The following is a 576716-nucleotide window of genomic DNA, read 5'->3' on the forward strand; positions in this document are numbered from 1 at the left end:
ATTCATGTCTGTGTTCTGGCCAATATTTACCCCGCATCACAAAAGGATGTTATCATCACTGCACACTGGAAAGTGGTTACTCCTTCATTACAGCAGTAACCACAGTTTCAAATAGGCAATCTAAATTAAAAGGCAAATATTGCTGTGAATGACCTATGTGGAAAGAGAAAGAGTTAACTTTTCCTGTCCATTAATCTGCAGTGCAGGCCTGAAATATATAGCAGAATATGTTTTTTTTCTTGCACCAAAGTCAACAATAAAAGAAACTCATCTGTGGTGAGATGCATGGCCATGAATTTCTGTGGTTGTGTTGACTTCTGGCAAACAGATTACTTTTCCAAAGTTCCACGCGGTTCACTTGGATAGTCCGTGAACCACTGTACAAGTTCAGCAATGCAGTAAAAAGCAGAGCTTAATTTCAACACATGACATTAGTTGGCGTAGGAAGGAACTGCGGATGCTGGTCTGCACCGAAGGTAGATACAAAATGCCGGAGTAAAGGGCCAGCCCCACTTTCATGACCTAATTCACGACCTCTGCCGAGTTTGCCCTTGACTCATACTCGCAGCATGGTCGTCACGAGGTCGTAGGAGGCCATAGGAGGTCGTAGGTAGGTTATAGCAGGTCGTGACGCTAGTCATAGGTACTCGTGGCATCAAGTAGGTCGGGGCGTTTTTTCTAGCCCGATTTAAAATGTCCACGAGTAAAAAAGGTCGTGAATTAGGTCGTGAAATGGGACAGGCCCTTAACTCAGCGGGACAGGAAGCATCTCTGGAGAGAAATAATGGGTAACATTTCGGGCCGATACCCTTCTTCACATTAGTTCATGTATTTGTATGGTTATTATATTCAGAGCACAAGGCAAGGGTGTGAGGGATTGGAGGATATCAGGACCAAAAGAACCAGTCTGAAGTAGGGGCCCTTCCTGGAATGTTGTCTGTCCATTTCCTTCCACCAATGCTGCCTGACCCACTGAATTCCACCAGCAGCTTGTTTCTTAACCATAAACCTTTCAATTTGTTATCAATCATCTGATTAAAGTTTTCTAGGGAGGGGGAAATAAAACATTTAGAAAAATATGTTTAAATGGTAATCATCATGCAAGTGTCCTTGAATGCCAGCCGTTGTTATATTCAATCTCAAACAGTGATTTCAAGAAAAGAACTGAAATGGGTCATGATATCCTCCAATCCCTCACACCCTTGCCTCATGCTATGAATATAATAACCATACAAATACATGAACTAATGTGAAATAGCCCTGTCCCATGGTACGAGTTCATTCCAAGATCTCCCCCAAGTTTAAAAAAAATAAATCAAACTCGTGGTAAGCACGGAGAATGAACGTGGCGGGAACGTCGGAGCTCGGGGATGTCTCTTAGTGGCTCGTAACACTAACGGCAGTTACTCGGGAAGACTCGCTAATGGCAGGTCGGCACGGGAAGACTCATGAAGATTTTTCAACATGATGAAAAATGTCCACGAGAGCCCCGAGTACCGACGAGTGGCCATTACCGTAAATATCCAAGTTCGAATCAGGGCAAACTCGGGAGAGCTCTTGGAATGTACTCGTACCGTGGGACAGGGCTTTAAAGATGTTAACAGATCAATGTCTACATTCAGGGGGGTGGTGAATCTGTGGAATTCTTTACCACAGAAGGCTGTGGAGGGCCAGTCATTACTTACTTACTGCCTATTATGCCTCCTGGCATGTAGGGCAGCAACAAAGGTCCTCCACTCCTGTCTGTTCTGGGCTAGCTTCTGGACACTACCCCAGGTCAGGTAGCCCTGGAAGTCCATCAGGCCCAGTAGTGTTGATTCCTTCAGTTGCTGTTTCCGTAACATATTTGATTGATTGATTACTTTATTAATTGGTTTACGAGATAGGGTTGTTAGCCCTGTGCTCAACCTCCAACCTGGAGGATCAGTGGATCGTTCTTCGTCTCCCCTCTACCCTTCGACCTGTCCAGCATGGGAGACCCTAACAGGAGATGAATCTCCCGCTGGAATAGCTCTAGGGGTCACTGAGACACACAAGCTCCCCGACCACGACAAGGTTGCAATCCAACGGCAAGCCAATCATTAGATGATTTTTTTTTAAAACAGAGATAGATAGAATCTTCATTAGTATGGGTGTCAGGGGTTATGAGGAGAAGGCAGGAGAATGGGGTTAGGAGGGAGATGGATCAGCCGTGACTGAATGGCGGAGTAGACTTGATGGGCCGAATGGCCATTGTGACAAAGAATTCCACAGATTCACCACCCTCCGACTAAAAACATTCCTCCTCATCTCCTTCCTAAACGAACGTCCTTTAAATCTGAGGCTATGACCTCTCGTCCTAGACTCCCACACTAGTGGAAACATCTTCTCCACATCCACTCTATCCAAGCCTTTTTCTATCGAGTACGTTTCAATGAGGTCGCCCCTCATTCTTCTAAACTCCAGCAAATACAGGTCCAGTGCCGTCAAACACTCATCATATGTTAATCCACTCACCCCTGGGATCATTCTTGTAAATGATCTGGACTCCTTCCAGAGCCAGCACATCCTTCCTCAGATATGATGCCCAAAATTGCTCACAGATGCGGCCTGGCCAATGCTTTATGGAGCCTCAGCATTACATTCCCTGTTTTGGTATTCTAGCCCTCTTGAAATAGGTGCTACCATTGAGTTTGTCTTCTTTAATACCGATGGCCGATGTGGGCAAGTTGGGCCGAAGGGCTCGTTTCCATGCTGTATCACTCTATGACTCTCTATTGCTCTAAAATGCAACAGGGAAAAAAGCTTAAGTTGCTAAGCTAGTAGATGTTGTGTTCTTTGGCTCAAATTCAGTTCAAGACATGATATCAAAAACAATGGCTGCTGTTTGTATTCTGATCCCCCAATGATTGGAAATGTAAAACCATCGACCGATATCATCGCTTCCACAAAATCTTTTTGACCTGCTTAACTAGGTGATGGAGGACTCAAAGCATCAATGTGAACATAAACTGTACACTTAATTTTGCAACGGCCAACAAAAATATTTTTATTTTACACCGCTCAGACAAAAAAACGACCACCAGGCTTTAACCGAAAGACTCACCATTTCTGTAATGGTTAATCACACACACGACAGAACTGTCAGTGTGAAGACTCACTGACAGATAATAAACCTGTGCTGATTAAATCTAAAGCAATAAGCTCCCATTATTAATCACAACCTCCCACAAGCACCAGATAGGAGAAAAAGAATTACTGTAAAAGAGAGGTTAAATAACCACAAAAATCTTGAGTTTTCATTAGTATGGACTTACAGTCATGCTAATAGCAGTCAATAAAACTCTTATGCTTACCAGTGTAGGAAGGAATTGCAGATGCTGGTTTAAACTGAAGATAGACACAAAATGCTGGAGTAACTCAGCAGGACAGACAGCATCTCTGGAGAGAAGGAATGTGTGACGTTTCGGGTCAGGACCCTTCTTCAGACCCCTCATGAATCTTTTTGCACTCCTTCCAGTTTAATTACATATTTTCTATAGCAGAGTGACCAGAACTGAATGCAATACTCCAAGTGCAGCCACAATGATGTCTCATATAGCTACATCCCAACTTCTGTACTCATACCCTTGTTGATGAAGGTCAGTATGCCAAAAGGCCTTTTCATTACCTGATGTCCACTTTTAGGAATGAAAGTGTATGCTACTTGGCCCCTCATTTCCACAACATGCCCCAGAGTCCTACTGTTCACTGTGAAGGTCTTATGATTTATACTTCCTAAAATACAACCCCTCACACATATCCGATTTAAACTCCATTTGCCATTCCTTGGCTCACTTATCTAGCATCGAGATCACACTAATTATTGATAACCTTCTTCACAGTCTTCAATATCACCTATTTAAGTGTCATCTGCAAAGTTACTCACCATGCCTTGTACATGCTCATCAAAATCATGACTTTAGATGACAAACAATGGCCTTAGCCCTGAACTGTGAGGAACATCTCAGGTCATGTCTGAAAAACAACCTCCCACCATCACCCTGTTTCCTACCATCAAGCCAAGTATGTATCCAATTAGCCAAATTGTCCTGGTTTCCACATGATCTAACCTACCATTTGGAACCCAAATAAAGTCCTTTCTAAAATCCATATAGACTATGCCCACCATCCTGCACTTATAGGCTTTCTTGATTGCATTTAAAAATAAGCAAACTCATGAGACGTGATCTCTCATGCACAAAGCTGTGGTGAATATCCCTGACCTACTGTGCAGGAAGGAACTGCAGATGTTGGTTTAAACCAAAGATAGACACAAAAAGCTGGGGTAACTCAGCAGGTCAGAGAATATCTGTGGAGAAAATGTCTTTTCTCCAGACTTGCTGTCTGACCCGCTGAGTTACCCCAGCTTTTTGTGTCTATCCAAACCCTCCTTTTGTCTTATGAAATTCAATATATCCCATCACTTAGAATATCCCAATCACTTATCAATCACAGATGTCAGGGTTACTGACCTATAGTTCATATGATTTTCTTTGTGGTCCTTCTTAAATAAAAGTTCTTCGTGAACATTGGACACCCTCCAGTATTCCAGCCCCTCACCCTTGGCTAATGATAATGTAGAAATCTCAGCCAGAACTCCAGCGCTTTCCTCTTTATCTTCCTACAACGTTCCTGGATGTATCTGATCAGTCCCGGAGATTTATCTACCTTCATATGTTTTAAGATGTCCCACATCTCCTCCTATGTATTGATGAAAATATTTGTTCAGACCTCGGCGGGCCCCATAGCAGATGTGTCCACGTCGCGGGGCTGGAAACTGGAAGTATCCTGAGCTAATTCTGCTACCACCATCACCTACTGCGACCAGTGACGGCTCCCACTGATTGTCGCCGGAAGCTTGCGTCCTTTTCAGGATGGACGATGACAGTGAGGCCAACATTTGTAACAAGATGGACACGAAAAGAAGAAGCCCTCTGTCGAGTGGGGACAAGAAGGTACACAAAATTGCTGGGGAAACTCAGCGGGTGCAGCAGCATCTATGGAGCGAAGGAAATAGGCGAAGTTTCGGGCCGAAACCCTTCTTCAGACTGATGGGGGGTAGGGGGGGGGAAAGAAAGAAGGAAAAGGGGAGGAGGAGGAGGAGCCCGAGGGCGGGCGGGCGGATGGGAGGGTGGGAGGAGACAGCTAGAGGGTGAAGGAAGGGGAGGAGACAGCACGGGCTAGCCAAATTGGGAGAATTCAATGTTAATGCCATAAGGACGCAAGGTCCCCAGACGGAATATGAGGTGCTGTTCCTCCAATTTCCGCTGTTGCTCACTCTGGCAATGGAGGAGACCCAGGACAGAGAGGTCGGATTGGGAATGGGAGGGGGAGTTGAAGTGCTGAGCCACCGGGAGGTCAGGTAGGTTATTGCGGATGGGGACAAGATCTTGAATATGATTTCCCCTCTACAACGTCCTGCAACGCACGTCCCAGATGGGTCATTTTCAATAAAAATATCCAGTGCCCTTCCAGTAGCACCCAAGATCTTGGACCTCAGCCATGAGCTAAATCCTTGTTGGCAAACCCACAATCAAACAGTGGCTGGTGAACCACTCCCATGACCATCGGCTCCAACATTTGAGAACACTTGAATTTCCAGGCCAGTGAATTAGATTTTTTTTCCTTTAAGATTTGTCTATACTTTAAAGTGATACAGTGTGGAAACAGGCCCTTCGGCCCAACATGCCCACACCAGCCAGCATGTCCCAGCATTTGGTCCATATCCCTCCAAACCTGTCCTATCCATGTACCTGTCTAACTGTTTCTTAACTGTTGGGATAGTCCCAGCCTCAACTACCTCCTCTGGCAGCTTGTTCCATACACCCACCACCTTTTGTGTTGGTGAGTTCCAAAAGCCTTATGCCCCTGTCCCACTTAGGAAACCTGAACGGAAACCTCTGGAGACTTTGCGCCCCACCCAAGGTTTCTGTGCGGTTCCCAGAGGTTTTTGTCAGTCTCCCTACCTGCAAACTCCGGCAACCACCTGCAACCTCCGGGAACCGCACGGAAACCTTGGGTGGGGCGCAGTCTCCAGAGGTTTCCTAAGTGGGACAGGGGCATTAGTCTCTTCTCATTGTGTTTGGTCTGGCTGACCCAACGCGACTTGATTCGGCAAAAGAATACCAGTCTAAGATGGAATTGCAGACCATGGGCTGGCTGCATGCTGATGAGTTCATCAGTTTAATATTCTCCCCAGCCGTCCTATTAGCCATCTGTCTTGTCTCTGAGCAAATTGCATGATAAACCACACAACACGCCATCTCAGACACTGATAAAGTGAACGTATGACTGAAATTAGGTTCCATTTCCCAAGGCACCTTCTGAAAACAATGTATGAAGTTAAGAGGTCTGGGTTTATATTTACTTTCTTGTCTATTCTTGGCTCCCAAAAATATCTCCATCTTAATCATTCAGCTGAATTAAAATAAAAGTTTACGAGGTTTTTGTCACATTCAGGGTATTCTGACCATATATTCACAGAAAAGGTTGTCATAAGGTCATAAGTGATAGGAGTAGAATTAGGCCATTCGGCCCATCAAGTCCATTCCTCCATTCCATCATGGCCGAACTATCTCTCCCTCTTAACCCCATTCTCCTGCCTTCTCCCCATAAACTCTGACAAAAAAATGTTGTTTAATGGCAATGTTAATATCCCAAGATTTATAAATCGCCCATTGATGAGCAGTTCCCTCAGAAACAATTACAACAATTAGCTCATCAAGTATAAGGTAGTAAAAGTTGGGACAGAGGAAACAACTCATGCTGCAACTTTGCAAAAATCCTACGAATTCCTGAATTTGCATCACAATTCTTTTTCCTTAAAACATAGAAAACAGGTGCAGGAGTATGCCAGCACCGCCATTCATCATGATCATGGCTGATCATCCAGAATCAGTACCCCTTTCCTGCTTTCTCCCCATATCCTTTGTTTCCGTTAGCCCTAAGAGCTATATCTATCTCTCTCTTTCTCTCTTTAAAACATCCCACTGCCTTCTGTGGCAAATAATTCCACAGATTCACAATTCACTGGGTGAAAAGAGTGAGAAATATGTGAGAAACAACTGGCTGCCTCTGCTTGGGCAGCATGATCGTTTCACTGAACACCTTAGCTCAGTCCGCCTAAACCAACCTGATCTCCCAGTTGTTAAACACTTCAACTCCCCCTCCCATTCCCACACTGACCTTTCTGTCCTGGGCCTCCTCCATTGTCAGAGTGAGGCCCAACACAAATTGGAGGAACAGCACCTCATATTTTGTTTGGGCAGCTTACACCCCAGCGGTATGAATATTGATTTCTCTAACTTCAAGTAGCCCTTGCTTTCCCTCTCTCTCCATCCCTCTCCCATCCCAGTTCTCCAACTAGTTCCACTGTCTCCCGATTAAATTTTACTGATTGGTATGCCTCGTTGTCACCTTCCCCTCCGCCACCAATGAACTATTCTACATTTCCTTTCCATTGTTTGCTTTGATCTGCGTTTTCACACCTTACCCTTCAATATCTCTATGTCTCACTCTTCCCTGACTCTCTCGCTGAAGAAGGGCCTTGACCCGAAACATCACCCATTCCTTCTCTCCAGAGATGCTGCCTGTCCCGTTGAGTCACACCAGCATTTTGTGTCTATCTTTAGCATGATCAAGTTCAGGTGACTACACGCTCTCGTCCAAACAGTCAAGAGCTTTATTCTGCTGAGCGTAAGTAAGGTGACAAACGTATTGGAGTGGTTTAGTGTATTAATTATGGTTAAATCATTCTGCAGAAATAGATTGAAATAGAAGAAACTGATCAATTCTGTTGCCGGACGGACATTCGCACCAAACTGCAAAACCATTTATGAATTTTGGGTGCGTTAACTTCTGCCTTTAAACTGTGGAAGATGCTTAATGTTTCACTACCTTGCCTGATCGAGTATTTGGTTAGGCACTGGAGAAATTGAAAGGATGCATATGCGAAAGGCAAATATCTTAACTTCGACCACAAGGAGTTGCTACTGTTGCATGCTTGGTTATTGTATGTGTGGCCATTCACAGAGTGCAAGTCACATCTTAGAATAAATGATAGAGTTAAGGGCCTGTCCCACTTAGGCGATTTTTTCCACGACTACAGGCGACGAGGCTGTCGCCACATGGTCGCGGGGTGACGCCTGTATGGTCGTGCGTTGTCTCCTCAAGTGGCCTAAAGAGTCGTAACTTTTCTCTTGTCGCCGCTGGATTTTGAAATGTTCAAAATCATTCAGTTGTCGCCTGTGCAATTGTAGGTTGTCGTAGGTGTGGTCATAGATGGATGTCTTAATGGGTCACCGGTTGTCGGTAGCTTGACGTCGACTAGGTGGTAGGTTATCGTAGATATTGTCGTGGGGGGGGGTCCAGTCACTGGTTTTTCGGCCACATGCTACGACTGTGACTGTCGTCGGCAATCGCCAAAAAAAAAAATCACCCGAGTGGGACAGGCCCTTTAAGGGAACAAACATGTCTTCGAGAATAGAATGACAGAATTACAATACAATATGATAGAACTTTATTTATCCCAGGAGGAAAATTGATTTGCCAATGGTCACAAAACACAAGCTACATGAAACATAAAATTAAAGTGATGAGTGGAAAGGATTGGGGATGTGCAAAGATTGTGGGGGGGATTTGATAGCCACAGGGAAGAAGGATCTCCTGTGGCGTTCTGCGCTGCATCTTGGTGGAACCAGTCCATTGCTGAAGGGGCTCCTCAGGTTGATCAGTGTGTCATGGAGGGGGTGAGCTGTATTGTCCTAGATGCTCCACAGTTTGAGGAACATCCTCCCCTCCTGGACCCCCTCCCATGAATCCAACTCCGCCCCCAGGACGGAGCCCACCTTCCTGATGAGTTTGTTAATCCTGTTGGCATCCACGGCCTTCACCCTGCTGCCCCGGCACACGGCAGCGAGGAAGGTGGCACTGGCTACCAATGATTGGTAGAACATCTGCAGCATCTTAATGCAGTTATTTATCAATTTGTAACAGTGCATTAAGCAAAATTCACTGAAGAGCAACAGATTTTACAGACCATGCTGGTGAAAATATCTCAAATTTAGTTCTCATGCTTTGAAAGGGATTGAATTGCAATTTGTAGCTGCATGATAGAATGATTTTGAACTTGTACTAGCTTGCAATGCATGCCTCCTGTAGGTGCTGTGGGAAATAATCAGTTGCAAAGTCATAACTTTTGCCTCACATCATGTCTACATTTCTTCCGAAACCAGCAGTCGTACATTACACACACACACCATTCAAACCACAAATCCCCAGAGATTGCCGACTTCAAAGAGCAAATCTCATCCATGCTCAAACTAAGTCCAAGTTTCCAAAGAAAGGTACTAATGAAAAACCAGATCCTGGCTGTACACAAACCAGGCCACACACAAAGCCCTGACCTTTCTCAGCCAAACCAGACACGCAGTTTTACTGCTTATTAATTTAAAACAATAATTTATACATTGTTACTTTCCACCAACCGGCCACTTGTAACTATTCGGTTCTCTCAGAGCTGGCAATACTGTGTCAATGATGTAAAAGCTATCAGTGGGCTACACCCGAGATAGTTTTATTCTTTATTAAATTTTGAAAACCCAGTTTCCTTTAATGCATAAGTTTGGGAAGTATTACGACTAATTCCAGACTCCTATTCAGTAAAGTCCCAGATGCATCATAAAGAAACTTTCACGTTTGGGCGCCCTGCTCTGCGGCCAAATGCTCCTTCTGGCTGTGGATGTCAAATTGACATTACTCAAGAATCAAGAGCCGTGTTTATTCACAACTACCGGCTCCTCCGTGACCTCTAAAAACCACAAAGACAAGCTCCCAACGGCAACAAACTTTCACGCACAAACCCCTTGCCTCAGGAACATCTAGGACCATCTCCACTGAGATATGTCATACTGCATTATTAAAGTTAAATAAATGCACCTCATGCAAACTGACTCTTCATGAATGCAACTTCTGCATTCATTCCAAAAAGGAGCACGGACCCAACATTGTACATGACGGGTCATGTCTCGCTAACCTGATGGAGCTTTTTGAGGAAGTGATTGATGAAGGTAGGGCAGTGGATGTTGTGGACATGGATTTTAGTTAATGGCAAGACCCTTAACAGCATTGATGTGCAGAGGGTTCTTGGAGTCCAAGTTCATAGCTCACTAATGGTGGCATAGATAGTAGATAGAGTATGGTATGCTTGCCTTCATTGCGAGAGACATTGAATACAAGAGTCCTGATGGAACTCAGTAGGACTTTGGTTGGGCTGCATTGAGAGTATTGCATGCAGTTCAGGTCACCCCATTACAGAAAAGATGTGGAAGCAGAGGCGGTTTACCAGAACACTGCCGCCTGGATTAGAGGGTTTCAGCTACAGGGAGAGGTTGGATTGACTTGGATTGTTTTTTCTCCGGAATATAGGAGAAGTCTATATAAAATTATGGATGTATATAACATTATGAGAGGTAGACAGTCAGAACTTTTTCTCCCAGGGTAGAAATGTCAAAGACCACAGGACATAGCTATAAGGCAAGAGGGGGGAATGTTTCATGGAGATGTGCTTGGCAAGTTTCTTTTTTACACAGAGGGTAGTGAGGGCTTGGAACACACTGCCAGGGGTGGTGGTGGAGGCAGATACACTAGCGGTGTTTAAAATGGTTTTAAATAGGAACATGTAAGGGCAGGGAATGTTGCAGGCAAATATATTACAGGCTAATTAGAGAGTCTCCGACTAGAGGTCATAGCCTCGGAACTAAAGGACGTTCTTTTAGGAAGAAGCAGAAATTTATTTAATCAGAAGATGGTGAATCTGTGGAATTCTTTGCCACAGTAAGCTGTGGAGGCCAAGTCAGTGGATATTTTTTAAGGCAGAGGTAGATATATTTTTGATTAGTACGGGTGTCAGAGGTTATGGGGAGAAGGCAGGAGAACGGGGTTAGGAAGGAGAGATAGATCACCCATGATTAAATGGCACAGTAGACGATAGGCCGAATGGCCTAATTCGGCTCCTATCATTTAAGATTGTAGGAAGATCCAATTACACCTCAGTGCCTCCAAATTGAAACCAAAGAAAAAATATATAAATCATAAGACACACACAGAACACATCTGCAGGTATGAATAAATGGGACACATGACTTCAGGAAAGCAGAACATTCCTGCACCATGAAATGTCTATGGACACCGGCATCCTGTGATGTTTAATTGACTACAGTATTCTAACCAGAATCTCAATCTCAGACATTGCCATTGCCCGGAGGGTGAATAATGCAATTAGCACGCATTTCTCCAGGTCTAGCTACCGTTTCTTTTCCACTGTAGTCCACCGTGGGCTCATTAAACGAGACTCTGAAACAGCAGGCACCTTCTTGGTTCTCTTTGTACAACACTCTCATTCCGCCACAGGTCTGCCTGCAGCTATTAACAAATTGATCCAACATAGTTCCATTGCAGCTGGTAGTAGCGAAGTTCACCCCATCACGTTTACTTCCAGGTTACAGCAGATTGGAGGCCCAGCAGGAGAATTTCCAGCTGGCTCAGGCCCTGACGTGTTGTAAAATGACCTGCACCATGAACCTAATGGCCACGTTGACATCTCGGCTCTACATCATGCAAACTCCAAATTTAACAGGTTTTGATTTCTCATTTATTTTCCACACGGGTGGCTTTAACGCAAATAAGTAATCGCAACCAACCTCCCTTCCATCGACTCCATTTATACCTCACGCTGCCTCGGCAAGACCAGCAGCATAATCAAGGACAAGTCGCACCCTGGCCACTCCCTCTTCTCCCCTCTCCCATCAGGCAAAAGGTTTGGAAGTGTGAAAACGCACACCACCAGATTCAGGGACCGTTTCTTCCCAGCTGCTATCAGGCAACTGAATCATCCTATTTATTGATGAATCATCCATCATCTACCTCTTCGATGATCCTTGGACTATCCTTGATTGGACTTTGCTGGCTTTTCCTTGCATTAAACGTTATTCCCATATCATGTATCTATTAACTGTAAATGGATCGATTGCAATCGCGTATTGTCTTTCTGCTGGCTGGTTAGCACGCAACAAAGGCTTTACACTGTACCTTGATACACATGACAATAAACTAAACTGAATAAACTAAACTGAGCCTGTTACCTTAACACTGTTTACAACAAAGAGGGATAGAAAATTTAATAGGTTTACAAAGTTCAAGAGTGTCAAGAGGGTTTAATGATCGCATGTACTGACAACAGAACAATGAAATTATTCCTTGCTGCAGCTTAACAGGCCTGTAAATGCAATAACACACAAATACATCATCAAAATGTTACCATTATGGCAACCATAATATTACAAAAATCTAAATCCCCAGTGCAACCAACGACATAATTAAGTATTGTGTTGTGTTCAAGAGAGAGTAGAGAGAGTAGAGCAGAGGACTGAAGCACACAGCCTTGAGATGATCCAGTATTATCGGTCATCAAGAAGGATGTGCGATGGCCAATTCTAAATGATGGTGGTCTGCGATGGGGATGTCGAGGATAAGCAGAGACCCAGTTTCGGGTCGAGAAAGATTTGAAGAAGGGTGTCGACCCATTCCTTCTCTCCTGAGTTGCTGCCTGTCCCGCTGAGTTTCTCCAGCATTTTGTGTTTCATCTTTGTTTTCAATTACTTGTGGCAGTCTCTCTCTCCCACTTCTATCCTCTGGCCCCTGCTCAAACTATATCTACAGAACCTCCTCTTGGCACACCTCAAAGCCATTCTCGAGCCAAATCAAGGACAATGATTAATGAGCAATTTTATCAGTGCAGATATAATCCCTTTAGTTCAGCGCACGGAACACACATTTAATACTAGTGACAGGAGGGGTGGAGGCATCTTGGATCTGTTTGCCTCCTGGGATAAGGCAGCCTTTCACTTTGTGCCAACTTCATTCTGGAATGGTCATAGAGCAGGTTACACCTTGTGCTGTAGCCTGTAACCACATCCTTTCACAGCTATAAACACTTCGGAATACAAAAGGTCTAAGTAAACATTTACAACTTGCCTAACAAAGGGGAAAAAAACCCAGAGGAAAAAAATGCTTTCCATGCCTACTGCTACGGTGACAATACTGAATGAGAAATGGTTTGCATAAACATAGGATAATAGTTCTGATAAAATGAAAGGATTTTAAGAATGTGCTTGTCAGAAGTGACAGCGTCCTTTGTTCCAGCACCTTGGAGCTCCATGGTAGCATTGTGTGGATCCATGGCTTGCTGCAGGTTTCTTCCTCATGGGCACCCCAGAGAGATCTGCGGCACATGTGGGTACCTTATATAAAGTGAAAGGCTTGGATGGAGTGGATGTAGAGAGAATGTTTCCACTAGTGGGAGAGTCCAGGACCAGAGGTCATAGCCTCAGAATCAACGGACGCTCCTTTAAGAATTCTCCTTTAACGAGGAGGAATTTCTTTAGTCAGAGGGTGGTGAATCTGTGGAATTGTGGAATTCATTGCCACTGAAGGCTTGGAGGCCAAGTCAACAGATATTTGTTGAAGCAGAGATAGATAGATTCTTGATTAGTACGGGTGGCAGGGGCTACGGGGAGAAGGCAAGATAATGGGGCAGCCATGTTTGAATGGCGGAGTAGACTTCATGGGCCGAATGACCTAATTCTGCTCCGGGCACTTATGAACTTATCAAACAGCATCTGTACATTGTTATCCACCCAACCATGCCCACATTAACACAGGTAACAGGACCCATGAGATTCGGAATAGCCTTCCCTTGAGCTGAAGGGCCAATCCTCTAATCCTTCCAATACCTCAGCCTCCATCAGCTGATTGTGCTCGCTCACGTTGTGCATTTCTCCCAGCCTGCAGCTGCAGGATGAAGATTTACAGACTGACTTGTGGAACTATTACAGTGGGAGGCAGTTCAAACCTCAAAGCAGGGGCAAGATACGGTGCACATCAACAGAAGAAGAGAAAAGAGAAAGGGGGCCCGGAATTATTGCTGAGAATATATACATTATTTTTGGATCTTAATAATCCGTGGTGCAATGCAAACCAAAATAGTATCAGTACCAAGAGACAAAGAATGACCTGATGAATTTGGAGGCCAATTTTTCTATGGCTCCCATCCTCTTCCCCACCCACCAACCTATTTCCAATTTCCTATATTGCCTCAATTGCTGTAACCTCAAGTGTCCTTCCCTCAAAACAACGACAATCCTTTGACAGTCTCCCCTTCCTGCATTGGGGTTTCCATGGCCTGACGGGTACGGAGGTGGCGCAGCCGCGCGGCAGGTGCCAGTGTCAAACGGAGCCATGGTCAACAGAGCCCGCAGCCAGAATTGTGTCGAACAGAGCAGGAGGTTGTGCCACCGGGAACAAAGGAGGACCTGGAGCAGGGGGAAACCCCTGTGGGGGGGGGGGGGGGCGGAAGAGAACAAAGGCGAACCTGGTGCGGGATATTTTGTAACGTAGTCGGTGCCCTTTATGTGCTTGGGTTATGCAAGCAAAGAATTCCACTGCGACTTGCCACATGTGACAATAAGGAATCTAATTCAATTCAGTTCTGTCAAAAATCAAATTCAACATATCGATTCATGCACATGGATGAAAGAGTTCAGTATAGTGACACCATGTAAAGATGTGTAGAGGGACATCATGTTAAGACGTGTATGAAAGATCATTTGCTGATGTAAACTAGGTGAAAGTGATCCCTGTTGGGCATTGATGGCCAGCTATAGAAGACTAAAGTACACAGATGGAGATTGGGCCTAAGTGAGCCTGGTTGTAGAGGCAGATAAAATAGTAAGATTAAATGAGAACTTACCAGTTTGAAGTTTGTTCTTTATTTTATGAGGAGTTACGTCGAGGGATTACGTGAAGACCCCGCCAGCACGCATGCGCGAAATTCTTCAAAGCAGCGGTGTGGAATCACAGTAATAGTAATTGAAATAAACATAGTAAGATAAGAAGAACTAGGATACCAGTTGACCTTTATAATAGAGGGTGGGCGTGGAGGGCACGTAATCCCTCGACGTAACTCCTCATAAATTAAAGATCAAACTTCAAACTGGTAAGTTCTCGTTTAATCTTACTATTTTACTTTGGAGTCACGCGAGTGACTATGTGAAGATTTTAAAGATCTGTGATTTCAAGCCGTGGAACAAATCCATGCTTCACTCACTGCCGAAGTCATCCAAGGGAGGAAGTATGTTATCGTAATTAAACATGAATCAATTTTTTTAAAACAATAACGATTTATTTTTTAAACAAAGAAAATAATGTTCTCTCGGGCTAAATTATATTTGCAGAACTTAAAATTCTTTCTGCAAACACTGCAGGTTTGGCGATCGGCTTATTGTAAAATATTTGGAACGTCTTTTCTGTAGACCATCCTGCTGTTGCCAGAATATGGTCCATTGGTACCTCCATATTTATGGCCGCCGATGTTGCTGCTGCCCTGGTGGAGTGAGATTTAAAAATGTCAGTATCCACCCCAGCAGCCCCCAGAACCTGTCTGAGCCATCTTGAGATGGTCTGTACTGACACCCGACCATGAGGCTGTTTGAAGCTAACCCATAATGCCATTTCGCTTCCTCTCAAGGCTTTTGTTGTCCTAAGATAAAGCAGTAGGTGTGTCATGACACACAAACGGGGGTCAGGTGGGTATGCCCGGAATTCCAAACTCAGTCCCGAAGTTCCCGGTCTACTCTGTTTGACCAGTTCCAAGATCCGGAAGGTTATCTTGACAGTTGATGTTTTCATATTATCCAATCTTAATTTGTATAGGGACTGGACCCTTTGGGCTGAGACCAAAGCCATTAGCATGACTGTTTTTAGTGTGAGCTGTTCCAGGGACAGGGACATTGCTGGTGACCAACCCCTAAGCAATGTCAGTACAACACTGACATCTCAGATCTGGGTGTACCTTGGTCTGGGGGGATTGGTGTTGTAGATACCCCTCATTAGTTTGGCAACTAGAGGGTGGGATCCCATGGACTGCTGTCCCGGTGCCTGCCATAAATATGCTGACAGAGCACTCCTAGCACTGTTAATAGTGCTGTAACTCAGTCCTTCATCAAAGTGAAGGCTGGATAGGAACTCCAAGATGTTGGTATTTGTAGTTAATTTGTATGCTACCCCAGTCCTTAAGCAGTACGCTTCCCACTTCCGAATGCTGGAGAGGTACTGCTTCTTAGTCGATTCTCTGTAGGCCACCGTGATCATGTCCATGGTCCTGTCCGATAATCCCAGATCCAACAAAGGTATTTTCAAATTCTGCAAGCCAACAGATTTATCCTGTCATGGCACGGATGACTTTCGCCCGTAACAGGATGGACCAAAAGATCTGGTCTTTTGGAAATGGTCATGAGTGGTTCAGAGACCATGTCGAGGACCACAGGGAACCATGGCTGTGTAGATCAATCGGGTACTACCAAAATACCTGAAGCTGAGTCCATTTGTATTTTGCGTAGGACCCGACTGATGAGGCAGAAGCGGGGAAAGGCAGAGAAAAACAATTTTCCCCAATTCAGTGAAAAGGCGTCCATCGCTGCTGCCTCAGGGTCTGGTTCCCAAGCGAGATATGTTGGTAACTGGTGATTCAGTCTGGATGCAAAGAGATCGATATCAGGTATACCATACCGCATTGTAATATCAGCAAATACTTTGTGGTTCAACATCCATTCGGTGTTGTCATTAAATTTTCGTGACCTGATGTCTGCCACTGTATTGAGCTTACCTGGTAGGTAAGTTGCTGATAGCCAAATATGTCTGTCGACACACCATTGCCAGATTGTGTTGACCAAATCGTCACACGATATCGATTTTATTCCACCCATATGATTAATATAAGCCACCACCGTGGTATTATCAATTTGTAGGCGGACATGCAAATGGTGCATAACTGAACGGTAAGCTTTTAGCCCATAAAACGCACCCAACATTTCTAAGTAATTTATACCCAGTGTCTGTAGTAGTGATGATTCTTGTATGTTCCATCTACCACCAGTACTATAGTGTTAGTTGCTCCCCAGCCCCGAGCACTGGCATCCGTTTGTAATGTGAATGATGGGTTACTGATAACAATGGGGCTGGAACTATGCCAAATATTTTCCTTCCACCATTGTAACTCCGAAATTGCTTTGGCTGGTAATTGCACAGGTCGATCAAAACGATCTGTATGTTGTTTTAGCACTTGCACCTTTGCCCTTTGTAAATTTTGGTAATGCAAAGGTCCAAACTGAGTAGCTGGAAATGCTGCTACTAATTTCCCAATTACTTTTGCCACCTGTCGAATAGATGGTTGATTAGTTAGAATCAATTTGTTGCAGGCTTTCACCAAATCTGCTGCTTTGTCCTTTGGCAATGTTACAGACATGTGGACTGAGTTAATTGTGAATCCCAGACAGTGCATAGTTGTGGATGGTGTCAACTTAGATTTATCTGGATGTATGATAAACCCCAGTGTTTCAAACAGATGTTTAGTAGCTAAAACCGCTGATTTAGCTAATTCCAGGGTTTTCCCCACAATCAAAATATCATCAAGATATGCCATAACAATATGTTTTGTTTCCTTAGTATTGCCATGGCTGGTTTCAATATCTTGGTAAATAGTCTTGAGGCAATGCTTTATATTGCCATAATTGCCCCATTCAGTTAAATTTTAGGTATCTATGATGATCCTTATGAATGGGTACTGAATAGTATGCATCTTTTAAATCAATGCATGCCATGAAGTATCCTTCGGAAACTAATTGTTTGGCAGTAACAAATGTTTCCATTTTGAAATGTATATACTTAACAAAAGTATTCAGTCTAGTTAAGTCAATGATGATGTGACATCCACCATCCTTCTTGGTTTTTGTAAAAATGTTCGATACAAATTCCAGAGAGTCATGCTCCGTTCTCTCTATAACTCCTTTAGCATGTAACCTTAACAGTTCTGCATGTCCTTCGAGTACTCCAGTTGTGAGAGTACAAACTCCCTGTCAGGTACATGTTGAACTGGTGGCACACTTTTTTGGATGAAATCAATTTTGTATCCCTGAATACTTTGTAGTATATATTTATCAAATGTAATAGTCCTCCATGCTTCCAAACACAAGTGTAACCTTCCCCCTACTAGTACAGGCCCTACACCTTTTATGTTCTGGAAGGAACCAGACCCACCGCCCTCCATGGTTACCGGAAGTGTGTTCATTTCCTCGGCCTCTGTTTCTTGACTGGTCGAGGCACCGGAGTGTGGGGTTGGCGCATCTTCCATGAGGGCCGCTCTGGGCCTTGGCCTAAAAAAGACCGCCGTGGTTGATGTGCGGCCCTCATGCTTTCACCAGCACCCTGGTGTTGATGCCTGCTGGTGGTTGCATATGGGTGCGCCCGACTGGGGTGTGTGGTTTTGCTCGTTCCTGCAGCTGCCCTCATAAGCCCAATGGCTTTAGACTCTTCGTCCAGTTCTTTTACTTGCTTGGACAAGTATTTTCCAAACAGCAGTATCTGTGGCTGTGCAGTTGCAGTTTTGCACAACCCTGCGAATTTGGGGTTGAGGGTAGGTTTGATGGCGTTCTTCCGTAGGCAGTTTATTTCATGCTGTGTATTACACAGTAGGGCCAGTGTGTCCTGCTGGTTATCTGTCATTTCGACCCCATCAACAGAACGAGCGTAGGACGTTATTGCTAAAGTCAGAAGTTTTTTTGGATGAAATCAATTTTAATACTTTCTGGAGCTGCACCTCCTGGGCCCTTATGCCCAGCCCAATGTACCCCCAGATTTGGCTGTTGATGGCGGGTACATTTAGCGAGATGCAGTTCTCCGGAGGTATATACTTGTCCATTGTTTCATTGACTACCTGTTCCCGCAGAGGGTGGGAGGACAGGTAGTCTATACTGGCCGCCAGTTTCGACTGCAACGGCTGTCCCGCTCGTGGTGTTACCGTGAACCTGTTGACCATTCCCAGCAGCTCTTCCTGGTCCTGCACCCCCAGCACACTGCTGGTATCTTCAGCCACGAGCCCCTCTTCCAGGCCAGCCCAGCCCTGGCCCCCAACACTCCCCTCTGTCGAGGGAGATGCGATGGACAGCGCCGAATACGGTGCTGTTGTGGGTGTGCGAGCACTCCCATGGCGAGCTTGTTCCATCTCCCGGAGCAAGTCTCGCTGGAGCATCTGCTCCATCAACCGCTCCATGCGGGATAGACGGTCACCTTTGCTGCTCTCGGGCAGCGCATCCTCCTGACCAGACTCGTCCGAGTCTATCGGCCGGACCGACTTCTGCTTCGCCTTGCCTCCAACCCGCTGCGTTGGTTCGAGCTGAGCAGCTTGCGGAGTTGGGCTCGGCTGAGCAGTGTTTGAGTCGGTGACTGTGGACCGCAGGGAATGTGGTCCAGATGCCGCCGGTCACCCCCCACTTCCGGAACCTTCCTTGTCCACCACAGTCGTGCGGGACGCGACCTTCTTTACTTTCCCTCCCTTGTCCATGTTTGCTGAAACACAGAACACAGCAAGGGTTCGAAATAAACAACCTCAGAATAAGATTAACTTACTTGTAGGTCCCGTTTTAAACTTTGCCGCGGGAGAGCTCTGCCCCCGCCCGTCGCTGGTGCACTGCATGAGACGCTATGTCGCGCATGCGTGCTGGCGGGGTCTTCACGTAGTGACTCACGTGACTCCGAATTAAAATAGCACTGTTTAATAGACTTTTAGATAGGCACAGGGATATGCTGGGAATGGAGGGTTCTGCATCATATGCAGGTAGATGAGATTAATTGAGCCTGGCATCATGCTCAGCACTGACATTGTGGGCTGAAGGGCCTTCTCCTGTGCTGTATAGTTCTATGCTCTAAAGTGATTATGCAAAGCTAATTTGACAGCAGGAGGAGATTCCATTTCACACCTGGAAATTGGACAATTTTTCCAACGTGGTAACTTACGCCTTACTTATCCGGTGGTTTATAACAACTTCCAGGTTTTGTTTCATCCTACAGGATTACTGTCATTTTCTCTGTCCACATCCCTGCTCTGGGTAACTTCCTCATTCCATTTATAGGGCACATGTTTTTTTGGCTAAAGGATTCTGCCATGTGCAAAAAATACTGTGGAGCAAGCAACCCGTCTTTGTTTACATGGGCAGAGTTCAAATGAGTGAATCCTAGAGAATGGGACGGAAGGGACAGCAGATGCTGGTTGACATCGAAGATAGACACAAAGTGCTGGAGTAACTCAGCAGGACAGGCAGCATGAGGCCATATAGTGATAGAGTGTAGAAACAGGCCCTCCAGTCCAATTTAGCCCACACTGGCCAACATGTCCCAGCTACACTAGCCCTACCTGCCGGCATTTGGTCCATATCCCTCCAAACCTGTCTTATCCATGTACCTGTCTAACTGTTTCTTAAATATTGGGATAGTCCCAGCCTCAACTATCTCCTCTGGCAGCTTGTTCAATACATACACTATCCGTTGTGTGAAAAAGTTACCCCTGAGATCCCTATTAAATCTTTTCCCCTTCATCTTAAACACGCGTCCTCTGGTCCTTGATTCACCTACTCAGGGCAAGAAGAAGATGAGGAATTTCTTTAGTCAGACGGTGGTGAATCTGTGGAATTCTTTGCCACAGAAGGCTGTGGAGGCCAAGTCAATGGATATTTTTAAGGCATTCTTGATTAGTACAGGTGTCAGGGGTTATGGGGCGAAGGCAGGAGAATGGGGTTGGGAGGGAGAGATAGATCAGCCATGATTGAATGACGGAGTAGACTTGGGCCAAATTGCCTAATTCTGCTCCTATCACTTATGACCTTATGAACAGATTATTTTTAAAAATCACAGGAGTTGTAACAGTTTTATATTTCATTTGCACGTCTCTGAACAGAGTCTTTAAATGCCAGGTTAAAAGGAAAGAAGCAATGTTGCAGATTGCTGCAGTTGTTAGAAGGATGAACAACGACATTGAAAGATTTAATTTAGCTGTTTCCTGACCAACCAAATTGAAGGTTTCTTTTAAAGTAGATTTGCATTGCTCCCCGAACGCAGATATGAAAGATCATAATTAATAGGCATGAAAAATTCAATTCGGTGAAAGCAACAGCCTCGAAAATGCTTCATTCGTCTTTTGAAAAATTGCATTTGATGTAGGAACATGCTAAAAAATTAACGTACATGGTTTCGGGCATAACACAAATAAGGACAGACAGAGGTAGAGTACCTCAACGGATCAGGCAGCAGGAAAAGGGTCGGTGACATTCTACGAGACTTCTTCTAAGTAGGCATGCCTTGAGGAAATTTCACAGTGGAGCAGCCAAAATCAAGACACAACTGACTGAAGATGCTGGTTTATACCAAAGACAGACACAAAGTGTTGAAGTAATTCAGCGGGTCAGCCAGTATCTCTGGAGAAACAGGGATGGGTCATGTTTCAGTTCAGGACCCATCTACAGTCCCGACCCGAAACGACACCCATCTTTTTTCTCCAGAGATGCTGCCTGATGCGCTAAGTTACCCCAGCACTTTGTGTCTATCTTTGGTATAAACCAGTATCTGCCGTTCTTTGTTTAAACCACAAATAAAAATGTCTAATTATGTACTTCTCTGAAACAACAGAGACTTTCCAGAAACATTGTCCTCCCTTCGCTATTTCCAATTATCTCCCTAGTGATGACTGTGAGAAAAGGCCTGAACCGCACCCTCCAGGCAAAGAGCCCAACGGCAGATTCCTTTAACATTATTTGAACTTAAACCATTACAACTGTGCCCTGTTATTAAATACAATTGCCGATGTTTTTCCAAGAATCTCTATCCAATCAGATTTTATGGAAAAAAAAGTTTGCAAAAATAAACCAGGAGATTGAATCCACGATTCACTATCTACAGCAGTCTGGAGATATTGGGCCTCGCCGCCAACGTCAGCCGAGCAACCACTGTAATATTTGCTCTACAGATATCTTCATGCAGCTAAATTTCAAAAATAAGGCCCCTTTCTCCTGACACAGTCAGAAGAAGGGTTGCGACCCGATACATCATCTATTTCTTCTCTCCAGAGATGCTGCCTGGCCCGCTGAGTTACTCCAGCATTTTGTGTCTATCTTCGGCATCTGCAGTTCCTTCCGACAGAAGTTGAGGCTCTATTGTACGATCTCACAAAAACTACTTGATATTTGACATTAATATCTAATAACATCCATATTTTGAAGTATTACTTTTATCACTTTTAGTTTAGTTTTAGAGATACAGCACGGAAACAGGCCCTTCAGCCCACCGAGTCCACACCGACCATGACCCCCTCACATTAACACCGTCATGCACTAACTAGGGGAAAATTTACATTTATACCAAAGCCAATTAACCTATAAACTGGTACGTCTTTGGAGTGTGGGAAGAAACTGAAGATCTCGGAGAAAACCCACACAGGTCACGGGGAGAATGTACAAACTCCATACAGACAACACTCATAGTCAGGATCGAACCTGGGTCTCTGGCACTGTAAGGCAGCAACTCTACCGCTGTGCCACCGTGCCGCCCCCCCCCCCCCCTTTTATTTATAATGAAACACTTTTACCCTGTCTTTCAGACCACTCGACATGACACATCAGGGTAAGAAATATCCAAATATGTACTGGCCATTCAGGGGTCAAGATATGGGAATAGTTCAAGTCAACCAAAACATATGCTCAGCATGCCTTCCAATTGGATATGAACTTGACTTCACCGGTACTTCAACGGAACTCTACTTCCGGAAGACGCAGGATCATTTCATTCCAAAAAGGATGAAAGATTCTAAGGGGAGTAGGGGGCAACCGTGGCTGACAAGAGAAGTTAGCGATAGAATAAAACTAAAAGAAAAGATGTACAACACAGCAGAGAGTAGCCGGAAGCCAGAGGATTGGGAAACTTTCATAGGACAACAGAAGGAAACAAAATGGGCAATACGAGCTGAAAAGATGAAGTACGAGGGGAAGCTGGCCAGTAATATAAGGGCAGTAAAAGCTTCTTTTGATATGTTACGGAAAAAAGTGTAGCAAAGTCAAATGTGGGTCCCTTGAAGGCAGACACTAAGGAAGACACAAGTAATCTCCCAGATGTACTGGAGGACAGAGGATCTAAGGGGGTAGAGGAACTGAAAGAAATTTTCATTGGGCAAGAAATAGTATTGGGTAGGCCAATGGGACTGAAGGATGATAAATCCTCTGGGCCGGATGGTCTGCATCCCAGGAGGTGGCTCTAGAAATAGTGGATGCATTGGTGATCATTTTCCAATGTTCAATAGATTCAGGATCAGTTCTTATGGATTGGAGGATAGCTAATGTTATCCCACTTTTCAAGAAAGGAGCGAGAGAGAAAATGGGGAATTACAGACCAGTTAGCCCGACTTCAGTGGTGGGAAAGATGCTGAAGTCAATTATTAAAGAGGTAATAATGGGGCATTTGGATAGCAATAAAAGGATTAGTCCAAGTCAACATGGATTTATGATAGTGAAATCATGCTTGACTAATCTTCAGGCAGTTTTTGAGGATGTGACAAGTAAAATGGATGAAGGGGTGCCAGTGGATGTAGTGTATCTAGACTTTCAGAAAGCCTTTGACAAGGTCCCGCACGGGAGACTGGTGACTAAAATTAGAGCACATGTTATTGGCGGTAGGGTGTTGACATGGATAGAAAATTGGTTGGCAGACTGGAAGCAAAGAGTAGGGGTGAATGGGTTATTTTCAGAATGGGAGGCAGTGGCTAGTGGAATGCCACAAGGCTCGGTGTTGGGGCCGCAACTGTTTACCATATATATTAATGATTTGGAAGAGGGAATTAGGAGCAACACTAGCAAGTTTGTGGATGACACAAAGCTGGGTGGCAGTGTGAACTGTGAAGAGGATGTTAGGAGGTTGCAGGGTGACCTGGACAGGTTGAGTGAGTGGGCAGATGCGTGGCAGATGCAGTATAATATAGATAAATGTGAGGTTATCCACTTTGGCGGCAAAACCAAGGGGGCAGATTATTATCTCAATGGGGTTAGGTTAGGTAAGGGGGAGGTACAGCGAGACCTGGGTGTCCTTGTACATCAGTCACTGAAAGTTGGCATGCAGTGAAGAAAGCTAATGGAATGTTGGCCTTCATAACAAGAGGATTTCAGTACAGGTTCTTCTGCAGTTGTATAGGGCTCTGGTAAGACCACAACTGGAGTATTGTGTACAGTTTTGGCCTCCTAATTTGAGGAAGGACATCCTTGTGATTGAGGCAGTGCAGCGTAGGTTCACGAGATTGACCCCTGGGATGGCAGGACTGTCATACGAGGAATGATTGAAAAGATTAGGCTTGTATTCACTGGAGTTTAGAAGGATGAGGGGGTATCTTATAGAAACATATAAAATTATAAAAGGACTGGTCAAGCTAGATGCAGGAAAAATGTTCCCAATGTTGGGTGAGTCCAGAACCAGGGGCCACAGTCTTAGAATAAAAGGGGAGGCCATTTATATAGAGAGTTATATAGAGCTCTAGGGGCTAGTGGAATCAAGGGATATGGGGAGAAGGCAAGCACGGGGTATTGATTGGGGACGATCAGTCATGATCACAATGAATGGCGGTGCTGGCTCGAAGGGCCAAATAGCCTCCTCCTGCACCTATTTTCTATGTTTCTCACTGGGCACTTCACTTGCCCCAATCACATCAATGAAGTTACAGATTGGACAACCACAAACAAAGCTCCCACAATCTGCCTACAACAATGCCGAACTGATCAAACATGTTGGAATTCAGGTAAGAAGATTACTGTGCAGGAAACAAATTATCCCGTCACACTGCCTGCATTTTCCCCCAAAACAATCCATAAAAAGCTGTCTCACTCCTGTGGGAGGAAATCTAAGATCTCGGAAAAAACCCAAGCAGGCCACGGGGAGAACGTACAAACTCCGTACAGATAGCACCTGTAGTCGGAATCGAACCTGGGTCTCTGGCATTGCATTTGCTGTAAGGCAGCAATTCTACCGCTGTGCCATCGTGCCAAAGATGGACACAAAATGCTGGAGTAACTCAGCGGGACAGGCAGCATCTCTGGGTAGAAGGAATGGGTGTCGTTTTGGTTCGGGACCCTTCTTCAGACACAAATTCCAATAGTTAAAGACACTCACCAAGTGAAATGAAAGGTTTTGTTTCCTCTTGGATTGACTCAGTTATGTTTTTTTTTAATTAGCATTCTGTAAATAGTTTGCACATCTCAGATTGGGATGTCAACCATTTTATTGTGGTCAATTTGTCCAGTACCAAAGGCACCTGTTTCAAGCCATTTTAAACCACTGTTTTTTTTTAAGATTATATTTCAGGAAACCAGTGTCTGTGAGCTAACTCCCCACTGTTCATGCCATTAAATCCAGTTCATTTATCCTGGCATCAGCATCACAGACTTGATTTAAAAAAAATATATACATGCACACAGGTCTACGGCTTTGCTATCAGGATAGGCAGCTGGTTTGATTGCTGGAATTTCAGGAGGTTTCAGTAATCACACTTTTGTTGTCTCAAACCCAACTCAAACAGATACCAGAGCAAAAATGCATTTTGATGTTATAAGTTGCGATAGTTTGTCAAGGGTACACAGACAGTAGAGGACAAATCACTTTCCCGGATCCAACTGTTTAGGCTCTTCAGCTTTCTCTTGTCCACATCTTTGTTCACATGCTACGGACATGTAGGGAGAGCACATGTTCATCTTTCAATGTGTAACTCCAGAAATCCAAATAGCAAGTCCATGTTCTGCTTAAATGGCCAAAAGTTTATACTTGTTCTAAACTTCCCTGTACAAAGTTCAAACTAACTGCATGATCAACCATTCCAACAACAGTAAAGTGCAAATCCCCTGTCTCCAATATTCAAGAGTCTTTCAAATGATTGAAAAACAAGATATAATATTTTGTTTTTCAATCACATATATATATATGGACTTGGAACGAGAACAGCGCACGTGCAAACACACACACAGAGTTTGTCAAAAAAATATTTGGATTGCTACTTTTTTTATATACATATATATTTTTTTTTAGTGCGTGTGTGTGTGTGTGCACGCGTGTGTGTGTGTGTGTGTGTGCGTGCGCACGCACACACGACTTGGACAATGTCAATAAATGACCAATCCAAAACATCACCTATCCATGTCCTCCAGAGATGCTGCCTGACCTGCTGACTTACTCGAGCACTTTGTATTTTACCATACATAAATGTGGATGGGTTGGTTGGCAAGTTTGCAGAAAACACCAAGATTGCAGCCGTTATGGGCAGTAAGGAAGGGTGTCTATAAATACAGAGGGAAATAGATGAGATGTTACAGAAATGGGTGGAGAAATGGAAGATGGAGCCAAATCCAAGCAAGCGCAATGTGTTGAGAGTCCAAATATAAGGGGAGGTATGCAATTAATGGTAAGACTCTTCTTCGAATTGATATTCAGAGTAGGGTTGCCAACGTTCTCACGCCCAAATAAGGGATAAAAAGTCAAAATAAGGGACAGATTCCTGACGGCAATTCGATGACCGACTCGGCCGTGGCTGGGTGCATGTTGAGTTGGGCCGGGTGCTGGACTGCACACAAAGCCAGTCGGCGGGCCAGCTGAGGGGTTTTGGCCCGGGCGACGACAGACAGACAGACAGACAGACAGACAGACAGACAGACACAGACAGACAGACAGACACACACAATGGAATGAAGGGCCTGTCCCACTTACGAGACTTTTCAGCAAACTGTCTGTGACCTTCAAGCTTGGGGGCACTCGCCTGAAAAACCGCGAGCTGGATCGACCTTCAGCGCGACGCACACACGTACAGGATGGATGGGGGGGGGGGCTCAGTACAGTATGGATCAGAGGGTCTGTGCAGGATGAATGGGGGATCACTACAGGATGAATGAGGGGAAGGTGCAGGGTAAATGGAGGGTGGGTCAGTACGGGATGAATGCGTGGATTAATACAGGATGGATGGGGGATCAATACAGGATGGATGGGGGATCAGTACAGGATGGATGGAGGAGAAGTGCAGGATGGATGGGAAAGGGGTAAATACAGGGTGAATTGGGGAACCAGTGCAGGATGGATGGGGGGGGGGGGGTGGCAGGAGAATCAATGCGAGGTGGATAGGGTGATCAGCGCAAGGGGGGGGGGGGGGGGGGGGTAGATGGGGAGGGGAGCACAGGGGATGTCAGTGAGGACTGAATAGAGGCGGGAATGGGGATCAGTGCTGGATGTAGAGGAGGGGTCCAAGGATAAGGGCGGGGGAGAAAAAAGAGAGGGAGGGAGGGAGGGAGGGAGGGAGGGAGGGAGGGAGAGAGGGAGGGAGGGAGGGAGGGAGGGAGGGAGGGAGGGAGGGAGGGAGAGAGGGGCGAGGTGGGGAGTAAGGAAGGTCAGCGCTCCTCGGACAACATCGCCCCGCTGCCTTGGCCGTTGGGATTTCCTCGCCACCGCCTCCCTCCTCCGGCAGCCGACAGCAAGGTGCGGGGCCGAGCGGTGCAGCTCAAAGATCCCATTGCTATAGGATCTTTGGTGCAGCTGCTTCAGAAGTGTTGGAGCGAATGACGGGTCCCGCACAGCGACCGCGACAGCGGCTCCATGCTAACGGCGATAACGGCTTTCAAAACAAACCCTCCCGCACGCCGAGGCCTCCCCCTCCCTCCCTCCTCCCGGCCTCGGCGTGCGGGAGGGTTTGTTTAGAAAGTGCGCCGTTAGTGGGTTTGCAAGCAGATTATCAGGATGGGCGGGGGGCAGGAGGAGGAGGAGATGGAGCCGCGGTCACGGCCCGTCATTCGCTGCGACCCTTCCTCACCCCGCATCTAATATCTTTCCAACGCAATACAGCCGTCACTGCCGACACAAAACGATCGTTCCTTTTCTCCAGAGATGCTGCCTGACCCGCGGAGTTACTCCAGTTTTTTGGGTCTATCTTCGGTACAAACCAGTATCTGGTTGCCAAGCCGGGCAAAATGACTCTGTGTTTAGGTTGCCCGGCGGCGCTTTGAGGGGTCAATGGCACCCGGGCAACCATTAATTTCGAGCCCTGGTTATACGTGTACCGTTTTCCCCACACACTACTGACATGCTGATATACAACTGAAGAACATTGCTGGAGATGATGAAGGCCAATATTAACTTTCAATTACTCCGGTTCAAAAGCAGTAAAGCCAACTGCATGGGTAATATAAATAGTCTCGTAGCCTCAAGAATAATTATTTGATTTTCTGTTGTCTCCCATTGTTCTTTGCTGCAAAGCCGAATGGCTGGACAAATTTGATCTTGGTTATGATAAACTGAACTGACATGTTGGTGCACTGAGAAACAACTGCACACTTAGAGGCATCACATTTCAGACAAGGATATTCTTTCACGACACATACAACTTAGAAGATATAGGAAAGATTTGAGGGAACCAATAAATGAATTCATGCATGTATAAAGGAATGAATCAATATTTTATAGTCAAATGTGATAAATCGCAGTGAAATGATTTGCCTGCATATCTAAGATGGGGAAACCAATGAAAATCCAAACAACCTTGGCAGAATTTCTAAAAATAATGGCACATATTAAGAGATATTAGAATAAATGATAGATTGCTACCGAAATAAATCAATCTAAATTAAATCCCCCAAACAGTTAAAATCTCTTCCATCCAGTTCTGTAGTTTACGATTTATTATCACCCATTGAAGGCCGTTTCACATCCCTATGAATACCATCCATTGGGCAAAGGCAAGGATTCCTTACAAATGGCACTGAAAGACAAGTGGAAAAAGACAGAAATGGAACATCACTTGATATTTTGGTTGTCATTCATTGAGCTATTAAACATACTGATGTCTAGACGTCTTGAGATTACATTTAATAATGTAACAATGCGATCGTTGGAAGGCAGTCAATTAAAGTATACGCTCGGGGTTACAGAAATCTGCACTTGGGCAGAGATTGGTTGTAGCCATTTTAAAAAGTCAGGCTCTTTTTGCAAGTTGTGTTTTGCTCAAGATTACAGCGTCTCGAAAGGTGTGAAAGTGTTGGGTGAAGTGGAGATTCAGCAGGTCTTTGCATGGGATGGAGCACATCAGTTACAAGGGGAGGATGGAGGGGCTGACATTGTTTTCCTTGGACTGGAGGATGCTAACAGGGATCATGACTGGGGTATATACAATTATGAGGGTATGTATCGGATAGACAACATGAAACTATTCCTCATGTCAGGAGTAGATACATTTAGAAGACATTGATTTTGGGTAAGGGATAAGAGATTTAGATGAAATTGATGGGGATCTTTCTAACCCAGAGGGAGAGGTGTGCCTGGAATACACTGCCAGACAGAATGGTTGAGGCAAAGGTGCTGACAACATTGAACAAGTGTCCAGATGAGGACTTGGATTGCCTAGGCATAGAATACTATGGGTCATAGAGTCATACAGCATGGACACAGGCCCTTCAGCCCAGCTTGCCCATGCTGACCAATCTACACCTATCTACATTAGATCCTCCTGCCTGCATTTGGCCCATATCCTTCTAAAGCTTTCCTATCCATATACCTGTCCAAACGTCATAGTTTCTGCCTCAACTACCTCCTCTGGCAGCTCATTCCAGATACCCACCACCATCTGTGTGAAAAAGTTGGCCCTCAGATTCCTATTCAATTTATCTCCTCTCATTTTAAACCTATATCCTCCAGTTCTTAATTCCCCTACTCTGGGTAAAAGATGCTGCACCTCTACTCTATCTATTCCCTTCATAAACTCATACACCTCTATAAGATCATCTCTCAACCTCCTGCGCTCCAAGGAATGCAGACCTAGCCTGCCCGACCTCACTCTATAGCTCAGGCCCTCAAGTCCTGACAACATCCTCATAAATCTCCAGTCATGTACTGGAAAGATGGGATGATTAATACAGTTGGGTGCCCAATGGTCGGTATATACGTGGTGCACCCATGGCCTGTTTCCATATCATATGACTCTTTGGCAACATAGTAAACAGATTACATTTTTGTCTTGAGTCATAGAATGGTTGATAGAAAGCTCATTTCATCAGGGATGAAAACTTTATTGAGGACCTGCAGACCAGTTCCTACACTGCATGATACCCAAGATATGCACAAAATGCTGGTGTAACTCAGCAGGACAGGCAACATCTCGGAATGGGTGATGTTTTGGGTCGAGACCCTTCCACAGACTTGTCAGGGAAAAGGGAAACAAGAGAAATAGACAGTGATGTAGAGAGATACAACAAAATACATGAATGAAAGATATGCAAAAAAGAGACAATGATAAAGGAAACAGGCCATTGTTAGCTGTTTGCATGTGAGAACGGGAACCTGGTGTGACATGAGGGGGGGGGGGGGGGGGGGGGGGTGGGGGTGGGTGGGGGGGAGGGATGGAGAGGGAGATGGAGTGCAGGGGTACTTGAAGTTAGAGAAATCGAGTACCACACCACTGGGTTGCCCAAACAAAATATGAGATGCTGTTCCTCCAATCAGCCTCACTGTGACAGTGGAGGAGGCCTAGGACAGAAAGGTCAGTGTGGGAATGGGAAGGGGAATGATGGTATTCGGCAACCAGGAGGTCACATTGGTCCAGGCGGAATGAGCGAAGGTATTCAGCAAAACGATCGCCCAGTCTACGTATGATCTCGCCGGTGTGTAAGAGTATACCTACTAGCATTCTTTCCAGCAGACAACAATGACCTGGCAAAATGTGTGCTGTTAATATCACGACATCTCCGTTTACTTAGCATCCACTATGTAGCAAAAATATATAAAGACATTTCAGAGGAAACCGATAATGAGCCAATAAAGTTTTTACGGGTAAATGACCAAAGGTTTGGTGAAATGAAAGATATTATAAGGGAACTGCTTAAGAGGAAAAAAGGTTCAGAGAGGAAATTTGGAAGCTCATAGCCTTGACAACTAATAAGTAATTAAAAGTGTGTGTGGGGGGGGAGGGGGTGGCAGGGGGATGAGGAGGGAGACAGGGGGGTGGGGGGGGGGGGGGGGGGGGGGGGGGAGATGAGGAGGGAGAGGAAGGGGGAATATTGGAGATAATAGAGAAGTAGTCAGAAGAAGTTTGAGAACAAGGTTAAGGTTAAGAAGGGCCCCCATCAGAAACATCTCCAGAGCTGCTGCCTGACCCACCGAATTACCAGCACTTTTATGTTCTACATAAGTTTCCAGCATCTGCAGTTCCTGGCACTCTCTTGAGAATTAGAAACTTGGCTCTAAGCAAGCACTGTTTCAAATCAGAGCTGTGTAGGAAGGAACTGAGAGCTGTCCAGTGCATCGTGAAGTAAAAAAAAAGAACAGCAGAAGCTAGTTTATACCAAAGATAGATACAAAATACTGGAGTAACTCAGTGGTCAGACAGCATCTCTGGAGAAAATGCATGGGTGACGTTTCGGATCAAGACCCAGTCTGAAGTGGGGTGCCCAACATGAAAAGTCACACATCCTTTTTTCTCCAGAGATGCTACCTGACCCGCTGAGTTACTCCAGCACTTTGTGTCTGTCTTTAGTGTATTATTGTTGTGTTTATAATACAATGGTATTGGTGCAACTCCATAGCCAACAAGATTATGGGAGACCCCTTCCACCCCAGCAACGGACTGTTCCAGCTGCTACAGTCAGGCAAACGCCTCCGTTGCCATGCTGTGAAAACCATATAACAACTACAGCACGGAAACAGGCCTTCTCGGCCCTTCTAGTCCGTGCCGAACACTTACTCTCACCTAGTCCCATCTACCTGCTCTCAGGCCATAACCCTCCATTTCTTTCCCGTCCATATACCTATCCAATTTATTTTTAAATGATAAAATCGAACCCGCCTCCACCACTTCCACTGGAAGCTCATTCCACACAGTAACACTCCCCCTCATGTTACCCCTAAACTTGTGCCCCTTAATTCTCAAATCATGTCCTCTTGTTTGAATCTTCCCTACTCTCAATGGGAAAAGCTTAGCCACGTCAACTATGTCTATCCCTCTCATAATTTTAAAGACCTCTATCAAGTCCCCCCCTTAACCTTCTGCGCTCCAAAGAATAAAGACCTATCTTGTTCAACCTTTCTCTGTAACTTAGGTGCTGAAACCCAGGCAACATTCTAGTAAATCTCCTCTGTACTCTCTCTATTTTGTTGACATCTTTCCTATAATTTGGCGACCAAAATTGTACACCATACTCCAGAATTGGCCTCACCAATGACTTGTACAATTTTAATATTACATCCCAACTTCTATACTCAATGCTCTGATTTATAAAGGCCAGCAAACCAAAAGCTTTCTTTACCACCCTAACTACATGAGATTCCACCTTCAGGGAACTATGCACAGTTATTCCTAGATCCCTCTGTTCAACTGCATTCCTCAATTCGCTACCATTTACCATGTATGTCCTATTTTGATTTGTCCTGCCAAGATGTAGCACCTCACACTTATCAGCATTAAACTCCATCTGCCATCTTTCAGCCCACTCTTCCAAATGGCCCAAATCTCTCTGTAGACTTTGAAAATCTACTTAATTATCCACAACACCACCTATCTTAGTATCATCAACATACTTACTAATCCAATTTACCACACCATCACCCAGATCATTGATGTATATGACAAACAACAGTGGACCCAACACAGATCCCTGAGGAACCCCACTAGTCACCAGTCTCCAACCTGACAAACAGTTATCCACCATTACTCTCTGATATCTCCCATTCAGCCACTGTTGAATTCATCTTGCTACTCCACTATTAATACCCAACAATTGAACCTTCTAAACCAACCTTCCATGTGCAACCTTGTCAAAGGCCTTACTGAAGTTCATATAGACAACATCCGCTGCTTTACCCTCATCAATTTCCCTAGTAACTTCTTCAAAAAATTCAAGACGATTAGTCAAACATGACCTTCCAGACACAAATCCATGTTGACTGTTCCTAGTCAGACCCTGTTTATCCAGATGATTATATATATTATCTCTAAGTATCGTTTCCATTAATTTGCCCACCACTGATGTCATACTAACAGGTCTATAATTGCTAGGTTTACTCTTAGAAACGGAGAGGATGAGAAGGATTTTCTTCCCCGAGGCCATCAGGACTGTAAACTCCTATCTCACTAGGGACTAACTTTATTGTACCATTTTAATGTTGTGTGGTGTCTTTGTAAAATTGCTGTTTCTTTCTTTTTTTCCTCCACAAATATGTAATATGTGAATATGTGTTTCTGTTCTATTCTGTTTTGTAGTTTTTTTTGCATAATCCGCAAGCATTGCCACTTTTCATTTCACTGCACATCTCGTATGTGTATGTGACGAATAAACTGGACTTGACTTGTGTATGTTTATTTTTGTCACATGCCAGTGTGGGCAAGTTGGGCCGAAGGGCCTGTTTCCACACAGTATGACTTTATGTACAGAGATACAGTGAAATAATTGCTATCCAAAACATACTATACATGCGGTGATATTATGCATTATCTTTCTACACTACAATTACAATAGCATTCAAGTTCTTAAGGCCAATATAGCATCTGGTCTTTCCAAGCCTGGAATTGCTTCCTGCTGACTGTGTTTGACTGTCAAGCAAATCAAAGTATTCTTAAAAGCAGCAGAATTTGCTGATAGTGTAAAATCCATCATTGACTAACTGGAGATATGGCATGCAGGAATCAAGTCCTTTTTGCAAGGAAGAAAAATGAATTTGAACCTACGCTTCCTAAAGACTGTCACCACAGGCACAGTTTGTTTTCTCCTGATAAAAGCTGTCCAGGGTCTGACCTCCCCTGAGGAGCATGGGTGAAGCTCAACAGACTTGGTACTGGAGTTGGGCGCTTCAATGCCAGCATGTGGAGATGGGGGCTCCGCCAGAGCCCAGCCTGTGAATGCGGAGCAGAACAACAGACAGCCAACCATGTCATCTCTGAGTGCCCGCTCTACCACCCACCAAATGAGGCTCAGGGCCTGGCAGACATTGACGCAGAGACAACAACCTGGCTGCTCAACACCCGGCTTGAGATCTAACTATTCCTTTGGTTTATGTTTCATTCGCAAGAAGAAGAAGACCACAGGGATTTGTTTTCCTTTTGTTTCTGCCTCTGTTGTGAACCAAACTGTTGAGATAAATTACCAATATGAAAACTATCAACGCATCATTAACTAGAAGAACAATTAAAGAGCCCATTGTCATCCAGCAATTAAATAGACACAAAAAGCTGGAGTAACTCAGCGGGTCAGACAGCGTCTCTGCAGAAAAGGATTAGGTGACCTTTCCAGTTGGGACCCTCCTTCAGACATCTAGCTATTCCTGTTCTAACAACTATAGAGATGGTTAACAGTGTGCTTGGTGAGCTTCCAACTGCAGGTAGGGGCACTGCAAACAGCCCACCAAAACAATTGGAATTTGCCTGGGGATTTCCGTCACCAGCAGCCTTTCTGTTGCAAGGGGAGGTTGAGGTGAGCTGCCCGTCAGCCTTTGAACTCAGCAGGATTAGGATTATGAGCGTAACCATTTGAAGCTCTGCACAGCATTAATGATAGCATTGGTGCTGGAGTTGAAACTCCCTGCTTCCATATCTGCTGTGGATCTGCTGCCCTAGTAAATTGTTAATTCACTCCTAATTATTTTGTTCCTTACACCTTCCTCTGAACATACCCTCAGTTTCTCATAAGGCAAGTCCCCAACACCAGTAAAATGTATCAGTGACTCGAGGGAACGATGGCACTAATCCAAACCAGAGCTCTCTTCTCCCCCCTGCTGTAAGGGAAATCCGTTGACGTGGTATTTACGACAAACATAATGTTTCATTTTGAACTCATTTTTACCAGTTGCCATCCTAGTGTTCTTTGTTTTGCTGGTGATAATGCATTCAACGTTCAATTATTGTTGCACTTGTATAGGAGAGCAGTTCTGGGGCTGACCTCCAGCTGGTTTGTGATGTTTGCATCAGGCCACATTAGCTCATTTTGTACTTTCTCCATTACATCAACTTGGAACAACCCAATTTATGCTTCCCTTCTGGTGATCAGCATGGGGGCAGAATACATGTTGGCTGACATCAAGTGCCCAAGGCATCTCCTCATCTCTCTTTTCACTTCTTGGACAATGGATTTGCGTGTTTAGTTTGATGCATGTCCCAGTTTAAGATTCTCCAATTATTGAATTAAATTTTCCACAAGCATTTGTTTGAAAAAGGTTCTAACTTGCAGTCCCTAATTCATTTTACAACATAACCATTGTAAATTTCTGCATCTGTATCAGTCCCATTTATATTAATGCTCAAATTAAGCAGTATTCTGAAATTATTATGCAGTGCTCGTTCAGAAACCAAGCTGAAAGGCGAAATGTGTATGAAGGAACTGCAGATGCTGGTTTAAACCAAAGATAGACACAAAATGCTGGAGTAACTCCATAATGGTATTTATCATTCACCCAATTGTGAAATGGTACAGTATTGAATATCACAAAGTTAGTCCGAGGAGTACACTTGTCTTAGATTGTAATATTTAAATACACAAAGAGATTCACTGCTGAAAATAATGAAGCACTATCTCGTAGAGTAAGAAACACATATCTCAATCGACAAAGAATGCAAAAAAGGCTGCTTATCTTTCCTGTGTCCTTATCTATCAAAGACATGAGATCAATCACGCTTTGCAAGGGTGAAACTGTCCACATCACACAACCATCACCTCTTTTGCAAGCCATCCAAATAGCCGGTTGCTCTCAAGAGATATTCTTTGCTCCCATTCTAGCGAGTCTTTCATCAAACCAAGGATAACACTGAATCATTTCCGGCAATGAAGTAATTCAAAATGTACCAAAGGTCCATTGAGATAAGCATCCCCCCCCCCCTCCTCTCCCCTCCTTTTAAAAGCGATTGCATTTATTGGCCCGCTCTCACTCACTGGCAAGACATTAACTGCGTGAATCCGGACATGTGTGATTGATTACGGCAGATCTAAATGACAATCGATACTTTCTTTGACCAGCAGAAATGGAGTGACAGAAATCTGTGCAGACATCTTTACACCTCCCGTCTGGCCAGGTGATTTCCCCTGTCCCCTGGGTGATTACAGACGTGTGAGTGTGTGTGTCCGGCATACACAATAAGCACCCTCTAGATCGTATCTGAACATCATTACCCCTCCTAACAATAAATCATGTACAATCCGCCCTTTGACGCTTTGTTTGGCTGCTCGCTGTTCTCCTTGCATCCAGAGATCATCAGTGCACAATTAATGCATTCATTCTCCAATAACTGACATAAATGAACAATAGGTATCTGACATGCCGGAATGGAAAATGACCAATTCATACTGTAAGGGGCCACATCGTTAACAATTATGCTGCAGAATTATTTGATTTTTGTTTTCCTTAATGCTTCTGATTTGCAACGTGCACCAGGCGATATGTGGAGCTTTTCCTTTTTTTTTAATTCCAGGGATCGTTCGTTTGATAGTCACTGCCGTTGGAAACGACCAACACAACGAAAAATCAGGCGCCAATTGAAAGTATCACAAATGTCAAAAAGCAGTTATTCATCTTTTCAAAAATCATCCCCAGAATCTAGGGGGAGTGAAATGCCGTTTTCACTCGATTACAAACGTGCATGCAAGATTTCCCGAGTTAAGGAAGCGCCTTTACTGCTCTCTCCCCTCTCCCCTGAAATCGCAAGTAAAATGTGGCCGGCTCTTTCGCGACTTGTCTTTACATGAACTCCATACCATCCTGGCTGCTTGTTCTGGAGTGTCAGGGAAGAACACGTTTGAATATGTCAGCTAAAAACAAAAAGGCATTGAATCCGAGCGGCTGGTTCTCTGGCAGAGATGCCAGCGCTTCCAAACAGTGTGGGGGCGGGCGGCTCACACCCAAGCCTACCTTTGAAGCATGTTTCCATTTCCAGTTTTGTTCGCTGCTCCATGGCTGGGAGAGTTGCGCGGCTACGCGTTGCAGTGGGGTCGGTGTCCGCTGTGTTCTCTGCTCCTTGTCTCGCCTTTCCAACCAACCCTCCCTCGCCAGCTGTCAAGATTCAGCAATGACTGACAAACAACGCTGCCCAATTGTGAATGTCCAGTGTGATTCAGCGCCGCCAATGTGATCCAGCGCCGAGACGTGGACGCAGATGTGGAAATGCCCCCAGGGCGGGGATTTACACACGCCTTAACAAATCAAGGGGCCGCTCTCCACCCAACCAATCCGAGCTGAAACCAAGTGTGCGAGCTTTCGTGTAAACTGATTGATGCTGCCAAGATCTAATCCTAACTGGGGAAAGAAAACTACTTGTCCAATCACGAAATGAACGATGAAGGATGTTGCAACGCTCAGTTGCATGTCACAAGCAAATTTCGCTCGGGCAGCTTACAGCCCAGCGGTAACAATACTGCTGCCTGCCCCGCTGAGTTGCTCCAGCATCATGTGTCTATCTTCGATATGAATGTTGATTTATCTAATTTCGAGTAACCCTTGCTTTCCCCTCTCTCTCCGTCCCACTCCCTCCCCACCCTAGTTCTCCAGTTAGTTTCACTGTCCTGGTTAATTTTATTGTTTGTACGCCTCGTTGTCACCTTCCCCTCAGCCAACAATCAACTATTCTAAAGATAGACACAAAGTGCTGGAGTAACTCAGCCGGGACAGGCAGCATCTCTGGAGAGAAGAGATGGGTGACGATTCGGGTTCAGACCCTTCTTGAGCCCCGACCCGAAACGTCACCCATTCCTTCTCTCCAGAAATGCTGCCTGTCCCGCTGAGTTACTCCAGCAGTTTGTGTCTATCTTCGGCGTAAACCAGCATCTGCAGTTTCTTCTTACGCAATGAACTTTTCTACCTTTCTTAGATCAACGTTTGCTTTCACATCCCCAGTTTCCCTTTCACCTTTACTCTCAGTCTGACGAATCCTTAAACAAACTTACTAATCATATTTTTACATTCACATCCATGTTATTAATATATATTACAAAGAGTATTGGTCACAGCCCAGTCATAGCAGTACACCACTGACTAAGAGAGGTTCTTCTGCAGTTGTACAGGGCTCTGGTGAGACCACATCTGGAGTATTGCGTACAGTTTTGGTCTCCTAATTTGAGGAAGGACATCCTTGTGATTGATGCAGTGCAGCGTAGGTTCACGAGATTGATCCCTGGGATGGCGGGACTGTCATATGAGGAAAGATTGAAAAGACTAGGCTTGTATTCACTGGAGTTTTGAAGGATGAGGGGAGATCTTATAGAAACATATAAAATCATAAAAGGATTGGACAAACTAGATGCAGGAAAAATGTTCCCAATGTTGGTGAGTCCAGAACCAGGGGCCACAGTCTTAGAATAGAAGGGAGGCCAGCAGCATAATCAAGGACGAGTCGCACCCTGGCCACTCCCTCTTCCCCCCTCTCCCATCAGGCAAAAGGTATAGAAGTGTGAAAACACACACCTCCAGATTCAGGGATAGTTTCTTTCCAGCTGTTATCAGGCAACTGAATCATCCAACCACAACCAGGTAGCAGTGTTGAACTACTATCTACCTCATTAGTGACCCACGGATCATCTTTAATTGGGCTTTACTGGCTTTACCTCACAATAAATGTTATTCCAATATCATGTATCTACACACTAAACAGCTCGATTGTAATCATGTATTGTTTTCCTGCTGACAGGATAGCACACCACAAAAGCTTTTCACTGTAACCATATATAACCATATAACAATTACAGCACAGAAAATAGGCCATCAAGGCCCTCCAAGTCCGTGCCGAAAACTTATTTTCCCCTAGTCCCATCTACCTGCACTCAGACCATAACCCTCCATTCCTTTCCCGTCCATATACCTATCCAATTTATTTTTAAATGATAACATCGAACCTGCCTCCACCACTTCCACTGGAAGCTCATTCCACACAGCTACCACTCTCTGAGTAAAGAAGTTCCCCCTCATGTTACCCCTAAACTTCTGTCCCTTAAGTCTCAAGTCATGTCCTCTTGTTTGAATCTTCCCTACTCTCAATGGGAAAAGCTTATCCACGTCAACTCTGTCTATCCCTCTCATCATTTTAAAGACCTCTATCAAGTCCCCCCTTAACCTTCTGCGCTCCAAAGAATAAAGACCTAACTTGTTCAACCTTTCTCTGTAACTTAGTTGCTGAAATCCAGGCAACATTCTAGTAAATCTCCTTTGTACTCTCTCTATTTTGTTGACATCCTTCCTATAATTAGGCCACCAAAATTGTACACCATACTCCAGAATTGGCCTCACCAATGCCTTGTACAATTTTAACATTACATCCCAACTTCTATACTCAGGTGCATGTGACAATAAACTAAATGGAACCTTCAACTCTACCCTCTGATACCTAGCATCATACCAATTGTGCATCCGAAAAACCAGCTTGCTTTGGATCAACTTGCTTCTGCACCAGCCACCATGTTGGACTTATCTGAAATTCTGAGAGGCAAAGATTGGGGAGATAATGAGAAGGTAGACACAAAATGCTGGAGGTACTCAGTAGGTGAGGCAGCATCTATGGAGAGAAGGAATTGGCGATGTTTCGGGTCGAGACCCTTCTTCAGACTGATGTTAGGTGAGGGGGCGGGACAAAAATAGAATGTAGGCGGAGACAGTAAGACTGGTGGGAGAACTGGGAAGGGGGTGGAGAGAGAAAGCAAGAGCTTTCTGAAGTTAGAGAAGTTCATACCGCTGGGGTGTAAGCTACCCATGCGATATATGAGGAGATAATGAAAATCTGTTTTCTATGATAGGGAATATCTGAAACAAAAGGCAGAGGTTCAAAGTGAAATAATAATAATGGATGGGATTTATATAGCGCCTTTCTAATACTCAAGGCGCTTTACATCGCATTATTCATTCACTCCTCAGTCACACTCGGTGGTGGTAAGCTACTTCTGTAGCCACAGCTGCCCTGGGGCAGACTGACGGAAGCGTGGCTGCCAATCTGCGCCTACGGCCCCTCCGACCACCACCAATCACTCACACACATTCACACACATTCACACACAGGCAAAGGTGGGTGAAGTGTCTTGCCCAAGGACACAACGACAGTATGCACTCCAAGCGGGATTCGAACCGGCTACCTTCCGGTTGCCAGCCGAACACTTAGCCCATTGTGCCATCTGTCGTCCCAAAGGAAGGAAGGAGTTTTAAAAATGATTTGAATGGAAGCATTTACACAGAAGGTGATTGATATCTGGAACATGCTGCCAGAGGAGGTGATGGAGTCAGATACAATCACAATGTTTAAGAACAATTTAGACAGTCACACTAATAGATAAGGCATAGAAATGGAATTTAAGCAGCTGGGCATAAAGGTTTAGTTCAGTTTAGTTTAGAGATACAGTGCATTTTAGTTACCCACTGAGGACAATCTTTACATTTATACCAAGCCAATTAACGTACAAACCTGTACGTCTTTGGAGTGTGGGAGGAAACCGAAGATTAGACACACCCTCAGGAATACTGCCACAAACATCACCGGGCAAGTCCTGGAATAGAACCCCCAAGGAAAAAGGAAAAGAGGTTGCCCCAGGAATAGCTGGAGAAAAGGTGTCCAGACACAAATGTCTGAGAGTGGGCTCAACTGGGGAGATCTCGAAGGAACTGCCAACAACCGAGTGAGGTGGATGACATTTGTCAATGACCTATGCTCCCTAGAGGAGCAAAGGGCTTAAGAAGAAGAAGTAGTAGGAAACCGAAGATCTCGGAGAAAACCCACGCAGATCACGAGGAGAACAAACAAACTCCGTACAGACAGCACCCGTAGTCAGGATCGAACCCGGGTCTCTGGCGCTGCATTCGTTGTAAGGCAGCAACTCTACCGCTACGTCACCATGCCGTCCAACTGTCAGCATGGGCGTGGTGGGCTGACGGGCCCATTTCCCCAGACTCTCAGTCTGAGGAAGGGTCTCGACCCGAATTGTCACCCATTCCTTCTCTCCAGAGATGCTGCCTTGTCCCGCTGAATTACTCCAGCGTTTTGTGTCCATCTTCGGTTTAAACCACCATCTGCAGTTCCTTCCTACACAGGCCCATTTCTATGTTGTACAACTATATTAATTTTCGTAGTAGTTGAACAATTTCAAAGGTTCAAAGGTTTGTTTATTAGTCACATACACCTAGGTGTAGTGAAATTCTTGTTGCCAGTGCAGAACATAAAAAAAGAATACAAACATGACAATAATAAAGAACTTTAACATAATAAACATCCCCCCACAATGGATTCCATTATGAGGGAAGGCACTAAGTCCAGTCCCATCCCCATGTCCACCCATAGTCGGGGCTATTGAGCCCTCTGCAGTCGCCGCTACGGAGGCCTGATGTTCCAGGCTGTTCTCGCCGGGTGATGGTGCTCCGGCGTCGGGAGAATCCTCTCAGCGGCATGGGACACCTGGACTGGCCGCCTCCTTACTCGAGACCGCGGCTTCCGAAGCCAACAAGGCCGCGCCGGATGGAGCTCCACTACTGGCGATCTCGTCGCAAGATCCCAGACTCCCGATGTAAAGTTCAGTGCTGCCGCCCGCGGCTGGCCGCTCCACAGACCCGCAGCTCCGCAATGTTTTACTCGGCGGTCTTCAGCTCACCGGAGCTCCAGCGTGGCGACCCGGGCAAGGCATCGCCCGCTCCACTCCGCGATAGCGCTCCAGCGCTGTGCCACCGCCGAAGCCGAGGCTCTGGGCGGTCCCCTCAGGAAACGCCGCTCCAGGCCCACTGGTAGGCCGCGAGGACGGGTCGATGGTGCAGCCTGGAGAAAAGCTGCCTCTCCGACCAGGTAGGGACCCTGCAAGGTAGTTTCCCACTGACTAAAGAAATTCCTCCTCATCTCCTTCCCAAAAGAACGTCCTTTAATTCTGAGGTTATGACCTCTAGCCCAGACTCTCCCACTAGTGGAAACATCCTCTCCTCATCCACTCTATCCAAGCCTTTCACCATTCTGTACGTTTCAATGAGGTCCTCCCTCATTCTTCTGAAACTCCAGCGAGTACAGGCCCAGTGCCGACAAACGCTCATCATAGGTTAACCTACTCATTCCTGGGATCATTCTTGTAAAATTTATACAGCGAGGAAACAGGCCTTTTGACAAACTTGGCCATGTGGACCAAGATGTCATAAGGTCTTAAGTGACAGGACCAGAAATAGGCCATTCAGCCCATCTAGCCCACTCCGCCATTCAATCATGGCTGATCTATCTCTCCCTCCGAACCCCATTCTCCTGCCTTCTCTCCATAACCCCTGATACCCATACTAATCAAGAATCTATCTATCTCTGCCTTAAAAAATATCAATTGACATGGCCTCCACAGCCTTATGTGGCAAAGAACTCCACAGATTCACCACCCTCTGACTAAAGAAATTGCTCCTCCTTCAAAAAGGAATGTTCTTTAATTCTAGTCCTAGAGGCTATGACCTCTAGTCCCAGACTCTCTGACTGAAACATTCTCTCCACATCCACTCTATCCAAGCCTTTCACTATTCGATACGTTTCAATAAGGTTCCCCCTCATTCTTTTAAACTTCAGTGAGTACAGGCCCAGTGCCGTCAAACGCTCATCATATGTTAACCAATGTCTACCCGAATTAGTCCAATTTTTCTACATTGCTTTAAGGATTTTCAATTTATGTTCCTGCACAAATGCCTTTGAAATATTATAATTGAACCCAATTCTACTGCTTCCTTTAGCAAGCTTGTTCCATAATGCGAGAGACAAAGTCAAGAGATTAATCATGGACAGAAATCAAAACGCAGGATAAAAAGATGGTCGTGGGCTATAAAAACCACAGGGAGCAATGTTGACATGACATGTGCCCTCGTGCCACCCTTTAATGCTGACATATGTGGATGAGACCAACAATGGCCTCTCGTCTTTAGTCAGAGGGTGGTGAATCTGAGGAATTATTTGCCACAGAAGGCTGCGGAGGCCAAGTCAATGGATAATTTTAAGGCAGAGAGAGATAGATTCTTAATTAGTATGGGTGTCAGGGCTATGGGGATAAGGCAGGAGAATGAGGTTGTGAGGAGAGATAGATCAGCCATGATGGAATGGCAGAGACTTGATGGGCCGAATGGCTTAATCCTGTTCCTATCACTTATGACCTTATTTGTAATTTGTAATTTGTAATTTATTTATTTATTTAGGGGACAGTGCATATTAATAAACATTTACATGTAATACGCAAGATTGTAGCCAGTAGCTAATTTCCATCTTTAGTCCCTCTGGTAAACAAGGTAAACACATCACAACACAATCATTCAATAAGAAAAAAAAGACAAAACAAAAGACAAAAACAAAACAAACAATAAAGTAAAAAAGTAACAATAAAAGAGTACCATAGGATAATTTTAAGGTAGATTATGATTGCAGTTTTGATTTTGCAGTAACCATGTTTTTAGATGTTTGGTAAATGAGGTAAGGGTTGTCAGATCCCGTATGACGCATGGTATCGCGTTCCAGGTCTGCGACGCTCGATATGAAAATACTGACTGCCCAAAGACACTTTTCCTAAACGGGACTATACAATCACCCCTGGAGGCTGCTCTTGTCGACCTATTTGTGCTTTTCTTTATGAAGTCCTTTAACGGAGGTGGGGCTAGTCCACGGAAGATTTTGTAAACCAAAATCGAGTCCGAATATTTTATTACGTTTTCCCAGCTCAGCAGATCAAATTTCTTCAGGATGCTACAGTGATGGGACATTCTGGGCTTTTTGTCAAGAGTTTTTAGGGCTTGTTTATAAGCAATTTCAACAGGCTTTAGTGTGGACTTACATGCCAGTGACCAAGTTGTTATACAGTAGGTCATGTATGGCACAATCATTGCATTAAAATATAGTTTGGCTGAATCAATAGTTAAATTATTTCTAATATATCTAAAGTTGGACAAATTAAATTTTATTAAATTTACTGTTCTTTTCACCTGTGGATCGATCACGATTCCTAAATATTTAAACTCATGTACAATTTTAAGTTTTGTTCCATGTACAAACACATCAGGATCTCCATCAGTACTTGCCTTTTTGGAGAAAAACATACAGACAGTCTTTGACACATTAAGATGTAGATCAGAAAACTGCAACCAGTTTGACACATTAATCATAGCAGCTGATAGGTCTTGTGCAGCTTGATGTTAGTTTTTGGCATGTACATACACAACTGCATCGTCAGCATACATCTGGCAAGTTACATTTGATGTACAGCTACTTGGTAGATCATTAATGTACAGACTGAATAATGGCGGTCCCAAGATTGAACCTTGAGGTACACCAAGAGGGTTTTTAGAAGTTGCAGATTTACTGTTGTGCACTCTAACACATTGTTTTCTCTGTACCATATATGGCTCAATCCATTTCATCGTGCTCAAAGAGAGGTTAAAATAGGAAATAATGCAAGGAAGTTATAAGTTTGCAGGATGGGCAGGTAAGTGGCCAATGGAATATAAAATGTTCAAACTAATGGCTTTTTTAATGGATCCGAAACATAATTTGTCCATTTCCCTCCACAGATGCTGCCTGACCTACTAAGTTTCTCCAGCACTTTTTTTGTTGCCCACGATTCCAGCATCTGCAGTTCCTTCCGTGTTTAATTTACTGCTCTATTGCTAAATCTCTTTGATATATGCCTGCCTGAAACCTCAACTGTCCGTTTCCCACCAGAGATGCTGCCTGATCCGCTGAGTTCCGCCAACTCTTTGTTTATTTTGGTCAAGGTTCCAGCATCTGCAAAACCTTGAGTCTCCATGACAGGTATTTAGGGTGCGTAATCAGCACGGTGGCGCAGCGGTAGAGTTGCTGCCTTACAACCCGGGTTCGATCCTGACTACGGATGCTTGTCTGTACGGAGTTTGTACGTTCTCCCCGTGACCACAGTGGTTTTCTCCGAGATCTTCGGTTTCCTCCCACACTCCAAAGACGTACAGGTTTGTAGATTAATTGGCTTGGTATAAGTGTAAATTGTCCTTTCCGTGTGTCGGATAGTGTTAATGTGTGGGGATTGCTAGTCGGTGTGGACTCGTTGGGCCAAAGGGCCTGTTTCCTTGCTGTGTCTCTAAACTAAACCAAACTAATCGACAAATGTATGTTTACGCAAAAGCAGACATTAATTAATGCAGTGTTTAGTTGTGGAAATCTATTACCAGTGGAAAAAGTGCCCAAATTCACTTGAATGTTACTGAGGGTGATGTTTAAGCCCAAGGTGTTCATAAGAAGTTTTTGCAGGAGTGTAAAATATGATGCTGACTCCACCTTCACAGTTATGAAGGTTTGTTTCCATATTTCTGGAACCAAAAACATAAATTTAAGATGAATAATGTGTACTGATGTCAAATATTCTTGAAAAGGCAGTTGAAATGTGGAATTTCTATTCATACATTATACTGTATGTAGAAGTATTATTTTAAAGAAAAAAGGAAAGAAAAGATAAGATCATTACTTAAAGAAATATCAGAAGGAGCGGGGATCAAGAGAGGAGGAATCAAAGCTCATGTGGATGGAAGCCCAGGCACAAACATCTAGGACGTACTTGAAACTACAGATTGTGGAATCCTGGTCAAAATGCGCACATTTTAGGCGACTGCCGGCATCTGTCATAGCCGTAGCAGGTCACCGAAAAACCGGGGACTAGACCCCCCCTACGACAATGTATATGGCAATGTCTACAACCTAATCGACGTCAAGCTATGGCAAGCTACCGACAACCGGTGACACATTAGGATGTCCACCTACGACCACACCTACGACAACCTACGACCACACATGCGACAACATATGACAATCGAAGTCAACCTATGCCCACCCGCGACAAGCTACGACAAGCAACGACCCTGTCAGCGACAACTGAAGACAATTCAGTCGCCGGTACCTGTCGCCGGTTGACGTAGGTAGTCACCAATGGAATTCACCAAAGTCAGCACCGGCGACAACCTGTGTCAGGAGAAGTCAAGCTACGCTCATTGGCGTCACACCCACTGTCGCCGAAATGTTTTGAACATGTTGAAAATCCAGCGGCGACCAGAAATACGCTACGACTCTTTGGGCGACTGAGGAGACTACTCACGACCATACAGGCAACACCCGGCGACCATGTGGAGACAGCCCAGTCGCCTGTAGCGCCTAAAAAATTGCCTAAGTGGGACAGGCCCTTAACAACACAATCCAGAAAACGTCAATTCAGAGCCCACCAGAATTTGAATTCAGTTAATAATAATGTATATTTTTATAAAACTAACTAGATCTACTACCTATGATCGCAAAACTCCTAGATGGTTTCTATAAACAAACATGATTCACTGAAGATGATGAATGGCAGTGTGAGTTTGTTTAGCATCTACAGTGGTGACTTCAATACAACAACTCTAACTGCCTGTTCAGGTGCCAGTCTGAATGCCTCTTAAATATCACAATTGTGTCTGCTTCCACCACTTTCTCTCGCAATATGTTCCAGGCACCCTCTGTACAAAATAATTGTCTTGCACATTGCCTTTAAACTTTCCCTCTCCTCTCACCTTAAAGCTCTGCCCCCTAGTACTGGACATTGCCATCGAGGAAAACGGCTCTGACCATCTACCCTGTATAAGCTTCTCAAATTGTTATAAACTTCTAGAAATATAGAAAAATAGAAAATAGATGCAGGTGTAGGTCATTTGGCCCTTCGAGCCAGCACCGCCATTCAAAATGATCATGGCTGATCATCTAAAATCAGTACCCCATTCCTGCTTTCTCCCATAATCCCTTGATTCTATAAGAGCCCTAAGAGCTAAATCAAACTCTCTCTTGTAAACATGCAGTGAATTGGCTTTCCACTGCCTTCTGTGGCAGAAAATTCCACAGGTTCGCAACTCTCTGAGTTAAAAAGTTTTTCCTCATCTCAGTCCTAAATGGCCACTCCTTATTCATAAACTATATCCCTTGGTTTTGGGCTCCCCCAACATTGAAGGAATTAATGAATAAGTTTATGAATGAGTATATCGGCCATATTCACATACAATGAATTTGCCTTGGTGCTCCACCCACAAGTGACAATGACTTACAGTGACAGTTAGGAATGACACATAAAACATTAAACATTAATAATAAAACATTATCGAACATTTTTCCTGCTTTCTATCAGGTTTCCTCTTATAGAAGCCCATGTAGATAACATCCACTGCTCTTTCCTCATTCATCATCTTTCCCAAGTCCTCAAAAAACTCAATCAGTAAGACTTGATGTGTCCTGTGTAAAGCAATGCTGACTGTCCCCCAATAAGTTTTTGTTCTTCCAAATATAAGTAAAATCACCTCCCTGAGAATCCTCACCAATTGCTGTCGAGAACAAAGGGGGAACCGGAAACAGACAGTAGATAGGACTGTTCAGTAACTTTGTCAGCGCCAGACACATAGCGGCACATGTACCGCCTTGGTTGTATGTAAAACAATGCAAAGACTGACATCATTAATGAAAATCAGCAATGCCATCAGAGAATCAGGATATTCTTGAGCCATCTGAGGGAAAAGGTTCACATTGCAAGAAGCTTGGCACAGCAAGATGGCGGCGCTGCCTTAGCAGCTGCGGCTCGCTTGCAGTCCGTCTTTTTATTTTATTTTTTGTGTTCTTTTGTCCTGTTTGAGTTCATTTTTGGTTTATTGTGTATGTGTGTGGGTGGGGGGGAGTAAACATGGTTTTGGTCTCTTATTTCGGGGGGATGCGACTTCTCTTGTCGTATCCCCCGTCTCCGTCTCCGCCTGCGCCGAGACCTAATAGTGGAGCTGGCGGCCTCGGAGCTGCGGCTGTGGCGACCCGACCCTGGAGCGGGCAGCGGCTGTGGCGACCCGACCCCAGTGCGGGCAGCGGCAGTGGCGACCCGACCCCAGTGCGGGCAGCGGCAGTGGCGACCCGACCCCAGTGCGGGCAGCGGCAGTGGCGACCCGACCCCAGTGCGGGCAGCGGCAGTGGCGACCCGACCCCAGTGCGGGCAGCGGCAGTGGCGACCCGAACTCGGCGCAGGCAGCGGCTGTGGCGACCCGGCGCGGGCAGCGGCAGTGGCGACCCGACCCCGGTGCGGGCAGCGGCAGTGGCGACCCGACCCCAGTGCGGGCAGCGGCAGTGGCGACCCGACCCCGGTGCGGGCAGCGGCAGTGGCGACCCGAACTTGGCGCAGGCAGCGGCTGCGGCGACCTGACCCCGGCGCGGGCAGCGGCAGTGGCGACCCGACCCCGGTGCGGGCAGCGACTGCGGCAGCAGCCACCAGACCTCGGAGCGGGCAGCGGCAGCGGCAGCAGCGATCCGACCTCGGAGGACCGGCCGCGGGCCCGGTGGACGACATCGTCGGGAGCTCGCAGGTTGGTGACCTGTTCTGCGGAGCTCCCGCGACAACAGCTGTGTCCTCTGGACTGGAGGGCCGCAGCTTCGCCGGCTTCGACCACCCCGGGCCGCGGAGCTGAACCGGCCCGTTCGCGGAGCTTGGATTCAGCCGCGGGACTGACATTACTTACCATCGCCCGGCGGGGTCACAACATCGGAAGCCTGGATCGCCTCGGCGCAGAGGGAGAATAAGAAGGAAAGAGACAAAAACTTAAGACTTTTGCCTTCCATCACAGTGAGGAGTATTCAACTCACTGTGGTGGATGTTAATTTGTGTGTGTTTTTGCCATTTTTTACTATATGTAGGACTGCAAGGCAACAAAATTTCGTTCAGACCGCAAGGTCTGAATGACAATAAAGGCTACTTTACTTTACTTTACTTTACTAGCCCCACGGTGCAACAGTGATTCCTTGTCTGGGGTACTGATTGTGGATGATCAGCCATGATCACATTGAATGGTGGTGCTGGCTCGAAGGTCTGAATGGCCTACTCCTGCACCTATTGTTTATTGTCTATTGTTCTATGGGCTTCAAACGTAGACTTTCTGCAGGAGTCATCTCAAAGCACTGAAGCTATACTACCAACACTGTCTCTACATAATACCCCAGAATATCACAGTTCCAATCTCATCTTCATACCTTGCAGACAATGCTAGCCCTGACAGGCATTTCTTTCACAATCACTGGATAAATGCAATGCAACGAGCAGGACAGACTCACCAGAGGGGAACATAGTGGTGTACAGATGCGAGAAAGTTGTGCTCCGAGTCTTTGAAATTTTACTCTAGACCCCCTGAGTCTTAAGCATCAGGTCAAACTTGGACAAGGAAATCTCATGATTATCAACTGTCATCTTCCCTCGGCTGATGAATCAGAGGTATTCCACAATTAAAATTCAGAAGGGTCACAGAAAGCATGAAGTATTCAAGGAGGGGATGTTAATGATTGTCATTAATGGCTTGAATGCACCAGTACAGAATAAGTGGGTTGAGTCATGAAGGATATTGATTCCAGATTGTGACCGGCAGATAGTGAGTATGTGAACACGGGGGATAAACCTGCTTGACCTTGTCCTCGCTGATCTACACATGACAGATGCAATTAGTCATGACAGCGCTGATAGAAGCAACCAACAAAAATCGACATGAAGTCAAAGTCCCATCTTCACACTCAGGTTAAATCTCCATTATATTGTGTTGTTTTAGCATGTTTAGCATGTGCCAAATTGGAAAGGCTCAGAACAGATCCAGGAGTTTAAAACTGGGAATTCAAGAGACACTCGATATCTTCAGAAGTACCTCCGACCACAATCTGCAGCTTCACTGTTCAGCATATCCCTCACTCCACCATTACTATTAGGCTTGGTATCAGTCATGTTTCAGCAAGGGGTGCAGTAGGATATGTCAGGAGCAGTGACAATCATACGTTTTCTTCCTTTACAAGGAGCTTTTATAACATTTTCACTATTTGCAAAGTACTGCATTAATCAAAACTACTATTCATGCAGTTTGCAAACATTGATCACCAGAGTACAGCTTTGCCAGCCATGCACTCCTGCCCCTGTGGTGACCAGCATTCATGGAAAGCTTTCAAAGTCTCCGTGGTCACCGCCTGTTCCCTCTCCAGGGATACACAGGATGTGGACATAAGCCTCGAAGAGGGGCAGGCAGTCGACTCGGGTAGAGCCCTCAACCGTCTGCTGTCTGCGCTGGTGAATGGCCATCATGGTCAACCCAGGAGCAAACTGACAGGGAGATCACTCCAGCGACACAAACTCAGGTGAATATAGATCAGGTGCGTGCGGTTGAAATGCAGTCAAAACCTGATGAGCAACCCCTTTAGATAAACAACCATACTGAGAAATGAGGTGACAACCTGGTGAAGCTTCACACTGTAAACGGGAAACACAATGTGAGGTTAATGAGATATATCAGCCATGATTGAATGGCGGAGTAGACTTGATGGGCCGAATGGCCTACTTCTTTTCCCGTCACTCATGACATGATGCTGCTACATACAGATATAAGCAATCCCAGAACCAAAGAATCAAATTAAATACATAGTCATTTAGTGTTAATGATGATGACAATTAAACAGCTGACAGGAGGACCTTTCAAGAACATGACCGTACTAAAGGTAAGGTTGAAGTATTCTTCACCATATTCAATCAGAAGGGCTGAGTGAATGATCCTTCTTGACTACTGCCTGAGATCTCAACTGTCCGAAAAGCTCTTCTTCAACCAATTTATTGAATAATAATAATAATAATAATAATAATAATAATAATAATAATAATAATAATAATAATAATAATAATAATAATAATAATAATAATAATAATAATAATAATAAGAAATAGCTGATGTTATGTTATGTGACCAGACAGCATTCCAGTTATATTATTGAAAAGGAACACTCTGGAACTAGCTGCACTTCTGCACAATGAAATGTGAGGTTCTCCACTTTGGTAGCAAAAACAGGAAGGCAGATTATTATCTAAATGGTGTCAAATTGGGAAAAGGGGAAGTACAATGGGATCTGGGCGTCTTTGTTCATCAGTCAATGAAAGTAAGCATGCAGGTACAGCAGGTAGTGAAGAAAGTAGGCCTTTATAACAAGAGGAGTTGAGTATAGGAGCAAAGTGGTCCTTCTGCAGTTGTACAGGGCCCTAGTTAGACCACACCTGGAGTATTGTGTGCAGTTTTGGTCCCCTAATTTGAGGAAGGACATTCTTGCTATTGAGGGAGTGCAGCGTAGGTTTACAAGGTTAATTCCCGGGTTGGCGAGATTGTCAAATGCTGAAAGAATGGAGCGGCTGGGCTTGTATACTCTGGAGTTTAGAAGGATGAGAGGGAACCTTATTGAAACATATAAGATTATTAAGGGTTTGGACACTTAGAGGCAGGAAACATGTTCCTGTTGTTGGGGGAGTCCAGAACCAGGGGCATCTGTTTGAGAATAAGTGGTAGGCCGTTTAGAACGGAGAAGAGGAAACACTTTTTCTCACAGAGAGTTGTGAGTCTATGGAATTTTCTGCTTCAGTGAGCGGTGGAGGCCAGTTCTCTGGATACTTTCAAGAGAGAGCTAGATAGGGCTCTTAAAGATAGCGCAGTCAGGGGATATGGGGATAAGGCAGAAACGGGGTACTGATTGGGGATGATCAGCCATGATCACATTGAATGGCGGTGCTGGTTCGAAGGGCCGAATGGCCTACTCCTACACCTATTGTCCATTGTCTATGCTGTCCTGTTACAGGACTGGCATCTACACAATGATGTGGAATATTACCTCGGTCAGGGATCGGCAACCTACGTCCCCCAGGCCGAATGCAGCCCGTAACCCAAAATCATCCCGCCCAGCAGGCAGATTTTTTTTCCTGTAATCATCCAGCCCGCCGAGCGGGGCCGAGCGCTGAGCTCTGGCTGTACCGCATCCTGCGCAAAGCCGCCGGCACGGCCACGCACCTTCTGTAAACACGTTAAAGAAAGAACTGCAGATGCTGTAAAAATCGAAGGTAGACAGAAATGCTGGGGAAACTCAGCGGGTGAGACATGCATGGATTGCATGAGGCTGCCTCACCCACTGAGTTTCTCCAGCATTTTTGTCTACCTTCTGTGAACACGTGATTTGATGTCTGCCATCCGGGGTGGGATGGGGGCGGGATCTATGTGTACACATGATAGTTGTGGCCCGCCATCCGCTCACAGACATGCGTCCTGGCCCCTATGCAGAACAAGGTTGCCGACCACAGACCAAGGTATATCATGTCCATTGGAAGTAGTTCAAATCTCATTTGGCTAAGTACTATCCAATTAGTGTACTCCCAGTCATCAGTCAAGGAACGGAAGGCATTTTCCACTGTACTATCAAATAATATCCATTCACAAAAAAAACCTTTTGGTCGTGCCTTGGTATTTAGGATGAGTTGCTTCCACTCCGGTTGATGAAGCCAAAATGGGACTCATAGACTCTGGCATGGATGGATAAATCAGAATGGTGGAGCTGACGCTGTGGGTTACCAGCGTATGTTCCAATAGAGTCCCCAATTATATTTTTAAGATTTCAGAAGGTACAAGCTTAACCCGCCCAACATTTCCTCATAAGATAACCATGCATACCTGGCATTAGTTCTCATAATCCTTCTCTGAGCTTTTTCCAATACATTGATATCCTTCCTTAAATAAAGAAACAAGCATTATACACAAAGCCCAAGATGTGGGCATCAATGCCCAACATACCTGAGGGATTACCACTCCCACATATTTCATTTTCATAGCAATGGAGAACTTTTAATCAGCTTTCTTAATTACTGGGACATCCGTGAAACTGTGCTCTGTCCACCTAGTAATCTCTTGCCATGACAGACCAAGGAGCAGCAAGTTAGACATGCGAGTGATGTGGACCTCCCACTGTGTGTAACTAGATGCTGGGGATGTTCATCTTTATGGGGTTTCTAACGTTTCTTCACTTCTCCTGACCATGGAGGTAGAGGGTTTTATGAAGGTCGTGACCATGGAGGTAGAAGGGTTTTATGGGGGGGGGGGGGGGAGGTCGGGGTGCCAGTGCCGATGCCGGTGCCGATGCTGGTGCAGCGCGGTCAGTGACTCTGAGTGGGTGGAGGGACCAGACTGACCCCAACTCTGCTGCAGCTGATGGGGACGTTGCCGGGCTATCGTCCCCGTGTGTCCGCTGCCCGGAGCTGTGGCCCCGCTCCACCCAGCCCCATGTATGTGGGCGCTGCCGACTCACAGCCCATGACCGTGCAGTCGCACAGGGTGAGACGGGGCGGAGGGCGGCAATGGCCGGGCAGCGCTGACCCCGGGGAGGAGAGTGGGGGCTGTCCCGAGGGATGCGCTCCTTCGTCCGCTTACACCTTGGTGCTTGGGTTCAGAACAAAGATACTAGAGCATTTGGTTCAGAGCGCTCAGTCACCCTCCACAATGATTTATAGCGCAGAAATTGACAATTTCGGCGTTTTTTAACAGGTAAGAAAGTACGCATTTTATGTGTTAACAGTATATGCCGGAGGCTGCCATGTCCTCCAGAAGGATTGCGCTGCTCCGTGCGTCACACCCTTTGGCCCGATGACCTTACGTGCAACCCCCCTATATATGGCGGTACAATGACTTGGAGCACAATCTTCGTTCGTGCCCAGAACTGAGTATTAATTCATACTTTAGTTCAATGATTAAATTTGGGTTCTGGGCAAAAAAAACATGAAACATGAAACATATAAAATTCTTAAGGGATTGGACAGGCTAGATGCAGGAAGAATGTTCCCCATGTTGGAGGACTCCAGAACCAGTGGTCACAGTTTAAGAATAAGGGGCAGGCCATTTAGGACTGAGATGAGAAAAACATTTTCAGCTAGAGAGTTGCGAATCTGTGAATTCTCTGCCACAGAAGGCAGTGGAGGCCGATTCACTCAATGTTTTCATGAGAGAGTTAGATATAGCTCTTAGGGCTAACGGAATCAAGAGATATGGGGAAAAAGCTGGAACGGGGTACTGATTCTGGATGATCGGCCATGATCATATTGAATGGCAGTGCTGGCTCGAAGAGCCGAATGGCCTACTCCTGCACCTATTTTCTATGTTTCTATGGTTCAGCAGTTACCCTTTGTCATACCAACTCGACTCGAGTGGGTAGTCAGCTGTAGAAATCAACAGAAGAAGGGTGAGCAAAATATGAGAATGATTATGCAGTCTTCGTTCATCCTAGACTGCATTGAGATTGGCCTTGATATGGACCTGGTAGATTATGATTGCAGCACTTAAGCTATCATGTGGCAACTATTAAGATAAGTTTTTGCAGCCAGATTTGAGAAAATGCTCCAGAGTCCATCTCAGTTGATAGTTTTATAGAGACAGTAAAGTACATTGACTGTGGCATGCTGCCCCCTTTATTTCTCTTGGAGTTGTTGCACAATGAAGATCATGTCTGCTGTGCATAGACACAAAATGCTGGAGTAACTCAGCGGGACAGGCAACATCTCTGGAGAGAAGGAATGGGTGATGTTTTGGGTCGAGACCCCTCTTCAGATTGAGCATCAGGGGAAAGGGAAACAAGAGATATAGACAGTGATGTAGAGAGATATATAAAACAAATGAATGGTAGATATGCAAAAAAGCAACAATGATAAATGAAACAGGCCATTGTTAGCTGTTACATTTTATTTCTGGACTGTCCACTCCTCTGACATCAGCCTGACGAATGGTGTCGGCGGTAAATGAAGGTTTGAATGTTGGACAACTGGCTGGGCTGCTGACCGACGGGGCCACGGGCGAGGCGCTGCTGCTGCTGCACTCCATGGGCTGCACTACGTCGGGAGGGCGAGGCGGGGCTGGACGTGGCGCTCCGACCCGACAGATCCCTCGACCCGAGTAGTAGCAGTCAAATATGGGACAAGGGCGGTCTCGTATGGGACAAACCAATTTAGCCCAATATACGGGATGTCCCGGCTAATACGGGACAGTTGGCAACCCTAGCTACCAACACCATGAAGCATCTCATGCTCCACCTCTGTTCGAGAATGTAATTCTCACATTGATCCCATCAGCCAACTCAGAAGTCATCTTCTCCTGAGTGGCTCTGCCGATCCGTAAAGGCATTATTATCATTCAAATAATGCACCACTTCCAGAATAAACATAATCTGAAAAACATGTGGATCACCTATGAATAACTTAAATATTTAATAATAGAAATGGGCTTCCACGACAAGTGTGAGAGTGAAGAAGATTTTAGAATTTAACAAATGATTAATGAAAAATGACAAAGAAACAGAAACTAAAATATGAAAGTAAATTAGCAATTGGTGAAAGCAAATGTGGATCCTTCAGAGCCAAAGCCAAGAGAGATTATAATGGGCCACAGACACAAAATGCTGGAGTAGCTCAGTGGGACAGGCAGCATCTTTGGAGAGAAGGAATGCGTGACGTTTCGGATCGAGACCCTTCTTCAGACTGATTATAATGGGCCAGTTGTCCTGGACTCAACCCATTGACTCAACCATGTCGCCCTTGATACCTAGCCATGCACAGTTACATTTGTAAACAGAAAAGCTGAATAAGTTGACCCACTACTACGCACTCACTACTACGTGTCCTAAGCGGCAAGGTGGGCTCCAGATGGCAAATAGTCCTCAAGCTCCAGCTTTTAATATGGGGAGAGGTTGGATAGAAACATCGAAAATAGGTGTAGGAGTAGGCCATTCGGCCCTTCGAGCCAGCTCTGCCATTCAATATGATCATGGCTGATCATCCAGAATCATTATACCGTTCCTGCCTTTTCCCCATATCCCTTGATTCCCTTAGCCCTAAGAGCCTCCACTGCCTTCTGTGGCAGAGAATTCCACAGATTCACAATTCGCTGGGTGAAAAAGTTTGTCCTCATCTCAGTCCTAAAGAGCCTCCCCCTAGATAGGCTAGGACTTTATTCCTTGTGACACAGGATTCTGAGAACTAATGTAGAGGTGTATACAATCATAAGGGTCATAGATAGCGAGAATGCACAGAGCCTTTTTACCCCCAAGATTGGTGAACCAAGAACAAGAAGCAACAGGCTTGATGTGATAGGGGAAAGATTTAATAGGAAGCCGAGAGGAAACATTTTCAAATAGACTTTGGTGCATAAATGGAACATATTGCCTAAGGAATTGGTTGAGACAGGCACTATAACAACATTTAAATTACAATTGGATAGGTATATAGGCAGGCGAGGTTCCGAGGGATATGGGTAAAATGTGTGCAAATGGGATGAGCATTTATAGGCACCTAGTTTGGTCTGGACTATTGAGCCGAAAGGATATATTTCTGTGCTATATGTCTCAAATAACGTAACGGCTTATCACATAACCTTGTTGTATAACGGAGAAAGTAGGGTTTTCATTTTGGATGATTCTTCTAAATATTCTTAAACATTTCGAATTATTTGATGCCTAAACCGATCACGACCCAAACATGTTTCCATTAAAACCATTAGTTTCCATAATGTTGCAATTAAAAGTTGCCATTTTCAGCGCAGGTTTGGGGGTTTCAGCAATGGATACCTCTTTCGTGATATACTCTTGTGATTACAGTGATTTTCTTTCTAGATTTTGCAAAGGTTCTGTTCAACGGTGGCCCACAGACGTTAATGGTGGGAGCTTCGTAATACACAGATAGGTGATTATCCTGCTGGAGATTACCATTTTCAGACACAAACCTGGATCGCCGCTTAGCAACCCATGCATGTGTCCGGCTGTAGGCAGATGCAGACTGTTTCATTTGTGAATGAGGTGTGCATGAAATGACTGCTTGGAGATGCAGCACGGAAACAGGCTCTTGGACCCACCCAATCTACGCCAACCAGTTCACACTTGTTCCATGTTATCACGTTTTCTCATCCACTAATTACACACGTACAGAGGCCAATTAACCTACAAACCGGCATGTCTTTGGGATGTGGGAGGAAACCGGAGCACTTAGAGGAAATTCACGCGGTCGCAGGGAGAACGTGCAAACTCCACACAGACAACACCAGAGGTCAGGATCGAACCCCCGGTCTCTGATGCTGTGAGGCTGTGCCACTGTGCCGCCCCTTATTATGATTGCAAGCATCAGTGTACATCACAAATTCTCTCTTATGTTAGCAAGAATATTATTGATGAAGGGGTCACAGTGGCGCAACGGTAGAGTTGCTGCCTTACAAGGCCAGTGACCCAGGTGCGATCCTGACCACGGGCACTGTCTGCACGGAGTTTGTATGCTCTCCTTGTGACCATGTGGGTTTTCTCCGGGTGCTCTGGTTTACTCCCACACTCTTGTAGATTTGTAAGATAATTGCCTTCTGTAAATTGTGAATTGGCCCTAGTGTGTAGGAAGGCGCTAGTGTACGGGGCAATCGCTGGTTGGAGTGGACTCTGTGGACTGAAGGGCTGTTTCTACGCTGTATCTCTAAAGTCTAAAGCCTGCTGGAGATGGTTTGGGGTTGGACCCAACTGTGATAAATTCCTGCAACAACATCCTGGAGCTGAGATTACCAAATTTCAAAAATACAATAATTTTCCTTCATTACTTTCCTTATGACCCTGTCCCACTTAGGAAACCTGAACGGAAACCTCTGGAGACTTTGTGCCCCTCCCAAGGTTTCCTTGTGGTTCCTGGAGGTTTTTGTCAGTCTCCCTATCAGCTTCCACTACCTGCAACCTCCGACAACCACCTGCAACCGGTAACCGCACGGAAACCTTGGGTGGGGCGCAAAGTCTCCAGAGGTTTCCGTTCAGGTTTCCTAAGTGGGACAGGGGCATTAATAATGTCAACCTATAAAGTCTTGTCCTCGTTGCACCTTTTATTACCAAAAATGTTGTTAAGTTCAACGCGATCCTATGACCCATCATATCTTCCCCCCCCCCCCACCCCCCCACCCCTTTCCGCAACGACAACTCCTTCTTCACTCATCCCTTCCCATACAAACCACCCTCTCCCCAGGTAATTTCACCTGCAACCACAGGAGATGCACCACCTGTCCCTATACCTCCTCCCTCACAATCCAGAGATCCCAGCAGTGTTTCTAGGTGAGACATAGATTCACGTGCACCTTGTCTAATCTCATCTGCTGCATTTGGTGCTATCAATGTGGCCTCCTTTACATCAGCAAAAACAAGAGGAGATTAAGCAATCATTTCGCCAAACACGTGTTCAGTCTGCCAAGGCTTGCTGGATCTCCCAGTTGCTAACCATTTGTTGGTCGGCACAGACCCAATGGGTCGAAGGGCCTGTTTCCGCTCTCTATCTCTAAACTAATTAAAACTAATCTAAAACCGTATAAAACAGCTGGTGCAGGTACCAGGACTGGATAAGGGAAAAGAGTTTAAAAACAGTTTGCTTTCAGGTTAGAGATAATATGAAACTTAATCTTAGCTCAAGGAGAAAACTATAATTACAATGGCTTTTACCTTCATAATGAGATCTCTCAGCAATGAAAACTCTGCAGTCATGTTAACCCGATGTTGGGGGAGTCCGGAACCAGGGGCCACAGTTAAAGAATAAGGGCTAAGCCATTTAGAACGGAGATGAGGAAACACTTTTTCTCACAGAGGAAAGACATTCTCTGAGGAAAGACATTCTTGCCATAGAGGGAGTACAGAGAAGGTTCACCAGACTGATTCCTGGGATGTCAGGACTTTCATATGAAGAAAGACTGGATAGACTCGGCTTGTACTCGCTAGAATTTAGAAGATTGAGGGGGGATCTTATAGAAACTTACAAAATTCTTAAGGGGCTGGACAGGCTAGATGCAGGAAGATTGTTCCCGACGTTGGGGAAGTCTAGAACAAGGGGTCACAGTTTAAGGATAAGGGGGAAGTCTTTTAGGACCGAGATGAGAAAAACATTTTTCACACAGAGAGTGGTGAATCTGTGGAATTCTCTGCCACAGAAGGTAGTTGAGGCTAGTTCATTGGCTATATTTAAGAGGGAGTTAGATATGGCCCTTGTGGCTAAAGGGATCAGGGGGTATGGAGAGAAGGCAGGTACAGGATACTGAGTTGGATGATCAGCCGTGATCATATTGAATGGTGGTGCAGGCTCGAAGGGCCGAATGGCCTAGTCCTGCACCTATTTTCTATGTTGTGAGCCTGTGGACTTCTCTGCCTCAGAGGGCGGTGGAGGCCAGTTCTCTGGATACTTTCAATATAGAGCTAAATAGGGCTCTTAAAGATAGTGGAGTCATGGGATATGGGGAGAAGGCAGGAACGGGGTACTAATTAGGGATGATCACATTGAATGGCGGTGCTGGCTCGAAGGGCCGAATGGCCTACTCCTGCACCTATAGTCTATTGGCATAACCTTTTCAATGAAGTCGGTTCTCAGTAGATCTTCAATAGCCCCTCAGGACAAAGCATCTAGCCTGTACCACAGAGCAATACATAACATGAGAAGGATACCTTTATATTAGTTGTTATAGTAAGATCTCTGTAATGTATCAAACTCAACCTAACATATTTTACCTCAGAATAAGGAATTTTGCTTCCTTGTCTTTCAAATAAAAATCCATCATTGGGCCATTTGCACAGTTGGTGGTACTTTAATTGACTTTCCATGGTAAACATAGGTTGGTAGGAGGAGACACCTGCCTTTTTTACAGTGTGGATGTATAAAGGGCCTGTCCCACTTGGCGATTTTTTTCAGCATCTGCCGGCGTCATATCAGTGTCGCCAAAAGATTTTTAAAATTTTCAAAATCCAGCGGCGACAAAATAAATGTTGCGACACTTGAGAAAACGCCGCGCGTCAATACGTCATCACGCCGCATCACGCCGAGTCATGCCATGATTTGTTCTGTGACCTGATACGTCAGTCAATAATGCCGGCAGTCGCCGAAAAAATCGCCAAGGCCCTTAAGGATGCTTAAGCAAGGCCTCACAAATGTTTACCATAACTTCACTTTGAGTTCTGTATCTCTTGAAGTAAATGTTAGGATTTTGTTAGCATTTTTAATTGCTTCACTTACCTGACATCATATTCATCTGTTTTCTTGGATCTCTTTGCTCTTCTACCGCATTTAATTTCAGATTTTCTAGGTTTTATTTCTGGCATTTCAGATTTTCCTTCAACTTTTATCTGTAGGGGGCATGTCAGCCATGTCAGCAGCGTGTCAGTTTTTTCAACTTTTTTTTATTTTTTAGTATGTTTTAAAGTATGTGCTTAATGTTCCTTTGTGTGTTTTGTGTGGGGGGTGGTGTGGGGGGGTGAGGGGGAAACCGCTTCGGTCGCCTCCTCCATGGAGAGGCGACTTTTTCCAGGTCGCCTCCCCCGTGGCCTAACATCAAGGATCGGCGCGGCCTTTCCCGGAGACGCGCCCGGGGCTTCAGCGGCGGGCGCAGCGTGGTCTCTCGATGTGGAGCGGGTGAGCCCTCGCTGGGGCTCGCTGGAGGGGAGCGCTCCGTTTCGCTGGCCCGGGGCAGCCGGCAGCCTGAAGCCACGGTCTGCAGAGCTCCAGCTGGTGCGGCGTCTACAGCCCGGGATCCCTCGTGGGGGAACCGGGGGAAGAAGAAGCCACCACTGCCGGCCCGCGGCCAACTTCTACCGCGGGGCCGGCATGGACTTACCATCACCCCTGGAGGGGAGCTTTGACCGCCAGCCCTGCAGTCTACGGTGCTTCTGGCTGCGGCGGGGACTTTAAATCTCGACCGCCGGCCTGCGGCCTACAACAACTTAAAGCCGCGGTCTCCGGTGAGGAAGAGCCGATCCTGGACTGACTCTGGACTCTGGTCCTGTCCACGGGGGGGAAATGGAGGAGGACTGGCCAAATTTTGTGCCTTCCACCACAGTGATGAATGCTGTGGTGGATGTTTGTGTTACATTTTTATTGTGGTTGTGTGTTCTTTATTATTGTATCGCTGCTGACAACCCAAATTCCACCGACCCTGGTTGTGTGGCAAATAAATTCTATCTTATCTTATCAAGTTTCTCCAGAGTGAATTTCTGGCTATCTATATCCTTTGTATATTACTGCCTCTAGCAATTCATCCATTTTGTTTCGAATACTGTACACATTGCAGACATTTAAATTGCTTTTATTGTTGTTCACTTTAATGGGAAGTCATTGGTTGCTTGTGCTCATTATGAAAATATCAGCTGCTGGTTGAAATTGATGAAAGTGAGTGTGCAGAGTTTCTGGGACATTCTTTTACTTATAATTACAATAAAATATCCTTTTCTTCTCTTATGTGTTTAGCAGTTATTTTACCTCACTCAAAACTTCAGCTAGTCTCTGGCTATTTGTATACTTATTATCTTAAGTTAGGTTTTTTTTAATTTTCCGAATTCTGTTTTATCGAGATACATGCCCCAGTTTTTTTTAGGTTCAGATCCTGCTGCCAGAATGTGGTCACATTATCAACTGGTTTGGCCGTGCCAAAAGGTGGGATTTCTGAAGGATTGCACCCTAACCATTGCAAGCTAACATTTAGTATCAGTGCATTGGAGGATTTTATTTTAGACATGGAAACAGGCCCTTCGGCCCACCAAGCCCACGCCAACCAGCGATCCCCGCATATTAACACACAGTATCCTACACACACTAGGGACAATTTACACTTATACCAAGATAATTAGTATTCAAACTTGTATGTCTTTGGAGTGTGGGAGGAAATCGAAGATCTCGGAGAAAACCACGCAGGTCACGGGGAGAACGTACAAACTCCATACAGACAGCACCGATTGCCAGGATCGAACCTGGGTCTCTGGCTCTGAAAGCGTTGAAAGGCAGTAACTCTACCACTGTGCCACCTTGCCATGAACCTGGTGAGAAAATCTTTGAATGATAGCAGAGCTACAGTATATCCCAGGTTATTGTCTGTCAAGCTGATAAGTTTCTACAATGCCTAAATGACCCTGACCTAAAATAAACCAATTTAAACTGCACAAAACCATTAGAAAAATATAGAGATATAAAATCACCCAACATATCTTTAGCACTGCAACAAACACAAATGGGTAAAAGTTATAATTCACCTTATTCTTATTCCTGCTCCAAAATTTCCATTGAAAGGAATAAGTTTGTGGACTTTTACCAGAGCTAACGTGGAACAGGATCAAACATTGATGATTTAGTGCAAGTTCCAGGGAAATTACTCAGCAAGCTAATACTGCCTCAGCTGGACTCCATAGAGTGTGGCAGAAATTTGGAGCAAGTTCAGGATTTCTGTATTCATAAGGTCATAAGGAATGAGAGTTGAATTAGGCCAATCTGCCCATCAAGTCTACTGCCATTCAATCATGGCTGGTCTACCTCTCCCTCCTAACCCCATTCTCCTGCCTTCTCCCCATAACCTCTGACACAAGTACTAATCACAAATCTATCTGTCTCTGCCTTAAAAATATCCACTGACTTGGCATCCACAGCCGTCTGTGGCAAAGAATTCCACAGATTCACCACCCTCTGACTAAAGAAATTTCTCCTCATCTCCTTCCTAAAAGAAAGTCCTTTAATTCTGAGGCTATGACCTCGAGTTCGAGACTCTCCCACTAGTGGAAACACCTTCTCCACATCCACTCTATCCAAGCCTTTCACTATTCTGTACGTTTCAATGAGGTCCCCCCTCATTCTTCTAAATTCCAGCGAGTACAGGCCCAGTGCCGACAAACGCTCTTCATAGGTTAACCCACTCATTCCTGGGATCATTCTCGTAAACCTCTTCTGGACTCTTTCCAGAGCCAGCACATCCTTCCTCAGATATGGTGCCCAAAATGCAGGTGTACAGTTAGTGAAGTCCTGAAATAGCTGGCATTTATCAGTGTAAATTTAGCTAATTATGAACAGTCAGCATTTCCTTACCTTCATCAACAACTAACCACAGAAAGAAGCAAATCAATATTCTCGAGGAGATAATGGTTTATTAAATAGCGAACAAGGTACTGTATGTTCAGCTTTAAAGAAACAAAACTCAAAAAATTAAAATGAAACACAATTAAATATATGTATAGGAGTACACAAACATATTAATTACAGACAAGGTGATTCAGTGAATTGTACGATGCAACATCAAGAGGCTGAAAATCCCAAGAAAATATGACATATGGATCAGCGATTTCCTGAGGTACACTCCCTTTTTGGAAAGCTACATCACAAAATCACATCTTATTCAGAAATAACAGAGTTAGTAATCAAAAACACAATACATAACTGGATTAAAGTAATGACCAGTTAAATAGCATGACATTGTACTGGATATATAGTCGAAACTTTATATTTCATTACATCTGAAGCAAGGATTGATAATGTCAACACGAGAACAGTTACTTTAAAGCAGTGCCTTTCTCTCACAAAACACCCTGGTTAGTGCCATGGCAGTTTTTATATTGATTACACAACAGTGAAATAATCTGGTAGCAAGTACAGTCTATCAGGCGTGGTTATTGTAAAAAGGACAACTAGAGGAACAAAGGATGTGCAAATATTACCATTTTATCATTGAGTCTTTGTTTGAAGCTGGGCATTTCATTTAACCATGCTGGCTGTTTAGAATGACAGCAATGCAATAGATTTCCCCCTTTGATGAGTGGCACTATGATTGTGATAAAGTCTGCATACAAATTCAACATTTATAATAACATTAATCAGCACACACTATGATCAATGATTTCAAACATATTCTATAGATAGAATATTGATAACATCCATGTCAAAAATAATAACCAACACAGTACAGGATGTCTGACAGTGAAACGGTACTTTCATCTCATTAGTGCCCACTGTCTGCTGCACCCACTGTCTACTGGGCTACAAATGGAGTATGTTTCATTTGGTGACATTGTATTCCTCCTTGGGAAATAAAAGGGATTTCGGATAAGTCCCACATGCAAAAACGGTCAAGGCGAACTAAACAGTTCTGCATGCCTTCTACTCATTTAATGGTTTCCTAGAATGTGTCTGAATCTTTTCCAGAATTGCCATGAAAAGTCAGATTTGGCAAGAAAACAAATTGAATTGTTTGTTTATTTTGTTTGTGATAACATACAGCATAAAAGTATGTGCAATTGCCCAAGGAAAAGCTTGTTGTCCTGCAATGCTATTTATCTATATCCTTATACAACTTGAAATGTTCTTTATCCTTTTAAACTTTCACCCCATTTTGCATTTACTTCCACGACAATAGTATGAAAGTTATATATTACTTTTAAACAGCATTAATCTAAAATATTATATTTGAGGTAAAATTTGCCAGTTATCAAAACAAATTCATTAAGGTTACCAGATATTAAATATGTAAAGTGTGAAGAGGTTTATTTTTGAGTAAGTTATATTTAGGGAGTAAATCTTTTATCTTTTGATATGCAGGAAGGAACTGCAGATAGACATACTGTAAAATGCTGGAGTAACTCAGCGGGACAGGCAGCGTCTCTGGAGAGAAGGAATTGGTGATGTTTCGGATCGAGATCCTTCTCCAGTCTGAAGAAGGGTCTCGACCCGAAACATCACCCAATCCGTCTCCCCAGAGATGCTGCCTGTCCCACTGAGTTACTCCAGCTCATTGTCTTTTGATAAACTGATTGAAGTCTACTGCATATGGAAATTGGAACAATCTTCATAATTAAGAATAACATATGTTTTGGAAAAATTAATGCAATTATCTCAACATAGTGTAATTCATGAAATTAAAAGGATCCATAGAATTCAACATAGAGTGAGCCATTTAAATGCAGTATCGTGAATAAAGGTACTATTTCCATTTTAGCCTATAAGTTTAGAACAAATACATTATCGGAAGTATTTTGAGTGATAGCAATGCAAAATAAGAAGGACAATTGCTTGGATTGATTTTGATCAATTTATGTTAAGTGCAATTCGGTCCAGGTTCAAAGAAAACGTGCAGAAGAAAATCTGGAAATGGTGCAAATGCCAGCATGTGTGCCAGCCCCAACACTGTCATCCTCATTCAATCTCAACCGCCAGATATTCCATGGTTTAAGCATAAGTCTGTGACTATGACTTCTTTGACTTTCTGGGTGAATAGTAGCTGTAGTCAGTGAATTGCATGATGTTCTTAACCCACCCAGCCCCTCACAATCACAGTTCTGGCAAAAGAAGAGACTGATTTAACCAGTAAAAGGTATAACAAAGATAATCAATAACATTGTTACAAGACCATTCAGCTCAACGTATAACACAAATGTTTTCTTGGACCAAATTAACAATTCCGCACCCTATAGACTTGCACATTTCTTCTTTTTAAGTACATGTCCACCAACCTCTTTCAAAACTGGAATTAGTCAGTGGGTCAGGCAGCATAATTGGAGGACATGCCTGTCCATGTCCTCCAGAAATGCTGCCTGACCTGCTGAGTTGTTATAACCTTTTGAGCTTTGCTCAAGATTTCAGCATCTGCAGTTCCTCGTTTCTCGCCTTTGAAACTTGTTATTGAGTCAATTTCTGCTGTGGAAAGGAATTACAGATCAAAGCGTCCACTAATAATAATGCCTTCCTATTTGCCCCTGAAATTCTTCTTTGTTGTATGATACAGGAGGTTCAGTGGTATTATAATATTTGTTTTCCTAAGTAACCTCACATTATAGAAAATCGCACCACTCTGCTGATTGAATAGCACTGGACAGAAGCTTTTCACTGTACCTCGGTTCACGTGACAATTAACTAAATTAAACTGTAATTCCCACGCTTGTAAGCCATTCCACATAATCCCGTTTTTCTCTCATCCTGGGTATAATTTTACTAAATCTCCTTACACTTTCTCCAGGGTCAGAACATTTATCTTAAATGAATGCATATGAAATTGGACAAACTATTCTGAGGCTAAACCGGTGAGCGATATAAAAATTTACCATAACTTGTAAATTCTGTTTTTAAAACCAAAGCTCTTCAATTGTTTTTCAAGTTGACCTGCAATCTTCAAAGACTTCTCAACGTTTAAAAAATACATCCCAAAAGGGCCTGTCCCACTTACGCGACCTTTACAGGCGTCTGCCGTGACCCGTGATAGGTTGTGAGAGGTCTCCAAAGAGTCGTAGCGTCTTTCTGGTCACCGCTGAATTTTCAACTTGTTGAAAATTCCAGCGAACTATCACGGGTCGGGGCAGTCGCCTGTAAAGGTCACGTAAGTGGGACAGGCCCTTAACTTTCAGGCTTCAGCTCCAACCTTGGCACCCTGTGGCTCGCACAGTCAATGCTTTTAGTCAATCTCACCTGGTAAGACCTGCACTAATCCTACCAAAGCTGTGCCTTGAATGAGACCAGTGGTTGAACAATTCCTGAATTAGGAGGTTCCTAATTTATTTGTGCTGATGCCCTGATGAGATTGGAATCTTCAATTCGACTTGCTCTGATCAATTTTGCCAATGAGTGAACTGAAGCAATCGTGCACCCCAATCCCACTGCACTTCAACACCATTAAGACTACCAATACACCTTGAATATTATAACTTAGAAAGAAGTGACCAGGAGTAAATTATTCTGTGGAACCTGATTTAGAAGGGTCCTCATTGAAACTTACAGAATAATGAAAGGCATAGAGTGGATGTGGAAATAATATTTCCACTGGTGGGAGAGTCAAGGACCAGAGATGATAGCCTCAGAATTAAAGATATCTCTTTTAGAAAGGAGGTGAGGAGGAACTCCTTTAGTCAGAAGGCAGTTAATCTCATTGCCACAGAGAGCTGTGGAGGGCAAGTCATTGGATATTTTTAAGGCAGAGTTAGACAAATTCTTGATTAGAACGGGTATCAAGGGTTATGGGGCGAAGGCATGAAAATGGGATTAGGAGGCAGATTGAATGGCGGAGTAGACTCGATGGGCCGTATGGCCTAATTCTACTCCAATAAGTTGTGAACGTGACTCGAGGGATTTGGATCATGGTCAGGCAGATGAGATCAGCTTAACTTGGCATCATATTCACTGCAAAGTTTGCAGGCCTAAGGGCCAGTTCCGTTGCTGTTCTGTGTCATGTTCTTATTTCATGCCTGGGGTGTTTGGGTACAAATCAGGTCTGTGAATTTTCAGGTACAAATGAAAAGAGGTATTTTCCTGCCTCCACACAATAACCAGGCTGGTCATCAAACTACACTCAACCATACTCACCACCTGCCACCTTCTCTTCTATCAGCTTCTTCCTTTAACTGGTTTTCCTATTTTACTCAACACTCATTTTGCACCAGTTCATGGCCTGTTTGAACTTGAACTTTATTTCGCCTTCCATCACAATGAGGAATGTGTAGGTCACTGTGGTGGATGTTAATGTTAAAATGTGTATTTGAGTCTGTTGCTTTTTAATTGTATGACTGACCTGGCCAGTCAAATTAATCGTATGTTGCAAAACATACTTGGCGAATAAAATCTGATCCCGACTCTGATTTCAAGAAATGCGAGAATTCATCCTCTATATGCACCCAGTATAAAATGTCAATGTAAACTGCAGTGCAATCACATGAACAAAATATTCAGTCACTTCTGAGGTATAGTTACATACTGGTTAAGTTACTGGTTACTGGACTAGGTATCCATAAACTTCAACTAAGAATCTAATGTTTTGAGTTCCAATCTCATCTGGAAAACTGTCTGTTGAATAAATGTAAGTATAAATGGTTATGAAACAACCAGCAGTTATGCAACCCCTTCTCATGCTTCAAATGACATAGAAGGAGGCCACTCAACCCATCAATTCTCTGCCAGCTCTCTGAGCCCCGTCAGTCTAATTTCTCTACTTATTTCCCTGTCACTCTCTCAAGTTTCTATCAACTCTACCTTGTTTTTCTTGGCCACCTGCCTATACCGGAAGCAATTTACAAAGACTACTAGCATACCAACAAGCATGTTTTGGGAATAAGGAAATAAATGAGTGTACCTGGGGTAACCCACTTGGTAACAGGGAGAATATGTTAACACTGTATCTACAGCAGCGGGAGTCAGATCTAACCAGGGTTGCTGATAATGCACTGCAGTTGTACTAACTATTATGCCATGGTGTTTCACTCATGTCCTCCAGAGAAGAAATGAAACAGTTTGGCTTTGTACAACCCCACAAGTCATCTCTGAACAGGCCAGGCCACTTAGTTTAACAAAAGTAGCATTTTGCAATTTATCTTGAATAAATATGATTCTATCTTATCCTTTAAATTGTCGTTGGTGGGAAACGCATTCCAAATCTTCAGTTAAACAAAAAAATTTTAATGTACTTTTTGGGTTAAAAACATACAAGGCACTGCTTTGTTATCAAGAGTATTTTTCTGATCTTCAGTTCCTAAATTTCAATGCACTATCTGTGTTGACATTACTGACTCCCACAGTAGCAAGTCATTACAACATCGTATACAGAATTATTAAGATGATTGCTCCAGCTCGATTCATTTAATATTAATCAAATCTGGCAGGGTTCCATTGGTTTTTAGGAGCAATTTACAATTGCATTATTCGACAACCTTCTGTTCAATGCTTCTAAAAACAAACACTTTTGCTCAAAACAAGATTAGGCTTGCATCTGAAGTGCAGAAACTCTTAAATAACTGAGAGATAAACAGTGCCAGATATCAGATGAAGATGCAGACAATGCAGCATATGAGAGGCGCAAGACATTGCTGTAGTTTGCTAAGACAAGTTGATGCCTGTGCTTGTACTGTACTGAGTTCTCATGTCTCTGCAGTATCAGATACACCAAAGAAATGTCGCAAACCTACCATGTTACTCAAGATGTGTAGGAAGGAACTGTAGATGCTGCTGGGTTACACCGATAGACACAAAATGCTGGAGTAACTCAGCGGGACGAGCAGCATCTCTGGATAGAAGGAATGGTCTCGACCCGAAACGTCACCCGTTTCTTCTATCCAGAGATGCTGCCTGTACCGCTGAGTCACTCCAGCATTTTGTGTCTATGTTATCTCAAGATGCTTTGTCACATTACACATTTCAATCTTTTTTAATGAAAATGCATGCAGACTTTAATTAATTAGGTTAAAGTTTCCAAACACTGGGTTGATGGAAATGTGTGATAGATATTTGTGGTGAGCAGCAGTACAACATTTAACAACAGTACATAGAAACATAGAAATATAGAAAATAGGTGCAGGAGGCCATTCGGCCCCTCGAGCCAGCATCGCCATTCATTGTGATCATGGCTGATCGTCCCCAATCAATAACCCATGCCTGCCTTCTCCCCATATCCCTTGATTCCACTAGCCCCATGAGCTCTATCTAACTCTCTCTTAAATCCATCCAGTGATTTGGCCTCCACTACCCTCTGTGGCAGGGAATTCCCACAAATTCACAACTCTCTGGGTGAAAAAGTTTTTTCTCACCTCAGTCTTAAATGGCCTCCCCTTTATTCTAAGACTGTGGACTAAGCTCAGTTGAATGGGTTCGGATTGCAAAGGTATCTTGCTTTGACAAACTACAATTACATTCAGGGCAATGACAGTCACTGAGCAACAGTGCTCCACAACTTGTGAGAGGCACCAGAGAAGGCAGCAGTGTGCAGCGATACATCACTGATTCACCTAACTACATTCATGACCATTCATTAATCTTACAAACCGTGCCTATGGCGCAGTGAAATTTAAAAAAAAAATCTCCGGTCTATAGCTGACCATAGAAAAACCTCTGCTGCTTATTTATTTATAGTTTTAAAATCAAGCAACTTATCAGCAAAATATAGCAGAAGCGTCTGGAAACAAACAAAATAAATGCACTCCACTGTTTTAATGTGCACTGCAATATGTCTTGCATGACATAATATACATCAAGGGAAATGCACCTTTCAGTACATTCACTAAAATTATTTATATTAAAATATAACTTTGCATATATGATGAATTTTGGATCGTTGCGAAGAGGTCTGTTAATTACTTACTGCATATGAGAGAAGGGGCTTGAAGGACAAATACAGGTCACGTAAACTCTGTGGGCAATGGACAATGGAGGACGTGGCGTGGGAGGGGGGGCGTCATGAAGGGGGAGAACAATGGAGGAGCGGGGGTACTTTGTAACTTTGTCAGCGTCATTTATGTGGCGAATATTTCCATACCTTGGGTTATGCAAGCAAAGAATTTTACTGTGACTTGTCACATGTGACACTAAAGTATTCAATTCAATTCAATTCTCTATGTCAACTCCATTACTGAACACCAAACCTTATAAATTAATTCCTGTTTATGGTCACATGAGGCTTGGGGCTTTGAGTGGACCACAGACACACGCACTGATGGCCGGTGAGGTGACGGTGACTGATCTCTAATGTCTGCTCTTTAATTTCCAGTGCCAGATCTGTACCTATCGCAACGCTGAGAATTGAAATACACTGGAGGCTCAATGCCAGAGCAACTGAGCTCCTGTCCTGCCGCTGCACGCACGAGTTCTGCATTCGTGCTGCGCTGCAGAGCAAGATGCAATTCACATGCAGTACCCCAGGGACACTCGGTGTGAAGACTGCCTCACTGATTAGAATGGGGTCGTCGACCTTCATTCCAAAACGGTACGTTCTGATTACCTTTTTTTCGTTCACTTTAATTTATTTTTTCATATGAAGGTTTATAGTTATTTACAATGGCTTCTAAATAAATCTATTTTTCTGTCAGTTTCAAAATATTTTAAAGTATTGAAATCCATTTAAGCTCATTTTAAGTATCCCCGAGTTCAGAACAATTTTAAAAAAGTGCACGGTGCCCTGTAGGTGGCGGGATATGCCTTTGATCACCCAAGGCGAGGAAGGGCAGCAGAATAATGTACCCGGCCCACCCCCTAGTGCCGGATTCGCTAATTTGGAGCTGGAGCCCAAAGTGTGGAGGACAACTCAGACCGGCCATTTTGATGTCCTCTTAAATCAAAGGTCATCAAAGTTGCCTATTTGTAAATGGTTCGCGACGTGCCAAGAGTATTTCTGGATACAAGAGACTGCGGACGCTGGTTTACACACAAAAAAGACACAAATCAAACCCTCCTCACCTGCATTTATCTTTCAAAAAATTAAACTTGCACCAAACTCTCAGTTGTGTCGGAAGGAACAGCAGATGCTGGTTTTAACCGAAGGAATTACACAAAATGCTGGTGTAACTCAACGGGACAGGCAGCATCTCTGGAGGACATGAATAGGCCAGGTTTAGGGTAGGGAACCTTCTTCAGACTGACTGTCGTGGAGGGGAGAAAGCTGAAAGAGGGGGACAAAGCCAGGCAACAGAAAACAAGGGTCTCAACCCCCAAAACGTCACTCATTCCTTCTCTCCAGAGATGCTGCCTGTCCCGCTGAGTTACTCCAGCATTTTGTGTCTATCTTCGGTTAAAACCAGCACCTGCAGTTCCTTCCTACACAACTGATAGGTAGATGCAAGTATAATTTTTTGGGAAAAAACTGAAAGGTAGATACAGGTGAGAAAGGTTCGATTGGCAGAAGATTGGAGGTTTCTGCTTAAATCAATGGCAGATGTTAAAATTTTGATGCAAAACATATATTCTTTGTAATTAAATAAAAAAATTAAAGTATTTGAATCTTGTATTTCCTCAAAAACAAAATACTGATAGATTATACTAATAAGAGTTGTCTGCATAGAGTCATAGAGTGATACAGTTTGGAAACAGGCCCATCAGCACAACTCGCCCACACCGGCCAACAATGTCCCAGCTACAATAGTCCCACCTGCCTGCGCTTGGTCCACATCCCTCCAAACCCGTCCTATCCATGTATCAGTCTAACTGTTTCTAAAACGATGGGATAGTCCCAGCCTCAACTACCTCCTCTGACAGCATGTTCCATACATCCACCACCCTTTGTGTGAAAAGGTAATCCCTCGGGTTCCTATTGAATCTTTTCCCCTTCATCTTGAACCTATGTCCTCTGGTCCTCGATTCACCTACTCTGGGAAAATACTCTGTGCATCTACCCGATCTATTCCTCTCATGATTTTATACACCTCTATAAGATCTCCCCTCATCCTCCTGCACTCCAAGGAACAGAGTCCCAGCCTATTTTACTTCTCCCTGTCGCTCACACCCTCTAAAACTGGCAACATCCTCGTAAATCTTCTCTGAACTCTTTCAATCTTGACAATATATTTTCTAGAACGGTGCCCAGAGCTGAACACAATACTCTAAATGCAGTCTCACCAACGTCTTATACAACTGCAACATGATCTCCCAACTTCTATACTCAATACTCTGACTGATGAAGGCCATTGTGCCAAAAGCCTTTTTGACAACCTTATCTACGGGCGACTCGACCTTCAAGGAACGATGCACCTGTACTCCTAGACCCCTCTGCTCTACAACACTACCCGGAGGCCTACCATTTACCGTGTAGGTCCTGCTCTTGTTCGACGTCCCAAAATGCAACATCTCACACTTCTCTGTATTAAATTCCGTCAACCATTCCTCCCCCCCCCCCCCACCCCCGGCCAATCGATCCAGATTCTGCTGCAACCTTACACATTTGCAGACTTCCGCTTGAAGGCTCACCAGCAAAGTGTTAATCTAAGAATTTTCAAATTCCTGGATTAATCTATTCAATACATTATTATTCAACTAATACAGGTTTATGAAAATAACTTCAAAAACATCAATTTGAAAGTGGTTTGTCTATAACTAATGGCTTTGTAATCCTGGCTGGTAATAAAATGTTTGATTTTTGTTGTTGTCCGTGTTTGTTTCTTGCATCTGTTTTTATAATTGATTGCAGATTGAAACAACAAACTGTAGCTCATGCACATGTACTGCATTAGATTATTTTTATGTGCACTGTTAATACAGTATATAAATATTTCAAAGCAGATATTAAAGGGTAATTTTACAACGTGTTGCTAGCTTAGAGCCTCCTAATGATGAGAACATAATGGGCAACAAGCCCATGACCAATATGTGTTGCCAAAGAGCCACGTTCCTCATTACCACTGCAAATTCATATGAATCATAAGGTCATAAATGATAGGTGCAGAATTAGGGCTTTTGGCCCATCAAGTCTACTCCACCATTCAATCATGGCTGATCTATCTCTCCCTCCTCGCCTCATTCTTCACATAACCCCTGACACACGTACTAATCAAGAATCTATCTATCTCTGCCTTAAAAACATCCATTGACTTGGCCTCCACAGTCTTCTGTGGCATAATTCCACAGATTCACCACCCTCTGATTAAAGAAATTACTCCTCATCTCCTTCCCAAAGGAACGTCCTTTAATTCTGAGTCTATGACATTGAGTTCTAGACTCTCTCACTAGTGGAAACATCCTCTCCACATCCACTCGCCTTTCACAATTTGGTATGTTTCAATGAGGTCCCCCCCCCCCCCCCCCCCCCCCCCCCTCCCCCTCATTCTTCTAAACTCCAGAGAGTGTAGGCCCAGTGCCGTAAAACGCTCACAACCACCATCCTATAACACTGTCCATTACTGACTACTCATCTTGATCTTTTAAATGATTAACTTATTACAAATCCAATCTTCCCTGCACCAAATTGAAGGTGGTGAAATGCAACAGTCACAATCATGTAACTTGTTTCCAGTTCTCCAAATGAATTGATTTTATGCACATATTTGAAATATAAGTGATATATAGACTAATTTTATTGCAGTTTGGATAAAGTCGTGAGCATTTCAATAGAATTCATAATGTTTAGTTTATTTTAGAGATGCAGCGCGGAAACAGGCCCTTCGGCCCACCAAGTCCGCACCGACCAGTGATCCCCGCACATTAACATGAGTCTACATACACTAGGGTCAATTTAAGAAAAACATTTATACCAAGCCAATTAACCTACAACCTGTACGTCTTTGGAGTGAGGGAGGAAACCAAAGAGAAAACCCACGCGGTCACGGGGAGCCTGAGAGGTTGCGCCGGCTAGGACTTTATTCTTTAGAGCACAGGAGGATGAGGGGTGATCCTAATTTTTTAGATTAGGGATACAGCGCGGAAACAGGTCCTTCGGCCCAACGAGCCTGCACCGACCCTGCACCGACCAGTGATCCTCGCACACTAACACTATCCTACACACACGAGGGACAATTTACACATACACCGCAAAATAACATACAAGTCTGTGGAGTGTGGGAGGAAACCGAAGATCTCGGAGAAAACACATGCAGGTCACGGGGAGAACATACAAACTCCGTACAGACAGCACCCGTAGTCAGGATCGAACCCGGGTCTCTGGCGCTGTAAGGCAGCAACTCTACCGTTGTGCCACTGTGCTGCCCATCTATTTGCGGCCATCTATTCCCCATCACTAAGTTTGCAGACATCTGTTCCCCATAACTAATTTATTTTAAAAAATCTCTCAATCTGTTTTTGTAAGCGGTACTACAACTAGTACATGGAGCTATTTCCTAGATCAGACACGCGCTGCCAGAATCAAGCCCTTCCAGATCAGACATGTAACAGTTAGATACAAGATCGTACAATTAGATGCAAAAGTCTCTCAATCAACTTTAACCCAATTTACAGAATTAAGGTAGCCAAATTTGAACTGATTCCAACAGTAGTCTGGAGAACCGTATAATGATGTGCCAGAAGAAATGGTGCTGGGCCCATTGCTGTTTGGGTTTAAATCAGCGGCTTTCAGTGCCCTCCATAATGTTTCGGACAAAGACCCATCCTTTATTTATTTGCCTCTGTACTCCACAATTTGAGATTTGTAATTGGAAAAAAATCACATGTGGTTAAAATGCATATTGTCAAATTTTATTAAAGGGTATTTTTATACATTTTGGTTTCACCATGTAGAAAGGACCAGCTGTGTTTATACATAGTCCCCCCATTTCAGGGAATCATAATATTTGGGACGCATGGCTTCACAGCCGTTTGTAATTGCTCAGGTGTGTTTAATTGCCTCCTTAATGCAGGTATAAGAGAGCTCTCAGCACCTAGTCTTTCCTCCAGTCTTTCCATCACCTTTGGAAACTTTTATTGCTGTTTATCAAAATGAGGACCAAAGTTGTGCCAATAAAAGTCAAAGAAGCCATGATGAGACTGAGAAACAAGAATAAAACTGTTAGACATCAGCCAAACCTTAGGCTTACCAAAATCAACTGTTTGGAACATCATTAAGAATAAAGAGAGCACTGGTGAGCTTACTAATCGCAAAGGGACAAAGCTAAAAAATGATCAATTCTTGAGTTGCTAAGTCAATCACCCGATCTGAACCCAATTTATATGCTGAAGAGAAAACTGAAGCGGACTAGCCCCCAAAACAAGCATAAGCTAAAATGGCTGCAATTCAGGCCTGGCACAGCATCACCAGAGAAGACACCCAGCAACTGGTGTTCAAGAAGGAACTGCAGATGCTGGAAAATCGAAGGTACACAAAAATGCTGGAGAAACTCAGCGGGTGCAGCAGCATCTATGGAGCGAAGGAAATAGGTGTCTGAAGAAGGGTTTCGGCCCGAAACGTCACCTATTTCCTTCGCTCCATAGATGCTGCTGCACCCGCTGAGTTTCTCCAGCATTTTTGTGTCCCAGCAACTGGTGATGTCCATGAATCGCAAACTTCAACCAGTCATTGCATGCAAAGGATATGCAACAAAATACTAAACATGATTACTTTCATTTACATGACGTTGCAGTGTCCCAAACATTATGGTGCCCTGAAATGGGGGGCTATGTATAAACACTGCTGTAATTTCTACATGGTGTAACCAAAATGTATAAACATGGATTTATAAAAAAATCTGACTGGCTAATTGAGTTTAATGCTGATAAGTACGAGGTGTTGCATTTTGAGAAGTCAAACCAGGCAAGACCTTCACAATGAATGGTAGGGCTTCAGGAAGTCTTGTAGAGCAGAGGGATCTAGGAATACATGAGCACAGTTTACTGAAAATTGTGTCACAGATAAATAGGGTGGTAAAGAAGGCTTTTGGTACATTGGCCTCCATCAGTCAAGGGCCTCTCCTACTTGAGCGTCATTTGCGCATCATGCAGATGGCGAGTGAAGATTTTGTACAGCCCAAAATCCTGGGGAGCCGCGCGCAACCGTCACTGCCTACGTCACCATGCACCATGCGCGCATTACATGCGCGGCCCGACGCATGCGTCGTGACGCATAATTGATGTCGCGTAAATTACGTGCAAATGACGCCCAAGTGGGACAGGCCCTTCAGGGTATTAAGTATAGAAGCTGGAACGTAATGTCACAGTTTTACAAAAGGTAGCCAAGGATGCATTTGGAGTATTGTGTTCAGTTTTGGTCACCTTGTTATAGGAAGGAGGTAATTGAGCTAGAAGGAGTGCAGAGAAGATTTATTAAGATGTTGCCAGGACTGAAGGGCCAGTAATATAGAGAGAGATTGCATAGGCTAGGGGTGATCTTGGGGGGTGTGTGAAATCATGCGGGGTCTAGGTAGGGTGTACGCACAGAGTCTTTTAGCCAAGGGAGGAGAATAAAGACCCAGAGGACATAGGTTAACGTGATAGTAGAAAGATTTGAAAGGAAGCTGAGGGGAAACTTTCTCGTTCAGAGGGTGATGGGTACATGGAATGAGCTACCAGAGGAGGTAGTTGGGGAAGGTACAATAACAACATTTAAAAAAACACTTGAACAGGCACATGCATTGGAAAATGTGAGAGGGATATAGGTCAAATGCAAGCGAATGAGTCTCACTTAGATGATGCATCTTGGTTTGCATGGATGAGTTGAGCCTGCTGCCCGTTTTCCATGCTGTATGACTATGAATCTATGACCACATTTTGTTGGCTTAGCAATCAGTCCTTGTTTTGCAAAGAGCACCAGTATCCATTGACTAGTTCTACTTCCAATGCAGAAAGCAGATACAACATTGCATTTATGTAGTAACTTTAACAAAGCAAACTGTCCGAAATACTTCACAGAAGAGTTGTTTAAATAGAATTTTAACAGTCACATAAAGTGATTTTAGAAAGGATGACAAAAAAACATTATAAGAGAATTTGTCAGAAGAGGGGGATGGGAAGTTCATAGGAAGTGAAGCAATTCTGTTAATGTATAATCATGAAATAATAGCAGTCCTTAAACTCAGTATTATTGGTGAGGGCAAGATGTAGAGCTGAGGGTGAGGGAAGGGGTCGAGAGTGGGTGAAAGATCTGAGGGTGAGTCGTATCAGCAGACAGCATTTCACAGGATTGAATATGGAGATAGGGATCACTACAAAGAAAATTAGCAGTCAGGAATAGGATGATCAATATTGTGGTTCTTGAACCTGGTGAAAGAATGATGCCACGTATATAGCAATGTTGCTAGTTTTCTGAGTACAGGAACTACTATTGCTGGCTTTCTCATGACACTGTGAGAATATGCAACAGATATTGGGTTAGGCAGCTCGGCAGATGCTCCTGCCATGAGTATCTGACATCCTTTGTTTCTCCTTACCCAATATCATAACTAGAATACCTCCAATTGAATATAGAGAGAGAGATAATAGCTCTTAGGGCTAACGGAATCAAGGGATATGGGGAGAAAACAGGAATGGGGTACTGATTTTGGATGATCAGCCACGGTGCTGGCCCGAAGGGCCGAATGGCCTACTCTTGCACCTATTTTCTATGTTTATATGAATAAGCATGTGCTTCCATTTTGAAACCCATTTTCATCTAGCTTAGATTGATGCTTCTCAACTCAATTTCGAGCCCTAAATATTACTTTGGGGAGTTTTTTTTGTTGGTGGAATTAATCCTGAATATTTTTCTTCTTAATATTTAATTGAAACCTATAGTTATTCTATGACAACTTCAAATTAGACTCAGAAAATTCCACCAGTATTATGTAAAATAAATGAAACCAGAAATGTTACCATTTTGTCACTGATGTAAATATTATCTAGGCCCAAGTTTTATAAAAGGGCCTTCTAACCAAAGACCGGCTAACATGTAACTACTGCAGACATAATGTTTTGTTGCATTTCACTGCAGCAGGTTTAAATTTAGTTCTTGTGAGTGTTATAGATATTGCACATTTACAAAAATGTTAGTGTACTAATGGACACCAATCCAGATAATTGCACAAGGTGTTAGAATCTTGAGTATATGTTTGTATATATGAATAAAGTGCAGTACTAACTTAGTTTTATCTCCTGCTTTCCACCACATAATTTTTCCACAGGTATTAGCAAGAAGCAGTAATTATACCTATATTAATTTCTATAATTGATCTCAAGTATGCTCCCGACCAACTAGCCTATTTGCAATAACATATTATTGTACCAGTCATTGTTAAAAAAACCTGGAGCAATTAATGAGATGTTAACAAATTATTGCCAGGTCGGAGATTTTCACTTTTCTTTTCACCAGAATAAAATGCACTTTTATATATTAACATCCTGAATTTCCCATTTCCCCCCTCCTTTCACAAGCAGTTCTATTACACTTTAATTTAAATAGATGGCAATTTTATACATGTCTTCAGCAAACAACAGTCTAAGCTTAGAGCTTAATGGCTGCAATACCTAGTTTTTCATGCAAGATTAGCGTTAACATAACTTCAAGGCCCACACATTCTCAAAATCCAACGGTTGATGATATAACACATTGGATGTTCCATTTCTGAGCGGAGGCATTTATTTTTTTTAGTAGGATTGCCAAGGAGGAATTTTCCTGTTGAAATGTATGTATTAATTTCCAGTTAAAACAGCCGTGCTTTTTTCTTCATGTCATTACGCTTCCATAATGCAAGTCGATTAAATTCTTCTATTGGCAATCCAAATACCCGATAGAATTCCTCTGGAGACAAATGTCGCTGGAAAAGAGAAACAGATACTGTATTGTACTAAAATAACATTTTGTTTTGTTTTACACAAAAGTAGAATATATTTCAATGAAATTAGAACTTTATTCAAAATTATTTTGACCTCGTGTCATTTAAAAAAAAACATCTAACTACCAGCCTGAAGTGCACCTGCTGCACATTTCCAGCAATTTCTATATTTTGAAAATCAAACAAGAACTGCAGATGTTTAAAATTTAAAACTGCAGATGGCGCGTGAAGATTTTGTACATCCCAAAATCCTGGGGTGCCGCGCGCGTCACTGCTTACGTCACCGCTCACCATGAGTACATCACGGCACGTGCGTCGTGACGCGTAAATTATGTCACGTAAATGATGCGCAAATGGCGCCCAAGTGGGACAGGCCCTTTACTGTCAAAGTATGGCTTTGTCACAGCAGGTCACACCTTATTAATAAAAATAGCAGAGTCAGGGGATATGGGGAGAAGGCAGGAATGGGGTACTGATTGGGGATGATCAGCCATGATCACAATGAATGGCGGTGCTGGATCGAAGGGCCGAATGGCCTACTCCTGCACCTATTGCCTATTGTCTTATGAACTTGACTGAGTTTTTTCAGGAGGTGACAAGTACAAATGATGAGGGTAGGGCAGTCGACATTGTCTCCGTGGATTTTAGTGGAGCATTTGATAAATTTCCTCATGGAAGGCTGATCCAAATAATTTAGGTGCATGGAATCCACAGTGCATTGGTCATTTGGATTCTGAATTTATAGAAAACAGAGGATTGTGCTGGGTTGGTGTTATCCTGACTGGAAGTCTGTAACTAGTGTAGTTCTGCAGGGATCTGTGCTGGGACATCTGTTGTTTGTGATATATAACTTGGACATAAACATAGATGGGTTAGATTAGTAGGTTTGCTGATGTCACCAACATTGGCGGAGTTGTGGAGGGTGAGAACGGATGTCAACGTATGCAATGGGATAAGGTTCAGCGACAGAGATGGGGAGAGAAATGGCAGATGGAGTTCAACCTGAGAAGTTGTGTTTTGAGAGGTCGAATGTAAGGGTAAAGTATACAATGAATGGCAAAATCCTTAACATCATTGATGTACAGCAAGGGTTCCCAACCTGGGGTAAATGTACCCCCGGGGGGTAAAATTCGCCTACCCAGGAGGTAAATTTGTTGATTCTGGATTTGTACATATTTTTTCTCATCGACTCACTGTGTTTGGTTCTGGTATACTGTATTCCGGTATCTGTTCATCATTAGTTGTTCATAAATAAGTGAAATAACATTGTTATGTGCTATTAAAGTTGCCAGGGGTAAACGGGACGAAAAAAGTTGGGAACCCCTGATGTACAGGGAGATATTGGGGTCCAAATCCAAAGCTCCCTGAAAGTGGTGACTCAAGTAGATAGACTGGTAAAGAAGGAATGTAGTATGCTTGCCTTCATCAGTTGGGACATTGAGTATTTGAATCAGGAAGTTTCATAGGACTTTGGTTAAGCCACATTTGAAGTATTCTGTTAGATTTTGAGGGTATGGAGGCTTTGGAGAGGGAACAGAAGAGGTTTATCAGAACGCTGCCTGGATTAGAGTGAGAACTATAAAGAAAGGTTGGCAAACTTGGTTTATTTTCTCTGGAGCATCAGAGGCGGAGGGAGGACATGATAGAAGCATATTACATTTTTAGAGGCATGCATAGGGTAGATGGAATCTTTTTCCCAGGGTGGAAATGTCAAAGATGAGGTGAGAGGGACAAGGTTTAAAGCAAATGTGAGCGGCAAGTTCTTTTTTAACACGGAAAGCTATGGTGCCTGGAGCGCGCTGCCAGGAGGTAGATATGATAGCGGCATTTAAGAGGCATTTAAAGAGGCACATGGACATTCAGGGAATGCATCGCCTGTAGGCAGAGAAAATGATTTTAACAATCATCATACTGTCATGGACATTGTGCTGTACTCGTCTATGTTCGAATACATTTTAAAGAACATGTCAAGCTCCAAAGCAGTTTAGCATAGCCTGAGACTACAAAAAGCACAATATAAAGACTTATTTAAAAATAAAATGCATGACAGAGTCTGTTTGTCAAGGAGGACTCTCTCTAACTTCTAGAGGTGCACAGTAGAGAGCATGCTGACCGGTTGCATCGTGGCTTGGTACGGCAACCTGAGCGCCCTGGAGAGTAAAAGACTACAAAAAGTAGTAAACACTGCCCAGTCCATCATCGGCTCTGACCTTCCTTCCATCTGGGGGGATTTATCGCAGTCGCTGCCTCAAAAAGGCTGACAGACCCACACCATCCTGGCCACACACTCATCTCCCTGCTACCTTCAGGTAGAAGGTACAGGAGCCTGAAGACTGCAACAACAAGGTTCAGGAATAGCTACTTCCCCACAGCCATCAGGCTATTAAACCTGGCTCGGACAAAACTTTGATTATTTGCATTTTATCATTTCATTTTATTTATTCATGTGTTTATATATTTATATTATAGTATATGGACACATTAATCTGTTTTGTAGTAAATGCCTACTATGTTCTGTGTGCTGAAGCAAAGCAAGAATTTCATTGTCCTATCAGGGACACATGCCAATAAACTCACTTGAAATTTGAGTAGTCTCTGAAGTTCAATAAGAAGTAAGGCTTGGCTTTGAAAGGTTGGTTTTACACATGAATGTTTCTGGTGCCCAACTTCAATCATTTGGCATTCAGCCATAACTCATTCATCCCCTCAACACGTTAATGTGCAATGTATACATTTAATTCTCAGTAGATTATCTTGGGTGAACAATATTCCCTGCTGCAATGATCATAATTTCACACTATTCTCTTCCAACAGTCTTTCTAGATGTCACACAAATTGACAGGCAAAAACGTTAGTGGTTCCAGTACGGGTACGGTAGAGCAATTCATTCTTCCCCCGCACAATTAAAGCATGGAATAGTCTTCATCCTACCATAGTTCCCTACCAGACGCAACTACATTTAAGGTAGCTCTTCTTCCCCAAGAACCCTTTTTTGCTTAAGTCCACCCTCCGCCACCTCCAGTTTAAATTCCAGTTGGAATATTTTTGGTGGACCAAGAACTAAGAACTAAGAACCTGGTATCAGACTGAGATTAGTACTCGTGATTTCCCCACCCTCCGCAATTAATTTCTAATCTTTGAGTGTCATACGATTTGGGGGTAGGGGTAGGGAAATTTTTTAACGACGGTTTTCCCTTCTGTTTCACATAGCGTTAAATTTAAATCAATCTCTTAAATATCGCTGAGCTGCTATTTTCACTATTTGTGGTTATCAGCATAGTGTATTATTATGTCAGTTAGTTGGTTTAGTTTATAGTCACGTGTACTCGAAGTACAGTGAAAGGCTTTTCTTGCACGCAAACCAGTCAGCAGAAAGACAATACATGATTACAATTGATCTATTTACAGGTGTATGGATACATAAGGGAATAATCACACTCTGGTCAGGTGCAGTAGGTTAGAGATATGATTATATTCACTTCTCTTGTTATCAAAATTAAAATTACATTGACTGGTTTAGTTTAGTGATACAGTGCAGAAACAGGCCCTTCGGCCCATCGAGTCCGAACCGGCCTGTGATTCACGCACATTAACACCATCCTACACACACTAGCCAATTAACCTACAAACCTGTATGTCTTTGTGGGAGAAAATCGAATATCTCAGAGAAAACACACATGGTGGGTCACGGGGAGAACGTACAAACTCCGTACAGACAATTTTGGTTTAGTTTCAGTTGTTAATTGTTTTAGTTTATTTCATTTTTATACTATTTTAAGAAATGTATTTATGATGTTCACTTCAATTTCTAGAAGTTTTAGATATATTGTAAATACTATTAAGTTCAATAGCTGCTTTTGACAGAAGATGCAGCTCGACCCCAACTTTAGCTTCTGCTAAAGCTTTTCAGGGCATTCCAGTGGCAGAGCCTCTTCATACAGTGGCACCACTTGAGTCCCAGTCACCTCTGTGAAAAATGTGAAGGACCACATAGGGCATCACGGTGGCGCAGCGGTAAAGTTGCAGTCTCTCAGTGCCACAGACCCGGCTTCGATCCTGACTACGGGTGATGTCTGTGCGGAGTTTACGTTCTACGCTCTTCCCGTGACCCCGTGGGTTATACCCGGGTGCTCCGGTTTCCTTCCACACTCCAAAAACATATAGGTTTGTTGGCTAATTGGTGAAGATTGTAAATTGTCCCCTGGTGTGTAGGATAGTGTTCATGTACGTGATCGCTGGTCGGCTCGGACTCAATGGGCTGAAGGGCCTGTTTCTGCACTGTATCTCTAAACCAGGGGTCGGAAACCTGCGGCCCGTAACCCGAAATCATCCGGCCTGCAGATTTCCATCATCTCCGGTACCTCCCGGGCCCAAGGCCGCAGCGCCCAGGCGCGGTGACGCAAGGAGGCCTGCGCTGACGGCCGCAATGGCGGTGCTGCTGAGACCCGTGCGTGGCCGAGCCCCGAGCGTCGCTGAGCACGGCCGAGCGCTGGCTGTACCGCATCCTGTGCAAAGCCGCCTGCATGGCCGCGCACCTTCTGTGAACATGTGATTTGATGCCTGCAATCTGGAGCGGGATCCATGTGTACACGTGATAGATGTGGCCCCGCATCCGCTCACAGACGTGTGTCCTGGCCCCTATGCAGAACAAGGTTGCCGAGCCCGGGCCTAAACTAAATTTACAGCATCTGCTCCACTGAGAGGTGGGTTGTGCAGGACGATGAGTGGTGATTCTCATCCAGTGGTGACCTTGTCCAGTACAATCTAACCTATGATTTCTAGAGTTTTTAAATTATTTGGAATTAATGTTGCCCTTGGAACTCAGTAACTAAAGGACCCATAAGTAATTTTGTACTTCATCATAATTAAAGTTTAGATGCCCTTTAGATCCAAAATAATGAAAACCTTTATAATGAGATGTTTCTAAGTTCAATTACATTCATTCAAACTTCTCGAGCACTGATACCATGACGGCAACTCAAATTATTCCACTGCCTGAATTAACCGTTAATCTAAAATATTACAAATTCAGATGGTGCAGGCTCAGAATTTGAAACGCAAAGACCTGTGACTGATTAAAAAAAAGATTATTACTTATGAAAAAAATTACTATGCTTATTAACAAATATAAAAATATGGCTGTTGTCACATGATGTCATGAATTTAGATTCAACAAAATGCTACATCTGTAAAACGTTATATCAAAATACCGCAAACTTTGCAATTCCTTTCCTCTTAGAAATGTACCTTTAAACAAATGATGATTAGCAAGTGTTGATGATTGAACCACTAAATTTCCTGTATTATATCATCCATAAATATTAACAATTTAGTATCATTATTATTCTGTTTATGTGGGCAGTGGGCAGGTGCTATAGACCTGCAAGGAAGGTAGACGCTCCCGCCCCCACAAGTCTCGGGCAGATGGGGCTTGTCAGCCTGGGTAGGCAGTCCATCTAGGAGAGGGAAACCTCTGATTTAAAACCTCCAATGCCTTGTGGCCATATCCAGTCATGGAAAAGGCTCCAGGAGTAAACCTCAAGAAAATCCGGAGTTGGAGCCCCTATGGCAGTTTGTCGTTGTCTACAACCTCGCTCTGGCAGCTCCCGCGACGGCGCTGGTGCCAAACTGTAACGGCCCTTTGGATCGATCAGCGACATAGAGGGGACGGACGTGCTGAATAGGCAGTGACGGAAATCGCTATCAAAATATGGAGGGGACCGGGGGAGCACATTCACACACACACGCGAGGCCTTGTGGACGGTAATTACAGCTCAAACCAGCGCTAAATGTAGCGCAACTCTGCCTGTCTCGCCGGGTTAACCTACCTGGACTGACGGAATACCAGTCCGGAGTCGTGGAGCTAGCGTTGCTTCTCAGCACTGGCTGTAAGCCTGGGCCATATTTCCCACAAGTCCAAGCAGGGCTGTAGGTTAACCTGGCGGAAGAGGCAGAGTTGAGCTGGGTTTAGCGCTGCTTCTCTGCGCTGGCTGTGGGCCTGGGGGCACCGTGCCCGTCTGACCCGACGTCTCTGGCCACCTCCCGGCGTGGGGGGGGGTGCACTCGGGTGGAGACGGAGATGGTCCATTGGAGGTTCGGCAGCGACTGCAGCGCCGGTGAGCCGGCCGGGATCGATCCTGGCTGCGGATGAGGCACAGGTCTGTGTCCAGGGCTGCCGTTGTGACCCTAAGACCTGGGCATGTCTTCCTCCTCCAATCACCGCACTCTATCCTCAATCACACCCCCTTACTTCTGTCTCTGACTGACACTTCCCTCCTCCAATCATCGCGCTGAATCATCATGTCCTGCCCCCATTGCCTGTTGATCGACGTCTCTCTTGTCCAATCGGCGCCCTCGATCAGCAGTCCCACCGGAATACCAGTCCCACCAGCGGCGATTTCACCGGGTTTTAAAATCCAGATTACAAAAAATGAGGGGGGATCGCCCCCACCTTTCAAAACAGAGGGGGGACGTGTCCCCCCCTGGGATTTCCGCCTCTGTGCATGGGAACAGCCTGTCCTCCATATGACATCGCCCAGGCTTGCATCTGACCACACATCACCTGCAAACTACAATGCATCACCCATGGTCAGTCATGATCAGGCACTGTTCCTTTGGGAAGTAACAGATCAAGCTACCATCTGGTTAAGTACAACACAGATTGACTTTGATAATCAGGACACAGCAAGTTCAGCCGGGGCTGTGTTTCAATCATTGTTGGCAGCTTCCAGTTTATTTCCATATTTTTGTCAGCTGGGCTCCAGATCAAATCAGGCTATTAAACACAACAACAAATAAGCTCTGAACTGCAGAAGACTATATTATTATTGCACTATATTTGTTATTTATTGAACTTTTTTTTCTTCTTCCCCCGTTATTTACTATGTTTACATGTTCACATATTCTGTTGTGCTGCAGCAAGTAAGAATTTTGTTGACCATCCTGGACATATGACAATAAAACACTCTTGACTCTTGAAATGAGAAGTAAACCTTACATTAGTTCAAGAAGTTTGAATATATTTAATCTGAAAATTTCAGTGCAATTTTCATATTATTGCAGGCTTTATATGATTATATGTAGAATGCTCTCATTTATCTATGTAAAGTAGCATTGAACAGTAGATCTGTTTGCATTACCAGTTATTTGCATTGCAGATGATGCTATGAATAACACACACTTTACTGAAGTCAATGTGATTACTTTGTTGTTTAAGAAGGAACTGCAGATGCTGGAAAATCGAAGGTACACAAAAATGCTGGAGAAACTCAGCGGGTGCAGCAGCATCTATGGAGCGAAGGAAATAGGCAACGTTTCAGGCCGAAACCCTTCTTCAGACTGATGGATTACTTTGTTAATTAGCAAGCCTTAATTGTAAGACATTAGTGGTGAGTGCTGGGACAGAGTCCAGGATCAAGTCTATGACCTATTAATGTTAAATATCGCATGTTAATTACTCGGTTAGCATTTACCACGGTGTTAAGAAATTTAAAAAGAATGATTTAAAGTCATTTTGAAGAATTAAAAGGCATTTTATAAAAAGTAAAATGGAGGAGAGAGGGAGAGAGAGCATTAATTCCCGTACAGTTTCAAATTTAAGAATCAAGTTGGAACAATATGTTAGCTGTATTCACATACAGTTATTACATCATATACATACACTGTTCCTGGACATTTTTGTTCATTGTTGAATAAAATTTCTATCTGTTTATGACATTCACTTGCACTAATATACATTCTAACATCTAGATGAGAATTCCAATATCTTGTTAGAATAATGTATTATTTTAACTACTTGATGAGAATAATGTGACAATTGTTAGAGTACCTCTGCCACTTCACAGCGATGACCATTGTATTCAATAGTTATTCAAGGATAATGTGATCAATTGTATTCTGATCACTGATACAATGAACAGATTGAGGCTCAGTCATAGAGTCATAGAGTGAAACAGTGTGGAAACAGGCCCTTCATCCCAACTTGCCCACACCGGCCAACATGTCCCAGCTACACTAGTCCCACCTCGTGCGTTTGGTCCATATCTCTCCAAGCCTGTCCTATCCATGTACTTGTCTAACTGTTTCGTTAACGTGGGAATAGTCCCAGCCTCAACTACCTCCTCCGGTAGATTGTTCCATACACCCACCACCTTTTGTGTGAAAATGTTAACCCTATTCCTAATATACCTTCAAATATTTGTGAATGTGCCATAAGAAACTCCAAGCCTCAAAATCCAGGACAGTACAATGTACAATAGCTACACAGGGTAGGCGTGTAGGTTTCATGATTATGTAATCAACCATAATGTTATCAATTTGAGACTGCAATCAATAAATCAAAGGTGGCAGAAAATTAAAATCTACAGGCTTCTCTGCATTCATTATCTAAGGAGAAAACATATAGGTGCTTAAATTGCAAGCTGTGTAGCCATCCAAAATGTACAAATGTTTCTCCTCAAGGAAAGGGGAGGTGCAACAAGACCTGGGAGTCCTTGTACATCAGTCACTGAAAGAAAGCCTGCAGGTACAGCAGGCAGCGAAGAAAGCTAGTGGCATGTTGGCCTTCAAAACGAGAGGATTTGAGTATAGGAGCAAAGAGGTCCTTCTGCAGTTGTACAGGGCCCTGGTGAGACCACCACTGGAGTATTGTGTGCAGTTTTGGTCTGTTCAAGGACATTCTTGCTATTGAAGGAGTGCAGAGTAGGTTCACCAGGTTAATTCCTGGGATGGCAGGACTGTCATATGATGAAAGAATGGAACGTGTGCGCTTGTATTCACTGGAGTTTAGGGGATCTTATAGAAACATACAACATTATTCAGGGATTGGACAAGCTAGATGCAGGAAACATGTTCCCGATGCTGGGGGAGTCCAGAACCAGCAACCACAGTTTAAGAATAAGGGCTAGGCCATTTAGAACTGAGATGAGGAAAAAGTTTTCATCCAGAAAAGTTGTGAGTTTGTGGAATTGGCTGCCACAGAAGGGAGTGGAGGCTCAAGAACGTACAAACTCCGTACAGACAGCACCCATAGTCGGGATCAAACCTGGATCTCGGGTGCTGCGCCACCATGTTGCCCAGTGTATTTGAATTGAGGAATAATGATAAATAATAAACAAATTCAGATCAAATGTTCCATCCTAGTTATGCCCTGGTGAATCTCCTCTGCACACTCTACTTTCTGGAACATAACTACTTTCCATACTACTCAAGGCACAGCCTTATTCTGAACTCAAAAGGGCCATTATGGCTGCACCAACATAGATTCACAACTTCCCCACACCCTTTTATGTTTAACTATGAAACAGCAACTATGATCATAGACTCTTGTCAGATTGCTGAATTAATATTGATCAAAAGGCATTTTTGAAACACTATTGGTGTGTCATGATTGTTCAAAACATTTCACAGAATCATTATAGTCAACATCCCTATGTTTTTGTCACCTGTATGGAAGGAACCTTTGAGGTCAGATTGGTCTAATCAGCCATCTTGTACACATCGCAAAATTCTAGACGATGTAATGGCCTTACTCGAGAAAAAGTGGCGAAAAACAACAACAGTCACCAATAAAAATAATTTGTGGGTCTTTTACAAGTACAACGTGAGCCAGGGAAGCATTGATGTCACAACCCATAAATGAGTGCTTCCTGACTGGTGACTCTGGTATCCAATGGAAGGATCCAAAATGATAAACGATGCTAGCAAAAAATGTTGATGTACGCAGACCTACACTGATGTAAAAGTGTATGGGATAGAGTCTATTCAAGTGGCACTGTAGCTGGGAATATGTACATTGTGTATACTGGCCTAGAAATATGTATGCATTTCATTCTATTTTCTTGCATGGGAACATTTAAATAACATTTGGACAGGTACAACGATAGGAAAGGTGTGGATGGATATGGGCCAAAGGCACAAAAAGCTGGAGTAACTCAGTGGGACAGGCAGCGTCTCTGGATAGAAGGACTGGGTGACGTTTTGGGTCGAGATCCTTCTTCAGACTGATGAAGAACTTTTCAGACTGCCAGAGGCAAGCAGGTTGGACTAGCTGATGGGGCATCATGATCGGCATAGCCAAGTTGGGCAGAAGGGTCTGTTTCCATCCTGGTTATGACTATGATACATATGATAATCAATTATTTCCACAGTGAAACGTGACTGAAACTAATTCCGGATTGAACTGGACCAATCGATTAGAGATGACCTGGGCATGTCTGATTGTGAATGAGGGCATTTTAAACAATAGGAGGTAGACACAAAATCGTGGAGTAACTCAGCGTGACAGCCACCATCTCTGGAGAGAAGGAATGGGTGACGTTTCGAGTCAAGACCCTTCTTCATACGTCACCCTTCTGAAGAAGGGTCTCGACCCGAAACTTCACCCATTCCTTCTCTCCAGAGAGGCTGGACGTCCCGCTGAGTTACTCCAGCATTTTGTGTCTATCTTCGATGTAAACCAGCATCTGCAGTTCATTCATACACATTTAAACAATGGGGTTCCTTGAGCACATCCCAGTCTGGAGCAGGGGATCACATTCAGATAGTTTACCCTACTCTCCTTTGGATCTCTCGCCCACCACACACCAATCCCCACTTCACCCCGATCCATTGCCCTCAACCTGGTGGCTGTCTGATTTACCTCCATCTCCCAATCTAACCCACGGCTGCTGGCCTGATATCCCACATCCTCACCATCTAGCACCTGCCATCAATTGGCAAATGAGACTCTGATCTGTGACTTCACTGAGGCTGCAGTCCAATCCCTGAACATAAACCTTTTCTTCCTCCAAAACCCACTGTACATTTGTTCATGACCGTACTTGATACTTGTTTTTGGAAGCCTTGGGCGCCAATTAATTTTGTAGCAGTAGGCCCAAGGCCAAAACTGTTAGAACAGTGTCACGCAACAACCCTACAGCACATCATCCTAACACCAAGGAATGTCTAAACTACAAAGTGTTCTGCATACAATGAAACTCTGGAATTTGGTGGTGCTGGACTGGGAGATTGCACTCCAACTCACTTCTACTTGAAAGAAAATGCTACACAGTAGTATAATAAATGTAACTGGGTAAATTTAAAGGACGCGTGGGAACCAAAATCTGGTAGCTTCAAAGGGAATGCAAGAAACAGAGCCTAGGTGAGTTTATAAAGAGCTTGGGAACTGGGCTGTAGAGAGCTTTAAAAGATCATTTGGAATGGGGCCCTTGCGAGTTTAAAGTGAGCGTGGGAATCGGCGAGCCAAATGCTGAACAATTGGGATTTCTGAACGATTGATAGCAGATTGTTGGAAATTTACTGCAATGGAAAGCATAATTCAGTGAAGGGTTGTATCCTTTGCCTTACCTCATTTAATTTTACCTTGTTCATGTGAATCCTTTTTTCCCCCCATTATCGACATTTGAACTCCAATCTCAGAGGGAAATGTATCATTCCACTGTGTCACCAAATTCCCTCATTACCATTTCTAACATTTATTTACACCTTATTTAAAAGAAACTTTTCCTTATGGTAACAATTATTTAGGAGAGAATGAGTTGGTACTTATTACATAAGTAAAATAATCAAGGTATAAATGATTAACATATTATATTTATCAATTACTGAGGTACTCCAGGGATATGAATGACACGACTCACAGAAATCCAACTTAATGCAAATTCTCCCATTATTTTTAAAAGATTTTTTTTAGCATAATAATGATAAAAAGTTTAATGGGCTTAATTAAAGACTAGACACAGTACATATCCTATTAGTTTGATTGTGGGTAGTGTTAGGGTGGTAATCGGATGAAGTTAAAGAATTATGGCAAATGCCTCACCAACAGTCTGTCTGTCCTTTCTTCTTTTTGTTATTTTTAGTATGTGTTAAAAAGTATGTTTTAATGTTCCTTGGTTTGTTTTATTTGGGGGGTACGGGGTTGGGGGAAACTTTTTTCAATTTCTTATCTCGACGGAGATGTGATTTTTTTCCATATCATATCTCCGTCCGCACAGCAGCCTAACATCATGGAGGTGGTGGCCTTTGCCGGAGACCGACCCGGCGCTCCAAGCCGCGGGAGTCTGCGGGACTTTAACATCGCGGAGCTTGCGATCCCTTTGCTGGGAATTGAAGTTCCAACCGCGGGGCCTGTAGACTTTAACATTGAGAAGCCCGCGGTCTCTGGTAAGAAGAGGCCGACTTAGGAACTCCATGCCGCGGTGAGAGTTTCAACCACCCCGACGCGGGAATTTCGATCACCCCGACAGGGGCTTCGATCATTGGCTGCGGGGGCTTTGATGGCCCCGACTGCAGATGGTTTGACTGCTCCGACCGCAGGAGAACAAGAGGAAGAAGCTTGAAATTTATTGCCTTCCATCACAGTGAGGAATGTGGAATCCACTGTGATGGATGTTTATGTGAGCTTTTATATGGTTGTGTGTCTTATTGCTTTTCACTTAGAATGGCTGTATGGTAACTCAAATTTGACTGTACCTTAACTGGTCATGAAACTGACCTTGACCTTAAAATCTTGATCCCTATACCCACGTTCCTTTCATATCCACGTACCTGTCTAAAACCCTGTTAAATGCCACTGTCATATCTGCATACACCATCACCCCCTGGCAGCATGTTCCAATTACCCATCACTCTCTGTGTAAAACAACTTGCACACGCATCTCCTTTAAACATTCCTCTTCTGAGTTTAAAGCCCTCTTTGATATTTCCACCCTAGAAAAAATGGTTTTGACTACCCTATCAATGTTTCTCATAATTTGATATCCTTCGATTAGCTATCCACTGTGAATTGTCTGAGCTATAGGGAGAGGTTGAGTAGGCTGGGACTCTATTCCTTGGAGCACAGGAGGATGAGGGGTAATCTTTTCAAGATATATAAAATCATGAGAGGAATAAATCGAGCAGATGCACAGTCTCTTGCCCAGCGTAGGTGAATCGAGGACCAGAGGACATAGGTTTAAGGTGAAAGGGAAAAGATTTCATAGAAATCTGAGGGGTAACTTTTTCACACAAAGGGTGGTGGGTGTATGGAACAAACTGCCAGAGGAGGTAGTTGAGGCTGGGACTATCCCAACATTTAAGAAATAGACAGATAGGATGGGTTTGGAGGGATAAGGACCAAATGCAGCCAGGTGGGACTAGTGTAGCTGGGACATGTTGGCTGGTGTAGGCAAGTTGAGCCAAAAGACCTGTTTCCATCTACGACTCAATGATTCCATCTATCACTCTATGACTCAATGCCTGTATATCTTATTTCTCAGAAGACTCTTGAGTAACTTTCCAACTAATGATGTTAAGCTCACTGGCCTTTGGTTCCCAGTATTTTCCCTGCAGCCCTACTTGAATAGCGGCACAACATTTACCACCCTCCAGTCTTCCAGCACCTCTCCTGTATTTAAAGATGACTCATAAATTTCAACCAGGGCTCCTACTATTCCCTCTCGGTATCCCACAATGTCTTCGGATATATCGGATCAGGCCGTGGAGATATCTCTACCTTCATACACAATAGTACCCTTCAGCAACTTCGACCGTAACACTGACCGCTCTCAAGCCACTTCCGTTGACTGGCCCTAGTTCCCCCATCCTCCTGTCTTTTTCCTCGGTAAACAGAGGAGAAATACTCATTGAGGACCTTACCCATCTCCACACAGAATTGACCTCTTTGATTCCTGAGGGGGGGTCCCACTCTATAGTTACCTTTTTCCCCCTCATGTGTTTATAAAATCTCTTGGGATTTGTCCAGAATGCAATCTGCCAGGGCTATCTCCCGGCCCCTTTTTGCCCTTCAGATTTTAGTTGCCCTTTTTTAGTTTGCTCCTTAGTTCCTGAAACTCCTCCAGGGATACACGATACCAACTGCCTATACCTGTCCCATGCATCCTTCTTATTCTTGACCAATGCCTCAATTTCCCTTGATAGACACAAGAAGCTGGAGTAACTCAGTGGGACAGGCAGTGTCTATGGAGAAAAGGAATGGGTGAGATTTCAGATCGAGACCCTTCTTCAGACCCAGCCAAGCCTCTTTACGTTTGACCTTCACTCTAAAAGGGACGTGCATATCCTGAGCTCTTGTCAGCACACTTTTAAAAACATCCTACTAGGCTGTGTCTTGCCTTAAAATTATTCTCAGCTATTTTTTAATGCAGTCTGATTTGCCATCTGATTTGCAATAATATTTTAGCACATCAAATGTAATTGCAATCCAATTTCCAGGCTTTTGGCCAAGCAGCACATTAATAAAGATGGTCGTCGTGGTTATCCCTCGAGGTCGAGGATGATGGTCTACGTTCTTGTTTTCATGGGCTCCTAGATGGCTTATGAATCCAATCCTGGCTTTGAAAGTTCTTCGACATTCAGGACAAGTAATTCCAGATGGCAGATTGAGCTTTGGTTGTTGCTGCCTCTCTTTCCGTTTTCTTCTCTTTTCTTCTAATTCTGCGCACCTCTTGGCTTCAAAGGTCGCTGTTCCTTCTTGGATGATGGATTGCCAGAGTTTCCTGTCCTTGGCATTGGTTTCCCAATTGATTTCACATTTCCTCATGCTGGCTTTAAAGGCGTCTTTGAAGCTCTTCTTTTGTCCGCCTCTTTTACATTTGCCTTCTTCAAGCTCGGAGTAGAAGGTTTGCTTTGGTAGACGCTCATCTTCCATCCGAATAACATGACCGACCCATCTTAGTTGGTTCTTGATGGTTAAGATGGTAAAGGTGCTTTCAAAGGATGACTATTTATTTTCTGCCTGTGAAATGGTTGTAATACTTTATAAATAAGGAGCTTGTGGCGGCTCCCAAGGGTCGTGCCACCTTAGTGTCGAACCCCTCGGCACAGGAGTGGTTCAGTCCGGAGGCGGCCCTTAGCCGGAGGCTTTAAAGGCTGGGGTTTGGGTGCCATCTTTCTCTCGTTTGGTCTTCCCTACAACCGGGAGGATCAGAATAAAAAGTGTCTCTCTCTAAACACGACTCCGTGCTTTATTCCAAGACACACGCTACATTGGTGACCCCGACGCTCCATTGGCGTCATGATGGAGAACAGAGAAAGCCCTACCTCCTCACAGGCCGGCCTGGCCCTGTCTCTGGACGCGGTCTCCGTTAAACTGCCCAAGTTCTGGACCACCCGGCCGCTCATCTGGTTCCAGCAGGCGGAGGCCCAGTTCAACCTGCGGGGCATCACGGTCGATGCCACCCGTTTCTACTACCTGGTGGGAGCCCTCGACCAGGATGCGGCTGAAGAGGTCACGGACTTCCTCGCAGACCCCCCGGACAATGATAAATACCTCGGCCTGAAAGAGCTCCTGCTCCAGATTTACGGACTGAGTAGGATGGAGCGGGCAGGTAAGCTCCTGCATATGGGTGGCCTAGGTGACCGGCGGCCATCATCTCTCCTAAAGGAGATGGTGGCTCTACTAGACGGGCACACGCCGTGCCTGATGTTTGAGTATACATACCTGCATCTGCTGCCGGCCTACATTCGTCTGCAGCTCACCGACGTCTCGTTTGCCGACCTTCGGGCCCTCGGAAGGCGCGCCGACGCCCTGTGGATGGCGCGCCCTGATGACGTCAGCGCGCCGGGCGTCAGCAGAGACGGGGTCGCGCTGAGGTCGACGCGCCCTGATGACGTCAACGCGCTCGCCGTCAGCAGGTACGCCGATGATGTCACCCCAGCAGCTCCCGAATTCCCCCGGTGGGGCGGGGGAGATGTGGAAGGAGTGACAGCTCCAGCCCGACGGCCCGTACGATCGCCCCCAGCGGCAGTGAGGGGTACTGCACCTGCAGTCCAGCGCCAGCAAGCTGCAGGCACCACCAGCAGGAGCAGGCAAGCTCCAAGTGACTCCAACAGGAGACGTTGGTGCTACTACCATCAACGCTGGGGTGCTGCAGCACAACAATGCCGCCAGCCATGCACATTCCCGGGAAACGCCTGGGCCGGCTGCCAATAGTCCCCGCGGCGGCCGGCCAAATTCATCGCCTTTTTGCCTGGGATCGGCGCTCCGGGACCCGCTTCCTCGTGGATACAGGAGCGGAGCTCAGCGTCCTGCCCCCTTCGCTGGCCGACATTCGTTCCGGTAAGCGGGGGCCCGTCCTCACCGCGGCGAACGGCAGCCCCATCCGCACATATGGACTGCGGATGGTTCCCATCGTGCTCGGCTCCTGCCATTTCTCATGGAGCTTCACCATTGCCGACGTCTCCCAACCATTGCTCGGGGCCGATTTCCTCCGGGCGCATTCCCTCATGGTGGACGTCGGACGTCAGCGTTTGATCAACGCCACTACGATGGAGCCGATCACGTTGCGTGTGGATCAACCGGTGGGACGGCCACTGGCGTCCGTGGACTCCCGATTTGCACGTATCTTGGCTGCGTTCCCGGACATTCTCACTCCGCAGTTTCAATCAGCAACCCCCAGCCACGGAGTGTTGCATTATATCCCGACTACCGGCCCACCACTCCATGCACGAGCACGGCGACTGCCACCAGATAAACTGCGTCTGGCACGGCGGGAATTCCGCACGATGGAGGCCTTGGGGATCGTCCGCCCTTCAAGCAGCCCTTGGGCGTCCCCACTCCACATGGTCCCCAAGTCAAGCGGGGGCTGGCGGCCATGTGGGGATTACCGACGGTTGAACGCGACAACAACAGCGGATCGATACCCCGTACCCCACATCCAGGACTTCACGGCCCATTTGGCTGGGGCCACAATTTTTTCCAAAGTGGATTTGGTACGGGGTTATAATCAGATCCCAGTTCACCCGGATGACGTGCCGAAGACGGCGATCATCACGCCATTCGGGCTTTTCGAGTTTACTCGGATGCCGTTCGGCCTCAAAAACGCAGCACAGGCCTTTCAGCGCCTCATGGACGGGGTTTGTCGCGGCCTCGATTTCGTGTTCGTGTACCTGGACGACATCCTGGTGGCCAGCCGCTCGCAACAGGAACACTGTGCTCACCTTCGACAGCTCTGTCAGCGGCTCAGCGAGCATGGTTTGGCCATCAACCTGGACAAGTGCCGTTTTGGGGTGAATGAAATTGACTTCCTCGGCCACCGCGTGACTGCGCAAGGCGCGGTTCCCCTGCCTGACAGGGTCGACGCCATCTGCCGGTTTCCCCGCCCACGCACGGTGCGTGGCCTGCAGGAATTTGTCGGCATGGTGGCGTTTTATCATCGTTTCGTGCCATCCGCGGCCCACATTATGCGGCCCCTGTATCAACTTCTGGCGGGTGGGCAGCACAAAAGCGTTGAGTGGACCCACGAGGCGGAGGCAGCTTTCGACGGCGCGAAGGAGGCCCTTGCTCGGGCCGTACTGCTGGTACACCCGCGGGGAGATGCCCAGACTGCTCTCACGGTGGACGCCTCGGAGTCGGCGGTTGGTGCTGTGCTGGAGCAGCTGACGGGCGGAGGTTGGCGGCCCCTGGCCTTCTTCAGTCGGCACCTCAACCGTGCGCAGACCAAGTACAGCGCGTTCGATCGTGAGCTCCTGGCTCTGTACCTGGCTGTGCGCCATTTTCGTTACTTCCTGGAGGGCCGCCCGTTCACCGCCTACACCGACCATAAGCCGCTCACTTTCGCCCTGCAGAAAGTTTCCGATCCCTGGTCCGCACGTCAGCAGCGGCAATTGGCCTATATATCGGAGTACACTACATCTATCTGCTACATCAAGGGGAAAGACAACCGGGTGGCCGACGCATTGTCCCGGCCCGCTATCAACGCCGTGTTCGAGGTGGCGCCCGGAATGGACTATTCTGCTCTGGCGGCGGCACAGCTCACGGACGATGAGGTGCCCGCCTACCGGACTACCATCTCCGGCCTCCGCCTTGAGGATGTCCCTCTCGGTCCTGGGGGAGAAACAATCCTGTGCGATGTGTCGTCCGGTCAGCCGCGCCCCATCGTCCCTGCCACCTGGCGCCGGAGGGTGTTCGAGGTGATCCACGGACTGGCTCACCCATCAATCCGGGCGACAACGGCACTAGTGGCTGCTCGTTTCATGTGGCACGGTCTGCGCAAGCAGGTTGGCCATTGGGCTCGCACCTGCATTCCGTGCCAGTTTGGTCTACCTCACCGGCGGTTCGACCATCTCCACATAGACATTGTAGGGCCTCTCCCGCCGTCCCGGGGCATCACCCACCTGCTTACAATGGTGGACCGCTTCACGCGGTGGCCGGAGGCCATTCCGTTGACCGATACCTCAACGGCTACGTGTGCTCGTGCGTTGTCCGCGCACTGGATTGCTCGCTTCGGGGTGCCGGCGCACATCTCCTCAGACCGGGGGCCACAGTTCACCTCCGAGCTGTGGTCAGCCATGGCTCACTTGCTGGGGGTGCGGCTACACCACACCACGGCTTACCACCCGCAAGCTAACGGTCTGGTGGAGAGATTCCATCGGCAGCTGAAGGCAGCACTGAAGGCACGACTCTCCGGCCCGGACTGGATGGACGAGTTGCCGTGGGTCATGCTGGGCATCCGGACTGCTCCCAAAGAGGACTTGGGCTCATCATCGGCGGAGCTCGTTTACGGGTCGCCACTCACGGTGCCCGGGGAGTTCGTGCCGTCGGCGCCGGGGCAGCAGGGAACGCCCTCATCCACCCTACAGCGCCTTCGCGAGCAAGTTGGCAGGCTCGCACCCGTCCCGACGTCCCGCCATGGGACATTTCACCCACACGTGCCATCAGCCCTCAGGGACTGCCCGTACGTCTTCCTGCGCCGTGATGCCCACCGGACTCCACTCCAGAGGCCGTACGAGGGTCCGTTCCGAGTGCTGGAACACGGGCAGTCGACTTTTGTCCTGGACATGGGGGGCCGGCCGGAGGCAGTGTCGATCGACCGGTTGAAGCCGGCACACCTGGACATTGACCAGCCGGTGCTGGTTGCCCAACCTCGGCCCCGAGGGCGCCCCCCTTCACGGCTCCCTCCGCCTGTCACTCCACCTGTCCTCCCGCCGGTCCCTCGTCCTGTTCCTCCACCTATGCCTCCGCAAGCCCCACGAGCGGCTAACTTCCGCACACGGGCCGGCCGGGTCGTTCGCCCGCCGGTGCGTTTCGTGCCTCTGGTTCTGGGGGGGGGTCCTGTGGCGGCTCCCAAGGGTCGTGCCACCTTAGTGTCGAACCCCTCGGCACAGGAGTGGTTCAGTCCGGAGGCGGCCCTTAGCCGGAGGCTTTAAAGGCTGGGGTTTGGGTGCCATCTTTCTCTCGTTTGGTCTTCCCTACAACCGGGAGGATCAGAATAAAAAGTGTCTCTCTCTAAACACGACTCCGTGCTTTATTCCAAGACACACGCTACAAGCTGGAGTAACAAATGGCTATTACAAATGGTTATTACAAATGGCTCATCTAATTAATTGCTGGAAGTTCAGTGGATAAAATATTGTAGAGATTGATTTTTATTCCATCATTTTTGTGAGCCAGAGTTATTCACATTTCGTTTCTGTTGATTTGCGACAAATTTGAGTTTATACAAATTAATTTTTAATTGTTGTGAACTGACAATATTTCATTACTTCATAAATGGATCAGATTGATAATGACCTGGATACATTGCAATTAACCTGATAAATATAGTGATTTACTTTGTATTCCTTAGTTATATTAAGTTTGGCAAGATTTCAAATAAGCTAAAAGTTTTAGTTTTGGAGATACTGTGCGGAAACAACCCCTTCGGCCCGCCGAGTCCACACCGACCTGCGATCCCCGCACATTAACACCATCCTACACACACTAGGGACAATTTACACTCATTGAGTATACAAACCCAAGCCAATTAACCTACAAACCTGTACGTCTTTGGAGGAAACTGAAGATCTTGGAGAAAACCCACGCAGGTAACGGGGAGAACCTACAAACTCCATACAGACAGCTCCCGTAGTCGGGATCGAACCTGGGTCTCTGGTGCTGCAAGCGCTGTAAGGCAGATGCGCAACCGTGCTACCCTAAATTGCGTTTATGAGATTGAGCTGAAAAGGACAGTTCTGCCCCTATCCATTGTTTAGAGGCACAATTCCAGCCAACATACTCCAATAGGCTTATAATTAGCTCAACATGCTCTCAATGTATTTCCCCCAGTGAAGAGCTCCTGCTTTCAATCATGGCAGTGACAGGACTTGTCAAGGGGTGTCCAGGCATATCCAGGAAGGTACGATTTATAAAAAAAAGAGTATTCATTGCAGCAAAGTAATTGTAATTCTGCTTCCCGATGCCACTTTCATTTTGCTGGAGGAAAAATAAGAGAAACATCCTGAAATTTCAACTTGATCAGTATTCCATTGACTGAAAGTGGAGGCCAAGAAACTTTTGGAGCAACTCTAGCTCAAGGGAAAATCGCTCTGCATTGGCAATGCAATTGCAGGATGAGCAATGGCAGAAGTCAAGGTTGATTTTTACCTTCGTTATATGGGTGGAAATCGGGCAGAGTAAATCCCCTGGCCATCAATGAGAGATTTTTTTCATGCCATTCACTTAAAATTGCGGAAAGTGTTTACAATTTGCTTTGTCAGATTGTTGTCCTGCTGGAGAAGACAAAAGCCTACAACAACAATCCAAGTCTAATACCATATTAGCAATGAACAGTTAATCGGCTTTAGGTTTATGTGCATTGTAAGATCCCACTGGGGTGTTTGTTGTGGCACACCGATAAACTTGAGAGGATAAAAAGGGTCTGTCCCACTTGGCCGTCATTTGCGCCTCATTTACGCGTCATCAACAGGTCAACGCGTCGTGATGCGCGACGTCGCTCACAAATCACGCGTCAGCATAACCGTCTGGTGCGCGCGACGTCATTAGAATACACTGCGGCACGTGGTGACGCATGGTTACGGACGTTGACGCACGGTTACGGACGTTGACTTGGTGACGCATGCGATACACGTGAGACGTCAGGATGCCAGCGTGCGACGCCAATGCGTCAGCGTGCGTACGTGATACATCACGCAGGTGGCGCGCAAGGATTTTGTTACACTACGAAATCCTGCGATACCGCACGCCACCACATGCGATTCCACGCCTCACCATGCGCAATGCGTGCGTCACCCACGCGCACTCCACGCGTTAACCTATTTTACATATGACGCGTAAATGAGGCGCAAATGACGGCCAAGTGGGACAGGCCCTTAATACTCACTTTTTTTCTGTAATTCAGAAAATCTTACTGAACTTTAATTTTCCTGAACAACATAGTGCATTGTGAAACCATTAGCATATGGCTGATATATGTATTCTGCAAACTCTTTAATTCAGTCTGTCATGTTAATGAATGGTCGTTCCATGCATAGTTGAGCATAGATGTATCCCAAGTGGACAAAAGGTTGAGCTTATTTCTTCTCACAGCCCAAGTCCCCAGAAAAGATGAAACTCATTTTTAATTGATACGAGTATGAAATTCTTTGTTATTAAAAGAAATGCATGTCATGGTCATAAATTCAAAGGGCTATACAGCCCGGAAACAAATCTATCGGCCCAACCTATCCATGCCGACCAAGTTGCCTTGAAGAGCTAGTCCTACTTGCCTGTGCCTGGCTCATATCCCCCCCCAAAATCTTTCCTATTCATATATCTGTCAACGTGTCTCATAGATGTCATAATTATATTCACATTTCCCACTTCCACTTCCAGCACGTTCCATGTATGCATCATCCTCTGAGTGATAAAAGTTACCATTCAGATCACTTTTAATTCTTTCCTCTATCACTTTACACCAATGTCCTCCAGTTTTAGGCTCCCCTACCTACTCTGTGGAACAGATTGTAGCTATTCATTTTGAGACTTTTGTCAACCTCCATACGGCCATGGGTTTTATAAATCTCGAGAGGGTCACTCCTCAGCCTCTGACACTCCAGAGAAACAAGACTCCACCCAAACAGCCTCTCCTTAAAACTCAAACCTTCCAGACCTGGCAACATCCTCGTAAATCTATTTTGCATCCATTCTGGTTTGATGACAACCTTCCAAAATGGGATGACTGGGACTAGATACAGTACTCCAAATGTGGCCTTACCAAAGACCTGCAGGGTCCTTCAACATCATCAACAGCTTTCAAGTTAGGAATCATTTTCAGGAAGGATGTTTGTTTAGTTCATAAGATCATGTGATAGGAGCAGAATTAGGCCATTTGGCCCATCAAGTCTATTCCGCCATGACTGATCTATCTTTCCCTCTTAACCCCATTCTCCTGCATTGTCCCCATAACTTCTGACACCCATGCTAATCAAGAATCTATTTATCTCTGCCTTAAAAATATCCATTGACGAGACCTCAGCAGCTTTTACAATGGATATGTTGTTGAAATACCTGGATTCTGTAAATATGCTGGTGTTGTGTTATTTCTTTTAATTTTTGCAGTTAGTCATATGTATCAGAAAACTGAACAAGATAGCAACTTGCAATGACAGAACATCTTTCATGTCCGTATCATTTTCCACAGTGCTTTACACCTAAATTCACCTATAGGATTAAGATATTGATCCATAAAGTCTGCATTCTTAGCAAATTGCGACATGCTGGTGAAACACAGACTGCAAACAGCTGCCTGCCCCAAAAAAAACACTCAACAACTTGGGCCTTTGATGTGTGCGGCAGATTCTTGGCATCTCATGGACTGAAAAAGTTCCCAGCACAGTAATCGTCACAGAAGCAGGGATGCCAAAATATCTAGGCATACATCAAGCGAAGACAACTTTATTGGCTTCAGGACGTACACAGGATCAAAGGTGTCTGTGTCCCCAGGAGCAGAGCTCATGCAGAGGTGGTTTGTGCCAAAAGACTATCATGGCCTCTCAGTTGAGACAAATTATAAATTGTAGCTGATGCCAGTGGTGGGTGGTTGGATGAGAGCAGGGTTGTTCTACCATGATGACCAGTGCCCTCATCGGCTGCATACTAAACACCAGCCGCAGAAAATAAGGTCATAGGACAATAGATCACCAGGCATCATAAATCAAAAACATACCCTTTTGTTGTATATATATATATTTAGTCATTCCAGAATTGGCTTATTTCATATCAACAAGAATGGTATGCTTTTTGTGAAGTGTTTGAACGCTCTTTGTTTAAGTTTTGTCCCACATAGTGGATGAATGCCAATGAACGAGCCTTTCTATATCTAAAGGTCTTTAAAGGCCACTGCCATTAGTAAAAACACAACCGAACCGATATACACACAGTAAGTCTCATAAACTGCAATAACTTTCTTGGTTTAGAAGATGTATAGCGCCATAAAAAGACATTGTGAACTTTTACGTTGACCTGAGTTGACAAAGTGGAGGAGTTCTCAGAAAAAAAGGCAGTAGACCAGAAATTTGTTCATACAACCACCAAAAAGTAGGTGTTGTAAGGTTTAAAATGGATTAAACAGAGGGGAGCATCTTTGCATCCATTTCCGGATCACAGTCACAGACACACACAATTTGGTAATGTCTTCGTCCAATGGATCTGTACCAACTATCATTAGCGAGCGCATTCAGATCTTGCAAATGCCCACCCACATAGAGCCTCCACAAATAGACACATATACACAAGCGGTGCTTGAATGAGTGCCAGAAATGTTCATATCTGTGCGTATCATATGAAATACCCTCAGCCTTTCAGTTATACAGTATGTTGCTCAAAGAGGTTGGCATGACAAATCTACAAAGCCACCTGTACTGAAAAGTAATTGTCAAAACAATATTTCATAGATACATTTACAATGTAAAAAAAAAGCTCAATTTTCATTCTATACGCATTTCCTTATTTGGCAGCAATGTTTTCATAGTTGAACTTGTTTATTCTATATGAGGTACACAAATTACTATCAGGTTTAAGTTCTCAAACCGGTTGGCTACTGGATTGAAAACAGTGCAAAATTTGTTTTACTGAGCTACTGATTTCAAGTCCAGCTAGACCTCTGCTCTTCCTGTAATTCTATGAATCATCGCTGCTGGAATGTAACCCTCTTCCCACCACTGCATTAATATTGAAGGATTAAAGCTGTGTTCCATTCAGAATCCGGCAAATATTTCAAATTGTTTTCCTTTTGGAAAGTACAAGATGTAATGAGAGGAATTAATCAGTAGATGACAGCAGTGGGCTCAGTCAAAGTGAGTGATTACTCAGAAGCTGGGGAGCATGAATGAAAACTGAAAAAAGATTGGATCACAGTCATGGTGGAAACAAGTGGAACCTGGAGTTTATTTTAATGGCTATCAATATATGATGTGATGTATGGCTCCTGATGATTTTAAAGATGTTGTAATCTAGGTCCTGCCGATTAACAGTGATTAATTAATCACTATTAATCACTCCATTCATCATATTCCATAATGAAGGGCCTTGACCCAAAACATCACCCATTCCTTCTCTCCACAGATGCTGCCTGTCCCGCTGAGTTACTCCAGCTTTTTGTGTCTATCTTTGGTTTAAACCAGCATCCTTCAGATTATTTGACCACTCACTCACTCCATCTATATCTCTTTGTGGTCTCCTTGCGCCCTCTTCACAACTTACTTTCCTTCATGTTATCAGCAAATTAAACAACCCCTTGTCTTTAGTGTTTAAGAAGGAACTGCAGATGCTGGAAAATCGAAGGTAGACAAAAATGCTGGAGAAACTCAGCGGGTGCAGCAACATTTATGGAGCGAAGGAAATAGGAAAAGTTTTGTGCCGAAACCCTTCTTCAGGCTGAAGAAGGGTTTCATAGAAACATAGAAAATAGGTGCAGGAGGAGGCCATTCGGCCCTTCGAGCTAGCACCGCCATTCATTGTGATCATGGCTGATCGTCCCGTATCAATAACCCGTGCCTGCCTTCTCCCCATATCCCTTGACTCCACTAGTCCCTAGAGCTCTATCTAACTCTCTCTTAAATCCATCCAGTGATTTGGCCTCAACTGCCCTCTGTGGCAGGGAATTCCATAAATTCACAACTCTCTAGGTGAAAACATTTTTTCTCATCTCAGTCTTAAATGACATCCCCTTTATTCTAAGACTGTGGCCCCTGGTTCTGGACTCGCCAACATTGGAACCATTTTTCCTGCATCTAGCTTGTCCAGTCCTTTTATAATTTTAAAGGTACACAAAATTGCTGGGGAAACTCGGCGGGTGCAGCAGCATCTATGGAGCGAAGGAAATAGGCAACGTTTCGGGCCGAAACCCTTCATGTTACTTTTATAATTTTATATGTTTCTATAAGAAAACCCCTCATCCTTCTAAACTCCAGTGAATACAAGCCTAGTCTTTTCAATCTTTCCTCATATGACAGTCCCGCCATCCCAGGGATCAATCTCGTGAACCTACGCTGCACTGCCTCAATCACAAGGATGTCCTTCCTCAAATTAGGAGACCAAAACTGTAAACAATACTCCAGATGTGGTCTCACCAGAGCCCTATACAACTGCAGAAGAACCTCTTTACTCCTATACTGAAATCCTCTTGTTATGAAGGCCAACATTGCATTAGCTTTCTGCACTGCCTGCTGTACCTGCACGCCAACTTTCAGTGACCGGTGTACAAGGACACCCAGGTGTCGCTGTACCTCCCCCTTACCTAACCTAACCCCATTGAAATAATAATCTGCCCCCTTGTTTTTGCCGCCAAAGTGGATAATCTCACATTTATCTATATTATACTGCATCTGAAGATTAGTCAAGCATGATTTCCCTTTCATAAATCCATGTTGACTTGGACTAATCCTTTTACTGCTATCCAAATGCCCCATTATTACCTCTTTAATGATTGATTCCAGCATCTTTCCCACCACCGAAGTCAGGTTAACTGGTCTGTAATTCCCCGTTTTCTCTCTCGCTCCTTTCTTGAAAAGTGGGATAACATTAGTTATCCTCCAATCCACAGGAATTGATCCTGAATCTATTGAACATTGGAAACTGATCACCAATGTGTCCACTATTTCTAGAGCCACCTCCTTGAGGACCCTGGGGTGCAGACCATCAGGCCTAGGGGATTTATCATCCTTCAGTCCTTCAACGTTTCGGCCCGAAACGTTGCCTATTTCCCTCGCTCCATAGATGCTGCTGCACCCGCTGAGCTTCTCCAGCATTTTTGTCTACCCTTGTCTTTAGTGCCTTCTTCCTAGTCAATTAGATGAATAATGAAAAGTTGATGCCAGAGCATAGCTATGGCACACAACCCATCACATCTTGCCTGTTCTCAATTTCACGTTAGATTCTTGGTAATTGAGATTTGCGAGCATTTGTCAGGATTAGACATTTTTTTATCTGAGGAAAGATTGGAAAAGCAGAGACAGACAGAACACCTTTCTGAGCCGTTTAAATGATGAGGGACCTGGAAAAGTATTTCTCCAGCAAAGGAATCAGAAACTGGGGGCATAATAGGAAAAAGGTGTGAAAGGAAATATATAAAAATAAATATATATTTAGAGGGAGATAAGGGACCAGAACTCAATGGCCAAAAGGGCGATATAAGCAGAAATCCTCATCGCATTTAAAAAGTACTTCTTTCATATTTCCTTAATACATGGAAAGTGCCTATTGGCCCATTCCGTCAATGGAGGTCTTTCAACAAAACTAATGAACTAATAATCATTAACTTCAGAAAGGGGAAGTTGGGAGACCATTGATGGTGGAGAGAGTTAGCAGCTTTAAACTCCTGATTGACTGGTTTGGGCCCAGCTCAGAGATGTAATCATGATGAAGGCACGCCATTGCTTTTACTTTCTTAGAAGTTTAAGAAGATTCGACATGTCATTGGACAAACATCTACAGATAGTGCATCTGTGGTGGAAAGTACCCTGACTGGTTGCATCTTGGCCAGGTACAGCAATTCCAACTAACAGGATGACAAGAGGCATGTAGAGAATGGTGGAGACGACCTGGTCCATCACAGTCACAGCCCTCCCCACTATCAAAAGCTTCTACGCGAGATGCTGACTCAAGAAGTTGGCATCTATCTTCAAGGATGGCCATCATCTGGGTAATGCTCTCTTCTCACTGCACCTGTCAGAAGCTGTGAGGTACGGAAGCCTGAAGTCGCACATCAAGTTCAGGAACAGACAGTTTCCTACATCCACCAGGTTCTTGAACTGACCTGCAGAACTCCGATCCTACCTGGGCAATGAAACACTATGGACTACCTCTTGTAATAGCATGGGCTTTCTCCTAAATTTGCTTTTGCACTGCTGTCTTGTTTTGCAGTTTTTTTTCTTTTCACTGACTTGTATAATTTATATGTAATTGATATACGATGTTATGTTCTGTATGTTTTCTATGTGCAAACCTTTCATCATACCTCAAGCTCACCATGCTTGTGTACATAGAGGGTGGTGAGTGCCTGGAATGCATTGGGTGGTGATTGAAGCAGATACAAAGGGTGAGAGGAGGACTTACCTGGAGCTGTAAGCTTTCAATTATCTTTACCTCCTTGACTAGCAGCACTGAAATCAATTACAATCAGCTCTTCCAGCTGTTGTGCAGCGCATCAGATGGGCGGCCAGGAGATGTGCCAATACTGTGAGATGTGGGAATTTGTCGACACCATTGATGTAGATGATCCCTACAGCTGCAGTAAGTGTTTGAGGCTAGCGGAACTCCAGCTCCGCATTGATGAGCTGGAGACCCAACTTCATACGCTGCGGAACATCAGGGAGGGGGAGTATTACCTGGATGTTTTGTGCCAGGGGATGGTCACACCGACCAGTTTAACTAATTCAGTAGTTAGTGAGCAAGGAAAGGAAGGTGTGGCCATAAGCGAGGCAGGTAGGGGGAACCAGGAGGAGATGCGGCAGGAGCCACAGCCCTTGTCCCTGACGAGCATGACCGAGGCTCTTACTCAATGTGAGGACGGGATCAGGGGCTGTGGGAGGGATGAGCAACCTGGCTGCAGCACCGTGGATCAGGGGGCCATTCAAGAGGGGGGAGTTAGAAGAAATGCCGTTGTGATAGGGGATAGTATTATTCGGGGGGTAGATAAGGTTCTCTGCGGCCAGCAGAACATGTCCTGAAGGCTGTGTTGCCTACCCGGTGCTAGGGTTAAGGATATCTCTGCGGTGCTGGAGAGAAATTTGCAGAGGGAGGGGGAGGATCCAGTGGTCGTGGTCCATGTGGGGACCAATGACATAGGAAGGACGAGGAAGGAGGATCTGCTGAAGGAGTTTGAGCAGTTAGGGAATAAATTAAAAAGCAGAACCTCGAGGGTACTGATCTCCGGATTGCTACCTGAGCCACGGGCCAAATCGGCGAGGGTACGTAAAATTAAAAAGCTGAATGCGTGGCTCAAAGACTGGTGTGGGAAAAATGGGTTTGGTTTCTTGGGCCACTGGCACCAGTACTGGGACAGGGGGGATCTGTTCTGTAAGGACGGACTTCACCTGAACGGTGCTGGGACTGGGGTCCTGGCAAATCATATAACTAGGGCAGTAGAGAGGTCTTTAAACTAAGTAGCGGGGGGGAGGTATCAAGGGGGGTAATAACGGCAGGGGTAGAGGAAATAGAGCAGGGTATCAGTGGGGAAGCGGAAAATCAAAATGTGACAGGAGGATCCAGAATGTGTGAAGATAAAGCTCTAGATGTAAAAGGGGCAAAAACGGAAAGGAAGGGTAGTAAAAATCATCTGAAAGTGCTTTATCTAAATGCACGGAGTATTCGAAATAAGATAAATGAATTAACGGTGCAATTAAGTATATATAGTTATGATATCGTGGCCATTACGGAGACATGGCTGCAAGGGGATCAGGACTGGGAGTTAAATATAGAGGGGTACTCGACAATTAGAAAAGATAGACAGGAAAGAAAGGGAGGAGGGGTGGCCCTTTTAATAAGGGAGGGAATAACGGCAATAGAGAGGAAGGATATTGCGTTGAAGGATCAGGATAGTGAAACAGCTTGGGTACAGATAGAGAATAACAAGGGGAAAAAAAACACTAGTGGGTGTAATTTATAGACCTCCAAATAGCTGTGACGCTGTTAGTCAGAACATAAATCTGCAAATAGTTGACGCATGTAAAAAGGGAACTGCTGTAATCATGGGGGACTTCAATTTTCATATTAATTGGGCAAACCAAACTGGGCAGGGTAGACTAGAGGAAGAGTTTATAGAATGTATTAGAGACGGGTTCCTAGAACAGTATGTCGCAGAACCGACAAGGGGGGAGGCAATCTTGGATCTGGTCCTGTGTAATGAAGCAGGATTAATTAAAAATGTCATAGTTAGGGACTCGTTGGGAACAAGTGACCACAATATGGTCGAATTCCATATTCAAATAGAAGGGGAGCAGGTTGAAACTCAGGCTAGGGTGCTTAGTCTAAATAAGGGGGATTATGAAGGTATGAGGACTGAGCTGATCAAAGTTGACTGGGATAGCAGACTCAAGAATAAGACGGTACATGAGCAGTGGTGTACGTTTAAGGGTCTACTGTATAACCTTCAAGAAAAATTTATTCCTATGAAGAAAAAAAGGGGTAAGGGTAAGAACAGTCAGCCATGGCTCAGTAAAACTATAAAGGATAGTATTCGGCTGAAGGCAAGGGCATATAAGGTAGCCAGAGATAGTGGGAGGGCAGAGGATTGGGAAGCATTTAAAGGTCAGCAAAAAATAACTAAGAGATTAATTAAGACGGGGAAAATAGACTATGAAAGGAATTTAGCGAACAACATAAAAACTAATAGTAAGAGTTTTTATAGCTATATAAAAAGAAAAAGGGTGGCTAAGGTGAACGTTGGTCCATTGGAGGGTGAGACTGGAGAGTTGTTGGTGGGGAACATGGAAATGGCAAAGGCATTAAACGAGTATTTTGTATCAGTCTTCACCATAGAAGACACAAAAAATATTCCAACGCTGGATAAACAGGGGGCGGTAGGAATGGAGGAGCTAAATACTATTAAGATCACCAAGGAGGTGGTATTAGGGAAATTAATGAGACTGAAGGAGGATAAATCCCCTGGGCCTGATGGATTACATCCAAGGGTCTTGAGGGAGATAGCGGTGGGGATTGTGGATGCATTGGTGATAATTTTCCAAAACTCCCTGGAGGCAGGAACGGTCCCAGTGGATTGGAAAATGGCCAATGTAACACCTATATTTAAAAAAGGAAGTAAACAGAAGGCGGGTAACTATAGACCGGTTAGTCTAACATCGGTGGTGGGTAAAATGTTAGAGACAATTATTAAAGAAACACTAACGGGGCACTTGGATAAACATGACTTCATTGGACAGAACCAGCATGGTTTTGTGAAGGGGAAGTCCTGTTTAACGAATCTGCTCGAATTCTTTGAGGAAGTAACAACCCGGGTGGATAAAGGGGAACCGGTGGATGTGGTATACTTGGACTTCCAAAAGGCTTTTGACAAGGTGCCACATAAGAGACTATTGCTAAAAATAAAAAATTATGGGATTGGGGGTAATATATTAGCATGGGTAGAGGATTGGCTAACAAATAGGAAGCAGAGAGTGGGGATAAATGGTTCATACTCGGGATGGCAACCGGTAACTAGCGGGGTTCCGCAAGGGTCGGTGCTGGGACCCCAGTTGTTCACAATTTATATAAATGATTTGGAGGAGGGAACCAAGTGTAATATATCAAAATTTGCGGACGATACAAAAATGGGAGGAAAAGTAGGGGATGAGGAGGATAGGAAGAGTCTGCAAAAGGATATAGATAAGCTAGGTGAGTGGGCAACAACTTGGCAGATGAAATTTAATACTAATAAATGTGAAGTCATTCACTTTGGGAAAAAAAATGATAGGGCAAGTTATTTTCTAAATGAGGAGGAGCTGCGTTGTAATGCAACGCAAAGGGATCTAGGGTTATTAGTACATGAATCACTAAAAGTTAGTATGCAGGTGCAGCAAGCAATCAGGAAGGCCAATGGGGTTTTGGCCTTTATTGCTAGGGGGATTGAGTATAAAAACACGGAGGTCTTGCTGCAGCTGTACACAGTATTAGTGAGACCACATTTGGAATACTGTGTACAGTTCTGGGGTCCATACTTAAGAAAGGATGTACTAGCCCTGGAGGCAGTGCAGCGAAGGTTTACAAGATTAATTCCTGCAATGAGGGGATTGACATATGAGGAAAGGTTAAGTAGGCTGGAACTCTACTCTTTGGAGTTTAGAAGAATGAGAGGCGATCTCATTGAAACATATAAGATCGTGAGGGGCCTTGATCGGGTGGATGCACCGAGGATGTTCCCAATGATCGGGGAAACTAGAACTAGGGGACATAGTCGCAGAATAAGGGGGGGCTCTTTTAAAACTGAGATGAGGAAGAACTTCTTCACCCAGAGGGTGGTTAATTTATGGAATTCACTGCCCCAGGGAGCAGTGGAAGCAGAAACGTTAAATATATTTAAGTCTAAAATAGATGGTTTTTTATCTGCCAAGAGGATAAGGGGCTACGGGGAGAGGGCAGGGATATGGACCTAGGTATGGTTAGTATAGTAAGACCTGAGTGATCTCCTGGACAAGTGTCGATCGCCTGGATTGGGGTCCGAGAGGAATTTCCCGGATTTTTTTCCCGAATTGGACCTGGGTTTTTATCCGGTTTTTTGCCTCCCCCAGGAGATCACGCGGTTCTTGGGGTGGAGAGGGGTGATAGCGGTATAAAGGGGAGGGTAGTGTCTTGTGTTCTGTGTCTTGTGTCTACTGTTTGTGGGTAAGTGTGTCTGTTTAGTGTTCAGCCATGAGCGAATGGCGGTGCGGGCTCGACGGACCTGGTGGTCTACTCTCGCACCTACTTTCTATGTTTCTATGTTTCTATGTTACATAATAATAAACTTGACTTGACTGTAACCTATTCTCTCTTATGTGATTATCAACTCCTCCTTGATTCTCAAATCAATTGACCTAGTAATTAGCATGCCTTTGGGATATGGGAGGAATAGGGAGCACCTTGGAGAAATGGACAGAATGTGCAGATTGCATTCCGATTGTGTCAGAGGTCAGGATTGAACCCAGATCGCCACCGCTGTGTGGCAGCAACTCTACCTGTACACCTGAAGAAAGGTGGAGGCTACAGACCCAGGGCTGGAAGGTGAGGTGAGATTAGGTAGCACCATTCTAACCAGCACCTACACAGTGAGCTAAATTATCACCTTCCTTGCACACTTTTTTATAATTTTGTTTCTAATCAGAATCCACTTGGTAATCTGCCTCTCTGAGAAGCAACCAGCAATGCTAATTACGTTGAAATGTTATTCTGTCCTATTTATGCCAAGTATTGAGATTATGACACTGAATTATATTAAAAAAGGTTAATAGGTTGTGTTGTTATCTTTAGTGCAGAAACATACCCTACCAAGTCTTAAATATTCATGTAGATTTCAGAGTTCAAATTCTAGACAACCATAGTCAAATAGAAATAACACAAAGAAGTGAAAGAGCATTTAAAAGCTATTAACATTAAGAATTTTTCAGAACATGTCTAATAAGGTTCCACCTATATAGAATAGTTTAGTTTGGAGATACAGCGCGGAAACAGGCACTTCGGCCCACCGAGTCTTCAGCGACCAGCGATCCCCGCACTATCTTACACACACTAGGGACAATTTACACCTATACCAAGCCAATTAACCTACAAGCCTGTACGTCTTTGGAGTGTGGGAGGAAACCAAAGATCTCTGAGAAAACCCACGCGGTCACGGGAGAACGTGCAAACTCCGTACAGACAGCACCCGTAGTCAAGATAGAACCCGGGGCAGCAAACGCTGTAAGGCTGCAACTTTACTGCTGCGCCACCGTGCTGCCCTTATCTTTAACTAAAGATAAGTTTAAGATAAGTTAACTAATATCTTTAACTAATAGAAATGCTGACAGATTTGTTTGTTCGTGCAGCAGGTTCTTTAACATTTCAACCAGTAACATTTTGCATTTTAAATTGCACATGAAGTCAAATATGAGGCAACCTGCTCAGTTGACAAAGCCTCTATTCATGACAGGGATACCATGGAAGCACCGTGTTTAACCTCAAACATTCATACCTCAAGCCTGGTCCTGTCCACATCCTTTGGTAGTTTGATACGAGCTTTCATTGTAACAGCTAACATTTCATAAGGGTAAATCTGCAATAGGTAAAATGTAATTTAACAACTGGATAATTTAACACAATTTTCCCCCCATTTCTAATGCCAGGTTTAGAACCTGGCAAGTTTTAAGACTATAAAAAAAAAAAGATTTACACCAAGTTCTTGCTGTTCATATGTTGCTTTCATTCTTGCCAAAATAAGACATTGGCTTGTCAAGGACTGATTCATTTTTCACTTCCTACTTGTTTTTTTTGGGGGGGTATTTCTCCAATGACCTTATCATTTCTCCACTTACTTCTTTAATGGTGTGTTACTTACTACATTTCTATATACTACGGCCTCTACAGACATCTGCAGACCCACAACTAGACGACCCTATGGAGAGGAGAGGACAGTCATGCTCGTTTCGAGTGACCGCCGATTACATATCTATATTAAATGTAATCTGTCGATTAAAGTCTCAACTCTACAAATTTTCCCACAAATGATGGGAAGTGTCTGGTGATAATCTGGAAATGTTAAAAGGAGGGGATGCAAGGGAATTGGAGTGGAGGTTGAAATTCATGAACTGATGGAAACCATCAGTGTAGAGACTCAGGGATGAAATCAGAGAGGGGGTCTGTATGCGGGGTGGCAGTGATAACAATATCAATGAGATATTTCGGGGAATGGCAAAAGGAGCAGCAGAGAATGGAGAAAAAAAATCAAACAATAATCAAAACAGGAACAAAGGGATAGAATAGATGGGAGCAACATGGATGAGAGAGAATGTGGGTGTTGCCAGTACGGGTAGCTGTGATAAAAGGTGGGAGAGAAGGGATTTAGGCAATGTAAATAAGGTCAAAGGTCAACTATGATGTTGAAAAGTGTAGGGAAAGGTCATAGAGGTGGAAAAGTAAGATGTGTCAGTTGGACAATGAGGACATTTTTTAAATCATTAGTACTGCAATTTTGTTTTGGTAAGAGGTGAAGCTATTTTGTATATTTTCTCTTTTTTCAGCCACAACCGTTAATCGGAAATTGCCAAACAGCGGTAAAAAGATAGCTTTTTCTGATCTTCTTCCTGAGTCTGGGGACATTCATTTACGTTTGGACCTCTTTGATAACACTGGTGACATCAATAGGTCATTGTGTGGGAATCAATATCTTGTCCTTTGCCTTTCTGGGGCCCAGCATGTCCATGTTAAACACTTCCGCAATACAATACATTATTGAGTTAAACATGATTGAAGAAAAACCAAGATCATAACCTGGTCAGATGCAGCTGGTGGATGAAAGCTGGGGACTTAAGAGGAGAGGTTAACTTCTTACCTTGTATTCTGTAAAAACAAGAGTACAATAGAACAGATTACTAAAATTGTCCTATTTGCTCTATTTATGGATTTCAATGTGTTACAACTATGGCAATAGTTGCTTACCTCTCATTCCCCAGCTGGTGTCAGGAGTTGATTCAAACTCTGAAGCCTAAAAGAGTGGGAATAACAAATACATACATTAGGAGCTATTAATAATGTAAAAACTGATAGATATATTTTAATTGTTATTGCATGATACACATTCTTTTGGGCCGAATAGCCTAATTCTACTCCTATCACTTATGACCTTATGATTCTTTTAATATGCAAAGGTCTTTTTAAAATTTACAGAAAGTGAATAATTTATTGTTTATTGAGATAAATTACATCCAATGTCTGATACTGATGTCTTTTGTAAATAAATCAAGACCCCATACATTATTATATTTTTGAGGAAGCATATTGCATACACAATTGGGTATCTCAGCAAATTATCTCAGCCCAACACTTGGTTTAAAAAAATATTTGTTATTTTGCTAGGAAACAAGATTTATATTTGATGCCAACTGGTATCAATGGAACTCAGTGACACGTTAAGAGAAATTTAACTCACAATGGCCAGTTTCCACATAAGAAACTGGCAGCCTGCAGTTCAAATCTGGAGCTAAAGGTGATGAGGTTGCTCTAGTTGCTCTATTTACACCTTAGTTCTATTTACACCTTAGCTCTATTTACAAGCCCTACCACTGTCTGATACAATATCCTCATGGACCAGTAATCAGGAAGCAACGCAGTGCTGATTTTAAGATTTTACGAGGATGTTGCCAGGACTACAGAGAGAGGTTGAGTAGGCTGGGACTCTATTCCTTGGAGCCCAGAAGGATGATGGGTGATCTAATAGAGGTGTATGAAATCATTAGAGGAATAGATTGGGTGGATGCACAGAGTCTCCTACCCAGAGTAGATGAACCGAGGACCAGAGGACAGAGGTTTAAGGTGAAGGTGAAAACATTTAATATGAGGCTGAGGGTACCTTTTTCATACAATGGGTGGTGGGTGTATGGAACAAGCTGCCAGAGGAGGCAGTTGAGGCTGGGACTATCCCAACATTTAAGAAAATGTTAGACAAGTACATGGATAGGACAGGCTTTGAGGGATATGGACCAAACGCAGGCAGGTGGGACTAGTGTAGCTGGGACATTGTTGGCCAGTATGGGCAAGTTGGACCGAAGGGCCTGTTTCTATGACTCAATGTGAGCGATATTTCCCAGATCAGTGCCAGGTAAAGGCAAGTCTTGTTTTGAAGCCCCGCTGACTGACTGGTTTCATAAGATGAAAGGATTACCCATCACGAGAGAACACGCCAGAGTTTCCTTTGAATTATCCTCAAAACTAGGAAAAAGAAAAACAGGCTTTCATATTGACTTCCTAAACACATAATGGTAACTCGCAGGTCATTCACTCCATCAAGAAGACAGATTCAGCAGAAGAAAATGAAAGGAAGATGCAAGCAAAAAATAAAGTGGAATGATTTGTTCCACTGTGAAAACAAGTCTACAGCATTTTAGCTTTAAGTTGAACAATGATGAAAGTCTCTGAAGGCTGAAGAAAACCTAGCATGGGTTCAGTAGGAGGGAACGGCATCTGTATGGAGTTAGAAGACGTAACCAAAAATACAAAAGCGCGTTTTTGCCATATGCTTCCACCAGGAGTTTAAGAAGTGGACTATCTCCCCATTTCAGCAGTTTGTATGTGTTCAGAATTACCCTCCCAGCCCCTTCCACTTCCTTGGCTTGGCACATGCAGTATTTCTTAGGCCCCAATATTAATAATCAGAAATCCGAGTTAAAAATTAATCGGTCAGAAGGAACTGCAGATGCTGGTTTAAAATCAAAGAGACACACAACATACTGGAATAACTCAGCAGGACAGGCAGCATCTGTCTGGAGAGAAGGAATGGGTGAAGTTTAATAATCTGTTCTATTTCATCCCCCGTATTTATTAAGTCTTGAAAATGAGAACTCATTGGACAGTGGATTCTTATCAAAGCACAGAAACAGACCCAAGTCTATATTGACATTGTTGCCCATTAATTCTATATCCTTCTATATCAATAGACAACAGGTGCAGGAATAGGCCATTCGGCCCTTCGAGCCAGCACCGCCATTCACTGTGATCATGGCTGATCACCCCCAATCAATACCCCATTCCTGCCTTCTCACCATATCCCTTGATTCCGCTATCTTCATGAGCTCTAAGAGCTCTTCGTGCCTATTTATACTGTATCACATAAAAATAAATGTTTCTTAAATGTAGTGTTTGTGCCCGACTCCAACGCTCCCCTATCAAGCACACTCTGGATATTAAAACTGCACTTTGGAAGTCCTTTAATAGTCCTTCTTCACCTCAAGTCTGTATCCTCTTGTTTTTGATATCCTGACTGTGGAAAATAAAGAAGACTCTCTACCCCAGCTAAGTCTCTCATCATTTTATAAACTTCTAACACATCACCACTCAGTCTCCTTTGCTTCAAGGAAAACCAACACTGCCTAGCCAATCCTTCTTATAACTAAGGGCCATCAATCCAGGTAATATCGATTTGCCGATTTTTTTACTGCCCTCTCCAGCACAATCTCACCCTTCCTACAGTAGGACTAAGCAGTCTAACCAACGTTTTGTGAAATTACAACAATACATCCCACATTTTATATTCTATGTTCTGAGTGCCATAGGCAAGAGAGAGTCAGATATAGCTCTTGGGGCTAAAGGAATCAAGGGATATGTGGAGAAAGCAGGAACGGGGTACTGATTTTGGATGATCAGCCATGATCATATTGAATGGTGGTGCTGGCTCGAAGGGTCGAATCGCCTACTCCTACACCTATTTTCTATGTGCCTTCTTCACCATCTTATTTACCTGTATGGCCAATCTCTGGTACCATGAACTTGAACCCCAGTGTCATGTGCCTTATAGCTTCTCATGATATCATATCCTCCTGCACCTAGTTTCTATGTTTCTATTGGGGAGAAGGCAGGCACGGGTTATTGATTGGGGATGATCAGCCATGATCACAATGAATGGCGGTGCTGGCTAGAAGGGCAAAATGGCCTTCTCCTGCACCTATTTTCTATGTTTCTATTTAAGAGGTGAATGAAGATTCCCCTGCTTAAGAGATTGCCAAGAAAATTCTGGCAGCAGCAGCAGCCAACCAGTACAAAATGTGTTGGAAGGAACGGCAGATGCTGGTTTAAACCAAAGATAGACACAAAAACCTGGAGTAACTCAGCGGGTCAGACAGCATCTGTGGAGAAAAGGAATAGGTGATGTTTCGTGACGAGACCCTTCTTCAGTCTTCAGTTTCAACACGAAACGTCACCTATTCCTTTTCTCCAGAGATGCTGTCTGACCCGCTCAGTTACTCCAGCCTTTTCTGTCTATCTTCGAGCCAACCAGTACATGTGCCAACCATTTTTCATGGGCTTCAGCAGAATTTAGGAGCAAGAAACATTCTTATCTTTTACTCTCTTATTTTACATTGATCTTAATCGCAACTTATTGTTTAATCACAACTTACTCTCTGTGTCACTCAAATTGGATCCAGACTTTTCAGTGGCTGTTACACAATGTGCTATTACTTTGTTAAAATAACAGTTGCTTAAAAATTAAAAATAATATTTCTTTACCTTGTGTGACTTATTTTTTCCATAACCTGGCAGGGATGCTGATTTGGAGTGAGGAATTTCTGCAACATAGTAATTATGATTTGGGCAATGTTTTGTAATCAAACCATTACAACGTATTAGGTGAACCACAAAGCATTTATTAAAACCTATGCAGAGGATTATACATACTGCTGCACTCGTTGCATCATCTTACAGACTGCCGAGCTCAGGGACCAGCAGGCTGTTATCAGTAACTGCATTCTTTACTCAAATCCCGGACTGGATTACATGGTGGAATGTGTATCATGCATAATATACAGTGGCTTGCAAAAGTATTCATACCCCTTGAACTTTTCCACATTTTGTCACGTTACAACCACAAACATAAATGTATTTTATTGGGATTTTATGTGATAGACCAACACAAAGTGGCGCATAATTGTGAAGTGGAAGGAAAACGATACATGGTTTTCAAATTTTTTTACAAATAAAAAACTGAAAAGTGTGGCGTGCAAAAGTATTCAGCCCCCTTTACTCTGATACCCCTAAATAAAATCCAGTGCAACCAATTGCCTTCAGAAGTCACCTAATTAGTAAATAGAGTCCACTTGTGTGTAATCTAATCTCAGTATAAATACAGCTGTTCTGTGAAGGCCTCAGAGGTTTGTTAGAGAGCATTAGTGAACAAACAGCATCATGAAGCCCAAGGAACACACCAGACAGGTCAGGGATAAAGTTGTGGAGAAGTTTAAAGCAGGGTTAGGTTATAAAAAAAGATCCCAAGCTTTGAACATCTCACGGGGCACTGTTCAATCCATCATCCGAAAATGGAAAGAGTATGGCACAACTGCAAACCTACCAAGCCATGGCCGTCCACCTAAACTGACAGGCCGGGCAAGGAGAGCATTGATCAGAGAAGCAGCCAAGGTAACTCTGGAGGAGCTGCAGAGATCCACAGCTCAGGTGGGAGAATCTGTCCTCAGGACAACTATTAGTCGTGCACTCCACAAATCGGGCCTTTATGGAAGAGTGACAAGAAGAAAGCCATTGTTGAAAAAAAGCCATAAGAAGTCCCGTTTGCAGTTTGCCACAAGCCATGTGGGGGACACAGCAAACATGTGGAGGAAGGTGTTCTGGTCAGATGAGACCAAAATTGAAGTTTTTGGTCTAAATGCAAAACGCTATGTGTGGCGGAAAACTAACACTGCACATCACCCTGAACACACCATCCCCACTGTGAAACATGGTGGTGGCAGCATCATGCTGTGGGGATGCTTTTCTTCAGCAGGGACAGGGAAGCTGGTCAGAGTTGATGGGAAGATGGATAGAGCCAAATACAGGGCAATCCTGGAAGAAAACCTGTTAGAGTCTGCAAAAGACTTGAGACTGGGGTGGAGGTTCACCTTCCAGCAGGACAACGACCCTAAACATACAGCCAGAGCTACAATGGAATGGTTTAGATCAAAGCATATTCATGTGTTAGAATGGCCCAGTCAAAGTCCAGACCTAAATCCAATTGAGAATCTCTGGCAAGACTTGAAAATTGCTGTTCACAGACGCTCTCCATCCAATCTGACTGAGCTTGAGCTATTTTGCAAAGAAGAATGGGCAAAAATTTCAGTCTCTAGATGTGCAAAGCTGGTAGAGACATACCCCAAAAGACTTAGACATAGAAAATAGGTGCAGGAGTAGGCCATTCGGCCCTTCGAGCCTGCAACGCCATTCAATATGATCATGGCTGATCATCCAACTCAGTATCCCGTACCTGCCTTCTCTCCATACCTCCTGATCCCTTTAGCCACAAGGGCCACATCTAACTCCCTCTTAAATATAGCCAATGAACTGGCCTCAACTACCTTCTGCGGGAGAGAATTCCAGAGATTCACCACTCTCTGTGTGAAAAAAGTTTTCCTCATCTCGGTCCTAAAAGATTTCCCCTTTATCCTTAAACTGTGACCCCTTGTTCTGGACTTCCCCAACATCGGGAACAATCTTCCTGCATCTAGCCTGTCCAACCCCTTAAGAATTTTGTAAGTTTCTATAAGATCCCCCCTCAATCTTCTAAATTCTAGCGAGTACAAACCGAGTCTATCCAGTCTTTCTTCATATGAAAGTCCTGACATCCCAGGAATCAGTCTGGTGAACCTTCTCTGTACTCCCTCTATGGCAAGAATGTCTTTCCTCAGATTAGGAGACCAAAACTGTACGCAATACTCCAGGTGTGGTCTCACCAAGACCCTGTACACTGCAGTAGAACCTCCCTGCTCCTATACTCAAATCCTTTTGCTATGAATGCTAACATACCATTCGCCTTCTTCACTGCCTGCTGCACCTGCATGCCTACTTTTAATGACTGGTGTACCATGACACCCAGGTCTCGTTGCATCTCCCCCTTTCCTGATCGGCCACCATTCAGATAATAATCTACTTTCCTGTTTTTGCCACTAAAGTGGATAACCTCACATTTATCCACATTATACTGCATCTGCCATGCATTTGCCCACTCACCCAGCCTATCCAAGTCACCTTGCAGCCTCCTAGCATCCTCCTCACAGCTAACACTGCCCCCCAGCTTCGTGTCTTCCGCAAACTTGGAGATGTTGCATTCAATTCCCTCGTCCAAATCATTAATATATATCGTAAATAGCTAGGGTCCCAGAACTGAGCCTTGCGGTACCCCACTAGTCACTGCCTGCCATTGTGAAAAGTACCCGTTTACTCCTACTCTTTGCTTCCTGTCTGCCAGCCAGTTCTCTATCCACATCAATACTGAACCCCCAATACCGTGTGCTTTAAGTTTGTAGACTAATCTCTTATGTGGGACCTTGTCGAAAGCCTTCTGAAAGTCCAGATATAACACATCCACTGGTTCTCCCTTATCCACTCTACTAGTTACATCCTCGAAAAATGCTATAAGATTCGTCAGACATGATTTACCCTTCATAAATCCATGCTGACTTTGTCCAATGATTTCACCACTTTCCAAATGTGCTGCTATCCCATCTTTAATAACTGATTCTAGCAGTTTCCCCACTACCGACGTTAGACTAACTGGTCTGTAATTCCCCGTTTTCTCTCTCCCTCCCTTTTTAAAAAGTGGTGTTACATTAGCTACCCTCCAATCCTCAGGAACTACTCCAGAATCTAAAGAGTTTTGAAAAATTATCACTAATGCATCCACTATTTCTGGGGCTACTTCCTTAAGTACTCTGGGATGCAGCCTATCTGGCCCTGGGAATTTATCGGCCTTTAATCCATTCAATTTACCTAACACCACTTCCCGGCTAACCTGGATTTCACTCAGTTCCTCCATCTCCTTTGAGCCGCGGTCCCCTGCTATTTCCGGCAGATTATTTATGTCTGCCTTATTGAAGACAGAACCAAAGTAGTTATTCAATTGGTCTGCCATGTCCTTGTTCCCCATGATCAATTCACCCGTTTCTGACTGCAAGGGAGCTACATTTGTTTTAACTAATCTTTTTCTCTTCACATATCTATAAAAGCTTTTGCAGTCAGTTTTTATGTTCCCTGCCAGTTTTCTTTCATAATCTATTTTCCCTTTCCTAATTAAGCCCTTCGTCCTCCTCTGCTGGTCTCTGAATTTCTCCCAGTCCTCTGGTAGGCTGCTTTTTCTGGCTAATTTGTACGCTTCATCTTTTGTTTTGATACTATCCCTGATTTCCCTTGTTATCCACGGATGCACTACCTTCCCTGATTTACTTTTTTGCCAAACTGGGATGAACAATTGTTGTAGTTCATCCATGCAGTCTTTAAATGCCTTCCATTGCATATCCACCGTCAACCCATTAAGAATCAATCGCCAGTCTATCTTGGCCAATTCACGTCTCATACCCTCAAAGTTACCTTTCTTTAAGTTCAGGACCTTTGTTTCTGAATTAACGATGTCACTCTCCATCCTAATGAAGAACTCAACCATATTATGGTCACTCTTGCCCAAGGGGCCATGCACAACAAGACTGCTAACTAACCCTTCCTCATTACTCAATACCCAGTCTAGAATAGCCTGCTCTCTCGTTGGTTCCTCTACACTTGCAGCTGTAATTGCAGCGAAAGGTGGTTCTACAAAGTATTGACTCAGGGGGGCTGAATACTTTTGCACCCCACGCTTTTCAGTTTTTTATTTGTAAAAAAATTTGAAAACCATGTATCATTTTCCTTCCACTTCACAATTATGCACCACTTTGTGTTGGTCTATCACATAAAATCCCAATAAAATACATTTACGTTTGTGGTTGTAACGTGACAAAATGTGGAAAAGTTCAAGGGGTATGAATACTTTTGCAAGCCACTGTATGTGGTGAAGGTTATATTGACAGAGATTAATATGGTTAATCTACAGTCAACTGGCAAATATCTAATTTATATGACATGCATTACCGATGATTTAATATGTAGGAACTCCAAATACTTTGTTTAGTTTAGAGATACAGCACTGAAACAGGCCCTTCGGCCCACCGGGTTCGTGCCGACCAGCGATCCACGCATATTAACACTATCCTACACACACTAGGGACAATTTTTACATTTATCATGCCAATTAACCTACACACATGTAGGTCATTGGAGTGTGGGAGGAAATCTAAGATCGCGGAAAAAACCCAAGCAGGCCACGGGGAGAACATAAAACTCCGTACAGACAGCACCTGTAGTTGGAATCGAACCTGGGTCTCTGGCGTTGCATTCGCTGTAAGGCAGCAATTCTACCGCTGTGCCATCGTGCCAAAGATGGACACAAAATGCTGGAGTAACTCAGCGGGACAAGCAGCATCTCTGGAGAGAAGGAACGGGTGATGTTTCAGGTCTTCAGACCCTTTAACCCTTGCTTCTCATGGACATAACTTCTCTCCTTTTTCGAACTTAAAGAATAAATGATTAATTTGTGAGACACTTAAGTGGGAATTAAATTCGATGTGTGGAATACACTTACTTGTTTGAAAGAGTGATTCGCTGTTGGATCTTTGTAGTGGTTCTCTATCAGCAGCAGGGCTTCGAGATGATGATTTAGGGTCCAGGTCTTGAGAGTTATCTGCAATCTCCACCTGGCCCTTCAATGAACTCGGCTTCACCTGGGGCAAGCACAAAAGGCAAGTAAAATACTGACAGAACACAAACAAAATACAAAACATTACAACATTTTCTGTGCATCGGAGTGAATGTCAAAGGAATGATTAGTAAGTGTTTAGATGACACGAAAAATTGTGGTTTTGATGGTGGTGAAGTGGGTGGTGTTAAACTGCAGGATGATATAAACCAACTGATGAGCTGGGCAGAACAACGGCAGATGTATTTTAATAAGGGCGAGGTGGTGTATTTTAGGAGGTCTGATAAAGGTACGATATGTATACAATAGACAATAGGTGCAGGAGGAGGCCATTCATCCCTTCGAGCCAGCACCACCATTCAATGTGATCATGGCTGATCGTCCCCAATCAGTATCCCGTTCCTGCCTTCTCTCCATATCCTTTGACTCCACTATCTTTAAGAGCCCTATCTAGCTCTCTCTTGAAAGTATCCAGAGAACCTGCCTCCACCTGAGGCAGAGAATTCCACAGACTCACAACTCTCTGTGAGAAAAGGTGTTTCCTCGTCTCCGTTCTAAATGGCTTGCTCTTATTCTTAAAATGCATGGAATAACGAGACCATGGTGGGCAAGTCCAAAGATCCTTGAAATTGGCAGCACAGGTGGTGAAAATTGTACGGGGTGCTTATCTTCATTAGCTGGGGCTCAGTGTTTAAGAGGAAGGGGGTTTTGATGAGACTTTATGAATGTTCAGCAGGAACAGTGTGTTCAGTTCAGGACATCAAGAATCAAGAGTGTTTCATTGTCATATGTCCCAGATAGAACAATGACATTCTTACTTGCATTGATTTCTCTTCATGATTTCAACGTGGAGATTACAGAGGAGATTTACCATGGATAGACAAAAATGCTGGAGAAACTCAGCGGGTGAGGCAGCACCTATGGAGCGAAGGAAATAGGCAAAGTTTCGGGTTGAGACCCTTCTTCAGACCCTTTCTCCAGCATTTTTGTCTACCTTCGATTTTCCAGCATCTGCAGTTCCTTCTTAAAGATTTATCATGGATGCTGCCTGGAGTGGAATGTTACAGTTGTGAGGATAGGCTGAGCTTGTTTCTTTGAGTAGAGGAGTTCGAGAGAGAAGCTGGAAGGTATAAGCGGCATGGACACAGTAGATGGTAAGAAACCTTCTCCCCATGTCAGTAATATCAAAGGGTGAGGACGTAGATTTAAGCTAAGGATAGATTTAGAGGTAATCTGTGGAAGGCGTTTTCACCCAGAGGATAGATGCCATTTAGACTGCGCTGCCTGAGAAGGTGGTGGAGGGAGATACTCTTACATTTAAGAAGCATCTTGATTAGTACAGATAATTGATTGGCAACATGTAAATGGAGGGCCAAACAACCCATCTCGGAGCTGTGTGGCCCAATTACCATCTTTGTGAGTTGCTGAGCTGAAGTAAATGATAATGACAAGTGTATAAAATCATGAGAGGAATAGATTGTGTAGAGGTGTATAAAAGCATAAGAGGAATAGATCGGGTAGATGCACAGAGTCTCTTGCCCAGAGTAGGGGAATCGAGGACTAGAGGACATAGGTTTAAGGTGAGGGGAAAAAGATTTACCAGGAATCTGAGGGGTAACTTTTTCACACAAAGGGTGGTGGGGGAATGGAACAAGCTGCCAGAGGAGGTAGTTGAGGCAGGGACAATCCCAACGTTTAAGAAGCAGTTAGACAGGTACATGGATAGGACAGGTCTGGATGGATATGGACTGGCAGGTGGGACTTGTGTAACTGGGACATGTTGGCTGGTGTGGGCAAGTTGGGCTGAAGGACCTGTTTTCACACTGTATTACTCTATGACAGGGAGAGATTGTGACCTGGTAAGAACTGAACATTAAAACAAAAGTATTATTCCTGAGGTATTTTCTGACCAGATCTATCATCTTATGCTTATCTCTGCTGAAACTCTGATATAAGCATTTTTTACCTGTGTAATTAATTATTATTCCACTGTGATCCTGTTAAGCCTCCTTTCCCTTATGTTTAAAATTCTGCTTCCATCTCCTAATTCAAAACATGACACATCCTAACTCACTGAGTGACATAGGTTCTTGGTCAAGCAATATTTTAATTTTAATCTCTTCAGTTTTGTTTCTAATTAAACTGACAGCCTCAGTATGCCTTCCTCTATAATCACCTTCAGCCTTACTCCGAGATAACCATATTCTTCTTTATGAAATCTGAATTTAATTGTTTTATCTTTGTTGGCATTGCCTTTTGCCGCTATAACCCCCAAGTTAAGGAATTCTCTCCCGAATTCTCTTTCATTTCTGTCTCTCTTCACGATAAGATATACACGAAATGCTGGAGTAACTCAGGCAGCATCTCTGGAGAGAAGAAATGGGTGACGTTTTGGGTTGAGACCCTTCGCCAGACGATAGCATGCTCCATAAATCCAACCATTTGGCCAAGCTTCGGGTCAACTGATCTATTGTCTCCTTTTTTGGCTGTCAAACGTTTCTTCATAATACTCTTGTGCTTTGGGGATTTTGCTGTATGAAGGCACCCTATAAGACCAAAGATAGACACAAAGGGCTGGAGTAACTCAGCAGGTCAGGCAGCATCTCTGGAGAGAAAGGATGGGTGACGTTTCGTGTTGGGACCCTTCTTCAGACCAAAACCAAGTTGTTATTAATATTGTGTGATTGATGCATTATTTTATTACACAATTATTTGAGATGAGGCCAACAGCACCTGCTCCAGGCCAAATGTAATCATCCTATTTGATACTATTGTTCCTTCTCACTGTTTGGTGAGGCAATGCACTGTATCTACCTTGTATCATCAATTGCCCTGAAATTGATGATACACACTGCTGCTGTTACATAACAGGGCAGCACGGTGGCACAGTATTAGAGTTGCTGCCTTACAGCGCCAGAGACCCAGGTTCGATCCTGACTATGCGTGCTGTCTGTATGCAGTTTGTACGTTCTCCCTGTGACCTGCATGGGTTTTCTCTGAGATCTTCGGTTTCCTCCCACAAGCCAAAGATATACAGGTTTGTAGGTTAATTGGCTTGGTAAATGTAAAAATTGTCCCAAGTGTGTAGGATAGTGTTAATGAGCGGGGATCGCTGGTCGGTGCGACTCGGTGGGCCGAAGGGCCTGTTTCCGTGCTGTATCCCAAAACCAAACTAAAAGAAAATCAAAATTGTCAGCAACCACCTTTGTATGGTGTACGAATGCTTCAGATAGAAGTGAATGTAATTGTTTCATTCCCTTCACTTTCACAATGACGTACCTTAAAATTGCAGTCATTATCAGTATTCAGTACACGAGTGAACTTTCATCAAAAATCTAGGTATACTAACCATCCATCTATAAACATCAAGGCTTACTTGCAAATGAATGCTCACATTGTTGGACTGGAATTGTTCTCCACACAACGATTTTATCATTTTAATCGCTTTATTGTCCTCACTAAAATTGTAAAATATTCTTATGCAAACATATTTCAAACCTCTGCCACATATATACCAGTTATACAAATAAACTTATATGGTAATGCATTGTGTTTATATAATGCATTTCACAAACCTTGGGTTTTCCAAAATGTTATATAGGCAATTAGGAGTTTTTGAAAAGAAGTGCAGTCAAGAGAGTTTATTGTCATGTGTCCCAGATAGGACAATGACATTCTTGCTTAGGAATTATGGTAACTCAGGTCCACAAACCATGACGAGAAAGTGCTCACTTTATCTGTTTAGATAAACTTCCAATAGGGCTATGGGCCATTTGGTACCTGCCATTTGGTACCTTTTCTGCTCATCCAATATGGAAAACAGGCCTTGATATCATCTTGTCTGAAACATGGTAACTCCACACAAAGCAAATGCTTTGTGGGGCTAGAACTACAAAGTTCTTTGTGGAACGTTGTGTTTCCACAAAGCGAAGCCCATGTTAAACTACAGGGTAATAATACCAGTCTAGATTATGCTCAATTATCTTAAGCATGAGATCATAACTTCCTGTTTCGAAGACCACAAATCTGACAGGATCAAGCCTGTAGTAGTGATCCGTGGCACCTGGTTAACGCTACAAGCCAGACAAGCTTAAATTGATCTATAAGAATACATGATGTTTAGGATCTCACAAGAAACAGGTTTGTGAGAAGGTTTAGCAGTGTGCCATAATTTGTGCAATCAATATATTTCACTATTTAGTATTAGAAAGGAATAAAGATGAGCAGTGTTAAAACTTGTTGATTTCATGTCTTACTTTTTTGTCATCTTGATCCCAGTAAACCGGTCCGCCGCCTTCATCGCTGTCTTCACTCCAAAATCCTCTGCTTTGCCATTCACCTACTATTATACAACATTGTTAAAGTTAGAGTCAAAAATTGTATAAGATTTCAATTCTGTTTTTGTCAATGACAACATGAATGCACTCTAAACTCCCTGCTTTGGTGATGCAATTACTGCAATGTTTGTAAAGAAATTTGGGATCTAGCTAGTTTAAAAAATTCCAGTGGCAGTTGTGAACATTTAATCTGTCTGCGTACCACTGTTTCAAAACACTGTGCGAAGCAGATTGTATGCATGATGTAAAATACCATTTCCCCAGTGTGTTTCATCAATGCAAGATGTGTGGAAAGGGGACATGAAGAATTGAATCAATTCTTTGCTGCACTAGTTTAGTTTAGTTTAGATATACAGCGTGGAAAAAGGCCCTTTGGCCCACCGAGTCCACGCCAACCAATGATCACCCATACACTGGTACTATCCTACACACTTGGGGCAATTTACAGAGGCTAATTAACCTACAAACCTGCACATGATTTTTGGAGTGTGGGAGGAAACTGGAGCACCCGGAGAAAACCCATGCGGTCACTGGGAGAATGTACAAACTCCGTATAGACAGCACCCGTGATCAGGATCGAACCCGGGTCCCCGGTGCTGTAAGACAGCAACTCTACTCCTGTGCTGCCCCTAGGCTCTGCACAGGATCAATACAAAGATCTGCTGGATTCCACAGCCAAGAGGGAGAGTTGTATTACTCTTCATGAAAATCAATGGTGGTTACGCCATTATTACACAAAGGCTTGTTGTGAACAATTGAATCATTAAAAGAAGTTCTAACATCTAACACTCCGATTCCTGTCTAATAGACTTACCAGTCCCTTGATACTACCTAGTTTGTGACATATGAGGAGAAGGGAATAGGGTTCTGAAGTTAATGACCAACAGTGACTGTGCTGAATGGTGCAGCAAACCTGAAGGGATAAGTTATATGCCTTCTGTTTCTGTGAAAGGCAAAAAATAACTTTATATGTTGGATATCCAAAATAAAACAAGAAAATGGTTAGAGTAATTAGCAGGTCAAGTACTCTAACGTTAGAGCACTAACCAAAATTAGAGTCATACATCATGGAAACAGGCCCTTCATCCCAAATTGCCCACACTGACCAACATGTCCCAACTGCACTAGTCCCACCTGCCTGCGTTTGGCCCATATACCTCCAAACCTGACCTGTCCATGTACCTGTCTAACTGTTTCTTAAACGTTGGGATAGTCCCAGCCTCAGCAACCTCCTCTGGCAGCTCGTTCCATACACCCACCACAATTTGTGTGAAAAAGTTACCCCTCAAATTTCTATTAATTCTTTCCCCCTTCACCTTAAACCTATGTCCTCTGGTCCTTAATTCCCCTACTCTGGGCAAGAGGCTGTGTGCTTCTAATTGTGATATCTGTTTCTCTATCTACCGCTGCCTGACATGTTGAATATTTCCTGCATTTTCTGTTTTTATTCAGGATATGTGAACCGCCTTTCTTCTATGCACCATGTGGGAGTAGCCAGTATGAAAAAGTAGAGTATAATCTACCATTGAGTAGACTTGATGGGCCGAATGGCCTAATTCTACTCCTATCACTTATGACCTTATGATAGGGGTGGGGCAAGACCAAGCAAGCAATAGGTGGTACAGGTAGGGAGGGGGTGACTGACAGATAATAGTAGGGTGGAGGAAGGAAACATAGAAATGTAGAAAACATAGAAAATAGGAATCAGCCATTTGGCCCTTTGAGCCAACACCGCCATTCAATATGATCATGGCTGTTTACATATTGTGTTGTGCTGCAGCAAGTAAGAATTTCATTGTTCTGGACATATGGCAATAAAACACTCTTCAGCATCCAAAATCAGTACCCCGTCCCTGCTTTGTCCCCATATCCTATGATTCCCTTTGCCCCAAGAGCTATATAACTCTCTCTTGAAAACATCCAGTGAATTGGCCTCCACTGCCTTCTGTGGCAGAGAATTCCACAGATTCACAACTCTCTGGGAGAAAATGTTTTTCCTCATCTCAATCCTAAATGGCCTACCCCTTATTCTTCAACTGTGACCCTTGGTTCTGGACTCCTCTACATCTTGAGACCATTTTTCCTGCATTTAGCCTGTCCAATCCCTTTAAGAATGTTATATATTTCTATAAGAGTGGAGATAGCAATTGTGACTGGGCGATAAGTGGAGAATGAAAGGCTGATGTTACTGGATATAACAGTCCCTGTGGAAAACAGAAAGAGTGGGGAGTGGAAGATGTGACTGGTGATGGGATCACATTGTAGCTGACAGGAATGCTGAGGAATGGATATGCTGGATGCAGAGGCTGTTGTGATGAAAGGTAAGGACTATGAGAATTTGACCCCTCATCTCACCTCAGAAGAAAAAGATAATAACCAGAGAATAAGAGGTGGTGGGTTTCTTAAATGTGCGAGCAGAGAGACAGAGGGGTGTAAAATGAGGGTAGAAGCAATAGGTAGCAAGGTGAAAAGTAAAAGTGGCAGGCAGACAAATCCAGGGCAAAAATCAAAAAGGGCCACTTTTCAACATAATTGTATAAGGCATAAGAGTGTTGTAAAAACAAGCCTGAATGCTTTATGTCTCATGCAAGGAGCATTCGTAATAAGGTGGATGAGTTGAATGTGCAGATGGTTATTAATGAATATGATATAGATGTAGTCCCAGCCAGCTGGGACTACAGCTTCGGCGGCCAGCTGGGACTACAGCTTTGGTGGCGGTGCAGCGCTGGGATACCAACACGGAGTGGGCGATGCCTTACCGGGTCGCCGTGCGGTAAGCTCCGGAGCGCTGTGGCCGCCAACTCCCAACATCGTGGAGCTGGGGCTGTCAGGGCGTCCGGCCGCGGGCGGCGCTGGATTTGGAGCGCCGTGGGGCCTGGGATCGAGTTCGCCGGGGTCGGAGCTCCAACCGGCGCGGCCTGAGGGCTACGAGTGCCCCGGTCTCCGGTCTCCGGGGAGGAGGCAGCCGCTCCAGAATTTCCAAGCCGCTGAGGAATTGTTTCACCCGACTCCAGTGTTCCATCTCACGGCAAGAGGGCCCTGAAAATTATCGGACTGGCTGCAAGGCCACAAATGGGCCCCGACCTCGGGTGTTTCAGAGGAAGAGGACTTAACTTTCTGGTGCCTTTCCCCACAGTGGAAATATTTGATTCTGCTGTGGGGGGACGTTTGTGTTGAACTCTATAATGTGTTGTGTCCATTTTATTTATTTTTTTAACCTTTTTCTCTGGTCTGTATGGAAGCTTATTATCTATTTTATGTAAAGCACTTTGGTGTCAATGTGAGTTGACTTAAAACATGCTATATAAATAAAACTTACTTACTTACTAGTTGGGATCATGGAGACATGGCTCCAGGGTGACCAAGGCTGGGAGCTGAACATCCAGGGATATTCAATATTCAGGATAGACAGAAAGGAAAAGGAGGTGGGGTAGCGTTGCTGGTTAGAGAGGAGATTAACGCAATAGAAAGGAAGGACATTAGCTTGGAGGATGTTGAATCGATATGGGTAGAGTTGCGAAACACTAAGGGGCAGAAAACACTAGTGGGAGTTGTGTACAGGCCACCTAACAGTAGTAGTGGAGTTGGGGATGGCAGCAAACAGGAAATTAGAAATGCGTGCAACAAAGGTAAAACGATTATAATGGGTGACTACAATCTACATATAGATTGGGTGAATTGGCAGGGGAGCTGAGGAAGAGGATTTATTGGAATGTATGAGGGATAGTTTTCGAAACCAACATGTAGAGGAACCAACGAGAGAGCAGGTTATTCTAGACTGGGTATTGAGTAATGAGGAAGGGTTAGTTAGCAGTCTTGTTGTGCGTGGCCCCTTGGGCAAGAGTGACCAGTGACATAATTAATTCAGAAACAAGGGTTCTGAACTTAAAGAAAGGTAACTTTGAGAGTATGAGACGGGAATTGGCCAAGATAGACTGGCAATTGATTCTTAAAGGGTTGACGGTGGATAGGCAATGGAAGGCATTTAAAGACTTTATGGATGAACTACAACAATTGTTCATCCCAGTTTGGCAAAAGAATAAATCAGGGAAGGTAGTGCATCCGTGGATAACAAGGGAAATCAGGGATAGTATCAAAACAAAAGATGAAGCATACAAATTAGCCAGAAAAAGCAGCCTACCAGAGGACTGGGGGAAATCCAGTCCAGCAGAGGAGAATAAAGGGCTTAATTAGGAAAGGGAAAATAGATTATGAACGAAAACTGGCAGGGAACATAAAAACTGACTGCAAAAGTGTTTATAGATATGTGAAGAGAAAAAGATTAGTTAAAACAAATGTAGGTCCCTTCGAGTCAGAAACATGTGAATTGATCATGGGGAACAAGGACATGGCGGACCAATTGAATAACTACTTTGGTTCTGTCTTCACTAAGGAAGACATAAATAATCTGCCGGAAATAGCAGGGGACCGGGGGGTCAAATGAGATGGAGGAACTGAGTGAAATCCAGTTTAGCCGGGAAGTGGTGTTAGGTAATTGAATTGATTAAAGGCCGATAAATCCCCAGAGCCAGATAGGCTGCATCCCAGAGTACTTAAGGAAGTAGCCCCTGATATAGTGGATGCATTAGTGATAATTTTTCAAAACCCTTTAGATTCTGGAGTAGTTCCTGAGGATTGGAGGGTAGCTAATGTAACCCCACTTTTTAAAAAGGGGGGGAGAGAGAAAACGGGGAATTACAGATCAGTTAGTCTAACATCGGTAGTGGGGAAAATGCTAGTCAGTTAATAAAGATGGGATAGCAGCACATTTGGAAAGTGGTGAAATCATTGGACAGTCAGCACGGATTTACGAAAGGTAAATCATGTCTGACAAATCTAATATAATTTTTCGGGGATGTAACTAATAGAGTGGAAAAGGGAGAACCAGTGGTTGTGTTATATCTGGACTTTCAGAAGGCTTTCGACAAGGTCCCACATAAGAGATTTGTATGCAAAGTTAAAGCACACGGTATTGGGGTTCAGTATTGATGTGGATAGAGAACTGGCTGGCAGACAGGAAGCAAAGAGTATGAGTAAATGGGTCCTTTTCAGAATGGCAGGCAGTGACTAGTGGGGTACCGCAAGGCTCAGTGCTGGGACCCCAGCTATTTACAATATATATTAATGATTTGGATGAGGGGAATTGAATGCAACATCTCCAAGTTTGCAGGTGACACGAAGCTGGGGGGCAGTGTTAGCTGTGAGGAGGATGCTAGGAGACTGCAAGGTGACTTGGATAGGTTGGGTGAGTGAGCAAATGCATGGCAGATGCAGTATAATGTGGATAAATGTGAGGTTATTCACTTTTGTGGCAAAAACAGGAAAGTAGACTATTATCTGAATGGTGGCCAATTAGGAAAAGGGGAGATGCAACGAGACCTGGGTGTCATGGTACACCAGTCATTGAAAGTAGGCATGCAGGTACAGCAGGCAGTGAAGAAAGCGAATGGTATGTCAGCATTCATAGCAAAAGGATTTGAGTATAGGAGCAGGGAGGTTCTACTGCAGTTGACCACACCTGGAGTATTGCGTACAGTTTTGGTCTCCTAATCTGAGGAAAGACATTCTTCCCATAGAGGGAGTACAGAGAAGGTTCATCAGACTGATTCCTGGGGTGTCAGGACTTTCATATGAAGAAAAACTCGGCTTGTACTCGCTAGAATTTAGAAGATTGTGGGGGGATCTTATAGAAACTTACAAAATTCTTAAGGGGTTGGACAGGCTAGATGCAGGAAGATTGTTCCCGATGTTGGAGAAGTCCAGAACAAGGGGTTACAGTTTAAGGATAAGGGTGAAGTCTTTTAGGACCGAGATGAGAAAAACATTTTTCACACAGAGAGTGGTGAATCTCTGGAATTCTCTGCCACAGAAGGTAGTTGACGCCAGTTAATTGGCTATATTTAAGAGGGAGTTAGATGTGGCCGTTGTGGCTAAGGGGATCAGGGGGTATGGAGAGAAGGCAGGGATGGGATACCGAGTTGGATGATCAGCCATGATCTTATTGAATGGCAGTGCAGGTTCGAAGGGCCGAATGGCCTACTCCTGCACCTATTTTCTATGTTTCTATCTGTTTGGGGGGAGGTGGGTGACTTCAAAAGGGAAGGGTAGTGAGGAGATACAGATGAAGGATTAGTTGACCATGGTGTGTGGAGGGTGGGAGGGTGAAATAGTGAGTTCTGAGAAAGGAAAATATTTCAGATATCCATCTTGGGATGTTGTGGATAAGGATATGGATCCTTTTTGTCCAGAGTTTTTTAACACAGCGGCTGCTTGACCAGTTGTGTTACTTCAGCACGTTGGGTCTATAAACCAGCACCTGCAAATCTATTCCTACACATGTAGATTAAGTAAATGTGGGAGTCGGTGGGTTTGTAGTTGATATCAGAGGATAGTTTGTGTCCTGAAATGGAGATGGAGAAATCAAGAAAGGGGCGAGAGGTACCAGAAATGGTCAAAGTGAATTTGAGGCCAGGATGGAAGGTAGCGGCGAACTTAATGAAATTAATGTCCTACACGGTATTGATGTAGTGGAGAATAAATTGGGGAGTGGTAATGTAGTAGGCTTTGAACATAATAATAATAATAATGGATGGGATTTATATAGCGCCTTTCTAATACTCAAGGCGCTTTACATCGCATTATTCATTCACTCCTCAGTCACACTCGGTGGTGGTAAGCTACTTCTGTAGCCACAGCTGCCCTGGGGCAGACTGACGGAAGCGTGGCTGCCATTCTGCGCCTACGGCCCCTCCGACCACCACCAATCACTCACACACAGGCAAAGGTGGGTGAAGTGTCTTGCCCAAGGACACAACGACAGTATGCACTCCAAGCGGGATTCGAACCGGCTACCTTCCGGTTGCCAGCCGAACAATTAGCCCATTGTGCCATCTGTCGTCCCATGGAAAAACTTTTGAATGTATTTTACAAATTTACAATCAGTATATCTTTCCCAGAGTGGAAATGTCAAATCATAGACAGCGTAACTTTAGTTTAGTTTTTAAGTTTAGAGGTACAGTGCGGAAACAGGCCCTTCGGCCCACCGGGTCCGCGCCGACCAACGATCCCCGCACATTAACACTATCCTACACACACTAGGGACAATTTTTACATTTACCAAGCCAATTAACCTCACAAACCTGTACGTCTTTGGAGTGTGGGAGGAAACTGAAGATCTCGGAGAAAACCCACGCAGGTCACAGGGAGTACGTACAAACTCTGTACAGACAGCACCCGTAGTCGGGATCGAACACGGGTCTCCGCCGCTGCATTCGCTGTAAGGCAGCAACTCTACCGCTGCGCCGCCGTGACCTCCCAAAAGTTCAGAGGTGGAATGATTAAAGTTGTACGAGGCAATGTTTTTTTCCACACAGAGAGTGGTAGGTACCTCAAACACACAGCCAGGACTGGTGGTAGAAGTAGATACCATAGTGGCTTTTCAGTGGCTTAAAGATAGGCAAATAGATTTGCAGGGAATGGGAGGGCATGTATCACATGCAGGCAAAAGGGATGACTTTAATTTGACATCATGTTTGGCACAGGCATTGTGGGAGGAAGGACCTGTTCCTGCGCTGTACCATCCAAGTCAATCCCAGTCAATATTGGGAAAGTTAAAATTCCCTATTGGTACCTATTGCTTTTACTCTGTTCTGCAATCTATCTACCCATCCGTTCTTCTAATTCCTGCTGATTTTTGAGAAGCCAACTATAACCTCAACAAAAAGACTGTCCCTTCCTTATTCCTGAGTCCTATCCATACAGCATCATTGTCCAATTGAAGCACTGGTGCAATGCTCTCGCTAATCAGCAGCCCCACACCTCACTCTCATACATTCCCCTCTGCCATGCCGAAGCTTCCACATGGCAGAACATTGAGATACCAATCTTGCACTTCCCTCCATCACGTTTCCGTGATTGCAATAATATGATCCATGCTCTCAGCTCAACGTCCTATGTGTGAGACTCCTTGCATGAAAGTAAATCCAGTTCAGCCGACTGGTCCTCTCATGCTTCCATTTCCACCTCACTCACTTCTTCCAATTGGACGTGCCTGCTCTTTGGTTCACATTTCTTTTCTACTTACAGATAAAATCAATTGCCTTTATTCAGTCGTGATTGAGCTATAAAGCACAGAAGCAGGCCCTTTGGTCAAACTCATCATATCAAACAAGTTGTTTAATTGAGCTCATCCCACTTACTGTACCTCGCCCATATCACTCCAAACCTTTGCTATTCATGTACCTATCTATGTCCCTTTTAAATGTCACCATTGTACCCATTTCTACCACTTCCTCTGGCACTTGTTTCATGTAGTCAACACTCTCTGTGTGAAACGTTGGCCCTCAGGTCCCTTTTAAATCTTTCCATTCCCATAAATCGATGCCCTCTACTCTTGATTTGATTACCCATCTGAAATGTCTGTGTGGATTCATCTTACTTTACCTACAGTATGCTCCTCCTGAATGTGTATATCTCTAGAAGGTTGCCTCTCAGCTCCTATTCTTCAGGGGAAAAAGGCTCAGGCTATTTCATATCCCCTTATACCTCAAACACTCCAGACCCAGTAACATCTTCATAAATCTTCTTTGTACCCTTTCCGGTTAATGGCATTACTGTACAAATCCACCAGAATTGTAAACAGAACTCCAAATGTGGCTTTATCAATGTCTTGTACAGCAGAAACATGATGTTCCAACTCCTGCACTCAATACCCCGACCAAATCACATGTCATCTATAGCATCCTGTCCATCTGTGTTGCCACGATCATGAAACAATGTACATAATTCTCTTCTTCCCTAGAGCCTTCTGTTCTCTTTCCTGGACCTCATCATTCTAAGCCCTGTCCCAATTTACAAGTTCATTCCAAGAGCTCTCCCGAGTTAAAAAAAATCAAACTCGTGGTAAGCACGGAGAATGAACATAGCGGGTACGTCGGAGCTCGGGGACGTCTCTTAGCGCTAACGGCAGGTACTCGGGAAGACTCGCTAACGGCAGGTAAGCACGGGAAGACTCGTGAAGATTTTTCAACATGATGAAAAATGTCCACAAGAGCCTCGCGTACCGGCGAGTGGCCATTACCGTAAATCTCCGAGTTCGAATCAGGGCAAACTCGGGAGAACTCTTGGAATAATAATAATAATAATAAATTTTATTTGCGGGCGCCTTTCAAAGTCTCAAGGACACCTTACAGAAATTAACAAAAGAGAAAAAACATATAGTCGGAGTAAAATAAATAATAAGGACATGACCAATACACAAATTAAAGACAGAAATCGCTCCAAAGACAAAAAATCAAAAAACACAGTGTGAAATGAACTCGTACAGTGGGACAGGGCTTTAAGTCCTGCCCAGTTTTGTCCTACCAAAATGCAACACAGCACATTTACCTGAATTAAACTCCATCTGCCATTCCTTGGCCCAGTTGATTAAGATCCTACAGCAATTATAGATAATCTTCTTCACTGTTCATTATACAATCTACTTTAGTGTCATCATGGAAACAGGCCCTTCGGTCCACCGAGTCCGCATCAACCAGTGATCCACACACATTAACAGAATACTACACAAATTAGGGACAATTTTACACTTATACCAAACCAATGAACCTACAAACCTGTACATTATTGGAGTGTGGGAGGAAACTGAAAATCTCAAGAGAAACCTATATGGTAACGGGGAGAACGTTCAAACTCCATACAGACAGCACGGGTCTCCGGTGCTGCAAGCGCTGTAAGGCAGCAACTCTACTGCTGTGCCACTGTGCTGCATAACTTATTAACCACTCCTCTTATACTCACAGCCAAATCTATATTACTAAAAGTCTGATCTTGACCGCTTTTGGCCTGCTGTGGTGCGATTTCTGAGAGAACGCCGCCACCTACGGCCGTCATTTTTGGCCACCTCGCTCAGAGCCCACGTCCGCCTTCCTGGACCAGAGGATTTTTCCCATTGATGAAAAATCAGAGAGATATTATGTTTTTAAAACATTTGCCATTCTCTCTGCTGCCCCTGCTCGAGGGAGGGGGAGGGACTATAAAACCAGGAAGTGGTGTGCCTCACTCAGTCTCTGCAAGATGGATGAAGCCAAAGTGTCACGTCTCTCTGAGCTCTGAATAACACTGAACACATGTCTACTCAACTGTGAGTCCCCTTAATGTGGTTTGAAAATGAAAATATGGTTGGTTTGAAATAAAAAGGCACTGCCTGCAAATGGTGGTTTAGGTGCTTTGGCTTGAAGTAAAAAGGCACTACTGCAAATGGTGGTTTGGGTGCTTTGGCTTGAAGTTAAAAGGCACTACTTACTGCAAATGGTGGTTTGGGTGTTTTGGATTGAAGTTAAAAGGCACTACTTACTGCAAATGGTGGTTTGGGTGCTTTGGCTTGAAGTTAAAAGGCACTACTTACTGCAAATGGTGGTTTGGGTGCTTTGGCTTGAAGTTGAAACATAGAAACATAGAAAATAGGTGCAGGAGTAGGCCATTCGGCCCTTCGAGCCTGCACCGCCATTCAATATGATCATGGCTGATCATGCAACTCAGTATCCTGTACCTGCCTTCTCTCCATACCCCCTGATCACCTTAGCCACAAGGGCCACATCTAACTCCCTCTTAAATATAGCCAATGAACTGGCCTCAACTAACTTCTGTGGTAGAGAGTTCCAGAGATTCACCACTCTCTTTGTGAAAAAATTATGAGGCTATGACCTCTGGTCCTAGACTCTCCCACCAGTGGAAACATCCTCTCCACATCCACTCTATGTCTTTCATTATTCTGTACGTTTCAATGAGGTCCCCCCTCAACCTTCTAAACTCCAGCGAGGTCCAGTGCTGTCAAATGCTCATAATATGCTACCCATTCATTCCTGGAATCATTCTTGTATACCTCCTCTGGACTCTCACCAGAGCCAGCATATCATTCCTCAGATATGGGGCCCAGATTTGCTCACAGTTCTCCAGATGCAGCCTGACCAGTGCCTTAAAGAGCCTCAGCATTACATCTCTCATTCTTTCTCTTGCATTTTCTTAAATCAAGGCCCAATATGAGTCACCCTTCAGTCTTCCAATGTCCCACCTGCGGCTAATGATAAAAAGAATGAAGTTGCATTTCTTCTTTTTAAAGAGAAAGGACACAATGAAAAGACGCTACTCTCAAAATGTACAGAGGTAACCAAGACTGAGATATTAGTTTTGCAGCCGATTCCACGGAATGACAGACAACTTGGCATTAGAATGCAATGCAGAATAATAATGAAACATGAATAAGCTGCCTGTACCATATTGTCTGTAGACAGGAGGCTTTCTGTAGATGTTATCTGCTTTCCCCTCGGTTTCTGAAAAAAAAAGAAAGATTTAGCAAGAAGGGAACCTGTGTGTTGAAAAATAAACAAAGCAAAATTATTGGCCAGAATCCATTTTTAAATATAAAAATCGAAGCATAGTAATATTTCATTCAGGTTATACTTACTATCTGAAATGCTAAGAATATGCCAAATTGCAGCCTCTATAAATGCATAAAATGTTATGACTAACAGATCTAAAGATTACAGCGGTTGGATTATGGTCTTTGATTTCATTCCACAAACTCAGCTATTGAGCTCAACATTTTATCATTATGCACTGCAATAATATTTATATTTCACTTTCAGTGAAGACATGTCTTGTAGCTTACTTATGCAAGAACATAGAAAGATCAAAGCTTTAATTAAAACATATGTGTACCTTAGATCTGTCCATCTTACTGGTAAGTCTGGGATGGAGTGATTAAATACTTACGTTTGTGTACAATTTTAAATGAAACCTAGCAGTTTCTTGCTCTCATTACTGACACCAGTTTCTCTTTGAACTGCTTATGTTTTCCAGGCACTTGTATTTGCTCTGTACAGTATAGGTGCTTGACAAACATATATATTTTTTCCATTGCATCTCAAGAAAATCATGTTTAAAAATTATCAACAGAGGAAGTTTGATGCCTCACATTTAATGTGGCACAAATTTATCCCATACTTTTATTTTAGAGTTTCATCAGTGCTGTGATGAGCGAATATTAAATAATTTAATGGAATTTGGGGACTGTCAAATGGAATTAATGAATGCTTGACATTGGACAACATTGGACAAAAAGCTTGTTTCCACTTCATAATTATTTTATTTTAGTGTGAACTGCAGCTGGTGGGAAAAATAAAACTTACCTGTTCACTGATTCCCGTAGGAAAGGAAATCTGCCTATCTGGCCTAAATACCACTGAAAATGGACAGGAATCTAGATGACAGGAATTGTTGCAGCTTCTAAAATAAAAGCAGAAAACACTGGAAATACTCAGTTCTGTTTATTTTTCCACAGATGCTGGTTGACCTGCTGAGTGCTTCCAGATGTTTTTCTGTTTTATTTCAGATTTCCAGCATCAACAGCTTTGTTTTTTGATTTCTTGAGCAGTTTCTAAAATGGCATTGGTTTAATACAACTCACTCAGTTGTATTAAACAATAGAATATATATATATATATTTTTTTTTTTTAAATACGAGACAACCCATTAGGTGCCAAATACTAATCAGGATACAACATTCAACAAAGGCAAATCCTTGCCCAAGTCAACAGACCTTGTAAAAAGTTTCTAACATTTAGTATTTGAACCAAAGTTGAGAGAATGATCCCGTAGACACTTTAACCAACAGCCTGGCATGATTATATACAGGTTTCTACTTCCAGTTGATTTCACAGACTTCACTAACACCATCTTTTATCTCAAAGGCAGGACTTAGCAATCAAATGTTAAAACAATGATAAAGAGAGAGGAGGGAGTGACTTGAAGAGTTCATAACTGCAGAGCTCATGAGGTCTTATAATAATAATAATAATAAATTTTATTTATGGGCGCCTTTCAAGAGTCTCAAGGACACCTTACAAAAATTGAGCATGTAGAGGAAAAACATGTAAGGGGAATGAAATAAATAGTAGAGACATGACTAGTACACAAAGTAAAGACAGAATTCAATACAAAACACAGTATGAGGCAATTAATGCACAGATGAAAAGGGACGGGGACGTGGGGCTAAGGATAGGCAGAGGTGAAGAGATGGGTCTTGAGGCGGGACAGGAAGATGGTGAGGGACACGGAATTGCGGATCAGTTGGGGAGGGAGTTCCAGAGCCTGGGAGCTGCCCTGGAGAAGGCGCTGTCCCCAAAACTGCGGAGGTTGGACTTGTGGATGGAGAGGAGACCGGCTGATGTGGATCTGAGGGACCGTGAGGGTTGGTAGGGGGAGAGGCGGTCAGTGAGATATGGGGGGGCCAGATGGTGGAGGGCTTTGTAGGTGAGGACCAGGATTTTGTAGGTGATCCGGTGGGAGATGGGAAGCCAGTGAAGTTTTTTGAGGACTGGAGTGATGTGATGCCAGGATTTGGTGTGGGTGATGAGTCGGGCGGCTGCGTTCTGGACCAGTTGGAGTCAGTTGATGTAGGTGGAGCTGATGCCAAGGAGAAGTGAGTTGCAATAGTCCAGTCGGGAGGAGATGAAGGCATGGATGAGTCTTTCAGCAGCAGGCGGTGTGAGAGAGGGTCTGAGTTTGGCGATGTTGCGGAGATGAAAGAAGGAGGTTTTAATGACATGGCGGATGTGAGGCTCAAGGGAGAGGGTGGAATCAAAGATCACGCCAAGGTTGCGGGCCTGGGGAGATGGGGAGACAGTGGTGCCGTCGATGGTGAGAGTGGGGTTATTGATTTTGCTGAGTGTGGCTTTGGAGCCTGTGAGGAGGAATTCTGTCTTATCGCTGTTGAGTTTGAGGAAATTATGTTGCATCCAGGTTTTTATAGCTGACAAACAGGAGTTGATATGGGAGAGGGGGGGGGTTGTGGGGGGATTTGGTGACAAGGTAAATCTGGGTGTCATCAGCGTAACAGTGGAAGTCCAGATTGAAGTGGCGGAGTATCTGACCAAGGGGGAGGATGTAGATCATGAAGAGGAGGGGGCCGAGTACGGAGCCTTGGGGAACGCCTTGAGTGACTGCGGCTGTAGCAGAGGTTGTGGAGAGAGATGAAGTGGGATCTGTTGGAAAGGTAGGAACGGAGCCAGCTGAGTGCAGAGCCTTCAATGCCGAGGTCTTTGAGTCTGGTGAGCAGGATGTTATGGTTCACTGTATCGAAGGCTGCGCTCAGGTCGAGGAGGATGAGGATGTTGAGGGAACCAGTGTCAGCAGAGGTGAGGAGGTCGTTGAGGACTTTGAGGAGAGCAGTTTCTGTGCTATGGAGGGGGCGAAAGCCAGATTGGAGGGGTTCAAGTAGGTTATACGCAAGGAGGTGGGAATGAAGTTGCGACGCAACGATACGCTCCAGGGTTTTTGAGAGAAAGGGGAGGTTTGAGATTGGGCGGTAGTTAATGAGAGAGGAGGGATCAAGACCAGGTTTCTTTAAGATTGGTGTAACGGCAGCAGTTTTGAAAGCGGAGGGTCAATTCCTTGGGACAATGAGGAGTTGAAGAGATTAGTGAGGTAGGGGCAGAGAACGGGGAGGCAGGACTTCAACAGGGGAGTGGGGATAGGGTCGAGGGAGCAGGTAGTGGGTTTGGAGGAGCTGATGAGTTTGGAGATTTCAATAGGGGTGACCAGGTCAAACTGGGAGAGGAAGCAGTGTGGAGGAGGGGTAAGGTGGTCAGTGGAGATGTTGAAAGGAGGGGCCTTGGTAGGTGGTGGAGTAGATGCTGGGGAGTCGGGTACAGGGGATAAAGATTGATAGATGGTGCTGATTTTATCAGCGAAAAAGTGGAGGAATGAGTTGCAGAGATCCGGAGTAGAGGTAGGGAGAGTGTTGGCTCGAGGCATGAGGAGGTTGCCCACTGTGGAGAAGAGGGTTCTGTGGTTTAGGCAGGGATCGGTGAATATGGAGGAGAGGTAGGCAGAATACCTTATGGTATCAGGTTAAAAATAGGTGTGGGGATTTCATTCTGATTATCGCCTACCAATCATTCTCAGTTAATGTGCAATATTGCTACAACTTTCATATCACTTGAAATAAATTTTGGTAGCAAGAAAATAGACTACACTGGAAGGGAAACTTCGATGTGAGGACTCATGACCACCAACAATGATCGGTTTGATGGCTTAGCCCTGAATTATACATCTGAGGGTCAACGTACAAGTATGAAGGAAATATCAACCCAACTTTGCCATCACTTGTTAACCTGCCTCTGAATCTCGTGGCCATGAAAATATTGACAGCTGTCACCACCATAACCATCTAATCCCTTTATGTTGAGGGTACCTCCATCATGTTGCGGAGTACTGGCTTCATGCTAAAGTGAGTAGAATCAGAACCAAAATGCAGCTCAAATATGGTCAGCTTTCCACCACCAGCAGCAGAACTGCCTTCCATTGCATATCATGGTCTGGCACATCCTTCATTCTACTATTACGATCAAGCAAGCGACTGATCTTGGTGTACAAGGAATGCAGTGAGGTTTCTACATTCACTTGAGTGCTATCCAGCACAATTTAAAGCTGCTGTAAAATAAACTAGATTACTGGCATTAGATTACAGCAGCATAACACATATACATTAGATAACACAGGTGGCTGGCAGACCAACCTCAACGGACCCATTACAGCTCTCCTGACTTCCATGAAGCCTGCAAATTGTACTTTTTAACATGCTCTTCGCTAAAGAGGTATTTATAATGTACCTTTAACCTGGCGGGTAATATGTTTGGGAGGTAGGAGGAAAACAGAGGACCTGGGGAAACTCTCAAGGCTACTGTGAAATGTGAAAGCTTCCCAAAGACAGCCGATGAGGTCAGAATTAAAACCCAGTCGCAGACGGGTGAAGCAGCACCATTAGTTGCCCTGAACTAATCTGATATAATATCTCTCCAAATTCCCCATGCGGTTCAGTTAATTCCTCAATAATACAAATTACACATTTACTAGATCGCTTACCAAATATATTAATTTGGGCAGCGTCTGTTGCATAGAGTCATAGAGTGATACAGTGTGGAAACAGGCCCTTCGACCCAACTTGACCTCACCGGCCAACATGTCCCAGCTACACTAGTCCCACCTGCCAGCATTTGGTTCATATCCCACCAAACCTGTCCTATCAATGTACCTGTCTAACTGCTTCTTAAATGTTGGGATAGTTCCTGCCTCAACTCCCTCCTCTGGCAGCTTGTTCCATACATCCACCACCCTTTGTGTGAAAAAGCTACCCCTCAGATTCCTATTTAATCTTTTCTTCTTCACCTTAAACCGATGTCTTCTGGTCCTCGATTCACCTACTCTGGGCAAGAGCCTCTGTGCATGTATCCGATCTATTCCTCTCATGATCTTACACACTTCTATAAGATCACCCCTCATCCTCCTGCGCTCCAAGGAATAGAGATCCAGCCTACTCAACCGCCGCCTACAGCTCAAACCCTCTAGTCCTGACAAAATCCTCAGAAATCTTCTCTGTACCTTTTCCAGCTTGACAATATCTTTCCTATAACATGGTGCCCACAACTGAACACAATACTTTAAACGTCACCAACGTCTTATACAACTGCAACATGACCTCCCAACTTCTATACTCAATACTCTGACTGATGAATGCCAATGTGTCAAAAGCCTTTTGACCACCCAATCTACCTGCAACTCCAGCTTCAGGGAGCTATGCACCTGCACTCATGGATCCTTCTACTCTACAACACTCCCCAGAGACCTACCATTCATTGTGTATGTCCTGCCCATGTTAGACTTCCCAAAATGCAACACCTCACATTTCTCTGCATTAAATTCCATCAACCATTCCTCAGCCCACAAGGCCATTTAATCAAGATCCTGCTGCAATCTTTCACAACCATCATCACAATCTACAAAACCACCCACGTTTGTATCATCTGCAAACTTGCTAATCTTGCCCTGCATGCTTGGTAACTTCAGTTGTTAATCTTGTAATCGCATAAATTCATGACGGAATCTCAGCATGCAAGGCTACAACATCTGGAAGCCGCGGTCTCCGGTAAGGAGGTGGCCGATTTGGCAGCTCCGGGCCGCGGGGTGCGCTCGTCCTGTCCCGACGTCGGCGTTCCGACCATCCCGACCAGAGGGCCTGAACATCTGGCCACCAATAGCGGCGATTACGGAGGATCAGAACCCCGACCATGGGTGAACAAGGGAGGAGGAGGAGGACTGAACTGTATTGCCTTCCACCACAGTGAAGAATGTCTGTGGTGGATGTCTGTGTTGAATTATTTTGTATATTGGGTCCTTTTTTAATTGTAACGCTGCATGGTAAATTACATTTCACTGCACCTTATGGTGCACGTGCCAAATACATTTGAACTTGAACTTGAACTTAAGATATTCACAGCTACGTACATCCCAATGTGCTAACGCCAGGCTTCAACTCATAACATTGAGACGTTTTATCTCCCCACTGGTGCTGCTCAACCCACTGATATCCTCCAGCAGACTTTTTGTTGCTCTTGGTACCAACATCGAGAGTTGCTTGTGTCCCTAGATCTCAATTATTAGACAAATCACCAGGAAACCACTAGGCACATAATATCTAGTGCTGGGATTTGAGCAAAATGAATGAAACATATTGTTTATTTCACCAAACACATAATGCAATGGTGAAAGCCTTTTCTGACCTTGCATATCTCCTAAATGTATCTTAATGAATAATTTGCAGGTTAAAAAGGAGCATTTTAGAAAATGCAAATACAATATTTGTCATTATTTAACTATATTGCACCTTAAGATTGTAGTTTATGATAATAGATCTGATATAGATGTGCATTTTCTTTTTACCCATAGTTACAAATCATTTTATTTCCAGTTCTCCAGTTGATACCTGTGCACCAAACACACACTCATCAACACACACATCAGAATTCATATACAATCAAGAGTTTTTTAAATTCACATTAGATTTGTTAATAATGGAAAACATTGCAGACTGCAGTCTTTATTATTATAACCTATTGCATCAAATATTACTTTTTTTTTTGTCCTGCCAGCTGTATGGCCTGGTGTGCTTCCTGTCTCTTCCTGTGACAGAAGCAATTAATGAAATGTTGCCAAGGATTAATCTGAACATATCTATCAAGAAATCCAAGACTGGGTATTGAATGAAATGTTTCAATTGCAGGTTCCCAATAAAATAATTGGTTGCATGTTCTGCCCTTTAATATAATGCATGGGTTTAAACCAGAATATATGGCATTGGTACAAAATATGTGAAATCAGTGATCAACAGAAACCAAATCCCAGAAGAGATAAGGTACATGAACCATGACCTAATTTTGAAATGTAAACTTTTTCAGCTTTTTAGTTTTGTTTGGTTTAGAGATACAGCACAGAAACAGGCCCTTGGGCCCACTGATTCCGTACTGACCAGCGATCCCCAAACATTAACACCTCCCGACACACTAGGGACAATTTCCACTTATACCAAGCCAATTAACCTTCAAACCTGTATGTTTTTGGAGTGTGGGAGGAAACACATCTCGGCGAAAACCCATGCGGTCACGGGGAGAAGGTACATACTCCGTACAAACAGCACCCGTGGTCTGGATTGAACCCAGGTCTCTGTTGTAGCAACTCTACCAATGTCCCACCATGCCGCCCTAATGTGTGTGTTGATGAGTGTGCAATTAATTTGTTTTGGTAATCAGATAATTTATTCTTTCAATGAATGCACATTGAAAGTGTCTTCAGTTAAACTGGCATTCCAGATTTAGTTCGGACCAAACCAAGTGCATTCCATAAAACACCTATTTAAAAAAAATAATTCAACAACAAAACTAGATAATGCTTTTCCACATAGCAAACTGATATTATAAGCAGCTTATTTTAAATTGGTTAAAACTTCTATCATAGAAATTTACAATTTAAATTAAAATATGGCCAACAATAACTTTTATCCTCTATTATCTTTCAATGTGATTTCATTTTCCACATCCTTAAAATCAAAAGGATATATACATAACATAAAATTATCATTTCAATGTCAGTGAATTTGAGATCGTCTTGTACAAATGCAAAAAATAAACAAAAAAGGGGCAGAGATATTTGTCAAAAACAACAAAGCACATGTGATTCCTACCTGGAACATGGAAATGTCTGGGAGCCTGGACATAAGATTTGCTGTCTAGGTTCATGGATAAGCTAGGAGTGCTCCAGCGACTTTCACTGCCTCCAAAGAGAAAAGCAAAGAAGGTAGAGAACAGCAAATGGGAAGCAGAGGAATATAGTTAAATGGGAAGTGATGAAAGGATATAATGCCATAGTGAGAATCAAGAAACTAGGCAAGAGATATGCATTTCCAAAACCAAGATGCAATATCCATGTTTCCAGGTCGGTAGAAACATACTCCCAAGAAAAGTTAAGATTTTATTTTTCAATAGTATCTAAGATAATGTGGAGAGGGCTTTCAATTGCAGTTGGCAGATGTAATTTTCCCAAACTCTTCAAATCCTCCCCTTGTCCATCTTACCACTAAAAGGGTATTATAGCTTGAAACAAAAGTTGGATTGATCTATGGCATTATAGAAAATTATACCAATCAAAAACATCCATTATTGGTAAAATACTGCTTTGTGCATTGGGCTTCAGCTTGATTTCATAATGAAACAAATTCTAGCTCGCAACTGTTTACCAATAACTTGAATCTTTCTGATGCATTTTGTTGTCAGTATTTGAAGCCAGGCTAAATGGCGACTGTAATGAATCATAATATATTTACATTAAGCTGTTGAGAATGGGACGAATGGCTTGATTCTCCATAAACATATGGTAAACGAAATGTTACTAATGTTTCTCTTAATACTTAACTGGCCAAATATTTGTTTATACATATTATTATATACCAAATGTTTATGTGATCTGAGCATTTTAAAGCAATATATATTGTAGAAATTTGGAAACCTAGAAGAGCATATATGAGGGAGTTAAACATTGGGAGTTTAATGTAAGCTTAAAGAATAGTCATATTTAGATGTCAATTTTATCTGTAAAATATATACGTAATATCTGAGTTTGCATACCATACAAAAAAAATCATGGTTAATTAATGATTTCTCATTAATAAAAATGAGACTTCAATGTGGACGAAACTATTAGATGCTTGTGAAGAAGGACCATGGAGATTTTAGAAATGTTTACATTTTAGTGATTATATGATCCAAACATTTTAGCCGATTTAGAATGTGATATCCATACAGAGACTGACATTAACTGACTGTGTTTACAATTTAAATGATAGCAACCTTTGTCATTACACTGTAAAACCATCAGCAACCTGAGGATTTGACACTACAATTTTAACCATGGAAATTGCTGCCATTTATTTAGCCATACTTAATTCCCGGGATGGCGGGACCGACATATGATGAAAGAATGGATCGACTGGGCTTATATTCACTGGAATTTAGAAGGATGAGAGGATATCTTACAAAAAAAATTACATTCTTACGGGATTGGATAGACGAGATGCAGGAAAAATGTTCCCGATGTTGGGGGAGTTCAGAACCAGGGGTCACAGTTTAAGAATAAGGGGTGGGCCATTTAGGACTGAGAGGGCCTAAACTTTTCACCCAGAGAGTTGTGAATTTGTGGAATTCTGTGCCACAGGATGCAGTGGAGGACGATTCAATGGGTGTTTTCAAGGGAGAGTTAGATAGAGCTCTTAGGGGTAACAGAATAATGGGACATGGGGAAAAAGCAAGAACGGGGTACTGATTTTGGATGATCAACCATGATCATACTGAATGGCGGTGCTGGCTCGAAGGGTCGAATGGCCTACTCCTGCACCTATTTTCTATTTTTCTATGTTTAGTAGCCTTCATCATAGTAATCACAAAAGACAGCAAATTAAGGTATACGAAGCCATGTAACAATTTTCAAACTGACTGTAAGAATGAGTGATTTTTCCATGAGAACTGGAATTCCCTCAGTAAAATATTTCAAAACATCCAGACTTCATATCGTAAAAAAATTAAAAGTGTGTGATAAGCGCCTGTTTTCAAATGCCTTTTTACTAGTATTAATGCGAAATTGTGCTTTATTCTTTATGGTTTGTCATCCGTGTGAATTCGTCATTATGATTAGTTTATCAGCCAGCTTAATGACATCACGGCTGAGGAATATAATTGATACAAATTTGCAGCTGTCAGCAAAGAAGTCCATAGCAAACGGATCACCAAATCTTCGTGGAGACACAAGAGACTGCAGATGTTTGAATCTTGAGTAAAAGGTTCTGGGGGAACTCAAAGCTCCAACTTACCAACAAGTTGGAGGAGCAGAATTAGTCCATTCGGGCCATCGAGTCTACTCCACCATGCAATCATGGCCAATCTATGTTCCCGTCTCAACCCCAATCTCCTACCTTCTCCCCATAACCACTGACACCCTTACTGATCAAGAATCTATCTATCTCCACCTTAAAATAATATCCATTGACTGGGCCTACGCAACATTCTATGGCAATGAATTCCACAGATTCAACACCCACTGACTAAAGAAAATCCTCCTCATCTCCTTTCTAAAGGTATGCCCTTTTATTCTCAGGTTTTAGCCTTTGGTCCTAGACCCTCCCACCAGTGGAAACATATTTTCCATGTCCGCTCTATCCAAGCCTTTCACTATTCGATAAGTTTCAATGAAGTCCACCCCTCTTCTAAACTCCAGCGTGTACAGGCCCAGTGCCAAATGATCAGGCAGCATCTGTGTAGGGAAATGGACAGACGGCGTTTCGGGTTGGAGCCTTTCTTCAGAATGATGGAGTAGAGAATAGAGAGTTGAAAGCTCGTAAAGAATGGTAGGGGTAGGGCAAAACCTGGAAAGTGATACGTGAGGAGGGATGATTGGTACTTGGGTGGAGAAAGCAACAGAGGCTAGTGGTGAATTGGAAATAAAAGGGTACCAGATAAGGAAGAAAGAGGAAGAGTGAGATGAAAAGCCAGAGGGTGAACAATGGGTGGAAGGGGACAGGCCCTGAGGGGATAGAGGGCAGATAAAAATGAAGCGTATGACTCGGGAATATGTAGCGTTGGGAGATCAATGGGAGGATTGTGGGGGAAAGGTGCGCGCATTATACGGTTGGGGGGGGGGGGGTCAAATGGAAAATGATGGGGGGATGGGGAGGTTGGCTTGAAATTGGAGAATTCAATAATCATGCCATTGGATTGTAGTCTACCCAAGCGGAGTATGAGGTGTTATTCCTCCAGTTTGCATGTCTCCACACTATGATAGTGGAGGAGGCCAAGGGGTAAGAGAATAGGATGGGGAATTGAAAGGAATAGCAACTGGGAATTCCAGCATTGGGAGCACCAAATGAAATGGACATTGGAACAGATGCAAGTGGACCTCTATCTCACCAGGACAGGCTGTTGGGGTCCATGAATGGAGGTGAAAGAAGAGGTTCAAAGGCAGGTGTTATATCTCCAGCATTTGCAGGGGAAAGTGCCCAAGGAGAGGGGGGCGAAAGAGTTGGGAGGTGAGGAAGAGCAAAGCAAGGAGTTATGCGGAGGGAAGTCTCAATAAAAAGTGGAAAAGGGTGGGAATGGGGAGGTGTTGCTGGTGGTGGGATCAGATTGAAAGTGACAGAAATATTGAACCATGATATTTTGGGTGGGGAGGATGGTGGGGTGGACCAGGGGGAACTTTATCCTTGTTCCGTCTGAGGGCAAGGGGGAGCAAGAGCAGAATTGTGGGAAACAGAGGAAAGGTGGGTGAGGACTTCATCCACAATATTAGGGGATCCCCAACCATGCACTATCCATTTCTTTCTCCTTCCAAAAATTCCCAAACAGGACTGCCCTACCAAGCCCATAGCATCTGCTTGCGCCACGGAGCCCCACAAAGCTCATCTCGAAATACCTCAATTCTATTCTATCCCCACTTGTCCAGTCGCTTTCCACCCATATCTAGGACACCTTCACCAATTCAATAACTTCCAACTATTTACCCGAAATGTCATCTGTCTATTTCCCTCCAGAGATGCTGCCTCACCCTCTGAGTTCCTCCAGCCATTTCTTTTTACACCAGATCTCTGTGATAATTATATAAATAAGGAAAAAATGATAAATGTTTATAGTTTTACTTATTTTGTATCAACTGAAGCATTGAATTAATTTCTGGTCATCACAATTTTTTTTAGGGTAGACAAAAAAGCTGGAGAAACCCTGCGGGTGAGGCAGCATCTATGGAGCGAAGGAATAGATGACGTTTCGGGTCGAGACCCTTCTTCAGACCAGAAACGTCACCTATTCCTTCGCTCCATAGATTCTGCCTCACCCGCTGAGTTTCTCCAGCTTTTTTGTCTATCTTCGATTTTCCAGCAACTGCAGTTCCTTCTTAAACACTTTATTTTTATAGCTTTAGAGTATGTGCAGTGGAGATTTGCCAAAATCTTCCCTTGCATTGGAGACTTTTCAACAAAGTAGAGATGTGAACATGTCTTTGTTTGGAGGGAATATTTAACAAAAGGTAAGAAGGATTATGAGGGATTCCGAGTCAAGTTTAATGTAAAATGCATCACTATGGTGAGGCAAAGGTACAATGAAAATAAAATGAACGGATAATATTTTCACAAGCCACATGGCAGTTAACCTGAAGAGTTTGATTTAATAACCTGCAAAGTATTTTCTTTATTTTTATTCAGCATGGTATTATGATTTGTAATAATCTTGTCTGAATGGATGGTGCAGATATATTCAAAACAACTTAACCAATGAAAGTGGGGCATAAAGAAAAATAAAGTTTGCAGAATGAACAAATTAGAGAGATAGACTGTCAAATCTATTTTAAAGGATAATGATGGAGTGCTGTATAATTCTATAATGCCATTAAATAACATTGGCTGAAACTATTTCTGCACCATAAAATATCAAAAAGAGTCTTAAAGCATTTTGTCGTCAATGATACATTGCTAACTATTCACATTTCAATGGAATATCCTCCTTGTAAATGTTACATCCAGTGAATTGACATACAAATGAATGCTTCTACCAAAGCACCAAACTACAAGCACCAAATACACACAAAGCCACCTGACACAACTGAAACAGATGATGCAGTAATTACACTAGCAGGCAGTCTAAATAACCATCTAAGCTTTGGATGGCAAGGGCAACACTATTCACACAAAGACCACCAAGACTACCTTGATGTCAGCTATTAATAAATTAGGTGATTTGTATTCCTATCAATAGCATTTTGTCAGTAATCAGAAGAAAATAATACCTGCACCTTAATAGCATTACTGCATAATAACAGGTCTGTATTTAATAAAATATTTCAATCTGTTTTAGGGTTATTTGATAATGTACAAGCATATCCACGTATGTGCCCTTTAATTAAACTTTTTCAATTTCAAGCACTTTCAAATGTTCCCATCAAATAACAAGTATGCACATAGTGCAGTGCTCAACATGTCATGTGCTCATGATTTGCCAGAGAGCTGAGCGCCCGATAGGAGTGTGTTTATATATGTTTTGTAGCATTATTTCATGAATAATGTATATGGTGATGCAGCACCAATAACATCTTATTTCATGTTTTTTATTATGGATGGATTATTATTATGCTTTGGAGAGAAGGAATGGGTGACGTTTCGGTTCAGACTGAAGAAGGGCCTCGACCCGAAACGTCACCCATTCCTTCTCTCCAGAGATGCTGTCTGTCCCATTGAGTTACTCCTGCATTTTGTGTCTATCTTCAGTTTAAACCAGTATCTGTAGTTCCTCCTTACACATTATTATGCTTAGTCAGTTCTGTGCATTGAAACTGCTTCTGCAGATCTTATATTAATCTATCCATCAGGACCAATGAGCTGATGGTGATTAAATAAAAGCATTTCCAATTTCTGAGGAAAATGGCATCTGGATTTTGGTAGCTATAAAATGGCCTCACAACTCATCTGGCCTTACTTCCAGGCTGAAAGGACGATACCAAAAGCAGTCGATAATCCAGGTACAGTTTTTCTTTTAGATCCCAATGGAGCTTTGTGATGCTGGAATTAAGTATCAAGATTTGGGATCTGTCGAAAGCCGTAGCAACTCCAATTGTTTTTGTACAATGCCCTTTCGATATTCGCTTCCTTTCTATATCTGTATCCTTGTGATAATCATAGATAGACACAAAATGCTGGAGTAACTACACTCATGATCATGTTTGCTTTGTTCTTTTGTTATCTTCAGTCCTTTCCTGTACTCTCATTTGATTCTTATGCAGACTACAGCTGGAATTAATATCTTAATTTTTAAAGGAAGGACATACTGTGTTGCACTGTATTAGAAACAATGTACAAACCATGCTGGATTAACTGCTGCATAATTATAAAACATGCCCAATCTGAAGAACGGTCTCGACCCGAAACGGTCTCGACACCTATTCTTTCGCTCCATAGATGCTGCCTCACCCGCTGAGTTTCTCCAGCATTTTTGTCTGCCCAGTATGTAAAAAATGTTTTCAGCAACTCAACCAAAATGGGCATGGCTGGTGGTAATATTGACTATCCATTTTTGAGATAATTTGGGATGAATTAATAGTAGGGTTCCTTTTAATCACTGGAAAAAAACAGATGTGCTGCAAAATTGGTGGACAGATTTCTGTATTTTTGAATGCAGTCTGAAATGTATCAAAAGGTGAAGATTGGTAAACATTTAACTGAATACATGAAGAAAAATATTATTAAAAATAACACAAAGTTCCTTGGGCCAGAAATCAGTGCATTAATTCCTGAGACAATATGCTGACATCAAGTTGCTAAACAAACATGCATTGCCCCTATCTCTGTGGATAGGTTACAAAGTAGACCATCTTGTCCGGTACAGCACATGCAACTTACCTTTAAAATATGGAACATAGTTAGGTGTGAGGGAGGACGGAAGGCTGGAGTGTGTAGACAAGGAGCTGTAACTACCAGTATGCAGGGAATGAATACCACCAGAGGTGAGCACTGAGCAGAATAAAAAGGTTGCAAGTGAAAAAGGATTGTTTAAATGCATTTGCTAACAAGGGCTGGTGATGAGATCTGGTGTAGTCTCTCACATATTTATTAAATAATATTCATTACATTCAGTTTTTCCTCAGAAACACGGCGTTACTTGGAACGTAAATAAACCGGTCTGCTTCCTGGCCTTTATCAATAATAAGGGCTGAATGGCCTACTATTTTCTATGTTCTATGTTCTATAATCTCCAAAAAATACATTGGTATGTCACTGTTCTTCTGCTTGCCTAAGGAATTATGTTCACAAGTTACAGGAGCAGAATTAGGCCATTCAGCCCCTTGTCTACTCTACCACTCAATCATGGCTGATCTAACTTTCTCTCTCAACATTATTCTCCTGCATTCTCCCCATAATGCCTAACACCCATACTAATCAAGAATGTGTCAAATCTGCGCCTTAAAAATATCCACTGACGGCCTCCAGAGCCATCTGTGGCAATGAATTCCACATATTCATCACCCTCTGCGAGAGAAATTCTGCCTCGTCTCCTTCCAAAAGGTACATCCTTTTATTCTGAAACTATGGCTTCTGGTCCTAGACACTCCCGCTAGTTGAAACATCCTCTCCACATCCACCCTATCCAGACCTTTCACTATTCGGTAACTTTCAATGAGGTCCCTCATCCTTCTAACCATTATTCATTCTACCATTATCCATTCTATGAATCCATAGAAACAAAGAAAATAGGTGCAGGAGGAGGAGGCCATTCGGTCCTTCGAGCCAGCACCGCTATTCATTGTGATCATGGCTGATCGTCCCCTATCAATAACCCGTGCCTGCCTTCTCCCCATATCCCTTGACTCCACTAGCCCCTAGAGCTCTATCTAACTCTCTCTTAAATCCATCCAGTGATTTGGCCTCCACTGCCCTCTGTGGCAGGGAATTCCATAAATTCACAACTCTCTGCGAGAAAAAGTTTTTTCTCACCTCAGTCTTAAATGACCTCCCCTTTATTCCATATGTGAATTATCCATTCTACCTCCTTTTGATGTCAGTGATCCTGGTTAACACAGGGAATTATTTACAAAATTATATTACTACAAACCACCTTCTCACGAATTTTGAACACATTCCTCAGCACTTTACATAAACTTAAATACCTCCGTCTCACCTGGAAGGGCTGCTAGAGGCCCTGGATGGAACTAAGAGCTGTTTAGTTTAGTTTAGAGATACTGTATGGAAACAGATCATCTTGATCCACCTAGTCCGCGCAGACCAATGGTCACTAGTTCCATCCTATACACTGGGGACAATTTACAGAAGCCAATTAACCTGCAAATCAGAACATCTTTGGAATGTGTGAGGAAACCGGAGCATCCAGAAAAAACCCACGCAGTCATGGGGAGAACATGCAAACTCCGTACAGACAGCACCTGTGGTCAGGTTCAAACTCTGGTGTCTGGTGCTGAAAGGCAGCGACACTATCACTGTTCCACTGCTCCGCCCTCAAGTGTAGAGACAGAATCTGCCACCTTCAACGTGATCCCACCACCAGTCACATCTTTCCGTACCCACCCAGTTCCACTTACTGTAGTGACCACTCCCTCTGCAACTCCTTGCTTCACTAATTTCTGCCCACCATACCTGTCACCTCTCCAGTTACTTTCCCCACAACCACAGGAAATGCAACACCTGTACCTCCTTGCTCAGTCCCATCCATGGTCCCAAGCAGTTCTTCCAGCTGAGACAGAGGTTCATGTGCATGCACTTCTGCAAATGCTCATCTCCCATCACTTCCATCACCCCCTCATTCTCCTCTCCGTATCCTCCTCCACCTATTTCCTGGCCTCTGGCTTTACATTTCACTCTTTCTCTTCTTCCCTTATAGATACATACATAGATAGAAACATAGGCAATAGGTGCAGGAGTAGGCCATTCGGCCCTTCGTGCCAGCACCGCCATTCAATATGATCATGGCTGATTATCCACAATCAGTACACCAATCCTGCCTTCTCCACATATCCCTTGATTCCGCTAGCCCTCAGAGCTCTATCTAACTCTCTTTTAAAAGCATCCAGTGAATTGGCCTCCACTGCCTTCTGAGGCAGAGAATTCCATAAATTCACAACTCTCTGGGTGAAAAAGGTTTTCAAAAAATGGCCAACCCCTTATTCTTAAACTGTGGCCCCTGGCTCTGGACTCTCCCAACATCGGGAACACGTTTCCTGCATCTAGCGTGTCCAATCCCTTAATATATTTTTTGTTTCTATTAGATCCCCTCTCATCCCTCTTAATTCCAGTATATACAAGCCCAGCCACTCCATTCTATCAACATATGACAGTCCCGCCATCCCGGGAATTATCCTTGTGAACCTACGCTGCACTCCCTCAATAGCAAGAATGTACTTCCTCAAATTAGGAGACCAAAACTGCACCCAATACTCCAGGTGTGGTCTCACCAGGGCCCTGTACAACTGCAGAATTACCTCCTTGCTCCTATGCTCAACTCCTCTCGTTATGAAGGCCAACATGCCATTAGCTTTCTTCACTGCCTGCTATACCTTATCTGACACGCTGGTCTCCTTTTCACTTCTAGCTTTTGTTACTCACTCTACCTATCTACCAAACCAATCCTGCCCCCTCACCTGTATCCATCTATCACTTGCCATCTTTGCTTTGCCCCCAGGTCTCTTTTCCAGCTATCTTCCTCCTACTCCAATCAGTCTGAAGAAGATTCTCGACCCAAAACGCTGCCTATTTCCTTCGCTCCTTAGATGCTGCCTCACCCTCTGAGTGTCTCCAGCATTTTTGTCTCCCTTTGATTTTCCAGCATCTGCAGTTCCTTCTTAAACAATATATTGTGATATGACTGCCTTGAGATGGCAATTTGTAGAGATTTGTAGAGGATCATTTTTCAATTGAATCTTTTTTTTGGTGAGCATCAAAGGAATTTTTTGCCCCTGAGTAATTTTCTACAGATCAAAAATCTTTCTCAAAGACTCAAAGAAAATTCAAAAACGAGGTTGAATAAATTTTATCCAAACGTCTCTCCCAGATGCGATAAATGTTTGTTTCAAAACGCTAATTTAACACATTCATTTGTAGGATGTACAAAGTTGAATAAATTTTGGAGTGATATATTTGATATATTTACAAAGCTCTTCAAGTCAAGAATAGAACCCAAAATGGAATGGATTATATTTGGAATAATAGGAGAAGATACCAATTTAAATAAAGACCAAAATGTTTTTTTTAATTATGGGTTAATAATTGGAAAGAAATTGATACTTAAATTTTGGAAAAATACAACCATACCAACTGTTAAAATGTGGATTAGGAATATGATGGACATAGCACGCCTTGAAGAAATGAGACTCCGACTAATAGATAAATATGACCAATTCTTAAGGAGTTGGTCTCCTTTCATCGACTTTTTGGAATCATGTGATGCAGCGGTACCATAAGGATTGCTGATTTCAGTTCATGACGTGGATAGATCTACATCTCCGAATATAGATTTGAAAAATTCTCTTTTAAGGGGCCTTTTCTTCTATTTCTACTTTCCACCTTTTCTTTTTTATTTTATTTTTTTATTTTTATTTTTTATATCCACACTTCACATTTTTCTACTCTCTACCATCTATTTTTCCACTCTTTCCCCTTTCTATTGTTTTCTTTTTCTTGTCTTGCCTACTCATAACATAAAACTAGAGGTTGTACATAGAATGGATTACGGTATGACATAGTTGGCACCTAAAATTAGGTGCCACTGTATTGTTTTGTATTGTATTAACTTCTAATAAAATAAACAAAAAAAAAAAAAACAAAAAAAAAAAAAGACTCAAAGAAATTCATGTTCCATTATTTGTGAAGCCGACAAATGAACAGAGTCCGACATTTGTTAGATCTTCCCTTGTCCTTTTAATATCTGTAAAACTGTATTGGAAATTGGTGTTATTGGGAATACAATCAACATATTGTTCACCACAGGTCATATGGGACCTGAACCACGAAGCAAATTATATGAATCATTCAAATCAAATGTCGATGTTATAATTAGGAAGTGTAAATTTAAAATAATTAATTCAATGCTAAATCTGGCCCAGGAGACTAAATAAAGAGGGAGATTTCACCATCATTGGATTATGCCCAATCTCACTTCATTATAATTTCAACTGCATGGGAGAGGATGTGATGGGCAGATGCGCAGCAGATGCTTGCGGGTACAATGGCATTTGACGACCTTTTAAAAAACGAGTTCTGGGCTAACATGTGTAAAGGGTGAAATGCCGAGCTGGTAAGATTAGGGAACCTTGGATGACAAAGGATATTGATCAGGAAAATTAAAAAAACATGTGGCATAACTGGGATTGGAGGAGAAATAGTGTGGGAGAGAACCCAAAGAAATTAAGAGGGCGGAACAGTGGCGCAGCGAAAGAACTTCAATGGATGTATTCAAGAGGGAGTTAGATCGAGATCTTAGGGCTAATGGAATCAACGGGTATGGGGAGAAAGCAGGAACGGTGTACTGATTTCGGATGATCAGCCATGATCATATTGAATGGCAGTGCTGACTCGAAGGGCTGAATGGTCTACTCCTGCACCTGTTTTCTATGTTTCTATCTACAGCTTTACAGCGCCAGAGGCCCAGATTCCATCCGGACTACGGAGTTTCTACGTTCTCCCTGTGACCTGCATGGGTTTTCCCCGAGATCTTCGGTTTCCACCCACATTCGAAAGACGTACACATTTGTAGGTTAATTGGCTTGGTATAAAATGTATAAATGTAAAACTGTCTCTAGTGTGTGTAGGATAATGTTAATGTGCAGGGTGGACTCGGTGGGCCGAAAGGCCTGTTTCCGCGGTGTATCTCTAAACTAAACTAAACTAAACTCAAAAGGAGTTTATGAAATATCCTTTACATTAAAGACATTTTTTTTAGTATACCAGGAGCAAGAAGTTAGGCAGGGAAAGAATGGCTTCCCTTAGGGCCCACAGGGGTCATTTATATGTGGAGCCAAGGGATGTGGGCGAGTGTTGACTTGAATATTTCTCAACTGTATTTACCGAGGACATGGGAGAGAGTGAGTTCAGGAAAGGGTATGTGGAACGGCTAGGTATTTATAAGGATGTTATTGGATGTATAAGAGTTGATACATTTCCAGGGCTGAATTAAAGTGAAAAATGAATGTTGCTTGTGAAAGCAATGTGGAGATAGCTGGGGACCTGACAGACATTTGTGCAGGTAAGGTACTGGAAGATTATTGTTCCTCCCTTTCAGAAAAGCAGCAGTGATAAGCCAGGTAACCACAGGCTGGTTTACTACCTTTTTTTTTTTTTTTTTAATATTTTATTTTATTAGAAGTAAGTACAGTCATATGGCACCAAAGTGCCTAATATATATTTTCATAATACATTTTATGTACAACTTCTTTTTTTTTTTTTTATTACACTGAAAAAAGATTAGAATAGGAAAAAGAAGTTAGATAGTAAAGGATAGAAAGATGTGAAATATATAGTGTGTGAAAAAAGAAAACGAGTAAATGAAGAAAGTTGAGAGAATAGAGAAAAGAAAAGAAAAGAAAAAAAGAAAAGGAGATCATTATTTATAGTCTTGACCAACCCTCGTCCAGTCCTGAAACAGTTATTTTTTACAATTGTGTTGCACCATATGATTCCAAAAAAACGACGAATGGAGACCAACTCGTTATGAATTGGTCTGATTTATCCATTAGGAGGAATCGCATTTCCTCAAGATGAGCGGTGTCCAACATACTTGCAATCCACATTTTAAGCGTTGGTATTGATGTACCCTTCCAAAATTTAAGAATTAATTTTTTTGCTATTATTAAACCATAGTTAAGGAATAGATTTTGAGATGTGTTCAATTTATTCCCATCTTCCATTACGCCAAATATAATCATTTCAGTATTAGGTTCCATTCTTGTCTTGAATAATTTTGTAAATATTTCAAAAATATCATTCCAAAATCTATAAAGTTTTATGCAGGAAACTAAGGAGTGTGTTATAGTTGCCTTTTGGGCTAGACATTTATCACAAGTGGCGGATATATTTGGATAAAATTTGTTCAATCTTGTTTTTGAATAATATAATCTATGTACAATTTTAAATTGAATTAGATTATGTCTTACATTAATTGAACATTTGTGAATATATATCAGGTATTTTTCCCATTTAACCTTCGTAATTTTTATCATTAGTTCCCGTTCCCACTCTTCTCTAAGTACCTCTGTCGATGGTAGGTCTATATTTAGAATACTATTATATAAATATGATATTAATTTTTGTGAGTCAGCTTCAATATTCATTGCTTCTTCCAATCAGTCAGGAGTTACTTTTTGATATCCTTGTATATATTTTTTCATGAAATCGCAAATCTGAAGATATTTAAAATATTGGTTGTTTTTCAATTTAAATTTTAATTGTAGTTGTTGGAATGATAGTAAGTTTCCCATTTCGTACATATCCCCGATCCTTCTAATTCCGAGACTTTCCCATTGGTTATATGTCTTATCAATAAGAGATGGTTTAAATAAAGGGTTATTCGCTATTGGCATTAACAGTGATAGATTTCTTAATTTTAAAGATAATTTTATTTGTTTCCAAATTCTTATTGTACCATATATAATTGGGTTCTTCTTATATAATGTGTTATTCAGTTTTTTTGGGGAGAAGAGGATCGTTCCTATATTACAAGGATGGCAATCCTCCTTCTCCATTTTTATCCATTCTGTCTGTTGGGTAGAACTATCCAACCAATAAATCATATTCTTAATATGCACTGCCCAGTAATAATACATAAAATTCGGAAGTGAAAGTCCCCCGACCTCTTTTGGTTTACATAAGTGTTTTTTTGTGATTCTATGTGATCTATAGTCCCAAATATAATTAGTAATATTAGAGTCTAATTTAAAAAAAAAATATTTTGGTATATATACCGGTATAGATTGAAATAGGTATAGTAATTGTGGTAGGAAGATCATTTTTATTGCATTTATTCTACCTAATAATGATAAGGGAAGTGTTTTCCAAAATTTAATCAACGTATTAAGTTTATTTAATAAAGGCATGAAATTAGCATTGAATAATGCTTTATATTCTCTAGTAATCTGAATACCCAAATATTTAAATTTTTCTGTTGCGATTTTAAAGGGGAACTTCAGTAAGTGTGTAGGTTCTTGAGGTTTTAATGTCATGATTTCACTTTTATTCCAGTTTATTCTATATCCAGAAAAAGACCCAAATTCCTCTATTAAGTTTAATAAATTTGGTATGCTCGTTTGTGACTTTGTAATATATAAAAGTATATCGTCTGCATATAATGAGATTTTATTCTTTGAGTCCCTGGTATTATAGCCCTGAATATTCGGATGAATTCTTATACTTTCAGCCAGGGGTTCTATCATAAGGGCAAATAGCAGGGGTGATAGTGCACATCCCTGCCTATTACCCCTTGATAGTTGAAATTTTTGAGATAACATGTTATTAGTTAAAATTCTTGCCATCGGTTTATCATATAATAATTTTACCCATATTATAAAATTCTCTCCCATATTAAATTTTTGTAGTACTTTATATAAGTATTGCCACTCTACCTGATCAAATGCTTTCTCTGCATCCAAAGAAATAATTGATATTGGTTTACTACCTTAGCTCAGTGGTAGGAAAACATGCAAAAACAAATCATATTTGCTTCAGAAGATGACACGTCCAACGACAAAGGCAGACCACTCAACATCTCGAGTCTGCTCCATCATTCAACAAGATCACAGCTGATCTGATTGCAACCTCAACTTCACAGTGCCACCTTCTTCCAGTAACATTTCACCATGATCTGTTTACTACTGTCAAAAATATTCAGAATACTTCCACCACACTTTTGAGCAAGAGAGTGCTAAATATTAATGACCCTCAGAGGAGGAATCTCAGCTCATCTCTAATTTAAATGGCCCACCCCTTCTTTTTAACAGTTTGAAGTATGTCTGACATTCAGAGACCTCTAAAAACTATTGAAATCAAATCAGCTACTAAAACAAATTAGAGATATTTATTTTAAACGATGAACTGAATAGAAATAATAAGAAAATAAACTTATGGGCCTGTCCCACTTACGCGACATGTTGAAAATCCAGCGGTGACCAGAAAGACGCTATGACTTTTTAGGCGACTGAGGAGACTACTCACGACCATACAGGCAACACCCTGGCGACCATGTCATGGGGTGAAGCCTGTATGGTCGTGAGTAGTCGCCCAAAGAGTCGTCCTTTGTTCTGGTCGTTGCTGACGTTTCAACATGTTGAACATTTTCGGCGACCTGCAACGACCTATGACGGGTGCTGGCAGTCGCCCAAAAAGTCGCATAAGTGGGACAGTCCCATTACTTTGCCCTTTGTGTAGGAAGGAACTGCAGATGCCAGTTTATATCGAAGATAAGACACAAAATGCTGGAGTAACTCAGCGGGACAGGCAGCATCTCTGGAGTGAAGGAACGGGTGACCTTTCGAGTCGAGACCCTGCTTCAGACTGAAGAAGGGTCTTGACCCGAAACGTCACCCATTCCTTCTCTGCAGAGGTGCTGCCTGAGTTACACCAGCATTTTGTGTCTTACTTTTCCCTTTGCTTGGTATCAACAGGCCTATAATCTCCATTGAAGTTACTCCAGTCTCCAGGATGAACCTGACCTGGAATCTGAATGGAAATGCTGGGAATTACAGCAAGATTCACTTTATCATCATCTTTTTACACCTCTGTAGTTATAAAGCTCATTGGAATTTCTTGGAATCAGGTTGTTATTTTGCCGGTTCAGTGAAACATCCTCTTGAAGTTCCAGAAAAGCAATTCTACCATAAAATCAAATTCTCTGTGATCCTCATTGGATTTTCCACCAGACAGCGTTTTATTTTGACAATTTCAGATAACTATTCTGCCAGTTGCATTGGCCTCTGTCAGTCGACTAGCTGCTTGCTCCTTTACCCACACCTTTTCACCTTGCATTGCCAACTTTCTGTCATTTCATCTTATTTGTTTCCACCCATTTTCTTTTCACGTCCCCTCCTACTTTCTTCTGCATCTTAAATCTACGTATCTTCCAAGTTATAATGAAAGGTGATGAACCTGAACATTTATTCCGTTCCCTCCTCACAAGCGTGGCCTGATCTATTGAATATTTTCAATATTTCTATTCAGGAATTATTCCCTAAATTGCTCCACCTTTTCATTTCATTCACTGACTTTTAGCCACACTGCGAATCCCACCAAGCTGATAAATTTTTTTTGGACCACCTGTCCAGCCGTGGCCGGCGCTGGATTTAAAACACCGCGGAACCTGGGATCTCTCGCCGAGATCTTCAGAGTCGGAGCTCCGACCAGCGCGGCCTGTGGACATCGGGAGCCGCGGTCACTGGGGAGGGAGCGGCCGTTCCAGACACTCTAAGCCGCTGAGGAGTGTTTCTCCCGACGCCGGAGCTCCATCATCTGGCAAGAGGGCCTGAAAACATCAGACTGGCTGCGGAGGCCACAAATAGGCCCCGACCTCGGGTGATCACAGAGGAAGAGGATAGTTTTCTGGTGCCTTTCCCCACAGTGGAAAATTTTGATTCTGCTATGAGGGGACGTTCATGTTAAATTCTATAATGTGTGATTTTTCTTTTTTAATTTTTCTATGGATGTACGGAAACCTAATTATTTCTTCTATGTAAAGCACTTTGGTTTCAACGTGCTATATAAATAACATTTACTTACTTACTTACTTACTATTATAATTACTTTTTGGCTCGAGGTAGATATTTAGTCAGTTACGTTGGTGACTGGGAAGCAGAAAACCTCATGATATTTTCTGTTTGGTGTTATGTAAGAGGATAACAATACTATAGTAACAATACTATAGTAGTGCAATTATTACCTGGTCTGTGGAAATGTTGTGGTGAACGAGACCATGATGGTGTGTAGCGTCCATAGCCAAGAGACGCAAAGGATCCAGGACTGGAAGCTCTACGCTGTCGCGGTCCTTCCTGTTCGTCCTATAAAATATAAAAACTCATGTTCTCATTAGCAGGCATCAGTATCTTGTCACTTGTTCAGAACAATCAGTCTTTACAACATTGGTTTTGCATTGGGCTTCCAAAATCGCAACACTTAAGGTTCACTGCAGTTCCAAGGTGCAAAATTAAGTATTCTCTTGCTGCAACTCTCAGAAGAAAATCGAGCCTGGTAGTTTTAACATTGGGTATACATGATTTACTTTAGCTCAGTTTAGTGATACAGCTTAGAAATAGGCCCTTCAGCCCATGGTGTCCACGCTGACAACCGGGCAGTCACGGTGGCGCAGCGGTACAGTTTCTGCCTTACAGCGAATGCAGCGGCGGAGACCCGGGTTCGATCCCAACTATGGGTGCTGTCTGTACGGAGTTTGTATGTTCTCCCCGTGACCTGCGTGGGTTTTCTCCGAGATCTTCGGTGCCCTCCCACACTCCAAAGATGTACAGGTTGGCTTGGTAAATGTAAAAATTGTCCCTAGTGGGTGTAGGATGGTGTTAATGTGCAGGGATCGCTTGTCGGCGCGGTCCCGGTTTGCCGAAGGGCCTGTTTCCGCGCTGTATCTCTAAACTAAACTAAACTATACCATCTGTTTATCCTAATTCGCAGGGGCAAATTTGACCCACCGACTGGCCACGGAAGTACCGATGAGGTCTAAATCGTCTACCTCACCCAACTTAGGCGCCACATTTTTGGGGGGGCTTGCAAGAGGGGCTTCAGGTACGCTCTTGTAATTGTATCTGTTTAGTTCAGTTTGGAAACGCAGAGCAGAAGCAGGCCCTTCGGCCCACCAAGTCTGCGCCGACCAGCGATCCCTGCATACTATCATTACCCTACACAATATGGGACAATTTACAATTTTACCGAAGTAAATTAACGTACAAATCTGTACGTCTTTGTAGTGTGGGAGGAGACCGGAGCTCCCGGAGAAAACCCACGCAAGTCAACGGGGAGAATGTAAAAACTCCAAACAGACAGCACCCAACTAACTCGGGTCTCTGGTGTTGTATGGCAGCAACTCTAGCGCTGCGCCACCATGCCGCCCTTGTCTGGATTAAAGGAGGTGCCTGACCACCAGTTGCCGGAAAATTAGCGGTGGACCTGCACTGGTGATTCTGCCCTTCCAGCGCCATCGCTGACATGACAACTCCAAGAAAATGCAGGGAGCAACACCTACTATACTCAGCTGCCTTCATACTCACTAAATCCTTTGGCTTTATTCATCAAGAAATATTATGGATCACCTTCTGCAAAATGCCACTAGTTTACATTTGATTTATGATCCCAACCATTGGGTCGACAGAAGAGCCAATTTCAGTGAAGCCCACTGTCAGTCAGTGGTACCTCTATACCCTGATACTTCTTTCATTACAACATTGCAACTCACCAGCATGGGCGAGGGTGACATCTGGCATCTGAAATAGAACCAATATAATCCCCATATCTCAATAGTTGAGGGTAGACAAAAATGCTGGAGAAACTCAGCGGGTGAGGCAGCATCTATGGTCTTCTGCACAATACTGCCCGATGGCCAAAGAGCAACGTCCTGAGACCTTGGAAAATGTACCTCATTTCCCATATCCCGAGAGCTGTCTCTCATTGATTGCAGAAATTCACCATCACCTTCATTGCATGTGGAATTTTTCGTCATTTGAGGAAAATACTTTTTGAAAATCAAGACATAAAACCTGACAAGAAACTCATGGGGACGCAGGCGGCTGCAGATGCAGGAATCTTGAGCAAAGCACAAAGTGATGGAGGAACTCAGCGGGTCAGGTAGCCTTTGGGGAGCATTATCATGGTCATTTGCGCTGCAGTGATTCTGCTCTCCTGTAGTAGGCCCACCTCGGTCATGACTGACCATGGGTGATGCATCCTGGTCGGATGCAAGCCTGGGCAATGTCATATGGAGGACAGGCTGTTGGCCATGCCGCATGTCCCCCCTCTCCACGTCACTGATCGATTCAAAGGAACAGCAGGGCCGTTACAGTTTGGCACCAGCGCCGTCGCAGGAGCTGCCAGAGCGAGGTTGTAGACAACGACGAACGGCCTTAGGGGCTCCGACTCCGGATTTTCTTGAGGATTACTCCTGGAGCCTTTTCCATGACTGGATATGGCCACAAGGCAGTGGAGGTTTTAAATCAGAGTTTTCTCCCTCCTAGAAGGACTGCCATCCCAGGCTGACGAGCCCCATCTGCCCGAGATTCATGGGGGCTGGAACGTCTACCTTCTCGTGCAGGTCTATAGCACCTGACCACTCCTCTCCTGTATGCCTCTAAAAACCCAAACTACCTGAAAGCACTGGACCTCTGCAATGGTTCTCCAAAGTTACTGGAAGGAGTAAATAAACCAGGGTCCTCATCCAGGCCAACATCTATAGTACCGAGTCGCTAATTACACTCAATTGGCTTGCCAGTCCACACAGTTCACAAGCCTGACACCAGGCACCCAAAAGACTGTTCACAAGCCTGACACCAGGCACCCAAAAGACTGTTCACAGCTTTGCATTTAGGAGCAAGGTGTGGTCTCACTGGGGCCCTATACAACTGCAGAAGGACCTCTATGCTCCTAAACTCAGTTCCACGTTATGAAGGCCAATATGCCATTTGCTTTCTTTACAGCATTATAAAGGCAGAGGCAGTTACATTTGTGATATGTAAAGAATAGTGGGAGTGCGAGGTTGAACTTATAAATAGACATATGTAACCTTAATGAAGAAACAAGGAACTGTTGATGCTGGTTTACGCACAAGGACACAGAGTGCTGGAGTAACTCAGCGGTTTGATCCTTGTTCCAGAGTAGAGAGCCTATCTATGTTCTCCATAGATGCAGCCTGACCCACGATTAGTCCAAGATAAGACACAAAATGCTGGATTAACCCATTCCTTCTCTCCAGAAATCCTGCCTGTCCCGCCGAGTTACTCCAGCATTTTGTGTCTATCTTCGATTTAAACCAGCATCTGCAGTTCCTTCCCACTGTTACTCCAGCATGTTAGAACTTTAATGAACACCTAAACACACTTGAAGGGCTGAATGGTATAGTGTTGCTCCTAAATTGTATGTTTGTATTAATTTATATTACTAAATCTCTGATCTTGACCGCTTTTGGCCCACTGTGCTGTGATTTCCGACAGAACGCCACCACCTACGGCCGTCATTTTTGGCCACCTCGCTCAGAGCCCCACTCCGACTTATGGGTGTGGAGGATTTTCCCCATCGATGATAAACCAGAGAGATATTAATGTTTTTAAAATATTCACCATTCTCTCTGCTGCCCCTGCTGGAGGAAGGGGGAGGGACTATAAAACCAGGAAGTGGTGTGCCTCACTCAGTCTCTGCAAGATGGATGAAGCCAAGGGTCACATCTCTCTGAGCTCTGAATAACATTGAACAAATTTCTACACAACTGTGAGTACCCTTAATGTGGTTTGAAAATGAAAATATGGTTTGTTTGAAGTAGAAAGGCACTGCCTGCAAATGGTTGTTTGGGTGCTTTGGCTTGAAGTTGAAAGGCACTACTTACTGCAAATGGTGGCTTGGGTGTTTTGGCTTGAAGTTGAACAGCACTACTTACTGCAAATGGTGGCTTGAGAGCTTTGGTTTAAAGTTGAAAGGCACTACTTACTGCAAATGTTGGCTTGGGAGCTTTGGCTTGAAGTTGAAAGGCACTACTTACTGCAAATGGTGGCTTGGGTGTTTTGGCTTGAAGTTGAACAGCACTACTTACTGCAAATGGTTGATAGGGTGCTTTGGCTTGAGGTTGAAAGGCACTACTTACTGCAAATGGTGGCTTGGGTGCTTTGGCTTGAAGTTGAAAGGCATTACTTACTGCAAATGGTGGCGGGTGCTTTGGCTTGAGGTTGAAAGGCACTACTTCCTGCAAATGGTGGCTTGGGTGCCTTGGCTTGAAGTTGAAAGGCACTACTTACTGCAAATGGTGGCTTCGGTGCTTTGGCTTGAAGTTGAAAGGCACTACTTACTGCAAATGGTGGCTTGGGTGCTTTGGCTTAAAGTTGAAATGCACTTTTTACTGCAAATGGTGGCTTGGGAGCTTTGGCTTGAAGTTGAAAGGCACTACTTACTGCAAATGGTGGCTTGGGTGCTTTGGCTTGAAGTTGAAAGGCACTACTTACTGCAAATGATGGCTTGGGTGATTTCTCTTGAAGTTGAAAGGCACATCCTACTGCAAATGGTGGCTTGGGTGCTTTGGCTTGAAATTGAAAGGCACCACTTACTGAATATGGTAGCCTGGGAGCTTTGGCTTGAAGTTGAAAGGCACTACTTACTGCAAATGGTGGCTTAGGTGTTTGGCTTGAAGTTGAAAGGCACTACTTACTGCAAATGGTGGCTTGGGAGCTGTGGCTTGAAGTTGAAAGGCACTACTTACTGCAAATGGTGGCTTCGGTGTTTTGGTTCAAGTTGAAAGGCAATACTTACTGCACATGGTGGCTTGGGTGCTTTGGCTTGAAGTTGAAAGGCACTAACTGCAAATGGTGGCGGGTGATTTGGTTTGAAGTTGAAAGGCACTTCTTACTGCAAATGGTGGCTTGGGTGCTATGGCTTGAAGTTGAAAGGCGCTGCTTACACCAAATGGTGGGGTGGGTGCTTTGGCTTGAAGTTGAAAGTCATTACTGTAAATGGTGACATGGGTGCTTTGATTGAAGTTGTAAGGCACTACTTACTGCAAATGGTGGCTTGGGTGCTTTGGCTTGAGGTTGAAAGGCACTACTTACTGCAAATGGTGGCTTGGGTGCTTTGCTTGAAGTTGAAAGGCACTACTTACTGCAAATGGTGGCTTGGGTGCTTTGGCTTGAAGTTGAAAATCACTACTTACTGCAATTGGTGGCGTGGGTGCATTTGCTTGAGGTTGAAAGGCACTACTTGCTGCAAATGGTGGCATGAAGTTGAAAGGCACTACTTACTCAAATGGTGGCTTGGGTGCTTTGGCTTGAAGTTGAAAGGCACTACTTACTGCAAATGGTGGCTTGGGTGCTTTGGCTTGAAGTTGAAAGGCACTGCTTACTCCAAATGGTGGGGTGGGTGCTGTGGCTTGAAGTTGAAAGGCACTATTTACTGCTAATGGTGGCTTGGGTGCTTTGGCTTGAAGTTGAAAGGCACTCCTTACGGCAAATGGTGGCTTGGGGGCGTTGGCTTGAAATTGAAATGCACTACTTACTGCAAATGGTAGCTTGGGTGCTTTGGCTTGAAGTTGAAAGGCACTCATTAATGCAAATGGTGGCTTGGGTGCTTTGGCTTGAAGTTTAAAGGCACTATTGCAAATGCACTTACTTCTTGTTTGCACTGTATATTGATTTTAGATAAAACGCTACCACTTACGACTGTGATTTTTGGCCATCTTACTCAATCCCCCCTCCGCTGAGCAGGTGCAGAGAATTCTTCCCATCAATGAAAAATAAAAGTGTTATTAGTGTTTAAAATATGTTTAGAATCTCTCTCCTGTCAATCACGCCCTGAAAGCCACACCTTTTCCGGTGGGAGGGGGAGGGGTTATAAAACCCGGAAGTGTGGGTGTGGCTCAGTCTCTGCGTGATGGGGGAGGGAGAGGTCATGACTCTGTCTGAGCTGTGAATCAACTGAACACACTGAATGTCTACTGAACTGTGAGTTTGGTGTTTGTGTTGTTTTATGGTGGTTTCACCCTGCATGAAATGGTATGAAGCTGCATTTGAATTTGGTGGCCTTGGACCCTGCTTGAAGTGGAATGAAACTGCACTTGAATTCGGCGGCCTTGCATCCTGCTTGAAGTGGTATGAAACGGCACTGAATTTGGTGGTCTTGCACCCTGCTGAAAGTGGTATGAAGCTGCACTTGAATTTGGTGGCCTTGGATCCTGCTTGAAGTGGTATGAAACTGCACGAATTCGGTGGCCTTGCACTCTGCTTGAAATGGTAGGAACATGGATTTGAATTTGGTGGCCTTGCACCCTGCTTGAAATGGAATGAATCAACTGCCAGCCCACCAGCCGTGAGTGAGCTGCCAGCAGATCAGGCTTGAGGGACTGAGCTGCAACCGCAAGAACCCATACCACCACATTTGTGAAAAAAGGCTGTAGTCAGTTGTGTGATGAACCTGTGATGAATGTGTTCACTGCAGCAAGTTACCTTCATTGTCCTTCTGTGGAGGAGATTGATACTTTTATTTAAAGGCAATGAATCTCATTTGATAGCCCAACATGCAAGTCATGCACAGGACATAGGGGGCGCTGTCCTGTGTGCGGCTGTCCAGCCAGCAGCTGTTCGTCTTTTTATCTCTTTTTTTAATTTTTAGTTAGTTAAAGTGTTTTTGTTTCTGGAGTTCTAGACTTTTTTATGTGGGGGGTGGGGGGTGGGGGGGGGGGGGGGGGGGGAAACTACCTTTCAGGGTCCCGACCTGGTCGGAGAGGCGGCTTTTCTCCGGGCTGCAGTTTCGACCCGTCCTCGCGGCCTACCAGCGGGCCTGGAGCGGCGTTTCCTGTCGGGGACTGCCCAGAACCACGGCTTCGGCAGCGGCACAGCGCTGGAGCGCTAACGCGGAGCGGAGCGGGCGATGCCTTGCCCGGGTCGCCGCGCTGGAGCTCCGGTGAGCTGAAGACCGCCGAGAAAAACATCGCGGAGCTGTGGGACTGTGGAGCGGCCGGCCGCGGGCAGCGGCGCTGTACTTTACATCGGGAGCCTGGGATCTCTCGATGAGATCGCCAGTAGTGGAGCTCCATCCGGCGCGGCCCTGTTGGCTTCGGTACGGAAGCGGCCGTTCCAGGTGTCCCAGGCCGCTGTGAGGATTCTCCCGACGTCGGAGCACCATCACCCGGCGAGGACGGCCTGGAATATCGGGTCTCCGTGGAGGCAACTGTGGAGGCCTCAATAGGCCCGACTATGGGTGAACTGGGGTTGGGGACTGGACATTGTGCCTTCCCTCATAATGGGAACCATTGTGGGGGGATGTTCTTTATGTTTAAATCTCTTATTAATGTTATGTCTGTATTCTTTTTTACGTGCTGCATTGGCAAGAAGCATTTCACTACACCTAAGTGTATGTGACCATTAAATAACCTTTGAACCTTTGAAGCCATAAGGAAAAGAAAACAAAATAACATCCTTCAAGTGTTCCCTGTTGCATGCAAAAACGCAGTAGGTGTGAAAACTAATTTAGACTAAATTAAGACTAAACCAGACATTAGTTCTGAAATCCTTTTAAAGTTTAGTTTAGTTTATTTTAGAGATACAGCGCGGAAACAGGTCCTTTCGGCCCATCGGGTCCGCGCCAACCAGCGATGCCCGCACATTAACACCATCCCACATCCACCAGGGACTATTTTTTTTTACATTTACCAAGCCAATTTACCTACAAAGCTGTGCGTTTTTGGAGTGCAGGAAACCGAAGATCTCGGAGAAAACCCACGCAGGTCATGGGGAGAACCTATAAACTCCATAACAGACAGTATTGGAACATTTTCCAATGGGTTAGAACAACGGATATCCAAGTACCGGATGAAGTGTTCACAGTTCTGGAGCCATCCTACTTGTTATGGCACACATTGAATTCAGCCTACCAAGCAGCCTTGATATACAGCAGTTTGCCCACCGCCACAAGTCCATGGATGATGCCAGCTCCCTGGCCCCACACTCATCTCTGGAACACCTAAATAAGAAGGACGTTCACCTCAACCATGGCTCTGCTTGGAATTGAATTGAATTGAATACATTTTATTAGCCAAGTATGAAAACATACAATGAATTGGCCTTCGTACTTTGCTTGCAAGTAACAACACGATACACAGTGGACAATTAAAAATCAAACATTATAATTTAAACATGTGAAGAATGAAATAATATACCAGAGCACGAGGATACAGACTTTTGGTTGTTGAGTTGAGTTACTGCTCATGGAAAAAAAGCTGGTTGTGGCGGCTTTGACAGTCCGGAGTTGCCTTCCAGAGGTAAGTGCTTCAAAGAGTTTGTGGCCAGGGTGAGAGGGGTCAGAGATGATCTTACCCGCTCGCTTCCTGGCCCTTGCAGTGTACAGTTCATCAATGGAGGGAAGATTGCAGCCAACAACCTTCTCAACTGATCGAACGGTGCGCTGCAGCCTCCTGATGTCGTGCTTGCTGGCAGAGCCAAACCAGACCATGATGGAGAAGATGAGGCCAGACTCTACGATGGTTGTATAAAACTGGACCATTATTGCCTGTGACAGATTGTGTTTTCTCAGCTGCCACAGGAAGTACATTCACTGTTGTGCCTTTTTGACTGTGGAGTCGATGGTGGCCTCCCATTTAAGGTCGTCGGAGATGATAGTTCCAAGGAACTTAAATAACTCCACAGATGCGACTATGGTGTTGTTGATGGTGAGTGGTGTAAGGGGAGGGGTGCTTTCCTAAAGTCTACAATCAATTCCACTGTCTTAAAATCATTGAGGTCCAGGTCGTTGCGATTGCACCAGGATGCCAGCTGTGCCACTTCCTGTCTGTAGGTAGATTCCTCCTCATCCTGAATCAGTCCAATCAGGGTTGTGTCATCCGCAAACTTGAGAAGCTTGACAGAGAAGTCTGTGGAGGTGCAGTCGTTGGTGTAGAGAGAGTAAAGGAGAGGGGAGAGTACGCAGCCTTGCAGTGCTCCTATGCTGACCATTGCCCCAACCAAACTCATCTCCAAACTCATGCAACTTGGGAGTCAGCACTCCCCTCTGCAACTAGATCCTCGAATTCCTGACCAACAGACCGTAATCTGTGAGCATAGGTGGCAAATCATCCTCTATGATAATTCTCAACACTGGTGCTCCGCAAGGATGCGTTCTCAGCCCCCTCCTATACTCCTTATAAACAATATGACCATGCAGCCAAACACCAATTCAACTTAATTTACAGGATAACAGGCGAAACCACTATAGTTGGGCCGGATAATAAATAATATCACGATGGAGTACACCAAACAGATTGAGAACCTTGCAACATGGTGCCTAGACGACAACCTCTTCCTCAATATCAAAATGGCACAGATGATTGTGCTTGACAGGAAGCAAAGCAATACTCCCATGCTGATGTACTCTATAATAATGGTGCCGAAGTAGTGATGGTTGAAAGCTTCAAGTTCCTAGGAATTTTGTATCACCAGCAATTTGTCCTTGGACTAGCCATATTGAAGCTATGGCCAAGAAAGCAGGCCACTTCCTTAGAGGGCTAAGGAAGTTTGGCAAGTCCCCAACAACCCTCAACAACTTCTACAGATGCGCCATGGAAAGTATCACGGCATGGTTCGGGGACAGCTCGACCCAAGATCGCAAGAAATTTCCAGAGAATTGTAGAACGTAGCCTAGTTCATCACACACACCAACCTCCTATCCATGGACTCCGTCTTCATTACGCTGCCTTGGCAAGGCCATCAGCATGATCAAGGGCCATCTCGCCCCGTTCACACCCTCTTCTCCCCTATCCCATCGGTCAAAAGATACAGAAGTCTGAAAACGCACGCCTCCAAATTCAGCGGCAGTTTCTTCCCAGCTGTTATCAGGCAACTGAACAGTCCTCTCATCAGCTAGAGTGTAGTCCTGACCTCCCATCTACCTCACTTGTGCCCTTTGAACTCTCTTAACGGCCTTTATCATATTTTATCTTCCACTGACTGTTGTATTCTTTATCTTTACACTGTTGTCGGCTGGATTATAATCATGTACAGACTTTTATCTTTTTTTTTAACTGGATTGCACACAAACAAAAGCTTTTCAATGTACTTCCGTACATGTGACAAGAATAAACTAAACTACTGAGGTTCAAATGTCAATAAACCTGAGTATATTGATATTTTAATGACTACCTGAAATGTATAAATGCTTAATTTCCTATTGCTGACATCTTTTAGAAGCTCAGAAAATAACATAAGTGGAAAATTACCTCAGGTTGTGTTCGATGATGCTGTCGAGGAGGCTAGGAAAAGAAAAACATGTGTTAATTCTTAGAAACTACTACATGAAGTAAACTAAAATGCCGGAGAAACTCAGCAGGTGAGGCAGCATCTATGGAGCAAAGGCATAGGCGACGTATAGGGTCGAGACCCTTCTTCATACCCAAAACGTCACCTATTCCTTTGCTCCATAGATGCTGCCTCACCCGCTGAGTTTCTCCAGCATTGTTATCTACCTTTGATTTTTCCAGCATCTACAGTTCTTTGTTAAACTTGAAGTAAACTGATATATTATCTACAAGAGTGCCATAATGTCAAAAGTGATAATAGTCGAATTAGGCTATTCAGCCCATCAAGTCTACTCCGCCATTCAATAATGGCTGAACTATCTACCCCTCCTAACCCCATTCTCCTGCCTTCCCCCCATAACCTCTGACACCTGCCACAGTATTCAATTCAAATAATTAAACAGGTAGCTTTTAGCCAAATCACCAAAGAAATGCAGGAATAGGTTGTATTAAATAAAGATTGGTGAAGAAAAGTTTTGGTGGGAGCTGCTCTCAAATGAAAATTGAAAAGCAACTTATTTTAAACATAGAAAGATGTGCACCAAAACCACTGGATCACACGGGAATTCAAAAATGGGCTTTTACAAAATATAAAGCTGAAGTTAGAATCAGACTATCATTTGCCCAATCGTGTCAGAAGTAACCAGGATGGATTAAATTGTCCCCCTCACCTGTATATATGGGGGGAAAGCAGGAACAGGGTACTGTTTCTGGATGATCAGCCAAGATCACATTGAATGGCGGTGCTGGCTCGAAGGGCCGAATGGTCTACTCCTGCACCTACTTTCTATGTATACAGCTTTGTGCAAAGAAAGATGATGCTTAAAATATCACCGTACAGTGGCGGGAACTGAAGCAACGCAAACAATGACAGCAAAGGTTCAGGAGGCACAGATTGGGGAAAACTACAGGAATATGGAGGTCCCGTTCAATTTGATGGATGACCTAATTGTCCTGTTCGTATTCCATTTCCCACCTGGCAGCAAATTGAAACCCAGGTGTACAAGGACAGAGGTAGAAATGGGGAAGACCACTTCTGTCAGGCAAAGTAGAGGCTTTGCATTGACAATCAGGAGGGAGGGGAAAGGCATTTGATTGAGTTTAGGAGAGGGGGTCAACTAAATCATGCAGAAGATTTATTCAAGGGGAGAGCAATTGTGATTTTTATGGTGTATAAGCAATGTTATAAAGGCACTTACCTGCTGGATCTGCCACTCCCACCTCTATGTAGCTACATAAGTTCCTGAACCATGGTAAATGTAGCACTGATACTGTCATTCCCATTGAGTCGCATGTAACATATGATGAGCATTTGATGGCACTGGGCCTGTACTTGCTGGAGTTTAGAAGAATGAGGGGGGACCTCTTTGAAATGTACCAAATAGTGAAAGGCTTGGATAGAGTGGATGTTTCTGGAGCACTAGTATGGGTATTGTGGGCTGAAGGGACTGGTTTCCAGATGGCTAATATGGACATTGTGGGCCAAATGGATTCTTGGGATGACAGCTCAGTCACTCAAGCCTGACGTGCTGGCAGCTCACTCACGGCTGGTGGGCGAGCAGTTGACTCACGGCTATTCCTTGAAATTCAATTTCAAGCAGGGTGGAAGGTCACCAAATTCAAATGCAGTTTCCTACCACTTTAAGCAGGGTGCAGGGCCGCCAAACTCAAGTGCAGTTTCATGCCACTTCAAGTAGGGTGCAAGGCCACCAGATGCTAGTGCTGTTTAATGCCATTTCAAGCAGGGTGCAAGGCCACCAAATTCAAGTGCAGTTTCAAACCACTTCAAGCAGGGTGCAAGGCCACCACATTCAAATGCAGTTTCATACCATTTCAAGCAGGGTGAAACCACCATCAAACCACCATAAAACCACACAAATCACAACATAAACACCACACTCACAGTTCAGTAGAAATTCAGTGTGTTCAGTTGATTTACAGCTCAGACAGAGTTGTGAGTTCTCCTTCCCCATATTGCAGAGACTGAGCCAAACCCACACTTCCGGGTTTTATAATCCCTCCCCCCTCCCACTGGAAGGGGCGTGGCCTTCATGGCATGATTGACAGGAGAGAGATTCTCAACATTTTTTTAAACACAAATAAAACTTTTATTGTTCAATGATGGGAAGAATCCTCTGCACCTGATGAGCAGAAAGGGACTGAGTAAGATGGCCAAAAATCATCAGCCGTAAGAGGTAACGTTTTATCTAAACTCAATATACAGTGCAAACAGGAAGTTGTCAAGTTAACACCAACAACCATTTGCAGTGCAGCATTTCAAAGCAGTTACCACCACCAACCACCATTTGCAGTGCAGCGTTTCAAAGCAGTTACCACCACCAACAACCATTTGCAGTGCAGCATTTCAAAGCGACCACATTTTCATTTTCAAACCACATTAAGGGCACTCACAGTTGAGTAGACATATGTTCTGTTTCATTCACAGCTCAGAGAGATGTGTCCATCTTGCAGAGAGGCACAACACTTCCGGGTTTAATAGTCCCTCCCCCCCTCCCACCAGCAGGGGCAGCAGAGAGAATATCAACATTTTTAAAACATTAATAACTCTTTTATTTTAAAATCGATGGGAATAATCCTCTTGCCTTGCACAGCGGAGGGGGACTCTGAGTAAGATGGCCAAATATCACAGCCATAAGTGGCAGCATTTTTTTTTTTAAATCATGAAACAGAAAAACAGAAAGTGGTCAAGATCTAACTTTTAGTAAATAGATATTCCACTGATAAAGTAGCTTTGTAGTACTAAGCATACTTTGTAGTACTTTCTCTACACTTACCAGCCCCTCCACCTTTCTTCGTATCATATACAAAGTTGGCCATAAAGCCTTCCTTCCCCTCATCCAAATCATTGATATACAACGTGAATAGTAGCGGCCCCAGCAGCGAGCCCTGAGGAACTCCACTAGTCACTGGCAGCCAACCAGAAAAAGCCCCCATTTATTGCCACTCTTTGCCTTCTGCCATCCAGCCAACCTGCTATCCATACATGGTATCTGCCCTCTGATACCTCGGGCTCTTCGAAATATCCAAGTAAACCACATCCACTGACTCTCCTTCGTCTATCCTGCTGTGTTTACTTCCTCAAAGAATTCCAAAAGGGGCGTCAGGCAAGATCTCCCTTTCACAAAACCATGCTGACTTCGGCCCATTTTATCGTGTGCTTCTAAGTACTCAGAAACTACATCCTTTATAATGGATTCTAAAATCTCACCAACTATTGAAGTCAGGATAGCCGTCCTATAGTTTCCACCCTTTTGCTTCGCACCCTTCTTGAACAGTGGAGTAATATTTGCAATTTTCCAATCGTCTGGAACCACCCCTGACTATAGTAATTCTTGAAAGATCGCAATGAATGTCTCCACAATCTCTAATGCCACCTCTGTTATCTGGGGTGCTGCCCATCTGGTCCAGGTGACTTATCCACCCGCAGACCTTTCAGCTTTACAGGCGCCTTCTCTTTAGTAATAACCACTCCCTCCTCCATCTTGCAGAGACTGAGCCACGCCCACACTTCTGGGTTTTATACTCCTCCCCCCTCCCACCAGAAGGGAAATGGCCATCATGGCGTGATTGGCAGGAGAGAGAATCTCTACATTTTTTAAACACTAATAACTATTTTATTTTTCATCAATGGGAAAAATCCTCGGCACCTGATGAGCGGAGGGGGACGCTGAGTAAGATGGCCAAAAATCACAGCCGTATGTGGTAGAGTTTTTTCTAAAATCAAATTAAAGCGCAAACAGGAAGTGGTCAAGATTAGACTTTTAATTATATAGAAGGCGACTTTAATTAGGCAAGGCGACTTTAATTAGGCAAGGCAACTTTAATTAGGCAAGGCAACTTTAATTAGGCAAGGCAACTTTAATTAGGCAACACAGCTTTAGCATTTCCAAACCAAAGGCAACCCAGCTTTAGCATTTCCAAACCAAAGGCAACAAAGCTTTTGCATTTCCAATCCAAAGGCAACACAGCTTTAGCATTTCCAAACCAAAGGCAACACAGCTTTAACATTTCCAAACTATATTTTCAAACCACATTAAGGGCACTGACAGGTCAGTAAAACCACTCACAGTTTAGTAGACATGTGTTCAGTGTTATTCACAGCTCAGACTGAGAGACATGACCCGCTCGCTCCCCCATCTTGCAGAGACTGACTGAGGCACTCAACACCTCTGGATTTTATAGTCCCTCCGGAAGGGGCGTGGCCTTCAGGAGAGAGAATCTCAATGTTTTTTAAACACTAATAACTCTTTTATTTTTCATCAATGGGGAAAATCCTCTTGTCCTGCACAGCGGATGGGGACTCTGAGTAAGATGGCCAAAAATCACAGCCATAAGTGGCAGTGTTTTTTCTAAAATCAATATGCAGAACATCAGGAAGTGGTCAAGATCAGACTTTTAGTAATATAGTTATATACTGTGCGCATTGACAATACTTTACATAAAGAAAATTTGAAAGGGAAATTACATCTGTGCTAAGGTGTGTCCAATTCTCCAATGGAAGAGAATTCATCAGAAAATATGAGTAAACACTTTAAAACGTGGGCAAAGCATAATGGATTAAAATTTTCTCGCAGGGTGATTTTTTATAATCCACCTGCCAAGATACAACATCTGTGGGGACTGATATCCTGCTGTAATACCTTCCATCATTTCATGAATCATTTTTTTCCACAACTACAGTGCAGGATCATAAAAAGTGCCCACAGAACTATGTGTTCATAGACATAATGCACCAGACCTACTGAGCTAAAACCATGCCTTCAGGCCACATCACTGTATGCCAAGAGCCAATAGACAATAGGTGCAGTAGTAGACCATTCGTCCCTTCAAGCCAGCACCGCCATTCAATGAAATCATGGCTGATCATCCCCAATCAGTACCCCGTTCCTGCCTTATCCCCTGACTCCGAAATCTTTAAGAGTCCTATCTAGCTCTCTCTTGAAAGTATCCTGAGAACCGGCCTCCATCGCCTGAGGCAGAGAATTCCACAGAGTCACAACTCTGTGTGAAAAAGTGTTTGCTCATCTCCGTTCTAAATAGCTTACCCCTTATTCTTAAACTGTGGTCCCTGGTTCTGGACTCCCCCAACGTTGGGAACATGAAACGTCACCTATTCCTTCTCCCCAGAGATGCTGCCTGTCCCGTTGAGTTACTCCAGCATTTTGTGTCTAACTTCACTAGCCATTCAGCTGTCCGTGCAATGTTGCTGTTCTATGCAGCCCTACAGGTGTACTCTGGAGTCACAGGGCCTTTTCACGGTTTCCCATTTTCACTCATAATCAGGAACATTTAGAAATAGAAACATAGAAAAATAGGTGCAGAAATATAATAAATTAATAAAAAATCAATGGTGCCATGCTAGCAATCAGCAACGAATATGATAATGTCAAGATACTGGATGCAAGACAATTTATGGAATGCCTCTGTATTTAACTACAAGTTTAAGAGCAGAATAAAAAGTCAGATGTGTCTGCAATTATTTACAATATACAATAGGTGCAGGAGTAGGCCAACTTAAATCTGAATGCCCTTCCATGAACACTGAGACCAGCCTTTGTTGGTTCTCAATGGAACTGCAAAGTGGCATCAGCACAATACAGTCATTATTGTATTATACAATATTTAGTGGAGTAGCAAACAGCATCATTTCAATGTATGTGCGGCACAACATGTACCAGGTAAAACTGGTGTACCAAAAGATTCATTTAAAGGGGCACATCTTAGACTACTAATGTTATACGATTAATACTTGAAGGTAGAGATTCCTTGGCATGGAATTTTCCTCTGGCCAGGTAGTGAAGAGAAAATGTGATTCCCAAATGAGAGGTCTGTTTACATTTAAGCGTGAATTCTCAGGGCAAAATGTTCAATTAATCATGGTGTGAGCAGAAATATAACTCATTTGTTTCATGGAGACCAGTTTGCCACAAGGAAGGATCATCAGTTTCACAAAATTCTACTGTAACATTATGAAGGAAAGAGAATCTCACCCTTCAAGGAAGGCCAATGATCTTGACCATTACATTAATATATTCATATTTTTACAAAATCTCTTCTGGCTGCAATGTTTATATTTGGCTTTTTTTCTTAGGTAATCTGTTACCAACATGAAAATCATCTTATCTAATGCAATGCTGTCCAGAATAAAATTCCATGCTTATTTTAATAAGTAATATGAGTTGTTCAGTACCTCCCCCATTCTATGCCTGTCAATGGAAGAGTAATTGATATACGGCGCATAGGAGATCATGTCAGGACGATCAATGTTGTAAATGGCCTTGACTTTGGGAAGAGCAGCCAAATCCCTGTAGTCAAGAATCTCATCATCTAGCTTGGCCTACGAGGGAGAGAACAAAGGAAAGATGCAAGAGTCAGCGAGCAGGAAGCACAGAACACAAAGGAACCAAATTAAAGAGTCAACTGTTTCGAATATTAGACGACAGATAGTTCTGTTTTAAAGCAAGAGTTTTGTTCCTAAGAAAGCCAGTGTGATAGAAAATCGCAATTTAAAACAACAGTAGAGTCAATAGAGGAAAGAGAATTGGGGACCACAGAGTTTCAATCTTTCAAAGACAAATGTATTTCTCCTGCAGGGTTTTCAGAAACAAACGTCTCCTTAATAGCTATGTTTACTTTTCTTACTGCAAGCTAAAAATACTTAACACTATATTACATAGTTGCATAATTTAACACAGCTATATTGCACATGTCAACAATGGATATTGCTTGTCATTTTCCATGGCCTGCCTCAGTTATAGTAACAGCTGCATTGTTAAGAGATAATGGTGTCTGATTACTTTAAGGCAGTTACATGAAAACAACTTTTTTTGCCCCAAGACAGCATTTTTTACCTGCTTGCCAACTTCCAAAGTAACCTTTATGTTGTATCTATAGTATCTGATCAAAAACACGTTGCAGTATAACAAATTGAGTACAAATTGTTTTTCCTAGTTCATCAAGGTGGAGCAGTCAGAGAATTGCCGCTTCACAGTGCTTGCAGCACCAGAGACCCAGGCTCGATCCCAACTACGGGAGCTGTCTGTATGTAGTTTGTATATTCGCCCTGTAACCGTGTGGGTTTTCTCCGAGATCTTCAGTTTCCTCCCACACTCCAAAGACGTACAAGTTTGTAGGTTAATTGCCTTGGTATAAATGTATATTATCCCTAATGTGTGTAGGATAGTGTTAATGTACGGGGATCACTGCTCGGTGTGGGTGCAGTGCGCCTAAGGGCCTTTTTCGCGCTATATCTCTAAACTAAACAAAATTGTTTTAATTCACATTATAGAAATACATGTTATAGCAGAACAACTGTACTCAAGTTGATTTCAAATGAATTGAAATGATTAACCAAATAACTTGGGTATACATCATAATTTTATACAACATTTGTATAAAATGGAAATATAGATGAATTGTACTTTAATACTCCTTTTGAGGACAATACTAGAGCGTTCAGAATCTAACCAGATAATGTACATATCACAAATAATTACTTTGTGCTGTTAAACATGTTAAATTTAGATATACTGTTTTAAAAAATATAGTTGTACTGGATTAGAAGTTCAATGGTGGATCCTCAATCCACCTCTGGAACAATGCTTCTTTATGCCACTTCTAAAGACGTACAAGTTTGTAGGTTTTTAAGAAGGAACTGCAGATGCTGGAAAATCGAAGGTACACAAAAAAGCTGGAGAAACTCAGCGGGTGCAGCAGCATCTATGGAGCGAAGGAAAAAGGCAACGTTTCGGGCCGAAACCCTTCTAATTGCCTGGGTATTAGTGTAAATTATCTAACTTGGGAAGATGGAGATGATCAGACATTACTCACAGTAGGGGTACAATTGCAGGAATGTGAATGGATGCTCCATGAATTTATCACAAATTCCTTCACCTTAGTAAAAACATTGATTAGCTCATTCAAAATAAATTGTCGAATACCAATAGCAAGAAAATAAAATGTAAAGAAATGTTAAGCTTTGCATTATATCATGTTTGTATATCAACATGAATATTATTGTGTTTTTTGAAGAAGTAACCAAGAGGGTCGATAAGGGCAGGGCTTTAGATGTGGTCCAAACGATTTTCAGCAAAGCCTTTAATGAGGTTCTGCGTGGTAAGCTGCCCTGGAAGGTTCGTCAAGAGTTAAGAGTGTTTTGTTGTCATCTGTCTCAGATAGAACAATAACATTCTTACTTGCAGCAGCACAACAGAATATGTAAACATAGTACACTGTAAACAATATAATAAACAAGAGAAAAAAGTTCAGTGTGTGAATATATACATACTCACTATATACAGATATACACTATATACATATATAGATTATATATTGATATATATATATATTTTATATATACATACACACACACACACACAAATACACACCTAAGAAACAAACAAATGATAACCATAATATTCTATGTAGTTCAGAGCTTATTTGAGGTTGTCGTGTTTAATAGCCTAATGGCTGTAGGGAAGAAGCTGTTCCTGAACCTGGACGTTACAGTTTTCAGGCTCCTGTACCTTCTTCCCGATGACAGGGCTGAAATAAGTGCCTGGCCAGGATGGTGTGGGTCTCTGATGATGCTGGCTGCCTTTTTGAGGCAGCGACTACGGTAAATCCCTTCATAAGGTTCATTTATTGTCACATACACCAATTGGTGTAGTGAAATTCAAGTTGCCATTGCAGCACATTAATAAGAATACAACATAACATTATAAAGAAAATTAACATAAAACATAAAAACATCCCCCCACAATGGTTCCCACTGTGAGGGAAGGCACAAAGTCCAGTCCCCATCCCCTTGTCCACCCACAGTCGGGCCTGTTGAGGCCTCCGCAGATGCCGCTACAGCAGCCTGATGTTTCAGGCCCTTCTCGCCGGGTGATGGTGCTCCGGCGTCGGGAGAATCCTCTCAGTGGCTTGAGATGCCCGGAACGGCCGCATCCTTACCGGAGACCGCGGCTTCCGAAGACAACAGGCTGCGCTGGACGGAGCTCCACCAATGGCGATCCCGGCGAGAAATCCCAGGCTCCCGATGTTAAAGTCAGCGCCGTCGCCCGCAGCTGGCCGCACCACAGACCCGCAGCTCCCCCCCCCCCCAACCCTCCACACATAAAACCAATAGACCTCCAAACAAAACACTTTTTAACATACTAAAAATTTGAAAAAGGAGTGAAAGGACGGACAGCTGTAGGCAGGGCAGCCATACCCAACTGGACGCCGCCCCCCATTTCGATGGTGCGGTAGTCAGAACCCGTGATAGACTGGGCAGTGTTCACAACTTTTTGCATTCTTCTATGCTCTTGGGCATTGAAGTTTCTGAACCAGGCCACGATGCAACCAGTGTTCAAAAGGGAACTGCAGATGCTGGAATATCGAAGGTACACAAAATTGCTGGGGAAACTCAGCGGGTGCAGCAGCATCTATGGAGCGAAGGAAATAGGCGACGTTTCGGGCCGAAACCCTTCAACCAGTCAGTATGCTCTCTACTGTACACCTGTAAAAGTTCAAGAGAATCCTTTCTGATATACCGACCCTCCATAAACTTTTCAAGAAGTAAAGGCGTTGATGTGGTTTCTTTATAATTGCATCAGTGTGCTGTGTCCAGGAGAAGCTTTTGACTCTCTGCACCATCGTCCAGTCGATATATACAGGTTTTGTGGGTCCTCATCCTTCCTCTTCCAAAGTCCACAATCACTTCCTTGGTCTTACTGAGACCACACCTGGAGTGTTGTGTGCAGTTTTGGTCTCCTAATTTGAGGAAGAACATTCTTGCTATTGAGGGAGTACAGTGTAAGTTCACCACGTTAATTCCCGGGATGGCAGGACTGACATATGATGAAGGAATGGATCAACTGTGCATATAGTCACTGGAATTTAGAAGAATGAGAGGATATCTTGTAGATACATATAAAATTCTTAAGGGATTGGACAGGCTAGATGCAGGAAAAATGTTCCCGATGTTGGGGGACTCGAGAACTAGGGGTCACAGTTTAAGAATAAGGGGTATGCCATTTAGGACTCAGATAAGGAAAAACCTTTTCACCCAGAGAGTTGTGAATCTGTCTAATTCTCAGCCACAGAAGGCAGTGGAGGCTAATTCACTGGATGATTTCAAGAGATAGCTCTTAGGGCTCATTGAATCAAAGGGTATGGGGAGAAAGCAGGAACGTGGATTTTGGATGATCAGCCATTATCATATTGAGTGATGGTGCTGGTTCAAAAGGCCGAATGGTCTCCTCCTGCACATATTTTCCATGTTTCTAAGAGGCTTTTTGATAAACACGAGGATATGCAGGGATTGGAGGCATATGGACCACATGCATACTGGTAGATGGTGGAAAGGTGCTTCAGGAGCTGTGTCTTGCCCCAGGATATCCAAACTCTTCTTAAACCAATTATATTGATGTGGCTGGTCACGTTGATTTCCTGGTTAATGGTCACTTCCAAGTTGCTGATAGTGGCGATTCCAGCAATGATAATGCCATTGAATGTCAGGGATAGTTGATCAGATTTTCTCTTGCTGGACACATTCATGATCTGGCACATTTGTGACGTGACTGTTAGTTTAGTTAATTTAGTTTAGAGATACAGGGCAGAAACAGGCCCTTCGGTCCACTGGGTCCGCGCAGACCAACGATCCCCACACGTTAAATCTATCCTACTCCCACTAGGGACAATTTTCACATTTACCAAGCCAATTAACCTACAAACTTGTGCGTCTTTGGAGTGTGGGAGGAAACTGAAGATCTCGGAGAAAACCCACGCAGGTCACGGGGAGAACGTACAAACTCGGTACAGACAGCACCTGTAGTCGGGATCGAACGCGGGTGTCCGGCGCTGCGTTCGCTGTAAGGCAGCAACTCTACCACTGCGCCACCGTGACCACCCTTTACTAGTCCATTCTTGAATGTGTAGACTTGTAGCAGGTTTACCCACCCAGCAACAGCTCACTTCTGAGCCTGACTGCCTACAGCTAGGAAACAGAGACAAGTATCTATAACCGTATTTGGTAGGACAAATGAAATCTTCCAGTGTACATTACGCAAGTTGCATGGAATGACCTATCTGCAAATTTCTCTCAATGCACAATGTTCTTTGTCCTACTCAATAAGGAAGTGTGCTTGGTCCTCTCAAGCAATGGATACATGAATCATTCATCGTTTTAAGAATAATCTAAAAAGAGACCAAAATAAACTCCAGGTTGTTTAAGAAGGAACTGCAGATGCTGGAAAATTGAAGGTTGACAAAAATGCTGGAGAAACTCAGCGGGTGAGGCAACATCTATGGATCGAAGGAAATAGACATCGTTTCGGGTCGAGACCCTTCTTCAGACTAGTGTTGCTTATTAACTAACAATTTGATTCAAAGTCAGATGTCTCTGCAAAATTCTTTCTATGTTCGCTTTGTAAGTACTTGATCGTACCTGATATTCAACATTGCCAAGTTATTGCCTCCCTGGTTTCAAAAGAATGATTTAAAATAAAAATAGTTTATTTACTGAGCAGCACGGTGGTGCCACGATGGAGTTGCTGCCTTTCAATGCCAGAGACCCAGGTTCGATCTTGACTATGGGTGCTGTCTGTACGGAGTTTGTATGTTCTCCCTGTGAACTGTGGGTTTTCTCCGGGTGCTCCGGTTTCCTCCCACATTCCAAAGACGTACAGGTTTGTAGGTTAATTGGCTTGGAAACATTTGTAAATTGTCCCCAGTGTGGGTAGGATAGTGTGCGGGGATCAGTAGTCGGCACGGATTGGGTGGGCCGAAGGGCCTGTTTCCATGCTGTATCTCTAAAGTAAACATACTGGTTGGTCATAAGGAATAGGAGTAGAAATAGACCATTCGGCCCATCAAGTCTACTTCGCCATTCAATCATGGCTGATCTATCTCTCCTTCCTAACCCCATTCTCCCGCCTTCTCCCCATAACCTCTCCCCACTCCCCTGCTGAAGTCCTGCCTCCCCGTTCTCTGCCCCTACCTCACTAATCTCTTCAACTCCTCATTGTCCCAAGGAATTGTCCCCTCTGCTTTCAAAACTGCTGCTGTCACACCAATCTTAAAGAAACCTGGTCTTGATCCCTCCTCTCTCATTAACTACCGCCCAATCTCAAACCTCCCCTTTCTTTCAAAAACCCTGGAGCGTATCGTTGCGTCGCAACTTCATTCCCACCTACTTGCGTATAACCTACTTGAACCCCTCCAATCTGGCTTTCGCCCCCTCCATAGCACAGAAACTGCTCTCCTCAAAGTCCTCAACACCTCCTCACCTCTGCTGACACTGGTTCCCTCAACATCCTCATCCTCCTCGACCTGAGCGCAGCCCTCGATACAGTGAACCATAACATCCTGCTCACCAGACTCAAAGACCTCGGCATTGAAGGCTCTGCACTCAGCTGGCTCCGTTCCTACCTTTCCAACAGATCCCACTTCATCTCTCTCCACAACCACACCTCTGCTACAGCCACAGTCACTCAAGGCGTTCCCCAAGGCTCCTTACTCGGCCCCCTCCTCTTCATCATCTACATCCTCCCCCTTGCTCAGATACTCCGCCACTTCAACCTGGACTTCCACTGTTACGCCGATGACACCCAGATCTACCTCGGCACCAAATCCCCCCACAGCCCCCCCCCCCCCCTCTCCCATATCAACTCCTGTTTGTCAGCTATAAAAACCTGGATGCAACATAATTTCCTCAAACTCAACAGAGATAAGACAGAATTCCTCCTCATAGGCTCCAAAGCCACACTCAGCAAAATCAATAACCCCACTCTCACCATCGACGGCACCACTGTCTCCCCATCTCCCCAGGCCCGCAACCTTGGCGTGATCTTTGATTCCACCCTCTCCCTTGAGCCTCACATCCACCATGTCATTAAAACCTCCTTCTTTCATCTCCGCAACATCGCCAAACTCAGACCCTCTCACACCTCCCGCTGCTGAAAGACTCATCCATGCCTTCATCTCCTCCCGACTGGACTATTGCAACTCACTTCTCCTTGGCATCAGCTCCACCTACATCAACCGACTCCAACTGGTCCAGAACGCAGCCGCCCGCCTCATCACCCACACCAAATCCTGGCATCACATCACTCCAGTCCTCAAACAACTTCACTGGCTTCCCATCTCCCACCGGATCACCTACAAAATCCTTATCCTCACCTACAAAGCCCTCCACCATCTGGCCCCCCCATATCTCACTGACCTCCTCTCCCCCTACCAACCCTCACGGTGCCTCAGATCCACATCAGCCGGTCTCCTCTCCGTCCACAAGTCCAACCTCCGCAGTTTTGGGGACACAGCCTTCTCCAGGGCAGCTCCCAGGCTCTGGAACTCCCTCCCCCAACTGATCCGCAATTCCGTGTCCCTCACCATCTTCCAGTCCCACCTCAAGACCCATCTCTTCACCTCTGCCTATCCTTAGCCCCACATCCCCCTCCCTTTTCATCTGTGCATTAATTGCCTCATATTGTGTTTTGAATTGAATTCTGTCTTTACTTTGTGTACTAGTCATGTCTCTACTATTTATTTCATTCCCCTTACATGTTTTTCCTCTACCTGCTAAATTTTTGTAAGGTGTCCTTGAGACTCTTGAAAGGCGCCCATAAATAAAATTTATTATTATTATAACCTCTGACACCTTGCTAAGACATGGGCCACGGAACCCGGGGGGTTGAGGGGGCTGCAGCCCACCCCCCCCCCCCCCATGCTTTTTTGGCTACTGAACGGGGTGATCGCTGGTTGGAGCAGACTCGGTGGGCCGAAGGGCCTGTTGCCGCGCTGCATCTAAAAGGCTCTAGTCTAAAGACCAAAGCGGGCCGGAGTGATATGTGTAGGAAAGAACTGCAAATGCTGGTTTAAATCGAAGGTAGACATAAAATGCTGGAATAACTCACCCTACAGGAAGGGTCTCAACCTGAAACATCACCAGCTGGCTTCGCTCCAGAGATGCTGCCTGGCCCGCTGAGTTACTCCAGCATTTAGTATCTACCAGAGTGATGTGTATCTGGGTGATATTATAGGGAGGGTTTGATCAGACAACAGTTCCGCTGGATGCTGACCTCTGCAGCCGTCTAACCGCTGCACGAACAGCAGCTTCTAGTTTACAGTGGTCATCCATTGACATTCCGGACTGCAGCCGCCACCACTTGCACAAAGCAGCAATTCATTCACTCAAACGTTTGTTTTTCTCTTGCATTGCGGACAATCCAAGAATGATTGAGAAAACCAAGAATAACTCATGGCTTGCGAGGGGAGACATTCCCACTTGAGGAGCTGCCTTATAAATTGGCAATGAGCAAGATATCAATCCAATCATTAGTGATCAACCGATCGCACGAGGGCTGGCGAGGCCACTGTTTAGTGTTTAAATGTTTATTGTACATGATTGCTTCACATTGAGGCTTGGGAGACCCGTTCACAGTCACTCGCAGCTTCGCCGTTATCGCCACCCCGGATATTGTCCCAGACCGCTGCCCTTCAGATACGGAGCATCCTGCCCACCCGTGTCCCAGAGCCGGAGCCCCGGTCGCCAACACACCCTATCACCCAGATACCTGCCCTACAGATCGGGAGCGATCCTCAACCTCCCCCGAGCGCTCCCGACCGCCTCTCCCCTCTATCCCAGACTGGGATCCACGATGCTGGCCACACTCTCGATGCCAGACACCTGCCCACAGCTCCAGACACCGTGCCAGTGCCAGACCCCCTTGTCGGCCAGGTGAGACGTCAGGCGACCCCCTGGATACACACTTGTTGGCTGCGAATATGCACACTGGACGCTGGGGGAGGATGGGGCATCCCCCCCCCCCACACCCCCCCCCCCCCCTCCTCCCCCCCACACCCCGCACCCCCCCTCCTCCCCCCCCCACACACACACACACACACACACACACACACACACACACACACACACACACACACACACACACACACACACACACACACGTACACGAGGCCGGAGATCAGTGATCGCTCAGCTCCCCCACTTTCAAAAACGCTCCGCAGCCCCTGTAAGAAAGTTATCCTATTTGATATCACTGGATGTAACACAGTCAAATTTGTGCATTCCATTGACTAACTTCAGCAGAATGAGTTGTAGAGGCCAAGCACAGCACAATGAGACTATTATGTACCATGGATAATAGTACTGACCAGAACCATAACTGTACTTTGAGTTTAGTTTTCAGTGGTTATGGGAGTATTCTCTTTGTTCTCTCAAATCGCACAGAACACTTGAATAGGTTAGAATGGAGGGGTCATGTATGGTTGTATCACTGTTAAACTGATAACCTAATCAGTTCTTTCTGGACCACCTAGATTTTATTAGTTGTTCTTTGTTTGGTAACATCTGGATTCAGTTAAGATAACTTTAAGTCTGTTTCTCTGGGTCGGTTACATTTATTAAACCAAAATGTCAGAAATTTTAAATTTGAAAATTTGCATTTACATTGCTTTACATCGGACATCTGTTTTCCATAATTAAAATGGTTAGTGATAAATAGTGTGCTGAGCTTTGATACATGAAATTAGATACTGCAGGTGTCAAATAATTCAGAGATGCTGCATGAATTATGCTGCATAATTCAGAGATGATGCTCCATTTAATGCTCCATTTTTCGGTTTTCATCACCTCCCACCACCACGCTACACCGGTTTTCCACTTTACATTGGACAGGTTGCAGAGAATGGCCTATCTGCAAATTTCTCTAACTGCACAATGTTTTATGTACTTTGGCTTATCCCATGAGCGAATGTGCTTGAATGTCATAGAGTGAAACAGTGTGGAAACAGGCCCTTCGGCCCAATATGTCCCGGCTACATGAGCCCAACCAGCCCGCGCTTGGTCCTTATCCCTCCAAATTGTCCTATCCATGTACCTGTCTAACTGTTTCTTAAACATCGGGATAGTCCCAGCCTCAACTACCTCCTCTGACAGCGTGTTCCATACACCCACCACCCTTAGTGTGAAAAGGTTACCCCTCAGATATCTATTAAATCTTTTCCCCTTAACCTTGAACCCAAGTCCTCTGGTCCTCGATTCCCCTACACTGGGCATGAGACTCTGTGCATCTTGTGACTCATTCAATGTTTAAAGAATAATTCAAAACGAATTCTACCGCACTGTCCACTATTTATGCTATTTATTAATGCCAGTTTATCCACCACTAATATTGAGGTATTCTATCTCTGTAAAACACTGAATATACTTACAAATATTATACGGCTTGGGGATCCTGAAGTACTTGAGGCTGGAACAGATGTGATGCTCTCAGAAGATGTACGAGTAGCCTAAAGACAAAACAACATATGCGGTGACTTTCAGAATTAGACGATATACTTTATATATATAAATAAGCCAGGATATGCCATGGCTTACATGTAGATGACATTGATACCAGATCATCTCTTACTCTTATTTCAGAACAATGATAACCAACGTAGATCAGCAAGGGACAGCATGTTTCCTGATCAGGTTAATGTTTTGCAGGAAGTTTGGCCAGGAGTTCGAACAGTCTGAATGCAGCACCTCAGTCTGAAAAAGGGTCTCGACCCAAAACGTCTCCCATTCCTTCTCTTCAGAGATGCTGCGTGTCCTGCTGAGATACTCTAACATTTTCAGTCTATCTTCGGTTTAAACCAGCATCGGCAGTTCCTTCCTACACATGAGTTTCAACCTTGCGCCTTCGACTAACATTGTTCTCTATTTCTCAATGATGATGAAGGGTTTTGGGCCTGAAACATACATCGTTTCTCTTGCCAAAGGTGCTGCCTAACCTACTGAGTTTTTCCCAGCATTTTGTGTTTTATTTCAGTTCACCAGGTTTTTCACGTTTTTTTTCTTCATTCCTGCTGATCTCCCTCCCAATCCCCAATCAAACATTGCCAAGCTACTGGCCATAAACCTCATCCCCATCAGACAATGCACACCTCTTCCCACCCCCAGTCCATGATCAGCATTAGATTAATCCCATGCCACCTACATTCAATGCCCTCTGGTGCCTCCCACCAACCCCCCCAACCACCATCATTGCCTTTTCTTGGTACCAAGACATCCAGGCCTCAAGTGGCCCAACAACACTAGCAGTCTCCAAGAATTAATATTTGATTCCAAGTAGCACAATGCCATTTGGATCACACTAAAGACCCGAAGCCTTCTGTGCTCCCAAGTGTTACAGTGGTGGACGACCATCACCACGGTGACTCTCTGTTGCATGGCATTCTCCAATATCCAGGCCTACATTTCTATTTGGGATATAAAAGTACATCCGAGTTCCCTGATAGTTGTTGCATACATTAACATCCCAATTGTGTTATCTCAGGATTATTGTGTCACTCCATCTGCAGGTCAGTGACATGGCACAAAATCTCTTTTGACAAGGGAGGAGGATGAAGTCTCTGAAACCCAACATGCAGACGCCAGAAGCCATCGCATCACAGTTTAGTTTGGTGACAGCTCTGTCCAAGACATCAACAAATTGCAGAGTTGTGGATGTAGCCCAGTCCATCATGCAGACTAGGCTCTCCACCACCGACTTCCATCTAAACTTCGCACTGCATCGAGAAAGCAGCCAACATAATCACGCACCCTGATCATTCCCTCTTCCCCTGCTTCGGGCAGGTAGAAGATACAAAAGTTTGAAAGCACATACCACCAGATTCAGGAACAGCTTCTTCTCATTATGAGTCTAGTCCTGATCTTCCAAGATACCTCATACAACATTGTTTTTTTAATCTGGAACTGGTATGCTACAAGGTAGACAAAAGGTATGCTACAATGTTGTCAAACTATATTCTGCATTCTGGTGTTTTTATCTTTGCTCTGCCTGTTTTCCTTGTGCGTGCCTTGATTATTTTCATAGATAGATTATTTGATTTGAGTGGATGGTGTGCAAACAAAAGCTTTTCACTGTTTTTGCTACACCCGACATTAATAAACTAATAGACACAAAATGCTGGAGTAATGCGGCGGGCCAGGCAGCATCACTGGAGAGAAGGAATGGGTGATGTCTCAGGTCGAGACCCTTCTTCAGACCCTAAACGTCACCCATTCCTTGATTGGATGACAGAGATTGATATCGTCATTGGAAGCCTCTGGGGACCATGAGATTAGTTGGTTAGAATTTCATGGGATCTGGTGGACACAAAATCTAAGTGTCTGCAGACCAGCGAGTTGGGAGGCCAGGGCATGTATCTGAAGGAGAGTTGGCTGCGATTACCAAGAGGATTGAGGGAAAAGTTTGAAGGTTGTGTGGTAGGTAATAAAACAAATCCAACAGTTCAATGCTGGCCATCCTATACCAGTGATACATTGGGAAAATCTTGTTGCCCCAGGAGGGCCCAACAAGAATCACATCCAGGACGCCACAGTTAAATTGTTCCAGAGTGAGTGGTGGGGCTGAGGAATAACACTATCCTGCATGTCCTTGTTGTGGACATTACACCTGGGTTCAGATGAAATCTTCACCCAGAAGTGAATTCCTGGAGAGATAGAAAATTATCCAGAAATGACCTTTTCTACATTTCAACACTGAACTCCATAGAAGAATGGTCAGTAAAAGAGTGTTCCTGAAAAGTTTAATACAGCTTAATGATCTCGTACAAAATGGCATGTTCATAACCAAACTGCATAAAATTTGGAAAAATTACTTAAATCATTTAGCAATAGTGTAAAACAAACTACACCAATAAATGAAAACAATAGAGGCCATTTGAGAATGTTGTCGTTTAATGTTAATGAGTTTAAAACAATATTGATGAATTGATATTTAACCTTATAAGTCAGCTATTTTGTTACAGGTGCGGCAATATTTCTTTCAACTTACCTTTTGTTTTTCTTCTGCCCTGGCAGCTTGCTTACAGACTGGATGCCAGATTAAAGTACCTGCAGTGAGTACAAGCAAAGAATAAACAAAATGGAAAAACATCGAACATGCTCAAATGAATTTAAATAAATTTAAATAAAGAAAATCTGCACAAGGTGTAGGTCTACTCAGATCTTGATGAATCTCCTTGCTCAATGCCAACAAGAGAACATGGACACCATCATCATGAGAAGGCGCTGGAACTGGATTGACCATATACTGAGGAGAGAACCAGACAGCATCCCAAGAATAGCCCTGCACTGGACACCAGAAGGGAAAAGGAAAAGAGGGAGACCCAAAACCACCTGGCGTCGATCTGTAGAGGAGGAAATGAAAACAATGGACCTGACCTGGGGTAGTGTCTAGAAGCTAGCCCAGAACAGACAGGAGTGGAGGACCTTCGTTGCTGCCCTACATGCCAGGAGGCATAATAGGCAGTAAGTAAGTAAGTAAATAAGAGCTTGATGACTACAAGTTGTTATTTATTTGGAACTTTGATTATATAGGGAATAGGAAACAGATAGAATGGGATAGATACAAAATGCTGGAGTAATTCAGCAGGACAGGCAGCATCTCTGGAGAGAAGGAATGGGTGACGTTTCGGGTCGAATCCCTTCTTCAGACTTCTTATACAACAGATAGAAGGAGTCTGGTTTGGATCATAAAGCTAAAATAATACCAATGTATATATTTATATTTTGAGCTACTGCCATATCAGAGATAGCTCCACAATAGAAATTCCGTGAGACAACTTACAATCACCACTCTGTGTAGCTGGGTCTGTGAGCATTCAATTGCCTATCACTTTAATTCACCATCCAATCCCCTTCCTGACCTTTAAGTCCTCATCCAACCTTGCTCCAACCAAGCTCAACGTATGGTCAAGGAATATCACATCTTCTGACTGAGCACAACATTGCTTCCAAGACTCAACACTGACTTTGACAATTTTAAATAAGTCAGCATTTGCTCATTTCCATTTCAGATTTTGTGCAGTTACATTGTATTTCTCTGCTAATTTTCACTGATTATTCTGCCTCTACGGTCAACCGTTCCTGTCATGTTTACCAACAGATATGTTGAAACTTCATCATCGTTGAAAACATTAGCGATGCAGTGGTGTTGGTTTCCAACGGGAATGGTGACGGACGCACCACACATCTCTGTCCTCCAGTTCCTGTGGACTTCCAGCGATGGAAGTATAGGGTATTGGTGTGTGTGCTTTATCATCATTCCTTACAATGCTATGTACGACAGTGATCGCAACTTCTATTGAAGTGTGGATGGCCGTTGGCTCGCTAGGAGCTCATCCGCCCTTTGACAGGTCTTGTTTTTGGTCCTGCTGGGGGTCCACACCCCCCTCCTCACCTGGCAAACCAGGTGGCGGAGACGGTTTAGTCACTGACTATCCGACCATGGAGCAGGTAGCATGGGATTACATGGTACCCGTGGCGGGGGGAACTTCCCCCGACCTGACCTGAAACAGACATACAGATCACAGCATAGGAGCTTAAGAAGTAAAGATATGAGCCTGAAAGTCTACTACACTTTCTGCCCATGCCTACAGCAACCGTGGCAAGAATCTATCCCCCTTGACAGCAATTTAGAGTATACCAAATACACTGGTCTTACCCAGAGTAGCGGAATCCAGAACTAGAGGACATAGGTTTAAGACACAGGGTAAAGATGTAATAGGGCCCTAAGGAGTAACTTTTTCCATAGGTGGGGATATGGAATGATCTGCCAGAGGAGGTAGTTGAGGTAGGTGATACAACAACATTTAAAAGACATTTAGACAGGTGCATGGATAAGTTCCTGTCCTGAGAGGTTCCTAGTTTAGAGGGATATAGGCTTAATGCGGGCAAGTGGGACTAGCGTAGATGAGGCATCTTGGTCGACATGGCCAAGTTGGGCCGAAGAACCTGCTTCCGCGCTGTATGACTAGGAGTCTAATTATAATTTAAAGAATAGGTTAATTGACTGTTTGCAGACAACTATGCAAATTGCCTATTTTCACTTGAATTTCCTGTGAATTTATTACTATGTGCACTCTTTTTATAGCAATTCTTATGAATGTCTTATAAGTAGCTGAGTTATAAGTTGCTGCCTCACAGTGCCGGGGACTTTGACACTGTCTGTGTGGAGTTTACATATTCTCCCTGTGACCTCGTGGGCTTCCTCTGGATGCTTTGGTTTCCTCTCACATCCCAAGGACGTGCAGGTTTGTAGGTAAATCAACCTCTGTAAATTGCCTCATGCAGGGAGTAGATGTGAAAGTGGGATATCATAGAACTAATCAGCCATGATTACATTGAATGGCGGTGCTGGCTCGAAGGGCCGAATGGCCTACACCTGCACCTATTGTCTATTGTCTAATATGAATGGGTGATCGATGATAGTCGTGGACTTGGTGGACCGAAGGGCCTGTTTCCTGTATCTCTACATGAAGGCATTATAGTCTAGGGACCGAGGGTTGGGAAATAGGATTGTAATAGAAAGGTACTCAATGGTCGTCATGGTCATGGGGGAAGGGGGGGGGGGGTGTTGATAGGCTTGTTTCTGTGCTGCATGATTCTATTTGCAGTATTTTTCCATTCTTCAGCAGTGGATCATACTAGCACAAGCTATTGACAAAACTAAGCCACTTGAAGTTGTTCAAAACTTGAATGCAAGATTTAACATTCCTGATTTAGTGTTTAGTTTTAGTTTTTGAGATGCAGCGCGGAACCAGGCCCTTCGGCCCACCGAGTCCGTGCCGACCAGCGATCCCCTCACATTAACACTTTCCCACACATTAGGGCCAATTTACACTTATATCAAGCCAATTGACCTACAAACCTGTACATCTTTGGAGTGTGGGAGGAAACCGAAGATCTTGGAGAAAACCCATGCAGTCACGGGGAGAATGAACAAACTCCATACAGACAGCACCCGGGTCTCTGGCGCTGCAAGCACTCTAAGGCAGAAACTCTACCGCTGCACTACCCTGCGGCCCACCGATGCTTAGCTTTTATCAGTGGACTCAAATTCACAATGCCTGTATATGATGTCAATCCAATGTGACTGGCCCACATTGGGCTGCATTCACATCAGCCTGGCTGCATTGTGTCTGCTGTTTATAATTCTGCACTGGATCCAAACCCTGTGCTGAACTGATCCTTTTATTAAGCAGAATGTCAAGCTCAATCATTGGGATTACTTGAAATCACTGGCAGATAATAAGCTCAGTAGATGTACTGCCTCAGGCAATTTCACAAGTTGTAGCCAGTAAAAATGACAATGATATGCTCAGTTCCCTCCTAAATGAAATGCCATGTTGATGAACAATGGGAAATTGTCAATACTTTTAAATATAGAACGCATCAGCTCAAAGGGGTCATAGGACCATTTAATGTAAGGCGAGACCCTAAGTCTAGTTGAAATATTAGGCTTCTTTTCAAATGTGTAATTTGTGACCCTGGAGGCAGCCAGATATTTCATGTTCTGAGGCCTGCAAGGGAAATGAGGGCTGAACCATGTACTCATCAAGACTGCATTTGAATTATCCTTCTCATTAGCGCAGAGAACATTTCTGAGCACATCTCCAGGAACAGAAAAAAAAAATAGTTTTGAGGAAAGATTGTTTAAACTCGTGTTTCTTTTTTTTTGGAACAAAGTGAGATGGAGGGAAATTAGGTTATTGGATAAATTATGAGGGATTTGGAAAGAGTAAAAATAAATGATCTATATCCCTTTGTGAAGGAGCTAGAAAATCAGCAAGCATAAACCAAAACTTAGTGGTTGGAAGATGTGAGGAGCGATGAGGAGAATATTTTTCATCCAGAGATAAATTCTTGGCTGTGTGTTTGAAGGGCTCTCATATTCAGAGTTTCAAATATAGTGCAGGGAACTCTTTCCCCATTGGCAAGGACATGACCGTCACCTTTTATCTCAATTATTTTATGATTCCATCTCCAAGTGGCAATAAATGTCAGGAGATATATACAGAAATGCTGGAATTTCCCTGCAAATTCCAGAACCAAATTAGATTTATTATTGAGCCAGATATAATAAATTGCCTAACAGTGTATGAAAGTTTATCCAATAGCAATTAAGTCATATTATCAAAGTGACAGAGAAAATTTGAGGTATTAAAATGCCTTCTGTTCTGATCTGACTGGAAGTTCCATTTTCAGTCAAGACATCCTTTGCTCGAGCTCAAACGGAGAGTCATTTCTTTTGCATAGTGTAATTAAAGCACCCCAATGAAAAGTATAGGGCCTGTCCCATTTGGGCATCATTTACGTGTCATTTACATGACAGGCCGGCAGTGACTGACGCGTGACATTCGCGCGAAAATCGTCTAGCAGTACGACAGTCGCTCTGTGAGGATTCAGCATCACATTCTCAATTAGCTTGCAGTTTGTCCTGAGGTCCAGACATTAAACCCATCTTCAAGGTCACAAACTATACTCTCTTCCTTCCAATACCTTCATCCTGACACTGATCCAAGTTCCGTTCACCTTCACCCTATCTCTGGAACCAAAATTTTGTATGCAGAACTTGACCACAAAAGGATAAATCATCTAGTTTCCTTCGAGCCAAATGTGCCTCAGCACCAAGAGCCCTCTCAACTCCACACCCCTTCGAACACTCCTCAGTGTCTCCTGCAAGAGTTAGTGATTATTTTTTACTGGATACTACTGTGATTCTGCTTGGTGCTTTGTGGAGTTCTCCAAAGTTTCCAAAGTTCGCAGGTTGTGATTTGCAGGCTTCGAGTTGAAATACCGTTTGGATTTAAAATTGTGCAAAAACCAGTTCCTGCAGAGACAGGTGCACTACTCAACAAAATAAAGCAAGATTAAAGGAATTCTACAAATGCTGGGAGGAAATAAAGGTACATCCTATGAAGGGAAAGCCAAAGAGATTTCATGTACTTAAAAGTAACAGGGTGACTCGCGAGACAATAGTGCCCCTCAGAAACCAAAGTGGTCATCTCCTAGTGAAGCGGCAGAAGGTGCTCAAAGTCCCTCATGGGTATTTCTCCTCTGTTTTTACAGTGGAGAAAGACATGAAGACTGGGGAACTTGGTACAGGAGAAAGACATGAAGACTGGGGAACTTGGTACAGCTAATGGAAGTGGCTTGAAGGTAATCAGTATTATGGTTGAAGAGTTTTCTGAACGTGAGAATTTCATCATTCCGTTCTGGTTCGTATGGCAATAAACCAACTCTTGACTCGACTCCTAAGGCACATGTTGGTTGACAAATCTCCTGGACCCAACCAGATATATCTGAGGACACTGTTGGAAGCTAGAGAATAAATTGCAGGTGACATGGTTGAGATACTTCCATACTGCCCTCTGCTTACTATCATCAAGCCAATTTTGGATCAAATCAGCCAGCTTATCCTGTGAACTAGTCTGCCATGCATCAAATCACAATATCTGGAGGGCATTTGTAAGACAGTAAACTCTGCCCAAAGGACCCCATGAAAACTTTTAATACCTTCCATTTGAATGCCTTGTACCTCCTAGACATAACTGTGCAACTCATGATGCAATGCGATCATATGAAACTGTTTAAATACTCATTTAATCTAACATCAGAATTCTAATTTTCACTTTCAATTTCACTCTTAGAACTTTTGATTAAACATTATTTTGTTGAATAAATAATGTCATTTTATTTATAATGTTTAGCAGCCTGAATTTGTAGTAATACGAAGATGATTTCATTAAGATGAATCACATTAATGCCCAACTTCAAGTGACCTCACAGAACTTTTTCTAATGCGTTGGATGCAAAAGTTTAAGATTTCCTGGAGCAGCCAGAAAAAAAACATGGATGGTGCATATAAAAAAGTTATCAAGATTGTTAAGAATATTTATTTCGTTTTTATACCTTGCAGATACATTTCATCACCTTCTGCAAACATCTCCTCGCACCTGACACATCTTGCACAGTCTGGATGATAATGTTTTTCTCCCGCCTAGAAGAGAGGTTTGAATGATTGATTTTATGAGAATATTCAGGTTCTGTCAATTGATTCAATTGTCAAATATTAATATTCAGAAAATATCAACATGTATATTTCATCACAGTTTCAGCAACTGCTGCTATCAATCTTTTATTAAATGTGGTGCCTAATTGGGCACATTTCATCGCCACACCCTTCCACACGTCATAAATATATCTAAGGATAAATATGATTTTCAATCTAGTTTGTGTTATGCTCCGCCTACTCTGCTCTGTACTACCCCAAAGCCATCCGTTGATTAGTGCAGGTGTCAGGGGTTATTGGGAGAAGGCAGGGGAATGGGGTTAGGAGGGAGAGATAGGTCAGCCATGATTGAATGGCAGGGTAGACTTGATGGGCCAAATGGCCTAATTCTGCTCCTATCACATGGCCTTATGACCATCCTTGTCAATTGCCACACGAATTTTAGCACTATCTTCTTCGATCCCGACGACGGTTGTTGTCTGTACGGAGTTTGTACGTTCTCCCCGTGACCTGCGTGGGTTTTCTCCGAGATCTTTGATCTCCTCCCACATTCCAAAGGCGTGCAGGTTTGTAGGTTAATTGGCATGGAAAATGTAAAAATTGTCCCTAGTGTGTGTAGGATAGTGTGGGGATCCCTAATCGGCGCGGACCCGGTGGGCCGAAGGGCCTGTTTTCCGCACTGTATCACTAAACTAAACTAAAGGGCCAAGAATAAGATGCAACTGAGAAATATCAAGCATTCCCTAAAAATGTAGGTTTCAGTAAAACCTGTTGATATTTTCTCAAATCTACTGGCATTCATATTACTACTTTATTTATTTTGTCGACTTCCTCCAACATTAGAAACCTCCCAAGTGCTTTGGAGACCCTTTTATTAATGACAGTTTTTAATTTATTGTAATGTTAATTATGTATTTATCTGTGCTATAGATATAGAATCATAGAGTGATACACCATGAAATCAGGCCTTTCGACCCAGCTTGCTGGTTAGTTAGCAGTCTTGTTGTGCGTGGCCCCTTGGGCAAGATTGACCATAATATGGTTGAGTTCTTCATTAGGATGGAGAGTGACATTGTTAATTCAGAAACAAGGGTCCTGAATTTCAAGAAAGGTAACTTTGAGGGTATGAGACGTGAATTGGCCAAGATAGACTGGCAATTGATTCTTAAAGGGTTGACGGTGGATATGCAATGGAAGGCATTTAAAGACTGCATGGATGAACTACAACAATTGTTCATCCCAGTTTGGCAAAATAATAAATCAGGGAAAGTAGTGCATCCGTGGATAACAGGGGAAATCAGGGATAGTATCAAAACAAAAGATGAAGCATACAAATTAGCCAGAAAAAGCAGCCTACCAGAGGACTGTGAGAAATTCAGAGACCAGCAGAGGAGGACAAAGGGCTTAATTAGGAAAGGGAAAATAGATTATGAAAGAAAACTGGCAGGGAACATAAAAACTGACTGCAAAAGTTTTTATAGATATGTGAAGAGAAAAAGATTAGTTAAAACAAATATAGGTCCCCTGCAGTCAGAAACAGGTGAATTGATCATGGGGAACAAGGACATGGCAGACCAATTGAATAACTACTTTGGTTCTTTCTTCACTAAGGAAGACATAAATAATCTGCCGGAAATAGCAGGGGACTGGGGGTCAAATGAGATGGAGGAACTGAGAGAAATCCAGGTTAGCTGGGAAGTGGTGTTAGGTAAATTGAATGGATTAAAGGCCGATAAATCTCCAGGGCCAGATAGGCTGCATCCCAGAGTACTTAAGGAAGTAGCCCCAGAAATAGTGGATGCATTAGTGATAGTTTTTCAAAACTCTTTAGATTCTGGAGTAGTTCCTGAGGATTGGAGGGTAGCTAATATAACCCCACTTTTTAAAAAGGGAGGGAGATAGAAAACGGGGAATTACAGACCAGTTAGTCTAACATCGGTAATGGGGAAACTGCTAGAATCAGTTATTAAAGATGGGATAGCAGCACATTTGGAAAGTGGTGAAATCATTGGACAAAGTCAGCATGGATTTATGAAAGGTAAATCATGTCGGACGAATCTTATATAATTTTTCGAGGATGTAACTAGTAGAGTGGATAAGGGAGAACCAGTGGGTATGTTATATCTGGACTTTCAGAAGGCTTTCGACAAGGTCCCACATAAGAGATTAGTATACAAACTTAAAGCACACGATATTGGGGGTTCAGTATTGATGTGGATAGAGAACTGGCTGGCAGACAGGAAGCAAAGAGTATGAGTAAACGGATCCTTTTCAGAATGGCAGGCAGTGACTAGTGGGGTACCGCAAGGCTCAGTGCTGGGACCCCAGCTATTTACAATATATATTAATGATTTGGACGAGGGAATTGAATGCAACATCTCCAAGTTTGCGGATGACACTAAGCTGGGGGGCAGTGTTAGCTGTGTGGAGGATGCTAGGAGGCTGCAAGGTGACTCGGATAGGCTGGGTGAGTGGGCAAATGCATGGCAGATGCAGTATAATGTGGAGTTCTTATAAATGTGAGGTTATCCACTTTGGTGGCAAAAACAGGAAAGTAGACTATTATCTGAATGGTGGCCGATTAGGAAAAGGGGAGATGCAACGAGACCTGGGTGTCATGGTACACCAGTCATTGAAAGTAGACATGCAGGTGCAGCAGGCAGTGAAGAAAGTGAATGGTATGTTAGCATTCATATCAAAAGGATTTGAGTATAGGAGCAGAAAGGTTCTACTGCAGTTGTACAGGGTCTTGGTGAGACCACAGCTGGTGTTTTGCGTACAGTTTTGGTCTCCTAATCTGAGGAAAGACATTCTTGCCATAGAGGGAGTACAGAGAAGGTTCACCAGACTGATTCCTGGGATGGCAGGACTTTCATATGAAGAAAGACTGGATAGACTCAGCTTGTACTCGCTAGAATTTAGAAGATTGAGGGGGGATCTTATAGAAACTTACAACATTCTTAACGGGTTGGACAGGCTAGATGCAGGAAGATTGTTCCCGATGTTGGGGAAGTCCAGAACAAGGGGTCACAGTTCAAGGATAAGGGGGAAATCTTTTAGGACCGAGATGAGGAAAACATTTTTCACACAGAGAGTGGAGAATCTCTGGAATTCTCTGCCACAGAAGGTAGTTGAGGCCAGTTCGTTGGCTATATTTAAGAGGGAGTTAAATGTGGCCCTTGTGGCTAAAGGGATCAGGGGGTATGGAGAGAAGGCTGGTACAGGATACTGAGTTGGATGATCAGCCATGATCATATTGAATGGCGGTGCAGGCTCGAAGGGCCAAATGGCCTACTCCTGCACTTAATTTCTATGTTTCTATGTTGCTCATGCTGTCCAAGGTGCCCCATCTATATTAATCCCAGCTGCCCGCATTTGGCCCAAATCCTTTTAAACCACATCCTCTGGTTCGTGATTCCCCTACTCTGTGCACCTACCCTGTCTATTCCCCTCTTTATCTTATAAACCTCCATAAGATCTTCCTGTCTGAGAGATACCCGACATGTCAATGCTGCAAGTAATGCTGGGAAGGAAGCTGGCTGACCTGAAGGTGGAAGAACACCCTCTAAAAGAACATGAGCCATGCAAAGGGAGGAAAATAATTATCTCATGAAACATATTGATGCTGTTGAAAAGGGAAAAAAGAACAACCATGTTCTAAGAATATTGAGCTGTTAAGATAAACTTGTCACTTTGACTCCTATTTGCTGGTGACCTATAGACTTGAAAGGAATGTGACGAAGTGAGTTCATATTATCAAGCATGAAATCAATATGCAAGTAAACAGTTTGTTTGAAATGACGTGGCTGGGAAGAACTATAGGTAGATAGACACAAAGAGCTGGAGTATTTCTGGTGCATCTCTGGAGAAAAGGCATAGATGACATTTCGGGTCGAGACCCTTCTTCAGACTCTGATTCTGAAGAAAGGTCTCCACCCGAAACGTCACCTATTCCTTTTCTCCAGAGTTCCTGTCTGACCCGCTGAGTTACTCCAGCTTTTAGTGTCTACCTTCAGTTTAAACCAGCATCTGCAGTTCCTTACTACTCAAGAACTACAGGTATTTCTGAAAGAAATGCCCCGTAGAATCTATGATTCCCAGAGAGGATTACTTCCAGCATGAAGTATAATTGTGTTCAGCTACAGTACTCCTGCTAACATAACCTCAAGTGGAAAAATGAACAATGATTCCCAGTTCAACATTTAGACAGAAATGTTAGGCAGGTACATGGATAGGACAGGTTTGGGCGATTATGGACCAAGCGCAGGCAAGTGGGACTAGTGTAGCTGAAACATTGTTGGCCGGTGTGGACGAGTTGGGCCGAAGGGCCTGTTTCCACGTTGTATAACTCTATTAATCTATTCCCTCATCCCATTTTGTATATCTGAAAAAAAAACAGGCATGTTGTATAAAGAGGATAAGGGATGAGAAAGAAAGACAGAAGGAAAAACAGTAAAATAAAACAATAAGCACTGAAGAAGGGTTTCGACCTGAAACGTTGCCTATTTCCTTCACTCCATAGATGCTGCCTCACCCGCTGAGTTTCTCCAGCATTTTTGTCTACCTTCGATTTTCCAGCATCTGCAGTTCCTTCTTAAACAATAAGCACACAATATTTATTCTTACCTCCAATACTCTGCCAGTAATAAATTTTGTGCAGCGTTCACATTTGATTCCAAACTGGGAATGATAATCAGCCTCACAGTAAGGATTCCCATCTCTGCAAAAGGGATATTTTATGATTATGCCATTTGTATTTGCAATGCAGGCGGTAAGAGAGTAATTCAAACAAGTGGTGAAATGCAACCTCACAAACCCACACGTCAGCCATGCTGGCCAATTATATTCCCCTTATGCAATTTAAAAAGGCTAAGTAAATTATTGCTGAACCTTGCAGAATATGTTGACATAAAATTATTGACACTAACTACAAGAAAGCAAACTCAGTGCTAGCATTTATTTCAAGATGGCTTGTATACAAAAACAGGGATGTAACGTTGAGGCTCTATCGGGCGCTGGTAAGGCCAGTATTTGGAATATTGTGAGCAATCTTGGGCACCATATCTGAGGAAGGATGTGCTGGCTCCAGAGAGGGTCCACGGGAGGTTTACAAGAATGATCCCAGGAATGAGTAGATTAACCAATGATGAGCACTGGGCCTGTATTTGCTGGAGTTCAGAGCAATGAGGGGGAACTCATTGAAACATACAGTATAGTGAAAGGCCTGGATAGAGTGCATGTGGAGAGGATGTTTCCACTAGTGGGAGAGTTTACGAGTAGAGGTCTTAGCCTCAGAATTAAAGGATATTCCTTTAAGAAAGAGATAAGGAGAAATTTATTTTGTCAGAGGTGGTGAATCTGTGGGAATTTTTACCACCGAAGGCTATGGAGGCCAAGTCAATGGATATTTTTAAGGCAGAGATAGATACATTCTTGGTTAGTGCGGGTGTCAGGCCAAGTCAGTGGATATTATTAAGGCAGAGATAAGATTGTACAAATTGTCAGAGGTTATGGGGAGAGGGCAGGAGAATGGGGTTAGGAGGGAGAGATAGATCAGCTATGATTGAATGGCGGAGTAGACTTGATAGACCAAATGGCCTAATTTAATTCCTATCGCTTATGACCTTATGATAAGAATAAATATTTTTTGGCATGTTGACCAAATGACAAAGCCATTGTCTACTTCCAGAAATGGATTCATCAGTTTATTATCTGTATCAAACAGAATGGATTCCTTCTTCGCTTTCAGCCAACATGGTGGACATTGCATCACTAAATACCTTCCACTTCCAGATAAAAAGAGGAATTGTGTTTTGAAATTCAATCTCAGGATTATTGTTATTCATGAGTTATTTTTCTTTCATCTTTAATCCACAGGAAAACTTTTGAAGATCAAACAGACCTCAGCACTTGTGCATGCAGCTGCAAAAATCTAGCAAATGTTTATTACACAATATATACTTGAAAACTAAGCTTATGTGACACGTACTGAGCATATAGCTGGCAATAAAACCTACTTTAATGATAGCACTCAAAATCTGTAGCAAGCTCAGTTGCTAAACCTGGAAAGTTTAAAGATTTGAAGAGTAAGGCAATAATGCACAATCTTATTGTGCTGCTGTTTTACATTAACAACTCTCCAACAAGCGTGTGGGAAAAAGAGATGGGAGAAATTAATTATCCTCAGAAAGATTTTCATTGTATGTGAGTAATACTGGACACGGTGAAGGTGATTTTCAATTTCATCTGGCAGTAATCTAGTGCTGCAGATCATTGGACAATCGTAGATAGACACAAAATGCTGGAGTAACTCAGCCAGCATCTCTGGAGAGAATGAATGGGTGACATTTCAGGTTGGGTCCCTTCTTCAGACTCTCAGACTCTCGACCTGAAACATCACCCATTCCTTCTCTCCAGAGATGCTGCCTGTCCCACTGAGTTACTCCAGCATTTTGTGCCTATCTTCGGTTTTAACCAGCAGTTTTTTCCTACACATTGGAAAATCATAGATTGAACTCAGGGTGGTTTATGTAACATGGGCCATCCATTTCTCCAGTTTGCCATCCACATCATTGCATCAAAAATTAACCTCAATAAATTTGTTACTTCTTAGTACAATGTTCCTTTTAATGTGGTCCATGTAGTCCACTTGTAACTCTGTGCCACATAGAATCATAGAATCATAGAAAGTAGGTGCGAGAGTAGACCACCAGGTCCGTCGAGCCCGCACCGCCATTCACTCATGCTGAACACTAAACAGACACACTTACCCACAAACAGTAGACACAAGACACACAACACAAGACACTACCCTCCCCTTTATACCGCTATCACCCCTCTCCACCCCAAGAACCGCGTGATCTCCTGGGGGAGGCAAAAAACCGGATAAAAACCCAGGTCCAATTCGGGAAAAAAATCCGGGAAATTCCTCTCCGACCCCAATCCAGGCGATCGACACTTGTCCAGGAGATCATTCAGGTCTACTATACTAACCATACCTAGGTCCATATCCCTGCCCTCTCCCCGTAGCCCCTTATCCCCTTGGCAGCTAAAAAACCATCTATTTTTGACTTAAATATATTTAACGTTTCTGCTTCCACTGCTCCCTGGGGCAGTGAATTCCACAAACTAACCACCCTCTGGGTGAAGAAGTTCTTCCTCATCTCAGTTTTAAAAGAGCCCCCCCTCACTCTGCAACTATGTCCCCTAGTTCTAGCCTCCCCGATCATTGGGAACATCCTCGGTGCATCCACCCGATCAAGGCCCCTCACGATCTTATACGTTTCAATGAGATCGCCTCTCATTCTTCTAAACTCCAAAGAGTAGAGTCCCAGCTTACTTAACCTTTCCTCATATGTCAATCCCCTCATTGCAGGAATTAATCTTGTAAACCTTCGCTGCACTGCCTCCAGGGCTAGTACATCCTTTCTTAAGTATGGACCCCAGAACTGTACACAGTATTCCAAATGTGGTCTCACTAATACCGTGTACAGCTGCAGCAAGACCTCCGTGTTTTTATACTCAATCCCCCTAGCAATAAAGGCCAAAACTCCATTGGCCTTCCTGATTGCTTGCTGCACCTGCATACTGACTTTTAGTGATTCATGTACTAATACCCCTAGATCCCTTTGCGTTGCATTACAACGCAGCTCCTCCTCATTTAGAAAATAACTTGCCCTATCATTTTTTTCCCCAAAGTGAATGACTTCACATTTATTAGTATTAAATTTCATCTGCCAAGTTGTTGCCCACTCACCTAGCTTATCTATATCCTTTTGCAGACTCTTCCTATCCTCCTCATCCCCTACTTTCCCTCCCATTTTCGTATCGTCCGCAAATTTTGATATATTACACTTGGTTCCCTCCTCCAAATCATTTATATAAATTGTGAACAACTGGGGTCCCAGCACCGACCCTTGCGGAACCCCGCTAGTTACCGGTTGCCATCCCGAGTATGAACCATTTATCCCCACTCTCTGCTTCCTATTCGTTAGCCAATCCTCTACCCATGCTAATATATTACCCCCAATCCCATAATTTTTTATTTTTAGCAATAGTCTCTTATGTGGCACCTTGTCAAAAGCCTTTTGGAAGTCCAAGTATACCACATCCACCGGTTCCCCTTTATCCACCCGGGTTGTTACTTCCTCAAAGAATTCGAGCAGATTCGTTAAACACGATTTCCCCTTCACAAAACCATGCTGGTTCTGTCTGATGAAGTCATGTTTATCCAAGTGGCCCGTTAGTGTTTCTTTAATAATTGTCTCCAACATTTTACCCACCACCGATGTTAGACTAACCGGTCTATAGTTACCCGCCTTCTGTTTACTTCCTTTTTTAAATATAGGTGTTACATTGGCCATTTTCCAATCCACTGGGACCGTTCCTGCCTCCAGGGAGTTTTGGAAAATTATCACCAATGCATCCACAATCCCCACTGCTATCTCCCTCAAGACCCTTGGATGTAATCCATCAGGCCCAGGGGATTTATCCTCCTTCAGTCTCATTAATTTCCCTAATACCACCTCCTTGGTGATCTTAATAGTATTTAGCTCCTCCATTCCTACCGCCTCCTGTTTATCCAGCGTTGGAATATTTTTTGTGTCTTCTATGGTGAAGACTGATACAAAATACTCGTTTAATGCCTTTGCCATTTCCATGTTCCCCACCAACAACTCTCCAGTCTCACCCTCCAATGGACCAACGTTCACCTTAGCCACCCTTTTTCTTCTTATATAGCTATAAAAACTCTTACTATTAGTTTTTATGTTGTTCGCTAAATTCCTTTCATAGCCTATTTTCCCCGTCTTAATTAATCTCTTAGTTACTTTTTGCTGACCTTTAAATGCTTCCCAATCCTCTACCCTCCCACTACCTCTGGCTACCTTATATGCCCTTGCCTTCAGCCGAATACTATCTTTTATAGTTTTACTGAGCCATGGCTGACTGTTCTTACCCTTACCCCTTTTTTTCTTCATAGGAATAAATTTATCTTGAAGGTTATACAGTAGATCCTTAAACGTACACCACTGCTCATGTACCGTCTTATTCTTGAGTCTGCTATCCCAGTCAACTTTGATCAGCTCAGTCCTCATACCTTCATATTCCCCCTTATTTAGACTAAGCACCCTAGCCTGAGTTTCAACCTGCTCCCCTTCTATTTGAATATGGAATTCGACCATATTGTGGTCACTTGTTCCCAACGAGTCCCTAACTATGACATTTTTAATTAATCCTGCTTCATTACACAGGACCAGATCTAAGATTGCCTCCCCCCTTGTCGGTTCCGTGACATACTGTTCTAGGAACCCGTCTCTAATACATTCTATAAACTCTTCCTCTAGTCTACCCTGCCCAGTTTGGTTTGCCCAATTAATATGAAAATTGAAGTCCCCCATGATTACAGCAGTTCCCTTTTTACATGCGTCAACTATTTGCAGATTTATGTTCTGACTAACAGCGTCACAGCTATTTGGAGGTCTATAAATTACACCCACTAGTGTTTTTTTCCCCTTGTTATTCTCTATCTGTACCCAAGCTGTTTCACTATCCTGATCCTTCAACGCAATATCCTTCCTCTCTATTGCCGTTATTCCCTCCCTTATTAAAAGGGCCACCCCTCCTCCCTTTCTTTCCTGTCTATCTTTTCTAATTGTCGAGTACCCCTCTATATTTAACTCCCAGTCCTGATCCCCTTGCAGCCATGTCTCCGTAATGGCCACGATATCATAACTATATATACTTAATTGCACCGTTAATTCATTTATCTTATTTTGAATACTCCGCGCATTTAGATAAAGCACTTTCAGATGATTTTTACTACCCTTCCTTTCCGTTTTTGCCCCTTTTACATCTAGAGCTTTATCTTCACACATTCTGGATCCTCCTGTCACATTTTGATTTTCCGCTTCCCTAGCCTCCCTAGATGAGCCCTCCAATCTATCCTTCCAAAGCACTGCTGTAATATCTTCCCTGACTAGCAATGCAACACCACCACCTCTTGCCCCTCCAATTCTATCACACCTGAAGCAATGAAACCCTGGAATATTTAGTTTCCAATCACAGCCCTCCTGCAACCATGTTTCACTGATCGCCACAACATCATACTTCCAGGTGTCTATCCAGACTCTAAGCTCATCCACCTTTCTTACAATGCTCCTAGCATTAAAATATGCATATTTAAGAAACCCCCCGTCTCTTCTTCTCTGTTTATTTCCTTTTTTTTCTTTCTCCTCTTGTGTCCGAGTGCTTCCCTTTTCTGCTTCCTGCCTCCCATTCGGTCTACTAGCTTTCTCTAATTGAGTCCCTCGCCCCAACCATTCTAGTTTAAAGTCCCCCCAGTGACCTTTGCAAATTTCCCCGCCAGAATGTTGGTCCCCCTCGGGTTCAAGTGCAACCCATCCTCTCTGTACAGGTCCCACCTTCCCCAAAAGAAGTCCCAATGATCCAGAAACTTGAATCCCTGCCCTCTGCACCAGTCTTTCAGCCACGCATTTATCCTCCACCTCGCTCTATTCTTACTCTCACTGTCGCGTGGTACAGGCAGTAATCCTGAGATTGTTACCTTTTTGGTCCTTTTCCTTAACTCTCCTCCCAACACCCTAAATCCTCCCTTCAAGACCCCTTCACTCTTTTTACCTATGTCATTTGTACCAATATGTACCACGACCTCAGGCTCCTCTCTCTCTGATTTCAGGATATCTTGGATGCGTTGAGACACGTCCGAGACCTTGGCACCAGGGAGGCAGACCACCATCCTGGTCTCCCGACTGCGGCCACAGAAACGCCTATCCGACCCCCTAACAATAGAGTCCCCAATTACTATTGCCCTCTTCTTTTTTTCTGGGCCTTTCACTACTTACACCAGCTTGATTTTAACCATTGTACACATCCTCTTCACTTTATTAATCTTAATTGAGTATATACATCAAATCTACTACCCATTAATATTTGACAATATTACATAGAAATGTACAGCACAGGAATGGGCCTTTTGGCCCACAATGTTTGTGTCAAACATGATGCCAAGTCAAACTGATCCTATCTGCCTGCACACTATCCATATCCCTCTATTCCCTGCACTTCTATGTGCCTGTCTACGGTAAAAGTCTCTTAAACACTACTATAATAACTGTCTCCACCACCACCCCTTGCAGTGCATTCCAGGTCCACACTGCTCTCTGTGTAAATAAACTTGCCCTGCATATCTTCATTACAATTCCACCTCTCACATTGCCTATCTCCTTCGCTCCATAGATGCTGCTGCACCCGCTGAGTTTCTCCAGCATTTTTGTGTACCTTCGATTTTCCAGCATCTGCAGTTCCTTCTTAAACAGCTATGCTCTCTGGTGTTGCACATTTCCACCTTGGGAAACTGGTTCGGACTGTCTACCCTATCGTTGCCACTCATAATTTGATGTACTTCTGTCGATTCTCCCCTGAAACTCCAACGCTCCTGAGAAACCAATCCAAGTCTGTCCAGCCTCTCCCTGTAGCTGAAACCCTCTAACCGAGACAGTATTTTGGCAAAACTCCTCTACACCTCTCTAAATGCTCCACATCCTTCCTGTAATGGGGCAACCAGAACTGCAGGCAATACTCCAAACGCAAACTTACCTACAGAGCTGCATCATGACTTACAGACTCTTATATTCAATGTCACTAGCAATGAAGGCAAGCATATCATACGTCTACTTTACCACACTATCTACTTGTGCTGCCTCCTTCAGTAAGCTATGAACTTAGACTCCAAGATCCCTCTGCACATCAGTTCTGTAAAGGGTCTTGCCATTAACTATATACTTTGCTTATATTCCACTGAAGAGTTCATATCTGAAACATTAACTATGTCTGATGTATTACTGGATAGTACATTGTATTATTTAGAAGAGTATAGAGAAGTTTTCAAAGGGGCTCATAAGATCGTAAGTGATAGGAGCAGAATTAGGCCATTCGGCCCATCAAGTCTACTCCGCCATTCAATCATGGCTGATCTATCTCTTCCTCTTAACTACATTCTCCTGCCTTCTCCCCATAATCTCTTAACACCTGAACTAATGAAGATTATATCTATCTCTGCCTGAATATATCCGTTGACTTGGCCTGCATAGCCTTCTGTGGCAAAGAATTTCACAGATTCACCACCCTCTGACTAATGAAAATCCTCTTCATCTCTTTCCTAAAAGAACATCCTTTAATTCTGAGGCTGACTTCTAGTCCCAGACTCCCCCACTAGTGGAAACAACCTCTCCACATCCACTCTATCCAAGCCTTTCACTATTCTGTACATTTCAATGCGGTCCCCCCCGTCATTCTTCGTAACTCCAGCGAGTACAGGCCCAGTGCTGTCAATCGCTCATCTCTTTCAAGAGAGATTTAGATTTAGCTTAGGGCTGAAGGAATCAAGGGATATGGGGAAAAAGCAGGAACGGGGTTTTGATTTTAGATGATCAGCCATGATCATATTGAATGGCAGTACGGGCTCGAAGGGCCGAATGGCCTATTCCTGCACCTATTTTTCTATGTTTCTATATGTTAACCGACTAATTCCTGGGATCAATCTTGTAACCCTTCTCGGCAGAGCCAGCACATCCTTGCACAGATATGGTGCCCAAAATTGCTCACAATATTCCAAATGCGGCCTGACCAGCGCCTTCTAGAGCCTCAGCATTATATCCCTGTTTTTGTATACAAGCCCTCGTGAAATAAATGCTAGCATTGAGTTTGCTGACAGGAAGATTAAAACGCATGGGATCCTCGGTGACCTAGAGGTTTGCATTCAGAACTGGCTTACTTATAGAAGTCAGAGTGTTATAGTTGTGGTGGATTGAGGTTATTCCGCCTGGAGTCTGTGACCAGTGGATTTCCGCAGGGATCTGTGCTGGGACCACTGTTGAATGTGATACATAAAAATGACTTGGAAGTAAATGCAAATGGCTTGGCTATTTAGTTTGCAGACAGCACCAAAATTGGTGGAGCTGTGGACAGTGAGGGTAGGCTGTTAAAGTGTACGGTAGGAAATAGATTAGCTGTGGGAAATGGGTGGAGAATTGGTAGATGGAGTTTGTGGTGCAGCTCTTTGGGAGGTCAAATGCAAGTGGAAAGTAATGGCAAGACCCTTAACTGGGGATAGGCTGTGGGCCGAGGAGCTTTATTCTACTGTTTCGTGACCCAAGACACAGAACTACATGAAATTTTCACATATTGTGTAAAAAAATTATGTAAATCACCCCTGAAACTAATCATGAACAAGACTTGCATATTTTTATTAAATTAGAGAAAAACTGGAAAAACTTCGGGTATTTTTAGTCCAATCAAAGCACGTTTAACATTGAGTTGTCTGCCAGTTGGCCAATCACGCGCTTTGTTTCAGGCTAGCACACATCATAGCTGAGAGGGCTTCACTGATGCCTGTTTTACTGGAGATTCTGATGAAGATTCTTTGTCATGGAAACTTGCAGCAGGGTAATTGAATTTAGTGAGAAAAGCATTAAGAAGTCTGAAAAATGTGCAGCTAAGTGGATAGAAGTTGAAGAAAGTCTTGAAAGGCAAAGTCTCTGCTGAGGTGCTGCAGTCAAACTTTGTGAATCAACGAACTGAAAGGTAAGATCTAAAGTCTGAATTTATGAAAAATTAATCTGTATGGACTTTAATTAATTTAATTGCACCCTTTATAATGTGAAAAAATGAGATTTGGAGGCTGTACATTCACTCATTCACTCATTCATTCACTCACTCATTTATCCATAGCGGCCGTTTCCAGGAAAACGGAGGAATATATCTATCTGGCATATATAAGGTATAATAATATATTATATGCCTGACCCGCTGAGTTACTCCAGAACTTTGTGTCTAATGTCCACATATGAATCTTCTTTACTCTGCATGCTCTCCAATGCAGTCATATATTTCTTATAGTGCAGTGACCAGGACTGCACACAATGTTCCAAGTGTTATTTATATCATGTTTTTTAAATAATATATTATATTATTTCACCTATATTACTATCTGGAATGTATATAGGTATAATGATATATTATATTATTATATATATATTATATTATTATACCTATATTACTATCTGGAATATTAGGGTGGGGGGTGGGGGGGTGGGAGGGGGGAAGACGAAAGGAAGAGGAAGAGCCAGAGGGCTGAGGGAGAAACCTGTCTTTGGAGGGAGGAGGAGAACTTCTTCAAAGTAGGCATACCTTGAGGAGATATTGCAGTGTTACCTTTGTGTTTGTTTAAAATATAATCACAGACAAATTCGGAGGAATTATGCCTACATCGCTTCCCCGGCACTCCATCACAATCACTCTGCCCTCCCCCACCAAACTCTCAAGAAAGGTGCCATTTAAAAAAAAATAGTGGAAATTTTATTTTAAGGCTTTAAAATTTTGATCTTTCAAGGCACGATCACTAAAATGTTCAGATATGGTCAGTTTGCTGTTCCCATTCCTCATGAAGTTCAAAATTAGTTGAAAAAATGGATAAGAAATGTGCAGATTAATTTTAAGGTAATTTTAATTTACCTTTTATAAGGTTGGTCTAAAAACTGAAATTAATTTATCTCAATGGGACAGTGCATCGTTTGATTTGCAAATATGCCTAACTTTTCTAGAGCTTATAGAAATAGTTATTAACTTCCATGTTGGCACAAACAGGTACAACAGGCAGTGAAGAAAGCAAATCGCATTTTGGCCTTCATACTATAGCTAGAGGATGTGAGAATAGAAGCAAGGAGGTCCTACTGCAGTTGTACAGGGCTCTGGTGAGACCGCACCTGGAGTATTGTGTGTAGTTTTGGTCTCCTAATTTGAGGAAGGACATTCTTGCTATTGTGGGAGTGCAGCGTAGGTTCACCAGGTTAATTTCCGGGATGGCGGGACTGACACGTGATGAAAGAATTGATCGATTAGGCTTATATTCACTGGAATTTAGAAGGATTAATCTTATAGAAACATATAAAATTCTTAAAGGATTGGACAGGCTAGATGTAGGAAAAATGTTCCAGATGTTGGGGGAGTCCAGAACCAGGGGTCACAGTTTAAGAATAAGGGGTAGGCCATTTAGGACTGAGATAAGAGAAAACCTTTTCACCCAAAGAGTTGTGAATCTGTGGAATTCTCTGCCACAGAAGGCAGTGGAGGCCAATTCACTGGATGTTTTCAAGAGTTAGATTTAGCTCTTAGGGCTAACGGAATCAAGGGATATGGGGAAAAAGCAGGAAAGGGATACTGATTCCAACAGTCTGTCTGTTCCTTCCTTCTTTGTTGTTTGTTTGTATGTGTTAAATGTATGTTTTTAGTGTTCTTTGGCTTGTTTTAAGTGGGGGGTGAGGGGGGGGGTACGTTGGGGTAACCTTTTTGTAATCTGTCTCCTCGACGGAGGTGCAATTTTTTTCTGTATCGTATCTCCGTCCGCACTGTGGCCTAACATCGAGGAGTTGGCGGCCTCGGCTGGAGACTAACTTTGAGACCTCCACCGCGGGAGCCTGCGGACATAACATCACGGAGCTCACGATCCCTGTCGGGGATCGACTTTGGGGCTCCAACCGCGGTAGCCATCGGACTTAACATTGTGGAGCTTGCGGTCTCTGGTTAGAGACCGACTTTTGGAACTCCAAGCAGAAGCTTCGACCGCCCCGACGCGAAACTTGCCACCGCCGGCTGCGGGAGCATCGATCGCCCCGACTGTGGCTGATTCGACTGTCCCCGACCGCAGGAGAATAAAAGAGGAAAAATTGGTCTTTATCTCCTTCCATCACAGTGAGGAACGTGTGGAATCCACTGTGGTGGATGTTTATGTTAACTTTTATGTAGTTGTGTGTCTTGTTTCTTTTGTTTTTTAGTTTGGCTCTATAGTAATTCGAGTTTCACTGTACCTTAATTAGTACATGTAACAATAAACTGACCTTGAAACCTTGATTTTGGATGATCAGCCATGATCATATTGAATGGCGGTGCTGACTCGAAGGGTCAAATGGCTTACTAGAGTCATAGAGTGATACGGTGTGGAAACAGGCCCTTCAGCCCAACTCGCCCACACCGGCCAACATGTCCCAGCTACACTAGTCCCACTTGCCTGCGCTTGGTCCATATCCCTCCAAATCTGTCCTATCCATGTACATGGCTAACTGTTTCTTAAATGATGGAATAGTCCCTGCCTCATTTACCTCCTCTGGCAGCTTGTTTCATACACCCACCACTCTTTGTGTGAAAAAGTTACCTCTCTGATTTCTATTAAATCTGTTGCCCTTCAACTTGAACCCATGTCCTCTGGTCCTCGATTCCCCTCCTCTGGGCAAAAGACATAGAAACATAGACTGTGCCCGATCTACCCGATCTATTCCTCTCATGAACTTGTACACATCTAAAAGATCACCCCTTATGCCCCTGCGCTCCATGGAACAGAGACCCAGCCTACTCAACCTCGCACCCCCTAGTCCTGGCAACATCCACCTATTTTCTATGTTGCTATTAAATATGCCCATTTGCGATGCTTCAGGAATTCCAAGTACTTCAGAGAAAAGGACCAGTGGGAAAACCTGGTGACATTTCCCTCCAATGACGCCAAACTTCAGGCTTTGTGAGTACTCAGAAATTAAAGGTTACTTTCAATTTTGGTTGGAATGGGAAAGAGGTGGTATTGAATGGCCTCCTGTTAATCACTGCGCATTTTTCTTTATACTGAAGTCAATGGAAAGTAAAACTTGGGATGGCAGGTAAATGGGTGGCTGATCCCAAACATCTACTTTTGCATGTCCCACTGACCAATACAGCCATTTACTCCCTGTATCCCTTGAACAAACTGTACTTACTTGCAGATATACTCAGCAGACAGAGCTTTCCCACACGTAAGACACTTAAAGCATCCCAGATGCCACTGCTTGTCCAGAGCTACCAAGGATTGGCCATTTTTAATTTCCAAGCCACAGCCTTCACAGTCTGCAAAAAGAATAAAGTAGATGAGATTCAAATTCTGGCTAAAACTAGTTGAACATTGTGTAATCTAACTATAACTTTTAAATGATATGAAGAATATCGCATAAATAAAGCCAAGGGAATTTACATTGTAAAACAACATGCTGTCAATTTTATGCATTAAAATAATCAGATCATTAAAATAATCAGATCATTAGTCCATTAATATTTACTAGTCATGCACTGTTTTTTCTTCATAATAGTTAACTAACCAATTTCCATATTAGATCCTTTTATTTGGTATGTAATTCGTTGGACCCCAAGCATACATTAAAACTGAAAGATATTTTCACATTGTGCAAAGAATTTGATAAAGGGAAATATTTAGACAAGGGCATCCTTCCTTGACTGATGAACAAATATACCAGAACATAGTGGCACGGTGGACTGGGTAAATGTGTTTGTTTATATATAAAGGGGGGGGGGGGGCACGGTGGCGCAGTGGTAGAGTTGCTGCCTTACAGCGCCAGTGCCCCAGGTTTGATCCTGACTATGGCTGCTTGTCTTTATGGAGTTTGTACGTTCTCCCCGTGAACTGCATGGGTTTTCTCCGAGATTTTGGTTTCGTCCCACACTCCAAAGACGTACAGGTTTGTAGGTTAATTGGCTTGATATAAGTGTAAAATTATCTCTAGTGTGTGTAGGATAGTGTTAATGTGCGGGGATTGCTGGTGTGCGTGGACTCGGTGGGGCAAAGGGCTTGTTTCCACACTGTATCTCTAAACTAAACTAAACTAAGCTAAACAGAGGGCAATTTTACACTTTCAGAAGGTAAGCATTGCCTTTGCTCAATAACTTTTCAATATCCAGTGCCACATGTGCAAATTAAATCTCAAACAATCAACTGAGCTATTTTGCAGGGCATTCTCAAACATTCCTGAAACACTCTCCTATTCTCCTGAAGGAAATAAATCAATTATTCCTTTAAATGTTGGCAGTAACTACCAAGGTTTGAGTCTATAATGGATATTCTGAGTGACAGAAGTTGCACAAAATAATTTTGCTTGAAAGAGTGCTTGTCAAATTATTAAGCTTCAGTCGTAAGATAATTTATTATGATTTTGTGTGAATAATCTAAGTGCACCTGAATAACATATTTTCTTCCAAGACCAAAGGAAATAATCAGTTTTGCCAGAACCTTACTGGGTTTGAGTTATTGCTTTTAAGGTAACTTTCTATAGTTCCCTCTGGGATGCCACCTTAAGATCCTATGTGTGCAAGCATCTCCCAAAATAGAGAGCTGGAAACTATATAAAGATCGATGGTGAAAACAAAAAACAGAGAGAAAAAGAATTAAATTAATATGCAATGCCAAAGCATACGAGCATCATTCCATCAATGTCTGTAGGTTAGAAGGACTTCCTTAAATCAATGTTGCACTTCCAATATTTAGAGCAGCTATGTTCCCTCCAAAAAAAAGTGTTTGAGTGCATGAATCAGATGCCTAGAAAAATGCCTAAATTGCCTCAAAGTTTCAAAAAGTGAGATGATCTGAAATAGAAATGACAGGGTAAAAAAGAATTTCCCGAATCTTCATCATGCTTGCTGGGCTTTGATTGAAGCTGTTACTTCTGAAATAGAGGTGACGGCATTGAGATTGAGTTACTGAACTAGTAGTTAGTTCAGAGGCTTGCACCAGTATGTGTGGGAAAGATCACTCCTATCTCCAATGATAATGTCCATCTCAGAATGGGCTCAGCTGTATGTGTCTTGTAAATAAGGTTAATGAACTAACCTCATTTATAACACATGCATAATAAATTGCATTTAGTTATGTTATTTATATTCTCACATACTACATTAGAATCTTTACACTGACATTAATTAGAATGAACTGTCTTCTCCATTTTGTTTTGTTTTTTGCAGTTTATTTGATCTTGCCATTTTCCCTGACTGGCGATTTGCAGATGTATTCTTCTCTTGATAAAATTTGGCCCTTTCTGATGTTCTCTGGTTGTCATTGCCCTGCACTATTTCCCTTCTCCCTCCTGAATAATCAATCACTTCAACTTCTACCTTCTTTTGTGTAGGAAGGAGCTGCAGGTGCTGGTTTAAACCTAAGACAGACACAAAAAGCTGGAGTAACTCAGCGGGACAGGCAGCATCTCTGGAGAGAGGGAATGGGTGACGTTTCGGGTTGAGACCCTTCCTCAGTCTCTTCTACCTTCTACCACCTTAGTTTTTCTCCCTTCTGATTCTACTGTCAAGGCTCCCAATTTAATTTAAACCCTCCCTGATCACACCAGAGCTCGCCCATCACTCTGTCCATTGTCACTGATATGCTGGCTCCTGATCACCAAAATACTCTTTCTAAAGACATTGTCATGTCTTTCAATCCTCTTCCAACCTTGTACATCTTTCCATTTCCTCTAAGTCATCTGAAATATATGAGGGATAGACGATAGGAAATCGGAGGTAGAACCGCGCGGGTCGGCAGAGCCTGCGGCTGTGGCCTGGGTCGGCGTGACGGAGGAGTCCAGAGAGGACCTGGCAGCGATAGTGGAGAGGTCGGTGCGGGGGCCCATGATGGTGCCAACCAACGGACAAGGACGTGGATGTGAATCGGCGCTACTGAGGGAAGGAACAATGGTGGACCCGGCAATGGGGGGACCACCGTGAGGGAGGGGGAAGAATATAGGGGGAACTGGCGTAGTGGGGATTGGGACGGAATTTGTAACTCCCTTTATGGGTGACTATTTCCATACCTTGGGTATGCAAACCAAGTATTTCACTGCGACATCACCTGTGACAATAAAGTTTTCCATTCAAATTCAATTCAAGAGGAAGGATGTGGATAGAAAAGAAAGTGAGAAGCTCTTTCCAAATGGTGAAGTGATAGAAAATCATAGGTCACCTATAAAATAAAGGGGAAGAGAATAGTGGCAGGAGGAAAAACCTTTCTACACTATGTGGTTGGAATCTGAAATGTAGTGTCTACGCATGTGATGGAGGAGGGTTTCACTGTGGCCTTCATTGGATGAAAGTATTGTGAGGAGAATATATTGTGAGAGAACGTATTGTGCTGGCTTGAAGGGCCGAATGGTCTACTCCTGCGTCTATTGTCTATTGAGACATTTGCAATGGTGTAGGGAAGGGTCAGGGAGCGGTACTAGTAATAGTTCTGGGAGAAGACTGTGATGATATGCACAATGGAACTACCTGCCTCCTTCTGTGCTGCGCCATCTCTATGATTGAATGAATTAATGAATGAATAGTTTATTGGCCAAGTATTCACATACAAGGAATTTGCCTTGGTGCTCCGCCCGTAAGTGACAAAATGACATAGTCACTGTGAGGAATGACACATAAAACATCAAACATTAATAATGATTCCATTCCATGATAGGCCCACTCCTAACTGCATTATATTTAAATAAAGTTTAACAGGAGTATGTCTTTGGTTTAGTTTAGTATAGAGATACAGCACGGAAACAGGCCCTTTGGCCCACCGAGTCCACACCGACGAGCGATCCCCGCACATTAACCCTACATACACTGGGGACAATTTTGTTACATTTACATACCAAGCCAATAAACATACATACCTGTACGTCTTTGGAGTGTGGGAGGAAACCAAAGATCTCGGAGTAAACACACGCAGGTCACGGGGAGAACGTACATGCTCTATACAGACAAACACCCATAGTCAGGATCGAACCCGGGCCTCTGGCGCTGTAGGGCAGTAGCTCTACCGTGGTGCCCTTCACCAAGGAATAATCTTACATTTTCCAAAAGGCAGCTAATTGACCCTTGAAAAAGTCAGTGACTGAACATATCGTGACCTTCAGAAATACTCTGTCAATATCCAGAGAAAACCAAACATACTTACTTATCGGAGCTTGAGCCGGCACGTGTTTTGAATTGGTGGCCGGAAACTGAGAACACTTTTGGCAGATGCATTCCTTTCCATTAAAAGTCACACGATCTCCAGGAGGAAAAGGCTGTCTGAAGAGTTAAAAACAAAACACAGCTTTACAAAGATAAATTTAGTTTAAGTACTAGACTAAGTGAGACCTGTTGGGTCCCATGTTCACACGGGAGGGCTGGTCCCCCGACGCAATATTCCAGCTCTCCACCAATTCCAATATTGGTGGCCAGTGGGGGGGCTTTCTGGAGTGCTGGTATGGGTTCTTGGGATGGCAGCTCAGTCCCTCAAGCCCGATCTGCTGGCAGCTCACTCACGGTTGGTGGGCTGGCTGTTGACTCATGACTATTCCTTGAAATTCCATTTCAAGTAGGGTGCAAGGCCACCAAATTCAAATCCATGTTCCTACCATTTCAAGCACGGTGCAAGGCCACTAAATTCAAGTGCAGTTTCTTACCACTATGAGCAGGGTGCAAAGCCACCGAATTCAGGTGCAGTTTCCAACCACTTCAAGCAGGGTGCAAGGCCACCAAATTCACATGCAGTTTCATACCACTTCAAGCTGGATCCAAGGCCACCAAATTCAAGTGCAGTTTCATACCACTTTCAGTAGGATGCAAGGCCACCAAATTCAGTGCAGTTTCATACCACTTCAAGCAGGATGCAAGGCCGCCAAATTCAAGTGCAGTTTCATTCCACTTCAAGCAGGGTCGAAGGCCACCGAATTCAAATGCAGCTTCATACCATTTCATGCAGGGTGAAACCACCATAAAACCACACAAAACTCACAGTTCAGTAGACATTCAGTGTGTTCAGTTGATTCACAGATCAGCCAGAGTCATGACCTCTCCCTCCCCCATCATGCAGAGACCGAGCCACACCCACACTTCCGGGTTTTATAACCCCTCCCCCTCCCACCGGAAAAGGTGTGGCTTTCAGGGCGTGATTGACAGAAGAGAGATTCTCAACATTTTTTAAACACTAATAACACTTTTATTTTTCATTGATGGGAAGAATTCTCTGCATCTGCTCAGCGGAGGGGGGACTGAGTAAGATGGCCAAATATCACAGCCGTAAGTGGTAGCGTTTTATCTAAAATGAATATACAGAGCAAACAAGAAGTAAGTGCATTTGCAGTAGTGCCTTTTAACCTCAAGCCAAAGTACCCAAGCCACCATTTGCAGTAAGTAGTGCCTTTCAACTTCAAGCCAAAGCACACAAGCCACCATTTGCAGTAAGCAGTGCCTTTCAACTTCAAGCCAAAAACCCAAGCCATCATTTGCAGTAAGTAGTGCCTTTCAACTTCAAGCCAAAGCACCCAAGCCACCATTTGCAGTAAGTAGTGCCTTTCAACTTCAAACCAAAGCACCCAATCCACCATTTGCAGTAAGTAGTGCCTTTCAACTTCATGCCACCATGTGCAGTAAGTAGTGCCTTTCAACTTCAAGCCAAAGCACCCAAGCCACCATTTGCAGTAAGTAGTGCCTTTCAACTTCAAGCAAAGCACACAAGCCACAATTTGCAGTACGTAGTGCCTTTCAACCTCACGCCAAAGCACCCAAGCCACCATTTGCAGTAAGTAGTGCTTTTCAACTTCAAGCCAAATCACCCAAGCCACCATTTGCAGTAAGTAGTGCCTTTCAACTTCAAGCCAAAGCACCCAAGCCACCATTTGCAGTAAGTAGTGCCTTTCAACTTCAAGCAAAGCACACAAGCCACCATTTGCAGTACGTAGTGCCTTTCAACCTCACGACAAAGCACCCAAGCCACCATTTGCAGTCAGTAGTGCTTTTCAACTTCAAGCCAAATCACCCAAGCCACCATTTGCAGTAAGTAGTGACTTTCAACTTGAAGCCATAGCACCCAAGCCACCATTTGCAGTTAGTGCCTTTCAACTTCATGCCACCATTTGCAGTAAGTAGTGCCTTTCAACCTCAAGCCAAAGCACCCAAGCCACCATTTGCAGGCAGTGCCTTTTTACATCAAACAAACCATATTTTCATTTTCAAACCACATTAAGGGTACTCAGTTGTGTAGACATTTGTTCAGTGTTATTCAGAGCTCATAGAGACGTGGCCCTTGGCTTCATCCATCTTGCAGAGGATGTGAGGCACACCACTTCCTGGTTTTATAGTCCCTCCCCCTCCCTCCAGCAGGTGCAGCAGAGAAAATGGTGATTTTTTAAACTTCAAGCCAAGCCACCATTTGCAGTAAGGAGTGCCTTTCAACTTCAAGCCGAAGCACCCAAACAACCATTTGCAGTAAATAGTGCAATTCAACTTCAAGCCAAAGCACCCAAGCCATCATTTGCAGTAAGAAGTGCCTTTCAACTTCAAGCAAAGCACCCAAGCCACCATTTGCGGTAAGTAGTGCCTTTCAATCTCAAGCCAAAGCACCCAAGCCACCATTTGCAGTAAGTAGTGCCTTTCAACTTCAAGCAAAGCACTCAAGACACCATTTGCAGTAAGTAGTGCCTTTCAATCTCAAGCCAAAGCACCCAAGCCACCATTTGCAGTAAGTAGTGCCTTTCAACTTCAAGCAAAGCACCCAATCCACCATTTGCAGTAAGTAGTGACTTTCAACTTCAAGCCAAAGCACCCAAGCCACCATTTGCAGTAAGAAGTGCCTTTCAACTTCAAGCCAAATCACCTAAGCCATCATTTGCAGTAAGTAATGCCTTTCAACTTCACGCCAAAGCACCCAAGCCATCATTTGCAGTAAGTAGTTCCTTTCAACTTCAAGCAAAGCACCCAAGCCACCATTTGCAGTAAGTAGTGCCTTTCAATCTCAAGCCAAAGCACCCAAGCCACCATTTGCAGTAAGTAGTACCTTTCAACTTCAAGCAAAGCACCCAATCCACCATTTGCAGTAAGTAGTGACTTTCAACTTCAAGCCAAAGCACCCAAGCCACCATTTGCAGTAAGTAGTGCCTTTCAACTTCAAGCCAAAGCTCCCAAGCCACCATTTGCAGTAAGTAGTGCCTTTCAACTTCATGCCAAAACACCCAAGCCCCCATTTGCAGTAAATAGTGCCTTTCAACTTCAAGCCAAAGCTCCCAAGCCACCATTTGCAGTAAGTAGTGCCTTTCAACTTTAAACCAAAACTCCCAACCCACCATTTGCAGTAAGTAGTGCCTTTCAACTTCAAGCCAAAGCACCCAAACAACCATTTGCAGGCAGTGCCTCTTTACTTCAAACAAACCATATTTTCATTTTCAAACCACATTAAGGGTACTCACAGTTGTGTAGACATTTGTTCAGTGTTATTCAGAGCTCAGAGACACGTGACCCTTGGCTTCATCCATCTTGCAGAGATTGAGTGAGGCACACCACTTCCTGGTTTTATAGTCCCTCCCCCTCCCTCCAGCAGGTACAACAGAGAGAATGGTGATTTTTTTAAACTTCAAGCCAAAGCTCCATGGCCACCATTTGCAGTAAGAAGTGCCTTTCAACTTCAAGCCAAATCACCCAAGCCATCATTTGCAGTAAGTAGTGCCTTTCAACTTCAAGCCAAAGCACCCAACCCATCATTTGCAGTAAGTAGTGCCTTTCAACTTCAAGCAAAGCACCCAAGCCACCATTTGCAATAAGTAGTGCCCTTCATCCTCAAGCCAAAGCACCCAAGCCACCATTTGCAGTAAGTAGTGCCTTTCAACTTCAAGCCAAAGCACCCAAGCCATCATTTGCAGTAAGTAGTGCCTTTCAACTTCAAGCCAAAGCAACAAAGCCACCATTTGCAATAAGTAGTGCCTTTCAACTTCAAGCCAAAGCACCCGCCACCATTTGCAGTAAGTAGTGCCTTTCAACCTCATGCCACCATTTGCAGTAAGTAGTGCCTTTCAACTTCAAGCCAAAGCACCCAAGCCACCATTTGCAGTAAGAAGTGCCTTTCAACTTCAAGCCAAATCACCCGCCACCATTCGCAGTAAGTAGTGCCTTTCAACTTCAAGCCAAAGCACCCAAGCCACCATGTGCAGTACGTAGTGCCTTTCAACTTCAAGCCAATCTCCCAAGCCCCCATTTGCAGTAAGTAGTGCCTTTCAACTTCAAGCCAAAGCTCCCAAGCCACCATTTGCAGTAAGTAGTGCCTTTCAACTTCAAGCCAAAACACCCAAGCCACCATTTGCAGTAAGTAGTGCCTTTCAACTTCAAGCCAAAGCTCCCAAGCTGCCATTTGCAGTAAGTAGTGCTTTTCAACTTTAAACCAAAGCTCCCAACCCACCATTTGCAGTAAGTAGTGCCTTTCAACTTCAAGTCTAAGCACCAAAGCCACCATTTGCAGTAAGTAGTGCAATTCAACTTCAAGCCAAAGCACCCAAACAACCATTTGCAGGCAGTGCCTTTTTACTTCAAACAAACCATATTTTCATTTTCAAACCACATTAAGGGTACTCACAGTTGTGTAGACATTTGTTCAGTGTTATTCAGAGCTCAGAGAGACGTGACCCTTGGCTTCATCCATCTTGCAGAGAGTGAGTGAGGCACACCACTTCATGGTTTTATAGTCCCTCCCCCTCCCTCCAGCTGGGGCAGCAGAGAGAATGGTGATTTCTTAAAAAACTTTAATATCTCTCTGATTTGTCATCGATAGGAAAAATCCTCTGCACCCGTAAGGCGGAGGGGGGCTCTGAGCGAGGTGGCCAAAAATGACGGCCGTAGGTGGCGGCGTTCTGTCGGAAATCGCAGCACAGTAATATAGATGAGCATTTAGTAAATGCCTCCACTAGGCAAGTCCGTTACAAATCTCATCAGCCATCCCATTGTAGTTGTAGTTATTATAAATATTCTCCACACAAATAATTTTTTCAACTTCAAATTATCTTTGAAGATCCCAGGATTAGAACCTCACCCACCTATTCTTATGATCACATTGAATGAAACACATTTCAGGAATTTGAAAAGACTTGTTCATTTCATAGAAACACTTAAGATATTACTGGGGATTAGTAGCAGCAGTTCTGCAGTTCAAAAATTATTCTCTCATTGTACAGTTAGGCCCGTTCCCAATCTTCAAATCTTCCATACTGAAGACCGAGAGGTCACCAAAGCCGCATTAGAACCTACAATGTCTCCAAGATGATGTCCATATTTTTCATATTTTAATTTTCTCATGAGGTATAAAGCTGATCACGACGATGCCAGTTTCACAGCAATTCCATCAGCCCTATTTTCCTATAATCTATATATTCATTTACAATATTTTAAACCAAACTCATTTACAGTGGAATTTTACATTAATTTTCTTACAATGTAATTACAATCTTGCTCCAATGAATACATTTCTTAAATGCTATTTTAAATAATTCCATTAGACACATTTTCCTCAGTAACAGAAAAATCTAATGTTCAAATGCTGGTTTGCAATCTATACGTAACTAAAGCTCTGATCGATCTCCTCTCCTGCCAGTCAGCGCCGTGTGGATTAGTCTCTTCTCCTGTCACTCCGCGGGATGGTCCGCCCCTTCCTGTGCCATCGAGTCTTTACTGGAGCCGAGGGAGGCCGGCAGAGTTCTCAAACCGGACACAATTTCCGAAGGGACTGGAAGCGGCTCGGCCCGGCGATGTCGCCAAACAGAAAGCGGTGAATCTGATCCCAGCGAACGAGAGCGTCCAGCACCCACTGCGAGTCCCAAACGCACCGCCATCGCAACGCATCGCAGCTCCAGCCCCTTCCCCTCTGGTCCCCTTCGTTGGCTCCTGACCGCTCACCCGTGATTACCCCTTCTCCTCCATGGCTCTTCCCCCGTATTTTCTCCAAGCTCTCCCCCCTCTGCGCACACGCTGGCGCGGCCATAGCTGCTGGTGCTTCCGGGCCGAGCCGATGATCCGCGCCGACAGCTAATGCTCCTCCGGGGCACGCAAGAAAGGAGGGGAGCGGCAACCTCGAGATCCTGGGGAGGGAGAGTTGGGGAGAGGAGGGTAGTAGGGAGGGGAGAGGGAGTGACTGAGGGGAGTTATGGAGGGAGGGAGGGAGTGAGTGACTGAGGGTAGCGGAAAGGAGAGGGAGGGAGAGGTGAGGCGGGGATTGGGGAGGGGAGGAGGAGAGGGGAAAGAAGAGGGAGGGTGATTGGAGGGGGAGAGAATGCTAGGGATGAGGGGAAATGAGGTGCACCTGTACAGTTGGGGGCTATGGGTAAGTGGTGAAATATTGCCTTGGGGGACCAAGCCTCCTGTGTGACAGGGACCCAACGGGTCCCACTTAGTCTAGTTAATATATTTTGTTTACTCTGTCTCTGCCTGTTAACCTGTTAAGAAGGTGATGTCTCTGGCAGGCGTGGGGCACACATAAAGAACATCGTGTACCACAAACCATTTTCAGCTTTATTTGACTGCAATCAATTTTGGGGCTTCAGAGGAAAAAAACAATCTGCTGGAGGAACTCAGGAGGCCAGGCAGTATCTGTGGAATGAAAAGTACAGATAACGGTTTGGTTGAGACCATTCATCAATCCAGATCAAGGGTGTCAGCCCAAAATTTCAACTGGTCATTTACATCCACTGAGTATTTTGCTCCTGATTCCAGTATCTGTGATATCTTGTGTCTCTATTGAAGCTTCAGACTAAAAGGCTCTTCTTGACTTACTGTACTTCTTTCAAGAGTAAACCTATCAAGAGTAAAATTGGAAACCTAAAGGGCCTGTCCCACTTAGGCGATTTTTCAGCGGACTGCTGGTGACTGTCAAGTTCACGGCACTCGCCTGGAAAACCGGGAACTGGAACGGTGACTGTCAGAGTGGAACACACACACACACACACACACACACACACACACACACACACACACACACACACACAGCCACACACACACAGCCACACACACACACAGGCACACACAGGCACACACACGCACACACACACACACACACACACACACACACACACACACACACACACACACACACACACACACACACACATCGCAAAGGCGGGGGCCAGGGCAAGCGGGGGGAGCAATGTCTGAAATTCACACGGTGCAAAGCCAAGGAGATGCAGACACACACCGCGATGAACAGGAAGGTGATGACGGCAAGCACAGTGTACGGTAAGTCCTTTAAAAGAGCAGTGGGTGGAGGGGAGAAGGGGGGAGCAGGAGTGGAGCCACTTTTAAGAAGCCAGACAACTTTTAATATGCCAGAGATACACAGCTGTGAAGTTCGGCGGACATTCAACATTACCGGTCGGTTATCCTTGGTTCCGAAACCTCGTGTTTATGTTTTTTTTTTTCCACAATGAGCCAATGAAAATGCTCAGTCAGCAAAGGCGATTAACTAAAACTACCTACGACTACCTCGACTACCCACAACTACATGGCGACCCCACTACAACTGCATCTACGACTACAGGATTATCAATTATCTCCATGGCGACCAATTTTTGATCGTAGAAAAATTTTCACCATGTTGAAAAATTTGCTGCGACCATACTGAGGTCTTGACTAGTTCCCAGAATGCGGGAACTCCTCGCGACCATGAAAGAGACTCACCAGAGACCACCAGGGAACATGTGGCAACCATGAGGCGAGCGTAATAAGTCGCCTAAGTGGGACAGGTCCTTTAAGCTTTTCATGACAGGTCTTCAATTATATTTTGAAGGGTTGAAAGGTTAAGCAGAGAATAGACCAGGGGTGGGGAACCTGTGGCCTTCTAGGCCATTAAGTGCGGCCGTTTGAATGAATCAAAATCGTGTTGAACAAATCCTTTTATTTTTATTAATATGTTTTGGTTCATCTTTTATTATTTTAATTTTAATCTTAAAATGAACGTATTTAAAATACCAAAGAGTAAAAAAAGATTCAACGAAATAATCCTCCCCGACTGTGATGGCCACAATTAAAACATTAGTAAGTCATGAGGGCTAATTTGGCACCTGTTGTGCTCATGATTTAGTTCTAATGCGACTCTAAAATGTACATTAACCTCCCTGCCTGACTGGCGCCACCACCGCCTGAGGCTGGTTGACGAGAGGGAAAATGTCTTCAGTGCTATCAACTTTTGATAGGCGGTGCACGTGGCTTTCCATTTGAAGTTGAATTTGAGAATAGTTAAACAGCGTATTTGTTTGACTATTTTTTATATTCTGTCTGCTTAACAGCCCATCATGTCAAAGAAAACTAAGAGAACGCTGAGGGAAGAAAAAATAGTTTTTAAATGAGGATTTGGAACTGCAATATTATCTTGTTTCTGCTAAAGATAAGATGATTTCCTTGCTTTGTGATACTGCAATATCAGCATTGAGGAAATTCCATGCTCATCAGCATTATGCCGCTCATAAGGACCACAAATATTTCCAATTAGAGAGTGAAGCGCGAAAGGTTGCATTGCAGAAATTAAAAGATGAAAAGCAAAAGCAAAGGCAGTTATTTCAAGCAACGGTGAGACCCGGAAATAATGCTACTGAAGCGACTTATGAAGTAGCTTATATACTTGTGGTTTATTGCACAGATATAAAAGGTATTATCAGATCCAGATGCTCTCAATTCTTTTCGTATCTTACATCAGCAAAATCTCTGTGCTAAATCTACCATTTTAAGTGACAGTTTGCAACAAGTTATAAGTATTGTTAACTATATTCGTGCAAATGCAACACGGCATCGTCAGTTTCGTAATATGCTAAAGTTGGATGATGAGGCATTCAGTGGGGATTTGCCGTATCATTGTAAAGTGCGTTGGCTATCGCAGGGACAGGTGTTAGCATAATTTTTATCTTTGCAAGAACAGATAGTTACATTTCATGAAGAACAGAATCGGCAATGTGAATTATTGAAAGAAGATTTATATAGAAATACTGCATTTCTGTGTGATATCATGTCAAAACAAAATGACATGAATGTTTCTTTGCAAGTCTAGATATGATATGTCGCAGAAAATACAAGCATTTCGAAAAAGGCTATCTTTTTTCAAAACTCCTCTTCTTCAAAATGAAATTTCAGATGAACATTTTCCCCAGTTAGCGAAGGTCATTGATGAGCAGGAGGATTCATGCGAATCATTTGAAGAATACGCAGTTGTTATAGACTTATTAATTAAAGAATACAATGAAAGGTTCACTGACTTTGAGAATCATGACATCACACTCAAATTAGCATTTCAACTTCACCTAGTTGATGTGTCCAAGGCTCCTAAAGAACTACAAATGGATTGATTGAGCTCTCAGAAGATGACATTTTAAAGTCCTTGTCTGACGCGAAAAAAGATCCGATTGAAATGTGGAAACATGCAATAGCATACCCACGTCTTTGTCAACATGCACAAAAAATGCTTTCTTGCTTTTCACCCACTTATTGCTGCAACTCTACATTCTCCTACCTAACCCAAATCAAGACGCCCTTAAGGTCATAAATGACGGATACCCATTTAGAAGATCAGCGGAAACTGCGTACCTCCATGTTGCAACCAAATATTCAAATACTTTCCCACAAAAAGCAGTCACAATAAAGACATTAAAAGGTTAGTTAACTTTAGAATTAACAAAATATTTTAATTTTCTTGAAGTTAGTACATAATAATAATACATTTTATTTGTATAGCGCTTTTCAAGGACTCAAAGTCGCTTACATAGTAGTTTAATTTTTACAAAATAATGTACATTTTGAAGTATATCTTATTGAAGTTTCTTGGATACGACATTAGATTACAGCTAACTTAATGCGGCATTCCAACATGAAAAGGTTCCCCAACCCTGGAATAGGCTAAGGTCTTTTATAGACAATAGACAATAGGTGCAGGAGTAGGCCATTCGGCCATCCGAGCAAGCACCGTCATTTAATGTGATCATGGCTGATCATCCCCAATCAGTACCCCGTTCCTGCCTTCTCCCCATATCCCCTGACTCCGCTATTTTTAAGAGCCCTATCTAGCTCTCTCTTGAAAGCATCCAGAAAGCCTGCCTCCACCGCCCTCTGAGGCAGAGAATTACACAGACTCACAACTCTCTGTGAGAAAAAGTGTTTCCTCGTCTCCGCTTACTCCTTATTCTTAAACTGGGGCCCCTGGTTCTGGAATCCCCCAACATCGGGAACATGTTTCCTGCCTCTAACGTGTCCAAACCCTTAACAATCTTATATGTTTCAATGAGATCTCCTCTCATCCTTCTAAATTCCAGAGTGTACAAGCCCAGCCGCTCCATTCTCTCAGCAAATGACAGTCCCGCCATCCCAGGAATTAACCTTGTAAATCTACGCTGCAATTCCTCAATAGCAAGAATGTCCTTCCTCAAATTAGGGGACCAAAACTGCACTCAATACTCCAGGTGTGGTCTCACTAGGGCTCTGTACAACTGCAGAAGGACCTCTTTGCTCCTATATTCGAATCCTCGTGTTATAAAGTCCGACATGCCATTCGCTTTCTTCACTGCCTGCTGTACCTGCATGCTTACTTTCATTGACTGATGAACAAGGACCCCCAGATCCCGTTGTACTTTCCCTTTTCCCAACTTACTGACCGAAATTTGCAACATGCAGAATCTAGAACTATATAGATTTAAGCACGTTCCAGTCAAAAGTAGGTATTGGTTAGCTTGCATGATAAATGGCCATTAGAAAATCATATCACCTGAATCACGGACATCAGTCACCTTCAATCATTTATCCATTACTGGCCATTTATTTTCGTTCAATAGGATAAGTGGTTTGCAGTTTCAAACTCTCCCCTTGCCTGGATGAAAATGTATATCAACTGAAGGCTTATTTTTCCGACCCTTTGCAACTTCTTTTTGCAAAATAAGCATACGCAGTGTGTACGCTTTCTGAACATGTTATAAAGATGTTTATGATGGTCAAAGCATGCAGTACAATATATTTATCAATGCCAATATCAATATCAACTGTATCCAAAGCAAGTACAATGCAACCATAGTATTAACATCAAGTTTAAAAAGAAATACATCCAAACTGTATGGTTTGAGGTGTCATCTGAGATACAGTATTATGTGTTGAAAATGTTTATTCTTTTAAAGTTTGCTGCAGATCGAAGTCACTGTGAACTGATAAGTTTGGTTACAGTCCTGATGCTCGATATTGTAATTCCCTCCGCAAGGACGGCACGGTGGCGCAGCGGTAGAGTTGCTGCCTTACAGCGCTTGCAGCACCGGAGACCCGGGTTCGATCCCGACTACGGGTGCTGTCTGTACGGAGTTTGTACGTTCTCCCTGTGACCTGCATGGGTTTTCTCCGAGATCTTTGGTTTCCTCCCACACTCTAAAGACGTACAGGGTATAAATATAATTGGCTTGGTATAAATATAAATTGCCCCTAATGTGGTTGTTGGGTAATGTTAGTGCGCGGGGATCGCTGGTCGGCACGGACTCGGTGGGCAGAAGGGTCAGTTTCCATGCTGTATCTCTAAACTAAAAAAAGATGCTGCCTCACCCGCTGGGATCCTCCAGCAGTTTGTTCTTTGCTTGCTTATAATTGTGATTCACAGATATGACCCAATGATCATGGTGACCGAAGCCCGTGTGCAGCCGGCTTGTTCTGAGCTCAGTGGACTGGGGTTGTGGCCCAGCAATCCTTTGTGCCTTTATCATCCTCACTGATCGTCCCGGCCTGCTGTTGGTTTGTCAGGAGTTGGAGGAGGGCTCGTCCACTACGGACTAACATTGGTGGACCCGCCAGGTGGGCCAGGCATTCCCACCGCGGTCTCCGAATCGGCCCTGAGCCACGGGTGTCGACGGAAAGCGTGCCACAAAGAGGGCGGTGGACCGGCAAGAGCAATGCAGGGTCCTGGCTGAGGGCCGGCAAGAACAAAGGGGGACCCGGAATGGCGGGGTCGATGAGAACAAAGGGGAGGGGGGGCTGTCACCACATGGAGTGGCTGGCAGTATATAGGACTGTATATAGGACTTTTGTAACTTGGTCGGCACCGACACATGGCGACATACTGCCTAGGTCGTACACAAAACAAACCGAGGGACATGTGACAATAAAGTTTCATTCATTCATTCATTCATTCATTCATTCATTCATTCATTCATTCATTCATTCATTTTCTCAGTGATGACAAATGAAAAATATGGCATCTAGGGTGAATCGGTTCAGTTTCCTCCCTGGTTAGATATCTACAGAAAATGTGTGCAATCATTGAGAAACATTTCTGAAACTGCACCATAATCCATTATAAAACACAGGAGGATTTATTTATTTTCAACAACCAAAATATTATTTAAAAAATGACAAGGTAAGGAAAAGCATTGCTACAGATCCCATGGATAAATCACTCTAATATCACCATGTCAATGATATTACAGGCATAGAATGATACAGTGTGGCTCTTCAGCCCAACTTGCCCTCACCGGCCAACATGCCCCAGCTACACTCGAGCCACCTGCCCGTGTTTAGCCCCTATTCCTCCAAACCTGTCCTATCCATGTACCTGTCCCTGCCTCAACTACCTCCTCTGGCAGCTTGTTCCCTACACCCATCACATTTTGTGCAAAAAAGTTACTCCTCAGATACCTATTAAATCTTTTTCCCTTCACCTTAAACCCATGTCCTCTGGTCCTCGATTCACCTACTCTGGGCAAGAGACTGTGCATCTACCCGGTCTATGATTCCTCTCATGATTTTATACACCTCTATAAGATCCCCCCTAATCCTCCTGTGCTCCAAGGAATACAGTCCCTGCCTACTCAACCTCTCCCTATATCTCACGCCCTTTAGTCCTGGCAACATCCTCATTAACCATCTGTACTGTTTCCAGCTTGACAACATCTTTCCTATAACATGGTGCCCAGAACTGAACACAATACTCTAAATGCAGCTTCACCTTATACAACTGCAACATGACCTTCAAACCTCTACATTCAATGCTCTGACTGATGAATATGGCAAAAGCCTTTTTGACCATCCTATCTACCTGCGACACCACCTTCAAGGAACCATGCACCTGCACTCCTAGATCCGTCTACTTTGGTTCCGTCTACACTAAGGAAGACATAAATAATCTGCCGGAAATAGCAGGGGACCGCGGCTCAAAGGAGATGGAGGAACTGAGTGAAATCCAGGTTAGCCGGGAAGTGGTGTTAGGTAAATTGAATGGATTAAAGGCCGATAAATCCCCAGGGCCAGATAGGCTGCATCCCAGAGTACTTAAGGAAGTAGCCCCAGAAATAGTGGATGCATTAGTGATAGTTTTTCAAAACTCTTTAGATTCTGGAGTAGTTCCTGAGGATTGGAGGGTAGCTAATATAACCCCATTTTTAAAAAAGGGAGGGAGATAGAAAACGGGGAATTACAGACCAGTTAGTCTAACATCGGTAATGGGGAAACTGCTAGAATCAGTTATTAAAGATGGGATAGCAGCACATTTGGAAAGTGGTGAAATCATTGGACAAAGTCAGCATGGATTTACAAAAGGTAAATCATGTCTGACGAATCTTATAGAATTTTTCGAGGATGTAATTAGTAGAATGGATAAGGGAGAACCAGTGGATGTGTTATATCTGGACTTTCAGAAGGCTTTCGACAAGGTCCCACATAAGAGATTAGTATACAAACTTAAAGCACACGATATTGGGGGTTCAGTATTGATGTGGATAGAGAACTGGCTGGCAAACAGGAAGCAAAGAGTAGGAGTAAACGGGTCCTTTTCAGAATGGCAGGCAGTGACTAGTGGAGTACCGCAAGGCTCAGTGCTGGGACCCCAACTATTTACAATATATATTAATGATTTGGACGAAGGAATTGAATGCAACATCTCCAAGTTTGCGGATGACACTAAGCTGGGGGGGCAGTGTTAGCTGTGAGGAGGATGCTAGGAGGCTGCAAGGTGACTTGGATAGGTTGGGTGAGTGGGCAAATGGATGGCAGATGCAGTATAATGTGGATAAATGTGAGGTTATCCACTTTGGTGGCAAAAACAGGAAAGCAAACTATTATCTAAATGGTGGCCGATTAGGAAAAGGGGAGATGCAACGAGACCTGGGTGTCATAGTACACCAGTCATTGAAAGTAGGCATGCAGGTGCGGCAGGCAGTGAAGAAAGCGAATGGTATGTTAGCATTCATAGCAAAAGGATTTGAGTATAGTCGCAGGGAGGTTCTACTGCAGTTGTACAGGGTCTTGGTGAGACCACACCTGGAGTATTGCGTACAGTATTGGTCTCCAAATCTGAGGAAGGACATTGTTGCCATAGAGGGAGTGCAGAGAAGGTTCACCAGACTGATTCCTGGGATGTCAGGACTTTCATATGAAGAAAGACTGGATAGACTCAGCTTGTACTCACTAGAATTTAGGAGATTGAGGGGGGATCTTATAGAAACTTACAAAATTCTTAAAGGGTTGGACAGGCTAGATGCAGGAAGATTGTTCCCGATGTTGGGAAAGTCCAGGACAAGGGGTTCACAGCTTAAGGATAGAGGGGAAATCCTTTAGGACCGAGATGAGAATTTATTTTTTCTCACAAAGAGAGTGGTGAATCTCTGGAACTCTCTGCCACAGAAGTTAGTTGAGGCCAGTTCATTGGCTATATTTAAGAGGGAGTTAGATGTGGCCCTTGTGGCTAAAGGGATCAGGGGGTATGGAGAGAAGGCAGGTACGGGATACTGAGTTGGATGATCAGCCATGATCATATTGAATGGCAGTGTAGGCTCGAAGGGCCGAATGGCCTACTCCTGCACCTATTTTCTATGTTTCTATCCCTCTGCTCTGCAACACTCCCCAGAGCCCTACCATTCACTGTGTAGGTCCTGCCCATGTTAGACAATAACATCTAGTTACAGTCTTGATCCTCGACACTGTATTTCCTGCCACAGATACTGCAATCCTCCAGTAGTTAGGCAAGTAGTGGTGTCTGTGAATGGTGCAGGTTGGGTCAGGCATCTTTTCAAATGCAATGTTTTCTTAAATCAGGGATGACTCACCATGACTTCTTTGGTGATTTCAGATTTATGATTTTGCTCTTGGGCTCTGAGTGCAACTTTCAAAGACTTACACCCAAGGTCATACGGTGGCACTGACAAGACCACAGAGCTGCAACCTTGGGCCAAACTCATGACGTCAAAATGCCCCATCTCTGGTAGTCCCATTTGCCTGTGTTTGACCCACATCCCTTTAAACCTTACCTATCCATGTACTTGTCCACGTGTATTTCAAATGCTGTTATCGTATCTGCCTCAACTACCTCATTTGGCAGCTGTTTCCATATACCCACCACCCTCTGAGTGATGAAGTTGCCCCTCAGGTTCATATTACATCTTGCCCTCTCACCTTAAACATGTGTCCTCTCGTTTTGGAATCCCCTACCCTGTGCATTCATCCTATCTATTCTCGTCATGATTTTATTCAGCTGCATAAAATCACTCTTCAGCCTCCTGCGCTCCATTAAATCCTAGCCTGCCCAGCCACTCCCCATAAATCAGATCAAGTCCTCGTAACGTCCTTGTACCTGTCCCACTTTCACGACCTAATTCACGACCTCTGCCGAGTTTGCCCATGACTCATACTCGCAGCATGGTCGTCACGAGGTCATAGGAGGTCGTAGGTAGGTCGTAGCAGTCCGTGATGCTAGTTGTAGGTACTCGTGGCATCAAGTAGGTCGGGGCGTTTTTTCTAGCATGATGAAAAATGTCCACAAGTAAAAAAGGTTGTGAATTAGGTCGTGAAAGTGGGACAGGGCCTTAAATCTTCTAGGCACTCTTTCCAGTTTAATGTTTCCTTCACAATACCACGCAGACAACAGAATTCCCCAATTAATCTACCCATCTCATAAGATAATGAGTAGGAAGGAACTGCAGATGCTAATTTAAACCGAAGATAAGACACAAGAAGGTGGAGTAACTCAGCGGGTCAGGCAGCATCTCTGGAGAAAAGGAATAGGTGACGTTTCAGGTCTAGACCCTTCTTCAGTCTGAGAGTCAGGGGAAAGTGAAACAAGAGATATAGACGGTGATATAGAGAGATATAGAGCAAATGAATGAAAGACATGCAAAAAAGTAACTGTTCAAGGAAACAGTCCATTGTTGGCTGTCGGCTAGGTGATAATGAGTTATAGAGACAATGGAACTCACCAGGATGACAGTGAAACTAGTACAACAACCAGGGCGGGGGAGGGACGGAGAGAGAGGGGATGCAAGGGTTACTTGAAGTTAGAGAAATAAATATTCATACCGTTGGGTTGTAAGCTGCCGAAGCGAAATCTGAGCAGCTGTTCCTCCAATTTGAGCTGGACCGCACTCTGACAGATTACGGAAATAATGAGAGGACAAACGCAACTGATGGGATGAATCCTCCAAGTGCCTTCCGTCTGGGTCATCATACGACACCCTTTGCTTTGATATTTACACCAGGAGCCAATTCCTCCAGTTTTGGAGGTAAATACCACTGTTAAAAGTAAATAATTAAGGCCCACCTTACACAGCTCATGCCGCCCACATTCTCCACCACATTAATAGCTCTAACCAATCTGAACATTATATTGTACTGGCTTTCCACAGAACACCGAAGAGTGGCATGATATGGAGACACAAGGAACAGCAGATGCTGGAATCTTGAGTGAAACATGAAGTGCTGGACTAACTCAGTCAGCCAGGGAGTTAGATGTGGCCCTTGTGGCTAAAGGGATCAGGGGGTATGGAGAGAAGGCAGGTACGGGATACTGAGTTAGATGATCAGCCATGATCATATTGAATGGCGGTGCAGGCTCGAAGGGCCGAATGGCCTACTCCTGCATCTATTTTCTATGTTTCTATCCCTCTGCTCTACAACACTCCCCAGAGCCCTACCATTCACTGTGTAGGTCCTGCCCATGTTAGACAATAACATATAGTTACAGTCTTGATCCTCGACACTGTATTTCCTGCCACAGATACTGCAATCCTCCACCAGTCTGAAGAAGGGTTTCGGCCCGAAACGTCGCCTATTTCCTTCGCTCCATAGATGCTGCTGCACCCGCTGAGTTTCCCCAGCAATTTTGTGTAGCCAGGAAGTATGTGTGGGGGGAATGGATGGGCAATGTTTTGGAGTGGATCGACATGACTGGGATGCATAGGAGTTTTCTTTGATAACCTAACTCAAACACTGGATGCACAGGCTGCCTGTCAGATCCTGAGTCCAAAGACCAGCAATCAGTTTTTGGGAAGCATTGAAGGACAGCTTCCCACAAAACTCAGAACATTTGTCACCCATTATTTTATGTTAATGGTACTGGCCACCTCTTCTCCTACACAGCTACTCTTCAATTGAAATGCAATATGATTGTTTGGCTGTGAGGGAGCCTGGCTCCTCCATGTAAGTTACCCTGAGACCATGTGTATGAACAATATCGCAAGGTGCTGCTGGGCTGGAAGCACTCATATCCAATGTCATCAGCCTGCAAACAGACCGGTCATACAGTCTTCAAAGCAGGTTGGTAAGATCAGGATTATGCAAGATTGATGAGAACTGCTGGCTGACAATAGTTATGCGCCTGTCCCACTTAGGCGACTTTTTAGGCGACTGCAGGACATTTTTCAGTCGCCACATGGTCGCCGCATGTTCGCGGATGGTTGCCAGGGAGTCCCCTTCATGGTTGTGAGGAGTTCCCACATTTTGGGAACTAGTCGCGGCCTCAATATGGCCGCTGAGAATTTTTCAACATGTTGAAAAATTAGTGGCGACTAGAATGAAGTCGCCATGGAGAATAGCGAGAATTCTCATGCCGTAGGTGGGTCACGAGGAGGTCCTAATGGGTTGCCAGGAGGTTGAAGATACTCGGAAGTTCTTGTAGGTTAAAGTTGGTGCTGACCGGTGAATTTCATTGTCTCATTGGGTGAAAGCAGTAGTTTTCAGAACCAAGGAACCAACCGGTAATGTTAAATGTTGGCCAAACTTCACAGCCGTGTATCTCTGGCTTCTTAAAAGTTGGCTCCACTCCTTCTCCCTCCTTTTCCCCCCTCTCCCCCATCTTTTAAAGGTCTTACCGTACACTGTGCTTTAGCTGCTTAACTACAGCGCCAACCTTCCTGTTCATCGTGGTGTGTGTCTGTATCACCTTGGCTTTGCACCATGGGAATTTTTTACACAGCGCTCTCCCGCTTGCCTTTGCTCTGTGTGTGCGTGCGTGCGTGCATGCGTGCGTGCGTGCGTGCTTGTGTGTTCCACTCTGACAGTCGCCGCTCCAGTTCCCGGTTTTTCAGGCGACTGCCGGCAACTTGACAGTCGCTGACAGTCCACTGAAAATTCGCCTAAGTGGGCCAGGCCTATTAAGAGGATGAATGATGTGGAAATTGTGGGGGTACTTTTTGCACTTCTAAAAAGACCAACAAAGAGGGAATCAAATTATTCAACCCAAGGAAGATAAACTTACATTTTTCTTTACTGAACTTTATTAAACGAGTTGCAGAAGGAAACCATGTCTGTGTACATTTGCATTAAACTGCATCCATAGGACAACTCTGATCAGTAGCTTCCTTTCCTGATAAAGTGAACAACAACCACAATACGAATGAAAAAGTTTTGTTCCGCTTAGGATTTTCAGAAAAGCCAAACATAAACTGTGGAACCAACTGCAATTAACTGCATCACTAGATCCAAATAAGTTTGATGAAATCTTCAATAGCTCCAGAGAGAGGATGCCTCCTTAGATCTGAAACCCTCTCTCTGGATCGCCTGAATTAAAATGAAGTTTGGAATCTTCCATTTTTGTTGTTACCAGATAAGAGCTATCCTCGTCCTCAGCTGTCAACTGATCAAGGATATCATATGCCAGTTTATATATTTCCTCATTTTCATGCAGTTGTAACTGCTCAATTAGTTGCAAACCTCCACATTCTTCAATTTGATTTGCAATCAGTTCAGTTTTATCATTTGCTGTACTTATGATATTACTTAACCCATCCAGCACTACTATAACTATCTGAGGATCCATCAGCGTAAGGAGCTTGCAAAATGGAATTATTGCATTTTGTTCAATGAGATAATCAATCTGTTCTTTTCTGCCACTATTAGCTAGATTGGCTATGACCCAAGCAGTTTCCTTCTGAGTTGCATAGTCACCATTTTCCATTAGGTTAACAACCAGAGGAATGAGGTTGGCACTGATCACTGCCTGTTCTTGCTGCTGGTTGCCAGCAGTGACATTGGAAAGAAACCATACAGCATCTTTACTAAGTCTTGCATTGGAATTAGTTAACAATGTTGAGAAATAAGTAAGGGCTCCGCAGTTCAAGACTACTTGTGCTTGTTCATCAGTACCCGTCACTATATTTCCTACAGCTCGCAATGTTGCAGTCTGAATATTAACTTCCTGGTGGCCAAAAAGAGGCACCAAATGAGGAACAATTCCTGAATCTATAACGATCTGAATCTGGTCATCTTCAGCATCGGTTATGTAGGACAAAGCCAAGACGGAGTCTATTAACGTGTGAACATCATTGTGCTGAATAAGGACACACAGAGCTGGAAGAATCTCTTGAACGATTTCCTTTGGCAGCGGAGGATCCTTCTGACGGCAGAGATTGACAATGACCCATGTGATTGTGTGAAGCAGACCAAGGGGAACTGAACAACTGACAAAAGCAAGTAAAGGTTTTATCACTCCTAAACTAATGACATAATCTCTATATTTGGGCCCATCGGCTATGATATTGCCCAAGGCCAAGAGTGCTTGCTCACATATATCCTGATGTGGGGAGCTCAGCAGGTTTAACAAGAGTGGGACTGCATTTAATTTAATCAGAGCCTCTGTGTGCTCTGAAGAACCATAAGCAATATTTGCCAAAGCCCACACTGCTTCCAGCTGTAATGGATGATTTTGGTCCTGTTCCGAGCAATGCATTAGAAGTGGCAAAATGCCAGAGGTGATTAAATCACCGATTGAAGGCGCATATTCACTGGAGATCAACTCTCTGGCAGCTTGCACACCATTGAGCTGAATTTCCTGGTTATCACTCGCTGCATTTCTAATTATTTCTTCTAATGATACACTCTGAAGTTTGACATCACCATCCGGATCAGATTCTTCATTGCCAACGAGAACATTCCTCCGCTTTAAGTAGTGTTCATCTCTCTTGATTTTTCTCAGCTCAACAACAATCTCATTCTGTTGTCGTCTCACCGTCTCGAGATCTCGCCCTTTCTTCTTGAAGTTCTTAATTCTTTGATTATCCAATTTACTGTTATCAGCCATATCCATTTGCTTCTTGATAAACAGGTGCGTTCAGCCGAAAAGTCAAAGATTCGATGACTGCAGGTCTTTCATCCAGTATTTTCTCACCTTGATGCTCAGGAATGGACCGCACATCGTAACTTTTTAAATGGAGCTGATCCGAATTACAAACTACCTTAAGAGAATATTATAATGGGGATCAGAGAAACAGCGTTAGTTAACATACCAGGCCCCCTCTGGCATACTGGACGCAGTGATATATACTGTGTCATCATGTCAGCATTATGACTTGTCCAATTCAAGCCCCCAGCCAATCAAATTTCAACATTCAAATGAGGTCTCCATAAATATATGTGGTCAGTACTCCATCTTTATGACTAATAACTATTTTAACATATCCATGCTGCCACCTTGTTCATATCATAAAACAAACTTGACAGTAGTCAGAATTGTAGCTTTTATGTTGGTGACATGGCTGGCTTAAGGAGGGATGAGAGTGGGTAAAGTGGCAGATTTGGGGAAGAACCTAGCTGCAAAGATCATCCGCTCCATGATCTTTGCCAGAGGACCCTGTGATTTACGGACTGTTGCCAGGGACACATTCAGAGGCTGACGTCGAGTGCTGCTAGATCATCAACTCGGTGAAAAACGCTCTTTTGTCTGCCCAAGCTTTGTTGACCACCCAGCGGAGCGAGATGACCGTCGGGGAATGTTGCCGACTGGCCTGCTGCAGACTGCAGGAGTACGTGCTGAGGGACGCTCGGTGCAGCTAACGCCAAGGCTCAGTGGGGGAGGACCACAGTCTAAGGTCCTTCTGCTGCTGGACATGGGGGGCAGGGTATGGGTGGAGACGCCCCTCAAAATAAGGGAAGGGATTCCACACCAGTGGACCACATGAGTGGCAAGGGTGGGGGATAAATTTGTGAAATTTGAGCAATGTATGTAAACTGTATTGAATGTTTTGTATAACCTCAGAAAAGGTCGGATTAATTTTTTGCACGGTTCATGTATTGTATATAGTTATTACCTGAATTAAGTCTATTTTGAAATTTAAAAAAAACCTGCCAGGACAGAGCAGTCATTACTGATTCTCACGCTGGCCAAATGTTATCAAAGGGAGTACAGGGCAAAAGGGAGAATGGGTATGCCCTGTACACACAGGGCTCACAGGTAAACTTCTACAAAGCACAATGGGAAAACAAACTAATTTTTACATGAACAAGCCCTTATTTGTGATGAGCAAATAAGATTAAAAACACCAATCCCATAACAGACGAGTGGACAGTGCTTTCAGTTTAAACACGCCATACACAGCTATAGGATCAACGGGTTAGGCAGCATCTCTGGAGAAAAGGAATGGGTGGCATTTTGGGTCGAGACCCTTCTTCAGACCCAAAACGTCACCCAAAACGACCCAAAACGTCATCCGTTCCTTTTCTCCAGAGATACTGCCTGATCTGCTGAGTTACTCCAGCTTTTTGTGTCTACCTTCGGTTTAAACCAGCATCTGTAGTTTCTTCCCACAATTATAGGTATGGTCTGAAGATTACTGAGAATACAAAGAAATTGTATAACTTATGCATATTCTCTACTATTTTGGAATAAGGGCCGTAGTGAGAGACCATCTGTGGCAATTACACTGAAGAACAGACCAAAATCAGATCTTCATGAGATTAGGAAATATTGAATTGAATTTCTATATTTGTCATTCAAAAACAAATACTGAACTTAATTTTGTTACCATACAGTCATATTCTTAAACTGTGGCCCCTGGTTCTGGACTCCCCCAACATTGAGAACTTGTTTCTTGCCTCTAGCGTGTCCAAACCCTTAATAATCTTACATGTTTCAATAAGATCCCCTCTTATCCTTCTAAACTCCAGGGTGTACAAGCCCAGCCGCTCCATTCTCTCAGCATATGACAGTCCCGCCATCCCAGGAATTAACCTTGTAAACCTACGCTGCACTACCTCAATAGGAAGAATGTCCTTCCTCAAATATTGAAGCTCCCGATATTGAAGCCCCTGCTGGGCGATGGAAGATGCCGCGGCCGATTTTAAACGGCGCAGGGCGATGAAAGATCCTGCGAACGGGCCGATTCCAGCCTTGCGATTCGGGGCGGACGAAACTGCTGTTGCTGGAGCTCCCGAAAAATCGGTCGCCAACCAGGAACCTGCGAGCTCCCGATGTTACAGGCCACAGGGCCCGCAGCCGAAGCCACCGAAAGTCGAGTCGCAGCCACAATCGCAGCGCCACCACAGCCTCCGAAAGTCAGCCAGCTCTGCGATGGTAAGTCCACAGGCTCTGCGTCTGGAGCCCTCAAGGTCGATTCCAGTTGGAGGCTGCCAACTCCTCGGTGTTAGGCCGCAGCGCGAACGGAGATACAACACGGAACAAAGTCGCAACTCCGTTGAAGAAAGTGATAAAAAAGTTTCTAACACCCCCCACATAATACACAACAAAAAATAGACTAAAACATGCATTTAACATTAATGATAAAACAAAGGAAGAAAGACAGACGGACTGCAGGCAAGCCGCAGCTGCAGACCCACTGTCGCCACTAGATGATTACATAGAGATGCAAAGTAACAATCCTTCAGCAATTTTATTTTCAGCAAGAGTTCTGAGCTCAAGGTCTCAGTGGTCTAATAAAATGAACACAACAACACAATAACCATTTGATTGCTGTGAGATGAGAAATTCTTAAACGTCTCCCATGGTATCAAGAGACTTATGGGTCTGTCCCACTTAGGCGATTTTATCGGTGACTGCCGGCAACTGTCATAGTCGTAGCAGGTCGCCGAAAAAACGGCGACTGGACCTACCCTATGACAATTTCTTCGACAACAACCTACCTCCTAGTCGACTTCAAGCTACGGCAAGCTACCAACAACCGACGACCATTAGGACGTCCTCCCACGACCACACCTACGACAACCTACGTCCACCCGCGACAAGCTACGACAAGGTAAGACAAGTCAGTCGTCGGTACCTGTCACCGGTTGACGTAGGTAGTCGCCAATGGAATTCACCGAAGTCAGCACCGGCGACAACCTATATTATCCTGGCGACAACCTATGACACACCTACGTCAGGCTACGATCGTTGGTGTCAAACCCACGGGCCCCGACTTTTGCCGAAAAGTTTTGAAATTTTCAAAATCCAACGCTGACCAGAAAAAAAGTACCACTCTTTGGGAGACTGAGGAGACCATACAGGTGACACCCAGGTGACAGACCATGTGGCGACAGCCTAGTCGCCTGTAGTCACCTAACAAAATCGCCTCAGTGGGACAGGGGCATTACAGCAAGCTAAAGGGCTCATTGTCACCATGGTAATAAGAGATAACCAGAGCCCTAGGTTAAAACAATCAAATGCATAGGTGGGAAGTCTTGGTCAAGTGACTACATTTTTAGAAATAAGATACATAGTTCATTGAAAGTGGCGCAACAGGTAGTTAGGGTAGTCAAGAAAACGTTTACCACACCGACCTTCGTCACTCAGGGTATTGAGTATAGTGTCTGAGATGTTGTGTTACTGTCGTACAAGACTTTAGTGAGGCTACATTTGGAGTATTGTGTTCCGTTTTGGTCACTCTATTAGAGGAAGGATATTATTAAGATGGAAAGGATGTAGAGAAGATTCATGAAGGTGCTGCGGGGACTTGGGGTCCTGAGCCATAAAGAGGTGTAGGTTTGGACTTTAATCATTGGAGTGCAGGTGGCTGAGGGGTGATCTTATGGAGGTGTAATAAATAGGGTGAATGCACAGAGTCGTTTACCCAAAGTAGGGAATCAAGAACTAGAGGACAGGGGCTTAAGGTGAAGGGAGAAAGATTTAATAACACGTGAGGGGCAACATTTTCACACAGAGGGTGGTGAGTATATGGAACGAGTTGCCAGAGGATCTAATTGAGGCACCTACTATCACAATGTTCGAGAAACATTTAGACATGGATAGGATAGGTTTAGAGGGATAAGGGCTAATGCAGGCAGGTGGGACCAGCATGGATGGGGCATCTTGGTCGGCTCGGGCATGTTGGGCTGAAGAGCCTGTTTCTGTGCTGTTTGACTCTACAATATGACTTGTTCTTACCTGATTAGTTATTCCCTTTGTCCTATCTATCCCGATCAACTTATCTTATTATCTTTAATCGTATCTAATTATCGTTTCTACTTCTCTTTCCCAGTTCTGACGAGGCATCTCCAACTGGAAACTTTATTTTTCCTTCCCCAGTTTTCTGTTTATATTTCTATTATTTCCTAGCGGATTTGTCCCCCTATCTCTCTCGTTCACTATTTGCTCCCCTAAAGAATTACTCCGGCAGCATAATAGTTTCCTTTTCACTTCATAACCAACCGAATAAATTTGGATGTTTCAAAAGTCAAACTCTCTCTTACCAACTCATAATGTCATCTTTCACTTGCACAGTCTTCGTATTTTTTACCCTCAATTTCTTCCGAATACCATGTAGTATGAAAATATACGTGCCCAGTCCTCTCTCTTTATCTGTCCTGTTTCCGTTACTGCCACTGAATCACATTCCCATATAATAATTTCTTTCAAGTTATTCACTACCTGGTGTGTGTTCCTCATTTGTGTTACAATGTGTTAAATGGGACTGGTACTCAGTGGCAACATCCAGTCATCTGGATTGATTTCACGACCAGACCAAGCATTAGGCCACTGACATCACCATGATCAACGCATTTTTGGAGAAATTTCATTGTGAGTGATGTCCAATCGTTTTTAGTTTAGTTTAGAAATACAGCGCGGAAACAGGCACTTTGGTCCCCCGAGTCCGCACCGACCAGCGATCCCCGCACACTAACACTATCCGACACACACTAGGGACAATTTAAACTTATACCAAGTCAATTAACCTACAAACCTGTACGTCTTTGGAGTGTGGAAGGAAATCGTAGATATCGGAGAAAACCCACGCAGGTCGGGGGGAAAATGTACAAACACCGTACAGACAGCACCTGTAGTCAGGATGGAACTCGGGTCTCCGGTGCCTCAAGCGTTGTAAGGCAGCAACTCTACCGCTGTGCCACCGTGCCGCCTATTTGAACGTGCACACATAACAAACACAATTCCAAACCATGACAAATGTCTGAGATAGTTTCAGCATAACAACTGGTTTACAATGTGTGAGCTGTTGGATTTGCATATAGAGCAGAACATGATAACAGAGTTACTTGGGTTTCTGAGACCTAATGAGCCCTGATGCCACCAGAACAAAGTCTACACACTGACAAAGTTGTGGATTGACAATTGTTGTCATAATGTTATAATGTAATTCACCACAACACCCTCTTGTTGGCTATATTTTTACGTTTATGCCTTTTATTGGATGTGCTTACACTTCAGGCAGTCGTACAATTTAATTAGGTCTATTGAAGAATTATGCAACAAATATAAAATATATTGCTCACATATATATATACACACACACATAATAATGTATATTAATTCATGAAACAATGTTTAATAATTGATCGCTTCCACAAATTGAAACTGCAATTGCATGCATGGATGCATAGTACTGTAAACATACAAATTTGCAGAAGATATAATGCATGCAGAAAGTGCCAATAATGACAGCTAAACAATTTATAGGCCTTCCTGCATATGAATTGTACAAATCCAGTGAAATCAATGAAAATATGGTGAGGATCTGGTATGGGGTAACAGAGGTCAAGTCAGGGATTCTTCCTTTATAGGACTTAAAGTACTTTCTTCACAAATTAATCTGAATCTAGGCATACAATCCGACTAGGTATGAGATTCAAGAGAGAGTTTGATATAACTCTTAGGTATAACGGAATCAAGGGATATGGGGAAAAAGCAGGAATGAGGTATTGACGTCACCTATTCCTTTCGCTCCATAGATGCTGCCTCACCCGCTGAGTTCCTCCTGCATTTTTGTCTACCTATTGATTTTGGATGATCAGCCATGATCATATTGAATGGTGGTGCTGGGTCGAAGGGCCGAATGACCTAATCCTGCACCTATTTTCTATTTTTCGATGTTTGTATGAGATCCAGTTGAGCACACAAACATTGAATGCGAGACAACCATGAAGACACCTATCCACCCCATTGTGTCATTCTCCCCTCTTCAGACGATTGTCTCAAAGGTCGGACAACCTCATCAGATATTCAAATCACAGGACTTTCTCCAAGTCCCCAACGAGCAAAGATCCGGAGCTAGTGCATCTCAATACCTCTGGCAAACTATAAAAATCCTCAGATTTGCAGAGCTTCAGTGGAGTAATATTCCACACGGAGCATCTAGAGCTTGGGGCCACTGTTATAAAATAGGACATCAACCTTGCAAAACAGTGGTAGCAGAGTCATGATATGCAAGATGGTGATGATTAGCACAAGTAGATGGCAATGGGAGAATGAGGCTACAATCAGATTGTAATAAATTTGAAAGAGTAGACAGAAGGGGCATGAGTGACATATTCTTGTATTTAATGGCTACAAACCTAAACCTTTCGCCCAATAGGCCTCAGCATTTATATAAATCTATGAGAGATAATTTTCTTACCTGCAGACAGCACAAACGAAGCAATTTGGATGATATGTTTTCCCCAGAGCAGAAACCACTTCGCCCTCTATAAATTCACTGCAACTGAAGCACCGTGTTCCATACAGTTTCTGATAGTCAGAAGTGCAGATGTACTCTCCTTGCCTGACAAAAAATCCACCCTCAGCTAAATCAGATCCACATTCTGCAGAGAGAAAAAAAACACACAAAAAGATCAACTTAAGTTTGACCTTCAGGCTTATATATTCGTTACTGACCTTTTATTTCCTTGTGTTATAGCATGTTACAAGTGAGCAAGATTAATTTCCAACAGAAAGATGGCCGGCACTCGGAATGAAATCTGACGGAAAATAGTTTTAGACACAAAATGCCGGAGTAACTCAGCGGGACGGGCAGCATCTCTGGAGAGAAGGAATGGGTGACGTCATGGGTCGAGACACTTGAGAAGTTACTCCAGCATTTTGTATCTATCTATCGGTTTAAACGAGCATTGTACAATTCTTTCCTACACTTATTACACAAACAGTGCATGGTGGAGCAGGGGTAGAGTTGCTGCCTTACAGCGTTTGCAGTGCCAGAGACCGGGGTTCGATCCTGACTACGGGTGCTGTCTGTACGGAGTTTGTACGTTCTCCCCGTGACCTGCGTGGGTTTTCTCCAAGATCTTCGGTTTCCTCCCACACAAAGACGTAGGTTATATGGCTTGATAAATGTAAAAATTGTCCCTAGTGGGTATAGGGTAGTGTAAATGTGCGGGGATCGCTGGTCGGCGCAAACCCGGTGGACCGAAAGGGCCTGTTTCCACGCTGTATCTCGAAACTAAACTAAACTAAGCAGAAGTCAGCAGTGATAAATTTTACACAAAGTGAACAAGACATCAGCTCCTATAAATCAGAGGACGGAATTTCACTTGGTTACAATGGAGATAAAATTAAACAAGAATTAAATTGTACAGCAGATGATAGTAACACTTCGGTCTGCTATAACGTGTAAACAGTTTCCCACTTAAAACAGGATTACAGCAAACTTGTTACTACAATCCCATTTTCACAATGATTGAGAGAAAACGCAATAAAATGCATTTAGGGCCTGTCCCAATTTCACGACTTAATTCAAAACCTCTGTCGAGTTTAAAGGACCTAAAAAAAAATCAAGATCGTGGTAATCTACAAACTTCTACGACCTTCCACGACTATGTTCACAAACTCCTACGAACTCCTACAAGTATGTCTGCGAATTCCCACGACTATTTCGATGCACTCCTTACGAGTAAAAAGTTGCAATTTCTTTCATCCCGACCATTTTTTTACTCGTGGACATTTTTTATCGGGCAGGAAAAAGCGTACTGACTTATCTGATGCCACGAGTACCTACGGCGAGTATAACGAGCCGCAACAATATATCTACGAATACCTATGACCTGCTAGGGACTCGTTACGAACATTCTGCGAGTTTGAATCAAGGGAAAAACTTGGGAGAACTTGTGAATTACCTCGTGAAAGTGGGACAGGCCCTTGACCTTGCACTCCAACATGCACTGCATAGTAAGCATTTCTTCTTTAATTAAAATACATAAAATTATATTTGCAAAAAAGTGGAATTCCCTGCCACAGAAGGTAGTTGAGGCCAGTTCATTGGCTGGATTTAAGAGGGAGTTAGATGTGGCCCTTGTGGCTAAAGGGATCAGGGGGTATGGAGAGAAGGCAGGTATGGGATATTGATTTGGATGATCAGCCATTATCATATTGAATGGCGGTGCAGGCTCGAAGGGCCGAATGGCCTACTCCTGCACCTATTTTCTATGTTTCTATGGTTCTATGTTTCACATGTGTAAATAACCAAGTGCTATTAAGACAGGCTTTACAGTTAATTTTCGGTCGGAAGTACTCATTAACTGCATTATTAATGTAATTAACTCCATCCTGAATATTTTATACATTTCACAAAACTCTCTGAAAGGAAGCTGATAGTGCCAGCGTTCTGCAAAGATGCCGCAAAGAGGTCAGAGAAAAATATAAGATCACATTTCATGGATAAAAAATAGATAAAAATAGATAAATAGATACAGGATGGCAAGGGAGGTCCTGTCCCGAAAAAAACCACCCATCACTCATGCCCTACTTCAAAACATCATCAAGGAGTTAATTTCTCTTTTACAATAATGGGTCTGTTCCACATGCGACTTTTTCGGCGACTGCCGTCACCCGTCATAGGTTGTTGCAGGTCGGCGAAAATTTTCAACATGTTGAAAATTCAGCGGCGACCAGAAAGACGCTACGACTCTTTGGGCAACTGAGGAGACTACTCACGACCATACAGTCGTATCTTGTTCTGGTCGCCGCTGGATTTCGGCGACCTGTAATGACCTATGACGGGTGCGTGCAGTTGTCGAAAAAATCGCGTAAGTGGGACAGGCCCATAACGCTCTCAGGTGACTTAAAGTTATGCACATTATTTCCTAACATTCCTTCTCCAAAGACTGGTCCTAATTTCTAGACCAAACACACCAAAGTTCCAAAAATTATGTCCTCGGCTCCAAAAACAAATAGAAGCAATCAATAATTTGTTCCAAATACATGCTGTTAAAAATTGCACATGGAAGTCAATATGTGTAGCAAAATGGGGAGTCATGCATTTTGGTAGTAGGAATAAATATGTAGACTATTTTCTAAATATAACCATATACAGTGGCTTGCAAAAGTATTCACACCCCTTGTACTGTTCCACATTTTGTCACGTTACAACCACAATCGTAAATGTATTTTATTGGGATTTTATGTGATAGACCAACACAAAGTGGCGCATAATTGTGAAGTGGAAGGAAAATGATATATGGTTTTCAAATTTTTTTACAGATAAAAAACTGAAAAGTGTGGCGTGCAAAAGTATTCAGCCCCCTTTACTCTGATACCCCTAAATAAAATCCAGTGCAACCTTCAGAAGTCACCTAATTAGTAAATAGAGTCCACTTGTGTGTAATCTAATCTCAGTATAAATACAGCTGTTCTGTGAAGGCTTCAGAGGTTTGTTAGAGAACATTAGTGAATAAACAGCATCATGAAGCCCAAGGAACACACCAGACAGGTCAGGGATAAAGTTGTGGAGCCGTTTAAAGCAGGGTTAGGTTATAAAAAAATATCCCAAGCTTTGAACATCTCACGGAGCACTGTTCAATCCATCATCCGAAAATGGAAAGAGCATGGCATAACTGCAAACCTACCAAGACATGGCCGTCCACCTAAACTGACAGGCCGGGCAAGGAGAGCATTGATCAGAGAAGCAGCCAAGGTAACTCTGGAGGAGCTGCAGAGATCCACAGCTCAGGTGGGAGAATCTGTCCACAGGACAACTATTAGTCGTGCACTCCACAAATCGGGCCTTTATGGAAGAGTGGCAAGAAGAAACCCATTGTTGAAAAATAGCCATAAGAAGTCCCGTTTGCAGTTTGCCACAAGCCATGTGGGGGACACAGCAAACATGTGGAGGAAGGTGCTCTGGTCAGATGAGACCAAAATTGAAGTTTTTGGCCTAAATGCAAAACGCTATGTGTGGCGGAAAACTAACATTGCACATCACCCTGAACACACCATCCCCACTGTGAAACATGGTGGTGGCAGCATCATGCTGTGGGGATGCTTTTCTTCAGCAGGGACAGGGAAGCTGGTCAGAGTTGATGGGAAGATGGATGGAGCCAAATACAGGGCAATCTTGGAAGAAAACCTGTTAGAGTCTGCAAAAGACTTGAGACTGGGGCGGAGGTTCACCTTCCAGCAGGACAACGACCCTAAACATACAGCCAGAGCTACAATGGAATGGTTTTGATTAAAGCATATTCATGTGTTAGAATGGCCCAGTCAAAGTCCAGACCCAAATCCAATTGAGAATCTCTGGCAAGACTTGAAAATTGCTGTTCACAGACGCTCTCCATCCAATCTGACTGAGCTTGAGCTATTTTGCAAAGAAGAATGGGCAAAAATTTCAGTCTCTAGATGTGCAAAGCTTGTAGAGACATACCCCAAAAGACTTGCAGCTGTAATTGCAGCGAAAGGTGGTTCTACAAAGTATTGACTCAGGGGGGCTGAATACTTTTGCACGCCACACTTTTCAGTTTTTTATTTGTAAAAAAATTTGAAAACCATGTATCATTTTCCTTCCACTTCACAATTATGCACCACTTTGTGTTGGTCTATCACATAAAATCCCAATAAAATACATTTACGTTTGTGGTTGTAACGTGACAAAATGTGGAAAAGTTCAAGGGGTATGAATACTTTTGTAAGCCACTGTAACCATATAACAATTACAGCACGGAAACAGGCCATCTCGGCCCTACAAGTCCATGCCGGACAATTATTTTCCCTTAGTCCCACCTGCCTGCTCTCATACCATAACCCTCCATTCCCTTCTCATCCATATGCCTATCCAATTTATTTTTAAATGATACCAACGAACCTGCCTCCACCACTTCCACTGGAAGCTCATTCCACACCGCTACCACTCTCTGAGTAAAGAAGTTCCCCCTCATGTTACCCCTAAACTTCTGTCCCTTAATTCTGAAGTCATGTCCTCTTGTTTGAATCTTCCCTATTCTCAAAGGGAAAAGCTTGTCCACATCAACTCTGTCTATCCCTCTCATCATTTTAAAGACCTCTATCAAGTCCCCCCCTTAACCTTCTGCGCTCCAGAGAATAAAGACCTAACTTATTCAACCTTTCTCTGTAATTTAGTTGTTGAAACCCAGGCAACATTCTAGTAAATCTCCTCTGTACTCTCTCTATTTTGTTGACATCCTTCCTATAATTGGGCGACCAAAATTGTACACCATACTCCAGATTTGGTCTCACCAATGCCTTGTATAATTTTAACATTACATCCCAGCTTCTATACTCAATGCTCTGATTTATAAAGGCTAGCATACCAAAAGCTTTCTTTACCACCCTGTCTATATGAGATTCCACCTTCAAGGAACTATGCACGGTTATTCCCAGATCCCTCTGTTCAACTGCATTCTTCAATTCCCCACCATTTACCATGTACGTCCTATTTTGATTTGTCCTGCCAAGGTGTAGCACCTCACATTTATCAGCATTAAACTCCATCTGCCATCTTTCAGCCCATTCTTCCAAATGGCCTAAATCACTCTGTAGACTTTGGAAATCCTCTTCATTATCCACAACACCCCCTATCTTGGTATCATCTGCATACTTACTAATCCAATTTACCACACCTTCATCCAGATCATTGATGTACATGACAAACAACAAAGGACCCAACACAGATCCCTGAGGCACCCCACTAGTCACCTGCCTCCAACCCGACAAACAGCCATCCACCATTACCCTCTGGCGTCTCCCATTCAGCCACTGTTGAATCCATCTTGCTACTCCTGCATTTATACCCAACAGTTGAACCTTCTTAACCAACCTTCCATGAGGAACCTTGTCAAAGGCCTTACTAAAGTCCATATAGACAACATCCACTGCTTTACTCTCGTCAATTTCCCTAGTAACCTCTTCAAAAAATTCAAGAAGATTAGTCAAACAAATGGGGAAAGAATCCTGAAATCAGAGGTGCAAAGGGACTTGGGAATGCTTGTGCAGGATTTCCCAAAAAGTTAATTTGCAAGTTGAATCAGTAGTAAGGAAGGGAAACACAATGGTACCATTTATATTATGAGAGCTAGAATACAAAAACAGGGATGTAATGCTGAGGCTCTATAAGGCGCTGATCAGGCTGCATTTGGAGTATTGTGAGCAATTTTGGGCACTGTATCTCAGGATGTTCACGCTCTGAAGCGAATCCAGAGGAGGTTTACAAGAATGTTCCCAGAAACGTGTGGGTTAACATATGATGAATGTTTGACGACACTGGGCCTGTACTCGCTGGAGTTTAGAAGAATGAGTGGGGACCTCATTGAAACATACAGAATAGTGAAAGGCTTGAATAGAGTGGATGTGGAGAGGATATTTGCACAGAAGGCAGTGGAGGCCAAGTCAATGGATATTTTTAAGGCTGAGATAGATTTTTGATTAGTACGGGTGTCAGGGGTTATGAGGAGAAGGCAGAATAATGGGGTTAGGAGTGAATGATTGAATGGTGGAGTAGACTTGATGTGGCCAAATGGCCTAATTCCAGTCCTATCACTTATGACCTAATTTGGAAAACCAGCGTCTAGTATAACATTTGTATCCTTTAGTTTCTTTAACTTTCTCGTTGAAAGACCACAATACATTAGCCTTTTGATTACACTGTATATTTAATAGTCTGTATGCACAAACTACAAGTCTCCTTGGACATTCACTGTTTCTGACTTTTCACAACTTGACAAGTGTTCAGTTTCATCCTTTTTGGATGACATTGTAATTCCTTACATTTCAAGGCATTTTCCATAGCATTACGCTTTTGCAGAGCTGAACGTCCTTTTACAAAAGGATAATCTTCAATTCCACATAGTTGTGGCGCCACCCGGTGGTTAGGCCACTTACTATGCGAACCCTCGGCAGTCGGGGGTAGGTTCACATGACTGGGTATTGGCGGGAAGGAGTTGTCACGATGTATAGGGTTGTGCCCTAGTTTATATAACAAACCCCGCCCGGGTCAACCTTCCCCCATTCGGGCGTGTGTTGTTCTCTTTGCTTTTACACTAATGATCTCTTTGATTCACCACACATGGCTTGCTTATTCGCCCGCCATATTGGTGACCACGGCAAACCAAATTGGTCATTTTGGATTTCAACGATGTTTGCAGCCAACGATCAACCTCAACAGCCCAAGGTTGCTGACAATCCAGCCCAGCAGAACGCTGTCTCCCTGGAGCTGCCCATGTTCTGGACATCGCAGCCCCAAGTGTGGTTCCAGCAAGCCGAGGCCCAGTTTAACGTTCAATGCACCACGGCTGATGACAACTGGTACTACTATGTAGTCGGCGCGCTGGATCAGGAGGGCCTCAAAGCGGACCACGCATGGACCACGCAGCCGGCTCATGCACATGGGCGGCCTCGGCGATGGCAAGCCGTCGGTGCTCGTGAGCGAGATGCTCACCCTCACGGACGGTCATCGGCCCTGCCTGCTCTTCGAATACGCCTTCTTGAAGCAGATGCCGGACGACATCCGCCTGCTTCTCGCCGGTGACGATTTCACAGACCCCCTGCTAGCAGAGCGTGTGGACGAGCTGTGGCAGGCCAAGCTGCGGTGGCTCAATCGATCCGGTGTCGGTGGTGCCTTGGAAGGCCCAGAAACCAGGCCCTGCATCCACCGGGAGTTCAGCTGCCCCACCTGCCCTGAATGATCTGGGTAAGGGGAAGTGGTGTTACTACCACCAGCGCTGGGGTCACGTGGCCCGTCGGTGCCGCCCGCCCTGCTGGTATCTAGGAAATGCCAGGGCCCGCCGCCAGTAGTCACTGCAGCGGTCATCCTGAAACATCGCCTCTACGCTTGGGATTGACACTAGGGCCGCCGGTTCCTGGTTGATGCGGGCGCGGAGGTTAGCATTTTATCCCCGTCGGGGGTCGACACTCGTTCTGGCAAGCAGGGGCCTTCTCTGACTGCACTCAACGATAGCTCCATACGGACATATGCGGTTCGCACGATCCCACTCATCTTTGGCCCCTGCCATTTTACCTGGACCTTTACGGTGGCCAACGTTTCCTAGCCGTTGCTGTCTGCTGATTTCCTCCAGGCCCAATCTCTGTTGGTGGATGTGCGGGTCCAACGCCTCGTTCATCTACCCTTTTGGTTTCATGCCTCCGGTTCTGGGAGGGGTCCGGTGTTTTAGGGGTGTCACGAGGTTTAGGGGTGTGCCCCAGTATAAGTATTGATCCCCGGGTCAACCTTCCCCCATTCGCGGTGTTTTGTTCTCTTTACTTCAGCGATAAAGATCTCTGTGACTCACCAGGCGAGGCTTGCTTAAAGTTCACATTTTGCAAACAGTCCCTTACATAGGGTATCACATGCTTTCTGAGGGTCGATATTAATACCTTCCCCAGCCTTACTCACACTTCAAAAAACAACACAGATCCAGCAAGCATCACTGACCACACCTCAGCATTTTACTTCGGAGTCGCGTGAGTGACTACGTGAAGAACCCGTCCAGCACGCATGCGCGACATGAGCGTTCACGCAGTGCAACAGCGACGAACGGGAGTACAGGCGCTCCCGCTACAGCTTAAAAAAGACGGACCATCAGGTAAGTTTATTCTGAGGTCTTTTTTTCCAAAAAGAGTTGCTTTGCTTTGTCTCACCAGGAATATGAGCAAATCAAGGCAAGCCAAGAAGTCCGCCCCCCGTGCTCCAACAGAGGAGCGTTCCATCAGTGGGGGGCAAGAGGCGGTAGGACCGCACACCCTGCGAACCGCCATCCCCGACACTGAGCCCAGTCCCGCTAGCGCAGCCTGAGCAGCCGGCTGGATGTAAATCAGCACGGAAGATTAACCGGCCGGTGGTATCCGACTCCTCGGACGGGGACGTCTCACTGCCCGAGCGGGGCAGAAACAGCCGCATGAGCCGCATGGAGCGGCTCATGGAGCAAATGCTCCAGCGAGACTTACTTCGGGAGCTGGAGCAGTCTCGCCAAGGGAGTTCAAGCACTCACGCCACAGTGCCTCAGAACGCACTGGCAATCGCTTCCCCCTCAACCGAGGGCAGCGTTGGCGACCAGGGCTGGGCTGGTCAAGAAGAGGGGTCACTGGCCGAAGATGTCGGGAGTACGCTTGGGGTACAGGACCAGGAAGAGCTGCTGGGTGTGGTCAACCGCTACGTGGCAGCTCCACGAGCAGGACGGCCATTAGAGCCAAAACTGGCGGCCAGCATTAATTACCTGTCCTTCAAGCCCCTACAAGAGCAGGTGGTTAATGAGGCCCTAGAGCTGTAATCGGCCCCAGAGAATTGCGTCTCGCTCAACGTGCCGGCTGTCAATAGCCAAATCTGGGGGCAAGTTGGGCCAAATATCCGCAACCAAGAACTCGAACTACAGCGGATCCTCAGGCTCCTGACGTCAGCCATCACTTCCTATGCTCGTTCCGTGGATGGGGTGGAAATGACCACGAATCAGCAGGAAACACTGGCACTGCTGTGCAATACCCAATTCGAAATCAACAACCTCCGTAAGAAGATAATAAGGCCTGCCCTCAACCCGAAATTTGCAGGGTTGTGCAAAACGCCGGCCACAGAGCCACAAATCCTGCTCTTCGGCAAGGATCTCTCCAAAAAAGTAAAGGACATGGAGGAGGAGTCCAAAACATTTGGCCGCATGAGGGAAGGCCCCGGGACGAGCAAAGCCACAAAACCCAAGCGGCAGTACCCCACCGCGTCCACCAGTCGACGTCAACCCTATGGGACTGGTGAGAGCTCGGGGTCCGCACATTACCCCCGGAAGTCTTTTTTAGGCCAGGGCCCAGAGCGGATCCCATGGAAAATGCACCACCCCCAACCAGCAACACATCAGACAACACATCGTCCGACAAAGAAACAGAAGAAACACCCGTAACCATGGAGGTAGGTGGGTCTGGTTCCTACCAGCATATAAAAAGTGTGGGTTCTATACTAACAGGGGGGAGATTACACCTGTTTGTGCAAGCATGGAGGTCTATCACGAATGACAAATATATACTCAACAGCATTCGTGGATACAAAATAGAATTTGCTCAAGAAAACATGCCACCAGTTCAGCATACACCCCAAAGGGTCTTTTCCCTCTCAGTTAAAGAAAAACAAGAGGGCCAAGCTGAACTGGTGAGGCTAATTACAAAGGGTATCATTGAAAAAACCAAACATGAACCCTTGAAATTTGTCTCAAATATATTCACTAAAACTAAAAAAGATGGTGGACGTCGCATCATCATTGACTTACCTTCACTAAATATGTTTGTTAAGTATATACATTTCAAAATGGAAACGTTTGTAACTGCCAAACAACTGATTTCCAAAGGATACTTCATGGCAAGCATCGACCTTAAAGATGCTTACTATTTAGTACCCATTCAAAAGGATCATCGCAGATACCTGAAATTTACCTGGATGGGGCAACTATAGCAGTTTAATGGTGGACGTCGCATCATCATTGACTTACCTTCACTAAATATGTTTGTTAAGTATATACATTTCAAAATGGAAACGTTTGTAACTGCCAAACAACTGATTTCCAAAGGATACTTCATGGCAAGCATCGACCTTAAAGATGCTTACTATTTAGTACCCATTCAAAAGGATCATCGCAGATACCTGAAATTTACCTGGATGGGGCAACTATAGCAGTTTAAAGCATTGCCTAATGGTTTAACATCAGCCCCAAGATTATTCACCAAGATACTAAAACCAGCCTTGGCAATATTAAGAAAACAGAAACATATTGCCATGGCATATCTTGATGATATCTTAATAGTAGGCAAAACCTTGGAATTGGCTATATCAGCTGTATCAGCTACCAAACAATTATTTGAAACCTTGGGTTTTGTCTTACATCCAGATAAATCTATGTTGACGCCATCCACAACCATGGACCATCTGGGATTCACAATTAACTCAGTCCACGTCTGTAACTTTGCCAAAAGACAAAGCAGCAGAATTGGCACAAATTGGTACGGTGGGCGGCGCGACTCACGTCGCAGCGGCCTCTGCAGTCCGTCTGTCTTTTTGTTGTTTTTTGTCTCGTTTGAATGTAGTTTTTATTTTATTTTTTTGTATGTGTGTGGGTATGTGTGTGGGGGGCGGGGGAAACTTTTAAAATCTATCCCCTGCGCGGAGAACCCGACCTTTTCTCTGTCGGGTCTCCGTTGTCGTTGGGGCCTAGCACCGTGGAGCGGCCTCCAGCAGGAACAACCTGGGGCTCCAGTCGCAGAGCCTGCGGACTTACACACCATCGTGGAGCTGGCCGAGTTCGGAGCGGGAGGAGCGGTGGTGGCGCGCTGCTGCGCCCCGAACCCGGGGATTCGGAGGCTCCAACCGCAGGTCTGGTGGACAGTGACACCGGGAGCCCGCAGGTCCCTGCTGGGAGACCGCTTTTCGGGGCTTCCGCAACGGCAACTTCACCCGCCCAAGTTGCGGGGTTGAAGAGTACCTGGAGCGGGGCCTTACATCATCGCCCGGCGTGGCTTGGAATGGCGGTGGGACTTTGCTAGCGCCCGCCGGGGGCTCCAACAACAAGACCCGGAGCGTGGCCTTGCATCACCCGGCCCGGCGTTGATGGCCGCGGGACAATTGCCATCGCCCGCCGGGGGCTTTGACTTTGACTCTGACATCAAGAGGGGAATGGGAAGTGCAGGGGAGAGATAAGTCTTTGCCTTCCATCACAGCGAGGAGGAGATGCGCTGTGATGGATGTTTGTGTAAATTGTGTTGTGTCCTGGTTCTTTCTTGTGTGTATGACTGCAGAAACAACATTTCGTTTGAACCTCAATGGGGTTCAAATGACAAATAAATTTTATTGTATTGTATTGTATTGTAACATGTAACAATTTAATGGTCAACGATCGACCAACCATTCGACAAGTGGCGAGAGTAATTGGAAAGATGGTAGCAGCATTTCCAGCTACACAATTTGGACCTCTGCACTATCAAAACTTACAAAGAGCAAAAGTGCAGGCGTTAAAACGACATGCAGGTCACTTTGACCGAGTCATGAAATTACCCACTGAAGCAATATCAGAGTTACAGTGGTGGGCAGGGAACATTTGACATAGTTCCAGCCCTATCATCATCATTAACCCTACGTTAATTATTCAAACAGATGCCAGTGCTCAAGGCTGGGGAGCAACTAATTCCATATCCAGCACAGGTGGTAGATGGACTAACCTAGAGTCATCGTCACTACTTACACTGGGCATAAATTATCTGGAAATGTTGGGTGCATTTTATGGATTAAAAGCATATTCAACAAATATGCATCACTTGCATGTTCGTTTACAAATAGATAATACCACGGTGGTGGCCTACATTAACTATATGAGCGGCATAAAATCGATATCATGTGACAAATTGGTCAACACAATCTGGCAATGGTGTGTCGACAGACATATTTGGCTATCAGCAACTTACCTACCAGGTAAGCTAAATACAGTGGCAGACACCAGGTCACGCAAATTCAATGATCAACACCGAATGGATGTTAAATCCCAAAGTATTTGATAAAATTACAAAGCAATATGGCACGCCAGATATCGATCTATTTGCATCCAGACTAAATCACCAGGTTCCTATGTATGCCGCTTGGGAACCAGACCCTGAGGCAGCAGCGATAGATGCGTTCGCGCTGGACTGGGGAAAATTCTTCTTTTATGCAATTCCTCCCTTCTGCCTCATCAGTCGGGTACTACACAAAATACAAATGGACTCTGCTTCAGGTATTTTGATAGTACCCGACTGGCCTACACAGCCATGGTTCCCAGTGCTCCTCGACATGGTCGTCGAGACCCCAATGACTTTCCCCAGTAGCCCAGAATTGCTAACTCACCCAGTATCTGGCATAAGCCACCCATGCCACGATAAAATTAAACTCCTGGGTTGCAGATTTTGAAAAGGCCTCTGCTGGGCCTGGGATTGTCAGAAAACACCATCAACACTATGACAGCATCCCACCGTGTATCCACAAGGAAACAATACTTGTCAAGTATCAAGAAGTGGGAAAAATACTGTTCGGACACAGGAACCACTTACTCAACTACAACTGTAACCAATGTACTGGAATTCCTGGCAGGCCTTCACCACAATGAAGGACTCAGCTACAGCGCCATTAATACAGCCAGAAGTGCTCTGTCAGCCTATTTAATTCAGGCACCAGGACAACAGACCATGGGATCCCACCCGCTGGTGATCAAGCTCATGAGAGGGATATTTAACTCCAATCCCGCAGACCTAGGTACACCCAAATCTGGGATGTCAAGTGTGGTCCTGACATACCTTGGGGGATGGTCACCAGCTAGGTCCCTCACCCTGGAACAATTAACTCTGAAGACGGTCATGCTGATGGCACTTGTGTCAGCACAAAGAGACCAGTCACTTCATCTATTACGATTAGACAACATGGTTGTAACACCAGACCATGTCTCATTTACTATCCAGGGGCTGGTCAAACAGAGCAGGCCAGGAACATCAAACCCAGTCATGGAATTCCGGGCTTACCCACCAGAACCACGGTTATGTGCCATGATCCACTTACTGAACTATATTGACACAACAAGAATCCCTCGAGGGAGAGAAAAAGCCTTATGGGTCAGCCACAAGAAACCTCATGGTCGGGTGACGAGCCAAACCATTTCAAGATGGCTCAAACAGGTGCTGAAAGCCGCTGGTGTAAATACTAACGTGTATAAATCTCACTCCACCAGGGCAGCATCCACGTCGGCGGCCAAGAGAATGGACGTGCCAATGGACCACATCCTGGCTACAGCGTGGTGGTCTGGGGAAAGAACGTTTCAAACTTTTTACAATAAGCCGTTGGCAGAACCTGCATCATTTGCAGAAAAAATATTAGAATCTGCAAATATATAATTTAAGCCCGGGGGAGCAATTTGTTTTTTGTTATTGTTTAATAAACACCATTATTGTTTTTACAAACAGATTCATGGTTGATTACGATAACATACTTCCTCCCTCAAACGACTTCGGCATTGAGTGAAGTATGAACTGTTACACGGTTTGAAATCACAGAGCTTTAAAATCTTCACGTAGTCACTCACGTGACTCCGAAGTAAAATAGTAAGATTAAACGAGAACTTACCAGTTTGAAGTTTGATCTGTATTTTATGAGGAGTTACGATGAGGGATTACGTGCCCTCCGCTCCCACCCTCAATAATAGAGATCAACTGATATTTAAGTTCTCCTTTTCTTTACTATGTTTATTTCAATTATTGTGTCTTTCTGTGATTCCACACCGCTGCTTTGAAGTATGTCGCGCATGCGTGCTGGACGGGTTCTTCACGTAATCCCTCATCGTAACTCCTCATAAAATACAGATCAAACTTCAAACTGGTAAGTTCTCGTTTAATCTTACTATTTTATAGCTTTGACTTTTCTTTGTTCATTTCATGCACTCCAACCATGCTCATTAACCCATCTGCCAGATGTATTCATTTACAGCTTACTACATTCCTGACATATGTCCTTTGCTCTCTCCATTTTTCACCACCCTCTTAGCAACTTAAAACGGACTTGTTCTCCCACTTGTCCACTTCAGATGAAGTGTCTTGTGAATGAGATTGAACGGTTCCACTTACAATAGATGCTGCCTATGAAGGGTGCTGAGCGATTCTAGTGTTCTGATGCAAATATACTTTGGAGGAATGAAACAGATATTTACACAACAAACGATGGAAATACAGTAAAACTCCAATATTCTTGCACCCCTTGGGCTAAAGCAGTGCCAGGTTGGCAGATTCTCTTGATTATTGGATGCTACTATCAAACAACCAACACACCTTTAATGTGGAGTGTGGAAACAGGCCCTTCGGCCCAACTTGCCCACACCGGCCAACCCTCGGAAAGCGCCTGGACCTGATGGTATACCCGGCCGTGTTCTAAAAACCTGTGTGGACCAACTGGCTGGAGTTTTTACGGACATTTTCAACCTCTCACTTCTGAGGTCTGAGGTTCCCACCTGCTTTAAAAGGGCATCAATTATACCAGTGCCCAAGAAGATCAAGGTGACGTGCCTCAATGACTATCGACCAGTGGCAATAACGCCGGTGGTGATGAAGTGCTTTGAGAGGTTGATTATGGCGCATATTAACTCCTACCGCGACAAGAACCTCGACCCACTGCAGTTCGCTTACCGCCACAACAGATCAACGGTGGAAGCGATCTCACTGGCTCTCCACACCTCTCTGGATCACTTGGATAACAAAACCTCATATGTCAGGCTGTTATTCGTTGACTACAGCTCGGCATTTAATACAATCATCCCCTCCAAGCTGGTTACCAAACTCGCAGCACTGGGTCTCTGCACATCCCTCTGCAATTGGATCCTCGACTTCCTCATCCACAGACCAGTCTGTCCGTATTGGTGGAAATGTGTCATCCTCGATAACAATCAGCACGGGAGCACCTCAAGGTTGCATGGTCAGCCCTCTGCTTTACTCACTCTATACTCACGACTGCGTAGCTGGTCATAGTGCGAACTCCATCATCAAGTTTGCTGACGACACCACTGTTCTGGGGCGAATCACTGATGGGGACGAGTCAGAGTACAGAAGTGAGATCGACCGATTGACCAAATGGTGCCAGCACAATAACCTGGTTCTCAACACCAGCAAAACCAAGGATTGTGGACTTTGGAAGGGGTAGGATAGGGACCCATTTGTATCAACGGGACGATGGTGGAAAGGGTCAAGAACTTCAAATTCCTGGGTGTGCATATTTCCGAAGATCTTTCCAGGTCCCAGCACACTGATGCAATTATAAAGAAAGCACATCAGCGCCTCTACTTCCTGAGAAGATTACTGAGAGTCAATATGTCAAAGAGAACTCTCTTGAACTTCTACAGGTGCACAGTAGAGAGCATGCTGACTGGTTGCATCGTGGCTTGGTTCGGCAACTTGATCGTCCAGGAGCGGAAAAGAATGCAGAAAGTTATGATCACAGCCCAGTCCATCATCGGCTCTGACCTCCCCACCATCGAAGGGATCAATCGCAGTCGATGCCTCAAAAAGGTTGCCAACATCATCAAGGACCAACAATATCCTGGCCACGCACTCATCTCTCTGCTACCATCAGGTAGAAGGTACAGGAACCTGAAATCTGGTACATCCAGGTTCAGGAACAGCTGCTTCCCCACAGCCATCGGGCTATTAAAGTCGCCAACAAACAGATTCTGAACTATAACAGCCTATTGCACTTTATCTGTTTATTTATGTGTAAATATATAGCCTATGCTATATAGACACACTGAACTGTATTTATGCTTACAATACCCCGTTGTGCTGCAGCAAGCAAGAATTTCATTATCCTATTTGGGACACATGACAATAAACTCTCTTGACTTGACAATGTCCCAGCTACACTAGTCCCACCTGCCCGCGTTTAGTCCATATCCCTCCAAACCTGTCCTATCCATGTACCTGTTTATTAAATGTTCGGATAGTCCCAGCCTCAACTACCTCCTCTGGCAGCTTGTTCCATGCACCCACCACCCTTTGTGTGAAAAGAATACCCCTCAGATTTCTATTAAATATTTACACATTTCCCCTTCACCTTAAACCTATGTCCTCTGGTCCTCGATTCACCTACTCTGGGCAAGAGACTCTGTGCATCTACCTGATCTATTCCTCTCATGATTTTATACACCTCTATAAGATCACCCTTCACCCTCCTGCGCTCCAGGGAATAGAGTCCCAGCCTACTCAACCTCTCCCTATAGCTCAGATCCTCTAGTCCTGGCAATATCCTCGTAAATCTTCTCTGCACCCTTTCCAGCTTGACACCATCTTTCCTATAACCTGGAGCCCAGAACTGTATACAATATTCTAAATATGCAGTAAAATATTACAATGCAGTATGATCAATTTTCCAGAGAGCCAGGTGAAGTTAAAGGAATCATGGAAATGGGGCCGCATTGAACTTACAGGATGTATGGGATGTATGGGATACGAGACATGATGAGTTAAAAGGGAGTGTAGGAAACAAACAGGTGCGCCAGATGCCGAACCATTGGGATTCCTGAGAAATAGGATAGAAGATTATTCATGCTTTACTCTAAATAGGTTTTCTTGAACAACCTGTTCAATGTTGTTGCTGGAAAATGCTAAATTTCTTATCTTAATAAAAATGAATTATTAATTTGTTATTTTTCCAAACATGACAGAAACATCCTGAAGTCTTGCAGTTACCAATTTATTTACTGATTAAGTTCAGTAATAATCAATTTGTAATCTGCAAAGCAGATTATGGCATGCTTCAATGCAAGTTCATCACATTACACAGAATGACTTTCTCCATAGTTATTTATACCGTAACAGATGGTCCCAAGCTAGTAAACAAGACGCTGCTCTTTCATAAGCCGGTGATACCAGGAGAATGAAATTCCAGATAAATCTATCCCAACAGTTCAAAGTTGCAACTTTCTAACATGTACATTTTCAGGATTCTGTAGGTGCGGAAAATTTAATGACCAAAAATATACAGGGACAAGGGTCGTATAGAGGCGCAGCGGTAGAGTTGACAGCGTCAGAGACCCGGGTTTGATCCTGTCTGTATGGAATTTGTGTGTTCTCCCCGTTACCTGCATGGATTTTCTCCGGATGCTCCAGTCTCCTTCCACTCTCCAAAGACGTACAGGTTTGTACGTAAATTGGCTTGGTTAAAATGTAAAGTGTCCCTAGTGTGTGTAGATTAGTGTTAGTGTACGGAGATCATGGTCAGCGTGGACTCGGTGGGCCGAAGGGCCTATTTCCGTGCTACATATCTAAACTATACTAACTGCAATTATTTTGTTAGGACTTCAGATTCGCAGTAACATTCATTGTAATGTCTTCCCATCTGAAGCCACAATTTATTATCTACTTTGGACGAGTTTTAACAGATAAAAACAGAAAACTGGCACGAGTTGGAAATAAACATTCTCATTATTAATAATCTATCCCAATAGAGCAGAGCAACAATAAAGAATTTATGCTTTGGTTTCAGAATGTTCCACATGGCTTTCAAAACAAGTATATAATGTGGTAATGAATCCCATATGTCTGTGGATGCTCTGAAAATGGCATGTTTTTTGATTCAAAATATATGTAATAGAGTAAGCAGAAATGTGACGAAGGAAAAAGGACCATCAGTTAAGAGAGATGAAAGGAAGTGGCAAAAATGTTCAGTTTGGAAAATTTCACTCCAAAGACTACGTCATCAAACACAATTTTTTAATTAATTGTCAGAGTTTCAAACAACCAACTGTTGGCCTTGATAAAAGAACATCAAGGTTCACGGACCAGAGGTGTTGCAGAACAGAGGAATCTAGGTATGCAGGTACATAATTCATTGGAGATGGCGTCACAGGTAGATGAGGTGGTCAAAAAGGCTTTTGGCACATTGGCCATCAGTCAGAGTATTGAGTTTTGAGGTTGGGAGGTCATGTGGCAGTTTTATAAGTCAGTGAGACTACATTTAGTGTATTGTCTTCTGTTCTGGGCACCATGTTCTAGGAAAGATGGTGTTAAGTAAGAAAGGGTGCAGGGAACATTTATAAGGATGCTGCCAGGACTCAAGGGTCTGAGCTATCGGGAGGTTGAACAGCCTGCGACTCTACTCCCGAGACCACCTGGGGATGATGGGTAATCTTATGGCGGTGTATAAAATCACGAGAGGAATAGCTCAGATTGACGCACAGAGTTTCTTGCCCTGAGTAGGGGAATCAAGAACCACAAAACATTGGTTTAGGGTAAAGGGGAGATCCAATGGGTAATTTGTTCACACAAAGGGTGGTGGGTGTATGGAACAAGCTGCCAGTGGAGGTAGTTGAGGCAGGGACTATCCCAACGTTTATTCTTCTTCTTCTTGCGTATGGCGTGCACAGCCTAAAGTTGTAGGACAACTTGTTCCATTTCATCTTATTTGATTGTGCATGCCAGGTTGATTGCATTCGTCGAAACAGGGCAGACCACGTGAAGGTTGCAATCTCCCACCCCATCGCAACGTTTAAGAAGCAATTAGATAGGTACTTGGATAGGACATTTTTAGAGGGATATGGGCCAAATGCAGATAAGTGCGTCCAGTATAGATGGGACATGCTAGTCGGTGTGGGCAAGTTGGGCCGAAGGACCTGTTTCCACACTGTATGACTATGAATAGGATTTAGTTTAGTTGAATTTAGAGATACAACATGGCACATTGGCGCACCGAGTCCATGCTGACCATAGATCACCCATTCATGCTTGTTCTATGTTATCTCATCCACTCTCTACACATTATGAGCAATTTACAGGATGCAATTAACCAACGGACCTGCACGTTTTTGGAATGTGGGAGGAAACCAGAGGACCTGGAGAAAATCCATGAGATCACCGGGAGAACGTTCAAACTCTGTACATACATCACCCGTAGTCAGGTTCGAACCTGGGTTCCTGGAGCAGTAAGGCAGCAACTCTACCACCGTGATATAGAATCGATACCATTTAAATTTTCAATTATTAATTGACTTAGCGATCAATGTTTATTTTAACTATTCTATTCACTTTAATATACCTGGTGCTCTTATTGTCCAGATAAGGGAAATATGTAATAGGAGCAGAATAAGGTCATTCAGCCCAACACGTCTACTCAATCATGGCTGATCTATCACTCTCTCTCCGAACCACATTCGCCTGCCTTCTCCCCATAACCCCTGACACCCGTATTAATCAAGAATTGATCTACCGGCCTTAAAAATATCCATTGACTTGGCCTCCACAGCCTGCTGTGGCAAAGAATGTAGGTAGAAATAGAAAAGCTAAAAAGGTTGGGTTTATCAGATGGATCCAGTTGGGAGAGGTGGGACAGGTTAAGACAAAGGGTGGAAGATGATAAATGGAATCAGATAATGGAGGGAGATGAGTGGATGAAACCAAGTAAGGGAGGGTTTCGAAGTGTAGGCCAAGGGAGACAAAACAGAGTAGGCACGGTGGCGCAGCGGTAGAGTTGCTGCCTTACAGCGCCAGAGACATGGGTTGGATCCAGACTATGGGTACTATCTGAATGGAGTTTGGACGTTCCCCCTGTGACTACGCGGGTTTTCTCCAGGTGCTCTGGTTTCCTCCTACACTCCAAAGACATACAGTTTTGTAGATTAATAGGTTTTTGTAAAGTGTAAATTGTCCCTCGTGTGTAGGATAGTGCTAGTGTATGGGGTGATCACTGGTCGGCATGGTCGCGAAGGGTCGAAGGGCCTGTTTCCACACTGTAGGTATGTAGATTAGCAGATGGAACTGAGTGAGAGAAAGTGTAATATTTAGATAATTGGGGGATTGGAGAAGGTGAATGAAAAGAGAGAGAGAACTTCATAAGTTTAAGGAGAGGGAGAAAGATTTAATAGGAACCTGAGGGGCAACTTTTGTTTTTACACTAAAGGTGCTAAGTTGATAGAACGAGCTGCAGGAGGATATAGTTCATTCAGGCAGGTGCTATCACAATGTTGAAAAAATACATATGGACAGATACATGCATAGGATAAGTTTAGAGGGATATGGGCTAAATGTAGCCAGGTGGTACTAGTGTAGATAGGGCGCCTTGGTTGGTGTGGGCAAGTTGGGTCAAAGGGCCTGTATGACTGTGACTCTAGGTGGACTGGTAGGAGTTGGAAATGAACACGGGGGAGGTGGGTTACCTGCAATTAGAAAATTCAATATTTATACCGGTTGAACACCGATTTTCCACAAATGATGGTCCAATTCCCCCTACGATCAGAACAAACTTACGAGAGCCCAGTTGAAAGTCCCCGAGCGGACAGAGATGGCGTTGTGAACTGGATGTGAAAATGACCTGGTGATCCATCCCCGTCTCCCACCGTCTCCACGGCCGTTCAGAGCCCCAGATTCTGACCCCACTCCCAACTCACAAGGTGCACCAGTGAGCCCCTCTCACCTGCTGCTGTTTCTTCCTGTCTGTGTTGGCCACCGTCTGCTTCTCCCATCGCACCTTCAGTTGGCCCCTTCTATTCTCCCCCCCCCCCCCCCCCCGCCTGCCCCCCCCCCTCCCCCAAAACCACCGCTGCCTCCTCCTCCTCCCCGGCAGTTGCCGACATACTCCACCTTGGAAGCAACAGCAGGTGAGTGGGGAGGGAGCCCCATGGTGACTGTGCCTATTTTTAAAGTGAAACCACACAAAGTGCTGGAATAGCTCTGTCCACTGAATCAGTCTGAGGAAGGGTCCTGATGCCACCTAACCAAGTTCTCCAGAAATCCTGACCGGCTGAATTACTCCAGCACTTTGTGTCCTTTTGCTGAATTACTCCTCATTCAGATTCAGATTCAGATTCAATTTTAATTGTCATTGTCAGTGTACAGTACAGAGACAACGAAATGCATTTAGCATCTCCCTGGAAGAGCGACATAGCAAATGATTTGAATAAATAATAATAAGTGTCCGGGGGGGGGGGGGGGGGGGGGTGATTGGCAGTCACTGAGGTACGTTGTTGAGTAGAGTGACAGCCGCCGGGAAGAAGCTGTTCCTGGACCTGCTGGTTCGGCAACGGAGAGACCTGTAGCGCCTCCCGGATGGTAGGAGGGTAAACAGTCCGTGGTTGGGGTGAGAGCAGTCCTTGGCGATGCTGAGCGCCCTCCGCAGACAACGCTTGCTTTGGACAGACTCAATGGAGGGGAGCGAGGAACCGGTGATGCGTTGGGCAATTTTCACCACCCTCTGCAATGCCTTCCGGTCGGAGACAGAGCAGTTGCCATACCATACTGTGATGCAGTTGGTAAGGATGCTCTCGATGGTGCAGCGGTAGAAGTTCACCAGGATCTGAGGAGACAGATGGACCTTCTTCAGTCTCCTCAGGAAGAAGAGACGCTGGTGAGCCTTCTTGATCAGAGTTGAGGTATTGTGGGTCCAAGAGAGGTCATCGGAGATGTTGACTCCCAGGAACCTGAAGCTAGAAACACGTTCCACCTCCGTCCCGTTAATGTGGATGGGGGTGTGCGTGCTGCCCCTGGACTTCCTGAAGTCTACAATGAGCTCCTTGGTCTTCTTGGAGTTAAGGGCCAGGTTGTTGTCAGCGCACCATGCTGCTAAGTGCTGGACCTCCTCCCTGTAGGCCGACTCATCGTTGTTGCTGATGAGGCCAATCACCGTGCACTCATCTGCACTCAACCGCTATCACGGACACCACTCTTTCCGCTATGGTCCGTTTACATAAACCCTCGTTATAACGGACCATAGCGGAGGAAGTGGAGTGACATTTTAAAAAAAATCTCTAGGATATCATTCTGCTTATTATAGTTATCTAATTAATATTTTTAAGGGTTCATCAAACTGCACTGTTGTTTATTCCTTTTCTGTTTAAAAGATGAAGTAAATGATTCAATAATTACTCACCCTCTTACCCAATAATTACTTAACCTCTCCTCAAGATTTCTCAGAGCGAAACTGTCAAATTATTAGTTTCTCGAGGTTATGAAAGCCATTTCAGTCTGAAGTTCACGGAGAAGAGGATTAGGACAGCTTAAATTAACTCTGAGCATGAAACAACTGAGAGAAACCAGTATGAAAAGATTTTCCTTCATTGCGTCCAGTACAGATTTGAGTAAAGAAATTAAACCTCCCAAGCGGCCCAGCTATCTTACTCCTTCCCTTTACTAAAGTTTCTTTTTAAAAGCTGCTTTAAGGCGACTTGTTTTTAATTAATTTATTACATAGTTCAGTTCTCATGCTGGGGAATTAGTTATCCCATGCAAATTGAAGGGAGCAGCACCATGTAATATGATAGTCTGTCGGACTGTTTCAAAACTTCAATGCAGCCTCGACCATTAACCACACACATTTTTACAGGAGGTCTGAGAAGTGCGATACTCCAAATTGTTTCATGGTCTTCTATCTGTTTTATTGCAACATCATCATGAATATGACAATCACATTTTGTAAAGCCATCAAAATATACCTGATTATAACTACAGGCAGATGTTGCGGGATTGTTGCTGACAGTAAATATTTATCTAGTCTGACTAATTTTCACCAACAGTTTATCTTTTTCACAAGCAATTATTAGAGTCATAGTCATAGAGTGATACAGTGCGGAAACAGGCCCTTCGGCCCAACTTGCCCCCACCGGCCAACATGTCCCAGCTACACAAGACCCGCTTACCAGCATATCCACCCAAACCTGTCCTATCCATGTACCTAACTGCTTCTTAAATGTTGGGATAGTCCATGCCTCAACTACCTCCTCTGGCAGCTTGTTCCATACATCCACCACCTTTTGTGTGAAAAAGTTACCCCTCAGATTCCTATTAAATCTTTTCCCTTCACCTTAAACCTATGTCCTCTGATCCTCAATTCACCTACTTGGGCAAGAGACTCTGTGCACCTACCCGATCTATTCCTCTCATCATTTTATACACCACTATAAGATCTCCACTGGTCCTCCTGAGCTCAAAGGAATAGAGTCCCAGCCTTCTCAACCTTTGCCTATAGCTCTGACCCACTAGTCCTGGCAACATCCTCGTCAATCCCGTCTCTACCCTTTCCAGCTTGAGAATATATATTTCCTACAACATGGTGCCTAGAACGGAACACAACAGTTATTAGTTGTTTTAACTCCATGGAAGGAGAAATAAGAGTGTTGAGCGACATGCAACACAGGCAGAAAATAATTGAAATCATATTATCCAACAAAACGACCCCCAACAGTCCAAAATGTTATAAAATGTGACTATTTGAACACAAAATTCCAGCCATCCAGTAGCCAAAAGATAGGATGTTCTCTCACTAAATCATAAAATCTATAAAACACCCATATTTTCATATTTTCTGATGACATACTTTGGAAGAGGGGGACACACAGTCTCGTTTATATCTACGGGTCGATGGTGGAAAGGGTCAAGAGCTTCAAATTCCTGGGTGTGCACATCTCTGAAGATCTCTGAAGGTCTGAAGAAGGGTTTCGGCCCGAAACGTCGCCCATTTCCTTCGCTCCATAGATGCTGCTGCACCCGCTGAGTTTCCCCAGCAATTTTGTGTACCTTCTGAAGATCTCTCCTGGTCTGAGAACACTGATGCAATCATAAAGAAAGCACATCAGTGCCTCTACTTCCTGAGAAGATTACGGAGTTGGTATGTCAAGGAGGACTCTCTTGAACCTCCACAGGTGCACAGTAGAGAGTTGCATCGTGGCTTGGTTCGACAACTTGAGCACCCAGGAGCGGAAAAGACTGCAAAAAGTTGTAAACACTGCCCAGTCCATCATCGGCTCTGACCTCCCTACCATGGAGGGGATCTATAGCAGTCGCTGCCTCAAAAAGACTGGCAGCATCATCAAGGACCCACACCATTCTGGCCACACACTCATCTCCCCGCTACCTTCAAGTAGAAGGTACAGGAGCCTGAAATCTGCAACATCCAGGTTCAGGAACAGCTTCTTCCCCACAGCCATCAGCTATTAAACTCAACTCAAACAAAAATCTGAACATTAATAGCCCATTGCACTTTATGTTCATTTATTTATGTGTGCGTATATATATATATATATATATATATATATATATATATATATATATATATATTCAATGGTATATGTACACACTGATCTGTTCTGTATTTATGCCTACTATATTCTGTTGTGCTGAAGCAAAGCAAGAATTTCATTGTCCTACCTGGGACACATGACAATAAACTCTCTTGATTCTTGATTCTTGATTCATTTAACCAAACTCATCAAATAGACACAAAATGCTGGAGTAACTCAGCAGGACAGGCAGCATCTCTGAATATAAGGAATGGGTGACGTTTCAGGTGGAGACTGTCTGTGTCTGAAGAAGTGTCTCGACCCGAAAGGTTACCCATTCCTTCTATCCAAAGATGCTGCCTGTCCCGCTGAGTTACTCTAGCATTTTGTGTCTACCTTCCCAATGACTTACATCCTCATTAGCTCACTTGCTGCTCAAGAATAGGATGCTGTCTACAGTTGTTGCAGTTCTGCAGCTAAATTACTTTACCCTGTAAAGTACAAATTTAAAAGAACTTTGCAAAGTTTTAAACCTCTTTCAATGAAAGTTTGGTAGTATGACATTAAAATTTGTTTTATCCCTCTCATTTATTGAAACGGAGTTCTATAATTTGAATTTCTCTCCGCAATCCTATCGAACAATCAGAAGAGATTGTGGAAATAGCCAGGCAGCAAAAACAACTAACTCCAAATCCTACTATGACCTTGAAAATGCATCTGCCCCTGACCTACCCTGCCTCAACTGTTGTTGTCTGCTTTGGACTTTAAGATATTAGAGATACAGCATGGGAATGGGCCATTCAGCCCACATTCTGCACTGACCAGTGATCACCTTGTACACTAATACTATCCTACACGATCGGCACAATTTACAATGACCAAACCTGGACGTCTTTGGAGTGTGGGAGGAAACCGGAGCACCCAGAGAAAACCCACGTGGTAACAGGGAGAACGTACAAACTTCGTACCGACAGAACCTGTAGTCAAGATCTAAGCCGGGTCTCTACCGCTGTAAGGCAGGAACCCTACCGTTGCGACACTGTGCCGCCATTCACATTTCTCTCCTCCGCAACTTGCATTACCAAGCGATGCCCATCGGATCGCTGACAGAGAATAGTTATGATAATTTTGTCTTTGTTCAAGAGAGGAAGACAAACGGGTTAAGAAATTCTCCCTCCAATCTTGCTCCGAATCAATTGAAACTATTGATGAAAATATGCATAAGACTTCAGCATGCCTGCCCTTGATGTTATGGTTCATCTTGCCCTCAGAGGTCCATTGGCCTCCTCCGGATCATTGGTAGCTTTCCACCTCGATCCTTTTTGCTATCAATCATTTCATCCACACTGGGAAATCACAGCGAAAAGACCCCTCTTGCTTGAAAACCACCAGAAGAGACAATCATCCCTGTATCTTTAATAGAAGGAAATTGCAATTTCATAAACAGTTTACCTGTTATTTCAAACTGATTACATTTTCAATATGCATCACTGTATCATATAACCATATAACCATATAACCAATGTTATCAAGAAAACATTGCTGTTTGCAAGAAATGCAATTGTGATGAAAATGATGTAGTACTTCCTTGGTCATAATCCTCCACCAGATTTAGACAGCGAGCAAGAATTCTGCAAGATGCTACTAGTTTTCCACTGGAAGAAATAGCTTGCATCTTGTAGTGTCTTTAACCATGTCCAGATGTGTCAAAGATCCCTGCAGAGAATGGTCACTCTCTGCAGGAAACCCCCACATAAACACCAGAAATCTGATACTTATAGTTTTATCCAAGTTTAGTTTAGTTTAGTTTAGAGATACAGCATGGAAACAGGCCATTCGGCCCACCGAGTACGCCGACCAGTGATCCCCGCACATTAACACTATCCTACACACACTAGGGCCAATTTTACATTTATACCAAGCCAATTTACCTACATACCTGTACGTCTTTGAGGTGTGGGAGGAAACCAAAATCTTGGAGTAAACCCATGTGGTCATGGGGAGGATGTACAAATCTGTACAGACAGCACCCGTAGTTGCGATCGAGCCCGGGTCTCCGGCGCTGCAAGTGCTGTAAGACAGCAACTCTACCGCTGCACCACTGTGCCGCCCTTATTATGAGTTCAATAATTTACTGTAACGTGATCAAGCATTTGGGGGTCATTTGACTCATGACGTGTTGCAGAGAAGGTCTCAACTGTTGAGGATGTGTGGTTTGATCTTCCTGGAGCAAAGCTAAAGAGAGGGGTGGGGGTCGGGGATGTTCAGAGCTCAGCATTTTGGAGAGGGTGTTTAGAGATGTAAACCAGAATCAATCAATCAGAGAAAACTGGACGTGAAATAAACACAGAAAATCCCATTTCAAAAGTGGAAATGGACAGGCTTGAGGCATTTTTGGGTCATGGGGATTCAAGCTGCGGAGAGATGATGGTCGGGTGAAGAGGTTTATTGCAATCCCAGAGTTTAGAGGGCAGCACAGTGACGGAGCTGGTAGAGCTGCTGCTTCACAGTGCCAGAGCATTGGGTTCCATCCTGACCTCAGGTGCTGTCGGTATGGAGTTTGCATGTTCTCCCTGTAACCACGTGGATTTCCTCTGGATGCTCCGGCTTCCTTCCACATCCCAAAGTTGTGAGGGTTTGTAGGTTAATTGGCTTCTGTAAAATTACCCCTAGCATTTAGGGAGTGGATGAGAATGTTTGAAAACACAGAACAAGTATGAATTGGTGATCAGGACTCGGCATCGACTCGGTGGGTTGAAGGGCCCGACTCTAAGCTGCATCTCTAAACAAAACTAGACCAAAGCTAAGCATTTTAATCACTAAATATAATCACTGAACATTCTGTGCTGAACAATGCTTTTCCATAAGTGCCCAATGATAAATGTATTAAGGATCTTGTGGTCCTAGGTTTGTTAACTGGAGGGCTAAAGGAATGACATCATATGGGCTCTAACATGGAAACCACATCAGGATCACAAAGGACACTTGCAACAAAGAGTGCTGGACACATTTTCTAAATAGCAAAAAGCAATCGGAAATGATCAATATTGTCTTTCACCGTGAGGGAACTAATCAGGTCATAATTGCATAAAACTGGAAAAAAATATGCAACTGAATGTCATTTTGTTTCGCAATTGTCCAAAAGGACATGACAATGAATGAAATAAAAACAAAATTATATAAATACTCAGGTCAGCCAGCACCTGGAGTTATAGTTATACAGCAGGGAAACCTTGGCCCTACTTGCCCACGCCGACCAACATGCCCCATCTTCTCTGGTCCCTTCTGAGTGTGTTCACACATATCACTCTAAAAACTCATGTACCTGTCCAAGTGCTTTTTAATATTGTGATACTATCTGCCTCAACTACCTCCTCCCTTGTTTCATCCCTTGTTTCCCGTCAACTTAAATCTATGTCTTCTGGTTTTTGATTCCCCTACACTGGGTAAATGATTCTGTGCATTTATCTGATCTATTCTTCTCATGATCTTATATACTTCTATAGGATCAGCACTCAACCTCCTGCACTCCAAATAATAGTCCTAGCCTGCTTAACCTCTCCATGTAGCTCAGGCCCTTTTGACCTGGGAAGTTCTTTATACATTTTCTCTGCACCTTTTCCAGCTTATCAATATATTCCCCGTAACAGGGTGAATAAAACTGAACATAATACTTTAAATATGGCCTCACAATTTTCTTGTACAACTGTAACATGACCTCCCAACTTTTATACTCAAATTTCTGGCTGATGAAAGCCAACGTGCCAAAGGCTGTCTTGACCACAGTCCACTTTCACGAAACGATGTACCTGCACTCCAGAATCCCTCTGCTCTACAACACCACAGAGAGCCTTGCCATTCACTGAGTAGGTCCTGCCCAGGTTTGTCTTCCCAAAATTCAACACAGCACACATCTCTGTATTAAACTCTGTTAACCATTCCTCAGCCTACCTGCCCAACCAATCAAGATACTGCTGCAATTTCTGACAACCATCTTCACTATCGACAACACCACCCACTTTAGTGCCATCTTCAAACTTACTAACCATAGTTAACCGTCCCTTGTATGTTTTCATCCTAATCATTGATATAGATGACAACAGCAATGGGCCCAGCACCAAACCAGAAGGCACACCACTAGTCATCTTGTACAAGAGTTTTAATATTTCAGGTTAATGAGCTTTCATCAGTTTTCATTGCATTTAGTGGATTGCTGAAAGGTTAGTTGCTTTAGCTCACGTCAAGGTACCACACACTGAAGCAAATGGCTCTTTCATAAAAATATTGGTTGAGCAAGTAATGCCACAATGGACTATGGATCAGATCACTGCACCTCTTTTGTATTCCAAACATATCAATGCTTAAGTTTATAATTATCAATCAGCACAAATTATCAATTTAGCCTCCGTTTGGTTATCAGCACTTTTATTTAAGACTTCATCTGAAAATCACAACATCTGACTGTTATGTGTTCCAAATTTGAAATGAAGATTGAATCCCCTTTCTAATGATCTGCATTCAACGTATCTTATTTCCTCCAACCCTACTGTTGTGAATGAATGAATAAGTTTATTGGCCAAGTATTCACATACAAGGAATTTGCCTTGGTGCTCCACCCACAAGTGACAACATGACATACAGTGACAGTTAGGAATGACACATAAAACATTAAACATTAATAGAAACATAGAAACATAGAAATTAGGTGCAGGAGTAGGCCATTCGGCCCTTCGAGCCTGCACCGCCATTCAATATGATCATGGCTGATCATCCAACTCAGTATCCCGTACCTGCCTTCTCTCCATACCCTCTGATCCCCTTAGCCACAAGGGCCACATCTAACTCCCTCTTAAATATAGCCAATGAACTGGCCTCGACTACCCTCTGTGGCAGGGAGTTCCAGAGATTCACCACTCTCTGTGTGAAAAAAGTTCTTCTCATCTCGGTTTTAAAGGATTTCCCCCTTATCCTTAAGCTGTGACTCCTTGTCCTGGACTTCCCCAACATCGGGAGCAATCTTCCTGCATCTAGCCTGTCCAACCCCTTAAGAATTTTGTAAGTTTCTATAAGATCCCCTCTCAATCTCCTAAATTCTAGAGAGTATAAACCAAGTCTATCCAGTCTTTCTTCATAAGACAGTCCTGACATCCCAGGAATCAGTCTGGTGAACCTTCTCTGCACTCCCTCTATGGCAATAATGTCCTTCCTCAGATTTGGAGACCAAAACTGTACGCAATACTCCAGGTGTGGTCTCACCAAGACCCTGTACAACTGCAGTAGAACCTCCCTGCTCCTGTACTCAAATCCTTTTGCTATGAAAGCTAACATACCATTCGCTTTCTTCACTGCCTGCTGCACCTGCATGCCCACTTTCAATGACTGGTGTACCATGACACCCAGGTCTCGGTGCATCTCCCCTTTTCCTAGTCGGCCACCATTTAGATAATAGTCTGCTTTCCTGTTTTTGCCACCAAAATGGAGAACCTCACATTTATCCACATTATACTGCATCTGCCAAACATTTGCCCACTCACCCAGCCTATCCAAGTCACCTTGCAGTCTCCTAGCATCCTCCTCACAGCTAACACTGCCCCCCAGCTTAGTGTCATCCGCAAACTTGGAGATATTGCCTTCAATTCCCTCATCCAGATCATTAATATATATTGTAAATAGCTGGGGTCCCAGCACTGAGCCTTGCGGTACCCCACTAGTCACTGCCTGCCATTGTGAAAAGGACCCGTTTACTCCTACTCTTTGCTTCCTGTTTGCCAGCCAGTTCTCTATCCACATCAATACTGAACCCCCAATGCCGTGTGCTTTAAGTTTGTAAACTAATCTCTTATGTGGGACCTTGTCGAAAGCCTTCTGGAAGTCCAGATACACCACATCCACTGGTTCTCCCCTATCCACGCTACTAGTTACATCCTCGAAAAATTCTATAAGATTCGTCAAACATGATTTACCTTTTGTGAATCCATGCTGACTTTGTCCAATGATTTCACCACTTTCCAAATGTGCTGCTATCCCATCTTTAATAACTGACTCTAGCAGTTTCCCCACTACCGATGTTAGACTAACTGGTCTGTAATTCCCCGTTTTCTCTCTCCCTCCCTTCTTAAAAAGTGGGGTTACGTTTGCTACCCGCCAATCCTCAGGAACTACTCCAGAATCTAAAGAGTTTTGAAAGATTATTACTAATGCATCCACTATTTCTGGAGCTACTTCCTTAAGTACTCTGGGATGCAGCCTATCTGGCCCTGGGGATTTATCGGCCTTTAATCCATTTAATTTACCCAACACCACTTCCCGGCTAACCTGGATTTCACTCAATTCCTCCAACTCCTTTGACCCGCAGTCCCCTGCTATTTCCGGCACATTATTTATGTCTTCCTTAGTGAAGACGGAACCAAAGTAGTTATTCAATTGGTCCGCCATATCCTTGTTCCCCATGATCAACTCACCTGTTTCTGACTGCAAGGGACCTACATTTGTTTTAACTAATCTCTTTCTTTTCACATATCTATAAAAACATTTGCAGTCAGTTTTTATGTTCCCTGCCAGTTTTTTTTCATAATCTATTTTTCCTTTCCTAATTAAGCCCTTCGTCCTCCTCTGCTGGTCTCTGAATTTCTCCCAGTCCTCCGGTATGCTGCTTTTTCTGGCTAATTTGTACGCATCATCCTTCGCTTTGATACTATCCCTGATTTCCCTTGTTATCCACGGATGCACTACCTTCCCTGATTTATTCTTTTGCCAAACTGGGATGAACAATTTTTGTAGTTCATCCATGCAGTCTTTAAATGTCTTCCATTGCATATCCACCGTCAACCCTTTTAGAATTAATTGCCAGTCAATCTTGGCCAATTCACGTCTCATACCCTCAAAGTTACCTTTCTTTTTTTTTTTTTTTTATATTTTATTTTATTAGAAGTAAGTACAGTCATATGGCACCAAAGTGCCTAATATATATTTTCATAATACATTTTATGTACAACTTCTTTTTTTTTTTTTTTTTGTTACACTGAAAAAAGATTAGAATAAGAAAAAGAAGTTAGATAGTAAAGGATAGAAAGATGTGAAATATATAGTGTGTGAAAAAAGAAAACGAGTAAATGAAGAAAGTTGAGAGAGAGAATAGAGAGAAGAAAAGAAAAAAAGAGGAGATCTTTATTTATAGTCTTGACCAACCCTCGTCCAGTCCTGAAACAGTTATTTTTTACAATTGTGTTGCACCATATGATTCCAAAAAAACGACGAATGGAGACCAACTCGTTATGAATTGGTCTGATTTATCCATTAGGAGGAATCGCATTTCCTCAAGATGAGCGGTGTCCAACATACTTGCAATCCACATTTTAAGCGTTGGTATTGATGTACCCTTCCAAAATTTAAGAATTAATTTTTTTGCTATTATTAAACCATAGTTAAGGAATAGATTTTGAGATGTGTTCAATTTATTCCCATCTTCCATTACGCCAAATATAATCATTTCAGTATTAGGTTCCATTCTTGTCTTGAATAATTTTGTAAATATTTCAAAAATATCATTCCAAAATCTATAAAGTTTTATGCAGGAGACTAAGGAGTGTGTTATAGTTGCCTTTTGGGCTAGACATTTATCACAAGTGGCGGATATATTTGGATAAAATTTGTTCAATCTTGTTTTTGAGTAATATAATCTATGTACAATTTTAAATTGAATTAAATTATGTCTTACATTAATTGAACATTTGTGAATATATATCAGGTATTTTTCCCATTTAACCTTCGTAATTTTTATCATTAGTTCCCGTTCCCACTCTTCTCTAAGTACCTCTGTCGATGGTAGGTCTATATTTAGAATACTATTATATAAATATGATATTAATTTTTGTGAGTCAGCTTCAATATTCATTGCCTCTTCCAATAAGTCAGGAGTTACTTTTTGATATCCTTGTATATATTTTTTCACGAAATCGCAAATCTGAAGATATTTAAAATATTGGTTGTTTTTCAATTTAAATTTTAATTGTAATTGTTGGAATGATAGTAAGTTTCCCATTTCATACATATCCCCGATCCTTCTAATTCCGAGACTTTCCCATTGGTTATATGTCTTATCAATAAGAGATGGTTTAAATAAAGGGTTATTCGCTATTGGCATTAACAGTGATAGATTTCTTAATTTTAAAGATAATTTTATTTGTTTCCAAATTCTTATTGTACCATATATAATTGGGTTCTTCTTATATATTGTGTTATTCAGTTTTTTTGGGGAGAAGAGGATCGTTCCTATATTACTAGGATGGCAATCCTCCTTCTCCATTTTTATCCATTCTGTCTGTTGGGTAGAACTATCCAACCAATAAATCATATTCTTAATATGCACTGCCCAGTAATAATACATAAAATTCGGAAGTGAAAGTCCCCCGACCTCTTTTGGTTTACATAAGTGTTTTTTTGTGATTCTATGTGATCTATAGTCCCAAATATAATTAGTAATATTAGAGTCTAATTTTTTTTTAAAGTATTTTGGTATATATACCGGTATAGATTGAAATAGGTATAGTAATTGTGGTAGGAAGATCATTTTTATTGCATTTATTCTACCTAATAATGATAAGGGAAGTGTTTTCCAAAATTTAATCAACGTATTAAGTTTATTTAATGAAGGCATGAAATTAGCATTGAATAATGCTTTATATTTTCTAGTAATCTGAATACCCAAATATTTAAATTTTTCTGTTGCGATTTTAAAGGGGAACTTCAGTAAGTGTGTAGGTTCTTGAGGTTTTAATGTCATGATTTCACTTTTATTCCAGTTTATTCTATATCCAGAAAAAGACCCAAATTCCTCTATTAAGTTTAATAAATTTGGTATGCTCGTTTGTGACTTTGTAATATATAAAAGTATATCGTCTGCATATAATGAGATTTTATTCTTTGAGTCTCTGGTATTATAGCCCTGAATATTCGGATGAATTCTTATACTTTCAGCCAGGGGTTCTATCATAAGGGCAAATAGCAGGGGTGATAGTGCACATCCCTGCCTATTACCCCTTGATAGTTGAAATTTTTGAGATAACATGTTATTAGTTAAAATTCTTGCCATCGGTTTATCATATAATAATTTTACCCATCTTATAAAATTCTCTCCCATATTAAATTTTTGTAGTACTTTATATAAGTATTGCCACTCTACCTGATCAAATGCTTTCTCTGCATCCAAAGAAATAATTGATATATCTTCTTCCTCTACTTTATGCGAGTACATTATATTAAACAGACGTCTCAGATTATTAAATGAGTATCTTTTAGGTATAAACCCCGTTTGATCAGGGTTTATCAATTTACTAATATATTTGCTTAATCTTCTTGCTAAAATCTTTGCTAAAATTTTCTGATCTGTATTTAAAAGTGATATAGCTCTGTACGAGCCCGGATCTTCTAAATCTTTATCTTTTTTTGGAATAAGCGTAATAGTTGATTCTGTTAGTGTTTCAGGTAGTTTGTTTTCTTTAAAAGCATGGGAGTATAAATTAAATAAATAAGGGGTTGTTATCTCCTGAAATTTTTTATAAAATTCATTATTAAAACCATCTGGTCCCGGTGTCTTACCATTTTTCAGCGATTTTATTGTTTCACCTATTTCTTTGATTGTAATTTGAGCTCCTAATTCCTCTTGTTCCAAAAGGTCCAGTATTGGAAGATTACAATTATCTAGAAATTTTTTTATTTTACTATCTTCTCTTTTAATTTTAGATGTATATAAGTTTTGATAAAATTGGGCAAATCTATTATTAATCTCTTTAGGTAGTATTAGTAATTCACCTTTCTCTGATTTAATTTTGGTTATAGTATTTTCCTTTTCTTGTTTTTTCAATTGGCGAGCTAAAAGCTTATGTGGTTTGTCACCAAACTCAAAATGTTCCTGTTTTGTCATTTGGAATAGTCTTATTACCCTTGCCGATAAAATTCGATTAAGTTTAAATTTCAGTAATATTATCTTATTGTGTTTATCTGTCGTGGAATCTTTGGCATTATCCATCTCTAACTGTCTGATTTCTTGTTCTAACAACAATTGTTCTGTCTTATTCTTTTTATTTTGAAAACTTTGATATGAAATTATAATTCCTCTCATAAATGCCTTAAAAGTTTCCCATAATAAAGAAGGCAAAGTACCTGGTATATCATTTGTATCGAAAAAAAGTTCCATTTGTTGTTTTAAATATTGATAGCCTTGCACGTCATTTAAAATATGTGTATTAAACCTCCAAAAAAATTTTTTGCCCGGCATTCCCTCAAATTTTACTGAAAATGTCAACGGAGAGTGATCTGAGATACTACTAATGTGGTATGTTGGGTTGTTTGTATATGGCATTAATTTCATATCCACTAAAAAATAATCAATTCTTGAATAAGTTTTATGCACCGAAGAGTAAAACGAGTATTCCCTTCCAACTGGATTAGCAGATCTCCATACATCTATTATATTCGTATTTTTTATATATGTATTTAGAAGTTCGCTAGTTTTAGATTTTAAATTACTCTTCTTTTGTTTTGCTGATTTATCTAGATATGAATCTAAAACACAGTTAAAGTCCCCCCCTATTATCACATTTTGGTAATTAAACTCTGATATTATGTCAATAATTTTATCAAAAAAGTGGGGGTTATCAAAATTCGGAGCATAAATATTTATCAAAGTTAGTGGGGTTGCATAAATTTCACCCGAAACTATAATATATCTTCCCTCTTTATCTGATATGGTATTCTTTAATTTAAAAGGAATACCTTTCCTAATAAGAATAGCTGTACCCCTAGATTTAGAAGTAAATGAGGAGTAGTATGTTTGGCCTATCCAATTCGCCTTTAATCTTATTTGTGTTTGTTGTTTCATGTGTGTCTCCTGCAAAAACATTATGTCGCTTTTCAACGATTTTAGTTGGGCAAAAATGTTACCCCTCTTAATTGGTTCGTTGGCACCCCGTATATTCCAACTACAAAATGTAATTCCTCCATTCTTTATTTGTCTATCGTCTTGCATTGTAAATCAGGGTAATATTCCTGAATCATATGGTGCAAACAAATACCTCAGAATTTTAGGACTTGGGTGGTCATCCCGGTTTATTAGATTTATATTGCATCTCCTTCTTGTAAAGTGCCTTAGAAAAAGAAAAAAAGAATGTGATACACAATTACTTTCAAAAAAATTAAACAGATAAAAATCTTGATTGTGCTTTAAAAAAAAAGGTGCTATTAAGGTATCTAAGGGAAGATACCTTAAGAACGAATAGCCATCAACGATGGCAAAAAATGTATAGACCTCCGTGATGTTGTTATACATTGAGCTCCTCCCCCTTGGTGAATCCTCATAAAAAGTTACATATCGTTTCATATTGTGTTTTTTCTTATATGAGTTTATCAAATCAGTGCTAGTGACAGCCGAGAGAAAAAAGAGACATAAGGAATAAAAAAACAAAACAAATATAGAACAAACATATACACGATTATATAAGTATATATGTCCCTCTAATTTATCCAATCTTAATCTAATCTAAACTTTCCCATATATATCCACCCTGTATTCTTACATAATATCCCATTCTATAACTACCATACATCATACAAGCTGGTACCAAAGGGTTAACTACCGTACAAGCAGGTGCCAAGGGGTTAAACTTTGAGCTTTGCATCCAAGGTTGAATATAACCAAGCTCTCTGAATAACACATTCCAACGAGATAAGCTTTATAATTGTCTGGGTAGCTCGGCCATTTTAATCAGTTCAAAACTTTGTAAAAAGTTCAAATTTCTTCCTTGTCGGCAGCTTGCCCCGATGTTTTCTTAACGATATCCTCTGCATACTTTAAAGCTTTTCCGGGAGCTGCAAATGAGCGTTTCTGAATTAACAATGTCACTCTCCATCCTAATGAAGAACTCAACCATATTATGGTCACTCTTGCCCAAGGGGGCACGTACAACAAGACTGCTAACTAACCCTTCCTCATTACTCAATACCCAGTCTAAAATAGCCTGCTCTCTCGTTGGTTCCTCTACATGTTGATTTAGATAACTATCCCGCATACATTCCAAAAAATCCTCTTCCTCAGCACCCCTGCCAATTTGATTCACCCAATCTATATGTAGATTGAAGTCACCCATTATAACGGTTTTGCCTTTGTCGCACGCATTTCTAATTTCCTGTTTGATACCATCTCCAACTTCACTACTACTGTTAGGTGGCCTGTACACAACACCCACCAGCGTTTTCTGCCCCTTAGTGTTTCGCAGCTCTACCCATACCGATTCCACATCCTGCAAACTAATGTCCTTCCTTTCCATTGCGTTAATCTCCTCTCTAATCAGCAACGCTACCCCACCTCCTTTTCCTTTCTCTCTATCCCTCCTGAATATTGAATATCCCTGGATGTTCAGCTCCCAGCCTTGGTCACCCTGGAGCCATGTCTCCGTGATCCCAACTATATCATAGTCATTAATAGCTATCTGCACATTCAACTCATCCACCTTATTACGAATGCTCCTTGCATTGAGACACAAAGCCTTCAGGCTTATTTTTACAACACTCTTACCCCTTATACAATTTTGTTGAAAAGTGGCCCTTTTTGATTTTTGCCCTGGATGTTCCGGCCAGCCACTTTTACTTTTCACCTTGCTACCTATTGCTTCTACCCTCATTTTACACCCCTCTGTCTCTACGCTCACACATTTAAGAAACCCTTTCCCTTTAACTCCATCCTCCACTAGCCCATTCGACACCCCACCCCCCTTATTCAGTTTAAAACCACCCGTGTAGCAGTGGCAAACCTGCCTGCCAGAATGCTGGTCCCACACCTGTTAAGATGCAATCCGTCCCTTTTGTACAGTTCCCCCTTACCCCAAAACAGATCCCAGTGATCTAAGAATCTAAATCCCTGCCCCGTGCACCAGTTCCTCAGCCACACGTTCAGGTCCCGTATCTCCCTGTTCCTGCTCTCGCCAGCACGAGGAACTGGAAGCAAACCGGAGATAACAACCCTGGAGGTCCTGCTTTTCAGCATTTTTCCGAGCTCTCTAAAGTCACGCTGCAGAATATTCATCCCCTTCTTTCCGACATCGTTTGTGCCGACATGCACTACCACTTCCGGATGTTCACCTTCGCCCTTGAGGATTTTCTGCACTCTGTCCGTGACATCCTGGATCCTGGCACCAGGAAGGCAGCACACCATCCTCGCATCCCGTCTGTTGCCGCAGAAACCCCTGTCCGTACCTCTCACAATGGAGCCTCCTACTACAATGGCGTTGCCTGCCTTAGGCCTTTTTGGTTTTGGCTCAACAGCCCAATTCGCATCACAAGCCAGTCCGCCGCCCAGTGTAAACACCTCTTCTGTCCCGACAGCTTCTAAGTGGGTGAACCTGTTCACAAGAGGTACAACACCCGGGGACGTTGGCATTCCATGCTTCCCTCCCATTCTCACTGTCTCCCACCTTCTCTCTTCCAGTACCTTAGGTGTAACAATCGTACTGTAGGACTTGTCGAGGAACGACTCCATTTCTCGGACGAACCGGAGGTCATCCACTTGCTTCTCCAGTTCCCCAACACGGCCCTTCAGGAGCTCTACCTGGATGCACTTTTCGCATTTGTAGCAGCCAGAGGCACCAACGGTGTCCTTGACCTCCCACATACTGCAAGCATCACACTGAATCAGCTTGCCTGACATCTCCTTCTTTCGTCTCTCCCTCTGCAGTGTTTTGCGTAGCCTCCTCTCCGAAGACTCTCGAGCCAAAGACTCACACTTTACTCACAGGGCACTTCCCTCGCAAGGCCGCTCACTCACTGCCACTCGCTAAGAGCACTCTTGCTTAAATTGACTGATAAATTGCCTGATTTACCAATTTACAAACCAAATTCCTCAGTTTTCAACTGTTTTCCCAGCACTGACTCACTTCTCTCCTCCCACTTGGGCTAGAGCCAATCAGTCGTATCTCTTGCTAACCTCCTGCTGCTGTTGTTGCTCCCAAAGCTACAGCAGTTCTGAGTCAAGTCTGCCCGTCCTTGACCTGTACTTAAACTGTTTTCACTTCTCTCCTCCTACTTGGGCTAGAGCCAATCAGTCGTATCTCTTGCTAACCTCCTGCTGCTGTTGTTGCTCCCAAAACATTATTGATTAAACATGTAAATAAAATACCAGGGCAAAAGGAGGCTACAGATTTTTGGTTATTGAGTAGAGCTACAACTCGTGGATAAAAACTGTTTTTATGTCTGGCTGTGGCAGCTTTGACAGTCCGGAGTCGCCTTCCAGAGGGAAGTGATTCAAATAGAATGTGGCCAGGGTGAGAGAGGTCAGAGATGATTTTACCCGCTTGCTTCCTGGCCCTTTCAGTGTACAGTTCATCAATGGAGGGAAGGTTGCAGCCAATAACCTTCTCAGCTGATCGGACAATTCGCTGCAGCCTCCGAATGTTTTGCTGAGGCAACTAAACCAATGATTACGGGGTGGGAGATAGCAACCTTAACGTGGTCCACCCTGCAATCAACCCGGCGTGCACAAACAAATAGATCAAATAGAACAAGTTGACCTGCAACTTAAGGCTGTGCACGCCGTAGGCAAGATGTAGAAGAAGACACATGATTACTGCAGGCACCCTTGCTGGAAACCCACACCTGATTGCCAACAGCAATCACGTCCTTCATTCCTTTGGAGTACATTCCTGGGGGAGTCCCAAACCAGGGGTCACAGTTTAAAAATAAGGGGTCGGCCACTTTGGACTGAGATGAGGAACAACCTTTTTCACCAGAGAGTTGTGAATCTGTGGAATTCTCTGCCACCAAAGGCAGTGGAGGCCAATTCACTGGATGTTTTCAAAAGAGAGTTAGTTATAGCTCTTACGGATAACGGAATCAAGGGATGTGGGGAGGAAGCAGGAGCGGGGTACTGATTTCGGATGATCAGCCATGATCATATTGAATGGCGGTGCTGGCTCGAAGGGCCGAATGGTCAACTCCTGCACCGATTTCCTATGCTTCTATGAAACTTGAATACCAATATCAAGTCACCCACCCTCTTGCCGCCTGTCCCTGCCCCATTACTTGATCACCATTTGAACTTGACCCAAGCCATGATCAGGACTCTCGCATCCCAATTGCAGCCTCGGAATTGGCATATTTTTATTTGTGAAAATACAAGGTCAAATGGGCCTTCGACCACAACTAAAATAAATGTTCACACATTACTGGGAAGCGTACATTTCTGATAAGAAACTGAGTTGTAAAGATCAAGAAAAAAATATCAGGTCACTTTGTATCTTCAGATAACTTACCACAACTTCGACTTCCTTGGAAAGCATAGGAAGTTTGGCAGGTCCCCAACAACTCTCACCAACTTCTACAGAGCAATTAGAAGCATGCGGAGACTTATTTGGATGTACTTTAAATTGCTGTACCCTTTTTGATACAGTAAACCCTTGTTTTAGCAGACCTCTTTATGATGGATATCAGTTATCGCAGACTGGCCTACTGACGACTGCCCACACCACCCCCTGGCTCATGCCACCTCCCCGGTCACTATCAGTGACGGCTGCCCCCACACCGCCCCTGGTTCTCACCACCTCCCTGACCGGACCTTCCACTGCTTCCTTGGCCACTTCCAGACCACGCCTGCTGCCACCACCGCTGACCCTTACCTGCACTCCGGCCGCCCGCGGGCTACGAACAATAACACCACCGACCCTCGCCTCTCCGCCGGCAGAACGGGACCATCAACTCACCTGTATTCCAACCCCAGTTCCAGACCGGGAATCTAAAGAAGGGTCTCGACCTGAAACGTCACTTATCCACATTCCGGAGATGCTGCCTGACCTGCTGAGTTACTCCGGCACTTTGTGTCCTTTTGTATATTAAAGGGCATGTCCCACGAGCATGCGACCTGCATGCGACAAGCGCGACCAAACCGGAAGCGGGGGCCACGCGGAGGTCGAGTGAGTGACGTGAAGTTCGAGCGAAGTCTGCCGGGCGTGCGCAGCGTCAAGACGTGCGTACGGCGCCGAGGCGGCTGCGGGCCGGCAGGCTGTTGCCACGCAGAATTTTTGAACACGGTCAGTTTTTCGGAGCCCCGCGCGACGTCAGGACCAGCTCCGCACAACTCCATACGGCTCCGGCGATCGAAGTGGGACCGGCCCCACGAGGCCGTACGGCTCAAGCGACCACGTTAGGTCGAGCTTGCCGCTTGGAGTCGCATGCTCGTGGGTCAGACCCTTTAGGTCGCGCTTGCCGCATGGAGTTGCATGGTCGTGGGACAGGCCTTTAACCAACAACTGCAGTTGTTTCTACTACTTGTACTGCTGGATTATGAACCCTCCACGTATGGACGCCTTATACATATGATTGATCTCCCATAAGTATTATTAGTGAGAACCAGTCTTGAAACATACTGTTTATATTTAATCTCCGCAGTAATCAGACGCTATTGTCTCTTAAAATCACAAGCTGCCAGTTTCACTGCAGGACGTCAAGGCAAACAAAATAATCTCCTGTGCCAAAACTGAAAGACTCCATAGTGCACGTGGTCTTGCAGTTGCTTTGGAAATTGACAGGCTTCTATTGATAGGTGTGCAATGATACTGTATTAAACAATGAAATATGCACTGATACTACAAGCCCATCAAAACTAGCCATCTATTGTGGAAATCCTGATTCTGTACCATTGTAAATCGGCAAGCGGGAGACAATAAATAAATGTTCATGCCTGTTTTAATGGTTATTGTATCAAATGATTTTGTATATCTTCTGCCCTATGGACAAAATTGACATGGCCCAATTTGCCCACACCGACCAACATGTCCCATCTGCTCTAGTCCAGCTTGCATGCATTTCGCCCATATCCTTCTAAACCTGTCCTATCCATATACCTGCCTAATTGTTTCTTAAACGTTGCGATAGTTCCTGTCTCAAATGCCTCCTCCGGCAGCTGGTTCCATACACCCATCACCCTATGCATGAGAATGTTACCCTTCAGATTCCTATTAAATCTTTTTCCTTTCACCTTAAACCTATGCCCTCTGGTCCACGATTCTCGCACTCTGGGCAAGAGACACTGTGCATCTACCCAATCTATTCCTCTCATGATTTTATACTCTATAAAGATCACCCCTTATCCTCCTGCGCGCCAAGGAATGGAGACCCAGACTGCTCTACCTCTCTCTACAGCTCAGACCCTCAAGTCCTGACAACATCCTTGTAAATCTTCTCAGCACCCTTTCCAACTTAATATCATCTTTCCTATAACATGGTGTCAAGAACTAAACACAATACTAAATGCGGCCTCACCAACGTCCTCTATAACTTCAACATGACCTCCCAATTTATTTTCTCAATATTCTGACTGAGGCCACTGTGCTAAAAGCCTTTTCGACCACCCCATCTACCTGTGACGCCATCTTCAAGGAATTATGTTGCTGCACTCCTAGATTCCTCCGTTCCGCAACATCTCCTCGAGCCCTACCATTCAGTGTAGAAGACATAGATAATCAGGAGTTGTTCCTTCGAAAGTGGCTACAGGGATGGTGGGCGTATTGGTTGTAACGTCCCAGAATTTCCTCATACTGGAGAAGTCAATAGGCAATAGACAATAGGTTCAGGAGTAGGCCATTCGGCCCTTCGAGCCAGCACCGCCATTCAATGTGATCATGGCTGATCAGTCCCAGAGGATATATTGTGTATGTATCGTGAAATAAACGCTTGTTAGATTTTTGCAGTTGCATGGACAAGTGCTGAGGTCTGTCTGACCTTCAAAAGCTTTTCCGTGGACTAAATGAGATGAAAGAAAAATAACATGAAAACAATAATCCTCAGATTCAACTTTAAAACTCAATTCCACTTCTTATCTGGAAGTAGAATGTATTTAGTGATGCAATGTCCACCATGTTGGCTGAAAGTAAAGATGGAATCCATTCTGTGTAGAAAGGAACTGCAGATGCTGGTTTAAACCGAAGAGAGACACAAAATGCTGGAGTCACTCAGCAGGTCAGACAGCATCTCTGGAGAAAAGGAATAGGTGACATTTCAGTTCAGTCTTAAGAAGGGTCTTGACACGAAATGTTACCTGTTTCTACACTCAATACTCTGACTGATGCCAAGAGCCTTTTTGACCATCCCATCTATTTGTGACGCCACCTTTAAGGAACTGTGTGCTTGCATGCCGAGATCTCTCTACTCAAAAACACTCCCAGAGCCCTACCATTCACCATGTATGTGAATTCATGTTTTGTGATGTTTTGAATGTGATCCATGTTCTTATGTTATATTGGTATGGATCAAACTAGTGCATAATTGGTGGTAGTTAATATCTTCTTTTCACTGTTTGGTGTGGGGCCTATTCATAATCATACTTTATTAGCCAAGTATGTTTTGCAACATTCGAGAAATTTGATTTGCCATACAGTCATACTAACAAAAAGCACCAGAACACACAAAATACCACAGTGACTCCTCCACATTCCTCACTGTGATGGAAGGCGAAAAAAAGTTCAATCTCTTCCCCTCATTGTTCTCCCGTGGTCATGGGCCTCGAGCCCTCCATTGACAGGACAATCTTGACTCCCGTAGCCGGCGGTCGGGCCTCCTCATCGGGGCGATCAAGCTCGAACATCGGGGGGATGTCAGCTCCACGTGCTGGCGATCGACCCCATGTCGGAGCTGGTCAAACCTTCTGTGTCGTTGGAGCTTCCCGACTCGGTCTCTCCCGAGACTGCGAACCCTTGATGTTAAAGTCCGTTGGAGCATCGGACCCAAGCAAGGGATCTGTCCCGATGGTAAGTCTCAAAGTCAGTGGGGCTCAAAATCAGTCCAGAGCAAGGCCTCCAGCTCCACGATGTTTGGCCGCAAAGCCACCGGAGATACGATCCGGAAAACAATCGCATCTCCGGCAAGGTAAGGGATTGAAAAAAAAGTTTCCCTCGACCCCCTCCCCCACATAAAACAAACCAGAAAACATTAACACAAACTTTAAAAAAACACTGAAAATAACAAAAAGGAGACAAAGGACAGACAGACTGTTGGCGAGGCTGCTATCACGGCGCCACCCGGTGGTCAGTCTCTTGGATGTTTCAGTAAATGAGGCAAATTTGACTTGAAGCTCATCCTCCCAATGTGAATCATCTGTGTACTGCAGCTAAATGACAGAGATCAGAGTGGCATTGGTTCTGATGTAGACGTGGCAGAGGGCTAGTACATTTTCTCATCTGTCTTGCAGATCAGTCCCATTTGAGTGGTAAACGGATGTGATGTGCAGCATAGCATCGAGAAAGACTGCCACTGTTTTTTTGAACCTAGATTATATTTGGAATTGGATCTACAGTGCACATAAACACAGTTGGGTTAAGCAGCATTGCTGATAGAGTTCCTGCATCCCATCCATGTACCCTTGGCTACTTAAAAGTTGGTCATGGCCGGGACTACAACTACAGTTGCTAGTAGCTCTGATGGTGATATCGTTAACATGTTTTTTTTAAATCCTAATTCAAGGAGAAATGGGCCCATTTGGCTTGCAATGTACCCTCAGGGTTTGGATGTCTTACCTACCTGCTTTGGCAAAATTTGACCCAAACTCCATGCTTTTGGATCTACAGTAAGTCACCACTCCTGCTTAGTCACGAGCAGTTTGGGTTCCAGCACAAGGGTACACTTAAAGCTACCAAGTACATCCTTATTGTAGCATCTTCACTCCTACTTCAGAAAGTAGTGAATTCAGGGCCTCCTTCAGACACTATCACCAAATATTCGAGCTAAAACTCGAGTGCAGTACTGAGGGAGTGCTGTGGTGTCAGAGTTATCATTTTTAAAACAGAAGTCCAATCAGCTTTTTCAGGATGGTAGGAAAAATCGTAAGTACAATTTTAAGAATACCCTGCCTTGTTTAATATTTATTAATGAATTAACATCAACTAAAGTATTTGGTATCAATATCATTCGCTTTGTGAAATCGTGCTGTTACATATGTTTCATTTTGATTTTATTGGCTTGGCAGTCATGTAAAATTTCTTGTATTTACAATGACGTTGGAAAAATATTACAAAAATACGATGATGCTGGAAAATAGTTTGGGTAGTCCTGCCTTACACAATTTGGACTCTTTGCTACTTAAAGCACTCTTCACATTTTCCTTTCACTTCACTTAAACAAACCTGCTTTGATCTCTTATCTCCCAATTTTTTTCAAATATGCTTACAATCGAGAATGAGACAACTCACCCTATCTATCCCATGCCTGTTCACAGAGGAGTTGCATCATTCTCCCCTTACCCCGCCTATTTTCTCCATCACCTATTCCTTCTCACATTATCATCAACTCCCTGATTCTCTTGGGAGTAATTTACAGTAGCCAATTAACCTTACCAGTGCATGTTTGGGATGTGGGAACAACTAGAGCACCCGGGATAAAAGTCACACAGCCACAGGGAGATCGTGCAAATACAACACGAACAGCACCCAAGGTCAGAATCAAACAAACTCAGGTCAGTGGACACGGCTGGGCAGCTCAACGTGCCTGGGGTTCGATATTGCAGACAAGAGAGAGAGAGAGAGAGGGGTGGGTAAAAGAGGTGGAGGAGTTGTTTTGCTAATCAGGGTGAATGTCACAGCGATAAGCAGAGATGACACACTGGAGGGCACGTCTATTCAGGCATTATGGTTTGACTCAAAAATAAGAAAGGAGAATTACTCTGATGTGATTATATTATACGCCACACAATAGCCAGTGGGAGAGAGGCAGATATGTAGACAGATTACTGAAGGGTGGAAGAACCACAGGGTTGTGGCGTGAGTGGCTTTAACTTCCCCAATATTTACTGGGACTTACTCAAGGCAAGAGGATTAAACGGGTCAGAATTTGTTGGATGTATAGAAAAAGGTCTCCTTCAACGTGATGTAGATAGTCTAACTCAAGGAGGGGCCATACTGGACCATGTATTGGAAAACAAGCCTGGCATTGCAGTGGAAGAAGAATTTAGAGATAGTGATTGCAACTCCATAAGTTTTAAGATTGTTTTGAATAGGGATTTGTCTGAATGTTTGGGGGAGGTATTTAATAGGGGCAAGGCAGATTACAATGTAATTAGGCAAGAGCTAAAGAGGGCAGATTGGGAGCAGTCATTAATGGGTAAATCCACATGGCGAGATATGTTTTTAAAAACCACCTGATCAAAGTGCAGGTGTAGCAGGTTCCAGTAAAGAGGAGGGTTAATAAAGATTCAAGGTAAGGGGATTGTGGATGACAATGTAAATTTGGTAAGGAAACAAAAAGGAAGCATATTGTCAGGTTTAAGAAGATGGATTAGATGTGGCTTATGGAGAATATAAACTAAGTAGGTCCGAAGGGCCTGTTTCCGCGCTGTATCTCTGAAATAAACTAAACTAAAATCATTACTAAAATCCATGTATACAACACCCTATCATTCATCATTCTCTTTTGTCACCTTCTCAAAAAACTCAATCAAGTTAGTGAGACATGAACTGCTATTGATTGAGTTTTTTTTTTTGAGGAGGTGGGCGGTAGAACGTTGCCATGCCCACAAACTTCTGGAGGCCCCGCACTGTGAAAGGCCGCGGAAACTGGCGGATTGCCTCAACCCTCTGTGGTAGAGTCGATGGCCCGGAGGCCGAACTGGCATTTGCCAGAATTAATAACCAGACCGAGTTCACTAAGGCACTGGCACAATAAACGTAAGTGGGCGCAGTGCTCCTGCTGCGAGCGACTTGCCACGAGGATGTCATCTAAATAGATGAACAGGAAATCGAGCCCGCGCCCCATGGAGTCCATCAGGCGCTGGATGGCCTGTACGGCATTCTTGAGGCCAAAGGGTACCCGGAAGGAACTCCAAGAGGCCGAACGGGATGATAATAGCCGTCTTCGGGACATCCTTCGATCACACGGGGATCTGGTTATATCCCCGGACTAAGTCAATTTTAGAAAATAGCTTAGCCCCGGCCAGATGGGCTGAGAAATCCTGAATGTGGGGAATGGGGTGACGATCGGCGGTTGTTGCCTCGTTCAGGCGGCGGTAGTCACCACAAGGCCTCAAGTCCCCGGAGCCCTTCGTCACCATGTGCAGCGGTGAGGCCCATGGGCTGTTGGAGCGTTGGACGATGCCCATGGCCTCCATTTTCCGAAACTCTGCCCTCACCTCAGGATCTTGTCGGGGGCAAGCCTGAGGGCGCAGTTATGGAGCGATGGACCCGATGTAAGAATATCGTGCATGACACCATGTCCCGGGCTGGCTGAGTCGAACTACAGAGGGACAATATCATCTGAGCATATACATTGTCCAACGCCGCCAGTGGGTTGTGGATTGGCGCGGCGGATGCAGTAGGGTGCAAGGAGATCTCCTCCAACGTCGAAGTGTGGACGAGGGGTTGCCCTCTCGCGTCCACCAGGAGCGATTGCGCTCGCAAGAAATCTGCGCCCAGCAACGGCTGGGTCACATCCGTAATAACAAATGTCCAGGTGAAGTGGTCTGCACCAAAGATGATCGGGATAGTGCGGATGCCATAAGTGCGGATGGAATTGCCGTTCGCAGCGGTTATGGGGGGCCCCGCTTACCAGCAATCGTGTCCACTCTGGAGGGCGGCAAAACGCTGGTGTCCACCAAGAACCTGAGCCCCGAGCGCCAGTCCCAGGCATACAGGCGATGGATCCTGCCGGCCACTGACTATCGGCGCCCGGAACCGGTGTTTTCCAGAAACTAACATGGCTGGCAGGATTGGCGGGCGGCTGAACCCCAGCATTGGTGGTAAAAACACCACATCCTTTTTCCTGGATCTCCTGGCTCCTGCTTAGCCTGTCTGATCTGCGGCTCCGCGGTGCCTCTGCTGGGCATGGTCCTAAGCCGCTGTGCCTTCCAGGGCGCTGAATCGATCTGGTCCAGGGCCTCCAGCACACCAGCCACAGCTCGTCAGCGCGCGCCGCTAGCTTCAGCGGATCTTCGAAGCTCTCCCTCGAGAGCTGCCGGCGGATGTCACCCGGAAACAAGAAGGTAAACTCGAATAGAAGGCAGGGCTGGTGGTCGCCCATGAGCGCAAGCATCTTGCTCATGAGGGCCGAGGGCTTCCGGTAGCGGAGCCCGCCCATGTTGAGTAACCGCAACGCTCGCTCCATTCGGCTCGACCCGAAGATCCGGAGCAGCAGCTCCCTGAGGCCTGTATACTTCCCCACTGCTGGCGGATTATCCAGGTAAGGCATGACCCGACCGGACGTTTCCTAGTCGAGAGCGCTTACCACGTAATGGTAACTGGTCTCGTCAACCGTTACGCCATGGATGTGGAACTGCGACTCGGCCTGTCAGAACCATACCCGTGGTTGCGAGGTCCAGAATGTAGGCTGCTTCAGAGCGACCGCGTTGAGTTCGGCCTCGTAGGCGGCAGCGGCGTGTTACATTTTATTTCTGATTTTTTTTTCCAGGATTACACTCCTGGACATCGGGGTCACCAGGCATATGGTATGCCTGCCCTCATTGCTAGGGGCATTGAATATAAGAGTCGTGAAGTCATGATACAGCTCCGTAGGACTTTACCTTGGCCACATCTGGAGTATTGCGTGCAGTTCTAGTCACCCCATTACAGGAAAGATGTGGAAGCTTTGGAGAGGGTGTAGAGGAGATTTACCAGAGTGTTGCCTGGGTTGGAGGGTTTCAGCTACAGGGAGAGAGAGGTTGGATAGACTTGGATTGTTTTCTCTGAAATGTTGGAGGTCGAGGGGACACTTAATAGAAATAAATAAAATTATGAAAGGCACAAATATCGTAGATCAGGGGTGAGGAACCTACGGTCTTAAGGCCGCATGCGGCCTTCTAGGCCATTAAGTGTGGCCTTTTGAATGAATCCAAATTTTGTAGATCAAATCCTTGTAGTTTTATTAATATGTTTTTGTTCGTATTTTATTATTTTTTATTTTAATCTTAAAATGAACATATTTAAAATACCAAAGAGCAAAAGAAGATTCAACATAATAATCCTCCCCGAATGACGGCCATAATTAAAATTAGTAAGTCATGAAGGCTATTTTATTGCTACGAAGAGTTACTCGCTTTGGGCACTCTTTCAGGTAGAATATGAGGAATAGATTTCTTCAACAACTTTCAAGATAAATGTCGTGAAGTATATCTAATTGAAGTTTCTTGGATGCGGCCTTATTAGATTACAGCTAACTTAATGCGGCATTCCAACATGAAAAGGTTCCCCTCCCCTGGGGTAGACAGTCAGACCTTCGTCCCAAGGTGGAAATGTCCAACACAGGTTTTTTGTTTACACAGAGGGTGCTGAGGGCCTGAAACACATTGCCAGGGGTAGTGGTGGAGGCAGGTACGATAGTAGCATTTAAGAGACTTTCAGATGGGCACATGGAAGTGCAGGGAATAGAGGGATATAAGATCAGTTGAGCTTGGCATCACGGGCGAGGAGAGGAGCGGGTTCGCGGCAACTGCTCCAGTACATCAAAAATGGTGTGGCCAACATGTGGAATATATTTTAAAATAATTTCACCGTGCAGTTGCTTGTATAACAAGTAAAGCACCATTGATTGCACCATTGTTCAGCACAGACATTGTGGGCTGATGGGCCCATTCCAGTGCTGTATTTTTCTATGTTCTATCGATTTCCTTCCACATCTAAAAAACACTTCTGAGTGGATTTTCTTTTAAAGAGAAGTGTGGTCTTATATGCAAATTAAGTTACTTAATAAGCAAATTAAAGATTAATTCATGAAATTGAGCGACATAATATTTGCATTGTTTTCCCTTATATCCCACTCGATGATCATTGATGTAGCTTCAAACAACTTGTTTGGATGTTTTGGTATTTAACATTAATAGAATGTAGCTGTGTATTTTCAACAATGCACAATTGATTTTTGGATCAAGCTTGCATCTATACAAGACAGATCATCAATATGATATGAAAGGAGAGATAAAACAGCTTTATTTTTAACAGCTATGAATACAATTCAGTTCAATTTAGTTGATTGTCACGTGTATCAAGGTACAGTGAAAAAGCGTTTGTTGCGTGTTAACCAAGCAGCAGAAAGACAATACATGATTACAATCGACCCATTTACAGTATATAGATAAGGGAAAAACATTTCTGGATACTTTTCTCTGGATTCTCTGGAATACTTTCAAGAGAGAGCTAGATAAGGCTCTTAAAGATAGCGGAGTCAGGGGATATGGGGCGAAGGCAGGAATGGGGTACTGATTGGGGATGATCAGCCATGATCACATTGAATGGTGGTGCTGGCTCGAAGGGCCGAATGGCCTACCTCTGCACCTATTGTCTATTGTCTATTGCAAGGTGAAGGAATAGAGATTTAAGAGTGTTGAACGATTGAAACATGAGTGTGTAGATCTGCTTCAGTGGCTAGCAGGCAAATAGTTGCCTGGGTTGAGCGCCATCGTGGAAGCAGACACTTTCCGAGATGCATTTGGTTATTAAAGCTATGCTGACCAAAATAAGAAAATAGATCAATATAAATTAAACTGCAATTTAATTCCAATGGAAAGTAAATGTCAAGGTGACAACATTTACATGTAATCAGTTAGAAGTTTACCTTGTGTATGAAAATGCATTGAAAAAGACATAATTACCTTTGCAGGTAAAGCAATTGATGTGAAAGAACTGGTGTTGCACTCGTAGGGCTTCACCTTTGCAGGGTTTTCCACATTTTTGGCACAGGACACCCACCCCAGCAGGTCTCCCCAGGGGACTGTGCATCGCCATGTGCTGTGACACTGTAAGGAAAAATAGAGTGGTTATTCTTCAATACCTCCTCACACTTACATAATTTTATTATGTTCACAGGTTATAGTAGTAGAATGAGGCCATTCGGCCAATCGAGTCAATCGTGGCTGATTTCTGCCTCCTATTCCCATTTTCCTACCTTGACACCCGTTCTAATCAAGAATTTGTCCATCTCTGCCTTAAAAATATCCATTGACTTGGCCTCCACAGCCCTCTGTGGCAATGAGTTCCACAGATTCACCACCCTGACTAAAGAAGCTCCTCCTCATCTACTTTCTAAGAGAGCACCTTTTAATTCTGACGCTATGACCTCTGGTCCTAGACTCTCCCACCAGTGGAAACATCCTTTCCACACCCACTCTATCTATGCCTTTCACTATTCTGTAAATTTCAATGAGGTCCCCCCTCAACTTGCTAAACTTCAGCGATTAGAGGCCCAGTGCTGTCAAACGCTCATCATATGCTAACCCACTCATTCCTGGGATTTGGCAAAATTACTATTTTTTACCAAAATACTCACATGAATTGACTGAAGGCAATTTACTGACACAATGAAATAGTGAGACGATGGAATTATGTAAAATTGTGAAAGACAGACCTTCCTCCCCCCCCCCCCCCCAGGTGAAAATACCCAACACCAGTGGGCATAGCAAGTTTTTTTACACAGAGAGTGGTGGGGGCCTGCAACGCATTGCAAGGGGTGGTGGTGGAGGCAGATATGATTGTGGCATTTAAGAGGCTTTCAGATAGGCACATGGAAGTGCAGGGAATAGCGGGATACGAGATCAGTTGAGCTCTACATCATGGGCGAGGAGAGGAGAGGGACGTCTGACGGCGGCTGATGGACAGGCAGGGGCTTGTTGGAAGAGATAATAAGCATTGCACTGGTTTATACACCAAGTGCAGTAAACCCTCACATAGCGGACCTCTTGATAATGGATTCCATTTATAGCGGACGGACATTGGATCGCACTGCCTCCTCGGCCTTTTACAGCCTCGGTTGCCCACACCATCCGGTTGACATGGCTGTTGTTGCGGCTCATGATATAGGTTCTAGTTAACAGCACTTTCTTCAGGCCACCTCCACCGACAGGACGCGCTCGGTCACCATGGGGCTCCCTCCCCTCTCACCAGCGGCCACTTCTCTCTGTTGGCCGTCACTTTGTCCGCTCCCCCCACCATTGCCAAAGTGTTGGAGTAACTCAGCGGGTCAGGCCGCATCTCTGGAGAATATGGATTGGTGACATTTCTGGTTGGGACCCTTCTTCAGTCTAGTCTTCATACAGATTATATTTTGGATGTTATTTTTCTTCTTATGAAAATTTATTCCCAAATGGCTTGGATCCTACAAGTCAGAATGGTTCATTCCAGTGGTAGTTCCAGAGTTCAGTGCTGTCCCATTCCCAATTTAAACTGCATGCTTATGGGCTTCAGCATTGTAAGTGGAGACTTTTCCTAGTTCTTCTTTCATAGCTTTCCTCTTCTCAAATTGGCCTCTTTCAGATGCACAGGAGTTAAATCCAGTTAAAACTGGAAACCAAATTTAAATTCCTAGGACATCTGTCAATGACCCAGTCACCTCTTCACATTGCTTTTAGAAGCAGTTCTCTGAAGATGCATTGTACTCTTACTGAATAAAAGTATGTCGCTCTTAATAAATTGTTGAAGGATCTATCTTGCATTATTAAAGTACTATTCTTTTAGCAGACTGGGGATTTCTATTACAGTACTTCTGGGCAGTGGGCAGGTGCTATCGACCTGCACGGGAAGGTAGACGCTCCCGCCCCACGAGCCTCGGGCAGCCTGGGAAGGCAGTCCATCTAGGAGAGGGAAAACTCTGATTTAAAACCTCCACTGCCTTGTGGCCATATCCAGTCATGGAAAATGCTCCAGGAGTAAACCTCAAGAAAATCCGGAGTCGGAGCCCCTAAGGCAGTTCGTCGTTGTCCTGCGACGGCGCTGGTGCCAAACTGTAACAGCCCCGCTGTTCCTTTGGATCGATCAGCAACATGGAGAGGGGGGACGTGCTGCATGGGCAACAGCCTGTCCTCCATATGATATACGACTACTAACAACTAGGATGCATCACCCATGGTCAGTCATGACCAAGGGTGACGCATATAAGTCAAGATGGATTATATAAGCTGAAGTCAAGCTGAATAATATAAGTCAAGATGGCGCCTGCCTGCGGCAACTTTTGCGGAGCTCCGGAACCTAAAAGGCTTAGATACAATTTCAATCAACTCACCTGGATCAGGAAAACGGCAGAAAACGGTGCCGTTTCAGACAAGCTGCTTGAGCACCTCAAGGCTCTCGCAATTTCGCGATCTCCCGCAGCTGCAGGAGCCCCAGACTTTAAGTTTTCCCACACTGGCTGTAAAACTCCCGATCCGACTGTGGATCACAGGTACTGTACCTTGAAACCCCAGGATGACCGCCAGAGCCGACGGGCTGGATCTTCCAGGAACAATGAAGCTGGAGCTGCAGTTGCTGACTTTGAAGAACTGCCATCTGTGAGGGATTCCCCGTTCCTGCGCAGGTCCGCAGAAACAGCAGGTACAGTAAACACAGTACCTGGAAACAAAGAGGAAGCCTCCATTGTGTCCGGAAACGTGGCCGACGGGCAGGACTTCAGGTCAGAATGAAGCGCAGGGGACTTCGGCCCCCTCTCCCTACTATCCTACTGGCTAATGTACAGTCCCTTGAAAACAAAGTGGAGGACTTAAGGGCAAGGCTGCTTTATCAAAGGGAGCTGAGGGAATGCTCTGTGTTCTGTTTCACAGCGAATTGGCTCACCCCCAGCAACCCAGACTCAGCGGTCCAGCCTGAAGGGTTCTCCATCCACCGTATGGACCGTACCCTGACATCTGGAAAAGGGAGAGGAAGGGGCGTCTGCCTCATGGTCAACTCTGCGTGGTGCTCAGACGTGGCAGTCCTGTCCAACTCCTGCTCTCCACACCTCGAACATCTGGCGGTGAAGTGCCGTCCCTTCTACCTTCCAAGGGAATTCACCTCCGTTATCCTGACCGCGTTCTACATCCCACCCCAGGCAGACTTCTTGAGGAGCTGCACGCCGTGGTCAACAAACACCCGAGGCATTTACCACCATTGCTGGGGACTTCAATAAGGCAAACCTAAAGAAATCACTCCCTAATTTCCACCAACATGTCTCCTGCTGCACCAGAGGACCTAACACCCTCGGCCACTGCTACACCACCATCAAGAATGCCTATCGTTCTATCCCTCGCCCTCACTTCGGTAAATCCGACCATACCGCGGTGCTGCTTCTTCCTGCCTACAGGCAGCAATTGAAGAGCGCACCCCCAGATGTGAGGACAGTACAGAGCTAGTCGGGGGAGGGGGGGGGGGGGGGGGGCAGAGGAACAACTCCAGGACTGTTTGGAGTCTGTAGACTGGGCAATGTTCAAGGACTCGGCAACGGACTTGAACGAATACGCCACAGTCGTTACAGACTTCGTAAAGAAATGTGTGGAGGACTGCATCCCTACATAAACCAAGTGTTTCCCAATCAGAAACCTTGGATGAACTTTGAGATACGCACTCTTCTGAAGTCCAGACACAGGGCATTCACTTCCAAAGATACAGTGGCCTACATGAAGTCCAGATACGACCTTGGTAAGGCCATCAAAAAGGCTAAAAGGGACCTGCTCCAAACTGGAGGATGAGACAGATGTTCGGCAGCTGTGGCGGGGCCTGAATGCAATCACCTCCTACAAGGCGAAACCAGGAGGCAGCTCGAATGTCGGCGAAACATCACTCCCTGACGAGCTCAATGCGTTTTACGCACACTTTGATAGTGAGAATACTGATGTGCCTTCCCGATCCCCCATTCGCTGTGATGGCATTTCAGTCTCAGTCACAGAGGCCGACGTCAGGAAATCCTTCAGAGGGGAGAACCCCCGAAAAGCACCTGGACCTGATGGTATACCCGGTTGTGTCCTAAAAACCCGTGCGGACCAACTGGCTGGAGTTTTTACGGACATTTTCAACCTCTCACTTCTGAGGTCTGAGGTCTCCACCTGCTTTAAAATGGCATCAATTATACCAGTGCCCAAGAAGAGTAAGGTGACGTGCCTCAATGACTATCGACCAGTGGCACTAACGCCGGTGGTGATGAAGTGCTTTGAGAGGTTGGTCATGGAGCAAATCAACTCCTACCTCGACAAAAACCTGGACCCACTGCAGTTCGCTTACCGCCACAACAAATCAACGGTGGATGCGATCTCGCTGGCCCTCCACTCCGCACTGGACCACTTGGACAACAAAAACTCATATGTCAGGCTGTTATTCATCGATTACAGCTCGGCATTTAACACAATCATCTCCTCCAAGCTGGTTACCAAACTCGCAGAACTGGGTCTGCGCATCCCTCTGCAATTGGATCCTCGACTTCCTCATTCACAGACCACAGTCTGTTCATATTGGTGGAAATGTGTCAGCCTCGATAACAATCAGCTCGGGAGTACCTCAAGGCTGCGTGCTCAGCCCCCTGCTGTACTCACTCTATACTCATGACTGCGTAGCCAGTCACAGTGCGAACTCCATCATCAAGTTCGCTGACGACACCACTGTTGGGCGTATCACTGATGGGGATGAGTCAGAGTACAGAAGAGAGATCGAGCAACTGTCCATATGGTGCCAGCGCAATAACCTGGCCCTCAACACCAGCAAAACCAAGGAACTGATTGTGGACTTTGGAAGGAGTAGGAGGGGGACCCACAGCCCCATTTATATCAACGGGTCGATGGTTGAAAGGGTCAAGAGCTTCAAATTCCTGGGCGTGCACATCTCTGAAGATCATTCCTGGTCCGAGAACACTAATGCAATTATCAAGAAAGCTCATCAGCGCCTCTACTTCCTGAGAAGATTACGGAGAGTTCGTTTGTCAAGGAAGACTCTCTCTAACTTCTACAGGTGCACAGTAGAGAGCATGCTGACCGGTTGCATCGTGACTTGGTACGGCAATTTGAGCGCCCTGGAGAGGAAAAGACTACAAAAAGTAGTAAACACTGCCCAGTCCATCATCGGATCTGACCTTCCTTCCATCGAGGGGATTTATCGTAGTCGCTGCCTCAAAAAGGCCTGCAGTATCATCAAAGACCCACACCATCCTGGCCACACACTCAGCTCCCTGCTACCTTCAGGTAGAAGGTACAGGAGCCTGAAGACTGCAACAACCAGGTTCAGGAATAGCTACTTCCCCACAGCCATCAGGCTATTAAACCTGGCTCGGACAAAACTCTGTTTATTAATAACCCATTTTCTGTTATTTGCACTTGATCAGTTTATTTATTCATGTGTGTATATATTTATATTATGGTATATGGACACACTTATCTGTTTTGTAGTAAATGCCTACTATGTTCTGTGTGCTGAAGCAAAGCAAGAATGTCATTGTCCTATACAGGGTTACATGACAATAAACTAACTTGAACTTGAACTTGGGGGCCCTACGACTTCCTATAAGATACAGACATTTTCTTATCTTTTCATAAAAATTGCACGTCACAGCAATTTATTTTAGGAGTGCTAATTTAAGTTGACGGTTACACAAACTATTTTTTAATTGCTTGCTATTGTGAGAGTAGCCATCACGTTGAATTACAGTCAAACTATACAAAAATAATTTCACAAGACTGAACAACTTTTTGTTAATAGATATAGACAGATTGTTTTTCTTGTTTTGCCTTCGTACATCTACATTTTCTCATGTCATCTTGTGTATGGGAAACTAGGGCAGTTCAGTTCTGCTTTTTTTCTACAGATACCATCAATCCTGTTCAACAGAGAAAAGCAGGAATTGTAGTCTGGCAGAATGGGGCCGGTTTTATCCATCATCTCATCGCAATTTGCACCACAGAAGAAACTTTGCTCTATTCAACAGTTTTTGTTCAAAGTAAATAGGAACAGCTGATCTCAGGGAAAAACGAGAGCAGAGGAGCTGCAATTCTGCAGAAGCCCAGAAAAGTACTTGCGGTGAATTTTCAGCCTGTTATTCTGCAAATAGATAAAACTGTTGGGCAACTATGCAGTCTCCAGTAAAATGTACTACTCTCGCCCTTCAGGGAAGTTCTGTTGCAGGTCCTCCATCTGTAATGTTAACTCAGATTTTATTTTTCTATTATCATGTCCTGGAAATGCTCTACAGTTCTGCATTTCATAGTTACTATGTTTCCTTTGTTTATGTTCTCCCTCTCTCCTTAACCTACCAACTAGAAAACTTCATGGGAGGCTTTTCACTCAAGCAAACTTTGGCTTTGACCTGTTAGAGATATTCCTTTTGTCCTGTCCATTCCTCTCTCACCCTCTGGACAGCTTAAAAATAATTTGTTTTCAACTCATTTTCTCTTCCTGCATACGCTCCCGAACTGCTGAGTGTTTGCAGCATTTGTCCTAAAAAACTATTTCCATTTAGGTTTTAGTGTCAAAGGAGATGTTGGGTCTCCCAGTCCAACTAACCCAGTCAGTGCGATGATTGTCAGGCAGATACTTGGTAAACACTGTGGCAAATCTCCACTCGTGCTTCCGAAAACAGTGCAAGAAATGGATAGATTGGGAGAAATACCATGAATTGCGTCATCAAAAAAAAGTTGATCTTTTGGACATGCAAACTAATTAGTACTGCCAAAACAGAAGCACTTTTGATAACTTAAATATGCCATGTGAACAATACTGCAATTCATTTTTAGGACAAATATCCCCATAGCAATGTGCAGTAGGTTTACATGCAACATGGCTCAAAATTAACATACTATTTTTTCATTTACTACATATATACATTAAATACATACTCACTTATTGCATGTTTATTCTATGACCTTATTTAAATTTAACTAGGGTTTAAATAATTTAAAGATATTTTAATTAATAATGAGGGAATCAGTTCCAATTATATTCCATGCAAGATGGTACAGAAAGCGACAAAAGCCTAATACATCTTTAATGTTACGTCAAATATGTGATTGTGAAGCCTCAATCTACCTGGCCAGAAAATTATTATTCCTGTTGAGGTGGTCATAACAACCTCAAATTAACAGTAAGAAATCTTCCAAAATTACATGGAGCATAGAGTATATTTTATGAAGAGAAAAAACAAACTCAAAGCAGATGGGCCAGTGTTGAATGGAGTTAGATTATGTAGGAGATTGCATTGCACAGTAAACCATCCAGGAAAATTAATAAGGGATTGGACAAGCAGGAAACATGTTCCCGATGTTGGGGGAGTCCAGAAACAGGGGCCACAGTTTAAGAATAAGGGTTAGGCCATTTAGAACTGAGATGGGGAAAAACATTTTCACCCAGAGAGTTGGGAATTTGTGAAATTATCTGCCTCAGAAGGCAGTGGGAGCCAATTCACTGGATGCATTCAAAAGAGAGTTAGACAGAGCTCTTAGGGCTAATGGAATCAAAGGATATAGGGGGAAGGCAGGAACGAAGTACTGATTGTGGATGATCAGCGATGATCATATTGAATGGCGGTGCTGGCTCGAAAGGTCGATTGGCCTACTCCTGCACCTATTTTGTATGTTTCTATTTGCCATCATAAAATACAGTAGACATAAAATGCTGGAGTAACTCAGCGGGACAGGCAGCATCTCTGGAGAGAATGGGTGACGTTTCGAGATGGGACCCTTCTTCAGACAGATAACTTTAACCATTGAATATTTACGGGAATGGACAGTTTAAAGGTTTTAATGTGCTTCAAAACTCTTGACAAATCAGAGGTAATCCTATTTTCAGGAATTAATTCCATGAAGAATTTGTAATTTTGTTTCAAAGCTCATTTCTTACCTGGTTAGTCTTTCTGACAGCTGCTGAAGCAACTTCATACTGCCTATGTGTGCTGATAGCATGCCCAAAACTATACTGATAATGACACCAAGTGCTGGAGTAGCTCAGCAGGTCGCCTTCCAGGCTTTGTCCTGTTATTACTTCCCTTCCAGCTTTCTCCTCCACCCTCCACAATCAGTCTGAAGAAAGGTCCCAACCTAAAACATCACCTATTTGACCCATTGAATTACTCCAGCATTTTGTGTCTTTTTCTGTAAATCAGTATCTGCAGTTCCTTGTGCAGGAAGATGAGTAGGATGGAGTGAGTCCCCTCTCTCCATCCCCTCCACCTTCCCAGTTCTCCCGCCAGTCTTACTGTCTCCGACCACATTTTATCTCTGTCCCGCCCACTACCCTGACATCAGTCAGAAGGGTCTTGACCCGAAACGGCACCCATTCCTTCTCTCCAGAGTTGCTGCCTGTCCCGCTGAGTTACTCCAGCATTTTGTGTCTGCAGTTCCTTGCGTCTTTTATTTTAGTTTAGTTTAGAGATACAGCGGAAACAGGCCCTTTTGGCCCCCACTAGTCCAAACTGGCCAGCGAACTCCGCACATTAACACTATCCAACACACGCGAGGAACAATTTACATTTCTACCAAGCCAATTAAAATAAAAACCTGTACTTCGTTGGAGTATGGTGGGGAAACCGGAGATCTCGGAGAAAACCCACATAGTTCACGGGGAGAACGTACAAACTCCGCACAGACAGCACCCGTAGTCAGGACTGAACCCGGGTCTCTGGTGCTGTAGGTCAGCAACTCTACCGCAGTGCCATGGTGCCCAAGATGTACAGAGTTAGAGGTGAATTGGCTTGGTATAAATGTAAATTGGCCCTAGTGTGTGTAGGATAGTGTTAGTGTGCGGGGATCACTGGTCCGTGCAGACACGGTGGGCCGAACAACCTGTTTCTGGCTGCTTCTACAAACTAAATTAAACAGTTCTTCATTGGGCCCACAGTTCCACCATGTTGCAGCCTTGTTTGAAACCAATGCAAACTGTTCATTTGTAGACCGCTGCCTACCATCATGGCCTCCCTCGCATCATGAAGTTAAATTTCTGTGGGCAGCCAAATTTAGGAATGTGTTTTCACAACTAGTAATGCACTATCACGGGCGGCACGGTGGCGCAGCGGTAGAGTTGCTGCCTTTCAACAAATGCAGCGCCGGAGACCCGGGTTCGATCCCGACTACGGGTGCTGTCTGTACGTAGTTTGTACGTTCTCCCAGAGACCTGCGTGGGTTTTCTCCGAGATCTTCGGTTTCCTTCCACACTCCAAAGACGTACAGGTTTGTAGATTAATTGGCTTGGTAAATGTAAAAATTGTCCCTAGTGGGTGTAGGATAGAGTTAACGTGTGGGGATCGCTGGCCGGCACAGTCCCGGTGGGCCGAAGGACCTGTTTCCCTGTTGTATCTCGAAACAAAATAAACTATATACCAGAAACTGTATTAGGAAAAGCACTGAGCCAGCTTTCAGCTTTAATAGAGTGATACAGCGTGGAAACAGGTCCTTCAGCCCAAACTGCCCACACCGGCTAACATGTCCCAGCTATAATAGTTCCACCTGCCTGCGTTTGGTCCATATCCCTCCAAACCTGTCCTATCCATGTACCTGTCTAACTGTTTCTTACACGTTGGGATAGTCCCAGCCTCAACCACCTCCTCTGGCAGCTTGTTCCATACACCCACCACCCTTTGTGTGAAAACGTTACCCCTCAGATTCCTATTAAATCATTTCCCCCTTCACCTTAAACCTATGACCTCTGGTCCTCGATTCACCTACTCTGGGCAAGAAACTCTGTGCCTCTACCCGATCTATTCCTCTCATGATTTTTTCCTCTCATGTTTAATCTTTTGCAGCAAAAGTATACACATTTATATTTAAAATATATGAACTTGTTGTGCAGGTGGTCTCAAGAACATTGGCTATAATGTATAAGGGACCTTTCTGTCCTGGGCCTCCTTCATGGCCAGAGTGAGGCCCACCGTAAATTGGAGGAGCAGCACCTCATATTTCGCTTGGGTAGTTTACACCCCAATGGTATGCACATTGACTTCTCCAATTTCAGGTAGTCCCTGCTTTCTCTTTCTTTCCCCTCTGCTTCCCAGCTCTCCCACAGCCCACTGTCTCCGCCTCTTCCTTTCTTATTCCCGCTCCCCGCCCCCCGCCACCCCCCCCCCCCCCCACACATCAGTCTGAAGAAGGGTCTCGACCCGAAACATCGCTCCAAAGATGCTGCCTCACCCACTGAGTTTTTGTCTACCTTGGCTATAATGTAGATATTTTGAGTTCTTGTTTGAAGTTGAGGCAGAACATAGCACAATAATAAATCATGTCTGACATATACAGTTTGGTTTGTAGACATCTCCAGATTAGACTTCCCGCCCATTAGAATCCATGACTGGAAATTCTCATGTCCTGTATCAAGCCCCATCTAAGATTTCTGTCTCACTGTATAAATTCCTAAATGCATTTATGCCATACTTACTTACTTACGTACTGCCTATTATGCCTCCTGGCATGTAGGGCAGCAACTTCCTCTTCTTCTTCTTGCGTATGGTGTGCACAGCCTAAAGTTGTAGGACAACTTGTTCTATTTGATCTTATTTGATTGTGCACGCCAGGTTGATTGCATTTGTCGAAACAGGGCAGACCACATGAAGGTTGCAATCTCCCACCCCAGGGCAGCAACGAAGGTCCTCCACTCCTGTCTGTTCTGGGCTAGCTTCTGGACACTACCCCAGGTCAGGTCTATTGTTTTCATTTCCTCCTCTACAGTTCGACGCCAGGTGGTTTTGGGTCTCCCTCTTTTCCTTTTCCCTTCTGGTGTCCAGTGCAGGGCTATTCTTGGGATGCTGTCTGGTTCTCTTCATCCTAGCATCTGTCGATAGCCCTGGAAGTCCATCAGGCCCAGTAGTGTTGATTCCTTCAGTTGATGTTTCCGTAACATATTTGTTTTACGAGACAGGGTTGTTAGCCCTGTGATCAACCTCCAACCTGGAGGACCAGTGGATCGCTCTTCGTCTCGCCTCTACCCTTCGACCTGTCCAGCATGGGAGACCCTAACAGGAGATGAATCTCCCGCTGGCATAGCTCTAGGGGTCACTGAGACACACACGCTCCCTGACCATGACAAGGTTGCAATCCAACGGCGAGCTTTTGTCCCATGCTATAGTTTAATGATATCCAGCAACAAGCAATGGGAGACGTACACATGCTAAGCCTCTATCATGGTGCAGGGTTGTTCAGGACTAAATGGTTTTGATCGAATCCCTGTACATTTGATTAAAAATCTCACTTTAGGCTAATTCTTGTTACAGAAAATCTTTAGTCAAGAATTCCACACGCTCACAAAGGTGCATTATTCTCTCACTGTGCAGGATATCTGTCTTGGTCAGGGGATCATCACCCACAAACTTAGCCGAAGTTGAGGTCCTAGGCCTGGTTGAGATCAGGGCCAACTAGTCTTGGAATTGGCAAGTGTGAGGAGTGAAAGCAATCCCATTCCACCATAATATTTATTTAAACTATTATAAAGAACATAGAACAGTACTCCACTGAATTGGGCCCTTTAGCCAACAATGCCCATGCCGAACATGATGCCAAATTAAATTAATTACATCAGCCTGCACATGATGCATAACCCCTCCATTTCCTGCATATTCATGTGAGCCTCTTGAATGCCACTATCATATCTGCCTCCACCACCACTGTGCGTTCCATGCAGTGTGTTCTATGCACCCACCACTCTGTAAATGTCTATGCCCTCTAGTCTCTGACATTTTCACCCTTTCATACACTTCTATCAGGCGTCTCCCCTCCGCCACCGACACTCCAAAGAAAATAATCCAAGTTTGTCCAACCTCTCTTTCTCGGTGATACTCTTGTTCCAGGCAGCATCCTGGTAAACAACGCCCTTTCCAAAGCCTCAACATGCTTCCTGTAATGCAGTGACCATCAGTGAACTGCATCCTCATCCCATTCCCATCTGCTCTCCCCAAATCTCACCACTCACCTGCAAACCAGGTGTAATTTACAGTGGAAATTAACCAACCAAGGATGAGCTACAAAACCAAAGCATGTGCAAGAATACCACACGGTCACTGACAGAATGCGTAAACGCGTTATTCACCACAGACAAAATAAGTCACTTGTTATCTCAGGGAGTTGGGGAGAGTGAAATATGGACTTGCTTAGTAAGAATAAAATTGGGACCTGATAAAACCGTGTCCGCGCGGACCAGCGATCCCCGCACATAAACACTATCCAACACCCACTAGGGACAATTTTTACATTTACCAACCCAATTAACCTACAAACCTGTACGTCTTTGGAGTGTGGGAGGAAACCGAAGATCTCGGTGAAAACCCACGCAGGTCACGGGGAGAACGTACAAACTCCACACAGACAGCAGTTTCCAGTTTGAATTCTTATCTTAAAGCCAAGGTCTGTCGCAACTGTAGCATAAAGATATAATAATATTCTACACTGAATCAAAGCAGGGATGTCTTTGGATATGCCTATAATAAGATTTTAATGAACAGAGTATCTAACACAGATAAGATATTTCAGTACTTCACCATTAATTAAATCCTTTTACCACTTAATTATGATGCCATCAAGTTTGCTATTTTTATGGCAAAGGTGGAGCTTTTGTGTTTTTCAGTACAGTCTGCATGTAGGAAAGCAAAGAAACAGCGGTGCACTTCCTGAAAACGTTTAGTTTAGTTCAGTTTAGTGTAGAGATTCAGCGCGGAAACAGGCCCTTCGGCCCACCGGGTCCGCACTGACCAGCGATCCCCGCACATTAACACCATCCTAGGGACATTTTTTTACATTTACCAAGCCAATTAACCTACAAACCTGTACATCTTTGGAATGTGGGATGAAACCGAAGATCTCGGAAAAAAACCCACGCAGGTCACGGGGAGAACATACAAACTCCGTACAGACAGCACCCGTAGTCGGGATCTAACCCAGGTCTCCAGCGCTGCATTTGCTATAAGGCAGTAACTCTACCGCTGCGCCACCGTGACCACCCTTGTGGCAAGAAATGTAGCACTTTGAAAGTGTGATGATGCAAAAACATGCTAAATATTTAAAAACAAAGGATAGGACAGGTTTGGAAGGATATGGGCCAAATGTGGACAGGTGGGACTGGTGTAGCTGGGACATGTTGGCTGGTGTGAGCAAGTTGGGCCGAAGGGCCTGTTTCCACACTATCACTCTATAAGCACTGATCAAGCATGGAACAAAATCCATAAATGTTTTAAGGTCCTCAAAAATATACAAAGATTTGTTTACATAATATTTCAACTCAATAAGAATAAAACTTGCAGGATGATTGTTTCATCTAAATAAAAATATAATGGCCTGGAAATCTTTCTGTCCTGGGCCTCCTCCATTGTCAGAGTGAGGCCCAGCGCCAATTGGAGGAGCAGCACCTCATATTTTGCTTGGGCAGCTTACACCCCAGCGGTATGAACATTGACTTCTCTAACTTCAAGTAACCGTTAGAGAACCATAATTGACTTCTCTAACTTCAAGCGGTATGAACATTGACTTCTCTAACTTTGAGTATAAGAGCAGGGAGGTTCTACTGCAGTTGTACAGGTGAGACCACACCTGGAGTATTGCGTGCAGTTTTGGTCTCCTAATCTGAGGAAAGACATTCTTGCCATAGAGGGAGTACAGAGAAGGTTCACCAGACTGATTCCTGGGATGCCAGGACTTTCATATGAAGAAAGGCTGGATGACTCGGCTTGTACACGCTAGAATTTAGAAGATTGAGGGGGGATCTTATAGAAACTTACAAAATTCTTAAGGGGTCGGACAGGCTAGATGCAGGAAGATTATTCCCGATGTTGGGGAAGTTCAGAACTAGGTCACAGTTTAAAGATAAGAGGGACGTCTTTTAGGACCGAGATGAGAAAATCATTTTTTACACAGAGTGGTGAATCTGTGGAATTCTCTGCCACAGAAGGTAGTTGAGGCCAGTTCATTGGCTATATTTAAGAGGGAGTTAGATGTGGCCCTTGTGACTAAAGGGATCAGAGGGTATGGAGAGAAGGCAGGGATGGGATGCTGAGTTGGATGATCAGCCATGATCATATCGAATGGCGGTGCAGGCTCGAAGGGCCGAATGGCCTACTCCTGCACCTATTTTCTATGTTTCTATGTAACCCTTGCTTTACTTCTCTCTCCATCCCTCCCCCTTCTCAGTTCTCCCACCAGTCTGATTGTCCTCGTTTACATTTTTATCTGTGTCTGCCTTCTCCCAGCTAACAATAACCTATTCTATATTTTCCTTGATCTGTATCTCTTTTGATCTCTTGCACTTCCATATCTCTGTCTCTCCCAGTCCCCTGACCCTCAGTCTGAAGAAGCGTCTCGACCCAAAACATCACCCATTCCTTCTCTCCAGAGATGCTGCCTGTCCTGCTGAGTTACTCCAGCATTTTGTGTCTATATTCAGAATGAACACTCGTACTACGGAAAAGTAATGCCTTATGGTGGATTTGCTTTAGCCATTTTAAGCACTTGTGCTATGATATGACTCATCATAATTTCCACACAGCTGCACAGCCTTCAGCAGCCAAGGAAAAGTATTTGATAATTCGTATTCCTATGCAAAAAATATACAACTAAATTAAAATCCAATTTTCTTGAATGTAGATATGCAAAATACTGTTAGATAAAACTGTTGCTATCTAAATTACATACTACACAGTATTGTACAAAACATATCACTATGCTCATCAGACAATGCCATCTCCATTATAGCTAAAGCAAGAAACAAAAAGGTGATTTTATGAAATATTAAAACTCAGACTACATGTGCTTTATGTAACCACAAGCTACAATAAGTTTCACAGACATCATATGTGATTTGTAAAATTATATCTGAACCACTGTGCGTTATGGCATAGTAACACATTTCATTCAATGACTATTCAACAAAAAAAACGAATCTTTAAAATATTATTACTGTACTACATATTAAAGAACACAGTTGAACCAATATAAAGAATCAAGATATATACATTGCGGATTATTCAGTAAAAATACTATTCTCTTCACTAGAAAATGTAATGCTGTTAAATAGGAATTTAGTTATATTTACTAAAAGTTGTATTTCGACCGGTTTCTTCAGGCATTGTTGAAGCCGATGCTAATTCATCCACTCTCAGCTGTAGATATGTATTTGCATTAAGCATGTGTCCAAATGTGACACAGCAGACGTGGGCGCTCACTAATGTAGAACGTGGGCGTTGCTGCAGCAAACTGAAATGTTGTCACTGGATATTCCTCCAGATAGTTCAAGAATGAAAGTCAGAGATCATATGACAGCAGAATCTCTCAGAGACAAACACGCCATGTAATTGCAGGATGCTACTCAACATTATTTTTAGAACTTCCTTTCCAAACTTCAAACCAAACTGAAGACCGCATATTCAGCTCAAAGCAGACACATTTTAATGATGGGTAGGAAGGAACTGCTGGTTTAAACCAAAGATGGACATAAAAAGCTGGAGTCACTCAGCAGGTCAAAGACAGCATCTCTGGAGAAAAGGAACGGGTGACGTTTCGGGACGAGACCCTTCTTCAGACTGAAAGTCATGGAAAAGGGAAACGAGAGATATGGAACAAATGATTGAAAGATATGCAATGATAAAGGAAACAGGCCATTGTTAGCTGTGTGCTAGGTGAAAACGACACACTGAGACTCAACAAGATTAAAGCTGGTACGACATTGGGTGGGGGAGGGATGGAGAGAGAGAGGATGCAAAGGTTACTTTAAGCTGCCCAAGTGCAATATGAGGTGCTGTTCCTCCAATTTGTATTTGACCTCACTCTGACAAAGGAGGAGGCCTAGGACAGAAAGGTCAGTGTGGGAATGGGAAGGGGAATTAAAGTTACACAAAATTGCTGGGGAAACTCAGCGAGTGCAGCAGCATCTATGGAGCGAAGGAAATAGGCGACGTTTCGGGCCGAAACCCTTCTTCAGACTTCAGACCCTCCATCAGTCTGAAGAAGGGTTTCGGCCCGATAAGTCACCTATTTCCTTCGCTTCATAGATGCTGCTGCACCCGCTGAGTTTCCCCAGCAATTTTGTGTACCTTCGATATTCCAGCATCTGCAGTTCCTTTTTGAACAGGGGAATTAAAGTGTTTCGCAAACGGGAGATCAGGTAGGTCCAATGATAGGTTTAGTTTAGAGATACAGCACGGAAACAGACCCCTCGGCCCACCTGGTCCACGCCGAAAAGCGATCCCCGCACATTAACACTACCCTGCACCCACTAGGGACAATTTACACTTTCACCAAGCCAATTAACGTTCAAACCAGTACATCTTTGGAGTGTGGGAGGAAACCGAAGATCTCGGAGAAAACCCACATGGGTCACGGGGAGATCGTACAAACTTCGTACAGTGAGCACCCGTAGTCGGGATCGAACCTGGGTCTACTGGCTCTGTTAAGCAGCAACTCTACCGCTGCGCCACCATGCCACACTGGGTATTTAGCATCATTGCAATATGATTGCGAGGGTTTTGAGATACTCTCCTTTCACTGTTTGGAAATATATTTCTTGTATCAGCATTCTTGTGTGCATCCTAGGTCATCATCTAGGTCATCATCCTAGGTCATCATCTAAGCATGTGTATGGGAAAGGCTCAACAGAGATCTCAGACCAAATAACCTGCTGCTGTAAATAATCGATATAATTAAATTAACTCCAATAAACTCCTTGTAATATAGCTTGACACCAGCGCAGCCATTAACAATGGCCATTTGCAGGTGCATGTGGGACAATAACCCATTTCATTTTAATATAGTTCGCAATGTAAAAAAAGGAGGGAGAGAAGGGGAAAGAGGAAGAAAACAAAACAGGTTTTACTTGTAAATACAAGATACTGCTGGAATCTTAAACAAAAAGCAAATTACTGGAATAGCTCCATGAATCTGACAGCATCTGTGGAGGGAAATGAATGCTTCGGGACAGGTTCCTTCTTCAAGTGACCCAAAACACTGTCTGTCCATTTCCCTCCCCAGATGCTGCCCAACCTGCTGACATCCTCCAGCAGCTTGCCTTTTGCTCAAGATTTATTGCCACTTGTTCACTGGGCTGCAGCAGTAAACACAGAAACATAGAAAATAGGTGCAGGAGTAGGAGTAGGCCATTCGTCCCTTCGAGCCTGCACCACCATTCAATATGATCATGGCTGATCATCCAACTCAATACCCTGTACCTGCCTTCTCTCCATACTCCCTGATCCCTTTAGCCACAAGGGCCACATCTAACTCCCTCTTAAATATAGCCAATGAACTGGCCTCAACTACCTTCTGTGGCAGAGAGTTCCAGAGATTCACCACTCTCTGTGTGAAAAATGTTTTTCTCATCTCGGTCCTAAAGGATTTCCCCTTTATCCTTAAACTGTGACCCCTTGTCCAGGACTTCCCCAACATCGGGAACAATCTTCCTGCTTCTAGCCTGTACAACCCCCTAAGAATTTTGTAAGTTTCTATAAGATCCCCCCTCAATCTTCTAAATTCTAGCGAGTACAAGCCGAGTCTATCCAGTCTTTCTTCATATGAAAGTCCTGACATCCCAGGAATCAGTCTGGTGAGCCTTCTCTGTACTCCCTCTAAGGCAAGAATGTCTTTCCTCAGATTTGGAGACCAAAACTGTACACAATACTCCAGGTGTGGTCTCACCAATACCCTGTACAACTGCAGTAGAACCTCCCTGCTCCTATACTCAAATCCTTTTGCTATAAATGCTAACATACTATTCGCTTTTTTCACTGCCTGCTGCACCTGCATGCCTACTTTCAATGATTGGTGTACCATGACACCCAGGTCTCGTTGCATCTCCCCTTTTCCTAATCGGCCACCATTTAGATAATAGTCTACTTTCCTGTTTTTGCCACCAAAGTGGATAACCTCACATTTATCCACATTATACTGCATCTGCCATGCATTTGCCCACTCATCCAGCCTATCCAAGTCACCTTGCAGCCTCCTAGCATCCTCCTCACAGCTAACACTTCCCCCCAGCTTCGTGTCATCCGCAAACTTGTAGAAGGCATCAACCAGTAGAGTTGATGACTTATAGCGCCAGAGACCCAGGTACGATCATGACTATGGGTGCTGTCTGTGTTGAGTTTGCACGTTCTCCCTATGACCCACCTGGGTTTTCCACAGGTGATCCTGTTTCCCCTCACCTTCCAAAGATGTGCAGGTCTGTAGGTTAATTGTAGGTTAAATTGTTCCTAAGGTGCAGGATAGAACTAGTGTACAGGTAATCGTTGGTCGGGGTGCGGACTCGGTGGGAATGTGAGGAATGTTCATTTCACTGTGGTGGATGTTTATGTTAAATTTATTGTGTATTGCATTATTTTCATTTGTGCATGTGACAATAAATGTGAACTTAAAAGCCCAGTTTCCATGCTGTATCTCTCAACTAAACATACACTCTAAGAACATATGAAAATTATGGTGAATCGTTGGCTGTCAGCACTTCCTATTGGCTGCACATCTTTGGAAGACGCATGGTGGCAGGATATTGGTTTCTCTTGTCCACCTAAAGCCATGTTAAAGGAGAGATCCAACGTCACTACAGGCAGCAGAGAACATTTGTACTGAGAAGAAAATGTCACACATGTTCAAAGTGCATGAATCTTCTTAGATACAGCAATGGAAATTGATTCTGTGAATGGACATGAACGAATAATGTTCAATCTGGTGAGGGAGAGGGAGGCCAAGGGGTAGTTTCATGAACTGGGAAGTGAGGATATTGGCTCAGTTTATATCATGAATTCCAGTCTCGTTAATCCTTATCATTCTATAAATCATCAGGATGGAACTGCAGATGCTGGTTTACACATAAGATTGACATAAAATGTTGGAGTAACTCAGTGGGACAGACAGCATCTCTGGAGCGAAGGAATGGGTGACATTTCGGGTCGAGACCCTTCTTCGGACACAGCTGCTGCTTTAAGCAGCCAATCATCTCCCTCTGATCTCCCTACACACTAAAAGATGGAGAAGATATCATAAAGTGAAATTACACGAAAGTTGTGATAGGGAAGATGAAATCCTGACTTCGGAGATTCAGTCTGTCAGGGAGTGGAAGTTAGACGTCTATATTACTAAATCTCTGTTCTTGACCGCTTTTGGCCTTCTGTGCTGCGATTTCCGAGAGAACGCCGCCACCTACGGCCGTCATTTTTGGCCACCTCGCTCAGAGCCCCCCTCCGCCGCATGTGTGATGAGGATTTTTCCCATTGATGAAAAATGACAGAGATATTAATGTTTTTACAAAATTCCCCATTCTCTCTGCTGCCCCTGCTGGAGGGAGGGGGAGGGAGTATAAAACCAGGAAGTGGTGTGCCTCAAATCAGGTGCCATCAGTCTCTGCAAGTGGTGTGCCTCAATCAGTCTCTGCAAGTGGTGTGCCTCAATCATTCTCTGCCAAGTGGTGTGCCTCAATCAGAGCTCTGAATGACACTGAACAATGTCTCCACAGCTGGAGTACCCATAATGTGGTTTGAAAATGAAAAATATGTTAGTTTGAGGGGAAAAAAGCACTGCCTGCAAATGGTTGTTTGGGGGGTTTGGGTTGAAGTAAAAAGGCACCCTCTCTCTCTCCTCCTCTCTCTCTCTCCCTTTCTCTCTCTCTCTCCCCTCCTCTCTCTCCCCACCTCTCTCCCCATCCCCCCCTCCTCTCTCCCCCCCTCTCTCCCCCCTCTCCCCTCTCTCCTCTCCCCCCCACCTCTCTCCTCCCCCCTCCTCTCCCCCTCCTCTCCTCCTCCCCACCTCCTTCCTCCCTCTCCTCTCCCACCACCCCCTCTCCCCTCCCACTCTCCTTCCTACCCCCCTCCCTCCTCCCCTCTCCCTCCCACCCCTGCTCCTCTCCCCCTCTCCTCATCCCTGCCCCTCCCTCCTCTCCCCTCCCCCTCTCCTCTCCCCCCCTCTCCTCCCCCTCCCCTCCTCCTCCCTCCCCCTCCCCTCCCCCTCCCCTCTCCCTCCCCCTCTCCTCTCCCTCCCTCCCCTCTTCCCCCTCCCTCCCTCCTCCTCCTCTCCCTCCTCCCCCCCCTCTCTCCTCCCCTTCTCTCCTCCCTCTCCCTCTCCTCTCTCCTCCCCTCCCTCCCCCCCCTCCCCTAAACCCCTCCCTCCACTACACTCCCTCCCTCTCCCCCTCCCCCCTCCCCTCCCTCCTCTCTCTCCCCCTCCTCCCCCCTCTCTCCTCTCTCTCCCCCCCTCTCCCCCCCTCCTCCACTCCCTCTCCCCCTCCCCTCTTCTCACCCTCCTCTCCCTCCACCCTCCCCCCTCCCTCCTCTCCCACCTTTCCCCCCTCACCCACCCTCCCTCTTCTCCTCCTCTCCACCCCCCACTCCCTCTTGCCCCTCTCTGTGTCTCTGTCTTTCTCTCTGTCCCTGCCCCTTCTCTCTCTGCCCTCACTCTCTAACCCCCCTCCCTCTCTAGATGTGACTGCAAGTTGGGGGCTATGCGTCAGTAGATGTTTCGGGTCGTGAACCATCTTTGCTGTCGGAAGAAGGGTCCCGACCCGAAACATCACCCATTCCTTCTCTCCAGCTATGCTGTCTGTCCCGCTGAGTTAGTGCAGCTTTTAGTGTCTATCTTCAGAAAAAAAGTATTGTCCACATAAGAATATTCCAACCCCCCCCACACCCTCCAGAGTATTGCAGAGCCAAAAATATGGAACATGCTTGAAGTCATTCACACACACATCTGAGTTCTCACTCTGCAACTGAAAGACCAGACATACTTCTATGCTGCCCCTCAGCCACAGCTGGAGTAACTTGAGCTGCCTAATTCTCCTCAAAGGAATCAAACTTGTTGAAAAAGAGGTGCTTGGCTGAGCTTTTTATGCAATTTTCTGTATGTTTTAATTCAAAGTTGTTCCATGTGCTTTTATTTTTTATTATTTCATCCCATGTCAAATGCTAAGCAATTTTGATGATCAGGCACACTTAACAGCAAGAAATAAGCCTGTGATTTCAGAAGCTGTCAATGGTTGTCAGGGCAGTGCCTGGGGATGTATCAGTCCACAGCAAAGTTAGCATGTGTTCCACTTGGGTCATAGAACTGTCAAAGACCAGAGGCAGCAAGGCTGACAGCAGACATTCAGCTGAAAAGCTTGTGCTTATGTTGGCTTGTGGCTGGGAGGCAAAGAGAGTGGTTCCATACTAGGACATCCGAGATGTCCTCATTCATTAGGGAACAGGGGTTCCCCTCTCCCATCATAGATAAGTCCCTCACTGGTGTCTCCTCGGTACCCCATAGCTCCGCCCTTACCCCCCCCTCCCCCTAGTCGCAACAGAGACAGTCCCCCTAGTCCTTACCTTTCACCCTATCAACTGTCACATACAACACCAAATCCTCCAACATTTTCGCCACCTCCAACGGGATCCCAACACTAGTCACATCTTCCCATCTCCACCCCTTTCCGCTTTCCGCAGAGACCGTTCCCTCCGCAACTCATCCCTTCCCACCCAAACCACCCCCTCCCCAGGTATTTTCACCTGCAACCGCAGGAGATGCAACACCTGTCGCTCTCACTCTGTCCAGGGATACCGACAGGCCTTTCAGGTGAGGCAGAGGTTCACTTGCACCTCCTCCAACCTCATCTACTGTATCCGTTGTTCGAGATGTGGACTCCTATACATCGGTGAGGAGGTGGGCTGCCGAGAACAAAGAGGGACATGCTGCCATGTGCTGCAGCAGGTAGCCGATAGGACTGTTCGGGTGAACTTTTGTAACTTTGTCAGTGGCAAAACATGGCAGCACCTGTCTACTGCTTAGGTGAGGTGGGCGATATGATTTTACCGAGTTGTATGAAAAACAAAGCATTTCACTGTAGTTCAGTTTATTGCCACGTGTACAGAGGTACAGTGAAAAGCTTGTTGCGTGCTATCCAGTCAGTGGGAAGACAATACATGAATACAATCGAGCCATTCACAGTGTTTCCATACATAATAGCGGAATAACGTTTAGTGCAAGATAAAGCCAGCAAAGTCTGAACAAGGATTGCCTCAGGGTCACCAAAGAGGTAGATAGTAGTTCAGCACTGCTCTCTGGTTGTAGTCGGATAATTCAGTTGCCTGATAACAGCTAGGAAGAAACTGTCCCTGAATCTGGTGGTGCGCATTTTCACACTTCTATACCTTTTGCCTGATGGGAGAGGGGAGAAAAGGGAGCAGACAGGCTGCGACGCTGTGCCTAGGCACATGTGACATGAAAGCATCATTGAATCATAGAGGCGGGTGCAACCACGACTTTTGGAATGGGAACTTTTGGAGGGAAATAGATCAAACACAGACAAGTTCGACTGGCTCGGTTGGTGAGCATGGAATCGTTGGGCCAAAGGCATGGCTCTGTGACTCTTTGCATTCTAGGTCCTATGAAACCAAGACCAGTATTCAACACAACTTTATTGCTTGCTTTTTTGGGAGAATTTGAATCGATCTGTTACTTATGCCTTCACATCCACTCTATCTATGCCTTTCATTATTCTGCAAACTTCAATGAGGTCCCCCCCCTCAACATTCTAAGCTACAGGCCTAGTGCTGTCAAGCGCTCGTCATATGCTAACCCACTCATTCCTGGAATCATTCTTGTAAGCCTCCCCTGGACCCTCTCCAGAACCAGCACATCCTTCCTCAGATATCGGGCCTAAATTTGCTCACAGTAGTCCAAATGTGGCCTGACCAGTGCTGTATAGAGCCTTATGCCCCTGTCCCACTTAGGAAAACCGAACGGAAACCTCTGGAGACTTTGCGCCCCACCCAAGGTTTCCGTGCGGTTCTCGGAGGTTGCAGGTGGTTGCCGGAGGTTGCAGGTAGTGGAAGCAGATAGGGAGACTGACAAAAACCTCCGGGAACCTCTGGGAACGGCACGGAAACCTTGGGTGGGGCACAAAGTCTCCAGAGGTTTCCGTTCAGGTTTCCTAAGTGGGACAGGGGCATTAGCGTTACATCTCTTGTGTGCATGGTCATAAGATGAACAAAACACATCACTCCCACAAAAATCCTGCAAAATCAGAAACCCCAATACAGAGCAAGTGAACTATTCCATTTATTGTCACCACTGGAGAAGGAAGAGCTCCAATAATAGTAATTCTCTCACATACACTCCCCTGCAAGGATCTCCATTCTGCAGGCGTAAACAGTTTCAAGATTCAAGAGAGTTTATTGTCATGTGTCCCAGATAGGACAATGAAATTCTTGCTTTGCTTCAGCACAACAGAATATAGTAGGCATAAATAAATACAGAACAGATCAGTGTGACCATATTAGTTCCTTGATTACTAGTGAAATGTGTGGTCTCCATACAGCCATACGAACAATAAAGAGCACATAACACGACAGTCTTTAACACAGACATCCCCACACAGCGGGATCAAAGTTTCCCACTGTGAGGGAAGGCTCCAAAATTCAGTTGTCCTTCTCTGTTGTCCTCCCGTGGTCGGGGGGCTCCCGAACCCCCCGCTGTCGCCGCTACGGGCGGCCTGATGTTCAGTACCGCTGGCTCAGGTGATGGAAGTCCGACGTCGGGACTGGAGGACATCCTCAGCAGCTTGGACATCCGAATCAGCCACCTCCTCAAAGTCCATGGCTCCTCGAAGTCCACAGGCCGTGCTAGGCGGAGATTCAATGCTGGTGGCCCTCGGCAAAGGACTCTGGGACTCCGCGATGTTGAGGTCAACACCGCCCGCGCTAGAAGCTCTACGAACCACAGCTCCCATGTGAAGCAGCAGGCCCAACACTCCGGAGCTTCAGCAGCGATCCAGGTAAGGTATCGCCCGCTCCGCAATGTATCCAGTGCTGCGCCACCGCTGCTGAAGCTCTGGTCTGGGTCCCCGGCAGGAAAGGCCACTCCAATCCAGGTGGTAGGCCACGAGGAGGGGAGCGAGGACGCGACTCAGAGAATAGTCACGTCCTCGCCAGGAAATGACTGGGAAACGGTTTCCCCCTTACCCTACCCCCCTCCCCCACATAGAAAAGCTAAAGAAACCTCCAAAACAAACTTTTAAAACTGACTAAAAATTAAAAAAAGACAAAAAAACAGACAGACTGTAGGCAGAGGCTGCCATCAAAGCGGCACCCCCAGAGTGAACCTGCACTAATCAAGAACCAAACCAAAGCAGGGCATCGGAGATGTCCTCATTCTTCAGGGAACGAGGGTTTGAAACAAGTTTGAAACAAGTTTATTCATGGATAACCCCTTGAGATGGACAGTCATCTCGTTTTCGAGGGGGTCCAACATAGAACATACAGCACAAGACATAACATACATAGAGGCTCTCATTGACCCACCTACCCACACACCAATCCCAAAACCCCTCCATCCCCACTTGTTATAGTTTATAACAATTGTTAATTGGCTTTACATATCCAATAATAATAATAGTTATGTGTTACAGCATAATGTTGATGCATAATACCATATACCACCTATCACACATCGTACGTTAATACATACTATCAACATTATTACATGATATATTATTTCATGATATTGTGACATAATACAATATAAGACCTTGTTACACTATGCAATACACTAATACATAAGTGTAATGGCCATGCATATACAATAGTTATGCCAAATGATCACACACAGAGCAAGCTAGATAAAGGAGCTCGAAGACTCTAATACTAGAAACAGGTACATGGTTTTATAAGGAAGGGTAAAAGTGTATTTTCCCCTCTTCTACTATGGATGAGGCTCTCACCAAGGTCTTTTCTATACCCCGTAACTGCTCTCACTCCCCATCCCCCAACCTGTAACAAGGGCAGAGTCCCCCTTGTCCTCACCTTCCACCCTACCAGCCGTCGCATACAACAAATAATCCTCCGACATTTTCGCCACCTCCAACGGGATCCCACCACCATCTTCCCATCTCCTCCCGTCTGCTTTCCGCAGACCCCGCTCCCTCCATAACTCCTTGGTCAATTCGTCCCTTCCCACCCAAACCACCCCTCCCCTGGCACTTTCCCTTGCAACTGCAGGAAATGCTACACTTGTCGCTTTACCTCCCTCCTTGACTCCATTCAAGGATCCAAGCAGTCTTTCCAGGTGCAGCAGATGTTCACTTGCACCTCCTCCAACCTCATCTATTGCATCCGCTGCTCTAGGTGTCAGCTACTCTACATCGGTGAGACCAAGCTTGGGCTTGGCAATCCCTTCGCCCAACACCTCCGCTCAGTTCGCAATCTCCCGGTGGCTCAGCACTTCAACACCCCCTCCCGAATCCAACCTTTCTGCCCTGGGCCTCCTCCATGGCCAGTGAGGCCCAATGTAAATTGGAGGAGCAGCAACTCATATTTCACTTGGGCAGTTTACACCCCAATTTCAAGTAGTCCCTGCTTTCTCCTCCCCTTCCCAGCTCTCCCTCAACCCACTGTCTCCGCCTCTTCCTTTCTTCTTCCCGCCCCCCCCCTTCCCCCACCATCACATCAGTCTGAAGAAGGGTCTCGACCCAAAACATCGCCTATTTATTTTGCTCCATAGATGCTGCCTCACCCGTTGAGTTTCTCCAGCATTTTTGTCTACCTTCGATTTTCCAGCACCTTCATTTCCTTCTTAAAGAACCTGTCAATCTCCACTTTAAAAATAACCAAAGACTTGGCCTCTACAGCCATCAGTAGCAGGATTAAACCCGGGTCTCAGGCATTGTGTGAGGCTGTTCTACCTCCAGCACCTCTGTACTCTGGTTGCGTCCCGCATCCAAAAGACGTGTGGGCTTGTAGGTTAATTGGCCACTGTAAATTACCCCATGTGTGTGGAGAATGGATGCCAAGGTGGGATAACAGTAGTGTGAAGAGGTGATCGATGATCAGTGTAAACTCAGTGGACTGAAGGGCCCGTTTCCATGCTGAATATCTAAACTAAACTCCATTGCTTTCAAGTGTGCTAGGTGGGTACATATTAGGTATGTGCCAGGTCTCTTGATGTGCTAGGGTACTTTGCTTATTCGCAGATATATTATTGGAAAATACTTCTTGATGGGCCTGTCCCACTTGGCGATATCTTAGACAACTGCCAGCGACTGTCATAGTCGCAGCAGGTCGCCGAAAAACTGGCGACAACCTACATCATCCTGGCGACAACCTGCGACAGCACCTACGTCAGGAGAAGTCAAGTTACACTCATTGGCGTCAAACCCACTGTCGCCGAAAAATGGTCAACATGATAAAAATTTAGCGGCGACCAGAAAGACGCTACGACTTTTTGTGCGACCGAGAAGACTACTCCCAGGGACCACCGGCGAACATGTGGTGATGAACTAGTCGCCTGTCGTTGCCTAAAAAAAAATCGCCTTTGGGACAGGCCCATAACCTTCTTGAAACAAGTTCACTACATTAAATACCCAGAATTGAGAATAAAAGAACTGTAAAATATGAATAAAACATTACTTATTACAGATTGGTTTTGTTTTTCAGTATTTGCTGGACAGTTAGATTTAGGAGCTACAGTGAAATAGAGTTAAGGGCCTGTCCCACTTGGCGATTTTTTCGGCAACTGCCGGCGTCATTGACTGACGTATCAGGGTGGCCAAAATATTTTGAACATTTCAAAATCCAGCGGCAACAAATAGAAATGTTGCGACACTTGAGGAAACACCACGCATCAATACGTCGTCACGCCGCAACTTTCTCGGTGACCTGATACGTCAGTCAATGATGCCGACAGTCGCTGAAAAAAATTGCGATTTGGGACAGGCCCTTAATGCCCATATTTACTAGATGTTTGCAGTTAAAAAAATCACAATCTATGAAGTGTTAACTTGCCTGCCTCCCAATGCACTGGGAACATAGCTGGTCTAGTTGGATCAAATTATTATGTTCTATTCCTGACACTAATTATCTGGGTATGTCAAATAAACCTCTGGAAGAGTATCCCGAGATGAAACTTAAAGGTTCACTGTTTCACAGTCCATGTTAAATGGATATAAATCACATCATAGAACTGACGTAAGAAACCGTTCCCCTATTGACACACGGATATGCGTTATATATACACACACAAGATTCTGCTAGAACATGAATTATTGACTTGAGATCATTTGTAAAATGCCTTATTGTTTCGGCGTTTTCCCCATCCCGACGTACATCTCTTTCCCTTCATTTATTCCCCGCTGGAGGCTATAACTGGAGGATGGATTCCCAAAAGTATTGTGAGAGCAGTAACCGCAGGTCTTGGCATCTGTAGTAACATCAGGAGATGGACACATCAACTGCAGAGCTGGGCCAGGGGAAATATAAACATACTAATCTAAAATCCATGTACAATGAGTGAGGATTTACATATTGTGGTAAGGCAGTGGGTCCTCAAGAATTTAAGGAGGTAATTTCAGCAAGGATCCTTGTTAAACCTTTTGAGTATAATTTTCCTACAATTACATTTTCATGAGCAAACTCACTATTCATGATTTTATAATTATCTAAAATAATTAGGCAAGGTTAGAAAATATGAAGTGTTTAAGAAGGAACTACAGATGCTGGAAAAACACTGGAAAATCGAAGGTAGACAGAAATGCTGGAGAAACACAGCGGGTGAGGCAGCATCTATGGAGCGAAGGAAATAGGCAACGTTTCAGATTGAAACGCTTCTTCAGATGCTTCAGGTCTGAAGAAGGGTTTTGACCCGAAACGTTGCCTATTTCCTTCGCTCCATAAATACTGCCTGACCCGCTGAGGTTTTCCAGCATTTTTGTCTACCTTAGAAAATATGAATACATTTGATTCCACACCCTGCATTTTCATCAAATCACCGAGATGCTATATTTTAATTAACATAATCTTTTAAAGAATAATGGGATCTTTGCGACAAAATATTTGAAAATATTATTTTTAAGAAAATGGGGAAAAAAATAATAGAAGCACATTGACTGAGTAGCTGAAGGGAATGGAAAATAAATTGCCGCAGACGGAAAATCATCAAGTGTTTTAAATGCAATCTGAAGGCAAGGTGTTATGTAGCAAGTGAAATGATTTAGAACAGGATTCTTAGGGAAGAAGTGTGATCACCATTCAGTGTTGTAGTGGAGGAGGAAGTATGAGCGTTGAGAATGTTTTAAACCTAAGAGTTAATTTGGATACCACAAAGAACTGGTTAAACCCCTTAACAACGTTTTTGTGCGTCTATATAATTAAAAGTCTAAACTTGACCACTTCCTGTTTGCGCTGTATATTGATTTTAGAAAAAACACTACCACTTACGGCTGTGATTTTTGGCCATCTTACTCAGAGTCCCCCGCTCATCAGATGCAGAGGATTTTTCCCATCGATGAAAAATAAAGGACTTATTAATGTTTAAAAAATATTGAGATTCTCTCTCCTGTCAATCACGCCATGAAGGCCACACCCCTTCCGGTGGGAGGGACTATAAAACCCGGAAGTGTGGACGTGCCTCAGTCGCTGCAAAATGGGGGAGGGAGAGGCTATGACTCTCAGTCTGAGATGCGAACCAACTGAACATTGAACACGTCTCCTAAACTGTGAGTGTGGTTTTATGTGGTTTATTTGGAACTGTGTTAGGAAGGAATAAATGTTTTTATGTGCCTTTAAACTGTGCCGCTTATTGAAATGTGCCTTTTGCAACTGTGCGGCTATTGGAAATGTGCGGCTATTGCAAATGTGCAGCTATTGCAAATGTGCAGCTATTGCAACTGTGCCTAGAAGGAATGATCGCTTTATTAGGTCCGACCATGTTTACTGCATAAGTCCCGCTCATTTCGTGATTTCCGCTTAGTGGACAGGTCACGCTGATGGCGTCATTTCCAGTGAGTGCAGAGGTCGTGCTGAACGCGGAAGTGTTGCTGACTGCGGAAGGCCCACATTGGAGACACTGTTGAATACTCAGCCGTTTGAGTATTCAAAAAAGTTTACTGCCAAATGTATGTTGTGTGTGTGTGTGTGTGTCTTTGTGTGTGTGTGAGTGTGTCTTTGTGCGTGTGTCTGTCTGTGTGTCTGTCTGTGTGCGTGTCCACGTGTCTGTGCGCGTGCGTGCGTGTGTGCGTGTGTGTGTGTGTGCTGTGAGGTTGGACTTGCTGCCTGCACTCTGCTTGGAGTGCTGTGAGGTTGGACTAACCAACATGATCACCCGGTGGCTCAGCACTTCAACTCCCCCTCCCATTCCGAATCCGACCTTTCTGTCCTGGGCCTCCATGGCCAGAGTCCCACCACAAATTGGAGGAGCAGCATCTCATATTTTGCTTGGGTAATTTACACCACAGCGGTATAAATATTGACCTCCAATTTCAGGTAGTCCTTGCTTTCTCCCTCCTTCCCCTCCCCTTCCCAGCTCTCCCATAGCCTACACCCCTTCCTTTCTTCTTCCCATCCCGCCCACCACATCAGTCTGAAGAAGGGTCTCGACCCAAAAATGTCACCTATTCCTTCCTTCCATAGATGCTGCCTCACCCACTGAGTTTCTACAGCATTTTTGTCCACCTTCTAAACTCTCTGGAAACTTTCATTGCTGGGGTAATCTCTTAGAGACTCCTGATCTTTTATGATACGATAAAACTTTATAGCCACAGGGAAAAAAGGATCTCCTGTGGCGTTCTGTACAGCATCTTTGTGGAACCAGTCAGTTGCTGAAGTTACTCCTCAGATTGACCAGTGTTTCATGGAGGGGGTGAGCTGTATTGTCCAGGATGCTCCACTGTTTTTGGAGCATCCTCCCCTCCAAGACAACCTCCAATGAATCCAACTCCGCCCACAGGACGGGGACAGTCTTCTTAATGAGTTTGTTAATCCCATTGGTGTCCGTGACCTTCGTCCTGCTGCCCCAGCACACAACAACAAAGAAGATGGCACTGGCCACCACCAATTGATAGAACATCTGCAGCGTCTTACTGCAGATGTTGATGGAGCAGAGCTTACTTGAAAAATAAAGCCCGCTCTGTCCCTTCCTGTACAAGCCTCAGCATTCCCGGACCAGATATTTTGGTGAATTAATTAGGCAATATCCTATCCTAGATATGGATCCTGTCCAATGAGAAAGTTTTAATCAGAAACCTTCGAGAAGAGCAACCACAATATGGTAGAATTCTTCACAAGCATGGACAGTGACTAAGCTGATTTTGAGATGAAGGTCCTGAATCTAGAGAAACCAAACTGTTATAAGGCAAGAGTTGGAGAAGACAGAATGTTGGAATCTATATAATTAAAAGTCTCATCTTGACCACTTCCTGTCTGCGCTTTATATTGATTTTTAGAAAAAGCGCTACGCTGTATCGCTATGATTTTTGGCCATCTTGCTCCGAGTCCTCCTCCGCTGAGCCAGCCCTGAGGATTTTTCCCATCGATGAAAAATAAAAAAATTATGAGTGTTTAAAAAACCTTGAGATCAGCTGATCGGTCCTCTCGTCTGTCAATCACCGCGATGAAGGTAACGCCCCTTCCTGGGGGGGGGGGGGGGGGGGGGAAGTGAGGCAGTCACTGGCAGTCAACCCCGGATATGAGGCAGTCACTCGGCAAGATCACGAGGGAGAGATCACGACTGTCATTCTAAGCTGTGAATCAACTGAACTGTGAGTCTGCACTGTACTAGCAATAAATGATTTGTTAGCCCCTAATGAAAATGCAATGAGTTCTTTGGCCTGCCCTGCGCTTGAGACTGCAATGCAAAATGGAAGTGCAATGACAATGCCAAGACTTGTTTGGCCTGCCCTGTGCTTGAGACTGCAATGCAAAATGGAAGTGAAATGACAATGCCATGAGTTGTTTGGCCTGCATTGTGCTTGAGACTGCAATGCAAAATGGAAGTGGAATGACAATGCCATGGGTTGTTTGGCCTGCCCTGTGCTTGAGACTGCAATGCAAAATGGAAGTGAAATCACAATGCCATGAGTTGTTTGGCCTGCCCTATGTTTGAGACTGCAATGCAAAATGGAAGTGAAATGACAATGCCATGAGTTGTTTGGCCTGCCCTGTGCTTGAGACTGCAATGCAAAATGGAAGTGAAATGACCATGCTACAAGTTGTTTGGCCTGCCCTGTGCTTGAGATCGCAATGCAAAATGGAAGTGAAATGACAATGCCAGGTGTTGTTTGGCCTGCCCTGTGCTTGAGACTGCAATGCAAAATGGAAGTGAAATGACAATGCCATGAGTTGTTTGGCCTGCCCTGTGCTTGAAACTGCAATGCAAAATGGAAGTGAAATGTCAATGTCACGAGTTGTTTGGTCTGCCCAATGCTTGCAACTGCAATGCAAAATGGAAGTGAACTGACAATGCCATGAGTTGTTTGGCCTGCCCTGTGCTTGAAACGGAAATGCGAAATGGAAATTAAATGGAGTTGTTTGGTCTGCTTGAAACCACTAATTTCGGCCCACAAGGCCCCTATTAGCCGAGAAACCAGTTCCTTTTGCTCAAAATGCCCTTATTAGCCCAGGAGATGCATTTTGGCCCAAAAGGCCCATGCCGAAATGTCACCCATTCCTTCTTTCCAGAGATGCTGCCTGTTCCTCCAGCTTTTTGTGTCTACCTTCATTAGAATTAAGTACATGGAGAGAAAAGGAAATCACAGACCAGTTTTAACTGTGAGAGTCCATTGTTAAAGAGAGAGTTGTAGAATATTCAGTATAGAGTGACCAAATTAGTCAAGGTGTGATAATATTTCTGAAAGGAAAATTATGCTTGACCCACTTACCGGAATTTTTCATGATTCAACAGCTGTGGAACAACCAGTGGACATGGTGAACTTTGATTTACAGAAGCATTTTGGCAAGATCCCACAAAAGTAATTAGGCTACAAAATTAAAGTATATGGGATTGGGGGAAATGTGGTGTCATGGACCAGAGAACTGGTTGGCAAAGAGCAAACATAAATAAGAATAGAGGTGTCCTTTCTGAGTAGCAGGCAGTAAGTAGTTGGGTACCACAGTGTTCAGTGTTTGGACACCAAATATTTGTGATATGTATGCCGCCTCTAAATTGGATGTTTTGAGAAAATGGGCGAATGTGCAGCAGATGCAGTATAATGTGGATAAAATATGAAGTTATCCACTTCTGTTATCAAAAGCAGAAAGTCAATTCTCTGAATAATATTAGGACCGAGGAGCCTTTGTCTACCAATCGAAAAAGGTAAGCATGCCAGTACAGCAGGTGATTAAAGCAGGAGATAGTATGTTGCTTTCGTAGCAGAAGGAATTGAGTAAAGGAGGTGGTTGTCCAGCTGCATATGTAGAGATCACATTCATCTGGTGGGATCACATTCATTGTGCACTTTTGGTTTCATTATCTGAAGAAGAATGTTCTTGTGATGGAGGGAGTACAGCATAGATTCATTCTTGGGGGGACATGGCTGACATTTAGTGAGGATGAGACAATTGGCTTTATATTAACTGGATTTTGTGGGTTGGGAGAGAATCTCACCGAAACTTTTAAAATCCTGATAGTCCGAATGCAAAAAGAATGTCTCCAATCGTGGCGCTATCCAGGACTAGGGTTGTAGCCCAATGGTACAGAACAAGCCTTTCTGGACTGAAATGAGGAGAACTGTCCTCATCCAAAGTGTGGTGAACCTGTGGAATTCACTACCATGATTCTAAAGGCTAAAGAGATCAAGGCATAACGAGAGAAACCAGGAACAGGGAAAATAAACGTAGATGATCAGCCACGATCATGTTAAACTGTGGAACAAGCACAGAGGGTCGAATAGCTTACTCCACCAAAAGACATGCTTGCCTTTTCAATTTGGGAGAAAGCCATTTAAAATCATCTCGAAATTCCATGGCTAAAGGGCGTCCCACTTGGCGATTGCCGGCGTTAGATCAGGGTCGGCAAAAGATTTTGAACATTTCAAAATCCAGCGGCGACAAAAAAATTTTGCGACACTTGAAAAAACACCGCGCGTCAATATGTCATCACGCCGTGACTTTTTCGGTAACCTGGTACGTCAGACAATGATGCCGACAGTCGCCGAAAAAAATCGCGAAGTGGGACAAGCCCTAAATTCTTATCACCGAAAACAGAATGAATTTTACCTCAAAGATTTCACATTGCCAAACTAAGTTGAAGACACACTTTAGGTTTCAAATTCAGAACATTAGATTTTTGCACAGATTTTATAATCAAAACGACAGAGGTTGCTTTCTTGGGATTTACTTAAGTTGTTTTTGGACAGCTGATAGCGGTCGGTACATATCAGTCCAAAGTCAACGGGAAGAATGAGCAGTATTAATTTAGGTGCTTTCCTTTCTTTACAGTATCTGAATTCAATTTACCGACCAATCACAAAAAGGAGTGCTATTGCACATCTGCTGTCAGAACTACAAAAAAAACATGTACATTCAATCTGACTCAACAAATCCTCTCAAACTCTTGGGCTTAGCCATCTCAATTCAACGGAGAATACTGCAGCCTTTCATCATGCTCTGAAATTTCACACGGGTCTTATACAATATGTGATCATGGTTGACAAGGAGTCATTGTTAAAAACAAATGTATCGACCTGAAGATGATTCTCTGGCCCACAGAGATCATACTTTTATGGGAATCAACAGTGAACTGGAAACTATACACAGTACAGAAAGCAGTATTAACAAACTGACTCCTAATATTTCAGAGACGACCTTTGAGCTAAGAGGACAATGGACAATTGTTTTATATGTTTCTGCTGTGACAGAGTAAGAGTCAGTGTGAGTGCAATTGGGAAGGGAGAAAGAAAATCTGAGCTGGCTGTTTAAAGGTTCCGTTTTATCAGTTCAATTTATTTACTTAATTTTGTGCACATAAAAAAATAATCCTGATTTTTTTTCCACTTCAGTACCATATCTTACAGTAATCTATTATGGTAGAAAATAATGTTCACTGCCAACGCTTCTTCAGACGAGAAGAGTCTCGACCCGAAACGTCACCCAATCCTTCTCTCCAGAGATGCTGCCTGTCCCGCTGAGTTACTCTAGCTTTTTGTAGCGATCTTCTGAATGTTCAATCAGTTCCGACAGGGGCAATTACAGACCACAAGACAAAATCTGGTGGTGCAGCCATTGAATGCGATGGGGTGATTGTGATTTGAAACACAATTCTCCACGTAAGTATGGAGACACACAAATTCTAATCTTGGCAGATTGAGATTCACAGGTTATTTATTTATTTATGTATCTATTCATTTATTTATTTCTATTCATTTATTTATTTATTCATCTATCTATCCAATAATAAAGGTCTTGTCTTGTTTGCGTGTCTGTGATTGGTGAGCTCAAGGAACTACGCCAAAACGTGACAGAATAGCGCAAACATTTTTGCACCACCATACTCACCATTAAGCTGTGATTGTTTGTGTCAAGTTTAGTTCAGATTGATGTTATATTTCACACGTTATTGATATTTGCAAGTTTCAAAAAGCCCAGTTTGAGAAGAATAACTGTCTCTCTGCTGTGAGTTTTCTGGCAGCTTCCAATGATGATGTCACAATGGCATCTCACAGTCGTCCAATCACAATGGGATCTCTGCTGCCTATTAATACACAAGCTATTAAAGTAACATTTAAAAGTTGGATTTCTTCAAATCTGCACTAGCAGTTAGGCAGTTATGACATCACAATGCCCTACCGGCAACAACGTTTCTATCCCAGAACACCGAGTCCTTCACGGCAAATGTCCTTCAGGGAAAGAATCTGCCAACCCATCACAGCAAAGATTTGATTTGGATTACAAAAGATGGCCTTGTCGGTGGCACCTGCATCACATTAAATCTTAGTGCAATTGCATTTTTTTAAAGCTAAAATGACCTGCAAAGTTGAGGGCTATGGGTGAGTGGTGGAATATTGCATTGGGGGAATGGGTTGCGTTGTGGGAATGGGTGAATGGTGGAATATTAAGTTGGGGGACGAGTTGTGTTGGGGGACCAGGCCTCCCATGTGACAGGGACCCAACGGGTGAGTGGTGGAATCTTACGTTGGGGAACGGGTTGCATTGGGGGACCTGGCCTCCCTTGGGGGCTATGAGTAAGTAGAAGAATAATGCGTTAGGGAACAGGTTGCGTTGGGGGACCAGGCCTCCCATGTGACAGGGATCCAACAGTTCCAATTGGTCTAGTTCTCCATAAAATTCAAACCGATGAATTGTGTATTCAAAGAAACACCGACATTGTATCTCAACATTACTGATTATTGGTTATATTTTACAAATAAGACAAAAAAATTGCAGAAGCTAGAATCTGAAACAAAAATCATAATGCTGGAAGAACTCAGCAGGTCAAGCAACATCTGTATAGGCAAACGCTGTAGGTCTAGTTTCATGGTTGAGACCAGCATCTGTACTGAAAGGGATAGAAAAAAGATAGCCAGTGTTGAGCAGTCCGAGAGGGTGAGACAGAGAGTGATATTTGATGAGTGAAACCAGATGGGGAGGTGATCTTGAATCCATGTGGGGTGGAGATGGAAAAGGAACAAGAAACCAAGGAGTTCTGTGTTCAAGAAGGAACTGCAGATGCTGGAAGATCGAAGGTACACAAAAATGCTGGAGAAACTCAGCGGGTGCAGCAGCATCTATGGAGCGAAGGAAATAGGCGACGTTTCGGGCCGAAACCCTTCTTCAGACTGATGGGGGGTGGGGGGGGAGAAGGAAGGAAAAAGGGAGGAGGAGGAGCCCGAGGGCGGGGGGATGGGAGGAGACAGCTCGAGGGTTGAGGAAGGGGAGGAGACAGCAAGGGCTAGCAAAATTGGGAGAATTCAATATTCATGCCATCCGGACGCAAGCAACCCAGGCGGAATATGAGGTGCTGTTCCTCCAATTTCCGGTGTTGCTCACTCTGGCAATGGAGGAGACCCAGGACAGAGAGGTCGGATTGGGAATGGGAGGGGGAGTTGAAATGCTGAGCCACCGGGAGTTCAGGTAGGTTATTGCGGACTGAGCGGAGGTGTTCGGCGAAACGATCGCCCAACCTCCGCTTCGTCTCCCCGATGTAAATCAGCTGACATCTAGAGCAGCGGATGCAGATGAGGTTGGAGGAGATACAGGTGAACCTTTGTCGCACCTGGAACACCAGCCGGCAAATACAACAAATAATCCTCCGCCATTTCCGCCACCTCCAACGTGATCACACCACTCGCAACATCTTCCCATCTCCCCCTATGTCTGCCTTCCGCAAAGACCGCTCCCTCCGCAACTCCCTTGTCAATTCTTCCCTTCCCTCCCGTACCACCCCCTCCCCGGGCACTTTCCGTTGTAACCGCAAGAAATGCAACACCTGTCCCTTCACCTCCCCCCTCGACTCCATTCAAGGACCCAAGCAGTCGTTCCAGGTGCGACAAAGGTTCACCTGTATCTCCTCCAACCTCATCTACTGCATCCGCTGCTCTAGATGTCAGCTGATTTACATCGGGGAGACTAAGCGGAGGTTGGGCGATCGTTTCGCCGAACACCTCCGCTCAGTCCGCAATAACCTACCTGAACTCCCGGTGGCTCAGCACTTCAACTCCCCCTCCCATTCCCAATCCGACCTTTCTGTCCTGGGTCTCCTCTATTGCCAGAGTGAGCAACACCGGAAATTGGAGGAACAGCACCTCATATTCCGCCTGGCTTGCGTCCGGATGGCATGAATATTGAATTCTCCCAATTTAGCTAGCCCTTGCTGTCTCCTCCCCTTCCTCAACCCTCGAGCTGTCTCCTCCCATACCCCCGCCCTCGGGCTCCTCCTCCTCCCTTTTTCCTTCCTTCTCCCCCCCACCCCCCATCAGTCTGAAGAAGGGTTTCGGCCTGAAACGTCGCCTATTTCCTTTGCTCCATAGATGCTGCTGCACCCGGTGAGTTTCTCCAGCATTTATGTGTACCCAAGAAACCAAGGAGGACAGTTGAACATATGTGGGAGTAGAACACCAAGGGTGTAGGTTACCTGAAATTGTAAAATTCAATATTCATACGATTGGGTTGCATGCTACCCGTGGAATACGAGATATTGTTCTTCCAACGTGCATTTGGCCTCTCCATTGCAGAGGAAATGGCAGAGGACAGAAAAATCAATAAGCAAATGGGAAAGACAGTTTAAATGTCATTAAACTGGAAGCCGAAGAAGGGTCTCGACACAAAACATCACCAATTCCTTCTCTCCAGAGACACTGCCTCACCCACTGAGTTACTCCAGCATTTTGTGTCTATATTTTTGACTATGTTGGCTGCTTTTCATAGGCAGCGTGAAGAGTAGATGGAATCAATGGTGGGAAGTCTGATCTGTGAGATGAAATAAGCTACATCTATAATGCTACAATTTCATGAGGTCTTGGACAGAACTCTACCCAAACCAACCTGTGATGCAACCCTAAACTATGCCTTCTATTGAATTTGTACAGTTCTGTAGCATATGTAGAAGTTTGTAAGAGTCGCAAGAGACATGCCAAATTTTCTCAGTCTCCTCAGGAAGTAGAGTTATTGTTGTGCCATCCTGGCTGTCGCATCAATGCAAGTCCATGACCATATAACCATATAACCATATAACAATTACAGCACGGAAACAGGCCATCTCGGCCCTACAAGTCCATGCCGAACAATTATTTTCCCTTAGTCCCACCTGCCTGCACGCATACCATAACCCTCCATTCCCTTCTCATCCATATGCCTATCCAATTTATTTTAAATGATACCAACAAACCTGCCTCCACCACTTCCACTGGAAGCTCATTCCACACCGCTACCACTCTCTGAGTAAAGAAGTTCCCCCTCATGTTACCCCTAAACCTCTGTCCCTTAATTCTGAAGTCATGTCCTCTTGTTTGAATCTTCCCTATTCTCAAAGGGAAAAGCTTGTCCACATCAACTCTGTCTATCCCTCTCATCATTTTAAAGACCTCTATCAAGTCCCCCCTTAACCTTCTGCACTCCAGAGAATAAAGACCTAACTTATTCAACCTTTCTCTGTAACTTAGTTGTTGAAACCCAGGCAACATTCTAGTAAATCTCCTCTGTACTCTCTCTATTTTGTTGACATCCTTCATATAATGGGGCGACCAAAATTGTACACCATATTCCAGATTTGGTCTCACCAATGCCTTGTACAATTTTAACATTACATCCCAGCTTCTATACTCAATGCTCTGATTTATAAAGGCTAGCATACCAAAAGCTTTCTTTACCACCCTGTCTATATGAGATTCCACCTTCAAGGAACTATGCACGGTTATTCCCAGATCCCTCTGTTCAACTGCATTCTTCAATTCCCTACCATTTACCATGTACGTCCTATTTTGATTTGTCCTGCCAAGGTGTAGCACCTCACATTTATCAGCATTAAACTCCATCTGCCATCTTTCAGCCCATTCTTCCAAATGGCCTAAATCACTCTGTAGACTTTGGAAATCCTCTTCATTATCCACAACACCCCCTATCTTGGTATCATCTGCATACTTACTAATCCAATTTACCACACCTTCATCCAGATCATTGATGTACATGACAAACAACAAAGGACCCAACACAGATCCCTGAGGCACCCCACTAGTCACCTGCCTCCAACCCGACAAACAGCCATCCACCATTACCCTCTGGCGTCTCCCATTCAGCCAAATCATCGGTAATATTTACGTCAAGGAACTGGAACCTCGCGACCATTTTCACCGACACTGGTAATGATGAGTGGGCCCTGTACTCGACCATGCTTCCTGAAGTCAATAACTAGCTCCTTTGTCTTGGTGACATGGAGGAAGATACCATGTCACTGGGTTCGCTATCTCTTTCATGTACTCTATCTTGACATTGTTAGTGATTCATACCACCACAGTGGTCTCATCTGCCAACTTGCAAATGGAATTAGAGCCAAAGTTAGCCGCAGAGTTTAGATTTGTTCAGTGATAAGGCATGAAAACAGGCCCTTTGTCCCACCAAGTCTGCGCTGACCAATACTCGACCTAGTTCTATCCTACAACCTAGGGACAATTTACAGAAGCCAATTAATCTACAAACCTGCACGTCATTAGAATGTGGAAGGAAACTGAAGCACCCGGAAAATGTACAAGGTCCAGATAGACACAAAATGCTGGAGTAACTCAGCGAGACAGACAGCATCTCCGGAGAGAATGAATGAGTGACATTTTGGGTCGGGACCCTTCTTCAAACTCCATACAAGGAGAACGTACAGGGAGAACATACAAACTCCATAGAAACCCATAGTCAGGATCGAATCAGGATTTCTGGCACTTAGCGCCACTATGCCAGTTGTAAATTTATAGGGACTGGATGTTTTCAAGCGAGAGTTAGATTTGCTCTTAGGGCTAAATGAATCAAGGGATATGGGAAGAAAGCAGGAATGGGGTACTGATTTTGGATGATCAGCCATGATCATATTGAAGGGCCAAATGGCCTACTCCTGCAACTATTTTCTATTTTCTATGGAAACGGACTATGAATTCATCCTTTCAGAGCCTCATCTAAAAATAATTCTTCCAGGAGGCATTATTACACAAGGTAGGGTGGGAAGAAGTATAGTTGAAGTAGCCAAAATGCTCTGAAGAAGGGTTTTCGGGCCGAAACGTTGCCTATTTCCTTCGCTCCATAGATGCTGCCTCACCCGCTGAGTTTCTCCAGCATTTTTGTCTACCTAGTTGAAGTAGCTCTGGGTTTATAGAAAATGTCAATGGCAAATCTGTCTGTTTCCAGAGTAAATAACGAGATATTTAAGCCCAAGACATGAACTGGCAGTTTTTATTCCCATGATAAAATGAAAAACCATAGGGGAGGATGGAATATCATTTGTTTGCCAGAGCAGAATAAAAAATATTTTTTGTTGAAAAAATTAGGCCAAAGATACCATGGACTCGGTGGAAATGATTTAACGTATTAAACCGGAATAAAAATTGAAACAAATGCAAAAGGACAGAACTTGCAGCAATGAGTTGGTTTTGATTGCCACTGACCTCTATGCTAAGTACATCCTTTGCAGATTAGCTCTAATGAACATGTTTTGCAAAGTGGTCCAAATCGTAATGGGCTAGACCCTATACAGCGATGGTTTAGCACAGGGGTGGGGAACCTTTTCATGTTGGAATGCCGCAGCTGTAATTAGCTGTAAGCCGCATCCAAGAAATTTCTGTTAGATATACTTCAAAATGTACATTATTTTGTAAACATCTATTATGTACTAACTTCAAGAAAATTAAAAAAAAATGTTAATTCCAAAGTTAACTAACTTTTTAATGACTTTGTTGTGACTGTTTTTTGTGGGAAAGCATTTGAATATTTGGTTGCAACATCGAGGTACGTAGTTTCAGCTGACCTTCTAGATGGGTATCTGTTATTTGTGACCTTATGGGCGTCTTGATTTGGGTTAGGTAGGAGAATGTAGATTTGCAACAATAAGTGGTTGAAAAGCAAGAAAGCATTTTGACAAAGACGTGGGTATTCTATTGCATGTTTCCATATTTCAATCAGATCTTTCTTAGCGTCAAATAAGGACTTTAAAATGTCATCTTTTTAAGATTAAAATATTTTTTTAAAAAGACGAACAAAAACATATTAATAATAATAAAAGGATTTGTTCTACAAAATTTTGGTTCATTCAAAAGGCCGCACTTAATGGCCTAGAAGGCCGCATGTGGCCTTAAGGCCGCAGGTTCCCCACCCCTGATTTAACATAACAATTAGGATTTTGCAAAACGTACTGCTACAATATCATTTGGATGAAAGCTGCCATGGGGAGACAAGAAGCTCTCTGTAGAAAATATACATTAAAAAAAAGACAATAAATAGTTTCTGGCCAGACCGGCTACAAAACCTGTCAAAAACCCTGCATATTTCTACGCATGGGGTCTTCAAACATAAGCCCTCTATTCCTCTTGCTCAAGGGCCTCCAATATTGCCTCTGACATGGGACTCTGACAAAGTTCCCCTATCCTTTCCCGCAACAAGGATGGACAGAGTGCCCCTAGTCCTTACCTTTCACACCATCAGCCATCGCATACAAAACATCATCCTCTGACATTTTCACCACCTTCAACGGGATCGCACCAATAGTCCCATCTCCACCCCTTTCCGCCTTCTGCAGAGACCGTTCCCTCTGCAACTCCATGCATAGCTTCCCTTCCCAGCCAAACCATCCCTTCCGCAGGTTCCTTCCCCTGCAACCACAACAGATGCAACACCTATCCCTATACTTCCTTCGTCGGCTCTGCCCAGGGACCCCGACAGTCCGTTCAGGTTAGGCAGAGGTTGACTTGCACCTCCTCCAACCTTATCTACTGTATCCGTTGTTCAAGATATGGACTCATACATCCATCGATGGCGTTCAGCGAAATGATCGCCAAGTCTACGTTTTGTCTAAACGTTGTCTAGACTTGGCGATCATTTCGCTGAACGCCTTCGATCAGTCTGCTATGGACCTACCCGATCTCCCGGTTGCTAAACACTTTAATTCCCATTCCCATTCCCACACTGATCTTTCTGTCCCAGGTCTCCTCCATTGTCAGTGTGATGCCAAACCAAAATTGGAAAAAAAGCATCCCATATTTCGCTTGGGCTGCCTTCAACCCAAGGGTATGAATATTGATTTCCCTCACTTCAGGTAGCCCCGGCATTCCCTCTCTCTCCATCCCTCCTCCACCCAGGTTACACCAGCTTTTTATCCTCACCTCGCTACAGCTAACAATGGCCTGTTCCCTTTATCATCGTTACTTTTTTGCATATCTGTCATTCATTTGTTCTATTTCTCTCTACATCACCGTCTATATCTCTCGTTTCCCTTTCCTGTGACTTTCAGTCTGAAGAAGGGTCTTGACCCAAAACGTCACCCATTCCTTCTCTTCAGAGATGCTGCCTATCCCACTGAGTTACCCCAGCATTTTGTGCTTAATCTGGTACTCATTCAAAAAAGTCAATGTGATTGGCATTGATCAATATGGATACACTGTGGAAATGTATTTCAAAGGTTTAAAAAGGTGGATGTGTCGGTGCCTGATGAGAGTGTCTCCTGTTGATCAAACCAAAGAGGAAGTAGTACCCACGATGACACCCTTTGTGAATATACCTGGCAGACAACATATCTCATACGTATTCTCCAGAAGTAATCTGGAGGTCAATGGCTCCCACACCCCTCAGTGGTTGTACTTCAGGAATAGGAGCTGCATTACCACATAGATGGCTTTCCTCACCCTCGACAGCATCCATGCCCAATATTGAGGAGATTAAAGAACAGCAGGTCATTGCGCATTTTTGGTGGTTTGGACTTCTTGGAGTGCACTGATTTCAATGAAGGTAGGTGGTGGCAGTTGTGGTGTAAAGGCCTGAGTGATTTGGGGGGCTCTGGATGCATACACATACACCTAAAAGTGTGAATCAGCAGGCAAATAAATTCCAACAAGAAAGGGAGTATGCAGACATATCTAACAAAGTGATGATTTTTTTTCTATCCAAGTCCGACAAGCCCCACACACCCTATTCTGCAACAAAAACTGCCCAAATCCCCATTCCATGAGGGACACAGGCGTCCAACATCTTAACCAAATCTTCACTATCAAGTTGTGCAAAACATGCATTTGCTTAAAGTCAGTCATAGAGCTATAAAGCATTGATACAATGCTTGTTGGCTCTCGGCCCAACTTCTCCATGCCGACCAAGTTGGTATTCTGAGCTTGCCCATTTGCCGACATTTGGCCAAGATCACCCCCAAATCATTCTCATCATGTGTCAGTTCAGATGTCTTTTGAAAGCCTTCATTGTATGTCGCTTCTGTAACTTTCTCTGGCAGTTCATTCCAGAAAAATAAATTCAAAAGTCTTCATACCAATTAACTTCTACCTCTACTTTTAATTTTGCATCTAACTTCATATAAAATGGAGTCAAACACAACATCGAAAAGTTTTCATTCAAAAACATTCGACGCAAATTGTTAGAAATGTAAACTAAAAAAAAAAATAGTGATGAAATATTATATAATAGAACTGCTTGGAAAGTGACTTTTATATAAGCTAGGTAATTTGCAAGAGAAAGGCTTAAGGTTTTCAGAAACACATGTCTCCTAAAGAAATAAAGTACAAAGAAACACATACAGGGAACAGATGAATCAAATCATAGAAATGTTAATCTGAACCTGCATAGCTTTGGTTATTGCTTTGAGGCAATTATAACGCTGGAGGAAATTGTATTTGATATAACTTTGTGTTGAAGAATGGATTGCTGAATTCAATAATTCAAGGCTGCGAGATAATAGACTCTGTGGTTAGCTTTGGCTATGTTAAATTATAAGGTTGATATAAGTGATGGATGCTTGGAGAGGTAGAATCAGATTGATGGATTTGTGACCTTCTGTTTATAGAAAGTCGAAGAAATAGCTGTACTTTTGAGGTAATGGTCTGAAGTAAATTTACGCTTTGTTCTGTAATATTTGTAAAAGGCCTTGCAGAGAGGTTCAAGTTCAAGTGAGTTTATTGTCATGTGTCTCTGTATAGGACAATGAAATTCTTGCTTTGCTTAAGCACACAGAAAATAGTAGGCATTTACTACAAAACAGATAAATGTGTCCATATACCATGATATAAATATATACACACATGAATAAATAAACTGGTAAAGTGCAAATAACAGAAAGTGGTTATTAATAATCAGAGTTTTGTCCGAGCCAGGTTTAATAGCCTGATGGCTGTGGGGAAGTAGCTATTCCTGAACCTGGTTGTTTCAGTCTTCAGGCTCCTGTACCTTCTACCTGAAAGTAGCAGGGAGATGAGTGTGTGGCCAGGATGGTGTGGGTCTTTGATGATACTGCCAGCCTTTTTGAGGCAGCGACTGCGATAAATCCCCTCGATGGAAGGAATCCATCTCCCAGAGATAGCAGGAAATGGGGAGGCTGTAAGTTAAGAATGAAGCTGTATCCTGGCACAAAACACTTATAAATTGTAGACATATTTACGACCCATGTATGCTTGGAGTTGGGAGGTGTGTGTGGGTTTTGAATTTAACTTAGAAGCTGAGTAATTCGGCGAACTCCTATAATTAATGTTTTTGATACAGAGGTAATAGTATTTTAAACTGTGTAAAATTGTAGTGAAACCATTTATGAAATGTATTGTGTCTAAGTAAGATTGTAAACATTAGACCTGGTTTAGATTTATAGAAATATCTTTCTTCTTGGTATGGAAAGTATGTTTTCTTTGTATGACGTGTGATCATTGTATTATATATGTATCTTATATTTTGAGGAGTGGTCCTTGATAATTGAGCCTACTGGGATTTTGCTTTGTTGAAATAAAATAATTCTAAACAAAGTTAAACCACAGATAAACAAAGGTTGTAAAATGAGGCCAGAGAAGGGGAGATCATGTGACTGCTGTTGTAAATCACCAGAAGGACTCTATATCTATGATTGGTTACTAGTTTGTCCTACCCTCTGTATCAGAAATGTCTAATACCTATATAATGCCTTGAGTTTATACCAGAGTCACTAATTCTTTGGACCTGCCCTGGAGCTTTCAGCTCTGTGTTTGAAGGTTCAGAGATTAGTCTGGATGCTGAATAAATGATCGATTTCAACAGCAGCAAGGGTTTGAATCACGTTTTCTTGAATTCGATTGACAAAGGAACTCAGTTTAACAATAGAAGTGCTGGAACAACTCATCAGGCCAGGCATCATCCATGTGGGAGAATTAATGTTTCAGGCTGATGGCAATTCATCAGAATTGGAAAGGTTAAAGGTGATAAACGTTTTAAGATGCAGAGAAATAGTAGATGCACAAGACATAGTGGCGGAATTAGGTCATTCAGCTCATTGATTCTGCTCCACTATTCATTCATGGCTGATCTAGTTTACAAGGTTTCAAGGTCAGTTTATTGTCACAGTTTATTCTGAGAGCACAGTAGAGAAGATTCAGATTCAGATTCAGATTCAGATTCAATTTTAATTGTCATTGTCAGTGTACAGTACAGAGACAACGAAATGCATTTAGCATCTCCCTGGAAGAGCGACATAGCAAATGATTTAAATAAATAATAATAAGTGATAATAAGTGTCCGGGGGGTGGGGGGGTGATTGGCAGTCACCGAGGTACGTTGTTGAGTAGAGTGACAGCCGCCGGGAAGAAGCTGTTCCTGGACCTGCTGGTTCGGCAACGGAGAGACCTGTAGCGCCTCCCGGATGGTAGGAGGGTAAACAGTCCATGGTTGGGGTGAGAGCAGTCCTTGGCGATGCTGAGCGCCCTCCGCAGATAACGCTTGCTTTGGACAGACTCAATGGAGGGGAGCGAGGAACCGGTGATGCGTTGGGCAATTTTCACCACCCTCTGCAATGCCTTCCGGTCGGAGACAGAGCAGTTGCCATACCATACTGTGATGCAGTTGGTAAGGATGCTCTCGATGGTGCAGCGGTAGAAGTTCACCAGGATCTGAGGAGACAGATGGACCTTCTTCAGTCTCCTCAGGAAGAAGAGACGCTGGTGAGCCTTCTTGATCAGAGTTGAGGTATTGTGGGTCCAAGAGAGGTCATCGGAGATGTTGACTCCCAGGAACCTGAAGCTAGAAACACGTTCCACCTCCGTCCCGTTAATGTGGATGGGGGTGTGCGTGCCGCCCCTGGACTTCCTGAAGTCTACAATGAGCTCCTTGGTCTTCTTGGAGTTAAGGGCCAGGTTGTTGTCAGCGCACCATGCTGCTAAGTGCTGGACCTCCTCCCTGTAGGCCGACTCATCGTTGTTGCTGATGAGGCCAATCACCGTTGTATCATCTGCATACTTGATGATGGTGTTAGTACCATGTACAGGTGTGCAGTCATAGGTGAAGAGGGAGTAGAGGAGGGGGCTCAGCACACAGCCCTGTGGAACGCCGGTGTTCAGGGTGAGGGTTGAAGAGGTGTGCTTGTCTAACCTAACAGACTGGGGTCTGTTGGTTAGAAAGTCCAGTATCCAGTTGCAGAGGGAGGGGTCGATGCCCAGGTTACCGAGTTTGGTGATCAGTTTTGATGGTATAATGGTGTTGAATGCTGAGCTGTAATCGATGAACAGCATTCTTACGTAAGTGTCTCTGAAAACTAAGAAAACTTGTTCAAAAGGGAACTGCAGATGCTGGAATATCGAAGGTACACAAAATTGCTGGGGAAACTCAGCGGGTGCAGCAGCATCTATGCCAGTCTGAAGAAGGGTTTCGGCCCGAAACGTCGCCTATTTCCTTCGCTCCATAGATGCTGCTGCACCCGCTGAGTTTCCCCAGCAATTTTGTGTACCTTAGAGAAGAAAACTTCTCTGATCAGGTGAAAAGCTGGAGAGATTGAATGACAAAAGAGTTGACAGCATCATCAGATGTTGAAATGTGAAGGACAATCTGCAGGAGGTGTTAATGAGAGAAGCAGGATAATTATCTTAAATTACTGGACGAACAATAGAATGCAATTAATGTAAAATGCAAATTCTGATATCCGATTCTGTTCGAGACAACTTTGAGTTCCAAAGGTCTGAAGAAGGGTTTCGGCCCGAAACGTCGCCTATTTCCTTCGCTCCATAGATACTGCTGCACCCGCTGAGTTTCTCCAGCATTTTTGTGTACCTTTGAGTTCCAAAGGTCTAGTCAGATAAATAAACAATGTTCTTGTATTTATGTTAACTATCGAGACACACTATAGGTAGCAAATTCAAAATAGTAGAGTTAGAAAATCTAAGTGATAAGAAGATCATTGCACAAAGAGCTGGAGTAACTCAGTGAGCATGTCTGGAGAACATGGAGCAGCATCTCTGGAAAACATGGATGGGTGATGTTTCGGGTCGGGACCCATCATCGTGGTTCTTACAGACAGAAGGGAGAAGTTCTGTGAAACAATGAAATATGGTGCTTAGTTGATCATCACCTCCGAAGTGACAAAACTGCTGATCATTCTGGAGCTGACAGTGCCCTGGGAAGAGCGTATTGAAGAAGCTAATGAGAGGAAATGCGCAAAGTACCAGAAACTGGTGGAGATGTGCCAGGACAGTGGCTGGAAGACATACTATGAGCTCATAGAGGTGGGCTGTAGAGGCTTTGCAGGATGCTCACTCTGCAAAGTCCTCGACCAGTTGGGCATTACGGGGCTGGCAAAGAAGAGGGCCATTCAATCTGCAAGCAAAGCCGCAGAGAAAGCCATTAGGTGGCTTTGGATTAAGAGGGCTGATCCGTGGGCGGTTGCTGCTGGGACACAAGTCGGGCTTGATCAACCCCGGCTGGGTCGCCTGGGCAAGGGTGTCTGATGTTGTGAGACCTGAAGCACCTGATGACCCCAGGTCACATCACTGAGGATGCATCCCAGCGCATCTAGAAGATGTGTCTTTCACACATTCCATTATCGAGGACATCATACGAGTGTTAAATGCACCACACTAATTGGAATAAATGCAAGATGGTCCCCATGGAATGTTTCAGACCCTGATCTACAAGGAAGCGAAAATGCAAAGTGTAGCATCGCACACCAGAAGAGGACAGAAACTTTGAGAAGGCGATCGAAGAAAGTCGAATAAAGGAAGTGGTTAGAGCATTCCGGAGAAAAAAGTCCTTTCAAGATAGAAAGGATGGATAGGGAAAGGTGTTCATTTCATGTGGGTGGCATCATAACGTTGGGGGCATGACACTGATCATACATCTGGCAGGATAGAAGGCAAGGACAAGTGAAAACACTACCATAGTTCTGGATGAGGAGAGAAGGAATTGGACAAAATTCAAAAGGGAATCGTGTTATATCAGGCCGTGTCTTGGAATAATTGGCATCCAATTAAGATACCTCGAGAATTGGTCATCTATGCACTTTGCCTCTGAATTCATCAAGGAAACGGACATAGAGGCCAGTGAGGAGAATACTGATATGCAACAGTTTGAAATCAATTAAGTGGTAATGTTGGGGCTCTTGAAGAGTATCCAAGGCTGGGAAGAGGGGGAAGAGAGGATTTGCCAGTGCCTTTGCATCTTTCCTATTCACAGGAGAGGTCCCAGAGGACTGAAGAGTAGCCAATGTTGTTCCTTTGTTTAAAAAGGCCAGGAGGTTGAGGGGAAGATCTTATAACAGTCTGAAGAAGAGTCTCGACCTGAAACTTCACCCCTTCCTTCTCTCCAGAGATGCTGCCTGTCCCATTCCAGCATTTTGTGTCTATTTTCGGTGTAAACCAGCATCTATAGTTCCTTCCTACACATATAAAATTTATGAAAGGTAAAGATAAGTTAGATAGTTGGAATCTTTGATCCAGAGTGAATTGTCAAAGACTAGGGTGGGCATAGCTTTAAGGTGAAAGGGGCAAAGTTTAAAGGTGATGTGTGGGGTCACATGAAGGCAAAAGTACTACCCCAGAGCCGTGTACAGCAACAGCTAACATGAGGGTAGACTAAGGATTTCAAGCTATGTAATGCCACTTGGACTCAAGGGTTCAGGCAGAAACTGTGCAGACCTATTGGGTCAAGCCTGCATTTTTATCGTGAAGACCTGTACCAACCTTATCACATAATTCACATCTGTTCTCAGTTGGCTGTAGTATGGTTCTGTGACATCTCTGCATCTGTGAAATAGCAATCTGCTTACATTGGAGGTCACATTTGCTCTGGCTCACAATTGGCAAAGTTCGGATGAATCAACCTGATCCTCCATAATGACGCAAAGACCTTCAAGGCCCCATAGAAACAGATACCTAGTCCACTCGCCAGTGTAATGCTAGTGTGCTATTAGTGTTAGGTACAGATTAAACCAGAGTAGAGGTCATGCCTTCTGGTTCCAAATGACCTCCTACAAGATGGACTCTCCGTGCTCCTAATCATCTGATACATTCGGAAGGGCAATGCATTTAGCCTTTGCACTTCATCTACAATAGCTTTCTCGTGTATTGTTCTCTATGTTCCACATTGTCCCACATGATACCTCTGCGGCAGCAAAGAACCATCCTGCAGCAAACCATTACCATGGCTTCTTGACATAGTGCCAGATGGCTCTGCTTATGCACTTTCTCGCTCGTGTGTCAGATGACGTTCCGCCATCGCTTTGTCACAGCCAGTGCCACATCTGTGCCTCTGCAGAGATCGTCCGCAGTGCATGCCTCTCCGCCACAGATCAGTAGGGACGGCCATTGTCTGTACCTCTCCACAGTTGCACTTGTCAGAGTCCGAGAGCCCCCACTTCTTCAGGTTCAGTCCGCAAATCCCACTCCAATGCGGAGGTAGTTCAGGGCTTTCCAGGTGGTACAAGGCAGGTGGTGTCCTGGTGCCATCTGCTGTTTCTTTTTGCTGCCTGGTACGGTTGGCTCTAGTTCCATGAAGCTGTTCCGACTCTTCAGGCGTTTCTTGGCATGTTGGTGATTGTGCAAGGGGTGACGGGGGTCTGTGTCCGCATTGAAGTGTTCTACTGCAGCTGCCCGATCACGTCTTCGAGATGGTTTGTCGATGCTTGCCAGCTCGTACAGATGTTCAACATTTGTCGACTTCAGGCAACCTGTGGTTTTCCTGCAGGCAGTGTTCAATGCAGAGTTCACCTTGCATGCATGATTAGAGCGGTTCCAGATGGGGCTTGCATATTCTGCCAATGAGAAACAGAGAGCCAGGGCTGCAGTGCAGATTGTTGTTGGGTCACTTCCAAATGAGCTGTTTCCCAATTTTTCGATGACCTTATGCACTGCAAACGAACAACCCATATTCTGTCTCCATGGATAGACATAAAAAGCTGGAGTAACTCAGCGGGGCTGGCAGCATCTCTGGAGAGAAGGAATGGGTGACCCTTCTTCAGACTGGTTAGGGATATGGGAATCGAGAGATAAAGGCTGTGATGTAGAGAGACAAAGAACAATGAATGAAAGATTTGCAAAAAAAAGTTAGGATGGTAAAGGAAACAGGCCATTGATAGTTATTTGTTGGGTGAAAATGAGAAGCAAGTGCAACTTGGGTGGGAGAGGGATAGGGAGGGAATGCCAGGACTACCTGAAGTTAGAGAAATCGATATTCATACCACGTAAGCTGCCCAAGCGAAATGAGACACTGTTTGCATTTAACCTCACTCTGACATTGGAGGAGTCCACGGACAGTGTAGGAATGGGAAGGAGAATTAAAGTGTTTAGCAACCGGGAGGTCAGGCAAGTTCAGGTTGTCTACATGGTTCTACTACCCAAATACTAAAGAGGAACAGGATGCTCGCCACCACATTAGCCACGAGCTCGGCTCCTCCTATACCTCGGTTTCTCCAAAACATTTATTAGTGGTGGGTTTCCCCCAAAGTCACCCTACAATGAAACATTCAAGAAAATAGCATACAATTGCATACTTCATTTGTGTTAATATTTTAGAATGCAGTTGTTTTAGAATGTTGTACCTACCTCAACGACTTTCTCTGGCAGTTTTTTCTATACACACACCACCCACTGTGTGAAAATGTTGCCCCTCGGGTCGTGTTTAAATCTTTCCCCTCATGCCTGAACCCATTGCCCTCTAGTTATTGATTCTCTTTCCCTGGGGAGAACATTCTGTGTATTCACCTCATCTCATAATCCATATTACTAAAAGTAAGATGTTGACCACTTCCTGTTTTTCTGTTTTATGATTTTAGAAAAAACGCTGCCACATACTGCTGTGATTTTTGGTCATCTTACTCAGAGTCCCCCTCCGCTGCGCAGGGCAAGAGGATTTTTCCCATCGATGAAAAATAAAAGAGTTGTTAATGTTTTTAAAATATTGACATTCTCTCTGCTGCCTCTGCTGGTGTGAGGGGTAGGGACTATAAAACATGGAAGTGTTGTGCCTCAGTCAGTCTCTGCAAGATGGGGAAGTGAGCAGGCCATCTCAGTCCCCCTCCACTCATCAGGTGCAGAGGATTCTTCCCATCAATTAAAAATAAAAGTGTTATTAGTGTTTAAAAAATGTTAAGAATCTCTCTCCTGTCAATCACGCCATGAAGGCCACACCTTTTCCGGTGGGAGGGGGGACGGATTAATAACCTGGAACTGTGGGTGTGGCTCAGTCTCTGAATGATGGGGGAGGGAGAGGTCACGACTCTGTCTGAGCTGTGAATCAACAGTACACACTGCATGTCTACTGAACTGTAAGTGTTTTTTTGCGTGGTTTTATGGTGGGTTCACCCTGCTTGAAATGGTATGAAACTGCATTTGAATGTGGTGGCTTTGCACCCTGCATGAAGGTATGAAACTGCATTTGAATTTGGTGGCCTTGCACCCTGCTTGAAATGGTATGAAACTGCACATGAATTTGTTGGCCTTGCACCCTGCTTGCAATGGTCGGAAACTGCACTTGAATTCGGTGGCCTTGCACCCTGATTAAACTGGTAAGAAACTGCACTTGAATTTGGTGGCCTTGCACCCTGCTTGAAATGGTAGGAAAATGGATTTGAATTTGCTGGCCTTGCACCATGCGTGAAATGGAATTTCAAGCAATAGCCGTGAGTCAACTGCCAGCTCGCAAGCCGTGAGTGAGCTGCCAGCACATCAGGCTTGAGGGACTGAACTGCCACCTCAAGAATCCATTTGGCCCACAATATCCATACTAGCCCTCTGGAGACCAGTCCACACTATGACCACACCCATGACAACCTACGTCCACCCGCGACAAGCTACGACAAGGTATGACCAGTCGCCGGTTGACGTAGGTAGTCGCCAATGGAATCCATCGAAGTCAACCCGACGACAACCTACATCAGGAGACGTCAATCTGTGCTCATTGGCGTCAAGCCAACTGTCGCCGAAAAGTTTTGAACATTTCAAAATCCAGCGGCAACCAGAAAACGATACGATTCTTTGGGCGATTTGAGGAGACTACTCACGACCATACAGGCGTCAACCCGGCGACCATGTGGCGACAGCCTAGTCGCCTAAAAAAAAAAATCACCTTAGTGGGGCGGGGCTTTACAAATAGCAGTGAAAGGTAATGTTCATACAATGTTTCTTCTCAATATAGCTCAAAATATTTGAGTCGCTCTTAAGGCAGAAAAACAGCATTAAGTTATATTCAATGAAGATATCATGAAAGGATTGACACTACTAGTGGTTAAATGATCAAAGTTCAATTGTGTGTAAAATTGTTGTGCAACGTCTCTTTGTCAAAATATTTTGACAAATTGTCAGATACTTCTTTTGATGCTCCTTTATCTCAGTTCAGGTTATAAAACCAAGATGCAAGTAAACACTTCCCTCATAAATAAATAAATGTTGACTAGAAAGTCATTGGATTAACCAGAACCGAGGCGGTTAGAAACTACGCTGCAGGTTTCTCAAATTTGCTAGTGCTTTAAAAAAATTAAAAAAAATCCCCCTTGTGTATCCTACAAGTAAATAAAACTACGATTTTCTGAAAAAAATGTCACTACAAATTTCCGGAAAAACTATTTTACATGAGGATTAACAACTCAAGGGCCTGACCCACTTGCCTGTCATTTGCGCGTCACGCAGATGGCGCGCGAAGATTTTGTACATCACAAAATCCTGCGGCGCCATGCGTGGCCACGTGTCACTGCCTATGTCATCACGCACCATGCGCGCGTAATGCGCACCATGCATGCATCACGTGCGTGTCACGACACGCGCGTCATGCATCATGACGCATAAACGATGTCACGTAAATTACGCGCAAATGACGGCCAAGTGGGACAGGCCCTTTAGGCTTCAAACTTTAATTCGTACTTCCCACAAATTTTATGAATTTGGATGTTGTAACTGTACTTTTGTTTCTGGAACAAAAAATATACTTTTTAACCATCTTAAAATGCAATGTACTTGATTAAATTAGGCATCCACTTGCATTTTATAATGTTAATACTCCATTCCATAATTTTAATTGATGCATCTGAGAAATTTACAGAAAGTATTTAAAGTCAAAAATCAATGCAATGATTGTTCATCATTTTTTCTCTGGCCAGTGACGTACGTATCATTAAAAATGTATGATTGAGTCTTGTCTTTCTCAGCAGTTGGCCCATGTAGCCTTTGAACAGGAAGTGCTCACTGACACAAAACCCTGTGAAGATCAGGCATTCAGTTGTTTTCACAGAAACTTTGCAACAGTTAGCTGATACAGCACATCCACTTAATCTATCAAATACAGACAGGCACAGATTTACTAATCTATGGCTTTTAGCAATGGATGACATCGTTTTCCACTTACTAGGTTTTATTAGTCTCCTGACAGGAGTTTCTGCCTTTTCAACTTTGAAATCTGCTGTAATGCTGGAAAACCCAACCGTGTCAGACCTGCTGCCACCTTTGGCTGACAGTACAGCTGACTTTGTTGCAAAGTATTGTAAAAATTGGCTCCACTTCTAAGGAATCACACTGACATTCTTCAAAGACAATGTTTGCTAATTCTGGAAACTGTTTGTTCTGGTACTTTCATATGGGTAACAGCTGCACATTTAATAATTTACAGATAATTTAAATTCCCTGGCTCAGTAGACGTTTTACTCCCTGAAAAACCATTGATAAACATGACATCCCAAGCTGTGATGTTTTTCATGGATGCAATGTTTTTAAATTAGCTTGTCACTGCAATTCTTCATATCTGGTCAGTCATTTGTCCTTCATCATTTCTTTATCCCTCTTCCACTAATTCAGGCATTAGCCTCTTTCTAAAGTGCAATTTCAAATCTCTGGCGGGCTTTGATGTTTCTCTGATTGCCATCTTTTATGCGGGTCTCCAGAGTATTAGATAGCAAATCTCTCAGATAGCACCACAGCCAAATAAAAACTAATCCAGATACAAAATCTAAAAATATGCAGTCGTGTCATATTACCAATTAATATTGATAATTTTTCCAAAGCTGTTGTGGCTGGAACTGCTAAAAGAAGCCGAGACACTGATAACAGTACTTCAATGCTCAGTGCCAGAGGATTAGAAAGCAACCTGATGTATGCCTCTACTCAACAAGCTAGAGAAAAATGAAATGGGAATTGCAAGCCAGTCAAACATTCAACATGGCATCTGACAATTTGAATTTGGAAATTGACAATTATTCAGACAGCAGAGAAATGTTAAAGGTAAAGGAAGACTGGAAGAGCTCAAATTATTTTTAAGAAGTAGCAGAGACCTTAGAATTGTAAGAGATTTTGTAAATACGAATACAAAACTGGCTCAGTGGCAGGAACCAAAATATGGCAATCAATAACTGGATGTGTTTGCACTGATGTTCCATTATTCTTTAACTTTGCAAATTACTTGGACATCAATCCCAGGGAACAGCGCTGTAGAATTGGCAGGTGATGTAAAACTTGCCCAAGTGTTCATAGTGACAAGGACTGTTACAGCAATTGGGGCCAGTTGGACAGATCGCTGCAATGTGCGGAAGGAACTCACTAATAACTGTAGGAATTATACAATTTGAAAGGACTTGTTAAAAAAGAGTACCCGCCATAAATGGATGCAAAATCTAAAAAGTAGAGATGGACAGAGAGCACTTACCATTCATATAAACAAAATCACAGAGCAAAAAAAAGTTAAAAGCATGATGGCTTAATTGACTGAGGTTGACATACAATATAGATCAAAGCAGAATTCATACTAGGGCAACTCAGCGGGTCAGGCAGCACATCTGGAGAGGAATGCATGGCCGTCCGAAGGAGGGGTGCGGAGGGAACGCACCCCCCTTTTTCCCCCTAGAGTAATAAATCGCGCTGCCACCCCCCCACCGCCGTTCAGGCCCGCCCGCACCACCGCCCCCCCCCAACTCAGGCCCGTCTTCACCATCCATATGAATAATAACTCAGTTATCAACAGTGGGTTAGCAATAGGCCAACTGCCTTCATTATCTTCTGTATTGCTTTTTGGAAGCCAACTTCACTTTGAACTTGCAACCAACATTTAAAGTTTTTCTTAAAAAAAATACGTATATAATTGCTTCTAAAGGTTTTCACCACCGTAATACTTTGAACTGTCAGACATATCTATTTACATTTTGGACAGTAATTTATTAGATTATACACTTGTAAAACCATTTTCATTTAGAATGCTTATTGAAATAATTATGGTTAGATAAATATCAATATTTGGTACTAACATTATTTCATGTTTGAAGTGCAAGCTCTACTAAGTTTAGTATCTATACTTGATCATAATTATGCTTTGATCAGGTTAATAATGAACCATAAAATGCATTGACTAAATCTCTCCACCCTCGTGTCTCTCACACGCCTAATGTTGGAGATCTAAATTTTATTAAAAATACCTTTCTTCAGATCTGCTCAACATCTTGCCATAAACTTTCTTCATCCAGATCATTAATAGCTGCTCACCGTACAGTCAATTGTACAAAAATAAGTGTTTCCCCCATTTCACAAAGCTTGAAAAGCTTCCAATGCATGAAACTCTTATATTATTTCACAACTGGGAGGTATTTACAATTCCAAATGACTTTCATGCATTGCTTCTCTGTTCACTTTGAATAAAACGTCTTTTGCTCAATGGCTGCTTTGCAACCACAATTTATCTGTCTGGCAAAACTCTTTGATGGAGTCTGATTGTTCAATAATGCTACTATAATGGGGCAAACAAAATGTCATGTTCTTTTTTCTACATGTGATCCAGGATCATCATGATGCCAAATTGAAAATTAATGGCTAAACTGTAAATGCAGAGTTTACTGTGATACACATTTGAAAAGTATCTTGTAGATTATAGAAAAACATTTTTTCATCTAGTGATCATCTCCTAGTCTCCTTTCTTTTGAAAAATCAGTCCAGCTGTGACTTCTGGCTGCTGCAATTACAGCTGCCAAAACTCTAAGCTTAAAAGTTCCTTTACTAAAGTTCTCCGGCTCTCCATCTCACCTTTCTCACTCTTGGTCACCGGCTCAATCTCTTAAAATGGCTCCATGCCACTTTTGGTTAGTAAATCTCCTGTGATCCAATTGATTTTGGTTTGTAATGTAAAGGAAGACAAACTTTGCAGGCCAAATTTGAGACGTTGTTACTGTTGCACAAATGACAGGAACCATCCCAAGCCATGACCACCATCAGAGACTTGTGCAGAGAAAATCATTGCTGAGACTACAGACTTCCTATTTTTAAGATAAGATTTCATGTTCTACAATTTAGTGCTGGTCAGTGTACTACATTGGTAAAAAAGTGTTATTTTTACTCATGTTTCTTCAACTATAACTATAATTGTGACTATTAGTGATGGTTTAATTAGGTTAGTTTGTTATTGTCATGTACTGAGGTACAGTGAAACACTTTTGTTTGTGTGCTATCTAGTTAAAGAAAAGACCATACATGATTACAATCAAGCCTTTATCTGAGGGATTTAGGGGACAACATTTAGTGCAAGATATAAAGGATAAACAGTACAACATTTAGTGCAAGAATTAACACTAATGTCTGACAAAGTCCGGATAAAGATAGTTCAAAGGTCTCCAATGAGGTAGATGGGAGGTCAGGACTGCACGCTAACTGATAAGAGGACCTCTCAGTCACCTGATAACAACAGGGAAAAATCTGTTCCTGAATCTGGAGGTGCACCACCTACCAAATGGGAGAAGGGAGACAGAGCTGTGCACTGTGCTAGATCACTAGGACTGATCTAGCAATCTTCATCGCATCCTAATTTCTGCTGGGGTTAACCCAAGTGAACAATTCAAAGATCATAATCATAGTCCTCAACTGGCTCTGAATTGAAGCCAATGTTTGAAGGCATTATTTCCTGACAGGGTCTACCGTATGGGTCCAATTACCTCCTGCAGGCTAGATACGGGAGATCACTGTTATAAACGGATACAACGAAAGCCACGCGATGAACTTCAATTATTTAAGTCATTGACTTACTTTTGGAACACTTGATAATATTGAACACCACACAAAAGGCATTCTACATTATCAGAGTCAAAAACGTGATGCATGCACTAAATGTGATAACAGTACCAGCTACATAAAGGTCAACGGCAATGGCGTGAGCTGGGGACTATTGGGCGATCAGAACGCCAGAGAAACCTTGAAGATGTATACGAGCATGGCAGAAAGTTTTTTGGGGGGGAATTTAGGGATTAGCAGGTAAAGTGATCAGGATCCCAGAGACCACAGATAATCAGCAGTCATTAAGAGTGGGTGAGGTCGGGAGGGGCAGGGCATGAGGTCTGACCCAAGTACCCAGGTAGGCCAATGAACTGGCAATCACAGGATAGGCACAAGACTGAAACATGACCAACATTACCCTGCTGAAATGTCCTTGCCATAACACTAAATGTAACAAAATATATCACAGCTGCCACTTTGTTATTTGCAATCAATGTTCGGTCCTTGTGCTAAAACTCAGCATGACATGCCAATCTTCAATTATACTATCTGAGAAGTTATCAAAGAAATTCATTATTGCAGTACAGTTTTCTAAGCATCTGTAAGGAAATCGAAAAAGTTATAAAACTGAAGAAAAATATAATTTCTGATTAATCCAAATATAGGTTCAATAAAATAAAATAAATAATTTGTTCCGATGAACTGACGAGATAAAAATGAGCAATGACCTTGTCCATTATATTATTCAGCCTATGGGGATTTTGTTAGACTCTAAATGGCAATTACTTGCAAAGAAAGCTTTTAAAAATGCATCTGAAACACAAATATTGATAACGGAGCTGGTGCAGCAGCATTTTACGGAAAAGTAGATAAACATCTAGAATAAAAGAAAATGATAAAGATACTGTTAAATACGGAAGATACTTGTGGGCACATAAATGTTGACATCGATCAATTGCATCTGTCTGACATTTCCATGGATATTTTTAAGACAAAGATAGATAGATAGATTCATGATTAGTTCGGGTGTCGGGGGTTATGGGGAGAATGGAGAATGGGGTTAGGAGAGATAGATCGGCCATGATTGAGTGATGAGGGAGACTTGATGGGCCAAATGGCCTAATTCTGCTTCTATCACTTATGACGTCAAATTATATTCTCTGCAGCAGTTGGCACATAATTCTCTTTAATATATTTTGGAAATAAAATATTCAGACATAAATATTGGGGAAGCACAGGTGCTGGATACATAAAGAGCCTCTACAAGTCTGAAGGAGTAGGTCGTCTCCTTACCTGTTACACAATTTAATGAAAAGCTCTGCTGTTAAAATGAAAGGCACATCCAAAATAATAATCAAATTGGGTCCTCCGTTATCCTGGATTAAAGATGGATCAAATGGCATACACACTATGCACACCCAATAGAATTAATATCGAACCCTTCGTAGTCGCCACTACAAACGGCCAGACGTACAGGCCCTCTCGTCGGGGCACTATTTTACCAGAGACCGCGGCTTCAGGATGTTACAGGCCGGCAGTTGGAGTTCTTCTCCGGCGATCCCCAGGGAGGAATCTCAGGCTCCGAATGTTGAGTTCACACCCCGCCCGCGGCTAGAAGCTCCGCAGATCACAGCCCCATGATGTCAAAGTCACCAGGCCAGCGATCGGAGCACTCCTCTCTGGCGACCCCCGGCAAGGGTTTGCCCACTCTGCGATGGAAAAGTCCACGCTGTGCCTGCTGCTGTAGCTCTAGTTCCGACTCCGGAAAAAGCCGTTCCAATCCATGCTGTTATCGGCCTGTCCCACTTTCGCGACCTTTACCGGTGACTGCCGGCACCCGTGTTAGCTCGCCAAAATTTTCAACATGTTGAAATTCAGCAGCGATCAGAAAGACACTACGACTCTTTGGAGACCTCTCACGACCATACAGGCGACCCCTGGTGACATGTCGCGGGTGACCTCTCACGACCATAGGAGACCTCTCATGACTGATGAATTTTCAACATGTTGAAAATTTCGGCGACCTATCACGGGTGCCAGCAGTCGCCCGTAAAGGTCGCGAAAGAGGGACAGGCCCTTTAGGCTGCGAGGGAGGCGACATGGATTAAAAATCGCCTCTCCGTCGAGGAAGCGAGCGAAAGCGGGTCCCCCCCCCACCCACCACCCCCTACACAAGACACACCGAGAGACACCAAAACAAACATTCGGACACACTAAAAAACAGTAATCAGTCTCTAAGAAGAGCATTATTTTCCCAATAGATAGTGAAGAGATGCCCAAAATACACGAAGTATTGCTGCTTCATTGTAGCCAAGTCAAGTCAAGAGAGTTTTATTATCATGTGTCCCAGATAGGACAATGAAATTCTTACTTGCTGCAACAGTGTTAATGAGTATTACCAAACCAGCTATTAAACATTATCATCACCGACGCTCCAATAGAATTAACATAGAACAGTTAAACTCTTGAACAATACCATTGTTAAAAACCTACCCAAGAATAGCCATTATCAGTGAAAGGTTATTTTGAATTTAAAGCTAATTCAACCTAGATTAGTAGAGATATATTCATATACAAAATTCGGCAGACTGGCATCCAATTGCTGCCAAACCAAAACTGCGAAATGGAGATAGGAACATTTTTCATAACAAGATAGTCAAAAGGCAAGTTAATTACCTTGCCCTGCTCCCATGAATCGCAGATAAGAAGTCGTGAGAAAGGCTAAATTACTGCATTCTCTCAGCTGAGGTTATGTCTTATATGGCAGGGACAGTGTCTTGCACTACATTCCATTTGCTCAAGACTAGAGCTGGTTTATAGAACGCCTTAGTAATGCATTGTATTTTTTTGCAATTCATGGGGATACTTTCAAAAAATAAAACAGGATGGTACTTATAATGATGAAAAAAATGACTGGTTGTAATCTCCAGTGTGCTTTACCACATTCACTTTGTTGGACAATTTACATAAAACAACAACAAGATATTCAGAAATGGCATTGCTCGTTTTCACAATCTGTGAATGTTCCTATTTGAAATGTTTGCAAAACAAATGAACTTCATTAAAATCACAGGTAGACAAAAATGCTGGAGAAACTCAGCAGGTGAGGCAGCATCTATGGAGAGAAGGAATAGGCGATGTTTCTGGTTGAGACCCTTCTTCAGACTGATGTGGGGGTGGGGGGGCAGGAAAAGGAAAGGAAGGGGAGGAGACAGTGGGCTGTGGGAGAGCTGGGAAGGGGAGGGGAAGGAGGGAGAAAACAAGGACTACCTGAAATTGGAGGTCAATGCTCATACTGCTGGGGTGTAAACTACCCATGCAAAATATGAGGTGCTGTTCCTCCAATTTGTGCTGGGCCTCACTCTGGCAATGGAGGAGACCCAGGACAGAAAGGTCAGATTCAGACTGGGAGGGGGGGTTAATGTGCTGAGCCACCGGGAGATCAGGTTGGTTATTGTGACCTGAGCGGAGGTGTTGGGTGAAGTAATTGTCAAGCCTGCGCTTGGTCTCACCGATGTAGAGCAGTTCATTAAAATCACAATAATCTTGGCAATAAATAAAGGGGAGATACTCAAAATAGATTTGATTTACTTGCATTTTGCTTGTCTCACAGCAGACATTAAAACCAGCTATTTCCATTTAACATATTTAGTTATTTATTCAGTCCCCTTCCTCTGCCCTTTCCTCGCAGTCCTTCACCGTATTTTGCCTCGGGTGCTGCATACACCAGACGTTCCTGGTGCCAACCCAAGATATTTGTCTTCCCATTAGAAATCAAGGTCAAATTCTGTAAATAGACACAAAATGCTGGAGGTACTCAACGGGACAGGCAGCATCTCTGGAGAGAAGGAATGGGTGACGTTTTGAGTCGAAACCCTTCTTCTGACTCGTCAGGGGAAAGGGAAACAAGAGATATAGACAGTGATGTAGAGAGATATAGAACAAAAGATATGCATATATGCAAGATAACCAGCATCTGCAGTTCCTTCCTCCACAAATCCTGTCAACTCAGCAAGGGGGTCTTGAGTTACTGACATCTCACCTCCAATTAATTACTAACTCCTGCATTGCAATTAAGATTAAATAATGCCATTAGTTTGACAAACAACTACCACCAAAGGTCCAGCATGTTTAGGCCCAATCTCCACAATTTTGTATTCTAGGTCTTTATTTTGAAATGTAGGATTCTATGCATTTTTCTCCATATGCTCTCTCCATATGTCTCAGTTTTCTCACAGATTTATGTGCATTTCCAATCAATTCCTCATGTTCTTGCACATGCTTAAGATGCCATTTCACTTAAATAATGTATTTGCACGATTAACTGAAGTGTGCCTTTTAACACTTCTCTGTATAAAATTTCATTAACACTTAAATTGCTTGCAAGAATGGGCAAACATGGTGCTTCAAAGACAATTACTATCTTCCTCTCTATTCATCATACTTCTAACTATAACTAGTTTCTATAAATTTTCAAATTTTAATCTGCATTCAGATTTCCAAGTCACCAAATTGCATCAACAAAGCAGTAATTCCCTCACTTAACCCTGGAAAACACCGTTGCTTAGAATCTTCCAATTGTTTACCATGATCTTCTGCTTCTTTTTGCCGCCAAGCCAACGTATAATAATGCAGTCAATGACTCCTTTATCAGTTAGGCCCCTATGAAATAAGTCAAATGCCTTTTAGACATCCACATAGATGGCATCCTCTCCATTTTCTTTCCTCAGTTACCTCAACATCAAGCATCATCAAGGACTAACACCACCCTCACCGTACTCTTGTTTCACTCCAGCCATCGAGAAGAAGATATAGGGATCTGAAAACCATGACCTCTAGGTTCAAGAACTGCTTCTTCCTAACACCCATTAGGTTATTTAACTCAACATATGCCAACCAAACTCCGAACTACAAACTGTCCTGGTTGCATTAGGAACTTCAGGCTTTTGTTTGATTTTGCACTAATATTGTCTTTTATTGATTTATTGAACTTTGTTTTATTATGTCATCTATTGAGTACTGAGTTTACAGAGCTGCTGCAAGTACATATTATTGTTCTGTTTCGGTACATATGACAATTAAACACTCTTGACACTTGAATGGGAAATATCAGTCTATGGCGTTAGATCTCCTTTCATCCCACTGAAGTCGTTCCTATGCAGTGAAGCCATACTGAAGAAAGGGAGGCCTTTTGAAAAAGATTTTTCAAATAAAGTTTAGATCCAATTAAGAAGTTCCACTTTAAGTTGTTCCTTCTTCTTCTTCTACTTCTTCTTCTTCTGTCGTGTGTCTTTTAGACCTGCAGCTCCGTTGAGGCGAGCCAGGCCAATGTGTCATCGTCCAGGTCAATCAGACCTCGTTCACCGGTGTTTGGAGCAACTGGTGATTATGTGCTCCACTGTCTGTGTTGGGTCCCCACACTCGCAGGAGGCGCTTTCCACGAGGCCCCACCCCTTCATCGCTACTCCATAGCGTCCGACACCTGTCCTCAAGCGGTTGAGGGTTGTCCACTGCTTTGGGGGCAGGTCCTGGCCAGGGACGTCCATGGGGTCATTGATGTAATGGTGTAGCCTAGATGGTTCCGCTGACTTCCACTGGTCTCTCCATCTCGTCTTGACCCATGTTGTTCCTAATCTTCCTCCATTAGCCTGATTTCTTGCAACCGAGATGATACTTTGGTAAAGAAGATACACCCAGGAAGGTGTAAATAACTGATATGAAGTGAAATAGCCATACAAATTGTTTGCCTTTTAATATTCAATTATTTGTTGCAATCATTACAAGAACTATATCTTCAAATTAGTAGCACCTGGTAAGGCAAGAAATGGTGCCCAATATGTTTTCTATTCAATTTAATTGTGGAAAGGTTAGAGAAGCCACAACTCTCGGTAGCTTCCAACGTGCCCTTTTACAAACCAGTGTGAAACAATGTTAAAAAAAGTCTAGAACAAATGCAGAGATGGGCCATTCTTTGGAAAGTGAACAAAAATGTCACACACGTTACCAAATGGCATCACATAAAGCAATAAATTTAAAAAATGCTTGTAAGAGATTAATCTTATTCATTGTTATTTTCTTCCCTACAGAAGTACAATGCATGTCTGCTAAAGATATGAACATTCTATCTTTTTTAAATTCACAAGAGTATGCAAGATAAAACTGCGTTATGAAAAAAAAGGCTTCCGTGTGAGGTCACACACGTGACCAGTCATATTTGACCTCTGAGCCCAAACAAACATTGTCGGCATAACATAAATGTTTCACTTGATAAACTTCAAATTAAAAAATATGAATCATATATGCAGTACAAAACAATATACCCGTAATGCTTTCAGAATTAGAAGAGATGTATTCCACAATTTTTCATATTTTGGTCACACACGTGACTAAGAATGGGACCAGATGCATTATTGATTCTGTGGTCCATGTCAGCTACATTCAATTTCTATGTCCTGACTATGAGGAAGCTCTGCAGAATTAAATGTCCTATCCTGTAATGATCCAGCGCCAGCAATGTCTATTATCAAGTCAGATAATTTCCGCTATCTCTACATCATAACCATCAAATAAATACATAATGCGCAGAACTCAAATTGTCATTTACATGGAGTCAAAGTGACTGCAGATGCTGTAATCTGAAGAAAAATTATCAAGCTACTGAAGGAACTCAGCAGGTCAGGCCGAGACCCTCCCGCAGTTCATTGCAGGTACATGCTCTGCCAGTTATTACTGAAACACCAGAGATGAGGCAAATAGGAAAAACAAAATATTTGAAAAGTAATCTTTATACCAGCAGGAACATAATTCAGAAGTAGGCAATGTTTATATTTGTAAGTTTCCTTCATTATAGAGTTCATATCAAAGTCATCAAATGAATCAAGTTATATCATCTTTCAAATAATAAAATATGTTGTCAAGGGTACTTCTTTCAAACCCTCTCTGCAATTTATAGAGCACAGCTCGCAAATTGGGAATGCAATGTAAACAGTGAAGTACACTACACAAAAACATTTTAGAAACTCTTTGGATTAATCTAAATTCAATGTATACAATGTAATCAATATGAGAGGTGCAGAGGTGTGAAAAAGCACGGCTTCTGATTCAGGGGTAGTTTCTTCCCAGCTATTATCCCAGGGAACTGAACCATTCTATCACCAACTAGAGAGTGGTCCTGATCTACCATCGACATCATTGGATGTCGGACTATCTTTAATCAGACTTTACCTTGCACTAAACATTATTCCCTTTACCTTGTATCTGTACATTGTGGAGAGATTGATTGTAATCATGGATAATCTTTCCAATGACTGGACAGCTTGCAACAAAAAAGCTTTTCACTGTACCTCAGTATACGTGACAATAAATGAAACTAACTAACTAAAACCATGAAGGGAATAGATAGGATGAATGCACAGAATCTTTTACCCAGAGTAGAGGAATCAAAAGTAAGACAACATATTTAAGGTTGGTGGGGCAAGATTTAATATGAACCAGAGGGGCAACTTTTTCATCTGGATGGTGATGGGAATATTGAACGAACTCCCAGGGGAGGTGGTTGAGGTGGGCAATAGACAATAGGCGCAGGAGTAGGCCATTCAGCCCTTCGAGCCAGCACCGCCATTCACTGTCATTTTGGCTGATCAACCACAAACAGTACCCTGTTCCTGCCCTCTCCCCATATCCCTTGACTCCGCTATCTTTAAGAGCTCTATGTAACTCTCTCTGTAGCTATTGTAACAGCATTTAAAAGACATTTGGACAGGTGAATGATCAGGAAAGGTTTGGAGTGATATATGGGACTAGCTTCAATGGGGTATGTTGGAATCCATGGATGAGTTGGGCAGAAGGGCCTGTTGCTGTAGGACACTATGGCTTTATGGCATCATGACTAGTCACCCACATGAACAATTTTGAAGACAGCCTATTCCTTGTACTATCTTTTAGATTTATTTCATGTTTTATTTTTCACACTGGTTCCCTAGTCCCAGATCACTGTAGATTTCGAAATGGAAACATAAGAGCCCAAGACGAATGGTCCCATTACTTCCATTTATTTCAGTAACAGTCCGTTCAAATCTGGGAACATTCGTTCAAGTGCAGGAGTAAATAAATGGCAGAGAGTAGAATGAACTAGTCTTCAAATATGGAGTAGACAGTAAAGCGGAAAAGCCCCTCTCAGGTGCACGATTTGTTCCGCCACCCTTCTGTTTCATTTGACGCGTCCGTGGCTGGAAATTTCAAACATATTTACCAAGACTTGAATTAACACTCATCGTTCTCGGATGGATAACGCCAAGGATGTGTTAGTAAAAGCTGAACCGTATCTTTCGACATAACCGTGTCCTCTACTCCGATGCAAAAGGGTGGAATTTTAACTCACGTTGGACGTGTCAATGTCTAAAAGTAGCCACCGTGCTATATTGTATTGCCATGTTCCCCATCTATATTTAGGATGAATAAAACGTCCCCGCAGTTGTCTGGAGGAGTATGTATCACCGAAAGAATGACAAGTATTCATTTTTAAACTGGGACACAAACAAGACGGGCGGAGCCCAAACGAGGGAGCAATGTTGTAACACCACACGCACAGATGCTCGCTCATCTTGTGATGGCCATCGGGTCATTCGCAGGACTGTAACAAATGCAGTTGACATCTATTTTTAATCAAAGGTCAACAAACCCCCAAATACACCAACATACTTCAATATTCCACGCACAAAGTACTTCTAGCACCTTCCGACAGCCAACCACCCCGTCCTTTTTAAATGGTTAAAAAAACACAACGACCTTTATAAAACTCTTTATAAATTGTGAAAGTATAAACAGTTGTTTAGAGGTCCATTCTCTTCAACAAGGTACCAATCACATCACCGTCGTTGCCGACACACTACAGCAGTCCCTGTTATTAAAAACCATAAAATTAAACCGTGTTTCCAATTATTTATTATTTTTTAAAACAAGGCGTTCGTTCAACTTACCGCTGGTGCTCATTTTGATTCGATGAAGTGAATTCCCAAATAAATAATGTTCGAAAAGGCTTGTTGCACACGAATCAACCTGTTGTCATTCAATGCGCAAAAAAAAAGAGCGTGCGCCTCTATCGGGAAAAAAAGGCGGATTTGCAAACTAAAACTGCTCGTTAAATCGATGTGGTTCAATGTCGTAGCGGTTACTTTATTATTATTTTTTCCTGTTTGCATCCGACGATTTTTCCTCCCTTCCCGCCGGCTGCGGTTTACCTCCCTCCTGCAGCAGTAGCAGCAGTGATGGCGCGATTCCTCTCTCTCTCTCACTCACTCACAGCCCAAATGCGGCTTCTGGTCCTCGCACTCGTACTCTCTCTCTCGCTCTCTCCTCCCAGGTCTCTTGCCCAGCGCTCGTGCCCGCGCCTCCCATTCCCCGTGCCCGCGCCCGCAGCAACACAGCCACCGCCTCAGCCATGCGCGCCCCCGCCTCCCATCGCCGCGGCGGCGGCGGTCCGGGGTTGGTAGGGAGGCTGTGCAACTAAACTGCACGGAACGAAACTGTTGCAGGTGATTGTTTTTGCGGGCAAGAGGCAAAAGGCTGGCTGGAGACTTGTTGTTTTGCAGGAAAGGAACTGCAGATGCTGGTTTAAAACCGAAGATAAGATACAAAAAAGCTAGAGATTGTTTGCAGGCAGAGGCAAAGGGTGGAAAACAGAAATATTTTTTCCCCTCTCACATGCGAGCACACGCACTGTGGCAGTATCCTAAAATAACTGCATAAAATACTGGTAAAACTGCAATTAATTCCCTCTGCCTATGGAAGCTGTCTGATCTGCTTTTTAAATTCAAATTGCAGATACTGGAAATCTGAACAACGCATGTATACGTGTGCATTATATGTATATTATATATGAGTTGTTCAGATTTCATATATATATATATATATATATATATACTAGACCAAGTGCAGACCCGTTGGGTCTGTTTCCCCAACGGCGTTTGCGGGGGGGGGGGGGGGGGGGGAGAGTGAGAGCAGAGAGGGGTGAGGAGAGGGAGAGCAGAGAGAGGTGGGAGAGGGGGAGGGAGGTGTGGGGGAGGGAGATGGGGTAGAGGGGAGAGGGAAGGTGAGTGGGAGAGAGAGGGATGGGAGGGGGAAGAGAGAGAGAGGGGTGAAGAGAGGGAGGAGAGAGCGATGGGGAGGGGAGAGAGATGTGGGGGGAGGGAGAGGAGGAGGGAGGGGGTAGGGGAGGAAGTGGGAAGAATGTGGAGGGAGGGGGAAGTGTGGAGGGGGGAAAGAATGGGGAGGGATAGTGAGAGGTGGGGAGGGTCAGAGGGGAAGGGGTGGGGGGAGGGAGGGGCAAAGGAGGGGGAGGGAGAGAAGTGGAAGAGTGGGGAGGGAGGGGTAGGGGGAGTGTTGGAAGAGGGGAAGGGGGCGGGGGGGGAGAGGGAAGGGGTGGTCGTAGAGAGGGAAGGGGGTGGGGGAGGGAGGGATGGGTGGGAGAGGGAGAGGGGTGAGGAGAGGGAAACATAGAAATTAAGTGCAGGAGTAGGCCATTCGGCCCTTCGAGCCTGGACCACCATTCAATATGATCATGGCTGATCATCCAACTCAGTATCCTGTACCTGCCTTCTCTCCATACCCCCTGATCCCTTTAGCCACAATAATAATAATAATAATAATAATAAATACTTTATTGATCCCCATCTGAAATTCAGATGTCCAGAAGCCCCCAACCAACAAACCCACAGATTCAAAACGAACGCAGACAGAAAATACATAGAATACAATATGGACACTACCTGAGAGCAATAAATACTTAAAAAGACCAATAATTAACAATTAAAAATTGCAAAATGCATCCCCCTACAGCCTAGCGGTCTGAATTATAAAATCTAATGGCTGCAGGGGTGAAGGATCTCCTGAACCGCTCCGTTCTACAGGACAGGGAGAGGAGCCGGTTGTTGTTCCGAGTGCTCTTTTGACTCTCCAGAATTACATGGAGGGGGTGCCCGGGGTTTTTCAGGATGACCTGCACCTTGTGCCTCATATGCCTCTCAAGCACATCCATCCCAGAGTCTACTCTCCCCTCCAGCACTGAGCTAGCTCGTTTAACCAGTTTGACCAGCTTCTTGTTGTTTTTTGCACTAATGCTGTTGCCCCAGCAGACAACAGCGTAGAAAAAACACTTGCAACCACAGTGTTGTAAAACATGTGCAGCATATCATTACACACATTGAAGGATTTGAGCCTTCTGAGGAAAAAGAGTCTGCTTTGGCCTTTTTTGTAGAGGGAGTCAGAGTTGACAGACCAGTCCAGTTTGTTATCAAGGTGCACTCCAAGGTATTTATATGTCTGCACCACCTCAATGTCAGCCCCTGCAGCGTTGACCGGCTGAAGGGGGAGCTTGGACCTGCCAAAGTTAACCACCATCTCTTTAGTCTTAGTTGAATTAGCGGCCCAGCCTGAGGGAGAAGCGGTGCCCGGTCGGGGCGGCCCAGCCTGAGGGAGGAGCGGCGCCCGGTCGGGGCGGCCTGGCGCGAGGGAGGAGCGGCGCCCAGTCGGGGCGGCCTGGCGCGAGGGAGGAGCGGCGGCCTGGCGCGAGGCTGAGACGGTGGCAGTACTCACGTGAGGGCGATCCGGCTCGGGGCTGGAACGATGCTCCGGGGGCTGGGACGGCAGTTCTGGTGGCGGTGGCCTGAGACCGGGGGTTCGGCCGCGGGCCAGCGGCTGCGTCAGCAGGTCTGGTGAGCGGCAGCTTCGACTACCCTGGGCCGCGGTGTTTGAGCCGCGAGGAACATCGCCCGGGGGGTATCGCCTCAGCGCAGAAGGAGAAGAGGAGGGAAGAGACTGCAGCCCTAAGACTTTTGCCTCCATCACAGTGAGGAGATGTTGGGTGGACTCACTGTGGTGGATGTTAATATGTGTTTATTGTTGTTTTTTATTGTATTGTATTATATGTAATGACTGCTTAAATTTCGTTCAGACTTCGGTCTGGATGACAAATAAAAGGAATTCAATTCAATTCAATTCAATTCAATTGTGTTCAGGATGAGACAGTTCTCTTCACTCCAGGCACAAAAGGCACTGGTCAAGTTCCTGTATTCCTCCTCCTGCCCGTTCCTTACACATGCCACAATCGCTGTATCATCTGAATATTTCTGTACGTGGCATGTGTCAGACTTATAGTTAAAGTCTGCTGTATACAGGGTGAAGAGGAACGGGGCCAGAACCGTTCCCTGTGGGGCTCCAACATTGCACACCACTGTGCCAGAGACACTGTCCCCCAGCTTGACAAACTGTGGTCGACCCGTCAGGTAGTCGTATATCCAGGAGATAAATTGTGGAATCCACCCCCATCTTCTTAAGCTTGTCATTCAGAATCAGGGGTTGGATGGTGTTGAACGCAGTTGAGAAGTCGAAGAACATAATCCTCACATAGCCACCGGGTTTGTCCAAAAAGGAGTAGATCCGGTGCAGCATGTAGAGGACTGCGTCATCCACCCTAATGTTCTCCTGGTATGCAAACTGTAGTGGGTCGAGTGCATGCTGGACTTGTGGTCTCAGGAGACGAATGAGTAGCCGCTCCATTGTTTTCATGATATGGGATGTAAGGGCCACCGGTCTGTAGTCGTTGATCTCGGTCGGCCGCCCTGCTTTGGGAACCGGCACGAGACATGATGTTTTCCACAGACCTGGTACCCTCCCTGACTGGAGGCTCAGGTTGAAAATGGTCTGGAGCGGCTCCGCCAGCTGAACCGCACAGTCTTTTAGTAGCCTGGGACATACACCATCAGGGTGTATGTCCCAGTATCATGTACCTGCCTTCTCTCCATACCCCCTGATCCCTTTAGCCACAAGGGCAACATCTAACTCCCTATTAAATATAGCCAATGAACTGGCCTCAACTACCTTCTGTGGCAGAGAATTCCAGAGATTCACCACTCTCTGTGTGAAAAATGTTTTTCTCATCTCGGTCCTAAAGGATTTCCCCCTTATCCTTAAACTGTGACCCCTTGTTCTGCACTTCCCCAACATCTGGAACAATCTTCCTGCATCTAGCCTGTCCAACCCCTTAAGAATTTTGTAATTTTCTATATGATCCCCCCTCAATCTTCTAAAATCTAGTGAGTACAAGCAGAGTCTATCCAGTCTTTCTTCATATGAAAGTCCTGACATCCCAGGAATCAGTCTGGTGAACCTTCTCTGTACTCCCTCTATGGCAAGAATGTCTTTGTGCATTGGGCATTGTGACATCACACGATGGAACGTTCACCAGGGGCTGGGGCTGGGGCTGGGGCTGCTTCTATGGGTGAGAAGCCAGTTTTTTTTTTAATATTGTGGGGGGGGGGGGGGGGGGAAGAAGGATTTGATTAAAAATGTGTACATAAAGACGACGAAATGTAATCAGGAGTGGATACTTTGAAAGAAAAGTGAAATCTCTTACCGAAATGGAAAAGATCTCGGCGATTCTGCGTCTGGTTTCGGCGTAGCAAGGAATCAAAGGAAGAAAGGCGGCCGGCAGCCGGACGGACGGACGCCGGACGCCGGCAGGCACACAGTTTTATATAATAATAGATAGATAGATATCAGATTTTGTTTTATTGAGGAAGCGTCAGCCAACCAGTTGCAGTGGCCTGTACGATGACACAGCAAAGCATGAAGAGTGAATTGCTCAGCTAGCCGAGCTTATGGAAACAGCAGAGGAAATATAATCAGCAACTGCTTATGACACTTTTTTTTAGGGATACAGCGTGAAATCAGGCCCTTCGGCCCACCAAGTCCGCACTGACCAGCGATCCCCGCACGCTAACACTATCCTACAAACACTAGGGACAATTTACAATTATACCAAGCCAATTAACCTACAAACCTACCTGCGGGTCTTTAGAGTGTGGGATGAAAACCGGAGCTCCCGGAGAAAACCCACGCAGGTCACGGGGAGAACGTATAAACACCGTGCAGACAGCACCCATAGTCAGGATCGAACCCAGGCAGCAAATGTACCACCATGTCACCGTGCCGTGTTTAAAAGCATATAATGTGGTGCCATGAGCACAAAAACAAACAAACTGTTGGAGTAACTGAGTGGGTCATGCAGCATCTGTGGAGGGAATAGATAGATGACATTGTAGGGTCAGGACCCTTCATCATATGTACGTAGTAGGTTGTGGTATATATATATATAAGGGGGGAGAAAGGTGGAAAAGAGGGGTGGGGGAAGGACAAGGTTAAGGGCAGTGAGAGAGGATGTCACAGAACTCCAGTGGGAGAGGATTATTGGCACCCAGTCTGTCATTGTCTGCATATCCCTCTGGAAGTACGAAGCATTTCTCTCTGGAAGGCGTTGAATCACTTCCCTCTGGAAGGCGACCCGGACTGTCAAAGCCGCCATAGCCAGACATAAAAACAGCTTTTTTCCACGAGTAGTAGCTCTACTCAATAACCAAAAATCTGTAGCCTCCTTTTGCTCTGGTATTTTATTTAATTCACATGTTTATAATGTTTTATTATTAATGTTTTATGTGTCATTCTTAATTATTACTGTATGTCGTGTTGTTACTTGCGAGCGGAGCACCAAGGCAAATTCCTTGTATGTGTACATACTTGGCTAATAAACTTATTCATTCATTCATTGTTTCTCCCTGGAGCCTACAGAAATTTGGTAGGATGTTTTTCTGTGTTTAAATTCAAGTGAGCCACATGCAACGTTAGCTGATGATGCCCCTTCATTTGAAAACGGCAGCAGCGATACACCGTGTTCTACAGTCAAGCTAACCATATATCAGTGGCAGGAAAACTATTGGAGAAAATTGTAAAGGACGGGTTTCATGTTAATTTGGAACTGCAGGGACTGTTTAGGAGTAAGTAGCATGGCTTTGTGAGGACAAAATCCTATCTCACTAATCCGGTTGAGTTTTCCAAGGAGATAGCAAAGGAGGTTGGTGAAGGCAATGTTGTTTATGTGGATGTTGTTTATGTGGACCTTTGGAAGGCATTGGGTGGGGTGATCCAAAATATGGTGTGCTTTTCTTCCTGTGGTCCTCCACGCCATCTGGGGGAACAGCAACTCATATTCCACGAGTAGCTGACATCCCAATGATATGATGACTGAAAGCTCCAATTTTAGGTAACGACCCACTGATCCACCATGCCTCTGATCCACCATGCCCCTGCCCCCCGCCCCACCCCCCCACCCTCACCCTTTCCTGTGCTCAATCCAAATATGTACCTCTCTCTATCTCACTATCCCATCCCCCTTTACCCTCCCCTCATTCCCTTCCACCACTATCCCTTCCTCTGGCTTCACATTTCACACCACTTCATTCCTTATCACTCGTTTGTTATCTTTTCATAACTGGCTTTTGTCCACCCATCAGGCAATCAACCCCCCACCCCCATTCACCTGTATCCACTTATCACTAGCCAGGCCTTACCCCGCTCTCACCTTTCTTTCCCCCCACTACATTTAGTCTGAAAAAGGGACCTAATCCAAAATGTTTCCTATTCATGTCTTCCAGAAATGCTGACCTATTAAGTTACTCCAGCACTTTTATTGCGAACCAGCATCTCAAGTTCCTTGTGTCTGTAGGATATGGATCACTGGGAAAGTTGAGCTAAGCATTGGCACATGGAATTGAATCCCAACATGTATGGGGTGATGTATTTGGGAGGTCAAATAGTAGCAGGACATAAACAAAAAAAATGTTAGTGCACTACAAAATGTGGATGAACAGTAATATCCGAGAGTCCAATCCATTGTTCATGAAACTATCAACACAAGTGGGTTGGATAATAATAATAATAATAAATTTTATTTATGGGCGCCTTTCAAGAGTCTCAAGGACACCATACAAAAATTTAGCAGATAGAGGAAAAACATGTAAGGGGAATGAAATAAATAGTAGAGACATGACTAGTACACAAAGTAAAGACAGAATTCAATACAAAACACAATATGAGGCAATTAATGCACAGATGAAAAGGGAGGGGGACGTGGGGCTAAGGATAGGCAGAGGTGAAGAGATGGGTCTTGAGGTGGGACTGGAAGATGGTGAGGGACACGGAATTGCGGATCAGTTGGGGGAGGGAGTTCCAGAGCCTGGGAGCTGCCCTGGAGAAGGCTCTGTCCCCAAAACTGCGGAGGTTGGACTTGTGGATGGAGAGGAGACCGGCTGATGTGGATCTGAGGGACCGTGAGGGTTGGTAGGGGGAGAGGAGGTCAGTGAGATATGGGGGGGCCAAATGGTGGAGGGCTTTGTAGGTGAGGATCAGGATTTTGTAGTTGATCCGGTGGGAGATGGGAAGCCAATGAAGTTGTTTGAGGACTGGAGTGATGTGATGCCAGGATTTGGTGTGGGTGATGAGTCGGGCAGCTGCGTTCTGGACCAGTTGGAGTCGGTTGATTGATGGTGATTGGAATGCAAATGATATGAATATAATAGGTGGGACTGTAATGTAAGGGTTAAGAAAGACTTTCCAGCTGAAATCTGAATTGACCGCCAACAGTTCATGTGTCGAACAAGCAAGCTCATTTAGAAAAACAATGAGGTTTCTCGGATAACCATTTTGCTCACTTGGAAAGACTAGGAATCACGAGGTTTCAGATCATGCAGCCCTAAAGACATATAGCAAGAATACAAGACAAACATATCTTCCCAGAAACGTCCGAGATTTAGCTTGACTAAATAATACTGTTCCCGTAACTAAGGAGAATATCTAATGTTAAAAACATGGTTGACTGTTGTTTATAGATTAAGGAAGAAAATGGGCACATTGAGTATATAAGGCTAATAAAACTGTTAGTTACTGGGAATAAGATATAGTAATAATAATAATAATAATAATAATAATAATAATGCATTTTATTTATGGGCGCCTTTCAGGACACTCACGGACACCTTACAGTTAAAGAAGTTTACAGACAAATTACAAGTTCACAACAAATTACACGTTTACAACAAATTACAGAATTCAGAATACAGAATACATACATTTGGATAGACAGGAGTTGATTAGAGATAGTCAGTGTAGTTTGGCACGTGGGAGATTTGTGTCTCATAAATTTGATTGAGGTTTTGGAAGAAGTAACCAAGAAGATTGATGAGGGCAAGGCCATAGACATAATCTGTATGGATTTGAGCAAGACCTTTACATGGTGCATTGGGCTCTGGAAGGTTAGATCACATGGCATACAGAGAGAGCCAGCTAACTGGGTACAGAATTGACTGCATGGAAGGAAGCAAAGGACGATGGTGAAAGTCATTTTATGGAATGGATGCTTGTGAATGGTGGCGTCTTTGGCGCTGAAAGGCAGAAAATCTGCCGCTCCGCCATTGTACCGTCATACAAATACATGGTTCCATGAATGTGGTGCCGTGGTTAGATAGGGTGGTGAAGAAGGCTTTTGGCATGCTGCACCTCTTCAGTTGCGTATAGATGTTGGGCAGGGTCATTATGTAAAAGTGGCACAAGATGTGGGTGAGACCACACTGGGAGTATTGTGTTCAGTGTTGGTAATTCTGCTATCGGAAATTTGAAAGTGACATCTCAAGCAACAGCAAGGCATCACTCACAGACACGCATAATGCATTCTAGGCTCGCTTCAAGAGGGACTCGGGCCTCCACAACCCCTGATTGCATTGTAATCTCACTCCTTCTCCATGGATTGTCTCCTTGTCGTGGTGGAGAAGCTTATGTGGACCTGAGGTCCTGAGACCGATGCCATCTGGAGCTATGCCCCTGGTAGGGCCACCCATGGCAGTAAGGTCGAAGGGGGAGGTCTCTGACAAAGAGCAATCCAACCAAGACCTCAACGGTGGAACAGGCGGAGGACGATAGCTGACTTTAGTGGAGCGTCACAACGGCTGGGAAGACGGATGAAGGCTGCAGCAGAAAAGGGTCTCCGGTCGTCTTGGACTCCATGCCACTGGACCCTGACCCAGATCTGTCAAGGACCGTGGGGTGGCTGTCTGTGCACCAATCTCCCCACGTTAAACAAAGTCACGCACTGGCATCCTCCATGAAGGGAATCCACCCTAACACCCTGGATTAAGCCTGGACTATGACGACCAGCAAGTGGCAGGATTGTGAGATCCAGAAGCCCCTAGTCATGAGCTGGCACATCAGGCGGTGGGTGCTAGATTCAGTGGCTGGACTTTTGGAACGAGGCAGAAGAGCCCTTCGGCAGCTGCACCACGATTGAGCAGTCCTCTTTAGGATCCACTCTGCTCACCCCACTTGGGGAAAGGGCTAGAAAAGGTGCCCGAAAAATAGCCTGAGCGCATTGCAGTGGACAGGCGCTCCTGGATGAAATCCGTGCAGGAAGGAGCTGTACTTCATGAAACGGAACAATGTCATGTCACAGAAACATAGCGACAGCACTGTAAGGAGAGAGAGAAGGGGGCACGATGACTACCAACCACCGCCAGTCTCCACTGCCCACGTTGCACCAAGGTGTGTGGATCACCGCTCGGCCTCTACAGACATCTGCAGGCCCACAAGTAGACGACCCTATGGAGAGGAGAAGACAGTCATACTTGTTTCGAGTGACCGCCGATAATGAATCTCAGTCACCGAGACCAACGGCAGAAGATCCTTCATGAGGGCGAACTTTGGAAAAAACCTAGCCCTGATGGTGTACCTGGCCGTATTCTTAAAACTTGAGTGGACCAACTGGCTGGAGTTTCTGCGAACAACTTCAACCTATTATTACGAGGTTCCCACCTACTTTAATAAAGCATCAATAAAACACGTGCCCCATGAGAGTAAGATGAGATGACTCAATGACTATGAACCATGGCACTAATGGCCACGATGATGAGTGCTTTGAGAAGTTGGTTATCGTGCATTGCAACTCCTACTTTAGCAAGGACCTGGACCCACTGCAATTTGCCTACCACAGCAATAGATCAACTGGGAACTGCGATCTCGCTGGCTATTCACTCTGCACTGGACCACTTCAACAATATGAACACACACATCAGGCTGACATTCATCCACCCCGCTTCGGCATGCAACACCATCATTCCCTCCAAACCTGTTATCATACTTGGAGAACTGGGTCTTTTCTCATCCCTCGTTAACTGGAGCCTTGACTTCCTCATCAACAGACCACAATCTATAGGAATTGGCAACAACACGTCATCCTTTGTAGGCAGCAGCACAGGAGCTACTAAAGGAAGTATGCACAATCTCCAGCTCTTCTCACTCCATACCCATGACTGTGACGCCAGCTACAGCTCCTATGCCATTTTCAATTCACTGAGAATGTCACTGATTAGTTCAGTTCAGAGATGCAGTGCCCTTCAGCCCACCGGGTCCGCGCTCAACCAGCGATCCCTGCACATTAACACTATCCTACACCCACTAGGGACAATTTTTACATTTACCAAGCTGTAGATTGGTTACTTAGTTGCCACGTGATGGCAAGCATTGCTCATAAGGTCATAGGTGATAGGAGCAGAATTAGGCCATTCAGCCCATCAAGTGTAGACGCCATTCATTCATGGCTGATCTATCCAATCACGGCAAGTCAAGACGATGCTGAAGACATTGATAGAAGGCGCATGTGGAGCCAAAAGAGGAGTTTACCAGCTGCATGGAGGACAGAGATGTGTGGTGCGTCCGTCACCGTGCCCGTCGCTAATGTTTTCAATGATTTAATAATAAATAATAATCTTCTTATCGAGTCCACACACAAGATTAGAAGTTGTTCAGCCAGAGCTGAACACAATTCTCGGCATCTGCATACAATCATGTCTGCCTTGCGCTTCTTGTGCTTCTTGTGTGTGGTGGTGGAAAGATTGGTGGAAACAGGGCCGCAAAGTGAACGCTCTTTCCTTGACCCCAACAAATAGTAATAATGATCTATCTCTCCCTTCTAACCTCATTCTCCTGCCTCTCCCCATAACCCACCCGTACTAATCAAGAATCTATCTATCTCTGCCTTAAAAATATCCATTGACTTTACATCTACAGCCTTCTGTGGCAAATAATTCCACACATTCACCACCTGACTAAAGAAATTCCTCCTCATCTTCCTAAAGGAACATCCTTTATTTCTGAGGCTATGACCTCTAGTCCTAGACTCTCCCACTAGAGGAAACATCCTCCCCACATCCAATCTATCCAAGCCTTTCACTGTTCTGTATATTTCAATGTGGTCCCTCCTCATTCTTTTAAACTCCAGTGAGTACAGGCCCAGTGCCGTCAAACGTTCATCATATGTTATATGCTCATCATATGCTCAAGAAGGTGCAGAGAGTTTCACCAGGATGTTGTCTGGATGGGGTGAACTTGGTTACAGGAAGAGATTGGGTTAGCTGTTTTTTTCACAGCAAAAGAGGCTACGGGGTGACCTGATAGAAGTATGTAAGATGATGAGAAGCATATATAGCATAGATAGTCAAAATCTTGTTCCCATGCTTTGGGTATCAAAAGCAAGACACCATAGTTTTAAAGTGAGAGGCAGAAGATTTAAAGGGAATCATAAGCATATTTTTTTTTTGCAGTTATTTGTTAATATCTAGAATGCCTGAGAAAGTGATGGAACTTCACCTTATGGAACTGCAGATGATGGTTTAAACCGAAGATACTCAAAAAGCTGGAGTAAAGGTCCTGTCCCACCTGGGCATCATTTGCGCGTCACGTAGATGGCGCGCAAAGATTTTGTACATCCCAAATTCCTGGGGCACCGCGCGCGACCGCACGTCACTGCCTACGTCACCACGCACCATGCACGCGTAATGTGCACCTTGCACGCATCATGTGCGCGTCACCACGCACGCGTCGTGCGTCGTGATGCGTAAATGATGTCGCGTAAAGGACGTGCAAATGTTCCCAAGTGGGACAGGCCCTTAACTCAGCGGGTCAGACAGCATCTCTGGAGTTCACCTTATGAACTTGATCATGCCAGTAAAAGTCAAGAAAGAGAAATAATGCTGCTCAAGGAACTGGGCACCCGACTTTGCCTCACACACAATAGTGTTGTCATTTTCTACATTACTGTGGAGGTTGAGTTGACGCCCTGTGTGGTCTCTTCAATAACATTCTTCTGATAATTTTTCAAACCCAGCCTATTCTGTCCTCTGGGGAGGACAGTTCACAGCCAGTAGAGAAGCACAGCAGTGTTGTTTCCTCAAACCTCTGGTGACCAGGCTCAATCTTAGCATCTGCTACCATCTGTGTGGAAATGATATGTCCTTCTTGTGAATGGGCAGGTTTCCTCCAAGTGCAATGGTTTCCCTCAAATCCCAAAGACATGTAGGTTAATTGAAGAAAAATGCTGGAGTAACTCAGCGGGACATGCTGCATCTCTGGAGAGAAGGAATGGGTGACATTTCAGGTCGAGACCTTTCTTCACACTGGTTCATTGGTTGGCCACTATAAATTGTTACTAATGTGCAAGTGAGCAGTAGAATCTGTGGGACGGGAACGAGTTGATGTGATTGTCGGAGAATTAAATGGTATATGTGTCGGAGAAGTGTAAATATTGTAGGTGTTTGATTTGCCAGCATGGATCCAGTGGGTCGAAGGGGCTGTGCCTGTGCTGTGTTACTCAATGAATACATGCATGTGTAAGTTGAAAATTGTTTTCTGCATGCTCCATTTCTCTTCTCTTGAGGATGCACAACAAGTAATACCCCTGATGTTAGCAACGATCATGGATCTCGCTCATCACATAAGTATCAATCAATAGCTGCTCATGCCACAAATGCCATGAAAGGAGGACTAGGCAGAAATATAAAAATGATCACGTGCATCTGAGAAACGAAAAGATGATTTGTATATGAAGACGCCGTGACCAAAGCAAAGATACTAGAGCAGAGATGGAAGCCGGTTACTGAAATGGTGCTGAAGATTACCCATGACCCTACTACGGCTTTTTCGTCGAGTGGGCTATCTTGCTCGGGTCTTTGGTTTAAGCCACCATCTGCAGTTCCCTCCTGCACAGAGCATTTTACGCAGTTGATAAAGAACCTTCAAAAGTTCCTGCATTAGGTAGCACTATTCATCAAAGAGGCAAAGGCAGCCTATGGAAGAAGACTAGAGGGGCACTTTAACGAGAGGGACCTTCGGCGTGTTTGGCAGGGTATTCAGCAACTTACCAACTACAAGGGCAACGGAGGGCCAACCATCAGCAGCAGTAGCAACTCGCTAGCTGAGGAGCTCAACCACTTTTTCGCCCGTTTTGAGCTGAATGAGGCGGAGCCTGCACCTGCAGCCGCACCCAGCACCGACGACCTGGCACTCACTGTGAGCACAGAGGATGTCAGGAGAGCACTCCGCAGGGTCAACCCTAGGAAGGCTGCTGGCCCAGATGGCATCCCAGGGAGAGTACTGCGGGACTGTGCAGACCAGTTAGCGGAGGTTTTTAGCGACATCTTTAACCTCTCTCTGTCAACATGCACTGTCTCTAAATGCTTCAAGACTGCTACCATTGTGCCTGTTCCCAAAAAAACATCCATCACCAGCTTGAACGAATACCGACCTGGTGCTCTCACTTCAACTGTGATGAAGTGCTTTGAGAGGCTGGTCCTGGCTCACATTAAATCCTCACTCCCACCCACCCTGGATCAGCATCAGTTTGCATATAGAGCTAATAGGTCAACAGAGAATGCCACCAACATAGCTCTACATTCTGCACTGACTCACCTGGAGCGCCCTGGCTCATATGTGAGGATGTTGTTTGTAGATTTTAGTTCTGCATTCAACACCATCATCCACAGCAGAATAGTGGACAAACAGTCTGACCTGGGTGTAAATGCGGGTCAAGGACTACTTAACAGATCGTCCACAGACTGTCAGGATGGGGTCCAATCACTCCCCAGTCCTGACGCTCAGCACAGGAGCGCCAAGGTTGTGTGCCGAGTCCTATCTTATACATAATATACACCCATGACTGCACACCAGTACACAGCACAAACCGGATCATCAAGTTTGCAGATGACACGACTGTGGTGGGGCTGATAAATAACAACGATGAGTCTGCCTACAGGGATGAAGTCCAAAAACTGACTGTCTGGTGCACTAAAAATAACCTGTTACTCAACCCAACAAAAACAAAAGAACTGGTTATTGACTTCAGGAGGAGGAGAGAGGAACCTGCTCCTCTCTACATCAAAGGAGACATGTTGGAGAGAGTCACTGACTTTAAGTTCCTGGGAATATACAGTGGCTTGCAAAAGTATTCATACCCCTTGAACTTTTCCACATTTTGTCACGTTACAACCACAAACGTAAATGTATTTTATTGGGATTTTATGTGATAGACCAACACAAAGTGGCGCATAATTGTGAAGTGGAAGGAAAATGATACATGGTTTTCAAATTTTTTTACAAATAAAAAACTGAAAAGTGTGGCGTGCAAAAGTATTCAGCCCCCTTTACTCTGATACCCCTAAATAAAATCCAGTGCAACCAATTGCCTTCAGAAGTCACCTAATTAGTAAATAGAGTCCACTTGTGTGTAATCTAATCTCAGTATAAATACAGCTGTTCTGTGAAGGCCTCAGAGGTTTGTTAGAGAACATTAGTGAACAAACAGCATCATGAAGCCCAAGGAACACACCAGACAGGTCAGGGATAAAGTTGTGGAGAAGTTTAAAGCAGGGTTAGGATATAAAAAAATATCCCAAGCTTTGAACATCTCACGGAGCACTGTTCAATCCATCATCCGAAAATGGAAAGAGTATGGCACAACTGCAAATCTACCAAGGCATGGCCGTCCACCTAAACTGACAGGCCGGGCAAGGAGAGCATTGATCAGAGAAGCAGCCAAGAGGCCCATAACTCTGGAGGAGCTGCATAGATCCACAGCTCAGGTCGGAGAATCTGTCCACAGGACAACTATTAGTCGTGCACTCCACAAATCGGACCTTTATGGAAGAGTGGCAAGAAGAAAGCCATTGTTGAAAAAAAGCCATAAGAAGTCCCGTTTACAATTTGCCACAAGCCATGTGGGGGACACAGCAAACATGTGGAGGAAGGTGCTCTGGTCAGATGAGACCAAAATTGAAGTTTTTGGCCTAAAGGCAAAACGCTATGTGTGGCGGAAAACTAACACTGCTCATCACCCTGAACACACCATCCCCACTGTGAAACATGGTGGTGGCAGCATCATGCTGTGGGGATGCTTTTCTTCAGCAGGGACAGGGAAGCTGGTCAGAGTTGATGGGAAGATGGATGGAGCCAAATACAGGGCAATCTTGGAAGAAAACCTGTTAGAGTCTGCAAAAGACTTGAGACTGGGGCGGAGGTTCACCTTCCAGCAGGACAACGACCCTAAACATACGCCCAGCTACAATGGAATGGTTTGGATCAAAGCATATTCATGTGTTAGAATGGCCCAGTCAAAGTCCAGACCTAAATCCAATTGAGAATCTCTAGCAAGACTTGAAAATCGCTGTTCACAGATGCTCTCCATCCAATCTGACTGAGCTTGAGCTATTTTGCAAAGAAGTATGGGCAAACATTTCAGTCTCTAGATGTGCAAAGCTGGTAGAGACATACCCCAAAAGACTTGCAGCTGTAATTGCAGCGAAAGGTGGTTCTACAAAGTATTGACTCAGGGGGGCTGAATACTTTTGCACGCCACACTTTTCAGTTTTTTATTTGTAAAAAAATTGAAAACCATGTATCATTTTCCTTCCACTTCACAATTATGCACCACTTTGTGTTGGTCTATCACATAAAATCCCAATAAAATACATTTACGTTTGTGGTTGTAACGTGACAAAATGTGGAAACGTTCAAGGGGTATGAATACTTTTGCAAGCCACTGTACATCTCCCAGGACCTCAAATGGACAATGAACACCGACACTCTCGTGAAGAAGTCACAGCAGCGGCTGTATTTCCTGAGGTCTCTGCGGAGAGCAAATGTTTCACAGCCGCTGCTGCTGTCCTTCTACCGGTGGGCTGTGGAAAGTATCCTCTCCTAAAAAATAGTTTCTACCCATGTGCGATAAAAGAACTTAACTCTAACAGAGAACACTGGGGGAAGCACAATATAATTCGGGGTGCAAGATAATGCGCAATATTCTTTTAAAATATTTTTAATACCTATTTATTATTTTCTTTACTGATCTTGTGTATATGTGAGTCAATGGCTGTTGTGTTTTGTTCTTTTTGTGAAAGGAAGCCTTCATTTTATTGTGCAAATTTTTACGTATAGATATTGAATTAACTCATACTTGGGAATCTTTTATTCGGGTTCAAGTTACAAATATGCTTGAGCATATGTCAAAGATTTCTGATAGTGTCAGTTGCGATACTTTAGCATTTAAAATATCCACGTTGCATTTGGTATTTGATTACACGAGAGGTTCCATTTCACTCAAGCTGAAATATGTGGTTCCATGGTCCTTTATTGTCACGTGTACCGAGGTACAGTGAAATTTGATTTGCCATACAGTCATACAAAAAGGAACAAGATACAAAACTACATTAAGATGAAACAGCCACCACAGCGGCGTGTGAGAATCCCCAGGGACCACGGCATAAGCGGAGACCCACAGCCATCAGTTCAATGTCCGGGCCACACACACACTCCTTCACCGTGATGTGACCAGAGTTGTACCGACTGAGGACGGTGGAGGCAGGTTCTCTGGATACTTTCAAGAGAGAGCTAGATAGGGCTCTTAAAGATAGCGGAATCAGGGGATATGGGGAGAAAGCAGGAATGGGGTACTGATTGGAGATGATCAGCCATGATCACATTGAATGGCGATGCTGGCTCGAAGGGTCGAATGGCCTACTCCTGCACCTATTGTCTATTGTCTATTGACCGCTGTCACTCTCTCTGCAGTCCCTCTCCACCCGAACAGTCAGAAAGCCGTCCACTCTCGCACCAGACTCCGGGATGTCCTCATGGAGCCATGTCCTCGCAAACACTGAGATCACTGCATTCACGGCATCCCTCCGCCCTCAGTGTATCTTGTTTTTTCGGTGGCCTCACATTCCCCACTGTGATGGAAAGCAAATAACGTCTACCTTCTTTCCTCCTTTTCTCCAACGGTCGGGGCAATCTAAACATCCACAGTCGGGGCAATCGAAACTCCCACAGTCAGCGAATGAAGCCCCCTATCAGGCGATCGATGCTCCCGCGATCAGGGCAGTCGAAACACCTGTGGTTGGAGCTCCCGAAGTCGGTCCCTAACAAAGGGACCGCCAGCTCCACGATGTTAAGGCCGCAGTGTGGACGGAGATACGATACAGAAAAAAGTTGCATCTCTGTCGAGGGAAGAGATTAAAAAAGTTTCCCCCAACCCCCCCCCCCCCCCCCACCAAAGGGAAGAGAGAGTCTGTTGGCGTGGCTGCTATGATTAAAATAAAATTGCGAATTTGTTGTTTCTGAAGAAGAGAATTTGATTTATTTCTTGTGCAAAAGTAATTTTAAAATATTCCTGTAATTAGTAAGCAGCTGTTATAGCTTTGTTTGCATGTGTGTTCTGATATTAGCATTTGTCAACATTTGTCAGCCTGTGTTTAAATTAATTATTCTGTACAGTAAATATTTGGTTAATTTTTTATGTAATTTGTATTAATGGTTTAAAGATTCAAAGATTCATTTATTGCCACATACACCAATTGGTGTAGTGAAATTCAAGTTGCCATTGCAGCACATTAATAAGAATACAACATAACATTATAAAGGAATTTAACATTAAACATAAAAACATCCCCCCTCAATGGTTCCCACTGTGAAAGAAGGCACAAAGTCCAGTCCCCATCCCCTTGTCCACCCATAGTCGGGCCTATTGAGGCCGCCGCAGTCGCCGCTACGGCAGCCCGATGTTTCAGGCCCTTCTTGCCGGGTGATGGTGCTCTGGCATTGGGAGAACCCTCTCAGCGGCTTGGGATACCTGGAACGGAGATCACGGCTTCCGAAGCCAACAGGCCGCGCTGGATGGAGCTCCACCACTGGCGATCTCGGCGAGAGATCCCAGGCTCCGGAATGTCCAAGTCAGCGCCGCCGCCCGCTCCACAGCTTTTACAAGCAATGTTTGACAACGTAGATAGAAACAATAAGAAATTATTATTAATCACTTCAGTTGATTCATGGTCAGATAAACCAAAATTATTGCCTCTCTTGGCGAGACCAAGTATAGACTAAGTGACCTCAGATGCTGCTTTCCCACCGAGTTACTTCAGCACTTTATGTTTTACTCAAGATTCCGACATCTGCAGTTCGTTGTGTCTCCAGAATAGTACAGAAGTTGTTCTTTGTCCAAGTGGGTTGTCCTATCCTTTTTTTACAGAGTCAGGCTGGGGGCAGTTCCCCCCGCCACGGCTACCATGTAATCCCGTGCTACCAGCTCCATGGTCGGATAGTCGGCGACTAAACCTTCTCCCCCACCTGGTTAGCCAGGTGAGGAAGGGGGCTGTGGACCCCCAGCAGGACCAAAAACAAGACCTGTCAAAGGGCCGATGAGCTCCTAGCGAGCCAACGGACACCCACACTTCAGTGGAAGTTGCGATCACTGTCGTACACGGCATTGTAAGGCACCGTACCCGTTTATGTTTTCAACGATGATGATGATGATGATGAACAACTTATTCAAAGTTTTTTCAAAGCAAAAATACTTCCTCCAACAAAAAAAAATATTGTGGAGTAATTCAGAACATTGAATTAATTACAGTGAAAGAAAAGAAGCATTGGATTTCTGCCTGCGTCATCCATACCTACCATGATGCCTATCTATATCCCATATCCATGCATTAGTCCCATATCACTTCTATGCTTTTCCTTTACCTACTCAAATGACCTTTGGTGAAAAAATATGCCCCACAGATCTTCCTTAAATTTCTCCTCTCTCAACCTAAACTTGTGCCTTCTAGAAACATAGAAAATAGGTGCAGGAGGAGGCCATTCGGCCCTTCGAGCCAGCACCGCCATTCATTGTGACCATGGCTGATCGTCCCCAATCAATAACCCGTGCCTGCCTTCTCCCCATATCTCTCGATTCCACTAGCCCCTAGAGCTCTATCTAACTCTCTCTAATTCTAGTTCTCCCCTGCTCTGGGAAAAATACTTTGACCATCTAACCAATCCATGCCACTCATCATTTTATAAACCGGCGTGGCGCCGTCAGCGATGGCAGCCTCGCCAACAGTCTGTCTGTCTTTTTGTCTTTTTTGTTATTTTTAGTGTGTTTTAAAAGTATGTGTTAATGTTCTCTGGTTTGTTTTATGTGGAGGGTGGGGGAGGGGGTTGGGGGAAACTTTTTTTCAACCTCTTACCTTGCCGGAGATGCGATTATTTTCCGGATGGTATCTCTGGTCGCTCTGCGGCCTAACATCATGGAGCTGCAGGCCTTGCTCGGGACTGACTTTGAGCCCCACCGTGGAGCCGTGGACTTACCATCGGAGCCTGTGATCCCTTGCCCGGGATCGACACTCCAGCCGCGGCCTGCGGATTTCACCATCGAGGAGCTCGCAGTCTCGGGTAGAGACTGATGTTGGGAAGCTCCAAAGTCGCAGGAGGTTCGACCAGTCCCGTCCTGGGGTCCGATCATCTGGTGCGGGGGATCTGAGAAACCCCCGATGCGGGAGCTTGATCGCCCCGACGCGGAGGGACCGACCGCCGGTTACGGGAGACAAGATCATCTCGTCAACGGAAGGTTCGATGCCCCCGAACACGGGAGGACAAAGAAGTGAAGAGATTGAACTTTTTTTTTTGCTTCCATCACAGTGAGGAATGTGGAGGAGTCACTGTGGTGGATGTTTATGTCAAAATGTGTTTTGTGTGTTGTTGCTTTTTATTGGTATGACTGTATGGCAAATCAAATTCCTCGTATGTTGCAAAACATACTTGGCTAATAAAGTATGATTATGTTCCAGTGAGACGAAATCCACACTGTTCAATCTCTCCTTATAACTACTGCCCTCTATTGCAGACAAATCCTGGTGATTTTTTTCTGCACTCTCTCTGTTGCTATAATATTCTTGCACGGTTGCGACCAGTACCAAATGCAACACTCCAAGCGGGGTTTGGCCAATGTTTTGTACTGCTGCAAATTGACATCTCAACTCCTTTACTCAATGCCTCACCTTAAGAAATACTATTAACAAATGCCTTCTTAACTACTCTATCACTACTATGGTCTTGCACATAATGGTCCCCCATTCTTCTCCTCGGTCCCTGTCGTTTACTCTATATGTCCTACCACACTTCCCTCAGTGCATTGCCTCACACGTATCTGGATTAAATTCCATCTGCCACTGCTTCATCCAAATTTCCAGCTAGTTCATGCCCCACTGTATCCTTAGGCAACCTTCTTTGCTGTGCAAAACTCCATAATTTTGCGTGTTGTAAGCAAACTTCTTAATCATACCCTACATTCTCATCCAAGTAATGTATACATAGAGTGATACAGTTTGGAAACAGTCCCTTTGGCCCAACTTGCCCACACCGGCCAACATGTCCCAGCTACACTTGCCCCACCTGCTCGCGTTTGGTCCATATCCCTCCAAACCTGTCCTAGCCATGTACCTGTCTAATTGTTTCTTAAATACTACAATAGTCCCAGCCTCAACTACCTACCCTGGCTGCTTGTTCCATTGTGCCCACCACCCTTTGTGTGAAAAGTTTACCCCTCAGATTCTTATTAAATCTTTTCCCCTTCACCTTAAACCTACGTCCTCTGGTGCTCGATTCCCCTACTCTAGGCAAAGAATCTGTACATCTACTCGATCTATTCCTATAGATGATTTTATAAACCTCTATAAGATCACCCCTCATCCTCCTGCGCTCCAAAGAATACAGTCCCAGTCTGCTCAACCTCTCCCTATAGCTCAAACCCTCTAGCCCTGGCAACATTATCGTAAATCTTCTCTGTTCCAGTTTGACAACATCTGTTCTATAACACGGTGCCCAGAACTGAACACAATACTCTAAATGTGGCCTCACCAACGTCTTGTACACCTGCAACATGACCTCCCAACTTCTACACTCAATACTCTGAATGATAAAGGCCAATGTGCCCAAAGCTTTTTTTAACCACCCTATCTACCTGTGACTCCACCTTCAAGGAACTATGCACCTGCATTCCTAGATCCCTCTGCTCTACAACACTCCCCAGAGCCCTACCATTCACGGTGTAGGTCCTGCCCATGTTAGACTTCCCAAAATGCATCGCCTCACATTTCTCCGTATTAAATTCCAATACAGTATATTGCAAATAACAAAATTCCCAGAAATACACCATTGACTGCAGACCTCAAGTCAGAAAAATATCCACCCCCCCTTCTTTCTGCCTCCTGCCACCCTTGCCTATTTTAAATCCAGATTGCCACAAATGATGCCTCTTTCATAAGAATCACCACTTCCGGTTGCCAAATTGATGATAAATCTACTAAGATTGTCATAATGTAATTTACAGGAACTTTTCTTTAACATTTATCCTATCTGTTGCACAGCAGTTGATTATTTATTAAAGCCACGATGAACCGTTTTATAGAACGCTAAGATTTTGTTATAAAAGTAAATGACAGAACTGACTGAAAGAACCTGAGGACATTTGACTGAATATTTGATGCCAGGAGTCACAACATAATACATTTTGATAGCTGGACTACCATTCAGCAACAGGCATACCACACATTTTGGACACTCGTGAAGATTTAATTTATTTTTTCATACATTTTATTTGTTAGCAATATCCTAACAGTTTTCAGAGCAAAAGACAAGGTCAAAGATTTATGAGGAAGCCATCCAACTACCAAGCTAGAAAAAGGATCTCGACCCGAAATGTCACCTATTCCTTTTCTCCAGAGATGTTGTCTGACCCGCTGAGTTGCTCCAGCTTTTTGTGTCTATCTTCTAGAAGAAATCAAACTTGTTTGACCCTGTTTCTGTTGGTTATTTTTTGTTTAGTTTTTTTTTGCTTTTATCTTCCTAAAACTTCACCAAAACGTGTACATGGACTGGAGCATAGTCTCAAACTATGAAACTCATAAAATGCCTCCTTCCCTGACATTCTCCTTGCTTCAGCTGAATTTGCTACAGGGTCTGCGAGTTATAACTCCAGACAGAAATATATGGCATCCTCAGAAAAATAGATTGCATTTTAGTAGATAAAATGCAGTGAATTCTTATAAAAATGTAATAGACTGAGCCAATGAGCAGAAAATATGAAGCAGAAGATAGGCACAAACAGCTGGAGTAACTCAGCGGGATAGGCAGCATCTCTGGAGAGTCTGGAGACTCGTAAATCTTTAGTCTAAATAAGGGTCTCGTCCCGAAACGTCACCCATTCCTTCTCTCCAGAGATGTTGCCTGTCCCGCTGAGTTACTCCAGCTTTTTGTGTCCACCTTCAGTTTAAACCAGCATCTGCAGTTCCTTCCTACACAATATGAAGCAGAATACATTACTGGAGGCAACGCTTCTTATTAACCCATAAATTGCAATCGACTGTTCATTATGAACCAAGAGTGGGAAATCAAACTTCAGGATTTTAGTTGGTCTTGATTTTATTTTAATACAATTAGAGTCATAGAGTCACACAACACGGAAACAGGCCATTCGGCTCAAATTGCCCATGCTGACCAAGATTCCCCACCTAGGAGAGATCAGTGTGCGGAGAGAGCAACTTCTGCGGAGACCAGCACGATGAGCCGGGAGCCGCTGAATGGACCCGGGACCCGTGAGTGAAGCCGGACCGGGAGCCACTGAATGAGGCCGAAAGCTGAAGGTGCGGGGTGAGCAGCGTGCGGGTTGAGCAGAGTATGAGCCACGTCTGCGGCGACCAAACCCCCCCCCCCCCTACAGCCACAACCCCCCCCGCCCCCACCCCCCACCCCCCGCCGCCCACACACCCCTCTCCCTCCCCTACACACCACCCCCCCTCCCCCACAATCTGCAGATGTTGGTTTAAACCTAAGATAGACACAAAATGCTGGAGTAACTGAAGAAGTTCTGAAGATGGGTCTAGACCCGAAATATCACCCATTCCTTCTCTCCAGATATGCTGCCTGTCCCGCTGAGTTACTCCAGCTGTTTGTGTCTATCCATAGTGAGCATAGTGAGGACATTATGCTAAAGGATCTGGAAAAAGGGTGGAACAGCATTGGAGATGGTGCCTACAACTATGAGGCGGTACTGCTTGGGGTGTCATTTCAAGATGCAAATAAGGAGCAAGCTCACAGACAAAGTAATTCTTGTTTGTGGTTAAGTCATCTGAAGGTCAAGTGAGGTGATGCATTTTGGGAAGTCTAACATGGGCAAGGCGTACACAGTGAATGGCAGGGCTCTGGGGAGTGTTGTAGAGCAGAGGGATTGAGGAGTGCAGATGCATGGGTCCTTGAAGGTGGAGTCACAGGTAGATAGAGTAGTCAAAAAGGCTTTTGGCACATTGGCCTTCATCAGTCAGAGTGTTGAGTATAGGAGTTGGGAGGTCATGTTGCAGTTGTATAAGACGTTGGTGAGGCCGCAATTAGAGCATTATGTTCAGTTTAGGGCACTGTGTTATAGGAAAGATATTGTCAAGCTGGAAAGGGTACAGAAAAGATTTACAAGGATGTTGCCAGGGCTAGATGGTCAGAGCTATAGAGAGAGGTTGAGTAGGCTCACACTTGGAGCTTAGGAGGATGAGGGGTGATCTTATAGAGGTTTCTAAAATCATGAGGAATATATCGGGTAGATGCACAGAGTATCTTGCCCAGAGTTGGGGAATCGAGGACCAGAGGACGTAGATTTAAGGTGAAGGGGAAAAGATTTAATCAGAATCTGAGGGGTAACCTTTTCACACAAAGGGTGGTGGGTGTGTGGAATGAGCTGCCAGAGGAGGTAGTTGAGGCTGGGACTCTTGTAAACATTTAAGAAACAATTAGACAGGTACATAGATAGGACAGGTTTAGAGGGATATGGGCCAAACACAGGCAGGTGGGACCAGTGTAGCTGGGTCTTGTTGGCCGGTGTGGGCAATTTGAGCCGAAGGGCCTGCTTCCACACTGTATCATTCTATGACTATAATATCACAATGGGCTCAATGGTAAACCTGTTGGTCAGGTGAACGCGAAAGATAGAAAGGCTCCAGTCATCTGGATGGAGAAGCATGGGGATTTGTCTTGATATTATAAGAGCCTTTTGACCCTTGGGCAAGACACTTCACCCACCTTTGCCTGTGTGTGAATGTGTGTGAGTGATTGGTGGTGGTCGGAGGGGCCGTAGGCGCAGATTGGCAGCCACGCTTCCGTCAGTCTGCCCCAGGGCAGCTGTGGCTACAGAAGTAGCTTACCACCACCGAGTGTGACTGAGGAGTGAATGAATAATGCGATGTAAAGCGCCTTGAGTATTAGAAAGGCGCTATATAAATCCCATCCATTATTATTATTATTACTTGCAGTAGCAGAAACCGACAGACACACAGATAGTATATAATAAACAAAAACAAATCAATAAATTAATAACACAATACCAGTGCAAAAAAGCCATTCTTTAGTGCAGCCAAAGACAGTCCATAGAAGTTCATAGTTGATATCTCAATAGTGTTGTGTAGTGTTCAAGAACCTGCGGTTGTTCAGAAGAAGCTATTTGTCAACCTGGTGGTCACAGCTTTCAGACTCCAAAAACCTCTTCCCAATGGAAAGAGCGAAATAAGCATTTGCATGAGAGTACAAGTCATAGACATAGAGTGATAAAGTGTGGAAACAGGCCGTTAGGCCTAGCTTGCCCACACCGGCCAATATGTCCCAGCTACACCAATCCCACCTGCCCGCATTTGGTCCATATCCCTCCAAACCTATCCTTTCCATGTACCAACCTGAAGTCCCTGAAGAAAATAACTGACAATATACTGTAGATGATCTCCCGTGTTTGCTTTGGACAGAATGTATTGAACAAAACACTGGGATATCAATAGAGGGTAGAAATAAATAATGTGGAAGTGGGAAAAGAGATGCTGGATGATATCTGTCGCTCACCTGATAAAGTTGGTAGTACTTAGGGTTGCCAACTTTCTCACTCCCAAATAAGGGACAAAAGGTCAAAATAAGGGACAAATTCCCGACGGCATAAAGTACAGAAGGCCTTCGTCGAGTCACTGCTGACGGGCTAAACATACGTCATTTTTGCTTTTCATTGCTCATTATAGCTGAACAGTCTTTTCTTTTTTGCAGGTTTATCCATATTTGCGCATGCCAAACCGACCGAACAACACCAGACATCACTGAAACTTTGTGTTTTGGCAGGAATTGGCAAAATATAGCGTGCTACTGATGCACATAAGGGGGCCTATGATTGGATGACAGGTGAATCACTCGTGCGTGGCGTCAACACAAGCAACACGCACGCACGCTGTTGTATCAGATCTAGGATCTGTCTGTAAGCGTGTCCTCTGGTGATTACAGAGTACAGATGCTGCTCGACATGCGATGCTTCGACTTAAGATATTTCGACTTTACAATGGTGCAAAAGCGAAACACATTCAGTAGAAGCCATACTTCGAATTTTGAATTTTGATCTTCTCAACGAACCAGGCATGCAACTGATGCACGGAAAGTGACAGGACGTCAACCAAGTCACCAAGTCCGGGGCAATTCGTTGACCGATTCGGCCGTGGCTGGGTGAATGATGAGTTGACCCGGGTGCTGGACTGCACACAAAGCCCAGCCGGTGGGCCAGCTGAGGAGGTTTGACCTGGGCTGCGCGATGTCGCGCGGAAATTCGGACGCCCAGGCCAAAACTCCTCAGCTGGCCCACCGGCTGGGCTTTGTGTTCTGCTGCACTCAAAGTCCGGCATGAACCGATGATCGGCCATGAGAAGAAGGGGTGGTGATGTTGGCGGTAAGTGAAGATCCGAAGGTCGGATAGCTGGCTGGGCTGCCGACCGACAGGGCCATGGGCGAGGCGCTGCTGCTGCACTCCTTGGGCTGCACTACGTCGGGACGGTGAGGCGGGGCCGGACGCGGTGCTCCAACCCGTCAGTCCCCATCGACCTGAGTATTGCAGTCAAATACAGGCAGGGGCCGAAATCGCTATAAAAACATGGGAGGGGCACAATTTGGGGGACACACAATTTCTTGGTGACCGCACGCAAGCGCATGTGTGCACACACACACAAGAGGCTTTGGAGGCTTCGGCCGTGGGCCCTGTGGACGGTAACATCGGGAGCTGATACCCGCTTGAACCTTTCAAAAGCTATAATGTGATAAATAACACTTAAACAAATAAAACTGAAGCAAATAAAGGCAAACAGAAGAACCAACCTTGGAGGGAGGAGAGAGAGGGAGAGGGAGAGGGAGAGGGAGAGGGAGAGGGAGAGGGAGAGGGAGAGGGAGAGGGAGAGAGTAGGTTAGATAGGGAGAGGGAAGAGATCTTCTGAGGGATACTCTTGCTCGTTCCTTATTCTCTTCTGCTCTCTCTCTCTCATCTCTCTCTTCTCTCTCGCTCTCTTCTCTCTCTCTCTCTCTCTCTCTCTGTTTCTCTCTGTCTGTCCCTCTCTTTCTCTCTTCTCTTGCTCTCCCTGTCTCTCTCTCTCTCTATCTCTCTCTCTCTCTCTCTCTCTCTCTCTCTCTCTTCTCTCTCTCTCTCTCCTCTCTCTCTCTCTACTCTCATCTCTCTCTTCTCTCTCTCTCTCATCTCTCTCTCATCTCTCTCTCTCTCTCTCTTGTCTTACCTTTTTCGCTCTTTCTTCTTTCGCCCTTCTCTCGCTCCTGTTCTCTCTCTCTCTCCTCTCGTCCCCCCTCCTCCTCCTTTCGTGATGACTGTGATGCTTGACTTACTGCAAATCAGCCAGGAACCCGTTCGACCGGAGCCCTTAATGATCTGAACCATTTAAATCCGATACCCGTTTCAATTTTTCCCATCCATCAATACATCCAATTAGTTCAAATGTTAATTGTATCCGCATCAGACAGCTTTAAGAAATTCTCTGTTAATACCTTCAGCAATACTTGAAGGTCAAAACACAATTGGTGACACACCGTATTAATACGATGTTAATAGGGACATTTAACAAGCGCTTAAAAGTGACACCCCCACTGTCTCGCAGAAAGCGGAGATTTTAATAGATCTTTTTTTCACCGAATTTCAAAATTCGGATTACAAAACATGGGGAGGATTGTCCCCCACCTCTCAAAACATGGGAGGGACCCATCCCTCCCCAGATTTATACGGGACAAGAGCAGTCCCGTATGGGACAAACCAATTTAGCTCAATATACGGGATGTCCCGGCTGATACAGGACAGTTGGCAACCTTAGTAGTACATATAAGGCTTTGTTGGTTGAGGAAATAACTGTAACAAGTTGGAAGGCAATGGGCCAGAACATTTTTTTTTGTAATATATCAATCATTTTCCACAAAGAATATAATCATGCTGGCACACACGGAGACGAATGGAATTAATTGTTTAGAGATACAGCGCGGAAACAGAGAGGCACGGTGATGCAGCGGTAGAGTTGCTGCCTTACAGCGCCAGAGATCCGGGTTGGATCCTGACTATGGGTGCTGTCTGTATGGAGTTTGCACGTTCTCCCTGTGACCAAGCAGCTTTTCTCTGAGATCTTCGGTTTTCTCCCACACTCCAAAGACGTACAGATTTGTAGGTTAATTGGCTTGGTATACAGTAGATGTCAATTATTCCTAGTGTGTGTAGGATAGTACTAGTGTGCGAGGACTCAGTGTGCCGAAGGGCCTGTTTCTGCGCTGTATCTCCAAAATAAATTAAACTGAACTAAATGAAGCTGTACTGCATGGGAACAGCCCCTTCAGTCTATGCTGACTGTGATGTCTATCCACGTTTATCCCAATTGCCAGTGTTAAGCCTGTTTCCTCTATTCCTTTCCTGTCCAAGTGCCTGCCCATGTCTTATAATCATAGTAATTATATTTACATCTACCATCATAACTAAAGTCCTCCAATCCAGGCGCTGTTCTAGTGAAATACCTCTGTAGTCCCTCTAGCACAAACCCCATCCCTCCTTTAGCATAAGGATATCTTTGTAGAGATCATGTGGACTTTTCAAGGATCTGCCATGTTCTTTTCTTAACGAGAACCTTTAAGGGTCTATGCCTACTTCTATTTGATTTTTAATACTATTATCTTGAAGATTAAATGATCAGAAGCAGGAGAAATAATTTCACAATCTCTGCCTCCTAATCCTATTTTCCTGCCATCTCCTCATAACGCTTGACACCTGTTCTAATCAAGAATATGTCTATCTCTGCCTTAAAAATATGTACTGACTTGGCCTCCACAGCCCTCTGTGCCAATGAGTTCCACAGATTCACTACCCTCTGACTAAAGAAGTTCCTCCTCACCTCCTTTCTAAAAGAGCGCCCTTTAATTCTGATCCTAGGACCTCTGGTCCCAGACTCTCCCACCAGTGGAAACATCCTTTCCACATCCACTCTATCAAGGCCTTTCATTATTCTGTAAGTTTCAACGAGGTCCCCCCTCAACCTTCTAAACCCCAGCGAGTAGAGGCCCAGCGCTGTCAAGCGCTCATTATATGCTAACCCACTTATTCCTGGAATTAGAGATCAATAATTATTGTACATGATGTACAGGACAGGGAAGTAACATTGAAGCACATGATCAACCATAATCTTCTGCAGTGTTTTATTTTGTTGACAAAAAGCTGCCCTGATGCATATTGCTCCTTGCTGTTGGTGTCTATTGCATATTATCGCTCCTGACCTACTCTTCTTCCTATATTAAATGTGCTTGAATATGGCAATTATATTTTATGACCAGGCCAGATAAACCATCTGTCAATTCAGAAAAATCATTATTGTTGAGTTGAATTAGTATCTTTGGATATTTTTGTTCCTTTTGGCAATGGGGATTTTGAAAAGAATATTTGGAAATGGGGAATGCTGCACTTTCAGAGATGTAATATTTACAGATGAGATGATAAAATGAGGCCCTGTTTGCTCAGATCTTACATCACTCTTTTGAAGAAGAAAAAGAACCGAGCTTTCACAGTGAACATTTACTCTTTAATCTAAGTAGCAAAAAAAAGTTAATTGTCCGTTATAATATTGGTGTTCATGATACTTTAATAAGACATTGAATCCATGCGTTAGGTCACGTAGACGTCTAAAGTAGGGGAATTAACAACCAGATGACATAGGTTTACAGTGACGGAGGAAAGATATCCGATAGGAACCCGAGAGTCAACTTTTTCACACAAAGGGTGGTCATCATCATCATCATCATCATTGTGGAAATCATCAATGGGCACGGTGCCTTACAACGCTATGTCCGACAGTGATCGCAACTTCTACTGCAGTGTGGATGGCCGTTGGCTCATTAGGAGCTCATCCGCCCTTTGACAGGTCTTGTTTTTGGTCCTGCTGTGGGTCAACAGCCCCCTCCTCATCAGGCAAACCAGGTGAGGGAGACGGTTTAGTCGCCGACTATCCGACCATGGAGCAGGTAGCACGGGATTACATGGTACCCGTGGCGTGGGGAACTCCCCTCGACCTGACAAAGGGTGGTGGGTGTATGGAACGAGCTGCCGGGGGAGATAGTTGAAGCGGGGACTATCCCAATATTAAAGAAACATTTAGACAGGTACATGGTTTGGACAGGTCTAGAAGGATATGGTCCAAATGCAGGCAAGTGGAACTAGTGTCGGTGAGAGCAAGTTGGGACGAAGGTCCTCCTTCCATGCTGTATCCTCGTTCCATCCTTCCCATGGGTGCATATTTAGGTGATGGAGACATCTACTTTCTTATCTGCCACTTAGCCTCTAAATGCTTTCTAAACACTTTCCCCTTCTTTCATCCCTCACAATCAAATTGACCCAGGCCTGGTGCGATATTTTTTCTGTTCGGAAAGCTGTTCTATATGAGTATAGTGGAGAAAGTGAAAGCATTTATAAAGAAGATCCAGGCAGCCTGCAGCAAGTCGACACCCACCAAATGTTACCACACTCAACGTTCTATAAGGCCATCTCTGAAAGAAGGGTGGATTCTCAATGCCGTCATTCAGCTTTTCTAACTGCCAACAACATCCCAACTATGCCTGGTGTTGGAAGGAACTGCAGATGCTGGTTTAAACCGAAGATAGACACAAAAAGCTGGAGTAACTCAGCGGGTCAGGCAGCATCTCTGGTGAGAAGGAACGGGTGACGTTTCGGGTCAAGACCCTTCTTCAGACTGTGTGCCTGGTGCTACTCCCTGAAACAGTTCAAACCTCGGCCCCCACAGAGATTTTTGCAATATCCACCTTCTATATTCAGGACAGCCACACAGCAGGTGTCTTATTCCCCTTATGCAGGAGAATACTTCAGGAGTATCTCCAAGCGCACATGAATATAATGTGTAAGCATTAGCATTGGACTGAATCATGGTAGATAGCGGATGTACCCTGCTATGGTCAGACATGAATGATCCCACAACTAATGGTCCCAATCGAAGCTCTGCAGTTCCGCCACATCCAGTAATGATTGCTGATACACAATAAGACCATTTTCAGGGGGAATGTGTAAGAAGGACCTGCAGATGTTGGTTTAAACCGAAGATAGACACAAAAAGCTGGAGTAACTCAGTAGGACAGGCAGAATCTCTGGAGAAGGGTCTCGACCCGGAACGTCACCCATTCCTTCTCTCCAGAGATGCTGCCTGTCCCGCTGAGTTACTCTAGCTTTTTCTGTCAATTTTCAGGAGGAGGTGTCTCCAAGAACATCCCCCCCTCAGCTATAATGGAAGAGGACACCAAGAATGCAAAAGGCAAGTCTGAAAGATTGATGTCACTTTTTTGCCCAAGGTACCAAGTTAATGATCCATTTCAGCCTCCGCATGAGGCAACCGCCACTGCAAAAGACAGTTTTCATCTCATACTGATCAATTAATTAAAATCAATAAAGGCCTGTGTGCAAAAGATGAAGCAATGACTTTGGATCCCAATAATATCCTTATTAAAGTAACAAAAGAAAATGAAGGAAATCCGCAGCAGGGTCAAGCAATATCTGTGGAAAGAAACGGTTAATGTTTCAGACTGGTGCCATTTCATCAATAGGTCTTATTTGCAGAAGCCTTCCAGTATTTTCTGTTTTCATTTCATTTCCCAGCATTAGTGCAATTTTCCTTCCGGCCATATTACGATGACTTGTTGCTTTGGAACAAGAGAAAGTCTCGCCACCTCCACTTAAAATGCAAGGTATTACCTTACCTATCCTCCATCGCCAAAATAGATCACCATTAATGAGAAAGGTAATTGGATCGGGCAGTTAAATACCATATCTCCCTTTGAAGATTGTACAAAAAATCATTGGAGACTCAGTTATTTACACACATTTTCTCATCTTTTAAAAGGCGCAGTGGTGTTGTGAATCACAACAAAGAAAGTCTAAGTTGAGTCGGTCCTTTGTAATATTTTTTTATCTTTTGGATTATTCCAGATATTTATCTGAGCAGCAGGTGTGTATATTCAACCAGTTTCAGCTGGATATCTATTTACAGAAAGTATTCCATTATAAATTACATTTATCCTACATCTGGAAATAATAACCACAATCTTAACACAAGTAGCTTTTGATCAACGGTATAGAAACCATTTAAAATGTGTTTAGATTTATTGCTACAGATAGTGTAAAATTCCAGACTGCGAATCTGCAATCCACACTAGCTAAAAATAATATATAATACAATGGATAATGTGTGTGGCCGGAGGCCATGAGATACACACAAGGAGAACTGAGCAGATAGATAAAGATTTAAAGAGTTGTACAAAGCACTAACATGGACACACAAGAAACTGCAGATGCTGGAAACTTCAGTGCTGGAGGAACTCAGTGGGTCAGGCCACATCTATGAAGGAAAAGGTCAGATGACGTTTCCGTTTGGGACTCTTCTTCACACTCTGTCCGAGGTGCCATCTTTTTTATCACATAGAAAGTGATTCAGTATACATAGTGTATGCAAGCAAAGAATCTCACTGTGCCTAGTCACATGTAACAATAAAGTGCTCTGTGTTCTGCGAGCGGGGGCCCACAACACCCCCTCCCACATACACCCCCTCCCCTACCCTTACCCCCACAACCCTCCCACAAACTCTACCTCCTCTACACCCCCACTACAACCCTCCCCACATCCCCCCTCTCCCACATCCCCCTCCTCCACTACACCCCCATCCCCTAGACCCCCCTCCTCCACTACGCCCCCCTACCCCACAACCCACCTACCTTACATTCCCCCTACCCCCACCATCCCCCCATTCCAGTGAATATAAGCCCAGTCGATCCATTCTTTCATCATATGAATCAACCTGGTGAACCTATGCTACACTCCCTCAATAGCAAGAATGTCCTTTCTCAAATTAGGAGACCAAAACTGCACACAATACTCAAGGTGTGGTCTCACCAGGCCCTGTACAATGCCATAGGACCTCCTTGTTCCTATACTCGAATCCTCTTGCTACGAAGTCCAACATGCCATTTGCTTTCTTCATTGCCTGCTGTTCCTGCATGCTTACTTTCACCTAGGTCTCGTTGCACCTCCCATTTTCCTAATCTAACTCTCTGCAATTTTTTACGGTCTTAGGCAGAGTTTTTCTCAAACCAAGCTATGAACCTACCATATGCTCTCTATGGTGCATCTGTAGAATGTTGGAAGAATCGCTGGAGACTTGCCAAATTGCCTCGGTCTCTTCAGTTTAGTTTAGAGATACAGCACGGACACAGGCCCTTGGCCCACCGAGTCCGTACCGACCAGCGATCCCCGCACTTTAACACTATCCTACACACACTAGGGACAATTTTAAATTTACACCAAGCCATTTATCCTACAAACCTGTATGCCTTTGGAGTGTGGGAGGAAACCAAATATTTCGTTGAAAACCTACACAGGTCACGGGGAGAACGTACAAACTTTGTACAGGCTGCACCCGTTGTCACAATCGAACCCGGGTCCTGGCTCTGTAAGGCAACAAGTCTACCTCTGCGCCACAGTACCGATCTTGTAGCAGAGAAACGGAAATCACCGAAGGCAAACAAGATAAAAGGGGCACATGGTTATCAATCCATAATATAAATGGAGTATTCTCTCTCTCTCCTGACACTGCCTGACCTGCTGAGTTTTTCCTGCATTTAGGATTTGTTTTTATTTTCCCTTACTGAGATTGCCAATATTATGCTGGGGAACAGCATCCTCCATTTTATGCCTGTCTGACTCAATGGGGAATCTAAGCCTGTAGATAAGAAGGTGAGGGAAGTAATTTTTAATTATTCTATTTTAATTCACAAGAACAATAGAACACAAGAAAATAAAACCAGAAGCAGGCCGCCAGGATCCTTAAGCTTGCCGAACCATTCAATAGGATCATTGCTGATCTATGTTAGCCTTAACTCTGCTTCTCTGCCACTTCCCCATGACCTGTAACTCCCCAATCATTCAAATATTGATATAATTCCATCTTCGGCGTTTCTAATGATCTGGCCTCCACCAGAGACAGAGAAATCCTGAGATTCACCACCTTCTGAAAGAAGAAACGTACACAATCTTAGTTCTAAATAGCTGGCCCCTTATTTTGTAGCTATGTCCCCTTGCAAGTGGCTCTCCTATTTGTGAAGACATCTCAACATCCATCACAAAATACTGGACTTCTTCAGTCTGAAGAAGGGTCTCGACCAAAACGTCACCCATTCCTTTTCTCCAGAGATGCTGCCTGTCCCGCTGAGTTACTCCAGCATTTTGTGTCTACCTTTGGTTTAAACCAGCATCTGCAGTTCCTTCCTCAACATCTATCCTGTCAAAAAAAGAAAATACTTTGCCTTCCATCACAGTGAGGGGGAGATTCACTGTGATGGATGTTTGTGTGATTTGAATTGTTTGTGTGGCTTGTAGGAATTGTTTTGTTTGTATGGCTGTAGAAACAGAGTTTCGTTTGAGCCTCACTGAGGTTCAAATGACAATGAATAAATATTGTATTGTGTTATTGCATTGTATTGTAAATCGCTTGGGAGCTTATATGTTTAAATGAGGTCAGTTCAGTTCAGTTTAGTTTATTGTCACATGCACCGAGGTACAGAGCCAAGCTTTTGTTGCGTGTTATCCAGTCAGCAGAAAGGCAATACATGATGACAATCGAGCCATTTACAGTGATGCAACATGAAGTCACAACTTCTATATTCCATGAAGCTAAGCTATGAAGGCAAGTGTGCCATTTTTCTACTTTATTCACCTATGTTGCCACTTTCAGGGAACTACGGACTTAGATCCCAATTCTCTCTGTTGATCAACATTCCTAGGTGTATTTACTGTATGTCATACCACTGCCTGACCTCCCAAAATGCTTTATCTTGTATCGCCAGGATTAAATTCCATCTGTCAACACCCGGCCTAACTTTAATCTGTTCTATAACATGCCTTAGCCAACCTTCCTCGCTATCCATAATACCACCGAATTCCGTGCCATACGCAAACTAACTAATCATTCATCCAACATTCACACCAAAGTTGTAACACAAGAGACTGCAGATGATGTAATCTGGAGCAAAACACAAACTGCTGGATCAAGTAGGACAGCACGGCAGCGCAGCGGTAGAGTTGCTGCCTTACAGCGCCAGAGACCTGGGTTCGATCCTGGCTACGGGTGCTTGTTTGTACGCAGTTTGTACGTTCTCCCCGTGACCTGCGTGGGTTTTCTCAGAGACCTTCAGTTTCCACCCACACTCCAAAGACGTACAGGTTGGTAGGTTAATGGCTTGGTATAAAGTGTCCCTAGTATGTGTAGGGTAGTGTTGATGTGCGGGGATTGCTGGTCAGTGTTGACTCGGTGGTATCTCTAAACAAAACATAAACTAAACATAAATGAAAGTAGCATCTACGGAGGCAGAAGGATAGTCGATGTTTTGGGTTGAGACCATGCATCAGTTCTGAGTGTATAAAGGGGAGATAGCCAGTATAAAGAGGTGAGAGGGAGGGGTGATGCAGGGACTGGCAGGTGATAGGTATAATTTGTTGAGCAGGGAGATGATGGCTAGATGGTATTTATTTTCCTAATTTCTCTGTCTGTGTTGCATCTATTCCCAGGGTGAGGCTTTTCTTTCCAGGGCACTGCAGAAATGTCCTCCTATTTCAAGAAGCATGCTCAGCCCTTTACTATGGTTGATGGAGCCCACAATCACCATTTCCTCCCTTTCTGGGATTTCTACTCTCACCACTCTCTCCCCACACTCCGCCCCATCACCAGACAGAACAGAGAATGGGTTCCCCTAGTCCTGACCTTTCACCTGACCAGCGTTTGCACCCAGAACATCATCCTTCGAGATTTCCGTCAAGCTGATAAAGGATCCCATCTACAGTCATATCTTCCCCAACCCCAACCCCAACCCCTGCCCAACTTCCCCTCCCCTAACCCATCTTTATTAATAAAACTAGAGAAGCAAAAGGTGTAGAAGTGTGAAAACACACACCTCCAGATTCAGGGACAGTTTCTTCCCAGCTGTTGTCAGGCACTGAATCATCGTACCACAACCAGAGAGCAGTGCTGAACTACTATCTACCTCTTTGGTGACCCTCGAGCTATCCTTGATCAGACTTTGTTGGCTTTACCTTGCACTAGACTTCAGCTCCGCTTTTAATACAATCATCCCACAGCAGCTGGTGGAGAAGCTGAAGCTGTTAAAGGTGGTTACTGGCACTTGCAACTGGGTCCTTAACTTTTTATCACAACGGCAGCAGACAGTCAGGGTGGGCAATCGGACATCAAGAACCATCGCTGTGAGCACTGGCTCACCCCAAGGCTGTGTCCCCTGCTGTTTAGTCTGCTGACTCATGACTGTACTGCTAGACTCAGCAACAACTACATCAACAAGTTCGCTGATGACACAACAGTGGTGGGTCTCATCAGCGACAATAATGAGTCGGCATACAGGATGGAGGTGGAGCTGCTTACAGAATGGTGCAGATCTCACAACCTCTCAATGTGGAAAAAACGAAGGAAATGGTGATTGATTTCAGGAGGGTTGGAAAACAACATCATATTCCGCTGCATATCGATGGAGCTGCTGTGGAGAGGGTCAGCAGTGTGAAGTTCCTAGGACTCCACCTGGCGGATGATCTGAACTCTACGACCAACACCACAGCAGTGATCAAAAGAGCTCAGCAGCGGCTCCACCCCCTCCGGAGACTAAGGAAAGCAGGTCTCCCCACTGCTCATCTAAGGACCATCTACAGGGGCACCATCGAAAGCATACTGACCTACGGCATCACTTCCTGGTTTGGGAGCTGCAAGGCTCACGAACAATATCAACTCAACAGGATAGTGAAGACAGCCAGCAGGATCATTGGTGCCCCACTCCCTTTCCTGTTGGAGATCTACAAGAAGCGGAGCATCAGTAGAGCCATCTCCATCATCCAGGACCCCTACCACCCATCACACCACATCTTCTCTATTCTGCCATCTGGGAAGAGATACAGGAGCATCAGCTGCAAAACCAGCAGGATGCTCCACAGCTTCTTCCCACAAGCAATAAGACTGATTAATGGACTGTGTCCCCTCCCCAAATATCGTTCACAAACACATGCAACCTCGTCCATACTTTGAAGCCACTGTCGGTTGGAATGTCTGTTTTTATTCTATTGTAAATTTTAGGCCTACTTTTTGTTTTAGACATGGTAATTTTAATTTGTTTTTAAAGCCCTTTGTATTTATCCTATTTTTATTAACGTTTTTTCGTTTCCTCTGTGTATGCAAGTACTCAGTGAAAATGATATTAAATAAATACTGATACTGATACTAAACGTTATTCCCTTATCATGCATCTATACACTGTAAATGGCTCGATTGTGATCATGTATTGTCTTTCTGCTGACTGGTTAGCACGCAACAAAAGTTTTTCACTGTACCTCGGTACACGCGACAATAAACTAAGCTGAAATCTTTCACACTAATCTACCTTTAAAATAACTGACTGAATATTCAATAAACTAAATCTAATTTACTTCATTCGTTTCCTTTGAATAAACTACAATTAAAACAGTGAAACGCTAATGTGGTGCTGCTGATCGTTTCATTTCTACTCACCTTTATTTTCTCTCAGTTACATTACTTCCATGGGCCCCTTTTTTGTCATTTGAATGCATGAAAACCTCCAATAACTATGCTGGCTGCCTTTTGTATAGTTGGTTGCATCCATTTTTGCTGAGCAGTGTGCACAAAGGATTATTATCGTTACTGCACATCTATGAAGCAGCTTAGTTAAATTTGCAATGTAAGTTACTTTGTCGTAACATTTATTATCCACAATAACTCTCTAACATCGCATGGCTGTAGTGAAGGAAGACAGACATGAATCATACTGAAATCAGTAATTTGGAAGGAAGCCTTTGAAAAGACATCTAAAATTTAGATATCGAAGTTAAATAGGTAATAAACAATACAGCAAGTTTAATTCGGTTCGCATAATCACAAAAACTTTGTACAACATGCTATCATGAAGCTGCTGAGATCACAGGATACCACAAAAGCCTTGTGGCACAATAATGTCATACTTGAGGCCCTGGGGATATACATAGTGTTGCCAACTGTCCCGTATTAGCCGGGACATCCCGTATATTGGGCTAAATTGGTTTGTCCCACACGGGACCGCCCTTGTCCCGTATTTGACTGCTACTACTCGGGTCGAGGGAACTGTCGGGTCGGAGCGCCGCGTCCGGCCCCGCCTCACCCGTCCCGACATAGTGCAGCCCATGGAGTGCAGCAGCAGCAGCGCCTCGCCCGTGACCCCGTCGGTCGGCAGCCCGGCCAGCTGCTGGTGCTATACGTCCTTGTTATGCTCATCATCTATAGTTCCCAGGCTTTTCCTTGCGGCACTTCTTAAATAGAGGCACGACATTAGCCACCCTCCAGTCTTCCTGCACCTCGCCCATATGATGTTGTTGTTCGTCCTTCGTAGTCGAAGAAGACCATGAATTCAGTGTTTTTGTTTGTGGGTCTGGAGGTGACTGGTGAGACGGATCCAGGCCTGGAAGGCTCGCCCGCATATGGGACACAGTTGGGTGGGCGCTGCAGTAGATGTTGAAGTGGCTCGAGCCTTGCGTGCGGCGCGTTCCCTCTGAGCTTCTGCGGTGCGCTTCTGCTCAGCTGCACGCGCTCCTGTGATGATCTTGCTTCGCCCTGTTGGGCGGTACGGGTCCAGAAGTCATGACTTGTGCTTGACTTGGATTAAAGTGAGGGAGAGTTACGCAAATTGTCAGCCTCACTCTCTCGTCCCAGCCTATCTGGATCCAGTGGCAAGACATAGTCAAGACGGCCGGCGATAGGTCAGGATGCAGTGGATGGCCACCAGTGTTCTGCGTGAACATTGTGCCCTAGTTGCGCTCCATGACGCTTTGCTGGGTCCACCTTCCTACCCGTTGGACCGCCAAATGGTGATCTCCTCTGCGTATACCGCCAGATCCAGCCTTCACTTTTCCTGAATACGGTAATAGCCACAAGGCAGTGGAGGTTTGCATTTGGTGTTTTCCTTCATCCCTCCAGGGTGCTATTCACTATATGGAGACTTTGTTTAACATGGGGAGACTGGTGCGCAGACAGATCTGGGTCAGGTTCCAGTGGCATAGAGCCCAAGACGATCGGAGACCTTTTTCTGCTGCAGCCTTCATCCGCCTTCCCAGCCGTTGTCACGCTCCACTAAGGTCAGCCATCGTCCTCCGCCTGTTCCACCGTTGAGGTCTTGGTTGAATTGCTCTTTGTCAGGGACCTCCCCCTCGACCTTAACGCCATGGGTGGCCCCACCAGGAGCACAGCTCCAGACAGCATCGCTCTCAGGATCTCAGGTCCACACAAGCTTCTCCACCACGACAAGGTGACAATCCACGGAGAAGACGCCTGTATGTAATGATGTCATGATGTCATGATCTCCAGGTTCCCAAATTTCTTCAGATATATCTAATCAGGTCCAATAGATTTATCTGCCTTCATACGCATTCGGACGTACATCACTTCAACCATAATACAGCCTGTCCTCAAGACACTTCCATAAACTGTCCTAAAAGCCCTGTCCCACTGTACGAGTTTATTCAAGAGTTCTCCCGAGTTTGCCCTGATTTGAAGTCGGAGATTTACGGTAATGGCCGCTCGTAGGTACCCGGGGCTCTCGTGGACATTTTTCAACATGTTGAAAAATCTTCACGAGTCTTCCCGAGCTTACCGCGTTTCCTAAGTACCTGCCGTTAGTGTTATGAGCCGCTAAGAGACGTCCCCAAGCTCCGACGTACCCGCTCTGTACAATCTACGCATTTACCACGAGTTTGATTTTTTTTTAAACTCGGGAGAGCTCTTGAATGAACTCGTACAATGGGACAGGACTTTAAGTTCCCCAGTCTTCATGTCTTTCTCCGCACTAAAAACAGAAGATAAATACTCATTGAGGACCTTGCCCATCTTCTGTGACTCAATACAGAGATGACCACTTTGGTTTCTGAGGGGCCCTATTCTCTCTCTAGTCAACCTTTTTCCCTTGTCCTCCTGTTTCCTTCTTAACTATGTTCTTCAGTTTCTGATACTCCTCCAGGGATACACTCGATGCCAGCTCTTGGTTTGTCAGAGACCTCCCCCTTGACCTTGCTGCCATGGGTGGCCAACTCCTATGACCCGTCCTATGCCTCCTATTTCCTGACCTGACCCTCAATTTCTCTCATCATCCAAGCTTCCTTACTACCACCTGCCTTGCCCTTCACTGAAACAGGAACATCCATGTCCTGAACTCTTGTTGGCACACTTTTTAAAGCATCCCACTTTCTGGATGTTCCTTGGCCTGTTAACGACCTACACTAATCAACTTGAGCAAGTTCCCTTGACACAATGGTTCAACGACAGAGTTGCTGAACTAGGTCCAGGATAGAAAGATCAGTAAGGGAATTGGACGGGGAGTTAAAATGGTTAACAACCAAGAGCGCCGGCAGGCCGTGGCGGATCGAGTGTGAGTGTTCGGCGAAATGCTCGCAGAGTTTCTACTAAAAGCTTCTGGAGTCATGATCACCATCCCCAAACCCCAAGAATGAATGGTACATAGGGTTTAGGGATAGTGATTGTGACTACATTAATTTATAATAACTTTTTATAATAACGTATTACATAAACATAAGTTTATAATAAGTTTATAGTAACTTCTTTATATCCTAATGAAACTCAAAACAAAATTGCAGATATCAGAGATATTCTCAGGATCCTATCCTATCCTATCCCTAGGGTGGCACAGGGGCGCAGCGGTAGATCTACTGCCTCACAGCACCAGAGCCCTGGATTCGATCCTGATTACGGGTGCTGTCTGTACGGAGTTTGCACGTTCTCCTGTGTCGGTTTTCTCCAAGATCTTCGGTTTCCTCCCACACTCCAAAGACGTACAGGTTTGCAGGTTAATTGGCTTGGTAGAAATGAAAAATTGCGCCTAGTGTAGGAGGATTGCTGGTCAGTGCGGACTCGATGGACTTTGCTCTTATTTATGTCTGTAATCATTTCTTTTTTCATATTACGTATTTTTAATTATAATAATTCCTTCATTATTTTTTAATTAATTGTAAATCTTAGATTCAATGAAAACAAATTAATTGTTAGCTGTCATACAAGGCAATGATGTGACTGCAACTGTGCCTTCTACCGAAGTTTATAAGGAATTCTGGAGATGCGTTTTTCGGTGGGACACCATCAACTGAGATCAATTATCCACTGAAGTCTCACTCCCTCTCACCTCATATCCCCATGATTCAGAGGCCCAGAGAGGTTCCATCTGCAAATTGCTAACTGGTCAGTCCCAATGTGTGCAAGTCTGGGTGTGCCAAATCCAACATGAAGCAGCCCATAGACACAAAATGCTGGAGTAACTCAGCGGGACAGGCAGCATCTCCGGAGAGAAGAAATGGGTGATGTTTCGGGTTGAGACCACTTGGGTGGGGTGAAGGTATGTCACAAATGTAGCATTGATTGTATTGCAATGGACAATATCTCACGCGCCATGGCACCCACCTGAAATGGGAATCCTATTTATCACTCTGAAAATATCTGACCTCCAACAGCACTTTGTCACAACTGATAAATAACATAATTTTTCCTTTCTCCAGGCAAAGAAAGTTTACATTTCTATATCACCCATTTTCCCAGCAAGGAAGATGTCAACAGCTTCAGTGCTATTATATCAACTATGACCTACTGTTACTGCTTCTCTGCTCTTTTTTTCCATTCAAACACTTCAACCCCTGTTCCTGGCTGGAGGTGTGAGAATCTTAACAGCCAGCTGTCCCATCATTTGATCTCTCCATCTGGTTGACTCGACCCCCTTTCTTCAGTACTTCTATCCTGGGTGGTAGTCAATCCGTGGAATTCATTCTCACAGATGGCTGTGGAGGACAAGCCATTGGGTATTTTTAAAGTGGAGATTTACAGGTTCTTGATTAGTAAGGGTGTCAAAGGTTACGAGGAGAAGGTAGGAAAATAGGATTGAGAGGGATAGATAGATCAGCCATGATTGAATGGTGGAGTAGACTGGATGGGCCGAATGGCCTAATTCTGCTCCTATGATTTATGAACTTTTGAACTTACATCTGGTCTCCTTCATTCCATTTCACTCCTCTCTGTTTTGCTGCTATTGGCCAAATCCACATCTCTTCACAGTACTCACTTTTTCTTTACCATTTACCATCCAAAAATGGATCAACTGGGCTTAGATTAAAGAATGATCCACTGGGCTTATATTAAAGAATGGATCGACGGGGCTTGTATTCACTCGAATTTAGAAAGATTAGAGGGTAACTTATAGAAACTTATAAAATTATTAAGGGATTGGACAGGCTAGATGCAGAAAAAATGTTCCCGATGTTGGGGGAGTCCAGAACCAGGGGTCACAGTTTGAGAATAAGGGGTAAGCCATTTTGGACTGAGATGAGAAAAAACTTTTTCACCCAGAGAGTCGTGAATCTTTGGAATTCTTTGCCACAGAAGGCAGTGGCAGCCAATTCACTGGATATTTTCAAGAGAGAGTTAGATATAGCTCTTTGGGCTAACGGAATCAAGGGAAGTGGGGAGAAAGCAGGAACGGGGTACTGATTCTGGATGATCAGCCATGATCATATTGAATGGTGGTGCTGGCTCGAAGGGCTGAGTGGCCTCCGTTGCCTGCCTCCTCCTCTTTCGCCCCAAAACTCATTACTTTTTCAGCACCCACAAAATTCAGCCTAACGTGTCATTTTCAAAACATCCGATGGTGTAATTAACAAGGCAAAGAAATTAAGCCCTGATTTGTTCGGGCCTTTTTTCACTTCATGTTTATTACCCCCCCTCCCCAACCTCTACTTACAGTCTAATGAGGAGTTCAGACCTGAAATGTCACCTGTTCTTTTTATCCAGAGATGCTGACTGATCTGCTGAGTTACTCCAGCATTTTATGTTTACCTTCTGCAAAAAAAAAATGATTGTTTCAATATAGAAGCCAAAATTGATGTGGTTTTGTTTTTTTAGTTTTTTAGTTTAGTTTAGTTTAGAGATACATCGCGGAAACAGGCCCTTCGACCCACCGTCTGCACTGACCAGCGATCCCCGCACATTAAAGGGCCTGTCCCACTTGGGCATCATTTGCGCGTCATTTACACGACATCATTTAATCATCACGACGTGCGCATGGTGTGCATTACGCGAGCATGGTGCGTGGTGACATAGGCAGTGGCGCGCGGTCGTACCCGGCGCCCCAGGATTTTGGGATGTACAAAATCTTCGCACGCCGTCTGCGTGATGCGCAAATGACGCCCAAGTGGGACAGGCCATTAACACTATCCTACACACACTAGGGGCAATTTACACTTATAACAAGCCATTTAACCGACAAACGTGAATGTCTTTGGAGTGTAGGAGGAAACTGAAAATCTCGGGGAAAACCCACGTGATTTCGGGGAGAGCGTGCAAACTCTGTACATACACGCACCCGTAGTCGGGATTGAACCAGGGTCTCCGGCGCTGTGAGCACTGTAAGGCAGCAACTCTACGGCCACCACTTAATTTTCTGTGAATTAAGATGTAGAAAGCGTATTGGATTTTTCAGAAGTGACATTGCGGTGATATTGGTACTAAATTGTGGAATCAAATTTCAAGTTAGAGGCATTTGAAAAATTTTATAACAACATAAACCATTTTATTTGAGTTTATGTACATTAGGCTCCAAGTTTAATTGGCCAGAAGAGTTAAACCGCCATGGAAAAATAAGTATTGGGGGAAAAAACAAATAACTGAGCAAGTTTAACCTCTTGGGAAGTTTTTTCCAACTTTTCTGTGTTCTTAGGTTACAGCATGTGATATTACCAAGCTTTCAATGTACTGTGAAGTTTTCAAATAGTGTCGCAAGATGGCCATCTACTGTTTGAGAGAAAAATCAATGTGTTGTGTGTATATGTGCCAAAAATCAAGAACGAAGAAAAATGCCAGATGACTTAGACACAAGGAAACAGATGGGCAATGACAGGTAACTGCTTCAAGGTGACTGAACAAGCCAATTTAAGGGCCTGCACCACTTTCACGACCTAATTCACGACCTCTGCCGAGTTTGCCCTTGACTCATACTCGTAGCTTGGTCATCACGAGGTCGTAGGAGATCGTAGGAGGTTGTAGGAGGTCGTATGTAGGTTCATGGCCGTCCGAAGGGGGGGTGCGTTGGGTTCGACCGCACCCCCTTTTTTTCCCTTTAGAAAAAAGTCACCAAAAAATAGAAAAGAAAAAATTCGGGAAAAAATAATCAACGTTTCCACTTTGGAAACGGCCAGTTCTCTGTTCTCTCGTCCCCGGGCGGGAGTGGCTGAATCTGAAACCAATGGCTGTAACCCCAACATCAGTCGCCGCTGCGGCGGAGCCGGCTCCCCTTGCCTCCCCCCGCCGCCGGGGCCCAAGCCATCTTCCCCCCACACCACCCCCGCTGACCCCCGCTGGGCCCACGCCACCCCCGCTAGGCTCATGCCACCCCTGCTGGGCACACACCACCCCCGCTGGGCACACACCACCCCCACTGGGCCCATGCCACCCCCGCTGGGCCCACGCCACCCCCGCTGACCCCTGCTGGTCCACGCCACCCTCGCTGGCCACTGCTGGGCCCACGCCACCCCCGCTGGGTCCACGCCACCTCCACTGACCCCCGCTGGGTCTACGCCATCCCCGCTGGGCTCACGCCACCCCTGCTGGGTCCACGCCACCCTCGTTGACCCCTGCTGGGTCCACGCCACCCCCGCTGACCCCCGCTGGGCCCACGCCACCCTCACTGACACCCGCTGGGTCCCCGCCACCCCCACGGGGCCCACGCCACCTTCATCCCCCCACGCACCCGGCCCCCGCTGGGCCCGCGTCACCTTCATCTTCGCCCCCCCACAAGAAAGAGGGGGGATGTGAGAGGGGGAGGGGGGAGGGGGAGAGAGAGAGGGGAAGGGAGAGCAGAGAGAGATGGGGAGGCGAGATGGAAAGGGGGAATATCTTGAGTGAGATTGCAAAATTAAGGTAAGTTTTAAAGCTATTATATTTTCTCCTCCATATGAATAATATTAAACAATATCAAATAATATCAAACAATTGGAACTGCTTTCTTTTCTTTGATAACAATACTGAAAAATATGAATTCCATAGTTTGTGACATAAATACACATTTTAATGGGATCATTATATACAGATGTAACATTTCCATTTTGAGATCGGGGGGAGGGGGGTTGCTGGGGGGAAATATGCGTCAAGCTGATAGCCTAATCGTTAAAGAGTTAAAAGATAGCCTAATCGATAAAGCGCTGAGAAGAGGAATCAGAGCTGCCAAGGAAAGATACTCTGAGAAATTGAGGAGCAAGTTCTCAGCTAGTGATTCTTCTTCAGTTTGAAAGGGCATGCAAGCAATCACCAGCTATAAGAGGAAAGCCCCCCGCTCTTTGGACAATCGTCAGCTGACGAACAACCTGAATGAGTATTACTGCAGGCTTGAAAATCATAAACGTAACCCTGAAACCCCCTCCCCAACAAACACAGCCAGACCCCAGTCTGCAAAGAATGGACCCTGCACCCTCTCCTTCCCATTCACCACTTCACACCTACTTACGGCAAGACTCCAGTATGAAAAGAGTGGAACCTTTCCCACCCCACCCAACCACTTCACACCCACTCATAGCCTGACCTCAGTCTGCAAAGACTGGGCCCTTCTACACCCACCCCACTCCAATCACCACTCCACTACAATCACCACTTCACACCCAAAGACTGCACCTCCACAGACACCTCTGTCAAGCTTCTCAAGTTTGTGGATGACAAAACCCTAATTGGACTGATCCAGGATGGGGATCTCTGTACTCTTTTCAATTTGACATCTTTCGTTTAACATGGTGCCCAGAACTGAACACAATATTCTAAATGCGGTCTCACTGGACTTTGTGCCTTCCCCCACAGTGGGAACTACTGTGGGGGGATGTTTTTGTGTTTTGGTGTTGAACTTCTTCTTGAATGCTATGTTGTATTTTTTATTAGTGTGCTGCAAGGACATCTGAATTTCCCCTGAATAAGGGGATTAATAAAGTCTAATCTAATCTAATCTAATCTAACCAATGTTTTATACAACGGCAACAAGATCTCCCAACTTCTATACTCAATACTCTGACTGATGAGGGACAAAGTGCCAAAATACGTTTTGACCACCTGATATACCTGCGACACGACCTTCAAGGAACCATGCAACCATCAACCATTCCTCTGCCCACCTGGCTAATTGATCCAGATCCTGCTGCAATCTTTCACAACCATCTTCACTATCTGCAAAACCACTCACTTCTGTATCATCAGCAAACTTGCTAATCTTGCCCTGTTCTGTGACGTTTCAGAGTGCTGGAGTAACTCAGGGGGTCAGGCTGAGTATAGAAGTTGGGAGGTCATGTTGCAGTTGCATAAGAAGTTGGTGAGACTGCATTCAGAGTATTGTGTTTAGTTCTGGGCACCATGTTATAGGAAAGATGTCATCAAACTGGAAAGGGTACAGTGAAGATTTATGAGGATGTTGCCAGGACTAGAGGGCCAGAGCTATAGCGAGAGGTTGAGTAGGCTGGGACTCTATTTCATGGAGCACAGGAGGCTGAGGGATGATCTAATAGAGGTGTATAAAATCATGATTTGAATAGATATGGTTGAGTCTTTTGCCCAGAGTAAGTGAATCGAGGAGCAGAGGACATAAGTTTAAGGTGAAGGGTAAAAGATTTAATAGGAATCTGAGGGGTATGTTTTTCACACAAAGGGTGGTAGGTGTATGGAACAAGCTGCCAGAGGAGGTAGTTGTGGCGGGGACTATCGCAACATTTAAGAAACAGTTAGACAGGTACATGGATAGGACAGGTTCGGAGGAATATGGATCAAACGTGGGCAGGTGGGGCTAGTACAGATGGGACATGCTGGGCCGAAGGGCCTGTTTCCACACTGTATCACTCTATGACTATCTTTCCCTCTCAAACACATTCTCCTGCCTTCTCCCCATTACCTCTGACACCCGTATCAATCAAGAATCTATCAACCTCCTTCTGAAAAATGTCCATTGACTTGACCTCCACAGCTGTCTGTGGCAATGAATTCCACAGCTGTCTGTGGCAATGAATTCCACAGTTCACCACCCTCTGACAAGAAATTCCTGCTCATCTCCTTCCTAAAGGAATGTCTTTTAATTCTGAGGCTGTGGCCACTGGTCCTAGACTCTCCCACTAGTGGAAACATCCTCTCCAAATCCACTCCATCCAGGTTTTTACCAGGCTCGGACAGACGGCAACAGCTTCACACCATGTCCCAAAGCTTGTGTCCTGTCCTGCATCACCCAAGGCAGCAGAGACATTATAGGAGAGGGCAAGCACTGTAACAAAGTAGCTCACGATGGTTTGGGTAACATTCAGGAATGTCTATGCATGGCACATCATGAATATTACTGAAGAACGGTCTTGACCCGAAATATAATCTATACCTTTTCTCTAGAGATGCTGCCTGACCCACTGAGTTACTCCAGCACTCTGTGATATGTCACCTATCCATGTTCTCCACAGATGCTGCCTGACTCACTGAGTTACTCCAGCACTCTGTGATATGTCACCTATCCATGTTCTCCACAGATGCTGCCTGACCGGCTGAGTTACTCCAGCACTTCGTGACTATTTTCCCTTCACCCATCTGCCCAAGCCCACTCTCCCCCCTCCTTTCCTATGTTCCTTTCCACCCATAAACCTCTCTCTGCCTTTACATTTCACTCCTCTTTCAAATCTGCTCTCCTTATCTACATGCATTTTTCTTCTTCACTTTTTAGTCATAGAATGATGCAGTGTGGAAACAGGCCCTTCAGCCCAACTTGCCCACACCGACCGACATGTCCCATCTACACTAGTCCCACTCACACGCGTTTGGCCCATATCCATCTAAATCTGCCCTATCCGTGTACGTGTCCAAATCTCTCTTAAACATTAGGATAGTCCCAGCCTTAACTACCTCCTCTGGCAGCTCGTTCCATACACCCAGCACCCTTTGTGTGAAAAAGCTACCTCAGATTCCTGTTAATTTCTGAAATATTGGTCATAAATTTGGTGCAAAAATGCTCCAAAACAAGGCTCAGAATGGATCAGAGAGCATCTAAAACCATTGAGCTTCCAGGGCTCTTAAGCGGGCCCTGGACCCCGGCATCGAGGGACTTCACGCTTCGCGCTCGTGATGTGTGCAGCGCGCACATTATTTCACATTAAGTTTTTTGTAATCCTGTCATGCCACCCCCCTTTGTGAAAGCTTCGTACGGGCCTGAGGTTGTAGCAGGCCGTGATGCTTGTCGTTGGTACTCGTGGCATCAAGAAAGGTTGTGAATTAGGTCGTGAAAGTGGGACAGGCCCTTTACATGGTCATCGTTACTTTTATGTATTTCTTTCATTCATGGTTCTATGTCTCTCTCCACATCATCGTCTATACCTCTCGTTTCCCTTTCCCGTGACATTCAGTCTGAAGAAGGGGCTCGACCCGAAACATCACCCATTCCTTCTCTCCAGAGATGCTGCCTGTCCCGATGAGTTACTCCAGCTTTTTGTGTCTATCTTCGGTTTAAACCAGCATCTGCAGTTCCTTCCTACACTGTTTCCTTTAATTACATGGTTATCGAGCTATTTACCCATGTTCTTAGATCAGATTTTTTGCCCTGTAAAACAGGAAAAACAACAGCCTACCATAGAGGACCGAAAAACGTGTCTATCTAAACCAATCCCATTTGCCTGCATTTGGCCTATATCCTTCCAAATGGTTCCTATCCATATACCTGTCCAAATGTATTTTTATGTAATCATGCCTTCCACTAGCAGCTCATTCCATATACGCACCACTCTCTGTTTGAAAAGGTTCCCATTAAGTCTGTCCCCTCCCATCTTAAATCTATCGCCTCTGGTTTTAGACTCCACTACCCTGGGGTAAATCTTGTGGTTATCTACCCTCTCTGTGCCCCTCATGATTTAATATACCGAAATAAGGTCACCCCTCAAACTCCATCACTCCATGGAAAAAAATTCCCAGCCTATCCAGTCTCTCCTTCTATTTCAAGCTTCTAGTCCTGGTAACATTCTTGGGAATCTTTTCTGCACCTTTTCCAACTTTAAAAAAAAGTTGTTTTCCTATCCTTTCTCCAGCTGGACGACCAGAATGCCACACAATACACCAAGGTGCCAATACACATGATTAATAAGCATATGTGTCACATGCCCAGGAATCAATGAGGTTTAACTTCTTAGAGGTGATGGTACTCCGTACTGGTGCATGCCATCACAAATTAAAGCACTGACTTCCAAGTATGATCTCACACTGACTTGTGCAGTCATTTGTTATTTCCACACATCACATCCCAGCCTCCACCCCCATCCTCCACCCTCTGCTTCTCTTACCTGGTGCCATGACCATCCATCACCTCTTTATGCTTGCTATTTTCCCTCTACACTATCAGTTGTAATGCAGGCCTTGACCTGAGACATTGACTATCCCTCTGGTTCCACAGATAAGTTCATATGTGATTGGAGCACAAATAGGCCATTCGGCCCATCAAGACTACTCTACCATTCAATCAGGGCTGATCTATCTTTCCCTCCTAACCCTATTCTCCTACCTCCCCCCATTATCCCTGACACCCATACTAATCACGAATCTGGCAATCTCCGCCTTAAAAATATCCATTGACTTGGCCTCCACACAGTTCTGTGGCAATGAAATCCACAGATTCACCACCCTCTGACTCAAGAAATTCCTCCTCATCTCCTTCTTAAAGGAAGTCCTTTAATTCTAAGGCAATTACCTCTAGTCCTGGACTCTCCCACTGGTGGAAACATCCTCTCCACATCCACTCTCTCCAGGCCTTTCACTATTCGGTAAGTTTCAATGAGGTGTCCTCTCATCCCTCTAATCTCCAGCGAGTCCAGGCCCAGTGCTGCCAAACACTCATCATGTGTTAACCCACTCATTCCTGGGATCATTCTCGAAACCCAAGTGAAGCACTGATGAATTTCCCTTGGGAGACGGAGGTGGAATTGTGTGGATATAGTCTGGAATTGGGAGACAGAGGTTGCAGTGAGGAGAAATTTCATCTGAACGTTGTGAATTTTTAAAATTTTCTACATCAAACAGCTGTGGATGCACAGTCATTAAGTTTACTCGGAGATTCCTTGAGAGTCAAGGAGAATTCATTTGGGAAGATCAGGGAAAAATGGACCGTTTATTTGAGCCATGACGCCAATTAGATAAATGCCGAGCTAGATATGGGAAGATTGTGTTATATAGACCTAGATGGATGTACCCTTTTCTATTCCTTGGCTTTCGCCCCTGCATGAGACTTTGCTCTTGTTTTAGTGTTTCTATTATTGTTTTTTATTGTTTTTACTGTCTTTTAATGTTTTTATTGTTTTGTTTTGTGTTTATGATTAGTCATGTGCAGCACTTTGTTGCAACAGTGGTTGCTTTTAAAGTGCTCTATAAATAAAGTTCAGTTCAGTTCAGTTTGTATGAATATTGAATTATCTCCAGATAACTAATCAATGTAATGTGTTTTCTTTTTTAATTTGGTAAGTGAACCACACAGTCTTATTCCAATTTTTTATTTATTTACTTCTTTCTTTTCCCCCTATCTACTTATTTTTTTATTTTGATTGCTGTTTTTCTTACTTTGTTTTATTTATGGTGATGGTGTTGCACCATCTCTGAAAAATCAATAAAAATTTAAGTACAAAAAAAAAGTTTACTCGGAGATGATTTAGGCTATTAATTAATCTAAAGACAAATCAAGTGTAAGGGGAACAGGCAGGAGAAGCTGAGATCAGATCAACCACATATCATCAAATAGTACCACAGGCTGGAGGGAACATAAACCTTTCACCCTTTTCATTTTCCTTGGATTTAGAATAATCTTGTTTTTACGAACAGTTTAAAAAAAAAGTATCAGACAAGAGAGAATCTGCAGCCATTGTTATTTAGTAAATAGTGCATCTGTATCAAAGCTCCAGTAACCCATATTTGGTTGTGACCTCCGGTAATGTTTGTATGGAGTTTTTCCTTGTGATCGATTGGGTTTTCCCCTGACACTTTAATTTACTCACACATCCTAAAGACGTATTCAAGATTCAAGATTCAATTTAATTGCCACAGAGGATATAGGTTTAAGGTAAAGGGGAAAAGATGTAATAGGAATCTGAGGGCTAACCTATTCACACAAAGGGTGGTGGGTGTATGGAACAAGCTGCCAGATGAGGTTGTTGAGGCGAGGACTATCCCAACATTTAAGAAGCAGTTAGACAGGCTCATGAATAGGACAGGGATATGGACCAAATGCTGGCAGGTGGGACTAGCGTAGCTGGGACATGTTGGCTGGTGTGGGCAAGTTGGGCTGAAGGGCCTGTTTCCACAGATACCCGGATGTGGTGCCGATGGATGAGAAGCCGAAGCAAAGGGGTGGAATTCAAATAACCGGATGGGAACAAAGCTGAAACGCCAACTAACCGAAAGGGTGGGACACTTAAAAGCCAACTAACCAAAAGGCTGCATCGCCTAAAAGCAAACTCAATGAATGGCTGCTCTGCTGAAATGCCACTGACTTGAAAGGCGGCGTCGCCTACAAGCCAACGAACCGAATGTCAAATAACGGACATGACGTTGCCGGAGGAGGGACTTGTTAGCGATTGGTCCAGACCCCCGCGTCCGTCACATCACTGTGGAGGGATGAACATTGTCCCACACCTCCGCTCCACCCGACCCACAGCCCGCGGAGGGTGGCCATGGGAGAGTGGGGGCTGTCCCGAGGGATGCGCACATTCTGCCGCTTGCAACTTGGTGCTTGGGTTCAGATTGCCCAGTCACCTATGGCTTGTGTGGTAAAATGACCCGCACCCTCCTGTCTCCCCCTTCTCTCTCCTCTCTTCTCTCTCTCCCCCTCTCTCTCTCCCTTCTCTCTCTCTCCCTCCGTTCCCCTCTTTCCCCCTCCCTTCTCTCTCCCTTCTCTCTGTCCCCATTCTCTCTCTCCTCCTCTCTCCCCCCTCCTCTCACTCTCCCCCCTCTCTCTCGCTTCTCTCTCTCCCCTTCTCTCTTTCTCTCCCCCTTCTCTCTCTCCTCTGTCTCCACCGGCGGGAGGGCGGGGGTAATTTTAAAAGCGATTTACTATGCCCCGAGCCGTCTGTCCCCACGGTGTGGGTGTCAGGGTCCAGGGGTCGGGGGTGGATCACCCTGGTGTGGGGGTTGGGGTCCGATGGCGGTGCAGACGACCAGTGACTCTGGGTGGGCGGAGGGACGAGTCTGTCCCACACCTCCGCTCCACCCGGCCCACAGCCCGTCACAGTGCGGTCGCACGGGAAAGCTGAGGAGGGGGTGGCCATGGGAGTGTGGGGGCTGTCCCGAAGGATGCGCACCTTCGGCCGCTTACAACTTGGTGCTCGGGTTCAGATTGCCCAGTCACCTATGGCTTGTGTGGGAAAATGACCCTCCCGCCGGTGGAGACGGAAGAGAGAGAGAAGGGGGAGAGAAAGAGAGAAGGGAAGAGAGAGAATGGAGAGAGAGGGGGAGAGAGAAAGAGGAATGGGAGAGAGAGGGGAGAGGGAGAGAGGGGGAGGGGGAGAGAGAGAAGGGGGAAAGAGAGAGAAGGGAGAACAGAGAGAGAGAGGGGGGAGAAGGGGTAGAGGAGGGTGGAGGTCATTTTACCACACAAGCCAATGGTGACTGGGTATTCTGAACCCAAGCACCAAGTTGAAAGCGGCCGAAGGTGCGCATCCCTCGGGACAGCCCCCACTCTCCCACGGCCACCATCCGTGGGCTGCGGGTCGGGTGGAGCGGCGGTTTGGGACAATGTTCATCCCTCCACAGTGATGTGATGGACGCGGGGGTCTGGACCGATCACTGACAAGTCCAGTCCCTCGTTAACGTCCGTTATTTGACTTTTCTGTTGAGCGGCATTCGATTCGTTGGCTTGTAGGCGACGCCGCTTTTCGGGTAGGTGGCGTTTCAGCAGAGCGGCCATTCGGTGAGTTTGCTTTTAGGCGATGCAGCCTTTCGGTTAGTTGGCTTTTAGGCGTCCCACCCTTTCGGTTAATTGGCATTTCGGCTTTGTTTCCATTTGGTTACTTGGCTTCCACTTCTTTGCTTCGGCATCTCGTCCGTTAGCGCCACGTCTGCACACAGTTTCCACACTGTATCACTCAATAATTGGGCATGTGAGAGATCATAATTTATAGGGAATGTGGCATTTTCCTGTTGGAAATTAACATGAGTGGCAGCATAAGCACAAAGGTGTCGATGGTTTCCTTTTATCTTATCAGGAAGTGTTACGATGTGGATTTTGGATCTCTTCCAATTGAATAACTAATTTACATTGTGGTGTCTTGGCCACTCATGAGAAAAATTGCTGCTGCATCTTAAGTCCCTATTTCCATATGCAGTAGATCACCAGTTTGCTCTGTGATCGTGTGGTGGCATCGGTCTTTTCTTTCAAAACTTTGACACGGAATATTTCCGACAAATCTTTGACAAGGCTCCTTTAGTTTAGTTGATTTGGAGTGTTTTGTGCTGGAGTATCTCTGTCAGCAGAGATTGCATAAACAGATCCTTGCAGGAACAGGAAATGTGCCAGGATTTCCGGCATGATACCAAAACACATAAACAATTAAACAGTGCCCTCGCCATGGCTATTGTCCAAGTAAAATTGACTTTTCATCATATTTTGACATTAAGCAGAACAGCCTGAGAAAAGTTCGGAACACATCCCTCATGTGCAAAGATGAGGATCACACTCAATCATCTCTTTCTGTATATATACACCCCAGTCAGAAGACAAGGTGCTGTGTCTTGAATTTTCAAAGTGCTGTGTCTTGAAGTCCACCAGGTGGCGCTTCGATGGCAGCCTCGCCCACAGTCTGTCTGTCCTTTTCATCTTTTTTTTGTTATTTTTAGTGTGTTTTAAAAGTTTGTGTTAATGTTCTCTGGTTTGTTTTATGTGGGGGGTGTGGGAATTTTTTTCAATCTTTTACCTTGCCGGAGATGCGATCTATTTGGAGCTGGAGGCCTTGCTCGGGACTGTGGAGCTGGAGGCCTTGCTCGGGACTGACTTTGAGCCCCACCACGGGGCGTGGACTTACCATTGGAGCCGATTCCTTGCCTGGGGTCGACGCTCCAACCGCGGCCTGCGATCTTTAACATCAAGGAGCCCGCAGTCTCGGGTTGAGACCGGTGTCGGGAAGCTCCAAAAGCCGCACGATGTTCGTCTAGCCCCGACCCGGGGTAGATCGCTCAGCGCGGGGGAGCTGTGATTCCCCCCCGATGTAGGAGCTTGATCGTCCCGATGAGGAGACCCGCCTCCGGCTACGGGAGTAAGATCGTCCCATCAACGGAAGATTATAGGCCGCTAGAGTACAAAGAAGGGAGAGATTTAAGGGGCACCGTTGAGTATGGCTGCCCTGCCAGCAGCTGTTAGTCTTGTCACCCTTTTTTTAATTTTTAGTTAGTTAAAAGTTTTGTGTTGGGGGTCTTTTAGTCTTTTTATGTGGGATGGGGGGGGGGGGGGGGTGGGGGAAGGGGAAGGGGGAAACTATATTTCTCATTCCCTACCTGGTTGGAGATGCGGCTTTTCTCTGAGCCGTATCTTCGCCCCTTCCTCGTGGCCTACGGGCAGACTGGAGCGGCGTTTTCCTGCCGGGACCAGCCAGGACTTCAGCTTTGGCGGCGGGTCAGCGCTGGGGCACCATCGTGGAGCGGGCGATGCCTTACCCAGGTCGCCGTGCAGTAAGCTCCGGAGTGCTGTGACTGCCGACTCCAACATCGCGGAGCTGCGGTCTGTGGAGCTTCCAGCCGCGGGCGGCGCTGAACTTTAAACACCGCGGAGCCTGGGATCTCACGACAAGATCGCCAGGGTCGGAGTTCCGACCAGCGCGGCCCGTGGACTTCGGGAGCCGCGGTCTCCGGGGAGGAAGCAGCCCCTCCAGACACTCCGAGCCACTGAGAATTTTCACCCGATGCCAGAACTCCATTATCCGGCAAGAGGGCCTGAAGCATCGGGCTGCCATAGCGGCGACTGCAGAGGCCTCAATAGGCCCGACTCTGGGTGAACAGGGGACGGGACTGGACTTTTGCTGCCTTGCCCCACAGTGGGAACCATTGTGGGGGGATGTTTTTATGTGTTTATGCTTACTGTTAAATTCTTTGAAGTTGTGTCTTATCTTTATTTGTGTGCTGCAATGGCGTCAAATTTCACTACACCAATTGGTCTATGTGATAATAAATGTCCTTTGTATCATTAACTTTTTTTCGCCTTCCATCAAGGAATGTGGAGGAGTCACTGTGGTGGATATTCATGTTAAAATGTATTTTGTGTGTTCTGTTGCTTTTTATTGGTATGGCTGTATGGCAAATCAAATTCTTCATATGTTGCAAAACATACTTGGCCAATAAAGTATGATTATGATTATGATTACAATAAGATTCATCGAAAGAGTGCTGATGGCAGATGATGGAGAAGTCTGATTAGTAGTGAAACAGAGAAACAGAGAGACTGCTAACTGGCAGCATAGAGCTTCCAACACCATCCTCCTTCAGCTTGAGTAGAACAATTGTGTAGAATAATTCAGCTTCAGCTAGAGTACAACAATTTTCTGCTTTACATTGGTTCATATTTACATTACATTGAAGGGATGGTTTCTTAAACATATAGGACACAGTCAGAAAGATCAAATATTGTGTAAAAATTGTGAGATGAATGAGAGGGAGTGGCTAGATGACACCACTTTAAAGTTTTAAAACCCTACAACAGGAAGGAAAATAAATCAAGGGAAATAATGAATGGCATGGTGGCGCAGCACAGAGACCCAGGTTCAATCCTAACTATGGGTGCTGTCTGTATGGAGTTGGTACATTCACCCCATGATCTGCCTGGATTTTCTCCGGGATCTCCGGTTTCCACACTCCAAAGATGTACAGGTTTGTAGGTTAATTGGCTTGGTTTAATTGTAAATTGTCCCTAGTTTGCGTAGGGGATCGCTGGTCGGCGCAGACACAGTGGGCCGAAGGGCCTGTTTCCGTGCTGTATTTCTAAACTAAACACTGTTTTAAGATGAAAAAACTCAGCAGATTATATGGTTGCAACAAAATAATTCTACAACTGTTTATCAAATGAACCAGACAAACCAAGCTCGGCCACTGAATATCTTTCCACATAAATCATTCAATTCCATTGAATCCTACATTTTCTCATTGTGCATGGGAACAGTGGACATTAGGAATATAGGAATTAGGATATTAGAACAATAGGGTCTGACAAACGGTCTCAACCCGAAACGTTACCTATTCCTTCTCTCCAGAGATGCTGCCTGTCCCACTGAGTTACTCCAGCATTTTGTGTCTATCTTCTGTTTAAACCAGCATCTGCAGTTCCTTCCAACACAGGAATATACCAGTGTTTGCTTCATTCACTATTGCTAGGCCAGATGCTTGGAAATGACTTTGCGTTATGTATTCCTGGCATTACTGGTTAATGATTATCTGTCCACCTATATTCAGGCTCCAATTCCAGAGAAAATTTCCGAATGTAGGTCAAGGTTGCCATGGTTACTTTTCAGCCCTGGTAGTTTTCACCCTGCTTCCTGAAGCCGTCAGATCAAAGGAAATGGACACATCTCGTAGTTCTTCAATCAGACCTGGCACTTGACTCATTTCCATTCGAAATTCTCAACCTGGAGAACTAGTGAAGTCTGTTTTTTTGTTATTTTACCTCAGTTTAATACTTTAATTGATGCTATTATGCTATTATTATGTAAATAAAGCTATTGAGGGAGTGCAGCGTAGGTTCACCAGGTTAATTCCCAGGATGGCGGGACAGTCATATGTTAATATAATGGAGCGGCTGGGCTTGTATACTCTGGAATTTAGAAGGATGAGAGGGCATCTTATTGAAACATAAGATTATTAAGGGTTTGGACACGCTGGAGGCAGGAAACATGTTCCCGATGTTGGGGGAGTCCAGAACCAGGGGCCACAGTTTAAGAATAAGGGGTAAGCCATTTAGAACGGAGATGAGGAAAAACATTTTCACACAGAGAGTTGTGAGTCTGTGGAATTCTCTGCCTCAGAGAGCGGTGGAGGCCGGTTCTCTGGATGCTTTCAAGAGAGAGCTACGGGGATATGGGGAGAAGGCAGGAACGGGGTACTGATGGTGGATGATCAGCCATTATCACATTGAATGGCGGTGTTGCCTCGAAGGGCCGAATGGCCTACTCCTGCACCTATTGTCTGTTGTGATCTACACTTACATTATTAATTTTAATGGTGTACAACATTCACATGTTTAAATGTGCAATCATTCTAATAGTTTTAAAACATTTCTGAATATCATAGACCCCCAAAACTGAAATAAAAAGCCTTTCAGCATTAACCGACTGTACCAATCTTTTCCTGCGGTCAAAGATTTAAGATTCAAAATTCAAGATCAAGATTCAATTTAATTGGCACATGTACCAATTAAGGTACAGTGATATTTGAGTTACCATACTAAGTAAAAAAGCAAAATTACACACAGAACATAATACAAAGTTTAACATAAACATCCACCACAGTAGAATCAACATTCCTCACTGTGATGGAAGGCAATAAAGTTCAGTCATCTTCCTCCTTTGTTCACCCGTGGTCGGGGCCTTGAACCCTCCGCATTGCTGCTGCCGACGGTCCGCTGTTCAAGCCCTCTTGTCGGGATGATGGAAACTCCGTCGTCGGGATGGATCGGAATACTCCATGGCATGGAGCTCCCGAGTCGGCCGCTTCTTACCGGAGACCGCTGGCTTCACGGTGTTAAAGTCCACATGCCCCGCGATCAGAGCTCCAACACCGGCGATCCTCGGCAAAAGACTGTCACAATGCACAGTTGAGACCTCCCTGAGTATCTCCTGGGTACGGACTTTCAGCTTGGTTTGGCCTTTTTATGCACTTCAGTTAAGTACAGGGACTGAATACAGAACAGCATAGGCCATGCTTGTACAAACCATGATGTCAATTTAAACTAAAGAAGCAAAACTAAACTAACGAATTTGAAGAAGGTGCTCGACCCGAAATGTCACCCATTTCTTCTATCCACAGATGCTGCCTGTCCTTCTGAGTTACTCCAGCATTTTGTGTCTATCTTTGATTTAAACCAGCATCTGCAATTCCTTCCTACACATTAAACTAATCCCACCTGCCTGAATATAGTCTACATCCCTCCATTCCCTACATGTTCATGTGACTGTCCAAATGTCACTTAAATGTCACTGTTGTATCTGCATCCACCAGTATTTGACATTTACTCCATCTACTCTATCTATGGCTCTCATAAATCTACATGCTTCTAGCAGGTCACCTCTCCGCCTCCGACTCTCCAGAGAAAACAATCCAAGTTTGTCCAATCTCTCCTTATAGCTCACCCTCTCTAATCCAGGCAACATCCTGATGATTACTGGCATGATGTTGGGGTAGCAGGATAAGCTCAGCACCATTCCCACAGTGGCACAGCACTAGAGACCCAGGTTCGGTCCTGACTATGGGTGCTGTCTGTGTGGAGTTTGTACGTTCTCCCTGTGACCTTGTGGGTCTTCTCCGGGTGCTCCGGTTTCACATCCTCCACATTCCAATGACGTGCAGGTTTTGAAGGCCTTTGGCTTCTGTAAATTGCCCCTAATTGCAAGGTATGGAAGGGGTGGGTGATTGCAACCTTCACGTGTTCTGCCCTGTTTTGCCGAATGCAATCAACCTGGTGTGCACAATCAAATAAGATCAAATAGAACAAGTTTTCCTACAACTTGGGCCGTCACTTACGCGACAGGCCGGTAGTGACGGTTGTGCGACGGTCCCGCGAGAGTCGCGCTCGTCATCATGCGCCCGCACAGCCGTCAGGAGCGCGTGACGTCATTTGAAGATGGACACAAAATGCAGGAGTAATTCAGCGGGACCGGCAGCATCTCTGGAGAGAAGCAATGGGTGATGTTTCGGGTCGAGACTCTTCTTCAGTCTGAAAGAAGGGTCTTGACCCGAAACGTCATCCATTGCTTCTCTCCAGAGATGCTGCTGGTCCCGCTGAGTTACTCCTTCATTTTGTGTCTATCTCCAATCGTCTCGGCCCCGCTCTGGGAGTAGGAGTGGAGGCAGATCCGGATCCGCAACGGCTGTGAGCCCCAGGCCGAGCTCGGCGATCGTTTGCCTGCTTCTGCTGCTGTTGGAGGTGAGACGTTGCGTCGTGTCAGGGTCTTGGGCCTGTCCCACTTTGGCCGTCAGTTACGCGACAGGCCAGTGGCGCGCGAAGATTTTGTGCAGGACGAAGTCCACACTCCTCCACGCCACTCCACACTCCTCCACACCACTCCATGCGCCTGTCCCCGCGCTACCCACAGGCTATCCACATGCTACCCACACGCTAGCAGGTTGTGTAAATGGCGCGAGAAAGACAGCCAAGTGGGACATGCCCTTTACTCCAGCATTTTGTGTCTATCTTGAAGAACCTCAACACCATCCAAGACAAATCAGCCTGTTGTATTTGCTCCTCCTCCAGCACATTGACCATCAATTCTGTCCTGTACCAGGGGACGAAAGCAAGTTATCGAAATGCCAAGAGTGTTTAATTTTTTCATATGTACTGAGAAGGATCAATGAAATTCTTACTTGCAGCAGCATAAGTAGTACTATGGACACATCACTTAATAGGTACCATTTTAAAAAAAGTTCAATAAATAAAAGACTTGCTAAAAAATAAACTGTGTCCTTGTTAGATTCCCAAAAAACGCTAGTTGAAAACTCATGTACTTCATCAGATGAAGGAATTAGAAAAAAGTGAGGGCAGCCACAAAATGCTGGAGTAAAGGGGCTGTCCCACTGTACGAGCTAATTCAAGAGTTCTCCCGAGTTTCCCCTAATTCGAACTCGGAGAATTACGGTAATAGCCGCTCGTAGGTACTCGGGGCTTTCGTGGACATTTTTCAACATTTGTGAAAAACCTTCACGAGTCTTCCCGTGCTTACCGCGTTTCCCGAGTACCTGCCGTTAGCGTTACGAGCCGTTAAGAGACGTCCCGAGTTCCGACATACCTGCTACGTACATTCTACGTGCTTACCACGTGTTTGATTTTTTTTTAAACTCGGGAGAGCTCTTGAATTAGCGGGACAGCCCTACAGTGGGACAGCCCTTTAACTCAGCGGGTGAGGCAGCATCTCTGGGGAAAAGGAATGGGCGACGTTTCAGGCCTCACACGCTGAGTAAGGCCTGTCCCACTTTCCCGAGTTATTCACGAATTCTCCCGAATTCTCCAAACTCGCAGAATGTTTGTAACGAGTCCGTAGGAGTCCATGGATATATCGTAGCGGTTCGTTATGCCAGCTGTAGGTACTCGGGGCTATATTTTTTGCTCGTGGATATTTTTCTTCAGGCTAAAAAAACGTCCCGACTTACCTGATGCCCCGAGTACCTACGCCTGGCATAACGAGCCGCTACGATATATCCACCGACTCCTACAGCCTCGTTACGGACATTCTGCGAGTTTGAAAACGCGGGAGAATTCTTGAATATACTCAGGAGAATTCGTGAATAACTCGGGAAAGTGGGACAGGCCCTTAACTCCGGAATTTTGCGTCTACCTTCGATTTAAACGAGCATCTGCAGTTCTTTCTTACACATAGAAAAAAAGTGAGGTAATGTTACTGTAAATCCAGCATTTTGATGAAAAAAAGAACTCTGTTGCAAGTCAAGACCGAAATGTAAAAAATATATATAATATTTTAAAAAATGATACATTTTGTATAAATCAGCAAATGGTGTGGAAAATTGTGCTTGGTTCTCCGACCTTGCAGGGAGGGGTGTGTTGGACGGGACATCCCACCCTTTCCTTGCTGCCTGCCCGGCTGAGTTACTCCAGCATTTTGTGTCTTATCTTCGGCTTAAACCCGCACCTGCAGTTCCTTCCTGCAACCATTCCACCTGCTGCTCAGACAGACCGTCACGAGTAGTGGCGGAGGAGAGGAGGAGGAGGAGAGGAGGAGGAGAGGAGGAGGAGGAGAGGAGAGGAGAGGAGAGGAGAGGAGAGGAGAGGAGAGGAGAGGAGAGGAGAGGAGAGGAGAGGAGAGGAGAGGAGAGGAGAGGAGAGGAGAGGAGAGCCGGCCGCCGCTCTCATGTGCCTCGGTGCAAGTCCAAAATAGGAAGTCCCGCGGGCATTCACTGGCAGATTTTCGCAGGAGAGTTGAGCATGAAACTTCTTGTGAGCGTCGGTGGAAACTTTTAGAGAGCTGTAACGGCAAGAGGAGGCGGTGTCAAGTCAACCAACCAGCCAGCCAGACAGACACAGACACAGACACAGACAAGCCGGCGGGGTGATGGAGACCGCCGAGCGGGACAGTCCGGCCGCCGGCAACGATTCACTCCCTTGCGCTGCGACACAAGAGAGAGGGACATTGCCCGGTGCAGCGGACAGCCTGGATCTCCCCGGGGAGATGGGCCGAGTGGCCAGGCCGCCTCCACGGCGCAGCCACACGGGCATGGAGCCCTGCTTGAACGGTAGGTAACTCTAGGGACTGAATTCATTTAAAATCCGCACATATCGGTCACTGTAGCCGGGAGTGAGCTTTGCAACAACGACTCTTGGTGCAATCTCACCGTTTGGTAACTTTTCCAAACATGCTCTATTGTGCAAAACTGCAAAATGTGCAAAACTACCCCTATTAAATATTTCCCCCTTCACCCGAGTTAAACCTATGTCCTCTGGTTCTCGATTCACCTACTCTGGGGCAAGAGACTCTGCATCTACCCGATCTATTCCTCTCATGATTTTATACATATATGATTATATATTTTTGTTTCCCCTTTAAGATCAAGAAGATTAGTTAAGCAGCACTCCCTCTTTTTATTGACGTTGGTTGCTGGTGACTTTCATAATCAATGTCATTGTTATGGTGGAATATGAGCAAAGCAATAGCTTCAATTTTGTCACATTTTAACATGGCAGTGTGATGTTTTCCTGGATTCTCTTTGCCTATTAATGCTATGATGATGGGTATTTGACAAATCTGCCACCAATTCTCTACTACCACTCAAAGAAAACTGGTACTTGCTGAAGGCTTTCACTGTAATTAATTCAATGTTCTGAATTGTTCCACAATGTTTTTTTTGTTGGAGGAAGTATTTTTGCTTTGAAAAAACTTTGAATTGGTTGTTCATCATCATCGTTGAAAACATCAACGGGCACGGTGCCTCACAATGCTGTGTGCGACAGTGATCACAACTGCCACTGAAGTGTGGGTGGCCATTGGATCACTAGGAGCTCATCTGCCCTTTGCCCTCTTGTTTTTGGTCCTGCTGGGGGTCCACAGCCCCCTCCTCACCTGGCAAACCAGGTGGGGGAGACGGTTTATTCGGTGACTATCCAAGCATGGAGCAGGTAGCACGGGATTACATGGTACCCGTGGCGGGGGGCGGGGGGGGGGGAACTACCCCCGATCTGTCCGACATTGTTCAGAACGTAACTATTTTGTGTCTTTCCTTGATGTGAACGATCTTTCGTATTCTCAACTCTGTTTTGACATCCCGTGGTAGGCACGGTGGCGCAATGCTAGAGTTGTTGCCTTACAGCGCTTTTAGTGCCAGGGACCCCGGTTCGATCCTGACTACGAGTGCTGTCTGTACAGAGTTTGTTTGTTCTCCCCGTGACCTGTGTGGGTTTTCTCCGAGATCTTCGGTTTCCTCCCACACTCCAAAGACGTGCTGGTTTGTAGGTTAATTGTCCCTAGTATGTGTAGGGCAGAGTTAGTGTGCGGGGATCGTTGGTCGGTGCAGACCCGGTGGGCTGAAGCTGTATCTCTAAACTAAACTAAACCCATGGCTATTTCGGGGAGAAAAAAATGCCAGTCCTGGCTAAGGGAGGGTCAGGACTGGCAGCTTAACGTTCCGAGATAGAGTTGAGGGTCCAAGAGGAAGGGGAGTTGGTTTCCAGATGAAGGGAAATGTCACGGCAGTCGTCGAGATGACATTACTGGTGGTTTGTATGGGTAGAGCTGAGAGATAAAAGAAGCTGATCTTTTATCCTTTTTGGTGGAAATGTACCATTGGCATCCAAATAGTTGATGGGAATTATGACAATATTCATAGTTTTGTCACAAGCATCAGGTACAATAACTTGCAGCCCTGTCAGCTGCAGGAAACTGACACTGGTGAACAATTAATCAGAGAAGCCAGTTTCATGCGTGTGTGGAAGGTGTGTAAACCTCAGTTCAGATGTGGATATGCACATTATTTGTCAGAAACGAAGGTGGCAGGAATTGACTTTCGAACTAGTAATGGTCACACACTTGCGGTTAAAACACCACATGCTGTAATATATTGACAGTCCAGTTGATACCTGGAAACACTAGAGATCAGAGTGGCACAGTAGTGCAGCGGTAGAGTTGTTGCCTTACAGCGCTTATTGAAGAATAAATATGCAGGGGGATTGCAGGCAGCTGCAATACTATTAGGGTTATCATCGTAGGGGATTTTAGTTTTCCCATTATAGACTGGGACTGCCATGGTACCAAGGGCTTAATGGGGTGGGAGATTGCAACCTTCACGTGGCCTGCCCTGTTTCGACAAATGCAATCGAACTGGCGTGCATAATTAAATAAGATCAAAGAGAACAAGTTGTCCGACAACTTTAGGCTGTGCACGCCATACGCAAGAAGAAGGGCTTAATTAGTTAAGTTTAGTTTAGAGATACAGTGCGGAAACAGGCCCTTCGGTCCACTGAGTCCGCACCGACCAGCTATTCCTGCACATTAACACTAAACCTACACACATTAGGGACAATTTACACTTATACCAACCCAATTTACCTACATACCTATACATCTTTGGAGTGTGGGAGGAAACTGAAGATTTCAGAGAAAGCCCACGTGGTTACGGGGAGAACGTACAAACTCCGTACAGATAGCACTCGTAGTAGGGATCGAACCCGGGTCGCTGGCGCTGCAAGTGCTGTAAGGCAGCAACTCTACTGCTGCACCACTGTGCTGCTCATTTGACATGAGTTATGCCTTTTTTTTTAAACTAAAGATCATGGTTTTTAGATGCAAATGTTTAATTCAACCACCCTGTGCTATTGAAGTTAGCCCTCCTTGAATTAAGAAGACTAGGTGGAATTTGTCAAATGTGTTCAGTAAAACTTCCCTTAGCCAACATGTAGAGGATTCTACCAAGGAGAGGGCAAAGCTTGACCTAGACTATGGAAACTGGGAAGAGCAAATGACTTAAGTGCCTGTGTTGTGTCTTTTGGGTTCCAGCAACTACAGTTCTATTAACTTTGAAATAGTTATGGATATGAAGAGGGCCTGTTCCCACGCCGTATCTCTAAACTAAACTAAACTAAACTAAACAGTGATGCAATATTGTCAGAACCATAAAAAGATTTTGTACAGAAAAGTTTAGGAAGATGATAAGAAGATAAATTTCAAGAAGATGCTTGATTAATTCTTGCAATTCGACTTGGAACTGTGGTCACCTTTCAGCATATGGCAGAAACTATTTTTAATAATTTTGATAGATACAATGTTTTCAGGCACATATTTCCAGTTTTATCAATTTGAATTTTCAGAATGACACAAAGTTAAGCTTTTGTTTAGCTTATGGAAATAAGCTGTTTCATCCACTGAGTCTACTCCGACCATTGATAAAGATAGACACAAAATGCTGAAGTAACTCAGCGGGACAGGCAGCATCTCTGGAGAGAAGGAATGGGTGACGTTTCGGATCGAGACCCTTCTTCAGACTGAGGGTCGGGGAGAGGGCCATTGATCACCCGTTCATACTTATTCTATGTTATCCTTATCCTCATCATTCCTACACATTGGGGTCAGTTTAAAGAGGGCAATTTACCTACAAACCCACATGTCTTTGGGACGTGGGAGGAAACCCACACAGTCACAGGGAGATTGTGCAAACTCCACGCAGACAGCATCTATGATCAGGATCAAACCTAGCCCTCTGGCCGTGTGAGGCTATGATTGAACGCAATGACAAATTTGGCAAATCACCTGTCAAAAAGCAAAAGTTAAATATGAAAAGTCAATAATCATTGTGTGTATTTAATAGCCATTATAAAAGAAAAATGAAAATTTCCCCCTGACTCGCTGCTTATTTTATAGATTTATCACATGGTCAGTTTATTAAGCAAGTCTGATTGTCACTGATGTATGTATTTTCTTCATTGATCTATGAATGTGAGATACTGGTATTTATCAATAGTTATTTATAAATGGCATGCTGCTAACCCAGACTAAGTATAGCAGATCAATAGCTTCTTGATTTCTGAGAGCATATCCAGAAAGATCAATTAATGTTTTGTGTTGTATCCTTTAATGATGTAATGTGGAAGACATTGCTCCCAAACCAGTAATCTGTTTTTCCTCTGTTGGTGGAATGGTATTTATTTTCAATATTTAGATTTTAAATCTGTTGTATTTTCAGACTTTGCAGTGATTTTTGTTATTTGATTGTCTTCTGCAAATAAACGCTTGTGTTTTTTTTGGAATACAAATTTTGTTAAACTGTAAGGGTATCATCGTTAAATGCAAAGCTGTCTTTGCGTGTGTGTGTGTGTATGTTGTTATATGTATATGTGTATATATAAACGCTTTTTTTTTTGGAATACAAATTTTGTTAAACTGTAAGGGTATCATCGTTAAATGCAAAGCTGTCTTTGCGTGTGTGTGTGTGTATGTTGTTATATGTATATGTGTATATATATATGTATATGTGTATAAATGCACATAGATGAGCAGAATGGAGCAGAAGAGGAAATTCTTGAGCAAATCATTCCAATGCACCATATTGGTTGAATCAATACCACTCCAGTGCAGTTTGCATAATAGAGCAGATCAAGGGTCAAAGTGAATGTTTTTGGTATCTGGTTACAGTTCTGACTTCATTGGCCTCAGATTAAAAAAAAAAAAACTCTAATTGGGATTATTCCAGTGTAAAGTCATAAGGAATAGGAGTAGATTTAGGTCATTCGGCCCATCTAGTCTACTCCGCCATTCAATCATGGCTGATCTATCTCTCCCTCCTAACCCCATTCTCCTGCCTTCTCCCCATAATCTCTGACACCTGTACTAATCAAGAATCTATCTATCTCTGTCTTATATCCACTGACACGGCCTCTATAGCCTTCTGTGGCAAAGAATTCCGCAGATTCACCAACATCATGTAAAGGCTATATGAGAAAGGTTTGTCTATAGAGAAAATATAGCAAAGGTTCACCAGACTGAATCCTGCAGAAGGATGGAGTTACTTATCACAATTGGGAGAGTTGCAGACCCTGAGGGCAGCTGTCAAAATATACAATGGGATATAGCTCAGAAATGAGCTGAGAAATGGCAGTTTAATCCAAGCAAGTGTGAGGTTTACTTTAGTTTTGAGATACAGCGCGGAAACAGGCACTTCAGCCCACCGACCTGCAATCCCCACACATTAACACTATCCGACACACGCTAGGGACAATTATATATTTATACAAAGCCAATTAACCAACAAACCTGTACGTCATTAGAGTGTGGGAGGAAACCAAAGATCTCGAAGAACACCTCGAAGGTCACGGGAAGAACGTACAAACTCTGTACAGACAGCACCCGTAGTCAGGATCAAACCTGCATCTCTGGCGCTGCAAGGCAGCAACTCTACCGCTGCAATGTCTGAAGAAGGGTTTCGGCCCAAAACGTTGCCTATTTCCTTCGCTCCATAGATGCTGCTGCACCCGCAGAGTTTCCCCAGCATTTTTGTGTACCTACCGCTGCACTGCCCTGTTGTTGTAAGGTGTTGCACTTTGGGAGATTGAATGTAAGGGGAAACTATACAGTTAATGGCAAGACCCTGAACAGAGGAATCTTGGAGTCCAAATCCATAGTCCCCTGAAATTGGCAACACAAATAGATAAAAAAGGCATATGGTATTCTTCCCTTCATCGGTGAAGCCATTGTGTATGAGTTAGGAAGTCGTGATGCAGCTTAAAGGGGCTGTCCCACTGTACGAGGTAATTCAAGAGCTCTCCCGAGTTTTAAAAAAACCCAAACTTATGGTAAGCACGTAGAATGTACGTAGCGGGTACGTCAGAGCTCGGGACGTCTCTTAGCGGCTCGTAACGCTAACGGCAGGTACTCGGGAAACGCGGTAAGCTCGTGAAGACTCGTGAAGATTTTTCAACATGTTGAAAAATGTCCACGAGAGCCCCGAGTACCAACGATTACCGTACTTCTCTGAGTTCGAATCGGGGGAAACAGGCCCTTTAGACGGCTTTACTTGGGCCGCATTTGGAGTATTGCATGCGGTTGTGGTCACTCCATAATATAATAATAATAATAATAATAATAATATATCTTTTATTGTCATTGCACGTCAGTGCAACGAGATTTAGTGTGCAGCTCCACTGATGTACAAGAAAGGTAAATAAATACAATACATAAATAAACAAGCTGAATTGATTGACGTGACCATCTGAGGGAGACTGTCCAAAGGGGGTGGGTGGGGGGGGCACTCATTAGGGCCGGTTCAGAGCCGCTATAGCTCTTGGGATGAAACTGTTCCTGAGTCTCGAGGTTCGGGCATAGAAGGCCTTGTAACGTCTGCCGGAAGAAAGTAGTTGAAACAGACCGTGGCAGGGGTGTGATGAGTCCTTATGGATGCCGAGGGCCTTCCTGAGGCACCGCGTGTGGTAGATGCCCTCCAAGGCTGGTAGCTCTGTCCCGATGATCCTCTGCGCTCTGTTGACGACGCGCTGAAGAGCTCTCCTCTCCGCCTCCGTGCAGCTGAGATACCACACAGAGATGCCATACGTTAGTATGCTCTCTGTGGTGCAGCGGTAGAACTTTGTCAGCAGCTGTTGGGGCAGACCAATCTTTTTTAATGGCCTCAGGAAGAACAGTCGTTGCTGTGCCTTCTTGACCAGCGCGGCGGTGTTTGTGGTATTACAGGAAGGATGTGGAGGCTTTGGAGAAGGTGCAAAAGAGGATTACCAGGACATTGGAGGGGATTAGCTACAAGGAGACAAACTTGGATTATTTCTTTGGAACATCGAAGATTGAGAGGAGACGATAGAGAGTATATATAGAATCACCAATCTAAACCTTTCCAGTATGGAATTGTCAAAGACTAGAGAGCATAGCTTTAAGGTGAGAGAGAGAGAGAATTTAAATGGGTTGTGTGGGAAAAGTTATTATTTTACACAGTGTAGTGGATAGAGGGTGGCTGGAACGCACTGTCAGGGTTGAAGGTGGAGGCAGATATGATAGTGGCATTTCAGAGGCTTTTGGATAGGCACGTTGATATGCAGGTAATGAAGAGATATGGATCACGTGCGAGTAGATGAAAATAGTTTAATTTGGCATTACGGACATGGTGGGCTGAGGAGTCCATTCAATAGACAATAGACAATAGGTGCAGGATTAGGCTATTCGGCCCTTCGAGCCAGCACCGCCATTCAATGTGATCATGACTGATCATCCGCAATCAGTACCCCGTTCCTGCCTCCTCCCCATATCCTCTGACTCCGCTATCTTTAAGTCCTATCTAGCTCTCTCTTGAAAGTATCCAGAGAGCCGGCCTCCACCGCCCTCTGAGGCAGAGAATTCCACAGACTCACAACTCTCTGTGTGAAAAAGTGTTCCCTCATCTCCGTAAAAATGCTGACCAAAGTGTTGATGGAATTTAGACATACTTAATAAACAGGAAGTTTTTGTTGAGCAAAGGGAGTTCATAACTCACATTTTAAGTGGATTACCCTTGTGCATTAAGATAAGAAACTGAATGCTGATGTGCTGAGTGTTTGCAGAAAGGAAGTATATCCTCTCACCGTGGTCAGCAAATCTGAAAGCATTGTGTTGAGATTATTGGACTCAGAAGTAATGCAGAGTTCGAAATAGCTTTTAAGCAGCGTGGCACGGCTGATGAAGAATGCAGTGGCAGCAGGCATAACGATTATTTATAAATGGAGAAATACCCAGAATTGCTGCAGATTTAACCCAGTGCTTTGAAGTGACTTGAGTTCTTTGAATCAATCGTTCAATAAATGAAAAATCTGCAACTTCTGTTGCGAGAAATTAAAGAACAAATCAGGAAATACTGCATGTGCTAAATGGATCAGGCAGTGGAGAAGGGGAAAGAATTTGTATGTAAGACATTGACTTGAACCCTGTGAAGTTTTTTGCCATGTGGAAAGAAAGCACATTATTTTTCTGTAAAGGGTTTATCATAAGGCATGAAATAAGGCTGTGTGCACAAACATAATGTAGTATTAATTCCCTGATTATTGCAATCTGGTATATGTGTCTGTTTCTCAGCAAGTTTCTGTTCTCCCAGAATGTTTTGGAATTAGATTTTATGCCATTATGGTCGAATATTTAAAAAACCCCATTAAAAATAGGTGTAGGAGTAGGCCCTTCGAGCCAGCACCACCATTCAATGATCATGGCTGATCATCTAAAATCAATGCCCCGTTCCTGCTTTCTCCCCATATCACTTGATTCCTTTGGCCCTAAAGCAGCTTTTTCACGGGGCGACTTGACGCAAGAGTTAACCAGAGTTTAACATCGTGGGAACCTCGTGCGATAACAGTACGGCATTCGTGGACCACCGTGGCGCTAACGGCAGGTAATCGTGTAACTTGGTCACTCGGGAGAAAATTCAAGCAAGCTTGAATTTCTCCAAGGGTGACTTGTACACTTGTGGTTGAGCATTGCAACTTTATATGAACGTAGTGGCCTGTGCGATATCCGTAATAACTCTTGCGGTTACCGTGGGAACTCCTGCGAACGGTAAACCCGGTAGCTGGACAGAGGGGACAGAAGGTGAGTAAAAAAGGTGTTCTCAATATCCTTTAACTGGCGAAAACTTTGGAACTAGTGGTTCGGTGCGAGTTGATTAAAAAGTGTTTGGAAATTTCAAACTTCAAATCAAATGTCTCTCAAACCTGCTGATTGTATCTGATTCCACTTTTCGTAGCAAGTTCCACTTTTCGACACAAAATGCTTGAATAACTCAGGCAGGAAGCATCTCTGGAGAACATGGATAGGTGACGTTTCGGTTCCAGTTGGGAAAGAGGAGGCAGGATCAAGCGTGGCAGGTGTCGGCAGGAACTGCAGATGCTGCTTTAAATCGAAGATACACAAAATGCTGGAGTAACTCAGCGAGTTACTCCAGCATTTTGATCTCCGGATGGAAGGAATGGGTTTCCCAAACTCACCCATTCCTTAAACCCATTCTTTCTCTCCAGAGATGCTGCCTGTTCCTCTGAGTTACTCCAGCATTCTGTGTCTATCTCAGGTAATAGATGGACACGGGCGAGGGGGCAGATGGTTTGAACAAAGACCCTAGATTAAAGCATAGTCTGTAAGATAGGATTGTGAAGCATGGGGAAGGAATGTTTGGGGGGGGGGGGGGGGGGGGGGGGGGAGGGGGGGGGGGAGGGGTGAGGGGAGGGCTGAAAGAGGTGCGAGTCTAGATGGGCCACAGTGGGGTGGGGTGGGGTGGGGTGGGGTGCGCAAGCAAGCATCCTCGATGCACATAGTGGGCTGCTGCATACAGCGCGTCAATGAAAAACACCACCATCCTGTACTCGAAACTACTTAGTATAGGCATGTCTCCAAATGAGCCAATTCAACCAAGGGAGGATATTTATAGTGTGTGAAAAAAAAAGTGACATCATTTGTGCCACGTGTAGTTCACAATGTTCATTCAAGATTTAACGGGAAAGCTCGGGAGACGGACAAGTCACTCGCACAAATAACGGAAATGCCGAGTACCGTGGGAACTCTTTATCTACACCACGTTATATCGTGTGATATCGTGCTTGACCACGACCACTTCACTCTGGTTACATCTTGCGTCAAGTCGCCCCGTGAAAAAGCGCCATAAGAGCTAAATCTAACTCTCTCTAAAAAATCCAGTGGATTGGTCTCCACTGCCACAATGACGGAGAATTCCACAGATTCACAACTCTCTGGGTGAAAAAGTTTTTCCTCAACAACTCAGTCCTAAATGGCCTTCCCATTATTCTTAATAAACTGTGACCTCTGGTTCTGGACTCCCCCAACATCGGGAACATTTTTCCTGCATCGTGCCTGTCCAATCCTTTAAGAATTTTATAATGAATTTGGATTTGCAACTCATTTGGCAACTGCTGCATGTGGGAGGTCATGTGGCAATGAAGTTGCAGGTCAGAGTGATTCATGACATGATTCTTGTTTCATGTCAAAACCTGTTCTTGTTTCATGACTAGACCTGTTCTTGTGCTGCACTGTTCTATGTTCTATGTTAAAATGTCAGTGAGTTTATTTTTCCCAACATTTATGTAAATGTCAGATGAGTATAAAGGGGATTCAATGTGTTTAAGAAAAAAAATACAAGGTTCGAATTCTTTGGCACCACTCTTCCGGCAACCCTGAATGTTGCAGGGGAACAAGTAATGTTATTGTGCATATTATGTCCAACAGGAAGCACCATGTAGAGATTCACTGTCCTTAGATACATAGACAATAGGTGCAGGAGTAGGCCATTTGGCCCTTCGAGCCAGTGTGATCTTGTGATCTTGGCTGATCATCCACAATCAGTGCCTCGTTCCTACCTTCTCCCCATATCCCTTGATTCCGAGAGCCCTAAGAGCTCTATCCAAGAAAAATAGGTGCAGGAGTAGGCCATTTGTCCCTTCGAGCCAGCACTGCCATTCAATGATCATGACTGATCATCTAAAATCATTACCCCGTTCCTGCATTCTCCCCATATCCCTTGATTCCTTTGGCCCTAAGGGCTAAATCTATCTCTCTCTAGAAAACATCCAGTGAATCAGCCTCCACTGCCTTCTAAGGCAGAGAATTCCACAAATTCACAACTCTCTGCGTGAAAAGGTTTTTTCTCATCTCAGTTCTAAATAGCTATCCCTGGTTCTGGACTCCCCCAACATCGGGAACATTTTTCCTGCGTGCCCAATCCCTTAATAATTTTATCTGTTTGTATAAGATCCCCTCTCAACAATCGCTAGTTTAAAATGACAGTAACTATCTAAATAAATCAGGGGTCGGCAACCTACAGCCCACGAGCCGGATCCGGCCCTTAACCCGAAATCATACGGCCCGCAGGCGTATTTTTATCCGTAATCTAGACTTCTTTTAGACTGTTTAATACTGTTGGCCAGCGACATAAAGACTTGCTTTAATTTCCTCGCAATCCTGTTTGCTGATACATAAAATCGGAACTGATATAATCCCACGAACTGGGTAAAAGGTGAGTTGGATTGGTGGGTGCTGTTCCACTGATGTAAAAGTGTAGTTGCAGTTGCAGCAGCTGTGGTGCCTTGTGCTCAGCGCACCCCGGTAGGAGAGAGGGAGGGGGGAGGAGAGAGGGGATGGAGAGGTGGGAGAGAGGGGGGAGGAGAAAGAGGGGGATAGAGAGAATGGGGGGGAGGGGGAAGAGAGGGTAACAAATGGTCTGCATGAAGTTTAGGACAGAGGGGTGAGGGTAGTTCCAATACCAGTGTCTCAAACTAACTGCAATGTTCAGTAGACATAATATTGCTTAAATATATAAATATTTATATATGTGGCCCGCCATCCGCTCACAGACATGGTCCTGGCCCCTATGCAAAACAAGGTTGTCGACCCTGATATAAATAAAATCTATTTGTACATTTTAAAATGCAATGCGGTGTCTTTATGGGGAAAAAAATCATTTTGTTTCCTTGACAGATATCTCAATGAAACTGGTAATGAAGAGACAGAGAACAGGAATTCCTGATGATTTGCTACAGGACATGCTGAGAGGAAAGTTGCGAATTCTAGAGAATGACTGTGGGGAGGTCATAACCCTCCTCAGCGTAAGTCACAACGCACAAAATATGTAGCAAAAGAAAGATAAGGAGTGGGAACCATGTTATCTCCGATTTCCAACCAATAACCTGGAGCACCTTACTTAAGCACAACTGGAAATGCTGTTAGCCTAGGCCTTGCATTCTTGAAACATTCTTGCAACAATGTGATCCTGATTCTCATTCATTTCCTGAAGCATCCTTCTCGAGGATGTTGACAATGAAGTTCAACCCAAAACAAATCTTATCCTAGTTGTGCAGGGAGCTAGACTTCAGATGGATCAGGAGAAACTGAGGGGTGGAAGGAAGTGATATGTAAGAGAGAGTCAGATTCAGCTCTTGGGGCCAACGGAATCAAGGGATATGGAGAGAAAGCAGGAACGGGGTACAGGTTCTGGATGATCAGCCATGATCATATTGAATGGCGGTGCCGACTCAAAGTGCTGAATGGCCTACTCCTGCACCTATTTTCTATGTTTCCGTAAGCTTACTCCTTTAATCTTTTTGATCGCACAAGATTCTCAAAATCTCCAGGCTTTCCAATTGCCATTTTCTGATTAACTACCCACTCTGACCTTGGTTAACTGCCCCTTTTCACTGATGCACTGCTTGAAATTGTACAATCAGTAAACTAACCTAACACTTTGTAATCTTGTTCAAAATTGGCTGTCCCAAATAATATCCTGCAAAGCACTTGGCTCAGTGGCAATAAGTGGCTTAGGGCAGTCATGGTGGTGCAGCGGTAGAGTTACTGCCATGCAGCGAATGCAGTGCCAGAGACCCGGGTTCAATCCGGACCACGGGTACTGTCTGTACGGAGTTTGTACGTTCTCCCCGTGACCTGCGTGGCTTTTCTCCGAGATTTTCGGTTTCCTCCCACACATTTTAAAATATAAAAATTGTCCCTAGTGGGTGTAGGATAGTGTTAATTGTGCGGGGATCGCTGGTCGGCATGGGCCAAAGGCCTGTTTACGCTCTGTAACACTAAACTAAACTAAACAACAAATTCAATTCCATGCAGGAGCCTTTTTTAAACAAAATACCGAAATTCTTTAAAAATTCCATCTTAACGGGTTAATGTTATAGTTCTACTTGCACAAATACACTTTTTCATTTGCTAAATGTTTTTTTGGGAATGTTGAGCAGGGGAAACATTCATTCCTGAAGTTAATTACTCCTGTGAAAGTGAGCTGCCACCTTGAGCAGTTGCAGTACTTCCTTTGGGGAGGTGTTCCATTAGCTAGACAGGGCCACAATGAAGGGTGGTGTACATCTCAGAGGAGAAGCTCCTTGTGCCTGATGCTCTTGTCCTTGGTAAAGTTTAAGGATTTGGGAGCTACTTAGGGAGTCGCCAGGGCTAGTGACTCCCATCAAAGATACTCAAAATGTTGCAGCTCTGCGGGAAAGGCAGCAGCAGCAGCAGCGGCGGCGGCAGCATTATTGTCACAATGGTCAAGCCAAGCACATCTCACAATTCATCACCCGTGGAGGAAGGAACTGCAGATACTCAGGGAGTCACTGAGTGTAGGGGAAAGGACAGGGAGGGAGGGATTGGGGGAGGGGAAAGATCCTGGGCAGGTGAGGAGGGAAAGTGGGGGAGAGGGAGAATAGAGGGAGAGGAGTGGGGGGAGGTAGGGAACGGGAAATAGAGGGAGAGGGGGGCAGTGGGGAGAGATCAGGAGGGATAGGTGAGGAGTGAGGGATAGAGGGATGGGAGGAGGGTAGGGAGAGGAGAAGTTATGGAGGGAGGGAGGGAGTGACTGAGGGTTGGGGAAAGGAGAAGGAGGGAGAGGTGAGGGAGGGATTGGCGAGGGGAGGAGGAGAGGGGAAAGAAGAGGGAGGGTGAAGAGGAGGGGGAGGGAGTGCTGGGGATGAGGGGGAATGAGCCGTGTCTGCAGTTGGGGGCTATGCGTGAGTGGTGCAATATTGTGTTGGGGGAACGGGTTGCATTGAGGGAACGGGTGAGTGGTGGAATATTGCATTGGGGGAACGGGTGAGTGGTGGAATATTGCATGGGGGAACGGGTGAGTGGTGGAATATTGCATTGGGGAACGGGTTGTGTTGGGGTACCAGGCCTCCCATGTGACAGGGACCCAACGGGTCCCACTTAGTCTAGTTTCCTATTTAATGTTGCTTTCTGAGGCAAAACGTGGATCAGTCTTACAATTTTACTCACTACATTTATTTCTGCTGGGTTTGAGTTCCTTAATGTTTTTCCCCTTGATTATTTCAGGAGCTTTCAGCCAGGCTGCTGTCCATTTATAGTGACCAAGACATGATGGTGATTACTTTTCAAACTTTCGAAGAAATCTGGAAATTTTCATCATATTACTCACTAGGTAGAATCACTTTTATTGTAATGTCGTTTGAATATTGCAAGCATATTTCATAGTTTACCTCGTGTTCCCTGCTAAAGTATAATGGTGAAAACAGTTCTTCAAACTATAATAGACACAAAATGCTGGAGTAATTCAGTGGTGCAGGCAGCATCACTGGAGAGAAGGAATAGGTGATGTTTCTTCAGAAGAAGGGTCTGGACCCAAAACATCACCCATTCCTTCTCACGAAGATTGGCATTATTGTGTACACATTTAAAAATTTTGAGAACTTGTTCTCTTAAATAGAAATTAATCATAGTTTAATTTACAGATGCAGTGCGGAAACAGGCCCCTTTGGCCCACCGAGTCCACACCGACCGGCGAAGACCGCACATTAACATTATCCTACACACACCAGGGACAATTTACATTTATGCCAAGCCAATTAACCTACAAACCTGTATGTTTTGGAGTATGGGAGGAAACTGAAGATGTCAGAGAAAACCCACACAGTCACAGGGAGAACGTACAAACTCCTTACAGACAGCTCCCGTAGCCTGGGCCGAACCTGAGTCTCTGTTGTGCAAGCGCTGTAAGGCAGCAACTCTACTGCTGCACCACTGTGCTGTCCATGCATAGGTTACCAAATAATTGTTTGCATCTAGTATAACCTACAACTGCATTTTTTATTGCCTTGTAGGTTTGATTGGCCATTGCCTGGAGAATCTATTGTTCGATCAAGAATTTTGGCTGAATGATCTAAATGAAGATGCCATGCTTGACGTCCAAATGGATGAAGATTCTCTCAAAATGATGCGCAAAGACCTTTTACAGAAAGGTGAGGGATGTCACTCCTTATGTGTACGATATGATTTTTTAATATATGATAGAACTTTATTTATCCCAGGAGACAAATTGATCTGCCAACACTCATAAAAACACAAAACCATGAAACATGAAATTTGTGACGAGTGGAAAGAATTGAGGGGGGGGGGGAGTCAGTCTCAGTCTACCCCACCACAGAAGGGGGAGGAGTTGTAAAGTTATGTGTACATTACCAATAAGAGTATAAACAGGGAAAAGGTAGGAGGACCATGCAAGGATCACGTAAGCAATTTATGCCAGGTGTCAAAGGATGTAGGCAAGGTATTAAATGTGTATATTGCATCTGTATTCACCAAGAGAAGGACATGGAGGGAAGTGAGATCAGTGCAGTGTATGTTAATGTGCTGGGGCAGTTTGAGATCAAGAAGGAGGTGATGCTGGATCTCTTGAAAAGCATTAAGGTGGATAACTCCCAAGGGCCTGATGAGATCTATTCTAGTGAGATCTGATGAGATCTATCCTAGTTTGAGTGATGCAAGAGATGAGATTGCAGGGGCCAATATCAAAGATCTTTATACTCCCTCTAACAGTGAGGATCTGGAGGACTGGAGAATTGTCAATGTTTAGAAATTCTGGCCAGAAAATCATAGGCCAGTAAGCCTCACATCAATGGTGGGGAAGCAATTGAAGATGGTTCTTCAGATAGAATTGACTCGTATTTAAAAGAGAATAGGATAAATATTGATAGTCAGCAAAGCTTTGTCCAAGCAGGTCATGAGTTGCTAACTTGATTGAGTTTTTTGAGGAGGAGATGAAAATAATTGATGAGGGTAGTTTAGTTTATTGTTACGTGTATCGAGATACAGTGAAAAGCGTTTGTTGGGTGCTAACCAGTCAGCGGAAAGACTATACATGATTACAATTGAGCCATCCGCAGTGTACAGATACATGATAAAGGGAATAACACTTAATGCTAGAGACCACTAGAAAAGACCGATTAAAGACAGTCCGAGGGTCTCCAATGAGGTAGCTAGTAGCTCAGGACTGCTCTTTAGTTGTTAATAGGATAGAGGCTTTGACCTCCTCACCATCGAAGGGAATTATTGAAGTCACTGCCTCAAAAAGGCAACCAACATCATCAAAGACCCACACCATCCTGGCCACCCATTCATTTCACCACTGACATCGGGAAGAAGGTACAGGAGCCTGAAAACTGTAACGTCCAGGTTCAGGAACAGGCCTCTTCCCTACAGCCATTAGGCTATTAAACATGACAACAAATAAGCTCTGAACTGCAACAGATTATTATTATTATTATTATTATTATTATTATTGCATTATATTTGTTATTTATTGAGTATGTGTGCATGTGTATATATACACTGAACCTTTTTCTTCCGTTATGTATTATGTTTACATATTCTGTCAAGTCAAGTCAAGTTTATTCGTCACATACACATACGAGATGTGCAGTGACATGAAAAGTGGCAATGCTCGCGGACTTTGTGCAAAAAGACAAACAAACAAACAACCAAACAAACTACAAACAGAATGTAACAGAATCACATATTCTTTTTCATATTAAATAGCCCGAGAAAGGCTACGTTCCCAGACAATGAACACAGGTACGAGGACAATTCTAGGAGATAACGCGTCTGAATCTTGTTTTCGAAGGGCTATGGAATGTAGGGCTGTTAATTTAGCTGATAACTCCATTTCCCATTTTAGCTGGAATTGTCTGTTTAACCCTTACACTACAAAGCGTCCAATCTTTATTGCAGTTGGGTGACTTCTTGACTGTATGTGATTTGGTAGGATCGGAAGTGGACCTCAATAACTGTTTGTTATTTCCTGCAGGGGTATTTTCCATAAGCTATCCACTCCGCCATCAAAGATGTGAAGAAGACCTGCAGCCGGAAATGAATGCAATTGTTAGCGTTGACGGTGCAACAACAGGTTCCAGATGGCTTGAAGAGACGACGTCCAGTGGAAAGAAAGTTTTGGTTCCAGAATCACATAAGGAGTTTATTGACCCTTTTCACCAGTAGGTGCCTTAATTTTCCTGTCCCGGTTCAAAATCTTCAACTTTCCAGAAAAATATTGTTCTGTGCAAAGAGAGTATATGCTATTTGTGGCTTAAGTGAAAGGTTTCTTCCTTAATTGACAAAGAACAATGATGCTATCTATCTTCGTGCCATCCTCGAGTACTCATAATTCTGATTATAATTTCCTTGCATTCAGAAATCCCTGTGGTGGTTGTGAAATTCTCTCCATGTGCCAAGGGCACTAACAGCTGTTTAGGTAGAGATTAAAGGATTAAAAATCCACAGACCTGTTCTACATTTTTCTCTTGCTGGGAATAAATTAAATATTCATAGGTTCAGAATTAGGAAAAACCGGCCCATCAAGTCTACTCTGCCATTCAATCATGGCTGATCTATCTTTCCCTCAACACCATTCTCCTGCCATCTCCCCATAACCCCTGATAACCATACTAATCAATAATCTATCTATCGGTGCCTTAAAGATATCCACTGACTTCGTCTCCACAGCCTGTTGTGGCAAAGCATTCCACAGATTCACCACCCTCTGACTAAAGAAATTCCTCCTCATCTCCTTTTGAAAGGTATGTCCTTTTTATTCTTAGGCTATCGCCTCTGGTCTATCCCACTGGTGGAAAAATCCTCTCCGTATATACTCTATCCAAGCCTTTCACTATTCTGTACGTTTCAATCAAGTCCCCCACTCCCCCCACCTCATCCTTCTAAACTCCAGCGAGTCTGAGTCCGGTCTGAGTTGTATTTAAATTTGGGCAAAAATGCTATCCTATATCGCTAGGATTACTCGCCACCTTACTCACCTTTCTCCTCTACTCCAAGCTACCAAGTTTTGTTTCGATTGGTTATGAAGGTTTAAAAAAATCGTGAGATCAGCAGATTGGTCTTCTCGCATGTCAGTCACCATGAAGGTAATGCCCCTTCTGGCACCCGCTGTTAATCTTTGCTGTTAATCACCGGGCGGGGCAAGGAGAATAAAGCCTATACACCCACATCCCCCCTCCTCTTCCCCCTTGCAAACCCCTCCAACCCACATACACACTTCCTCTCCCACCCCATCATGGTGACTGGGACCCAACGGGTCCCACTAAGTCTAGTATATTATTAAAACTCTCACCATGTTTGAGATTCTGTCTACGTGCGCATCTGCTCCCGGGACTATGCCAAAACTGTACATGATAGAGCTATAATTTTTGGACCACCTTGCTCACCATTGTCCTTTGGTGTTTTTCATCAAAGTTTTGGTCAGATTGATGTTATATTTTACAAGCTATTCACATTTTAAACTTTAAAAATGTAACTTCACCTTGTAAAAAATCCAATTCCAACGTGCTGCCCCTGTCCGCTACAATGTTACAAAGACAGGACACCGAGTCCTGTAATTTGAACCATTGTAATGGGTAGGGGCAGTGCAAGGGAATTGGATTTTGTTTTAAGTTCAAAAAGGGGGAGGGTGAAGAGACGGGGGAAGGAGTGCTGGGGGATGAGTGAAATGAGCCGCGCCTGCACATTTGATAGCTATGTATGAGTGGTGGAATATTGCGGTGGGGGGGATGGGTTGCGTTGGGAGAACGGGTGAGTGGTGGAATATTGCGTTGGGGAACGGGTTGCGTTGTGGAACCTGGCCTCCCGTGGGGGCTATAGGTGAGTGGTGCAACATTACGTTGGGGGACCGGGTTGCGTTGAGGGACCAGGCCTCCCGTGTGACAGGGACCCAATGGGTCCCACTTGGTCTAGTTTTGTTTGAAAAGTGAAAATACTCAACAGTGTATTAGATAGAGTGGATGTGGAGAGGATGTTTGAACTAGTGGGAGAGTCTAGGACTTGAGGTCATAGCCTCAGAATTAAAGGACATTCCTTTAGGAAGAGTATGAGGAATTTCTTTAGTCAGAGGGTGTTGAATCTGTGGAATTCTTTGCCACAGAAGGGTGTGGAGGCCAAGTCAGTGGATATTTTTAAGGCAGAGAGAGATAGATTCTTGATTAGTACGGGTGTCAAGGGTTATGGGGAGAAGGCAGGAGAATGAGGTTGGGAAGGAGAGATAGATCAGCCATGATTGAATGGCGTAGACTTGATGGACTGACTGGCCTAATTCTGCTTCTCTCACTTATGACCTTATGAACTGTTTATTTACCTGACTGGCACCAATTCATGGTGAACAATCAAAGGTGAGAAAATCCCAAAGATCCTCTTCACCAAAGCCCCCTCGCTCACTAAAACTACCACAACCATTCCAAGGACCCAGGTCTTTGTCCTCATAGAAGCAGTGAAAAGTCCAAATGAATTTGTTGAAATCCAACTTGGATTAAGCATCACAGAATCAATGTTTATGACAAGTTGGTTTCTTTCCTTCACAAAGTACTAAAGGAAGTTGTCCTTCCTATCTCCCTCGATGCCTGCCCTGTCCATTTCATACTGTATCTTCCTGTGGTTTCCAACTTGCTTCCTCAGTTTAAGCAACATGCACAGCTATATCAAAGGAAAAAACCCTAACCTACATTGCAGGTTGGATCCTTAACACATACCATGAAAACTAAGGCACCTGTCACTGATCCTTGAGGAGACCCCATTAAACACCAACCTTCCAGTCACTTAAGGTTCCCAGTGACTGCTTCTGGGAAAGCATTTGAACCAGTTTCCCGTGGTTATGATGTTCTTTTATTTTTCTGACCAGTTTGTCATGTGAGACTGTGTACATTAAGTGGGAAGTAGACTTTCTTAATTATCCTTGATTAGCGTTTCTCTACATGATTTTATAATATTCTTCTGGATTTTTCTATAAACTTTCCATCACCAAACATGGGCTGGTCAATTTATTATTCATCGGTTCTATTGTTTTTTTTGAAAAGTTTGAGACCATTTTAGCAGATCCATTCCTCATGCCTGCAGCCAACAAAACTCTGAAATCGCAGAAACAAGCAACTGCAGAGACTGGTTTACAAAAAAAGACAGAACATGCTGGAGTAACTCTCCCGTCCATTCTCTCTTCCAGCTTTCTTTTTTTTCCCCACCCCACCACAGTCTGTCTGAAGAAGGGTCCTGGCCAGAAATGTCACCTGTCCATGTTCTCCAGAGATGCTGCCTGGCCTGCTGAGCAAACTCCAGCACACTGTCTTTTTTTGTTTTGTAAACCAGCATCTGCAGTTCCTTGTGTTTACTTAAAACTTATGGAGTATCCCCAAACTCTATCTCCCATTCTTTTTTTTTATCCCATTGAAACTTAACTCAAAATTATAGATATGAAAATATTCTCTGGATTCTGTACATCCCTCTCCTCCTTCACTGTAATGTCAAATTAACTTATCTTCACCCTTTCCTAGTCTGACTAAGGGTCTGATCAAAGTCTAGCAAGTAATATGTGGATTCAGGTGAAGGGGTTGAGGTTTGATAGGCAGATAGTTGGACAAAGGCCCAAGATGAAAAGACAAAAGGTGTGAGATAAAAGGATTGAGTTGTGAGTTATGAATCTTGAGGAAGGAATTGTAGGTGGAGAGGGAGGGGAGAATTGGTTGTGTTCCAACCTTGGGGATAAATATCGTTCAGAGCCTTGTGATTTACCCTTGTCAAAATTCAAGATATGTATTTTCCATAAATGTTGAATTTCATTTCTATTGGTATAACTGTCACTGATGCAATGAAAAATATACTACTGCTGTTTGTGAGTCCAATAGTGCCAGAGACCAGGGTTCAATCTTGACTATGGGTGCTACCTGTATGGAGTTTGTACGTTCTCCCCGTGACGGTGTGTGGCATTTCTCTGGATGCTCCGGTTTCCACCCACACTCCAAAGATGTATAGGTTTGTAGGTTAATTAGCTTTAGTAAAATTGTAGTGTGTGCTCGTGTCAGGGGTTATCACTGGTGGGCATGGACATGGTGGCTGAAGGGCCTGTTTCCGTGCTGTATGTCTGAAGTCAGATTGTTGGTTAGAGTAAAGGGAGTTGTATTGTCGGTCTGTACCACATGTGCCTGCCCTGAGAACACTCTGTATTAGCAATGTACATTGCACCCTAGCTTCAGAGATCTCTTGTTTTGAGCCTCAACGTAAATGAAAAGGTGTAGTAGGAAGGGACTGCAGATGCTGGCTTAAACCGAAGACAGACACAAAAAGCTGTAGTAACTCAGCGGAACAGGCAGCATCTCTGGAGAGAAGGAATGGGTGACATTTCGGTCGAGACCCTTCTTCAGACTGAAAGTCATGGGAAAGTGAAAACGAGAGATATAGACGATGAATGAGAGAGATAAAAGAACAATTAATGAAATCTATGCAACAAAGTAACGACGATAAAGGAAACAGGCCATTGTTAGCTGTTTGTTGGGTGAAAACGAGAAGCTGATGCATCTTGAGTGGGGGAGGGATGGAGAGAGAAAGGAAATGCCGGGGTTACTTGGTTAGAGAAATCAATATTCATACCACAGGGGTGTTAGCTGCCCAAGCGAAATATGAGATGCTGTTCGTCCAATTTGTGTTTAGGATCACTGACAATGGAGGAGGCCTAGGACAGAAAGGTCAGTGTGAAAAGATGTTGTGGTGTATCAATTCTTGATGTGCTTTATTGATGCTTCCAAAGCCATTGATCGTGTTAATCATAGGAAGTTGTTTGTCAAAATGAGTCAAAGAGGGGTGCCTAAATACATTGTGAGAATTCTGGCTTACTGGTATGCCCACTAGATTATACAGGTAAAATGGGGCAATAGGGTGGGGTTAACCCCATTTGGGGTTAGCGATGGTGTTTGACAAGGGGAAATTTTGTCCCCAGTCCTTTTTAATCTTTATATTGATGATCTGTCCAAGCAATTGAAAGCCTGTAATACGAGTGCACGATTAGTAATATTTTAGTGAACCATATTATGTATGCAGATGATCTTGTGGTCTTTAGTCCATCTAGCGCTGGTCTCCAGCAGCTCCTTGCTATATGTTCTGTGTATGGTGTGGAACATGATATTAAATATAATGCTTGTAAGAGTGCTGTTATGATCTGTAGAAGCAAAGAGGATAAATGTCTAAAATGTCCTGATTTTAAATTGTCTGACAATAATCTTATTGCCTGTTATAGGGTAAACTATCTTGGGCATTTTATTACTGTGGTTGAAGGAGGCAGTACTTTAGAAGCTATCCTAAGAAATCATATGTATAAATACATTTGCAGGGTAAATGACTGTAAAAATGTAATTATTGTGGCCTTGTCAAACACAAGGTTAAGCACTACTCGCTACCAATCCCAGTTGAGGAGACACTGGTATCGCTGTCTCGTTGTAGGACATTGATCATTCTTTTTTATTCTGGATTTTAAATTATGTATTGTGATTTTTTAATATATATTTTTTTGTATATAATTTATGATGTTTTTATAAGTAATATACTAAGCTTTTATATGTATTTTATGGTGTTTTCATATGCAATGTATATTATGTAATGTCGTCTCTTAAAAGTCTGGACCTTGAGTCTGAAATAAAATTTAATAATAATAATTGTCATTGAGATATTGTGCCTTGAGGTTGAGGTTTCCATCTCTGAACTTGTCATCCCAAGATCTTGTCCCGTTCACTGCAATGGGTAGACAATGGGAAGCATAAAATTACATTGAAGAAATTTTGAGGGATATCCACAAATGTGGACAAATTTTAAAGCATTTTGGCTAAAAATAGGCTAATTATATGTTTTTGTTATAATTATGTATGTTTTAATTATATGTTGTACAGGGGGAAATTTTTGATAAATTCCAGCATAATTCCTGTCTGTTTTCAGGTGGTTTTTCAAAAGACACCAGGAAGGAACAATGCCAAATGCCGAGGCTGCAGAATTTTCCTGTGCACTGGGTGAGATGCTAACATTTTACAGTAGAGTAAGTGACAAAAATGGAAAAAAAAGTAGCTTCTGTGCAAGGAATTTGGAGGGAATGTCGGGCAAGGATCTGGTAAATCTGTGGGAAACGGTGGGTTTTGAGCACTAAATCGATGTATTTGGTGTTCCCCCATCCTGACACTTAGTCTATTGAAGGGTCTCGACCCGAAATGTCACCTATTCCTTTTCTCCAGAGATGCTGCCTGTCCCGCTGAGTTACTCCAGCATTTTGTGTCTATCTTCGGTGTAAACCAGCATCTGTAGTTCCTTCTTACACAGATCAATGTACTGAGTGGAGGGGTGATGATGGTGGCTGGGATTTAGGGTTGGATGGCTGTGGTAGCTCTGGTCTGGATTGTGGCGAGGTTAGATAGCCCGAGGGGGATTTCTTGAGATGCGGAAGTATATTTAAGTGCATGAATGCTGGTCCAATGCTCAACTCCAGGCTAGCAATGTGGTGTCTCAGACTTACTCAGGCAGGTCCCATCAAGAATTGATGAAGCAGATATGGATTGTTATGACACAAGTCTACTGTCTCCACCTCTTCCTTTTCCGTCCCACTAAACCCCCCTCCCCCCCCCCACCACAACGTCAGTCTGAAGAAGGGTATCGACCTGAAACGCCGCATATTCCTTCTCTCCATAGATGCTGACTCACCCGCTGAGTTTCTCCAGCATTTTTGTCTACCTTGGATTGTTATGAGGACCTGTTTCTGAATGAGTGACCCCCATTGTCAACCACTCACATATGGATTGAGGGATGCCTTGTGCACTCTTTTACACAGCGTTAATCAGTTATACAGGAGGCTCGAAGCATATCTTCTACAAATGCACCATAGAGAGCATTTTATCAGGATGCATTAGAGCTTGGTTTGGGAACAACTCCATCCAAGACCATAAGAAATTGCAGCGAATTGTGGATACAGCCCAGACCAGCACACAAACCAACCTCCCTTCTATTGACTCAATTTATACCTTCAAGCTGCCTTGGCAAGGCCAGCATCATAATCAAGGACCAGTCGCACTCTGGCCACTCCCTCTTCTTCTCCCCTCTCCCATCAGGCAAAAGGTATAGAAGTGTGAAAACGCACACCACCAGATTCAGAGACAGTTTCTTCCCAGCTGTTATCAGGCAACTGAATCATCCTACAACAACCAGAGAGCAGTGTTGAACTGCTATCTACCTCTTTGGTGACCTTCGTACTATCCTTGACCAGACTTTTCTGGCTTTACCTTGCACTAGACGTTATTCCCTTATCATGTATCTGTACACTGTAAATGGATCGATGTAATCAAGTGTTGTCTTTCGGCTGACTGGTTAGCACACAACAAAAAGCTTTTCACTGTACCTCGGTACACGTGACAATAAACTAAACTAAATTAAACATTTTCATTGATGTTGAATTTCTCAGTGCACAAAAAAACAGTGGCATCATTTGAGACCCGGTTATTTTTCCTTGAGCTTGCATTTAATTAGTTGGGAGCAGTGTGGGAAGCTAGGGTCCATGGCACCAGATTGAACGTTCAAATATCAGGCTCCTAGAAAGTTGGGGTTGCATTTGCAGACTGATATTGAATTGGATTGAACAATAGAGCAAGGAAACCGGCCCATCAGCCCACCGAGTCCACGCTGACAAAGAATCACCCACTCACACTAGTTCTGTATTATCCCGCTTTCTCATCCACTCCCTGAACGCAAGGGGGGCAATTTACAGAGGCCAATTACCTACAAACCTGCGCCTCTTTGGGATGTGGACGGGGGTGGGGATTACCGGAGCACGTGGAGGAAACTCATCTGGTTGCATAGGGAACGTGCAAACTCCACATGGGTGGCAGCTGAGGTCAGGATCGAACCTGGGTCTCTGGAACTATGAAGCAGTGGTTCTACTAGCTGTGCCACTTTTCCGCAGTGTCACAGCTGGTTGGGTTCTACAATGTGATCGCCCAGTATAGAGGACACTGCCTTGGGAGTGGTGACAACAGAATGTTAAATTGGAGCAAATCACGTGGGAAGTTTTTCTTCTTCAAAGCCTGAATCCCTTGGGGAAATGGAAAAGGAAAGGTATGGGAAATGAAGGGCTAGCAGCGCTGTAAGGATTTAGCTCTTTACGAATGCACTATTTTTGCGTTTTGAGGCAGGAATATTTAAGGGAGGAGCATGTTTGTTTGGTGTATTAAATCTCGAAGCACCATATGATGCACCATTAAATCTCAAAGTTTGTGGAGTAAACCAAAAGTTTAGAAAGGAGCCCTAAAATTAGGCAGCAGCAACAATAACAGTCATGAGTGTATCAGGGATGGGAGATTGCAACCTTCACGTGGTCCGCTCTGCTTCGACGAATGCAATCGACCCGGCGTGCACAATCAAATAAGATCAAATGGAAAAAGTTGGCTGTGCACGACATCGGCAAGAAGAAGAAGATGAGTGCATCAAATGTGTTCAGGTTCATTGTTACGTTGTAGGTTTATGACACATTCTTCTTTTCCGAATCCTTCTCATGGCCTTTGGTCACTTTTTCAGGTGCGTTGGCGGTTTGCATCAATTATGTTTCTTGCCCTCTCCCTGAATTTGTCCAAATGTATTTTTGGCTGACTTCCACCGGGCTCTTTGCTTCACATCTAACATTTTACATTTTTACTTCCACTTCATTTCATTTCTTGTGACACTATATTGACTTGTGTACACAGGCCCACCGATTACCACAGGTAATCATCATGCTTTCAGTTGGATGCTTTTCCATTCCGTGAGTCTCTATTTCCATTCTGTGAGTTTCCGTGGCTCTCCCCACAGGACCATATCTGTGGTTTAGTTTAGAGTTAAGGGGCCTTTTCACGGGGCGAGTTGACGCAAGATGTCACCAGAGTGAAGAGGTCGTGGTCCAGCACGAGTCTCGCACGATATAACGGCAGTAGATAAAGAGTTCCCACGGTACTGGGCATTTCTGTTATTTGTGCGAGTGACTTGTCCGTCTCCCGAGCTTTCCCGTTAAATCTTGAATGAACATCGTGAACTACACGTGACACAAATGATGTAACTTTTTTTTTCACACACTATATATATCCTCCCTTGGTTGAATTGGCTCATTTGGAGACATATTTTACTGTGTATGTGGGAGACACAGATGGACTGAGCACAGTACCTCGGTCTTACTGTGTGTGGGAGAGGGGGAGAAAGAGACGTACACTCACAGAGGCAGAGTCTCTCAGCCTGTGTAAGAGGGAGGGAGAGAGAGAGAGAGGCACACACAAGGTGGATGTGAAATCTCACCTGCCTGTTTCAGTGACAGACACCCGCCGCCAGTAAATGAAGACACCCCCATCTGTCTCCCCCTCCTCTCCCTCGACTCCCTCACCTTTCCCTCCCAACTCCAGTCCCGTCCCGACCCCCTGGGAAACTGAATAGAGCAACAATATAGATATAGAAACTGAAACAATATAGAAACTGAATAGCGCAACATGGCAAAAACATCTCTGACACGCTTTACCCCCTTTCTTTGAGATTTTCTGGGAGCCATCTCTGCAAGTGTTCCTGTTAAAAAGATTATCCAACAATGACAATTAGGTGGGACGTCCTCGAAGGACACATGTTCCCTTGTCGATATTTTTACTCACCTTCTGTCCCCTCTGTCCAGCTTCCGGGTTCACCGTTCGCAGGAGTTCCCACGCGCTATATCTCTAAAATCTGAAGTTAGGTAATGTCTAAAGGAACTGCAGACGCTGGTTAATGCTGGTTAATACGCACAGAAGGACACAAAATGTTGGTGTAACTCAGCAGGTAAGTCAGATCTGGGAAGAAAAACATAAAAAGCTGGAGTAAGTCAGCGGGTCAGGCAGCATCTCTGGCGAAAAAGAATAGGTGACGATTCGAATCGGAACCCTTCTTCAGACAGCCTAATCGGAATTGAGTCTGAAGATGTGTCTCGTCCCGAAACATCAGCTTTTTTTCTCCAGAGATGCTGCTTGACTCGCTGAGTTACTCCAGCTTTTTGTGTCTGTCTTCGGTTTAAACCAGCATGTGCAGTTCACTCCTTACACGGGTCTCTGTACAACATTGATTGGTAGCGTTCCGGACCCCTGGACCCGAGGACTCCGACCTGTATCTCTCAAAGAAGTACATGTGAAAAATTTCTCACGGACCATAAAAATGCGTAACCTTTCAGTAAAGTCCCTTTTAAAGTCCCTTTTAAAGATTATAGTTATTTTCTTGAATCTCATTAACATAACTCATGAATAAGTTGATGTCCATATGCGGATGCAAACCTTTATTTTAATTTATTTTTTAAATTCAATCCCGCATAAGATAATTTTTACTCACCTTCTGTTCCCTCTGTCCAGCTTCTGGGTTCACCGTTCGCAGGAGTTCCCACGGTACCCGCAAGAGTTATTACGGATATCGCACTGGCCATTACGTTCATATAATGTTGCAATACTCAACCACAAGTGTACAAGTCAATCTTGGAGAAATTCAAACTTTCTTGAATTTTCTCCCGAGTGACCAAGTTACACGATGACCTGCCGTTAGCACTACGGTGGTCCACGGTGGTCCACGAATGCCGCACTGTTATCGCACGAGGTTCCCACGATGTTAAACTCCGGTTAACTCTTGCGTCAAGTCGCCCCGTGAAAAGGCCGCTTTACAGCGCGGAAACAGGCCCTTCGACCCACCGAGTCCGCGCCGACCAGCGATCCCCGCACGCTAGCACTATCCTACACCCACTAGGGACAATTTACATTTGTACCAAGCCAAATCATCTACAAACCTGTCGGTCTTTGGAGTGTGGGAGGAAACAGAAGATGTTGGAGTAAACACACGCGGTCACAAGGAGAACGTACAAACTCCATACAGACAGCACCCATAAAGGAGCAACTCTACTGCTATGCCACCGTGCTGCCCTAGTTGATCCAGCAGTTTGTATTTTGCTCCAGATTACATCATCTGCAGTCTCTTGTGTCACAATTTTGGTGTGAATGTTGGATAAATTATTAGATAGTTTGCATATGGCATGGAATTTGGTGGTATTATGGATAGCGAGGAATATAGCATGTTATAGATCAGATCGTTCGCTCATGTGTCAGACGACGTATAGTTCGTTGTTGGCTTCCGTCGTCGTCCAACATGTTGACAGAATTGGTCGCCCGACGTGTCACAGAGTGCATCGTGTCATCATTTCCGGGGATCGCCACGAGGAGGCTTCTGTCATGATCCACTAGATCAGATGAAAGCTCTATAAGGCAGCAAGTCTACTGCTGCGCCACCGTGCCATCTCTTCGGCAACTCCTGGGCTTCCTTGAAGAGAGAGTTAGATTTAGCTCTTGGGGCTATATGAATTAAAGGATATGGGATGAAAAAAGCAGGAATGGGGTACTGATTTTAGATGATCAGACATGATCATACTGAATGGTGGTGCTGGCCCAAAGGGCCGAATGGCCTACTCTTGCCCCTATTTTTCTATGTTTCCACAGCACCATTCAGAGCCAGTGCAGAAATGTATCATCTGTCCTCTTAGTTACAGCAGCGTTTCAACCAGAACATTCCCTGGGCAAAGCCATGCTTTACTTGTAAATCAATGTAGCATCCTGCGTTTGCTGCTCACAGAGTGGTTTTCCTTCCACCTGGAAGGCCAAATGGTATTTAGTTAACCTGCATGACCAACTCACATCCACATTACCACATTAGTTTCACGTTTACCTGTCTGATCCCTGCCCTCGGGTTCTGTCATTGCGCTATTAAAGCTTGATGCAAGTCGAAAGAATAATACATCATCTTGTAACAGGGCACTTCATTGCCTTTAAGGCTCAACAATAAGTTCGGTAAGGTAGACACAATGCTGGAGTAACTCAGCAGGTGAGGCAGCATCTACGGAGAGAAGGATTGGGTAAAGTTTTGGGTCAAAACCCTTCTTCAGACTGGTAATATTAATTTAAAGTCATTCCATTCTACTCCAGTGAGGAGAATTTTGCTCTTTACCCATTTTAACTACTCGTTTCTGGTCCATCGCTGCTCTTTCTTTCCTTGCTCCGTCCTTGTTAATCTTTAATCGCCTAGTGTTTTAGGGTTTCTTTAATCCATTCCTCCCTCTCTCCCTACAGCGCCTCTGTACTTCTTTTAAAGCCTTTTATGTCTCTTAATTTTCTTTCCCATCTTGCAAGCGGTCTGAAACATTAACTGTTTCTCTTCGCACAGTAGATAATTGGAGTATTCCCAAATTATTTTTATTGGATCTTGACAACAATCAATGTATTTTCTTTTGACTGGTGTTTGAGTTGTGATGTGGATGTTGGAGGTACAGGGATGCTCCTGGCTAAATTATCAAACTACTAACTAATCCAGATACTGGGTTCCATTCCACCATGACAGCCATGAAAGTGAAATTAAGTGATTAATCTGGGACTATTTTTGTTTATAAAAAGTGCACATTGCAGGCACGTGCCGTGAATAATTACTCAGGGTAAGCAGTCAGTCGGCTTTTTAAAAATCCTAAACCGCGCATGCGCAGATTGTTCTCTTCTCCGTAAGCTGTCAGTCGACTTTTATAAAGTCATCAAAACCCATATCTCTTAATAAAGTACCGTATTTCCCAGCAATGAAGAGGCACCCCCATTTTGAGTTGCTAAATTTTGAAAGAAGGCTGGTGGGACATAGAATTTCTCACGCTCAAAAAAATAAAAATAAAGAAAGTAACAATTCAATTTGCCCAAATCTCCTTCATTCTGAATTACTGAATGGGTGGGGGGGCGGAGGGTTACGGCAGGTGGAGAGATGGTGGGAAAAACGGAGGCACACCGGGACAAGTTGAATCAGTTGTGATCTTATTGAATGACAATACTAGTTCAAGGGACCAATTGGGGGGAGAGTTCCTTTCACAGCGTGTGGTGAGTCTGGCCAGGGGTAAAGTTGCGGGGTGGGCAGGAGTGTTGAGAAGGAAGGGGTCGGGGATAATGCTAGTAACTCGCTCGCTCAGCGCTGCCACGGTGCTCCAGGCATGAAGCCACTGCATTGTGGCCAGGGAGTGAAGCAGCTCGGGTAGCTGCGAGCGGCCGCCGGGAGCAGACAGCGGAAACGGTCGCCGGGACTTCACAGCCTGCCGGACCGCTCACCTCTGGCAGTGCTCTCCGGCGGAAAACCTCTCTCCTGCCGCTCACTGGCCTCACTCATGTTAGCCGCTTCCCACAAATCCTTACATTCCGACAGCCCAGTAACCTCAAATTGGTCCATAGATCGCGCTGTCGGAAATTAAGGATTTGCGGGAAGAGGCTGACATGAGCGAGGCTGGCGAGTGGCAGGAGAGAGGTTTTCAGCCGACCGGCAGAAGGTGCTGAGGTGGCGGTCGGTTCCGCAGTCCGGTCCCGGCGGCCGCTTGCAGCCACCCAAGCTGCTTCACTCCCCGGCCACAATGCGGTGGCTCTGCGCCCGGAGCATCACGGCAAGTGAGTTGCTGGCATGATCCGCGACCCCCTCCTTCTCAATGCTCCTGCCCTCCCTGCAACTTTACCCTGGGCCAGACTCCACACACGCTGTGAAAGGAACTTTCCCACCCCCCAGCGGCGCTGTCCTTTTACAGCCGCTTCCCATCAGCTGCCAGCAATGAGGGATAGACTTAGCTATCACTCAGTACAGCAACATCGTTCTTGAAATAGTGTCGTCATTGCCGCGAAATATGATATTTAAAAAAAATATAGCTCAAATAAATTTACTTACCATATTATTTGTACCCAAACCCCATTCTTCTCTTTGTTTCCTAAAATACTGTTAAGATAAGGACAATCCATGTTTGAAAAACCCGCCAAGAAACTTGCGCTGTGCATGAGCAGTAGGCTACTGTGCATGCGCAGTACACAGTCCCTGCTGCAAAGGCAGAATTTCAGCTGCCTTCAGCTCGCCTCGAAATTGACGGCTTCAAGCAGCGTCGGCGGCACGTGGGCTGCACAGACTTTCGTGTGTTACAAGCATTGCAGATGAAAGGCACTGGGGAATCATGCCTAAGAGATCGATCTCTTAGGTATGCATAATTCTCCCATGCCTTTACTATTTATATTTAATAATTACCATTTTATAATTTTAGTCAGGGTAGGCAGTGCCTACCTTGCCTACCCTGATGGCACGTGCCTGACCTATTGTTAGTAATGAAGTCCACAAGTTCTGAAGGTAGACAAAAATGCTGGTGAAACTCAGCGGGTGAGGAAGCATCTATGGAGCGAAGGAATGGGTGACGTTTCGGGTCGAGACCCTTCTTCAGACTGATCCACAAGTTCTGAGTTTGCTTTAAAACGCATCTAGTTCACTAATTTGTTGGGGGTCAGGAAATCTGCCATCCTTTTCTGTTTGCCAAAATGTAATTCCAAACACACGGCGATGCGGTGAATTCATAAATGTCTCCAAGTGGTCAATAAAACCATTCTATCCAGAGAAATTTAGGGTTGAGCTATAAATATTGCTGGCAATTGCCGTATTCCAAAAAAAATTAATAAAATTGTTTTTTAAAAAGGCAGTCCGGATTTACCCCTGCTTCCAGATTTAAGAACAATTCTAAAAAGGGCGGCATGTTGGCGCAGCAGTAGAGTTGCTGCCTTACAGCGCCAGAGACCCGGGTTTGATCCCGACTACGGGTGTTGTCTGTACGGAGTTTGTACTCTCTCCCCATGACCACGTGGGTTTTCTCCGAGATCTTCGGTTTCCTCCAACACTCCAAGACATGCAGGTTTGTAGGTGAATTGGCTTGGTACATATGTAAATTTCCCCTAGTGTGCGTCAGATAGTGTTAATGTGCGGGGATCGCAGGTCGGTGTTAACTCAGCGGGCTGAAGGGCAAGTTTCTGCGCTGTATCTCTAAACTAAAAAATTAAACTAAAAGCAGCATTAGAAATGTGTAGGAAGAAACTGCAGATGTTGGTTGAAACCGAAGATAGACACAAAAAGATGGAGTAACTCAGCGGGTCAGACAGCATCTCTGGAGATAAGGAATAGGTGACGTTTCGGCTCGAGCCAAAACGTCACCTATTACTTTTTTCCAGAGATGCTGCCTGTCCCGCTGAGTTATTCCAGCTTTTTGTGTCTATCTTCAGAATTAGAAATAGTTGTGAGTGTTGTGAAAAGTTAATTGCAATGTGCTGTGTTTAATCCTGGTCAGGAACTGGCACCTGCGTGGCAGCAGTTGATTGTGAAGACACTGGCCTAGACGAGCTGAGCTTCCAGACTGGTGACAGGATACAGGTCGTCGGCTTGCTCAGCTCATGTATGCAGTGGTTTCTGGGGGAAAATGAAACAACCAGACAAACTGGATTTGTAAAAATAAGTCACATGAAACCAGATGACTTTGTGTCACAGTAAGTAATTCTTTTCACATTTGAAATCCAAGTCATGACTCGTCCACTACTCTAGAGTAGTAGGGTCTCACAGGATGGAAACGGGTCAAACTTCCACGCCTAACAAGATGCCCATCTCAGCTGGTCCCATTTGTTTGCGTTTGACCCATATCGCTCTAAACCTTTTTTATTAACTGCCCTTTATTGGGAAGTGCTTACATGAATACTGGGAATTAAATTAAACCATCTTGCAGTTCAGCAACTTGCTGTGCGTGCAAAATAAAGAGGGCCCCGTAAGGAAATCAAGAGAGAGTGTACTGACCATTCAAAAGGTGCCCGAGAATGAAAGCAATACCACAAAAGCTGTAACAAAGTAAGATTACCTGCACACATTGTAGTATTAAAAACTGAACATCATATTGAAATGTGAAATGAAACATTACATTCGCAGCCAGCTAAACAGGTTTATTTTTTCATATATCTTCAGTGATTCATTGTGAACCCACTGATGCGAGAAAAAACCTAAATGAATCTGGGATAATTTAAGTTGCGGTGTGATACAGTGATTATAATGTGTTTGGCTGCATGCCAGGGACAATTTCCCAGAGTGAACAAAGTAATCTTTGATGTCCACAGGGAACTTTGAGTCCAAGTTCATAGTTCACTGAAGGTGGCAGCCCAAGTAGGCAAGTTTTCCAGAATGCTGCTTGGATTAGAGTGTTTCGGCGACAAGGAGAGGTTGGATAAACTTGGATTGTTTTCTCTGGAACGCCAGAGGTTGAGGGGAGACTTGATAGTAGTACATATAATTATGAGAGGCATAGATAAGGTAGACAGTCAGAACCTTTTTCCGCTGGGTGGAAATGTCCAACGCTAGAGGGCACAGCTATAAAGTGAGAGGGGGAAAGTTTAATGGAGCGCATTGTCAGCGGTGGTGATGCAGGCAGATACGACAGTGGTGTTTAAAGGACGTAGAATAGAATAGAATGCCTTTTATTGTCATTCAAACAGCTTGGTTTGAACGAAATTGTATTTTCTACAGTCATACATTACCAAAAACCCAAAACCCACACTTAACACAATTTACACAAACATCCATCACAGTGAATCTCCAACACCTCCTCGCTGTGATGGAAGGCAAAAGTCTTATCTCTTCCCTTTGTTCATCTCCCGCGGTCCAGCGGTCCAACTGCAGCGTCGAGGCGACTAGGGCTCCCGATGTTAAAGCCCCCGGCAGACGATGGTAGGTCCCATGGCCATTTAAGCCGCGCCGGGCGATGTTAGGCCCCACTCCGAGTCTTTTAAACCCCGCGATTCCACCGGGAATAGTTGCAGTTGCGGGAGCTCCGAAAAGCGGTCTCCCACCGGGGACCTGTGAGCTCCCGATGTCCTTGTCCACCAGGCCTGCGGCCGGAGCCTCCGAAGCTCCGAAGTCGGGTCGCAGCCGCGAGCCACCACAGCTCTTCCCGTTCCGAAGACGGTTAGGTCCGCAGGCTCCGCGACTGGAGCCCTCAGGGTGGTCCTGGCCGGAGGCTGCCGCCGGCTCCACGATGTTAGGCCCAATGACATCAGAGACCCGACAGGGAAAAAGTCGGGTCCCCGTACAGGGAAGAGACTAACGGTTTCCCCCACCCCCCACATATACACAGCTAAAGAAAAATAATAAAAACGAGTCGACATACATTTAACGAGACAAAAATTAAAAAAAATACTGATGACTGTAGTCGAGCCGCTGCCGTTAGGCGCTGCTACACCACACATGGAGGCACATGGAAGTGTTAGGAACAGAAGGACATGGATCAAGTACAGGCAGATGAGATCAGTGTAACTTGACATGTTCGGCGCAAATATTGTGGGCCGAAGGGCCCATTCCTTGTGCTGTACTTGTCTGTGCTTCCTTGCAAACAGGAATTAAATTTACAAATAGAACCAAGTCTGCAAATAAGAATATTGCCTTGAAAATAATGGCATAGATTTGCTTAGACTCTCATTAGTATCAATTAATGTTATTGCAACATATTTTCACAAACTGCATGAGTTGAATTGGAGTAGCACTTTATTAAGGCTTACCAGGCCCTGCCTGAAGTCATTTGCGGCCGAGCCTGGTTAATCCTGTTTTTTTTCTTGCCTTCAGCTCTGAACCCCGCCCATGACTTTCAGTCTGAGGAAGAGTCCAAATACAAAATATCGCCCACCCATTTTCTCCAAAAATGCTTCCTGACCCGCTGAGTTTCTCCAGCACTCTGTGGTCTTTCTTTGGTATAAACCAGCATCCACAGTTCCTTGTTTCTATATCCTATATTGTATTAAAATTGGCCAATCTACCATCCTACATGTCTAATGTTATTTTCCCCGTGAGTTTATGCTGCTAGGTATTTAGACAATAGGTGCAGGAGTAGGCCATTCGGCCCTTCGAGCCAGCACCGCCATTTACTGTGATTATGGCTGATCATCCACACTCAGTACCCCGTGCCTGCCTTTTCCCCATATCCCCTGACTCCGCTATTTTTAAGAGCTCTATTCAACTTTCTCTTTAAAGCATACAGAGAATTGGCCTCCACTGCCTTCTGAGGCAGAGAATTCTACAGATTCACAACCCTCTGTGTGAAAACATTTTTCCTCATCTCTGTTCTAAATGGTTCACCCCTTATTCCTAAACTGTGGCCCATGGTTCTGGACTCCTCCAACATCAGGAACATGTTTCCTGCGTCTAGCATGTCCAAACCCTTAATAATCTTATATGTTTCGATAAGATCCCCTCTCAATCTTCTAAATTCCAGAGTATACAAGCCCAGCCGCTCCATTCTGTAAACATATCTTTTAAATTGACGTACAGTCTATCAATCTCACAATAATTGCATTTGGGAAGATCGTGTTTGAATACTGAGCATTAAAACAATTTCCGATCTTTATACAAAAAATATTATTATTCTATTGTGCTCAAAACATGATTTTCAGTGCTAAGAAAGCTCAGTCCAAGGTGAAAATGTTCACTTCCGTCATGAGGAATTGTGCAACTTATTTTAAAAGTAACAAAGATTTTTTTCATTTTTGCTAAATTATTGGAAGATTTAAGTCTGATGAAGATGACATTAACTGGATCATGCAGTCAAGAGGTAAAATTGTACACCCTTTCACCAAGGAGTCTCCCTCTTAATACATCTTAATATGCAAAATATTAACATCTGCATGCACTCCAACTTTTTCTATAATGAATATACAAATTCACATTTAATAAAATGAACTTTTTATTAATTTTCATATTCTATATCATTATGATAAAGGACAAACTTGCTTTTATGGTGTTGTAGCAATGTGGGAAACATGACAGCTATTTAAACATAGACAAAATGCTGGAATAACTCAGCGGGTTTAAACCAATCTTTGGTGTAAACCAGTAACTGCAGTTCCTTCCCACACAACTATTTAACATGGCAGAATTGCACAAATAGGGATGAGCCAAATGATCTATTTCATGATGGTCGTTGAAGAGTAAAGAATGACAGGGAAACTGACACGCAGCGGTAGAATTGCTGCCTTGCAGGGCTTGTAGTGCTGGAGACTGTAGCATTTGTGGCGCTTGTACAGGGCTTGTAGTGCTGGAGAGGAAACTGGCCAGGAATATAAAGAAGGACAGTAAAAGCTTCTTTAGATATGTTAAAGGAAAAAGAGTAGCAAAGTCAAATGTGGGTCCCTTGAAGGCAGACGTGGATGAAATTATTATGAGGAACAAGGAAATGGCAGAAGAGTTGAATAGGTACTTCGGATCTGTCTTCACTAAAGAAGACACAAACAATCTCCCAAAAGTACTGGAGGACAGAGGATCTAAGGGGGCAGAGGAACTGAAATAAATTTTCATTAGGTGAGAAATAGTATTGGGTAGGCTAATGGGACTGAATGATGATAAATCCCCTGGGCCTGATGGTCTGCATCCCAGGGTCCTCAGGGAGGTGGCTCTAGAAATAGTGGACGCATTGGTGATTCTTTTCTAATGTTTGATCGATTCAGGATCAGTTCCTGTGGATTGGAGGATAGCTAATGTTATCCCACTTTTCAAGAAAGGAGCGAGAGAGAAAACGGGGAATTACAGACCAGTTAGCCTGACTTCGGTGGTGGAAAAGGTGCTGACCTGCTGAGATTCTCCAGCACTTTCTTTGGTATAATTGGAGTCAATTATTAAAGAGGTAATAATGGGGCATTTGGATAGCAGTAAAAGGATTAGTCCAAGTCAACATGGATTTATGTAAGGGAAATCATGCTTGACTAATCTTCTGGAATTTTTTGAGAATGTGACAAGTAAAATGGATGAAGGGGAGCCAGTGGGGGAGCCAGTAGTGTATCTAGACTTTCAGAAAGCCTTTGAGAAGGTCCCGCATGGGAGACTGGTGACTAAAATTAGAGCACATGGTATTGGGGGTAGGGTGTTGACATGGATAGAAAATTGGTTGGCAGACGGGAAGCAAAGAGTAGGAGTGAACGGGTTATTTTCAGAATGGCAGGCAGTTGGCTTACAGGTACAGCAGGCAGTGAAGAAAGCTAATGGAATGTTGGCCTTCATAACAAGAGGATTTCAGTATAAGAGTAAAGAGGTTCTTCTGCAGTTGTATAGGGCTCTGGTGAGACCACATCTGGAGTATTGTGTCCAGTTTTGGTCTCCAAATTTGAGGAAGGACATCCTTGTGATTGAGGCAGTGCAGCATAGGTTCACGAGATTGATCCCTGGCATGGCGGGACTGTCATATGAGGAAAGATTGAAAAGACTAGGCTTGTATTCACTGGAGTTTAGAAGGATGAGGGGGAATCTTGTAGAAACATATAAAATTATAAAAGGACTGGACAAGCTAGATGCAGGAAAAATGTTCCCAATGTTGGGCGAATCCAGAACCAGGGGCCACAGTGTTAGAATAAAGGGGAGGCCATTTAAGACTGAGGTGAGAAAAAACTTTTTCACCCAAAGAGTTGTGAATTTATGGAATTTCCTGCCACAGAGGGCAGTGGAGGCCAAATCACTGGATGGATTTAAGAGAGAGTTAGATAGAGCTCTAGGGGCTAGTGGAGTCAAGGGATATGGGGAGAAGGCAGGCACGGGTTATTGATTGGGGACGATCAGCCATGATCACAATGATAGCGGTGCTGGCTCGAAGGGCCGGATGGCCGCCTCCTGCACCTATTTTCTATGTTTCCATGAGACCTGGGTTCGATCCTGACTACGGGCGCTGTCCGTACGGAGTTTGTACGTTCTCCCCGTGACCGCGTGGGTTTTCTCCGAGATCTTCGGTTTCCTCCCACACTACAAAGACATACAGGTTTGGAGTGGTATAAGTGTAAATTGTCCCTAGTGTGTAGGATGGTGTTAGAAATTATCAATTTCCATCTTTGCTGAGTGAAGGATTGATGGACATTTGAAAGTAACTTCTCTGGAGTTAAAAACTGTGGCCCCTGGTTCTGGACTCCCCCAACATCGGGAATATTTTTCCTGCATCTAGCATGTACAATCCCTTAATAATTTCATATGTTTCTATAAGTTTCCTTATCATCCTTCTAAATTCCAGTGAATACAAGCCCAGTCGTTCCATTCTTTCATCATATGACAGTCCCGTAATCCCGGGAATTAACCGCATGAACCTATGCTGCACTCCCTCAATAGCTAGAATGTCCTTCCTCAAATTAGGAGACCAAAACTGCACACAATACCTCAGATGTAGTCTGTCCAGGGCCCGATACAACAGCAGAAGGACCTCTTTGCTCCAATACTCAACTCCACTCATTATGAACGTCAACATGCCATTAGCTTTCTTTACTGCCTGCTGTACCTGCATGCTTACTTTCATTGACTGATGAACAAGGACCCCCAGATCCCGTTGTACTTCCCCTTTTCCCAACTTGACACCATTTAGATAATAATCTGCCTTCATGTTTTTGCTACCAAAGTGGATAACCTAACATTTATCCACATTATACTGCATCTGCTGTGCATCTGCCCCCTCACCCAACCTGTCCAAGTCACTCTGCATCCTCCTCGCAGTTAACACCTCCTCCCAGCTTTGTGTCATCTGCAAATTTGTTAATGTTACTTTTAATTCCTTCATCTAAATCATTAATGGACATTGTAAATAGATGCGGTCCCAGCACCAAGCCTTGCAGTACCCCACTAGTCACTGCCTGCCATTCTGAAAGGGACCTGTTAATCCCTAATCTTTGTTTCCTGTCTGCCAACCAAATTTCTATCCATGTTAATGCCCTACATGATTTACCCTTCGTAAATCCATGCTGTCATTGACTGTCATTGACTGATCCTGTTACTGCTATCCAAATGTGCCGCTATTACATCTTTGATAATCGACTCCGGCATTTTCCCCACCACCAGACTAACTGGTCTATAATTTCCGGCTTTCGCTCTCCCTCCTTTCTTGAAAAGTTGGATAACATTAGCTACCCTCCAATCCACAAAAACCGATCCAGAATCTATAGAACAATGGAAAATGATCACCAATGTGTCCTCAATTTCTAGGCCCACCTCCTTGGGATGAGTACCCTGGGATGCAGACCATCAGGCTCTGAGGATTTATCAGCCTTCAGTCCCATCAGTCTACCCAATACCATTTCCTGGCTAATGTGGATTTCCTTCAGTTCCTCCGTCACTCTAGGTCCCCTGTCTCCTAGTACATCTGGGAGATTGTGCCTTCCTTAGTGAAGACAGAACCAAAGTACCTGTTCAACTCGTCTGCCATTTCCTTGTTCCCCATAATAAATTCACCTGTTTCTCTTCAAGGGACCCACATTTGTCTTAACTATTTTTTCTTCTTCACATACCTAAAGAAGCTTTTACTATCCTCCTTTATATTCTTGGCTAGCTTACCTTCATACTTCATTTTTCTCCCCGTATTGCCTTTTTAGTCACCTTCTGTTGATCTTTAAATGTTTCCCAATCCTCTGGCTTCCTGCTCATCTTTGCTATTGTTATAGGTCTTTTTTATTTTTATACTGTCCTTGACTTCCCTTGTCAGCCACGGTCACCTCTTACTCCCTTTGGAATCTTTCTTCCTCTTTGGAATGAAATTATCCTGCATCTTCTGCATTATTCCCAGAAACACCTGCCATTGCTGTTCCACCGTCATCCCTGTTAGGGTCCCTTTCCAGTCAACTTTTGCCAGCTCCTCCTTCATGCCTCCATAGTCCCCTTTGTTCAACTGCAATACTGAAACATCCGATTTTACATTTTCCCTCTCAAATTGTAGATTAAAACGTATCATATTATGATCACTGCCTCCTAGTGGCTCCTTTACCTTGAGTTCCCTTTATCAAATCTGGTTCATTACACAACACTAAATCCAGAATTGCCTTCTCCCTGGTAGGCTTCAATACAAGCTGCTCTAAGAATCCATCTCGGAGGTACTCCATGAACTCCCTTTCTTGGAGTCCAGTACCAACCTGATTTTCCCAGTCTACCTGCACGTTGAAATCTCCCATAACCATTGTAGCATTACCTTTGTTACATGCTAATTTTAACTCCTGATGCAACTTGCACCCTATGTCCAGGCTACTGTTTGGGGGGCCTGTAGATAACTCCCATTAGTGTCATAGAATTTCCTGTCCGCACCTTGGACAATGGAGTTACCCACCACTATGGCTCTGCCCGACGTCAGTCTCGCCGGTCAAGTCTCATCGTTAGGATTAGAGCCACCGACCTGTCTGCTGCTCGGACTAGAAGCGTCGTCAGCCCCGACAGCTCCCAAGAGGTTGTACCTGTTTTCATTAGGTACAGCCACCTGGGTCTCCTGCACTCCATGCTTATTCCTCTTTGTCATAGTCACCCACCTTCGCTCTTCCTGTATCCTTGGCGTGACAACCTCACTGTAAGTCCTGTCCAGGAAACTCTCGTTTCCCAGATTGCCCTGAGGTCATCCAGCTGCTTCTCCAGTTCCCCAACATGTTCATTCAGGAGCTGTACCTGGGCACAATTTCTGCAGGTGTAGTTGTCCAAAGCACCAGCGGTGTCCCTGACTTCCCACACCCTGCAGGAAACAAATTGCACCAACCTGCCTGCCATTTCTTCAGTGGACAAAAAAAATCACAAATTTCGAATCAAGTGTATCCTCTTTGCCTCAGCCTCCTTGTCGAAGACTCTTGAGCCAAAGTCTGGTTGTTACAATCTCCTAGTCTACCTTGTTGCGATCCTTGCACTTTTGTTTTCAATCTCTGCTTCCTCAAGCCCCTATCCCACTGTGCAAGGTAATTCACGAGTTCTCCCGAGTTTTCCCCTGATTCGAACTTGGAGAATATCCGTAGCGAGTCCATCGGAGTTTGTGGAAATTGGTACTTTTTACTCGTAGTTGACCATTACGAGCCACTACGAGACATCTACGAACTACGGACCCGCTACAGACATTCTCCGAGTTCGAATCAGGGGAAAACTCGGAAGAACTCGTGAATTACCTCGTACAGTGGGACAGGGTCTTGCGTAGCTGTAACACTGTATTCTTCACTCTGTTTTCTTTCTCTTTTTCTGTCACCAATTGTACTTGTGTGTGGTTTGATTGTACTCATGTATGTTTTGCTGGGATAGCTCGCAAAGCAGTGTTTTTCACGGTGTCTCGGTACGAGTGACAATGGGAAACTAATACCAATATATATTTTTTAATGTTTGGCTTCCAATCATTTTCTTCTGCGCACCTAAAATCATAAATTGGACAATTACTGCAGTGAAGCACAATGTGTCACTGGTTTTATGTTGGTATTCTGCTGCCAGCATTATGCCCTCTATTAAATGCACTTCTGATGATAAACATTTATGATGATCCTACAATTCTATGTTAAAATTGAAGTAGCTTTCTTTACTTTTAATACACAGTTGATGGTTGCAAAGATGCATGGGCTGAAATCCTGGGGGACGGGGGGGGGGGGGCATGTCCCCCCATGCTTTGAGAGGTGGGGGAAAACCCCCCCCCCCCCCCCCCCCCATGTTTGTAATCCGGACTTTATCAGACGCTTTCTAAGGGCTGAATTGGCTCGTTCGCGAGACCTTTCAGCGCCTGGCGCGGCTTTAAATCAAACTACTGCATCGAGGCGATCGAGGCTCCCATGTTGAAGCCCCAGCTGGCCGATGAAAGGGGCGGACGAAGCTGCTGTTGCTGGAGTTCGGAGTCGGTCACCAACCAGGTCAGCTCCCGATGTTACCGTCCACAGGGCCCACTGCTGAAGCCTCGTGTGTGTGCGCGTGCGCGGCCGCCAAGAAATTGTGTGTCTTCCCCCCCCCCCCCACCCCCATGTTTTGATAGCGATTTCTGTGCCTGCAAAGATTTATGATCTGTGTAGGTAATATTGTTTGCCATTTACTGGTATCACTGACCTGCATCTGACTCCTTGCATCCACGTGATACTACAAAGCACTTTTGATGGTTTTCTGACTAACGCACAATACATTAGGAGCACATTTGTGCACCACCGTTGGCTGAGTTTAGTGTTTAAATCACTGAATGTAGAGTTACATTCTTGGTGCATGAAGAATGGTGACTGGAGGCCAGGATATGCTTTGAGTGCACGTCAGAATCATCTTCACTTGCCATTCATCTCAACGTTTGCTGGAGGCGGATGGCAGAATAACGCACTGATTTGTTCACAGGGCTAAGGACCTGCTGTTTGTCGATGAGGCGGAAAAACATGTTTTTGTGGAGTGTGAAAAGTTCACTGATGAAGACTCCATTAAGTTGCTCAAACACATGGCACAGACTGACATCAGTGAGGTTTATCAAATGGGTGAGTAGAGGAGTATAATGGAAGCACACTGCAATGAGCTCTAATTGAATAGATTGATTTGCTTTGTAACTTTTTTGTATTATTATAAATGAAAAGAATCAGGAATTTATTTGTCAAAAGTATTTTTTATGCTTTATTTTCATCCTTTCTATTTCCACTCCCCTTTACATGAGTTGGAGAGAACTGCAGATGCTGCTTTAAATCAAAGGTAGTCACTAAAATCCGGAGTAACTCAGCGGGACAGGCAGCATTTCTGGAGAGAAGGAATGGGCGACGTTTTGGGTCGAGTCTGAAGAATGGTCTCGACCCGGAACGTCGACCATTCCCTCTCTCCAGAGATGCTGCCTGTCCCGCTGAGTTACTCCAGCATTTTGTGTCTACCTTCGATTTAAACCAGCATCTGCAGTTCTTTCCTGTGATATTTATATTTATAAAACCTCCTTTATATGAGGTTGCTCTCTGGCTACTTTAAGCACCAAGTTATAACAGATTTTCTGTTTTGCTACTTTTCATCTGCATTTGTCCTTTATCGAGTACAAACTTTTGAGAGACCAATGTTTAGTTGCTTTTTTTCTTCCCCTCGTTTTTCTACGATTGCATCATAGTTATTATGCTTGGCCGTTTCAGTAGTTGGGCTTTGAACTTTCTCTCACAAGATTTAAGAAATTATCAGCTATCTCTTGCAGAATTTTTCCTTCTGATAATGTTATATACTACATTTGAACTCCTTTATGATCATTTGATGTGCTGCATAAGTGTCCACGTTATTCACTAATGTATTCTTTTATATCCAGATACGCTGGAACCAATCGATTTCCAGGAGGACATAAAAGGTAATTATGTATAAATCTCTATTGCCAATTGGTCACCAATTTACATTATGTAACAGTCATATGGGATTATTAACCATGTTTTCTTCTGTGCATAAATTTAGGTCAACGTTGTGAATTTTTGCGATTTGCGAGTAGTTTTAATAAAATATTATATTGTATCCTGTTGCTCATTTCATCAAAGATAGACACAAAAATGCTGGAGTAAATCAGCAGAACAGGCGGCATCTCTGGAGAGAATGAATGGGTGACGTTTCCGGTTGAGACACTTCTTCAGACACTTCTTCAATGTCTGAAGAAGGGTCTCGATCCCTAACATCACGCATTCCTTCTCTCCAGAGATGCTGCCTGTCCTGCTGAGTTACTCCAGCATCTTTGATGTAAACCAGAACCTGCAGTTCCTTCCTGCACATTTCATCCAACTGTTTGTCAAAATTATATTTCTGAATATTCCAGATTGTTCAACTAATCACCAGAGCATTGTATTTATTCAGAAGTCTTATTTTAATCTGGATCAATCAATGAAGAATGAAGAATGCCCCTGTGCTATTTTGATCACGTTCTTCCAGAACAACAAACTTTCCAATTTCCTTGTTTTTAGCAGTTTCTCAATGATTCTTCTCTGACTTTAATTTTCAAACATCACATTGACTACTCTCTCATTAATCCCTTTTTTTTTTGACCCACAGCCTATACCTTTTATTCACCTTTTTTTGGCAGATATGGAATTCTTGGCTGCACAGTTCCTTTCACCCCCTTATAGAGTTCTAGAGTCTTACGGCACAGAAACAGGCTCTTCAGCCCAACTTCTCCATGCTTCAAGATGTCCCATCTACACTAGTCCCAGCTGCCTGCATTTGGTCCATAAACCTGTCCTATTCATGTACCTGTCCAAATGTCTTTTAAGTGGTGTTATAGTACCTGCCTCAACTACCTTCTCTGACAGCTTGTTGCATATATCCACTACTCTCTATGTGAAAACGTTACCCCTCTGGTTCCTTTTACTCTATCCACCATGATTTTATACATCTCTATCAGATCATGCTTCAGTCTCCTGCATGCCAAGGAATAAACTTCCAGCCTACCCAATCTTTCTCTGAAGCTCAGGCCCTCGTCCTGGCAAAATATTCTTGGATCTACTCCGCAGGGAAGGGGAACAGATTTAATAGGAATCTGAAGGGTAACTATTTCACACAAAGTGCGGTGGGTGTATGGAACATGCTGCCATAGAAGGTAATTGAGTCAGGGACTATCGCAACGCTTAAAGAAACTGTTAGAGGGGTACTTGGATTGGACAGGTTTGGAAGGATGTGGGCCAAACGCAGGCAGCTGGGACGTGTAGCTGGGGCATGTTGGCCGGAGAGGGCAAGTTGGGTCAAAGGGCCTGTTTCTATGCTACATCACTCTAGGATTCCATAATGCCCCTGCCCCACTTAGGCGATTTTTGGGCGACTACAGGCGACTAGGCTGTTGCCACATGGTCGCTGGGGTGTTGCCTGTGTGGTCGTGAGTCGTCTCCTCAGTCGCCCAAAGAATCGTAGCATTTTTCTGGTCGCTGCTGGACTTTGAAATATTTAGAACTTGTCGGCGACCGTTGGCTTGATGCCAATGAGCTTAGCTTGACTTGTCCTGACGTAGGATGTCGCCAAGATGACGTAGGTTGTCGTCGGTGCTGACTTCGGTGAATTCCATTGGCGTCTACCAACGTCAACCGGCGACAAGTACCGGCGACTGAATTGTCTTATCTTGTCGTAGCTTGTCGGGGGTGGACGTAGGTGTGGTCGTAGGTGGACGTCCTAATGGGTCGCCGGTTGTCGGTAGCTTGCCGTAGCTGGACGTCGACTAGTTGTAGACATTGTCATAGACATCGTCGTGGGGGGGTGGGGGTGGGGGGTCCAGTTGCCGTTTTTTCGGCAACCTGCTACGACTATGACAGTCGGCGAAATAAATTGCCTAAGTGGGACAGGCCTGTTGTAACAATCTGACTCTGGATCACAGCATGTTGGAAAGTCACGATCAGTTTAGGGTCTGTCTGGCTCTGATAACAGAGCAACTTAAGGACTTGGTGAAGGCCATGCTTAATAGCTGCCAAAGCTGTCACTGACATTGAAAGTCAGTCTCAACTTCTTCAACAAAGCAAATTGACGACAAATCTGTAACAGTTATTCCCAAGCATTCCCTGAAAGTGGTGATAAGTGTCGACAGGGTCTTGAAAGAGGCACCTGACAGGCCAGCCTTCATTAGTCAGGGCAACATGTACAAGAGTTAAAGACATTGTGTTACAGCTCCACAAGAAGTTAATGGGAACGCGCTTGGAGTATCGTGTGGTTTTGGACGCTTAGCTGAAGGAAGGATGTTATTAAACTGGAAAAGGTGCAAAGAAAATTCACATAGATAAAGCCAGACTTTAAATTATAAGGTGAAGTTGAGTGTTTTCCCTTGAGCATAGGAGGTTGAGGGGTGACCTTACAGAAGTGCATAAAATCATGAGGGGAGGTCGTAGTATTTTTCCTAGAGTTGGGGAATGTATAACTAGAAGTCATAGGGTTAAGATATGAGGGGAAAGATTTTGAAAGGAACCTGTAGGGCAACATTTTCATAGAGAGGATGGTGGATATAAGGAATGAGCTGCTTGGGAAGCTGCAGTGGGAGCTACAATTACATTTAAAAGACATTTGGACAGGTACATGCACAGAAGAAGTTTAAAGGGACACAAAAATGCTGGAGAAACTCAGCGGGTGCAGCAGCATCTATATTTCCTTCGCTCCATAGATGCTGCTGCACCCGCTGAGTTTCTCCAGCATTTTTGTGTGCCTTCGATTTTCCAGCATCTGCAGTTCCTTCTTAAACAAAAGTTTAAAGGGACAGTGGCCAAAACACAACAAAATGGGACTAGCTCAGATCGATATCTTAATTATCATGGACAAGGAGGCCAAAGCGCCTTTGTATAACTCAGACTTTATGACACGTCTGGATGAATGATGGTAGATGATCTGAAAATTCCCAAAAAACGCTACAAATACTAGAAATCTAAAACCAAAACAGAAAATGCTTGAAATAATCAGCTGGCCACATCTCCGAGAAGAGGAAAAAAAGGGTTGACGTTTCATGTCGGGCCATTTATCAAGGAGATGTGTAGGAAGAAACAGCAGGTGCTCGTTTAAACCGAAGATAGACACAAAATGCTGGAGTAACTGAGCAGGACAGGCAGCATCTCTGGAGAGAAAGAATATGGGAATTGTGAAATGCAGAATGGGAGAATAAGCCCGGTATGTCAGACTAAACATGTCCTCCACTCCCCAAGAGGGACAAAGAAAGGGAAACAAATATGTTAAATATTATAGATCAACATGATCCCGTTAATAGTCACATCTTCCAACCACAATCCTCTGTTTTCAACAAAGACCACTCCCTCCCCAACTGCTTGGTTCAATGATCCCATCCCACCCAAACTGTCCCTTCCCGAGGCATTTCCCTTGCAACTGCAGGAGATGTAACACCTGTCTCTGCACCACCTCTCTCAGGGCGGCACGGTGGCGCAGCGGTAGAGTTGCTGCCTTTTAGTTCTTGCAGCACCAGCGAGTCGGGTTCGATCCCGACTATGGGTACTGTCTGTACGGAATTTGTGCAGAGTTTGTACGTTCTCCCCGTGACCGTGTGGGATTTCTCAGAGATCTTCGGTCTCCTCCCACACTCCAAAGACGTACAGGTTTGTAGGTTAATTGACTTGCTATAAATGTAAATTGTCCCTAGTGTATGTAGGATAGTAATAATGTGTAGGGACCGCTGGTCGGTGCGGACTCAGTGGGCCGAAGGGCCTGTATTCCACACTGTATCTCTAAACTAAGCTAAACTTGCCTAGGTGCCCCAGCGGTATGAGCATTGACTTCTCCAATTTCAGGTAGACCTTGCTTTCTCCCTCCTTCCCCTCACCTTCCCAGCTCTCCCACAGCCCACTGTCTTCGCCTCTTCCTTTCTTCTTCTTACCCCCCCTCCTCAACCCCCCCCCCGCCCCCACCTCCACATCAGTCTGAAGAAGGGTCTCAATCCGAAACGTCACCTATTCCTTCTCTCCATAGATGCTCCCTCAGCCGCTGAGTTTCTCCAGCATTTTTGTCTACCTAAAATAAACTTGCATTCAGTAACCCCGGTAGGCCTTCCAGTTGAGACAATGGGGCAGCTGCACCGATTGTAACCTTGTCGTTTGCATTTGATGCTTCCGATGTGGCTTTCTTTACATCAGCGAGACCAAGCCAGACCTGGCATCAAACGCTTGTGCCCCATCCGTGGTAGTGCATGTCGGCACAAACGATGTCGGAAAGAAGGGGATGAATATTCTGCGGCGTGACTTTAGAGAGCTTGGAAAAATGCTGAAAAGCAGGACCTCCAGGGTTGTTATCTCCGGTTTGCTTCCAGTTCCTCGTGCTGGCGAGAGCAGGAACAGGGAGATACGGGACCTGAATGTGTGACTGAGGAACTGGTGCACGGGGCAGGGATTAAGATTCTTAGATCACTGGGGTCTGTTTTGGAGTAAGAGGGCACTGTACAAAAGGGACGGATTGCATCTTAACAGGTGGGGGACCAGCATTCTGGCAGGCAGGTTTGCCACTGCTACACGGGTGGTTTTAAACTGAATAAGGGGGGTGGGGTGTCGAATGGGATAGTTGAGGATGGAGTTAAAGGGAAAGGGTTTCTTAAATGTGTGTGTAGAGACAGAGGGGTGCAGAATGAGAGTAGAAGCAATAGGTAGCAAGGTGAAAAGTAAAAGTGGCAGGCAGACAAATCCAGGGCAAAAATCAAAAAGGGCCACTTTTCAACATAATTGTATAAGGGGTAAGAGTGTTGTAAAAACAAGCCTGAAGGCTTTGTGTCTCAATGCAAGGAGCATGCGTAATAAGGTGGATGAGTTGAATGTGCAGATAGCTATTAATGATTATGATATAGTTGGGATCACGGAGACATGGCTCCAGGGTGACCAAGGCTGGGAGCTGCACATTCAGGGATATTCAATATTCAGGAGGGATAGACAGAAAGGGAAAGGAGGTGGGGTAATGTTGCTGGTTAGAGAGCAAATTAACGCAATAGAAAGGAAGGACATTAGTTTGGAGGATGTGGAATCGATATGGGTAGAGCTGCGAAACACTAAGGGGCAGAAAACGCTAGTGGGAGTTGTGTACAGGCCACCTAACAGTAGTAGTGGAGTTGGGAATGGCATCAAACAGGAAATTAGAAATGCGTGCAACAAAGGTAAAACAGTTATAATGGGTGACTTCAATCTACATATGGATTGGGTGAATCAAATTGGCAAGGGTGCTGAGGAAGAGGATTTCTTGGAATGTATGCGGGATAGTTTTCTAAACCAACATGTAGAGGAACCAACGAGGCAGGCTATTCTAGATTGGGTATTGAGTAATGAGGAAGGGTTAGTTAGCAGTCTTGTTGTGCGTGGCCCCTTGGGCAAGAGTGACAATAATATGGTTGAGTTCTTCATTAGGATGGAGAGTGACATTGTTAATTCAGAAACAAGGGTTCTGAACTTAAAGAAAGGTAACTTTGAGGGTATGAGACGTGAATTGGCCAAGATAGACTGGCAATTGATTCTTAATGGGTTGACGGTGGATATGCAATGGAAGGCATTTAAACACTGCATGGATGAACTACAACAATTGTTCATCCCAGTTTGGCAAAAAAATAAATCAGGGAAGGTAGTGCATCCGTGGATAACAAGGGAAATCAGGGATAGTATCAAAACAAAAGATGAAGCATACAAATTAGCCAGAAAAAGCAGCCAACCAGAGGACTGGGAGAAATTCAGAGTCCAGCAGAGGAGGACAAAGGGCTTAATTAGGAAAGGGAAAATAGATTATGAAAGAAAACTGGCAGGGAACATAAAAACTGACTGCAAAAGCTTTTATAGATATGTGAAGAGAAAAAGATTAGTTAAAACAAATGTAGGTCCCTTGCAGTCAGAAACAGGTGAATTGATCATGGGGAACAAGGACATGGCAAACCAATTGAATAACTACTTTGGTTCTGTCTTCACTAAGGAAGACATAAATAATCTGCCGGAAATAGCAGGGGACCGGGGGTCAAATGAGATGGAGGAACTGAGTGAAATCCAGGTTAGCCAGGAAGTGGTGTTAGGTAAATTGAATGGATTAAAGGCCGATAAATCCCCAGGGGCAGATAGGCTGCATCCCAGAGTACTTAAGGAAGTAGCTCCAGAAATAGTGGATGCATTAGTGATAATTTTTCAAAACTCTTTAGATTCTGGAGTAGTTCCTGAGGGTTGGAGGGTAGCTAATGTAACCCCACTTTTTAAAAAGGGAGGGAGAGAGAAAATTAGACCAGTTAGTCTAATGTCGGTAGTGGGGAAACTGCTAGAATCAGTTATTAAAGATGGGATAGCAGCACATTTGGAAAGTGGTGAAATCATTGGACAAAGTAAGCATGGATTTATGAAAGGTAAATCATGTCTGACGAATCTTATATAATTTTTCGAGGATGTAACTAGTAGAGTGGATAAGGGAGAACCAGTGGATGTGTTATATCTGGAGTTTCAGAAGGCTTTCGACAAGGTCCCACATAAGAGATTAGTATACTAACTTAAAGCACATGGTATTGGGGGTTCAATATTGATGTGGATAGAGAACTGGCTGGCAGACAAGAAGCAAAGAGTAGGAGTAAACGGGTCCTTTTCACAATGGCAGGCAGTGACTAGTGGGGTACCGCAAGGCTCAGTGCTGGGACCCCAGCTATTTACGATGTATATTAATGATTTGGACGAGGGAATTGAATGCAACATCTCCAAGTTTGCAGATGACACGAAGCTGGGGGACAGTGTTAGCTGTGAGGAGGATGCTAGGAGGCTGCAAGGCGACTTAGATAGGCTGGGTGAGTGGGCAAATGCATGGCAGATGCAGTATAATGTGGATAAATGTGAGGTTATCCACTTTGGTGGCAAAAACAGAAAAGTAGACTATTATCTGAATGGTGGCCGATTAGGAAAAGGGGAGATGCAACGAGACCTGGGTGTCATGGTACACCAGTCATTAAAAGTAGGCATGCAGGTGCAGCAGGCCGTGAAGAAGGCGAATTGTATGTTAGCATTCATAGCAAAAGGATTTGAGCATAGGAGCAGGGAGGTTCTACTGCAGTTGTACAGGGTCTTGGTGAGAACACACCTGGAGTATTGCGTACAGTTTTGGTCTCCTAATCTGAGGAAATACATTCTTGCCATAGAGGGAGCACAGAGAAGGTTCACCAGACTGATTCCTGGGATGTCAGGACTTTCATATGAAGAAAGACTGGATAGACTCGGTTTGTACTCGCTAGAATTTAGAGGATTGAGGGGGGATCTTATAGAAACTTACAAAATTCTTAAGGGGTTGGACAGGCTAGATGCAGGAAGATTGTTCCCGATGTTGGGGAAGTCCAGAACAAGGGGTCACAGTTTAAGGATAAGCGGGAAATCTTTTAGGACCGAGATGAGGAAATCATTTTTCACACAGAGAGTGGCGAATCTGTGGAATTCTCTGCCACAGAAGGTAGTTGAGGCCAGTTCATTGGTTATATTTAAGAGGGAGTTCGATGTGGCCCTTGTGGCTAAAGGGATCAGGGGGTATGGAGAGAAGGCAGGTACAGGATACTGAGTTGGATGATCAGCCATGATCATATTGAATGGCGGTGCAGGCTCGAAGGGCCGAATGGCCTACTCCTGCACCTATTTTCTATGTTTCTATCCACCAAGGCCTACCGAATCTCCTGATTCCAAACTATTTCACCACCCGTCCCACTCCGATTCCAACTTTTCTCTCCAGGCCTTCTTCCCCCACTTTCCTCTGATGATCTCGCACCATTTCCTTTCCAATCCTGAGTAAGCTCATTTCCTATCCATGAGTCCCTTATTTCCATTTTAATTCCCCTCGTTCCCCTTCATCCAGTCCCATTCGACCAACATCCTTTCCTTTGGAGTTACATTTTGTACCTTTCCTTATCTGAAGACACTCTTTGTCTCATTTTCACCTCTTGCCTTTGTCACACCATCCATCTCCAATCACCCCCATCACCTGAACTGCTATCTACTTTTTTGATGTCCCTCAGACTATCCTTGATTACCCTTTACCATGCACTAAACATTATTCCCTTATTATATATCTATACACTGTAAACGGATTGATTGTAATCATGTATTGTTTTGCTGCAAACTAGTTCGCACACAACAAAAAGCTTTTCACTGTACCTCCGTACACGTGACAATAAAGAAAATAAACATTCCATCATTTGCCTCACCCCCATCTCTCTCTCTTCCAGCTACCCACCCCCCCCACCTCCATCAGTCTGAAGAAGGGTCCCAACCTGAAACATCATCTGCCCATTCCTTCCACAGATGCTGCCTGGCCCTCTTAGTTTATTATCACGTGTACCGCGGTACAGTGAAAAGCTTTTGTTGCGTGCCAACCAGTCAGCAGAAAGATAATACATGATTATAACCGAGCCATTCACAGTGTATAGATACTTGGAAAGGGAGTAACGCTTAGTGCAAGGTAAAGCCAGCAAAGTCCGAGCAAGGATAGTCCGAGGGTCACCAAAGAGGTAGATAGTAGTTCAATACTGCTTTCTGGTTGTGGTAGATGATGGTCCTCCACAGCAATGGTGATGCTGTCTTCTGTAGACCTATAGTATTTTCAGCAGTTTTTTTTCTCTCTCTCAAGATTCCAACATTTGTAGATTCTGGTGACTCCATCTTAATATTACCAGTAAATGACTGATACAGACCCAGATATCAAATTATTTAAAGTGAAATTCAATATGGAGTCCAGAAGGCACAACATCCCCAGTTGGGAAATGGGAAGCTGCCCTTGAGCTCCCTTTGAAACTTCCTATCAAGTCCACATCACAAGATTAGAATTGTTCATCCAGAGCTGAACACACTTCTTGGCATCTGCATACAAGTGCGTTTTGTGCTTCATGTGCGCGGTGGTGGAAAGTTTGGTGGAAACAGGGCCACGACGTGAACGCTCTTTCCTTGACCTCCCCCCCCCCCCTCTTTGATAGTATATAGGGCAGATTTGGAGACGGAGGGGCAATTATAGGGGCAGGCAGTAGAAAGCTCAGAGTCACCCCTGTGGACTGAAGGCAGCTGCTCTGCAAAACGGTTATCCACTGTATATTTGGTTTCTCCAGTGCAGAGGAGACCACATTGCGAACACTGAATGCAGTACACACGATTGGAAGACGTGCAAGAGAATTGTAGCTACAGATGGATGTACTGTTTGGGTCCCTGGATGGTGAGAAGGGGAAGAAATCAAAGGACAAGTCTCACAAGGGAAAGTGCAGTAGTTTGTGGTTGAGTGAAGGGCATTGGATGGTTGAAATGCTACAGAGGACCAGGAAGCCAATGGTTCTTGATAAATGCTAAATGCCGGAAGGAAAGGAGAGGGGAAGATATGTTTTGTGGCGGAATCTTCTTAAGGGTGAAGGAAATTGTGGAGAATGATCTGTTGAATGCAGAGGTTGGTGGGTTAGAAGATGATGACCAGAGGAACTCCATTCTTGTTCTGTCTTGGTGTCAAAATGAATGAGATGCAGCCAAAGATTTTGTTAAGAATTATAGAGGGGATGCCATCACTTATGCCCCTGTCCCACTTAGGAAACCTGAACGGAAACCTCTGGATACTTTGCGCCCCACCCAAGGTTTCCGTGCAATTCCCGGAGGTTCCCATAGGTTTTTGTCAGTCTCCCTAATGGTCGAAAGTGGTTTCCGCTTCTGCTATGTTCCAGCGATTATTTCAAAAAATTCAAAACCAGCCGCGACTAAAAAATAGGTTGCCGTTTTTAAAATCGTTGATTTTTTTAGTCGAAGCCGGTAGCGATGCTAGTTGAAGGTGGTTGCCGAGGGATGCAGGTAGTGGAATGTCTTACATTCCACGACCTGCAACCTCCTGCAACCTCAGGCAACCACCTTCAGGTGAAGAGATGGTGGGAAAAACGGGAGTACAGGGAAAAGCTGAATCAGTTGTCATCTTATTGAAAGACACTTGTTCAAGGGACCAATTGGAGGGAGAGATCCTTTCATAGTGTGTGGAGAGTCTGTGCCAGGGGTAAAGTTGTGGGGAGGGCAGGAGTGTTGAGAAGGAGGGGGCCGTGGATAATGCCAGTAACTCACTCACTCACTCACTCACCACTGCCGCAGCTCTCCGGGCGCGAGGTCACGCACTGTAGCCAGGGATAGAAGCAGCTCGGGTAGCTGCGAGCGGCCGCCGGGACCCGACAGCAGAACTGGCCGCCACTTCAGCGCCTTCTGCCGGCCCGCTCACCTTTGGCAGTGCTCTCCGTCTGAACACCTCTCACCTGTCGCTCACTCATGTCAGTCGCTTCCTGCAAATCCTTAAATTCCCACAGCCGAGTAACCTCAATCGCGCTGTCGGAATTTAAGGACATGAGTGAGGCCAGCGAGCGGCAGGAGAGAGGTTTTTAGACAGAGAGCTGCCAGAGGTGAGCCCGGGCCGGCAGGAGGCGCTGAGGTGGTGGCCGGTTCCGCTGTCTGGCCCGGCACAGCCCAGCCGCCGCTCACAGCCAAAGATCCTAGAGGAGCTAGTATCTTTGCTCACAGCCACCCGAGCTGCTTCTTCCCCCCATCCCCCGGCCTCAATGCGGTGGCATTGCATGGCTCCGTGCAAGGAGCATCGCAAGTGGCATTATCCAGATCCCCTCCTTCACAACATTCGTGCCCTCCCCGCAACTTTACCCCGGGCCAGCCTCCCCAAACGCTGTGAAAGGAGCTCTCCCCCCACCCCACCCCCACACCCCGGGAAATACGGTATTTAAAAACATCACCAAGAAATGTACTTACCACATCATTGGTACACGAGCTCCATTCTTCTCTCCCTGTTTCCTAAGATACACTTAACATAATGCCAATCCATATTTGAAAAACCTGCCAAGAAACTCGCGCATGCGCAGTAGGCTGCTGTGCCTGGGCAGTGCTGCAAAGGCAGAATTTCAGCTGCCTTCAGCCCTGCTTGAAAGTGACAGCTTCAGGCAGCGCTGACGGCATATGGGCTGCACAGAGCTTCCCGTGTTACAAGCGCTGCGGATGAAAGGCACGGAGAATTATGCCTACCTAAGAGATCGATCTCTTAGATAGGCATAATTCTCCCATGAATTTAATATTTATATTTAGTATTTAATATGTTATAATTTTAGTCGGGGGTTGGCAGTGCCTACCCTGACGGCACGTGCCTGAACTGTTTATACCTTTGCTGGAATCAGCTGTTTTATTTATTTGCCTTGTAATACTACTGTTACTCCAGACAAATAAACCATTTCTTCCTTACAGGAGCCGACCATACTCCAAGTAAACTGGACATTGCAGCCTTGAAAGCCAAGCTGAATGAAGATGTGTGCAGGTTAAAGGGGAGAGAGTGCGTGCAATCAGAGAAAGAGAGGGAAGCGATTGGACAAGATCCTATAGCATACAATCGAAAGGATGCACCAGAATTTGAAAGGCCACATGAGTCACCACAGTTTCATGTTGGTAACTCGCAAGTTCTGGACAACACTGAAATGCTTCATCCTTTATTGGTCTTCTTGGATAATCAAGAATTCTGCAAGGACTTTGAAAACCTCTATGACTCCAGTTTTTCTTTTCTGACATCCACTTTTTCTGGCTACCATGAAGTGAAGGGATTGATTCGATATCTTGAGGTGGCCCGGGAAGCAGCAAGAAAGCGACAGATGCAGTGGGCTCAAACGAGGCTCGCTTTTCTCCTGGGCAGAATGTGCGCCCAGAACTTCAAGTTCTCGCAGGCGAGAGTTTACTTTGAAGAGGCCCAATGCCTGATGAGTGGATGTTTCACCGACCTGTTCCTCCTAATTGCCGTGTACACCAACCTTGTTGCCATCTACTTGAAACAGAAAAACCAGGAGAAATACTCTGCCCTTTTTGGGAAGATTGCAGTCTTGCTCATGGGTATCCCCAACTACATCAGCTCCACGGACACAGAAGCTGAGATACTGAGATACATTTTGAAGAAGGCAGTGCTTACAGAAAATAGACTTGCTGAAGCAAGAGCATGCTTCCTTTTGGCAAAATTTCATCTAAAGCTTAAACAGTATGAAGAAGGGCTGCCCTTCGTTGAAAGGCTACAGTTCTTGAGAAATGCCACGGAGTTGGAACATGGGACCTCTTTAGACTTTTATTTTACTCTTGGTTCACTGTACTATCAAGAATGTCTACCAAATCTTGCTATAAGTTGTGTGAAGCGTTCATGTTTACAGCCCACAAGAACATTAATGGATTGGTTGAAATGCACTAACTTTATAATGAAAAGGGCCTGTAAAATGGGTGGAGAGACACTAATGACTCCAACACAGGTGGCTCCTTGCCTCCAGCGGGCACTCTCTTCAACAAACAGCCTTGATAAGGGCAACATTAGTCCAACCATTTGCCTCAGCTTGTCGAAAATGTATAAACTTCATGGAAAATACGAGAAAGCAATTCACTATATGGAAATGGCCATTAACATTGGAGCTACTGCTAGTGTTGAGGAGGTTATTAATGCACTTATTTCTCTTGCATGGTTGCACATTCTGAATAGCCAACCTACAAAAGCCATTGAATTTTTAAATATTCTACTGGAATCCACCTCCGTCCTGAATTGTTCGGTGCAACGGGGAGTTGTTTATAATATGATAGCGATCTCAATGAGAAAAATGAAAAATGTCAAGGAAGCTTTGAAGAGCTACATTGCAGCCGTTTTGATCTCCTTGAATTCAGAAAAGATACTTAACCAAGCCATTGCCCACGCAAACCTTGGTTTGCTTTGCCTTTGGTCAAAGACTAGTCAACTTTCTGAACATTTACTTTTAAAATCCGTTCATCTTTTCTTTGAATCGCCAAGTCCACAATCCGATGAAAATCTTATCCAGGTTCTAATTATGCTGGGACACCATTATATTGATCAAGAATTGCAAGAAAATGGGATATTTTGTTATGAGTGTGCACTTCTGATTGCATTGAAAGCAAATCTTATTGAAAGTAAGTACTTGACTATTTGTAAGGACAGAGTGATTTTTTTCATGGTGTTTACAAGGTCATAAAAGGTAAGTGAAGATGTTGTGAATTTATGGAATTCCCTGCCACAGAGGGCAGTGGAGGCCAAATCACTGGATGGATTTAAGAGAGAGTTAGATAGAGCTCTAGTGGCTAGTGGAGTCAAGGGATATGGGGAGAAGGCAGGCACGGGTTATTGATAGGGGATGATCAGCCATGATCACAATGAATGGCGGTGCTGGCTCGAAGGGCCAAATAGCCTCCTCCTGCACCTATTTTCTATGTTTCCACCTTTGTCCTGCCCTCATCTCTCTTCCAGCTTTCTACATACCCTTCCCCCCCCCCCCCCACACCCCACTACAATCAGTCTGATGAAGAGTCCCGACCCAAAAAGTTGTCTATCCAATATTCTCCCGAGATGCTGCCTGGCCCACTGAGTTACTTCAGCACCTGCATTTCCTTGTTTCCATTGTATGACCCTGCTTCGTGTATAATACTGTTTTAGTACACTTCGAGTCGCCTGCCAATTCAAATAAATTGTTTCAGGTTATTGATTCCTGCAGCTAAATTACTTGTTACTCAATGTTGCCCGAATACATTTCTAAAAAATCTAATTTTGATTAAAGCAGTGAACTAGAGAAATTATTTTTGATGGACAGATTGTCTGATTCTATCATAAATTATATTTATTTGGTCATGCCGTGACTGTGCTTCAAATAGCACATGTAATTATTGTTTAAATGTTTCTTTTTTTAAATTCAGGCCAAGTACAAGTTACTCAGTTGCTGTGCCAATTTTACAGTTCGATCCTACCAAATGAGGCCCAGTGTATTGTCTACAATGAATTTCTGCTTTACCTTGCCCGTAAGTTGGCCAACAAGGAACTCGAGGGCCATGTTCTACAAAACACCAGTCAATTGTACCTCAACTTGGGAACTAAAAGGTAAAGACATAGAATTGAATTTGAACTCATGGATAGAAAAGTGGCTCCATGGAAGGAAGGTGAGGGTGGAAGGTTGTTTCTCGGACTGGAGGCCTGTGACTAGTGGTGGGCCTCAGGGTTTGGTGCTGGGCCCGTCACTGTTTGTCATCTATATCAATGATGTGGATGAGAACATACACGACAAGATCAGCAAGTTGGCAGATGATACAAAAGTGGGCGGTTTTGCAGACAGTGAAGATGGTTGTGAAAAATTGCTGCAGGATCTTGATCAATTGGCCAGGTGGGCTGGGGAATCGTTGGTGGGATTTAATACAGAGAAATGTGAGGTGTTGCATTTTGGGATGTCTAACGTGTGCAGAGCCTACACGGTGAATGGTAGGGATCTGGGGAGTGTTGTAGAGCAGAGGGATCTAGGAGTACAGGTGCATGGTTCCTTGAAGGTGGAGTCGCAGGTAGAAAGGTGGTCAAAAAGGCTTTGGGCACATTGGCCTTCATCAGTCAGAGTATTGAGTATAGAAGTTGGGAGGTCATGTTGCAGTTGTATAAGTCATTGGTAAGGCTGCATTTAGAGTATTGTGTTCAGTTCTGGGCACCCTTTTATAGTGAAGATGTTGTCAAGCTGGAAAGGGTACAGAGAAGATTTACAAGGACGTTGCCAGGACTAGAGGGTGTGAGCTATAGGGAGAGGTTGAGCAGGCTTGGACTCTTTTCCTTGGAGGACAGGAGGATGAGGGGTGATCTTATAGATGTTCTAAAATCATGCGAGGAATAGATCGGGTAGATGCACAGAGTCATTTGCCGAGATTAGGTGAATCGAGGACCAGAGAACATAGGTTCAAGGTGAAGGGGAAAAGTTTTAATAGGAATCTGAGGAGTAACTTTTTCACACAAGTGGTGGTGGGTGTATGGAACAAGCTGCCAGAGGAGGTAGTTGTGGCAGGGACTATCCCAATGTTTAAGAAACAGTTAGACAGGTACATGGATAGGACAGGTTTGGAGGGACATGACTAGTGCAGCTGGGTCACGTTGGCCGGTATGGGCAAGTTGGGCCAAAAGGGCCTGTTTCCACATTGTATCACACTATGACTGACTCTAATTAAGTAAATGCCCTGTGTTTTTGAGCAGTTAATTAGCTTTGCAACTTGCGAGGTGAAGTCTGTTTTGCACTTGGTGTAATCTTGTTGAATTGTATCCTTCACACTTCACTCAAACACTATGTTATTGTGCGAGATTTAGTTTAGTTTATACAGTGTAGAAACAGGCCCAGCGAGTCCACGCCGATCAGCGATCACCTGTACACTAGTTCTATCCTACACACAAGGGACAATGTCCAGAAGCCAATTAACCTACAAATCTGCACATCTTTGGAGTGCAGGAGGTAACCGGAGAAAACCCATGTGGTCACAGGGAGAACGCATAAACTCTGGACAGACAGCACCTGTAGTCAGGATCGAACCCGGTGCTGTAAGGCAGCAATTCTACTGCTCTTTCTCTGTGTCACCCCCAAGTATAGTCTGGCCATGGCCAACAGTGGAAAACAAAACTTGGCAGTGAACAGGTTAAGCGTCACATGCTCTACCGATGGAGGTAGTATAATGATTACAGATATGGTCATGGTCTGTTCATTTTTTGGAAAAGGGGTGAAGTGATTGAAGCGAATTGGATTAATTTGAGCCTTGGATGCAGTGAATGCCAAACAGATCCTCTTCCTAATTTTTGTAGGAAGTAAACATTATTCTTCAGGGAATAATGTGCCGGTTAATCGGCCTCCCTGAGTTTCCCCTCGTGTGGGGAATGTGTAGGAAAAAGTGGGATAACATAGAACTGGTGTGAATAGGTGATCGATGGTCAGCGTGATCTCAGTGGGCCAAAGGGCCTGTTTCCACGCTGTTTGCCCAACTAAAGGAGCAATCTGCTGGAGAAACCAAGCTGGTCAGGTAGGATCTGAGCAGGGAAATGGACAGTCGACATTTCAGATCAGTTACCTTGACTGAGACTGCATGTGTTGGAGGAGACACAAGAGACTGCGAGTCCAAGTGAAGGGACTCGCCCTGAAACGTCAACTGTCCATTTCCCTCACGGATGCTGGCCAACCCGCTGAGTTTCCTCAGCACCCTATGAAAATATATTGAATTGTGTGCTGCGTACAAGGCCCAGGAATCAGTATCATCTCCTTTTAGAGTTAGATAGAGCTCTTAAAGATAGCAGAGTCGAGGGATATGGGGAGAAGGCAGAAACGGGGTACTGATTGTGGATGATCAGCCATGATCACAATGAATGGTGGTGCTGGCTCGAAGAGCTGAATGGCCTACTCCTGCACCTATTGTCTTTTGTTGATTTTTATGTCTATTTTTATGCATCATCCCCAGCTTTCCAGTGAAGTCTTTCTCTTAAAATTCAGGGCGTTCAGAACAGCATTGGAGTACACCAAACAGAGTCTTAGGATCTTTATTGATCTGAAGAAAAAAGAGGAGGAGGCTTATGCTTGGCTGCAGGCTGGGAAGATATATTATATTCTGGAAAAGAATGAACTGGTGGACGTGCACATCCAGGTAAAAAAAAATCAGCTTGAACCCTCAGCAGAAATGTATGTTTGTCTCATATAGTTGGTCCAAATTTGAAGTGACTATTATTAGCAATGCGGAGACTGAGAAGGGAAACATGATGATGATTCATTCCCAGTGTTTGATCGATAACGATGATACAATTCATTCTTGTGACTTAAAGTCGAGTAGTGAATTAAACTTGAATGTGAGGATATTTCTCGTCAATGTCTTGCAATTTGCTTTGTATAATCATTTTGTGCATCAAATTGTAATCACAAATTTAAGGTTGCCCAAGAGGCTGCCATGAACACAGAAAGACTGGAGTTTGCAATGAAAATTTTAGAAGCCGCCGGAGATGTGTTTTTTAATGGTTCAAAGGCCAGAGAGAAAGCCATATCATTCTACAGGGTAAGTACCTCTTAACATTTTCTCAAAGTAATAAATCTGACATTCCAGTGGAATGGGAGGATGGAAGCAGAATTGATAACTCAAATTAAGGGCCAGCATCGGCATGTGACTGATACCGTTGAGTTTCTACTTGTGTGAGATCATTTGGGCAAATCTTCCATCCACTCACATTTCTCTGCATTTCACCTTTGCTCAGCCCGCCTGGGCCTACCTGACCTCTCGGTTGCCAAACACTTTAATTCCCCTCCCCATTCCCACATTGGCCTTTCTGTCCTTGGCCTCCTCCATTGTCAGAGTGAGGCTCAAACGCAAACTGGAGGAACAGCATCTCATTTTTCGTTTGGACAGCTTACAACCCAGTGGTATGAATATTGATTTCTCTAACTTTGAGTAACCCTGCATTCCCTCTCTCTCCCTCCCCCACCCACTTCAAAGTCTTCTTGTTGAGTCTCATGGTATGTACCTGTTCTCACCTAGCGCACAGCCAACAATGGCCCGTTTCCTTTATCATTGTTACTTTTTTGCATATCTTTCATTCATTTGTTCTATATCTCTTTACATCACCGTTTGTATCTCTCGTTTCCGTCTCCCCTGAGTCTGAAGAAAGGTCTCGACCCAAAACGCCACCCATTCCTTCCCTCCAGAAATGCTGCCTGTCCCGCTGAGTTACTCCAGCATTTTGTGTCTATCTTCGGTTTAAACCAGCATCTGCAGTTCCTTCCTTCACATTCTCTGCATGAAAGTATGTTTGGCTGAGATTATATTAAGCTTCCATCAAGAATTAGGTATGCTTTTATTAAAAGATATGGCTGTTGACTAAAAGGGGCTGTCCCACTTAGGAGACTGGAACGGAAACCTCTGGAGACTTTGGGCCCCACCCAAGGTTTCCGTGCGGTTCCCGGAGGTTTTTGTCAGTCTCCCTAATAGTCGAAAGTGGTTTCCGCTTCTTCTATGATCCGGCGATTATTTCGAAAACTAGAAAACCGGCCGCGACTGAAAATAGGTTGCTGTTTTAAAAATCGGTAATTTTTTAGTTGAAGCCGGTTGCGATGCTAGTTGCCGGAGGTTGCCGGTGGTTGTCGGAGGTTGCCGGAGGTTCCACCGGGAACCTCCGGGAACCGCACGGAAACCTTGGTAAGACCTCCCTGGTGAGAAAAGGGTTAAATATTAACATAAGCATGTGAAATTGGTCACACCTGGCCGTGCTCAATCATAATTGCAGAGTTTGGAAAAGCCTCCCAGGTTTGTGTTTAAATCATTTAGAACCATGAGAGCAGGGAATCAAATAGTTAGGTGGATTTTACTAAAAGTCCATCTACTGATGTTAGCAGTAGCCCTTGTGCTTCATCAGCCCTTCAAGAAAGGCAGAAGGGAAAGGACAAGGGTGAAGAGGAAGCAGAAGAAGAGGTGTCAGTGGGTGAAGCCCTTCTTGCAAAGAAGGTTAAGGCTTGGCCAATACGATAACTTAATGAAAGTGCTGCAAGAGGAGGATTTGGCAGCATTTAAAAACTTTCTCCGAATCACACCTGAGTTATTTAATGAGCTGAAGGAAACTGTGGGTCCCCTGCTGATAAAAAAGGAGACCTATATGAGGAAGCCATTGGAACCAGGACTGCGCCTAGCCATCACACTCCGCTATTTGGCATCAGGGGACTCTTACAAGAGCCTCAGCTACAACTTTCTTGTAGCCCACAACACCATCAGTAAAATTGTCCGAGAGACCTGTGAGGCAATCATTTACGTATATGGGGATAATGTGATCGACTGCCCCAGAACACCAAATGATTGGAAGAGGGTGGCGCATGGCTTTGATAAACGGTGGAATTTTAAACATACATGTGGGGCAGTGGATGGCAAGCATGTAGCAATCCGGTGTCCACCCAAGGGAGGTTCAAAGTATTACAATTATAAGAATTTTCACTCCATAGTGCTGCTAGCCGTGGTGGACTCGGACTACAAATCCCTGTATGTGGATGTGGGCACACCTGGCAGTGTAGCAGGTGCCAGGATCTGGAGAGAGAGAGCCTCCTCGGACAGTCAATGGAAAATGGAACAGCAGGCATGCCTGATCCCGAACCTCTGCCAGGAGAAGCCAGTCCGGACATATTCTACAGTATGGTTGGTGATGATGCCTTTGCACTCAGGCCATGGATGATGAAGCCATATCCACACAGGAATTTGAGATGGGATCAGAGGATCTTTAATTATAGGCTTTCCAGGGCAAGGAGGGTCGTTGAAAACGCATTTGGAATCCTCTCAAGCAGATTTCGTTGCTTGCTGTATGTGATGGAGCAGGAGCCCAAGAATGTTGAGACGATTGTGTTTGCAGCATGTGTCCTCCACAACCTGATCCGTGTCAGATGTGCAGCAGCATCATCTCCAACCATGGAGGAGGGTGACTTCTTTGACGTCCGCACGGGAAACATAACACCAGGTACTTGGAGGACAAGAGTTAAAGCCGCACCTATGGTACCATTGCAGAGATTGCCAGGTAACACCGGTTCAAGGAGTGGCAAAGAGCAGAGAGAACATCTCTGCTCTTACTACAACTCAGCCCTGGGTAGTGTGCCATGGCAGAACAAAGGTATTTGAAGAACAAAGTCAGCATCACACTGCCCAAGCTGTGGTGAAGCACTGCAGGAGGAGACCGCAGTGAAGGAAAGAAGAGTTTTATGTGAAGACTATTGAAATCAAGCTAATTCTGTTTAATTCCAGATGAAGAGTGACCTTCTAATTTGTCAGAAAGACTTATTTGCAGTTGTTTTATCCAAAAACTGCTCATCTTAGAAAAATGTAAGAACATTTATTTGTAGATAACATCATGTGGTCTTTTAATATTTTTTCATTATGCAAGCGTTCTATTGCACAGCTTAATTTGAGGTTATCACAGAGAAGAGCTCTTTTGCTTTTACTTTTTACTTACAGCATTATTTCAATGTTTGATGAACCCCTTTTAGCAATTCACTTCCTTTTACTTGTTGTGGTGTTGAGTTTCCCAAGATGTGTGACAACGCCCTTGTATGTTGGAGATTTCAGTGTCTTTTAAGAGATGTGGAAACACTTTGTTTTTCATCCAGTGTGCTGCTTGTTTTATTTACTGATTCATCAATAGGTGTAATAAAATCCCCTTGCAAATGCAGAGCACTCGTGGCGTTGTGCTTTTTATCACTCATTGTAGCACATGTGAGAGGCTGAGAATTCCCTCCCTTATCTGGTGTGCTTCTCAATAATCCGTAAACATTATTCATGATTTTTGAGACTTTTAAAGAGATGAGATGTTCTGCTGCTATTGAAAAAATGGTTCCTAGACAACAATGTTGGTTTGAATAAACAATTATTCTTCATTGTGCAAAGTTTACAAAAAGTGATCAACCAAATTATTATCAAAACATTTTTAAACAGGCTTCATAGATTTAACATTTCAAAATAACATGACTTCAGACAAAACACAAACAAGTCTAGGCACCAAGAACAACAAAATTCAACAATCTTTTATCAAACGGTAAGCAACCACATCAGCATGGAGTAAATGAGGTGCTTGAGGAGTATAAGGAGTATAAAGAATGTAAAAAGAATCTTAAGAAAGAAATTGGAAAAGCTAAAAGAAGATATGAGGTAAATCCAAAGGGTTTCTACAGCTATATTAATAACAAAAGGATAACGAGGGATAAAGTTGGTCCATTAGAGAGTCAGAGTGGACAGCTATCTGCAGAGCCAAAAGAGATGGGGGAGATATTGAACAATTTATTTTCTTCGGTATTCACCAAGGAGAAGGATATTGAATTATGTGAGGTAAGGGAAACAAGTAGAGTAGCTATGGAAACTATGAGGATCAAAGAAGAGGAAGTACTGACACTTTTGAGAAATATAAAAGTGGATAAGTCTCCAGGTCCGGACAGGATATTCCCTAGGACATTGAGGGAAGTTAGTGTAGAAATAGCAGGGGCTATGACAGAAATATTTCAAATGTCATTAGAAACGGGAATAGTGCCGGAGGATTGGCGTACTGCGCATGTTGTTCCATTGTTTAAAAAGGGGTCTAAGAGTAAACCTAGCAATTATAGACCTGTTAGTTTGACGTCAGTGGTGGGCAATTAATGGAAAGGATACTTAGAGATAATATATATAAGCATCTGGATAAACAGGGTCTGATTAGGAACAGTCAACATGGATTTGTGCCTGGAAGGTCATGTTTGACTAATCTTCTTGAATTTTTTGAAGAGGTTACTCGGGAAATTGATGAGGGTAAAGCAGTGGATGTTGTATATATGGACTTCAGTAAGGCCTTTGACAAGGTTCCTCACGGAAGGTTGGTTAAGAAGGTTCAATGGTTGGGTACTAAGATAGGTGGGGTTGTGGATAATGAAGTAGATTTTCAAAGTCTACAGAGAGATTTATGCCAGTTGGAATAGTGGGCTGAAAGATGGCAGATGGAGTTTAATGCTGATAAGTGTGAGGTGCTACATCTTGGCAGGACAAATCAAAATAGGACGTACATGGTAAATGGTAGGGAATTGAAGAATGCAGGTGAACAGAGGGATCTGGGAATAACTGTGCACAGTTCCCTGAAAGTGGAATCTCATGTAGATAGGTTGGTAAAGAAAGCTTTTGGTGTGCTGGCCTTTATAAATCAGAGCATTGAGTATAGAAGTTGGGATGTAATGTTAAAATTGTACAAGGCATTGGTGAGGCCAATTTTGGAGTATGGTGTACAATTTTGGTCGCCTAATTATAGGAAGGATGTCAACAAAATAGAGAGAGTACAGAGGAGATTTACTAGAATGTTGCCTGGGTTTCAGCAACTAAGTTACAGAGAAAGGTTGAACAAATTAGGGCTTTATTCTTTGGAGCGCAGAAGGTTAAGGGGGGACTCGATAGAGGTCTTTAAAATGATGAGAGGGTTAGACAGAGTTGACGTGGATAAGCTTTTCCCACTGAGAGTAGGGAAGATTCAAACAAGGGGACATGACTTGAGAATTAAGGGACAGAAGTTTAGGGGTAACATGAGGGGGAATTTCTTTACTCAGAGAGTGGTGGCTGTGTGGAATGAGCTTCCAGTGAAGGTGGTGGAGGCAGGTTCGTTTTTATCATTTAAAAATAAATTGGATAGTTATATGGACGGGAAATGAATGGAGGGTTATGGTCTGAGCGCAGGTATATGGGACTAGGGGAGAATACGTGTTCGGCACGGACTAGAAGGGTCGAGATGGCCTGTTTCCGTGCTGTAATTGTTATATGGTTATTATATTATATGGTTAAACGTTACATTATTCATTTTCCATGTCCCGGAAGAACCCTCTTGGAACAGGTGATGTGCCTCTTGAGGAAACACCTTGATCAGAATAATCTGTGGCGATTGCAGCCAACACAGATCCTGTGGGCTGGAAGTCAGTGTACTGCCTCTGAAATAAAAAACAGGTTTTGAAGTTTTCAGCAACACTGACCATCAAAAGCTGCAATTGACATGTATTTACACATTCTTGAAAATCTCATTGTCTCGGCGGTCACATCATGGGCCACTTTTTGATACAACTTATTAGCATGTACGGGAGCAGGATGAATTACATTGTCTTATGAGGGCTTGAACAACACATGATAACATTCAAGTGAAAGCTTATAAAGTTTCATATGTTGAGGCTGTGGTCTTGATGAAAGCTTTTGAAACATAGATCCATATCTTAGTTGAACTTAACAAAATTCACTGAGGAATTAATTTGACAAAGAGTGCAATCATTAAAGTTTCCATTATATATTTTGTACCTGCTCAGAATGGTGCCAGCGCTGCGGCATTGGATTAATTTGACGTGGTGCAAACCGCCGACGTGGCAGTTGTGGATCTGGCTGGGCATACTACAACAGAAATGAAATCATAGTGAATATCTCCTCTAAATTACAGAGATTGCAGCACGGTGATCATATGAATGACAGAACATCTAGATTGCATTTTACCATGCCACAGTGATTCATGGCATCATTTACAAGTTCTCTACATATTGCCATGTATTGCACAGGTGGGTGGACGTGAATCATGGTGACGATGAACTCTGTCATCCTAAATAGGAACTCCTCCAGAGGTGTTTTACCCCTCCGGTCATCCTCTATGTACTTTCGGATATCGCTCAACTGCACCAAGATCTGAAACATAAATAAAAAAGTAATCCGCACAATGGTGGATGGAGGCATTGATTAATGAGATGTTAAATGTGCTGAAACCTGCCTGTTCTCTTCTGCCGGGGGTCTCTCGTGCAGGGCTACCTCCTCCTGCGGCATGTCCTTCTGCCACTCCTCCTCCTGGGTGTGTGACACACATATGGCAGGCTTTTTGGAGGGTTGTGCCTAACCCTCTTTGTGTGTCTTTTGGGAGCCATCATCTCTACAACTTTTCTCTGCTAAATGAACTCTGCAACTGTGATTGACCATGTCCAGGAGTGACAGAGGTCACATGCTTATGTTAATTTCAACCTTTTTTTTCACCCAGTTGTGTTCCACCAGGGAGGTCTTACCAAGGTTTCCATGCGGTTCCCGGAGGTTCCCGGAGGTTTTTGTCAGTCTCCCTAATAGTCGAAAGTGGTTTCCGCTTCCTCAATGTTCTGGCGATTATTTCAACAAATTCAAAACCGGCCGCGACTAAAAATAGGTTGCCGTTTTAAAAATCGGTAAACGCCTCTGTGACATAACCTGACAAAAACCTCCGGGAACCGCATGGGAACCTCCGGGAACCGCACGGGAACCTCCGCGAACCGCACGGGAACCTCCGGGAACCGCATGGGAACCGCATGGGAACCTCCGGGAACCGCATGGGAACCTCCCGAAGGTTCCCGGAGGTTCCCAGAGTTTCCCGGAGGTTCCCATGCGGTTCCCGGAGGTTTTTGTCAGGTTTTGTCACAGAGGCGTTTACCGATTTTTAAAACGGCAACCTATTTTTAGTCGCGGCCGGTTTTGAATTTGTTGAAATAATCGCCAGAACATTGAGGAAGCGGAAACCACTTTCGACTATTAGGGAGACTGACAAAAACCTCCGGGAACCTCAACTTGGAAACTCAACACCACAACAAGTAAAAGGAAGTGAATTGCTAAAAGGGGTTCATCAAACATTGAAATAATGCTGTAAGTAAAAAGTAAAAGCAAAAGAGCTCTTCTCTGTGATAACCTCAAATTAAGCTGTGCAATAGAACGCTTGCATAATGAAAAAATATTAAAAGACCACATGATGTTATCTACAAATAAATGTTCTTACATTTTTCTAAGATGAGCAGTGTTTGGATAAAACAACTGCAAATAAGTCTTTCTGACAAATTAGAAGGTCACTCTTCATCTGGAATTAAACAGAATTAGCTTGATTTCAATTGTCTTCACATAAAACTCTTCTTTCCTTCACTGCGGTCTCCTCCTGCAGTGCTTCACCACAGCTTGGGCAGTGTGATGCTGACTTTGTTCCTCAAATACCTTTGTTCTGCCATGGCACACTACCCAGGGCTGAGTTGTAGTAAGAGCAGAGATGTTCTCTCTGCTCTTTGCCACTCCTTGAACCGGTGTTACCTGGCAATCTCTGCAATGGTACCATAGGTGCGGCTTTAACTCTTGCCCTCCAAGTACCTGGTGTTATGTTTCCCGTGCGGACGTCAAATAAGTCACCCTCCTCCATGGTTGGAGATGATGCTGCTGCACATCTGACATGGATCAGGTTGTGGAGGACACATGCTGCAAACACAATCGTCTCAACATTCTTGGGCTCCTGCTCCATCACATACAGCAAGCAACGAAATCTGCTTGAGAGGATTCCAAATGCGTTTTCAACGACCCTCCTTGCCATGGAAAGCCTATAATTAAAGATCCTCTGATCCCATCTCAAATTCCTGTGTGGATATGGCTTCATCATCCACGGCCTGATTGCAAAGGCATCATCACCAACCATACTGTAGAATATGTCCGGACTGGCTTCTCCTGGCAGAGGTTCAGGATCAGGCATGCCTGCTGTTCCATTTTCCATTGACTGTCCGAGGAGGCTCTCTCTCTCCAGATCCTGGCATCTGCTACACTGCCAGGTGTGCCCACATCCACATACAGGGATTTGTAGTCCGAGTCCACCACGGCTAGCAGCACTATGGAGTGAAAATTCTTATAATTGTAATACTTTGAACCTCCCTTGGGTGGACACCGGATTGCTACATGTTTGCCATCCACTGCCCCACATGTATGTTTAAAATTCCACCGTTTATCAAAGCCATGCGCCACCCTCTTCCAATCATTTGGTGTTCTGGGGCAGTCGATCACATTATCCCCATATACGTAAATGATTGCCTCACAGGTCTCTCGGACAATTTTACTGATGGTGTTGTGGGCTACAAGAAAGTTGTAGCTGAGGCTCTTGTAAGAGTCCCCTGATGCCAAATAGCGGAGTGTGATGGCTAGGCGCAGTCCTGGTTCCAGAGGCTTCCTCATATAGGTCTCCTTTTTTTTCAGCAGGGGACCCACAGTTTCCTTCAGCTCATTAAATAACTCAGGTGTGATTCGGAGAAAGTTTTTAAATGCTGCCAAATCCTCCTCTTGCAGCACTTTCATTAAGTTATCGTATTGACCAAGCCTTAACCTTCTTTGCAAGAAGGGCTTCACCCACTGTCACCTCTTCTTCTGCTTCCTCTTCACCCTTGTCCTTTCCCTTCTGCCTTTCTTGAAGGGCTGATGAAGCACAAGGGCTACTGCTAACATCAGTAGATGGACTTTTAGTAAAATCCACCTAACTATTTGATTCCCTGCTCTCATGGTTCTAAATGATTTAAACACAAACCTGGGAGGCTTTTCCAAACTCTGCAATTATGATTGAGCACGGCCAGGTGTGACCAATTTCACATGCTTATGTTAATATTTAACCCTTTTCTCACCAGGGAGGTCTTACCAAGGTTTCCGTGCGGTTCCCGGAGGTTCCTGGTGGAACCTCCGGCAACCTCCGACAAGCACCGGCATCCTCCGGCAACTAGCATCGCAACCGGCTTCAACTAAAAAATTACCGATTTTTAAAACAGCAACCTATTTTCAGTCGCGGCCGGTTTTCTAGTTTTCGAAATAATCGCCGGATCATAGAAGTAGCGGAAACCACTTTCGACTATTAGGGAGACTGACAAAAACCTCCGGGAACCGCACGGAAACCTTGGGTGGGGCCCAAAGTCTCCAGAGGTTTCCGTTCCAGTCTCCTAAGTGGGACAGCCCCTTAAGCCTGTGGGTGTGGATTACCTGTTGAATCTTTCAGCCATTTTGTGGACAGGGTTTGCATTATCCTCATCATGCCATGCCAACATGCCGTGCAAAGTCAAAGTCAATTTTATTCGTCACAAGCACATTACATGCAGTGAAATGAATTTGCCAGCAGCAATACACTTAAAAGAACACACAATACACAATAAAATTTAACACAAACATCCACAAACATTCATCACTGTGGCGGAAGGCACAAAGTTCAGCCAGTCCTCTTCCCTTGTTCACCTATGGCCGGGGCCATAGACCCCCCCCGTAGTCGCCCTCGATGTACAGGCCCTGGTCGAGATGATCAAAACTCCGACGTCGGGACGGCGAAACACACTCCGCGGCTTGGAGGTCCCGAATCGGCACTTTCCTACCAGAGTCCGGGGCTTCAGGATGTTATAGACACACTAGACACAACAAAAAAAAACAAAAAAAGTAGAAATAACGAACACACTGCTGGCAGGACAGCCATCTCGCAGCGCCCCCACCGACCTAAATGGCGGCACGGTGGCGCAGTGGTAGAGTTGCTGCCTAACAGCGGTTTTGATCCCGACTACGGGTGATGTCTCCAGTTGCTCCGGTTTCCTCCCACACTCCAAAGACGTACGGGTTTGTAGGTTAATTGGCTTGGTATAAATTGTCCCGAGTGTGTTTAGGACAGCGTTAGTGTGCAGGGATTGCTGGCCGGTGTGGACCCAGTGGGCCTGAGGGCCTGTTAGTGTGCAGGGATTGCTGGCCGGTGTGGTCCCAGTGGGCCTGAGGGCCTGTTAGTGTGCAGGGATTGCTGGCTGGTGTGGGCCTGAGGGCCTGTTTCCACGATGTATCTCTAAATTAAACTAAAAACAAATTTGCACAGACCTTGCTGCTGTATGAGACCTGGATTCTATAGGCAGAGGGTTGTGTTTACGTCAACAGTGGAAGATCCATGGAAGTTCATGCTTTCCACAGAGGTCAACAGTGAATGCCTCAGCCTGCGACAGGTAGCAAGTATTTCCTCGTTAGTTTTACATAGAGTTGTGATATCATCCTTAAAGAAATATTGTCACAACCCTTTTAATAAAAGATCTTCCCCATTGTTCCAGAAATTTTGGAAACTGGGAAATACTGGGAATCCATTTTTGGTCTTTATTTGTTTCCAAATTGTATTGTTAAAGACTAGATCCTTTCATCACACCCCAGATACAGATCTTCCCACATGATGGAATTGTATATTAAAAATTCGAGAATGGAATGGAATTCCCATGTGACATGGCACAGTGAGATTCTTTGTTTGATACGCTAGAACGTTGTACACGCTAGAATTTAGAAGATTGAGGGGGGATCTCATAGAAACTTACAAAATTCTTAAGGGGTTGGACAGGCTAGATGCAGGAAGATTATTTCCGATGTTGGGGAAGTCCAGAACTAGGGGTCACAGTTTAAGTATAAGAGGGAAGTCTTTTAGGACCGAGATGAGAAAATCATTTTTTACACAGAGTGGTGAATCTGTGGAATTCTCTGCCACAGAAGGTAGTTGAGGCCAGTTCATTGGCTATATTTAAGAGGGAGTTAGATGTGGCCCTTGTGGCTAAAGGGATCAGGGGGTATGGAGAGAAGGAAGGTATGGGAAACTGAGTTGGATGATCAGCCATGATCATATTGAATGGCGGTGCAGGCTCGAAGGGCCGAATGGCCTACTCCTGCACCTATTCTCTATGTTTCTATGCATACCCAATGAATACAAACAGCGGCCACCTACGGCGTTGACAAAGTTACAAAGCACACCGGCTCCTCCTTTTGTCCCCCCCCCCCCCCCCATAGCTGTCCCCCCACGCCGGGTCCCCATTGTCCTTTGTCACCCCCCTCCCTCCCCAATTGTCCATTGCTCTCCCCCTTCCCCTCCCCCTTGCCCCCCCCCCCACTACGCCGGATCCTCCATTATACTTCCCTCCCTCACGGTGGTCCTCGATGCTCTCATTGGCCGTGACCCATGAAGGATCGCCGCGACCGTGAGGCTTCACCCCCACCGAGGCCCCATTGTTGCGAGGCTTCACCGTCGTCGATGCCCCACTTCACGTCTCGCTGGTGCCGACCCAGGCCCCAGCCGCGGGCTCCCTCGGCCATTCCTCCGACCCGGCTCCTCCGTCTGACCTGCGAGGTCCCGGCCGGCCCCCAACCCAGAAAGATGAGGATTAGTACTCGTGTTTTGTGGCCAAGAGAATATTCCATCAATTGGCATTGGATGATACTGCCTTTCCTGCTTGATTTCTTGACCTGATGCCCCAGTGCCTTGACCTCGTTGTTTTGAGTGGTGAATAAAAATAGCAATAGCTATTGTGAATGTAGTCCAGACCACCACACAGACCAGACTTCCTACCATTGACTTCATTTGCACTTCTCTAAAAAGCAGCCAAAATAATCAAAGACTTATCCCACCCTGGTCATTCCACCTTCTCCCAGCTTCTTCTACAGAAGGTTGAAATAATGCTTCACCAGACTCACAAACAGCTCCTCCCCCTCTGTTATCAGGCTGCTGAATAAAAAGTAGACAATAGGTGCAGGAGGAGGCCATTCGTCCCTTCGAGCCAGCATCGCCATTCAATGTGATCATAGATACATAGATACATAGAAAATAGGTGCAGGAGTAGGCCATTCGGCCCTTCGAGCCTGCACCACCATTCAATATGATCATGGCTGATCATCCAACTCAGTATCCCGTACCTGCCTTCTCTCCATACCCCCTGATCCCTTTAGCTGATCATCCACAATCAGTACCCCGTTCCTGCCTTCTCCCCATATCCCCTGACTCCATTATCTTTAAGAACCCTATCTAGCTCTCTCTTGAAAGTATCCAGAGAACCGGCCTCCACCGCCCTCTGAGGCGGAGAATTCCACAGACTCACAACTCTCTGTGTGAAAAAGTGTTCCCTCATCTCCGTTCTAAATGGCTTGCCCCTTATTCTTAAACTGTGGCCCCTGGTTCTGGACTCTCCCAACATCAGGAACATGTTTCTAGCGTGTCAAAATCCTTAATAATCTTATATGTTTCAAAAAGATACCCTCTCATCCTAAATTCCAGAGCATACAAGCCCAGCCGTTCCATTCTCTCAGCATATGACAGTCCTGCCATCCTGGGAATTAACCTTGTGAACCTACGCTGCACTCCCTCAAATGGTCCTTCCTTCAGCTAGGGTACAGTCAGATTCACATCAGCCCCATTATGGGCATTGGAGAACTATATTCTGCCCTCACTTTGCTCCACTACCTATAACACTCAAATTTGGCTTAATTGTATATATGGATAGTATTTTCTGAATTGAATGGATAGCATGTAAAACAAAGCTTTTCACTGTACCTCACACACATGACAGTAATAAATCCAAACCGAAAAAATGAATAAAGTTTGGATTCAGTTTTGTTACTCTTTTTTCGCAAAAACTATCACTTAGTAATTATTAAACACTGAAGCAGCAGAATTTGCAATGGTTACCCTTTCAATTTATTATAGTAGCAGATTGTTTTGTCTTGAACTTCAAGTTGACTTTGAGCTTTAGAATTAAGGATGTAATTGTTTAGTTTAGTTTAGAGATGCAGCGTGGAAACAGGCCCTTCGGCCCATCGGGTCCGCACCGACCAGCGATACCCGCAAATTAAAGGGGCTGTCGAAATTGGGCGACCTAATCAGCGAGTTCTGGCGAGTTTGCCCTCGACGCGTACTCTCAGCATGGTCGACACAAGGTCCTAGGAGGTCTTTGTAACTCTCCTTCATGCTCGAGAGTAGTCCCCAGGTACTCGAGGCCTCAGCTAGGTCGCGGCGTATTTTTCAACATGGAAAAATGCCCGCGAGTAAAGAAAAGTCAAGCCAAGTCAATTTTATTTCTATAGTACATTTAAAAACAACTCTCGTTGACCAAAGTGCTTTACATCAGTACAGGTACTAACGTGCTACATACAGTGGTACATAGATCTAACAATACATACATAAATACATACATACAGCGCTCCCTCAGAGAAACGCTTGTGAGTAGAAATAAGTTTGAAGTCATGATAAAATAAAAGGTCGCCATGGAAAACATCGATAGTTTTTTTATCGTAGGTTTAGTCGTAGTAGGTCGGAGTGGGTCGGCATGTTAGTCGTAGGTAATCGAAGGTAGTCGTAGATCGTCTTCATCATAGTCGAAGGAAGGTCAAAGGAGGTCGTCTTCACTCTCCACTATTCAGTGTCAAGTTAGTCGTAGCTAGTCGAAGCTGGTCTTCAACATAGTCGAAGGAGGTCTTCAACATGACATTTTTTTCAAACCTTCCTAAACTCTTAAACTTGCCAATTAGGTCGCCCACGTGGGACAGCCCCTTAACACTATCCTAGACCCACTAGGGACAATTTTTACATTTACCAAGCTAATTAACCTACATACCTGAACGTCTTTGGAGTATCGGAGGAAACCCAAGATCTCGGAGAAAACCCACGCAGATCTCGGGGAGATCGTACAAACTATGTACAGACAGCATCCGTAGTCGGGATCGAACCTGGGTCTCCGGCGCTGAATTCGCTGTCAGGCAGCAACTCTACCGCTGCACCACCATGACCACCCTTAGCATAACATTTAAAAACAAATTGGAAGATATTTAAAAGAAACCCAGCCAGTATATTCCTTTTCCTTTCCAAGCATTGGTGATTTTTTTAATTAATATTAATATTGTTTGATTTGCTGTTAAGATTTAAATGAATTAATCCATGAAAAGCAAGCTTCCAGATTGTAAATGTATGTTGACAGGATCAAGCTCTTCCACTTGCTCTTAAAAGTAAAAACATGAAGGTGGAACTCAGACTTTGCAACAAACTGGCTGAACTTCTGCTGCAACTGAACATCCATTCAGAAGCCCTAAAATATGCCCAGACGGCTTTGATGCTCAGCATGACTCTTGGTAAGCCATGCCTTTGTTTCTGGTTCACTCTGTAATGTTTCCATGGATTGCAATTTAGTAGAAATTAATTATTGAACACCATTTCTTCCAGCCGAGAAGCGTTACGATTTTATCAAGAGAATGAAATATTTGAATAAAGATTCTGATTAAGTTGCTGGTTTTTCAACCCAAGGATGTGCGTCTGTAATCAGTGCAAAGAAATAGATTTTAAAAATTGGATTTAACTCATACTGAGACAGGGGGGGAAAGGGAAAGCAGCAATTAAAATGAAAGGGGAAGTCGCACATTCAGTTTACCCCTGTGACAATTTCAAAATTGTTCAATTTCAAACTCAAGGTGGCTGGGTGGTGCAGCGGTAGAGTTGCTGCCTTGCAGCACCAGAGACCACGGTTCGATCCCGACTACGGGGTGCTGTCTGTACGAAGTTTGTACCTTCTCCCCATGACCGCACAGGGTTTTCTCCGAGATCTTCGGTTTCCTCCCACACTCCAAAGACGTACAGGTTTGTAGGTTATTTGGCTTGGTATAAGTGTAAATTGTCCCTAGTGTGTGTCGGATAGTGTTAGTGTGTGAGGATCGCTGGTCAGTGCAGACTCGGATCCGCACTGTATCTCTAAAACTAAAATTTTCAGGTAGTAGGGATGCCTGCATTAGAGAGACTCTCTTTTATTATGTGGACTGGACTCTAATCAGTGCAGGCTCATTTCAAACAAGCCTGTGACATTGGCCTAACAGATAGAGCTTATGCCTGTTGATCTTAACGGCTGAGCATTGCCATCTAGCGGGCTGTATATAAAGTGCTGCAGTCAGCTTAATATGACCTATAATAGGTGCACATCCAGAAAACACAGTTTGACATGAATGTTAGAAAAGGATATGTCGCACATGTGCTGTAGAAAATGAAGAAAAGAAAGTTAAACGAGGCAATTTGCATTCGAGCAACTTTCAAGAGAAAAGCAAGATTTGTATTTTAGCATTTTCAGACATCCCAATGAATATGTTGAACTATAGGTGTTGCAGTTCAAACCCTATCATTGTGTGAAAATGTGAACTGTGAGTTTACCAACATTTTATATAAGCAGAGTCCTGTTCTGTTCATCAAGGATGCTGTAAAGGTACATAGACTGACACACTGTAACCTTTACTAATATGATGGGGCGTGGTTAATGGTGATGAGGTAGCTACATTATAGGTTGCATGCATAAACCATCTACAGATGCTACCCCACAAATCTGAACATTATGTCCTAGTGTAATCCACTGGTGGAGAAAAATAACCATAAATTGTCTTTAATTTGTTGCTATTTCACCATCACAAGTTATAGGAGTAGAATTAGGCCATTCGGCCCATCGAGACCACTGTCATTTAATCATGGCTGATCTCTGCCTCTTAATCCAATTTTCCTGCCTTCTCCCCATAACCCTTGACACCCGTTCTAATCAAGAATATATCTATCTCTGCCTTAACAATATCCATTGACTTGGCCTCTGTGATAATGAGTTCCACAGCCCTCTGTGGTAATGAGTTCTACAGATTCACTATCCTCTGACTAAAGAAGTTCCTCCTCACCTCCTTTCTAAAAGAGCGCCCTTTAATTCTGACGCTATGACCTCTGGTCCTAGACTGTCCCACCAGTGGAAACATCCTCTCCACATCCACTCTATCTATGCCTTTCACTATTCTGTAAGTTTCAATGAGGTCCCCCCTCAACCTTCTAAACTCCAGCAAGTAGAGGCCCAGTGCTGCCAAACGCTCATCATATGCAATCATATTTCCTCTTATCTAACAGTGGGATGTCATACTGATTTGTATTTCTCCACTATTTCTCTTCCATTCGTTTTTTTAAATTATTTCATTCATCCCTTGCTTTTTCTTTTTGTTGCTCTTTGTTTCCCTTCATTGATGCCTTCTGCTCTCCCAAACCACCACCACCCTGCTACCTCCTGCTTGCCCTAACCCCCCCTTCAAATTGGAAAACATGGCATAGGGGAACTACAGCTCTTTGGAATTAACATCAGATTAGGATGTGTAGGAAGGAACTGCAGATGCTGGTTTAAATCAAAGATAGACACAAAATACATTTTGTGTTTGTATTTGGTTTAGACCAGCATCTGCAGTTCCTTCCTGCACAAAAGATTAGGATGTTGATTATGATAGTGACCAAGGCCTTCTTGAAATAGACATGATGATGTATTCTTTCATAGACACAAGAAGCTGGAGTAACTCAGCGGGACAGGCAGCATCTCTGGAGAGAAGGAATGGGCGACGTTTCGGGTCAAGACCCTTCTTCAGACTAAGAGTCAGGGGAAAAGGAAACAAGAGATATAGATGGTGATATGGAAAGACATAGATCAAATGAATGAAAGACATGCAAAAAAGTAATGACGACGACCAGCTTTTTGTGCCCATCTTCTGTCTAAACCAACATCTGCAGTTCCTAGTGCAGGAAGGAACTGCAGATGCTGGTTTTAACCTAAGATAGACACAAAATGCTGGAGTAACTCAGCAGGACAGGCAGCATCTCTGGAGAGAAGGAATGGGTGATGTTTCAGGTAGGGTAGAAGGGTTTGGATATTGTGTCTATATATGCATTTCCTTGCTACCCACAAAGTACTCTTTGTCTGACAGGCGATGCACTCAATGAGCGTGTAGCTTATCATCGATTGGCAACAGTACACCACTCCCTTGGTCAGTGTGAGATGGCTGAACATTTCTATCTCAAGGCACTGTCCCTTTGCTCCCACCCAATGGAGTTTGATGAAGAAACCATTTACTACGTCAAAGTTTATTGTCAGCTGGGAGACATTACATTCTATGATCTGAAGGTAAGAAATGCATATTACTCTGTGAAGTCCTAGCTGTGCAGATCATCCAGCCGGAATATGGAGCCATATGTGTGCTGGTGTGCTGGCACAATACTGCTTAAAGCTCTGTAGTTATTTTGGGTTGCAGAAGAGGTGGTCTTAATACTATCTCTAGACTCTATTTAATTCACCCTGCTACAGCAGGAGAGGGCCTGACTATAGAATATTAGGTCATAAGGTCATGATCACATTGAATGGCGACGCTGGCTCGAAGAGCCGAATGGCCTACTCCTGCAACTGTTGTCTATTGTCTAAGGTCATAAGTGATAGGAGCAGAATTAGGCTATTCGGCCCATCAAGTCTACTCCACCATTCAATCATGGCTGATCAATCTCTCCCTCCTTGTCGCATTCTCCTGCCTTCTCCTCATAACCCCTGACACCCGCACTAATCAAGAATCTATCTATCTCTGCCTGAAAAATTTACATTGACTTGGCCTCCACAAAGAATTCACCACTCTCTTACTAAAGAAATTCTTCCTCATCTCATTTAATTCTGAGGCTATGACCTCTAGTCCCAGACACTCCCACTAGTTGAAGCATCCTGCGATATTAATAGTGTTGTGAAGAAGTCACATAAAAAATGAATGTTAACGTTTGAGATAGTCTTTCATAATTTCGAAACCAATCATATTAATAGTCAAAGATTTATTAATATGAAAAACGTAAAAGATTTTAATTTAAATCGGCAACAACCACTATCCATGAAGCACCAAAGCATTATAAACATTTCAAGGTGATTCACAGAATCCCTTTATGGCGGAAAAAGGTTCGACACAAGATGGTCAGACGAGTGGGCGGTCACGGTGGCGCAACGGTAGAATTGCTGCCTTACAGCGCTTGCAGTGACGGAGACCCTGGTTCGATCCTGACTACGGGCGCTGTCTGTGCTGAGTATGTATGTTCTCCCCGTGACCACGAGGGTTTTCTCTGAGATCTTCGGTTTCCTCCCACACTCCAAAGACGTACAGGTTTGTAGGTTAATTGGCTTAGTTAGGGCTCTCACAACTTTTTTTCTCTGTTGCTAGTCGGGCAACCTAGGCAGCTTTTTAGGTTGCCAAATGACAGTTTAGGTGGTCATTTAAGATGGCTTGCATGACGCGTGGACGAAGTGCGTAGTTACCAGTCGGAATTATGCTCAATGAAGCATTCACATATTATTTCTGCTTCAAATAAAGTCACAAACTAAATTCACCAATCAAGACATGATATATACCACAATGACATGCAGCAAAATTATAATACAGTATCTCAACTCATTTTACACGTTGCAATGAATGCAATTTCTATTATTTCTTTCCATTTCCAAACAAAAATGTGGTTGGATTATTCAGCGTATGATCAACCTCGGTGAGACCAAGCGCAGGCTTGGCGATCACTTCGCACAACACCTACACTCAGTTCGCAATAACCAACCTCATCTCCCGGTGGCTCAGCACTTCAACTCCCCCTCCCATTCCGAATCCAACCTTTCTGTCCGAGGCCTCCTCCATGGCCAGAGTGAGGCCCATCATAAATTGGAGGAGCAGCACCCCCCCCCCCCCACCCTCACATCAGTCTGAAGAAGGGTCGGCCAGAAACGTAGCCTATTTCCTTTGCTCCATAGATGCTGCCTCACCCGCTGAATTTCTCCAGCATTTATGTCTACCCATTCACACAAGTTCTGTTATCCCACTTTCCTCACCCACTCCCTACACATTAGGGGCAATTTTACAGATACAAGTTAACCTATAAAGCCAATGCATCTTTGGTATGTGGGAGGAAACCCACACGCTTGCAGGGAGAATGTGCGAATTCAACACAGACAGTGCCCAAGGACAGGATCGAACACAGATCTCTGTTGTGTGAGGCGGCAAGTCTACCAGCTGTGCCACTATATTTTGTTTTCCAACACACAAAAAATTATACGTTGGTAACTTTGGTTACTAAAACAAACCTATCCATTTTCAGTCTTAAATCGCTAAGTGACGCTATGTCCCCCTTTACAGCTACTGTATGTTTTAATTCAGTTCAAGACTATGGGGCAGTACATTGGCCATAAAATCGCTGCCTAAAAGTGCTAGAGACCCAGAATTGATCCATAATATGGGTGCTGTCTGTATGGATTTTACTCCTTTTCCCTTTGATCGCATGGGTTTTTTCCGGGTGCTCTTGTTTCCTTCCACATTTCAATGGTGTGCAGGAGCATTATTCAGACCCAACCCAAAACGTAATATTTTCATTTTGTCCAGAGATTCTGTCTGACCTGTTGAGTTACTCCAGCTTTTTGTGTCTATCTTCAGTTTAAACCAGCATCTGCAGTTCCTTCCTACACACACGATACTATACGATAGAGCATTGTTTTGTTTTCTCGTTTATAACATTGTTTCCAGAGTACTATGTTTACATATTCTGTTGTGCTGCTGCAAGTAAGGATTTCATTGGTCTAACTGGGATGTGAGAGAATAAACCACTCTTGACTCTTGACTTATGTCGCTAATGTGTGGGATAGAACTAGTGTACGGGTGATCGGTGGTCGGCATGGACTCGGTGGGCCGAAGGGCATGTTTCTAAGTCTGAGTCTAAAGAAGGACCTCTACCCAAAACGTGACCCAATTTATTCTACCCAAGTTGCTGGCTGCCCCATGGAGTTTCCCCCGCACAATTAAGGCATGGAATAGTCTTCACCCTACCATAGGTACCCAACCAGACGCAACTAAATTTAGGACAATGAAATTCTTGCTTGCTGCAGCACAACAGAATATGTAAACATAATACAGAACAGGAGATAAAAGTTCAATGTGTCTATATTTATACACAATAAATAAAGAGATAAAGTACAATAGGCTGTTATTGTTCAGTTTGGAGTTTGGTGGTGGACCTTTCATCACCGTCAGTTTAAATTCCATTTGGAATATTTTTGGAGCAACTCTTGCTCCCTGAAGCAGGAGTTACTCCAGGGAGTTACTCCAGCTCCAGGGAGTGATTCTGCGTTAGTTTTCAGCGGTCGCGGAGAGGCAGCGACTGGACAGCAATGGCGGCCAGATCTCCCACAATGCAAAGGCAGGGAGAAAGTGCTCGGCGCCGACCAGTTGCCGTGGCAGTGCGCATGTGCAGGGCGGCCGATGATGTACTGGCCGTGGTTGTGCGCATGTGCAGGGGGAGGATGTGCAGGCGGAGGCAGTGCGCATGTGCAAAGCGGCCGGCCGTGCCGGCAGATGAGGAGCGGCCGGAGAGCCCAGCGGCCCGGATGCGGATGGCGGGCGGAGACGGAGATTGACACAGAGAGGGATAGAGAGGGGGGCCCCCATACAGAGTTGAACGACCCTTACAGAGTTGAGTGTTTGCCATGCCGGGCAAAATGGCACAGCTTTTAGGTTGTCCGACGGGACTTTAGTTGGCAATTGACACCAGGGCAACCGTTAATTTCGAGCCCTTTTAGTATAAATTTGTCCCTAGTGTGTGTAGGATAGTGTTAATGTGCGGGGATCATTGCTCGGTGCGGACTCAGTGGGCTGAAGGGCCTGTTTTAGCTCTGTATCGCTAAATTTAACAAAAGTAAACTAAGCGGTACTGCACAGGAACAGGCCCTTCAATCTATGCTGACTGTGATGTCTATCCACGTTAATCCCAATTGCCAGTGTTAAGCCTGTTTCCTCTATTCCTTTCCTATCCAACTACCTGCCCATGTCTTTAATTGGCTTGGTATAAATGTAAAATAAATGTATTAAAAAAAAATCTCAAAAAGTGTGGTCAATGAACAAGCTCTGCGTCCCACCACCATCTACCATGTGGAACGGAATATCCTCTGGAGGACGCTGGAAATGACCGTGTGATGCCATCGTCAGCCAGACCTTTCTCCGTCCCTTCCCCTTGAAATTAGGGAAATCAATATTCATGCCGCTGGGTTGTAAAATGCCCAAGCGAAATATGAAGTGCTTTTTTGGCTGAGGCTGAGAATGGATTTGGTTTGGTTTAGAGTTACAGCATGGAAACAGGCCCTTCGGCCCAGTGATCCCCGCACATTAACACTATCCTACACCCACTAGTGACAATTTTATATTTACACCAAGCCAATTAACCTACAAACCTGTACCTCTTTGGAATGTGGGAGGAAACCGGAGATCTCGGAGAAAACCCACGCAGGTCGAGGAGAACGTACAAACTCCCTACTGACGGCACCCGTAGTCGGGATTGAACCTGGGTCTCCTGCGCTGCATTCGCTGTAAGGCAACAACTCTACCGCTGCGCTTGGTCTCATCGGTATACAGGAGTACACACAGAGAACAAATGGATACAGTAGATGAGATTGGAGGAGGTGCAAGTGAACCTCTGCCTCACCTGAAAGAACTGTTGGGGTTCCTGGATGGAGCCGAGGGGTGGGGTATAGGGACAGGTGTTGCATCTCCTGTGGATGCTGGGGAAAGTACCATGTGAAGAGATGGTAGCTGGTAGAGCCACTAGCCCTCAGCACCAGAGACTAAGATTAAGTCCAGGCCTTGTGTCTTATCTGTGCATAGTTTACACGTTCTCCCTGTAACCATGTAGGTTTCCTTTAGTTGGAAGAAGAAACTGCAGATGCTGGTTGATATCGAAGATAGACACAAAAAGCCCGAGTAACTCAGCGGGTCAGACATCGCTGGAGAAAAGGAATAGGTGACGTTTTGGGTCGAGAAGGGTCTCGAGAAGTGAAGGGTCTCGCCAAAACGTCACCTATTCCTTTTCTCCAGAGATGCTGTCTGACCTGCTGAGTTACTCCAGCCTTTTGTGTCTATCTTTCCTATAGGGGGTCCAGTTTCTTCTCGTATCCCAAAGATGCGACAAGAAACTGGACCACCTAAAGGAAAAATAGACACAAAATAGATTTGGGGGGTCACGGTGGCGCAGCGGCAGAGTTGCTGCCTTACAGCGAATGCAGCGCTGGAGACCCGGGTTTGTACCTTCTCCCCTTGACCTCCGTAGGTCTTGTCCGAGCTCTTTGTTTTCCTCCCACACTCCAAAGACGTACAGGTTGGCAGGTTAATTGGCTTGGTAAACGAAAAAATTGGCCCTAAAAGCTGTAGGATGGTGTTAATGTGCGGGGATCGCTGGTCGGCGCGAACCCGATGGGCCGAAGGGCCTGTTTCCGTGCTGTATCTAAACTAAACTAAATTAAATGTGTGTTTAAGAAATGTGTGTTTAGTCTGAAGAATGGTCTCGACCCGAAACGACGCCTACTCCTTCGCTCCATAGATGCTGCCTCACCCGCTGAGTTTCTCCAGCAATTTTGTCTACAAACTAAATGTGTGGATCAGTTAGTTCGGCACTGTGTGTGGGGGAAAAAAATTGAAGTCTAGGTGAGTGGTGCAATATGGGGTGGGGGGGGAGTTTGAAGAGAATGCAGGAAAATAAAAATTGGGATTAATACACGATTAGTGTAAATTTTGGAATTAGTGTCAGATTGGAATAGAGGTTTATTGTCACACGCTTGGTTCCATGGGCTGAAGGGCTCGGTTTTGTGCTGTATCTCTATGACTCTGAGTGCAGTCCAAGTGGAGCCAGCTCAGATTCTTGTGAATGAATTTTTTCTGATCCTTACCCTTGCATTACAATGCATATTTTGATTGTATTTCAGGACCCACGTGATGCAGAAAATTACTACCACTTTGCTCTAGCTGCAGCCATGGATTTGGGCAGTAAGAAATCTCAGCTGAAGATCTGCACTAGGCTTGCCACCATCTACCACAATTTTCTTGTGGATCGGGAAATGTCACTTTATTACTATCAGAAGGCAAGAAAATTTGCTGCTGAACTTAACATTCGAAGATTAAACCTCTCCCCGGTCGAATTTTATACATCTACAACAGTGAAAACCTCAAAATCCTTATCTTAATATTTTAACTGGCCACTGTGCTACTTCCAGGCAATTAATTTCAAGTGGACACTAACAAAGGCTAAATCGGGGAGATGTGAAATGTAACATGCTAATATCAAAGTCTCCTTTCTGCTTTCATCTTCATTAATGGGAAGGAACTGCAGATGCTGGTTTAAATTGAAGATAGACACAAAATGCTGGAGTTACTCCGCGGGACAGGCAGCATCTCTGGAGAGAAGAAATGGGTGACGTTCCGTGTCTGAAAAAGGGTCTCGACCCAAAATGTCACCCTTTCCTTCTCTCCAGAGATGTTGCCTGTCCCACTGAGTTACTCCAGCATTTTGTGTGTCTCTTCATTTTCATTAGCTTTGTTTGGCTGTGATAGTTATTTCTGCTAGAAGTAATAATGACTGTGGCCAAGCAATCTTCCAGTCTAAGCCAAGAAGGATTTGTGCTTTGTTGTCAACATTTTAGCCGCTGTCGGCTTCTATATTTGTTAAAAAATATCTGTACCTGTAGTAATAATTTTGAACAACTATTTACTGGAGAACAAGCTGACAAACATACACAAAAGGATACGTTTTGGAGCTTCGATGCAGTTGAGAAATTAGAATGTCAGTATGGAGCAGTGGTTTTGAACTGAGCCTTATCAGCCCTTCTCACTGACGTCATTATCTACTGCATCGCACATCTGCCTTTAATAATGGTTTTGATAGTAGACCACCATTTGACAGGAATTTAACCTTAAATAAACCACAGTTGTTGATGGATAAACTCGTGGCATGCCTTAGAATAGTAAAATTATTACCGAGATGCTTAAATTTATGACCATTTTTACACGAGGAAAATCTCACTTGCAATGAATGCAAACCTTCTCATTTAGCCTTTTCAAGGATTAACGATCAATTTTGTGTCAAATATTTGGCGAAAAGCAGTCTGGTTGCTAGACTTTTCACAAAAGCATTGGAAATAGTTCAGAGGCCATGAAAATCCATTCGCAGCCTCTGCCAAATTTAAAATAATAATGAAAATGAAGGGAAAGTAAGGCCCAAGTTGGCAAATGAATGCAAATCTGGCCTTGTTTACTCCTAGGACAATTTGGATTGAGAACGTTGGCCCTTTGCTTATGCCCTTAAATTGACATATAACATGGCAGGCGACATTTCGAGCTACCCTGGACTGTGCATTGCTCATTGACAATTTCACCAATTCTAAGACATTTATTTAAGTGACATTTTGGTAAGTGTGATCAGACAGGGTAAATATTTTGATTAGGCTGGTGTGAATACTGCTGATAACATGGCATATCCTTGTGGTGCCATTAAGTCCCATTTACCCATTTCTAAGTGTGAAGCTACTGGGGAACATCCATCTGCTTTAGGCTGCAGATGCAAGTTTGAAGATCTCTACCCAAGAGTAAAATACAGTGGATGTTGCGAAACCTGATATTAAAAAAAGAAGAAAATGCTGAGAAATCTCAGCAACTCTGGCCACATCTACAGTGGGAAACAAAATTGTGTGGGGGGGGGGGGGTTGAGCTGATTCACCTTTTTGTGGTTGTTAACCTGAAACATTACATCCATTATGCCCCTCCCCACCACCCCTCACCCACTTCTGGGTTGCTAAGCATTCTTTTTTTTTATTGATCCAAGGACTGGGCAGAACGCATCACATTTGCAAACTAAATGTCTGTTAAGCCCTCTGCTATCATATTCAAGAAAACCATATAGCTTTGGAAAACTACCCATCCCGAGGAGGTTGAAAGTTGCCAAAGGCTTAGCAGAAAGAACATGAAATGCTATAGTGGAAGAGGAGTGCAGGCACCAAAGTGGCAGATGCTTCATTGCCAACTGTGTGGTTGATCGTAGTTCATTCCTAGGCAGTGCTTAGATTCATTTAATGATATTTATCGGGGGGGGGGGGGGAAAGTCTGCACAAGAACATTTTGTTTGGGAATTGCTAAGTTGTTTGTTATAAAGTGTTATCACAAAGTCAGTACCTTCCACATAATTATAAATGTTGACCAATATCTATTGGTAATATAGGTCACTGATCAATTATTAGAGGTGTTGCAAATTAAAGGGGCTGGATTTTTCCTTTTCTTTAGATTCACTACTAGATGTGGGTTTTAAAGGAATTTCCCTACAAACCCAACTTCCATCACAACCCACCTTGTTTCCCTGATTTTGCCCCCATTATTAGGTATCCATTGCAATGTCAGAAGGAATAGGAAGGTATGTTTTTGAATAGGTCACTTGGAGAAATGTTTTATGATGAAATCCTCTGATCTGGGGATGGGAAGCCTTACCCACGCTGAAACTCACGCTAAGAAACACGGGCAAAACCCGCGCTGTTCCAGAGTAGAAGAGAGATGAGTAAAAATATGGCACACGATTTATTCGTAAGAATTGGAGGAAGCATTATTGAGGACAGAGCAGAATATGTAGAACGTATCCTTCCCCCTCCCTCTGCCACTACGTATAAAGGCACAATGGAATGCGAGCAACTCTTGTTGAAAAGTGCATCCAGTATCTGACGAGCAAGACTTTTGATTGTCTTACTATGATGTGATTCCTGCTGTAACGAGCATAGGTTAATAACCACAATCACGTCACAACGAGGACAATTGCAGAATAAATTTGAACGTACGCCAAAAACGTGTCTGCATGAGATGCGAGACAGTATGTGCGTCTGCATCGACAAGGAATGATGCAAGCGGAAGTTGATCATAAGTAAATGATATTTTGGATGTTGATAATGGAGACAAAAGAAGATTTTTCCAAATTAATGTTTGAGGTGTAATTATAGTGTTCATTGTTGAGATACGACGCAATTGTTTGGATTTAAATGTAAAATGTCTGTTTTGCCATTGTTCTGAATCCAAAATATTACTTGAATATACGAGGGTTACTGGAATCCAATCATTGTCTTCTTTCTTGTGTTCTTAAACTGTTCAATTTTTAATTTTACATCATCAGAACTGAAGTTAGACACGTGACACGTGACACCTGAAAAGTGGATGCAATTCTGTGCAAAATGTCAGCAGCTAACAGTCTTTGCCAGCTGTGGTAATAAAGGTTTATACTTACTGGCTAATTGCTTTACTTTACTTCCTGTCGCATCCCATCGCCAACATGAGTTACCAAAAGGTCAATACAAAATGCTGGAGTAACTCAGTGGGACAGGCTGTCCCCCCCCCCCCCCCCCCCCCCCTTCTCTCCCCCCCCCCCCCCCCTAGTCCTCACCTTTCACCCCATCGGAACCATTCTACATTTCCTTGAGCATTGTCTGCTTTGATCTGCATTTTCACACCCTACCCTTCCATATCTCTAGTTTCCCACCTCCAGTTTAAATTCCATTTGGAATATTTTGGAGGACCAAGAAACCAAGAACCAAGAGCCCTGACTCGCAGTCTGAAGAAGGGACTCGACCGGAAACGTCACCCATTCCTTCTCTCCAGAGATGCTGCCTGTCCCGCTGAGTTACTCCAGCATTTTGTGCCTGTCTTCAGTTTAACCCAGCATCTGCAGTTCCTTCCGACACATGTGTTACCAGAGGAGTACATTTTGATTCTAGATATGAGAGCTCAAATACCATCTTGTGGAACATGTAATCAGCTAATCTGCTATTTACTTAATACACATTTTTTGGTCATTTCAAATATATTAAATATTTCAGCGGCTCAGGCAGCATCTCTGAAGATGTGGGTAGGTGACGTTTTGGGGTCAGGTTACAAATAAAAACAAAAAGTGCTGGGTGTGGTCTCATCTATGTCTTGTACAGATGTAACGTGATATCACACTCTTGTACTCATTTTAGGCAAGCATGCTGTACACCCTCTTAATCACCCCCCCCCCCCCCCCCATCTGCCTGTGTGGCCACTTGCAGGGATCTATGTACAAGGACTCACAAGTCACCCTTGGGGTCAGGCCAAAATACTACAAATCGTCACAAACCCTCATCGTCACTGGGTGAAATCTTGGACTCTCGCCAATTGTATTGTGGGAGCGTCATCACCAAAAATACTGCAGGTGGTTCAAGCAGGTAGCTTGTCTTCACCATCTCAAGGGCAACTACTGGGGTGGGGGGAGGTAGTAAATTTGACTTCAGCAGAATAACCCAGATCACACAAAAAGGAATTCTTAAGCAAAACAACGAGTTTAGAAAGTTATGAGGGGGATTTTAAAAAAGATGGTAGGGAAATATTTGGGTGTCAGGGGTTATGGGGAGAAGGCAGGAGAGTAGGGTTGAGGGGAAGAGATAGATCAGCCATGATTGAATGACGGACTCGACGTGATGGGCCGAATGACCTAATTCTACTCCCATCACTTATGAACATGAATTTTTGAGTTTTGCTAAATAGTAATCTGGAACGTTTTTTGTTCTACTGAAGTTTACAGGTGGCTTCTTTGGGTAAAGTCATATTTATGTAGCAACTTTAACTTAACTTAAATTAACCATTTCAGAGGAACACATGGTTGAACATTGCTGCAACCTCAGGCACTAGGTTGCTTGCGGGTAAAGGGCCTGTCCCACTTTCACGACCTAATTCACGACCCTTTTTACTCGTGGACATTTTTCACATTGCTAGAAAAACGCCCCGACCTACTTGATGCCACGAGTACCTACGACTAGCATCACAACCTACTTACAACCTCCTACGACCTTGTGACCACCATGCTGCGAGTATGAATCAAGGGCAAACTTGGCAGAGGTCGTGAATTAGGTCGTGAAAGCGGAACAGGCCCTTTAGTCCACATGGAGTCTGGCCACGGAGCCCAAATGTGGAAGGTTTCACAGCATTATATTGTCCTTTAGCAACTGTGATCCCTGATTTTCACATCTGGAGACCACAATCAGAAATGGCAACAACACTTTCTCCTTCAAATATAACCATCAACATCAGAAGCACCTCAAAGCAGTGTTCTCAGTCCCCTGCCCTACTCTATACCTGTGACTGTGGAGTCAGATATAGCTCCAGATATACCTTCCAACATCAGGAATAAAGTGAAGATAGACACAAAAAGCTAGAGTAACTCAGCGGGGCAGACAGGATCTCTGGAGAAAAGGAGTGGGCGATGATTCGGGTCGGGACCCTTCTTCAGACTGAGAATCGGGGAAAGGGAAATGAGAGTTATAGACCGCGATACAGAGAGATATAGAATAATGGAATGAATGATATGTAAGATAATGAGTGAAAGAAAAATGATGAGGACGAAGGAAACTGGCCATTGTAGGCAGTGTGCTAGATGAAAACGAGTCACGGACAATGAGACGCAACAAGACAACATTGAAGCTGGTACAATGACTTGGGTGGGGGAGGCACGGAGAGGGGGAGCTTTAAAGTCACGGATGATTCAATATTTGTTGAATGAATGTCAGGTAATGATGAGTCAGAATTAAGGGGGAAGATCCATAACCTAATTGAATGGTGCCAGAACAACATTCCTGACCTCAATGTTAGCATGGCCAAGGAGAATTTGTAGAAACATGGAACTGCGAATGCTGGTTTATACCAAAGAACAACACAAGGAGGGGAAGGAGAATATTAGAAGGGGAAAGCTGGGATCCATGAAACTCCCTTCATTGGTGGGATGGCAGTTGAGAGAGACAATAGCTTCGAGCTCCTGGGCATGCATATCTCTGAGGTTTTGCCTTGACTCATAGAGTGATACAGCGTGAAAACAGGCCCTTCGGCTCAACTTGCCCACACCGGTCAACATGTCCCAGCTACACTGCCCGCATTTGGTTCATATCCCTCCAAACCTGTCCTATCCATGGACAGGTGGTCCAAGTGCAGTTTCTTACCACTTCAAGCAGGGTGCAAAGCCACCAAATTCAAGTGCCGTTTCCTACCACTTCAAGCAGGGTACAAGGCCACCAAATTCAAGTGCAGTTTCATACCACTTCAAGCAGGGTGCAAGGCCACCAAATTCAAGTGCAGTTTCATACCACTTCAAGCAGGGTGCAAGGCCACCAAATTCAACTGCAGTTTCATACCATTTCATGCAAGGTCCAGGGCCATCACATTCAAATGCAGTTTCATACCATTTCAAGCACCATAAATCCATCATAAAACCACACAAAACACCACACTCACAGTTCAGTAGACATTCAGTGTGTTCAGTTGATTCACAGCTCAGACAGAGTCGTGACCTCTCCCTCCCCCATCATGCAGAGACTGAGCCACACCCACACTTCCAGATTTTATAATCCCTCCCACCGGAAAAGGTGTGGCCTTCATAGCGTGATTGACATGAGAGAGATTCTCAACATTTTTTAAACACTAATAACACTTTTATTTTTAATTGATGGGAAGAATCCTCTGCACCTGAAGAGCGGAGGGGGACTGAGTAAGATGGCCAAAAATCACAGCTGTAAGTGGTAGCGTTTTATCTAAAATCAATATACAGTGCAAACAGGAAGTTGTCAAGTTTAGACCACCACCAACCCCAAACCCCAACCAACCATTTTCAGTGCTTTTCCTTCAACCCAAACCCCCACCAACCATTTGCAGTGCTTTTACTTCAACCCAAACCCCCACCAACCATTTGCAGTAGTTTTACTTCAACCCAAACCCCCACCAACCATTTGCAGTGCATTTACTTCAACCCAAACCCCCACCAACCATTAGCAGTGCTTTTACTTCAACCCAAACCCCCACCAACCATTTGCAGTGCTTTTACTTCAAACCAACCAAATTTTCATTTACAAACCACATTAAGGGCACTCATGGTCAGTAAAACCACACTCACAGTTTAGTAGACATGTGTTCAGTGTTATTCACAACTCAGACTGAGAGACGTGACCATCTCACTTCCCCCATCTTGCAGAGACTGACTGAGGCACAACACTTCTGGGTTTTATAGTCCTTCCTTCCTCCCACCAGCAGGGGCAGCAGAGAGAATGTCAACATTTTTAAAACATTAATAACTCTTTCATTTTTCATCAATGGGAAAAATCCTCTGGTCCTGCGCACAGGAGGGGGACTCTGAGTAAGATGGCCAAAAATCACAGCCGTAAGTGACAGAGTTTTTTTTTTAAATCATGAAACAGAAAAACAGGAAGTGGTCAAGATCTTACATTTAGTAATATAGCTAGATTAAGGGTTTGGACACCTAGAGGCAGAAAATATGTTCCCGATGTTGGGGAAGTCCAGAACCAGGGGCCACAGTTTAAGAATAAGGGGTAAGCCATTTCAAACGGAGATGAGGAAATACTTTTCACACAGTTGTGAGTCTGTGGAATTCTCTGCCACAGAGGGCAGTGGAGGTCAGTTCTCTGGATGCTTTCAAGAGAGATTTAGATGGAGCTCTTAAAGATAGCGGAGTCAAGGGATATGGCGAGAAGGCAGGAACTGTGTACTGATTGTGGATGATCAGCCATGATCACATTGAATGGCGTTGCTGGCTCGAAGGGCCAAATGGCCTACTCCTGCACCTATTGTCTACTGTCTGGAATGTGGGAGAGAAACTGGAGCACCCGGGGAAAACCCACGCAGGTCACGGGGAGAACGTACAATCTCTGTACAGAAAGTTCACTCAATGTACATTGTACAGTACAGCACAATGATACAGTAATATAATTGAAGGCACTCATCATCCTGGCCACGCTCTCATCTCATTGCTACCATCAAGAAGAAGGTACAGGAGCCTGAGAGCCGTGACCTCTAGGGTCAAGAACAGATTCTTTCCAGCAACCATCAAGCTCTTGAACACTGCACAACACTAACCACTACCTCAGCAACTATGCTCTAGCATGGACTTTGTTTTGGTTGCATTTATACTTCAGTTTTGCACTATTGTAGTGTAATTACTCAGTGTTACTGATTATCAATTGAATATATTATTAATTATTATACATTTAGTTTAGAGATCCAGTGTGGAAACATGCCCTTCGGCTCACCAAGTCTGCCCCGGCCAGCGATCCCAGCACATTAACACTATCCTACACACAATAGGGACAATTTACACTTATACCAAGCCAATTAACCTACAAACCTGCACGTCTTTGGAGTATGTGAGGAAACCGAAGATCTCGGAGAAAACTCATACGGGATGGGGAGAACGTGCAAACTCCATACAGGCAGCACCCGTAGTCGGGATCGAACTTGGATCCCTGATGCTGCGAGCGCTGTAAGGCAGCAACTCTACCGCTGCACCACCGTGCTGCCCTTTATTTATGTGATTTGCATTAATGAGCCTGCAGAACTGCAGCAAGTAAGAGTTTTGTTGTTCTGTTGCTGGTACACATGACAATTAAACACTCTTGACTCTTGAACCAGGTTCTGCGGTTCCATTCCAGATGGATGCAGCAATTTGCTTCACGTTTTCTCAGTAAATATCTTTGCATTCATCGTAGAGATTCTTAGGGTGGCACCATGGCGCAGCGTTAGTGCTGCCTTACAGCACTTACAGCGCCAGAGACCCGGGTTCAATTCCAACTGCGGGTGCTGTCTGTACGGAGTTTGTGCGTTCACCCCGTGACCTGCGCGGGTTTTCTCCGAGATCCTCGGTTTCCTCCCACACTCCAAAGACGTACAGGTTTGTAGGTTAATTGCCTTGGTATAAGTCTAAATTGTCCTTAGTGTGCGTTGGATAATGTTAATGTTGCAGGGATCTTAGGAAATTGATCCTATCTTTTCCTAGCGTCCTCCAGATGTACTTTAAGATATAATTAAACTGAATACTAATTTTAAATTTGTAAGTGCCATGAGTAATTTCCCTTTTTATGTCTCTGAAATATTGTTAAGGCTAGAATAGCTGGAGGGTGTAGACAATGGACAGTTGTGGTAACAGCGTGTGACGGGACCAAATGCTACAAGTCTCATTCGGTCGCCTGACATAACGTTTGATCTTTGTGGGTAATATACTGTCTGGGTTGGTGACTGTTTCGAAGGGCTGGTGAGTGATAACGGGGGGGGGGGGTTGGGAAAGAAGGTTGAGAGCCAGGACCATACTCTTGCATCAAAGAGCAATGCAGGGGCTGGCATAAAGCGAATTGGAGCCATTGGAGACAGATCAGGGCTCCAGGAAGTCTGGAGGTAGATCTTGAGGTCTACTATCTACCTCCTTGGTGATCCTTGGACTATTCTCGATGGGACTTTGCTGGCATTACCTTGCACTAAAGGTTATTCCCTTATCATGTATCTGTACATTATAAATGCCTTGATTGTAATCATGTATTGTCTTTCTGCTGACTGGATAGCACGCAACACAAAAGCTTTTCATTGCACCTAGGTACACGTGACAATAAACTAAACTCAACTGTATAAACTGCCCTGGCATATTAGTATTCTCCGCACTCATCTCACTGTCCTCCAAGTCTTCCTCCTTGGTGAACACAGATGCAAAGTGCTCATTTAGTACCTTGCCTACATCCTCTGACTCCAAACACCAATTTTCAACCTTATCCTTCAGTGGTCCTGGTTATCTTCTTGTTTTTAATGTATGTATAACAAGCCTTGGGATTTATTTTAATTGGATACGCCAAAGGAATTACCACAAGGGGCAGCAGCACGATTGGCAGCCCCACCAACAGTCTGTTTTTTCTTATTTCTTTGTTATTTTTAGTGCTTTTAAAAAGTTTGGGTAAAAGTTCTCTGGTTTGATTTATGAGGGGGGTGGGGTCGGGGGAAACTTTTTTTTCAGTCTCCTATGCGATTGTTTTCTGGATTGCATTCTCCGGTCACTCTGCGGCCTAACATGGTGAAGCTGGAGGCCTCCGCGGACTGACTTTGAGCCCCACCGCGGGGTGTGGACTTAACATCGGAACTGATCCCTTGCCTGGGATCGCTCCAACTACGGCCTGCGGACTTTACCTCGAGAGCTCACAGTCTTGGGAGAGGCCGAGTCGGGAGCTCCAACATCGCGGAAGGTTCGACCGGCCCCGACGCGAGGTTCGATCGCCCGGTGCAGGGGAGCTGACATCCCCCCGATGTGGGAGCTGATCGCCCCGACGTGGAGAGCCCAAACGCCGCCGGCTACGGGAGTCAAGATCATCCCGTCAACGGAGGGCACGAGGCCCCCGACCGCGGAGGACAAAGAAGGGAAGAGATTGAACTTTTTTTTTCGCCTTCCATCACAGTGAGGAATGTGGAGGAGTCACTGTGGTGGATGTTTATTTAAAATGTATTTTGTGTGTTCCGTTGATTTTTATTTGTTTGACTGACTTGGCAAATGAAATTCCTCGTATGTTGCAAAACATACTTGGCTCAAAGTGTGATTGTATTGTATTGTATTGTATTGAATTTCAAGGCCTCTTTTGGTCCTCCTAATCTTTTCACTGTACCTCGCTACACGTGACAATAAACTAAAACTAAACTAAACTGATGTGGGTCAGAGCTCAGATGGGAGCGGAGATTAGATTGAGGTGTAGCTGGGGATGGGGCCCTGTAGCGAGGGAGTGGACACTGCAGGAAGAGTGGACAGTGACCTGGGGAAGCGGCACAGAATTCAGAATCAAGATCAAAAGATGGGCCTGAGTTGATGATCTGATGGGCTGGGGGAAGGGGAGCAACCCAGAGGCATCAAAGGTTAGTATGGGACTAAATCGATGTGTGAGCGGCCTAGTGGCCTATATCTGCTTTATTTTGCCATATTCAATCCAGCACTGCTTTGAGTAAACCAGTTTGTCCAAGGAGAAAATGTAGAGAAAATTCATCAGGCTGCCCCCTGGATTGGAGGACTTTAGTTACAGAGAGTCACAGAGTGATACAGTGTGGAAACAGGCCCAACTTGCTCACGCCGGCCAACATGTCCCAGCTACACCAGTCCCACCTGCCCGCATTTGGTCCATATCCCTCCAAGATACATGTACTTGTCTAATTGTTTCTTAAACGTTGGGATAGTCCCTGCCTCAACTACCACCTCTGGCATTGTTCCACCCTTTGTGTGAAAAAGTTACCCTTTAGTTTACTATTAAATCTTTTCTCCTTCACCTTAAACCTATTTCCTCTGGTCCTTGATTCACCTACTCTGGGCAAGAGACACTGTGCATCTACCCGATCTATTCCTCTCATGATTCTATATATCTCTATAACATCACCCCTCATACTCCTGAGCTCCAAGGAATAGAGTCACAGCCTACTCAACCTCTCCCTGGAGCTCAGGCCCTCTAGTCCTGGCAATATCCTTGTCAATCTTCTCTTTCCAGCTTGACAACATCTGTCCTATAACATGGTGCCCAGAACTGAATACAATACTCTAAATGCGACCTCACCAACGTCTTATACAACTGCAACATGATCTCCCAACTTCTATACTCGTTGGTGTTAGAGGCAGATATGATAATGGCATATAAGAACCGTGCAGGTCACCGCGCACACGGTGGCGCAGCGGTAGAGTTGCTGCCTTACAGCGAATGCAGCACCGGAGACCCGGGTTCGATCCCGACTACGGGTGCTGTCTGTACGGAGTTTGTACGTTCTCCCCGTGACCTGCGTGGGTTTTCTCCAAGATCTTCGGTTTCCTCCCGCACTCCAAAGATGTACAGGATTGTAGGTTAATTGGCTTGGTAAATGTAAAAATTGTCTCTAGTGGGTGTAGGATAGTGTTAATGTGCGGGGATTGCTGGTCAGCTCGGATCCAGTGGGCTGAAGGGCCTGTTTCCGCGCTGTATGTCTAAACTAACCTAAAGATAGGCACATGAATGTGCAGAGAATGGGGGGATATGGATCTTGTGCAGGCAGAGCAGATTAGTTCTTGGCATCATGTTTTGCACAGACATTATGGACCAAAGAGCCTGTTCCTGTGCTGTACTGTTCTATCTATAATGCAGGCAAATGGGATTAATGTAATGGGCAAAAACATTGGCATGGACATGGTGGGTCAATTCTATGCTGTATCATTCTGCGACTCTGTGACGCTATTTTCCATCAGCGTGCACCAAAATGAGCGTTGTGTCGGGAACGCTGCCACCGCAAGTAACTGATGCAGCACTTGTTCAACAGCCAAGAATCAGTCTGGATTGTCCAGCCAAACTTTAGAAATATGCAATATTATCTGGAAGTGGTTGTTGATGTATTTTGCTCCAGGGAAAGCCATTTTGCAATTACTGTGCCAAAATTCCAGTGGTGAGGGAGGGTAGAATGATGGACAATGGGGACCCGGTGTAGTGGGGGGGGGGGGGGGGGGGGGTGGCTGCCGTGAGGGAGGTGGTGGGGGAGGGGGAGAACAAAGGGGGACCTGGCGCGGATACGGCGTTTACTTTGTAACTTTGTCAACGCCCTTTATGTGGCGACTATTTGCATACCGTGGGCATGCAAGCAAACAAATTCACTGTGACTTTTCACATGTTACAATAAAGTATTAATTCATTCAAATGGAGCAAGATGTCAACTAAAATTTCTATCAAAAAATTAATAACGTCTGGAGAAAGTACCTTTCTCATTTGTTACATCACAAAGTATTAAGGGTATTAGTTAAGAGTTTAAGTTTGGTTTAGAGATACAGCGCGGAAACAGGCCCTTCGGCTCCGACCAGCGATCCCCACACATTAACACTATCCTACACACACTAGGGTAATTTTAACATTTACCAATCCAATTAACCTACAAACCTGTACGTCTTTGGAGTGTGGGAGGAAACCGGAGATCTCGGCGGTAACCCACGCAGGTCACGGGGAGAACGTACAAACTCCGTACTGACAGCACCCGTGGTCGGGATCAAAACCGGGTCTCCGGCGCTGCATTCGCTGTAAGGAAGCAACTCTCCTGCTGCGCCACCGTGTCTGTTTTTGTCTGCTTAATATTATTAAGGCTCTCAATATAATTCAGTGTTTGATTTATATTTTGGTATGATTTATAAATGAGTGCAAAAACCAAATTACAAATTCAATGATAATCAAGTTTGGTTTGTGGTTTCATGTTAAATGAAATGTACAATATTTTATCGTTTGCAATTTTGTAAAGAAACAAATACTGGTGTTGATTATGGAGCTGTTCATAATTGGAACAAACAAACTACATTTACTGAAGGAGCTCACATACAGATTGAGGGTGAGTGGTAGTTTGGAGCAGTTACATACATAAGATCAGTGAAACACATGATTGGCAAAGAAGCTAACAGTGAACATTCCCATTTACGAAATAATTTCGGATTTGAAAAAAAAAAGTGCTTTCTTTCGAGTTTTCGAAGGGTTACATTTATTGTTTTGTCATTTAAAGATTTCCCACATCGAACAGCAGAGGGAGATCTTCCACTGGTCGTTAACTGAAAGCTGAAAAATTAATCCGATTCCAATTTCCCAGCTGACCAAAGAGTATCGTAATGGAGTATGGCCCTGTTAAATTAACGAGAAACAGCAGATTGAATATGGTTCAATGCACAACACAGATTTAAATCATCGCTGACAGGATTTTCACTCCTAAATGCCATCACCCCAATCTTGACGGAAGGTTGGGAGACATGTGGGCCTGTCCCACTTAGGCGATTTTTAGGCGACTGCCAGCGACTGTCATAGTCGTAGCAGGTCGCCGAAAAACCGGCGACATTAGGAGATTTTATAGGCGACTGCCGGAGAATACGACGATGGAATTCACCAAAGTCAGCACCGGCGACAATGTACGTTACCTGGCGACAACCTACGACATCTATGGGGGGGAGAAGGGGGGGAAGAGGGTGAGAGAGGAGGGGGAAGAGGAGGGGGGAGAGGAAGGGGGAGAAGGGGGGGAGAAGGGGGGGAGAGGAAGGGGGGGAGAAGGGGGGGAGAAGAAGGGGGGAGAAGGGGGGGGGAAGGAGGTAGGGCGGGGGGAGAAGGGGGGGAGAAGGAGGGGGGGAGCGAAGGGGGGGGGGAGAAGGGGGGGAGGAGAAGGGGGGGGAGAAGGGGGGGAGAAGGAGGGGGGAGAGAAGGAGGGGGGGAGAAGGAGGGGGGGAGAAGGAGAGGGGGGGAGAAGGGGGGGAGAAGGGGGGGGGTGACAGGAGGGGGGGGGAGAAGGAAGGGGGGGGAGAAGGGGGGGGAGAAGGGGGGGGAGAAGGGGGGGGGTGAAGGAGGGGGGGAGAAGGAGGGGGGGAGAAGGGGGGGAGAAGGGGGGGGGAGAAGGGGGGGGAGAAGGGGGGAGAAGGGGGGGGGGAGAAGGGGGGGGGAGAAGGGGGGGAGAAGGGGGGGGAGAAGGGGGGGGAGAAGGGGGGGAAGAAGGGGGGGGGAAGAAGGGGGGGGAGAAGGGGGGGAGAAGGGGGGGGGAGAAGGGGGGGGGAGAAGGGGGGGGAAGAAGGGGGGGGGAGAAGGGGGGGGGAGGAGAAGGGGGGGGGGAGAGAAGGGGGGGGAGAGAAGGGGGGGGAGAGAAGGGGGGAGGAGAAGGGGGGGAGAAGGGGGGGAAGAAGGGGGGGAGAAGGGGGGGGGAGAAGGGGGGGGAGAAGGGGGGGGAGAAGGGGGGGGGGAGAAGGGGGGGGAGAAGGGGGGGGAGAAGGGGGGGGGAGAAGGGGGGGGGAGAAGGGGGGGGGGAGAAGGGGGGGGGGAGAAGGGGGGGGGGGAGAAGGGGGGGGGGAGAAAGGGGGGGGGAGACACTTTTAATAAGCCAGAGAAACACAGCTGTGAAGTTCGGCGGTCGTTTACCATTACCGGTCGGTTATCCTTGGTTCTGAAAACTCGCGCTTACGTTTTTTTTCCTCAATGAGCCAATAAAAATGTCAGCAAAGGCGATTAACTACCTATGACTACCTCAAATACCCATAACTACATGGCGGCCCCACTACAACTGCACCTATGACTACAGGATTATCAATTTTCTCCATGGCGATCAATTTTTGGTCGCAGAAAATTTTTCAACATGTTGAAAGATTTGTGGCGACCATATTGAGGCCGCAACTAGTTCCCAGAATGTGGGAAATCCTCGCGACCATGAAGGAGACTCACCAGAGACCACCAGCGACATGTGGTGACCATGTGGCGATCATGTGGGGAGCGCAGAGTCTCCTGCACTCGCCTAAAAAGTCGCCTAAGTGGGACAGGCCCTTTACATAACTGCTGCTGCCTCAAATGCAAGAAGAAGAACAATCTGTTCAGGCTTTGCTTCATCTCTCCTTCATCCATCGCAGTCAGTCACCTTGGCTTTGATTTCTCACCCTTTCTGCATGAGCAATGAAAGATCAAGCATCCTATTATTGCAATTGTCTTTCTCCTCTCACATCTCATCTCTTTCCCGCAGAGATTTTGTTTGATCAAAATAGTTTTTTTCCAATACAGGAGTAAAATGGAGGGGAATTATTTTCCTCTTTCTTTGTATCCCCCTCTTTTCCCTACAACAAACCACAATTTCATAGGTATAAGCTATTGCAACTGATCTTATTTAAGAAGTTTAAGTGATGATACATTTGTTTATTTTTGCTCTTAATTGTCTATGGTTTATAAGGACACGATCTATAGCAAAGGCAAAATGGTTTCTTTTCACACGTTCACACACACACACACACAAAAGCCTCCTTTTAAACATCCAAATGAAAATAAATTACCTGAGCAAAGATTTTGAAATCGATCTTGTTTTTCAAAATTACTTGAAAATCTATTGGTTAGAAACTGCAAAGAAAGAAATGTCATCAGTGGTGTAACGTGAACAGCACTAATAAAATGCTGACAAATTGGTACATATTAAAATGATGAAACAGAGTGACCCCAAACTTCATGTTGTCTTCCATGTTAATCCCCCTATTCCATTCACACTCTGGCCACCCGGTTTCATAATCCTCCAAGTGCCTTCCTCCCTACCCATCACTTTGCTTGCATGTAACTTGCAACTTTGGCCGAAGGGCCTGTTTCGACGCTGCATGACTCCATAAACTCCTTAGTGATTCTATTCTGTAAAATGAGTTTTTGTATAACATATTTCCAAAATTCATCTATAGTACTTCTTCCCAATATCCAATCTGCCAGTTTATAGGACAATACCAGATGCAGAATTTTGCAAACAGCTGTGTCTGTAATTTCCTATTTTTCTCCCTTTGTTGAATGAGTGTGATTTGTTTTTACCTTCAATCATGATACCTGATTACACGGAGACTTCTCACTCGTATTTCACACATGAGAGCGATCAGTTAATATTTTCCATTAGAACATACCAACCCATACTTAATGTTGATTTCCCTGACACCATGATCTGCACAGCAATTCTATCTGTTCATGGACAGTGATTCCACTGACCAGTCCAAAAATATTACTATCTATTCCAGAAAACCTGAGCCTCTTCCTCTAGGAATTTATTGGGTCAACTTCTTCAGGCATTTTTGGTACTACTGGTGAAAGTGCCATGAATAGTACATTCATGACAAAGAGAAATGTCAAGGACATTTAAGACACATTTTCAGTGCAGTTGTTGAAGCTGTAAATAATTTATTTGAAAGTGGAACCGACTGAATATTTGTGGCAAGGTGATGAGAAGTTATATGAACCAATATTGTCTCTATCTTACAGTCTCTAAAGGCCCTGTAGATAGGCTTGGGTTTTTCATATAAATAGCCACTGCATCACCCTGTGTGTAGGAAGGAACTGCAGATGCTGGTTTTCACTGAAGATAGACACAAAATGCTGGGTGATTAAGAAAGAACTGGAAAAATATAAACAAAAAATGCTGGAGAAAGCCAGCGGGTGGGGCAACATCTATGGAACTAAGGAATAGGTGACGTTTCGGGTCAAGACCCTTCTTCAAACATACTGTACTAGTCATAGAGTCATAGAGTGATACAGTCTGAAGAAAGGTCTCGATCCAAAATGTCGCCTATTCCTTAGCTCCATAGATGCTGCCTCACCCGCTGAGTTTCTCCAGCTTTTTTGACTATCCACAAACTGCTGGAGTAACTCAGCAAGGACAGGCAGCATCTCTGGAGAGAAGGAATGGGTGACATTACTTCTCTCCAGAGATGCTGCCTGTCCCGCTGAGTTACTCCAGCATTTTGCGTCTATCCCCTGACCCTTCCTGCTCTGATAAGCTACTAAAACTGATTTTGATATCCGGCTTTATCGAGAGTCAAGAGTGTTTTATTGTCATATGTCCCAGATAGAATAATGAGATTCTTACATGCAGCAGCACTACAAAATGCGATTTATAATGCGATTGTATTGTGCAATTTACCTCCACATATTTTTTGCACCAAGATATTCTCATAATATTTGAGGTCTTCATAGGAGTGAACAGGAATCGTGAACTCGAGGCTTCCTGCAATCCTCAGCATCGATGTTCCTTGATCATCCTCCAATCCCAATGTTATGATGGTGGCCCTAGCATGTCTCAGATCCTCAGCAGCAGCAGCAGCAGCATCATCTGCACTCTGACTGTTGGTAATGACCACAATGACCTTCTGGATACCTGGTCTTGCTCCCTTCTGGGTGCTCAGAGTATCCTTCAGAACGTGCTGGAGTGCTTTCCCAGTGTGTGCGTACCCATCCAGGAAGGGGCCTGAGCTGATGGCCCTTTTAATTTTCCCTTCACTGTCAAGAGAGTCCAGGTTGAAGAGGGTTCGAGGTTTGTTGCTGTAGATCACCACAGCAACCTGCGTACGGTCTCTGTCGATGACAAACTGGGAGACAGTGTTCCTCACAAATCCTTTTATTTGTCGGAAATTCCCTCTTCCAATGTCACCAGACGCATCTAAGGCAAACACTAAATCCAAGGACGTGGAAAAACAGCCTGCAAAATAACAGACATACAGTACTAGTCAGTCATAGAGTGATACAATGTGGAAATAGGCCCTTCGGCCCAACCTGCCCACACCGGCCAACTAACCCCACCTGCCAATGTTTGGTCCATATCCCTCTAAACCTGTCCATGTACCTGTCTAATTGTTTCTTAAATGTTGGGATAGTCCCAGCCTCAACTACCTTCTCTGGCAGCTTGTTCCATACACCCACCACCCTTTGTGTGAAAAGGTTACCCCTCGGATTCCTATAAAATATTTCCCCTTCACCTTAAACCTATGTCCCCTGGTCCTCAATTCACCAACTCGAGCCATGAGACTCTGTGCAACTACCTGATCTATTCCTCTCATGATTTTATACACCTCTATAAGATCACCCCTCATCCTCCTGCACTCCAAGGAATAGAGTCACAGCCTACTCAACCTCTCCCTATGGCTCAGACCCACTAGTCCTGGCAACATCCTAGTCAATCTTCTCTGTACCCTTTCCAGCTTGACAACATCTTTCTTATAACATGGTGCCTCGAACTGAACACAATACTCTAAATGAAGCCCCACCAACATCTTATACAACTGCAACATGACCTCCCAACTTCTATACTCAATACTCTGACTGGTGAAGACCAATGTGGCAAAAGCCTTTTTGATCACCCGAACTACTTGTGACTCCACCTTCCAGGAACCATGTACCTGCACTCCTAGATCCCTCTGCTCTACAACACTCCCCAGAGCCCTGCCATTCGCTGCATTTACTAGTATTCTCTAAATTATATTCCATTATATTTGAAATTTTGCTTATGCCTCGGACTTTTTAACTTTTGCCAATGTGAACAATACAAACATGATTCTTAGTACAAATAATTAATATGGTTTCCAGCATATGTTGATGAGTCAATTCCTTCCCTTTTTAAAAGTTTTTTTTATAAAAACATTTGAAACTGTTAACATGGGTGGAGGTGGAGAAGTGAACTTCTAAGATTTGCATGGCAGATGATTCGGGGTGGGGGAGAGGGGGAGGGGGGGGGGGTGGGGGGTGATGGTTTACAGAAGAGATTTCCAGCTTAATTCATTCCTTTACCAGTTTCTAACAGTGGTGTCTACACTGTCAAAAGCACAGCATTGAACATGAAGTACAGTTCAGTTCAGTTTAGTTTATTGTCACGTGTACCGAGGTACAGTAAAAAGCTTTTGATGCATGCTAACCAGTCAGCAGAAAGACAACACATGATTACAATCGATCCATTTACAGTGTATAGATACATGATAAGGGAATAATGTCTAGTGCAAGGTAAAGCCAGCAAAGTTCGATCAAGGATAGTCCGAGGATCACCAATGAGGTAGATAGTAGTTCGGCACTGCTCTCTGGTTGTGGTAGGATGATTCAGTTGCCTGATAACAGCTGGGAAGAAACTGTCCCTGAATCTGATGGTGTGCGTATGTTGGGGTGTCCTGAGTACATGAAAAACACCACAGAAACAAAAGCCTGGCTATTCACCTTTGGGCTAGTGTAAAATGCTAAACTGCCTTGGTAAATTGCTCTGGAATGTTAGATTGCATAGAATGTTAGAATCCCTGGAGAGATGCACAAAAAGAAACAAAGTGCTGGAATATCACAGCAGATCGGGAAGCTTCTCTGGAAGACATGGATAAGTGATGTTTCGGGTCAGGATCCTTCCTCATATACATAATTGGCTTAATCGTATAAAACAGAGGGCAATGCTGGTAGATTATCTGTCAGACTAGAAACCTGTGACCAGTGGTGTGCCACAGAGATTGATGCTGGGCTCATTGCTGTTTGTCATCTATCTCAACAACCTGGATAGGAATATACAAGGCATCATTAGTAAATATGTAGGTGACACCAAAATAGGTGGTATAATGAAGGTGATGATCAAGAATTATCGTGGATTCTTGATCAGCTGGGCATGTGCGCCAAGGAATGGCTAATTGAGTTTGCATACAGTATGACTGCTGTAATGTGATCCATCCAAGTTGCAGCCTTTAAACACAGTTCCCTTCAGCCTGAGATCAACAAACAAGCAATGCCGACTATTCTCATTGCTTCTCGATTAGAATAACTTCCACATTTTTCAAGAAAACCCTTAGTATAAGTCTTTGGATTAACCCTGACCAAAAAAGGGAGAATTTATCTGCCAGACACAAGACAGTACAGATTTGGAATCGTGAGCAAAACACTGAGTTCTGGAGGAACTTAGGGGCCACACAATATGTGCGGAGGAAATAGACGGACAACGTAGGGAATAGACGGAAAAGAGCCCTCACTCTCCCCTGACTTTCAGTCTGAAGTAGCGTCTCGACCCGAAACGTCACCCATTCCATTTCTCCAGAGATGCTGTCTGACCCGCTGAGTTATTCCAGCTTTTTTTTGTGTCTATCCTGACGCGAAATGTTGTCTGTCCATTTCCTCTACAGATGTTACCTGATCTGCTGAGTTCCACCAACACTCCTTGCTCTTACTAGTCAGCCTGGAAAGGATGTAATACCCCTTTGCAGGGATATCATTCTCCTTTGAAGAGATAGGACTGTCCAACAACCTCTGATAGACACAAAAAGCTGGAGTAACTCAGTGGGCCCTGACTCTCGGTCTGAAGAAGGGTCTATTCTCGACCTGAAATGTCATCTATTCCTTTTCTCCAGAGATGCTGTCTGACACACTGAGTTACTCCAGGTTTTTTTAAATCTATCTTCGGATTACAACCAGCATCTGCAGTTCTTTCCCACACTATCCTCCTGGATTGCTGACTAAAGTTCAAAGACTTCACCAGGTTATCAGATCGGGTCGAATGAACATACTGACACTTTTCGCATCCTGCTTTCTCAAAATAAAATTTTCAGACATCTTAAGGAAACTTATTTTTCACAGTGACTATTAATTTTCCCTGACAACAATTCAATAAGTCGGCAAACATTCTTTCATTTTAACAAGGCTGATATTTCCCCATCTCTTACTTAAGCTCTGCCGTGTTGCTTGGCCCATCCTCCTTAACTCTGTTGCACATTGAGCAGAGCAGAGTAGAGATTTGGGCTGTCAGAGGGGACAAGCTTCTCTTTAAACTCCTCACATACCAAGAGAAGGCTAGTGTAACTGCTGGAGAAGCATCCAACTCTTGACTGGCAAAGTTATGGCTATCGATCAGTTAGTTCCTTCTGAAATTCATTGCCCCCTAATACAACTGAGGTGAGGAACTCGATTCATAAGCATTGTTCCAAAACACCATTAAATGAGTTTAACTGTTGGAACACAATACCATGAGAGAAAGGAGGATGCAGCACAGTGCGTTGAGCTTGTTATTCAATATAATTATATCCTTGCCCAAAATTATTTTCCTGTCAGGTCCTTATAATCCTCATCCGCCTGTGGTTCAGAAATTCACCTCAGCCCTGTATGCTTAATAATTCAGCATCCACTGCTATCGAAGTAGCGGATCCAAAGATTGATTTTGATCATTTCACCCAGAAACATTGGCTAACTCAGTCTCCACTGGATAAAAATCTAAAATACACAATCCAATTTATAGACTGCAAGAAATTGAAGAAAATGCTTGAACCTCTGAATTTTCTGATTTGTGTATTAGTAATTTTACTTTATCGGATCATACCATGCTGAACTATGGACTTATGCCTAATTAAGATGATTCTAGTCTCCTTTTGACTGCAGGAAGGCTGTTTCTAATTCTAGTCAGTCCAGCTATCTGACCAGCTACACATCACTCAGAGTTATAATTAGTGGCCAGGCTTCGTTATTGGAATATAACCATCAACATAATGAAATAACTTACCTCTGCTGTGTCCACATCTCTTCATGCTGAGCTCCAGAATCCTATTGCAGAGCTCCTGGGGTTCACCATATGTAAATCCCAGCTGATCGTCTCCAGCTATGTGGTTTGATTGATTAACTATGTGCTTTCCACCGACAGGTAGAACAAATATATCCTTGTCTTTGGCGTACTGTACAGGGACTATCACAGAGTCTTGAGATTTAGAACTGAGGAGGAGCACAAGAAAATGGGGCACATCCATTCCGGAATCTCCATTGATCATGAAACCACTTTCAACTATATAATGCAGGGCGCTGCCTGTGAGAGGCTCGCCTCCACGGAAGTGTATCTTATCTATTAATTTCAGCAAGTCGCCACTGTTACTGTACTGCCCCCATCCAATCTCAATATTTGTTTTGTCACTATACTGAATAAATCCAACTTGTACTCTGTCTGAAGAGGGAACGACAATTTGAAGAAGTCTTTTAACAAAGGCTTTAGCTTGAAGGAATCCCTTTGGACCCATGCTCCACGATCCATCCACCAGAAAGAGGAGGTCAACAGGACAATCTACAATGCCAGGAAGAGCTGCAGAGGAAACATATATACACCGATTCATATGGACTGCACAATGACATTGGCTTTGAAACCAGATGTTGTAACGAGCAAATTGTCTTGGTTTGATACTTACTCACGTGTCTGTTTCCACCTGTGTAGTAAAATAATCATTTAAAAAGTGAAGAGATTTATCACAATTGAAACAATTGTTTTTATGTAAATATGAAATTAATAGTGAATTAATCTATCAGCACAGATTTAAGAAGATGAAGTTCTCAGCTACAGGTTACAGTTTTTGTTAAGTTCTGTTTTTGTTTATTTAACTAACATCCTTCTCTTAGGTGAACTAATATCAGTTCACCTAAGAGAAGAGGTTTCAAATAAGTGGGAGAGTCTAGGACCAGAGATCATAGCCTCAGAATTATAGAACGTTCCTTTAGGAAGATGAGAAGTAATTTCTTTAGTCAGAGGGTGGTGAATCTGTGGAATTCTTTGCCGCAGAAGGCAGTGGAGATCAAGCCAATGGATATTTTTAAGGCAGAGATAGATAGATTCTTGATTAGTATGGGTGTCAGAAGTTATGGGGAGAAGGCAGGAGAATGGGATTAGGAGGGAGAGATAGATTAGCCATGTTTGAATGGCGGAGTAGACTTGATGGGATTAATGGCCTAATTCTGCTCCTATCACTTACGACCTTATGAAGCTTTGCCGGAAAATAGAGTTCATCACTGTATCTATTGATCCATATTCCCTTCTGATATGTCCAATTGTCTCCAGACCCTTTCAAATGTTCTACTGATATGGTTATGAAATATCCTATTTCTTATTCCAAATGAAACGTCTCATCTGAAAGTGAAGTGTAAGCCCTTAGTTTGATATTTTATGATAAATACTTACGGCAGTGTTTGTCCCCACCAAAGCCAAGGGGACACAGACAGCTATATTCATCCACAGTCTCTGCAACGCAAGTTCCCCCATTGTGACATGGACCTGAATCACATGGATCTATGTATGTGTGGTATTTTACCAGTTAGGGAAACAAGAAGTATGGATTAGCATTGCAACGGCAATATATCACACGTCAATGACAATCAATTTGAATGTTGGAATGGAGTTGACCATTTAGCCTGGAACCTGTCTGCTAGAACATAGGTGGTTATCTGTTGCCTAATTCTAAGGCCCAGATTGTCCTGAATGTTACCCATTGCCCAGCATTGCCCATTCCACGTTACCTTTGTTCAGTCCGCCTAGGCCTATGTGATCTCCCGGTTGCTAAACACTTTAACTCCCCTTCCCATTCCCACACTGACCTTTCTATCCTAGGCCTCCTCCATTGTCAGAGTGAGACCCAATGCTAATTGGAGGAACACCACCTCACATTTCACTTGGGCAACATAATGAATATTGATTTTTCTAACTTCAAGTAACCCTTGCATCCCCTCTCTCTTTGTCCCTCCCCCGCCCTCGTTGTTGTACTAGTTTCACTGTTGTCCTGGTGAGTTTCATTGTCTGTAACTCATTTTCACCTAGCCCATAGCCAACAACGGACTGCTTCCTTGATCATTGTTACTTTTTTGCATATCTTTGTTCTACACCTCTTCATATCACCATCTATATCTCTCGTTTCCCTTTTCCTTGATTCTCAGTCTGAAGAAGGGTCTCGACCAGAAACGTCGCCCATTCCGTCTCTCTGGAGATGCTGTCTGTCCCGCTGAGTTACCCCAGCATTCCCACCCATGTTTCTTTGTATCTACTCCACCTGTTCTCCTTCAAATAGTTGAAAAATTAATCAAAACTTTTATCCCCATATCTTTTAAGTTCCAGTTTCATAATTATTTCCATAATTTATGCTCTTTCCAAAGGCAACACACTTCGTTGTTTCAATGATATAATAGTTTTTCAAAATAATTACTATCCTCAGATAACTGAAAATTTATTGCGATAATACTTGTAATTTTTCAAAAAGTGAATCCAAAATCAGGATATTTTCTTCATTTTTTGAGTAGTAAACATTGTCAGAGTAAACACAAGTATTGAACTTCCTGATTTTCCTGAGATTTTCCAACGACCTGAGATCCTGAGAGCGATGCCGTCTGGAGCTATGCTCCTGGTAGGGCCATCCATGGTGGTAAGGTTGAGGGGAGGTCTCTGACAAAGAGCAATCCAACCAAGACCTCAACGGTGGAACAGGCGGAGGACGATGGCTGACCTTAGTGGAGCGTCACAACGGCTGGGAAGGCGGATGAAGGCTGCAGCAGAAAAGAGTCTCCGGTCATCTTGGACTCCATGCTACTGGATCCTGACCCAGATCTGTCAAGGACCGTGTGGTTGCTGTCTGTGCACCAGTTTCATCCACGTTAAACAAAGTCACGAGCAGGCGTCCTCCATATAGGGAATAGCACCCTGGAGACACCCATGGTCAGCCATGACCGAAGGGGGCCTAAGACTTAAAGCCCTGTCCCACGGTACGAGTTCATTCCAAGAGTTCTCCCGAGTTTGCCCTGATTCAAAATCGGAGATTTACGGTAATGGCCACTCGTCGGTATTCGGGGCTCTCGTGGACATTTTTCATCATGTTGAAAAATCTTCACGAGTCTTCCCGTACTTACCTGCCGTTAGCGAGTCTTCCCGAGTACCTGCCGTTAGCGCTAAGAGACGTCTCTGAGCTCCGACGTACCCGCTACATTCATTCTCCGTGCTTACCACGAGTTTGATTTTTTTTAAACTCGGGAGAGCTCTTGGAATGAACTCGTACTGTGGGACAGGGCTTTAAGGCATCTGTAATCATGCAGCATCTTCCACATTCTCATCTGAACTCAAGAGCTGTAAGAACTCATTGGGCAGATACAGTACTATACACTTACCTTGTAGAATGAAATGAAAGACAGAAGACAAGTCATTTAGAACAGACAGGTAATATCTAATAGGTAATTACAGAAATAAAAATGTTGGGAAAGACTGTCATAATGAGCTTTACGAAGTAAAGTGATGAAAAAAGATTGAAACAAGTATAAAGTAGCAAGAGAATAATGCTGGTCGAAGACAGTAACATTTCCATATACAGCACAAAATGCTGGAGTAACTCAGCGGGACAGGCAGCATCTCTGGAGAGAAGGAATGGGTGATGTTTCAGGTCTTGACCCCCCGAAACGCCACCCATTCCTTCTCTCCAGAGATGCTGCCTGTCCTGCTGAGTTACTCCAGCATTTTGTGTCTATCTTCGGTTTAACCCAGCATCTGCCGTTCCTCCCTAAACATTTCCATACAGATTCTCTCATTTCCTGCTGGGAATTTGGTTGAAGATGGACAGACTCCAAGGATGTTGAAGTGAATATATTTACCTGGACAGAGCGTGCGGAAGCAGCGGCTTTGAATCCGAGTGTACGTCCTTTTCCAGCTAAATGGATGAAAAATTCCAACTATTAATACAGCAAAATATAATTATGAATTTATTTTTGCAAAGCTGATAACGTATTGGTACCTGTTTTCTATCACATCATTGGCTCTTCAAATCAATTTGTTTAACAACTTTGTGGTGAAATTGCATTCTCAACTATCATGGCAGAAATAGCATAAAATCCTACGCTATGAATCCTTTGTCTGAAGACCTGTAGCTGTATTTGGTAATAAGCAGACCACATACATCAATAGCAATGACTTTCGTAGGAAGGAACTGCAGATGCTTGTTTACACCGAGATAGACACAAAATGCTGGAGTAACTCAGCGGGACAGGCAGCATCTCTGGAGAGAAGGAATGGGTGAAGTATCGGGTAGAGACCCTTTTTCAGACTGAGAGTCGGGGGAGAGATAAAGATATACATTTCCCTCCATAATGTGTGGGAGAAAGACCCATCATTTACTTATTTGCCTCTGTACTCCACAATGGGGGGACTATGTATAAACACTGTTGTAATTTCAACATGGTGAAACCAAAATGTATATAAATGGCCTTGAATAAAATCTGACAATGTGCACTTTAACCTCATGTGATTTTTTTCTATTACAAATCTCAAATTGTGGAATACAGAGGCAAATAAATGAAATGATGGGTCTTTGTCCCAAACATTATGGAGGGCACTGTAGAAGGGCAAGGTGTGAAAATGACCGATCAAAGGGGACGAGGTTCAAGGAAAATGTAGAATAGATCATTGTTCTTAGCTCTTAGAATCTACTATTCTTGGGCTGGAAGGCAAGGCGGCGAAAACAAGTCCTGTTTAGTTTAGTTTTTAGTTTAGAGATACAGCATGGAACAAGTCCTCTCACCCATGGGCGGAAATCCAGGGGGGGGGGGGGACAGGGGGGATGTTACTCCCCATGTTTTGAGAGGTGGGGGACAACCCCCCCATGTTTTGTAATCCGGGTTTTTAAATTCGGTGAATAAAAAATCTATTAAAATTCTCCACTTTCCGCGAGACAGTGGGGGTGGGACTGATGATCGAGGGCGCCGATTGGTCGAGAGAGACTTCTGTTAGCAGACAGTGGGGGTGGGGGGCGGAACATGATGATTCGGCGCGATGATTGGACAAGGGAGGTGCCGGTCAGAGGCGGAAGTAGGGGGGGTTGGACTGAGGAGAGAGTGCGTGATTGGAGGAGGGAGACGTCCTGGTGGAGCAAAGATCATAGAGCGGAGCTTGAATCGACCCGTTCACGGGGCCTTTCATCGCCCGGTGCGGTCGCGGGATCTTCCACCGCCCCGCGGTCAAATTGCTGCGTCGAGGCGATCGAGGCTCCCGATGTTGAAGCCCCCGCCAGGCGATGGATGATCCCGCGACCGGTTCTTAGCAGCGCCGGGCGATGAAAGGCCCCGCGAATGGGCAGATTGAAGCCCCACGATTCGGGGCGGACGAAGCTGCTGTTGCTGGAGTTCGGAGTCGGTCACCAACCAGGTCAGCTCCTAATGTTACCGTCCACAGGACCCATGCCCAAAGCCTCCGTCAAAAATTTCTGTGTCACCCATGTTTTGATAGCGATTTCCCATCTAGCCCTCACTGACCATCAACCACGCATTCACACTAATTCTATGTTATCCCACTTTCCTATCTACTCCCTACACATTAAGGGCAATTTTACACAGGCCAATCGACCTACACACCCACACATCTTGGAGATGTGAGAGGAATCCAGAGCACCTGCTGGGACTTTGGCACCTAGAAAACCTATGCAGTCACAGAGAGAATATGCAAATCCACACAGACACCACCCGAATCAGAGTTGAACCCCTACCCCTGGCGCTGTGAGACTGCAATGCAACTATCAAAAGCATCAATGTTTCCTTTTATTCCCTTCCATATGACAAATGGAAGAATCTTATGTATTGAGCCAAATGAATAAATTAAGAAGAAATATAATGTGCATGTATGTAATTTTTGTATGTTTCAGTACATATATGTGTACCTCGGAAATATACACAGCAGACGTGGAATATACAAACATGCCTGTGTAGAGAGGAACTGCAGACAAATTGTGTATTATGGAACTGCAGATGCTGGTTTACACCGAAGACCTTCCTTCCATCGAGGGGATTTATCGCAGTCGCTGCCTCAAAAAGGCTGGCAGTATCATCAAAGACCCTCACCATCCTGGCCACACACTCATCTCCCTGCTACCTTCAGGTAGAAGGTACAGGAGCCTGAAGACTGCAACAACCAGGTTCAGGAATAGCTACTCCCCCTCAGCCGTCAGGCTATTAAACCTGGCTCGGACAAAACTCTGATTATTAGCAACCACTTTCTGTTATTTGCACTACCAGTTTATTTATTCATGTGTGTATATATTTATATCATGGTATATGGACACATTTATCTGTTTTGTAGTAAATGCCTACTATTTTCTGTGTGCTTAAGCAAAGCAAGAATTTCATTGTCCTATACAGGGACACATGACAATAAACTCACTTGAACTTGAACTTGAGATTGATACAAAATGTTGGGGTAACTCAGCAGGACAGGCAGCATCTCTGGATAGAAGGAATGGGTGATGTTTTGGCTCGGGACCCTCCTTTAGACTTAGTGTCAGGTGAGAGGGAAACACAGAGATAAGGAAGATGAGGATGCGAAAACAAGATATCAAAGATAAAAATCAAGGAAACTGCAGAATAGATCATTGCTAGCTAGGAGAAGGGGTCAAGGAAAGAGGCGTTCCCTGTTTCCACCAAACTTTCCACCACTATGCACAAGAAGCGCAAGACGCCATTGTGTGCAGATGCCGAGACGTGTGTTCAGCTCTGGCTGAACAATTTCCAATCTGGTGTTGTGGACTCGATAAGAAGCTAGGAGAAGGTGACATCAAAGCAAACAGAGATGTAATGTAATCAGGGGGACAGTCCGACTGGTCGGAGAACTGGGAAGGGGGTGAGGTGGAGACAGAGAGAAAGCAAGGGTTACTTGAAGTTGGAGAAGTCAATATTCATACCACTGAAGTGTAAGCTGCCCAAGTGAAATATGGAGATGCTGTTCCTCCAATTGGTCCTGGGCCTCACTCTGACAATGGAGGAGGCCCAGGACAGAAAGGTCAGTGTAGGAACGGGAGGGGGAGTTGAAGTGTTTAGCAAAAGATGCTGGTTTAAACTGAAGACAGACACAAAATGCTGGAGTAACTCAGTGGGTCAGGCAGCATCTCTGGAGAAAAGGAATATGTGACGATTTGGGTCGAGACCCTTCTTCAGAACGTCACCTATTTCTTTTCTCCATACAAAGATGCCTGATGGGAGGAGACTTTGTTTCCCAGGCATCATTTTATTCCATGAGGTATCCAGAATATAACGCAGAAGCAATGACAAAGCAATGGCAGATAAAATAATTAAACTCTCATTAAGTATCTCCCGTGGCAACCACACAAACTGACGTGTAGAAAGGACAGAAGGCAGCAAAGGGTTTTCCATGTTGTTTTGCACCAATGTGTTTGCCTTTCCAGCAAAGATGGTTTCCACGGTACTTCTTCTCAGCATTGACTGTTGTTCTTTGACAAAACTGTGACACCACTCTGCAGGCTGCGAAATCAAGGGAAAATAAGACGGACTAAATCTTTGTATATCTGACAGCGAAACCTAAAGACAAGCATTACAAGAGAGCTTTGGTGCTGAAAAGATTATTCAGGTGCTTCACAAGTGCTTCAATGAAGGATGGAGACACAGGTTGCTGCAAATAAGTAAGTGCAGAGGTTACTCAGGGGTCTGACCCAAACGTCACCCATCCATGTCCTCCCGAGATCCTGCCTATCCCACAGATGTTGCCTAATGTATTAAGGATGGAGTTGACTAAAAAGAATGCTCAGAGCAGGGCAGAAATAGCTAGGCTTTGCCCACTACAATCTCAGTATGTTTAATGGGTGATAAGTCTTACTCAGTTCCTAAAATTGGCACTGAAAACTTTTGCTAATGAGTATAAGAACCAATACATGAGTATAATGCCCAAGACACATCATGATGCAGCCTTACAGGACTTTGGTTAAACTACATTTGGAGTATTGCATGCAGTTCAAGTCTCTCTAATACAGGAAGGATGTGGAGGCTTTGGAAAAGGTACAAAAGAGGTTTACAAGAATGATGTCTGGATATAATGGTCGAGGAGAAGTTGATAAACTTGTATTGTATAGAATGCACAACATTCAATGTTGTTATATATTATATGTTCTGTTAAAGTGTCTTATGTCAAATTATTATTTTTTTGTTTACTTTCTATTGTTTTTCTCTCACTCTTTTCCCCGTTAATTCAGTCTTACTTTTTTGACTGTGTTACTTTCTATACCTGATTTGACATTGAGTACGATAGTGTAACTAAGGTATAATGATTAGAGCCCAGCATTGCTTATTAATGACTGTTCAAACTGATTGATCAAGATAAAAGATCATTTGTACGTTCGCACTGGTATTAGTTGCCTCGTCGAAAGTACAGCACTGATCTGATCCAAATTGCACCAAGAATCGGTTTTAACCAAGGTGCCAGTTTTATAAAAGGCAAGAGCCTTTTACGGCTCACGGTGAATGGTCACGGTGGCGCAGCGGTAGAGTTGCTGCCTTACAGCGAATGCAGTGCCATAGACCCAGGTTCGATCCTGACTACGGGCGCTGTCTGTACAGAGTTTGTACGTTCCCGTGATCTGCGTGGGTTTTCTCCGAGATCTTCAGTTTCCTCCCACACTACAAAGACGTACGGGTTTGTAGGTTAATTAGCTTGGTAAATGTAAAAAATGTCCCTAGTGGGTATAGGATAGTGTTCTATCGCTGGTTGGCATGGACCCAGTGGGCCAAAGGGCCTGTTTCCGCTCTGTATTTCTAAACTAAACTACACTAAAGCTGATTTGATGCCACAGAGAATACAACCTCTATTGATGAGGTGAGCTTTAACGGTTATTGTTTGAAATCTGTTCCACTTTTGCTCTATTGAGCCAAAAAGCTTATTCTAACTTCCCAGCTCATTTATTGTTTTATAATTTGAGCCCAGCATTGCCCTCACCTTGACAGCCAGAAGGGGGGGGGGGGGGGGGAAGGGGGGGGGGGAGCTATGTGAGGATGCTGTTAATTGACCAGTTCAGCCTTCAACACGATAGTCCCCACCAGACTTGCTGAGAAGCTGCTGGAACTGGGGCTGAACACTCCCCTGTGTGCCTGGGTCCTGGACTTTCTCACCGCCAGGCCCCAGGTAGTCAAGATGGGGAAACATACATCCAACACACCCCCACCGTAAACACAGGATCCCCTCAGGGCTGCGTCCTCAGCCCCCTACTGTACTCCCTGTACCCACATGACTGTGTGGCCAGGTTCAGCTCCAACTCCATCATCAAGTTTGCTGATGACACTGTGGTGGTGGGCCTGATCTCTGATAACGATGAGAAGGCCTACTAGGAGGAGGTGGCTGATCTGGCACTCTGGTGTCAGGACCAGAGCCTCCTCTTGAATGTCACAAAAACTAAGGAGCTGATTGTGGACTTTAGAAGGGCACAACATCCGAGGACGTACACGCCACTGGAGATAAATGGGACTATTGTGGATTGGGTGAGCTGCTTTAAATACCTGGGAGTCCACATCACAGAGGATCTGACATGGACAACACACATTGTCGCACTGGTGAGAAAGGCAAGGCAGCGCCTTTACCACCTCAGGCAGCTGAGGAAATTCAGAGTCCCTCTGAGGACCCTTCAGTGCTTCTACTCTGGGGCTGTAACATCACAATCTGGTTTGGGAACTGCTCTGCCCAGGACAGGAAAGCTCTGCAGAGAGTAGTGCGTTCGGCCGAAACCACTATGGGAACTACACTCGTCTCCCTGCAAGACCTATACACCAGAAGGTGCAGATCCAGAGCCAGCAACATTATGGGGGACCCCTACCACCCCAGCAATGGACTGTTCCAGCTGCTGCGGTCAGGCAAACGCCTCCACTGTCATGCTGTGAAAACAGAGAGGGTGAGACCGAGTTTCTTCCCACAGGCCATCTCTTATCTCACCAGGGACTCATTTACTGCACTAATTTACTGTTGTGTTGTGTTGTGTTCTAACAATTTTCTAACTGATTCTGTTCTATCCTGTTCAGTAGTTTTTGCACAATCCGCAGGCATTGCCAGTTTCATTTCACTGCACATCTTGTATGTGTGTGTGACAAATAAAGTTGACTTGACTTGACTAATTTTAAACCTTTGCACCAAAGCCTTTTCATTCCTGCATTTAAATTTTGATCACATTTCTATACAATTTTTATTTTCTGTAAAGAGAATGTGTTGAGCTTGGGAAGTTTCTTCTCAAAATTTAAACCATGTAAATCTCAAGATAGTTTTTAACTGCAAAATTAGTTATTGCATATTTTGGGAGACAGAATTTAAAGTGTTAATGTTTCAAAACATCCAGAGTAATAAGGCATAGTCAATTAGTGAAAGAATGATAAATAGGTCAGTTATAAGCTAAAAAAATAATTACAGTTCATTAATAACATAATGGCAGCTATATTACTGAAGAGTAAACAAAATCTTCTCAGAAAAATGATCCCCTTTAAGGCAAAACTGGGGAAGAACACAGAGTGTATGACTTTCAAAAGTAGATAAGGAATAAGACAGTATAGACCTCTGAACAATAGATTATTTAGAGCATTAGGCATACTGTAACTGTAAGTGAAAATAAACTTACGTTGATAAACAGACCCTAAATTATCCAGTGGGAATAAGAAACTATAGATGGTAGACACAAAATGCTGGAGTAACTCAGCGAGACAGGCAGCATCTCTGGAGAGAAGGAATGGGTGACGTTTCGGGTCGAGACCCTTCTTCAGACTCACTGCTCCCACTCTATGATAACCAGCATCTGCAGTTCTTTCCTGCACATTATGTGCGCTCCTCTGCGAAATCTCAAGGTTTGTCTACTTTGAAGAAGTTCTCCTCTCTCTCCGACGAGAGTTCAGCAACATCCTCTCTCACTGCACCCCCTCTGTGATATCAGAGATGTTGCCTGTCCCGCTAAGTTACTCCAGCATTTTGTGTCTACCTTCGATTTAAACCAGCATCTACAGTTCTTTCCTACACAAGGAACTACAGATATTGGTTTACAAAAATGGACACAAAATGCTGGAGTAACTCAGCGGACCAGGCAACATCTCTAGAGACATGGATAGGCGACGTCTTGGATTAGAACCCTTCCTACATTATCCATACAGGTAAACGATAGTTGCAGACACCAACTTAAATACAACACCTGGACAGATTGCATCTTGATGTCTCATATTTTAACGGAGAGATTAACACATAAAGAAAAAAATGGATTCCGGCCTCCATAAAGATCAATAGGCAAATGGTCATTTATTATCAAGTTCTAATTGCACAGCAGGTAAAACATGATCTATAATGTGAACATGGAAATCATAAGGTCATAAGTGATGGGAGCAGAATTAGGCCATTTGGCCCATCAAGTCTATTCATCTACAATTTAACTGGTGGACAATGTGTATGCCTGCATTTCCACCGGAACATCAAAAATGAGAATTTAACCATAATATTTCTAAACAAAACAGATCATAAGGTCATAAGGTCATAAGGAATTGGAGTAGAATTAGGCCATTTGGCCCATCAAGTCTACTCCGCCATTCAATCATGGCAGATCTATTCTCTCCCTCCTAACCCCATTCTCCTGCCTTCTCCTCATAACCTCTGACCCGTACTAATCTAGAATCTATCTATCCCTGCCTTAAAAATGTCCACTGACTTGGCCTCCATAGCCTTCTGTGGCAAAGAATCCCACAGATTCACCAATGCCGAAGACAAACGAAATGGTATCTGCTGGAATCTGGAGCAGAAGAAACAACTAACGGACGAACTCAGCAGCGTCAAGCAGCATCAGAAGAGGCAAATGGATAGTCAAGGGTTGAGACCTTACATCAGGACTTCTGAGGAATCATAGAGTGGAACATCATGGAAACAGGCCCTTTGGCCCATTGCTTCTATGCTGACCATCATCCAGCCCTGATGTAAGGTTTCGATTGGTAACGTCAGCTGTCCCTTTCCCGCCACAGTTGCTGCTGAGTTCTTCCAGCAGATTGATTTTTGTGAGTAGATACTGAAAGTTGCTGCAGTTGTCTGTAGCGGAGACAAACGCAGTCAGGGACTAGTGTAGCTGGGACATGGTGGCCGGTGTGGACAAGTTGGGCCGAAGGCCCTGTTTCCACGTTGTATCCCTCCATAACTCTATGACTCTACGACAGAGGAGACAGTCAAAATTGCCTACCTGGATGGACATCAGAACAGACAGTGGATTGTGTCAGTGTGGTGTACAGACCATTGACTGCATCATCATAATGCTTTGCGTAAAACACATGCTTGTCGCTGGGATGGTTAGCGATAGTGTCCAGTTCGTTCCACCTTTAAATGGCATAGAGTGTGAGCTCAATACACATTCTGCTGCTTAACAACTGAATTATTGGCCTGTCCCACTTGGCGATTTTCTAGGCAACTGCTGGTGACTGTCATAGTCATAGCAGGTTGCCAAAAAACCAACGTCAACCTACGCCATCCTGGCGACAACCTCCGACAGCACCTACGTCAGGAGAAGTCAAGCGACGCGCATTGGCGTCAAACCCACTGTCGCCAAAAAATGTTCAACATGTTGAAAATTTAGCGGCAACCAGAAAGATGCTACGACTTTTTGCGGGACTGATGAGACTGCTCCCAGCAATCACTGGCGAACATGTGGCGACAAACTAGTCACCTATAGTTGCCTAAAAAATCGCCAAAGTGGGACACACCATTAGCATCACAACCGCTCAGCGATATGATCTTACCCTGGGTGCCTGATTCCGACTGCAAATATTGTCATTCCGCTGTTCCTTGCAAGCCTCAGTGGCATTGTTGCATTGTCTTGTGATTTACCATCAGAGAGAATCACGACGATTTTCAGAGCATCTTCCCGTCCTCCTTGAAACCCTTTGTCCAGCGCATATGTTACTGCTTTACCAATCTCTGTGCTCCCACCTCTGTACGACATTGAGAGAACATCATGGGTTAATGCTTTGAGAGAATTTGCTGAGTTGGTTAACATAGAAATAGTCCCTTCAGTCCATTTGATCTATGCTAATCACAGGGCTGCCAACTCTCACGCTTTCGACGTGAGACTCACGCCCTGGAGCAATTTCTCACGCCCTCACGCTCACGACCGAGTTCTCACGCTGAGTTCAGTCCCTGCGCAATTTGTCCCTTAGCGCCGCGTGCCAGGGATCTGTGCGGTCCGGGGAAGCGCGTCAGTTGGCGGCTGTGAGTTGGCGGCTCTTCTCTTTCTTGGTTGGATGTGCAGACGCCGACAACATGAAGCAGCCGGAGCTGGAACTAACCAGGTGAATCAGTTGTAAAACCTGGGGGGGGGGGGGGGGGGGGGGGGGGAGGGGGGTGTTTCGGAATGGCCATGGATTATTAATTAAGTATAAATACGAGGAGTCCTCAGTAGTGTGTTTAGATCTTTTGCAAACTGTTCCCAATATGCAATATACGGGTTTTCGGCCCGTAACCCGAAAAACCGCATTTTTTTTTTTCAATTCGTTTTTGCCGGGTCGGGGCAGGCGAGCCGACCTGAGAACTGCGGCCAGTCCCTGGGACGCGAGCTGATCTGGGAACGGCAGCCAGTCCCTGGGCACGCAGAATGCCAACTTAATCATCATGGACAAATTGGGCCAGTCATGTAGCAATGTTACAACATTTTGAGATTTTAAAAATCAAGTCTGTAATTTATCCCATCAGATAAAGCATAAAAATAAGTTTAATTTGACACCTAATTCACTTTCATATCTCAAGTATTTAAAAAGTTATGGCCATTTTCATACTGGGAAATTAGCATCTTGTTCCCTATTGATTTTCTATGGACATAACAAAAAAGCTGTGATCGTGAACAGTCAAAAGCCCATAACTTTCTTAAAAATTAAGAGAACTGAATGAAATTTTCAGTTATCATAGATTGAAGCATTCTGAAACAAATATAAAATAATCTTACTTGGATGACCTGAAATTAAAGCATATAATTAGTTAGTTACCTAATTGTAGCTAATTTCAGACTTCAATTACTAGATCTAAACATCTATCCATTTCTTAATAAATGATTAACATTTTTAAATAGCCTAAATGTCCAAATAATATTCACAAATAATTCACAATAAAACATGATTTTTAAATCTCATTTACATTAATTTATAGGCCAAATGGAAGGAATTTAGTGTTTAATTGCTGTAAATAAATGCCCATTTAAATCAGCTTTCCAGTGGGTCCCTGTGGAACGCGCTGGTTTAGAACGTTCACATTGCGGTAGATTTGTGCCCCAAATGCCGAGAAAAATACTGCGGGATATAATGGGCCCCAAATTGAGCTACTCGCAATATTAAACTTTGTATAAAGGGATCTTTAGAAGCCCTTTTGAATGTAAAAATATACAACCTAACTTCTGCTATTTGCTTTATGAGACCCTGCGGTTGCTGACGGTCGCGGGTTTAGAGATTGATTTTTAAACTACTATAACTATTATTCAAGGCCTTTAACCCTAATAATAGCTTTTGCGACGGGGTCTTCCAGCGATTTTTCGTTAATAATTAACTAGGCTGAACATTTTCGATTGGAACAGCTTAGAGAAAATCGCGTTTTAAACCCGCCCCCTCTAAACGGCGCCAAAATCGCGCACACCCGCAACGGAAGATTTTCAAGGACGCTTCAGGTAGGCTTTGCAACATACCTAAGTCATGTACATGTTGCATAAATGACTCTATACAGATCTTAATGGACTTAAAATTACCATTTAAGCCAAATTGCTCCCACTTTCCACATTTTGAATCTTGTATTTGCGCGGCTAGCGAGTCGCTCGCTGCAGCTTCGGACATGGAGCGCTCCGGACAGTGCGAGTGTCCCGGGCCGTCGGAGGCGTCGGAAGCGCCGCTGCCGCGAGAGTCTCTGTGCCGAAGGGACAGACTCTCAAAGGGAGGTGGAGAGAGAGAGAGGGGGGAAGGAGACAGGGAGACATTGGGGAGAGAGTGAGGGGGGTGAGAGGAGAAAGAGGGGAGAGATAGAGGTGAATGGAGAGAGAGAAGAGTGAGAGGGGAAAGAGGTAGGGGAGAAAGGGGGGGGGGGAGAGTGAGGTGGGGGGGGGGGAGAGAGGGGTGGGAGGGACGAAAGAGGGAAGAGAGAGAGGGGGTGGAGAGGGTAGGAGAGAATGGGAGAGAGAGGGGGAAGAGAGGGGTGGTAAAAGAGAGAGGGGGAAGAGGGAGAGAGGGGGAAGGAGAGAATCGGGGAAAGAGAGAGAGATGGGGGGGCAAAGAGAAAGAGGAGATAGAGACAGAGGAGGAAGAGAGAGGCGAGAGAGAGCCAGGGGGAGAGTGAGGTGGGAGGGAGATATGGGGGAGAGAGAGAGAGGAGGAGAGAGGAAGAAAGAGAGATGAGAGAGAGAGAGAGAGAGAGAGAGAGAGAGAGAGAGGGGGGGGGAAGAGAGAGAGAGGAGAGGAGAGACAGAGAGGGGAGAGTGTGTGGAGAGGGAGAGGGAGAAAGGGGGAGATAGAGAGGGAGGGAGAAAGAGAGAGAGGGGGCAGAGAGAAGGGGATGCGAGGGGGGGGGAGAGAGGGGGAGGGAGAGAAGAGGGGGAGAGAGAAGAAAGAGAGGGGGGGAGAGAGAGTTAGGGGAAAGAGAGGGGTGAGAGAGGGAGAGGGGGGGAAGAGAGGGGACGAGAGAGAGGGGGAGAGTGAGGTGGGACGGGGGATAGTGAGGTGGGATGGAGAGAGGGGGAAGAGAGATGGGAGAGAGAGGGGGAGAGAGGAGAGAGAGGGGGGGGAGAGAGAGGGGGAGAGAGAAGGGAGAGGGAAGGGGAGAGAGTGAGAGGGGGAAACAGGGGAGAGAGAGGGGTGAGAGGAGAAACAGAGAGGGAGAGAGGAGAGAGAGCGGGGAAAGAGAGATGGAGGGGAGAGAGAGAGAGAGGGGGTTGAGAGGAGAGAGAGTGCATCCTGGAGGACAACCATTGGCTGCTGGAAGTAAGTACCAAGCACTGGGTAGATACGGTGGAAGAAAGTGGACTTCAAATGGGGGTGGTTGGTGAAAGCATCCTGCTTGCCTACTAGATTTTCACTTACTGTAACTGCAGGAAAAATGTTCCCGATGTTGGGGGTGTTCAGAACCATGGGTCACAGTTTAAGAATAAAGGAGGGGCCAGTTAGGACTGAGTTGAGAACAAACTTTCTTCACACAGAAAGTTGTGAATCTGTGGAATTCTCTGCCACAGAAGGCAGTGCAGGCCAATTCACTGGATGTTTTCAAGAGAGAGTTACATTTAGTTCTTGAGGCTAACAACATCAAGGGATATGGGGAAAAAACAGGAGAGAGGTACTGATTTTAGATGAATAGCCATGATCATATTGAATGGCAGTGCTGGCTCGAAGGGCCGATGGCCTATTCCTGCACCTATTTTCTATGTTTCTATGCTTGAGTATATGGCAATAAAACTCGATCACTTGATTTTGAATCATTCATGCATGGTGGAGGTATAATGTAGTCATAGAGTGATACAGTGTGAAAACAGGCCCTTCGGCGCAACTTGCCCACACCCGCCAACATGTCCCAGCTACGCCACCTGCTTTTGGTCCATACCTCCAAACCTGTCCTATCCATGTAGCAGTCTAACTTTTTCTTAAATGTTGGGATGGTCCCTGCCTCAACTACCTCCTCTGGCAGCTTGTTCCATACACCCATCACCCTTTGTGTGGATAAAGTTACCCCTTAAAAAGTTACCTCTTAAAAATACTTCATACAAAAAACATTGAAATCATACTTCTACAGTGCACTAAAACATGATTTTAATACATCAAATTTCAAAATGTTCCTACCCTTGGAGGGGGGACATCCTTCTTCCACGCCCTCTCCCCGCTCGGTTGCTCCATTCCCTCACCGGGTACCCCCAAGGCCAGTGGTCAGTGATCGCACAGTTCCCCCCCCCCCCTTTCAAAAACGCTCCAATTCAATTTAAAGCATAAATATTGTATTCAAGTGTTAGTTAAAAGACTCGCTGCAGTATGCACCATATTGCACAATTCCAATGGGAGGGGGACACCCTCCTCCCCCCCCCCCCAGTCGCTATGCTCCCTCGGGCTTGGTCTCCCGCAATTTCTCACTCCCAACTCTCACCCAATGTTGGCAGCCCTGTAATCATCACCCCGATTAATCCTACTTACCAGTGTAGCGTGAGCAAGCGGGTAGAGCAAATAGTTTCATTAACAAAATAGCATTTGAAATACACGTGCACTTAGTCGAGAGAAACGGTTTTAAGTTGTTGTCATCGCAAAGAGCACTAGCTAACTGAACACACCTCTTAACTCAAAACCCCGCGAAGAAATCCTGTCACGTGACAGTCCCGACTTCTGACGAGGGTTCTGCATAACACAGCTTAACCACCAAGTGCCGTTACACCAGCATCATTGTCCTGTTCATTCAACTACCTGTCTGGATGCCTCTTAAATGTTATAGTGTGCCTGCCTCCATCACCTCTTCTGCCATCACAATCCAAATACCAATTAGTCTTTGTGTGAAAACTCTATCCTTCAGAACCCCTTTAAAAGCAGAATGCACAAAAGTTTGAAATCGCATACTTCTAAACAGTAAGTTTCTTCACTGCTGTTATCAGGATTTCGGAACAGTCTACCCATAAACTAGTGTAGGCCCAATATTCAAACCTACATCATTTGCAGGCCTTGCATTTTTCCTATCTTTACTTCCACTGTAACTGCAATGGTGTCACACAAGTTTAGTTGAGTTTAGTTTATTGTCCCCAGTGTGTGTAGGATAGCGTTAGTGTACGGGGATTGCTGTTCGACGCGGACTCGGTGGGCCGAAGAGCCTGTTTCCACGCTGTATCTATAAACTAAAACTAAACTAAACTCAGGCCCTTTAATTCAGGTAAATTCCGTGAGAATCATTTCTCTAGTTTAATGACATCTTTCCTGCAGTGTAGGACCAGAACTGCACACTATATTCCAAAAGGCGCCTCACCTACATTTTGTACAACTGTAACATGGCGTTCCAACTTTTGTACTCAGTGTCTTGGCTTATGAAGGCAAGCAAGCCACATGTTTTCTTCTCCACCTTATCCTGCCAGTGTTGCCACTTCCAAATGACTACATAGTTTTTTTTATTTTTAAAAGGTTTTTAAAGATACAGCACGAAACAGGCCCTTCGGCCCACCGAGTCCGCACCGACCAGCGATCCCCGCACATTAACACTACCCTACATTCACTAAGGACAATTTTACATTTATAAGCAAGTCAATTAACCTACAAACCTGCACGTCTTTGGAGTGTGGAGGAAAATGAAGATCTCAGAGAAAACCTACGCAGGTCACAGGGAGAACGTACAATCTCCTTCCGGACAAGCACTCATAGTCAGGATTGAACCCGGTCCCTGGCGCTGTAAGGCAACAACTCTACCACTGCGACACTATGCTGCCCACATGTACTTGTACTCCAAGTTCTCTGCACTCTCCAGGGCCTTGCCATACTCTATATATGTCCTACCCTAGTTTAAATTTGACAAAATATATCCATCACATGTGTCTGAATTAAATTCCATCTGCCATTCTTTTGCCCACTTTCCCAGTCGTATCATGAGAGAGGGTTTCTCACCATGCGACAAATTGTGATGCCATCTGTAAACTTGGCAATCGAGCTACCTGCATTGTCATCCAAATTATTAATACAGAGGGCAAATAACAGAAGACCCAGTACAGAATCCTGCAGCACATGGCTGGTTTCAAGCCTCCACTCTGACAAACAACCTTCTACTACCACCCTCTACCCCCTATCTCCAAACCAATTTTGCACCCAATTGAGATCTGATTAAGACATTTGCGGGTGATATGAACATTGGTGAAGGTGTGGGAGGGGGAAAGGATGCCAGGAAGGAAGGACATTGCACAAAGTGGTTGACACCACTTGATCCATCACGGGTACCAAACCCGCATACCATTGAAAGCCCTGACTCAAAAATGCAGCCAGATTCATTAAAGACCCACACCACCACAGACATGCTCTCATTTCTTACCATTGTGAAGAATGTATAGGAGTCCAAAAATTGTGAACACTAGATTCAGGAATAGCTTCTTCCTAACAACTATCATGCTCTTGAACGCTACAAAACAATCCCCTGTCCCACTGTACAAGTTCATTCAGGAGTTCTCCCCGAGTTTACCCTGATTCGAACTCGGAGATTTACGGTAATGGCCGCTCGTAAGTACTCAGGGCTCTCGTGGACATTTTTCAACATATTGAAAAATCTTCACGGGTCTTCCCGAGCTTACCTGCCATTAGCGAGTCTTCCCGAGTACCTGCCGTTAGCGTTACGAGCCGCTGAGAGATGTCCCCGAGCTCCGACGTACCCGCTACATTCATTCTGCGTGCTTACCACGAGTTTGATTTTTTTTTAAACTCAGGAGATCTCTTGAATGAACTCGTACAGTGGGACAGTGCTTTTTTTTAGGATTGTTTTGTAGCATTTAAGAGACTGATCTATAGACATCTTCAGTTGCTTTAAGGACTTCTGGCTTTTTGTTGCATTAGCACTGATGCTATTAACTTGTTGATTTTCTGTTTATTATGTATTATCACTGTACCGTGTCTACAGGCCTGCTAAGCTGCTGTAAGTAGGGATTTCATTGTTTAGTTTAGTTTAGAGATACAGTGCGGAAACAGGTCCTTCAGCCCACCAAGTCGGCGCTGACCAGCGATCCCCGCACAGTAATACTATCCTGCACACGCTAGAGACAAATTACATTTTACCAAGCCAACTGTCGGGATCAAACCCGGGTCTCTGGCGCTGTTTGCGCTGCAAGGCAGCAACTCTACCACTACACCACCGTGCCGCCCTGTTGTTCCGTTGTTGGTACATATGACAATTAAACACTCTTTACTCTTGACTATTGGATACAGCAGGAATAGATCGGTTGAAAACTTGGGCAGAGAAATGACAGTGAAGTTTAATACTGTCGTGTTCAAGAAGGAACTGCAGATGCTGGAAGTTCGAAGGTACACAAAAATGCTGGAGAAACTCAGCGGGTGCAGCAGCATCTATGGAGCGAAGGAAATAGGTGACGTTTCGGGCCGAAACCCTTCTTCCATTAGAGAGGAGGTTGTGAAACTGTCTCCGGAGAGAGGAGGAGAACTTCTTCAAAGTAGGCATACCTTGAGGAGATATCGCAGTGGAGTAGACAAAGTGTTCAAGAAGGAACTGCAGATGCTGGAAGATCGAAGGTACACAAAAATGCTGGAGAAACTCAGCGGGTGCAGCAGCATCTATGGAGCGAAGGAAATAGGCGACGTTTCGGGCCGAAACCCTTCTTCCGGGAAGTTTAATACTGTTGCACTTTGGGAGGTCAAATGAGAGGTGGAAGTATATTGTACATAGAAAGTTCCTTAGGAGCCTTTATGTACAGAGGAACGTTGGAGTGTGAGTCCATAGCTCCCTGAAAGTGGCAATACAAGAAGAGAGGGATTAATAGGCACATAGACACATAGAAACATAGAAAATAGGTGCAGGAGTAGGCCATTCGGTCTGCAATAACTGCAGGAGTAGACCATTAGGCCAGCACCGCAATTCAATATGATCATGGCAGGTCATCCTAAATCAGTACCCCTGTTCCTGCTTTCTCCCCATATCCCTTGATTCCATTAGCCCTAAGAGCTAAATCTCACTCTCTCTTGAAAACATCCAGTGAATTAGCCTCCACTGCCTTTTGTGGCAGAGAATTCCACAGATTCACAACACTCTGGGTGAAAAAAATTGGTGTGCGTGGTCCCGATGGGCCAAAGGGCCTGTTTCCACGCTGTATCTCTAATATAAACTAAACTAAACTAAACAGATTGGGATTGGAGTGAAACAGACAACAAGTAGGCAGATGGGATCAGATTAATTTGGCATCATAGCCGGCACAGACATGGTTGGCTGCACAGTCAGTTCCAGTGCTAAAGTTAGACACAAAATGCTGGAGAAGCGACTTGACCCGAAACGTCACCCATTCCTTCTCTCCAGAGATGCTGCCTGTTCCGCTGAGTTTCTCCAGCATTTTGTGTCTATCTTCGGTGTAAACCAGCACTTGCAGCTCCTTCCTACACTGTTCCTGTGCTGTATTGTTCCACATTTTATCTTCTAATATATCTCCTATCAGTTGTTTTATTTAAACTAATACTCTCCACGAGTCATGCAATGGCCATCCATGCCTGAAAGTAATCTTTTTGATGGCGTCTTTGGCTTCTTTTCTTGTAGGGTGAGTTTCCAGCCCAAATTCTACCTCAGGTTTTGAACTGAATTGGATTACTCCAATGCGAACCTATTTAAAGGAAAATAATATATTTAACAGCAGGCCCAAATTAGATTTGAACATTGACAGATGTAATCATTATGACACTATTTTTGCATGTATTGTGTAAAATTTAACTTTGAAAGCATGCACAAAATTTCAGAAGAAATTGACTCATAAGAAATAAAAAATTAAATTCAAGACAAATGTTGTCTTTTGATAATTGACTCGATACTGAATGTCAAAATTCAGATAATCAGATCTGTGCCACATCCAATATACCAATTAAAAAAAACATAGTTAACATGTCATCTGTTGTGAAGATTGCTGAATCACTGACAAAAATTTGAAGATTTCTGCATGAATCTATAAATGTGCCAAATCTATAAATCTCCCGAAGATATACACAAAATACTGGAGTAACTCAACGGGACAGACTGCATTTCTGGAGAGAGGGAATGGGTGACTAGACCCTTCTTCAGACATAATCTCCCGGTGAGCAAGGGGGCTGCCCCTCATCCGGGCCAACGTCCATGCCAGCGTGTCCCTGGAGAGGGAGCACGCGGTGTCCACGGGAACTCTGGAGGCCTTCCGTGAATGCTGGTCGCCACGGGAGGTAGAGTGTATTGTAGAAAAAGTTGACAATATATTAATCTGATAACTGTTTGATTGTAAACTGCCAATGGCATTCTTGATTTTGTTAGTACTCTGCACATGCATAATTGAATAAACACTGTTTGTAAACAATTTTGATTTTTTTTAAAAGGGTGAGCAGGGGGCAGGGACACTCCTGGTGAACAGGGACACTCCTGGTGTACAGGGACACTCCTGGTGAACAGGACCACTCCTGGTGAACAGGGACACTCCTGGTGAACAGGGACACTCCTGGTGAACAGGGACACTCCTGGTGAATAGAGACACTCCTGGTGAACAGGACCACTCCTGGTGTACAGGACCACTCCTGGTGAACAGGGACACTCCTGGTGAACAGGGACACTCCTGGTGAACAGGGACACTCCTGGTGAACAGGGACACTCCTGGTGAACAGGGACACTCCTGGTGAGCGGGCCCGATTCTCCCACCATGGCCGGAGGACAGAGGAGGACTCGCCCACCACGGGTGGAGAGGCTGGCACGGAGCGAGTGCTTGAGGTGGGGCAGTCGAGTTGGTGCCCCGAGATCGGGTCGGTTCGGGTCAAGGTCGGGTCAGTGTCCATGTGGGGAGGTCTGGTCGGGGGACTCAAGGTCGGGCAGAGGACGGGGTCGGTCTGAGTTGGATGGGTCATTTGGCCAAGAAATAAGAAGGTCCCAGTGGGTGGGTTGGGGGGACAGAGTAGGGATGAATACTTTTTGTCACTTTGTCGGCCCCTTTGTGGCGACTCTTTAGTGTACTTTGTCTGCAAAAACAAAGAATCTCACTGCACCTAGCTAGGTACAAGTGACAATAAAGAATCATCATCATCATCGTAAACTCCCAAAGGTCTGGTCAGTTGTCACAGCCACAGAAGCCTATAATATGAACTAGACTGTGTTCAGGAAGGAACTGCAGATGCTGGTTTAATCTGAAAATAGACACAAAATGCTGGAGTAACTCAGCGGTACAGGCAGCATCTCTGGAGAGAAGGAATGGGTGATGTTTTGGGTCAAATAGACAATAGGTGCAGGAGTAGGCCATTCGGCCCTTCGAGCCAGCACCACCATTCAATGTGATCATGGCTGATCTTCCCCAATCAGTACCCCGTTCCTGCCTTCTCCCCATATCCCCTGACTCCGCTATCTCTCTCTTGAAAGCATCCAGAGAATCCGCCTCCACCGCCAAGGCAGAGAATTCCACAAACTCACAACTCTCTGTGAGAAAAAGTGTTTCCTTGACTCCGTTCTAAATGGCTTACTCCTTATTCTTAAACTGTGGCCCCTGGTTCTGGAATCCCCCAATATTGGGAACATGTTTCCTGCCTCTAGCGTGTCCAAGCCCTTAACAATCATGTGTTTCAATGAGGTGCCCTCTCATCCTTCTAAACTCCAGAGTGTACAAGCCCAGCTGCTCTATTCTCTCAGCATATGACAGTCCCACCAGCCCGGGAATTAACCTTGTAAACCTACGCTGCACTCCCGCAATAGCAAGAATGTCCTTCCTCAAATTAGGGGGCCAAAACTGCACACAATACTCCAGGTGTGGTCTCACTAGGGCTCTGTACAACTGCAGAAGGACCTCTTTGCTCCTATATTCGATTCCTCTTGTTATAAAGGGCAACATGCCATTCGCTTTCTTCACTGCCTGCTGTACCTGCATGCTTACTTTCATAGACTGATGTACAAGGACCCCCAGATCCTGTTGCACTTCCCCATTTCCCAACTTGACACCATTTAGATGATAATCTGCCTTCCTGTTTTTGCTACCAAAGTGGATAACCTCACATTTATCCGCATTAAACATCATCTGCCATGCATCTGCCCACTCCCCCAACCTGTCCAAGTCATCCTGCACTCTCATTGCATCCTCCCCACAGTTCACACTACCACCCAGCTTTGTGTCATCTGCAAATTTGCTAATGCTAGTTTGAATCCCAGGTCGTGACATCTATCTATATCTTTCATTCATTTGTTCTATATCTCTCTCCATCACCGTCTATATCTCTCTTTTCCCTTTCCCCTGACGAGACTGAAGGAGGGACTCGACCCGAAACGTCACCCATTCCTTCTCTCCAGAGATGCTGCCTGTCCCACTGAGTTACTCCGGCTTTTTGTGTCGATATTCATGAATTTGATTGTACTGTGTGTAGAAAAAGTATTGGAAGTTTTGATAATTAAGTCTGAGCAGGCAAATTAAACCATTAGAAAAGTGCAAATATTACTTTCACAACAAAAATATTATCTATTCAATTTTAGAATGAGCTGCATGTTCCTAATTTCTATCTAATTTTATTATAGTCGTTTTCACTTACTCTGTCAGGATTAATGTCAAGAATATCACACAGTTTGGCAGCAAAGTGTTTTGATCTTTCAAAGCTTCCTTTCCCAATGCTATAAGATCCATCCATCAACAACAAAACATCAATAGAGGAAGAACACTGAATTACTAGGGAGAAAAACAGAAATGAAACACAATTAGCAGTCTTTTGACTTCACACACAGTTTTTACAAGTGGCCACACAGATTGCTCAAAACTCAATGTGTAAAGAATACATTTTAAGGGTGGCCTGGTGGCATAACGGTAGAGCTACTGCCTTACAGCGCCAGAAACCAGGGTTCAACCCCAACTACAGGTGCTGTCTGTACGGAGTTTGTACGTCCTCCCCATGACCTGCGTGTGTTTTCTCCGAGATCTTCGGTTTCCTCCCACGCTCCAAAATCGCACGGGTTGGTAGGTTAATTGGCTTGGTATAAAATGTCAAAATTGTTCCTAGTGTGTGTAGGGTAGTGTTAATGTGCGGGGAATGTTGGTCGGTGCGGACTTGGTAGGCAGAAGAGCCAGTTTCCGTATTTCTAAACTAAACTACAACTGAACATATTCATTTTACCATTGCATGTTGTGTCGCATAAAGGGTTTGAGATAAAGCTCTCAGCAAAATCTCACTGTTAGGGAGGAGAGAGTCATATTAAAAGGTTATATGGTTAGTGTAGGAATCTTTGACATGTGAAAAACAGTCTTCAAGCCTTTTAAAACAGTAGCTTACAAGTAGATTGAAGAAGTGTCTCAACCTGAAACGTCACCTATTCCTTCGCACCAAAGATGCTGCCTCACCCGCTGAGTTTCTCCAGCATTTTTATCTACCTTTGGTTTTTCCAGCATCTGCAGTTCCTTCTGAAGCATACAAGAATAGTCGGTTTTGTGTTTATATTGTGCAACTGTATAAAAAAATGCTCTCTTTTATAACCTCTGGAATGCCAGAGGTTGATTCGAGACTTAATAGAAGTATATAAAATTATGAGAGGCTTAGACAGAGTAGATGGTCAGAGCCTTTCTCCCAGGGTGGAAATGTCCAACATTAGAGGGTATCTATATAAGCTGAGAGGAGGAAAGCTTAAAGGAGATGTACGGGGCAAGTTTATCAGAGAGTGGTGGGGGCTTGAAACGCACTGCGAGGAGTGGCGGTGGAGGCAGATACGATAGTGGCGTTTAAAGGACCGTCAGATAGGCACATGGAAGTGCAGGGAACAAAGGGCTATGGATCATGCCCAGGCAGATGAGATCAGTTTATCTTGGCATCATGTTCGACCCAAACATTGAGGGCCAAAGGGCCCATTCCTGTGATGTACTGTTCTATGTTCTAAACAAAAGCAGCATTGTCACAGCAGGGAGACACTTGACATAAGTGGTTTGGAAAATGATCACTGAATAAGCTGTATGCACTCAAAGGCTCATCAAGAAATGCATGCATATTCATATATCTCACAATAATGAGATGCAGCAAATGTAGCATGACTATGGAAATGGAATCCAATGTACTCCTCGAGAAACACCAAACCCTCAAACCGAAACACATGGTCATAAGGTCATAAGTGATAGCAGAATTAGGCCATTCAGCCCATCAAGTCTATTCCGCCATTCAATCATGGCTGATCCATCTCTCCCTCCTAACCCCATTCTCCTGCCTTCTCCTCATAATCCCGGACACCCGCACTAATCAAGAATCGATCTATCACTGCCTATCCATTGACTTGGCCTCCACAGACTTCTGTGGCAAAGATCTCCACAGATTCACCACCCTCTGACTGAAGAAATTCCTCCTCATCTCCTTTCTAAAGGAATGTCCTTTAATTCTGAGGCTATGACCTCTGGTCCTGGACTCTCCCACTAATGGAAACATCCTCTCTACATTCACTCTCTCCAAGCCTTTCACTATCTGCTAAGATATGGATGAGAGATTAGAATAAGCGAGATCAATGTATAATCGAGAAGCATGACATATGCCGGCTATGAACAGCCATTAACACAGGGAAACAATAGATGAACGGTTTAGCCATTAGAACCACAAGACGTTTTAGGATAGAGATAATGGATGCCATTTAACCAAGTATTAAAGTTAAACGTATTGGAGTTAAGGTATTTGCATCATTGAGTCACTGATGGTGGAAACTAACAGAGGAATGGGTTCTGTGTACATTCATGCAGACCAGGGGAGATTCAACACTGGCTACTCTGCCACCTAAGTATAACAAACATGGCCATGATCAAATATCAGAGCTGCCAATATGTGTATTACCATTGTATCCAAAACGTATAAAAACTAATGTAAAAAAACACAAAATGTTGGAAACTATAAGCAGCTCAGGGAGCATAAGGTCATAAGTGAGCAGAATCAGGCAATTCGGCCCATCAAGTCTACTCCACCATTCAATCATGGCTGATCTGTATCTCCCTCCTAACCCCATTCTCATGCCTTCTCCCCATAACCCCTGACGCCCGTACCAATCAAGAATCTATCTCCTCAAACTGCGGAGCATCCTGGACAATACAGCTCACCACGTCCATGATACACTGGTCAACCTGAGGAGTACCTACGGCAACAGATTGGTTCCACCAAGATACAGGACAGAACGCCACAGGGGATCCTTCTTCCCTGTGGCTATCAAACTACAACTCCTCCCCCTTCTGTCGTGGGTTAGACTGAGATTCTCCAAAGATGCTGCCTGACCCATTGAGTTACTTCAGCTTTTTGTGTTTACAACCAGTTATAATCAGTGCCACCACTCATGCTTCTCCCCACTAGGTGGCAGAGCAAGAAAAGTTTATATTTTCACATAATAGCAGGGATGTTTCTTTGTTCCCGAGAAAATTATCCAGGTCATTTAATGCTGAAAATCAATGGAACTCATTCAGTGTAAATGAAAATGAATATCTATATATTTAGATCAATCTGCAATATAGTCAGGATTGGAAACAAATATACCAGGTTATAGAACTTGTAGGAAAGAGAGAGTGGGTACTAGACTTGGTAATTAAAAATGAAAGCATTATCAATATGGGACTTCACTGAAGAAGGATCTTGACCCGAAACGTCACCCATTCCTTCTGTCCAGAGATGCTGCCCGTCCCGCTGAGTTACTCCAGCATTTTGTGTCTATCTTCGGTTTAAACCAGCATCTGCAGTTCCTTGCTCCACAGTACAAGTATGAGATCTATTCACCAAAGGAAAGCCATTGAAGACTGAAGAATCAAGTGGCAACATAAAAATAGTCAAAACATTTAAAATGGCAAAAGCTTGCACAGATCCTGATAAAAGGAAACTTTGAAAGAATAGTATAACAACTAATGAAAAGCTAAAAATTAAAAAATAAATTGTCTGAGCAATTTTACTAAGAATTATAAGACAATGTTTTATTTTTTTAATTTATTGTTCATCTTTTAAACAAAACAAAGTTTTCTATCTCTTCTTTCCTATTCGTATGCATATACACATTTAAAAAAAAATGTTATTGCCACATTTTCTACATTTGCTGATAGCCTTTTCTCTAGTTCACTCTTTGTTTATTTCCCCTTTAAATCCACTGAGCTTTTTGAATTTAACCTGATTCTCGCTGATTTCAATAACCTACCATATGTCACAGGCTCTTATATTCTGCTTCACTTTACTCTCTCCCTGTATCTGGTCATTCAGGGAAATCTGCCTTTAATATCTTTACCTTTGTCCCTCAATGCATCTAAAACTGTACCTGAAATGCCTGCACCTTAAAAGCTTCCTGCGGTTCAATTGCAGGGAATGGTAGGAGCCTGGGGTAGTGTTGTGGGGCAGAGGGCTCCAGGAGTACAAGTAGAATATCCTGAAAGTGACGTTGCTGATAGATAGGATGGTGAAGATGACCTCTGGCATGTTAGCATTCATCAGTCAGAGAAATGAACGTAGAAGTTGGGACGTTATGTGACAGTTGTACAAGATGTTGATGAGATTGCACTTGGAGTATTTTGTTCAGTTTTGGTCAACCTGCTGTAGGTAAATAGAAGGTAGGCAAAAATGCTGGAGAAACTCAGTGGGTGAGGCAGCATCTATCGAGCGAAATAAATAGGCGACGTTTTGGGTCGAGACCCTTCTTCAGACGGGTGTGGGGGTGGGGGGGGGGGGTGAAGAAGAAAGGAAGAGGCGGAGACAGTGGGCTGAAGGTGAGCTGGGAAGGGGAGGAGAAAGCAGGGACAACCTGAAATTGGAAAAGTCAATGTTCATACCGCTGGGGTGCAAACTGCCCAAGCGAAATATGAGGTGCTGCTCCTACAATTTACAGTGGGCCTCACTCTGGCCCTGGAAGAGGCCCAGGACAGAAAGGTCGGATTCAGAATGGAAGGGGGAGTTGAAGTGCTGAGCCACTGGGAGATCAGGTTGGTTGTTGCAAACTGAGCAGAGGTGTTGGGCAAAGCGATCGCCAAGCCTGCGCTTGGTCTCACCAATGTAGAGCAGCTGACATCTAGAGCAGCGGATGCAATAGATGAGGTTGGAGGAGGTGCAGATTAACCTCTGCTATACCTGGAAAGACTGCTTGGGTCCTTGAATGGAGTAAAGGGGGGAGGTAAAGTGACAAGTGTAGCATTTCCTGCGCTTGCAAGGGAAAGTGCCAATGGAGGGGGTGGTTTGGGTGGGAAGGGATGAATTGACCAGGGAGTTACGGAGGGAGTGGTCTCTGCGGAAAGCAGACAGGGGAGGAGATGGGGAGATGTGGCCAGTGGTGGGATCTCATTGGAGGTGGCAAAAATGTCAGAGGATTATTTGTTGTATGTGACGGCAGGTAGGGTGGAAGGTGAGGACAAGGGGGACTCTGCCCTTGTTATGAGTGGGAGGATGGGGAGTGAGAGCAGAGTTACGGGGTATAGAAGAAACCCTGGTGAGAGCCTCATCTATGGTAGAGGAGGAGAACCCCCGTTCCCTGAAGAATGAGGACATCTCCGATGCCCTGTTGTGGAACACTTCATCATGGGTGCAGATGCGGCGTATACGGAGGAATTGGGAGTAGGGGATGGAGTCCTTACAGGAAGCAGGGTGGGAAGAAGTATAGTCCAGATAGCCATGGGAGTCAGTGGGTTTATAGTAGATGTTGGTCAGTAGTCTGTCACCTGCGATGGAGATAGTAAGGTCTAGAAATGGTAGGGAGATGTCGGAAATGGTCCAAGTGTATTTGAGTGCCAGATGGAAGTTAGTGGTGAAATGGATGAAGTCAGTGAGTTGTGTGTGGGTGCAGGAGGTAGCACCAATACAGTCATCGATGTAGCGGAGGTGGAGGTCGGGGATAGGGCCACGGTACGCCGCGAACAAGGATTGTTTGATGTACCCTACAAAGAGGCAGGCATTAATTGGGCCCATAGCTACGCCTTGTATTTGGAGGAAATGGGAGGAGTCAAATGAAAAGTTATTAAGGGTAAGGACCAGCTCCGCTAGGCAGAGGAGCATATCAGTAGACGGGGATTGGTTGGTTCTGCGGTTGAGGAAGAACCGGAGGGCTTTAAGGCACTCCTGGTGGAGGATGGAGGTGTAGAGTGACTGGACACCCATGGTGAAGATAAGGGAATGCAGGCATGGAAAACATGGAGTTGACGAAGAGCGTGTGAAGTGTCTTGAACATAGTTAGGGAGGGATTTAACCAGGATGGAGTCGAGGTATGTGGGAATAAGTTCGGTGGGACACAAACTGGCAGAAACAATGGGTCTGCCAGGACAGTCAGGTTTGTAGATTTTGGGGAGAAGGCAAAATCGGGCCGTGTGGGGCTGGGGAACGATGAGATTGAAGGCTTGGGAGGGCAGGGAGCCGGAAGTGATGAAGTCAGTGATAGTGTTAGAGATAATGGCTTGGTGCTCGTCTGTGAGGTCATGGTCCAAGGTTAAGTAGGAGGAGGTGTCTGAGAGTTGATGCGTGGCCTCAGCCTTGTTGAGATCAGCGTGCCGGACTACCACGGCACCTCCCTCGTCGGCAGGTTTGATCACCCAGTCAGGGTTGTTGCAGAGTGAGTGGATGGCTGTACGTTCAGGGGGGGAGAGGTTAGAGTGAGACAGGGCAGTGGAGAAGTTGAGGCGGTTGATGTCCAGCCAACACTTTAAAATTAAAATAAAGCCGGTAGATGGCCATGAGGGGGAGTCCAAGAGGTGGGGGTCCATTGGGGAGGGGAGAAGGGGTCATCACTGGGGGGATGAGGACTCCATCCAATGGAAAAACGCTTTGATGCGGAGGCGACGGAAGAAGAGCTCCACATCGTGGCAGGCGCGGAGCTCATTGAGGTGGGGAAGGAAGGAAATAAAGGTAAGGTTTATTTAGCTTTACCTTTAAATAAAGTAAAGCTGAAAGGAATGCAGAGAAGATCTACAAGGATGTTGCTTGGACTTGAACTGCATCCCTTGGAGCGCAAGAGGCTGCGGGATGATCTTATAGAGGTGTATAAATTCCTGAGGGGAACAGAAATGGTGAATGCAGTCTTTTAGCCAGGAATCAAGAGCTCGAGCACATAAGATTAAGGTGAAAGGGGAAAGATCCTGAGGGCCAACTTTAACACAGAGGGTGGTGGGTATATGGAACGAGCTGCCAGACAAAGTAATTGAGGAAGATATAATAGCAAGATTTAAAAGACATTTGGATAGTCAAATGGACAGGAAAGGTTCAGAGGAATGTGGGCTAAATGCAAGCAAATGAGACTAGCTTAGATTGCTCATCTTGTGCGGCATGGACAAGTTTGTCCAAAGGGTCTGTTTTCATGCTGTAGGACTTTGACTACAAGATACAAGATACAAGATACATTTCTTTGTCACATGTGCCAGTTGGGAAGGGAAGGCACCAAAGTCAGTCTTTTCCTCTAATGTTCCCCAATGTTCACCCGTGGTCGGGGCCTCCATTAAGTCCAAGACTAAGTCCAAATCTCTTTTGTCCTCTTGCAACGTTGACACAATTTAGTTTAGTTAAATTTAATTTTGGTTTAGTTTAGAGATACAGCATGGAAACAAGCCCTTCGACCCACCGAGTCTGCGCCGACCAACGATCCCTGCACACTAACAGTATCCTACACACTAGAGACAATTTAGACACTATCCTACACACTAGAGACAATTTACATTGCTACCAAGCCAATTAACCTACAAACCTGTACGTCTTGTGGGAGGAAACCAGAAATCCAAGAGAAAACCCATGCAGATCACGAGGAGAACGTACACACTCCGTACAGACAGCACCTGTAGTCTATGGCACTCTGGCGCTGTAAGGCAGCAACCCGACCACTGTGCCACCGTGCCACAATGGATTATACGTGTTCACGATAGAACATATCTAATCAATGTAAAAGCTGCTTGATTGATGAGCCATTAATGGTTTACCATGATATGAAGAGAACTGTAAAACTAAGTTGTTAGGTCTGCAGCACTTTCATCTGCCATATTATGGATGATGGGTGGAAATAGCCTCAAGTATTTTATTTACCTGCTCTCAACAAAAGTGAACAAAACTGCATAAAATTGAGAAGAAAGCACCAGCTTAAATGTTCAGCTTGAAGAAACTCTCTTCATTCCTGCTGCAAACCTTTTGTCATTTATTTTCCTTTCTATGAGTACTGTGTTTACCGACCTGTTATGTTGCTGCAAGTAAGAATTTCATTGTTCTGGTTTCGGTACATAGTGGGTTTATAAATTAATTGGCTTCTGTAAGTTGCCCCCTAGTGTGTAGGGGGTGGATGAGAAAGTGCGACAACATAGAACTAGTGTGAATGGGTGATCAATGGTTGGCGTGGACTCGATGGACCGAAGGGCCTGCTTCCATTCTGTATTTCTAAACTAAATATGACAATTAAGCAATTAAACTCTTGAAAACCCTTTGTTCTTCTTACAATTATTATTTGGCAATTCTAGTCCAATAGCAGCAATTCCAATGGGACAGATAGTTGGGAAGTTTGCTATTACATTACAATTATATAATTGAATGTCATTTTTCAAACCAAAATGTTGATGCTGTGTCCAGATTGTAAAGGGAATCATTTCTTATAAGCATATGTGAAAGTGCAATTTTCACAATCCATGGTCAGGGGTTTTGTGAATTGACTGAATTTTGATAAAGATATCAAAGTCATGTCAATTTCCGCAGTTGCTGCAATGTAGAGCAACAAAATTCAAGACAATATGATACGATATGATACGAAATAACTTTATTTATCCCAGGAAGAAAATTGGTCTGCCAACTGTGATAAAACACAACAAGATACATGAAACATAGACGAGTAGAAAGGCTAGGATTGGGGATGTGCAAAGATTGGGGGGGGAGAGAGGGAGGGGGGGGGGGGGGGGTCAGTCTCAGTCTACCCCACGACACAAGGGGGAGGAGTTGTACAGTTTGATAGGGAAAAAGGATCTCCTGTGGTGTTCTGTACTGCATCTTGACGGAACCAGTCTGTTGCTGAAGGTGCTTCTCAGGTTGACCAGTGTGTCATGGAGGGGGTGAGCTGTATTGTACAGGATGTTCTGCAATTTGAAGAGCATCCTCCCCTCCCAGACCACCTCCAATGAATCCTGACCCCATGCCCCCATGAAAGTAGAACATAGAAAAGTACAGCATAGGAATAGGCCCTTCAGCCCACAATGACAGTGCCGAACATGATGCCAAGCTAAACTAATCTCATATGCCTGCAGTAACCTGTCTGTCTACTTTGACTGCCTTTCTCACATTCTGCAACTCTAGTAATTCCCAGCACTTCCTTGCACCTATCTAAAAACCTCCAATGCTATTATTTTACCTGCCTCCATCATCAATCTCTGTGCTAAAAAACTTATCCCACACATCTATATAACAAAAAGTCTCATCTTGTCCACTTCCTGTCTGGCAATGGAAATGAAATGAAAATGCAATGAGCTGTTTGGCCTGCCCTGTGCTTGAAACTGCAATGGAAATTTGAATGAAATGAAAATGCAATGAGCTGTTTGGCCTGCCCTGTGCTTGAAACTGCAATGGAAATCGAAATGAAATGAAAATGCAATTAGCTGTTTGGCCTGCCCTGTGCTTGAAACTGCAATGGAAATGGAAATGAAAATGAAATTAGTTGTTTGGCCTGCCCCGTGCTTGAAATTGAAATGGAAATGAAATGAAATGAAATGTTTGGCCTGCCTAAAACCTCCGATTTCGGCCCACGTCCCCTATTAGTCGAGAAACCAGCCCCTTTTGCCCAAAAGACCCATATTAGCCCAAAATGCCAATTTTGGGCCCAAAGGCCCATGCCAGGCCAGGAAAAGTCCAGAAAAAGTGCCTTTCACTGAGATTTCATTCAGATATTTTTGTGAGTGTTGGGCCTGCTGACTATAACACCGTGGAGCTGTGGTTTACGGAGCTTCTAGCTGCGGCGGCATTGACTTTATCATCGCTGGGATACTTTGCTGAGGGTCACCAGAATTTCGGCCCAGCTCAGCCTGTGGACTTCGGGAGCCTCCATCTCCGGTAGGAAGCGGACGATTTGGAAACTCCAAGCCGTTTAGTGTGTTCTTCCATTCCGACGCCGGAGTTCCGATCATCCCGGCGAGAGGGCCTGAACATCGTGCCGTTCGTAGCGGCGACTGCGGCGGGCTCAAAGGCCCCGACCACGGGTGAAGAAAGAGGAAGATGACTGAACTTTATTGCCTTCCCTCACAGTGGGAAACGTTGATTCCGCTGTGGGGGGATGTTCATGTTAAATTCTATCGTGTGTTGTGTTCCTTTTATTTGTATGGCTGTATGGTAACTCAAATCTCACTGTACCAATTGGTGCATGTGACAATAAATGCAACTTGAACTTATTTTTGTTTACTTACTTACTTACTTACTTTTTATTACAGACTCAAGGTCCAGATAAATCACGACATTATATAGAATAAATTGCATGCAAAGGCACAATAAATTACATACAAAAGCACAATACATGGTTTAAGATCAAGAATTTAAAAAATCAGTGTCCTACAACGAGACAACAATACCAATCTCAATACCAATTTGTAGTGTGTAGTGCTAAACCTTATGTTTGATAAGGCCAAGATGATTTCATTTTCAGAGTCATTAATCCGGCATATAAATTTACACGTAAGATTTCTTAAGACAGTTTGTAAAGTATTGACTCCTGCAGCCACAAACATTTCACTTACACTACACCATCAAGGTCTCTTAAGTTATATTCTCATGGCATCATTATAACCTACTTTAAGTCTCTGTAAGCTTGCCTTTCTGTAGTTTAACCACAGGTGTGCAGTATAGAGTGGTGTACAATATGCTCTGAACAGAGACAGCTTCACTCCATCTGTACACGCACTAAACGTGCGTACGAGAATGTTTGTTTTAATCATTTACACAATCTGAGAGATACAACTACTACTGTAGTATAATAGACACAAAATGTTGGAGTAACTCAGCAGGACAGGCAGCATCTTTGGAGAGAAGGAATGGGAGACGTTTCGGGTCGAGACCTTTAACTTCAGACCTCTCGGGTCGAGATATCTAGTCAAATCTTTCACTAAATTGTTCTATATCTCTCTACAGCACTGTCTCTCATTTCCCTTCCCCCTGACTCTAGCGTCTCGACCCGAAACATCACCCATTCTTTCTCTCCGGTGATGCTTCCTGTCCCGCTGAGTTACTCCAGCATTTTGCGTCTAATCCTAGTACAGTAGCAGTTGTATTTCTAAGATTGTGTAAATGATTAAAACAAACAAAAATACATGTTACGATATGATAAAACAATTATATGATATGATAAAGATGTGATATAACAAAAATACACTTGTTAAGATATTTAAAACCTTAAATTGCTTGATATTGACTTAAGGGCCTGTCTCACTGTTCGAGGTAATTCAAGAGTTCTCCCGAGTTTTCCCTTGATTCAAACTCGGAGAATGTCTTTAGCGGGTCCGTAGGAGTTTGTGGATGTCTCATAGCGGCTCGTACGAGTAACGTGACGTTTTTCAACACTGTGAAAAATGTCCACGAATAAAGTAATTCTCGTGATAAAAAAAATTGTTACTTTCTAATCGTACAAGCCGCTACGAGGCATCCACGAACTCCTACGGACCCGCTACGGACATTCTCCGAGTTCGAATCAGGGGAAAACTCGGGAGAACTCTTGAATTACTTTGTACAGTGGGACAGGCCCTTTAGATGGCTTCTACAACTGTTCTGAAATGTTCTCACAAGTTATGCTGATATTCATGAATGAGATGCAACAGAACCATTCTGAGTATATTCACTAAATTATTCGGTCAGGGTGCATTTTTCACATAATTTGTAGATTTAGTTTTAGCATGATGCAAAATTAAGTATTTAAGGTTTAAGTGAGATAAACGCGACTTACACTTTCCTGAAGACAATATCTTCACGATTGTTTCCTTGTCAGCCATAAACTGTTGTAAGCCATTTCCTTGGGCCCCTTAAAAAGAAATCAATGGAAGGGTTTAGTTCCGATGTAATTGAACACAATTAATCTTGGACAGGGTTGAATTTGTGAAATATGTTCAGGAAAGTTTCCTCAGGCAATATGTAGAGAACCCTGCGTGGAGAGGGCAAAACTGAATCTGATGTTAGGAAGATAGACACAAAATGCTGGAGTAACTCAGCGGGACAAGCAGCATCTCTGGATATAACTAAGGGGTGACGTTTGGGGCCAAGACCCTTCTTCAGACTTTGAGTCAAGGGAGAGGGAGACACAGAGATAAGGAAAGGTAAGGTTTGAAACCGAGACAGTCTGAAGTATGGTCTCGACCCGAAGCAACACCCATTCCTTCTATTCAGAGATGTTGCCAGTCCTGCTAAGTTACGGCAGCATTTTGTGTCTATCTTCGGTGTAAACCAGCATCTGCAGTTCTTCCCTACACATCTGATCTTAGGAAATTGGGAAGGGACAGTGACTGAGTTGTTGGTGGACAAACTAAGTGGACAAGCGATCACTATTATATTAGTTTTAAGATAGTTATGGATAATAACAGGGTGGACCGATGAGTTAAAATTCTGAAATGGGGCAAGACCAACTTTGATGGTATTAGACAGGAATTTGCTCAAGTTGATAGGAGTAGGTTGTTTGCTGGCAAAGGAATGTCTGGTAAATGGGATGTTTTTAAAAGTGCTGTGAAAGAGTTCAGGGCTTGCCTGTTCCTGTTAGAGTGAAGGGCAAAGCAGGTGGGAGTAAGGAAGCTGGGATGACGAGAGAGATTGTGGCTCAGGTCAGCAAAAAGAATGTAACATGCGCAGGTATAGGCAGCTGGGATTTAGTGTATCCAGGGAAACTGAGAAGCATACTTAAGAAGGAAATAAGGAGGGCATAATGGAAGCAGGAGATAGCTCTGGCTGATAATATTAAGGGAAATCCAAAGAGATGTTATGTATATTCAGGGAAAGAGGGTGACTAGGGAGAGAATGGGGAACCATTAGAAACCAAAGCAATCATCTCTGTGCAGAGCAGAAGGAGGTGGACAAGATCCTCAATGAATATTCCTCCTCGGTGTTTACTGTGGAGAAAGATGCAAAGGCTGGGGAACTTGGCACAGAGAATGGAAGTGTTTTGAGGATAGTCATTATTACACTCGAGGAGGTACTGAACATATTAAGGCGTATGAAGGTGGATAAATCTCCCGGGCCTGATCAGATATATCCGAGGTCACTGTGGGTAGCTAGAGAAAAAAATTACAGGCACCCTAGGTGAGATACATGAATCATCATTAGATTCAGTGGAGGTGCTGGAAGACTGGAGGGTGGCTAATGTTGTGCCCCTACTGAAGAAGGGTGGTAAGCAAAAACCTGGGAACTGTAGACCAATGAGCCAAATGTCTGTGGTAGGCAAGTTACTGGAGAATGATGGTCAGGCCACTTACGGTCGAACCCTCATCAGTGGTTATGAGGGCTGTCACGTGACGTCAAGGGTCACGCTACGTAAGCAGATCGCACCTTGAGATCAGGAGTCGACAGGTGGCTGAGGTCGAGTCAACACCTTTGCTCAGCAGCAACGACTCAGTATGTTAGAGGACCAAACTTGCATGTACATCAACCATCTAATGTCTGAATAAAGCAACTGTTTGTTCACCATATTTGGTGCCGCTACAAAGGGAAATCTGGCAGCCTTGTGAGCACTCTGACCCCCAGGCTCATAACTGGACTCGTTATAAGGTCACTCCTTGTAGCCTCAAGGCTTGGCACACTGGATTGCCCGTGTACACTGGACAGACTGCCCTGTCCCTTGAATGAACCTGTGCAACCTATCCAAGGAATGAACAAAGATTAGTCGCACAGGCGTAGAGTGATACAGTGTGGAAACTTGCCCATACCGGCCAACATGTCCCAGCTACACTGTTTTTTAAATGTTGGGATAGTCCCAGCCTCAACTACCTCCGCTGGCAGCTTGTTTCATACACCCACCACCCTTTGTTGATTCCTATTCTTTCTCCCTTCACCGTAAACCTATGTCCTCTGGTCCTCGATTCACCTGCTCAGGGCAAGAGACTCTGAACATCTATCCATTCCATTCCTCTCATAATCTTATACACCTCAATAAGATCAACACTCATCCTCCTGAGCTCCAAGGAATAGTCCCAGCCTACTCAACCTCTCCATATAACTCAGACCCTCCAGTCCTGGCAACATCCTCGTAAATCTTCTCTGTACCCTTTTCAGCTTTCCTACTCTGTACCCTTTCCTGTCAATGATGCTAAACTAAAAGCACTTTCAGCCTCAGTTTAGTTTCCAGTGCAACAGAGTCATGCAGTTTGGAAGCTGAAGGTTTGAGGTAGCAATGCTACTGGATGCACCTCAGTGCCAGTGAATTCAAGTGCTTCCATTTTATTAGGAATAATATAATAATATTAGAAAAATAGAATAATATTACTAGTAGCATGAAATCATCAGGTTACTGCTCTATGAAATGTTTTCTTTGATCTGTGGCATGTTTTTTATAACGTCAAAAATCTAAAATGTAACTGTTTGAGGTACATGCAATGTGATCACACATGATCATAAGGTCATAAGGTCATAAGTGATGAGAACGGAATTAGGCCATTCGGCCCTTAAAGTCTGCTCCGCCATTCAATCATGGCTGATCTATCTCTCCCTCCTAACCCCATTCTCTTGCCTTCTCCCCATAACTTCTGACATCTGCACTAATCGAGAATCTATCAATCACAGCCATAAATATATCCACTGACTTGGCCTCCACAGCTGTTTGTGGCAAAGAATTCCACAGATTCAACACCCTAAAGAAATTCCTCCTCATCTCCTTCCTAAAAGAACGTTGTTTAATTCTGGTATCTAGTCCTAGACTCTCCCACTAGTGGAACCATCCTCTCTACATCCACTCTATACTAGCCTTTCACTATTCGGTATGTTTTAATGAGGTTCCCCCTCATTCTTCTAAACTCCAGTGTGCACTGGCCCAGTAAGATCATCATATATTAACCTACTCATTCCAGGGATCATTCTTGTAAACCTCCTCTGGACTCTCTCCAGAGCCAGCACATCCTTCCTCAGATATGAATGAATGAATGAATAAGTTTATTGCCAAGTATTCACATACAAGGAATTTGCCTTGGTGCTCTGCCCACAAGTGACAACATGCCATACAGTGACAGTCAGGAATGATGCATAAAACATTAAACATTAACAATAAAACATTATTGATTAAATATGTGCATTAAATAAAATACCAGAGCATAAGGAAGCTACAGATTTTTGGTTATTGAGTAGAGCTACTACTCGTGGAAAAAAAGCAGTTTTTATGTCTGGCTGTGGCAACTTTGACATTAAAGGCTTCCTCTTTAGACTGTCGGAGGTGTCTGAGTTCTGCTGCAAAACCAGGGCTTGTCGTTGTTGAACCAGGTCCGGGTCCTAGTGGGAGTGCAACTGTCCTCACAAAAGTTGACATATGATGATACAGTGTCTGTATACTCATCGAGGCTTGTAGTTGCTTCCCTGAACACATTCCAATCCGTGCAGTCAAAGCAGGATTGTAGGTTCTCAATGCCCTCGCTTGTCCACTTTTTCGTTGTTCTGACCACAGGCTTAGCAGATTTTAGACTTTGCCTGTAGGTCAGAATAAGGTGAACTAGACAATTATCAGAGAGACCCAGACCCGCCCGGGGAACAGAGCGATATGCGTTCTTGATTGATATGGTGCCCAGATTGATATGGTGCTGACTATGGTTCTTGATATGGTGCTCAAAATTGCTCACAATATTCCAAATGTGGGCTGACCAGCGCCTCATCGAGCCTCAGCATTACATCCCTGTATTTGTATACAAGTCCTCTCGAAATAAATGCTAGCATTGCGATTGCTTTCTTTACTACTGCTACAGCCACAGTCACTCAAGGCGTTCCCCAAGGCTCCGTACTCGGCCCCCTCCTCTTCATCATCTACATCCTCCCCCTTGGTCAGATACTCCGCCACTTCAATCTGGACTTCCACTGTTACGCTGATGACACCCAGATTTACCTTGTCACCAAATCCCCCCACACCCCCCACCCCCCCTCTCCCATATCAACTCCTGTTTGTCAGCTATAAAAACCTGGATGCAACATAACTTCCTCAAACTCAACAGCGATAAAACAGAATTCCTCCTCATAGGCTCCAAATCCACATTCAGCAAAATCAATAACCCCACTCTCACCATCGACGGCACCACTGTCTCCCCATCTCCCCAGGCCCGCAACCTTGGCGTGATCTTTGATTCCACCCTGTCCCTTGAGCCTCACATCCGCCATGATATTAAAACCTCCTTCTTTCACCTCCGCAACATCGCCAAACTCAGACCCTCTCTCACACCTCCCGCTGCTGAAAGACTCATCCATGCCTTCATCTCCTTCCGACTGGACTACTGCAACTCACTTCTCCTTGGCATCAGCTCCACCTACATCAACCGACTCCAACTGGTCCAGAACGCAGCCGCCCGACTCATCACCCACACCAAATCCTGGCATCACATCACTCCAGTCCTCAAACAACTTCACTGGCTTCCCATCTCCCACCGGATCACCTACAAAATCCTGGTCCTCACCTACAAAGCCCTCCACCATCTGGCCCCCCCATATCTCACTGACCTCCTCTCCCCCTACCAACCCTCACGGTCCCTCAGATCCACATCAGCCGGTCTCCTCTCCATCCACAAGTCCAACCTCCGCAGTTTTGGGGACAGAGCCTTCTCCAGGGCAGCTCCCAGGTTCTGGAACTCCCTCCCCCAACTGATCCGCAATTCCGTGTCCCTCACCATCTTCCAGTCCCGCCTCAAGACCCATCTCTTCACCTCTGCCTATCCTTAGCCCCACGTCCCCCTCCCTTTTCATCTGTGCTTGAATTGCCTCATATTGTGTTTTGAATTGAATTCTGTCTTTAATTTGTGTACTAGTCATGTCTCTACTATTTATTTCATTCCCCTTACATGTTTTTTCTCTACTTGCTAAATTTTTGTAAGGTGTCCTTGAGACTCTTGAAAGGCGCCCATAAATAAAATTTATTATTATTATTATTACTGATTCGACTTGCAGATTAACTTTTTGTGAATCGTGCACCAGCACCTCCAATTTCTGGATTCTCTCCCCATTTAGAAAATAGTTTATGCCTTTATTACTTCCAACATGCGTGACTCCACACTTTGCTACACTGTATTCCATCTGCCACTTCTCTGCCCACTCTCCCTACCTATAAAAATCCTTCTGCAAGGTTCCTGTTTTCGCTACACTACCACCCCCTCAACCTATTTTTGTATCATCCGCAAACGTGGCCACAAATCCTTTAATCCCCTCATCCAAATCATTAATATACAACGTGAAGAGCAGCGGCCCCAGCACCGAGCCCTACGGAACTCTGCCAGTCACAGAAAAAAAACCTTTATTGCCACTCTTTGGCTTCTCCAATCCAGACAACCTGCTATCCATGCTAGTGTCTGCCCTTTGATACTATGGGCTCTCAACTTCCTTAACAGCCTCCTGTGTGGCACATTATCAAAAGCTTTCTGAAAGTCTAGGTATACAACATCTACTGATTCTCCTTTGTCTGTCCTGCTATTGACTTCATCAAGGATTTCCTGCAAACTTGTCAACAGATTAACTTTTTGGGAATCCTGCACCAGTACGCCCAAGTCACTTTGCCAAGTCTAAAACATAGGAGAAAGTGAGACAATTATTTATTTCTGTACATGGTCATGGGCAGCGGAAGAGTTGCTGCCTTAAAAGCCTCTGTCCCACTTAGGAAACCTGAACGGAAACCTCTGGAGACTTTGCGCCACATCCAAGGTTTCCGTGCGGTTTCCAGAGGTTTCCATTTCGCAAAGTCTCCAGAGGTTTCCATTCAGGTTTCCTAAGTGGGACAGGGGCATTACAGCGCATGCAGTGTCAGAGACCCGGGTTCGATCCCGATTACGGGTGCTGTCTGTACGGAGTTTGTACGTTCTCCCTGTGACTGCGTAGGTTTTATCTGAGATGTTCTGTTACCTCCCACACTCCGAAGACGTACAGGTTTGTAGGTTAACTGACTTGCTATGAGTGGAAATTGTCCTGAGTTTGTGTAGGATAGTGTTAATGTGGATCGCTGGTCTCGGACTCAGTGGGCTGAAGGGACTGTTTCCGCTATGTATCGCCAAACCAAACTAAACGGTACTATAACTGCCAGCTTTCATCTGAACAAACACGTGCTTTTACTTTTTTAGTAAAGAAAGTATAGGAAGAACTTCCTACCGAAAATCACAAGAAAGAGCAAACAATAAAAGTTTTCATTGATGGATCTCATCCTGAGGTGACCTGACAAAGAGAAACAAAGGGAAAGTTTAATCAAAGGCAGAGCAATATCAATTAATGTTCAAAGCAATTATTCCATTCTAAATGGTAGAACGGTCATTTAGAACTTTTGTACCAGGTTAATGTTTATAAACGTGCCAATGTATTAGGTAGGCTTTAACATCTATGGAACATTATTCAATATTTCCCCCATAAGAACAGCCATAAATATTTGCACCTTGAAAATCATATGTACTATACATTCAGGGATAGTACCTTTTTATGGGTGTTATTATAATTAATTGAAACATGTAGAAATGAATATTCTATAATACTTTTAAACCAATTTAGTATCACAACATGCATAATTAGAGGGCAGCACAGTGGCACAGCGGTAGAGTTGCTGCCTTAAAGCACCAGAGACCCGGGTTCGATCCCGACCACGGGTGCTGTCTGTACGGAGTTTGTACCTTCTCCCCGTGACCTGCGTGGGTTTTTTTTCAAGATCTTCGGTTTTCTCCCACGTACAGGTCTGTAGGTTAATTGGCTTGGTATGAATGTAAAATTGCCCCTAGTATGTGTAGGATCGGGTTAATGTGCGGGGATCGCTGGTCGGTGTGGACTCTGTGGGCCGAGTGGCCTGTTTCTGCGCCTTATCGTTAAATTAAACTAAAACTAAACTAAAATTAAGTTGGCACCTCACTACCATATGGACCTTCTCAATTTAGACACATCAGTACAGCAGAGAGACAGGCTCTGCAGCCCACTACATCTGTGCCAATCATGGTGCCAATTCCATATACCTCCATATACCTCTTTTCAGCTGCCTGTCATGTGCTTGCCTAAATACCTCTTAAATGTTGCTTTCGTATCTGCTTCCACCATCAACTCCGGCAGTGTCTTCCAGGCGCCTACTATTCTCTGTGGAATAAAACTTGCCTGACAAATCTCCTTTAAGCTTTCCCCCTCTCATCTTGAAACTATGCCCTCTGGTATTTTATATTTTCATCGCAGGAAAAGATGCAAAAGTGCTGAGGTACATCAACAAAAAAGACATGTTGGGATTTTTTTCTGTCACAGAAACTCTTCTAAAACATAAGTCAAATCTAGCAGCTCCTTTGCAGCTAAAGAGATGCTGTGAATTTGTATGTATGTACAGTATGTGTCAGCGTGCACAATTAGAATAATAGTCATAGGGACATACAGGAGAAACAGATCCCGGGAATTAACCTGGTGAACCTACGCTGCGCTCCCTCAATAGCAATAATGTCCTTAAATTAGGAGACTAAAATTGCATGTAATACCCCAGGTGCGGTCTCACCAGAGCCTTGTATAACTGCAGTAGGATCTCCTTGCTCCTAAACACAAATCCTCTCGCAATGAAGGCCAACATGCCATTAGCTTTATTCACTGCCTGCTGTACCTGCATGCTTACTTGCAGTGACTGATGTGCAAGCACACCCAGGTCTCGTTGCACCTCCCCTTTTCCTAATCTGACACCATTCAGATAATATACATACAGCATATAATCCTCCAACATTTTTGCCATCTCCATCGGGATCCCACTACTGGCCACATCTTCCCATCTCCACCCCTTTCTGCTTTCCGCAGAGACCATTCCCTCCAAAACTCCCTGGTCAACTTGTCCCTTCCCACCCAAACCACCCCCTCCCCAGGTACTTTTCCCTGCGACCGCAGGAGATGCAACACCTGTCCCTTTACCTCCCCTTTCGACTCCATTCAAGGACCCAATCAGTCTTTCCAGGTGAGGCAGAGGTTCACTTGCACCTCTTCCAATCTCATCTACTGTATCCGCTGTTCCCGGTGTCAACTTCTCTACATCGGCAAGACCAAACGCAGGCTCGGCGATCGTTTCGCTGAACACCTCCGCTCAGTCCTGATCTCCTGGTAGCTCAGCACTTCAACTTCCCCTCTCATTCCCAATCTGACCTTTCTGTCCTGGGCCTCCTCCATTGTCAGAGTGAGGCCCAGCACAAATTGGAGGAACAGCACCTCATATTTCGCTTACACCCCAGCGGTATGAACATTGACTTCTCTAACTTCAGATAGCCCTTGCTTTCCCTCGCTCTCCATCCCCTCCCCCTTCCCAGTTCTCCGACCAGTCTTACTGTCTCCAACTACATTCTATCTTTGTCCCACCCCCTCCCCTGACATCAGTCTGAAGAAGGGTCTCGACCCAAAACGTCACCCATTCCTTCTATCCAGAAATGCTGCCTGAGCTGCTGAGTTACTCCAGAATTTTGTGTCTACCATTCAGATAATAATGTGCCTTCCTGTTTTTGCCACCAAAGTGAATCTCACATTCGGGGAGTCCAGAACCAGGGGCCACAGTTTAAGAATAAAGGGTAAGCCATTTGGAACGGAGATGAGGAAACACATTTTCACACAGAGAGTTGTGGAATTCTCTGCCTCAGAGGGCAGTTCTCTGGATACTTTCAAGAGAGAGCTAGATAGGGCTCTTAAAGATAGTGGAGTCAGGGGATATGGGGAGAAGGCAGGAACGGGGTACTGATTGGGGATGATCAGCCGTGATCACATTGAATGGCGGTGCTGGCTCGAAGGGCCGAATGGCCTCCTCCTGCACCTATTGTCTATTTGTCCACATTATACTGCATCTGCCATGCATCTGCCCACTCACCCAACCTAGCCAAGTCACCCTGCAGCCTCATCGCATCCTGCACGCAGCGCACACTGCCACCCAACTTTGTGTCATCCGCAAACTTTAGAGATGTTACATTTAGTTCACGTATCTCCGCCCCCTCCTGGTTTGAACGTTGTCCGGGTCCAGAGGGCAAGCAACTCAGACAAGGCGTTCACCGTCCCTTCTCCGAGGCGGCTTCCAGGGACTTCTTGTAAGAACACAAAAAACCCCTCTAAAACAATTCCAATAATCTATCAGAGTGACACAAAAAAGCTGGAGTAACTCAGTGGGACAGGCAGCATCTCTGGAGAGAAGGAATGGGTCTCGACCCGAAACATCGCCCATTATTTCTTCTCTCCAGAGATGCTGCCTGTCCCACTGAGTTACTCCAGCATGTTGTGTCTATCTTCGGTTTAAACCAGCGTCTGCAGTTCCTTCCAACACAATCTATCAGAGTGACTGGCCGTTGTGAATAATCTCTGATTATTTCCAAAGATAAACTTTGAGTGGGGAAAAAAAACGCGCCTGCCGGGAACACCAAAGGTGAGGCTGTTTAGGAAGGAACCGAAGATAGACACAAACAGCTGGAGTAACTCAGCGGGACAGGCAGCATCTCTGGAGAAAAGCAATAGGCGACGTTTCGAGTCGAGACCTTTCTTCAGACTGCGAGTCTGTTCTTGGAGCTGGGAACTGAGACGCTGCAGATTTAAATGGACTTTAGCTGTCCCTCACCTTCAACGATCTTTGTCACTTAAACTACAGCAAGATTTAGGAAACCGGCTGCCAAAATAACAGATCGTGCCTCAGGCTGATGTATTTTCGGAGACGGGTAAAGCCAGAATGAAATAACAACTGAAATAAGTTCCGCTGAGCCACTCCAGCATTTTGTGTCTATCCTCAGTTTAAACCAGCATCTGCAGTTCCTCCCTGCACATGAAATAACGAGTTCTGCTGTTTTTGTTGCAATTTAGACCATTGACTAAACTTGCGTCGTTGACTCAGGATTTTTCATTCAAACTGAAGAGCAACGCGACGTACTTCTGGAAAGCGCAGTAAAGACTGAACAAATGATCGAGCATAGACTCAAAATGTAACTCAGGGGGACAAGCAGCATCTCTGGATGAGAGGACTGGGTAAATTCTGAAGAAGGGTCTCGACTTGAAACGTCACCCATTCCTTCTCTCCAGAGATGCTGTCTGTCCCGCTGAGTTACTCCAGTATTCGTGTCTATCTTCGGTGTAAACCAGCATCTGCAGTTTCTCCCTACACATGATTGAGCATGCCCCTGGACACGTTAAGGGTTAAGGGTTGAGGCTTACCTCGCTAGTTCGGGGAGACGGATTCTTATGTGCTGGAGAATGATATCTCTAGGTTCATGAAGTAGTTCTTGCAACGACAATGCAACCAAGGACAACCAACTCGCTGTGGTTCCGGCTAGCTCAATCCACAGCTCAGATCCCACGTGTCATAGTCTTCCCCCAGACACACATGCCTGAACTATACATCCTTTAACCACGCCCAGAGATTACATACACTAAGAAAAAAAAGAACATCTGAAAGGAAAATCGAGGTGGGTTAAAAATCTCAATCCATACCCCTTTCTGCTGGGGATAGACACAAAATGCTGGAGTGACTCAGTGGGTCAGGCAGAAGGAATAAGTGATGTTTTGGGTCCTAGATTCATAAGGTCATAAGTGATAGGAGCAGAATTAGGCCAATCGGCCCATCAAGTCTACTCCGCCATTCAATCATGGCTGATCTATCTCTCCCTCCTAACCCCATTCTCCTGCCCTCTCCCCATGACTCCTGGCACCTGTAATATCGAGACTTCTTCAGACTGAGAGTCAGGGGAGAGGGCTACTCTCAGTCTGAAGAAGGGTCTCAACCCAAACGTCACCCATGCCTTCTCTCCAGAGATGCTGCCTGTCCCGCGGAGTAACTCCTGTAGATTGATGCTGTTCAGCCACTAACCACATGTTGCTAGCTTCACTAATTCCACCCCATCACCATAGCTATAACAGCACTCTCCTCCTCCTTTAGTCAGCAGATGCTGCACGAGGTCCCAACGGCTGACAGCTTCCAATGCTGTGCTTGTACAACAGTGATTAAAGCGATGTTTGATCTAATGATCTATTGTCATCAGTCTCACATCATTTACATGGTGTCAGAAGTGGGATGCGAACTGCTTACCGGTTTTTATTTGTTCACTGAGTTTGTATTTCTCACCATCATGTCCTCGTGCAGAAAGCCCGACCCTCTAATCTTTGATGCTGATATCAGCGAACGCTGGGCCACCTTTGAAATAGACTACCGGCACTTCATCAATGTTGCACACCGGACTGACTCCGATGCTGTAAAGGCCTCCCTCCTACTAAATCTCGCTGGGCCAGAAGCACTACGCCGCTCCAGAACCTTTAGATATGCTTCTGCGGTAAACTTGATATGCTCAAGTCCAAGCTGAGCAGTGCGCCAACCCTGGCCTTCTTTGATCTTGATCGTCCGGTGACGATCACCTGTGTATGCCTCAAAATTTGGACTTGGAGCAGCCTGTCTACAAACGTCCTGTGATGGCACCTTACAGCCTGTATCGTATGCATCTCGTACCATGACTGAAACAGAGCAACACTACGCGCAGATCGAGAAGGAACTGTTGGCTGTCGTGTTCGCCTGCACCAAGTTCCGCGACTTCCTCTATGGGAACACTTTCATGGTAGAGACGGATCATCAACCCCTGGTAACGATCCTTAATAAGCCCATTCATGCTGCTCCCGCTCGCCTTCAACGCATGATGCTGCAATTGCAGGGTTACGACTTCACGATTACTTACAAGAAGGGCAAAGACATGCACCTTGCCCAGTATTTTTCTCCCTCCCTTTATTGGCTCCCTGTGAGACCCAGGCTAGGATAGACTTTCCTCCTTCATTGCTGTGATCTGCAGAAAAAGATGAAACATGTCTAAAATTGATTCTCCACCCTCTCCCCCTTCTATCTCACAGAGTCTCTCACCTGTTTTAGGCAGAATTCCTGGCAGTTTCTGAGCTGCCAGCCCACCAGGCCTGAGTGACTGAGCTGCCAGCCCACCAGGCCTGAGTGACTGAGTCGCCAGCCCACCAGGCCTGAGTTACTGAGCTGTCAGCCCAATAATCCATTCTGCCCACAATGTCCATAGTAGCCCTCTGGAAACCAGTCCATTCGGCCCACAACACCCATACTAGCGCTCCAGAACACCCCCCCCCCCCCCCCCCCCCCCACTGGCCACCAATATTGGAATTGCTGGAGAGGTGGAATATTGCATTGGGGGACCAGCCCACCCGTGTGAATATGGGACCCAACGGGTCCCACTTAGCCTAATATATACTAGACCAAGTGGGACCCGTTGCGCCCCATCCCCCAATGTGGGGAGTGAGGGGATGGCGTCACACGGGAGGGTTGGTCACAGAACGCGGCGTCGGCGCTCACTCTGGAGGCTGGCACCGTTGTGATGTCATTTTATATATATATATATACACATTCACACATACTCAATAAATAACAAATATAGTGCAATAATAATAATAGTCTGCTGCAGTTCAGAGCTTATTTGAGGTTGTCATGTTTAATAGCTTGATGGCTGTAGGGAAGAAGCTGTTCCTGAACCTGAACGTTACAGTTTTCAGGCTCCTGTTCCTTCTTCCCGATGGTAATGGTGAGTGTGTGGCCAAGATTGTGTGGGTCTTTGATGATGTTGACTGCCTTTTTGAGGCAGCGACTTCAATAGATCCCTTTGATGGTGGGGTGGTCAAAGCCAGTGATGGACTGGGCAGTGGTCGTAGCATAGTTGTGGTTTATGTCAATTATTGGCTATTAATCAAGAAATTATGACAATGTATACTATAACCTTTTCAACCTCAGCAATACCTGAAGCCTATCACACAAACTAAATGTACTCATTTAGTCTGGTTTCATTGTTAGTTTGGGGAGAACATACTTCAGATTCTTTTTCCTGGATTATGATATTCCTAATTTCTTCGTTGACGGCAAGATAAGGAAAGCCTTGCGGTTTTATTCACATCAGGGCAGATGCAGCCTTCAACAACATCCACAAGAATATGTTCAGTGACCCATCACGTGGCACTCAAATCATTCCGTACCAAACTATGCCCAGAGCAGTAATTTGGACAGAGGCTAAGTCTTGTTCATACTTGCGGAGAATCCCATGCAATGAAGTAGCACAGGTGCATTCTTTTATGAAGATATGTAACCCCAAAATTAAATACTTTTTTGATGAGATACATAATTATAATTCTTTCCAATTCATTTTAATTACTTTGATATTCCTGCAAGTGTAAATAGTCTTGATAAAAGATTATTATTGTTGTTTTCAAAATGCAGTCACAGTGAGTGATTCTGTTCTGTGATAATTATATAAATAGGTTCACAGACAGCCAACATATATCTTCCCAAATTTTATTACTGATATTTTCAATGGGAATAGAAATCAAAATATTGTTAAACAGAAATTTGAGAAGGAGAATGTTAAATCGGAAGTGGCAGAGATGCAGTTGAACAAAGGGGACTATGAAGGCATGAGAGGGGAGCTGGCCAAGATAGACTGGAAAGGGATCCTAGCAGGAATGACGGTGGAACAACAATGGCAGGAATTTATCGGCATAATCCGGAAGACGCAGGATCATTTCATTCCTAAAAGGAAGAAAGATTCTAAGGGGAGTAGGAGGCAACCGTGGCTGACAAGAGAAGTTAGAGATAGAATAAAACTAAAAGAAAAGATGTATAACACAGCAAAGAGTAGCCGGAAGCCAGAGGATTGGGAAACTTTCATAGGACAACAGAAGGAAACAAAACGGGTAATACGGGCTGAAAAGATGAAGTACGAAGGGAAGCTGGCCAGGAATATAAAGAAGGACAGTAAAAGCTTGTTTAGATATGTTAAAGGAAAAAGAGTAGCAAAGTCAAATGTAGGTCCCTTGAAGGCAGACACGGGTGAAATTATTATGGGCAACAAGGAAATGGCACAAGAGTTGAATAGGTACTTCGGATCTGTCCTCACTAAGGAAGACACAAACAATCTCCCAGATGTACTGGAAGACAGAGGATCTAAGGGGGTAGAGGAACTGAAATACATTTTCATTAGGCGAGAAATAGTATTGGGTAGGCTAATGGGACTGAAGGATGATAAATCCCCTGGGCCTGATGGTTTGCATCCCAGGGTCCTCAAGGAGGTGGTTCTAGAAATAGTGGATGAATTGGTGATTATTTTCCAATGTTCAATAGATTCAGGATCAGTCCCTGTGGATTGGAGGATAGCTAATGTTATCCCACTTTTCAAGAAAGGAGCGAGAGAGAAAACGGGGAATTACAGACCAGTTAGCCTGACTTCGGTGGTGGGAAAGATGCTGGAGTCAATTATTAAAGAGGTAATAATGTGGCATTTGGATAGCAGTAAAAGGATTAGTCCAAGTCAACATGGATTTATGAAAGGGAAATCATGCTTGACTAATCTTCTGGAATTTTTTGAGGATGCGACAAGTAAAATGGATGAAGTGTATCTAGACTTTCAGAAAGCCTTTGATAAGGTCCTTTGATAAGGTCCTGCACGGGAGACTGGTGACTAAAATTAGAGCACATGGTATTCAGGGTAGGGTGTTGACATGGATAGAAAATTGGTTGGCAGACCGGAAGCAAAGAGTAGGAGTGAACGGGTCCTTTTCAGAATGGCAGGCAGTGGCGAGTGGAGTGCCGCAAGGCTCGGTGTTGGGGCTGCAACTGTTTACCATATATATTAATGATATGGAAGAGGGAATTAGGAGCAACACTAGCAAGTTTGCAGATGACACAAAGCTGGGTGGCAGTGTGAACTGTGAAAAGGATGTTAAGAGGTTGCAGGGTGACCTGGACAGGTTGAGTGAGTGGGCAGATGCCTGGCAGATGCAGTATAATATAGATAAATGTGAGGTTATCCACTTTGGCGGCAAAAACAAGGGTTCAGATTATTAACTCAATGGGGTTAGGTTAGGTAAGGGGGAGGTACAGCGAGACTTGGGTGTCCTTGTACACCGGTCACTGAAAGTTGGCGTGCAGGTACAGCAGGCAGTGAAGAAAGCTAATGGGAATGTTGGCCTTCATAACAAGAGGATTTCAGTATAGTAGTAGAGAGGTTCTTCTGGAGTTGTATAGGGCTCTGGTGAGACCAGATCTGGAGTATTGTGTACAGTTTTGGTCTCCTAATTTGAGGAAGGACATCCTTGTGATTGAGGCAGTGCAGCGTAGGTTCACGAGATTGATCCCTGGGATGGCGGGACTGTCATATGAGGAAAGATTGAAAAGACTGGGCTTGTATTCACTGGAGTTTAGAAGGATGAGGGGGTATCTTTTAGAAATATAAAATTAAAAATGGACTGGACATGCTAGATGCAGGAAAAATGTTCCCTATGTTGGGCGAGTCCAGAACCAGAGGCCACAGTCCTAGAATAAAGGGGAGGTCATTTACGACTGAGGTGAGAAAAAACTTTTTCTCCCAGAGAGTTGTGAATTTATGGAATTCCTTGAATGGATTTAAGAGAGAGTTAGATAGAGCTCTAGGGGCTAGTGGAGTCAAGGGATATGGGGAGAAGGCAGGCACGGGTTATTAATAGGGAACGATCAGCCATGATCACAATGAATGGCGGTGCTGGCTCGAAGGGCCAAATGGCCTCCTCCTACACCTATTTTCTATGTTTCTATGATTTACTATTGTCTAGAGTAGGAAGGATCTGCAGATGCTGGAACACAAAATGCTGGAGTAACTCAGCGGGACAGGTAGCAACTCCAGATAGAAGGAATGGGTGACGTTTCGGTTCGAGATATTTCTTCAGACTGAGTCAGGGGAGAGGGAGTCACAGAGATAAAAAAGTGCAAGAGATCAAAAGAGATGAAAATCGAGGAAAATGTAGAATCGCGATCATTGTCAGCTAGGACAACAAAACAATCAGAGATAGAATGTAATCAGGACAGTCGGCCTGGTGGGAGAACTGGGAAGGGGAGGGATGGAGAGAGAGGGAAAGCAAGGGTTACTTGAAGTAGAGAAGTCAATGTTCATACCGCTGGGGTGTAAACTGCCCAATTGAAATATGAGGTGCTGTTTCTACAATTTGCACTGGGGCTCACTCGGACAATGGAGGAGGCCCAGGGCAGAAAGGTCAGTGTGGGAATGGGAAGGGTAGTTACATTTTTTAGCAACCGGGAGATCAGGTAGGTTTTTGGCGGACTGTGCGGAGATGTTCAGCGAAACGATCGCCGAGCCTGCAACTGGTCTCGCTGATATATAGGGGTCCCCACCTGGAAAAGTAAATGCAGTAGTTGAGGTTGGAGGAGGTGCAAGTGAACCACTGCCTCACCTGAAAAGACTGTCAGGGTCCTTTGTCTAATGGAGGAGGAGTTGTCTACTTGTTCTTCTCATAGATTGACAAATGGTTAGGAGCAGCAACAGTCTGCCTTTGGACAAATCTAGTCACAAAATGCTGCTCAATTTCTAGTGCAGTCTATGCTTGGAAACTCCACAATTCACTCAATTCAAATGCTCTTCTTAGACCACCGGCACTCAAACCTGCTCATACAGATTCTCTGCCAACGTTTCCAATACTCCAGGTGCATCTGCTTTTAGTTTGCCAGGATGTGCGGTTCACATTCCAGCAGCTGTTGAAGCTACTAATTATGATTGCAGTCCCGAAGCCTACTAATTATGATTGAAACACATCCTGTGTGAAGCCCAGTGACTGGAAACAGATAAATCCTATTTGATCTGTGAGCAAAAAGAAAATGCAGGCAGTAATTGAAATTCAGACACGCTCAAAGTTCTGTGGCACTTTATCCACATACTTTCCCCTCACCTTCCTGTGAATATTCCCGAGTAAGCTTCCTGGACGAGAGGCAAAAGGTTAGTCAAGTCAACTTTATTTGTCACATACACGTACAAGGTGTACAGTGAAATGAAAGTGGCCACTTGTTAGTTTGGTAGTTGAGTGAATAGAGTGAATAGCTGTTTAAGAAGGAACTGCAAGTGCTGGAAAATCGAAAGTAGACAAAAATGCTGGAGAAACTCAGTGGGTATTTATTTATTTAGCGAATGCAAAGTCCTTTAGCCAAGCAGTTGCCTCTTGATCTGCTGTATGAAGGGTGACAAGTCCTCCTTTGAGTCTTTGTTGAGGGCATGCTTCAATGATGTGTTGCATTGTTTGCTGCTC

The 576716-nt window shown here is 44.3% G+C and overlaps 5 protein-coding genes and 1 long non-coding RNA gene across 10 annotated transcripts in view; 1 reads left to right on the forward strand and 5 right to left on the reverse strand.

Moving 5' to 3' along the window:
- The window catches only part of afap1 (actin filament associated protein 1), a 257061-nt gene extending 220024 nt beyond the window's left edge, over window positions 1–37037 (reverse strand). Inside the window, exon 1 of one of the 3 annotated variants that reach the window (XM_033019261.1) lies at window positions 36847–37037. In XM_033019261.1, coding sequence (XP_032875152.1) covers window positions 36847–36889 — 43 coding nt within the window. In that variant the 5' untranslated portion in view covers window positions 36890–37037. The remainder of the gene's footprint in view (window positions 1–36846) is intronic. The other 2 variants (XM_033019251.1, XM_033019286.1) reach the window with 2 other exon arrangements.
- Window positions 37038–76890: 39853 nt separating this feature from the next.
- ablim2 (actin binding LIM protein family member 2) lies at window positions 76891–359841 on the reverse strand. Of its 3 annotated transcripts, XM_033019299.1 has the most exons (22): window positions 359450–359841; window positions 293804–293947; window positions 244089–244272; window positions 217418–217533; window positions 213426–213552; window positions 201232–201325; window positions 196506–196593; window positions 190585–190643; window positions 187973–188050; window positions 177948–178094; window positions 171659–171691; window positions 161639–161756; window positions 151612–151722; window positions 144868–144957; window positions 137066–137122; window positions 125712–125797; window positions 121342–121480; window positions 116415–116473; window positions 112854–112899; window positions 112747–112754; window positions 111391–111471; window positions 76891–78472 (listed from the first exon to the last, which is right to left on the reverse strand). In XM_033019299.1, exons 1-22 carry the CDS (start codon window positions 359460–359462, stop codon window positions 78359–78361), a joined length of 1992 nt encoding a protein of 663 aa, XP_032875190.1. In that variant the 5' UTR covers window positions 359463–359841; the 3' UTR covers window positions 76891–78358. The 3 variants fall into 3 exon arrangements, with proteins under 3 accessions (XP_032875190.1, XP_032875198.1, XP_032875207.1); XM_033019307.1 differs by lacking the exon at window positions 151612–151722; XM_033019316.1 differs by lacking the exons at window positions 144868–144957; window positions 151612–151722.
- On the reverse strand, window positions 236003–237550 carry LOC116975100 (importin subunit alpha-3-like). Its single transcript, XM_033023822.1, has one exon. The coding sequence runs from the start codon at window positions 237548–237550 to the stop codon at window positions 236003–236005; it is 1548 nt and encodes a 515-aa protein (XP_032879713.1).
- Window positions 359842–420000: 60159 nt separating the features above from the next.
- Window positions 420001–502648, forward strand: sh3tc1 (SH3 domain and tetratricopeptide repeats 1). Its single transcript, XM_033019329.1, has 16 exons — window positions 420001–420407; window positions 431606–431733; window positions 433958–434063; window positions 434743–434880; window positions 436725–436911; window positions 442673–442743; window positions 451896–452091; window positions 461693–461826; window positions 462621–462659; window positions 473998–475698; window positions 476476–476656; window positions 479058–479208; window positions 479488–479610; window positions 493605–493755; window positions 496384–496580; window positions 502212–502648. Exons 1-16 carry the CDS (start codon window positions 420227–420229, stop codon window positions 502467–502469), a joined length of 3942 nt encoding a protein of 1313 aa, XP_032875220.1. The 5' UTR covers window positions 420001–420226; the 3' UTR covers window positions 502470–502648.
- Window positions 502649–515579: 12931 nt separating this feature from the next.
- Window positions 515580–556879, reverse strand: LOC116982628 (von Willebrand factor A domain-containing protein 2-like). Its single transcript, XM_033036348.1, has 13 exons — window positions 556870–556879; window positions 548127–548260; window positions 545103–545212; window positions 536667–536858; window positions 536114–536247; window positions 531257–531401; window positions 527754–527809; window positions 525310–525417; window positions 524546–524563; window positions 523876–524442; window positions 519514–520068; window positions 517901–517964; window positions 515580–515732 (listed from the first exon to the last, which is right to left on the reverse strand). The coding sequence occupies exons 1-12, from the start codon at window positions 556877–556879 to the stop codon at window positions 517951–517953; spliced, it is 2043 nt and encodes a 680-aa protein (XP_032892239.1). The 3' UTR covers window positions 515580–515732; window positions 517901–517950.
- A 2567-nt stretch (window positions 556880–559446) lies between these two features.
- Window positions 559447–569909, reverse strand: LOC116970836. The gene is made up of 3 exons (XR_004411338.1): window positions 569817–569909; window positions 565797–565859; window positions 559447–559515 (listed from the first exon to the last, which is right to left on the reverse strand). It is a non-coding gene; the product is annotated as an uncharacterized LOC116970836 (long non-coding RNA).
- Window positions 569910–576716: the final 6807 nt, after the last annotated feature.

The sequence above is a fragment of the Amblyraja radiata genome, chromosome 1 (genome assembly GCF_010909765.2).
Source record: "Amblyraja radiata isolate CabotCenter1 chromosome 1, sAmbRad1.1.pri, whole genome shotgun sequence".
Classification (NCBI taxonomy): Eukaryota; Metazoa; Chordata; class Chondrichthyes; order Rajiformes; family Rajidae; genus Amblyraja; species Amblyraja radiata.

What these genes read in the sequence shown, in the direction of transcription:
- sh3tc1 (XM_033019329.1), top strand. Translation starts at nt 420,227, where the DNA reads ATGGAGACCGCCGAGCGGGACAGTCCGGCCGCCGGCAACGATTCACTC. An exon ending in CATGGAGCCCTGCTTGAACG is followed by an intron (nt 420,408 to 431,605) that starts GTAGGTAACTCT and finishes TTTCCTTGACAG; the next exon opens with ATATCTCAATGAAACTGGTA. An exon ending in TTACATTCTATGATCTGAAG is followed by an intron (nt 496,581 to 502,211) that starts GTAAGAAATGCA and finishes ATTGTATTTCAG; the next exon opens with GACCCACGTGATGCAGAAAA.
- LOC116975100 (XM_033023822.1), bottom strand. Translation starts at nt 237,550, where the DNA reads ATGGCTGATAACAGTAAATTGGATAATCAAAGAATTAAGAACTTCAAG.
- ablim2 (XM_033019299.1), bottom strand. An exon ending in TTCGTTTGTGCTGTCTGCAG is followed by an intron (nt 217,534 to 244,088) that starts GTAAGAAAATTA and finishes TTAACTCTTCAG; the next exon opens with ACAGCCTTTTCCTCCTGGAG. An exon ending in TCTGCTGAGTATATCTGCAA is followed by an intron (nt 201,326 to 213,425) that starts GTAAGTACAGTT and finishes TCCCTTTTGCAG; the next exon opens with AGATGGGAATCCTTACTGTG.
- LOC116982628 (XM_033036348.1), bottom strand. An exon ending in CTGTTCTGATGTCCATCCAG is followed by an intron (nt 531,402 to 536,113) that starts GTAGGCAATTTT and finishes TTGATTTCGCAG; the next exon opens with CCTGCAGAGTGGTGTCACAG. An exon ending in GAGATGTGGACACAGCAGAG is followed by an intron (nt 520,069 to 523,875) that starts GTAAGTTATTTC and finishes GTTATTTTGCAG; the next exon opens with GCTGTTTTTCCACGTCCTTG.